The sequence below is a fragment of the Neofelis nebulosa genome, chromosome 8, assembly GCF_028018385.1.
Source record: "Neofelis nebulosa isolate mNeoNeb1 chromosome 8, mNeoNeb1.pri, whole genome shotgun sequence".
Classification (NCBI taxonomy): domain Eukaryota; kingdom Metazoa; phylum Chordata; class Mammalia; order Carnivora; family Felidae; genus Neofelis; species Neofelis nebulosa.
In genome coordinates, this window is record NC_080789.1 from 130,586,281 (window position 1) to 131,117,728 (window position 531,448).

Below are 531,448 nucleotides of genomic sequence, written 5' to 3' on the forward strand. Positions count from 1 at the left end.
CACCCTCAGAAGTCTTGATCTCTGAATGGTCATCATGTGAATGATTCATCATATGATCATCATCGTATGATGATTCATCATGTGAATGTACTGACCTGTCTGGCAGAAGCAGGGGCATTACTGGACAGGGGCGAGCCTGAAGCAAGGCGTCCCCTCAAGAAGCTGCTGGAATAGCCAAGGCTACTTACTTCTTTAGAGGACGGAACCCCAGATGCCCAAGCATGAGAAGGGGAACCAAGGGGACTTGGTGACTCTCTGGCTTGGGCTGCAGAGGAGAGTGCAGCTGTAAGAAGGGGAGGGGGCTCGGGCTGGGGAGCCCCAGGGTGTTGTGTGCGCCCAGGGAGGGAGCACGGGGAGGGGCCGCTCAAAGAATGGCAGTCGCGTTCAGGTACAGATGTTACTCCGTTCATTCACGTGTCTCTTGGACACTGAGGGTGTGCCTGGTGCTGTTCTAGGGGCCGGTAGAGCAGTGAGCCACGGGCCCTGGGGCATGGGGCTCGCCAGGACCGTCACAAGGTGTGAGCCCTGAGAAAACGGCCGGCCGCGCAGAAGGTGCAGAGTGTTCCAGAGCTGTAGAAGGGAACTTAATCTCAGACCAGGGGCTTTGCCCCAGGCGAGAGGCAATCAAGATTTGAAGCACCATCCATTCAGCAGAATTCGGGTCTCAGCTCAGCACGTACCACCCTCTGACATTGTCTTGCTTAATGACACGGCTGTTTACTGTCTACTTTCCACTGGCATCTAAGCCTCGTGAGGCCAGGGGTCTTATCTGTAAGGCCATTAAGATTTCAGACCCTGGTGAAAACACTGTCAGGACATCCCTGTCCCCGAGCAAGAGTGGACTGTGACAGGCGAGGGGTGTCAGGTACTGCCCTCTCCCTTCTTCTGTCCCTTAGTCTTAGATCATGAGCCCTTCCTCCGTCCCGGTATCGACACTCTTCATAAACGGCGGAGAAATTGCATCAACAGGTCCGCACAAGACATGCTGCGCGGGGGCCCGTGCGAATTTGGTAGCTCTAATGATGCGGAACAACACTTTGAATTTACACAAATCAACAGTGTCTGTACTTTGTAACCTCCGAAGTACGACACTGATCATCCCCCTAAATTATATATACATGCATTTATACATCTATGTGTGTATTTATTCTTTCTATTTTGTAATCAGTGAGGTTAAAAGAACATAAAGGAATCATTATGAAAAAGCCAAACAACAGTCTAGGAATGAGGCCCGGGCGCGACAGTACGCTGATGTCACAAACAGATTTGATACTTAAGGGCCTTTTCAATTGCGCTTTTTTTTTTTTCTTTTTGGCCATTTTTATCTGCTAATGCTGAGAAATTGAGGGACATTTTAAACCTAAATTCTGAAACTCAGCTACTTTAGATAATTCCTTTAAAATACTTTCCGGGGCACCTGGGTGGCTCAGTCGGTAAAGCGGCCGACTTCAGCTCAGGTCATGATCTCGCGGTCCGTGAGTTCAAGCCCCGCGTCGGGCTCTGTACTGACGGCTCAGAGCCTGGAGCCTGTTTCAGATTCTGTGTCTCCCTCTCTCTCTGACCCTCCCCTGTTCATGCTTTGTCTCTCTCTGTCTCAAAAATAAATAAATGTTTAAAAAAATAAAATAAAATAAAATAAAATAAAATACTTTCCAAACATGAAGCTGATGGGAGCACGCGCAGTGGAGAAACTGCTCAGACACTAGCTCTCTCGACTTCCGGTTGTTCATACTCCCCACCACGATTCGTAACAGATTCAGAAAGTGGAGGGCCCTCGATGTGAATATGGAGTGAAAATCAATTTTACAAAGGAAATTGAGCGTCCTAAATTGGTTCAATGAAGTGGTGGACCAAATGCATATTCTGGTAGAAAAACTACTTGCTGCTGTACTCTCGCAATGCAGAGAAAGAGAGAATACGTTACAGCGGACGGCACTTTCTCCATCTGTTACTGAATTAAACGTCCTCCAAAAGAGATGTGTTTCTAACCACCAGATAAGGGAAATCAGGAGCGACTCAATTAACAACTCCCGCGCTGACCCCGTCCCCCCTTGCAATGAACGCTCTGACACTGCGTGGTCCTCAAGGGAGGTATTTCACTGTGTGAAGCAATGCCGCCTCCTTCCCCTCCTCTCCCCGACTCTCCCTGTAACACAGACCTACAGCTGTAGGCAGCCTTGACCCTCGTGGCGAAGGTTTTGTGTCTATGGTTCGCGTCAAATGCTGTTCGCGCATGTTTGTCCTGCCCCCTCCGTTGTGTGGGTGTTCCTTGGGGGGCGACACCCACAGCTGGTCTTTCCCTCACCGTGTCCTCATGAGACCGGCTCCCAGTGGAGGTGAAGTGGGCGTATTTTAACATCGGGCTGACCCCCTAGACACTGGCTGCTGCCCGTATTAAGTGACAAGAGCCTTGGTCACGCCTTGGCTACTGTAACACACAACTTTCGAAAACGAACAAACTCAAAGACCAAGAAACGACTTTTGATTGGAAAGTACCCAGTGACTTTGGAGGTGGGAAGGAGGAGGTGGTGAAAGTTGACAAAATTAGTCTGAATTCATTGGACAGATTGAACGCAGGAGAGCCAAGAAATGCTTTGGAAACTGAGAGATTTACTCCCTTCCCCTCGTTCCCTCATTTAAACATATAAAACTTCAGAAATTGCAGCTGTAGTTTAGATCAATAAAATATTATGGGAATTTAAGGAAAATCTCGCCTAGATCGACATACAGCATATATTAAGGGTAGTAACAAAAAGGCCTAAAGTGGCTCAAATGACATGCAGATGTTTTTCTCTAACTCATCACAGCCCAGAAGCGGGTGGGTGGTCCACAGTGTTGGTTGGTAGCTCTGCTCCATGAGGTCATCCAGAAACCCAGTCCTATCCTTCTGCACCCCCTAGGAGACATCCACATCCATGAGGTCAACCATGTTAATGTGGTTCACCAGCATAGGTTTCTATTGGAGCCTATGGAATGGTGGGGAAAAGTTGGTGGAGGGAAACGATGTCCTGAAGAAAATGTGATCTTGGGCGTGTATCTCTTCTACTACTGCAGAGAATTACTGGGGGCAATTAGCTATTGGTTCTACCAGTGCCATTTTACTTGGTGGGAAAGGAAAAATGATCCAGTAAATCGTGTCGAGGACAACTGGCCAGCCATTTGTAAAAGCAAAATTGACAAAATTCATCATAGCCCTAAATGTAAAAGCTAACACTATGCAACTCTAAGAAGAAAACAGAGAAGTAGATCTTCATATTCTTGGGTCAAGCAATGGTTTCTTGGATAGGACACCAAAAGCACAAGCAACAAAAGTGTATAAGTGGAACATCGTAGAATGAAGCGCTTTCTTTTAAAGTTTCTATTTACTTATTTAGAGAGAGAGAGAGAGAGAGCATGCATGATGGAGTGGGGGTTGGCGGGGGGGGGGGGAGAGAATCCCAAGCAGGTTCCACACGGACAGTGCAGAGCCCAACATGGAGCTCAGTCTCACAAACCGTGAGATCATGACCTGAGTCAAAATCAAGTCAGATGCTTAACTGACTGAGCCACCCAGGAGCCCCGAGATGAAACATTTTTGTGCTGCAAAGAAAACCAAAAGACAACTCACAGAAGGGACGAACAGATTTGCAAAACATAGATCTGATAAAGAATTGGTATCTAGAATATATAAAAAGTTTCACAACTCAAAAATAAAAAGATAACCCAATTTAAAAATGGGCAAAAGATTTGAACAGACTTCTCAAAAGATATATAAATGGCCAATAGGCTGATAAGCATATGAAAAGATGCTCAACATCACAGTCATTAGGGAAATGCAAATCAAAACCACTTCACACCCACAGAGAAGGCTGTAATCAAATGACAGACAACAGAAGTGTTGTATGAATGTGGAGAAATTGGACCCCTGAAACATTGCTCGTGGGAATGTAAAATGGTGCAGGCTCCTTGGAAAACAGATTGGCAATTCCTCCACAAGTTAAACATAGAGTTACTGTAAGACCTAGAATATACCCAAGAGAACTGAAAACATGTGCACACAAAGACTTCTACATGAACATTCAGTATATAGCACATGAATTTTATGTAGGTGAATTCTATCCCAATAAAGATGTTGTTAACAACTAGTAATAAAATTAGACCCTCCTACCTTACCCTGTACGTGGCAATTGATTCCAGATACTTCAAGGATTTAAGCAAAACAAATAATAAAAATACTAGGCAATTTTAAATTAATAGTTATCTAAGCTTGGGGAAAGGATTTCCCAAACATGAAGATCATAGTAAAATCATACTTTCAAAGTTTTGCAAAATTTAATAGCAAATGACAAACATGAGAAAAATATTTGCAGAATAAATGGTTTTTAAGAAAGACGATACTTACCGCATGCCCAACTCTTATAAATCAAATAGCCAATAAATATTAAAATGCTGAAATTGGGGCGCCTGGGTGGCCCAGTCAGTTAAGCGTCTGACTCTTGATTTCTGCTCAGGTCATGATCTCCTGGTTCATGGGATCAAGCCCCATGCTGAGCTGACAGCATGGATCCAGCTTGGGATTCTCTCTCTCCCTCTCTCTGCCCCCACCCCTGCTCGTGCTTATGTGCTTGCTGTCTCTCTCTCAAAATAAATTTCTTAAAATGCTAAAATTAGACCAAGAAAAAAAATAAATAAACCAGGAAAGGCATATTACAAGAGTAGTCTGAAATATTGTAGTTATTCATACAGTTGAGAGAATTTGAAAGAAAAGTAGCAGGAGTGTTTCTGGTATTGAAAGGAACTTAGACACCACTAATAGACATGTTAATTAGTACAGTATTTCTGAGGGCGGTTGGCAACATAAATCAAATTGGTTTAAAACCTTTGACCCAGCAATTCTGCTTGAAGGAACTGTTCTGAAAGCAATAAAGATTCGCCCAAAGATCGAGCCACAGAGCCACAGGGTGTTCATCACACATAGTTAAAATAAACCAACCAACAGAAAGAAACAATTTACAGTGTCCAACAGGAGTTTAAATTCCAATACACCCTTAAGACGGAATACTACGCAGCCAGTTTAAATGTTGTGCCTGGAGATCCACAATCAATCAGTGGAAAGAGTGCAGGTCCCAGAACAATAGGTACCGTAGGAGCTCCTTTTCTCTTTTTGAATACACAAACTCATAGGAAAAAAGTCTAAGAGAACACACATCGAAGTGCTGGTGACAGTTGGCTCTGGACGGTGAGATTACAGGTGCTTCAAAATGTTCTTCCTGTTGTTTACCTAAAATAATTTTCCTTTAGGGAACATGCTTTTTTTGCGATGAGAAGGGAGATTATTTTAAAGATTTTTTTTTTTTTTTAGTAGTGTAGAATAGTTCAGGCCCCAGGGGAATGTTAGTGGCGAATCACCGTCAAACAGTACGTTCGGCCTGATCATACGTCTTAATTTCAGAGACACAGTTATAAGGTTAGAACTAACAGTAGCTGTGAGTAACTACAAACACAGACAAGTCGCAGCATTTCCAAAATATGTATGTCTACAGCTATCAACAGCTTTAAAAAGATGCAGACAAGGGCGCCTGGGCGGCTCAGTAGGTTGAGCGTCTGACTCTTGGTTTCTGCTCAGGTCATGATCTCGCAGTCGTGAGACTAAGCCCCGTGTCGGGCTCTGTGCTGCCAGCGTGGAGCTTGCTTGGGATTCTCTCTCTGTCTGCCCCTCCCTTGCGTATGCGCGCTCTCTCTCTCTCTCTCTCTCTCAAAATAAATACAAAAGATCAAAAGGTACAGATGATGTGTTATTGTCAGCCTACTCACATTTTGAAAAAGAAGTATTTATACACATGGACAGGAAAGAGAAGTTTTTACAGTGGTTATCTCTGGGTGATAGAATTGTATGCGATTTTAAGAAATTATTTGTGTATGTTTTCCAAAGTACACAGGTATCTTTTTCTAAAAGGAAAATAAAGGTAAAGAAAGAAAAGGCCCAGTGGTCTACGTATCTGTGAATATGTCCTGCCTGCCCCTCGGATACTGTTAGGAACACCTGAAATATCACTGTAGCCTCTTGGAATACAGGCCTCTGAAATGTCACCTAAGCTCCAGTGAAAACTTCAACTCGTTACTCCAACCATATGTACGTTGAACCTACTTTCTGGACTCTGGACGTTAATGCTCTCCTTTGAAAGGAAAAAGAGAAAAACCCGCTCAACGGTGTAACAGGAAAAGGTATCCTCTCCGTAGCTTGAGAGGAAACTGGAGACGATGCTTTATAAAAAATGTATTAGCTGCCAGACAACGAGAAGCCCATCTGAGGTGTAAGTGCATCTGACACATCAGTTCAAAAACAATACCATGCGGGCCATTGGGATTTGGAGAATGGCTACCTAAGAAAAATGAAACACAGGGTGCGTTGCCGTAGCAATCGAGGCCAAGAACTTCGGCGGTTGAGGCCATGAGAGTCTGTTGTCTCGTAGGGCTCTTACTCGTCTGTGCAGTTTTGCGCTCACCTAACGGATTTGTGGCTGTCAAGTCCCCGTGTAGCACCGGCTAATACCTCCCGCACACGGTGCGTGCTGGGCACTGTTGTGATGCTTTGCAAGAACAGCTTCACTCGTGTAATCCACAAAACCGTCCTACGAAGTAGATACTATCATTATCCCCACTTAACAGATGAAAAAAAGTGAGATCATTTGTTTCAGCTCACAGAACTAAGGACTAGGTTTGGTCAAGATCTGAAACACTGTGAGGTGCCTGGGTGGCTCAGTCGGTTCAGCATCTGACCTGATGACGTTCAGGTCATGATCTCGTGGTTCCTGCGCTCGAGCCCCGCGTCGGGCCCTGTGCTGACGGTGCGGAGCCCGGAGCCCGCTTCGGATTCTGTGTCTCCTTCTCTCTCTGCCACTCCCCCACTCACGCTCTGTCTCTCTGTCTCTCAAAAATAAATAAACTTAAAAAAAAAGTAACACAGGACTGTGACTCTGACTCCCACACTCAGGTGCAGGAAGCATTCAGAATAACCCCAATGAGATGGGCTTATATGATGTGCCTTTCCAATGCTTTTTTTTTTTTTTAACGTTTATTTATTTTGAGAGAGAAAGAGAATGCACACACGAGTGGAGTGGGGTGGGGTGCGGGGGGAGGGGGAGAGAGAGGGAGAGAAAGAGAGAGAGCATGAGCAGGAGAGAGGGCAGAGAGAGGAGAGAGAGAGAATCCTAAGCGGGCTCTGCACTGTCAGCACAGAGCCTGATGTGAGGCTCAGACCCATGAATTGTTCAATCACGACCAGAGTCAAAACCCAGAGTTGGACGCTTAACCGACCCAGGTGCCCCTAGCGCCCGTGCTTCTAAGCCCTTTGCTTTAAGATGAGCTTCCATGTGAAGGTGTTGGATATTTGTTATGTGTCAGGCCTTAAGTGTTTCACTTGAATCGTTTCGTCTGAAATATCCCCGACATCCTGCCAGCAAAGAGGCTGAGAAGTGGCCGGTGCCTCCAGCCGCCAACAGGTTCTTTATTAAAAAGTTTCCAAGGGAACATAGCAGATAGAGTGGCTCGAAGAAAGAGGTTTGCGACCAGAGCGACCAGGGTCTCAATACTGGATCTGCCATTTACTCAGCTCTGGTATCTTTCTGTCCCTCGTTTCCTCCCTCTCTCCACTGTCCATCCGTCCACACGGGGATTAGCAGAGACTAAATGGAAGTCAAACCATCTCCAGAACGAGGGAAGTCACTGGAGTCACGGAGAACCCCCTACTCTGGCAGGGAGAGGTTTCCCGCAGGTGACAGGGCTGGGGGAGCCAGAAGGAGGTGATGCCTAAACACCGTCCTCAACACTCGAACTCCCCAGGCCAGCGGCACGGATGACGCCTGGGAACCTGTCAGACACGCAGCATCTCCCAGAGTGGACCCGGGCCCCGGGTGGGGCCCAGGTGCGCTTTACGAAGTCTTGCAGACCCTCCTGCCCCACGCTGGAGGTTGGGAGCCCCCGGAGCCCCCAGGACACACGGTAGGCCCCCACCCTCAGAGCTGAGGTGGATTACCCGCAACTTGTGAGCCACGAGACCCATGTGTGAACTCGCTCCCCTGACGGATCAGAGCCGATTCGAAGCTTCCCCTGCGAGAGCGTCACATTCTGACTGGAGACGAGTGGGTAGCGTTACAGAAGAGACTAGAAGTGCCAAAGGCTCCAAGAGGCCGCGGAGGGGGCGAGAGGTGGGAACACGGACAGTGGGGTGCCGCGAGGGGGCAAGGCTGAAACCCAGCCCCTTCTCTTTGGGCTGTTGAGACCGCGGCCCCCAGAGGGCTACAGGGGGGACTGACACACCAGAACTCACCTCCTTGGGCCACACGCTCGGCCTGTCCCTCGCTTCCCTGAGTCCCTGTCAGCCAGCAGGTTCCCCCCCTTCCCTCCCCTCACACTGCCGCCCTGGCACTCTGCCCGCGAGAATGACCGACGTCATCTCCCAGGAGGTCCGGCAGCACCAGCCTGAGAAAATCCAAAAACCACAAGTCCCAAGAGACCCAAAGCAAGCCAACAACTGCGCACTAGGCACCTACTGTACAGAGGGCCCCGCACCAGGAAGAGAGACAAAAAGAACCTCCGCGTGGTCACTGCCTGCAAAGGGTCGGTAACGAGACAAAACATAAACCCCCACAACTACAGAGGTAATTCAAGCTCCGAACTGTAGATCCCAAGACACCACGTGGCGTTTGGGCCACAAGGAGGTACCAGTCAACCAAATTAGCGGTTCCGAGGGTGGAGATGGGGTTGGACGTCTTTGTGGAGGAAGAGGGACCTGAGCTGAGGCCAGGGGAGGAGTACGTGCACGGGCAGGGAGCGGGGATGGCAGTCACACCAGCAAAGCTGCCAGTCGGAGAAGGTTCGGCGGGACAAAGGGCAGCATTCAGGGAGCTTAGCAGTCTGTTACGTTGGGACGCCCGGGTGCCTCCATCGATTGAGTGTCTGACTCTTGATTTCAGCTCGGGTCGTGATCCCAGGGTTGTGGGATCGAGCCCTGAGCCAGGCTCCTCCACGCTGAGTGTGGAGCCTGCTTAGGATTCCCTCTCTTTCCCTCTCTCTCCCTCTGACCCTCCTTCCCTGCTTGTTTGCACGCTCTCTCAAAAAAGGAGAAGGAGGAGGAGGAGGAGGAGAAGTCTGTTCTGTCGGAGGGCAGAGAGTCTGGCAACAGTTGGAAGTGTATGTAGAGGCACAGAAGATAAAGCTTGGAGCCAAATGGTCAAAAACCTTGGCAAATTTATTCTATAGGCCACGGTTTCCCAAAGTATGTGTTTCTCAGAATATTCTCCTTGCAGAATTTTAATAGACGTCATGGGACTAAATGGGTTCCACTGGGGGGCGCCTGGGTGGCGCAGTCGGTTAAGCGTCCGACTTCAGCCAGGTCACGATCTCGCGGTCCGTGAGTTCGAGCACCACGTCAGGCTCTGGGCTGATGGCTCGGAGCCTGGAGCCTGTTTCCGATTCTGTGTCTCCCTCTCTCTCTGCCCCTCCCCCATTCATGCTCTGCCTCTCTCTGTCCCAAAAATAAATTAAAAAAAAAAAAAAATGGGTTCCACTGGGGGGAGTGTCGCCACACCAACAAGCAATTCTTGGGACACGAGCTGCAGGCCCTACAACTCATCAGTTCTGGACACTTTCTATCCCGATAGCATCGGAGCCAGAGTAAGAGCTCAGTCCTACAAGACTGCTCCCCACACCCCCCACTCACCCCTCCTTCCAACGACAGTCACAAGCCCAGGTTGTCACCCACACTTCTGACTGCCTGCTGTAATTGAGGGTCCCATGACCCCCTCCTCAGGTTTGGTTAATTGGCTTGAGGGGCTCACAGAACTCAGAATCATTTTACTTACTAGATGACCAATTTATTATAAAAGGATAGGACTCAGGACAGGCCAGAGGGAGGAGACGCACAGGCCAGGAGCCTCCGCGCTCTCTGAGCGCACCACTCTCCCCCAGCCTCCATTTGTTCACCAACCCGGGAGCCCTCTGTATCACCCCCTTTTGGGTTTTCATGGAGGCCTCATTGCACAGGCACAGCTGATTAACTCATTGGCCATTGGTGATTGAACTCAATCTCCAGCTCCTGGCCCTTCACCCAAAGTGGTGGTGGCCGGGGGTGGGGGTGGGGGTAAGGGTGGGTTCTCCTGCCGACCAGCCCTAACTTTAGGTGGGGTCCGAAAGTCACCTCCTTAACATAACAAACGACACCTTTGTTGCTCTCATCATTTAGGAAATTCCAAGGGCTGGGGAACTTCTGTGCCAGAAACAAGACCAAATCTGTATCTCTTAGTATAGATCACAGGACGAGGCAGCTTCGCAACCTCGTAGTCTTAGACATTTGCACTGTTTCACAGGTATCTTACCTGCAGGACCTCTTGAATTGTGACTCTTTTAGAGGGAGACGGATGCGGCGTTTTCCAAACTTGCTTCAATTCGGAACCCTCTTCTGGGGGCTAGCGCTCTGGGCGAGAAACTCGGTTTGTAGATTCCTGGGGGCGGGCCCGTTCCTGCCGTGCTCTCCCGAGAAGCTTGTGTAAGAACAAGGCCTGGGAGGTCTGCCCCAGGCGAGCCCAATGTGTAATCAAGCTTGGGAGAGGCTGGTTTCCTTTGTTGCCCCTGAATTCTAAGGTGCCAATGGTGAGGGGAAGAGAAAGGTGGGAGAAAGGTGAAGGAAGGATGAAGAAACCCCGGGGCTTGGATCTGGAGGTGCTGGTGGGAAAAGGGGCGCTGAGGGGGAGGGGGCACCCACGGACAGAGGGGGTGGGAGGAGGGACACTGAGTGGGCACAGAGGTGAAAGGGTCAGGAACAGAACAGAGATGGGAAGGAAAAACCTCACTTGGTAGTATAAACAACCTTAACACCTGTGGAGGGGCTCATGGTCTACAAAGAATCTTCCGGAATACCAGCTCCATCTTCCTTACAATCCCATGAGGTGGGCGGTCAAATTATCCCCATTTTTCTTGGCTTAAGGAAATCGAGGCTAGGCAGAGTGGACAGGGGCTGTCCCGTATCCAGCTCCTGTTCGCATCCCTAAGACCTGCTAGCTCCTGGAACGCCACACTGCCTGCTGCCTTTCCCAGGCTGGCTCCTCCTTCCGGCCTGTTGGGAAAGCTGCCACATGTCTCTCCTCACATCCCTTTTCTGTCTGAATCAGCCAAAGTACATTTCCCGTAACTTCCAGGAAGCCTGACTTGAATCAGAAAGGTTAAGTGTGGGCATGAACTCGTCTCTCAAGATTCAGAACTCCGCCCATCTTCTGCTGTTCCAGGCTGTGGCATCGAAAAGTTTAATGAGTTCGATTTTAGTCCTACGATAACGTCACTGATGAATATCCAGTGGGAATTTCCAGTAGGCATTTGGAGATGCAGGGCGAGTACATGGGATAAAAGTCAAGGTAGAAATATGGATTTCGGAATCAGTGCCATTGAAATCATAGGTGTCAATGGAGCATCTCATAACACAGGGCAGGTTGTGACGGCAAGCATTCCAAGTACCCTGATGATCCGAGGAACAGTTTGAAAGTCCTCCTGAAGAAGAGCTTTGGAAAGAGAAGGAACATGACGAGAAATGTGGAAATGCCAGGCATTGGGGGACACTGAGAGGTAGAAGCCGCCGATGGTTCGAGGCAGTTTCCTAAGAGGATAGTAATATAAAACGTTCACTCGGCAGCATGCGCTGTATGATCCCATTTTATTATTTTTTAAAAATATTTATTTTTGAGAGAGAGAGAACATGAGCGGGGAAGGAGCAGAGAGAGAGAGTGAGAGAGAGGGGGAGACCCAGAATCCAAAGCAGGCTCCAGGCTCTGAGTGGTCAGTGCAGAGCCCGATGCAGGGCTCGAACCCACGAACCGTGAGATCATGACCTGAACTGAAGTCGGATGCCCAACAGATTGAGCTGCTCAGGTGCCCTCCATTTTATTTTTTATGTATATTTGCATAAGTCTGATGGATCTACATCAAAATATTTGCAGTGATTATCTCTGGATCCTGCAATTTTTGTTACCTTCTGACACATTAAGCATTCATCAGTTTTTTTCCCAGATAAAATTCATATACCATAGGGGTGCCTGGGTGGCTCGGTTGGTTGAACATCTGACTTTGGCTCGGGTCATGATCTTGAGGTCTGTGAGTTTGAGCCCCGTGTCGGGCTCTCTGCTGACAGCTCAGAGCCTGGAGCCTGCTTCCCATTCTGTGTTTCCCTCTCTCTCTCTCTGCACCTCCCCTGCTTGCATTCTCTCTCTCTCAAAAATAAATAAACATTAATAAAAATTCATATACTATAAAACTAACCATTTTAAAGCGTACAATTCAGTGAGTGTTAGTATATTCACGAAGTCATACAACCATCACTACCTAATTCCAGAAAATTTTCATCACTCCAAAAAGACACCCTGTACCCATTAGCAGTCACACCCGTTACTGCTCCCTGACCCAACCTAGGTAACCACTAATACCTCTGTCCCCACGCATTCGCCTGTTCTGGATATTTCAAATAAATGGAGTCATCCATGGTGACTAGACTTACTGGGGTAGTCATTTCAGAACATATGCAAAGAGTGTGTCACTCACTATGTTATACACCTGAAATGAACAACGTTGTATAAAAAATCAGAAGAGGGGCACCTGGCTGGCTCAGTCAGAAGAGCATACGGCTCTTGATCTCTGGGTCGTGAGTTTGAGCCCCACACTGGGTGGAGATAACTTAAAAAACAAATAACTTTTTAAAAAGAAAAGAAAATGCAATTTGTAAGTGATAAATGCTTTTCAATCAATTTTTTTTAATAAAGGAATTATCCAAGAGGTAGCCTTCGTGACACATGGCTTCTTTCACTTGGTATAGTGTTTTGATGGTTTATCCACATTGTAGCGTGTATCAGTGTTATTGCTGCTCTTTGCCAAATAACATTCCATTGCATGGCCATACCACATTTTGTTCGTCCGTTCATTAGCCAATGGTGATACCTAAGCTGTTTCCGTCTTTTGGCTGTTGTGACTACATCGGCAATGAACACTGGTATACACGTTTTGTACAGATGCGTGTTGTTAATTCCCTGGGTGTATATGCAATCAGGGGTGGAACTGCTGGGCCAGATAGTAACTCCGTGTTTAACTTTCAAGGAACCACCAGTTTTCCAAGGGGTCCGTACCCTTTAACCTCCCCGCCAGCAACACACGAGGGCGCTGGGTTCTCCACAGGCTTGCTAACCCGTGTCAACACCCCTTCTTAAAAGCGACACGGCACGGGTGTTAAGGAGGCCCGAGACCTACTTCTATTTTTTTTTCAACATACTTAATCCTTTTTGTAATTTTTCTGCAGATGAAATATAAATAAGAGATTCTCTGTAATAATAAGGATACAAAAGCTGACATTTATTAGATTCTTAACCCTGGACGGGCTCCTGTAGTGCTGTGTGTTTTATTGCTTTGAATATTTGCAGAAAACCCTGAGTTTCCAACCTACCGTACAGATGCAGACAAGGTACAGAAGTTACCTGATGAGCATTATCACAACACTGCCCCAAAGCCAAAATTCTTAATCATCCACTGTGACATCCAAGACCCCGCCTCTCCGTGGGGCGCCTGGGGGGCTCGGTCAGTTGAGCGTCTGACTCCTGGTTTCAGCTCAGGTCATGATCTCATGGTTCGTGAGTTCGAGCCCTGCATCGGGTTCTGTGCTGACGGTGTGGAGCCTGCTTGGGATTCTCTCTCTGCCTGTCTCTCTGCCCCTCCCCTGCTCATTCTCTCTCTCAAAAAATAAAAAATAATAATTTGTAAATCCGCCTCTCCCTTCTGCTGAATTGTTCTGGCTGTTCACCCAAAGAACAGTTTCAATAAGCCACCGTGTGTCATCCATATATTTTCCCACTGGAAAAAAAAAAAATCTTTCTCGAGATGATTTTTCACAAGTCAGCCAGGTACAATTTATCATACTCTGAATGCTAACAAATTCTGGGGATGCAAAACCTATAGCATACATATAAATAATTTGACTCAGCAGTGTAAACATTAATTCAATGCTTTTTTTTTTTTTTTTTTTAAATGAACAACCTTGTTTCTCTGAGTTGTTGTGATACTTCTCTCTTTCTGGGTTTTTTATTAGCTCACTGGTGCCAATAGGAATGGGTTCGAAAACTGATTAGCCCCGAGGAAGATTCTGTAATCAAATAAATCTGAAGTAAGGCATGCTTTCAATTTTGTTTAGAGGGGAGATATTTTTCCCTACTATGCTTTGTTTCCCAAAGAAAGCTTCATATCTTTTGTGTTCGAAAACACGTCCGCTTCTGTGATTTCAAAGGACAGGAGAACAAATTCTGTTTGTAACTGGCCAATTTCAGCTCCTGAGAAAGACTGTGGAGGAAGTGTATGTGAATAAGATCTGAATAGAGCATATTATTAGATCTCAAAGAGAATCAATAGAATCTAATGTAGTTTTCCTTGCATTGCATCAATAAAGCAAGGTTGTTAGGAAGGCATTACAATCTTGTCTTCTCTCGTTGGTTTGAAAGCTTGTCTTTTCTGTTGTGGTGGTTGATTTGCCCCCGGGTCGTCTGTCCTGAGGACTAATTTGTTTGGTTTTGTAATGCATCATCGCTGCCAGCGTCACTGAAGGCTCAGAACACCTAGGGAGATAAATAGATGTTATTTTTATTATCTGTGCTTTATAAATACATTTTAACTTGGAAAGATTACACGGTCGAAGTCCCACATTCAGCCGCGTCAGAAGGCCGCACCACAAGAGTTCTACGCTGAGCCTTAATCTGCTTACAATCAGGCTGAACCTGGGGGGATCGCAGGCTCACCCCCCATTTCACTGCAGGTGAAATTTCTTTCCTCAAGGCTGTGGCGGCTAGAAATCTGCAGTCAAGGTGTGGGCAGAGCTGGTTCCTTCTGAGGCAGGGAGGGAAGGGTCGATGAGGAAGGAAAATTCTGTTGTTTACACCACTCATCCTGTGGGGTCTTGTAAGGGTCTCCCCAGCAAACGACCACGACTGCAGGCCTGTAGCCGCCGCGTTACTGATGATGAATCAGAGACCCCTGGTCTCCCGACAGCCCAGTGCCCTAGGGTCGTGCCTGCGAGGCTTACGGAGCTACAGCCCAGAGAGCACAGACATCCCAGCTGTCTGGTGCTCCCGAGCCCCATGCTGAGCTTGGACACCATGGAGGAACAGAGGGAACCCGCGTCCCTCTCCTCTTTGCTCAGCAAATCTTAATGAAAGACTTGACACTTGGTCAACTGGTCGGAGGCTGAGGTGAGCTTTCTCTCTCCAGCGGCCTTGCCAGGAGAGTTTCTCCTGGGAAACCTTCACTCGTGTTCAGATTCCCAGCCCCTCTGTTCTGACATCCAGTGCTTTTGGGAAAGAGGGCCCCTTGGCTCTCGTAAAGCAGTCTGCTCTGTCCCCTTGGGAGGAGTCCCGCCTCTTCACTGGGATCCCATCTCGGGTCTCTGTCTCTGGAAGTGGCAGAGTCCCACTGACGTGGGGGCTGACAGACTATCCCACGGGGCTCCCGACGGTACCGTTCAAAGGGTGGTCTGTGCAGGAGGCCCCGACAGGCTGGGTTACTGCTCCCCAAGATGAATACAGAAAGTGACAGTGAGCATTCAGCAGCATCCACACCAACTCAACAGCAATGCTCTGTCAGTGGGATCTAATAAAAACAAAAAAGAAAGAAAGAAATGAGCTTGTATTTCATGTCTTTTTTATACAATAATTTCATTTTTCTCATCACACATCATCCCCCATTGCGAATAAGAAAACTTCGCCACGGATAGTTTAAGAAGCTCAGCCCAGAGGTCAGCGTAAGCGACTGAGGAGGCATAAAGGTAATGGTGAGGCACAGAGAGCAGTTAAAGACTGAAGCCCTGACCTTCAACTTGATGGTGCTTGGAGGTGGGGCCTTTGGGAGGGAATCAGGTTTAGATGAGGTCATGAGGGTGGGGCACCCACGATGGGATTAGTGTCCCTGTCAGAGGAAAAGCCACCAGATCTCTTGCTCTCTCTGCCAAGTGAGGACACAGTAAGGTGTCTGTCTGCAAGCCAGGAAAACCCTCACCAGGAACTGCATGGGCCAGCACCTTGACTGATCTGAGGCTTCCGGCCTCCACAACTGTGAGAAGGAAGTGGCTTCTTCTCTCACAGTGTGTGTTGTGACAGCCCCAACCGACTGAGACCCAGGCTCTGCTACCGACAGCCCAAGCGCCGTGGCTCAGGCCAGCTCCTGCTGTCTGGGGCCACCTCCAGCGGTAGCGTGTCTTCTCTCGGGTCTTTATCAGAAATGGCCTGGGTTCCCAGGCCACGGCAAGACAAAGCCACGTCCGAAGGACACAACCCCGCCCATACAGGTGCTGTGTGTGAAGGCAGGTCCCAGGGCACATCACACCCCAGTCCCTCCCTACTGCCTGATGGGGAGGCCATACCTCACCCTCATGCCCCCTCGTGTGAGGCCACACGACAGATTTCTGTCTCCAGAAGGAAGGGCTGGCGGCTCAGGATCCCATAAAGCTGGTCCCACCTCAAGGCAAGGCTTCCTCCAGGAAGCTCATCGACTCCTTCCTTGGCAACTAAAAGCTTCCTTTAAGCTCCATACTGCAATAGTTTCCTCCTCTTTGACAGAAATGGTAAGTTCCATTTTTCTACATTTGTAAAAAAAACTTGTATCAAGAAAAAGGCGATCTTGATATAACGCAACCTGCACAAGACTTATTTTTCTTGTTTTAGAAAAAAAGGTCCAGATGTTTTAACGTTGATGAACAGCCATCCCAACCTTTCACAACAGGCCTGAGCCTGCAGCTTTAGTCATTCGTTTCTCAATTATCTTGGGAGAAGTAGGTCAGGGAAGAAAGCAGGCCCAGGAGGCCGGGGGGTGCAGGAAAGGAAGACAGGAGATGGCCCTGCCATGAACTGAAGTGACCTTGGGCAGGTGCATGCACCCCACAAGGGCTGGGAGCACTGGGACCCCATACTTCTGGATGCAGTTGCTTTCGACAGCGCCCCCGCCCTGTCCTTTAGGTGACCAGACGAGCAGCCACGCGGTCTGGACCGAGCCTCCCCTCCGCCCCCTTCACTCTCCAGGCCGGCCTGGTGGGAGGAAAGCAGCCAGAAGATAAGCCGCAGAGAGAAAGCCAGGGAAGCAGTGGCCTCGGGCCCCTGCAGTTCTCTCAACAGGGTCTCTGTAGCGGCTCGGTGCACACAGCTGACACCCTGACCACTTCTCCTTCCTGCCCAGCAAGTAACTGTGTCAGCCTCCTGCTCCTCCCACCCTTCTTCCTTCCTGCCCTGTGCTGGCTCCTGCTGCCTCGGTCCCCTCCCCTGCATCCCTGCACACTCCCCTGCCTCGCCCCCCCCCCCCCCGTTCTCCTGCCACCCACCCCCGATCCCGTGACAAAGCCTCGATATTTCCACAGCATTCACAGTGGACAGAGCATGTTCATCCGATCCTAACAGATTCACTGGCTTCTGAACAAGTCACCAGATCTGGGGTGCTGTGATTCTTACCCCCGCCTCCCCTACCTGCCCGGTGCCGCTGTAAGCAGAAAGCCTGCCCGCGGACAGTGGCTGGGGATGTCAGGACTTGATGTGCACACATGACCTCCTGTGAGCCCGGCAAACCCTGAGAGGCAGGTGGTAGTTCCTTTTTTTTTTTTTTTAATTTGAGAGAGAAAGAGGGAGAGAGGGACAGAGGGATGGGGAGAGAGAGAGAGAAACAGAGAGAGAGAGAGGCAGAATCCCAAGCAGACTCCATGCTCAGTACAGGAGCCCGACACAGGGCTCAATCCCCCGACCCTGGAATCACGACCTGAGCTGAAACCAAGAGTTGGACGAGCAACCGACTGAGCCACCCAGATGCCCCTATAGCTCCTTTTTCATAAACATGAAAAGTGAGGCTCGCTTAGATACCTGGAGGCACAGTGGGTGCCCTGGTGTGGCAACTGGTCTTGAAAAGAAACTTGGTCACGTGCTGACTCCGGGGCGGTGCAGAGCCGGTAAAAGGCAGAGGTGGGCTCAGCCGTGCCCCCGTGCCGCGCTAAAGCCCCTCTCCTCCACTAGGCACCCCTGCTCTGGCCTGTGCCCTTCCCCTGCAGTGGTGTGGGCTCGAGGATGCCCAAGCAGTTAGGGGACCTGGAATCTCGTGGGGGGGGGGGGGGGGCGGGGAGGGAGCAGACTCAGAGCCTCTGCAATGGCCCAGCGGAAGGGGAGCGGACAGACCTGGATGCGGCTGCTGGGTACCTGGGGTGGTTCTGCCCCTGGGAACTGTGGGGGCTGTTAGTTTGGACTGGGTTGGGTTAGGCCAGTAATTTGGGTCTGGATGCTTGGCGTGGTCAAGGACGCTGGAGGTCAGCCCTGCCCCAAATGCCAACAGGGTCCCGTGAAGAATCACTGAGCCCCTTCAGCTGGCTGCTTCTTTCGCATTCGCTCCCTCACTGCTGTCTTGACACTGGCCCGGAGGACAATATCCAGTGCTTCTGGGGTCCACTGGCTGCTTTTAGGCTTCGGGAAGAGCAGGGCATTCAGAAACCCGTGACCGGGCCTCTCTGTGCTCGGGGCTTTTAATCTCCTTAATTGAAATTGATTGGTCTCTTGGGAGGTAGCTCTGCATTGGCCCTGAGCTTCAGCATGTGATCAACTTTTGCTTCTTTCTTTTAAAGACCAGTTGACACACCAGGGCATCTAATCTTATCCCAGAATCCCGGGCCCCTTTCCAGACGAGGAGCAAAACCAGAAACAAGCACACTTACAAAAACAGCTCAGGAAATAAAAGCGCCTGATAAAAATAAGGGGAGAATATTCTTGTCCCATTGTGGCTGAGCGTTATACAAAAGGCCAGTCAAAACCCCATTACCAAGGAAAGATGTAATCACACGGGGAAGGAGCCATGGCGGGCGGGGGCGGCTTGCCTTCTGAAGCTCACGAGATAAACAGGCCGGGCTGGAGCGTATCTAAGAACCAGCTGCAAAATAGATAAATGGGAAGAAAAGTGAAAGCCCTTCTTAAGTTAAAAGAAAACCAAACATTGAGAGAATTGTTTGAGCATCCAGACTTGCATTCATCCCGACGTGCAACAGTCACCCCAAAGTGGCTGGGGCTGGTTTACAAACTGGTTTGGCAGGTCATAGCTCTTGGCGAAGCCTTCGATAGGGCCCCTTACTGACCAGGCTGATCGCATAGCCTGGAAATATCCCCCTGAGGGCTCTCCTGTGCCTCCTGTGGGTCATTTCACCAACTGGACGCTAGGCTTGAAAGAGGCCGTGTTGAGGCTCGGGCCACTTCATGGCTCGCAAGCCTTCGGCTCTGTCCCTGCAATAGCGGCATGGAGTGGCAGCAGACACAAGAAGTACCTCAGAGGTAAGGGAACCCAGCAGTGACAAGTAATCATTACGAGTAACAAACTCATTCTAAGAACATCTTGCTGCCTGGCCTTGTGAAGATAAGGTTTAAGGGGATCAGGATATGCCAGCCCAAAACATACTACCCTGGCAGAAGGATTATTTTAAGCTGAAGGCATCTGAGACTCAACAAAACGCAGAAAGAATTCTCTTCCCTCTTTTCCGCCTAAAAGCAGGACATCAACTTCCCTTTGTGAAAGTGTCTCCATCTCCCACACTAGGAAGAAAGTGACTCTTGCCGCCAAGAGAGTCCTCACTGAGATGAGTCTGTGTAAACAGACCTTACTGAAAAAAACCTTCATCTTCCCCTACGTAGCCTAGTCATTTCGTAGCGTGTGGTTCCTTAAAGCACAAACCTCCTTTCCTTTGAAAGAGATGGTATACAAGCCCCCAAGTCAAGTCTAATGACCCGAGTTTCACTTCTTTTTCTGTGAGCTCCTGTCCAAGTAAGATATGAATACAATTTGTATTCCTTTTCTCCTGTTTGTCTGTTTTTTGTTGGCCAAATTTGCAGGCCTCCAGGCACTGAACCTAAGAGGGTAGAAGAAAAGTTTTTCCTCCCCGACAATGTCAAGACATCCCGATTTAAAAAGCAGAGATCTAGCTTGTTTGCTGGAGAAGCTCTATTTTCAAATAAATTCAAGTTGAAGTGGCCCTTTGTCTCCACTTTCCCTAGCTGCAGGAATGGGACTTAAAGATCAAGGAGGGGTGAGCTCTATAAAAATGAAAGCCGAGTCTGTCCCAGTCGTCATGGAACTAGTGCCTACGGGTGCCTAGCACATAGCAGGCCCTCAACCCATCAGTGGAAGAATGGATACCGGCTGAAATTTCCAAAAATGGGATTGGAGCAAATGCATAGTGTGGAAGGTAAAACTGTAGTTTATTGAATATGGGCTCCCATATTCAATAGAAGAATTGGCAATAGGAGAGGTCACTTCTTGCAGTCGTGATGGTGTCTTCGAGTGGGGCAGGTGAAGTCAGGATATTCCCCACTTAAGGTGAGCGTTTCAGTGTCCAGTGGATTAGGATTGAATAAGGCTCACGACAGAAAAGTTCAGGATTGTGGGCACGGCAAGGTGTGTTCACAGTCATTCACTGCTATCTTTCGAAGCGAAGCCGGTTTAAGCGGGTTTGGGGAAGTTCCTCAAACAATAGTTGGTTGCAACTTTTATCTTCCTGGGTGAGCGTTTCTAGAACAGTAAAATGATATTGGCGAAGACAGTGGAATCAAGTCTTTAGTGAAGACTGCATAGTAGTCTACGTCGTAGGCACGTTGATGTAGATGTAAGCAAACTATGTGGGAGTTGGTCTCAGTCCTCAAGCTGAAGACGTAGATAAACCATTCTCCTTCCATAGTATGACATAAACAGACAAGTTAGCCCTGTTTGTTCAGAGGCTCTGAGATAGGTGTGGTGGCTAATTTCTGGCTATAGAGGGCTGACCCACCCAAGGGAGAGGTAATTCGCGTGTGTCTTCGACCTTGATATCCACTGAAATAGCCCTGAGAGAGGACCAGCTACAGGACTGGAAGAGCCCAGAGCGAAACGCAAATGCAGGGCCCCTTGTTCAAAAACGACGAATGTCAAAGAGTTTGACAGCTCCTCACAAAGCTAAACGTAGAATTCCCGCATGACCCAGCAATACTACCCAAAGAACTGAAAATGGGGACTCGAACACGTATCTGCACACCCACGCTCAAGGCAGCATTATTCGCAAAAGCCGAAAAGTGGAAACAAGCCAAGTGTCCATCAAGAGAGGAATGGATCAACAAAACGTGGTGTGCATACATACAATGGAATATGACTCATCCATAAATAGGAATAAAGTTCGGGGTGCCAGTCAGTTAAGTGTGCAACTCTTGATTTCGGCTCAGATCAGGATCTCACAGTTTGAGAGTTTGAGAACTGAGTCAGCCTCTGTGCAGACAGCATGGAGTCTGCTTGAGATTCCCACCCCCCCCCGCCGCCTCTCCCCCCCTTAGCCCCTCTCCCTCTCTCAAAAATAAATAATTTTTTTTAAAAAGGAGTAAAGTTTTGACACAGACTACAACATGGATGAACCCTTAAAACATTATATTAAGAGAAATAACCTGACACAAAAGAACAAATATTGTATGGTTCCACTTACATGAAATATCCACAACAGGCAAATTCACAGAGACAGAAATCACATGAGAGGTAATCAGGGGCTGAAGGGAGAGGGGAATGAAGGGTTATTACTTAATGGTTTTAGAGTTTATCTGGGGTGAAGAAAAACCTTTGGAAATAGATAGTGGGGGTAGTTGCACAATATTGTGAATGTAATTAATGCCACTGGATTGCACACTTTAAAATAGCCAAGGTGTGTGTACACACACACACACACACACACACACACACACAGGAATATTACTCCGCCATGAAAAAGAACAAAATCCTGACATTTGCAACATGGATGGATCTAGAAAGTATGATGCTGAGGCACCTGGGTGACTCAGTGACTTAGGTGTCCGACTTCAGATCAGGTTATGATGTCACAGTTCATGGGTTTAAGCCCCGTGTTGGCCTCTGTGCTGATAGCTTGGAGCCTGGAGCCTGGTTCAGATTCTGTGCCTCCCTCTCTCTCTCTGCCCCTCCCCTGCTCACTCTCTCTCTCTCTTAAAAATAAACATTAAAAAAAAAAAAAGGAAGAGGGTATGATGCTAAGTTAAATAAGTCAGTCAGAGAAGACAAATACCATATGATTTCACTCATATGTGGAATTTAAGAAACAAAACAAATGGGGGCGCCTGGGTGGCTCAGTCAGTTAAGTGTGGACTCTTCATTTCAACTCAGGTCATGGTCTCATAGTTGTGAGATCGAGCCCTGCATCAGGCTCTGCACAGTGTGGGATTCTCTCTCTCTCTGCTCCTCCCCTGCTTGCACTCCCTCTCAAAGTAAATAAACATATAAAAAAAAGACACAAAGAAAAAACGACACAAACAAATAGTGCGCCTATTAAATATAGAGAACAGACTGGTGGTTACCAGTGGAGATACATGGGGGGGTGGGGGGGAAGGAGGCGATGGGTGAAACAGATGAAGGGGATTAAGAGTACACTTTCCACGATGAGCACCGGGTAGTGTATGGAAGTGTTGAATCACTATATTGCACACCTGAAACTAACATAACACTGTATGTTAACTCTACTGGAATTTTTTTAAATGGCAAATTTTATGCTACGTTTCATTTTTAATTATGGCATACTGCTATGTTATATACATTTTACAAGAGAAAATTTATTGGGGCACCCGGCTGGCTCAGTTGGAGGAACATGCAAGTCTTGATCTTGGGCTGGTTGAGTTCAAGCCCCAAGTTGGGTGTAGAGATAACGTAAAAATTAAATCTTAAAACAAAACTGATTAAATGAGAAAAATTAAGAAATTCAACAAGGCAGCAACAGAGCATTAATCAAGGGCAGGACCCCTCCGTGCACAGGGTTCTGTGTGAAGCCAGGCCTGCTTGCGAGGACAGAGACCGTCCAGTTTAGGTGGCGTGCCCCATTCTAGAGACCAGGAGTGCTACATCTGGGTCACAGAAGACTTACGGAAACTGCCCGGTGTCCAGAATCCACTCAGTGTTCAACACGGCTGGTAAAAATCGAGAGCCCTCCCTTCCCCACTGCTACCCGTGCTCTCCCTGGCCTTCTAAAGGTTAAGTACAAGATCTAGGTTCAAAGCTCAGGAGACTTTGCAATGTCAGCCCCGGAGGTGACAATGTTTATGGGATGTTTTTCTCCCCATCAGTTGCGTTACTTTAACCGGCTGGTACTGTTTGCGGGGCAGACATATGTAGCCGGGGGGCAGAGGGAGCAGGAACCTGAGTCCCTTGGCTGATAATCAGGGGAGCAGTCAGTACCCACACTTCCTCACCTGGCATTCACTGAGCACGCTCCCTCCCATTTCTTCTGTTCTTCCCTTGCTGCAAACTGTCTCCCTTACCTCTCCGGGACTTCCTTTCACTCCCTAGTGTGCTTGGCGACTGGTAGGTGGGGCTTACTGGAGTCCTCAAGCAGGACACAGAGGGGATGGAGATGGGAGGTTACAGACCAACCCATGTAGCCAAGAAGGATCTCGGGCCTTGTTGTCCAATCCAAGCCGAGGCTATAAACCGCATACGTGAGCGGCGACAGAAAGGTGAGCCAGGCGTGGCTCTGCCCCAAGAAACCTAATGAAAGACAGATGGCTCGCCACCTTTGCCACACATGCCTTAGATATCGAGCCCTTGATCTGGGGTTTACTGAGCAGAAAGAACGCCCTTCTTTTGAGCCAAGCCAAACATGGGCACTCACAAGGTGAGCTTTCTGAGCCCTGAAGCCATCTTTTGTAATTCCTGCTCACTGGTGGCCTTAAGCTCTTCTGCCTCTGAGTGGCCACTCGCCAGGAGGGTGGGGACTCTGCCTCCTGGCAAAGGACAGGCCCCAAACAAGACATTTCACATTCAAGTCATAAATAGTTGTCTGGCTCTGGCCCTGCCTGCCACTGTAGGATAGTCCAGCCACCACAAAGGCCTCTCATCCTTTCTGGGACATCTCGTGGGTATCTGTGTGTCCTCTCACAGCCAGATGGCATGCACTACCTTCTCCAACCCAAACTCTGCTTCCCTATAAGGATAGGTGCTACCCCAACCTCTGAAGGCCTGAAGGCCCCAGCAAGGTGCCTCACCCTGGTCCTGTCTCCTGGCCACATGTCTACAGTCAAGCAGGAGCTGCTTTGTAATACCCAGGACATTGACACGGCCCACCCGTCTCTCTTCGCATTCTCCCTCAAGAAGAGAGAGCCTGATATCATCATCACCTACCCCCGTCAGTGCTGGGCTGCCGTGTGGGTTTCCAAGCACCCTAAATTCTCTGAGGAGTGTCCAGGAGGATGATGTGAGGTCCTGCTGTGCTGAAAATTGCCCTTCAGGGTTGGTGCCAGGCCTAGGACCCGCCCCACCAGCCCCACAGGCAGATCCACACGAGGCCTGAATCCTGGAGACTTTGGAGTTTGGTCTGCAGTTCTTGACACATAGTGTAGGGTCAGGAGCGTCACAGCAGGGGAAGAGCAATACATTTCAAGTCTCCCTTGCCTTCTCCTCTGAGAGAATACCTAAGTTTTAGCATCAGAGGGATGAACCTGGTTTGGGAGATTAGAGCATAAAACTACACAATGTTCTAGTACCTTCGTTGGGGGTTTTAGGGCCAAACCACTATTCTCTCCATCATATATTGAACAGACCTGCTTTTTCTAATATTTGTTCTTAAATCAAAAGACACTAACTGCCTTTGGAAAACGTTCTGAAACAGCCCCTCCAATAGAGGGGGACCTCCACCGCCATACCCTGCTTTCACAACCCCAGCACTACCATTCACAAGAGCCTTCCTTTACAAAAAACGTACCCTTAATAAATACTAAGAGTTAACATTTACTGAACATGTTCTATGTGCCAGGCATGGTCACGTGATCTCATCTGATCCTTACAACAACCCTAATAGAGAAGTATTATTATTATCTCCTCCACTTTACAAATGAGGTACATGTTCAGGGATATTAAGCGACTTCCCCAATTATCACAGAGCTTGTTTGTCGAGGGGCCAAGATGTTTATTTCTCTACATGCTGTCAGGGTCCACACCCCAGTTGCAATCAGAGGAACCGTTCGGCAGGCTTCAAACATGGTAACAATGACAGCCAATATCTAAGTATCTATTACCTGCCAGATTCTTTATATATTCTCTTTCATTTGACCACTTGGCATGATACGTATTTATCCCCATTTTACAGATGAGGATCTTGTGGCTCAGAGACTGAGCAATATTGTGACCCTCTGGGGGAGTCACTGACAAGCTGGGCTCTGGAGTCCCACTGCCAGGCTCTATTCTTTAACTCCCCCTACTTACTAGCTGTGTGACCTCGGGCAAGTTGATTTTTTTTTTTTTAAGTAGGCTCCATGCCCGGTATGGGTTCAAACTCATGTCCCTGAGATCAAGACCTGAGCTGAGATCAAGAGTCAGGTGCTGACCCAACCGAGCCACCCAGGCACCCCTGACCTCAGTCGAGTTATCTGATCTCTCTAAACCCTCATTTTGCCATCTGTACAATAAAACATTGGTAGTACTTATACGATTCCTACAAGTTAGTACACGTCAACTGTCCTTACTACATAGTCAGAAGTCAGCAAAGGCAATCTACTATTATTACTCCAAAGCCCATAGTTTTGTTTTGCCTTTTTTCCCACTAGACCGTTCTGTCTCCCAATTTGACTGAGATATAGGAACACATCACGCATTAAAATAAACAAGATTCTTGGGGTGCCTGGGTGGCTCAGATAGTTAAGGGTCCAACTATTGATTTCGGCTCAGGTCAAGATCTCAGGGTCATGAGATAAAGCCCCAAATTGGGCTCTCTCTCTCTCTCTCTGCCCCTCCCCTGCTCACACTCATGGGCGCATTCTCGCTCAAAATAAATAAACATTTAAAAAGGATAAACAAGATTCTTTTACAGCAGAGATGCAAAATGCTTAGATCAAGGAAGAGAACAAAGACCCAAACACACCTATTTGACAGCTCTCCCCGAATATTCTCAGAGCAGTGGAGCCAATGAAATGAAGGCCCAGGAAAAGCAAGCCTCATTTAAACCTCTCCTTTTTCCACCGCATCTTCTTCCTTTCCTTCCTCACCAGGTTCTGAAGGGTAAATTCATCTTTTTTGGTCTTGGGAGGGCAAATTTGCTGTAAATACCCACACTCATTGCAGCTTTATAGGTTAGTTCCTTGTTTGGTATAGGGAGAAGGATCTAGAAGTCAAAGTCTGAAGATGTGGAGATTTCTCACCCAGCTTTCATCTACGTGACCAGGCACAAGTGCGCTAATCCTGGAGTTTCAATTTCATCACCTGTGGAGAATAATAAATGTAAGGATCAAATTAATAATGTGTGTGAAGATGTAAGATGTATTGCAAACTGTAAATCCCTCTGCATGGGACAAATTGTGTGCCTTTCACCAGCTGACAGGACTCTTGGGTCTTGGCTTTTCGAGCGATCACACTCAGGAGAGGTGACTGCAAGCTTCCTGAACCTATTCGCTAAAAAGCTATCCAGAATGCCGCTTTCCTTGGGCAGGCTGGGGTTAGGGGAAGGCGGCAGTGAGACGCTCCCTGCTGACTAAGTGTTTAGCAGCAGCAGAGTGTGGGAAGGAGAGAACTAAATGGGGCATCGCAGAGGATGGGGGTGGGGGGAAGAACCCTACTAAATAATTCGTTTAGAACAGGGGCACCTGGATGGTTCAGGTCATCGCGCGGTTCGTGAATTCCAGCCCCATGTCGGGCTCTGTACTGACAGCTCAGAGCCTGGACCCTGCTTGGGATTCTGTGTCTCCCTCTATGCGCTCCTCCCGAGCTCGCTCGCTCTCTCGAGCTCGCTCTCTCTCTCTCAAAAAAATAAATAAATAAAAACAACCTCAAAACACAGCCCATTGTGCTCTGGGGTTAGATTCCAGAACAAGTTGGGTACCACACTGAGTCTGAAACAAACTTCTCAGGCTTAGGAACTAGATCCTACTTTGGGGAGACTGGAGAGCTCGTGGAGAATGGATTCAGTGACAACATTTGTTTTTTGACACATTATCTCCGATCTTAGGTGAAGGGTGAGGGCCAAAGACACATATGGCTGTGAAAATGCCCCAATAAGCCTCCTCCGGAGCTGCAAGCAGGGGCTTCGGAGCAGAAAAACCTGGCACTTAGCACCTCCTCCCGGGAGCCACAGCCTCAGCCAACAGAGCTACCGCCAATGGCGGATCAGCCGGGTTGTTTGGGCCCTCGGTTCACACCGCGTGCCTACACGGCAGTGGAGCCGTGGGCGGAGAAGCGTGTATGCGAGAGCCGCTCTTGCCGCCACAGCCGGAGGGACAGTGCTGGCAGGACAGGCCCAAGGACGCAAAAGAGGACAGGACGACCCAGGGGTAAGCAGAAAGAGGACGCGATGCTCCAGGACCCCGAAAGGGTCAACCTCAGGCCCGCATGCGGCCGCGCGTTCCGCCGCCGGCGTCTTTGCGACGAGCATCTTCGCAGCCGGCTCGGCCGTAAAGCAAACGTGCCGTGAAAGACAGAGTCACCGAAAATCGAACGGGTCTTTCGTTCAAAAGAACCTCATGAGGGGCGCCTGGGTGGCGCAGTCGGTTAAGCGTCCGACTTCAGCCAGGTCACGATCTCGCGGTCCATGAGTTCGAGCCCCACGTCAGGCTCTGGGCTAGATGGCTCGGAGCCTGGAGCCTGTTTCCGATTCTGTGTCTCCCTCTCTCTCTGCCCCTCCCCCGTTCATGCTCTGTCTCTCTCTGTCCCAAAAATAAAATTAAAAAAAAAAAAAAAAGAACTTCATGAAACATGAACCTGTGTAACAAAATTAAGAAGACTTCACTGCAAAATACAAAATATTTGAACACATTTAACATGTGTAGATTCACGCCAATCCTGGGCAAATAACGGATTTTATTTTGTGGACTGTACCTAAGCACTTGCCTTCGAAGTCTTTCCTTCAAACTATTATATTTGGGTTTTTTTGTTTGTTTTCTTTTCTTTTTTCTCTTTTCGTTTTCTTCTCTCCTTCCTTCTTTTCTTGCTTGCTTTCTTCTCTCTCTCTCTCTCTCGGTTTTTTTTTTTTCTTTTTTTTTGGTATGTTGATTCATTTCCCAGTTTGTCGGCACACTGTTTTCTTCTTTTGCTAAAATGTCTTTCTTCATTAAGGGCAGTATCGGTTTCCAAATACTAGAATGCATGTTTGTACCTGAGCTTTGGATTGCATTGTGAAAGCCTCTACGCTGGTGTTTGTTCTCGGCATATTGTCACACGTCCACTGATAACTGGTCCAAAGTTCTATGGGAAATGTGGGTTCAAAACTTCACAGCATTGTGTAGACCCTTATGAGGGCCAAGATTTATATACCATAAAAAGGGGAGTACTGTGTCAATGAAGAAATAAAACCAGTTGATGAAACCAACAAACTATAAAACCAGTTGTTGTGGGGTTTTTTTGTCTTTTACAGAAAAACTGACTTACAGTCAATTAGTTATACAGCAAAAATGTTTGCAACAAAGATGCTTATGGGGAAACTACCTAGAACCACCAAAGGCCTCCCACACCATACCTTTCCACAAAGTCACCATCATGCTCCTCTCAAAAACTCAGGAACACAAACAGTCCATGAAAATGGTCACCAACCCAGCTGTCAGACTGGTTAAGTACATTAGACTCTGCACCTGGAACACTGATCTACTCTCCCTCTGAAAGGCACCGAAGAGGAAAAGGAAGCCTGTACAATCCCTTAAGTTACACATGTCAGCCAGTCATACAGAGCAAACACACTCCTGGCCTGAATCATAAAGGCAAAACCAAGCGTGCAATTCTTACCAGCCTATCCGTGTAAATGGCCACTAGCCAGCCAAAGTTTTCAGGCACCATGGACTAGCTCTCATAGCCTGCTGTTACTACATTATCATTGCCATAGCCTTGAGCACCTACAGAGAACTGCATACAGTTAAGGCTTGGGATGCTACCCCAAGCCGTACTTAGGGAAGGTGCAAAAACCAGAAAGCTACAGAGCCCTTCTTAAATAAGCAGGTGATCAATATCTTTCAACGTCCAGAATTGAACTCCATGGAATAGGTCCCAACTTCCAGCATTTCTGATCTCTGGGTAACAATACCTTCCACCTTTTTGCTCTCCCAGCCCTTCCAACAGCTTTAAGACTTAATTCTCTGTGTTAAATCCCTCTTTGTTTGAAATACCTAAAGTGATTTCTGGTTTTTCTGGCCATACGTACTGGTGAATCTTCGATATTTTTTTTTCTTTTGTACATTTTTTCTTTCGGATATTTGTGTCAATACCCAAGTTTTCGTGTTTGGGTCCCTGTCCTTTGTCCATGAAGTGATTCTTCAACAAGATCTTTGCGTGTTTACTTTGTTGGCTGTCAATATTTCTACGACCTTCTCGACGTTGGCAAAATTTGATGATGGTCCCTAATCGGGCACCTATGCTACAGCAAAACAACCTTAAAACCCTGAGCGGACCCAATCCCTTCCTCTGGGAACACCTCCAGGTTCCAGGGAACCTTTTGTTCCACTGGGTCATTAACAAAAAGGTCTGCCACAGCAGGACTCTGCCCCTGTTGATGGGAGCTATGCATAACTAATGAAGAGGAAAATTGCTAGCAAAACAGGCTGATCAGTCTCAACATGTTTCTAATAACTTCTACATTTTCTGATCCTCATTTCCCTATATATCTTCTTTCCTTCCTAAATGAATACTACAAATCCTCTTCGGCTCACTAATATTTTCCAGTCTGTATTTTCTCTTCCTTTCTTTCCCATCTTATGGGACTTTGTTTTGTAGAGGATTTTCCCAGGTTCTTGGTCACATTGTACACATTTTAAACGCCAGTTTCCCTGGTCTCTAGTTGTGGACGTTAAGATGTCATAGATACCCAGTAACCTGGAAGATTAAAGAGCAGACTTTATCGGGGCACCTAGGTGGCTCAGTCGGTTGAGCATCTGACTCTTGATTTCAGCTCAGGTCATGACCCCACGGTCATGGGATCGAGCCCCATGTTGGGCTCTGTGCTGAGCATGAAGCCTGCTTAAGATTCTCTCTCTCTCTCTCTCTCTCTCTCTCTCTCTCTCTCTCTCTCACCCTCTCCTCCTCCCACACCTCTCTCTCAAATTAAAAAATAAATAAATAAATAAAAAATTTTTTAAAAAGAGTAGACTTTGTCTTGTAGTACTGAAAATACCCCCAGTGATAGGTACTAGATTTGTTTCACATCCTTCCGTAACGTTTGGAGGAGTTTATTACTTGCCCAAAGTCACAGAGATTGTAGGAGACAGAGTCAGGATTTGAACCCAGATCTTTCTGATGGCACAGCGACTAGCATCATTCAGAGGTAGAGCCTCTAATAGTGACAAGGGGAGCCCGCAAAGTCTTCCCAGAGGCAGGAGTAAATGCCAAAGAACTGTAGAAAGCCAAGACAAACATAAACAAAAGCACGCAATTTTAAAATCCAGCAGTCACTTCTTGGCCTTTTGGCTAAGATCAAGTGTGGTATCTGTTGTCATCAGTTTAAAATCCAGCAAAATTCTATCTCTACTCTGTCAATATGAGGTACCTCTTGGATGAAGATTTCATTAAGTGTTTCTTAGCAACTCTAGAAGCACTATCATGAAACCAGCCGGTTCAGAAGTGTCTCTCAGAGTTCATGTCTCCTGCATCACACATACATGTGGGATACAGTCATATGAACAAGGAAAAAGGTGTGACGGGACCCAAAGAGAAGTGAGAGCCAATAGGATGATAGGACACTGGGAGATAATTAGTTCCACTTTTATATACCCCTTGCTATAACAAGCATGTATTACTTTAGCATTTGAAAGGCATCAAATAAAAAAAAGTTTAAGGTCACCTGGGTGGCTCAGCTTCCGACTCTTGACTTTGGCTCAGGTCGTGATCTCATGGTTGGGGAGTTCAAACCCCGCATCGGGCTCTGCGCTGTCAGCGCAAGCCTGCTTGGGATTCTGTCTCCCTCTCTCTCTCTGCCCCTTCCCTGCTTGCTTTCTATCTCTCTCTCAAAATAAGTAAAAAAATAAACTTAAAAATTTAAGAGCTTGTCTCAAATACTATGCATTTCTCAAAACCCACTTAATTTTCTCCTTCCTGTATACACGAGAGAACTACATTTCCCAGCCTCCCGGGCACTTAGGGTGGGGTGATGTAACTGGGTTCTGCCTGAACGGATGTGGGCAGAAGTGATATATACCACTTCCATATCATAATATTCCCTAGGTCATCAACCACACTCACATTTCCTCTTCCATGGCAAACTTGGAGGACATATGTTTAAGATGACACCATGGCAAGATAAATGAAGCCTAGATCCCTGAGTCAATTATTGGAGGAGAGCCATTTGACTTCCATTAAACAACGACCTATTCTATTAAACCACTAAGATCTGTGGTCTGCTTGTTACCGCACCGCTCCCTGCCTATCCTGACTAATAACATGCTCCTCCACGCCAGGAATTTTCAGTGACCCGTGAAGTTCTGAGAGAGCCTCTTAGCTACTTCACACATAGAAAGAGGCTTTCTGTGCTTTTGCTAACTGGATTTTTTCAGATTCTAAGTCTGTGTGGGGACATATTTCTGAATATAGTCCCTTTCTCTTCTTCAACCTCTGAATTACCTCCTCATTCTCACTTTGTTGTGGTGTGTTTGTTCCAAAGGGAAATAAATCAAGGGCTTATCGGAAAGGAAATAGTACACGCACTTTACATTCTTGTTTAAACAAGACCTGAAAGGGAAGGAAATTTTATGACATTTTCTTCTCCTTGGGGACCAGTCTGCATTTTACTACCCTAATATTTACTTACTGTTATAGTAAAACCTTAGATAAACCATCAGGGGCTGAGCTCTCCTAGACAGACAAATGTTTCAAAGAACTAAAGTTTATACATTTAGGCAATAAAGTGCTGTTGACTTTTAGATGTTTTGAAGAAAATATTTATGAAGCATATTAAACGAAGGATGGTGACATGTTCTACCTTTTCCAGGAGGTTCAGGATTAACCCAAGCTCTGTGACTGTTCCACAGTTCCTTGAGGAACTTGTATATGTAGTTACCTCCGCCCAGAACCGTCCTTCCCTTCCTTTGTTTACTTAAATTCTCCTCATCTTTTGGATGTCAGCTCAAAGACCATTCCCCTCAGGCACAATTATATAAATTTACCAAAATTCATCCAACTATTCACTTAAAACAGCTGAATTTGTGGTGTGTAAATTATACCTCACTATAGCTATGTTTAAAAAGCCAACAATGCTGTCAAGGAGGTAAAGCATAAATCTCCCCTTTAACTGTGGGCTACAGAGTGACTTCCTTCCAAAGACTCCAGTATGGAAAGAGAAAGAGGGAAGAGAAGTACCCCAATGCTGGAGAAATCTGACAAGAACTACGTTGGCCAAGTGATCAAGGTCAACATCAACAATTAGCAGTCATGTCGACAGTATATACCCTTGATATGATGTGGTGAATATAGCACCTTACCTCTGTGGTCTTCCTCCCAGACACCATAACCCCGGTCTAACCATGAGAAAAATCCCATGCATCCATGGAACTAGCTAGAACTCTTCAAAACTGTCAAGGTTATCAAAAACAAGAAAAGTCTAAGGAGCTCTTACAACCAAGAGGAGCCTAAGCGAGATATGACATAGGAACATGATGTGATATCCTGGATGGGATCCTGAGACAGAAAAAGAGCAATAGGTACAAATTAAGGAAATGTCAATACAGCGTGGACTTTAGTTAAGAACAATATATCAATGTTGGTTCATGACATGTGACAAACGTACCACAGTCATGGAAGATGTTAATAATAGGGGAAACTTGATGCGGAACAGCTGAGAACTGTCTGTACTATCTTCGCGATTTCTCTGTAAATCTAAAACTGTTCTGAAAAATAAAGTTCACTTAATTCACATTAAAAAAAATTCCCCAGCCCCCCGACCAGTTCAAGTCCCCTTACTGTACATTCACATAGCAATCTAGAAAATTAACTAAATGAATGAATGAATTTATCACCATATGTGATTAGGTCTGTGCATTTTGCTCACTGTTGTATCCTGGGAACAAGGTTAGGGGCTGGTTCTTGATCGGTGTCTAGTAATAAACATAAAGTAAGGAATATAAAAATGTAAGTTCTGGGGCGTCTGGGTGGCTCAGGTGGTGAAGCATCCGACTTCGGGTCAGGTCATGATCTCACAGTTCATGAGCTCGAGCCCTGCGTTGGGCTCCGTGCTGACAGCTCAGAGCCTGGAGCCTGCTTCGGATTCTGTGTCTCCCCCTCTCTCTGCCCTTCCCCCGATCATGCTGTCTCTCTCTCTCTTAAAAATAAATAAACATTAAAAAAAAAGAGTAAGTTCCGTGGCAATAGGATTTGTCTGTTTTGTTGTCTCCTGGATCCTCATCACCTGGAGAGCACCTGGCCCACTGTAGACACTCAGCAAGGACAACTCCCACCCCGGGGTGAGCCAAGGAATCTTCTCCCCCGTGGTTTGAGTTTGGGATAAAGATGCTTTAGTTCAGACTAATACAGTCTATTACGTGCTGATGGCAGTAACATTTGTCACCAGATGAACAGAGGCTTAGGGGATTGGTCTATAAAGAATCAAGCCAAGCACTTGGGAGGCTCAGTTGGTTAAGCATCTGTGTTTTGGTTTTTTAATTTACATCCAAGTTAGTCAGCATATAGTGTAATAATGATCTCAGGAGTAGAATCCAATGATTCATCCCCTACATATAACACCCAGTGCTCATCCCAACAAGTGTCCTCCTTAATGCCTCTTCCCCATTTAGCCCATCCTCCTCCCACAATCCCTCCAGCAACCCTCAGTTTGTTCTCTATATCTAAGAGTCTCTTATGTTGTGTCTCCCCCTTGTTTTTATTTGCTTCCCTTCCCTTCTGTTCATTTGTTTTGTATCTCAAATTCCACATATGAGTGAAGTCATGTATTTGTCTCTCTCTCTGCTGACTTATTTCACTTTAGCATAACACGGTCTAGTTCCACCCACATAGTTGCAAATGGCAAGATTTCATCCTTTTTGATTGCCGAGTAATACTCCATTGTGTGTGTGTGTGTGTGTGTGTGTGTGTGTGTATCTCACATCTTCTTTATCCATTCATCCGTCGATAGACATTTGGGTTCTTTCCATACTTTGGCTATTGTCAATAGTGCTGCTATAAACATGGGGGTGCACGTGTCCCTTCGAAACAGCACACCTGCATGCCTTGGATAAATACCTTGTAGTGCAATGTCTGGGTCGTTGGGTAGTTCTATTTTTAATTTTTTGAGGAACCTCCATACTGTTTTCCAGAGTGGTGGCACCAGTCTGCATTCCCACCAGCAAAGGCATCTGACCCTTGATTTTGGGTTGGGTCATGATCTTTAGGTTCCTGCATCTAGGTGGGCGCTGCACTGCCAGATAGGAGCTTGCTTGGGATTCTTTCTCTCCCTCTTTCTCTGCTCCTCCCCCGCTCACGCTCTCTCTCAAAATAAATTAATTCATTAAAAAAAAAAAAAAAAGAATTGGGGCACTTGGGTGTTTCAGTCTGTTAAGCGACCGACTTTGGCTCAGGTCATGATCTCACGGTTCATGAGTTCAAGCCCACATTGGGTTCTCTGCTGTCAGCACAGAGCCCATTTCAAATCCTCTATACCACCCCCCTCTTGCTGCGCCTCCCCTGCTCACACTCTCTCTCTCAAAAATAAATAAACATTAAAAAAAAAAAAAAAGAATCAAGCCAAGACTCAGCATGAAGGAGAAGGAAAGACAAGAAAGAGAGCAAGAGGGCCACCAAGGTTCCTACCAGGGCTGTCCTTTCCAATTCCAGTAAATTCCTGGGCCACTGTGTCCCGGGAGACCCTCCTGTCATGTACAGTCCAATAAGCCCTTACCATCAGATCTTGCTCCTTAGGGATAACTTCACCAAAACCTTATCTGTGTCCTATTTTTCTAGCCTGTGTTTCTGTGGTGAAAGATGTTGAATCAAAGTAACGGAGGGAAATATCACCTGTCGTACGATGAAGAGAGAGAAAAAAGATAACAGGAAGCAGACACGGGGACAAGAAAGGGAAAGTGGAGGCTGTAAAAAGGAAAGCAGATCGATCACAACAGCCAAGATACAGAAGCGGCCCGAGTGTCCACGAATAGATGCATGGATAAAGGTGTGGCGTATGTCTGTGATGGAATATTACTCAGCCAGAAACAAGAAATGAGATCTTGCCATTTGCAACAACATGGAGGGAGCTAGAGTGTATAAGGCTAAGTGAAATAAGTCAGAGAAAGACAAATACCATATGATTTCACTTACATGCAGAATTTAATAAAAAAATATATAAACAAAGGAAACTAAAGACAAACTGATGGCTGCCAGAGGGGAGGTGGGTGGAGGGGTGGGCGAAATAGGTGAAGGGGGTTGAGAGTGCTGAAACTACACACCTGAAACTAACAGAACACTGTATGTTGATGCTACTTCAAGTTAACAAAAAAGGAAAGCAGAGGGAGACCTAGAACTACTTGGAAAGGACTTAACAAGTACTTGCCTAACAAGTAAGACAGTGGATTCAAAGTGTAGTGGATTCATTCATTCATTCAGCAAATAGGTACTGAGCACCCACTAGGGGTTAGGAACACAGCACTCAACAAAACTACAGGACTTGCTACCCAAAAGAGCTATTAGAGACTGTTGAGTGCTTACACAACAACTTAAACCAGAAAGAGACAGAGAGAGAGATAAAGTCACTTCATATTGGTTGGTCAGGGGAGGCTTCCTTTAGAAGGTGACATTAGGGGCGCCTGGGGGGTCCAGCTGGTTAAGCGTCAGACTTCAGCTCAGGACTCACGGTTCACCGGTTCAAGCCCCGCGTGGGGCTCTGTGCTGACAGCTCGGAGCCTGGAGCCTGTTTCAGATTCTGTGACTCCCTCTCTCTCTGCCCCTCCCCCTCCTTCCCTCCCTCCCTCTCTCTCTGTCAAAAAAAAAGAAACATTTTTTTTAATGTATAAAAAGGGTGACATTAAATTGATATCTGAAGGACAAGAAAGCTCTAGAAGCAGGAAGGTAGTGTAGCGTGTGGGGGCGTGTGGGGGCAATGATCTAGACAGAAGGAAGAACCAGTGCGCCAAGGCTAAAGGGAAGTGTTCTCAAGAATATGACGTTTGCCCTCTAGGGAATGTTTGGCCACGTCTAGACTTTTTGGTAGTCACAACGCGATGGCAGGGAGCAGTCCTACTGGCATCTGATGGGTTAGAAGCCAGGGATGCAAATTAACATCCTACAGTTTGCACAGGACAAACCCTTAGGCAAAGAACTATCCAAAATGTCAATAGTGCCGAGGTTGAGAAACCCTGCCCTGAGGCCATCAAAGGCTTGGCACCTTCCTCACGTAGAAAGCAGGACATGGTGCCTGGAGAAACAACAGAAGAGGGGGCAGGGCTGTGAAGAAGTTCGGGAAGCAGGGGGAGGCTGTCAGCACGCACCCTTGCACGCCAAGGCAAGGAGCTGCCATCTTGTTCTAACTGTGGCAAGGAGCCCATGGGTGTTCTGAAACCGGGCAGTTCACGTGGACTTATTTGTTGGTGGAAACAACCCACTCTGGCTCTTATGTGGAATGTGGTGGACGGAGCAAATGTGAGTAAAGGAGACCACCTGGGGGGTTTGACAGTAGAGAGAGGAGGTGGCAGGTTGGACGTGGGTCATGGCAGTAGAGATAGAGAAGCAGCGAACTGAGCCTTATTTTAGAGGTGGGACCTGTGGGTCCCGGTGACAAAGTGAATGTGGAAGGTGAGGGAAGCAGGAATCAAGGATCCATCGAAGGCAGGGCCAGCGACACAGGTGCATGACTGGTGCAATGCCCGTCCCCACGTTGGGCTGGCAGTGACCTCGGTGGAGGGCTCTAGGCCACCCTGGATCCGGGTACTGAGCACATCCCAGCCTAGAGGGTGCCAGCCCTTCCAGGCAGCAGGGGATGGGGCGACAGACCCAGGGGAAGCTGGGGCTCCATGCCTTCATTTTGCACTGGGTCTGGCAAATTATGAAGCCGGCCCTGCTTGAAGGTTTCCAGCTTGAGTAACTACATGCTTCATTACTGCCATTTACCAAAACGAGGTGGGGTAAAAGTTTAGTCTGGGGCTTGTTTAATCTCAAGATGCCTGTGAGACATCTCACTGACAAGATCACGTAGGCAATTGTGTCTCTACAGCTCGGAAAAGACATAAAGCTATAGACATGAAGCTGGAATTTGTCAGCCTGTAGTATATAAAACCATGAGAATGATGTTGCAGCCGGTATGAAAAACAGTATGGCGGTTCCTCAGAAAAATTGCGCATAGAAGTACTACATGATTCAGCAGTTCCATTTCTGGATATACACCCAAAAGTGAAAGCAGGAACTCAAACAGACATTTGTACACGCGTGTTCACAGCAGCAGTATTCACAATAGCCAAAAGGTGGACACAACCCAAGGGTCCATTGATAGATGAATGCATAAACAAAGTGTGGTGCGTGTGCGTGTGCGTGTGTGTGTGTGTAAGGGAATATTACTTGGCCTTAAAAAGGAAGGAAAACTCTGACACCTGCTACAACACGACTGAACTTTGAAGACATTATGTTAAGTGAAAAAAGCCAGTCACAAAAGGACAAACATTGTATGACTCCACTTACACGAAGAAACAAGAGTAGTCAAACTCACGGGATGGTAGTTACCAGAGGCTGGGAGAAGAAGAGGGTGGGGAGCTAGTATTTAATGGAGACTGAGTTTCCATTTGGGAAGGATCAAAACTTCTGTGATGGTGGTGGTGATGGCTGTGTAACAATGTGAATATACTTAATGTCATTGAAACGTACACTTAAAAATGTTTAAAATGGTAAATCGTAGGGGCGCCTGGGTGGCTCAGTCGGTGAAGCGTCCGACTTCGGCTCAGGTCACGATCTCGCGGTCCGTGAGTTCGAGCCCCGCGTCGGGCTCGGTGCTGACCGCTCAGAGCCTCGAGCCTGTTTCGGATTCTGTGTCTCCCTCTCTCTCTCTGCCCCTCCCCCATTCATGCTCTGGCTCTCTCTGTCTTAAAAATAAATAAACGTTAAAAAAAAATTCTTAAAAAAAAAAAAAATAAATAAATAAAATGGTAAATCGTGTTATGTATAGTTCATCACAATAAAAAAAGAACTTATTATTATTTATTGAGTGTTTCCTACACACCCAGCACTAATCTAGGTCTTTTCATTGTTTAAAACTCCTATAACCCTCATAACAATCTTTAAAGTGGATGCAATAGGTCGGCAGTAATCTCTTGGACATTGGCCTTACCAAGATATTTATGGGTCTGTCTCCTCAGGCAAGGGAAACAAAAGCAAAAAATAAAGTTCTGGGACTACACTGAAATAAAAGGCTTTTGCACAGCAAAGGACATCATCAACGAAACAAAAAGGCAACCTGGTGAATGGGCGAAGGTATTTGCGAATGACATATCCGATAAGGAGTTAACATCCAAAACATATAAAGAACTTACACAACTCAACACCAAAACAAAACAAAACAAAACAAAACAACCAATGAAAAAATGGGCAGTGGAGGGGCGCCTGGGTGGCTCAGTTGGTTGATCCGTCCCGACTCTTGATTTCGGCTCTGCTCATGATCTCACAGTTTCGTGGGTTCGAGCTCCGTGTCCGGCTCTGTGCTGACAGCACAGAGCCTGCTTAAGATGCTCCCTCTCGGGGCGCCTGGGTGGCGCAGTCGGTTGAGCGTCCGACTTCAGCCAGGTCACGATCTCGCGGTCCGTGAGTTCGAGCCCCGCGTCAGGCTCTGGGCTGATGGCTGGGAGCCTGGAGCCTGTTTCCGATTCTGTGTCTCCCTCTCTCTCTGCCCCTCCCCCGTTCATGCTCTGTCTCTCTCTGTCCCAAAAATAAATTAAAAACGTTGAAAAAAAAAAAAAAAAAGATGCTCCCTCTCTCTCTGCCCCTCCCCTTCTTGCAATCTCTGTCTCTCATAATAAATAAACATAAAGAAAAGGGGGGGGGGAGTGGATTTGAACAGGCATTTTTCCAAAGAAGACATCCAGACGGCCAGCAGATGCATGAAAAGATGCTCAACATCCCTCATCATCAGGAAAATGCAAATCAAATCCACACTGAGATATCACCTCACACCTGTCAGAATGGCTAATATCAAAAAGACAAGAAATAGGGGCACCTGGGCAGCTTAGTCAGTTAAGCGTCTGGCTTTGGCTCCAGTCACCATCCCAGGGTTTGTGAGTTAGAGCCCCACGTCAGGTCCTCCTCTGTCATCACAGAGCCCACTTCGGATCCTCTGTCTTCCTCTCTCTCTGCCCCTCCCATTCCCTTGCTCGTGCGTGCACTCTCTCTCTCTCTCTCTCTCTCTCTCTCTCTCTCTCAAAAATAAAATATATTTTTTTAAAAGACAAGAAATAACAAGTACCGGTAAGGATGTGGAGAAAAGGGAATGCTAGTGCGCTGTCGGTGGGAATGTAATTGTTGCAGCATCATTTACAAATTTACAACAGGCAAGATCTGGCAGCCACCCAAGTGTCCACCAATAGATAAATGGATAAGGAAGATGCGGTGTATCACCGCAATGGAATATTACTCGGCCGCAGAAAAGAATCTTGCCATGTGTGACAACAAGGATGAACCTGGAGGGTGTCATGCTAAGTGAAATATGTCAGATAAAGAAAGCCACCTCTGGGACGCAGCAAAAGCGGTCATAACAGGAAAGTATATAGCAATCCAGGCCTTCCTAGAGAAGGAAGAAAGATCTCAGATACACAACCTAACCTTACGCCTTAAGGAGCTGGAAAAAGAACAGCAAATAAACCCCAAATCAGCAGAAGACAGGAAATAATAAAGATTAGAGCAGAAATTAATGCTATCGAAACCAAAAAAAACCAGTAGAACAGATCAATGAAACCAGAAACTGGTCCTTTGAAAGAATTAACAAAATTGATAAACCACTAACCAGTCTGATCAAAAAGAAAAAGGAAAGGACCCAAATAAATAAAATCAAGAATGAAAGAGGAGAGATCACAACCAACACAGCAGAAATAAAAACAATAATAAGAGAATATTGTGAGCAATTATATGCCAATAAAATGGGCAATCTGGAAGAAATGGACAAATTCCTAGAAACATATACACTACCAAAACTCAAACAGGAAGAAATAAAAATTTGAACAGACCCATAACCAGTAAGGAAATCGAATTAGTAATCAAAAATCTGCCAAAAAACAAGAGTCCAGGACCAGATAGCTTTCCAGGGGAATTCTACCAAACATTTAAGGAAGACTTAACACCTATTCTCTTGAAGCTGTTCCAAAATATAGAAATGGAAGGAAAACTTCCAAACTCTTTCTATGAAGCCAGCATTACCTTGATTCCAAAACCAGACAGAGACCCTACTAAAAAGGAGAACTATAGACCAATTTCCCTGATGAACATGGATGCAAAAATCCTCAACAAGACATTAGCCAACCGGATCCAACAGTACATTAAAAAAATTATTCACCATGACCAAGCAGGATTTGTACCTGGGATGCACAGTTGGTTCAATATCCACAAAACAATTAACGTGATTCATCACATCAATAAAAGAAAGGACAAGAACCATACGATCCTCTCAATAGATGCAGAGAAAGCATTTGACAAAATACAGCATCCTTTCTTGATAAAAACCCTCAAGAAAGTAGGGATAGAAGGAGCATACCTTGAGATCATAAAAGCCATATATGAACGGCTCAACACTAATATCATCCTCAATGGGGAAAAACTGAGAGCTTTCCCCCTAAGGTCAGGAACAAGACAGGGATGTCCAGTCTTGCCACTGTTATTCAACATAGTATTGGAAGCCTTAGCCTCTGCAATCAGACAACACAAAGAAATAAAAGGCATCCAAATCGGCCAGGAGGAGGTCAAACTTTCACTCTCTGCAGATGACATGATATTCTATAGGGAAAGCCCAAAAGTTTCCACCAAAAAACTGCTAGAATTGATTCATGAATTCAGCAAAGTTGAAGGATATAAAATCAACGCACAAATATCAGTTGCATTCCTATACACCAACAATGAAGCGACAGAGAAATCGAGGAATCTATCCCATTTACAGTTGCACAAAAAAATATATAATACCTAGGAATAAATCTAACCAAAGAGGTGAAAAATCTATACACTGAAAACTATAGAAAGCTGATGAAAGAAATTGAAGAAGACACAAAAAATGGAAGAATATTCCATGCTCCTGGATAGGAAGAACAAATATTGTTAAAATGTCGATAGTACCCAAAGCAATCTATATATTCAATGCAATCCCTATCAAAGTAACACCAGCATTCTTCACATTCTATTCTTCACAGAGCTAGAACAAATAATCCTAAAATTTGTATGGAACCAGAAAAGAGCCTGAATAGCCAAAGCAATCCTGAAAAAGAAAACCAAAGTAGGAGGCATCACAATCCTGGACTTTAAGCTGTATTACAAAGCTGTAATCATCAAGACAGTATGGTACTGGCACAAGAACAGACACTCAGATCAATGGAACAGAATAGAGAACCCAGAAATGGACCCACAAACATATGGCCAACTAATCTTTGACAAAGCAGGAAAGAATATCCAATGGAATAAAGACAGTCTCTACAGCAAGTGGTGCTGGGAAAACTGGACAGTGACAGGCAGAAGAATGAACCTGGACCACTTTCTTACACCACACACAAAAATAAACTCAAAATGGATGAAAGACCTCAATGTAAGACAGGAAGCCATCAAAATCCTCGAGAAGAAAGCAGGCAAAAATCTCTTTGATCTTTGCCACAGCAACTTCTTACTCAACATGTCTCCAGAGGCAAGGGAAACAGAAACAAAAATGAACTACTGGGACCTCATCAAAATAAAAAGCTTCTGCACAGCAAAGGAAACAATCAGCAAAACTAAAAGGCAACCGACAGAATGGAAGAAGATATTTGCAAATGTCATATCAGATAAAGGGTTAGTATCCAAAATCTATAAAGAACTTATCAAACTCAACACCCAAAAAACAAATAATCCATTGAAAAAATGGGCAAAAGACATGAATAGACTCTTCTCCAAAGAAGCCATCCAGATGGCCAACCAACACATGAAAAAATGCTCAATATCACTCATCATCAGGGAAATACAAATCAAAACCACAATGAAATACCACCTTCCACCTGTCAGAATGGCTCACATTAACAACTCAGGCAACAACAGAGGTTGCCGAGGATGCGGAGAAGAGGAGCTCTTTTGCACTGCTGGTGGGAATGCAAGCTGGTGCAGCCACTCTGGAAAAGAGTATGGAGATTCCTCAAAAAACTAAAAATAGAACTACCCTATGACCCAGCAATTGCACTACTAGGCATTTATCCACGGGATACAGGTGTGCTGTTTCAAAGGGACACATGCACCCCCTTGTTTATAGCAGCACTATCAACAATAGCCAAAGTATGGAAACAGCTCTAATGTCCATCAACAGATGAATGGATAAAGAAGATGTGGTGTGTATATATATATATATATATATATATATATATATATATATATACACACACACACACACACACACACACACACACACAATGGAGTATTACTCGGCAATCAAAAAGAATAAAATCTTGCCATTTGCAGTGTGGATGGAATTGGAGGATATAATGCTAAGTGAAATTAGTCAGTCAGAGAAAGACAAAAATCATATGACTTCACTCATATGAGGACTTTAAGAGACAAAACAGATGAGCATAAGGGAAGGGAAACAAAAATAATATCAAAACAGGGAGGGGGACAAAACAGAAGAGACTCATGAATATGGAGAACAAACTGAGGGTTACAGGACAGATTGTGGGAGGGGGGATGGGCTAAATGGTTAAGGGGCACTAAGGAATCTACTCCTGAAATCATTGTTGCACTATAAGCTAATTTGGATGTAAATTTAAAAAAATAAAAAATCAAATTAAAAAATATATATTTAAAAAAATAATAATTTTTCTCTCTAAAAAAATAAAATAAAGTCAAATACTGGGGCGCCTGGCTGCCTTAGTCGGTTGAGCGTCTGACTTCAGCTCAGGTCATGATTTTGCGGTCCGGGAGTTCGAGCCCCGCGTTGGGCTCTGTGCTGACAGCTCAGAGCCTGGAGGCTGCTTTGGACTCTGTGTCTCCCTCTCTCTCTGATCCTCCCCTGCTCACACTCTGTCTCTCTCTCAAAAATAAATAAAGATTAATAAAAAAAATTTTTTAAAAGAAAGCCAAATACCATTTGATTTCACTCATCTGTGGAATCTAAAAACAAGACAAATGAACAACAACAAACCAGAAGAAGAGTCAAAACTACAGAGAACAGTTAAAAAAAAAAAAAAAAAAAGTAGGTACAATATTACCAGCCCCACTCCACAAGCAAGAAAACTTATGACCAGAGTAGTTAAGTAACAGGCCTAAGCTCACACAGCTTCCAACCTGCCGGGTTCAGATTTGGATTCAGGCAGTCTGCTAGCAGAACCGAAAAAAAAATTTTTTTTTAATCTACTGTACTACCTATCAATGGAGATCATGTCATATACTACAAAAAACACATTTCACAATTTTAAAAAAAAAGAAATTTTTAAAATTTAAGGTTGAATTAATAGCTCACGGGCAGCTAGGTCCTGGCCTTCCAGCACAGTCCAATCTGGCTGCCCAGTGCAGAGTCAACCAGCAAAGGAAGGGAGGGGGACAATTACGAGTGACAAATCATTTCATCACCTTTGAAAAAAACTGCTCTGTGACCAGAGACATCCCCTGGAAATACTGACAGGAGGGTGTCCTGCTGTGTGTGAAAAGGTCAGGATGGCCCAGAGCCAGCCCACAAGGCCGGAGTGGGGGGGCAGTGCCCCAATCCCAGGACAAGTAGACCCAGGGGGGTAGGTTTGCAATTCCTTGGTGTTCACAGAAAGTGGTCACTGTGCTATTTTTAGGTTGCTCTATTAAGTTATCAATGACATTTCTCAGACAGAAGCCATGCCAAAGCCACGGACGTTCCAGGCCTGCAGCTGGGAAAACGCAGGGGTTGGACCAAGGTGGTCAGAAGTTCTAATTTACCAAGTGACGTTAGAGCCGGCTGGCAGAGAGGAAGGTGCAAACCACAATGTGGATTCCATTTAGACCTCAGAATTCCCACACTCAGAATCCCATCCCAATCTTGGCTCAGGTCAGGATCTCAGAGTTTGTGAGCTTGAGCCCCAGGTCCGGCTCTGTGCTGACAAGTGTGGAGCCGCTTGGGATTCTATATCTCCCTCTCTCTCTCTCAAAATAAATAAATAAACTTAAAAGAAAGGAAGGAAGGAAGAGAGAGGGAAGAAGGAAGGAAGGAAGGAGGAAGGAAGAGAGGAAGGAAGGAAGGAAGGAAGGAAGGAAGGAAGGAAGGAAAGAAGGAAGGAAAGAAGGAAGGAAGGAAGGAAGGAAGGAAGGAAGGAAGGAAGGAAGGAAGGAAGGAAAGAAGGAAGGAAGGAAGGAAGGAAGGAAGGAAGGAAGGAAGGAAGGAAGGAAGGTAAGGAGGGAGGGAGGGAGGGAGACATTCCCAGCTGTCAGGAATCCACAGGCCAGTTCTGGCTCCGGGCAGGTTGGGTCACTAAAGTGGACGAGACACAGGACAGGGCCAAATGACAGGACGCAAAAGGCCTGCCTCGCTCAGGTCCTAGTCCTCTGAGCTAGCCGAGCAGCCCGCAAGGTGTTGAGGGCAGAAGGCAGCGGGGCGTCCCCACTCGAATGACCTGGTCGGGTCAGGGAGGCCCAGGCAGAGGCAGGCCCCACAGCACTGAGAAGGCAGACCCCTTCCTCAGCCTCCTGTTGAGTATGAACCCCAACTCGTCCCCAAGGCAGAATTTAACTGGATCGATCACCGTTGCCTATGAAGTACTCCTTACCTTTTGGGCCCCTTTCTGTGCCAGGAAGGCCTTTGGCTCCAGTTATACAAGCTGGGTCAGATGTCCTGGGTGGGCAAGTGCGTGAGGTAAGTGACACCCGCTCCCAGCGAGAGAAAAGGACTGCGGATATGGAGCCCTCCAAGAGGAAATCCGAGGAGGGCAGTTTCAGTCCAGTTTGAAAAACAGGGGCGCCTGGGTGGCTCAGTGTGCCGAGCCTCTGACTTCGGCTCAGGTCGTGATCTCGCAGTTTGTGGGTTCGAGCCCCACATCGGGCACCCTGTCGTCAGCGCAGAGCCTGCTTCAGATTCTCCGTGTCTCTCTCTCTCTCTGCCCCTTCCCCACGTGTGCGCTGTCTCTCAAAAATAAATATTTTTTTTAAAAAACCCAGCCAGTCCATATCATCTTGCTTTACTGTCTCTAAGCACAGAGCCTTAGGCTGGTCACCTTGGTCATACTGGGGTCATACTGGTCACCCACCTGCCCACCCTGGCACGTACCCTTCTTCCTACCCCCAACTACTCCATAACTGTTTCTGTCCTGAGGTGTCTGGGATCCTCAAAAGATGGACACAAACACATTTTTAATGGATGTGTGTGCGCAGTCCCAGTGCCTCCGTAACAACATAGCACAGCTGGGGCGGCTTACCCAACCCAAATGTATTTCTTTTCTCACAGTTCTGGGGGCTGGAAGCCCAAGATCAAGGAGCAGGCAGTGCCGGTTTCTCCCCGCTTGACTCGTGGAGGGCTGCCTCCCATTGTGTCCTTGGCTGGTTGTGTTTTTCCCTAAAGACTAATGACGTGGACCATCCTTTCCTGTGCTTGTTAGATGTCTGCATATCTTCCCGTAAATACGGGGTGCTGTGATAGGTATGGGGCAAAGCATTTGCTAGGAGGGAAAAGGTGAGGAGGGGCACAGAAATACTGGTGTTTGTGAAGCACGGCTCCCCCACTGGGCTCAAAGGTTTTCAGACATAAGGTCAGAGGTCTGTGATTTTTCTTTCATACCTGAACAGAAGCCATACTTGCTGGTGGGTATTTGAGTACGTTCACAATTCTGACGTTGTAGACATTTTTTCTTTTTGAAAAGAATCGTAACAGAATAATGGCTCCCCCAAAGGTGTTCACATCCTATCATCAAAACCTGCAAATAAATTACCGCATGTGGTGGGGCGCCTGGGTGGCTCAGTTGGTTGAGCGACTGTCTCCAGCTCAGGTCATGATCTCGCAGTTCATGGGTTCGAGCCCCACGTCGGGCTCTGTGCTGACAGCTCAGAGCCTGGAGCCTGCGTCGGATTCTGTCTCCCTCTGTCTCTGCCCTTCCCTGTCTGTGCTCTCTCTCTCAAAAAAATGAATTAAGTGTTTTTAAAAAAAGGTATTTTTAAAAAATTTACCTGATGTGGCAAAAGCGATACACTTTGGAGATATGATTACATTAAGGATCTTGAGATGGGCAGATTATCCTGGATTATTAGGTATAATCACAGGGATCCTTATAAGAGGGAGGCAAAACTTCTGTGCATCAAAGGACACCATCAAAAGAGTGAAAAGACAACCCAAGAATGGGAGAAAATATCTGCAAATCAAATGTCTGATATGGGATTAAAATTCAGAATATGTAAAGAACTCTTACAACTCAACAACGAAAAGACAAACAGCTCCATTAGTACACGGGCAAAGGACTTGAATGGACATTTCTCCAAAGAAGATATGCAGACATCTAACAAGCACAGGAAAGGATGGTCCACATCATTAGTCTTTAGGGAAAAACACAACCACAATGAGATACCACTTCACACCCACTAGGATACCTGTGATCAACAGGACAGTACCAAATGTTAGCAAGGATGTGGAGGGACCGGAACCCATGTACTCTGCTGGTGGGACCATAAAATGATGTAGCTGCCAAGGAAAACAGTTCGGCAGCTCCTCAAAAATCTAAGCATAGTGGGGCACCTGAGTGGCTCAGTCGGTTAAGCGTCTGACCCTTGGTTTTGGCTCAGGTCATGATCTCCCGGTTTGTGAGTTCAATCCCTGCGTCAGGCTCTGCACTGACAGCACGGAGCCTGCTTGGGATTCTCTCTCTTCCTCTCTCTCTGCCCCTCCCTGGCTCGTGCTCCCTCCCTCTCTCAAAATAAATAAATAAACATTAGAAAAAAAAAAAAAACTGGGACGCCTGGGTGGCTCAGTCAGTTAAGCGTCTGACTTCAGCTCAGGTCATGATCTCCCACTCTGTGAATTCGAGCCCCGCGTCGGGCTCTGTGCTGACAGCTCAGAGCGTGGAGCCTGCTTCAGATTCTGTGTCTCCCCCTCTCTCTGCCCTTCCCCTGCTCATGCTCTGTCTCTCTCTGTCTCAAAAATAAATAAAAACATTAAAAAAAAAAAACAACCTAAACATAGGGGCCTCTGGCTGGCTCAGTCTGTAGAGCATGTGACTTTTGATCTCAGTGTCCTGAGTTCAAGCCCCACGTTGGGTATGGAATGTGGAGCCTAGTTTAAAAAAAATCTAAACATAGAATTTTCACCGAATCCCAGAATCCTACTCCTAGGTGTATGTATATACACATACATATAATATATATATATACTATATAATAGTATATATATATATATACTAATATACTACAGTATATATATATATACTATTATATAGTATATATATATATACTATATATATACTATATACTATATATATACTATATATACTATATATATAAATATACTATATATATACTAATATACTACATTAGTATATTATATACTATATATAGTATATTAGTATATAGCATATACTATATACTAATATACTATATATAGCATATATATACTATATATATATACACTATATATACTACATATATAGTATATATATATAGTATGTATATTATAGTATATATGTATATATTTATAGTATATATATACTATATATATATATACTATACTATATATATTATATATAATATAGTATATATATAGTATATATATATACTATATTATACTATAGTATATATATATTATATATACTCTATATATAATATATAGTATATATATAGTATATATACTATAGTATATATATATAGTATAATATATATATATATAGTATATATATATAGTATAGTATATATAATTATACTATATAATATAGTATATATATATAGTATAATATATATATATACTCTATATATATAGTATAGTATATATAATTATATATATACTATATTATATATACTATATTATATATACTATATATAGTATATATATACAGTGTATATATATATATAGTGTATATATATATATAGGGTGCCCAAAAGAATGAAAAACAAAAACAGGAACTTAAACAGATACTGATACTCCAGTATTCACAGCAACATTATTCACAACAGCCAAACAATGGAAACAAACCAAGGGTCCATCAACAGACAAAAGGATAAAGAAATGTGGTGTGTGTTTATGTATATGGAATATATATATATGTATATATATATATATATATATACATATATATATATATATACGTATATATGGAATGGAATATTACTCAGCCATAAAAGGAATGAAGTTCTAGAACATGCTCGACTTGGATGAAGCTTGAAGACATACCGCATGACTCCACGTACACGAAGTATGTAGAAGGGCAAACGCATAGAGGCAGCACATGAATGTGTGGTCACCATCAGCTGGGGGAGGAAGGAATAGGGGTTACTGCTCAACATGTACACAGCTTCCACTTGTGGAATGAAGGGTTTTGGAAAGAGTGGTGACTGCACTACCTTGGGAACGTAACTCACGCCACTGAGAAGTACACTTTAAAAAATGGTTAAGTGATACATTTTACATGATATATATATTCGATGACAATGGAGGGGCACCTGGGTGCCTTAGTTGGTTGCGCGTCCGACCTCAGCTCAGGTCATGATCTCACGGTTTGTGAGTTTGAGCCCCACGTTGGGTTCTGTGCTGACAGCGCAGAGCCTGGAGCCTGCTTCGGATTCTGTGTCTCCCTCTCTCTCCGCCCCTCCTTTGCTCACACTGTCTCTCTCTCTCTCTTCCTCTCTCTCTCAAAAAAAAAAAAATTTAAAGAAAACAAATTTTAAATGACAATGGAAATAAAGAGGGAGGCAAGAGGGTCAGTCAGGAAAAAGAGAAGTGAGGACAGAAGCAGAGACTGAAGCAATGTGCTTTGAGAAGGAGGAAGGGACCGGGAGTCAGGGAATGTGGGCAGCCTCTAGAAGGTGGAAGAGCTAAAAAACCAGATTCTGGGGCGCCTGGGTGGCGCAGTCAGTTAAGCGTCCGACTTCAGCCAGGTCACGATCTCGCGGTCCGTGAGTTCGAGCCCCGCGTCCGGCTCTGGGCTGATGGCTCGGAGCCTGGAGCCTGTTCCCGATTCTGTGTCTCCCTCTCTCTCTGCCCCTCCCCCGTTCATGCTCTGTCTCTCTCTGTCCCAAAAATAAATTAAAAACGTTGAAAAAAATTTAAAAAAACAAACAAACCAGATTCTCCTCCAGAACTTCTGGAAGGAAAGCAACCCTGATGATGTCTGGATTTCAGCCCCCTAGGGCTCCTTTCGGACTCCTGACCTCCAGGACTGGAAGATAATAAATCTGTGTTGCTTTGAGCCACCAGGCTTGTGGCGATTTGTTATGGCAGCAACAGGAAACAAATGCATTGACGTAAACCCTTATTCTTGTGTTACAGTTCACTAACCACAATACAATAATTCACTGCATAGTTGATCCACTCAACTTTTTTTCTTAAGTTTATTTATTTATTTTGAGAGACAGAGAGAGAGAGAGAGAGAGAGCTCATGAGTGGGAGCAGGGGAGGGGCAGAGAGAGAGAGGGGAAGAGGGAACCCCAAGCAGGCTCCATACTGTCAGCGCAGAGCCCGATGTCGGCTCGAATTCATGAGCTGTGACATCATGACCTGAGCCCAGAGCAAGAGCCAGATGCTTAACCAGCTGAGCCACCCAGGCACCCCCCGACTCATGTGACTTCTAAATTCCACAGCACTAGAGTATGGGTCCAGGGCTGACAGCTGGCAGGGGGACCCACTCTGTGCTTGACCAGCGTGTGTGTCATCAGTGAGTCAGTCAGTGGTGTCCTCTTACGAAAAGGTAGGTTGTGGAATGGATTCAATTAATGATATCCCAAAGACAATTCTCCCTATGAACGCAACACTAAAAACTCATGCATGTTTGAACTGTAGAGTTTATGGAAATTACGCTTGCATTAGGGCCCACATTCCCGTGTCCACGGCCTCCCGTGTCTTGTCCTTCTCCTGGCTCCGGGCCCAACCTCCTACCGCACTCTTCCCCTGAGGGCCGGAACCGGGTCTTCTTAAGCTTGGCACCCCTAGCCCAGAATTAACATTTTCATCCTTGTATCTACTCATGGAATCTACTGGGCGGGGAGATAATGTGCTGAAGAGTATTTCCAGAGATGGAAAAAAACAGGATGCCCGGAGAACGTCTACATCTGAACAAGTGACACGTAGTGATCGAACAGCAGGAAGTGCCGAGAACCTACAGAACGTTACTCTCTGGCCCCGGCATCTGTCTCCAACATCTCATCTTATGGTGTTTCTCCCATAACACGGCCTACAGCTGGTTTCAATTCCTCTTATTTTCTATGCTGAATTCCAGAGCGGCCTCTTATCCACTTATCGCCTTTACCTGACTTGGCTCTCTGAACTCTCTAACTGCTAATCAAGTTACAGACGGGTGCCGCAGGCTCCGAGCCAGGGGCTGCAGAATACCTTCCCGCGGTGGCCCTGGGCGGGCATCAGGGCTCTGCTGGTGGGGTCTGTCAACCATTATCCTCACTGAGACAGAGCCTCGAGGCTGGGCCACCGGGACCCATGGTGGAGGCTGTGGATTCCGACGATCCTGGAGGTGCTCTTTTTAATTGTGGTGACAGACACGTAAAAACCGAGGAGGAGTGGAAACCAGGTGGGACCCCAGCTGCCCAAGGCATTATTTGCCACTCTGCCAAACCACATCTTCCCAAGAGCTATCTGATTAGCCTTCGGTTTCTAACACTCTGCCTACACACTAAGGTAAATAAAGACACACCTGTCCTTTCAACCTTCCTGTTCTCCCCATGAAATTCACTCAGCGTACATGGTGGATCAGGAAACGACAAACCAAAGAGAACTTTGTAAAAAACAAAACAAAACGGAACCAAATTAGGCAAGGGCGCCTGGGTGGCTCCGTGAGTTAAGCATCTGACTCTTAGTTTTGGCTCAGGTCATGATCTCACGGTTCATGGGATTGATCCCCACATCAGGCTCTGCGCTGACAGCACAGAGACTGCTTGGAATTCTCTCTCTCTCACAAAATAAATAAATTTTTAAAAAATCTTAAAAAAAAAAAACTATGTAGAATGTGAAAAGAAGTCTAAAACCTCCAACTTGATAGAACACTTCTCCAGATCACTTTTATTTTTTCTATTACAGGAGTGTATTTTACTGCAAATAATTTAGCAAACGGAGAAAAATACAAAGAAAAAAACAAACTATCTGTAATGCTCCCATCATGAGATAACCACTATCCTTTCTCCAGCATCCTCTATACTCTTACCCTGCCTCGTATTTGTTCACAGTTCTGTTTTATTATAATAATAACATATTGTCACCACCACTACTTTCTGTCTGACAACCTCAGCGGAATGTAAATGCCACGAACACAGGAAATCTGTCTCCCCGAAGTAGAGTTGAGCAGGTTGGACATAATGGAGGGTCAAGGGCCTGAGGGCACTAAGGAGCAAGGGCAACATTAAGGCACTCGAGTGGGCGGTTAACTGGGTCCCCACCTCTCCCCACTCCTCATCCTCAGGTTTGCCTTGCCTTAAAAAAATTTTGACAGCATCTGAAATGACCTATTCCAACACGCCTTCACTTTACGCCTACGTTTTCTTGACTGCCCATCCAAGCCGTCACCTTTCTTCTCAGAAACAAGCGTCCTCCTTCCTTCCCATGGCTCCTCCTTCCATGTGCTCATGCTCCTAATGGCGCCCCTTCCAACCTCCCCAGGGTTCCACTTCACCAGTTCTCTCCCTTCTCTGCTCACGTCTTCAGTCTTTCCAGATTCATTCATTCCTTCCCTGTTTTTATGACTGTCCCCAAAGTCCCCAATTCTAAAAACAACCCTCCTTCCCAGTCCTGCTACCCAGCCCGTCTCGCCTTCTCTTCACACCAATCCGCTCGTATGACTGGTTTACACCCGTTGTCTCCATGCCCTACCCACCTACTCCTTCCTTAATCCAGCTCGCCCCCTCCACCCCAAGACTGCCAATGGCCTTTCAGTTGCTCTGTCTGAAGCCTTCACTCAGCTCATACTTCTCCACCCCTGTAGCCTCTTACACAGTCAACTGCCATTGTCAAGGGCACAACTGCCAACAAGTGCCATCTCCCTGACACTCCTTCCTGCCCTCTCTCTCCCCCTCCATACACCCTACACGCCGATGACAAATTAACCGTTCTAAGGCACAGCTGTGTTATGTCAGATTAACTTAATTTCTTTCTTTTTTAAAAAACTTTTTTTAAATCTTAATTTTTGAGAGAGAGAGGGAGAGAGAGAGAGAAAGAGGGGGAGCAACAGAGAGAGACGGAGACACAGGATCCATGGAGGCTCCAGGCCCTGAGCTGTCAGCACAGAGCCCGACGCGGGGCTCGAACTCACATCCAGGAGTTCATGACCTGAACCAAAGTTGGACGCTCAACCGACTGAACCACCCAGGTGCCCCAGTTAATTTAATTTCTTTCTACAGCTACCCCAGTAAATTAGAAAAAAGTATTAAACTCACCGAGTCAGGACTTTAGCAAGACATTAAATAAGTCCCTCTCTCATCATCCTCGGGGAGAAGGTCGAGAGTGTGGGCTAAAACAGAACACGGAAGCTTTTCAGCAGAAGACCTTTCATAGATGCGGACGGAGTGAGAGTTCGACGGCTTCACCCACGATCAACTGCGGTCAAGTGGGCGTCACAACGCCATTGTCAGCAGTTTCTGCATTTGAAGGCAGCAGGTGCTAAGGAATGTCCTGCACACTAACCACAACTTGTTGTCTCATCTCTCTTGTTCCTTCTAAACAGATGTAGCTTTGGTGCACCGATGGCCATGGTGAGGCATGGTGGAGCCATACTTCAGACTATCATGTACTCAGACCCACCGACCCAAACTGGGAGAAGCTACTGGTAGGCAGTACCCAAGGTCTCCAGCGCCCAGCCTGCCTCGTCAGTTCCTGTTCTCCTAACTCATTCTTTCCTGTCCAGCATCTCGTCCTCTGACTGCTGAACCCTCCTCTCCTTCTGCCGGGGTGCCATCCCTAGACGCAGGCTTGCTTGAGACCAGATTCGCGTGCTTACTTTATCATTATAACATCACGAGCACGCGGGAAGGGCCCTGTTTCCAGGGAGGAGAGCGCCGGCACCATTGAGTGTCCCTTATGCCGTCTCCTCCATTCATTCAGCCCAACGGCATTCTCAGTGGGCTCATTGTCATGTAGCCAAAAATGCCATCACTGCGGCCACCTCCTCATCACCGTATCTGTTCCTCCACCAAGTCTCGGCGGCCTGTAACAGGCCTTAACTTTACCCACTTAACACATTCTGTTTCTACTAACCAACCCCCAAATTCCCCTTCTCCAGAGCAATATATTTCTCCTGCTCAGTTCCATTCAACAAGATCATTAAGGATTTTCAGTGTAGGTAAAACTAATCTATCCTGGCAAAGGGTATCCATTAAAATGTAAATGAGCAAGGAGGAGAAATCTATGACTGATTTTAAAGTTATAAAATCTGACCTCTGCTCATCCTTGGTGGGAATGATCACTGGGGACAGCAGGTTTTAACCCCTCTTAATCACTTTGGACTTAAGAAAATCACACTTAGGGACAGCCTGTTTGCAAGTAGAATCGTATCAGTATGATTAAATGGATTAGTAACTGGTTGAACAACTTCACTTAGAGATACGGGTTAGCAGACCCATTTCAATCTCAAACAGGGTCTTTACTGTTTGTTTAGTTTCCATTTTTGCCCTGTTCATGCCTCGCCAGCTGTGACGACGTGAGAAAATCAGCGTTAAAGATTTTTTTTAATGTTTATTTCTTTTTGGCAGAGAGAAAGAGAAAGAGATTCAGAGAGACAGAGAGAGAGAATCCCAAATAGGCTCCATGCTTAGCATGGGGCTCGATGTGGGCCTCGATCCCACAACCATGAGATCATGACTGAGCCAAAATCAAGAGTTGGACACTCAACTCACTGAGCCACCCTGGCACCCCTAAACATTATTTTTAAGCAACAATCAGGGTTCTTATACAAATATAAAATAGACATGTGTCCATCAATTAACTATTCATTAATTGGTCACAGAGGCAGTGAAATATTACAAAATGTTACCGGTTCAAGCAGTACCCAAAGAATAGACACACATAAAAGCAATTAGAAATGGTGAAATAATTTTGCTACTAGATGTAAGATTGGCAGCCTCTTTCACAGGGTGGAAATCAATCGCACGTCCACCGGACAAAATTCATTTCTATTTCTCGGTGGACAAGATTTGCATTGCGATGGGCTTTCTATAACTCACAGTCGCAAAATAGTTTAGTCGAAAACAGTGAAAGGCACAGACCTCTGTCAAAGCAGGCAACCCAGAAGAATCTGCCAGATAACGCCCAGCAATCCCTTCAAAGAAACTCAGTGATTGTTTTGCCCATTTCAAGGCCTTTGACAATTGTTCCCAACAATAAGAGGAAACGTCATCATGAAGCAATCTGAGGCTTTGTACAGGGCCCAAGTGCAAGCAGAGTGGAAAGGGTTGTAGCTCAGCAGGAGGGCATGTGGGAATGGCTTAGGAATTTCCATCGGTATTATATTCAGGGGCGCCTGGGTGGCTCCGTGGGTTGAGCGTCCGACTTCGGCTCAGGTCATGATCTCACAGTTCATGAGCTTGAGCCCCGCATCGGGCTCTGTGCTGACAGCTCGGAGCCTGGAGCCTGCTTCAAATTCTGTGTCTCCCTCTCTTTCTCTGCCCCTCCCCTGCTCATGGTCTGTTTCTCTCGGTCTCTCAAAAATAATTAAACGTTAAAAAAAAATTTTTTTTTGATAAATCAGTATTCTATTCAGTCTGATGAGGCTGCCTACAAAAATCTTAGTTTGTTTCTTGTGTTTGTTCTTTTTTTTTTCTTCCAATTCAGTCACTGTCTGTAGAATGATAGAATGGAGAGGCTTAACTCTGGTCAGGTGAAATCACACAAGTGGGTTCTGTGTACCGCACTTTACAAGGATCAGAGTTAGAATGGGAAAAGAGGGGCACCTTGGTGGCTCAGTTGGTTAACTGCCCACTTTCAGCTCAGGTCACAATTGGTGAGTCTGAGCCGCACCATTGGACTCTCTGCCGTCAGACTGCTTCAGATTCTCTGTTCCCCTGCCCCCTCTGCCCCTCCCCTGCTCGTTCTCTCTCTCTCACAAGAAATAAAAACTTAAAAAAAAAAAAAAGGTAAAAAAATGAGGAGTGGGGGGAAGAAACCAGCGATATATTCCGTCTGAAGAAAAGGCTGTCCTCACATAAGACAAATGTGGAAAGAGGCTTAAGGAAAACCTTCCTAAATGGGAACCAGATTCATGATGACAGTGACCATATCGGTCAACGTTTATTGAGCTTCATTCTACGGGAACCCCTGAGCTGAGTGCTTTGTAAGTATCATCTCATTTAACGCACACGGCAGTGAGAAAGCAAGAGCCAAGCCCGCACTAGGCACAGAGAGGTCAAACTCGGCGTGAAAGCAAAGGCCTTTACGTCTTCTTTCAGCTCTGAGATTACACGCTTCAGGGTCACTCTGCCGCTCGAAGGCCTTCGGTGGGTCCTAATGGCTGCTCTAGTTGAGTACGAATTTCTCAGCCTGCTAACAAAGGCTTTTCACAGGATGGCCCAAAGTATCCTCACCAGGTTGGTGACCCCAGTACTACCCCATTCTCACCAAACATACCAGACCCAGTAGTGCAACCAACTCTTATAAATCAACTGCCCAGCCTCTAACTTCTCCTCCTGCTACCTCCCCCGCAAAGTCTTTCCAGTATGTTCTAGTATGTTCTTTCCTTCCTCGGCCACCATCTCCCTCCCTAAAATAGCACCACGTGCTGGCAAGATTATAGAAGGCCTCAAACACCTGGACAAGAAGTGCATTTATGGATTCTTGACCAGGAAAGTGACTTCCCTACATGATTCTCTCCTAATACTCCTGTATGCATTTTCTTGTATTTATTCTTTTGTATGTATTTTTAAAAAATATGCTCATACAGGGGCGCCTGGGCGGATCCGACTCTTCATTTCCGCTCAGGTCATGATCTCACGGTGTGTGGGTTCCAGCCCTGCATCAGGCTCCACGCTGATGGTGCGGATCCTGCTTGGGATTCTGTCTCCCTCTCTCTCTCTCTCTGCCCCTCCTCCATTCATACTCTTTCTCAAAACTAAACGTTAACATTTTTTTTTAATTAATAAATTAAAAAATATATATATCACTCCAAAAAAAAAATTCACACTTGAAACACTCTCTAACACAGTACTGTTAACCCTCTTGTACACAGGTTAGACACGTGGCCTGAACAAAACTTCCTCATCAAAACTAATCTTTCTGTGGTTCACACTGGCAACACAACCACCATATGAAACCAAGGGTGGCAAAACACTGATTAATTGCTTCAGGGATGCATGTGCCATATTCCCAAGGATCTTCTTTTCTCTTCTTCTGTTGCCAGATTTTCTCTCCATTTCTGTAGAGGTTTTCTTTTAGACGCTGCCAAGATTGTTAATGAATCGGTTCACTCTCATTCTTTCCTTCCAATAGCTTCACCAACGGGGGCTCCATCTTTGGACCTGGAAGAAGCCCAGAGGGGCCGCAGACTGGAAATCATGGTTCCCTTCCCTAGACCATGTCAATTCCACGGCATCCTCAAATTTTACTAAACTGCGGATGATGTGGTTACATCCTGCCCTGTCCGTTCCCTGCAGCGACCTTACGTCGAGAACGTACATTCATTTCTAATGACTCAAAAAAACGAGGCAACCATTCAAAAGGTGCAAAAGGGTGTACCTCCCTGCCCTGGTCCCTCGGTTTCCTACACACAGGCTACCGGTTTCTTGCAGCTCATGGACTGTAAATATCATTTGCCAATTCAAATAAGAAAGGTCTGTGTAAATGGCTTACTGTGCCTTCTGGCTTTAAGCTACTTGGAAGAAAATTCACCCATTCAGTTCAGCAAACCTGAAATGGTACTTCCCCTTCAGCCTCAACAGAGAGCCTTTCCTGCCCCCTCCCTAGCCTGTATCAGGTGATTTTCCTTCACGCCCATGACACCAAGTCCTCACCCCCTTGTCCATTCTGTGTATCAAACACAGTAGAAATAACCTGTCTGTTTCTCACCTCGGGGCAGGGACCAGCACAGTACCTGGCACGCAGAATGCTTTCAGGAAACATTTGCTGAAACTAAGTATTACCAGAATACCTACGTGTATTCTGAATTATTCATTAAATCCTGGGAACGGGGTGTGGGGGGGGCAGGGGAGGGGCGGCGGGGTGGGGGGCCCGCCTGGGTGGGTCAGGGGGTTAAGCACCCGACTCTTGACTTCAGCCCGGGTCATGTTCTCACAGTTCGTGGATTCGAGCCCCGCATCGGGCTCTGTGTTGACAGAAGCCTGCTTGGGATCCTCTCTCCCTCTCTCTCCCTGCCCCTCCCCAGCTCATTCTCTCTCTCGCTCTCCAAATAAATAAATAAACTTTAAAACAACAACAATAAAAAAAAAAACCTAAAAAAAAAAAAGTCCTGGGAACAGAAGGGTAAATAAAGCATAGTATCTACCCTAACCTTCCTGGCACCTTCGTATAATTTACCTGGTAACACAAACAGTATTTCTCGTTTGCATAATCTGTTCCTCCTCTTAGTGTTACTAGTGTTCTAGAGTCTCCCTTTGTTGCCAAAACGTGGCCTGCAATCCCCATTAGGCTGCACTGGCCGGAGCGTCAAAGGCTAGAGATTTTACCTCGAGTTGCCATTTTTTCTCTCTTCAGAGTGGCGTCTGAAGGACTCCAGGGCCAACTACTGAATTAGCTGCTGAGAGCGCACCCCCCCTATTGTTCAAACTTCACTCAAAAAGTTGCATGCAGGGGCACCTGGATGACTCGGTTGGTTAGGTGTCCAACTTCGGCTCAGGTTGTGATCTCACGGTTCGTGGGTTCGAGCCCTGCGTCAGGCTCTGTGCTGATAGCTCAGAGCCTGGAACCTGCTTTGGATTCTGTGTCTTCCTCTCTCTGTCCCTCCCCTGCTCATGCTCTCTCTCGCTCTTTCTCTCTCTCTCTCTCAAAAATAAATAAACATAAAAAAAAAAAACTTGCATGCAGTTTACAAATAATGTCTTGACATACACCCAGAAGCAGCACCGTGTGTGGGCGCTCTGGCGTGTCGGAGCAGGAAAGTTGGTAAAGAGTTTCCGAGAAGTCCCATCTGGGTCTCCTGCCAGCCCCCGGCCCTCAGGCAGGCTGGCCAAGGGCTCTGAGCCTCTCCCGCGTGACAGGGACGGTTGAGGCTCCCCACACCGTCATCATGGGGCTCCTGGAAGCTACGGAATGCACATGTCCCATATGCTGTCTGACACATGCCGAGAGGAGTCGTGACCCCTGCACTAAGATGACAGTTTTGATACCTGTCATTGATAAAACAACTTTTTTAAGTTTATTTATTTTGAGATAGAGCACATATGCGTGCAGGAGAGGGACAGAGAGGGAGAGAGAGACAATCCCAAGTGGCGACGAGGGGCTCGAACCCACAAACCGTGAGATCATGACCGGAGATGAAATCAAGAGTTGGACGCTCGACCGACTGAGCCACCCAGGTGCCCCTAAATTATTTTAAAATCTAAAGCTATCTTAACCACCAAATCCCACTTAAGTAAAATGGAGCATGTGCTCAGTGTAATGGCCTTGAGCAAATCACCTTATCCCAACAGTATTTTTCTCATGCCCAAAATGACGAGGTTGGGCTAAAAAGTCTATAGGCTCCCAAGAGACAAAATAAACACATGTGGTGGGTGACCTTGATTGGACTGATGTTAAAACAAATAAACAACAAAAACAAAAACACATATCAGCGTTGCTGATATGACTGTCCATTAGATCCTATGGAATTAGTACTGGTTTTCTTAGGTAGGATAATGGTTTTGCCAGCTAGTAGGGGAATGTTGTTACTCCTAGGAAATACACACTGAAGTATCATGTCTGCAAATGTTTCAGAAAAAGAATATTTGAGCGTGTGGGGGCATGCATGTGTGTGCGTGTGTGTGTACAGAGAAAGAGATCGGGAGAAATAGAGCAAATACATCGTGCTTTTAAAAAATATATCCCTGAATTCACTTTTGGCTGTCATTTCAAATTTTTAAGAATGCATCAAAACCCCATGACCAAATATTGAAAATTACTATTTTGACTTCCTCCCCTTCCCTCCATGGTCCTTCAGGCTTCAGGCTTTCATTAGGACCTGCCTCACCTCTCCTTTTTAGATTTTATTTTTAGTGTGTGTGTGTGTGTGTGTGTGTGTGTGTGTGTCTCCCCATGTGATCTCCCACACTCCTCATTTACAAAGATTCCCCTCCCTCTTCCTCGCTGTCAATATCTCCCTGTAGATTTGTCTCCCGTCCTGGGCAGTAATTTAACTCCCTGATTCGCCCTGCCTACTCCGCACTTACTACCTCTCCATCTTTTTCATTATCTCCTACCGCCCCAGACTCCGTGGAAGGAGGGGGGTCCCCGGAAGGGGGGGGCCGCGGGGAACGCAGTCCTACCTCCTTGCCTTCCTTTGTTCCACAGGGCCCTCTGCACGCCTTTTCTAATCAAGCGCGGTTTCCTGTAAAACGGAAGTGTGTGTTCACACATTTGTGTACACGTGCACGCGTATATCTGTGCAGTGCATGCATGTTTACGCGTACACATCTAGCACTTACACATTTTTTTTTTTGTTAACCACAGCAGAAAAAAATGGCAAGGCCACGGCAGAAGGAAATTTTCTCTCCAGGACTGGAAAAATGGAGCCTGCCTGCCTCCAGCCCACCGTCCTCTCCAGCCTGGTCTTTTTTTAGGAGCTAATTTGGTTGATGAAGCGCTTCGAGAGAAGCAAGCCTGGCCCGCCTCAATCGGCTTACCTGAGGCGGCCCGCCTGCCAGCTGCAAGCACACACCACCCTGCAGAGCTCCGAGCTCCGGCTCAGGGCCGCTCTCCTCCCCTCCCCCCTGCCCCGCCCCGCCCCGCCCCACCCCGGGCCACGCCCAGGGCTGCCTGTCAGTTCACCTTCTCTCTGGTTCACAGAAGCCTTGAACGATAATCCTCTTTTATTTGCCTGAACTTCTGAACTCCTCCAGCGTCTTTTTACCTCCGGTCTTTGGCAGTCGGCCTTGGATTCCTTCATGTGCCCTTGGCCTGGCTGAAACTTTTGCCCACAGAGAGTAAGAATGACCAGTTTTCACTGGTTCTTGCTTCTGGCCACCATGGCAGGCCACGCAGCAGAGTTCGTTCCCCGTTTTGGCTCCTTCCTTTGTAGCTGACCAGACTTTTCCTATCCGTGTTTGCACTCCTGAACGCGTGTTCTTTGTTTGTTTGTTTGTTTGTTTCCCTCTCTGCACTGTGGCCTTCACGTGTGAGCCTGGCGGGTGGGGGGGTGGGGGGAGGGAGGAGGGAGCGGGCACCTCCACCTCCAGTCTGACCCTGGGCAAACTGCAGAGACATTCGTTTGCCCACCACATCGAAGGACTACCCTGCAGCCGGCACAGCCCAGCCGGTCAGCCTCGGGCTCTCCAGGAACGGGGTCACCTGGCTCAGCTCTCAAACGGGGAAGGACGGTCCCACCATCTCCCCGCCACGTGCAGCTGTCCGTTCCTCTGTCCGCAGCTGGGTTTCGCTCCTATTTTACTCGGCTGGCCCAGCAGTGGTTTGCTAGCCAGAGTAAAACAGCAACGTTCTGTAACCACGTTATTTCTCATTTGAGACGGAAAAGCGTCTGTTCCTTGGCCTGCCTGGTATGACACAATGGAAAAGTTAAAACAGAAGCTCCCGTTGTGATCCCTAAATATTTCTTTCAAGTTTTCGTGTTTCAGTAGCGTTGACACACAACGTGACATTCATTTCAGGTGAACGCCACGGTGATTCATCTTCTCTATACGTTACCCGAGTGTTTTTAAAGATGAGTCACGAGTTACCCTTCTCCGGAGGCTCAACAACACTTACTCCAGGAGACTAAATTTCACCAACATGTCTTTTGGGATTACAGTCAAGAGACTTTGTAATCTACATTCTCTAAACAAAATTCCTGCCTTGGAATATTTTTCAGATGACAAACATCCTTTCTAAATGACTGGGTGGTCAGTTCTTTTCAAATCAGCCAACGGTTTGTGTTCAGTCCCTCTTACCGTTGGTGAGTTGCCTTTTTTATTATGGAAAATGACAGGAACTAACAACATTACCACTTTATGGTATGCCTCTGACCCTTGGCAGCAAAGATAGGTCTTCCTCTCTGCTTCCAAGCCCCCCTTACCATCTGACTGTTTCTACTCCCCCCTCCATTCTGAGTCTGTGACCAAAACTCATCAGAAGAGAGCTATTCGCTGCTAATTCTGGTTACCATGTCCTTATTCAATCAGTCAACACGTATTTACCAAACAATTCTACTGGACAGCCATCACAAAAATAGCTTTGGTAAATTCCTACTGGGCCAAGGCATTGAATCAAGCTGGGAAGAGACACCCTCCTCTCCAATGACAAAATGCAGAGCACCCTTCAGGGTCCTCCACCCATGTTGTTCAGGGCACGGTGAGAGGGAGGAAAAACTTTCCTCTACACTCTTAGGTTATGCTATCAAGGGCCTGCAAATTAAACTAACAAAAGCTACACTGACAGAGAAGACACACAGGCTTATTAATATATTCTTTCACGGGAACTCACAGAAAGAGATTCAACTCAAAGAGACAGTTAGACTTGGGGGCTTCTATCACATTTTAACAAAGGAAAAGGGGTTCAGGCTTCAAGGGATGGATGACAAATTGTAGGGAAGTGACTAGGGTATATATGGGGGAACGAATAGAAGGTGAGAGTTACTCTAGTAACATCTGTTTATGCAGACTCATCTCGTGCTGACTGTCTCTGGTGATAAGTTGCTCTCCTCTTCCTGGTACAAGAGCAGACACTGTCACAAAAGGAAATTTATGCCCTGCTTTTAGATAAGGGAGAGGCCAGAGAACTCTTCCTGCATTTTGTTGATCCTCAATTGCCTTCAACTCAAAAGAATCCTTGTACCAAAACAGCATATTTTGGAGCGGCGTATCCGGATATCTCCTTCGATGGCATCACCGATATGTGTAAGCAGTAGTGACATTTTCTCCTGCCACCTTCCCATGGGGAGTGCTGGATTTTTTTTTCATTGAAACATAATTAACACGTAATATTAAATTAGTTTCAGGTGTTTAACGTAGTGGCTCAACAATTATATACATTACAAAATGCTGACCACAGTAGTGCATCATGGCAGTCAGAATGGCAAGTATCCAAAAGACAAGACAAAACAAGTGTTGGCGGGGATGCTGAGAAAAGGGGACCCTCGTGCACTCTTGGTGGGAATGTAAATTGGTCCGACCACCACGGACAGCAGTATGAAGTTTCCAGAACAACAAAACAAAACAAAAAAACCTAAGGAACGCCTGCCCGTGCGGCCCCATCGGTTAAGCGTCGGACTCTTGGTTGCCACTCGGGTCGTGACCTCAGTCTGTGAGTTCGAGCCCCGCGTCGGGCTCTGTGCTGACAGCTCAGAGCCTGGAACCTGCTTCAGATTCCGTGTCTCCCTCTCTCTCTGCCCCTCCCCCACTCGTGCTCTCTCTGGAGCCTGTTTCCAATTCTGTGTGTCTCCCTCTCTCTCTGCCCCTTCCCCGTTCATGCTCTGTCTCTCTCTGTCCCAAAAATAAATAAAAAAAAAAAAAAAACGTTGAAAAAAAAAAATAAATAAACGTTAAGGGGCGCCTGGGTGGCTTGGTCGGTTAAGCGTCCGACTTCGGCTCAGGTCATGATCTCACAGTCCGTGAGTTCGAGCCCCGCGTCGGGCTCTGTGCTGACAGCTCAGAGCCTGGAGCTTGTTTCACATTCTGTGTTTCCTTCTCTCTCTGCCCCTCCCCTGTTCATGCTCTGTCTCTCTCTGTCTCAAAGATAAATAAACGTTAAAAAAATTTTTTTAAAAATAAATAAACGTTAAATCAATAGATAGATAAATAAATAAAGAAATAAATAAAGAAATAAAAATGGGGCATTAAAAAAACCTAAAAATAGAAGTACCATACCATCCAGTAATTTCACTGCCGGACATCTACCTCAAGAAAATAAAAACACTAATCCAGAAAGAGACAGGCACCCCTCCGTTTACTGCAGCACTGTTTACAATAGCCAAGATATGGGCGCAACGCAGGCGTCCGTCCACAGATGAAAGGATAAGGAAGATGCTATGTGCAGCTACGATGGAATATCCCTCAGCCGTAAAAAAGAATGAGATCTTGCCATTTGCGACAGCGTGGATGGACACAGAGGGTATTATGCTAAGTGAAACAAGCCAGACAAAGAAAGACAAACAGCCTTTGATTTCACTCCTAAGTGGGAAGTGCTTTTTTATTATCGGTCGTCTTTTTCAATGGAGTAAACTGTGGCTTTGAGAGGTTCGTACTTCCCCTTCTCAAAGGACTCAATTCAACTATCTCATGCGATTCGACGACCTCCACCTTCTTCCCTACCCACTTCGGGCATGCCACGGCTTGAAAAAATCTGTTCTGCCCCTTCCCTTCCCGATGAGGGCCCCCTGTTCTCCCACTATCCCTGAGAAAGAATATAAGACACGCAAGGAGAAAATCAGAGGAAGCTCAACTTTTGCAGCCAGTCACGAGAAACTTGGCTCGCCAGACCCCTGTGTCCCGGGGGTTCACCCACAAGCTAGCTCGTGTGACCGGCTCCTGTGCGAGGTCTCAAGCATTCCTCGGAAACTAAGCCCCTTCCTCACTGCCCCGAGCGGGTGCCCCTCATGAGGGTCCAGCTGGCCTCCCGCATACACAGAAAGTTTTCCCCAAAGCTGGGGGGCGCCTGGGTGGCTCAGTCAGTTAAGTGTCCAACTTTAGCTCAGGTCATGGTCTTCCGGTTTGTGAGCTCGAGCCCCGCGTCGGGCACTCTGCTGTCAGCACAGAGGCTGCTTCAGATCCTCAGTCCTGTCCTCTCTCTCTCTCTCTCTCTCTCCCTCTCTCTCTGCCCCTCCTCCCCTCAAAACAATTACATTTAAATTTAAAAAAATAAAAAAGTGTGCCCCAAATGTTCCCATGTGAAGAAATTTGAGCCCTCGTGGACAGAAGTGAACTAAGGGCCCACTTTTTGGAATCACACATTTTTAGAGCTGGGATAGCCTTAGGGAAGAATATTCCTTCCCACCGTGACTGCAGGCGTGGGAGGCCGGGGGGTAGGCCGACTTCACAACAGCAGTACATGTGTGACGAGCCTCAAGCAGGAATCACATTCACTCAGAGGCTTCCGTCATATTTATCTATCTTCTCCTGCCGATAATCCCTGATAGTGCCCAGATGTCATGGTGTTATTTGAGTGGAATTAAATTGGAATGGCTTCCATTATCTGATTAATTAGAATCGGCTTTGACTACAGGGACTAATAGGTCCGATCCTATTAGTGCAGCCTTTGCACCCGGCAGGCTGTGGTTACATAACACAGGCGAAGGGCTGGTAGAGACTGTTGGTCTGTTTCTGGATAGTCCCCGCCTTTAATTTTCCTTTAAAAAAAAAAAAAAATTAGCAGGGCAACACGGTGGAATATTATTCAGCCACGAAAAGGAGTGGGGACCTGATACATCCTACCCCATGGATGAACCGGAAAACATTATGCCACGTGGAACGAAGTCAGATACAAAAGGTCACACGTTGTGTGACTCCCATCTACAGGAAGTGTTCGGAATAGGGGAACCCAGAGAGGAGGCCAGTAGATGGGTGCTTGCCAGGGGCTGAGGGAGTGGGGGAACGGGGAGTGACTGCTTAATGGGTGTGGGGTTTCTTTCTGGGGCGATGAAAATGTTTTGGAATGACGGGTGACTGAATTGTTTACTTTAAAACAGTTAGCATTATGTTCCATGAATTTTCCTTTGGTTAAAATACATAGAGAGAGGGGTGCCCGGGTGGCGAACTCAGTTAAAAGTCCGACTCTTGATTTTGGCTCAGGGCATGATCTCACGGTTCATGAGTTCGAGCCCCACATTAGGCTCTCTGCTGTCAGCACGTAGCCTGCTTCAGATCCTCTCTCCCTCTCTCTCTCCCTCTGCCCGCCCCCCACCCCCGCTCACAATCTCTCTCTCTCTCTCTCTCCAAACTAAATAAAAATTCAAAAAATAAAATAAAATCTTAAAAAAAAAATACATAGAGACACAGACAGACAGACACTGAAAGAGGAAGCAAGAGCACATCTCCAGGTCGGATGGATCACATTTAGCCTGCAATCCGCATGCCCGAAGTTGGGAGTCTACGCCCATATCCACAGGCTTTTATTGAGGAGGGGTGTGAGGGCTGAAGAGTATATATCCCAGCCAGGGTCATACAATCGAGCTTAGAGCCCTGGCTTCCCAATTTCAGGGCTGGTCCCCTTTGCACCACTTTAACCAGAAGAATAATTGTCTCAGTCCTTGAGGTCGTCTTCAGTAAGTGCTTATTGAGGGCTTGCTACATGCCAGGGGCTACAACCCAGGACACTTGAAATCATGGTTAGCTCAACCAGCCCTCGTCTCCCCCACCATACGGCTATCACACTGGCCCCGGTAACAACGTGTTCTCATTTTGATCTGCAATTATTGTGTTATCTCTTCAGCAGCTCCAAGTGGCTTACAATTTGAAACTGTTGCCATATGGTTTAAAAGCATTTTGTGTGCATGTGTGGTTTTTTTTTTTTTTAAGTTTATTTATTTTTGAGACAAAGAGAGGGAGGGTCAGAGAAAGGGAGACACAGAATCTGAAACAGGACCAGGCTCCGAGATGTCAGCACAGAGCCCGACGCGGGGCTCGAACCCACAGACCGCGAGATCATGACCTGAGCCGAAGTCGGATGCCTAATTGACTGAGCCACCCAGGCGCCCCGCGTGTGTATTTTTTTTTTTAAATAATCAGGAGACAAGAGTAAACACACATTTTGGACAAAAGTGTAAAGTTTACAGGATCACAAAACGTTACATAAAGTGGCTCTAAACTCAGAGCCGGTCAGCAGATGACATTCAGGGCAAGGCCACAAATATTAACCGAGAACCCACAGTGTCCAAGGCCTCCGCCCAGGGTAGCAGGGAGGAAAAGATGACCCTGTCCCCCCGGGGGTGACATTCTCAGGGAGGGTGTGGGAACAGAAGAGCACAGAGTGTAGTCAGTGTGTAAATAAAAACTGGAAACACAGTCCCACCAAGGGCGGTGGGACTTCATGAGGCCCTTTGCAGGGGGGCCGTGTTTGAGACGGGTGGGAGGACCAGAAGACCTCCGGGAGGAGGATGATCGATGTGGGGGACGGGACAGCCTGGTGCAGGGCAGCACCTCCAGTCCGCACTGGGAAAGACTGGACTTGAGCGGAACTCTACGGGGGGGTGCCAAGTGGTATTTTCAGTCTCGACTTGAGTTCTAGTCCACTTTCTGGTCGGTCCTGTACCATACTTGTCAGCCCCGAAGCAATGCCACTGTGCATGTAGATACACACAGGGGCCACGGGGCTTCGGGCAACACGGGTTTGCAGTGCACGGGTCCTCTCATGCGGATTTTTTTCCAATAAATACAGTGCAGTACTCTAAATCAATTTTCTCTGCCTTATGATTTTCTTTTTTTTTTTTTAAGTGTATTTATTTGTTTGGAGAGAGAAAGAGCTCGCACGCAAGTGGGGGAGGCACAGAGAGAGGGAGAGAGAGAATCCCAAGAAGGCTCCACACTGCCAACGCAGAGCCTGATGCTGGGCTCGAACCCACAAACCGTGAGCTCATGACCTGAGCCGGAGTCGGTTGCCTGACCGACTGAGCCACCCAGGTGCCCCCGTCTTATGATTTTCTTCGTGGCGTTTTCTTTTCTCTGGCTTACTTTATCGTAAAAATACAGTATCTAATACACATAACCCACAAAGTATGTGATAATTCGTTATTTAGGATATTGATAAGGCTTCCGATCATCAGTAGGGTGTTAGCGGTTAAGTTGTGAGGGAGTCAAAAGTTATACACAGATTTCTGACTGTCAAAACCATCACCCACAGCGACGTTCAAGGGTTACCCGTACTAAGGTACCTATGTGACCACTGGCCTGTGATCTAGTGTTTTCTAACACACAGGTAGTTCGGTGCTTCCCCTGCTCCTCAAAATCTTTGCTGACTTGATGCTATCGCTTACGTGATTTTGACTGAAGGACCAGACTGTCATCCTATAATTAAAGCCAAGGTCTAAAACGTCAAGTACTCTACGAGAGGGTGACTTCGCTTAAAAACATCCTAAACACAGGCAACCGCATAAAATATAGATAACTCAGGCTTCCCCAAAAGTAAAAACTCTCCTGCTTCAAAGGATGCCATCAGAAAAGCGAAAAGGTAATTCGGAGAACGGGAAGAAGGATCTGCAAATCTTGTATCTGATAAGGGTCTAGCATCCAGAATACACGAAGAACTCTTAACACAACAGTGAGAAGGCCAATAACCCAACGGAGACATGAGCAATAGATGTGAAGAGACCTCTCTCCAAAGACGACGTTTCAACGCAATAAACACACGAAAAGACGCTCTACGACAGGAGTCGGGACGGAAACGCAAGGGACAACCGTGGAGGAGATACGACCTCCCACTCATGAGGTAGCCCGTAACCCGACGACAGACAGCACCCAGGGTTGGTAAAGCTGGGGAGGAGCTGGTACTCTCATACATCGTTGGTGGAAACGTAAAACGGAGCGGCCCCTTTGGAGAGCGGTTCCACGCAAAGTTCAACACAGTGTTCCCATATGACCCAGAAATTCCACACCAAAGTATATAACCAAGAGAAATGAAAACACACGTCCATACAGCAACCTGTCCAGAAAGAAATGTTCACAACAGCAAGGGGAGTGACAGCTAACGGGCACAGAGTTTCTTTCTGGGGTGATGAAAATATTCTTGAACTACCCTAGGGTTGAGGGTGGTACAATCTTGGAATATACAAAAAAAGCACCTTAAAGAATTGAATTTTGGGGCGCCTGGGTGGCTCAGTCGGTTAAGCGGCCGACTTCGGCTCAGGTCACGATCTCGCGGTCCGTGAGTTCGAGCCCCGCGTCGGGCTCTGGGCTGATGGCTCGGAGCCTGGAGCCTGTTTCCGATTCTGTGTCTCCCTCTCTCTCTGACCCTCCCCCATTCATGCTCTGTCTCTCTCTGTCTCAAAAATAAATAAAAACTTAAAAAAATAAATAAATAATAAAGCTCCATTTGGGAATTTATAAAAAAAAAAAAAAAAGAATTGAATTTTAAGATATGCGTATTATATCTAAAAAGAATGGGGCACCTGGGTGGCTCAGTCCGTTAAGTGTCTGACTTCGGCTCAGGTCGTGATCTCATGGTTCATGGGTTCAAGCCCTGCGTCCGGCTCTGTGCTGACAGCTCGGAGCCTGGAGCCTGCTTTGGATTCTGTGTTTCCTTCTCTCTCTGCCCCTACCCCGCTCATGCTCTATCTCACTCTCTCAAAAATAAATAAATGTAATAAAAAAAATTTTTTTTAAGGAAAAGGGGTGCCTGGGTGGCTCAGTCAGTTAAGCCTCTGACTTCGGCTCAGGTCATGATCTCAAGGTTTGTGAGGTCAAGCCCCGAGTCGGGCTCCGTGCTGACAGCTCGGTGCCTGGAGCCTGCTTTGGATGCTGTGTCTCCTTCTCTCTTTGCCCCTCTCGGCTTGTACGCTGTCTCTCTCTCAAAAATAAATAAACATTAAAAAAATTTTTCAAAGAAAAAAAATCCTAAGGTATAAATGACGTTTATCGATTTCTGAGAGCCAACTTTAACCGGGAGGAGGGAGTAAGGCTGGAAGAGCAGGGCGTCACAGAAGCCCCAGCTGGGCCAGGCCAAGGGCATCGGGGGTACTTTGCCGGAACCTACTCTCCCTCTTTCACTGCGGGCCATTTTTTTGCAGCCCACCTTTCTGCTCTCACTATAGAAGGTAAGTAACTTCACCCACACGAGAGTAACCAAAACCAACGTTCTTTGCTGTAAAAGTTGTTTGCGACACCGAAAAACAGACAAGTGACTTTCATTTTTTTTTTTTTTTAATTTTTTTTTTTTTCAACGTTTTTTATTTATTTTTGGGACAGAGAGAGACAGAGCATGAACGGGGGAGGGGCAGAGAGAGAGGGAGACACAGAATCGGAAACAGGCTCCAGGCTCCGAGCCATCAGCCCAGAGCCTGACGCGGGGCTCGAACTCACGGACCGCGAGATCGTGACCTGGCTGAAGTCGGACGCTTAACCGACTGCGCCACCCAGGCGCCCCGACAAGTGACTTTCAAAAAGTGCAATCAGCAAAATATGGATGTGTTTTTCTCAACAGCTAAGAGAGGGAAAGGATAATGAGAAATCCTGGCTTCAGGAAGTGCTCACTTGCCAAAAAAATTATCGAAAGCATGTGGTCCCAACTCAGTTGCCTGGATCTACGCGCAAGTCACAAGATGACGGAGTTAAGCGGTGCGTGTTTGCATAAAACAGGTTCCCCCCCACCCCGAGCCTGGCAGATGTTTGCTGCTTTCCAAGAGGGGCAACCAAGAGCCCACTAGAGAAAGGAACTCGGGAAGTCAGTGCTTAAGGAGCATCCTTGGGAGATCTGCGGGCTTGGATCAGGTGTCGGAATAATTCCACGCCTTCTTTCACAACAAAAGGAGATCCCCATTCAGTAACCCTAGAGGAGGATTTGGCTCTTAAATTGTTAACAGACCGTGGATCAAGCCAAGTACCCAAGAAGGAAAAGCAAATATCCTTTGGATGAGTTTCGAGGTAGGTTTGACGTTCTCTGAAAAGACTCACGGTCTCTGATTACACTGCCATGTTTCTCCCACACAATATCCTGAGCAATCACAGAAAGGCTTAGAGAAGATCTTTCTTTTTTTTCCAGTTTATTTATTTATTTTGAGAGAGAGAGAGAGAGAGAGAGAGAGCAAGTAGGGGAGGGGCAGACAGAGAAGGAGAGAAAGAATCCCAAGCAGGCTCCTTGCTGTCAGCACAGAGCCCAACGCGGGGCTTGAACCCAGGAACCGTGAGATCGTGACCTGAGCTGAAGTTGCACGTTTGACCGACTGAGCCACCCCGGCATCCCTAGAGAAGGTCTTTTGACTTGTGACCACGGCTCATGGTCCAATTACGCAGCGCCGATAAAGAACCACATCGATTAATAGGTGGGATCGAAAAATGTTTTTACAGAGCCACGTGAGAGGAAGTATTAAGAGCAGGTCAGGAGGGGACCAAAGGCTTCAAGGTTGTCACTTTTTCTGTCTGGGGGAACCTGACCCACAGATGAGACAACGTGGGGGCGGTCGAGATGGGGACAGAAGAGAAGGTCAACACGCACACACGGTGAAAAGTTTAGGTACCAGAAAACTGGGAAGAGATGGGGAATTTTAGCTCTGTCTTGCTAAAGACTTTGAGAAGTAGTTGCTGTTGCTACACATGATTTGCAGATTAAAAAAAAAAAAAATTGCCCAATACTCACAGCCTCAACCTGTAGACACACAGAAGCAGAAAAACCACAAGATTAAACTAGAATCCCCAGCAGCAAACAAACACAAGACCATACTGCCTCCTGGCCGCAACCACAAGCACCTGGCCCGATCTCTGCCTGGGATATTATGGGAAATCCAGTTACCAGCAAAGAGTTTTTCATCTTAATTTAAGTCATTGGCACTTCAGTCTTTTCCTAGACAGGCTCTCTTCTAAGATCTTGGCTTTTAAATTAACCTAAATGTGCCTTGGATTCTTTTCCATTATTTTCCCTGTAACTTCTCCGTGATGTTTCAGGTTTCACTTAGGATTCCCTCTAGACACGGGTTCTCTGAATCCGAGTTGTCCAATATAGTAGCTGCTGGCTAATCCAAAGTGAGATGTGCTTGAGGTGTAAAATACCCCATGTCAAAGACTAAGTACGATCCTTTAATTTTTAAACTATTGGTTACACATTGAAGTGTTTCTGAGTATATTGGGTTCAATAAAATATATTACTAAAATTAAGTTCACCTGTGGGGCACCTGGGTGGCTCAGTTGGTTAAGCGTCCAGCTTCGGCCCGGGGCATGATCTCACGGTTTCTGAGTTCGAGTCCTGCATCAGGCTCTCTGCTGTCGGCACAAAGCCTGCTTCGGATTCTCTGTCCCCCCTCTCCCTGCCCCTTCTCCATTCACATGCACACTCTCTCTCTCAAAAATAATTTAAAAATTTTTTTAATTAATTTAAAATTTTTTGAATTAATTTCATCCGTTCCTTTTTACTTTTTTTAAAAAAAAGTTTATTTATCTATTTATTTATTTATTTATTTTTTTGGGGGGGGGGGCGCACACACAAGCAGGGGAGAGGCAGAGAGAGAGGGAGAGAGAATCCCAAGCAGGCTCCGTGCTGTCAGCGCGGAGCCTGATGCGGGGCTCGAACTCATGACGTGTGAGATCAAGAGCCCTCGTGAGATCATGAGAAGTGTGAGATTTACTTTTTTTAATGTGGCTTGCTAGTAAATGTAAAACTGCACCTGTGGCTCATATTCTGCTTCTACTGGACAGAGCTGCCCCGAGTTTTTAGTACTCGAAAGCGCATTATGAATCTCCAAGACCCTGTAGCAGGCACGGTTTCCCAACACATACATGACCACACAGCCATTTTTCACATAACGTATTGCTCTAGTTACGTACGTATTCGCCCTCCTGATTTCCCATGTTTTCATGCCCATAGGTGGAAGTTTGCTGAGATGCTTATTTTCGTTACAGCTACGGCACCGGAGATCCACCGGGCGTCTTTCCGGAACTTGACGATTTCCGTCTAGGGTGAATCACATACCAGTTTCCATTTGCAGAAATGACAAGACTCCCTTGCAAGAAAGCTGTGCGCTTTTCAGATTTCAGGGCCAAGGCAGAGCACCCCCACATCATGTGATGCTTTGAAGATGTCTGGCTGTTAGTTAATTGCTACCTTTTTCAGGATACAGAGAAGGGAATAGAAGGCCAGAACTGAAAGCTCCTCTTTCCCTGGGCAACCGGGAGCCAGACACAGAACGTTAGGTTGTGCTGCCCCCTACTGGCCACAACGAGACACTGCACAAAACCCACAGGTAGGAAAATCAATTGTAATTCAGAGCTTCATCGATGCTCTTTTTCAAGGAGGAAAAATCCCTTTTAAATATATCTGCAGTCCCCGGATTAAAAAACACCATTCTAAACCATGCAAATGAAGAAGTTCAAACAGCGACCGAGGCTTATAGCTCCATTCTTATAGAAAAACATACTCCTGCCCTGGCTTCTGTGAAACTGAAGTTACTTCTCTACTTTGTCCCATATATACCTTTCTGTTCACCTCCCCCACCCCCCACCCCACCCCCCAAAATAGGGGAGGACGTCTGTGCCTGGTCTCAGCATCCCTTCGCTGACGGGTTCCAGTATCACCTTCTCCCTAAACTGCCCACCACTACCCACGCAACTCTTCCCAAGCTGACTCAGTCTCTCTGTCCCTCAGCAAGCACACCGCCCCGTCCTCAGCTCTGTTGCCTTGTTTATAGGTGTCTCTCTCACCCTCTAGACCTCCAGCAATTTGACGACAAACCACGGCTCAGATATTGTTGAATAATACACTTACTTTATATCACTTGAATTTGAAAATGTGCTCAGCATTTTTAAAGTCTTCAACATGACGGAGATGTTTGACTAAAAAGGTTTATGACCTAATAAGACATATATGTAAACTGGAATACCAGATGGAATGTGAGAGATGAATGGCAGGTTACAGAAGCTGATAAAACCCTCTACTAGGTGAACACAAAGGAAGAAGCCATTGCCTCTAGCTGGAGAAGGAGGAAACGGCATTTGAGACTGATCTGAAACGATAAGCTGTGTGTGGGGACAGGTGGGGGACGGGGGTGGAGTTGTAACACATGGAAACTCTTCCAGACAGAAGAAATACAAATAGAAATGCAATTAAAATAAAATAACATTTAAAATAAAGTTTAAAATGAAATAAAATAAAAGTTAAAATAAAACCCAACACAATAAAAATAAAATAGAACAAAATAAAATAAAATAAATAAAACAAAACGAAACCCAAGCCTCGGAGACAGGAGACAGGAAAGCGTGAGAGAAACTGCTGTTTCTCCTGAGTCTGTGGTGCTTTCACAGGAAAAGGAAGGGCAGATGGGGCCAGGTCTCTGAGGGTCTTAAAAGCCAAGCTAAGGAGGATGGAAGGATATTTTGACCAGGCAGGAGCTGGTGGGGAGGGGAGTGCCGGTGGAGCACAGAACCCCTGTACCCAGTTTTCCAGCAGTATCCCACTTTTCTGTGGGAGCTGTAACACATCTGGGAAACTTCTGGATGGACACCTCCCTGGTTCAGATGGGGTGTGGGAAGGAGACAGCGTTCTCTTCACTACACAAGAGATGCTATGGTTGCTGAGTCTGCCCACGCACCAGAATCACCCGGAGGGCTCATCAAAGCACAGACCGCTGAGCCCCAGCGTCCCCCGCAACCCCATACACCAGGACATACCAGGTCTGGGGCTGGGTCCCCCACAATTGCATTTCCGGTAAGTTCCCTAGTGAGATCAACCTTTGAAAACCATCGTCCAAGGACATCTCTAGAGGGAAAACGTTATGTATAGAGCCATTGCTCGTTCAAAACGAAGTACCCAGCACCTAGCAAAGTGCCTGAGATATAAAATGCCCTCCAGAAATACAGAGATAAGACCTTTTAATGAACAACTGCACAGCCAGATAGCGTGTCAGATAAAGCCCCACGTTACATGCGTTCATAGGGAGGGATTGCTCCTATTTTCAGACAGAACAGTACCCAGATTAATGCCCCCACCTCAGATTTTCCTCCTCTCGCCCTCCCAGAGGCCATCGTGTCTTGGATCTGGTGTGATTCTTCTCATCTTTTCTTCATGTATTTACGATAGACATATAGATAGATAGATAGATAGATAGATAGATAGATAGATGTCAATATATATGTAGATATATAATATATATAGGTAAATATTTAATGTTGTTAAATGTCATGAATGCATCGCTTAATGCATTCCATGATGTACTTGTTCTGTTCGTTATGGGGGTTTTTGTTGTGGAAAAATACATGTAACATACAATTTACTACTAAACCATTTTATGGGTCAGAGGCATTAACTACATTTACCCTGTTGTGCAAACACCTCCATCAACCATCTCCAGAGCTTTATTTCATCTTTCTGAAACAAAACCCTTAACATTGTTTCAAGATACCTTTGTGTTGATCCAGTCAGAACTGTTTTCATCACTTTAACTGCTATATAGTATTCCATGATCCAGTATGCAACAGTTATTTTTCCACTCCCTTTTTGATGGAAATTTAGCTTATTTCCAACTTTTGGCTCTTACAAATACCCTTACATGTGTCTCTCTGTGCATACATCCACCTAGGAGAGGAATTTACGAGGCAGGAGATAATATGCACCTTCAACTTTACCACAGAGTGTCCAATTCTCTCCAAAATGGCTTTACTAATTTCTGTTCCTGCAGATCAGGATCCCAGAAGACCCATCTCTCCCACATGCCTGACCACATGTGGTCTTGCTAATTTTTACCAATGTAGTGGCTATAAAATACTATGTTGTTTCTATTTGCATTCTCATCACTGGTGAAGCTGAACATCTTATCATGTGTTAGCAACTCAGATCTCTTCTGTGAATTCCCCATTCAGATCTTTACCATTTTTTTTTGTTTGATTTTTTTCTTCTTATTGATTTCTATGAGTTCTTTACATATTCTGGAAAGTGTTCCTTTGGTGATTACTAGTTACAAATATGTACTCCCAGTCCGTGGCTAGTCTTTAACTTGGTTTAAGTATTTTTTTTAAATTATTAAACAAATATCTTAAGTATTAATATAGCCAAACGTACTGCTTTTCCTTTCTGATATGTGCTTTGTGTCTTGTTTAAGAAATCCTTCTTGGGGCGCGTGGGTGGCCCAGTCAGTTAAGCATCCGACTTCGGCTCAGGTCATGATCTCACAGTTCATGGGTTCAATCCCCACATTGGGCTTTGTGCTGACAGCTCAGAGACTGGAGCCTGAGATTCTGTGGCTCCCTGTCTCTTCCCCTCTCCCGCTCAAGCTCTGTCTCTCTCTCAAGAATAAATAAACATGAACAAAAAAGGAAGAAGGAGAAGAAGGAGGAGGAGGAGGAGGAGGAGGAGAAGGAGAAGGAGAAGAAGAAGAAGAAGAAAAAGAAAGAAAGAAAGAAAGAAAGAATGAATGAAAGAAAGAAAGAAAGAAAGAAAGAAAGAAAGAAAGAGAAAGAAAGAAAAGAAAGAAAGAAAGAAAGAAAGAAAGAAAGAAAGAAAGAAAGAAAGAAAGAAAGAAAGAAAGAAAAAAGGAAAGAAAGAAATCCTTCTTGGGGCACCTGGCTGCTTTGTCAGTAGAACATGCACTCTTGATCTTGGGGTTGTGAGTTTGAGCCCCACAATGGGTATAGAGATTACTTAAAAATAAAATCTTAAAAAAAAAAAAAGAAATCCTTCTTGCTCAGAGGACATAAACTCATACTTTCTTTTATAAGCACAAAGATCTACTTTTCCTCAATAAAACCTCTAATAATCTTGCAACTTACACAATTATATTGCATTGATTTTGTGTGTATGTACCAAAAGCATTAATTTATTAAATATATACATTTCAGTTCTACCACTTCTACCTACAATTTTTAGCATTTTTAAATTTCTTTCTTTTTTTTAAGTTTATTTTTGAGAGAGAGAGAGAGTGTGTGAGCAGGAGAGGGACAGAGAGAGAGGGGAACAGAGGATCCAAAGCGGGCCCTGCGCTGACAGCAGAGAGCCCGGTGCGGGGTTCGAACCCATGAACCGTGAGATCATGACCTGAGTTGAAGTCAGATGCTCAACCGACTGAGGCACCCAGGCGCCCCAGCATTATTTTTTAAGTTAATTAATAATTTTTTAAGTTAAAACTCAAGCAATGGAAGACACACCGGCCTCTATGTTCTCTTGACTTCTTCGGGTCTCTGGGATTCCTCTTCCACATTTCAAGAGTGAGGACAAGAGTATCTGGCACTGTGGGATGGGCCATAGTGTGAGCAGTAACTGGGCTTGATGTGTGGGACATGGACTGTGGACATTTCCAGAAATTTCAGAGAGGAAGGCATCGCAAAAGGCAGGACTTCCTTTATCAGCTGGGCAGGGTTTTGACATTGAGTCTGGATAATAATGGGGCTGCTGTGGGGCGCCTGGGTGGCTCAGTCATTATGGCGCTGACTTCAGCTCCCGTCATGATTTCACGGTTCATGAGTTCAAGCCCTGCGTCCAGCTCTGTGCTGACAGTGCAAAGTCTGCTCGGGATTCTCTCTCTCTTTCTCTTTCTGCCCCCTCCTCTGCTCTCTCCCTCTCACACACAATAAATGAACATTAAACAAGCAAGATCCCAACAGATATGGTGTGTGGTGAAACCCTCCTTCCTCCTTGTAGAGGTCACTTGTCAAGTATAGACATTTGCTGTGTCTTGACTGTAGGAGGGAGAGTAAGAGGGCTCTGTTCTCTTCCCTTTCTGATAAGGGCACTAACCGCATCATGGGGCCCCACCCTCCTGACCTCATCCCAACCAAATTAAGGCCCTCCCAAAGGCCCCACCTCCTTCGACCATCACATGGGGGTGAACCTTGAGAGGTAACAAAGATCCAGTCCATAGCCAGAGACCGCTGAGAGTCACCCAGGCAGACACAAGGTGAATTTACAAAGAACCAGTCGAGAAGCACAGAAGGGAACAGGTCTGAGTAGTATTCAGAGAAGCAGGACCCACTGGGAGCCAGACCGAGCGGAGGAAATTGCCACTAACAAACTGTCAGGGACGCATCTCCCCCTTCAAATGAATCCCAGGATCCCCAGGCCCATTCATGCTCATCCAGTACAACCAGCCCTCCGCTCGGCAAGCATCGAAGTGGAAACAGTCCCGCTCTCTCTCTTTGAAGATCAGAATACCACGAAGGACCGAGGACTGACTCTGCTCAGAGAAACTCGAGCCAAGGAGGGCCAAAACTGAGCAACATCCAAAACCAGACATGGTCCCTGTGTTCCAGATGTGGGTGCTCTGAGGGAGGTAAAATAAAAACAACGTTTGCCTCCGCCGTCATTTATTAATCATTCTTCGTCTCGTACCCTGTCTGTCTAATTTCTCGTCTGGAGGCCCCGAAGCCACGTCAAAGCCATGCCCACTCCAGGGCATATGCCCAGCACAGTGCTGACACAGAGTGCCAGATAAGGATCCGTCGGGTAGAAGGAACTCAAATTGTAATTGTTTTCCCAAGCAGCTTCTGACCAGAGGAGATAATTAAGGAAGATAGTGCATTTGGGGGCCCAGGGTAAAGTCCACCATGGGTTGAGCACTGGGGACAAAGACTGTGAACAAATAGCCACTCCTCTGCTTGGAGAACAATGGATTCTAGTTCGCTTAGGACTTAGCTCGGGAGCCGATGTTAACTGCACAAATTCTGAGAACAGGAAATAGACAGTAAACCTGACACACACAGCCACACATGCATGCCTCCTCGACTTGGCTTTTCCACATCTCCCCCTTCCTCTCCTGCCCCCACCAGATACGCGGGAGCATCTGGCTTCTAAGAACCAGGATTCATTACAATATGATCATGAGTGGAAAGAGGAGAGCCAGCTACATGTAATTCAGAAAAATGGGAAAGGATGTGCCCCAACCAAGGTAATCAAGACTCTTCTTTTATTACATTGCTGACCCCTGCAGGACAGAAAGCTGGAGGTGCTGGAAATGGTTGGGATCGCCTACTTTTTTTTTTTTCCTTACGTACTGTCTACACCCAACGTGGGACTCCGACTCAACCCAGAGAGCATGAGTCCCATGCTCCACTGACTGAGCCAGCCAGGCACCCCAAGAGCAGCTTTTCTTTTTCTTTCTTTTTTTTTTAATGCTTATTTATGTATTTTGATGGGGGGTGGGAAGAGAAAGAGAGAGGGAGAGAGTCCCAAACACGCTCCACGACATGGGGCTCGATCCTACAACCCTGGGAGAATGACCTGAGCTGAAATCAAGAGTTGAATGCTCAACTGACTGAGCCACTCAGACACCCCAGAGTGGCTTTTCTTAAAAGAGAGAATTGAATGTTCAGAGCATCTCGGTGGCTCAGTCAGTTGAGCATCTGACTTAGGCTCAGGTCATGATCTCGTGGTCTGTGAGTTCGAGCCCCGCGTCAGGCACTGTGCTGACAGCTCGGAACCTGGAGCCTTCTTTGGATTCTCTGTCTCCCTCTCTCTCTCTCTGCCCCTCTCCCACTCGTGCTCTGTCTCTTTCTGTCTCAAAAAATAAGTAAATGTTAAAAAATTTAAAAAAAAAAAAAAGAGAATTGAATGTTTGAAGGACTGGATAAGTAATCAAGAGAGGATGGCTATCAAGGTCTTGGGATTTAGGACGGGGTGGAGGGGGAGGTCTATGCATTTTTTGAAATTATATGCAAAACATCACTCATTTGAATCAGTGGAGACAGGAAGGGTGAAGGATGGAAAACGCAATAAAAGAAAAGAAACGATTTCCCCTCCCCCTAGTGTTATCTTTTATCTCTCATGCATCAAAAGGCAAAGGGAAAAACTTAATGATTCTGCAGCCTTAGATACTCACTGGGTGCAAACAATAAAATCTTCACTTTACAGCACCAAATTAATCACCTTCGTGCTTGGGAAAAACAGGATTTGCAGGGGAAAATACCATGGCATGGTGTAATCTTATGGAATGTGGCTACCTTTGGGAGGCACAGAGACAGAATTTTGTCAACTGCCTTATTGTTAATTGCATTTCAGTGGAGAGTGCCCCGTGACCGACCACACAGGGCACAGTGTTTCTGTCCATCTCCGTCAGATAAATGCCCCCGCGTGTTAGTGCATAGACTGAGTCAGAATCCATCCTGCCACCAATCTGCCACCTCGAAATGGTTCCACGAGCCTTCCTGAGTCCGACCACAGAGCCACACACAATGTGGGCGGGTAGGGTGCCGTGGGGAGGAGGTCTCAGAAGGAGTCCCCAGCTTGGTGGGGACAGCCGTGTGACACAGGAGACCCAGGGGGAGCTCTGGAGGAGGCTTCTTAACTTGGGCTGACTCTATTAAGCATCCTTCATCTAGAAGTAATCGATTCACTGTTTCTGAAATCAAACACACAAGTGCCAATGCCGTGACTTAAATTTCTTCTGACCTTTTATTTCTTGCCAAAAAAACTTGGCTTTTCAGGTCACGATCTCACGGTCCGTGGGTTCGAGCCCTGCGTCAGGCTCTGGGCTGATGGCTCAGAGCCTGGAGCCTGTTTCCGATTCTGTGTCTCCCTCTCTCTCTGTCCCTCCCCCGTTCATGCTCTGTCTCTCTCTGTCCCAAAAATAAATAAACGTTGAAAAAAAAAATTTTTTTAAAAAAAAAAAAGAAAGAAAGGAAAAAAAAAAAACTTGGCTTTTACCGCAGATTGTAAAAGACCACTGATGACAGTGAATGATGATTATTGAAATTACTGTAGCAGTAATGAATTGATGGAATAATAAAGTACTCCCCGTATCCCAACTTTCTCCTCCAAATTGAAATTCTGTTCTCCCATAGCACTTGCTGCCATATTACTCAATTTTGGGGTCAGAGACCCCTCTGAGGAGCTGGTGAAGGCCAGGAATGCTTTTCCCAGAAATGCACGAGCAGACACAAATTTGCCCATAAATTCAGAAAGCTCATAGATTCCCCTTCCAAAAACAAACAACAGTTCGGAGACCTCCACCTAGCACTTGGTATCACAGCAATTCGTTCATCGGGATCTTGACCTGTTCTTAGGGTCCCAGAGCACAGTGCCTGTAAACTAGTAATCTTGCTCAATGGTAAGACTTACTGTTAACCTGACTTTTTAAGGCAAGAATGGTGGAATGAGAGAGAGGATATTCAGAAGTAGAGAGAATACATATTTATGTTGTGCAAGAAAAAATATTTTACTGGTCTTTCAGCTATATCCATTTTTTATTGGGATTGGATCGCTGGGAAATTTCATAGCGTGAAGGAAAAGAGCCAGTTTCTTTTATACAGATGGGGATCCAGAGACTAAGCCCTTGGGAGAATTGATCCGGAAAGATGTGTAGTTATAAGAATGAGCCTAGACAGGGGCCTGGGGGAAGACAGAGGGGACCCCCAAAAGATCAAGATGCAGCCTAAAAGTCTGTCTTAAGGGGGCTTGTTCCTTTCCAGAATCCACCCACCGGGCAATACTGGCTGCAAGCATACCCACCATGAGTGATTCCGGGCACAGATTCCATGTCGCTTTCCTACACTAGCTGCTAAGGCCTCATCTTGCCTTCCTAGGTTCTCTGGCCCTCCTGGGGTCCTACCTCTAGATAGTGGTTAAGGGACAAGATCTCAGGCATCTTTGCCACCTCAACCCTGGTCCAGTAGACAGCTGGACCTTTCACTGAAGCCTCATCTGTGAGGGGACAATGCCGAGGGCCCCACTTGGGGTGGGGGGAGAGCTGCCGGAAAGCAAACCCATCCTGCCATTTACTGGGGAGCATGAGAAGCTAGCGCCCCTCCTCATTCACTTGCCAACCACTTACTGAGTGGCTCCATCTGCCAATTGTGGACTCGGAGAAGAGGGCCTGGGTTCAAATCCAAGTCCTCTAACTTCCTGCCTCTGTCACCTTGGGCAAGTTACTTGCCGTCTCTGTGCCTTGATCTCCTCGTCTACAAAATGGGGATAATAATGGTACCTGCTTCAGAGGGTTGTCATGGGAACTGAGTTAGTCATGCAGAGCGCCAAGAGGAAGGCAGGCAGCCGGCAAGCAAATTTACGCGTCAGTTGTTTTAACTGAGTCGAACACACACGGAACTTGGAGTCTAGCGAGGAAAGCAGCAACTGAGGTATAAGCCACCGCCCGAACTTAACTCCCAGGGTGTCGTGCTCGCTTCCTCTCCTGCCTCCATCCGTGCCAGAATTCCTCTCCTGCTCCCTGCGGTCAGGATCTTATTCTGCCAGTTACCCTCCTCATTCTCATATCCGCAGTCTCTTCTGCTTTGCTTCGGCTCACACACCCGTCCAAAGATTTTCAGGCTCTGAAACCCAAACCTCTCCTCTCGCCTCTCAAGGAAATGCCCTGTATCTTCCCCTGCTACAACGTGCGTCTTGAAAGAGGCGTCTACACTCACAGTCTCCCCAGCACACCACTCCCGCCTCTGATTCTGGCCCTTGCATGTAAGAATCTCCCCCCAAGGCCACCAGGGACCTCTTAAATCCAGCATGTATTTTTAGTCCTTATCTCACCTTGACTTCCTGTAGCACTGTACAATGTCGACTCCTCCTACCTTCTTAAAATTCTTCATCCTCCAACTAATTCCTCCACCATTCTTCTGCCATTCCTGCCACAAGCCAGGGAATGTGCTAGGTACTGGGAGGCAAACATACTCAAGACAGTCTCCCACAAGGAACTCAGGCTTTGGGGGAGGGGAAGGAGATTAGGTAGACGGAATAATTGCAAATCAGAAGGATAGGTTCCAAGATGAGGACCAGAATGGGTTATCTGGCAGGGCTGTGTTCCTTCTGGAGGCTCTAGGGGAAAATCAATTTCCTTGCCTTTTTGCAGCTTCTAGAAGCTTGTGGCCCCAGACCACTCTGACCCCAGAGGTTGCATTGGTCTATCCAGATAATCCAGGATAGTCTCCTGATCAAAAAAAAAAAAAAAAAAAAAAAAAATCCTTAACTAAATCACATCTGCAAAGTCCTTTTTTTGCCACGTAAGGAAACATATTCACGGGTGATTAGGATAGGACATCTTTGGGGGCCATGATTCTGCTTACTGAAGATGGGGTAGTCGTTCCCCCTCGAGTAGCCAGAGAACTGGTGAGAGAGAAGACTCCTGGAGCAGAATCTTACAGGTTTAGCTCCCATTGGCCAGACGGGGGGACAAGGTGGTCCAAACAAAGGAATGGCGCTTGTTGGGAGGTGATGTGGAGAAAGAAAAGGTGAGCCTGGTGGTCTGCAACCACTCAACCACTCCGGCTGCACAGCTGAATAGAAGAGAGTTCCTTCCGGAAACCAGATGAGGGAGAAAAAGTATAAGCTGGATTACCGAGGGTTTTGATTTTTTTTATATATATAACCATAGTAAAGAATCTGAAATTTATCTGAAATGTACTTGACCCATGATATTACTTTAACCTGGGCTATTGTTTCTTTAATTTTTTCTTGATTCATTTTTTTGTCCTAAAGAATAATGTCCATGAAATCATGGGTTTTCTATGTTGGTTACATCTTTCCAAAGTGTTTCCATAACTGTAAAAATAAAATGTTCTTGGGGCGCCTGGGTGGCTCAGTCGGTTGGGCATCCGACTTCGGCTCAGGTCATGATCTTGCAGTTTGTGGGTTCAAGCCCCGCATCAGGCTCTGTGCTGACAGCTTGGAGCCTGCAGCCTGCAGCCTGCTTCAGATTCTGTGTCTCCTTCTCTCTGTACCTTCCCCGCTCGCTCGCTCTCTCTCACACAAATAAACATTAAACATTTTTTAAATAAGAAAAATAAAATGCTCCTATATGTACCACTTAAAATCATCCATGCACACCCATGAACAAGTTCCCTACTTGGGGAAACAGAGCCAGAGGCAATCAATGCAAACCGCCTAAACGTTCTAGGCAGGGAAAGCACGCGGTCAGGTTTGCCTTTGATAAATACCATTGGGCAGCCTTAATCACTTTGGACTGAACGGAAACAAGTGAAACTTATAACAAAAAGATCATAAAGTAGCATACTTCCACACTAGTCAGGGCAAGAGATGAGAAAATGGACTAAGGTATCAGGAGAGGGCTGGATACGGGCAGTGCAAGGAGGTTGGAAATGCTGGATAATAGTGAAGACTGGAAAAGGGGGATCAGAGACAGCAGCTGGGGTCCCAGCATGTACGACACCACGGACAATTGCCCACTCACTAAGAGAGTAAATAAGGGAGACAGTCAATGGGCTGTGGCAGGATTGGGAGGAAATGGTTATTTTGGCCTGGACCTGCCGAATGTGGGGTGTTCTGGAACACTCATGTACGGGCTTGAATGCCCGTGTCTGGGGCCACGCAGATCGGGGCAGTTTCCAAAGCACTGCTGTCCAGGAGGAATACACTGTCAGCCCCCCATGCTATTTTCCGTGGCCAAGTGGCCACATTAAGACAAGTAAAAAGAGGGGCAGCTGGGTGGCTCAGTTGGTTGAGCATCCAAGTCGAGACTGAGTCCCGCATTGGGCTCTGTGCTGACAGTGCAGAGCCTGCTTGGGATTCTCTCTGCCCCTCTCTCTGCCCCTCTCCTGCTCATGCACACGCAGGAGCAACATAAAGAAACATTTTTTAAAAAACAAGTATAAAGGAACGGATGAAATTAATAACGTGTTTAATATACCCCAACATATGTGGATTATTATATTTCAAAACGGAGCAGTATAAAATCTACTGAGATGTTTTACATTCTTTTTCTCGTTTTAAGTCTTCAAAATCCGGTGCAGTTTTTTACACTGAGAGGACATCTCAATCCGGACATGCCAAGCGCTGAGTAGCGACCACGAGAGGTGGCTGCTATATTGTATGACACAGCTTAGGAGCCATGTGCAACATAAGAAGAGCATGAGAAGGACGTCAGGACAAACTGGATGAACACCAGCGTGGGGTGTGAAGGGCAAGAAAGAGGCACCAAAAAAGATTAATGGGGGTTGGGGTGGGGGGAGCCTGGCTGGAAGTTGGAAGGGCTTTCGAGTCTTGACCTCAGGGGTATGAGTTTGAGCCTCACGCTGGGTGTAGAGATTACTTAAATAAAAAAACTCAGGGGCACCTGGGTGGCTCAGTCGATGAAGCGCCCGACTCCTGCTCAGGTCTTGATTTCGCGGTTTGGGTGTTCAAGCCCCACGTTGGGCTCTGTGCTGAAAGCTCGGAGTTTGGAACCTACTTTGAATTCTGTCTCTCCCTCTCTCTCTCTCAAAACTAAAATAAACATCTAAAAAAAAAAATAAACAACTTAGGGGCGCCTGGGTGGCTCAGCCGGTTGAGCGTCCAACTCTTGGTTTCAGCTCAGGTCATGATCTCGCAGTTCACGAGTTCAGGTCCCGAGTTGGCCTCTGCACTGACTGTCGGGTACCTGCTTGGAATTTTTCTCTCTCCCTCTCTCTCTCTCTCTGCCCCTCTCCCTGCCTCCCTCTCTCTCTCTCAAAATAAGTAAATAAACATTAAAAAAAAAACTTAAAAAAAGAGGGGATCCTAGGTGGCTCAGTCGGTTAAGCGTCCGACTTTGGCTCAGGTCGTAGTCTCCCGGTTCATGGGTTCGAGCCCTGCTTTGGGCTCTGTGCTGACAGCTCGGAGCCTGGAGCCTGCTTCGGATTCTGTGTCTCCCTCTCTCTCTCTGGCCCTCCCCTACTAGTGCTCTCTTTCAAAAATAAATCAATGTTAAAATAAATAATACATAAATAAGCAAACAAATAAAAACTTAAAAAACAAATGATTAAGAAGTAGCCAAAGAGGTTAGGAGGAGAATGAGGGAAGAGCTAACTAACATCAACCCCCTGAGAATTTCAAGAAGAAAAGGGCTATAATGGCCTCAAACGCTGCAGGGACACCCTCAGCACCAGGCACGTGGACTCCAGGCTTAGCCCCAGTTTGAACCCTGGCTTGACCGCTTACGGCTGGGTGCCGTGGCAGTGACTATGGATGCCATCTGTGCCCAGCCCACCTCAGAGTCCCCCTGTAGCTTCATAGACAGCATCCAGCCCACGAACATCACGCCCCCTCAGTCACCTGCCTGCCCCACACTGCGGGCTGCTTCTGCGAGCTATAGGGGACTCACTGCCCCCAGGGACAACCCTTAGCCGATGAGGGAGGAGAGTCCCTGGAGAAATGTCTCTGCCTCCCCACCTCCCAGTGGTGTGATTTTAAGAGAGTGTTTTGGGGGCACCTGGGTGGCTCAGTTAAGTGACTTCAGTTCAGGTCATGATCTCACGGTTCGTGGGTCCGGGCTCTGTGCTGACAGCTCAGAGCTGGATTCTGTGTCTCCCTCTCTCTCTGCCCCTCCCCTGCTCACGTTCTGCCTCTCTCTCAAAAATAAATAAACATTAAAATAAAAAGAAGAGGGTGTATTTGTTTTCTATTGCTGCTGTCACAAATTACCACTAATTTTGCGAACACACACACACATTTGTGATCTCACAGTTCGGGGGATGAGTTTGATGCGGACCTTACTGGGCAAAGATCAGAGTGCCCGCTGGGGGGGGGGGGGGGCTTTCCTTTCTGGAGACTCTGTCTCCTGGCCTTTTCCAGCTGCCAGAAGGCTCCTGTCTTCCCTGATTTGTGGCCCCTTCCTCCATCATCATTCCTGACAGCACTGGGCTGAATCCTTGCCACACTGCCAATGTCTCTGGGTCTCTCGATTCTTTCTTCCACTTTTAAGGACCCTGTAATTACATTGGGCCCACGCGGGTAATCCAGGGTAACCCCCTTAAGGTCAAACTTAGTTCCATCTGCAGCCTGGTAACACAACATGCTTACAGTTTCCAGGGACGGGACACAGACATCTTTGGGGTCCAGGGCATTGGTCTGCCTACCAGAGGGGGTTCCATACAGTTTCCCGGATAGATGCCAACAAGGCTGAGCCCATGGGGGTAACCCGCTCGCTTACATTCTTTGTGGCTTTCTCCTTTCCCTCATTCTGCCCACTTCTTGACTTGTGCTTCCCGGGAGGACCTTCCAAATAAACTCCCTTCCCCCAAATCCTCGTCTCGAGATCTGCCTCAGAGGAACCTCAAGTAAGACAGTGATCTTAGGGAAGTTACTCAATCAGTCTGAGCCCCGCTTTCCTCCACCGTGAAGGGTATATCTCAGTACCTAGCTCACAAGGCTGTTGGGAGAATTCTAAGAGATGATATTCATTAAAGTCTGCATGGTGTGTGTAGCACGTCCTCAACTTGGAGGGGGGCAGCTGGTGCACAGAGAGGCCGGCCTTGGACAAAGAGATAGTCCTCCCTCTGAGACGCTGATGGTCAGAGGGGTGGGGTGGGGACAGTGTGGGAAACCTGGAGGGTTTCTTCTATGGGCCTCTGTTTTCTTTCTTTCTTTTTCTTTCTATTTATTTGAGAGAGAGAGAAAGAGAGAGCAAGCAAGGGAGGGGCAGAGAGAAAGAGGGAGAGAATCCCAAGCAGGCTCCACACTGCCAGTGCAGAGCCCGACGCGGGGTTTGATCTCCTGAACCACGAGATCATGACCTGAGCAGAAACTAAGAGTCAGACGCTTAACCGACTGAACCACCCAGATGCCCCATCCATTTCCTTCTTGAGCTGCATCTGCTTCTGAGGGCTGAACAGCACAGGACTGACTTTGGGGAGAACAATGAACATTCGGAATAGCATACTTAGAGATTTCTGAGCTGTCGGGAAAGCCCGGTTGGCACCAGAGATAATACATCGGTCACAGCACGACCTCTGAGCTCTGAGTTTTCTCCATGTGGTGAAATGGGTGGCGGGGGGGTGGGGAGACGGTGGATGGAAGGGACGTAAGGCTGGACGCTTGCAGGTAGATATGGTCAAAGAAGGGCGGTGCAGGAGACAAGGTTGGGAAGCTTGTGGAAGGCTCCAGCCTGGATGGAAGGGCAAAGGGCCACTTTGAGAGACTGGTGGCCCCCCTGTGGTGGAAGTGTGAGTGTAAAGAGACGGGAAGGCGACAGGAGATAGGATGTCAGTGCTTAACATCTCCAGGGAGGAGACAGTTTATGGTGCAGACAGAGGAGTGAACGTAAAAGTCATTAGATCTGAGGTACCCATCACCTACCAGGTCTTAGTCATGACTGGAGAGTCCTCCCACCTGCCACCACCCCCCCACCCCTCCCCCCACCCAGGACAAATCAGGGGTCACTCTTGAAAGGGCAAGATTCCAACAAGGTAGGGGAGGGACTACCCCGGCAATAGATGGTGGTTAATGCTGGATAGCGGCAGGGAATGCTCTCTCTGATGGCTCTAATGAAGGGCCTTCCTTGCTTCTGGGAGTCAGAAGCAATCCTTGGCGTTCGTTGGTTTGAAGCTGTCTCACTCCAATCTCCGTCCCAGTCTTCACATGGCCTTTTTCCGCCGTCTTTGTCCCCAAATCTCCCTTTCCTCATAAATCATTAGGTTTAGGGCCCACCCTAATCTACCACGACCTCATCTTAACTTGATGACATCTGCAAAGACCTTTCCAAATAATGCCACATTCACAGGTACCAGAAGTCAGGACTTCAATACATCTTCTGGGGCGGGGGACACAATGATTAAAGAAAATAACGGTTTGTGACATGTGTTGAACATGGTAAGGCAGACTTTATTCAGGACCACTGCAACAGAATTTTGCAGTGAGGGAGAGAGATTGGGCTCAACTCTGAATATAGCATGGGCAAGAGGGAATTTAGAGCCAAGGAGCAGGGTGGGACTCTGTAGGTGGAAAATTAGGAAGAGGAAATAACAGGGGTGGGGGTGGGGGGATTCCGGCTAAACCGACCTAACAGGATTCTTGCTAAAGGCAGGATGATCAGACATCACCTGGGGGATGGGGAACCTGATCAGATATTGGACGGGGGCACAGATATTGCTAAAACTGGATTTTACAAGGAAGTACACAGCTGAGCCTAGAAAGTTCAGGAGCCTGACTAAAGTTTGGCCGAGCAAAGAATTTTTGTCATAACTCAACCCATCGTGCCAGCTAGATACAATCTTTGGGGGCAGGGCTGGTAAATACGTATTTTTTAAGGGTCCACGGAGTAAAGGAACCTAGGACAACCATCTTTCAGTTGGCATCAGCAGGACCTGAAAACTCAGGGAAGATGGTCCTCTGATGGCTCCGCTGGGGAAGACTCAGACAAAGGCTGGTGGGAGAAAAGCTGGCTGGGGGGAGCACAGAGAACCCTGCATTTAGGACAGAGAAGGAGGGTGGAGAGATCCAGTGGATCGTCTGGCCCCAAGGCTGGAGACCGACTCCACACGAATGAAGGCATCCGTAGCTCAGTCAAGAGTCTACCGCCTGTGCTCAGAAGAATTCGATTCCAGTTGTTGCGGAGCTGCTGAGAGCTCCAAACCCAGGGGTTGGGGGTGCTGGAGGAGGAAGGAGCAGGTTTTGAGGATGCTGGCCTCCCACAGACTCGGCACGGATCAGCTTCTGGCTCCGCCAGCCATTCCACAAGGAAGCCCCGCAGGGCTCTGTCCAAGGTCTCTTTCACTTTCCTCCACAATTCTCCTTCCCGGTTAATCCCACCTCTTTCCGCGGCTAGAAACCCCATTTACATGCTGATGGTCCCACATTTGCATCTCAAACTCAGAGCCCACCCCCACCCCAAGCGCCAGCCCTTGTGTGACCCATTGCATTCAGCCTAGACTATCTGGCAGGTGCCTGAAATTTCACATTTTCAAAGCCAAACTCGCCCCTACACTTGTTTGCCTTCCCATAGTTTCCATTTCAGTTGGCATCACTACCCACCCAGACCCCCCCAAACTAGAAATCTGGGCGTCATCTCATGCTTCTTCCTCCAACCACACACTAAATCACCTCCACTCCTCTCTTTTGTCCACATTCCCGCTGCTTCATTTCAAATACCCTCAACTCCATGCTCGACTACTACAATTACCTGCTAATTAGAGATGTGGCCCCGTTTTCCCCTCCAGGAGTCGGCATCCTCCCAGATGAGGTGCAGCCTTTTCTACAAGCTCAACTTGTAAAAAAAACAAATCTGACAAACTGCTGACTACGGCACAAATGCCAAACTCCTCAGCATGACACATGATCTTCATGTAGGGCCCCACTCACCTTGCCCCTAACCCCCCAAATTGTTTTTTCTAGTTGTGACTTTGACTAAAACAAAAAATTAAAAACGCACAAACAATACCCAAACCCCACAACGATTCACAAAATCAATCTTAAGAGGGAGGGGATGCGAGGACTAAAGGTATCTGCATCCTCCGTTCCCGGGTCTGGAAGTCTGGGGTGTGTATACAGGCGTCTTCCCAGGTGATGCAGATGCGGATCCAGGTTTGCCAACCACAGGGCCGTGCCATTCTTAAAAAAAAAAAAAGAAAAGAAAAGAAAAGAAAAGAAAAGAAAAGAAAAGAAAAGAAAAGAAAAAAATCCAACAATTCACATCAGAGAATCCGGGCTACTATGTTTTTCCCTAACTTCCTGTAGAGGCACACAGAAAAAAACCACCGCGTAGAAAAGCCTGCATCAGCCGGTCGGCTTCGTTGCATCACTTCTGCCTCCTCACCAAGATTGACACCCCGAGGAATCGTCCGGCAGAAATTTTAAGAATGAAAAAGGGCATCTGCAGAGCCCGCAGATCTGACCCGCAACATAAAGCACCTTTCGGTTACCAAAAACATTCCTGCCCCCAAAACCCAGTTAGAAAATGCCGAACCACCCGAGGAAAGTTTCGTCGGCATTCCTCCACACTCCTCGGTTTTGAGGGAAGCCCTAAAAGACGTAGTGTTATGAAAGCATTTTGCTTTACTTTCATCGGCAGTGCCTCCGAGAGTTGAAAACCCGAAGAAAGCACTTTCGCAAGCTGAAGCTGTCCTATCAGTGTTAATTCAAACACACACAGTATTAGGCTGCCATGTTTACTGGAACATGTGAAGAGCAAACAATGTAACTGAGGAACCTTGAGCTCGGACTCCCTCCCAAGCACGTTGAACATTCAAGAAACTTTGCAGGACGTCTGCACATCCAGTGAGGCTCACGTTAACTCCTGAGCCAGGCTAAGACAATAGAAGGGAGAGACGACACAAGTCACTATGAATCAGACGCGCCGTTTATGTTTTTAAATCTTCCCTCGCAGCAGAGGCGGCTTTTCCTCTGCTCCTACTCTTTTTGAAACTGTTTCCACGGTCATTGTCTCCCAGTTCGAAACGACGGCGGCGCTCGGGGAGCAGGTACAGCGTCCCGCAGGGTGTAGCGCGGTGGAGCCCCGCCAGGTTTTGGAAAACATTCCCGGCCCTTCCGGCGGGTCGAGGAAAAGTAGGTGGCCCGGGCGCCAAAGGCTGCTGCCAATGCAACTCGCAACTTTTGAAATCAATCCTTTTTGCATCATGCAACGGATGCCACCGCTCCTCGGGTTTGCAACCCCCCACCCCTCCCCCGAGACCAATCATTGCCGCGCTCGGGCCTGCACATCGCCCCCGCCCCCTTCCCGGGCCGCACGCAGCCACCGAGACGCTCCGGCCGCGGCCCGCCGCCTCTTAAAGGGCGGTAGCCGGCCCTTAAAGGCCCCTCGCGCGCGGCGCACGGCGGAGCGCGGCGGCCCGGTTCCCGGCAGGGGCCCGCCGAGCCAGGCCGAGCCCCCGCGGCGCCCAGGCGCGGCCCGGGCCCTCCCGCTCTCCGCCGCCGCCGGGAGCGGCATTTTTATTCAGGCGACGCTTAAGGGAGCCCGGCCGCGCCCGGTGCATTGTGGGAGCGCCGGAGTCCCGTTTTCGGGAGGAGGAGGAGGGCGCAAAGCGAACCGGTAAGCGCCTGGCTTGGGGAGGGGGGGGGGGGCGCGACGCCAGGCTTAAAGGGGAATATTCGTCCGCAGGCCCATGGCGGCCGTGCAGATCCCCCTCCGGGCCGCCCGGGCCCGCCGGGAGCCGCGTACGGCCGGCGCTCTCCAGCGCTGCCTGGAGAGGGGCAGAGCCAGGGCTTGGTGGGGCCGCTTTAAAAAAGAAGCACCGCCCGCGCCGCCGCCGCCGCCGCCGCCGCGCGGAGCCGGGGAAGGAGGGAGGGAGGAGAGGGCGGGGGAGGAGTGGAGGGGGAGGGCGGCGGCGGCGACGCAGGGGTTAATTTTTTCGCCCGCCGACATTTTTGTGCGGCGGCGGCGGCGGCCCGCGCGCGCGGCGGGAGAACCCAGCCCGGTCCCCGGGCGCGGCGCGCGGCGCCTCCGGGGCCCTCCCCGCCCCCACGCGCGCGCCCTCCGGCCCGCGGGCGCCGCCTGACCCTGGGCGCCCCGACCGGGCCGGCCCCGCGGGCCGGGGTCCCGCCGCGCTCGCGCTCGCGCCCGCCCCGCCGCGGCCGGTTGGCCGTGCGCGCCTCGCGCCTTCCCTGCGGTTCCCGCCGCCGCCGCCGCCGGGGAGATCGGGCTGGCATGGCCCAGCCGGCGGCGCCGCCGCGCTGCCTCCGCCCGGACGCGGCCAGCCCGCCGCGCCGCGCCGCACAAAGAGCCCAGGCCGGGTCTGCCTTTAAAGGCGGCAGCCTGAGATTTAAGGTGTCCCCGCGTGCCGGCCTCGGCGCTCCGGCTGCCTCCCGGACGCGTGCTGCATGGAGAGAGCCCGGTCCCCGCGCGCCGGGCCTGGAGCCCACCCCATTGTTTCTTTGCTGGGCTTAAGGGCTTGGGGGTAGGGAGGTAGGTATGGGGCTGCGGCTGCACCCTCTCCCGTCCCCGCTTACCGTGCTCCCCGAGCTGTGCGGCCCGCTTGGCGCTCTCGGTGAAAAAAAAAAATTCAAAGGTGGCCGAGAAGGAAAGGGTTAACCGTTGTCTTTAAATATTCATATCATTGTTTTAAAGGTGTAAACATGCAGCTTTGGGGTTGGAGTTGAAGCTCTCTTATTATGCAAATTTACTCCCCCCCATTAATTACGATTTCCCCGAGTACATCTCCCCCCACCCCCCATTTTCTCACACCCACCCTCCAAAACCTGTAAGTTTGCAAGGTTTGGATGTGAGTGTGATGTGTATCCCTCGTTCCATTTGGAATTTTAAAACTTCAGAGTGCTTTTGGACTTAAGGTGTTTTAGACATTTTTCTTCTTAAAAATCAGGGAAGACAGAAGTGATGTTTGAAAGATGGTTAGTCCCCCCAGTTCCCCGCCTCTTTTTTGGGGGGTGGGGGTTAGGCTTGGAGGTAGGAAAATAACTGGATGCCTCGTGAGTTGGATTTTTTTTTTTCTCCTGGTAGGAGTGAGGCGGTGTTAAATGCGAGGCGTTTTGTGAGGAAAGGACTGTTTTGTTCCAAACTCTAGCAAGTCAAAGTGCTATTGGACTTTTCCTAACTCTAAAATGGCTTCAGAATTCCCTTCTAGGTAATTTCCTTTGCTCTCCTGCCACCCTTCTCTTGGATGGGTTGTTTTCTTGGAATATTTGAAGATTTACTCCTGTTCAGTTGTACGTTACAAACTGAAATGATTGCTCACCCCAAAGATGTTTTTGTAAAGACAGTTTGGATTACCGCCCAAACTCAGGCTTTCTGAGATTTATTTATTTGTTTTGTGTGTGAGTGAGGGAGATTAATTTTAAATGAGTGATGTGGTTGCCAGGGGATAGAAAACTCTATAAATGGGAATCATGTTCTTCATCGTAAATTTTATAGGGGAAACTGACCCTGAAATTTGGGGTGTCTGTAATTCTATGCCCAGTAAAGTATCAATCTGGAGGTTCATAAACCTTGGGAGTGCATGTAAGATTCTGGTTGCACCTCTGAGACTTCGGACTTAGAAGGGCTTGCTCTAGAAACTTGCAGTGGTACCAAGTACGTTAATGCTAGGGATTTCGTACAGTGTGATTTTTTTTCATTTTAGTTCTGCAACGAAGCGGTAACGACCAGGAGCAAGCATATTTTCTCAATGATGTGTGGGTACTGGTTCGTTGGGTGGGATGTTTGCTTTCTAGGAAAGAGCACTTCATTAAAACGTTAGAAAACTTTCCACCGCTCTCTTGGAGAAAATTAATCTTGGTGTGTTAAACAGCTGTTCCACTTTTCTTTCAAGTTCTGTTCTTTAGTGAGGCTTCCTTAGTTTTGGATCACGTTGTCCTTCTGGCTCAGAATGAAAACATGCTTTTTTCTAAAAGTGAATCGAGCATCACGAAGAATTTCATCAAATGCGTTTCTGTCAGCATCCTTTTCCTGCAGCGTGTCTCATGGGCATTTTATTTTTCTGTGGGGGACAGCAGAAGATGTTAAAATGTTTTCTAGAGAAGTCACTTTAGCCAAGACTTCTTGATTTCTAAACCGTAGTGCTTCTAGGCTGACGGATGAAGTGACTAGAAGTTTTCTCATGTTGTTGGCCGCCAGAAGAGCCTATGAGACTTACTGCTCAAGATGGCCTTGTGTCATGTGCCAGCTGGCCCGTAGTGCCTTCTTCAGGGGAGGCGTCCTGGCTGCCCGTCAGAGCCACAGTTACAGCAACACAGACCTCAGACCTTCCCTAGAAGATGTCTGATGGTACAGTCAATTTCTTAAATGAGTTCTTCGGGCCTCTGCATCACTATAGTGAACTGTTGTGGCCTCAAATCGGTATATCCCTGGTCTGGATGATTTCAACTCTTTCCATGCTCGGCACTGTCTTGTATTCACTTGATTCTTAGCAGAATACTGGTGAGCATTCTTGTAATGGTGTCTTTGTGTTTTGGTGATGCCTAGGTGGATCTGTAAAGAAACCAGGCGGCTAGGAGCGGGAGGGGAGGAGCCCAGCTGTGAGGTGTGTGTGCCCAAGAACCATGTCTACGCGGGAGTCCTTTAACCCGGAAAGTTATGAATTGGACAAGAGCTTCCGGCTAACCAGATTCACTGAACTCAAGGGCACTGGCTGCAAAGTGCCCCAAGATGTCCTGCAGAAACTGCTGGAATCCTTACAAGAGAACCACTTCCAAGAAGATGAGCAATTTCTGGGAGCAGTGATGCCAAGACTTGGTACGTGAGCCCTTCTTCCCTTTATACTTCCCCAAGTACAGCGTCTTGGCTGCAGTTGTAGTCAGTGGGTCAAAAGCCAAATTTCTGTCCTCCCATGTTGCCTTCTTTTTCTTTTTTTTTTTTAATCTAATTTCTGCGAGGATCCAAAGAGCAAAGCAGTGATAGCTATGACATTATTGTAGCTTATTTGGAGGAAATACTTGAAAAGCATCAAGGAATGTGCTGTAGCCATTTTTTTAAGCTATTAAGTGTGCAATTGAGACAATTCTGTTACAGTAAAAGTGTTTCTTGCTAAATTGAATTTTGTAGTTAGCTGAGGGTTAAGCAGAAACTCCTTTATGCCTCTGTCCTAAAACTTTCCTTAAAATGCCTGCGTTCTCTTCTCTGCCTTAGGAAAGAAAGGTGTGTCTGTGCGTCATTGTGCGGTGCTTTGGGGGCAGTGGCTGGGTTGGGGAGGAATGGGGGTTCCTTTGCAATATGCACTGTTTGCCGAGCTCCTGTGGGGAGGAGGGAGAAGACTGAAGCTGTGCTTGACCCTGGGACGTCATGTGGCATCGAGAGCGTGGTTTTCCTTCTTTACTAAATTCCTTTTTTAGTGGTTTGCCTCTTCCCAAACACAGAGCTCAGAAAGAAATTCTAGGCCGTTGGAAATTGTTAGCTTTTATCATGTGGTGCGTTAAGGACGTGGCGAAACACCGTGATCGCTTTGCCTTTTGAGTGTTTGGCACGTATTCCAGGAGTTTGGGTGCTTGGTAGTCGTGGTATTCGACTTGATCAGCTTTCTTACAGAAGGTTTTCATTTCGTTCACTTTCACCCGTTGTCTTATTGTGTAGTTCTGTCCTCCAACCCGAGATCCTCCTTTCTTCCCCAAAGAATATATCAAAGCCGAGCTGCTTTGGTGGGGAGAGAGGAAAACTCACACCCCACACTCTAGGGGCCGCCGGGTGGCTCCCAGGAAGGAGTCCAGTGCGAAAACCACTGTCGTCTGGCTGGTGTGGAAGCCGGGAGAAATACCACGGGAGTGAGCTGGATCGGCTGTCGACATACTTGTCAGGCAGTAAGAATATACCGAGAAAGCTGTCAGATAACGTGGTCGAGAAAGACGCGGCCAAATGGGCAAAAAGAGATGCAATAAAAACCTTACGTGTAAAGTGGTAATACCTCTTTCTGACTTCCCTGCGGACCTCGCTGAGCATGCCACGCGCGGGGAAGCATTTTGAAAATGGGTCACGTCATTCGCTCCTTCCCTCAGCCCCGTGATGCCGGGGAAGGTCGAGTAAGTCATTCCGTGTCACTCGGTGAGGGTCAGGACCTGGAGTCCGCGTCCTCTGATTCCTCCGCCCACCGTACTGTTTGCCCTCGGGTCTCTGAGACCGGCGTGTTTGAAGTGAGGAGAGGGGCTGCACCAGCTGCAACCTAGCAGTGGCAACGGGGACAGATGTCAGCAGCAAGGGGAGAGGTAGAAAAATCTGTTACCAGAACACGGTAGCAAAGGAGTCTAGTCACACAAGGCTCTTGAGAAGTCATTGGAAGCCGTGACCCTTTCCCAGAAAAATGCACACCCACAACATGTAGCGTTCACGGTGTTCTCTAGGGGTACACGGACCCCAGGTTGCAAACAAAGGGACGTTGAAGAAAGCATAGCGTTAGAACCTTGTGCAGAAGTGATATATCCAGATAGCCACAGCTTTGCTTTGGAATTGGATGTAGATTCGTATCCTGACCACAGTCACTTACTTGTCACTAATGGTAATCTGTGCACGGTCTTACCCTTCTGAGTGACAGTTTCCCAGTCTGTAAGATGAACTGTTTGTAATTGTTGGAAGTACCAGAAATTATTTGTGTGTGTATATGTACCATGTGTATCTGTTTCTAAATTTTTTTTAATGTTTTGTTTATTTTTGAGAAGGAGAGAGAGAGAGAGAGCATGAGCAAGAGTGAGGGAGAGGGAGACACAGAATCCGAAGCAGGCTCCAGGCTCCAATCTGTCAGCACAGGGCCCGATGTGGGGCTCAAACTCACAGACTGTGAGATCATGGCTAAGCCGAAGTTGGTAGCTTATCCAACTGAGCCACCTAGGCACCCGTATCTGTTTCCAAGCTAGAGTGTCCTACCTCCTGGGTTCTAAGATGTAACAGTTGTTAAATGTACACATGTTTATTTAGATGCATTCTAACTAAAGAAATGTTAAAATCAGTGCTTCTTCTTGCCGGGTACTTACGAGCTATCGAGTATTGATCACCATCACTGGTGGTGATGGTGTGATCATTGGGTTATTTTTTCTTGATGGCTTCAGTCTTGCTGAGAGCTTAGAATTCTCCAGCATCCACTGATAATTAAATCTGCACCGCTCATTCTGGTATTTGAGGCTTCCTCCACTCTGTGGCAATTTCCTCTGTTACCGCTTGCCCTCTCCCTGGACTGTCCCTCTCTCCCCCAATCACCACGGACCGGACTGGTGCTGTCCAAAAGAAATGTGATGTGAGCCACATGTATAATTTCAAATTTCTGAATCTTTAAAACAGAGAGCGTCAGAAGAAATTAATTCTAACATATTCGATTTAACCTAATGCATTGTATATAAAAAACATCATGTAAATATAGTTGATCTGAAACGTTACTAATGAAATGTTGGGTTTTTTGGTACACAGGCTCAAGAGTCACCACTCAGAATGCTCTGATGCTGCATATAGGTAGAAATAAGTTCTTCACGAATCTAATTTATTTATTTATTTATTTGTAATGTTTATATACTTTTGAGAGTGAGAAAGACAGAGCGTGAGCAGGGGAGGAGCAGAGAGAGGGGGAGAGACAGAATCCGAAGCAGGCTTCAGGCTCTTAGCTGTCAGCATGGGAGCAGGACACGGGCTCGAACCCACAAACCACCAGACCACGACCTGAGCCAGAGTCAGATGATGCTCAACTGACTGAGCCACCCAGGCGCCCCTCAAATTTATTTAATTCAAATTTAGGATTAGCCAGATTAGAAACATTGAAAGCTAACATTCAGCAACTGCATTCATTCTATTTCAGGAGTCCTGTAGTTTACATGAAAACCCCAAAGAAAACAGTGTTTCACTCTTTTCTAAAGCAAACAGTAACATTCTCAGAATAACCTGTTGTTGGCGTTACCAATTTAGGGAGACTCAATATGAGTTAAATTGTGGTTCTTCACCTTGGCACTTACCTGCTCAACAGCCGCCCTCCGGTGAAATTGCCGGGGATGAATTTCCATGCATTTCCCTGCGCGGTCTGACCTCCGCAGATCACTCACTACCTGGGCAGCCTGCTCCATTGTCACAGATCTGTGAGACTTGCCATCCAGACACTGCTTTGCAGAAAATCAGCCCGCCTTCGCAAAGCCTGTGACTTTTTATTAAACCTGATTTTGTTTTTGCATTCGTAATAAGGGGTCAAGGCCAGGGGAAGTAAGGTGCCCTATGAGTCGGCCTCTGTTGGGTATTTTGCCGTTGTGGATCTGGGTTAGCTGTGCCTCAGCAGTGTTGCTCAAGCAAAACATGAAAGGTACTGGTGTGTTCACTTCAGCATGATACAGACAGGACTTGTTCTCCTTCCGTTTGGAATTCTGATTTGGAATTCTGAATTGCGAGGGTGCCTGCTGTGCGTTTGTGTCCTTTGCTGTTTGATCCTGACTCTGCCTTCGGCTGTTCGCCACAAAGTTGAAATAATCCCAAGAGGTCTGGAGGGCATCCTTTGGAGAGACGCATTGGAAAGCACTCGGTATTCAGCTTACTTGGTGGGAAGGCCAGTCTGAATTTGAGAACACCTGCATTACAGGTGATTTTCAAAGAAAGGTAACCTACGGCAGCCCAGTCTTCATCATTTCTAAACTGATTTGAGTAAAAGGGAGTTATTTCTAATTAGATCATCAATTGTCCATGTTATCTTTCTAAACATTTAGATACAATTTTTTTTTTTTTTTTTTGAGAGAGACCGGGAAAGAGCCCCTAGAAACAATTCTTAATAAATTGAAATGTTTCCTACAGGCCTGTTTAGCAAAGTATTTTTCCCTGTTCATAATGTAAGTTAGTAAAGGTGACATTTACAAGTTTTCCACAAGAGGAATATCATGAAATGTTAAAGTTTCCTCCTAAAAAATGCTTCTGGGAACCTACGTAACAGATCACCTAGGTACCACAGAGTATGTACTTGCTTGACTGGAAGCAATGAATCTGAATACCTGTTCCAGTGACAAGTTGACAGCAGCGGGCCTGATGTGGGGCTCAAACTCACGAACCACGCAATCATGACCCGAGCCAAAGTTGGATGCTCAACCGACTGAGCCACCCAGGTGCCCCATAAGTTTTTTTTTTTTTTTTTATGTGTGTAAAAGATATTACAGATTTTCTGTTGGGGAAAATAGAATAATTGCCTGAAGATCGGTTCAGAAAGCACCTATAGATAAGACAACCCAAGTTGTACTTACACTTTCTCGTCTTTAAGGAAATTCTCTGTGGTGCCAGTCACATGATACAGTAATATGAAGGGGAAATTTCCATTTGAAGCATCGTTAAAGTCTAAAAATTGTACCGTGTAGAAGTTGAGTCTTCATGACTAACGAATTTTATTCTCACTTTCTATCTTAAGCTAGTTATGTTTCACGTTTATTTCAGTTAATGCTACTTGATAGGAAACATATTGCTTTATTGGCAGGGTGCAGTGTTCCTCAAGTGTCGTGCACACAACTGTTCGTCTTCACAACACCAGTGGTAGGAAATGAAACGGCTTTTCCTTTTGGTTTTTGGGTGATGGTAACTTTCATCTTTGCAGGCATTGGAATGGATACTTGTGTCATTCCTTTGAGGCACGGCGGTCTTTCTTTGGTTCAGACCACGGATTACATTTATCCCATCGTCGATGACCCTTACATGATGGTGAGTTTGACCCTGGTGCGTTTTTACATCTGGAACTGCTTGTTGGTCGGGTTTGGGGCTGTGGCTGGGGATTTTGTTTTTGTCATACCCAACTTGTTCTCGTCCCGCCCTGCCCTGACTTCTGCACGTGGAGCCAGCGGATCTGTGCCCTGCTCACACTTGGTACCTTGCGGAAGGCAGTCACGGCAGACGCGGTGAGCCCTCTGCTGCTCTTGTACCTGATGCACGTCTGCACGAACACCTGTTGTCTCAGCATGTGTGTTGACTGACATGTTTGTGGTTTCCTTCTTTCTCTCTCTCTTTGACCGTTGTCAGCTCCACACTCCTGTGTTTCAGGCTTAGAGGTGTTAACCATACTCTGTAGCGGGACTGATCCTAGATGTTTCCTTCCGGAAGTAAACAGCTTAGCATCTCACCACAGTTAAGCTTCTTGACCATTCATTCTGATTCTGGTCACCATCCACCTCGGTGTGTTAGCTGCCACTGTGTAGAAAACATGTCCGAACTGCTGCGTTGAAGTTTCTAGCTGCTGATCGTGGCCTGCCTAGATATATTTTCCATTTGTTCTGTGCACGGTTACGCCAGCAACCCCTTGGTCTAACCAACTTTAACCCCCTACCCTACCAGACAAGGAGCCGATGAAGCGACTGGGAACGTCCCATTGTTAGGAAATGGTCCTCCCTGTGTGCCGTGGGCACTGGGATCAAGCCTCACACATAGGGACCTAGGCCGTGAGACAGCTAAGTGCGGGGAGGAGGAAGACCACCTCTCAGGTGCCAGCGACACGCATACAATTTACTAGAAACCTGGTCTGGCCTCTGCATGTCTCTCCTCTCGAGCAGTAATCCTGAGCCTGACCTGCACCACACCCCAGGCGCCACCAGAGGCAGAGGTGCTAGAACCAGAATCCATCCTTTATCCAGCATGTCTTAAAAGCCCGTGAGAGGGCCCAGGACAGAAGGGACGGAAAATTGCTGCAGCTCTACACCCCCAAGGTGCAAAACACCTGTGGCCCTTGCTGGTGCTGCTTCTAAGCTCACTGCTGATCGGCCAGGAAGTTGTCAGGAAACCTCAACAAGCCATGACCCAGCTGCTGGAAATAATCCTTGGGGGTTTGATTGTCCTTATGTCAGAAGAAAAATTTGTTATTTTTCTCCTTCACTGTCTAGAAGTGACAACTTAATATTTATGTTATTTTATTTTATTTTTAATTTTATTTCTAAGTCATCTCTACACCCAACGTGGGGATCAAACTCACAATTTTGAGATCAAGAGTTGCATGCTCTATTGACTGAGCCAGCCAGGTGCCCCGACAACTTCTCTTTAATAAATCTCCAGTGGTGATAAAAGAACAAAATCTTACCACATTTCTTTTGAAACATTTTGAAGTCCCTTATTAAATAATATAGCTTGCTGGAAACACTTTTTATTTCTTTAGAAAACAATCTGACTTTGAGCTTGGATGGTTGGGGGTTTTTTTGTTTTTTTTGTCTCTTCTATTTTTTGATTTCTCAACCAAGATGTTTTTCCTGTTTATCTTCTAGAGCCTTGAAAAGAAGCTACGAAAATTTCTCCCTCCCTGTATTATAAAAAAACCGTCTTCTCTGTAACCAGTAAAGTCAACATATTTTTAGCGTCTGTTTAGGATACATGGCCGTTTCCAAGATTGCTTTAGGACTGTTGTTTTCAAACTTTCTCCTTCTATAGCTCTCCTCCCAGAACCATCCACTCCAGCCTCGCTCACCCCAGCGCATGCCCCCAACCCCCATTCCCCATCTATGTAAATTGCAGATTTCTCCCAATATCTTAGAACGGGAAAGAACATGGAAATTACTGCTGCAGGAATGTGTGAGAAAGACTGAAGGAACGACCTCGTGGCTCTATGACTGAATGCAGGACACAGAGAACGGGGACCACATCCCTGGAAAGTCCCCGAGTTCTGGGACGTGCCCTGTAGGCACACACGGAAAGTCCCCTACTTGTCCTTGCTCATGCCTCCCCTCTCTTCCAGGGCAGGATAGCATGTGCCAATGTCCTCAGCGACCTCTACGCGATGGGGGTCACGGAATGTGACAATATGCTGATGCTCCTTGGAATCAGTAATAAGATGACGGACAGGGTAAGTAGTATGTCGTCTCAGGGGCGTCACTTGACCGGGTAGCCCTGCGTCCCTCATCTGTAAAGCGAGGCGGCCAGGCAGTGCAGCTTTCCTACTCTTGTCGGGCTCCCTGTTTAGTTTTTGGCAGCTATCCGTGAATTAAAATAGAGAGTCTGGCCTATTCTTCTTTTCGTTTCCACCACCTGCTTCCCGTTCTGTCTTCCAGGTAGACTGAAGCCAAGACAGTCATGTTTGTTTGCTTTGATAAAGTCTAGGCCACAGTAATAGCACCTCCGTGCCAGGTGTGTGGACCGGGCCTGCCCTGCAGACCCCCGGCTTGTGGCACGGAGGCTGGCCGCCTTCCTCTGCTTGCTGCTTGGGTCGCTGATGTGGATGGTGAAGAGACGGGTGTCGTGTGTGTTCATGGTTCACTCAGCAGTGTCTGTGGCCTTGCTGCCAGTGCCTGTTGGTTGACACAGAGAGGATTTCCATTCAGATCATTTTTGTTCCCCAAAAGAAGTCTTGCCCTGCCTATTTGCAGTAAAGCCCCCACAACATGCACTTGGGTCATGACTTTAACAGGCTCTGGAGAAGGGCATGTGGATGCATATTAAGCTAGCTCTAGAGTTCTTTTTTTTTTTTTTTCCTTTTTTTTTAAAATTAATTTAAAAAAAAATTTTTTTTTTAAGCTAGTCTTGGAATTCTTGGGAACCATGTAAGTTGCTGGCTCAGATTTAGGGCAGACCTGTGTATCCAGTCATTCTAGTTTTTAATTCTCTGTTACCTGGGCTTCATTCACATTGTAACCTAGAACAACTTCTAACTTTTGATAAAATGGTTACAATGTCAACTGTTCCGTATTTCTTTCTGTTATTCCCTGCCCGATCTGTAAGCTTCCAGGACTTCCTTCAGGGCTTTACAATCTTTTATTATGTAAAAAAAATTTTTTTTAATGTTTTTATTTATTTTTGAGAGAGAGAGGCAGAGTGCAGCGGGGGAGGGGCAGAGAGAAAGAGGGAGACACAGAATCCGAAACAGGCTCCAGGCTCTGAGCTGTCAGCACAGAGCCCGACGCGGGGCTCACACTTGGGAACTACGAAATCATGACCTGAGGCGAAGTCGGGCACGTAACTGACTGAGCCACCCAGGCGCCCCTGCAATCTTTTGTTAAAACTACAAGGGTGGATTCTCTTTCCTGCGTTTTGAACTGAATTATGTGACTTTTAATTTGTGTTCTTTTAAACCCTAGGAAAGGGATAAAGTGATGCCCCTAATTATACAGGGTTTTAAAGACGCAGCCGAGGAGGCAGGGACGTCTGTGACGGGTGGCCAGACGGTGTTAAACCCCTGGATCGTTTTGGGAGGAGTGGCTACCACCGTCTGCCAGCCCAACGAATTTATCATGTAAGTTGATTTTTGTTTCGTGTCTCCTGACCTGCTTCCCCCTTTTTCATTTTTTGGCAAAGATTTGTTGAGATGCTCATTCACATCACATACAATCCACACATTTAGAGTACACAAAGCAGTGATCTTCGGTATATTCACAGAGGTACGCATCCGTCACCAGAGTTGATCTAGGACGTTTTGTCACCCCAGCTGGAAACCTGCCCTCCTTCAATGTCCGTCACATTGCCCCTGCTCCCCTTCTGCCTTCTGTGACTTCACATAATATTAGCGTGATGGTTTTAGGGTTCATCATTTTGTAGCATGCATCAGTGCTTTATTCCTGTTTATTAAAAATTCTGGATTTTTTAAAATACGTATTTGTTTAAGTAATCTCTGCACCCGACCTGGGGCTCTAACTTGCGACCCCGAGATCAAGAGTCACTCACTCTTGTTACTGAGCCAGCCAGGCACCCCCTAGATTTTATTCATTAAGGTACAATTTATTTAACAAAATTTCATACCACGTAAAATTAAACTTTTTTAAAGTATGCACTTCGTTGGTTTTTCACATTCACAAGGTTGTGCGTCCATCACTGCTATCCAATACCAGAACGTTTTGGTCGCCCCCGAAAGAAACCCTGTATCTATTAGTGGTCACTGTCAATTCCCTCCCCCCCCCCCCCCCCCATCCTGGAAACCAGTAATGTACTTTCCTTTTTGTGAATTTGCCCATTTTAGACATTGGTGTGTTCACAGTTGATGGATGTGTTAACGAATGATGTTGCTGTGAACTTTTGCATGGACGTACATTCCCTGTCCCACGGGTATATACCTAAGAACTACTGGGTCCTGTGGTAACTGTGTATCGTGGGAGAACGTCCGTGTCCTCACCAGTCCTGGTTCTTGTCTGCATGTTTGATGGCAGCCGTCCTAGCGGGTGGGAGGTGACACAGCCCTGAGTGAAATGGGCATTTCCTCGGTAGCTAATAACGCAAGCATCTTTTCCTGTGTTTTCTGGCCTTTTCTGGATCTTGGGAAAGATTCTCTCCCCTTTTCTCTTTTAAAAAAAATTTTTTTTTAACGTTTATTTATTTTTGAGACAGAGAGGGACAGAGCATGAACGGGGGAGGGTCAGAGAGAGAGGGAGACACAGAATCGGAAGCAGGCTCCAGGCTCTGAGCCATCAGCACAGAGCCCGATGCAGGCTCGAACTCACAAACCGCGAGATCATGACCTGAGCCCAAGTCGGACACTTAACCGACTGAGCCACCCAGGCGCCCCTCTTTCTCTCTCTTTTTGAAAGATTCTCTCTTAATACAAGTTGTTAACTTTTCACGTTTGACGTCTTGTTAAGAAAAGCCACCGTGCCCCATTTTCTGAAGGATTCGAAACTCCATTCGTTTACCCTTTTTTATGAGTAAATACTATGAGGCACCGTGTCCGCACGGTTCAGAATTCAAAAGATCCAGGAAGATCTACAATGCAGAGTCCCTCCCCCATTCCTTGTCACCAGTTTCCCTTCCTGGACTGGGCAACCACTTTTTCCAATTTTTAACCAATTTACTGTGGACATTTAGATTATTTTCAATTATTTTGACATTATAAATAGTACTTCGGTGCGTACCCTTGCACACCGATCGTTTTGCATGAGTGTGGCTCTCGGTAAGAAATATTTCATAGTAGAATTGCTGGGTCCAGTGTGTGTGCAGAGTATCTGCACTGGGTGTCTCCAGGCTGCCCTTCAGAGAGGCTCTGGCAGCAGCGAATGGGAAGGCCACGTGTTGGTAACAGACCTCTTGTTCTTTACCAGTCACTTTGGTGGCCTAAACCTTACTTCTTCGTGAGTAAAGTTGAGCGTGTTTTTCATATATTCGTGTCTTTTGCCCAGTTTTTGATTGTTTGGAGCTCCTTTTAGACACATTATCTGACAGCTTTTGTGCGAAGGGTCTTGCCTTTTACTTACATCAGAGTTTCGTTTTCCTCTCTTTTATGTGGGCGGTTCTCAAACTTGCCACATAGAGAGGACAGAAGACCCTGAAAGTCTATCTGCCTCACACATTTCAGCTTTTTGGTAGAAAAAGCACTTGGCAATTGCAACAATTAGAAAGGAAAAATAATAAAACAAGCTTCGGTGGATTTTTTTTTGGTCAACAGTATGTACGTTTAGCTTGTAAAATAGGAATGAGCGTATACACATGATTATATTTCATAAGATAGTGCCCGTAAACTTAAAAATGACCTGTCAGTTTTATTGCATGTAACTTGTTGATAGTAATTTTTATGGGTTACACATAACCTGTGATGTGCAAGACCGTATAAGCATTGAAGTGTGGTTGAGTCAGAGCTGAAGACTTTTATGTCTTAAGGTCTAGTTTTTGGAAAATGAGTTTCTTGTAAACTGTTAATAGAGTTAACATTTTTCAAACCTAACAGCGGATAGAGACATAGGATGAGTCGGGGAGTTATTTGTTGACTTGAAGTCTGTGCCCCGGGCGTTGTAATTGACGTGGGTGAGGGAGTGCGTCATCTGCCATCGGAGGATAGAGCAGCTGGGTGGCCAGGAAGACACAGGTGCCTCCTGTAGTGATGATGCAGCATAATAGGAGTGTGGCTTGGGGATCGGTCCTCGTGTTGTCAGTGTTTGCCTTCCCTCTTTGAGGGGGAACCTCCAGGGATGCTGGGGTGGCTCAGTCCGTTACGCGTCGGACTCTTGATTTCAGCTCAGGTCATGATCTCACGGTTTGTGAGTTTAAGCCCTGCATCGGGTTCCATGCTGACAGCACAGAGCCTGCTGGGCTCTCTCTTTCTGCCCCTCCCCCACTTGCTCACGTGTGTGTGTGTGTGTGTGTGTGTGTGTGTGTGTGTGTGTGTATGCTCTCACTCTCTAGATAAACTTAGAGAGAGAGAAGTTTATACATTTAAAAAAAACAAAAACAGACCAGGAACAGCCAAGGATTCTGTCTGGGGCCGGGTAGGAAACTTACTGTTGAACAGTCTGAGTTGGAGAACTTTGCTGAAATCGCCTAAACATTAGACTCGCAGATTTGAGCCACATCCCACTGCGTCTCTACCTCGTAAGTGCTTGTGAAAAACAGCCCTGGTGTCAGAAGTCTGGTTGCCCCAGAACCACGGTGGGTCTGTACTGAGAATCTTCGCACACAAGCGGGGCTGAAGGCTAAGTGATTTGCTTCTTCAGACGCTTCTCGGGGGTGGGGGGGCCTGTGGGTGATTGCACGCTCCTCAGTTCTGTCAGTGCTTCTGGTCCAGTGGCAGCCTCAGCGCTAAGTTGGAAGGTTCTCCTCCGCTGATGGTGTTTGGCTTAAATTTAAGTAAGCACAAATAGTTTTTACCAGCCTCTTCTTGCTCCTGTTCTGCTGATAGTGCGTCTGTCTCTTCTGTGCCCCTGACTGGAACCTGCCTTGTTCTCTTCTCCAGGCCAGATAACGCAGTACCGGGGGACGTGCTTGTGCTGACGAAGCCCCTGGGGACGCAGGTGGCCGTGGCCGTGCACCAGTGGCTGGATATCGTGAGTGAACCGCTGCTTGCCATCGTGGGTGGGGGGCGGGGTAGTTTTTGTGGGGGCGGCTGGTTTGGAGACCAGGGCGCTCACCTCACACGTCCGATCGGTTGTGCATCTCCCTGGTCTGGCACCGGAGTTCGCTTCTCGAGAAGGTGTGTCTGGTCCAGAGCGAGCACCACGTCTCGTCCGGAAGTAAGCCCGTCCCTTTGCACGTGTTTGCACACATCGCAGATCTGCCACACGTCTTCATTCTGTCTTCTCGAAATAGTCGCACTGCCGGGAAGTGTTATCAGCCACATCCTTACAGAAATTCTAGGAACTGTCCGTCGTCCTATGTTAAAGACAGAGTTACGCGTATTAAATGCTTTATCTTTTGTGTCTTAAGCATCACTAACAAAAGGAGAGTGTACAGAAAGTGTAGTGTTTGGGGTAGAAATACGGGCACAGTTATTGACAGATTATTTTAGTCTTGAGGTTTCTGGTTGTTTTATTTATTTTATATAAATGAGTTATATTTAGTTATCACTAAATATAGTTATAATAAGTTATAATTATAATGAGTTATAATTAGTAACTCATAACATATTGATAAATATTTATCTCACGGAGGAAGCATCTAGAATATGAAGTTATTTATTCCGAGTCACTTTTCCGCTGAGCTATAATCATACTTCATTTAGGATTTCCTCCTTGCCATAATAATTCAAAAATGAATCCAGTGTGGCATAGTCTCACATAACATGATGCTTTTTGTTTCTGCAACTGTCATCTGAACTACCATTCCTGAGAAACAGTTGAACAGGAATAATAATTTTATCAGCCAGGTATGTCTTGCTCAATACAGCAGAGTACAGAAAATCTCTAAGCAACATTCTTTAGTTATTTTTCCCTTCCGTCCTGTGATGAGGGGAGGTTTCCCATCAGGTATGATCACCTGTACATCGGATGGGAAAGCCATCACAGGCCAGCAATCCACAGTGACTTTCCATAGGACCACCCAGGTCTGAGTAATTCAACAAGGGTACTGGTAGGAGGTGAGGCAAAGGAGCCTGAAAGATGAAGGGTTTGGGACCCTGCTCCCTACCCCCAATCTGACACCACCTGTCCTTTTTTTAATGCTCAAAATTGAAAAAAGCAAGATGTGAAGGTCATGTAGCAGCCTAATACCCTTTCACGAAGGTCAGAAGCAACCCAAGGATATATTGTCCTGGCGCCTGTGTGTATGAGAACACTACTTTGTGTGGCAGGAGAATGAGGTTGTTACCTCTGGGGGAGGACAGGGAGCTGTGGGCCAAGGGAGGATCACAGGGATGGACTTCAGTTACTGCGTTGGGTGGTAGATCGTCGGATATTATTAAAGACAACGAATGCCTGAATGATGGCCGCTAATGGAGCGTAATGGTAGTATGTCATGAACCCACATCGTGATGCTAGATTCTTTGGAAATCAGACTGTGGAAAAAAGGAAGCCTCTTTTCCCCTGACCTTCGTGATCTCCTCTATGGTCACCCAACGCTGTCCTTGGGGTGCATGCAATCAAAGCTGTTTTCTTTCTCTATTTTTTTTTTAAGTTTATTTTTTGAGAGAAAGAGAGAGCAAGTGAGCATGTGAGCATGAATGGGGGAGGGGCAGAGAGAGGGAGACAAAATCCCAAGCGGGCTCCACGCTGTCAGCGCAGAGCCTGATGCGGCTCCATCCCAAGAACTGTGACAACATGACCTAAGCCAAAACCAAGAGTGGGTCACTGAACTGACTGAGCCACCCAGGCGCCCCGAAGCTGTCTTCGTAGTCTCTTGTCCACCCAGATGGCTTGATGCAGAGTTTAGGTGAAGTCAGTAAAAGTGTAGTTGTATTGGGGCGCCTGGGTGGCGCAGTCGGTTAAGCGTCCGACTTCAGCCAGGTCACGATCTCGCGGTCCGTGAGTTCGAGCCCCGCGTCGGGCTCTGGGCCGATGGCTCGGTGCCTGGATCCTGTTTCCGCTTCTGTGTCTCCCTCTCTCTCTCTGCCCCTCCCCCGTTCATGCTCTGTCTCTCTCTGTCCCAAAAATAAATTTAAAAAGTTGAAAAAAAAAAAAAAGTGTAGTTGTATGAAAATGCGAGCCATCAGCTTATTAGAGGAGGTGGGGAGGAGAAGCAGGGGACACCTGGGACTGTGTGCATGCGTGGTGCATCCTGCTGGTTTTCCGTGGCCGGCACGCTGCAGGCCTGGACCATGGCAGTTGGGGGTCGAGAACAGAAAAGATGGCACGATTCTCTGTCTGAAGGGGCCCCTGAAACACTAGTCACGAGAGCAAGTTGGAAAACTTACCTTTGTGTACAAATTTAGGTCAGGGAAACCGCCAGAAGATGACAAAGGGAAAAATACACTCTTCTTCAGTGGTTAGAAGATTAATCACATTTTTTCCCTCTCTTTTCCTCCTAACCTCTGTTCCCGTCATTAGCCTGAAAAATGGAATAAGATCAAGCTGGTGGTCACTCAAGAAGATGTCGAGTTGGCATACCAGGAGGCAATGATGAACATGGCCAGGCTCAACAGAACAGGTAAGGGGCGGGATCGGCCAGAAGGCAGACGGTGTAGGCTGTGGGCCACGTACGGTCTCGGCCAGTACTGCAGGCCCGTCTGTGTGTCCCTGGCTTGGGGTCATAGGTCAGTAGCAGGAATCCAGATACTCTGTGCATTCCTGACAGAAATGCATTTTAAACGTGACTTGCATTCGAGAAAACGGACGACCGAGGACTGGGCGAAACATTGCATCGGACTAGGGCGTGAGGGCGCGAAAGCTTTTCCTCCAGCACACTTTCCTCTCTGCGCCTGGGGTCCGGGGCACTGTGGCCCTGCCAGCACCTCTGTCCCCCTCTTGCTTAGATCCCCCCACAGTGACAGCGGTGCCAGGCGCAGAGAAGAGTTGAAGTTATATTTTCTGTCTGTTCCTTCTAGTTCTAAATTTCTGTGATTATGGGCAGTATTGACTTCCTCTGTGCCCCGATTAAATGGAAGTGAAATTTATATAGCATACTTTCGAAAGTATTTGGCTTAGTGGGGTGCCTGAGCGGCTCCGACTGTTGAGTGTCTGACTCGACTGTGGCTCAGGTCATGATCCCGGGGTCGTGGGGTCAAGCCCCGTGTCTGGCTCCACACCGAGCATGGAGCCTGCTTGAGATTGTCTCTGTCTCTCCCGCTGCCCCTTTCCCCTGCTCACGCTTACACTCTCGCTCTCTAAAAAAAAAAAAAAAAAAGGTATTATTATTTCGAGGTGTTCTCATTGTTGATTCCCACATTTGTGTGTATAAAGGAATAGACATGTCATAATTTTTTTTCTCTACATTTTATTTCTCATCTAGCTTCCTAATACTGATAAAATGTAATAATAGTGGTTACCATTTATTTAGTAATTATTGTGTATCAGGAACTTGACCTACTTTCCTGTTTAATTTTTAGGACAACCTTACAAGGTAGCTACTAACTCATTCAGGGTCACACAGCTAGTCAGTGGGGACCTAGGATTTGAAACTACTGCTTGTAATGCTTGTATTATGGTCTGTTCCTTTCTGAACAATTTAGTAAGAAATTGAGGCTATTTCACAGTCTCGATGCATGGTAATTGAGTGAATGTTTTGGTACTAAGTTTTAAAAGCAGATTAAAATAAAATAGGAAAGGGGCACCTGGGTGGCTCAGTCGGTTAAGTGTCCGACTTTGGCTCAGGTCATGATCTCATAGTTTGTGAGTTCGAGCCCCGTGTCGGGCTCTGCGCTGACAGCTCAGAGCCTGGAGCCTGCTTTGGATTCTGTCTGTCTGTCTCTCTCTCTCTCTCTCTCTCTCTCTCTCTCTCTCTGCCCCTCTTCTGCTCATGCTCTGTCTCTTGTCCCTCTTTGTCTCTCAAAAACAAATAAATGGTTAAAATAAATAAATAAATAAATAAATAAACCAGGAAAGTTCCAGAAGCAGAATTCTCCTTCCTGAAAGCAGCAAGGCTTGCTGAGGGAATTACTTCTCATAGAGTTGAAGCATCATATTCTCCCCTTTTCCTGCCTTTCATATGCAGATAGAAAACACCAGGCATATTGCATAATTAAGAAGGAAGCTCTTCTCGTGAGTCTTTGAAGTCCTAACCTCTGATGTGCCAGAGGAACTGTTTCTAGAAAAGCATCTGTGCAGATGATTTGGAAGCAAACCAGCATTTAGAACATCAGCTCCAAGAGGGCAGAGTTTTGTTTGTTTTGTTTGCCGTGGTGTCCCCAGCGCAGAGAAGAACGCGGGGCACACTGTGGGTACTCGTTACATCGAATGAGCTAACTTTGCCACCTGCTAGCTTTCTTTTTGGTACTTCATGGATATTTTCCTTTTCATAATTCTGTGAATTGGATCCTATTTCTCCCCTTTGGCCGAAAGGAAGTACGTAAGTACAGGCAGATGCTGTTCTCAAACCCAGATCTGTCTGTCTCCAAAATTGCTTTCTCCAGTACCACAAATTCCATCAACGTAAGGCAGTGATGGAAATTTATACAGTTTTTTTCTGGAAATACCGGTGTTCTTTCTCCTCATTAATTGCATGCTGTAAGGGCGTGGGTTGTGGGGCATCCTGTCCGGGAACTTGGAAGATGAAATTGAAAAACGTTTTCCTTACAAAAGTCACTCTTCATTCAGTTCTTCGAGTTCCCTGAGCAAGCAGTCAGAAACAGATTTGAACATACTTTCTTTGTCCTCTCCCCTCAATCCTTCAGTTTCCCCCAAATGACTGCACCAAACGGATATGGTACTTAAGCCAATGAACTCTTCAGTTATTGAAAAAAGAAGAAATGGTAGGGCTGACCAGGGGATCTTAAAAGAGCTTTTCCGACACTCTGAATCACTTCACAATGTGACAATATGGGGCGCCTGAGTGGCTCGACCAGTTAAGTGTCCAACTCTTGATTTCGGCCGAGGTCATGATCTCACGGTTCCTGAAATGGAGCCTGCACTTGGGATTCTCTCTCTGCCCCTCCCCAGCTCGCATGCATGGGCGTACTCTCTCTTTCTCTCTGTCTTAAAAATTGATAAACTTGGGGCACCTGGGTGGCTCAGTTGGCTGAACATCCAGCTTTGGCTCAGGTCATTATCTCGCAGTTCGTGAGTCTGAGCCCTGCATTGGGATCTGTGCTGACAGCTCACAGTCCGCTTTGGATCCTCTGTCCCCCTCCCTCTCTCTGCCCCTTCCCTGCTCATTCTCTCTCTCTCTCTCTCTCTCTCCCCCTCTCCCTCTCTCCCTCTCTCCCTCTCTCCCTCTCTCCCTCTCCCACTCTCTCACTCTCTCTCTCTCTCCCTCCTCCCCTCCCTCTCTCTCTCTCAAAAATAACCATTTAAATAAATAAATAATCTAACTTACAAAACTGTGAAAACAGATTATTTTTTTCCAACATTTGCCATTCTCCCCTTCCTTAAATTACAATTTTTTATGAGATGTTGGGGCACCTGGGTGGCTCAGTGGATTGAGCATCTGACTTTGGCTCAGTTCATGATCTCGCAGTTAGTGAGTTTGAGCCCCCACATCAGGCTCTTAGCTGTCAGCACAGAGCCTGCTTCAGATCCTCTCTGTCCCTCTGATCTCTGCCCCTACTTCGTTCATGCACGTGTGTGCACACTCACACACACACACACACACACACACACACACACACACACACAGGCTTTCTCTCAAAAATAAACATTAAAAAAAATTTTATGAGATGTCCAGTTGATGCAAAAGAATTCTATGAAATATGTGCAGGGCTTAAGAGAACAACACCCATCTGCCCACTGTCTTGTATGAGAAACAACGTGGTCTTGGAAGCCCAGAGGTGTCCCACATTCTGCTCCTAGATTCCTGTACAGGAGCAGCTCCTGCCCTGAGTCCCATGTTTATTCTCATGTATTTTGCTTTTGTTATTATTAATATTATTAATCTTAGAGCAAGAGAGGGAGAGAGAATCTTAAGCAGTCTTCATGCTCAGTGCAGAGCCCGACTCGGGGCTAAATCCCATAACCCTGGGATCATGATCAAAATCAAGAGTCACATGTCCAACTGACTGAGCCACCCAGGCACCCCCTCATGTATTTTAAAATCTTTTTATCACAAAGCCTTGTAGCTTTAAGCAGTTAGTTGGGTTTTTTCATTTTTTGCTTCACTGAATCATACCTCTTCTCTTTTTCTTGCTGTCTTGTGCACATTTAACACTCCTGAGTGTTATTCCTGGTGTATGTAGTTGTACTTAATTCATTTTCATCGCTGTACGATTGTACACTCTGTCGCTGACTTACCCTGACTGCTGCTAGTGGGCATTCGGGTTCCTGCAGAGAACTTCCTCAGCCCGGGCTTCTGGTCCATACGTGTAAGAGGTCAGTGCTGCCTCGGCGTTTCTAGATGGTGCTCGTAGCTTCTGAGGGTGCTTGTACACCACGGTTCATAATGACCTGCCACATTTAAATTTTTTCTGTAATATATTTTTCCATTTATTTTATATGTATTTTTTACTATAAAAAAATGATATGCTCATTATAGAAGTTTTTAGAAAATGAAAAAAGGAGAAAAGAAACATTGTCCCTGGTCCCACCACCCAAGACAGCTTTTGTTAATATATTTATGTTTTCTTGCAGGGTTTTTTTCTATCATTGGTTGGTGGTTTACTGTTTTATTGTTCATGTTTTCAACTAGTGGTTGTCATACATTTCACTTGTATTTGGAATGTGTTTTTATTTATTTAACATTACCGAATTCTTTTTTTCCCACATTATCTCATCATAGAACACATAATTTTTAATGCCTTGGATGATCTACCAGAAATATAACATAATTAATTTACCTTTTGCCCACTCGTGAATTTGCGGGGAGTGGGGGGGTCAAATTTTTCCATAGTTAGTTGTCTGTGTTCCAGGAATATTTCTTTGGCTCTATTCCAAAGTCAAATTGTAATTATTTAATTCTTTGTCCTCAGTTGCTCTCCTCACTTACAACCAAGACTTTTCGTTTGTGTTTCTCTGTTCGTGTGTCAAACTGTTTAAGGAGTCTTTCTCCTTTTTTCTTTTTTCTTTTTTGGTCCTTCAAATTAAGTCATTAAACAGTGAGAAAGTGATTTTTACAGATTTTTATTTGTATGCTTTTTCAGTTTGCTTGTATTTGAGCATTTAAGATTCCCAGTCCTTACTTTTTGTACATTGTTGGGAGGAATACAATATGGCAGAAACTTATGGAGGAGCATTTGGTCATACCTAGCAAAATTACATGTACATTTATTTTGACTCCGCGGTCCTGCCTCTGTGACCTATGGAATGATGTGTGTGCAAGGCTATTATTCGTTGAAGCCCATTTGCAACTTCAAACGGAGGAAACACCTCAAATGTCCATCAGTAGGTTACTGAGTGATGTAGTCTGTGTGCTTACCATGGAATACTGTACAGCCACTAAAAGGACTGAAAGGTCTTTATTCTTGGAAGCTACCTCTTTTTTTGACTTGTCTGATAGAGGAGCGCCTGGGTGGCTCAGTCAGTTGGGCGTCCAGCTTCGGCTCAGGTCATGATCTCACGGTTCGTGGGTTTGAGCCCCGCATTGGGCTCTGTGCTGACAGCTCGGAGCCTGGAGCCTCCTTCGGATTCTGTGTGTGTGTGTCTCTCTCTCTGTCCCTCCCCCACTCACGCTCTGTGTCTCTCTCAAAGATAAACAAACATTAAAAACATTGAAAAAAAATTGCCTAATATATATCAAGTTAAGGAGTCACAAAACCGCGTGGGGAAGAATTATTTCAAATCACTCTGAGCCTGGTATTTTCAATGTACAGCCTCAGGACAAAAACCCACAAAGATGTGTCATTGTATTCAGTGGGTTTGTGTTGATGAAAATATTGGTATAGTATGATAAAATAAGTAAGTATAGTTGGGAACAAATTTTAAGAATAAAAAGAAATAAGTCCAAAGAAGCAGAGTTATAAACTGTAATCTTGGGGCACCTGGTGGCTCAGTCAGTTAAGCGTTCAACTTGATTTGGCTCAGGTCATGATCTCACAGTTTGTGAGTTCGAGCCCCATGTCAGGCTCTGTGCTGACAGCGCAGATCCTGCTTGGGATTCTCTCTCCCTCTTTCTCGGCCCCTCCCCCACTAGTTCGTGTTTTCTCTCTCTCTCTCTCTCTCTCTCTCTCTCTCTCTCTCTCAAAATAAATAAACATTAAAAATAAACTGTAATCTTTACTTTGGAATTAACAGTATGAACTCAGGATGTTGGTTTTTTTCCCCTAAAAATACTTATTTCCAAGCCAATTGAAAAGGCCTAGGAGCAGTGATAACCCAATAGTAATGAACTCCTAGTGCCCAGATTGTGATCTGAAAATTAACATTTCCCATGAAAAAGTGCCAGGACTCCTTGGGGAAATGACTGATTTCAACTCTGGGAAAGGAAATGCAGAAGATAAGCTCGGGACCTCCTGTGCCTGAAAGTAATGGAGCCCTCAACAGCTAACGGGGTCCTGTCACTGCACCAGAACTGGAAGAGCTGACCCCACCAGTCAGACTGGAAAGGGGGCAGTTTGAATATCAAAAGGAAGAGTGACTGAAGTCAGCTGAAGCATATCAAGCATCTAAAAACCAAGGAAATCATAATGAGAGTTGAAACTTCTTGTCCACCTTTGGAAGTTGCTAGAGCACCAACCATGCATTATGAAAATAAAGGATTCAGTCACACATTTTACCTTTCTTATACGGATGGTATTTGGGGAAATCCAAAGAAATAGTTTTTTAAATTCTTTAGAAGAGTCACTTCTAATAAATGCTGGAAGAATGAATCACACATTTGCCATTTTTGCTGCGCCCTTGATTTAACGAACCTCAACAAACATCAGTGGCTGCTAAAAACCATTAGGTGAAAGGTTCGTGGGGAGGTGATAAATGCCCCCCACCCCCCCATCAGAGAAACTGAACTTGAATCTCATCATGCCTTGGACCTGGCTACCAATATGGTAGAACCTGTCATCATCAGGGAAGACGGCCAAATCCAGAATGCAGGAACTTCCACAGAAAAAGTGACTCTGTCTCCACAACAAACAAATGGCAAGGGGGATAAAAAGAGGAAACTCTTAAATATTAAGAGGTTTAGGAGAAATCTGTTAACGTGCAATATTGTGTTGGAATGATAATGGTATTGTAGTTAAATTTTTTAAAACCTTTTATTTATGTTTTTAAAAAATTGTTAACATTTATTTTTTTGGGAGGGAGAGAGGGAGCATGAGTAGGCGAAGGGCAGAGCAAGGCCTGAGAGGATCCCAAGCAGGCTCCACACTATGAGCACAGAGCCCAGTGCAGGGCTTAATCCCACAAACTGAGATTGTGACTTGAGCAGAAATCGGGAGTCAGAAATGTGTAACCTACTGAGCCAGCCAGGGCACCCCCCTTTTTTTTTAATCTTTTAGAATTACATACTGAAATGTTTACAGGTGAGGTAATATGACTGGGGTTTGCTTTAAAGTTACCCACCCCACCCATATCCCCCAACGAGTAGGCAGGACTAGGTAAAACCCCAGCAGAAAGGTGGTAGTGGTTGAAGCTGGGTTTTGTTGGCTGCACAGGAAGGAGTTCATTGTGATTCATTAAAATTCCCATAGTAAAATTCGCAACAGTAATTTCCTATGCAGGGACAAAATGGTGATCAGTAAAAATGGAACCCTGATTACTGACTGGGGTTCACTGTGTCCTCTAAGCTCATCCAAGATGGCACTGGGAAGAGCTGCTAAACTGCACGTCTTTGCTTATATTAAATGTCATTGGCTGCCTGCTGCCCTGCCCTGCCCAGGCATGTTAATAGAATGGATGTCTAGTTGCTTAACCACCGTGATGGACTAGAAATTCTCTCCACCTCTGTTGTTGCGAATGCGCTTAGGTAAAAGAGATCTTTGTCTAAAAAGAAAATGTACCAAAAAACACATTCACTCCAGAGTACTCCTGTAAACATGGAGTGTATTTCATGTCATGAGAAGCATTTAACTTTTAAAAATTAGACTTTCAGTTACTCCCCCCCAAAATGAACTACTTCAGTATGAATCTAACAAAGGACGTGCACGCTGTGTATGAGGAAAACTATAAAACTGATGACAGAAGTCAAAGAAGATACAAAGAAATGGAGAAGTGTTCCAGGTACAGAGATAGAAAGACTCAGTATCATCAAGGTGTCAGGCCTTCCCAATTTGATGTGTGAATGGAACTCAGTGCAATGCAGTCCCATTCGTAATCCTAGCCAGTTATTTTGTGGATATTGACAAACCGATTCTGAGTTTGGATGGAAGAGCAGAAGACCCCGGGGACAGCCGACACAGTGCTGAAGGGGAGCATTTGGAGGACTGATACCACCCAGCTTCAAGACGGTGTAGTTACAGTGGTCACCGCAGTGTGATGCCGGTAATTGTGGACGAGGACATCAGTGGGACAGAAGGCAGAGGCCAGAAATGGGCCCACACGTATATCGTTTGATCTTTGACAAAGGAGAAGGGACAATTCAGTGGAGAAAGGATCATCTTTTCAACAGAACGTACTGGAACGGCTGGACATTTACAGGCAGGAAGTGAACCTAGACACAGATCTTTTTATAAAAGTCAACTCAGTCAGTTGAGCATCCAACTCTTGATTCCGGCTCAGGTCATGATCTCACGGTTTGTGGGATCGAGCCCCGCATGAGGCTTTGTGTTGACAGCGTGGAGCCTGCTTGGGATTCTCTCTCCTCTGCTCCTCCTCTGCTCATGCTCCCTCTCTCTCTCAAAATAAATAAACATTTTTAGAGTATAAAATGAGCTATCCAGCCATAAAAGGCATGGTGGAAACTCAAAAGCATATTTCTGAGTGAGAAGACCATCTGAAAAGACCAGATACTCTTACAATTCCAAATCTAGCATTCTGGAAAAGGCAAAACTATGGAGACGGTAAAAAGAGCAGTGGTTGTCAGGAGCTGGGGGGAGGGGTGGGATGAACAGGTGGAGCACAGGATTTTTAGGGCAGTGAAACTACTCTGTGTGATACTGACGATGGATACATGTCATACGTGTGTGAACACATCCACTACAACATCAAGAGTGAGCCCCAAGGTTGGGGCGCCTGGGTGGCTCAGTCAGTTGGCCGGCTGACTTCGGCTCAGGTCATGATCTCGCAGTCCGTGAGTTCGAGCCCCATGTCGGGCTCTGTGCTGACAGCTCAGAGCCTGGAGCCTGTTTCGGATTCTGTGTCTCCCTCTCTCTGACCCTCCCCCATTCATGCTGTCTCTCTCTGTCTCAAAAATAAATAAACGTTAAAGAGTGAGCCCCAAGGTGAATGAACTTCAGTTCATAATAATGTGTCAGTAACAGCTCATCACGTGTATCAAATGTATCACCAATGCTAGATGTTAATAAGAGAAGGGGGGCAGGGAGTATATAGGAAACTCCTGTACCTTCTGCTCACTTTTCTCCAAATCTATAAGTACTTTGAAACTTTTTTTTTTTAATTCAAAAATTAACCTTAGTTTAGGCAACACACTTACAGTGAGAATGCCTTGAATTTAGGTCCATCTTAAGTCTCGTTGACTTGATGATGTAGGCTGGTTTGCCTTTTGTGGAGCTAGCAATTCTTTGTTCACTGGAGAATTACTGCGGACTGAAGCTGCTGATAGTTCTAAATGGTTCAAGTAGGATAAGAAATCACCTCTCAGGGGCACCCGGGGGGCTCAGTCGGTTAAGCGTCCGACTTCGGCTCAGGTCATGAGCTCCCAGTCTGTGAGGTCGAGCCCGGCGTCAGGCTCTGTGCTGACGGCTCAGAGCCTGAGGTCGAGCCCGGCGTCAGGCTCTGTGCTGACAGCTCAGAGCCTGGAGCCTGCTACGGATTCTCCATCTCCCTCCCTTTCAAAAATAAACAAGCAGTTTTTAAAGAAATGGGTGTTTTTGACAAATTACTTTTTCATTATCCCAGTATGTCATTGCCCTGACCAATTAGGAATTTTGAGATCAAAGTTTGTTTAAAATTTTGAGATGAGGTGGGTTTTTTTCTCCTCAGTCTTCATTTATTTCACCAGGTAATAAATGGGTCCTCTGTCCTCTCTTAGCTGCAGGTCTCATGCACACGTTCAATGCCCACGCTGCCACTGACATCACGGGCTTTGGAATTTTGGGCCACGCGCAGAACCTGGCCAAGCAGCAGAGGAATGAGGTGTCCTTTGTGATTCACAACCTTCCCGTCCTGGCCAAGATGGCTGCCGTGAGCAAGGCCTGTGGAAACATGTTCGGCCTCATGCATGGGACCTGCCCGGAGACATCAGGTACAAGGATCCTGGGCCCAGATCTGAGGACTAAGCTAGTGAGGCTAATGGAAATTTCTCTGACAAGGAAGCAGCCAGGTACTTGAGCATGACCCCAAACTGTGTGAGGTCAGTGCTGGTAGATAACCTTGGCCTTCTTAGCACGAATGTTCTCAGGCCCCACGAGTGCCCTGCCATTCTGTGTGTGATAGAGAGCAGTGTTAAATTTCAGTGTTTCTGTTTGGTGACAGGATGGAAGGAAGGGAGAATATGGGGAAAAGGAGTCATTACTCAGCTTTCATTGGAAACTTAGCATTTGAATTAACTGTGATACCTATAGGTTACAGTGAACAGGTTATGTTTTTTCCTTGAAGAAAAAGTCTAAAATTGGAATTTCGGGAATGAGATAGTATATTGTGTCTCCACAGTGCCCCTTAACTTGACTCTTGCGTTTCATCCCCATATAGCCTCTGTCTTTTTTTTCGGCTTTTGTTATTTCTGTTTTCTTGCTAACTCAGGAGTTACTCTGACAACAGGGTCAGATCATCTGGGGATTTAAAAATACCCGTGTGTACGGGTCCCGGGGGTGTTCAGTTAAGCATCTGACTCAGTTTTGGCTCAGGTCGTGATCATACAATTCATGGGTTTGAGCCCCACATCAGCCTCTGCACTGACAGTATGGAGCCTGCTTGAGATTCTCCTCTCTCTCTCTCTCTCTCTCTCTCTCTCTCTCTCTCTCCCTCTCCCTCTCCCTCTCCCTCTCCCTCTCCCTCTCCCTCTCCCTCTCCCTCTCCCCCTCCCCCCACCCCTTTCCCTCTGTTTGCTCCTCTCTCTCTTTCTCAAAATAAATAAACAAAAACTTAAAAAACAAAAAAATACCAGTGGTTAGACCTGACCCCCAGGAAGCCTGATTAGCCCAGAGGATTCTGGGGTGCGGCCAGAGGCAAGGACCCCAAAGCCCTGCCCCAAGTCCGCTCTGTAAGAGGGCTTGCAATTCGCTGGTAGGCCTCCCACAGCCTCTGTAGAGGACCCTTCAATTTCCTGTCCTTAAAAAAACAAAAAACTTAAATCCGCTTTCTAGAAAAAAATTCCAAGAGGACAACTAAACTGTTGGTTCAGTGTCTGCCCAGAATGGTGCCTGCCACCCAGTGGGCCACTGATGCCACCTGGTGGGCCTGGAGTAAGTGTTGAGTGAATTAATGAATATTACTGGCAAATTCCGTTTGTTTCCTTCATTCAAAATTGATAAGTTTTTACTTTTTTGCAAAAGTATAGATACATATTTTTTCCTGGTTTAGTTCCACTTACAAATACATAAAATTTTCTGTCTGAGCTACTGACCTATATTTGATGAAGGTTTTTGTAACATATTTTATGTTTTTTCTGTTTTGAAGAGGACAGAGCCAGATACTCTGAGGCCTACACCTCTTCATGATCTTAAGTTTTAAGTTAAAAAGAAAAGTATATAAAAAAACCCTTTTTATAAAATGAGGAATCCACGTAGATAAGTCAAAAAGGAAAAGTTGTCTTTCGGTTTTAAGTATTTCTTTCAGCGAAGCAAGAAAAAAGTAGCTCCCACGTATGTTATTGAGGCCTTAGACACCTTACTCCTGTTAAATGAATCACACCTAGCTCATTTTCACTGTTTAAATAAAGTTTGTTGTGTGCTTTTTTTTAAAATTTTTTTTTTTAACGTTTTTATTTATTTTTGAGACAGAGACAGAGCATGAATGGGGGAGGGGCAGAGAGAGAGGGAGACACAGAATCGGAAGCAGGCTCCAGGCTCTGAGCCATCAGCCCAGAGCCCGATGGGGGCTCGAACTCACGGACCGTGAGATCGTGACCTGAGCTGAAGTCGGACGCTTAACCGACTGAGCCACCCAGGCGCCCCAGTTGTGTGCTTTTTAACATAGTAGCTTACCAAGAAGTCACTAATTGCTCTGCAGTTTAATCTGTGGGATTCTCAATTGACTGGAAAGGGCAGCTCTTGTAGAGACAGAAAAGAGTTGTTGGCCGAACCGCCCTCTGGGCGGAAGCGAGGTGGAAAGACTGTAGCAGAGAAACTGCTCACCAGGAATCCCAGCTGACGATAATTTTCTTTTTTTCCCTTTGCCAGGAGGCCTCCTAATCTGTTTACCGAGAGAGCAAGCTGCTCGATTCTGTGCAGAGATAAAGTCTCCCAAATATGGGGAAGGTCACCAAGCATGGATTATTGGGATCGTAGAGAAGGGCAACCGCACAGCCAGAATCATAGACAAGCCCCGGATCATCGAAGTCGCACCACAGGTGGCCACTCAGAACGTGAACCCCACCCCGGGGGCCACCTCTTAATCTAGACCCAACTAGCTATTTGGTTTTGTTTTTAAATAGATCTATTTCCTTTTTCATCATTTCAATTAAAGACTATAAACAACAACAAAAATCTCATTGTGTCTACACATCTGGTGACCTTAGGTCGATTTGTGAGTGGATGCAATTAATAAAATAAAATCCATTGCCTTTTTTTCCTGTTACATTAACTGAAGATGCACCTAATCTTGAGGCAGCTTCTGAGTTGAGAATTATATTGTTATCCAATACTGTTGATTCATTTTGAATCTTTAGACACTTATCTCTTGCCGCATAGGCTCTTTTTAAAGGTGCTTTCACGTAGCACAGACATTACCAGTCGTGGGGTCAGATAGCAGTTGGTGTCTTTTCATTTTGTGTGTATTTATCGTTCCCGGTCTGGTCTTTTTTTTAAAGTGTCTTGAATGGGATTCTGGAAAGATGGAATTGGTAAGTGACACAATGGTAGCCCGGTAGTGAGAGGGTCGCGTGATTCCTTCCAGTCTTTCCTTTGTAAAGCCCGGTGTCCTCATTCGAGAACATCTCTTTGACCCAGGACATTTTCCCAATAGCGCATTCAGTTAAACGAGGCAAGTGCTGAACTCTGCATGGAAAGCACTTTGAAGACAAGAAAGAAATCTAATTTCTTTTTTTGTAGCCTTCCTAATATTTGCAGTAATACCATTAACTGTTTTCTTTTATCGACAGCAAAAAAGGATACTTTTTGCGATGTAACTAGATGTTCTATAGTGCAACAAGGAATTGCCCTCCGAAAGGGGGTTCGTGTATAATACTCATTTACAATTCAATATATAAGTAACTACACAAATAATTTTTAAATATAATCCATAATAAAGACTGTTCTGTGGATGGTAGTGTTTAATACATTTTATATTTTGTATAGTGATTCAGGCCTCTTGTTTTCTTAAAATCAGCAGTTATTTAGCCTAATTCTCAGCATTATTTTGTCCTTGGTGCCAGTCCATTTTTGTGCACGCTTTTTGTGATCTGTGTTAAAAATCTGCATTGCCAACATCGCAGCTCGAACTTAAACTTGTTATTCAAATAAATATTTAATTTTTTTTTTAATGCTCTTGTATAATCAGATGCCCCCTTTAGTATTATTTTAGAAGCATTGGGAGGGTTTTGGCTAAAAGTACAATTTATCGGGGAAAACTAGATTTTAGTTTTATAAAACTTTTAAGTCTTTCACGGGACCTATATTTTCTTGAATTAAATTTTGTAGTTCTAGAACAAATAGGCGATCCAAAAAGGTGTTTCTCTGTGTTACTTAAAAACAGAGGCTTCCTTCTGTCTTAACCCACCAAACAGTAAGGAGGGGATCGCTGTCATTAAGCACACGAGTGCTCCGGTGGCTCAAGTGTCTGCCTAAGAGAATAAAGCACCCCCGTCCCTGCGAGTTTCTGAATGCCTCCTGCTTGCAGGCACCAAAGCCGTGAGAACAGACCCTCCTCTTGCCAAAGGAAACCAGCCCTCGGGAGAGGACGCCCCCGGAAGAGGCCTCACCGCGGATGCGCCCTCCACCAGGAGCCAGAGGGCCGCTGCTGCGCGGGCGTGACTGGAACTCAAGCCATACGTGCGGGTGTGCGGGACCCCAGGGGCCGCTCCGGAACTGACATTGATGGGACGTTTTGTAGGCATTTATACAGATGTTGGTCCCCAAAAGCTACAAACTAGTGGTCTGCAAAATAAAATGTGTTGGAAACCTCTGAGTAAGGTGAACATGCTGTTGAGCTTTTTTTTTTTTTTTTTTGACAACACCAGTGATGACTAAATCTGAATTCTTTTTAATGTTGGTCATGCCTTGAATGCTGATGATTTCCTTGGTGGCGGGCCTACTGAGAGGAAGTGAGCTAAGCGGATTATGCACCTGAGGAGATCTTCGTGAAGATTCACGTTTAGAAAAAGTGCTGGGGACAAGGAGGTCCGTGTAATTCACGTGATCTCGAGGAGGAAGGACTGGTAAAAGGTGGGGTTTCCCAGAGAACATTCCAGATGACCTGCTTTAAGATCACTTGGGGATGCTTGTCACACGCCCTGCCCCTGACGGGCAGAATCCGGATTCTGGTGGACTAGGGAATCTGTAACAGGCACCCCAAGTGGCCGAGTGCAGGGAGGTTAGATGTAAAGGGGTGTCGCAGAGGGCTGGGAGAGGACAAGGAAGGAAGGAAGGAAGGAGCTGCTTTCACAATATGCTTTTAAAGGAATTTTTCTCCCAAATTATGCTCACTCTGATTATTGCCATCTGGGGCCAGCAAAACCCAAACCAACCCAAGTGTTTTGAAATTTCCTTGAAGGATCAAGTGATTGAATATTTGGCTTAGTAAAATCTGTGTAAATGCCTTCAAATTTGGTGAATAGTTAACACGCAGACAATAATTTGGCTTCCTGGTGGCACTTTAACACTTCACACTGATCTTGGTGCAGTGATTTATTTTCTTTAAATCCTACGGTGCAGTTGCATCCAAAAATACAGCTTGTGAAAATACACAGAATTTTTTCATACAGCCTGGAGAGGCTGGGCCCTGGTGAGGTCAGTTACTCCTCGAGGCGACAGGCGTCACTTGCCAAGGAATATCAAAGCCTCGCTTGTTGTTTGCACAGGCTGTGTTGAAACATTTACTGTAATTCTGTCCAGGAGGAGAAACTGAAATATTGTGTAAGCAATATGTACTTTTTGGCTAAATGTTTTTTAAATCACTTAGTATATTGTAGTCTCCAAGTTCTGCATGCCTTATGATGAATAAACGCGAGTGTTTTAAGTTGTCCTGATTTTAGATGTATGAGACTGCAGTTTCCGTCTGAATTTAGTGTTGCCTTTGAAAGAGTTCTATCGGAATTCTAAGTTTTACAGTCTTGCTCTGTAAAGAGAGACCAGAGTAGCTATATGATACTATACTTCTTTTTTTTTATTTCAGAAGTAATAAAGCAAGCATAGATAATGATGCTTCAGATACTTAAATGTCTTGTGTGTGCATGTGTGTGTATGTAGACAGAGAGAGATTGATCTACCGCCTTGAGTTTTTCATTTCCCACACTCAGCACCCTTTTTCTCTAGATGAAGTCGTGGTTACATAGACAATATAACTTAGTTTCAACAGTAATTTGTAGCTTTTCTCATTAAATGCCTGCATATGAGTGATGCGATTTGAAAAAATTTTTTAGTGTTTGTTTTTGAGAGAGAGAGAGTGAGCAGGGAAGGGGCAGAGAGAGACGGAGACAGAATCCGAAGCAGGCTCCAGCCTCTGAGCTGTCAGCACACAGCCTGACGTGGGGCTTGAACTCCCAAGCCGTGGGGATCATGATTTGGACCAATATCAGATGCTCAACTGAGAGAGCCACCCACGTGCCCCATAAGCAATGCAATTTTTAAACATCCCGGGGTCCACATGGAAAACCGACAGATTGAAAAAACTCTCAAAAATGGAGCATGGGAATATCACTTTGCCTCTGGTTGGTTCAGTCTCCTTGTCTTAAACCTAAACATGGTTCAACGAAGTGAACTGTGGTTTCGCTTGGCCTTCATCGAGTGAAACCATCGTAGGACAGGGTGCTCGTGGGTGTCTAGATGTGCTCAAGAGTTGCTAGAATCCAAGCTGGCCAGTGGCTTTCAGCAGGTCAGTAAACATTGGGTGCGTAGATCTTGGACCTTTTCTCTGCAGGGTTTCCTGTATTTCCTCTATTTAAGTTCTTAAATATTTGATCTCCAACTCTGGATTCACAGTTTATGTTTTCGGTAGTTTCGGATGGTCCTGCCCAGCACTGTTTGTTGCCTGTGGAGGGGGCTTCATGCGTGGGAGGACTGCATCTAATCGAGCTCATCGCAACTTTGTGGAAGGAACTAGAAAATTCACTCCACCAGTGATCTGGTTGCTGAAGAGTTTCAGGAATGCAAGCACATGCACATAGAAGTTGATGGAGAGCTAGGAAACCGTAAGTGAATTATCAAGTCTTATATTTGGCCTAGTTCTTAAAGGAGAATTGTATAAAACTGATGTCTAGAACATGGCCCTGCTTTGGTCCATTTTGACAAGTAAGACAATTCTAGTAGTCGAACCCCACTGTGCTGCTCACACTACACTCACCACATCTGTCACCAGACAACACAACACCACTGACTGTATTCCATGTGCTGTACGTTTCACCCCTGTGTCCAACCCTTTCCGTAACTGGAAGCTTGTACCTCCCAACCCTCTTCCCCCCACCCCTCTCCCGTCTGGCAACTGTCAGTTCTCCGTATTTATGGGTCTGCTGCTGTTCTTTGTTTTAGATTCCACATAGAAATGAAATCATATGGTATGTCTTTCTCTGACTTCACTTAGCATAATACCCTCCAGGTCCATCCATGTGCCCTCCTGTTTTTAAACAAAAGGCTAGAGGGGCACCTGGGTGGCTCAGTCAGTTGAGCATCCGACTTTGGCTCAGGTCATGATCTCTCAGTTCATGGGTTAGAGCTGTCAGCTCAGAGCCTGGAGTCTGCTTCAGATTCTGTGTCTCCCTCTCTCTCAGTCGTGAGTTTGAGCCCTGCATCGAGCTCCACACTGGTAGTGCAGAGCCTGCTTGGGATTCTCTGTCTCCCTCTCTCTTTGCCCCTCCTCTGCTTGTGCCCTTCCCCCCAAAATAAATAAACATTAAGGGGCACCTGGGTGGCTTAGTCAGTTAAGTGTCCATCTTCAGATCAGGTCATGATCTCTTGTTTCGTGGGTTCAATCCCTGCATCAGGCTCTGTGCTGACAGCTCAGAGCCTGGAGCCTGCTTCAGATTCTGTGTCTCCCTCTCTCTCTCTGCCCCTTCCCCACTCACACTCTTTCTCTCTCTCTCAAAAATAAATAAACATTAAAAAATAATAATAATACAAAGGACTCAGATATACATCTATAAAGGACTTCTCAAAGAATAGAATAAGACCACTAACCTTAGAATAAAATTAAGTAGAATAAAACCGTTCAGATTAGAACAAAATTAAGTAGCCACCGTCCACCTTTGCCAGTCAAATCCATCTGGTAAATCCACTTACATTAAGTCATGGGGTGCTTAAAATCCAGGTGACATTTGTTTCTGTTCCCTAACTTTTTATTTTGGAACCTTTTAAACAGAGAAGTTAAAGAACTAGTACAATGGATACTTCTAGAAATATTAAGTTGTTGATATTGAGTTGCTTTCTCCATGTATGACCTATGCACACATCCATACGTGTGTATATCACATATACACGAATATGCATTTGTTGTTTTGGTGGAACTGCTCAAAAATAAATAGCAGCCATTGTGACACTATCAAGTGGCAGGTGGGGACATCCACAGATGATCACAGTGATCAGAGTGCTTTGCATGTAGCCATGCATTCTCATGGCAGGTTTTTTGTTTTTTTTTTTTTAATGTTTATTTATTTATTTTGAAAGAGAGGGAGAGCATGAGCAGGGGAGGGGCAGAGAGAGAGGAAGAGAGAGAGAGAATCCCAAGCACGCTCCACCATGTCAGTGCAGAGCCCGATGCAGGGCTCGATCTCCTGAACCGTGAGACCATGACCTGAGCCAAACTCAAGAGTCCAATGCCTAACCAACTGAGCCACCCATGGCAGTTTTTATAGTGTGAAAGAACTTCCAGAGTATACAAATAACAGAGGTGAGCAAAACTAAAGAGAAATGCCAAATGAGAGGTGGAGCTTTTAAAAAATATATTTATTTATATTTGTTTTTAGTAATAAATATAATTTATTACTAAAAACAAATATATATATATACACACACACACACTTATGCCATGTGTTTTTTCTTAATATGTCTTGGACAAAATTTCCTATCATATATCACAGAAATATCCCATTCATCTTAACTCTGATATAGTTTTCCATTGTACGGCTGTCACTGAACTATAGATAAATATCAGAGATATTTCTTTTTTTTTTTTTTTTTAACATTTATTTATTTTTGAGAGAGAGAGAGAGACTGAACACAAGCGGGGGAAGGGCAGAGAGGGAGACACAGAATCCGAAGCAGGCTTCAGGCTCTGAGCTATCAGCACAGAGCCCAATGAGGGGCTCGAACCCATGAACTGGGAAATTGTGACCTGAGCCAAAGTCAGACACTTAACCGACTGAACCACCCAGGTGCCCCGAAGGTATTTCTAATTGTCTCCAGTCCCTTCACCTTGAGTTTTGCTGAATGCTAATCTTTGGAATGTTGAAAACCTAGATGTTGTACATCCATACTCTAGCTAAGATTTGAAGATTTTTTTTTTAAGTATTTTGTTAATGTTTATTTATTTTTGACAGAGAGAGACAGAGTGCAAGCAGGGCACCGGAAGAGGGAGACACAGAATCAGAAGCACGCTCCCGGCTCTGAGCTGTCAGCACAGAGCCAAATGCAGGGCTTGAACTCACGAACCTCAGGATCATGACCTAGCCGAAGTCGGACACTTAACCATCCGAGCCACCCAGGCACCCTTCAGACACAGTACTTTTCAAATCTATTAACAAGAACTGCTGGGGTGCCTGGGTGGCTCAGTCTGGGAAGCGTCTGACTCTTAGTTTTGGCTCAGGTCATGATCCCACGGTTCGTGGAGTTAGAGCCCCGCATCGGGCTTTGTGCTGACAGTGCAGAGGCGGCTTGGGATTCTCTCTCTCTTCCCTTTCCCTGCTCTCTCGGTCTCAAAATAAATACGTAAAAACTTAAAAAAAAAAAAAAAAAAATTGCTACGTGGGTCTGCCAAGTGGGGCCAGCAGGGAGGAAGATGTACAGTCACCGGTTGCCAAGCCCTGTATCCCGGGCCTCCAGGACGACTGTGGCATAATTTGCTTGCCAGTAGTACAAGGAAAGCTAGCAGATTTCAGGCAGTAATTTTAGAGAAACATCCAATCCCCACGTATCTGAATCGTAAAACAGCAGGGAAATTCTGGACATGACCCAACCCTCAGGGATCCTTCCTTCCCTGGGGTTATGGTAGTTCCCTTTGGCCCACAAGCTTCCAGAGTCACTGTTTTACCCTTCAACTTGACTCCTGGTTCTCAGAGTGGAACTGGCACCAGTCTCTCCAATTGTCTGGGGCCACCGTCATGGTCACTTGCCTCTCACTGGTGCCTCAAGGGGGCAGGTTTTGGGTGGAAGCCACAGAGCAGATGTGGGGACCCCTGAGTGGCTGTGCAAACGAGAGTTGCTGACTCACATTAATGGTGACGTGATTGAGAAGCAAACTCTATCTTGTTGCACCACTAAGATTTCAGGATTTACTTGTTCCTACAGTTTAGCTTAACCTACCCCAATACAGAAATCTATAGGCGAATCACAGAAATGTTAATACCAGTGTATATATAAAAACAATATGAAGACAATATGAAGTTAAGACAATATGAAGTTGGGTTTGTTTTTTTTTTTAACTTACATAATTGGCAAGAATTTAAAAATGGGTAGAGTCCAGGGCTTTCTTATCAGTGCTCATGATTACTGCTAAATGGTTGAAAAACACAATAAAAATTTTGAGAATTATCAGTAATAACTCCAGAGAGTAGAATGGTGGTTGCCAGGGGCTAGAAGTAAGGGAAATTGCGGATATTGGTCAAAGGGTACCAACTTCTTTTTTTTTTTTTTTTTTTCTTAGCTTTTATTTATTTTTTTTTTTAAATTTTTTTTTTTTAACGTTTATTTATTTTTGAGACAGAGACAGAGCATGAACAGGGGAGGGGCAGAGAGAGAGGGAGACACAGAATCTGAAACAGGCTCCAGGCTCCGAGCTGTCAGCACAGAGCCCGACGTGGGGCTCGAACTCACGGACCGTGAGATCGTGACCTGAGCCGAAGTCGGACGCTTAACCGACTGAGCCACCCTGGCGCCCCTTAGCTTTTATTTTTGAGGGACAGACAAGACAGAGAGCACAAGCCGGGGAGGGGCAGAGACAGAGGGAGACACAGAATCCAGGCTCTGAGCTGACAGCACAGAGCCTGATGTGGGGCTCGAACTCACAAACCGTGACATCATGACCTGAGCCACCCAGATCAATCGTCTGAGCCACCTGGGTGCCCCAAAGGGTACCGACTTCTGTTTGGAAGATAAATAGGTTCCGGGTATTTAACATATAGCATAGTGACTATATTAATAAAAATGTATACTTGAAATTTGCTGAGAGAGTCGACGTGTCACCACACACACATACATACAAAGATAACCACGTGAGCGTGCCTGGCTGGCTCAGTCAGTAGAGCAGACGACTCTTGATCTTGGGGTCATGAGTTTGAGCCTCACGATGGATGTAGAGATTAATTAAAAATGAAATCTTGGGGCACCTGGGTGGCTCAGTTGGTTGAGTGTCCGACTTTGACTCAGGTCATGATCTCCTGGTTCGTGAATTCGAGCCGTACGTTGGGTTCTGTGCTGACAGCTCAGAGCCGGGAGCCTGCTTTGGATTCTTTGTCTCCCTCTCTCTCTGCCCCTCCCTCCCTGGAACTTTTTCTCTCTATTCTCAAAATGAACATTAGGAAAAAAAATGTTTTTATGAAATCTCTAAAAAGAAAGATAACTATGTGAGGTGATGCTATGTTAACTCGAGCGTGGCCATCATTTCACAACGTATATGTATATCAAATCATCCCATTGTACACTTTACATATATATAATTTTATTTGTCAATTATACCTCAATAAAATGGGGAGAAAAAATAATCTGTAACTCTACATCCCAGGAAATCATGTTTTTGGAGAATATTTATCGATGGCAAAATGCTTACACTATCATAGAAGGTGAAAAAGATACTGATTTTGTGGAATATATACATATGCATATATGCCAACTATATGTGAATGGAGAAAAATACATGGAATTTTAACACAAGTTTTCTCCTGGAAAGCAGGAGTAGGGACCAATTTTATTTATTTGATTATTAATTATTTTTTAAAGTTTATTAATTAATTTATTATTTTTTGAAGTTTATTTCTTTATTCTGAGAGAGAGACAGAGAATCCCAAGTAGGCTTCCTGCTGTCAGAGTAGAGTCTGATGTGGGGCTCAATCTCACAAACCAGGAGTCAGACGCTCAACGGACTGAGCACCCAGGTGCCCCATGTGAGAGAGAGAATTTTAGTTTCTAAAAATGCCTTCTCTATTTTCAATTTTTCTACAATACATATGGACTCTGTTCGATCACAAAACATTAGACCATGTCTGCATATAGGTACTTATTGATTATATATACTTACCTAAATATGTATATGAACATGATTAATGCTAAGATGGTACATACACAAAGCACCATCGAAGGCCAAGATTTTCCAGTAGGCCTGACAGGCCCCTTTCTTTCTTCATTCCGGGGCAATTTGGCATCACAAGAGAAACTCTGTTTCCCCCCTGCGGGGTCTGCTTCCTGCCTCTCTCCTCCTCCAGCTGCGGCTGCACACATTCCCCGTGGAGAAATCCCTGTGCAGATTGGTGAGCCCTTGCTAGGTACTTCCTGTCTTCCTCTCCACTGGACTGTGAACCTTTGCTAACAGGAAACGTTGCTGTACGCTCTCTATTTTCCTCTGTACTTTGTAGACAGTCCTGCACAGACGAGGTGCTCAAGAAGTGTGCAAAGCTTTGTTGGCTGATTTATCCTTATTTCCTGCTAGATAATTTACCCCTGCCCCCTGCCGTCCTCTTGACGTTCCTCAATCCACACAATCCCGTAAGTGATAATTTTGTTCTTTCCTCTTCTGCTGGATTTATTTATGCGTACATATCTTGGAGATTCTAGTTCGTGCTGAAAGATCACAAATCTCTGACCGCACACCGTGGCTGATCTTCAGACTTGTTTTTAATTATGGCTGACATCAGAAATGGGCTTGGAGAAAATGTGCTTCTCTTCGTGTGCAAGTGATTTATAGAAAGTTTGACTTACAACTACAGCAACAGTTTATTTATATTTGTGCTCTTAGAAATACCTTTATCTTAAAAAATATTTTTATCCTGTTTTTCTTCAATTATTTTCATAAGACCGAGATCTTTATGGGACAGATTCTGAAATTGCAATTCAGGTCTAAAGGAATGGAAATGAGTAAGGTGTGTGTGTGTGTGTGTGTGTGTGTGTGTGTGTGTGTGTGTGTGTAATTTGTTTCTTGTTTCCTTCCTCTCTAGCCTGCCTTCACCACAAAATACCAGAGATCAGTGCTTCTCAACAGGATAGAAGCAGGGGTAGTGAGATGCTCAGTCACCTGGAAAGATCTTTCCCTGGGTTTAGGGCTCACTCAAATAATCCAAGATGAATTCATCCCGAGTTCCTTAATCATATCTGGAAAGACCCTTTTTCCAAACAAGATCACAGGTACCCTTTCCAGGGATTAGGATATAGACATATATTTTTTATTTTGGTGGTGGGGGGGGGCCATGATTTGGGAGGGGTGGTAGGTCAGGAATTCTGTCTTGAAATGTCTGTTAGAAATTCTGGTGATGGGGCGCCTGAGTGGCTCGGTGGGTTAAGCTACCAACTCTTGATTTCAGCTCAGGTCATGATGTCACAATTTGTGAGTTTGAGCCTGGTGTCGGGCTCTGCACTGACAGCGCAGAACCTTTTGGGATTCTCTCTCTCTCTCTGCCTCTCCTCCACTCACATGTTCTCTCTCTCAAAATGAATAAATAAACACGGAAGGAAGGAAGGAAGGAAGGAAGGAAGGAAGGAAGGAAGGAAGGAAGGAAGGAAAGAAGGAAGGAAGGAAGAAATCGTGGTGATGATGTGAAAGCAGGCAGTTGGATACAAAGTCTGGAATTTGCTAAAGGGTCCAGGCCAGAGATATAAATCTGTGGATTGTCAGTTTACAGAAGGAGCTTACAGTCAGGAGACTGGAGATTACTGAGGAAACCCATGTGTATAGAAGAGAGATGCCAAAAGGAGCCTGGGTATGAGAGTGAGCCAGCAAAGGAGGCTGAGAAGGAGCAGGGAGTGAAGTCGTGTCAGTGTCTCACTGGGTCCAATGATGCTTGGGGGTCTAAGAAGCTTCCAGATAAGGATCAACTGGTGGATGCCCCACATGGCGATCACTGGCCAACTTGAGAAGAGCAGTTTCAGTGGAATGAGGAGGGTAAAAGATGGATGGGCTTCCAAAGAAAATGAGAGCAGAAAAACCAGAGACAGTGAATTTATACAATTTTTTCAAGTTTTGCTGCAAAAAGAATGGAGAAATGGATGGGTGGGAATTGGAAGAAGTTGGACTTACGAGGGAGCTTTGTAATCTAGGGAAACAGCGGCATAGGCATCTGCTGATGGGAGGGGGGGACGGCGGGAGACCCAACAAGGTGGAGAGGGAAAGGAGAATCGCTGGAACAAGGTTCTGGAATTGTCAAGACAGGAGATGGAAGTAGGGCACAAGGGGAGAGCTGGCTTTTGCTGGGTGCTGGACTGCCCTACCGTAGCCAGGAAAACTGAGTATGGGCGGATTTGCAGGCGGATGGCCAATGAGCTGGCTTCTGTTTGGTGCACGAATGCATCTGATGAACTTTAAAACTTGCTACTAAACCACTGGCCACGATCATCTATTCTCAGAAGGAATGGCATTTTGAATCTGGGATTGATTGCAATTTCTCATTCATATAATGGAATTGTTGTAAGTGTGCACAACCCTTGAACAATTTAATTCAAGGTTCTCAGGTCAGACTATTTTTTCTTAGCTGTTCCACTGTGGCTATTATTAAAAATCATTTTAACTTCTTATACATTTGGAGGAAACTATTCCTTAGGTGGTTTTGAAAATCGTTGTGTCTCAACATTTGTCTTTAAGTTTACTTTCAATGTTTGAGTAAACCAAGCACATTGTTTGAAGGGGAGGGAAAAAGGTAATTTTGAAATAATCTTCAAAATTCTAACTTTAACAAGAAATGAATAAATGCCAAATGCTGAAGGAGAAAGAAATTATTCTTGTGATAATGTTTGTGCTCCATTAATGTTCCATTTCAATCATTCCAAGATATTTTTATTTTAATAACACAACTGTTAAAGATGCCTACTTAGGGAATTTCCAAATAATCCAAATTGCTGTTTTTTAAAGTTTACTTATTTATTTTGAGGGGAGGGGGGAGGAGGGTCAGAGAGAGAGAGAGAGAGAAAGAATCCCAAGCAGGCTCTGTGCTGCCAGTGTAGAACCCAATGCAGGGCTCAAGCCCACAAACAGTGAGATCACGACCTGAGCCAAAATCAAGAGTTGGAGACTTAACCAACTGAGCCACCCAGGTACCCCCGAACTGCTATTTTTAAAAACTAGTAACATTCATCAAATTACCTCTTTACTTAAGGAGAAATTATTGTTTAATTCCCCATGGGATCTTAAATGAAAAATTTTAAACCCAGCATCCTCTAATTTTAAAAAAGGCAGATAACAAGTGGAAACATTCAAGGATTTCCTTCATCTCTTTTAACAACCATAAACTTTATTTTTTTTTAATGTTTACTTATTTTTGAGAGAGAGAGAGAGAGAGAGAGAGAGAGACGAAGTACGAGTAGGGGAGGGGCAGAGAGAGAGGGAGACACAGAATCCGAAGCAGGCTCCAGTCTCCGAACTGTCAGCACAGAGCCCAACACGGGGCTCGAACTCATGGACCGTGAGATCATGACCTGATCCCAAGTCGGATGCTTAACCCACTGAGCCCCTCAGGCGCCCCAACAACCATAAACTTTAAACGCATCTGTTGTGAATGCCTTTTTAAAAAATGTTTTTAATGTTTATATCTGAAGGAGAGAGATACTAGGCATGAATGGGGAGGGGCAGAGAAAGAGGGAGTCACAGAATCCGAAGCAGGCTCCAGGCTCTAAGCTGTTAGCACAGAGCCCAATGCGGGGGCTCAAACTCACAAACCACGAGATCATGACCTGAGCCAAAGGCCTATGCCCAACCAACTGAGCCACCCCTATTGTGAATGCCTTAGGGTAGGGCAGGGAATTTCACACACTTTTAAAACGAAGGTATTTTGGGAGACCATTAAAACTACAGGTGTAGATACAGTCACCTCATTGTATTTCCCAATGGTCAGGAAAGCCAGTAACTTTCAGGGTCTGTGAAGGTAAAGGTCTTGACCTGTAAATAATCTGTGTTGGGGTGAACTTAATTTCCATGTTCCTCCTCCTAGCAGTGCCCACTGTCCTCCAGGCGAGGGCAGTAAGGAGACACCTATTCACCCATGCGCATTCCGATAGTTTTTCTCTGAAGCAGAAAGATAGAGATTCTCTTTCCCGTACCTGCCAAAGGCCAGATACTTCATTTTAAACTATGATAAACATAAGTGCCTCTCCTGAAAACTCTTGGCAATCTAATCGACGATTTCAGGGTCAGGTTCCAGCCATGTGATGATCAATTTGTGGGGGATGAGGTTAAGAGCTAATGAGGGAAAGCCAAAGACATTTCTGTTAGCCTAAAAAATTTGGGAGCCTTGGTAAGAAGGAATCATGGAAAAAGAATAGAGAACCCAAAGATAAAGGCCAACGGGCAAGCCTTGCTCTGGATGCTTTCTCCTCCCTACCTGAGAGGAAACAGGCCACAGCTAATAATTCTGAGTCCTGACCTGCTTTTCTCCCAGAGTATGGCAGATTCACCACATTATATAAAGACATCACTTAAGAAATGATAACATGTTGGTGTACCTGGGTGGCTCAGTCAGTTGAACGTCTGGCTCTTGGTTTTGACTCAGGTCATGATCTCGCAGTTCGTGAGTTTGAGCCTGGTGTTGGGCTCCATGCTGATGGTGCAGGGCCTGCCTGGGTTTCTCTCTCTCTCCCTCCTTCTCGCTCAGTCTCTCTCTCTCTCTCACTCTAAATAAATACATAAATAAATAAATAAATAAATAAATAAATAAAATGACATGTTTATAAGGTGAGACGTTCTGGAAGTAACTATTTAAGACAAAGAAACAATGAGAAAAATGAGGGAGAAGAAAAACAATGAGATGCTATGTCAGCCATCTGCAGAGTGTGGATGGAAAAGATCTTACAGAATTTCTAGTTCTTATGGCCATTATGGAAAACAGCATGGAAGTTCCTCAAAAACAATTGAAAATAGAAGTAGCATACAATCCAGCAATCCTCTGGGTATAGATCCAAAGGAACTGAAATGAGATCTGGAAGAGACATCTGCACTTTAATGTTCAATGCAGGGCTCTTCCCGATAGCCAAGATAGGGAAACAACCTACGTGTCTGTCAACAAATGAATGGGTAAAGAAAATGTGGTCTATACGTACAATGGAACAGGATCCAGCCTTAATAAGGAAGGGCATCCTGCCATTGTAACAACATGGGTGCAGCTTAAGGGAATTATGCTAAGTGAACTAAGCCAGTCGCAGAAGGACTAATACTACATGATACCACTTCTAGGAGGAGTTTAAGAGTCAGACTCATAGAAGCAGAGAGAATGGTGGTTACCAGCAGTTACGGAAGGGGTACGGAGAGGTGATGGTTTAAGGTACAAAGTTTCGGTGATGCTACCTAAATAGTTCTGGAGACCTACAATACAGCACAGTGCCTATAGCTAACAGTGCTGAGTTATGTACTTCGGATTTGCTTAGATCTCATGTTGTGTTCTTAGGACAAACACCCAACATACTGAGGTAAAGAGTGTGGGAGGGAACTTTGAGAGGTAATGGATGTTTATGACCTTGACGATGGTGGTGGTATCATGGGGACTTATCCCCAAAGTAATTGAATAAGAAAGGAAGAAAGAAAGAAAAGAAAGAAAGAAAGAAAGAAAGAAAGAAAGAAAGAAAGAAAGAAAGAAAGAAAGAAAAAAGTGAAAGAACAGAAGGAAGGAAGGGAGGGAGAAGGGAAGAAAAGAGAATTTCTAGTTTTTCAGGAAATTTAAAATAATACTAGACTGTGCAGATCAAACATTTCATGGAGACATTTATTTCATTTACTTTTGTTTGTTTTTAACGAACAGCCAATATGTTTCTAGTATTTCAGATGGGATTCCCAATAAATTAAACACCTCTTTTGAACAGCACATGTTACTTCTAGGGCTGAACATTTGAATTACTCCAGCAGCATAGTGAAAGGCATGGTCACGTGGAATGAGATAAAAACTCTGCAGTTGGGAATGTGGGTCATATTCTGGCTGATTTCTCATTGGGTGACCTTAACCCTCTGAGTTCTTCAAAACTAGCTTTCCGGCTGTGTGAGGCAGGGATGCTCTTTGTAATCGCTTAGAGGCAGGGTGTCCGGGCAGCGAGTCCGCACCCTACGGTAGCCCAGTGCGTGGAGCCGGGCGGTTAGGTGCTTCTCCGCGGAGGCGGTGCAGGGGAGGAGGCGCTTCTCGGGAGTCGTATCCGGTGGTCGACAGGCCCGCCTCCTTGGGACGGGACCGAGGCCCGGCTCACTAGTCCGCTCGCCGGAGCCATGGAACAGACCCGCGCAGCCTTACGCTTGCGCACCGTGCTGGGACACCTCGGCCGAACCTCCGCCAGGGCCTACGTATCCTTTGGGCTGCGTGGGGCTCGGGCTGCAAGAGTGGTCACAGCTCTTCGGGGCGCCGGGGAGGGGCGGGGAAGGGCGAGATGATAGGGGAGCTGGGAGCTCCCGGCGGGGACCTGCTCGCTCGGCGGGAGCGTGACAGTGCCGACCTCTGTGGCTGATGTGGCGCCGCTCCGGCATTCTGGGCCCTCCCGGGGCCTCTTGTTTCCCTGCTTTGCGGGAGGGAGGATGGAAGTCGTTACTGAAGGGCCTGCTTTCAACTACTTTGGCATTTTCTGCACTTGGCCGCTCGTGACCCAGCCGCCCAGAGCCCGAGAAATGCGAAGCACGGTCGCACGGTAAACGGAAGCGCAAAGCTTTCCGGAGCAGCCGAGACGGGCCGGCCGGGCAGGCAGGCAGCAGGGCCCTCTGGCGAGACACGCGGCCTCCGCAGGTGGAGGCCGGAGCTGCAGACGCCCTTCGGCTTTCCCTCCTACCGGCGCGCAGGGGGTGTCCCCGGGCCCCGCAGGAGTCCACGCTGCCTCTCCAGATTTGACCTTCAGAAGTTCATCTCGGGGGCAATGTGTGCGGCCGCCGGGGTCGGCTCCAGTAAGATGTCACTCTATGACACGTAAATCCGATTGCTTTATTAAAAGAAAAAAAATTTTTTTTAATGTCTATGCATGTTTGAGAGGCAGAGACAGAGCGCGAGTGGAGGAGGGGCAGAGAGAGGGAGACAAAATCCGAAGCAGGCTCCAGGCTCTGAGCTGTCAGCACAGAACCCGACACGGGGCTGGAACCCACGAAGTGCAAGATCACGACCTGAGTGGAAGTTGGGGGTTCAACCGACTGAGCCTCCCAGGGGCCCCCTCCAGGAGCTTTAGAGAATTGTTTTTCCTACTCCGATTCAGTGTTCTCATTCAGGGGGTAACTTTTGGAAGCGTGGAAAGACACTGCCTGGGATTTTTCTTTAAGGGATGTGATTGGACTTTGCTGTGTGCAGGATCCTGAAACCTTTCACACAAACGATTGTACTGGTTGTTTCATTTATTTTTACTACTGCTCTCCCGGCTGAGTTCCACCCAGTGATGCGGCAGAACCACCATAACCTTAAAATCCTGTCCATACACTAATAAAGGTGATTATCTCATTTCACAGGTGAGAAAACAAAGCTTGAGGCTAGGAGAAATTAAAACCCTTGAGGGGCACCTGGGGGAGGGCTCAGTCCGTTAAGCCTCCGACTTGGGCTCAGGTCATGATCTCACTGTTCCTGAGTTTGAGCCCCACTTAGGGCTCTGTGCTGATGGCTGAGTCTGGAGCCTGCCTGGGAGTCTGTCTCCCTCTCTTTCTGCTCCTCCCCTGCTCATTCGCACTCTCTCTCTCTCTCTCTCTCTCTCTCAAAAATAAATAAACGTTAAAAAAATTAATTTTATTTGCCTTAATTCACATCCTAGACAGCTCACCCCACAACATGGGCTGTTTCTTCTACCAGTTTCCATCCTCCACAATTCCAGTAAGTAGAGCTAATTTTCATTTTTAACCATAAAATGTATTTAAAGCTTTTTCTAGTGGTAACTGAGATATAAAATACAATATATCATGTTGCCTGGTGAAAATTCATTATACAAATCCTCTGTTGCCGGGACCTGTTCTAATTAGAACTCTGGAAAATTGTGAAGACCTGGACTTTAATTTTTATATGTCTTTTCAAATTCAGAAAAGAGAAAAAAAATGTCAGAAGTGTGTAATCTGTTTTGTTTTGTTTTCAAATTCAGGCATAGTGTACCTCATTTAAGTTAGCCTGTAGTCTGGTCATACTGCTATATTAGCTAGTATTTCTGGTTTAACTTAAATTACCTTTGTAGGGGGAAGTCATTGATCTCCATGGAATATTCTCATGGAGCCACTGTTCCGATCTAGAAAAATGGACTGGGTGATTTGAGTTTGTGCATATGCCATACATTTATTTGGATTTTTTGTCACTTTGATTTCCCCTGAGAATGTATGATCTAGACAATCTAAAATATAAAATCTATTGCATTCGTTTTCTACCTGAAAAACCATATATATTCATTACAGAACAAATTTTAAAATCAAAGAAACAAAAGGAATTTTAAAAAATCATCCACAATTCTGTTACATAAAGGCAACCACTTTTTTGTATTTCTTTGCATTTTTTTACAAGTAATAAAAGATTTGGTTTTATAGAAATCTAACCATATTTTATTATAATAGGCATTTCTATTATATGCCCTTCATTAAAAAAAAAATTAATGTTTATTTGTATTTGAGACAGAGAGACAGAGACAGAGACAGAATCTGAAGCAGGCTCCAGGTGCTGAGCTGTCAGCACAGAGCCCGATGTGGGGCTCGACCTGAAGAACCGTGAGATCATGACCTAAACCGAAGTCAGACACTCAACTGACTGAGCCACTCAGGCACCCCCCCCTCTTCATTTTTAATGATTTAATGAATCATATCTCATTGAGTGGATATAATTAATTATTCTTCTATTTTTTTGGTGACAGTAGTTAATGCTTTGGATTTAAACCTTAAAAAAAAATTTTTTTTTAATGTTTATTTTTGAGACAGAGAGAAGGCAGAGAATGAGCGGGGGAGAGGCAGAGGGAGAGGGAGACACAGAATCTGAAACAGGCTCCAGGCTCCGAGCCGTCAGCACAGAGCCCGACGTGGGGCTCAAACTCGTCAACCACGAGATCATGACCTGGGCCGAAGTCGGATGTTCAACTGACTGAGCCACCAAGACACCCCTGGATTTAAACCTTTTTAAAAAATGTTCAGATTAGAGGCGCCTGGCTGGCTCAGCTGAAGAGCATATGACTCTTGATCTCGGGGTCATGAGTTTGAGCCCCACATTAGGTACAGAGATTACCAAGAAGATAAATATGCTTAATAAAAAACCCAAAGACTTGTTTTAAAAAAATGTTTAGATTATTTTCTTAGAGTAAATAAAGAAGAGAAATGCCAGGTGGAAGAGTATGAACATTTTTCAGGTTCTTGACACATCTTGTTGGGTTGCGATTTTAAATTGGACTTATTTGAGATTTTTTTTTTTCCCCTTTAGGTATACTCTGGATAACGACGTTCTAAGCCTAGAACAGAGAAAATTTTATGAAGAAAATGGGTTTCTTGTCATTAAAAATTTGGTATCTGATGATGATATTACACGCTTTAGGTACAGTAACTCTGTTATTTTACAGAAATATGTTATATGTATGCAACAGGAACCTGAGTAAGATTAGCGTGTCCGTGTTCAGATATTTTTCGGCGATTGGTTCGCTAGGAAGTGGTTAGGAGCGTGAGCTCTGGAGCCAGACTGGCTGGCTTAGTGAGGAGGCAAAGGCTTCTGGGTTGGCCATTTTCTCCTCCCTGTCCTCAGAACTACTCAGCCTGGGCCGGAGGTCAACCTGGCGCACAGAAACCACCCGCTCGGTCTTTGAGAAGCTTTCCACAGAATGGGCCAGGCAGGTGCTCGAAGCCTGCAGTGATGACACCATCTGCCAATTTAATTTTCTAGGAACCAGTTTCAAAGGATCTGCGAAGAGGAAGTGAAACCCCAAGGCATGATGATGATCATGAGAGACGTAAGCATTGAAAAATCGAAGTTCATTCCAAGTGAAGAGATGATTACAAAGGTCCAGAATTTTCACCAGGATGAGGAGCTCTTCAGATACTGCACTCTCCCTGAGGTTCGAGACCCTCCTGCATTGTCTTTCTCTTTCAGTTAATAACCCACCTGCACGCGTGCCTCTGCAATTGCTGCTGTTTAATTTTTTTATAGAATGTATTTTGAATTATTTATGTATGTATGTATGTATGCATTTATTTATTTATTTATTTATTTATTTATTTATTTAGAGCAAGGAGGAGACAGAGTCCGAAGTAGACTCTAGACTCTGAGCTGTCGGGGCGCCTCGGTGGCTCAGTCGGTTAAGCCTCCGACTTCGGCTCAGGTCACAATCTCACGGTCTGTGAGTTTGAGCCTCGCGTCGGGCTCTGTGCTGACGGCTCAGAGCCTGGAGTCTGCTTCGGATTCTGTGTCTCCCTCTCTCTGACCCTCCCCTGTTCATGATCTGTCTGTCTCAAAAAAAATAAACACTAATTAAAAAAAAAAAAATTTAGATTCCACGCTGTCAGCACAGAGCCTGACGCAAAGTTCAAACCCACGAGCCCTGAGGCGAGCCCTGAGGTCATGACCCGAGCCGAAGTCGGACATTTAACCGACTGAGCCACCTAGGCGCCCCTGGAATTGCCGCTTGTACTTTATCCGGCCCCCTTCTCTGGTGGCTGCAGAGGAGTGGTTCTCCACCCAAGGCAGACATTTGTACCCGCAGCCAAGGTGGGTAGTGTGTCCCACCCACGGGTAGAGGCCAGGGAGCCTATAAAATAGCCCCCTCCCCCACAATAATGATATACCCAGCCCCAAGTGTCAGTACTGCCCCGAATAGAGAAACCCTGCTTTGGAGTCTGGTAATTATCCTTGGTTGAGAAGGGCAGGACCTCTGTGTTAGAGAGAGACCCTCTCACCCTTGATATGGGCATATCAACTGGAGTGACACCATGGAGGCTTTTCACTGTACATCCATTTATTTTGTTCTTTTTGTTTTGTGAGTCTGGTCCGTAGAGGTTTATGTTTAGATTTAAACTTGTCTTTTAAGAAAAATTGTTACTCGGGGCACCTGGGTGGCTCAGTCGGTTGAACATCAGACTTCAGCTCAGGTCATGATCTCAAGGTTCGTGAGTTCGAGCCCCCGTTGGGCTTCTTGGTCTCTCTCTCCTTCTCTCTCTCCGCTCCTTCACTTGTGCTCTCTCTCTCTCTCTCAAAAATAAATAAACGTTAAAAAAATAATATTATTAATCAGGATAAGACACGAGTTAATTTAGGAGAATTATTGGCTAACTATATTGGACAGCTCTGTAAAGTACGACAGAAATGGTGACATGGCTCTTGAGTCACTGAGGTTTATTTATTTATTTATTTTTTTTTTAATTTTTTTTTCAATGTTTTTTATTTATTTTTGGGACAGAGAGAGACAGAGCATGAACGGGGGAGGGGCAGAGAGAGAGGGAGACACAGAATTGGAAACAGGCTCCAGGCTCCGAGCTGTCAGCACAGAGCCCGACGCGGGGCTCGAACTCACAGACGCGAGATCGTGACCTGGCTGAAGTCGGCCGCTTAACCGACTGCGCCACCCGGGCGCCCCATTGAGTCACTGAGGTTTAGAAAACACTGGTCTGGGGCACCTGGCTGGCTCAGTCAGTACAGCATGTGACTTTTGATCTTGGGGTCATGGGTCCCAACCCCACATTGGGAGTAGAGATGACTTAAAAAAGAAAAAAGAAAATACAGGTCTAAAGGGGCAACTGGGTGGCTCAGTCGGTTGGGCGTCCAACTTCGGCTCAGGTCACGATCTCACAGCTCATGAGTTCGAGCCCCGCGTCGGGCTCTGTGCTGACAGCTCAGAGACTGGAGCCTGTTTGGGATTCTGTGTCTCCCTCTCTCTCTGCCCCTCCCCTGTTCACGCTCTGTCTCTCTCTTTTCTCTCCTTCAAAAATAAATAAAAAAAAATTAAGGGAATACCAAAAAGTGACATGCTTTATAAAAAAAACAGGTATGAGGCCTGACTCCTAGGATTTGAGTGTTTCGTGCTCAAACTGCCAATATTCCTTATATGGGAGATGAAATGGTGAGAAAGTGCTGGAGTATGCTTCATTTTTTGGAGTCTGGCCGAGTTGGAGATTGAGCACTGTCACTTTCATTTAACTGGCACTGACACCTTGGCCGGTTTCTTAGCCTCAGGCTCATGCGTGTGGGGCTTTCACTTTAAAGGATGATTCATTCATGGGGCATTGCTTTCCAGGCCTTGTTGTGCGGTCCAAATGGGAGGCATAAAGTCCCTGGCGGGTAGGAGGCACGCAGGGTTCTTCGTGCTGTTTGCCCCTCCCCAGGTGGGTTAGATGCAGGAGGCAGCGACCCAGCCTCCAGACCCCGGGCCTAATTCCGCCAGCCGTGTCACGTGTTCTCCTCAGATGCATCCCAGGCACACGTGCCCGTGTCACTGTTTGTTTAACTTCGCCCACCAGGATATAGACGATGGCAGGGACCTGCTCATCTTGTTCCCCTCTGTGTCTCCATCTCCTGTCACTCTGTCTGGTTGCTAGCCCTCAGTAAGGAGCTGTGGGTTAGGAGGTGCTCTGATTGTGATGTGTCCCCCAGTTCCTGTCCTCCCCTTCCTTCCTCTGGGCTGTGCACGCGGCTGCACATGTGTTGGGACCTCTCATGGTCCCTTCTGGTTTGTTTGTTTTTTTTTTTAAGTAGACTCTCTGCCTAGTGTGGGGCTTGAACTCATGACCCTGAGATCAAGAGTCGCGTGTGCAACCGCCTGAGCCAGCAAGGTGCCCCTCATGGTCCCTGCTTATGAATAGTCTCGGTGAGGGGAAGAGGAAGCTCCCTTCTCACCAGACAACTCTGGACAGCTTCAGCTGAAAGGAGGGAACTCCCGTCCTTCTTCCCAGTTGACACCTCAGAGAAACTCCTATCTTTTCTTGCAGAAAAAGTGGTTAAGTTTCCAACTGGCTTGAAAAAGCCTGTTTAATTCAGGCTTTTTCCCAACTGGCTCGAAAAAGCCTTTTTAAATTAATTGCAGATTTCCAGTTGTTGACCTTCTCATGTTTTGTTTGCAGTGTTGTGAAATCCCAAATGTTTTTTTTGAACTATTTGGCATCTTGGTTCTTCTCCAGATCATTATACTTTGTGCTGCTTGCCTGTGTATTCGATTTCTCATGAAACTTTGTTCTCCTTTTTCTCTTAGATTCTGAAGTATGTGGAGTGCTTCACTGGACCCAATATTATGGTCGTGCACACCATGATGATAAACAAACCTCCAGATTCTGGTAAAGGGCTCTTGTTGAGAAAAAAAAAAGTTTCAAGCATTCTAACTATAGCTGTGCATATAACTGCTAAACTTTGATAAATGAATGAATAAGTACTTTTATTTAAGTCTTAAAGTAGTTTATATTGTAATAATATTGACGTAGAATAGTGATTTCAGAGGTTAACTGTAGGGTTACTGGCTGGCTTCTCAAAAGTGTGGTTTAATAAACATGATGGCTCATAGACCATAGGCTCCTATTATTATAATCATGATCTCTGAGCTTTGTTACCCATTCTCACCTATGAGAGTGTAAATTCTGCTTTCCTGATGTGAAGACATAATTATTACTAACAAAACTAAAACTATTCTCATAAATCATATACTACAGTTCTTAAAATTTCTTGCTAAAATGTAGCTTTTTATTTTATTAAAAAAAAATTTTTTTTTAACATTTACTTACTTTTGAGAGACAGAATGAGGCAGAGCATAAGCAGGGGAGGGGCAGAGAGACAGGGGAGACACAGAATCAGAAGCAGGCTCCAGGCTCTGAGCCGTCAGCACAGAGCCTGACACGGGGCTCGAACTCACTGACTGCGAGATCATGACCTGAGCTGAAGTTGGGTGTTCAACCGACTGAGGCACTCAGGCGCCCCATAAAATGTAGCTTTTTAAAAAAGTTTTAATTTTAGGGGCGCCTGGCTGGCTCATTTGGTTAAGTGTCTGACTTCGGCTCAGATCATGATCTCCCAGTTTGTGAGTTTGAGCCCCACAAGGGGCTCTCTGCTGTCAGTGCATCCCCTACTTTAGATCTTCTGGCTCCCTCTCTCTCCCACCCCATCAAAAATAAACACTAATTTTTTTTTTTTTTTTTAGTTTATTTTAGAAAGAGAGCAAGCTGGGAAGAGGGGCAGAGGGGGGAGAGAGAGAGACAATCTCAAGCAGACTCTGTGCCTGCTTGACCCTGGGATCCCATGACCCTGGGATCATGATCTGAGCCAACATCAAGAGTCAGACGCTCAAATGCCTGAGCCACCCAGGTGTCCCTAAAATGTGGCTCCTAAGATCTCACTCCCAGAGAAACTGATTTGGAAAGTAGAACCCAGGAATCTGCATCTTTTTACGCCATCCCCAGAGTCTAATGCAGATGGCTCTTGGGCCATGCTGAGAAATTCTGCTATACCAGCAGTAATAAATTGGCCCTTCAAGATTCTTTATCCTTTTCTACTTTTTCTAAGGAAAAAGAGGCCAGGAGAAGTTTATGTGACAGGCCCGTAGCTTAACATCACCAAATCTCTCCCACCCTGAATGTCTTGCTTTAGAGAGATGGGGGTTGGGGGCGGGGGAACACCAGGTTCAAATTGCAAAGCAGGGAAAAATGTAAATGTGGTTCTTTGAGCTCTGGTTCTACCCAGAGGCTGTATACCGACTGCTTCCAGTTCACTGAGGAACTTCTTGGAGGCCTCTTATTAATTTAGTTAATTGATATTTTTTACATTAGCCACTTCGAAGGCTTAATAGGGGACTTCAGATTTGGCCACTGTGTTCAATTAATCAAAAATTTTTTGGGGGTAGGCTCTGTGCCCAAACCAGAGTTACAAAGGAACAAAGCACAGTAGAATTGTGACATATGTAGGAATTGCTAGAAAGTGGTGTAAGTAATGGGGCGCTTGGGTGGCTCGGTCGGTTGGGCATCCACCTTCGGCTCAGGTCATGATCTCACTGTTCCTGGGTTCGAGCCCCGTGTCGGTCTCTGCGCGGACAGCTCAGAGCCTGGAACCTGCTTCAGATTCTGTATTTTCCTTTCTCTCTGTCCCTCCCCTGCTCATGCTCACACAAAAGTAAACATTAAAAAAATAAAATAAACAGCATTTCAGACTTAAAAAAAAAAAGGAAAAATGGTGTAAGTAAGCACTCAGCTACCAGAAAATAATACAGGATGTGGAGTCACCCTGTTGATTTGATAGTTCACTTTGGGGCTTATCTCTCCAGGCTGATTTTCTATAGTGTCGTTTCACTTGTTTGGTTTTTGCAGGGATAGGTCATTGTTCAGGCAAAGAAGAAGAAGAATTCTGAGATTCAAGTATCTTTTAACAGTAGGTTCTGTTTCAGGCAAAAAGACAACCCGCCATCCTTTCCACCAAGATCTACACTATTTCCCCTTCAGACCTAGTAATAGGATTGTTGCTGCTTGGACGGCCATGGAGCAGGTCAACCGGAACAATGGCTGCCTGTCTGTGCTCCCAGGCACACACAAAGGCTGCCTGAAGCCACACAGTTATCCCCAGTGGGAGGTATGTCTGCTTAGAGGATGTAGCTTAATTGGAAAATTTATTGTTTTGATTTCACGTCGGTATACATAAAGAGCTTTAACAATGAGATGGCATGTCCTTTCTTAGCAAAACTTTGTTTTAAGATTTGGAATTAGGATCAGGGAAAATTCAAAGGTGTCAGACGGAATAGTAGTTTTTCTTTCAACAAGGGTTGGAAAGTTGATCAGCGTGGAGAACTTTGGTAGGCGCTGTATAGGAGCTGAGATTATAAAGCCTAATTGAGAGGGGACACTTAAACACTTGCAACACCAGGTGCACGTGTCTAGCACCAAGTAAGTCTTACAGGCTGATTGATGGCTCTTACGATAAAGAAGGGAGGGATCATCTCTTTCCCGTTGGAGAGACCAATGAAGACTCTGGGAAAGGCTGACTAGTATTCCATTGCATGGCCGTTCCATGGTTCACTGACTCAGCTATTGATGATAGAGGACTATTAAAGTTTTTGAGCCCATGAATAGTGAAATCAAGTCAAATGGTGAAATCAAATTCAAGAATCATAATCCTGGGGCACCGGGGTGGCTTAGTCAGTTAAACATCTGACTCTTGATCTCAGCTTGATCTTGGGGTCATGAGTTAAAGCCCCGTGTTGGGATCCGTGCTGGACATGAAAACCTGCTTTTAAAAAAAATCATAATTTTGAGGTCTAGAGCAAGATACACTGGAGGCGAGGAGTCCAAAGGCAGAGAAACCGAAGAGACTATTAGTGTTTTAGGTATCAGGCAATAAGGTCTCGAACACCCATAATGATGGTCAGAATGAGAAGAGCATATGTTGTCAAGGCAGGAAGAGTGAATGTAGTTCTGTAGGAAGTCAAGAATGTGGCTTTAAGGCTTCTGTCTCAATTAGAATTCTTGCACTGAGTGTTAGTGCCAAGTGAAAACATTTGAGTCTGGATCCTGATACAAAATCTGAAATTGTGAGATTTATCAATTGAGTTGAGGTTTAGGGAAAGTTTGATGCAGACAGTAGAAGTGGGCTGTGGCTGACTTAAGCCAGAGGGGGTGTTTTGGAGGGTTGCAGGCACATGCTGAGTCTGTGGAAAGGCTGGCTGGCTGGCTCTGGTGAGCAGGAGGGAAAGTGGGCGTCATCGCTCATTGGGAACAGTGAGGGCGGGGCACCTGGTGTGGGCAGTTGAACCTTGACTATCTCTGGTCCCTTCAATTCTCTGCTCAGAGTCAAAGTGACTACAGTGCTTAGCTACTTAGCTTAGCTCACATATCTACCCTGGCCAGGAAAGAGGTCCCAACACAGTCCAGCAGGAAAGCTGTCCTTCCTCCAAAGAATGTGGAATAATCTTAGGAAGGGGGATAGGATGCTGTCCTCTCCCCATAACCAGTACTCAAAGCAATAACCAGCTTTGGAAATCGTTATAAAAAAAAACCCCACAATGTGTTAATATACATTATTCTTTCTTTTCTCTGGATGTGTCCTGAGTGCTTTGCGAGCTGAGACAAATTGAACATTTTCTCCCCGCTGGTTTGGGAGAACAGTTAGTTTCTCAGAGTTACTCCTGAGTTTTAGAAGAATGATTTATGCAGAGTTCCAGGTTAGGAAACTGTCATGTTGGGAAAGAATGATTACAGATTCAGGCTGGAAAGGTGATCTCCTGTGTTAACTCTACAAAATGCAAAGTTGATGTAGATCTTCATGTACAATTTAGTAATGAAGGTAAGTGGAAATTTCACATTCTTTATTTGGTCCCCCAAATCCATGATATTAATATCAAAATGTGACTTTGAAAACCAGACATCTGAGAAGCTTTTGTATATTTATAATTTCTTTTAATAACCTATTTACCTCTTTCTCTTGGAAGAAGTTAGGAAACCTTTGCTTTTCCTGATGAGTCATTGATAGAGTTTTTAATTATTGGGTTCCACAAATACAGACTTGGGTTCTCTTCTGCATTCTAGGGGGGAGTTAACATAATGTACTATGGGATTCAGGGCTATGATGAAAATAGCCCCCGAGTTCACCTTGAGATGGAGAAGGGAGACACTGTTTTCTTTCATCCTTTGCTCATCCATGGATCTGGTTGGAACAAAAGTCAAGGCTACCGGAAGGTATGCGATAACATCCCTGTACTTTCCAAAGACGAATTGGTTAGAAACAAAAATGTCAAGATGTGTTAAAATTTATGAGGCTTGTGGCCTTTAAACTGGCCTTTAGTCTGGTTTATTTACCAGGAAATCTGTTTGCTACCTCATGCTTTTTTGCTCATATCAGTAAGAAGCCAAGTGACTTCAGGTCCCAATCCTACTGATACTGAATTATGAACATTCGTAGAATCACTTCAGAAGAAGAGCTTACTTAGGAGCCCACAGCCTGTGCTTTTGGAGGCAAAAACAATGGCTGACATACTGAAATAATAAAATTTGGAATATAAATAGTTCATAGTAACCACGCAAGAGGAAAGTTCATAATAGCATTGTTATTGGGAAAAATATTATTGATCCTAAACAAAGGTTCTGAATTGGCTTCCCAGAAGTCAGATTTAACAGCCATATTTTTCACCCCTTAGCCCCAGAATGTTTTAAACCTAATGATTTCATTCCTTACATTAAAATCTGACAACATTTCTCATGTTCCCAGATTTCTTGCTTCTTGAAAATTCAGCAGATCTGACAGTACTGTGGATTCACATTTCTCCCAGGATAACACGGGTCTCGATACTAAATGTTGGGGCTTCTTTGGGGCTGAGGTCGTCTTCTGGTTTGTCACACCAACCCCTATTGTCTCCCTGAAGTCATGGGTCATCTTCTATTCATTCCTGTTTCTACCAGGGCCAGGATGAGGGTGAGGCAAGAAGAGAGTCTCCTCTGGGGCAAAATTTAAGGATGAGATGAGCGGAAGAGGCTAAAGAAACCCCTCCACAATCCAGTTAAATGATATTTAATGCAGCATTTAAAAAATCAAAACTAATGCAAAAATGTCCATGATGAAGACGATGCCAAAATTTTAAATAAGCACTAGATCAGGGGCACCTGGCTGACTCCCTCGGTGGAGCATGTAACTCTTGTTCTCAGGGTTGTGAGTTTGAGCCTCATGTTGGGTGTAGAGAATAGAGATTACTTAAAAAAATAAAATCTTTATTGTATTTTATTTATTATTTTTGTTTTCTTAAAAATTTTTAAATGTTTATTTTTGAGAGAGAGAGAGACAGAGTGGTCGCGGGGGAGGGGCAGAGAGAGAGGGAGACACAGACTCTGAAGCGGGCTTCTTGCTGTGAGCGCACAGCCTGACATGGGGCTTGATCCCATGAACCCTGAGATCATGACCCGAGCCGAGATCAAGAGTTGCACACTTAACCAAATGAGCCACCCAGGTGCCCCTTGAGTTCCAAGTTTATATCTTCATAGCTTTTTCAAGAATGGGGAGAACCAAGTAACCTTCATTTTACCTTCAGAAGGAAACAAGATGGGTATCGTATGTGAATGCTCTTGGATTTCACATGTCCTTTTGATTTGCAAGGGGGGGGGGTGTTGTGTGTGTATTATTTTCCTTTACACGGTATTTTTGTGGTTTTTCTTTCATGATCTACAGCCATCACAGACTCAGCTGAGCAACTTCTGTGACCAAGTAACCCTGGAACACGTTCCTTTTTTAGGACTTGAGGACACCCATTCTTTAGAAAAATCACATGCTAATACATTAAAGTCCCCTTTCCACATCAATTGTGTTCCCTGCCCATTTTGAGAACAAGAGTCACAGGTAGCTAAAAACCTCTTGTAGGGGCACTTGGGTGGTTTAGTTGGTTAAGCCAAGTTCAGCTCAGGGCAGTCTCACGGTTTGTGAGTTTGAGCCCTGCATCGGGCTCTCTGCTGTCAGCACAGAGCCCCCTTCAGATCCTTTGTCCCTCCTCTCTCTGCCTCTCCCCAGCTCATTTTCTCTCTCTGCCTCTCAAAATAAATAAACTTTTAAAAAGTTTAAAAAAATAAAAAACAAAGATAAAACATAAAAACCTCTTGTAATTTCTCAGCCTTTAACTGTACCTGGGGAAGAAGATACTGAACCCTGAGGAGTCTAATACAGGACACCATGGAATAGCTTTCAATCTAGAAATCAGCTGCCGAGTGAAATAAATGACTTTCCTTCAGAAGTCTCCTTGTTTGGTTGCTGGTGTTCGTGGAATGTTTTTTTTCCCCAATATTAATCATTTCGCTTGGCATAGGCAATTTCCTGCCATTTCGCCAGTGCCGATTGCCACTACGTTGATGTGAAAGGCACCAGTCAAGAAAGCTTTGAGAAGGATATCCTAGAGACACTGCATAAAGTATACGGATTTCCAGAAGATGCCAGCCTAAAGGTACGTTTGTTTGAGATGACAGGTAAAGACCCTTTTTTTCCCCGCCTCTTCTTCAGATGCTTACTAATTCTCATACCTGATTTCCTTTGGAAATAGAAAGTGCTTTGTTTAGAGGGCTTTGCTGAGATCTGCTAACAGTGATAGTGGAATTTCAGTTTGTTCTTGCTTCCCCAGTGGGGGGACCTGAGCCCATGTGCTTCTTTATGTCTTTGGTGTGCAGGCTGTCCTGTTCCAGGACTGACAGGTAGGAAAGGCAACATGAAACAGATCTGGAGGAGAGGAAATGACGGACCAAGGCTACCTGCTGAATGCACATAGGGAAAAGTGAACGGTCTGGAGGGAGTATCTACACTTAATGTAAATCCAGTAAGACTCCCAGAAAGCAATTCCCAAGCAGGTTTTTGTTTGGGTCAGTTGGCATCTGGAGTGTCATGAGGAGACAGCTTGGGTGAACAGACATCAAAAATCGCTGATGCTTATTGAGAGGGGGCATGAGACCGTATTTCATGTGCTTTCCAGATGAGTATACATCACTTGCAAATTATTCATTTTTAACTAGTAGACATTCAGTGCTGATGATGATCACCGGACAAATTTAAGTAAACATGTTTGCTTTCTAGACAAAGTACATTTTAGCCTCTGAACCAAGAGGCTGATCCTACTTTTAAATGTGCAGTAATCGTAAATGCGTGCATTTCCTATGGGGGTGACGCGGCCCCCAAACAGACTGAGTGTAATGATAAACCCGGGCCTTCCAGTCCTGCAAAGACACCAATGCTAAGCTACCAACTGTGTCTCTGGGAGTCCAGAATCTGAAACTCCTTCTCCGTGTAAGAATCTTACTTCTCCCTCGGCCCTTGAAAAGGCACTAACTTCACATTTGGACATTGTAAGAAGTCTTGTCCTTCTCCCCTTTGTCCAGTCCTTAAAATGCTTTACAAAAAGGCATCATATTTTGAGGCGGGGCTTCCATGCAACACTTTGAGTTTTATTTTATTTTTTTAAAGTTAGCAAGTAACAGGAAAAAAATGTTTATTTTTTAAAAATTTTAAATAATTTTTAGTGACTTTTTAAAAAAGATTATTTATTTATTTATTTTGAGAGAGAGAGACAGAGAGAGACTACGAGTTAGGGAGGGGCAGAGAGAGAGGGAGACTCTGAAGCAGGCTCCACACTGTCAGTGCCCATGTGGGGCTGGAACTCACTGTGAGATCATGGCCGGAGCTGAAATCAAGAGCCGGAGGCTTAACTGACCGAGCCCCATTTAGTTATTTATTTATTTTTGAGAAAGAGAGAGAGAGAGAGAGAGAAAGAGAGAGAGAGAGAGAGAGAGAGAGAGAGAATCCCAAGCAGGCTCCTCACTGTCAGCACAGAGCACAAGGCAGGGCCTGAACTCATGAACTGTGAGAGCATGACTTGAGCTGAAAGCAAGAGTTGGAGGCTTAACCGACTGAGCCACCCAGGCACCCCTGCAACACTCTGAATTTTAAAGTAGAAACAAAAGCCTGTGTTATGTTTGAGGTTTGTCAGGGTTGTAATCAATGAATTGCCTCCTGTATTTATTTTAGTTCTTCTCTCAGATATAGTTTATCAGCTTTACTTAGAATAATGATATTAACTTCTGCCATATAGTTCTTTATGAGGAATAAGACCAGTTTCATATCCCTTTTCTTATTTTCTTCACCCAAAACCAGTGGAGCAGTCATTATGGCTCCATGCTCTCTTTGTTTGTTTGTTTTAATGTTCATTTATTTTTGAGAGGAAAAGAGAGAGAAAGCAAGCAGGGAGGGGCAGAGGGAGGGGGACAGAGCATCCCTAGCAGGCTCTGGGCTGACAGCAATGAATCTGATGTGGGGCTTGAACCCACAAAGTGCTAAATCATGACCTAAGCCGAAGTCAGATGCTCAACCAACTGAGCCATCCAGGCGCCCCTGATTCCATGCTGGTTTTAAAAAAATTTTAATAAATGTTTATCTTTGGGAGAGAGAGACAGAACGCAAGCAGGGGAGGAGCAGAGAGATTGGGAGACACAGATCTGAAGCAGGTTCCAGGGCTCGAACTCCTGAACCACAAGATCATCACCTGAATCCAAGTCGGTTGCTCAACCAACTGAACCACCCAGGTGCCCCTGGCTCCATGCTGTTAATGAGAAAGTTAAAAGTCCAAGAGTTTGGCCTAACTGACCTGAAACAGAGCTGGATTTTGGACTCAGCTGAAATTCCAAAATCATTCTTCCCATCATACCTTGCTGTTTGCTCAAAAATAAGCAATAAGAAAGACGGAATTGTTTTATTAAGAACAAAGAAAAAAAAACAAATAAAACCTGTAACTCATGACATTATTTTCACTTGGGAGCAGATCACTCTAAACGGGGCAGCACAGTGGGGCGCATTGGGCATTGTGACCAAACACCATGGTTACCCAGCTCATGATCCCTATAGCCAACAGGAGCATGAAATAACACAGGCTAGCCGTTTGGAGACTCTGCTCAGTTTCTTCAACACTGTGTGAGATGTTGGCAAGTAAATTATTTGGAGTCTTAGAATATGGTTTGTTTGTTTATTAACTGATAGGACTGCTGTTGCGGTTTTTTCTATGTGGCCATTTGTAAACGCTAGAAATCTACTTTGTCTTGTGCTGAACAGATTCTCAAGGTTCCATCAACTCATTGTATGTGGCTTTATTCCCAGGATATATACAGATTAAACGTACAGCTGGTGAAAGGAGAGAGGATCAACCTTTGAAGTAGCCGTTTGCTGGAGCTCTTTGAGAGAAAAGCAAAATGAATCAAGGTGCCTAAGGAAAATGTTTTATTAATGAGCTATTGTAGTCTTTTCCATCACTTGTTAATGAAATTGCAAAGCACGCATCAGGTACTTAGAGGCATATGGTTAATTCTGCACGCAGTGGTGTTGCTTTGACGGAGGAATGAACAGTAATGGTGACGTACTACTGTTTTAAGGAAAATTAACTGAGGGCCGCAACTAATAAAGGTGATTGATGTCTAATTTAAATGTGTTAAATCAGTGTCTTTCATTCAGTTAGCTCTTTGACCAGGCAGAAAGGAATGCTTTGAAACTCAGGGTATGCTGGCTTTTGTACACCCCACTTCTGGAAAACCCACCACCCACCAATTTCATGTCATGAGAGACTTAGTGAATTGACAACAATGTCTAACACAGGCACATTTAATGAAGAGCATCTTGGAGTAAAAATAAGGATGGATGTTTGTGCTTGGACACAGGATTCCTTCCATGACTTCTCCAACCCAACAAACTTCCTTAAAAACAAAAACAAAAACAAAACAAAACAAAACTAGGCCGGGGGCACCTGGGGGGCTCAAGTCAGTTGAGCATTGGACTCTCAATGTTGGCCCAGGTCATGGTCTCATGGTTCATGAGTTTGAACCCCACACCAGGCTCCTTGCTGATGGTACGGAGCCTGCTTGTGAGTCTCTCTCCCTCCCTCCCTCCCTCTCTGCCCTTTCAGCACGCTCTCTCTCTCAAAATAAATAAAAAAGAAAAAATGAGGCTGGATCTTTCTAAGTCCTTTTCTCTATTCCTAAAGAATGAAGACAGAGGTAACTTCATCTGCTGTTTTTTTGAGTAAGACAGCTGAAAACCTTCAGCATTTATGAATGAAACCTACACTCTTTCAAGGTCCAGGGATTTTTAGATACTTTTGGTTTAAAGGATTTCAATGGGCATGAACTGGGGGGATTTATTTTAATAGAGTGCTGTATTTGTACAGCAGCTGAGGGCAGCAAGGAGATACTGTCCTTATTTTTAAAAATACCAGTTAGGATTTTGATAAGAAAAAGAGTCCTTTTCTTGTCATCCTGCCAAACACAAATTTTCCTAAACCTAGTTTCACTGTTTTTGTCAGTTTCTTTGTGAAGACACAGAGTTTAAGTTCAGTTCCAGCTGGAAACTGGAGAAGGCAAGACCATCGCTGACAGGGTTTAACAAAACTGGATTATGGAATAATTGGACATAAAATGTACATAATAAATGCCTGTGTAAACAGCATGTATGGAGCACTGTTCCACAAAAAACTTTTCAAACTCCTTTCACATTTAAAATAAACTTCAGTAGAACAACTAGACAGCACAATTTGTTATTTCTCTTATGCAGTTTTTTAAAGTTTATTTATTTTGAGAGACAGAGAAAGAACATGATTGGGGGAGGGGCAGAGAGAGAGACTCCCAAGCAGGCTCTGTGCCGTCAGCACACAGCCCAACTTGGGGCTTGAACTCATGAACCATGAGATCATGACCTGAGCCGAGTCAGATGCTGAACTGACTGAGCCACCTGGGTGCCCCTTCCCTTGTGCATTTTCAAGTGAATGCCAAGTAGTCAGGATGCAATTCATTTCCTATTTTGTGTCCCTTTTGTCCACTGATTCATTTAACAAATATCCAGGCATCCATTCTGTGTAACAGATGTGGAAGAAAGACCACACCAGGGTGAGTTAGGACAGTTCATTTAGTGTGTGCTCCCACCTGGGAAAAGTGGGAGCACAAGTCAGCTGGGAAATGAAGAGCTGGGATAGGAATATCACCAGATCTTGGCAGAATGAGGAATAGCCTGGTTTCACAGAGGGTGTAAGGGGATGTACCCTGGACTAATGTTCATTTCACCAGAGACTAAGCTCAAAGGGCAGAAGGCGTTCAAAGTGTAGATCAAAACACGGGGCACCTGGGTGGCTCAGTTGGTTAAGCATCTGACTCTTGATCCTGGCTCAGGTCATGGTCTCACAGTTGGTGAGTTCAAGCCCTGTGTCGGGCTCTGTGTGGATGAGCCTACTTGGGATTCTGTCTCTCCTCTCTCTGCCCCTCCCCAACTATGTGCGTTCTGTCTCTCTCAAAATAAATAAACTTAAAAAATTAAAAAATTAAAAAAAAAGCTGCAGACCAAAACAAACAAAAAATCCCCTTCTATGATGTGGGACTAACAGCCTAGGAAGAACGGACCTTTGCCTTTGGTATCTGCTTGGAGCTCCTCATTCAAAAAAAAAAAAAAATTTTTTTTTAACATTTATTTACTATTGAGAGACAGAGCAGGAGAGGGGGAGACACAGAATTGGAAGCAGGCTCCAGGCTCTGAGCTGTCAGCACAGAGCCTGACACGGGCTCAAACTCACAAGCCATGAGATCATGACCTGAGCTGAAGTCGGATGCTTAACCGACTGAGCCACCCAGGCGCCCCATGTACAGTTTAAATATATACAACTTCCATTTGTCAATCGTATCTCATAAAGCTGGGAAAAAAATAAAAGGATTCAGGGAATTTTAACCAGTACTTACTGATTACACACACACACACACACACACACACACACACACACACAGGTTGAGGCCCAGGCACTGTGTATTTTTACAGCACCAGGGAGATCTGACTGTGCACTCAAATATGAGGTCCACACCTCTAGACCCTTCAGAGTAAAGTGAATGTGCCTCCATCCATCTCAAGAGTGAGAACATCTGAGTCCCCCAACTGATGGCAACAGTGGAGTCCAAAAATTCAGTCTATGTCCTGCTGAACGTTGAGGATCTTGAGGGGAGCAATACAAAGTGCTTTGGCTGCATCTTGGGAGTTTGGTCTTGGGACAGTGGCCTGGTGAGGCTGGGTTTGTGCTAGAACCTGGGTTGGTGAGATGCACCCAAGTCTTGCCAGCTGGGTCAAGTCTTTGGTCCCTAAAGTAGCTGCAATTGCTAAGCTGTCATCATCTCCTAGAGCAGTAAATCCTTAGAGGTGGGCTTCTTCCCCTCAGGTGTCATTTTCAGGAGAGGGGCTTCGAGCTGCTGTGACCAGGATGCTCTTTAAATTACTGATGGGTCAGCTTCTGAGCAGTGAAGATCTGGGCCGTGATACACCCATAGCCATGGACGCCACAGTGCCACTCCCCAAGCCCGGGGCAGCGCAGGATATGGGCAGTGTTCCAGTCTTTTCGGTGAAGGTGCAAGAGGCTGGTGGGGAAGGGAGGAACAAGCGAGCCTCAGTCAGAAGGCTCAGGGCCCTAGAGATGGGGGCACAGGCTGCCATGTTGGAGGCTATGCGTTGGTGGCTGAGTGCTCTGCTCTAGTAAAGCAAAGGTCCTTCACTTCCTATCTTTGGGGGAGAGACAAGGGGCAGGAGGCAGTCTAGCTCAGTCTAGGTCTTAAACCCAAGGTATAATGAATCTCAGCAATCTTAGTGACCAGCTCTTTCTGGATCCATGGACGAGAAGCCCAAGGAATGCAGTCAGGACTTGCCCAAGGCTCCCCCTTACAGACCTGAACCACCTCTCCACCTCTCCCTCTTCCTTCTGAAGTCTTTCTTCCCGTTCTCACCCACAAAGTGTGAGGCTAATTTTTTTAAGTTTATTTATTTATTTATTTAGAGAGAGACAGGGAGGGAGCAGGGGGAAGGGCAGACAGAGACACCGGGGGGTGGAGGGGAGAGAATCCCAAGCAGGTTCCACGATGTCAGCTGAAAGCCCAATGTGGGTCTCAAACTCATGAACCATGAGACCATGACCAGACCCAACATCAAAAGTCAGACACTTAACTGACTGAGCTACCAGGGCGCCCTAAGAGTGAGGCTACTTTTTGTCATTTGGAGCACTTCTGAAAAGAAAGATCTTTTCACACACTTTTCCTAGACCAGCCAAAGTGATTCATTTTCAGAACAGTGAAGATCTACCTACTCATTCAAGGTGACCTTCTCCCAGAAAAATGGGGTCAACTCACCCTTCCCTTACTCCAGTAACTTACTTTACCCTACCGTATTCTAGAAGAATCAGCAAACCAGGAGAACCTGTTGTAGTTGGATACCTACACTGTTATGGCTTCCCCTTGTCAACACCTATTATGATACCATGTTTCCAAGGCTTTGAATATATTTCCAATATACATACCCTTTCTCACACATATACTGTAACATGTGCTCCACTTTTTCATTTAGGTTGAAATCCATTTTTGTACTCTTATAAATAAAGATACTATAAACCTCCTTATACATGGGCTTTGCAGTAGACACAGGATTTCTGACAGTGGTTGGGGGTGGTACTACATAGAGAAAACAGAACAGAGGCGGTAAGGAGAGGTGGACAACATATAAGGTAAGTTCATAGGAACAGTGAGTTATCAGAAAGCCCCTAATTCAGAGTGATATGAAATACGTTTGGCTGGCAAAGGACAGGCACTGGATCAATCAGGCTACCTGTGGGAGCATAGCAGGGTTCTGGAGGTTCCCTGCTGGGCCAAGCATCACCTACATATCTATCTATCTATCTATCTATCTACTATCTATCTATCTATCTACCTACCTACCTATTTAAGAGGGAGAGAGAGAGAGGGAGCAAGTGAGTGAGGGGCAGACAGAGAGAGAGAATCCCAGGAGCGGGAGAGAGAGAGAGAGAGAGAGAGAGAGAGAGAGAGAGAGAGAGAGAGAAAGTGGGGCTCACCTGAAGCCAGGCTCATATTTTACCTGAAGTGGGGCTCATGTTCACCCGAAGCAGGGCTCGAGCTCACTGGAAGTGGGGCTTGAGTTCACCCCATGTGGGACTCAAACTCCAAACATGAGATCATGACCTGAGCTGAAGTCAGATGCTTAATGACAGAGCCACCCAGGCGCCCAAGCATCACCCCTTTAGGGAATGGATTGCAGAAAGTGGGGTTCTGGGGCAGAGCCTGGGGCACTGGGGAAGTAGAGGGCATTGGGAAGATGGCTCAAGAAAGTGTCTATTTGTCCACTAATAAGAAAGTATTGTACTATTTTAGTGATTTTGGAGCCATTACAGTGCTTGTCTACTGAACAGCAACCCAGATAGGGTGATCTCATGGCAGTTCTCTACACAGCTCTAGAATGTCTCATGCCTTTTTTCTGAATGGAGACATCACCTGTCAGACTTAATTCTACAGGGAGACCTGTAAGGACCATTTTCATAGGGACTGATAATACTTCTCTGCAGCATGTGAGAGAATAAGCTGTAAACAGCCCCACAACACCCTGGCGAGGTGCTTAGAAAAATGAATGACTTTTACGGGAAAATAAACTAGAGAGGTCTTAGAAATGTCCTGACTCACGAAGCCCTCATTCTCCACACTCTCCTGTGTCGACACAGTTGACTCCAGAGGGACATCAGATGAGTTGAAACTTTGAGTTTGCAAGCTATCACTCTCTTGCCCAACAAAAAAAAATACACCTTCGCATCTAATGGGTTTGCTTCTCACTGCTCCTGAGACCTGAGGAGGTGGCAGGGAAAGTGCTCACCTAGATCTGCTGTGGGGGCTCCTGAGGAAGTTGAGTTCCAGGGAGCTTCTGGTTCCCAGGGTCATGAGTCCCCCTTTTGAGATAATCCTTCACTCACCCTACCAAATGTGCAGGGAGAGCGGGCTCAGGAACATAATTAGTCCATTGAGAATGCAAAAACATGAAAGAACATAATGTATTCTTGATGTCAGGTAAAGAAAATGTACTTTCAAATATTTATTCTGGAAAAACGCTTGCCATGGGTCATAGCATCTAATAACTTTATTTGTCTGGACACTCTTCTCAAGGGCCATTTCCACTTGATCCTGGTGGATCAGGTGATAGGTTGAATCAATGACCCGGTCCAAGTTAAAACTGCAAAAGCAAAGCTAACAGGCAAAGAAGACTTTTCCAGAAATACTGCACCAGAGAATGACACAAAGGTCAACTCCACTGAAACAGGAATATGAGAATTTTTGAGAGCTGGGGTAGGGGGAATCTCAGGTCACCTGCAGTTATTTTTTTCTATTAATTTATTTTTAAATTTACATCCAAATTAGCATATAGTACAACAATGATTTCAGGAACAGATTCCTTAATGCCTCTTACCCATTTACCCATCTTTCCCTCACAATCCTTCCAGCACCCCTGTTTTTTCTCTATATTTAAGTCTCTTATGTTTTGTCTCCCTCCCTGTTTTTATATTATTTTTGCTTCCCTTCCATCTGTTTTGTATCTTAAAGTCCTCATATGAGTGAAGTCATATGATATTTGTCTTCCTCTGACTAATTTCGCTTAGCATAATACCTTCTAGTTTCATTCGCGTAGTTGCAAATGGCAAGATTTCATTCTTTTTGATTGCTGAGTAATACTCCACTGTATGTATGTATAACACCACATCTTCTTTATCCACTCATCCATCGATGGACATTTGCGCTCTTTCCATACTTTGACTATTGTTGATAGTACTGCTATAAACATGGGGGTGCATGTGCCCCTTTGAAACAGCACACCTGGATCCCGTGGATAAATACCTAGTAGTACAATTGCTGGATCATAGGGTAGTTCTATTTTTAGCTTTTTGAGGAACCTCCATACTGTTTTCCAGAGTGGCTGCACCAGTTTGCATTCTCACCAGCAGTGCAAAAGAGATCCTCTTTCTCTGCACCCTCGCCAACATCTGTTGTTGCCTGAATTGTTAATGCTAGCCATTCTGACAGGTGTAAGGTGCTATCTCATTGTGGTTTCGATTTGTATTTCCCTAATGATGAGTGATGTTGAGCATTTCTTCATGTGTCGGTTGGCCATCTGGATGTCTTCCTTGGAGAAGTGTCTATTCATGTCTTTTGCCCACTTCTTCACTGGATTATTTGTTTTCTGGGTGTTGAGTTTGAGAAGTTCTTTATAGCTTTTGAATACTAACCCTTTATCTGATATGTCATTTGCAAATATCTTCTCCCATTCCGTCGGTTGCCTTTTAGTTTTGCTGATTGTCTCCTTCACTGTGCAGAAGGTTTTATTTTGATGAGGTCCCAATAGTTCATTTTTGCTTTTGTTTCCCTTGCCTCTGGAGACATGTTGAGTAAGAAGTTGCTGCAGCCAAGGTCAAAGAGGTTTTTGCCTGCTTTCTCCTCGAGGATTTTGATGGCTTCCTTTTTTTTTTTTTTTTTTTTTTTTTAACGTTTATTTATTTTTGAGACAGAGAGAGACAGAGCATGAACAGGGGAGGGTCAGAGAGAGAGGGAGACACAGAATCCGAAACAGGCTCCAGGCTCTGAGCGGGTCAGCACAGAGGACGACGCGGGGCTCGAACTCACGGACCACAAGATCATGACCTGAGCCGAAGTCGGCCGCCCAACCGACTGAGCCACCCAGGTGCCCCTGATGGCTTCCTGTCTTACGTTTAGGTCTGTGATCCACTTTGAGTTTATTTTTGTGTATGGTGTAAGAAAGTGTTCCAGGTTCATTCTTCTGCCTGTCGCTGTCCAGTTTCCCCAGCACCATTTGCTGAAGAGACTGTCTTTATTCCATTGGATATTTTTTCCTACTTTGTCCAAGATTAGTTGGCCATACGTTTGTGGGTCCAGTTTTGGGTTCTCTATTCTGTTCCATTGATCTGGGTGTCTGTTTTTATGCCAGTACCATACTGTCTTGATGATTACAGCTTTGTAATATAGCTTGAAGTCTGGGATTGTGATGCCTCCTGCTTTGGTTTTCTTTTTCAAGATTGCTTTGGCTATTCAGGGTCTTCTCTGGTTCCATACAAATTTTAGGATTTTTTGTTCTAGTTCTGTGAAGAATGCTGGTGTGCTTTTGATAGGGATTGTGGTCACCTGCAGTTTTTAATTGCCCTTCACAGTTGGAGCAGGGTGCCCATCACAGCCAAGTGTCTATGCTCCCACAGGGATTGGGGGATGGGGTGATATCTCCTTTGAGGTTTTTTTTTTTTTTTTTTTTTTTTTTTGAGAGAGAGAGTGAGAGGGAGAATGAGAGGGGGAGAGAGAGAATCTAAAACAGGCTCCATGCCTAGCACAGAGCCTGATGCAGGGCTGGACCTCATGACTGAGATCATGACCTGAGCTGAAACCAAGAGTCAGATGCCTGACTGAGCCACCCAGGTGCCCTGGTGTCTTCATTCCAAAAAGATGTCTCCCAGGTCCCTGAGAAAGACATTCCTGGATTATAAGACCAGCAAGAGACTGGGAGAAGATCTGCATTACATCAAAGGGGCAGAGAAAGAATTTACAGTTTCAAGTTTTCTAGAGTAAATGCTCTAGAAAAGGGAGCCTATCATCAAGAAGAAACCTGTCTAAACTTCAGTCAAACTGAGGCAAATGTTAAAGCCATCTTGTTTGCACTTTAATCAATCCATGAATGCACCACAAAATTTGTTCCTGCTAACCTTGAGAACAATCCTGAACCCAAGGATACATTAACCTGTAAATTTTGGGTCCGTGTGTGTACCTTCTTATAAATCGTCCACTGAATAAACTTATAAATGTTTCCTTTTACTGCCCTCACCCAGGAGTATTTTCATTAATTAATTCAGTAAACACCGATGAAGTACATCTGTGCTGGGCATCATTTTAGCAGAACAAGATAGAAACTTCTCTTCATCAAAGAGACCTCATAGCACTAGAGGAGAAAGATGAGTAAATGAACATGTAAAATATAATGTGAGATTTCCTCAAAGGTTAAATATGAAGGTACCATTTGAACTAATTCTGCTCCAAGGTATCTACCCAATGGAAATAAAAACGGATGTCCACACAAAACCATGCAGCACAAGGGTGTTTGTAATAGCATTACTTAATAATAATTAAAAAAAAATGTTTAAGTTTACTTTTTTGAGAGAGATAGAGTGTGAGTGGGGGAGAGGCAGAGAGAGGGAGAATCTCAAGCAGGCCCTGCAGGGCAGAGTCCACGTGGGGCTTGAACCCATGAAACTGTGAGATCATGACCTGAGCCAAAATCAAGAGTTGCACACTTAATCGACTGAGGCACCCAGGCACCCCACATCAGCCTTATTTATGATACTCAAAAGGAAGAAACAACCCAAATGCCCATTTAGTGATGAATGGATAAATAAAATATGGCACATCTGTACAACAGAATATTATTCCGCATGAGGGAGAAATGGGAGTACTGATGTGTGCTAGACCATAAATGAACCTTGAACACAGTATCTAAAGTGAAAGAAACCAGTCATAATAGGCCATACATTGTATGATTCCATTTAGATGGAATGCCCAGAACAGGGAAATCCATAGAGGCAGAAAGCAGATTAGTGGTTGCTTAGGGCTTTGGGGGTTGGAGAAAATGGGGAGTGACTGCTAATGGGTATGGTGATGAAAGTGTCCTAATTGATTGTGGCTTAGTATATTCACAAAATTATTGTTGTGGGAAAATGAGAAGAGCACTGGATTTGACATTAGACCTGGTTTGAATCCCATAAGTGTTGGATACTTGATTTGTCCAATGATATGCCCTTTCTCCATGTTCTCCACCTCATTAAATGGTCTCGCCAACCATCCCCCCAGCTACTCAAACTGGAAACGTGGGAGCCATCTAAATCCACACCTCCCAGCCTCTCATTACCCTTAGCTGATTAGCTGAGTCCTACTGATTTTTTTTTTAAAGTTTATTTATTTAGAGAGAGAGAAGGAGAAAGAGAGAGAGAGCACATGTATGTGAGTTGGGGAGGCACAGAGGGAGGGTCTCAAGTAGCCTCCACACCCAGCACAGACCCTGGGATCATGACCTGAGCCAAAATCAAGAGATGCTCAACTGACTGAGCCACCCAGGCGCCCCACTACTGATTCCTTCTTCAGTCTTTGAAGTGCTCTGTCTTCTCCATTCCTGCCCACCCCCCACCTTTTGCTGACACCATCTCCCACCTGGACTACTGCAGAAGCCTTCTCTAAGTCCCAGCTCTTTAACCTAATCCCTCCCACCGTCCACATCACTGGGAGGGTAGTGTTCCTAAAAAAAAAAAAAAAAAAAAAAAAAAAAAATCCCTCCTGTCACTTTGCTCAGTATCATTCAATGGTTTAGGACTGTCCTGACAGCAAACACATATCCGGTGATCCATGCATGCCAGGCACCATTCTAAGGACTTTGGATGCACTAACTCCAATCCTCAGGTTAGTCTACGTGGCAGAGGAGGGGATTAGACATGGAGAGGTCAAATGACTTGCCCAAGGCCATGCAGATGGCCAAGTGGGAAGCTGGGGTTGAATCCAGGGAGTCTGGTCAGGTCTGTGCTTACAGCCCACACACTAGGGTGTCTCACAAAGATGGAGACTCCTTCCTGTGACCTTGGCCCTTCCTACCTCCAGCCCCTCCACATGCTCCTAGGCTCTGGTATTACTGAATTGTCTGCATTTCCTCAAAAGGGCCTCACTTAGCCTTGCCATCTCAGGCATGGCCAAGAAGTTCACTGGTGAGACAACTGGGGGACAGGCCTCCCACAGGTGCCCTCACTCTCCCCACACCTTCGGGTACATGTGGGCTGTGCTCTAGGCCTAGCGATGGTTGTCATTAAGAACTCTCAACAATGACCAAAGCGCAACTCTCCAGCTAGTAAGAGTCGAGGTTGGCTCATAATCGACGAGAGCATGAAGAACACATCTCCAGAGAGACTGCGTTCTGATGGCCCCACAGAGCTCTGATTGGGTAGCATTCCCACTTCTAGGAACTCACTTCCTCCCCCACATGGGGTGTGCCTTTGTCTCCTTCTAGACACCCATGCTCAGCTGTGGGCTTTTCACACACTGTGCACTGCTCTCCCTCTGCAGTGAAAGGCTCACTGCCTCTCTTCCTCTAAGTCTTGGAAGGGTGCTGGGACCCCCGGAGCAGGGGTCTGTGTTTTGCTTGACAGGGAACATCATCAGCTGGGTGACTCGTCGAGGTGAGGGGTACTCTGGTTACGGTTCTAACAGCCCATGTATCCACATGAGGGTTGCCCGAGGGGCTCTTCCAGGCTTTCTGGTCCCTCCTGGCCTAATACCTCAAAGTCTCTCACTGAGGCCCTCTTCCCACCCCGTCTGCAGGCCTTAGCCTCCAGGACTAGAGTCCCCACCTACCCTGGAGCAGATGCCAGGAGCTCTTTGAAATCCTGAGTCTGGGACTGGGCATTCCAACAGCAACTCCTTGGGTGCGGATCTTGGAAAGGCCTCTTCAAAACTGTCTCGGCCGGGGCCCTGACGACAGGCTCTGCTTCAGCGGAGGTTTGCAGGACGCCAAAAACATCTCCAGCGCTCCAGGAGGAGCAGCCAATGGAAGCTGCGGCTGAGACCCCTCCCACTCCCCACCATGGGCATCCGGGTCTCCTGCCTCCCTCCCCCCTGGCATGCCTGGCACAGAAGTGAGGACCTGGCGGCTGGCTTCAGGGTCTGCAGAACCCTCTCCGTCTGCCTTGTGGTTCCCAAACGGAGCCTCAGCCCATCCAAAGATGGCCTGGAGACAGCTGCTTCTCGCCTGCTGTCTCTCAGCTGCTGTGCTCCTCACTAGTGAGTATGGGGAGGCTCCAGGTTGCGCTGGTGTTAGGTGAGGCTGCTCGGGTGGCCCAGGTGGAAAGGGGGTGCTTACTGTGCAGATGACTGTGTCTGGTGTGTGTGTGTGTGTGTGTGTGTGTGTGTGTGTGTGTGTGTGTGTGTATAACAATAGAACACAGAGAAAACAGCTTGCCTGCTGGTTTCCTGGGGAGACTGCTCTATGGCTGGTATGTGAGGGACCTGGGACCCCACCCCGGGGCTGGGCAAGACACAGTGCCTAGGAAGAACTGTCCCAGCCCAGCTCAGGGTGAAGGTTCCCCTTGGGGTGCTGCAGCCCTCATGCTGTGCTCTCCCACAGCGCTGCAGGAGGGCACTGGTGCAGCGGTGGGCACCCAGCAGGAGGCAGGACAAGACGTTTGGGAAGGTGAGTGCAAGGGCCACCCCGGGGTGCAGGGCTACTGAGGTGCCCTGGTGAGCCCATGCCGCTCGTGACTGGCCTCTCTCGAGTTTCAGATGTAGAACAGAAGATCTTCATGCAGGAATCAGATGCTTCAAATTTCCTCAAGAGGCGCGGCAAGCGGTCCCCAAAATCCCAAGATGAGGTCAACGGTAAGGATGCTGGAGGCCTGCCTTACGCTCCCCCCTCCCATTCTTTCTGTCCCAGTGGGCTGGGCTGTGGGGCAGCAAGGGACCCAGGAGGGCTCAAACTGGGCCATTGGGTATCAAAGTGACAGCAGCTCTGAATTAGAAATTACACGTCCTCGATGGCAGGTCACGTCTTCAACTACACCGTCAGGGTAGGGAACAGAAAGGACAGTGGCACATCAAATGCACTTAATAGAGCTGAGATGCATCCCAATTTTGGAGAAGTTTAAAACGTTAAGGAGAAATAAGTTCTAGTCAAGAGGAAACATGGCATCTCAGTGTGTGCTTTCTGGCCTATAGAACAGTGCCTCGCATGCGAGAGCAACAGCATTGCAAGGAGAGGGCACCTGGGAATAGGGGCTGGGACTCTGGGTCTGGTGACAGCTGTGCTAAGTGGCCTTGGCCACTTCCTCCCCTCTGGGCCTATGTTTCCTTATTTATAAGCCCCTGAAATTGTGGTACTCAGCTGGCAGTGTTTTGTTTTTTTTTAATTTTGTATCTAATACATTTGGAAGGCTTTTGAGCTTGGAATGTGTCTCCTCAGTCTGAAGTAGGTCCTGGTGTCCCCTGCCTGGCAGGGACCCTCATTTCCATGACCTGCTGACCCTTGAAGGCATTTGAGTTTCCTGCCCTTGAACTAGATTCTTCCAAGGACTCTGAGCTCTGTCTCCAAGTCTATGGCTTGATCATTACTTGTGTGTCTGAATAAACTCTTTGTTTCCCTCGGCACACTCAGCAAGGTAATTTGCTTGGTATAAATAACAGGACTGTTTTCAAATAATGAAAATGCTTGGAGATGAAATTCCTCCCCCCCACCCCCACCCCAACAACTGAGTAAATATTAGCCACACTGAGAAAACCTCCAGGCCTCCTACAACTTGAGATTTAGAAGTTAACAAATGTCAAGAAACACTGAAAGGGCTGTGATGGATGGAGCCTGGGCAGTTCTTGATGGAAATCAGAGAAGCAACGTCCTGGCAAATTTTCAGCAGGGAGCAGGAGTGAATTCAGGACAGGAGAATAGTTTCCATCCTCAACAGCTGGTTCAGAACCACAAAGGGCATGGGAAGTCAGAGGCCCCTCACCCCAAACAGAAGCTCTGTGCATCGGTCGTGGGGCGTCCAGGACAGGCTGAACACGCAAGGTGCACCTGAGCTCACCTGCTGTCACTTGGCCGACTCCGTGCACAGGAGAGCCCGAACATGTCTCAGGGTGGGTAAAAGGCATGTGACACTGATAGACTGGAATTCGGAACCAGGAAAAAGGCATCTGACATCGCGAAGCTTCTGGGGAAAGACGCAGGATTCTTTTAGCACGAGGAGGAACTAATCCCTTCCTAAGAAGGGACACCCACAGTGCACCGGATGCGGTGTCGACGTGGCACTTTGTCCCAAATGTTGTTGGGCATTGCTGAGTCAGAGGTGTCATCTGTGGCGGCTCCAAAAAGGCAATGTGGGAAGACGATTTCTTTTTTGAAGTACATAGGAATGGCAAATGCTTCTTTAGGATTGGTGATGTCTCCTTAAGGCCTTGCTTCCTAGACTCCAAACCCCTTCCTTCCCATCCTCAGTGGCTTTCTGGTACCTGGAGCACACTGGGGCTCAAGGTGGGTCAAAAGGAAGACGGTGCCATGACAGGTATGTTCTGGGCCAAGGGGTGGAGTGTGGGTACCTGGGGCTCTGGCTTGTCCCAAGCTGTACCCCAACTGTGTGACTTCGATTAGGTCACTGTACCTCTGTGAGCCTCAATTCCCTCCTAAGAATTGTATGAATGTTGGGCAAGGGTTGGGGGAGGCTTGGGAAAGGAAATTCCTTCCACCAGGCTCAAGAGTCCCACAATTATGTGGATAAAGGCACAAGTGTGGGGAAAACATGGGATTTACCCAAGGAAATCTGCATGGAGACCAAGTCATAGTTAACGGGATTTTTAATCTGAGTTCAACAATAATAATATAATATAATGTAAAATATTATAAATAACTACAGCATGTTAGTCCCCCCTCTTTGATGTGATCGTGCCAGAGGGGTGTGAGGTGTCCTTCAGGGTCCAGTGCTTCCTGCACCAGACACGGCCTTCCTGATGTTGTGGATTTGTCCAGATGAAGCCCAGTTAAATTTTTTTTTTAATGTTTATTTTTGAGAGAGAAGCACAGAGTGTGAGCAGGGGAGGGACAGAGACAGAGGGAGACACAGAATCCGAAGCAGGCTCCAGGTTCTGAGCTGTCAGCACAGAGCCCAACGTGGGGCTCGGACTCCCGGACCGCGAAATCATGACCTGAGCCGAAGTCAGACGCTTAACTGACTGAGCCCCCAGGCGCCCCAAGTTGAAGCCCAGTTAAAAGAAGTATCTTGATACTAAGAGAGCTCTCGATAACTTCCTCCAGACAACCAGAGTCCTCACACCAAACCGGTCAAGATTTAAGGGTAGAAGTGGATGAACCTGGAAACTATTTTACACCTAAAAATCTATGATCTTGAATGGTTTTTTCAGGCTACTTTCAAGTGTGAAGTGTGGTGAGGTGTGATGTGCTAGTTCAGGTGGGGATTCCCACCGGGGCTCAAGGGGCTACTGGTGTAGCAGCCGCATAGAAGTGGACCTCCAATCTTATCATGTAGAACTAAGAGTTCTCTGGCTTCCAGCAGAGCAAGAGAAGCCCAAGAAGGAAGCCACATTCCATCATGGTATGCCACCTCCAGTTCGGTAGAAGAGTCATTAAGGCCAACCCACACAAAGGGAGGGAATTGCCTAAGGAAATGGATAGCAAGGATCATCTAAGATTTCCCTAACTCATGCCATGATTGTGCCCTGTGTACGCTTCTATCACAGCAACCACTAGGCATGACTTAAAAAAAGATTTTTTTTTAAATGTTTTATTCATTTTTTGAGACAGACACAGAGCGTGAGCAGGGAAGGGACAGAGAGAGGGACACAGAATCCCAAGCAGGCTCCAACTGTCAGTGCAGAACCTGATGTGGGGCTCAAACTCACGAACCGTGAGATGATGACCTGAGCTGTAGTCGAACACTGAATGAGCTACCCAGGTGACCTTGGGCATCACTTATTGCTATTTCTTTCTCCTTATCTGAACTACTGGCCCCTAAAGTCGAGGGACACAACCTTTTTTACTTGCCTTTTTAATCTCAGTGCCTAACACACATTTTGGCTGTGACAGGTGCTCAAAGATGTTGAGTGGATTTGAAGGTATGAATGCGAAATTGACTTTAAGTTGACGACTCCCTCCTGATTTTTGATCACAGGATTCCTAGTTTCTAACTGGCCCAGGACACTTGGATGCACCATTAATTTTATGAGTGATTGCTTTTCTCACTTGCAGAATGGCATGGTTGGAGAGGGTGAGTTCCTGGGCCCCTCAAGTTTTAAAGTTTGCGCCAGGAGTCAACCGTCTTAGCGAAACCGCCATCCTTCTCCCTCTCAAACAACCCCTCCCAACCAGGTTAAGTTTCTCAGGCAAAACAATTAGTGTTCCCCTAAATGCGTGCGGCTGCCCCCATTCTTGGAGGCAACTCTCGCCTCTTGCCCTTTCCCAGCGGAGAACAGGCAGAAGCTGCGGGCCAATGAGCTGCGGAGAGAGTACTACGAGGAACAAAGGAACAAGTTTGAGAACTTCGTGGAGGAGCAAAATGATGGTAAGAGCTCTTCAGCCAGGGTCGTTGGGGAAGTGGGCCTTTGTGGGAAAATCAAAAGTTGCCTGCATGTCTCCCTCAATTTAAATGTTAATTTATTTTATTTTGAGAGAGAGTGCACAGGCAGGGGAGGGGCAGAGAGGGAGAATCCCAAGCAGGCTCTGTGCCTTCAGCACAGAGCTCGACCCAGGGCTTAATCTCACGAACTGTGAGCCGAATGCAAGAGTCGGATGCTTAACTGACTGAGCCACGCAGGCGCCCCATCCCTAAATTTTAATTAGAGGAGGGAGGGAAGAGAGGCTCTTTCAGTTCACATCTTTGGGAGTCTTGAAGGAAGAAAGGCACAGACATGGCTGTAGACCTTGAGAAGGCGAGGAGAGGATACAACACGTAGGTTTCCACTGGCTCAGGGAATGTTCAGCTGATTCTATTTTCTACTCTTACGTGGGAATCACTGTGTTCTCTTAGCGGCTACACCTAGTGGCTTAACTCGGGTACACGTGGGTTATACCTTTCAAGTACCTTGGATTCACATCAATACAACAGCTCTAGGAACTACTCATTCTGGAAAACCAAGCCCTTCATTTACCTATTCACTCTGATCAGCATTTTATTTGATGGCTGTAAGCAAACCAGGAAACCTGACCTCAGAAAGCAACTCACCCATCGTGTTGGACACACCATACATTTTGTGTTCTGCTTGTGTCCTATGCAGTTGCTGTTCATATCTTTTCTAGGCTTTGGCCTTTGCCTCAGTCTCTTCTTATCAGGCAATCGGCATACTTTATTCCCTCCATTAGCCCTCAGGCAGATGGGACTCCTACTTCCCTCAGGAAATGTTGATTTCATCAAGTCCTCCATGGAGGCAGCTGGGTATGGGCATGGGCAGAAGGAGGTTCTGTCTTTGAATCAGTCTCCCATGGGGTGGGATTTGACTTTGCATCTATTAAGCATACCCAAGTAGTACCCGGAGCAAAAATGTGTAGGAACATTTAATAGGCCTGACTGGCTGGCCAGAGTGTGTCGGTTTGAGTCTTTCCTCAATCATTAAGATGGAAATGCTCCTGATGCACTTGAGCTTGGACACAAGGCCCCAGGTTAGATGACCTTTGCTAGAGAAAGTCAGTGATTTCAGTTCTGAAGTTGTGGTCCTCCTGGCTTGTATGCTCTAGTGGATTTGTATGCTCTAGTGGATTTGCCCTTTTATGGCATCTCTTAGGAAAAGGATACAATCAACAGGTACCTGAGGGCTGCAGGCCATGCCCACTGCCTCGCAGGTGGCCCCTGAGGTATTGGGCTTGGATCCTGCCAAATCAAGCTTTCCTGGTAACATCAAGACCAAGTTCAGGCTGTCTCGACTCAGAGGGAAATATTTCTGTTGGATATGTGTTTACCTTGGTGAACAGTTGGGAGAGGCATTTAAAAAATGAGCATATGGCCTGCAAAATTCTTTCAGTTTTTTGTTTTGTTTTTTTAGCACTTTATTTTGTACATTTTTAACGTTTCAGGTCCAAATCCCTCACATCTGGGTGGAGAACACTCACTGTTTTCCCTTTCACGATGAGTTAGGGTGAGGGGCCAGGCACTCCGGGATGACAAGTCCTCTACTAAAGGCAGAGGAGACAGTGATCAGGGGCCTCAGGCCTGTGGGGACTGTAGTGACGGAGCTGTGATTACTGGCGGAGCACTTGCTCTGTCGGGCACTGTTCTGAACCCTCCAACCCTGACAACCAGCCTCTCAGGCCTTAATAATTTGTTTTTTAAACACTCAGGCTTAGAAAGGATCCCTAAATATCCAAGGTGCCATAGCTAGTCAGGGATTTGAACGAAGGTGTTTTGCCAGCAAAGCAACGTTCTTATAAATGAAGGAGGATCACGTGTGGAGAGGTCTCAAGGACTCACTTTGATCTAGGAATTGGCCCGTGTGGACAGATGGAGTGAGGAGAGAAAAGAGAGCACCCCCACCCCCCAAACCCAGGAGAGGTCTTCTCAGAGCTTGATAAAGGAAGGAGGCAAGGAGGTGAAGCGGGCCCAGCCTGCCTGAGAGTGAGCAGGTGAGCGTCGCAGGAAGCGAAACTCATTTCTGTTTTCCTCCTCTTCCCTTGCTTCTGCCCCAGAGCACCGAGTCCTGCGTGGGGGCCGGGCTGGTAAGACCTCTACCCTGAGGGGGGGGCGCGTTCCAAGCCCTACACTCTCCTCAGTCAGGACCTTAGTTTTTCAGTTGGCTATCTTGATGTGACAGCATCACCTGTCTCAGAATAACTGCCAGTTGAGGTTTACCTCCCACCCCTTAAAAGCAAATGCTGAAGGGGGCGTCTGGGTAGCTCAGTCGGTTGGGTGTCCGACTTCGGCTCAGGTCATGATCTTGCAGTTCGTGGGTTCAAGCCCCGCGTTGGGCTCTGTGCTGACAGCTTGGAGCCTGGAGCCTGCTTCGGATTCTGTGTCTCCCTCTCTCTCTGCCCCTCCCCCGTTCATGCTCTGTCTCTGTCTCAAAAACAAATAAACGTTAAAAAAAAAAAAAAGCAAATGCTGAGGAACTACTATGGGTAAAGAAAAGGACTTGGATTTTCAAAGGAGGAAGTTTAGGTAGGTGGTCTGAGAGTGATTTCTGGACCAGAGTGACCTTCCTGAGAGGCTGAGAACCCCATCTCCAAGGCCCATCAGCGCAGCTAAGACACCAGACCTATTCTGTTGTGGTGCCTGGCTGCACCTCTACTCAAAATCACCATCTTTACAAGGCAAAGATGCCTCTGAGTTCTGCCTCTGAAAGTGCCAGAGTAAACAGTGTGCTGAGCCCCTACTTCTAAGGTCTGCATGGCAGCACCGATCTGCTTCCACCTTCAAAGCCAGAAGCCTGGGTCAGGCCATCTGGAGTTGGCTGTGTGACAGCTGACTTGGCTGAAGATGTTCAGCCACATGTGGTTCCCTGCACAAAAGTCACATTGTTTGGGTCTTTGGGTCTTTACCAGGGAGGCCTTCCCTCTGTCGAAGTGTAATGGGGTGAGAAGAGTTTGGCACGACCTGGAGAAAAAAACAACTTCTATGTCAAAATCACGCCCTCAAGAGCCTTTTACTTTGAAAAATTTCATTCATATGGAAAAGTATATATATTTCTTGGTTACCCCCACGTAACCATCACCCAGAATTAGCAATGATCAAATTTCCCCACACTTTGCTTCATCCATGCCCTTTTCTGGTTGGTTTTTAAAACATAATGTTGGGGGCACCTGGGTGCCTCGGTCAGTTAAGTGTCAGACTCTTGATCTCGGCTCAGGTCATGATCTTTCGGTTTTGTGAGTTCGAGCCCCACATCAGGCTCTGTGCTGACAGTGTGGAGCCTGCTTAGGATTCTGTCTTCCACTCTACCGCACTCCTGTTTGCTATCTCTCTCTCAAAATAAATAAACTTAAAAAAGCAAAATTAAAAAAAACCAAAAACACAACACAGTAAGTTTTAAAGCCTGATGAAAAAATTCCTTATAATGCCATTGCTTGAAGTTGACAATCATTGCCTTCCATGATTTTTTTCGACCATAAAGCCCATCATCTCTTTTCATTATTCCTGGGTTATCTTTGTACTTTGTTTCTTACTTGTTATTTCTTTGAGCCAATTTCTGGTGAAGGCTGTCCCCCCTTGGTGATTACGTACGGGAAGGGGCATTGAACCAACACACAGACCTTGACTGGCTCTCCTGGCCTCCAGCTCTTTCACCTGCCTGGGCTTGGCTCTCACCTCCACCAGTGAGGCTTTTGGACTCACTGTTCCCTCATGTCTTTCACTTCAGATCTTCTGTCACCAGTGTACCCAGGCACAGTTTGTTCAGGTCACCACAGGGTAGGCAGTTTGGATTGATGGCTGACAAGAGCTTGGTGGCTCTCCTGAGGTCAGAGTGCCCTGTGTACTAACCTGACGACCTCACCTCTGTTCCCCAGAACAGGAAGAGAGAAGCCGGGAAGCTATTGAGCAATGGCGCCAGTGGCATTACGACGGCCTGCATCCATCATATCTCTATAACCGCCACCACATCTGACCTCATTTTGAGAGAGCAGGAAGATGGAGCTTGAAACTCACAAACCTACCCCAGGTGTCTGACCAACGCCTCCACACCAGCAGGCCCCTTCACAGGGTCTCAACTGGGGGCGCTCCTGGGCGGGGGGGCTGCCGTGGTAAACACACAGGCCTTCTGTTCTGATGTTTTAAGATGCCCTGGCTTTTGCTTCTTTGCAGATGATTTTCTGAGGTGAGCAAACACCTGCGGGGCCTCCTGGCACCGAACCTTCAGTGACGTCCCCTTATTTAGCCATTGTTCCCACAGTTAAGACTCCTGTCCTGTAGAACAATGAGAAGGGTCGCAATAAAGACGACAGATGACGTGTTCGCTCACGGCTTAGAAATAAAATTGCTGAGTCAACACTGTATCATCTTGTAAAACCTCACACGGAGCCAAGTGATACACGTCCCCCCTCATTGACTTGGGCTTTTGAAAGCCTGATCTCCAGGAGTGCTGCTCGCTAGTTTCTTGTCTCGGCAGTCACGCAAATGCAAGAGAGATGCCAACACAACTGGTTAGGTTAGACCATTCTCTGGGATGGTTACTGAGCCCAGGGGCTTCCTCGTGTCTCCAAAGAGACACAAGGTTCAACTGTGGTTTCCTAATTGCATCCATCAGAAGCCAGGGTTACAGCAAGACCGGCTGTGGCCAAAACTATAAAGGAGCTGAAATTTAGCATCGGGGGTCACCTCACTCTTCTGCCTTGTGCCCAGGTTACTTCAGGGCTGCCATAACAACGCGCAACAAACTGGGTGGCTTTAAAAAATAACAATTTATTCTCTTACAGGTCTGGAGGCTAGAGGTCCCAATTCAAGGTGTCTGCAGAGCCGTGTTCCCTCCCTCTCTTTACGGGAGGATCCTGCCTTGCCTGCTGCAGCTTCTGGCGGCTCCAGGGCCTCCTTGGCTTGTGGCTGTGTCACTCCAATATCTGCACCTGTTGTCATGGGGTCTCTGTGTCTCTCTTCTCTTCTTGATATAACTTTTTTTAAAAGAAGTCCATTTATTTTGAGAGCAAGCGAGCACGAGGGCAGGGGAGGGGGAGGAGAGAATCCCAAGCAGGCTCCGCACTGTCAGAGTGAACCCGATGTGGGGCTTGAACCCCCGAACCACGAGATCATGACCTGAGCCAACATCAAGAGTTGGATGCTTAACTGACCGAGTCACCCAGGGGCCCCTAAGTTTTTTTTTTTTAAATCTTAAGATCAGGAGTCACATGCTTTATCTTCTTATTAGGACACCAGGCACACAATTCAGCTCCTACCAGTGCCCCTTTCTTCTCCTCTCAACCACTCTGCTTCCTGCCCCGGACTCAGCATCTACCCCACTTCATCCTTGCTTCCAACCACCTTCAGGAATCCCACACTAAGAACACAAAACCACCAAGAACAAGAGCAGCAGGCAGTGGAGTCACAGATTAGAAAATACAAAGGACACCTGTCCCCACCCCTGAGCCCTCTGCTCCCCCAGAGACGTGGGTCCCTGGCCAGCTAGTCGAGCCTGCTTCTGAGGATCCCAGGGCAGCACAGGGGGACTTTGTTTAAGGAAAAGCTGCTCAACGGTGGTACAATACTCCATCAGAGGTGGGGTGAGATCAGGACAGTTTTGTAATGAATGCATGTATTTTTAAGTAATCTTTTAATATTTATTTATTTTTGAGACAGAGAGAGACAGTGTGAGCAGGAGAGGGGCAGAGAGAGAGGGAGACACAGAATCCGAAGCAGGCTCCAGGCTCTGAGCTGTCAGCACAGAGCCCGATGTGGGGCTAGAACTCACGGACCTCGAGATCATGACCTGAGCCGAAGTCGGACGCTTAACTGGCCTAGCCAGCCACGTGCCCCTTTAAGTAATCTTTTTTTTTTTTTTTTTTTTTTTTTAAATTTTTTTTTTCAATGTTTTTTATTTATTTTTGGGACAGAGAGAGACAGAGCATGAACGGGGGAGGGGCAGAGAGAGAGGGAGACACAGAATCGGAAACAGGCTCCAGGCTCCGAGCCATCAGCCCGGAGCCCGACGCGGGGCTCGAACTCACGGACCGTGAGATCGTGACCTGGCTGAAGTCGGACGCTTAACCGACTGCGCCACCCAGGCGCCCCAAGTAATCTTTTAAAAGACTGATAAAATCTAGTGATTAAGAAATTGGGCATTTTCCAAATCACCTCGTCAGCCCTGTGTTTTCTTACAAAAAGTCGTCAGCCCTGTGTTTTCTTACAAAAACTCCAAGCAGGAGCGAAACTGGCCTTCAGAAGCCAAGAAGGGCACCGGGCAAACCCTGTCATTAAATGCTGTTACATGGGCAGGTGGGATGGAGAAGTTGTTCTCTTCTCAGGAGTGTGGGGATTCACCCTTTGGAGACTCAGGTCTGGGACACAAGTCCCAGCACAACCAAAGCCCAAGCAGTGCCCAATTTTTCAGCGGCGTGACGAGCTTCTGATGAATGAACATGCCTTGAGGACTGGCAGCTGAGCCTTCGGAATACTCGGATTACGCTCTTTAGGAAATCGCCGAGGCGTGTGCTTGTGTGCTGTGCTACCAACACACCCCTTTGCTGTCTGTGGGATCAAATTAGAATGCTTCCAAAAGGAAATCAGGAGGGTAATGAAAACTCCTCAGAACTAGAAAAACATGCACAAAATGTTCAACTGAAAACTGCCATTTCACCACTTAAAATGTTCTTTACACTTTTGCTGCTTCTTACCCAATCTCCCCCTACCCCCCGCCCTCAGGCGCCCCGGATCTTTTCTTTTCTCTTTTTTTTTTTAAACAAGACATTTCTACTAGGAAATTATTTCATTTACAATAGGTGCTCAATGTAGCAAATTCAAGCAGCACAGATATCCATGACACATGGGGAACCTGGCTGGCTCAGTCGGTAGAGCGTGGGACCCTTGACCTCAGGCTTGTGGGTTCAAGCCCCTCAGTGGGTGTAGAGATTACTTAAAGATAAAATATTAAGAAAGAAAGAAATCCAGTACACAGGAGGAGTTTTGCCTTTTTGCCTCTCTAATTCAAGGTAAGCCCTGTCAGTCGTTTGGGGTGCATCCTTCCATTTTTTAAAAAATTTATTTGAGAGAGAGAGAGAGAGAGAGAGAGAGAGAGAGAGAGACAGGGACAGGTGTGCATGAGTCGGGAGGGACAGGGGACAGAGAGAGAATCCCAGGAAGGCTCAGCACACTGTCACTGAGGAGCCCGAAGTGGGGCTCTACCTCCGGAGCTGTGAGATCATGACCTGAGCCGAAATCAAGACGCTTAACTGACTGAGCCACCCAGGCACCCCTCCTTCCACTTTTTCTGTCTCTTCTCACACACGTACTTCATTCTTTAAAAGGCAACAGAACACGTGATTGCGCGAACCCAGCTCACCCCACATCCAGTGCAGAAATGAGACACTTAGCAGATCTTGGCCACACAGAACTGGCTGAGACCGGAAGTTGAGCCCTGAAAGCTCCCTCTTTCTAACCCAAGTATTTGCCTTGACCCAGCGGCTCATTATTATGTTGTCACGGGCATGTTCCTTGCTTCTTTCCAGAAGCAAGGAGAAGCATCACGGAACAGGATTCTTTTACCGGAAGCCTCTTCGTGGTGGAGCTGGTGAGCCTCCATCCAGTCGCAGCTCACTTCTGTGAGGTAACGGCTACTCAGGGGATTGTCTGTGTGCCTCAGTTTTCCTTCAATAAGCCCTATTTTATATTTCTATCACATGGCCCCCATAGCGGGGGTGGGGGGGGCTGTTTGTGTGTGTCTTTGCTCCCTCTCCACATCAGTGAACATGCTAGACTTTATTCACCCATTCCTCTATTATTAAGGCAGATTTCTGGAAACGAAATGCTAAGTCGTGACTTACACACGTTAAACTGGATAAATAAGATTTCTCTTCAAAGAGGTTATGTACTTTCCATCACTGGATGGACACCTTTGCCAACGTTTCTTAAACCAAGCAAACTGAGGCTACTGGCGGAAAGGTCGGGAAGGGGGAACTCTTTCATGATCCACTAGCCATGTGCCCCCTCAGACTGCAAATGTCACCTTCCACTCTAGTGTCCACATCACACTTCCCCAGGTTATTAGTGCACACTCCGTCTACAGGAGACACACATTTCCACCAGCCGCCCCTCTGCCCTCAGCCCGTTTTCTCCTTCAGACACCTGCTCTTCTCTGCAGCCTTCACTGAAAGTACCAGCAGCTTTAAATGAGAACGTGATCGCACTGGAAAAAACTGGTATAAAGTAAAAACTTTGCAGACGCCTCAGTATTTCATTACTATTTTTACTTATCACCAAAGGAGACAGATTATTTGAGAAGGGATATTTCAAAGTTTCCAAACATAAATCTCAACAGAAAGGAATGGAGTTTTGCTGTCTGCCTGCCATCTCACATCCCTGATCTAGTAATCTCCACCCAATGTGGGGCTCAAACTCACGACCCCAAGGTCAAGAGTGGCATGCTCTTCTGACTGAGCCGGCCAGGCGCCCCCGCCCGTCTCTGGTCTAAACTGGAGAAACAGCCAGCCTTAGTGGAACAAAGGTCAGAGCTGTTCTGCTCTGGATTACTGGGCAGGAGAGGCACAGTGGGGCCCATGTGCACTCCGGGAGCCTTGGCGGAGCTGGCCGGAGACACCCCTGCCCCAGTCTTGCTCTAGCAGGAAGGGCTCCGCGTTAGTACCTAATCCCACACCTGGATACATTCTCATGGAGGAGCAGTTCCTGCCTGTCTTTAGCTGGGCCACCAGGTGAAGCAAGAGATGGTCAACCACCTGGCTGGGCTTGACAGCTGGGCACAAGCAGCGCAAGCTTGGCTGACCACCAGCTCTGATCCCGAGGCAGGCCCGCCGGCTGTGGGGCCAGGGGTGCCGGAGAGCTTGCACTGTACCCACATGAAACTGCCGTCTGTTGGTCAGATCCAGTCTCTGAACTTTTATGTTGGTAACCCTGGGTTAATGAGGAAGATGTGTGTGCTTGCACATCCAGTTGTGCAACAGAGAAAAAGCAAAGCACTGTGGTCCACCTTAGCCAGGAAAATGGAGCCACATTTTGGCTCGTCTTGGTAATAACACATGTGCCCTCTGGTGAGAGCTAGCAACCAGGTGGCTGGCAGCTGATGGACTCTGCCTCGCGGCCAGACCCGCAGCCACCATGCCTGCAGAAAAGAACACTTAGTTCATACAAAAGTGAAAAATCAACAATGGTCTGGGTGAGGGGTCAGTTTGAAAGAACAAAACAGCTTGTCCTTGTCAAAGGTTATGCTGGGCATGTTGGCTCTAGATAAAGCACTCTGGCGGAAATCAGAAATCTATTACCTCGTTTTACCTCTATCCTTAACAAGGGCCCAGTTATGCCTTGGCGATTTCAAATTCCACCCAGAATTCTTTCACTAAAAGCCAATCTCACTCATTCTTCCCGGGCAGGGAGTAACATGCCAAAGGTAACATGAATGGGAATCTGGGCAGCCACATTTACTAGGAAATTAGTAATGGAGCAATCTGTATCTTTAGAGATTGGACTTGCCAAATGTGTGGCATTTTGGCCATTGTTTTATTTTTAATTTTTTTCTTAATGTTTATTTTTGAGAAAGAGAGTGCAAACAGGGGAGGGGCAGAGAGAGGGAGACACAGAATCCAAAGCAGACTCTAGGCTCCGAGCTGTCAGCACAGAGCCTGATGCGAGACTTGAACCCACGAACCATGAGATCATGACCTGAGCTGAAGTCAGACACTTAACTGACTGAGCCACCCAGCCGCCCCAATAAAATTAAGTTTTGACCAGTGATGCCTACTTTGTTAAGCCTATTTTCTATGATTAAAAAAATCTGTATAGTTAGATTAATAAGTTTTCACAAAGTTGGGGCACTTGGGTGGCTCAGTCGGTTAAGCATCCAACTTTGGCTCAGATCATGATCTTGCAGTTTGTGGGTTTGAGCCCCACACTGGGCTCCGCACTGTCACCTTGGTAATTCTCTCTCTCCTTCTCTCTCTGCCCCTCCCCTACTTGCGCTCTCTCTTTCAAAGTAAATAAACTTAAAAGTTTTCACAAAGCTTTTTTGAAGCAGTTTTCACAAAGCTTTGCAAGGAGAGAGCTTTGTAAGGGAATGACAATGTTTGAGGGATATGCCTGAAAAGAACATTCACGTAATATGTAAAACAAAGGAAAAAAGTGTTTTTTCACATAACTTCTCATTAATTTAGACCAGTAGTAATGAGTCTCAAATAACACACTAGTGAGTCTGAATCATTTACGGAGGAGGCCCCCAAACTTAAAACTTTCCTAAATAAAACCTGCAACCTCATTAATATGAGGCAGTGAGGTCAGGGTGCATGGGTTAGGATTTTATTAGCTCGTGTTTGGTTGTCTGTCATGCAGCCAGCACAGAATTATGGTACCAAAGAGCAAGATGTTTTCTGTTTTGTAAGATAACCCAAATATACCCTTAAATTGGTATCCTGAAATCACTATTCAAAAAAGAAGAAGAAGAAAAAAAAAGCTCATTCCTTTAGTAAATCACTGAAGACACTCTTCCTGTCCCTTAAACTCAAGGTGCTTGAATGACACAATCAGACACCACTATAGTTTGTTTTGGTGTAATAGTTAATTATGCTAAGATAAAGTTCATCACAACCTGAAAAATGTACTCAACCCAGGACTTGATATGGCCTGCCCCTTCTCAAGGCCCGGCCCATTGGTACTCAACTAATAACATTACTAAGGAAATGTATGAGAAGACAAACACACTATTATTTACAGATCTTCTTGTCCAACCCTACTCAGAATACATCCTTGATACTTAATGGTGAAAGAAAATACTTTCCTCTTTAGATTGGGAACAAAAAACAGTCATAGATAGGAACTGAAGTGTTAAAACTTCTCAGGCAACATGATCCAACACAGAAAATCCTAAGGAATCTATAAAAACGCTGTTAAACTCATATGTAAGTTAAACATGGTCCCAGGATACAAGGTCAACTGACAAAAATGTATTCCATTTCTATATACTAGTAAGTAATAAGTGGGAATTACAATGCAGAAAGTAGCCCTTACAATATCATCAAAACTGTAACACATTTAGAAATAAACATGACAAGGGGCGCCTGGGTCGGTTAAGCATCCGACTTCAGCTCAGGTCATGATCTCACAGTCTGTTGAGTTCAAGCCCCACGTCGGGCTCTGTGCTGACAGCTCAGAGCCTGGAGCTTGCTTCAGATTCTGTGTCTCCCTCTCTCTCTGCCCCTCCCCTGCTCATGATTTGTCTCTCTCTGTCTCAAAAATAAATAAAAAACATTTAAAAAAAAAAAATAAATAAACGCGACAAAATACATATATGATCTGTACACTAAAACTACGTATAATGTTAACTTTGACAGTTGCTTTCTTTTCTGTAATCCAAGTGCCTAACTTAAACTTTGATGAGACACCCATTGCAAAGACAATCATCTCAGACAAAGAGTGCCAGCTTCACCAGTAGATTCAAGAGCCAGGCTACTTCCTCTCACGGACAGTCCTTTGTTTTCGAGATTTTGGTTTATGTCTCTAACTGACCACTTCATTTTTCTCTCTGAGTACTTTAAAATCCTGCTCATATGTTTTAAATTGACCAGTAAAGTGTGAGCCCACGAAATCCTAGATCCCCACCCTTGACCTCGGAGGCCCTTGCCCACATGCACTCCTTGTACCCAAGACCTGGCTGTTTGGCCCCAGGGGTGCTATGTAATTTCCAGGTCTTATAATTAGCAAATCTTTATTTTCTCAAAGGTTGCTCATAGTTCTTGCTGAAGGACATCTTGCAATTGTAATAGGATTCACAACAGCCGGTCCAACCCTAACACTGGTTATTCACAGGCTGGGGCAGGCACTATTACTACCAAACATTGCTGAGAAAAATTAAAGACCTAAATAAATGGAGAGATGTATTATGTTCACAGAATGCCTTAAGATGGCAATTCCCCCAAATCGATCCACAGATTAAACAGTCATAATACCAATTCCAGGAAGGGTTTTTAGAGTAGAAATCAATAAGCTGCTTCTAAAATTTATACAGAAATGCAAAGGACCTAGAACTGCCAAAACAAATTTAAAAAAGAACAAATCTGGAGGACTAACACAGTTAGTCCTGAGCTGAAATCAAAAGTTGGATGCTTAACCGACTAAGCCACCCAGGCTCCCCCAACTTGTAATGTTTTTAAAAGTTAGTATTTTAAAATGTTGAAACTCAATCTGCTGTGACAGGACATTCAGATCAACTACTTTTCTGTGAGGTACAATTTTTGTTTGCTAATCTAGATCACTGCATTCTAACTCTGTTTGGATGGCCTATGAATATATAATAAACCCTATATTGCCAACAGCTGAGTAAGGAAAAATTAAACACATGTTTTGGATTTATATAAAAGCATTTAATACATTGATAAAAAGGATAGTATTAAAAGACTGATCTCAATGATGAATTGTATCTATAATGCAAGCAACTAAGTCCCCCTTCTGGCCCGCCCACCCCCTCTTATCCCTGAATACTTGAAGAAAGCATACACACAAAAGACCTCAAATGAAAGCTCCCCCAAGATCTAGAGTAACTGAGAAGTATTTAAGTGATATTTTTAAATTATTTAAAAATTAAAATCAAATTATCAAAAAGGAAGGCATTCAGCTCACCATCAACCTTTACAAGAATATTACAGTACTTCTGTACAATATACCATACACAAGGGAATGGGGACTCTAATGGCACCCTTGGTTCAAACAGGACCGTGTGTCTTTCATAGGAAGGGGATTGCTCAAGGAGCAGCCTGGAGTTCAAGTCCTCAGCAGCCACTCAGTTGTGACCTTCTTCAAATACATAACTCTGTTTCAAGCTTATGGGACAAACAAAATCTACTCTAAATGAGCCATTAAAAACCATAGTTTTGAGTACTATAATATTGTAAAAGCACAGAGAACCACCTAGATATGAATTAAATGCCACATGATTCAGTGAATTAATCAATTTGAAAAAACAAGAAAGAGGTAACAACAGAAATGAAAGAAGGAACCTGGCCTTAATATCAATATATCAAGACTATGTCAATGGTGACTATAATTATCTGTATGGTAAAGATAATTTATTTTTTCTAGGAAACATTATTTGTAGAATTTGAGTCCTGAAAGATACACTTCAAAATCATTTACTCCAAGCCCCCTCATTTTCTAGATGGGAAAACTGAAGCCTGGAAGCTAAATTAATTCTTTTGCCTCGTGCGTCCATGCAAATATTAGAACCTTATTCCGGTAAAGAAGCAAAACTGGACACTCTATAACCCAAGACACATAGTTTCTGGGCAAAGAATTTGCATGAATGGAGCCATCAGTAGTGAGAACAGGGAAGACGATGGTTTTTTGATTTACCAATGAAAAGCCAGCGTTAAATTTGGCGTTAAGCCAACCCGAAACAAAATAGGTAGGCAGAACGTGTAGGCGTAACACATGTTTGGACTGTGCCAATCAGAACCTGGGTGATACAGAGCCGACACCCTTGCCCCTCCAGACCCACAAGAAGTAACATAGGTCGTGGGTACCTGTTTGAAGTTAGGGCTATTTAAGGCTATTCAGAAATTTGGCATGTTCTTCTCCTCTTGGTAACAGGGTTTCGCCTCCTATCTTTGGGCCTGTTTTTTCCTAGAAAAATGAAAACAGTTTAGTAAAAAAAAAAAAAAAAATGGGTCAACATTATTTGCATGGGTCACTAAAATCGGTCACCTTGCAAATGACCTACCTTTAGCATTCCATCTCGTTCCCATTTGAAGAGGCCACAATTACTGAAACAAGAAAAGATCGGATTTACTCAGTGGTGAGGCACAGGCAGATACATAGAGACAATGGGGTTCGCTGCACTCACAGGAAGAGTATCTGCCATTCAAACAAGCTGATCAAGGTAACACTCATAATTATGGGCTAAGTTCTAAAGCTACTGAAAATACACACTCCGAAGATTTGAGAAACAGCCTTCAAATCTGTAAAAAGCTAAAGCTTTCAGACATGGAACATCAAATGAAAGCAGAACAGCGTATGTTCACTGCAGGTGATGAGCACAAGCTTGGTTTCTCCTGATGGGCATCGGGAAGAGACTAAGAAGAGGAAGCTAGCCTTCTGACACCATACAGTCTAGAGCTTTCCCCGTCCCCTTTTCTGGAACTAAAAGTTTGTGATAAGAAACTTCTTATTGTCCTTCTGGTCTGGACAATCTTTCCCCCTTTTTCAAACCTAAAGATGTGTACTCTCTTATTGTTCAAAGGGCCTAGAGACACTTGTTCTCATTTTTTTAACATGGTGAGGGAGCCCAACCCTGAGAAGAGATGAGGCTACTACAGAGAAAACTTATTTAAAACAAATATTTTTAAATATTTATTTATTTTTGAGAGAGAGAGAGAGAGAGAGAGAGAGCGAGCCAGCAAGTGGGGGAAGGGGGAGACACACACACACACACACACACACACACACACACACACACAGAATCTGAAGCAGGCTCCAAGTTCTGAGCTGTCAGCACAGCCCCCAACGCGGGTGGTTGGGGGTGGTGAGCTACAGGTGGTGAGCTGAAGTCAGACACTTAACTGACTGAGCCACCCAGGCGCCCCAAGAAAACTTATTTTTATACAAAGTTCACTCTGCTGAAATAGGCAAAACAAATACAATCAACTCATGGAAATATGGCTTCCGGTACCCTTGGATTTGAGATGCTCTAGGGCATAGGGATTGCCCTATACCTGCCCCATTCTTCCTCCTGAAAATCTAGACTCTGTTCCTGCCCTGAGAGTCAGCATGCCAGTGGCCTTGGCTGTAAGCCTCTCCACCACCTTCCCTGTCTAAAGATTGCCTCAATATCTGTTGAGAGAAATTTTCTAGACTACTTGTAGATCAATGACAAAATTGTATATAAAAAATTCTAGTCAGGGGTCGGTAAATTACAACCCATGGACCAAATCCAGCCTGCCACCTGTTTTTATAAATTAAATTTTATTTGAACACAGCCATGTCCTTTTGCTTCTATATTACCTGTGGTTGCTTTTGAGCTATAACACCTAGTAGAGTAGTTATGAAACAGACCATCTGGTTCATGAAATGTAACATTTAGTATCTGGCCTTTGACAGAAAAAGGTTGCCCTCTTCTACTCTAGATCAAGAATTCACAAGACAGGGGCGCCTGGGTGGCTCAGTCGGTTGAGCGTCCGACTTCAGCTCAGGTCATGATCTCACGGACCGTGAGTTCGAGCCCCGCGTCGGGCTCTGGGCTGATGGCTCAGAGCCTGGAGCCTGCTTCCACTTCTGTGTCTCCCTCTCTCTCTGCCCCTCCCCCGTTCATGCTCTGTCTCTGTCTCAAAAATAAATAAACGTTAAAAAAAAAAAAAAAAAGAATTGACAAGACAAAGTCCAGAAAAACAGTTGTTACAAAAATAACAGCAACCACCTGGAGGATGAAAAAGCATCTTAAAAAAAAGTTTATTTTGAGAGACAGCGAGAGCGAGAGTGAGAGAGAGAGAGAGAGAGAGAGAGAGAATGTGCTCTAGCTAGAGAGGGGCAGAAAGAGAGAGAGACAGAGACAGAGAGAGAGAGAGAGAGAGAGCGAGAAAATCACAAGCAGGCTCTGCACTATCAGTGTGGAGCCCGATTGAAGGCTTGAACTCATGAACTTGCGAGATAGATCACACAACCTGAGCCAAAATCAAGAGTCGGACATTTAACCTATTGAGCCATCCAGGCACCCCAGGATGAAAAAGCATCCTGTTCTTCCATTTGTGAGTTGTACCTACTGCTTATTAACAGAATTTTTCTGATACTCAAATGTTTTACATAAGCTCTTGCTATTAAAATATGTGGCAGAAGTATCAATACACAGATAAATACTTAAACACTCATCATACAAATTCTGTCCTTTAAGGATAATCCAATAAAGTCAGAAATTTAAAAAAAGAAAAAGATGGCTAAAAATCAATCCCATATATTTGAAAATTAAACATTACTAACGCTTAGGTCAAACAGGAAGTCATCAAAGGCATTAAAGAAATAATACACTCAGGGGCACTTGGGTGGCTCAGTTGGTTAAGCGTCCGACTCTTGATTTTGGCTCCAGTCATGATCTCACGGTTTGTGGGAACAAGGTCCACATTGGGCTCCGTGCTGACAGCATAGAGCCTGCTTGGGATTCTATCTGTCCTCTCTCTCTGCCCCTCCCTCTACTCGTGTGGGTGCATGCGCTCTCTCTCAAAATAAATAAACATTAAAAATAAATAAATTAGATCTCAAACAACCTAATTTTACACCTTGAGGAGCTAGAAAAAAAAAAAGAACTAGGCCCAAAGTTAGCAGAAGGAAGAAAGTAACAAAGATCAGAAGAAAATAGAGACCAGAAAACAATAGAAAAGAGAGAGATTAAGAGCTGATTCTTTGAAAAGATAAACAAAATTGACAAACCTTTAGCTAGACTAAGAAAAAAAAGAAGACTCAAATAAAATTAGAAATCAAAGAGGAGACATTAAAACATACTACAGGGGCGCCTGGGTGGCTCAGTCGGTTGAACATCTGACTTTGGCTCAGGTCATGATCTTGCAGTTCGTGAGTTTGAGCCCCGCGTCGGGCTCTGTGCTAACAGCTCTGAGCCTGGAGCCTGCTTAGATTCTGTGTCCCCCCTCTCTCTCCACCCCGCCCCTGGGTGCTCTCTCTCTCTCTGTCTTTCCAAAATGAATAAACCTAAAAAAAAAAAATTAAAACATACTATAGAAATGCACAGGATTGGGGCACCTGGGTGGTTCAGTTGGTTGAGCGTCCGACTTCAGCTCAGGTCATGATATCACGGTTCATGAGTTTGAGTCCCACATTAGGCTTGCTGCTATCAGCTCAGAGCCTGCTTCAAATCCTCTGTCCCCCCTCTCTCTCTGCCCCTCCCCAGCTTGTGTTTTCTTTCTCTCTCCCTCTCTCTCTCAAAAATAAATAAAAACATTACAAGAACAAAAAAACAGAATCATGAAAGATCTATGAAAGATTATATGCCAACAAATTACATAACCTAGAAGAAATAGATATATTTCTAGAAACCTAAGACTGAATGAAAAAGAAACTGAAAATCTGAACAGACCAATAATGAATAAAGACATTGAATCAGTCATCAAAAAAAACCTCCCAACACTGAAAACTCCAGGACCAGATGGCTTCAATGGATAATTCTACCAAACATTTAAAGAATTAACACTAATCCTCCTGAAACTTTCAAAATATTGAGGAGGAGGGAATAGTTCCAAACACTATGAAACTAGCATCACTTTGATGCCAAAACCAGATAAGGATACCACAAGAAAATCAAAAGGTAGACAATATCTCTGATGAATACAGATGCAAAAATTCTCAACAAAACATTAGCAAATCATATTCAAGAACACATTAAAAGGATTTATATACAACAACCAAGTGGGATTTATCCCTGTGATGCAAGGAGGGTTCAACATATGCAAATCAATAAATGTAATATATCACATTAATAAAATGAAAATAAAAATCACATAATCATCTCGATACACAGGAAGCTTTTCACAAAATACAACACCCTTTCATGATAAAAATCCTTCACAGACTGGGTGTAGAAGGAACACATTAATAAGGTCTCATAAACTCACAGCTAACATTATACTCAACGGTGATAAAATGAAAGCATTTCCTCTAAGATCAGGAACAAGACAAGGATGCCCACTCTCACCACTCCTATTCAGTAGAGCACTGGAAGTCTTAGCTAGAGAAATTAGGCAAGACAAAGAAATAAACAGCATCCAAATTGGAAAAGAAGTAAAATTGTTGCTTTTTGCTGATGATACAATCTTATATATATATATAGAAAATCCCAGAGATCAAAAAACTGTTGGAGTTATTAATCAATGATTTCAGTAGGGCAGCAGGATATACAATCAACATAGCAGCAATCAACTGCATTCCTTTACACCTGAAAAAGAAATTAAAAAAAAAAAAATCCCATTCACAATAGCATCAAAAAAAAAAAAAAAAAAAAAAATTAAAGGCTTGGTAATAAATTTAACCAAGGAAGTGAATGGAAATCTACAAGACTTTCCTGAAAGAAACTGAAGACACAAATGAATGGAGATACCCTAAGTTCATGGATCTGAAAAAGTTAATATTGTTATAATGGCCATACTACCCAAAGCCATGTATAAGAGATTTAATGCAATCCCCATCAAAATACCAAAGGCATTTTTCAAAAAAAGAAGAAACAACCCTAGTATTTGTGGCGACCCAGAAGACCCTGAATAGCCAAAGCAATGCTGAGAAAAAAAGAACAAAGATGGAGGTATCATGCTTACAGATTTCAAACTATACTAGAAAGCCACAGTAATAAAAATAATACGGTACTGGCACAAAAAATAGATACAGCGACCAATAAAACAAAACAGAAAGCACAGATCTTTCCATATATATAGTTAATTAATGTTTCAACTAATATTCAACAAGGGGCCAAGGATACCCAATGGGGAAAGGATAGTCTCTTCAACAAACACACTGTAAACACATGTGTGTTTAAAAACATGCTGTAAAAACACACACAGAACAATGAAATTGGACCATTATCACACCTCCCTCACAAAAACTAACTTGAATGAAATACTTAAACGTTAAGACATAAAACTCCTAGAAGAAAATGTAGAAAAAGCTCATTGATACTGGTCTTGGCAATGATTTTTTTTAAACATGATGCCAAAACCTCAAGCAACAAAAGCAGAAGTCAATAAATAGGACCACATCAAACTTGAAAGCTTCCTCTACACGGTGAAATTAACAAGAAGCAAAATGAAAAGACAGCCTACAGCACTGGAGAAAATGTTTACAAGCCATTTATCAGCCAAGAGGTTAATTTCCAAAATATGCAAAGTCAGTCAAGAAATGGAAGCCCACTATCATCACTGCTATTTAACATGGTATTGGAGGTCTGGCTAACCCGATCAAGAAAGAGATAGAGGGTGTAAGAGTGGGAACAAAATAGGTAAAATCATCTTTATTTGTGGATGATCAACTACGTAGAGAAATCAACAAATTACTGGAATAAGAGTTCGATAAGCTTGCCAGAGGCAATATCAACTTATAAAAAAAGTAGTAACAGTTCTCTACACCAACAACAAGCAACTAGAAACTATGCTGGGAAATAAGTTGCCATTCAGAGTATCAGTGAAAACTATGACACATCTAAGAATTAATTAAGAATACTCAACATCTCAGTGGAGACCATTTTAAAAATCAATAAAAGCCATAGAGGAGGAGATGAATAAATGGAAAGATACTCCATGATCTTAAAAAATGGATGACTTCATATGTAAAAGCCATAAGTCCCCACAAAACTATTTGATTCATTTAACGTGATCCTAATCAGGGATTCTACTTCTGAGTGGGATGGTCCTATAGATCAGTGCTCTGAAAACAACTAGTAAAAGGGAATCAAACACAGATATCCTGATACAGATACCAACCACTCTTGGAGAGCCCCAATCTCCATCAACAGTTCTGCCCCAATCTCCATCAACAATCTTCCACCGAGGCAAGACCCAGACCCTCAGCTTCCCATCTGCCCGCCTAGAGTCTGCCAATGCTCCCAGGCAAAAGTGGCCACAAAAATTAGCTCATTGCTCTCGGGTTCTACCCCAGTTCTGGTTCCCTCGTTCTTGTCCCAGGAACTGTAGTACCTTCAGAGAAATGACTTCTGTCTTTCACTGAACAAACATTTGTGAGTACCCACTGTGGGCTGAGCATTGTACTAAGTAGCAGGAATAGAGCAGCGAAGAAGGTGGGGTCCCTTCCCACCAAGAGATTTTAGGGATAGCTGGGAGCTCAATGAGGCACAGAAATAAGGCCTGAAGCTCAAAAAGGATCGTTCAATGTTCCAGTAGAATGGCATCACAAAGGAACTGGAGAAAGGTTCAAGAATCAATTCTCCTACCTGCAGTGCTTTTTGGGGAGCCGGTCAAGGGAGATGCTTCTGTTTCCACAGGGACACTTGAAAAACCTCTTTAGGCCGTCATGCCAGTGATAGTCGTGCTGCTCACTGACGCAGGTCTCCAAAGGCTTGAAGTGTGTGTAGGCACACTGCATGAAACCAACAGGAGGGCACACATCTGGTCAGGAGCTTGGGAGGAGAAACTGGCTAGCTGCTAGGAGGGCAATCTGTTCCATGAGGACTTCCCGTTTCTCACCACCAGCCAGACAGCTGGGAGCAGAGAAACCACCTTAACTACTAGTTGTGAGGACCCCTGTGGTTTCTGGAGTCCTGCGTAATGATGCCACTTCCCCTCCTGTTGGCCACAAGTGCTGGTCAGGCATCAAGTACATAATAACTTTCTGGAACATCAAGACAACAGTAAGGGAAGAACAAAAGCAGTGGAAACCTCTCAATAGCTTCATCGGGTCTGTCCGAAATTCACTGCAGTTGCTCGGTTATAGGATGACACTGGGGCCTCTTCAGTAGCCCTTTTGTTTCTTCTTAAAAGGCCTCAGAGAAGTACTTAAGATTATTCCTACTTGTCTTTCATAAGCAGCAAAACCAAGACAGAGATATGAAGTCACTCACTTGTAATTTTGACCCTCAAAAGTGTTGAAGAGAATAGGGAACAACAAGCAGCATCGAGACTAAGGAACAGAATGTCCCCAGCACATGGGAAGCCCTCCCCGTGCCCTGTCTAGGCACTGCTCCACTCGCACCCCAGGGGTAATCACTACCCTGCTTTCGAACAGCAAACATTGGTCTGCCTGGTTTTGTACTCTGTATAAATGGAACTGTAGGATACATTAAAAAAAAAAAAAAAAAAAAAAAAAAAAAAAAAAAAGGAAATGGTGGGTGAACATCACAACAGGTGCTGGGACACAGCAACGTGATTTCTGGTAATCAGAATCTAGATAAGTGACTTTTGGTTCTGAGCCTCAGAAAGCGCAGAGCAGAGTGGTATGCAGAATAGCACCGCCCCCCTGAGACATACACCCACTACCCCTGGGGAACCCGTGGGCACGTCAGCTTACACGGCAAAGGTGGATCAGGGTCGTTGACCATAAGATTGGGAATCGATCCTGGATTTTCAGGTGGGCCCAATGGAATCACAAGGGCTTTTAAAAGTGAAGGTGGGAATCCACAGGGAGGAGGTCAGAGGATGTGACTGGGGGGCTCTGAAGATGGAGGAAGGGATTGCAAGCCAAAGAACACGGGTGGGATCTAGAAGCTGGGAAAGGCCAGGTAACAGATCCTCCCCTCGAACCTCCAGAAGGAATGCAGTCCTGCCACACCTGGATTTTAGCTCCGTGAGACCCACAGAGACTTCTGGCTGACAGAAATGCAAGATAATAAAGCTGTGTTGTTTAAACTATCAAGTTAGTGGTTATTTGTCAGGGAAGCAACAGAAAACTAACACACCAGCTATATCCCTAGGTTTGCTGTTTTGTCAGAGTAAAAGTTGTTACCTGAGCTAAAATTATTCTGAACTTTCTCAAGGAAGCCCTGCCTTTTGGTGACAGCTGGCTCCGGGCTGTCCCCTAAATGTAAAGCAGAGTCTATGGTTTGAAAAGGGATAGAGAAAATCATACTGGATGAACTAAGTCTCTTTCTCCTCTTGTAAGTGCTTACGAGGGGGATTAGCGAAGCGGTATAAAGTGAGTGCTGATGGCAGGATACTGTTCTGCAAGAACTTTTTTTGGTCCTATTTTATTAATGTTGAAGGACAGGGGATTTACCGTTTTCTAAGAGACTAAGGGTAAAAATTCTACAAAGAATATAATGCAATTTACACTTTGCCTTCAAATTCAATTTAGTAGGTTAAGCCCTGAGTAGAAAGAGGCAATAATAGTTGGTCATAACATGTAATGCCAAAGGAAATCATTCAGGCAAGGTCCCAGGACTGAACTGTGGACTGAGGGTGTGCTAGAAACTTGAGAAGGACACGGAAGAATATATGGGGTCCGATGGACAAAGGGGAAGAGAAGTCTGTAAAACCAGGAACTGAGGTCAGATGAGAGAAGACTGTCACCACCAATGCTCTGCCACCAGAGCCAGAAGGCCAAGTCGGCAGGCAGCCAGGCCCTTGGCTGTTGTGAGCAGTTTGGTTTCCAATCTAATGAAATGACCCAGGCAGGACTCTGGTCACAAGACATGGCCCCATATCCCACAATCTCTCTATGTTCTGCTGAGTCACAGCAGCTCAAAACAGAGCCCAAGGTTAGAACCATCTCCCCCACTCACCGTCTTGCATGTTACTACTCGACATTTCACTTCTCTGATGCTTCTCATCTTTTCTTCCATTTGTTCTTTTTTCACCAGTGGCTCAAAATAGCGTTCCTGCAGCTCAGCCTCTGCCTGGAATGACAAGGCACACAGAAGACCTTGTACCAAATCCAACACATACTCAAGGCACCAGTTCAGTAATAATAAAAACTGAAAAGCCAAGCTAACCATTATGAGGACATCTGATAAGACCTCAATGAACTGCAAACCAAAAGACAATCAAAAGTAGACACAAGCTCTTAATTTTCCAGAAAACAGTGGGAAAGCATCCATGACTAAGAAACAGAACATGTCAAATGTAAACCAAAAGAGAATCATTTCTACTGTTCCAATATAGACTCAAGCTATGTAAGGTATTCAGTGCCTCCCCACTTGGCAGCCCGTCTATTCGATACTATTTTCCAGACCAAGCACTTGGCCGGAGTAATCCCTGGTTGTTTGGACTAACAGGGAGTAGGCAGGAGGGCAGAGAGATATTTACAGCAGAATGTGGTCACAGCTCTGCAGTTGGAGCAGCTACACAGGGCCCAAGGCCTTTGGTGGCCACAGAGGCAAAGAACTCAGCTCTGCAGCCTTCCTGGGCTGGCTCGAGCATCTCTCCGGACCAAGTTTCAGGTCTAGTAGAATGGTGGGATATTTAACTGTCTCGTGAGTCAGTAGTTTATCAAAAGAGCGGAGTATTCAGAGTATTGACACTAAATAAGGACAGAAACTGTCCATGTGAGGACACTGTGAAAACTGGTGGGAGTACTTTTTTTTGTTACCCCAGTGATTCCTACTTCTGCTACTTGCAGGGACTAGGGATGCTATACCTGTGGTGTACAACAGTCCCTCTACATCAAGGGATTCTTCTGACTATTCTAGACGGCACCCATGTGGATGAAAAACCCAGTTAGAACTCTCAAACCTAACTGCTTTATAAACAACTCTACAATAGGGGCACCTGGGTGGCTCAGTTGGTTAAGCACCTGACTTTGGCTCAGGTCATGATCTCATGGGTCATGAGTTTGAGACCCATGTTGGGCACTGTGCTGACAGCTCAGAGCCTGGAGCCTGCTTTGGGTTCTGTCTCCCCCTCTCTCTCTCCCCACTCACACGCTGACTCTCTCTCAAAAATAAACATTAAAAAAATAATTAAAAAAAATTGAAGAACACTACAGTATTTGTGCATGGTTCAGATATCCATTGAATATTCCAAGAATACAACTGGACAACTCTTCTGTATATAGAAGAACAACTGTAGTTTGTTATCTTCTAAAGGTTCCTGGGTTATTCATGGCTTAAACACACACACACACACACACAATCAAAGAAAGAGACCCATGGTTTTTAAGTGACCAAAAGACCACACCGAGAGTCTTCATTTCTACTTGTTTCATTTACATTTATCATCCACCCCTCCGACAACTTCTACTTCATTATTTTTCCTGGGATAGTTGTGCCTACACATTTATATAACAAAATACATATATTTTTAATATAACCCCCTCCCCCCCCCTTTTCACATTATACGTAGGATATTATACTGATATCTTTGGAGTTTCTAGTTAGGTAATTTATATTATCCAAGAATTTTATTTCAGGATAATAAAGGAGCAATCCAAAATGTGAGGCATTGGAAGCAACTATGCCCAATGGGTTGTTAACTACTGATTTACAGTATTTGAAAAGCCAATGGAAAAATATTTGAATGGAAAAAAATCCCTTCCCATAAGGCAAGGCAGGAAATAATAGCGGTGAACCGCCTAAATGTTACTTCAAAGCCATTAACTACAAGACAACATTTTTATAATACTGAGGCCCATTAAAACAATGTTACATGATATTCTTCAATTCAAGGACAAAGGCAAAGCTAAATTCTATCAGAAATATTCCTGCTCTTCGAAGTCAACTCAGACATATAACTACGTCTTGGGTGAGTCCCACAATAAAAAGCCTCAAGTCTGAAGGTCGTCTGTGTCATCTTTGACCTTTTGGGCTCTTACCTCTCTTAGAACCCCTGTGTGCTTCGACTTTGCTTTTAGAATTTTCTGAAATTCATCAGATTCCAGGTAGGCAAGTTGTTCTCTTCTTTTTTTCCTGGCAGGCTCCAACTCATCTTCAGCTAGAGCAGAAAGGAAAAACGATGGTCATTACAGAGGAATTTCAGGAAGCCAGTGAACCTCATGGACTCAGCTACCCCTGTCCTCTCCCTCTCTGCCTAACAGGCCCTTCAAACCTAATTTACCCCACTAGGTACCAACAGAGGGAAACTCTTAAGGAGTGAGGCTGAAAAGGAGAGCCTAGAATATGAGGTATGGCAGATTTGACCACTGAATTAGAATCTCTTTTCCACCTTAAAATAGGAGCTCTGATGACAGGAAACATCAACAAAAATCCTTTTTACAAACTGATGGTAAAATGTCACTGCCAACTTCAGAGTTTTAAAAATAAAAACAGGGCAATTTGCTAAGAAATTATGCTCCTTTCAAAGCAAATCTTTATACTAATATATCTGTGCAAAGATCCAGTGAGAAACCTTTTTCCAAGCTCTTAGATTGTGCCTAATTTCATTTCAATTTAATGCGATTATAGAAAACGGTCAGTTCCAGTTGTCAAAATTCTATCTAGGTGTTGTAGAGAGGTAAATTTAAGTAAAACAATGACTTTTGATATCAGGGATGGTGGTTATAGTTTAGAACATCTCCTTACAGATGGCTTCATTCCCACTGTTAACTCTGAAATCCACAGTACCTTGAGGAGAAAATGTGTTGTTCTTTTCTACACGTTCCTTCACTTCCAGGACATCCTGGGGGTCCTTCTGCTTCTTTTTAATGCCGTTTGGATCTGTTTTTGTAAGAAGCTGACCTTTTGCCCTTAATTTGGTTATAGCAGCTAACTAGAAGAAAAGAGGAGATAAAAATCTTAAAGATGAGACGGGTATCTGTGATCCTAAATCCTTTTTCTAGTTATTAGCCAGTGAATTCTGTTCTCACATAGAAATTGGCAAAATAGATCTTCTCTTTGCTTAGCATTATTAACCCGATTATTAAAATTTTAAAGCATGGAGACAGGTCTATGAGCTAATAAATAAAGTTTCAGTTTATTTAAATATCAATAGTTTCATATCAGCTACACTGTGGGCTTCAAAACCCATAGAGGAATCACATAAACATTTTGGAAGTTTGTTTTAGAATCAGACGGAATGAGGGGCGCCTGTGTGGCTCAGTCGGTTAAGCATCCAAGTCTTGATTTCGGTTCAGGTTACGATCTAAAGGTTCATGGGATCAAGTCCCGTGTCGGGCTCTGCACTGATAGTGCGGAGCCTGCTTGGGATTCTCTCTCCCGCTCTCTCCCTGCCCCTCCCCTGTTCACGCTTTCTCTCAAAATAAATAAGAAAAAAAGAATCAGAATTAGGATAGAATTTTAGCTCTGCCACTTACTAGTTTGTAACCTTATGCAAATTAACGTCTCAGCCTTTATAACATGGAGATGTTTTCCTAGGCTGTGTGGATAGAATGAGAGAATGCATGCAAAGCATGAACCTATACATAGAACATGGCATGTGTGTATCGATCACAGGTACATGCGCAATTATTATCATTATTCTTACTGCAAATACAGCTTTGGCTTATAACTAGCTTTTGCCCTTCATGTGGTATAGCTACTAACTAGAACAAAGAGAAGACAGGCTCAAGTTGGGGCTCAGGGTGACTCAGGAAGTGGAGAGGTGGGGTTCTGAGCACTCTCGACTCCTACGTCGATCAGAGTGACTTAGCTCTTGCGTAAGAGTTCTTTTAAAGAAGGATTCTTCAAACCACCATTTTACAGTCTTGCCTCAGTAATTCCTAGTTTGTCTCTCTCAGGCCAGTGTTTACGCAATGTCTTTTAGCCGTGTAAGGAACAGCGCTGAGAACAGGTTAACATTAAATTAATGGCATTATGTTGATACCATCATCACTTAAAATTCCTTTGACTCTGATTATCATGATCAATAAAAAGCCATTACTGTCTTTCCTGGTCATAGATGTATAAAGTCTGCAACTCCAGTCATATCCTACAGGATGCAAATTCAAATGGTGAAAAAAGATGTCACTTACCTTTTTGGCTTCTGCTAAAGCACTCAGTTTTGGTCTTGGTGGAGGGGACTCATCAAAAAATAGAACATCATCTCCTTCTGATATGCCTCGCCCAAGCTTGGGCATCGGTGTGGCTGGTGTTCCTTCCAGCCTGGGGAACTCAGCCCCCATTTGTGGAGACCAAGAAGGGGCCCGTTGAGAAGAGGGTGGCACAGCCAGGCTTTCGACCCCACTTGAGCTTTGGAGAAATCTTTAAAGAAATATGCAGTCACACAATGTGCAGACTGGCAGACCGCAGGCAGGGGAGCAGCTGGTAAGTAGCTGTTGGTAAAATAACTCCCCTCCTTGGTCAATAATTCAGATTAGCACACAGGAAGAAAAACGTTGGCTTTACTAACTCTGGTTTAATTGATTTTTCATAGAATACGATCACTGTTTTACCAATTTAGAACTGATTACTATTTTTGCCAACAAGCTTTCTAGCAAGTGCCTCTACAGAACGCAGCCTTGCAGGTGAGATGTGGGCCACCCAGGCGCCCCAACGGTAATACCTTTAAAAGGAGAGCACTCCCTATTTCACACAAGGCCACGACTCCCATGTATCTATTTACCTCGTGTGTATGTAACTACATGATGCACGCATCTAAAGATATTCCATCAGCAGCTCAAACTCACCTGCCTGAGGCCAAATGATTGCTCAGATTTTTCCAAAGAATTTCCTCTGGACTTTCCTGTTCATTAAACCACTGCCTTTCAGTGGCCCAGATTTGGGACAGTGTAATGGTTCAAACCAGAGCACAACAGGTGTGAGTCCAAACCTGGCTCCATCAACCACCTGCTCTCTGGCGCTCAGTTGTATCACTCACAAAATGAGCATAAGAGCACCTCACAGATCATGGTAAGGGCCGCGTGAGACACTGTATTTATGCAGGACACAGCATGGCGCTCCATACCCACTGAACATCTGTGAACCTCGCTCTTATCACTGTTCTGAGAACCTGAGTTCAAGATCCTTTGACGTGTTCACCTTCTGTACCCATTTCTACTTGCTTTTGCCTCTAAAAGGACGCCACTTCCCCTGCCTCATTTTCATCATTTACCTGAACAACTGCAAAATTTACTCACTGGCTTTGCCTGTACTTATGACACTAATTGTGGCAAAACTAAAGAATGAGAGGGAACACGTCGCCCTGCACAAAACCCTCTGCAAGTGTTTCTTTCTCTTCTTCTTGGGATGGTAATTACTATAACCTGTGCCACCTGGTCTCAGATTCTCTGCATGAGTCAGAAATCTAGAACTTAAAATGTTTTCTTCTTAGGTTAGGTTAAAATTGTTTTTAAACTTTCAAACTTAAAAAAAGGTAGCTAACCATCCAAAACCTGAAGGCACACGTTGGAAATCTATTAAGACACTCTGAGAATCCCTGAGATGAGTTATCTAAACAGAGTATTAAACCTATCCTTCTTACCGTTTCTGTATTTCTTCTGATCTCTTTTTCCTCATCTCCAGCATGTGCTGTTTCTGCTGCTTCAAGAGGGCTGATGCCGAGACAGACTGGAAAGCGGGTTTCAGGCTCCCCGTCAGCCCTAAAACACAAGCCATAGGCTGAGGTGCTCCGAAGGGCCGTGGGGATGCAGTGTGGGCACCAGAGAGGGGAAGGCTGACTCTACCTGATGACCTGGCTTTGGCTAAATGTTGTTTCAAGTTTCTGGCTCCAAATGTAGGCAAGTCCATCAGTTCCCTGAATTCCTCAGAGCAAGACAAGCTTTTCTGATGTATTCCTGGAACATACAAACATCAGCTTTAGAGGACTCTAGTTCAGACAGTTTGAGGTCAAGTGATGTCACTTTCTTTGTCCTTATTTTTACAGTAGGCTCCACGCTCAACATGGGGCTTGAACTCACAACCCTGAGGTCAAGAGTGCTGTGCTCTACTGAATGAGCCAGCCGGGTGTCCCTCGTGATAGCGCTTTTTAAACTCCAGATTCACAACTCAGTTGTTTGTAAATGAAGTAGGTGGAAGGCCAAAAGAAAAAAGAATCCTCAGTCTCTAATATGAGACTAGTAGGACTTTGAGGACAGAACAGATAAATCTTATTTCTAGTGATGATTAGAACACCGGTGTCTGTGGGCTCATTTCATACATAACATCTGGCACGTGCACGATGGGTATGGTCTGTGCTGGGCCCTCACCACTGTTAGGAACAAAGCCCCAAGTGAGAAGGGCAGAGGTGCCATTCTTTGACTTAGACTTGCTTTAATGAAAAGGTAACTGATGGGTTTGAGCAGGAACCGGATACTACAGATTCTAATGCTGGACATTAGGAGTTAGACCAGACACATCAAGAAAATTTACAAAGCATACCAAGCAAAGACTCAGCCACGATAATATGCTGCTTTTTTTTTAAGATGCTGCCAGCCAAGCCTGATTCCTTTGGCTTAGGCGACATCACTCAGTACAGTGATGAGGGAATATTTTTAACTTAGGGTATGGGCCAAGACCATTTTCAATCCTAAAGACGAGATATTTAAACTGCAGAAAGAAATACAGCATCGAGAAAGCAAGTTACCAAGCTTTTGTTGGGCTTCCTGAATGATCAAGTCTGTCCCCTTGACGACCATATTAGTCAGAGTGGTTTGAATCTTCTTTTTAGGAGCAACAGCAGCTGCACTGAAATGACAAGGGTCATCCCCAAAAGGTAAGTCATGACACTTCAATGTTTTGAAGAGGTAAGGGCACAGCTGTGTTCATTTATTACAAGCTGCCGGAAGTTTGTCACAGAACTAAGGCAACTTTCCTAATACTGTGGTCCTACAGTGCAGCAGGTGAATGCATTACATCAGGCAATCTGCAACTCTGGGTGAGGTCTTTCTGGACAAGCAACATGGCAAAAGAAATAAACAATATGCCAATACTTTCATCAAATAGTCTGGGAATTAATCTTAAAATGATTGAGGACTATGCAAAAACTCAGGATCTTAGCGGGATAAAATATTGTTTGTAATGTTAAAAGTTGGAAACTCCATTAATGTTTATCCACAGGGAACCGTGCTGTCAGAGAGTCACCTAAAAGCATACTAAGTAGCCACTAAAAACAATGCTGTAAGTGTATATTTGATAAGGAAAGGGTTAATTATTTTATGTAGGGAAAAAAGTTACTAAGTATAGGTCCATTTTGATCTCATTTTATATTACTAGAAATTACTAGAAATTTATACATATGGGGCTCCTTTGGGCTGTGCTGTATGCACACATTTTTTATAACACAGCTGTATTGCTTTTTGCAGTTTGGAAAAATACAGAAATTATTTTAAATCTTAAAAACGTGCTTGATGTGATAAGCTAGGCAGGACGTGAGAGTCCTCTTGCCCAATTTCCGTTAGACTGGGAAGAAAATCGGTTTTGTTCTTGGACCAACGGTAGCTCCCTTGTGCCAGGTCCCCACCTGTCCTCATACGTGCTTCCTACAATACTGTGACAGTGCCATTGATCATCTAGTTTAGGGACTCTATGGAGGGCCTGTGCTCCCCAGAAGAGAGGCTGTGGATGTTTGCCTTGGCAGCACTCCACTCCTAAGGCTTGACTGCTACTGATTCACGGAGTTAAATGTGGATTCCAAGAGGTTTACGAGCTCACGGTAAAAGTCATGAGGGAAATGACTTAAAGGAGGCCAACACTATGATTAACATAGTTCCAGCAGCCATACAATCGCCCCTGACAAAGTTGCACTATGACATCAGAAGCCAAAGGAGAAGCGTGGGCTCCGAGGTAAAGACCATCATGACACGACTAATTTCTCGCCCCGTGTTCTCCTCTCTACCTGGGCATAAAGGAGGTCCTCGTCTACCCTGTTCTGGGCAGTGAGCTATGAAAGATAAAGGCTGTCCAAGTCTCCCAGGACTATTACAGAACAGGACAACCACTGGGATTCTTCTAAGGAGACAAGCAAGATCCCTGTCGCAACAGACGCCCTGGAGAATGTCTTACATGGAGGCTGCGTACGATGCAGAAGAAACTCCTCCGTAGTAAAAACCATCCTGACACAGCCGTTCTCTCAGGCCGGTGCCTTTGCGGGCAAACTTCTTTGGAATTCGTCCTCCGGAGAAGGTTGACTGCAGGTCAGCTCGCCTGGCGCTGAGCTTCTTGTACTGGGTCTGGATGTGGTACTGACAGTACTCACAGTCGTTCTGCAAAGGGCAGAGCAGCGGCATCAGGATTAGGGACACACATGGGGGGGACAGCATCAATAAACACTGGTCCTTTTGCTCAGCTTTGAGGGGCACTACTCTTTTTTTTTTTTGAAGTCTGTTTATGTATTTTGAGAGAGAGAAAGAACACAAGTGGAGGAGGGGCAGAGAGAGAACCCCAAACAGGCTCTGTGCTGCCAGCGCAGAGCCCAATGCGGGGCTTGAACTCATGAAACCAGGAAATCATGACCTGAGCCGAAACCAAGAGTCAGACACTTAACCGACTGAGTGCCCCCCACAGGCACCTTTGTGGGGCACTATTCTAGGTGCAGAATCCCCCTTTTGACCTCCAAGCCCATTCCTAAAGGGGAGGTATACACAGACTTACTGGAATTACACTTAAAAGCTCTAGTCACATGAAAGAAAAAGTGATACTGTTCACCCCATATGCCCTCTTTCTAAAATGGAAGGAACATTAGTTTCTAGAATGAACCTCAAGAACATTATGCTAAGTGAAAGAAGTCAGACACAAGAGGCCATATTACCAGTAGATGGAGGTGAGGGGGTAGGGAAGAGGTTCCTTAATGAGTATGGGGTGTTTCTGTGGGGAATGAAAAGGTTCTGAAACTAGAGAGCGGCTGGTTGCACAAGAGTAAACATGATGGGTATCACCAAAGTGTACATTGTAAAATGGTTAACTGCAGATTGTGTGAATTCTACCTCAATATGCACTGATACAAGAATACACCAACATCAGCATCGAGTGAAATTTTTCTATGCCTCTGGCTGCCTCTTGGGCTAATGCTACTCCTTCAACGAAGGAAAAAAAAGGAAAGCAATGTGCTAACGTTCTACAGGGTGAGTCCTTAGGTGTGGGGACAGTGGGGTTTTAATGATTGTGTTCCTATGTGGAGATCTGTAAGACACTTCACTCTGAGACCTCTTTTTCCAACTCCTTACCTCCTGCTATTCCCTGCTCAGCAGGTGATCTGTTAGGCAGGAATGAGGCAACTAACGGAGATGAAACTTGGCATTTAATCCTTTCAGAGAGCTCTAAGTAGCCCCACTTCACCCCCACGAGGATGGCTGTCATCAGAGACCAATAAAGACAGGTGCTGATTGGGATGTGGAGAAAATGCAGCCCTCCTCTCTGCTGGTGAGAATGTAAAAGCCACCTTGGAAATCAGTCTGGCAGTTCCTCAAAAGCCGAAACACAGGGGTTACCATTCGACGCAGAAATTCCAGGTATATACCCAAGGAAACTGAAAACATACACCTGCACAGTAACTGCTACATGAATGCTTATAGCTGCAGTATTCCTAACACGCCCCACTGAATGATGAATAAACAAAACTGATATATCCACACGATGCAGTATTATCCAACCACAAAAAGAGAATGAGGCAGTGACACCTGCTACAACATGAATGAATCCTGGAAACATGATGCTAAGTAAAAGAAGCTAGACACAAAAGGCATATTGTATAATTCTATTAGTAAAATGTCCAGAAGAGGCAAATCCAGAGAGACAAAGTAGAGTAGTGCTTACCAGGGACTGAGGGAAGAGGGTAATGGGGACTGACTGCTAATTAGTATGGTTTTGTTTTTTTTTTTCTGGGAGGGGGAACAGTACCGAAAATGTTCTGAAATCACATAGTGCTGATGGTTGCACAACTCAGTATTACAACTACTCAACTGTCCACTTTGAAAGGGTGAATTGCATGGTATGTGAATTATATCTCAAATTATCATAGTTACTATTTTTTTAAAAGCTCTAAAAAAATACAGGGTGCCTGGAGGGCTCAGTTGGTTAGGCATCCAACTCTTGATTTCAGCTCAGGTCATGAGATCAAGCCCCGTGTTGGGCTCCGTGCTTGGGACTCTCTCTCTTGCCCCTCTCCCCTGCTTGCACACACGTTCTTTCTCAAAATAAACAAACATGGGGCGCCTGGGTGGCTCAGTCGGTCAAGCATCTGACTTCGGCTCATGTCATCTCGCAATTCATGGGTTCAGGACCCACATCGGGCTCTGTGCTGACAGCTCGGAGCGTGGAGCCTGCTTCAGATTCTGTGTCGCTCTTTCTCTCTCTCAAAAATAAACAAACATTAAAAAAAATTTTAAATAAACAAACATTGGGGAAAAATGCTCTAAGAAAATAAATGTTGGAGTTAACAGACTAAAATAAGGTTTTTAGTGTATTTTATCATAGTGTTTGATCAGAATTGAGGGCAACTAAAATTCCGCCTTCCTCATACCTCCTAGTCAGTTGGCAATAAAAGAGCACTTTCCTTCCTAACAGTTCAATCCTTCCCGCATCCTTAGTTTTTTAAACTGGCAGTTATTAGCCACACACTGAATTGTCTTACTTTGGTGCTTCCTGTTACGTAGGAAACTCAGTTCCAAGTTGGTCGTTACTGCTACGCTATCTACAATCTACTCCTATTAGCTCCTGTCTTTAGCAGAAACCACCCCAACAGAACTGAAACCAACCAAATTAACAGTCTGTGTACACGGCTGTCCATTCTTCTTCTTTGCTTTACAGGTTCCCAGGTCAAGAGCTTCACCCATGATTAAGATCTTCTGAGGATGATCAACAGACAAACACACCTGCAGAGAAGACACAGGCCAGGACTTAAAAGTGGACAAAGGCATGGCCTTTCATCAGCAAGAATGAGTAAGAGGCTGGTTGGTGGCAGTTAGTAAGGTGCTAGCAGTCTATAGGAATTGGAAGCCAGGACCCAAAAAAACAGCTATAGGCATGGGAGGTAGAGAAGACACGTTCAGTTCTCTATGCAGTAGCCATTATCTCCATCTTTGCTGCAGAATCCAGATTTCTTGTGGGCTAGCCAACGCTCAGCCTTAGATGATGGATCCTGTTTATTTTCCCAGCATGCCCTGCACTAGTGATGGTCATGTGACTACGTTCCGTACAAGAGACTGAGGCAGGAGTTCCGGACAAAAGCAGACGGAGTGGGGCTGGTTCGCTTCCTGCCTTCAAAGGTGATGTGAGGGCGAGAACTTCAAAGCCATCCAGGGACCAAGAGGAGAAGGCTGAGAGGCTCACAGACACTGACTGACATCACTACATTGCCTATGTCGGGCTTATTTATTATGTGAGAAAAACAAACCCCACTCTTTACCATTAAAAGAAATGGTAGGGAAGTTTTTGTTACTTGTAGCCAAATACTTCTGAACCAACAGATGAAGATTTGTTGCCATTCTCTGGTGAAAGGAAAGAAGTAACTTTGCCTCTCACTCTCTGGTATTATATTAAAGATAATATGTAGTAACAACAAAATGATGCTTCTTGTCGGTCAGGTGGAGAGAAGGTCTGCTCCTGTTCACAGGAGATCTCGGTTTGCTCTCCTGCTGCTTGAGAAGATGACCTCACTGATTCTGAGCTGCAGCTACAGCTGTACTAATAAATGGAGCCAAGTCCCCTCCCCTATAAAATCCTACCCTCTTGATGCAGCCACTGAAATCTATGGGAGAGATCTAAGGAGATCTGAACATAATAATTCAAAAACACTCCAGGTATCTTGAAACTAATTTGGAAAGATAAGATTTAAATTATGAAACACTTAAGAGTAGGTAGAAATTCAGAATATTGGTGGGTAAAGAACAAAAAACCAGATGAGTGGAACATAAAAGTATGACTCAATATGCAGGAGTGGACCAGTCACAAAACGTTTCTCATAAAACTTGGCTAAGCTGCAAAGACCAAAAAAAAAAAAAAAACAAAAACAAAACAACAAAGAAAGAAAACCATGGAAACAGATTTTTACCTCCTCAGAACCATCCCTGGGCTTCATGGGGTTCGCGTTGAGCAACCCTATGACAGTACCCTGTTCAGTCTTCCAGAGTTGTTTGTGAACTTCTCCAAACAAGAACAACGACACGTACCGCGTCAGGTCACGGAGATCATTCAGTCGCCAGATACTAAATGTTTTCCCCTGGAACAAATATTTATTCTTATTTTTACCAAAAAATTTTTTGAAAAATTTTAACGTTCTATTTATTTTTGAGAGACAGAACACGAGTGGGGGGAGGGGCAGAGAGAGAGGGAGACGCAGAATCCGCCAAGTAGGCATCAGGCTCCGAGCTGTCAGCACAGAGCCAGATGCTGGGCTCAAACCCCTGGGGCACGAGATCATGACCTGAGCCGAAGTCGGAAGCTCAACTGACTGAACTATCCAGGCGCCCCTTATTTTTACTAAGTTTTGCACAATGGGCTATACTGTCTCCATGTATAAGTGCTCTATTGTGGAAAAATATATAAATATATCCATCCTGAATATATAATCTTGAGAATGTCTGCTAATTATAAATTAATCCTCTCTCTAGGCTTTAGTATTTATTACCTCTCTTTCATTTTTTTTTTAAATGTTTATTTTCGAGAGAGAGAGATAGAGCATGAGCAGGGGAGGTACAGAGGAAGAGGGAGACACAGAATCTGAAGAAGGCTCCAGAATCTGAGCTATCAGCACAGAGCCTGACACAGGGCTTGAACTCATGAACTATGAGATCATGACCTGAGTTGATGTCAGATGCTTAACTGACTGAGCCACCCAGGTGCCCCTGCTGTTCTCATTTTAGAAATGAAGGTGAAGTCAGGCAAGCCAATGGCCCATGTGTTAGTGAAGCCTCTAGTTCTCAGGTCTAAGTACTCAATGGGATAGTACCGCCTTTCTAACTACACACACAGTGTGAAAAGGACCACTGGAAGTAGTGGCACTACCATTTAATAACTTACTGATATAAATTTAGAGGATCTACTATTTATCACTGATGATATTATTAACATTAATAAGGAAGTATCAGCTCTATGCTATTAAAATCTTTGCCTAGTTTAGAAGAAAAACAAAAGCCTCATTTAATGACAACTGGCTATGTTGAATGGTCAAATTTCAAAAGCATTATCATGTATCTGAAGAAATGTAACTCAAAATGCTGACTGTAACAACTTCCACTTTCAGATTTCTTTTTTTATTTTTTATTTTTTTTTTATTTTTATTTATTTTTTTTCTTCAACGTTTTTTATTTATTTTTTTTGGGACAGAGAGAGACAGAGCATGAACGGGGGAGGGGCAGAGAGAGAGGGAGACACAGAATCGGAAACAGGCTCCAGGCTCCGAGCCATCGGCCCAGAGCCTGACGCGGGGCTCGAACTCACGGACCGCGAGTCCGTGACCTGGCTGAAGTCGGACGCTTAACCGACTGCGCCACCCAGGCGCCCCAGATTTCTTTTTTTATTTTTTTTTTTATTTATTTTTTTTTTTTTTTTAATTTTTTTTTTTTAACATTTATTTATTTTTGAGACAGAGAGAGACAGAGCATGAACGGGGGAGGGTCAGAGACAGAGGGAGACACAGAATCGTAAGCAGGCTCCAGGCTCTGAGCCATCAGCCCAGAGCCCGATGCGGGGCTCGAACTCACGGACCGTGAGATCGTGACCTGAGCCAAAGTCGGCCGCTCAACCGACTGAGCCACCCAGGCGCCCCCAGATTTCTTTTTTTAAAACAAAGTAATTTCAATACACAATCAAGCTATTTCACAGAGGCAACCCAGAGTGGGTGTGGTTATAGGTTATGGTGAGCCACTGACTGGATTTGAGTGTTCTATTTTCCCATGGATTTGTACAATGCCTTCCAATGTCATCATAGCCACTTATGACACAATTCAGAACCTAATCAAATGAACCAGACGTGTTCACGTTCAACTCGACAGTAATAGGGCTAGAGAAGGACTCACTAATCTGAAAGTCAACTCGTTGTTGAGGAGGCCAGGCCTTGTAGAAAAATCCAAGGTTGTCCAAGATCTCAATTAAGAGAAAGAAATCAGTAATGACCATGATCATAGTATTTTGAGAGGTGGAAGAGAATTCTGATAGAATCAAAAGCCAGTTCCTTCCTCTAAAAAATAAGCACATGGAAGTCCTCAAAGATTAAAGGTAAACCTAGGTCCACATAGTTAAAGGGAGAATGAGGCTTAGAACCCAGATCTTGTGACTCGCCATGCCACAAGATAATCTTCTTGTTATGCCTCAGTCAACTGCGATTTTAGAACTTGTTAGATTTCTTGTAATATTCACTGTGCTCACAAGGACGGCAATTTCAGAATTTCTGCAGTTGCCCTCTTACTTCCAGTCAGGCTGTCCAGAGAGTCTGTGCTCAGCCTCTGCTCCATAAGCAGGAGGACACCGTCACTGGGGCAACCCACATGTACCACAAAAACAATGACAAGTGAGATGCAGCAAAAACAATACAATGAAAAGCCCAAGGACCCTCTACAACCAGATCTTCTATAAGTAGGGCATTCTCCACATACACCCGTCTCAGACAGCAATCCCAACAAAGGTGAGGCAATCTGGGAACTTATGAGCAGCTATTTCAAAATGAAATACTGATGGGCTTGGGCTAGAAAAATCAAGAACATGAGTCCCCACTGTTAGTTTGTGATTGAGCAGCTAAGAAATCAGTAAGATGCTTACACTATTACAACTCTGTGGAGTGATTTTCTTCAATATAACCCCAAAAGTCACCCAGTCTATTTCTTCCAGCTTCTCACTTGCCATCTTTTCCTTGAGCTGAGAAAGTCTGATCAGTTTTCGGCCAATCATTTTCTTGTTCATCTCTGTGGAGGACACTCGAGGCCACCTGGGTCAAGACACCAGCAATTATTAGATTATTATTCTAGTAAGAGATTCCCTGGCACTGTAGCAGTTTGGTAAGAAGAGATGTTATGGACAGAGATCTTCTCTGAAGTCTTGGCTCTCAGGGAGGTTTAGTTATGTAGTATGGGCAAAGCAAAGATGGTTTGTTTTTTTAAGTAGGCACCATGTGTGACACAGGGCTCCAACTCACGACCCCAAAATCGAGAGTCGCTTGCTCTTCCAACTGAGCCAGCCAGGCGCCCCCAAGGCAAAGATTTTTATGGCAGATAAATAAAAATAAGATAATTCTTAAAGCTAGGTTTGTGCTTCCTTCGATAGAGAAGTGGAGCTTATATAGAAAACAAGAAAGATCATACACTCTTTTTCTTATACATTATAACGTATGTTACAATATTCTTTTAAAAGTGATCTCTGAGTTTAATACAAAATCGTAAGTTGAGATTAGAAAATAAGATATTTAGATTTCATCAACATTTTAAGAGAACAATAAACCAAGGCTTCGATTAATATATTCTTATTCCTAATGAGACTCCAACAACTGTGTGATGCCCTAAATCTGCAGCCCACTCAGGAGCTCTGGCTGAGTGGTTCTGACTTTGTCTACCCACTTCAATTTACGGGCACAGCGCACTCACACTCACATCTTCATCTGTGGGGGATTTCAACCAAGAACCTGTTGCAGTGGACAGGATCATCTTGGTAGGGGGACGTATACCTTGGAAAAAACCTTGCAGCGCCCTCAGTGAGAACCGCAGCTTTTACTGTATTCCATCCCACATGTCCCAGGTGTCATTAAAACACTTGAGTACTTTCTTCCGATTTTGGAGAGTATGGAGTCTTTAAATACACATCTACGGTGTGGTGGCACCCACCTGCCTCCCAGCCACCGCTCAGTAACGTGTAATTTAAGATCTTAGCAGTTTTAGTTGAGAGTGACAAGGGTTAGGTGTTCTAGGATAGCACCTAGCTACTCAGATGGACTGTACTAAAAGCAATCTGGTCTCAGCGAAAGGATTATTGCCCTGCCCTGGGCTTCGACAGAAGTGTTTGTGGAGCTGCAATGGACTAGTGATGGGGGGCACAGAAGACTTAAAAGTCCAGGCTCTGAACTGAACCTGGGATTTATTCCTATTTTAACAGAGAATCTTAATCTCCCCACACAACCGAAGCAAAGGACATAAACGTGCTTTGAAAGTTATTAGAAGAAAAAGAGCACAGGTATTTTTCTTAACACTAATTACAAGATACTACGATCCTGGTTAAACTGTGAACACCTTTATGTATTTAAAAACAGTCTCTATCACTGTTTCTGATTACGTACACTATTATTTATTTGCCCATTTCCTTTTTACAGATGCATTATCTTTTACTCACCATGTAAACATGAAAAAGTCTTCTTTAAATATTTCACATGCCAACTGTACTGTACGTTATGGTTAGTTTTACTGCCAAGTCTTGCCAAGTTCAAGAGGTGTTGGTGTTAAGTGGATCTGCTGTACAAATACATGGTTTGTAGAAGGCTCAGTCCTCGGGAAGGAGGACAAGGCATCTAGTGGGGCATGAGAACAGAGTGAGAGGCCTTTACAGTTACTGACCTGAGTCTCAGGCCCGAGAAGGCTTCCACAGAGATCACGGTCTGCGGTTCTCCAGAACTCCTGGGGGTCCCTGCGCTGTGATCTCTGGTCAACCCACTAGGTTTGTTTCCAGGAGTAGTTCGGAGTGGTTGGGAAAGTGTACTTGTCGTCCCTGAAGACGAACTTTTGGGCTCTAAAAAATTAACATAAAAATTAAGTGAAAGGAAAATCACACTAACCCCTACAAAATTTGTTTTTATAGAATTCTTTTTAAATCAATATGCAATAACCAAATTTTGGGAGAACAAAGGAAGCCCACAAGACCATTTCTGTACTACCCTCCAAATCTCTGCAGTGCAGTCTGAAAGAACTTCCTGAGACCATGGAAATGTTTTATACCCATGCTGTCTGGTATGGTGGCCACAAGCCACATGTGGCCATAAGTACTTAAAATTGATTAGTGCTTCTAAAGAAATGAATGTCTAATTTTACTTAAACTAATATAAATGTAAATAGTCACACGTGGCTAGTGGTGGCTATATTACAGTGCAGCTCTGAAACAGAGTTCCTTTGTGCAATGACATTGAGCATTCCCTATACACAGAGCACTGTGGTAGATTGCATAAGGGAGTAAGAGCCCTCCTTCAGGGATCAATGATTAGTGATTTGTGTACAGATCAACTTTCTACCTGAAGAAAATGCGAAGTTAACTCCCTTTTGTTTCTGGTTTCATCTCATTCCATTTGGTTCCATTTCATTTTATTTACAGGGTGGGGCAGGCGAATCTAGGGGGACCAGGGTATTCTACTGACTTGCTTGCATTAAACATCCCTGATGTGGTTACTATTCTTATTTTAGAAGCATTTGATAATGTTCCTGAAGGTTTTCTGACCTTCCTTAAGATATTTTTCCTTAATACAATTTCACTCTCTCTTAAATAAGACTGTGTTGTTTACCCTCAAAAAAGACTTTGGATCACCGCTCCCAAGCTAGGAAGCAGGGCAACCCAAGAACTTGAGAATCTCTAGAAAGCATGCCCATGCCCCACACCCTCAAAACTGAACTTTGGACACTGCCTAATGACATAATAATGTTAAAGATCCTAAAGGGATGGATGCCATTCATAAGCGGATACAAGGAATACATAATTTTTGTTAAATAAATATGAACATGCAGGGCTGCTATTCCCTACTACAGAGTCATATGCCACTGCTGTTCTAAAGGGCCTTTTTGAACATACGTGGTGAATAGCATGCTGCTTACTCTGAGCTATGTTATCCAGACCATTCTGTCTTAGATCTTCCAAAGAATTATTTTTTTTAATATTTAAATATACTTCTTTGAATTTTATTTTATTTTTTAATTTACATCCATGTTAGTTCACATATAGTGCAACAATGATTTCAGGAGTAGATTCCTTAGTGCCCCTTACCCATTTAGCCCATCCCCCCTCCTAAAACCCCTCTAGTAACCCTCTGTTTGTTCTCTATCCTTAAGAGTCTCTTATGTTTTGTCCCCCTCCCTGTTTTTATATTATTTTTATTGTCCTTCCCTTATGTTCATCTGTTTTGTATCTTAAATTCCTCATATGAGTAAAGTCATGTGATATTTGTCTTTTCTAATTAAATATTTTTTAATGTTTATTTTTTTTAAACTTTTTTTCTTTAATCTTTATTTCTGAGAGAGAGACAGAGTGCAAGCAGGGGAGGGACACAGAGACAGGGAGGCACAGAATCTGAAGCAGGTTCCAGGCTCTGGGCTGTCAGCACAGAGCCCAACGCAGGGCTTGAACTCACAAGCCGTGAGATTATGACCTGAGCCGAAGGTGGATGCCCAACAGACTGAGCCACCCAGGCACCCCTAATGTTTATTTTTAAGAGAGACAGAGAGCGCACATGTGAGCAGGGGAGGGGCAGAGAGAGGGAGACAGAGGATCTAAAGTGGGCTCTGCGCTGACAGCAGAGAGCCTGATGTGAGGCTCGAACTCACAAACCGTGAGATCATGACCTGAGCTGAAGCTGGACGCTTAACTGCCTGAGCCACCCAGGAGCCCCGAGATCTTCCAAAGAATTATTACCATGTGCAAACTGAGGCAGTGCAATAAAATCAATACATAGCACTTATGAATATTTTTTAGTTTAATTCTACGTGCTTATATGTGGGCTGAACTAGAACGGTGTTTGAATATACATCTCTACTCCTGGCGAAGAAGTCTTTTCTAAAGAATGGACCCTCTGCTTTAATACAACTTCACTTCAAATAAAACCTGGCCATTAAAAGGAATCTGTGCCTTGAACTCACAAGCCTGAAGACTCATCCAGTGGTTATACTTGCTACAATTCAACTACAGGACTGTAGAGCTTCAAAAACATTTAATTCGTTGTTTTAGTAAATACCTACTCTGCACCTGAGGGTTTTCTGGGCACTTTAAGATGCAGAGGAAGATTACAAAACAGAGCATATGGCTCTCAATCCCAAACAAACTTACTTTTCTCAATGGGCAGTTAAGACAGACCCCCAGCTGTCCCCTGCAGGTATGACAGTGATGAACTGAATTTTAAACAGAGCCAGTCTGGGGCGCCTGGGTGGCTCAGTCGGTTAAGCAGCCGACTTCGGCTCAGGTCATGATCTCGCGGTCCGTGAGTTCGAGCCCCGTGTCAGGCTCTGTGCTGACAGCTCAGAGCCTGGAGCCTGCTTCCGATTCTGTGTCTCCCTCTCTCTCTGACCCTCCCCCGTTCATGCTTTGTCTCTCTCTGTCTCAAAAATAAATAAACGTTAAACAGAGCCAGAGTAGCGAAAAACCAGGCAGGCCTTGAGTACCGTACCTGCAGGTGAAACCTTCGGAGTCCGAGCCACCCGCTTGGTTTTCGGTAGAGCAGGGACATCAAGCTCTGCAGCGAAGCACGTTGACTCCTGAGTTCTTTGAACTTTCTTCTCCTTCAGAGGGGGACGTGGGGACTTAGCTATGTTATTAAAAGGAAAAGAAATTAACAAAGAAAATTTAGAAAGGAACTCAAAGGCTATTTTACCAGCAGCTGAATGCAGAAGTAATGCTATAATTTTTCTTTCTCTCTTTTAAATATTTATTTTTGAGAAAAAGAGAGAAAGTATGCATGTGTGCGAGCACGAGCAGGGGAGGGGCAAGGAGGGGAGGGAGAAAGAGGGAGAGAGGGAAGGGGGGGAGGGGGAGAGAGGGAGAGAGGGAGAGAGGGAGAGAGGGAGAGGGAGAGAGAGAGAGAGAGAGAGAGAGAGAGAGAAAATATGAATCCCAAGCAGGCTAAGCGCTGTCAGTGCAGAACTTGATGCAGGGCTTAAACTCACAGCCCATAAGATCATGACCTGAGCTGAAATCAAGAGGTGCATGCTTTACCCACTGAGCCACCCAGGTGCCCCTATAATTTCTCACTAACAGAGATGCACGTTATTCCTAGAATTACAGTCTGATTACCAGGAGATTTATGCAGAAGGGCTGGACTTGCAGGCTGTGTAATTGTTGCTATTTTTAGCTGTTCTTGTAAGGATTTCATCTGCTCTTGCAACTTCTTTAATTCATCTAGGAAAGAAAAGTATATTGACTTAAGACCCAGAGCAGAAGAAATATCATACATGGCAAAAATGCTGGAATTACTTTTGGTGTCTACTCCCTCACCCTGAAATGCCAAGAGCCACAATATAATCACATACTGAGAACTCACCATTAACTTTTGCACTAAGAGGTCCCTTAGAGAAATAAACTTTGTATTTTCAGTAATCAAGTCTCTAATACCTAAGCTAGTCATGAATTTGTTCTACTGACAAATATCACAGATACATATCCCCAGTTAACAAGTTTTTAGGAATCAAGAAAAGTGATTAGTATTTCATAAACTGAATACAATATAATAAATGCTGGTTCTTGCATTAGAAGAAACAGCAAACCACTGAATTTTATTATAATTTCAGAATATATAAGAGACAATGCCACGAATAAGAAAAGGGCACTCCACAAAGCTTCTGTTCAGAAATGGTCTCCTGCCCAAAAATAATGTGGAGAAGCCTGCCATCTTGTCCCTGGCTCCCCATGCAGAGGAGTCTCTGGGTAAGATTTTTCTGTAACAGGCACGAAAGACGTTAGAGCCATTCTGGGAGGGACTAAATTACAGCTGGCCTCTGCATGCTGAAATGCTGGCTGTGAATGTCTCCTCTACTAACTCCCACGATTTCTTTTTTTTTTTTTTTTTTTTTTTGCCAAGTCATGTATCTCCACTCTTGACTCAGCAGCTATTTTGATGAAAACTGTCAGGTTCCATCTAGTCTACCATGAAGAAATTAGAAAAGCAAGTAGTTAGGGCACCTTGCAACTCTTGATTACTTTTCCCTTGACTGGGAGCAGGAGCAGTGGGGACACTGTTTTTAGTTGACTGTGGTGTGGGAACTTCTTCTTCATCTGTTAAGTCCCCCATATCTCCAAAGAGAGTGGCCAGATTTTCCTTTCGGTCCTCAATCTCTCCCACTTCTCCATCAGCAGGCTCCTCTGAGTAAGATTCACCATCATCATCTGCATCAAAGAGCTCATCAAATGCATCAGGTTCACGATCTTCCTGGGTCAAGCGGTGACTCTCTTCTGAATTACAGTCCAGGGCTGACTCATTCTCCTCCAGCAATGCAGTCAGCAGAGACAAATCATCTTCCTCCCCTGGGGAAAAAGACGAAGGACAGAAAGTAAACCTACCTGAGAAAAACTGCTAATGACAAGCAGTTAATTAAAACACTCAACATTAATAAGGCACTTAAAATGGCTCACCATTTTGCCTGGTAAATTGTTGATCTTCTGTCCACCTTTCCTCTTCCCAAGTGCTTATAGGGCACTGGGTGAAGGAGAAAGGGGCCAACACCTGCATAGTGACCACACCGGGCCGTTCACTGGGCTGATCTTTCTCCCTGTGCTACTTCAGCTAGTGAGATAACTTCCTGCATACCAACTTCCATGAAATCCAACCCATAAGGGAATAACTCAAAAATACACTAAACATGCATTTAGGCTTTAATTGTTTGAGGGGTAAAAAAATTCAAATGTAGAAAAGGTACAAACAACCATATAAAAAGTACTTATATTTCATCAACCAGAATGAGTCATTTATGTTTGCTTCTTGCCTTTACGTTAGATAAGTAAACTTAAAAAAAAAAAAAGTTTATAGTTTATCATGCCAAATCTTTTTTTCAATGTGTATATGGTTTTTTTTATGTGCATATGTGAATTTTTTTATCATGCCAAATCTTATCACAATTCCTAACCAGTGCCTCCACACCCTACTGCAAGAAGTATCCTAATTTTGGTATATCAGTCTAGTCCATTTTTCAAAAAAAAATTTTTTTTTTTTAACGTTTTTTTAATTTATTTTTGGGACAGAGAGAGACAGAGCATGAATGGGGGAGGGGCAGAGAGAGAGGGAGACACAGAATCGGAAACAAGCTCCAGGCTCCAAGCCATCAGCCCAGAGCCTGACGCGGGGCTCGAACTCACGGACCACGAGATCGTGACCTGGCTGAAGTCGGACGCTTAACCGACTACGCCACCCAGGCGCCCCAACATTTTTCAAAATTTTAACATAAATACATAAGTATTCATAATCCATACAGAGTATTTGGTTGATTTATAATATTTTCGGGACACCTGGCTGGCTCAGTTGGTTAAGTGTCTTACTTCAGCTCAGGTCATGATCTCACGGTCTGTGAGTTCGAACCTGGTATCAGGCTCTGTGCTGACAGCTCAGAGCCTGGAGCTTGCTTCGAGTTCTGTGTTTCCCTCTCTCTGTCCCTCCTTCACTCATGCTCTGTCTCTCTCTCTCTCTCTCTCAAAAATAAACAGTAAAAAATAAAGTATTTTCATAAATTGTTGCACACTGTATGTATTCCTCTGTATCCTGGTTTAATTCAACATTGCATGTTAAGACCGACCTGAATCAAAACATACAGTTCTGGTTTCTTTCAATGGCTATATGGTAATTCTTTTCCAATTCTTTCCCACCACAAACTCTGCAGCAACCATGACGATGTCTTGCATACGTGTGACAGTTTCCCAGGAATACCTAGCACGAGTGGAATTGTTGGGCTGCTGGGTGCACATTTTCCGACTTGCCCAGATACGGCCAAACTCGCTCCCAAAGTGATTACTCACTAGCACTATGGCAGTGCCACTTCTCCCTAACGCCTCACCAATATCTGATGTCACTTTAAGTTTTTTTGCTAGTCTGATGGAGGATTTTAAAAGACATCTCAGTGTTCTGATTTGCATTTCCAGAGAAATCTCATGAGGTAAAGAATTGTTTACATTTATTGGCCCTTAGGATTTCTTCTTTCTTTCTTTCTTCTTTCTTTTTCTTTTGGTGCCCATTTTGTTCCCCCTGTTTGGGTATTAATCCTTTATAAAATCTGAGCCATTTTAAGACATTAATGATATTTCATGCACCGTGCCCCCCTTCACCTGAAAGACAAGAGTTAAAGTCCAGAGACATCAAGGGTCTGTTCAGGACCATATGGCAACACAGGTCAGCACAGGAGCCTGGCTTAGGATGGAGATCTCTAGGCCAGCAACCCAATATTCTTTGCACCGCTCTACACTCTCTTACCAGATGGAAAAGAGCCAATGCACAAACTCATGGCCTAGAATCTGATGAAAGGGTCTAAGGCTTAAAGTTAGATAATGATCTGCTGGAATTTCTTGCTCAATAATCACTGCAAAACTGGAGGGCACAGCAAGAAGAGGTGACCTGGCTCCCTGTGCTCTGGGTGAGACTGCCACATTCCCTCAAGGGAGCCAAAGAGGCCTTCCTCTCTCCTGTTCTTAGCTGCTGAAGAGAGCACACTTCAGGAAGAGGCTTTGGTTCACACCACTCATAGTTGATGATAAATGTTGCCCAGAGCTAATCTGTGATGCCTCCCAGCCCGGTTCAACTCAGTCACCACCAATAATCCTGTCTTCATGTTATGCTGACCCAACCTCCCTGCTTCATTTATACACTGGACCCTCTTCCTCTCAACCCCCCAAGGATGTCAGCCTATAATCATCAGCTCTCCTCCCCACATCACCCATGATTCCCTGTCTTCTGGAGCATTCCCCTCGGCATATGAATTCTTTCTAGTGTCTTCCATCATACCAACCAACTACCTGATTATCTTCCTACTTATTTGTTCTTATCTTGCTCTCTGTACTAGAATGGAAGCAGGAATGTTGTGCAACCGTGTTTCTCTAGCACCAGTGTTTCTCTAGACCAGATTTCGTCCACACTGGACCAAACTGTTAGCACTGTGACAACCAAATGAATGTTTATTAGATACAACGGTTTCTTAGAGGACACATACCCATTCACCACTTATTTTCATAACTATCTCATAGCAAATAATTATACTTTATATATTAACCGCCCTGAAGGTAATTTGATGATTTCAGGAAACAGGACGCTATTATTATACCAAAGGTATAATCAATGTCACGTGTTATCACAGTGTGAAGAATTTCAATAATATTTGGTTCTACTTTTTTGAAAAAGGAAGAGGGTAATAAACTTGGATTTAAAAACAAAATCTAGTTTCAGATAATGAGCTCATTATGTAACTAGAAAAATAATGCAGTTTATGTGTCAGCATCTCTTTACAGCCAGCACAATCACTGCTAAGCTACTCCCAGGCTAAGCTCTGTTAATCAGAGTAGCCTCTTTTTATTAGGTAAATATTGTGCATACACCTCTGCAAAATAAACAAAATGAGAAAGGACTACAAGAATTTAACTCACAGCTACACTGAAGCGACTTCAACATTAACTGTGAACTCTGAAGTCAGGCTGCCTGGGTTCAAATCCCTACTGTGGTAGTTTCACCTGGGACAAATTACTAAACATCGGTCTCCTGGTGTAAAAAATATGGCTGCTCATAGGGCACCTGGGTGGCTCAGTGGTTGAGTGTCCGACTTCGGCTCAGGTCATGATATCATTGTTCACGAGTTCAAGCCCCACATCGGCCTCTGTGCTGACAGCTCAGAGCCTGGAGCTTGCTTTGGATTCCGTGTCTCCCTCTCTCCTTGCTCTTCTCCTGCTCACAATCTGTCCTCTGTTCTCTCTCTCAAAAATAAACATTAAAAAACAAATAACATTCTCTGAAGTGAGATCTTTTCTGAACCACTCAGACAATACTTGAGGGTGAGGTAGCCATTTTCACCATTCCGCAAGTAGGATAAATAACAAGTCCATGGACAAAAGCATGGTTTTCCATGAAACACACATAACTTGAGACAGCTGCCAGAACTTACCATCCATGCTGTCAAGAGAACAGCTGTGATAGAGAACTTCAAAGGAGAATCCAGTGCCCAGGAGATGGCAGGAATGTCGAATCTCGGCTATGAAATCAACATTAGAAAAGTCACCCTTGATTGTTCTCGCTTTCTCACATCCCATATATAAAGAATCAGGGATCTCACAAATCCTATGGACTTGAAGCTGAGGATTCACCCAAAATCTGACTATTTCTCCCCCCCCCCCCCCACACCCCTTTTATCTTGTCTTCAAACTATGGTGTAGAAACTCAGTTGAGCTATGGAGCAGTTTGCTGGGTACTAGAGCACATGGATGAGACTGACTGTGAACAAGTATTATTGAGAATGGCCTAAATATTAGGGCTATTATCCCATGTTATTTACTGTGACACATTTGATGGCTCCCTTATCCACAGCAATCTAGTGTGTGTGGCTCTACTTAGTTGCAACCTTCGTCACATCAGGATTTCAATTCAATACTACTTAGCAAAACGCAGAGGTGGCAGAGCTAATTAGGGTAGATTCATGTTATTGTGTGCACTTTCCTTTTTTTCATTTAAATGATTTTAGTGACTGCAAGAAAAAAGCTCAACAGATTTTGTCTAGGCTCTTATTCAATGAATATGAGCTTCTATAGCTGGCTTTGGGAAGTGCAAGGTCAAGTATTAATTAGGATGCTTTCTTTTTATTTATTCGACAAATATTTCCATGGACCTATTGTGTGCTCCCCACTGTGTTGTCTCCTGGGAAATCTGCTGGATTGTAAGCTTGCTGAAGGGTAGCAAAAGGTCTCACTCACCTCTATAACCAACCGCCCTCCCCACTCCCCCCCCTTCATACGCTACCTCACCCTCACATCCAGGACCTCCCAACAACTATCGGTTCTATCTCCAAAACAGTGCTCAATCTTTTGTCTGAACCATGAGCTTCCTGTATCGGTCTGTCTTTCTGTAATCTCATTTCCATACAGCAGCCACAGTAGTCTTTTCTTTCCTTAGTAATCTCTGAGGAATATAAACCAGATGGTAGTATTCTCTTAACTAAAATTCTTTAACGATTTTTCATTACCATTAAAACAAAATTCAAAAGTCTATGAATTAAGTGGATACTCTCTCTCTTGTCTACTTCTACTCAGACTAGCCTGCCTACAACTTCTTGAACACAGAGAGTGCTCTCAGGCCTCACGCTCTTTGGAAAGTGCTCCCCTAGCTCCTTCTCACTCTTCAGTTTCCTCTTAAGCATGGAGTGTTCCGAGCCTTCCAGACCACCCTATCTGACCGGCTCCGCGGCGCCCGCCCAAACCGCATCCTTTTCGTGACTTCACTGCACTTTCCACTGTGGTGTGCGTGTTATCTGTTATTCTCTTTAGATTCTAAGCTTCACGCGGGTATAAGTAATGTGTGTTTGGAGGACTGCACATGGCACACACTCAATAACTTCAAGCAAATCACGAATTGAAAACAAAAAATGAAAAAAATAAAAGTCTCCACGGCATGCATTTTAAAAGGTTACTTGAGAAAGGACCCAAACCTGGTCCCTTAAGGAGAGAGGATGGCCCGACGCCTGGTACCTCCTTGGTGCCTTTAAGGCGCCCCTACCTTTCGGTCGCTCGGCACCCAGAGCCCACCCGGCCGCGCGGACACCGCGCTCGCCCGATTCCAGTTCTCCCCCACCTGACCGCCTCGGGCTCCGCGCTTCTCGGCCTCGGAGCTCTCCAAACTCTCCCGCAGACCCGCGTGGCGGGCCCCCTACCTCACCCCCGGGTGACCACCCATACACCCAGACCCCAGCTGCTTACCCTGCTCGGCACCGCTTCCAGACCTACAGCCAGACCCGCCAAAATTCCAACTTCGCTCCACCCCCCCGTCTGACGCCAGACGCACGCCGACTTAGAGCCGCGCTGATTGGCTACGTCAGCTTTCTTGGCGACGACTATCCGGCAGAGATGGTAAAAGGCCCATCTTGCGTAGAGCGATCTGATTGGCTCACGTGACCGGGCGCCCTCTTTGTTGGGGTCAAGAAGACTTCCGGTCGGTGACGTCCTGCGCTCCTTTAGATAAAGTGGTGTTGTGGTGCCTCCCAGCGCTTGGAAGTTTAAGTGTTCCTGGAGGGTATTTTTACAGGAGGTCGGAACTGAATTCCAGACACTATCCCGGACTGTCATCCACTCCTTTCTACGAAGCCAGGCGGAAGGTAACGCTTGAGGCCGAGAGGCCTGCACAGAGACGCTTAAACCGGAAGCACATTGCAAACGTTTCTCCTGCCCTCACAAATGTCCTGTGGTAGGACTGATCCTAGAGAAGTCTGACCGAACGTGCTGGATGATTATTTAACAACGTCTTGTGTTCCACTGAGATGACTGGACTCAAAATCAAAACTCTGGTTCGCTTTGAACTCTGCCTGACCTTGGGGAACTAACTTCTCCCTTTGGGCTTCTGCTTCACCATCTGTGAAATGAGACCTAAGGTCTAGGGGACATTCTTTGAGGCAGTGGAAACGAGTTTTCCAAAGGTATTCGTGATCCAGAGAATTGGAGAATTGTAGCTTGTGTCGGACTAACTTGTTAGGAGGTCGTATTTTTCACAGAACATTTTTTAGTAAAATTCAGATTTTGGGGGGGGGGGATTTACATTCTAAAAATGGTGTTTGTACATAATTCTGAGAACTGCCCTTTCTAAATGCACAATTCTATTTAGCTTATACATAATTTAAAAGGATTCAAAGCGGAAGAGTTTTTGATGGAGCAAATGACCATTTTAAGTCTTTTCCCCCTTTTAACAGGCACTATTCAGGCCCTGTATTCCCGCCCTCCCACCCCGCGCCAATTATTTCATATAAGATGGTATCTCTCTATCCATTGTGTTTGCCTTCGTTTTCATAAAAACTAAAATCAGCTTTAGGATGATGAAAATAAACAGCCCAGATACCATCTACATTGATTTTTTTGGGTGTGTGCTAATGAAGTATTAATGCTCCTTATTATCTGAGCTTATTATATTGACCCAGGAATGGAAATAATACCACTTTTGAGAGCTGCTAGTGTTGAAAAATTAACAGTAATGTTAGCACCAGTGTAATCAAACTGACAAAAGGAACTTTTAAACGCATCACTACACCTAATTGCGAAGGTTCATCACAGACTTACTAGCCATGACGCGGACATTCCTGGACCAATTCTGATTTGTTTTCCAAAGTTCTTTTCTTCAACTTGACTTTCCAGGTCCACTGTGCACCCAAAGCCGTGCCAAGAAGTAGAAAACAATACTGGTCTAAGCCCTCAAGTTTTCGTCCAACGAGGGATCAAGAAAGTATTACTGGAATTAGCACAGCGGTGAGTTTGAGAAAGAATTAGAGGGGTGCCTGGGGGGCTCGGTCGGTTAAGCGGCCGACTTCGGCTCAGGTCATGATCTCACGGTCCGTGGGTTCGAGCCCCGCGTCGGGCTCTGTGCTGGCAGCTCGGAGCCTGGAGCCCGTTACAGATTCTGTGTCTCCCTCTCTCTCTGCCCCTCCCCTGTTCATGCTCTGTCTCAAAAATAAATAAACGTTAAAAAAAAAAAATTTTAAAAAGAGAAAGGATTAGGGTAGATTCTGGACCCACTGGTGGAAGGGAGGGAGGCAGAAAACACAGAAAGGAGTTCAGGGTGTTTTTCTTTTTTTTTTTTTTTTCAACGTTTTTTATTTATTTTTGGGAAAGAGAGAGACAGAGCATGAACGGGGGAGGGGCAGAGAGAGAGGGAGACGCAGAATCGGAAACAGGCTCCAGGCTCCGAGCCATCAGCCCAGAGCCTGACGCGGGGCTCGAACTCACGCACCGCGAGATCGTGACCTGGCTGAAGTCGGACGCTTCACCGACTGCGCCACCCAGGCGCCCCCCCAGGGTGTTTTTCTGAGGCAATGCACTGAAGTAGAGAACATGGGCAGCACTGAAGAGGTTTAGGGGAGAAGACAGACTTGGTTTTCGCTTTCAGAATGAGGTATGAAAGACGCTGATTTAGAAAAGCTTGATCTGCAGATCTGGGATTCAAAGGAGAGGTCTGTACCGCAGGCTCTTACCCTTCTGGCAAAGCGTGATCACCGACCCCTTTGAGAACAGAATGAAAATGGTTTCTTTTTTCCCCCAAGAAAAATGGACACTCGTACATTCGAGATTTTGTGTACCTTCTGAGGGGATTCACATGTCTTCCCAATGACACCCCTTCAGATAAAGAACCTCCAGTGTAGAAGGCCAGCGCCCTGGGGGCACAGACTTCTGGGCCAATGAGAGAAGGTGGGCAGGTGCAGCTGGAGTGTGGTCAGGAAAGCAGTGTCACTCTTGGCCCTAAGTCTGGGCCTGACCTCCTCGTGTCCCTGTGCCGGTCGTCCTCTCGCTGTGTCCCTCCCCACAGGGCGAGGCTCACCCAAATCCTGGGCAACTCCTGGTAGCCAAAGCTCTAGGTCCTGGGACCCTGGGATTGCACTGAGGCGGCTTTGAGGTCCTGCGTGGCCTCTTCCCCAGGTTGTCCTTTGAGGGCGGATCCCTCTGTCTATGGGGTAGCTCTTTGGTGGTGGCTGGGCAGGTAGAGGGACTTGAATAGCGGGCAGGGGTGTCCGCACATTTGGAGAGAGATGGCGCCCAAGTGCCGCACAGAACGGAGTCTACATGGGAGGAGAAGCAGGGTTTACAGGGCTGGGCCCACTTCTCAGGATGCCATTTTTCTGCGGGAAACTCTGAGGAGACTGGTAGCTTGATCTCTAAACTTTAAAACTTCACACACAGGATCTCTGTATTCTTGCCCCAGTGTAAGGGGTGGGCCTGTAAGAAAAAGATGGCACAGGATGCCAAGGGAGCAGTTTTAAGAAGGGAAATGGCAGATATCAATGTGATACAGCAGGGGTTCTCAAAATCTGGTCCCCGGAGCAGCAGCTTCAGCAGCACCGGGGAACCTGTGAGAAATCACATGTTCACCCTCCGCACCAGACCTACTGAATCAGAAACCCTGAGGGTGGGACCCACCGTTCTGTGTCCGGTCTCATGTGGCCACTGCGTCTTTCTATAGCAGTGGTTCTAAAACTTTAATTTTTTTTTTCAACGTTTTTTATTTATTTTTGGGACAGAGAGAGACAGAGCATGAACGGGGGAGGGGCAGAGAGAGAGGGAGACACAGAATCGGAAACAGGCTCCAGGCTCCGAGCCATCAGCCCAGAGCCCGACGCGGGGCTCGAACTCACGGACCGCGAGATCGTGACCTGGCTGAAGTCGGACGCTTAACCGACTGCGCCACCCAGGCGCCCCTCTAAAACTTTAGAGGGCATCAGAATCATGCGTGAGCCTCTAAAACATATCACAAAACAAGAAAGGGAAAAGCAGAGGGAGAAGTTAGCGGGCTCCAGCCTCCTCCCCCAGAATGCCATTGGGCCCTATGGCTCAGTACCTCCCTCATCACCCCTGCCGGAGTTGCGCATTCTCTGTGTCCACTCACCCTGTCTTCCAGATCATCTCTCACATCTCCTGAGCCCACCCCCTCTTCTCCATCTTCACTTCTGTGACCCTCCCTGACCCCTGGTCACCTCTCTGTTTTTTACTTCTAACTAGTCCCTATCTGATCTCACTCACCTCCAATCCATTTCCCTTATTGCTCCCAATTACAACATCATCTTGGCCTGGATGTTCCCTGAACAAAATTCATCAACAGCTCCTCAGTTCCTGTAATTCCAAACTTCTTGCCATTCAAGGACTTGACTTACAGACCTGAGTCCTGCCTACTTTTCCACTAACCTCAGCTCTTTTCTTTCTCCATGGAATCAGTCTTTCTTCCAGCCACGCTGACCTGCAACTTCCTCTTCCTAAATATTCCAGGCTCTGGCATGCCTCAGAGCCTTTGTACATGCAGACCTCTCTGCTTCCAAAGCTTCAAACACTGAATCAGCTCCTACTTATCCAACCAACCTCAATGCAGGCATCACCTCCTTTGGGAATCTTAGCCCTTTGGACTAAGCATTGCTACTCAGTGCTTCCTAGAACTCAGGAGTAGGAGGCTACATAGAACTTTCCACACCATCCTAATCGTGGACCTCTTATGCTTCTTCTCACCATGATGTCAGCATCTGGAGACAAGGGAACTGTGTCTTGTTCATCTTTCTATCTCTTCTCTGTCTTCCCTCCTGCTGCTGGTGGCCGGCACACAATAAATGTTACAGAAAGAAAAAAAAAATCGAGTGGAGTATTTGCTCCTTAACCAATCATTTAGCATTTGAGGGCGAGTTTCTTCCTCTGGAAAGTGCTGATATTGGCAGAACGTGGAATAGAGGCTATTTTAGGAAGGATCAAATGAGGATTTCCAGTACATTTTCACACACTGGTTATCAGCCATAATCACTGCCTCAAGTGTACATGATGTTGGACAGAGATGTGGCCCATATTCTAGGAATTTACACTCCAAGTTGGGAGATGTGACATATGTATAAAATATAAATGACATAAGGTGACGACCAACGAGCACCAATCTTGCTGGACAGGAGGGAACAGACAGATGGGGTCAAAACATTAAAAGAAGCAGATCAAACAAATCATGTGGAAGATGAACAGGTCAAGAGCGATATTCTATGGGCAGTGAGTTTGTGAGCAGGTGCGGGAAGCAGGTAGATGTAACGAGGAAAGGAGTGGCCTAGTGCTTAGACTTGAGTGAATTAAGACTGCATGGTTTTTAACCTCCTGCCCCATGCTAACTGTGCAACCTCGGGTAAATTACTTAACCTCACAGTGCCCCCACTTACTCATGTGCCAAACAGGGATACTGACAGTTATTTCATAGGGCATTGTGAAGATTAATGACCAAAGCTTGAAAACACATAGTGTGCCCAGCATATGTAAACATAAATGTGTATTAACCTCAGGGTGCCTGGGTGGCTCAATCAGTTAAGCATCTGACTCTTGGTTTCAGTGCAGGTATGAGTTCGAGCCCTCCATTGCTTGGGATTCTCTCTCTTTCTCTCTCTCTGCCCCTCCCCCTGTTCTCTCTCACTCTCTCTCTCAAAATAAATAAACTTTAGAAAATTAAATAAAAGTGTATTAACTTCTATTCTTGCTACTTTTCTAATGCTGCTTAGGGACAGTAAGCTAAAAGACAGGTGCTCAGGAACTGAATATACCAGAAAGTGGAGGTAGAGAAGCCTGGCCAAAGATCGTGACACTCCCAGACTGTGGGAGTTCAAGGGAAGAGGCCAGTGGGAAAGACATTATGAAGGAAACCCTCTCTGCTTTGGTAACTGGCCAAAGAAAGTTACTTTTTGCAGGAAAAGGAGAGGACGATGGCCAGGTTGGCATCACTTGGGCACCTGGCAGAATTATGGGAAGGGACTGGAGTGCCCAGGAGGAGGTTGCCGTGGACAGTGGGGAGATGGCGAGCTCAGTCTGAGGCAATGGTGTAGATTTCAGCAGGTGCCTTTGGCCCTGTGACCGAAGCCAGTGGGACATGCAGGGCTTCATGTAGGTCTGGGGTGTGGTTTAGCGAGTACACACGAGTTCTCCAAAACAGTGATGGTAAAAGCACAATATCCTCGAGTATGTCTACCTGGTTATGCACCAGACCATTAAATCACCTCCTCCATCCTGAGGCCTGGCAGGCAGTGCTCTTCAAAATCAGAAAATCAGACCTTCTTACTGGGAGTAATAGTCTGTTTCTAAAGCCCCTCCAGCACCATTTCCCTCCTGCCGACGTCTGTTTACATCTGCCTTCGTATCTTCCTTGCTATACATGCAGAACTCTCTAAGTCTTATCCCAAACTGGAATTTGTCTGGACAAAGATTCTGTACTAAGAAAAATGTGATCCTTGCTCAGAGGGAACCCTCTACTTAGAGAGAGAGGGAACCCCACCTCCTTGATTTTGTTAACAGGTTACTGTCTCTGTTATGCAAATAAATGTCTATTGCTTTTCAATCAACCTAGAGGTTACTTTAAACACTACTCAAACCAGCCTTGCTGGTTTTAATTAATTCATAAGATTGTTGAACACATTTTTTCCTTGATTTTGCTGGGTTTATAACCCAGCAAACAACAACAACAAAATATAATACATATATTTGTAAAATAAATTTTACCTGTAATTATGACTCCTTATATTTAAAAGCCAACATTGCTACATAAATCCATCAGCCTACTGAGAGAGTTTCTGAATACTTTTTGTTTTTTGTTTAAAAAAATTTTTAAAAATATTTATTTTGAGAGAGAGCGAGAGAGCAGGGGAGGGGCAGAGAGAGAGAGAAAGAACCTCAAACAGGCTCCATGCTGCCAGGGCAGAGCCCAGTGTGGGGCTTGAACTCATAAACCGTGAGATGATGACCTAAGCTGAAATCAAGAGTCAGTCACTTAACTGACTGAGCCACCCAAGCGCCCCTGAATAAAAACTTTTTGTATTACATTTTGCATCTTTGCAATTACTTGGCCAGAACAAAATACCACTTAAATTACTCACCGATGACTAACATACTTATAACGAGAGTATGTAATGTTATCTCAGTAATTTTTAAAATGACGAATGATGTAAATCAAAGGATTCAACCGACTGTAAAATTATTTCTATGTTTTATTTGCTTTTCATAGCAAAGCAGTTTTGGTATCTTCCATTGTTCTACTAAGACATTTGAACATTGGTTCATATACTTGAGTCCTGTTACACTTAAAAGCTGCAACTGGCTGTTGTATCAGCTTTCCTCCATTGAATTAATGATGGCAAAATACATTTATTTCATTGAAAGCAATTCCAAGTCACCCCTTTCATTATGGGTCAAATGGAAGTGTTAGCCAATCTTCACAAGAATCTTGATTTTATGACACACACAATACATTTTAGGTTCATATTAGATAATCCTCTCAAAGTTAATTTTTTCATTTTTTAGAAAATAATGGACTTTATTTTTTTAGAACAGGTTTAGGATTACAGAAAAATTGAGTGCAAAGAAAAAAGTTCCCATAAAGCCCCTTCCACACACAATTTCTCCTATTATTAACATCTTGCACTAGTATGGGACATTTGTTACAACTGATAAGCCAATATTGGTACATTGTTTTTTTAAATTTTTTATGTTTATTTTTGAGAGAGACAGAGACAGAGCGCAAGTGGGGGAGGGACAGAGAGAGAGAGGGAGACACAGAATCTGAAGCAGGCTCCAGGCTCTCAGCTGTCAGCTCAGAGCCTGATGTAGGGCTTGAACCCATGAACCATGAGATCATGACCTGAGCCGAAGTCGGACACTCAACCGACTGAGCCACCCAGGTGCCCCGATACATTATTTTAAACTGAAGTCCACAGTTTACATTAGGGTTAACTTTTATGTCATACAATGGATTTTGACAAATTTATCCACCATCACGGTATCATGCAGAATAGTTTAACTGCCCTAAAAATCCTGTGTGCTCTCACCTATTCATCCCTTCCTCCACCTAATCCCTGGTAACCAGTAATTTTGTCTCCATAGTTCTAACTTTTCTAGAGTATCATACAGTTCAAATCATATAGCATGTAGGCTTTTCAGACTGGCTTCTTTCATTTAGCAATATGCATTTCAAGTTCCTCCGTGTCTTTTTGCAGTTTGATAACTTAGTTCTTTTTAGTGCTGAATCATAGTCCATTGTATGGATGTACCATACATATTTATGCATTTATCTATTGATGAAAATCTTGGTTGCTTCCAAGTTTGGGCAATCACAAATAAAGCTATCATAAACATTCATGCACAGGTTTTGTGTGGACATAAGTTTTCAATTCATTTGGGTAGATACCAAGGATTGTACACTTTGTTTTGCAAGAAACCACCCAGCTGCCTTCCCAAAGTACCATTCTGCATTTCCACCACCAATGAATGAGAGTTCCTGTTATTCCACATCTTCTCCAGCATTTGGTATTGTCAGTGTTTTGGATTTTAGCCATTTTAATAAGTGTGTGGTAGTGTCTTACTGTTTAAATTTGAAATTCCCTAATGACATGTTGAGCATCTTTTAATGTGTTTATTTACCAACTGTACATCTTCTTTGAGGAGGTATCTGTTATCTTTTGCCCATTTTTAAATTTAGTTGCTTTCTTATTGTTAAGTTTTAAAAATTCTTTGTATATTTTGGTATCAGTCATCTTTCAGATATGCTTTGTAAAGATTTACTTCCAGTCTGTGGCTTGAGTTAATTTTTGTGAAAGGTCTAAGGTCTGTGTCTAGATTCATTTTGTTGCATGTGGATGTCCACTTTTTGTTCCAGCATCACTTGTTAAAAATACTATCCTTTCTCCATTGAATTGCCTTTTTTTCTTTATCAAAGACCAGTTGACTATCTGGGTCTATTTCTGGGCTGTCTATTCTGCTCCATTGATATAATTGTTTATTCTTTCACCAATACCACAATCTTGATTCCTGTAGCTTGAGAGTAAGTCTTAAAGTGGGTAATAACTGTCCTCCAACTTTGTTCTTCTTCAGTATTATGTTGGCTATTCTGGGCCTCTTGTGTCTCTATATAGACTTTTAGAATCACTTTTTCAATAACCACAAAATAACTTTTTGGGATTTTAACTGGGATTGTATTGAATCTGTAGATTAAGTTGGGAGAAAATGACATCTTGACAATACATGAACATGATCTCTCCATTTATTTAGTTCTTTGATTTCTTTCATCAGATCTTATACATATTTTGTTAGATTTATACCTAAGTATTTAATTTTTTTGTACTAACATAAGTGTTATTTATGTTTTTAAAGTTCCAACTGCTCATTGCTGTTATACTGATATTGGTAATTTGTGTCTTCTGTTTTCTTAACTAGCTAGAGGCTTTTTGTTGATTTTGTTGATCATTTCAAAGAACCACCTTTCAGTTTCATTAATTTTCTCTGTTGATTTCCTGGTTTGAATTTCACTGATTTATGTTCTCATTTTTATTATTTATTTTCTTCTGCTTCTTTTGTGTTTAATTTGCCATTCCTTTTCTAGTTTTTTACTGTGGAAGCTTTGATTACTGATTTTAGATCTTTCATTCAATGCTGTACACTTCCTGCTAAGCATGGCTTTCACTTCATTCCACAAACTTTGTGTTATATTTTCATTTCATTTAAAGTGTATTTAAAGCTCTCTTGAGTATTCCTTGGCCCACATAGTATTTACAAGTGTGTTTAATCTCCAAATATTCTTTGAGCGTTTCTAGTTATCTTTGTTTTTGATTTCCAGTTTAATTTCATTGTAGTATGACAGCATACTGTGTATACTTGTTGTTGTTTTCAATTTGTTAAGCTGTGTTTTATGGCTCAGAATGTGGTCTATCATGGTGAATGTTCTCCATGAACTTGAGAAAAATGCATATTCTGCAGTGGGTCTATTAATTGCTGATGGACAGATTTTGAATTCTTTAACTCTTCATCTATTTTTTTCCTTGCACTTCTATCACTTTTTGCCTTATGTATTATGGTGCTCTGTTGTTAGGTTCATATATGTTAAGGATTGTTATGTTTCTTAGAGAATTGACCTCGTTATCATTTTGTAATGTCCCTTTTTAACCCTGACAACTCTCCTTGCTTTGAAGTCTTCTTTAAATTAACAGTTATCCCACTTTCTTTTAATTAGTGTTAGCATACTATTTCTTTCTCCCTCTCTTTGTTTTTAATCTATATGTGTCTTTATATTTAAAGTGGGTTTCTTATAGACGGCATATAGGTGAATCTTGTTTTTGTTTTTGTTTTTTTTAATCCACTCTGACAATTTCTGTCTTTTCATTGGTATTTTTAGAGTATATATTAGAGGATGTCTAAAGTGAGTATTGCTATAACTGGATTAATATCTACCATATTTGTTACTGTTTTCTATTCTTACCATTGTTTTTTGTTTCTTCTATTGTCTTTCACTCTATTTCTGGATTTTCTGCTTTTAACTTAACATTTTATGTTATTCCATTTCTCTCCTTTCTTAGTGTATCAATTATACTTCTTTAATATTTTTTTTTCAGTGGTTGCACTGGAGTTTGCAATGTACATTAACTACTAATCCAAGTGCGCTTTCCTGGAACACTGTACCACTTCATGGGGAGTGGAAATACTTTGTAACAGAGTATCCCACTTCCCCTGCTCCCATCCCTTATAACATTGCTGTTATTCATTTCATTGATCCATTAGCTATAATCACTGAATACACGTGGCTACTTTTATTTTGAACAAACTGTTAATCTGTTAGATCAATTAAGAATACAGGAAACAAAAGATTTTATCTTCATTTATTGTTTCTCTAATGATTGTCCTTTCTTTACATAGACCTCAGTTTCTGACCCATGTGACTTTCATTTTCTCTGCAGAACTTTTAACATTTCTTATGAAGCAGAAATTGGCAACAAATTCCATAAACTTTTGTCTATTACGAAAGTCTATTTCTCCTTCACTTTTGAAGAAAATTTCCATGGACACAGAACTATATGTTGGTGGGTGTTCTCTCTCAACATTCGAAATATTTCACTCCTTTCTTCCTGCTTGCATGGTTTCTAAAGGTCTGATATATTTCTTATCCTAGTTCCTCTACAGATAAGATTTTCTTTCTTTCTGTCTTCTTTCAAGATTTTCTCTTTGCCTTTGATTTTCTGTAATTTGAATATGGTATACCTAGGTGAAGATTTTTTTCTGGCATTTAACCTGCTTGATGATCTCTGATCTTCATGATCTGTAATTTTGTGTCTGTCATTAATTCTTCAAAATTCTCAGCCATAATTACTTCACCCAGCTTCTTTCTTTTCATTCTGATATTCTCATTGCACATATATTACATTTAAAATTTTTTCCCCACAATTCTCAGATATTCTGTTGTTTTGCATTCTTTTTTCTCTTTGCATTTCAGTTTTGAAAGTTTCTGTTGACATTGCTTCAAGTACACAGGTTTTTTTTTTTTCCTCAGCCATGTTCAGTCTGTTGATGAGCCCATCAAAGGAATTCTTCATTTCTGTTACAGTTTCTTTGATTTCTAGTATTTCCACTTGATTTTTTCTTAGGGTTTCCATCTCTCTGCTTATAGTACCCCTCTGTTCCTACATGTTGTCACTCTTTTCATTAGAGCCTTTAGGGTAGTAATCATAGTTGTTTTCAATTTCCAATCTTATAATCATCCTATGAGTCTGGTTCTGATGCTTGTTCCATCTTTTCAAACTGTGTTTTGTTTTTTAGTATGCAGTATAATTTCTTGTTGAAAAATGGAAGTGATGTAGCAAGTAAAAGGAACTGAGGTAAGTGAGTCTATAGTGTGAGGTTTTACGTTTACCTGGCTAAGAGCTGGACTGTGTTTACTGCCTGCTGCAGCTGTAGATGTCACAGGCTGAAATTTCCTCTGCTGTCCTTGTTTTGTCTCCTTTGTTGTCTTCGGATTTCCCTATATACTTTTTCTTAAGTAAAGCCAAATATGAATTCTTCCAGTTGTAATCTCGTTATTATGCAGGCACCTTGTTGATGTGGTAAGAAGGTATGTGTGGGGGAGAAGAGTTCCGCAGTCCTGTGATGAGGTTTCGGTCTTTTACTGAGCTCTGCCTCTAGGGGGTGACCTTTACAAGTGCTTCTCGGACTTTTTTCTCCTCTAGGTGAGAGGAGTAAAAGTAGAGGGGGCTGGAGTTGGGTATTTCCTTTCCCCCAGGTCAGTGAGGCTCTGATAATGTCCCAACAAGGTTAGACTCTGGTAAAACAGTTTCCCCTGAGGGAAGGCCTTCCTAAGAAGAACAGAGAACGCGGTGTATTTCAAAATGGCTACTTTCCCCCTCCTCCTCCTAAAAAGCAGGGGAGAATTTTCAGAAATATTCACTGTGAGGAGCTCCTAGAGCTCCTGGAGTTAAAACTCGCACGAGTGTGGGGGCCTCTTAAGAATGGACTCCTGCTAGCGTTTTTAATTCTCAAGTTTGTCCACACCAAGCCTTTGGCAATTCTTCAATTACAGTTTAAGTTCTCCTACTCAGATGCTGACTCTTATTGTGCTTTCTGCTCCTGAGACCCTGATCTGGTAAAATCTGAGACTCTTTGTACCTGACTGTCTCTCTAATTTCTGGGCAGTGGTTTGCCCTGTGACTTCAGTTCTCTGAGGGATTTAAAGAGAGTTGATGATTGTGAGTTTGTCCAGTCTTTTTCTTGTTACAAGGACGGAAGTGATGACTTTTAAGCTCCTTATAGGCCAGACTAGATCAAAATGTCTTTAAAATACAATATTTGAAGGATCAATATTATGAAATTAGTTAGGTATAAAATTTTCATTGGCTTGTTCCTATCTCTTTCCAGTTCCCATTTTTCTGTTGCTCCCAGTCAGCCACACTTGGAGAACATGGTAGAGCTGGCCCCAGAAGAGGGGCCAACATTCTCATGAGGTGTCATTACCTGGTGACATGGAACCAGGCCTCCGAAGGGACTAATTATTTAGAGAAGGCATGAACAGAGTTTACAAACTGTTTACCAAACTGTTTGATTCCCTCAGTAGAGGAGCTTTAATTTAAGGTGACTTTTTGAACTAGCCTTTTGTAATCCTTTTAATTATCCAGCAGACAATTTGATCACAGGTTTAAGAAGCCCCCTCACACTGTTACTTCAGGGTTGGGATCAGCTTAATATGTTTACTTGAACAACATAAAAGGATAGTCTCTTAAATTAAACGTGAAACCATTTGGGTTGCTTTTCTATTTAAGATACTGTTGAAATCTATTTCCTCTAATATAAAATAGTAAGGAAAAAAGTTTAAACTAGAAACGATAAATAAGAAATTAAAAATGAGAATTTCATGGTTATTTTAGAAATGTCTTTAAGAAGCATTCTCTGTGGACTGACATGGGGGAATCTCAGTTATTAGTGAATCTGTGCAGTGTGGTCTCTTGGCATGAAGACAGAATTAGCAGTTTTGATTCCTGGTTTAAAAAACACAGATGTACACACACACACACACACACGTGTGTGTGTGTGTATTAAATCAAGTTCGCCTAATTTTCTTCTAAACGTTCTAGGATATAGACACGCAAGGACACTGTTTACTTTTATGACTGGCCCAGTATTAGCTAATCTCAGTAAACTGTAGATTTACAAAATACAGCAAATCTCTATCTTTTCACCTCCTTAGCAAGAATAATTTTTAATTCAAACAACAAATACTAGCCTCTAGTAAAGGGATTTGTATATATTCATAGACTTAGCAAAACAGATATGAATAAGTATTAAGCCTCTCTGAAGCTGAATATGGAAAAATACAGCCTATGAAATTGGCCAATCATATATGAACGATGTGAAAGATTCAAAAGCAAGATTGTATTTTACAATACCTATTTCTGTGATAATGAGTATACAGCTTGATCCAGGAAAATCAAAAGACAGCTGTTCTATTTTAGAAATTAATAAACTACTGTACAAATCCATATACCTGCAGCACAATGAAACCAGTGAACCTGATGTATGTACCTCACATATACCGATATATTGTCACTTGTCTGGATGATCCAGTAAGAGCCCACAGTGCTCATATGAAAAGAGCCATTATCACCTTTGGTACAATTACTGTGGCTGCAATAAAACTACAACATACACACAACCCCATATAAATGTGTCTTAAATCAAGAAAAATAACAATTTATTTTTCAAAACCTCCAAAGATGACTTTTCTTGATTAAATCTGTAGCCACTTCATTTTTCCTGCCTCCTTAAAAGGTTCTCAATGTTCATCTGTGAGGCCTCTTCCGTTGGTTATATTTACCCTGTCCCATGATGTCACACACTTATTAACTGCATGAACAGTTCAGCTCACATACATGGAACCCCCTCAAAAATAAAGAATCTATCACAAGAGTGGCACGTTAAGGATTCTAAGGAAATCCACAAAAAAATGTCCTACTTAGGGCATATTGATTTTCTTCCTCCTAAAATAAGCATAATGAGGCAAAATGTCTGAGTGAAAACAAATAACACAGAAGCATAACTCTTGGAGGAAAAAATCTGATATTTACCAACAGTTTGGGGGAAGTAGGGTATGAACACTTAAATGATGCAGTCCATAACATGGATCTGTAGCGTGTCTATGTCAGGCAGGACTTCTCCACATTTGGGGCACGAATGAATTGGAATATTCCGCTGTTGCTGCTGCCTCCAGTTGGTATCCTCGTCTCCTGAGAATAAGCATTGAATGAAATGCTATTCCATTTCTTCCATGTTGCAAGTGGCTTTGTTTGTTTGATTTTAATAACAGACAATTAATTTTAACATCCATTAAACTTGGCAATTGGTACCCAATGGGGAGGGAATACAGGTTTTTTGGGGGGTCTTTAACTTAAGAAATCTACACACACACAGAAAATGTGCCCACATAGTACCTGCTATCCTACTGCTGTAGGTTTTGGGCTCTAGTCCAGGTTTTTAGTATGTGATAATACGTGGTTTCAGTTCTAGGTACAGAACAAGACAAGTTCTAATACAAACAGGAATATTTGAGAGAAGAAACAAGATACATAAGGATATGAGCTCAAGAGGAGAGAAGGTGGAGAAAATAACGAGTGGCACACAGGTTTCCTAGAACACTATGAACCCCCTCAGAAGCAGAGATAATAACCATGTTCATTCCGCCCATGCATCTGAGGACCTGGGAGGTGGAAGAGAGGGGTACAGAGATGAAGGGGACTTCAAGAGAGAAAAGCGACAGTGGGTGTGTGTGAGGGAAGGGCCACACTGTGCCACGTGAGGCAGGTTAGCGGGAGGATGGGAAGGGCACCGGGCTCAGACTGCTCTGTGCAGAAAGGCCGCCTCGTGAGACCCACAGCACCTGGGAGGAGTTTTACGGATATGTAAGGGCTGCCCAGGCAAAGTGAGTGGGGAGAAAGAAGGGAAGTATGCGTTGTGTCATTCTGTCCAATTTTAGAGCTGGCCCAAGGTTCAAGTCTAAATTAAAGAATGCTTGAAATAAGCCTTGACTCTAAGAAGGTCCCACATGCAAACTAATCGATGTTGGAAATGACTTTTGGCTACCAGGGCATCTCCTTGATCTGACCTTTCTGGACCAGTGCAAACCATTTTGGTGTCAGAACTTGCAGTCGGCGCTCAGTGTTTGCTTTGGAGGCTGGTCATGGAGGTAACCTTTAACCTTCAATTCAATTCAATTCAATTCAATTATTTGAATTGAATAATGGAGACTATGGTAGACAGTCTGTGTTCAGTGAACTTCAGAAACACCATTGCACAGAAATACTGATCACAAGCTGTGATTTCTAGAAGCATGGATCTTTCTAGTGATCTCATGGTCCTAGATCAGGAGTCAGTAAACTTTTTGTGTGGGCTGCAGTTTGCTAAACCCTGCTCTGGAGGGCAATAGGCCACTTACCGGGGACTGTTGATTCTTCATTTTAAACTTTATTTCATCCATCTTTGCCTTTCCTTTCGTCCTGGTCTAGGTTTCGAGACTCAGACTTGAGCCGTCGTATGAGGTGGTTAACGGGTTCCCTCTACCTTCCTGCTCTTTGCTATAAAATAAACTTTGTTTTTCATTGTTAACCCATCACACTCCTTTGTCTTTGACCTTTTATTCTCGTACCGTACTGACTGAAATCCTAGCTTTAAGGTCAAGCTTAAAGTCGGGCCTTTTCAAGGCCTTTCTCAGCTGCCCTGGCCCTCAGGGATCATCCTTCCCTCTGACCTTAAGTAGCATCATCTCTATTACTTAAATCGTATCTTGTTTTATGCGTCCATCTTCTTATGCGCACATCCTGTCTCTCCAACCAGACCATCAGCTGCTTCAGACCTGACCATGCCTGTACCTATTTCTTCCCTCATGCTCAGCTGAGTGTCCCAGACCAGGGCAGACGCTTTGCTGGCCACGGATGACCACAATGATGAAAGAGAGTGAACAGGAGCTACTGTCTAAGCAGCTTTGTTACGAAGCTACAAATCTAAGATAAAAATCTGAAGACAGTCTGTGGAATATTACTTTGTAGAAGACAAGAAACTTAGTAGGAAAATCATGAACAAACATGTACTTTGCGATGAGTTTTGGACTGTAAGTCAAAGAATGTCTGTTTTTGTTATTTTTTTAACATAAACAGGCATTTGCCTTATTTAATTATGACCAAGGAAAATCTTCCTCTAAGAAATCCAGATGCAAGAGACTGTCCTTTTGGACCCAAGACAATGTCGCACTTTTGATATCAGAGGTAGATGGGTGTTCCTGGGATATTTAAATCAGGTTAGAGAAAATGTCTGGTGGTGCTCAAGTGTAGACACAGGTTTGACAGAAGAACACAGCTTTACCCTACAACGCTCAACATGCCTGAGGCTAGTGTTCATGTCGGTCTATGTGCTACCTCTACGTATGCCCCGTGAATGCGGTTGATTTTTAACCTGAGTTACTACCTCTAACATTACTTTAAAAAAATTTTTTTTAACATTTATTTATTATTGAGAGACAGAGAGAGACAGAGCATGAGCAGGGGAGGGGCCGAGAGACGGGGAGACACAGAATCTGAAGCAGGCTCCAGGCTGGGAGCTGTCAGCACAGAGCCCGACGCGGGGCTCAAATTCACAAACCACGAGATCGTGACCTGAGCCGAAGTTGGAGGCTTAACCGACAGAGCCACCCAGGTGCCCCTAACATTACTTTAACTTATTTTTTTCCTATGAAAGAACTTTGGTGGGGGAACAGGGGAAGAAGGAAGGCGAAAGGGATACTCAGAGAAATTTCCCCAAGATTGAACAGGTGACGATACATCCTGCTTGCTTCCTTGCTGCTGCTGACACTGTGATGTTTCAGTAATCGGTTGGTATATGGAAGGGACTCAGACTGGTCCACCATTAAAAAAATGTTAAAAAGCCAGTTTTATGTGAAATTTGGGATGGCATCCTAAACCCAGATTCTTTTTAGTGGCAGCTCTGTCAGTCTTCAATCCTTTGAATACTTTTTTTTTCTTATCTAGACTCCGGGATAATACTTCCCTTTCAGTGATGTACTACAACACAGGGATTTATTATACATTACAAAACATTACTACAGTGTATTAAAACCATGTAATAAATACAGCACTGTTAGTAAGTGTCAAGACTGATTTCACTCAGGCAACTAAAATCTGGATGTGGCACATAATTAGATGACAACTTATTACATGCGGTAGCGTGTAGTGGTTAAGAGTCAGATAATCTTGGGTTTTCCGTGTCCAGTTCAGCCCCTAACTAACCTCGTGATCCTGGGTTGTTTAACCTTGTCTTCTGGAGAACTGTGAAAATATATAACTCATGAAATTTTGTGAGGATCACAAGAAATAACGTGTATGAAGTGATCAGGACAGTGTCTATGCACAGTAAACTCAGTAAATGCTAACATTATTATGTGCATAACACCAAGTAATGGGTGAAGATTCAAGTTCTGGGACAGCTTATTTAATACAACGTCTAGATGCATATTTAGAACACATCGATAATTATAATATAACATAGCAGATGAGTCCTGTAAGAGGAACAGAGTACTTTGGAAATTCAGGAGGGAGAGGTTACATTTTGCTAGAATCACAGGGACAGTATTTGAAATGGGTTTTACAGATGGGGTAGGGGTTCAGTGGAAAGAGACAGGAGGGGGACAGGGACGTGTGTGAGGGAAGGATGCCACATAAGGAAGTATATGCGGGTATGCAAGCCTATGACGAGTTCAAGGAACAGGGAGCGATTCTGTTGGCTAACAGCTGAGGGAATTCGAGGGGGAGAAGGTTAAAAGTTAGGCTATGCCAGGCCTTAACTGCCAGCACGAAGAGAGTCTGGTGTCTGGAGTCAGTCTGTAATGGATGGAGAATTAGGGTACTGTGAAAATAAGACTGCGGGGTGCTACATTTTTCACAGTCTGATCTGAAATTCATTTTGTAGAATGTAGTGAAATTGTCTTCAAGCGTTCTCTTCATAGAATAGTTATCCCCTGGAGCCCTGAAAACCAACAATCACACGGGACTCACCTCTCTGAGCGAGGTAGGCCTGCTGGTCAGGGTCACTTGTTCTTGCCCCATGACGGCTCTGCATCTCCATCAAGGACTGCCTACTGGGATGAAAAGCGACACTATAGTGATGTTTCAAAGCCCTGAAATATGACAACATTAAGCAGACATTCAAGAGCAATATGGGGGGGGAGAGAGCTGAAAAAAAATGCAAGTTTCATAAAAACCAGAACTTAAGGGTTAACTTGAGTTTGAAATATTATTGGTAGTAGCACAATGTAGTAAAAGAAAATAACAATTAAGATAAAAAAATCAGTAAATAACCAAACTGGATAAGGAAATGGATTAGAAAAAAGGGGCGTATTTCTAAAAGAAGACACTATAGGGCAATTCAAGAGAATGAAATAAATCTGCACACACACACACACACACACACACACACACCCAGAGTCCAAAATCACAGTGTTCCATAAAACAAGCTGCAGAACGAGACCTAGTGATATTTTTTCTTTTTAGAGAGAAAGAGAGAGAGAGAGCACGAGCGAGCGCAATAGGGCAGGGTAGAGGCACAGAGAGAATCCCGGGTAGGCTCCATGCCCATTGCGAGCCCAACATGGGGCTTGATCTCATAACCGTGAGATCATGACCTGAGCAGAAATCCAAGAGCTGGACGCTTAACGGACTGGCCACCCAGGTGCCCTGCAAACATATTACGGAATTGTTTAAAGCGTTCAGAATACTGACCCCCGACAGCGGCAGGCTAGAACCTGGGAACACACAAGGCCTGAAAGCAAAGAACACCTCAGGTTCCCGCAAGACGCCACCAGGCCTTGTTGTAAGTCAGGCTGAGTGTCGGGGATGCAACCAAGTGAAGTGAGCCCAGAGTACTTCCTGCAGCTCGACTGAAGAAGCACCTCTGATCACCGTCTGCCCTCCACCCGCGCCCTGGGCTCCGGGTGTGTGGCCTGAGCCCTCCCTCCCCTCACCTGCCTCCATCTTCAAAAACGTTATTCTCTTTCAGCAGAATTGCCAGCTGCAAAGCCAGCTGCTCCTTTTCTTCGTGTATTTTCTCTCTTGCCGCTCTTTCAGCATGAAAGTCAGAACAGTAAACTTCCATCTGGAAGAAGGTAAAAGACACAGAAGTTACTGCCTGGATGGATTTGGATGCTCCACAGTCACCTGGGGACAGGGCACGGAATGGGTGCTGCCTCCTGGGATGCACCTTGTAAGTCACAGGTGCATCTTCCTGCTAGAAACCAGGGTGGTGACTGTAACCTTCCAACCACCTTCTGACAGAAGACAAGCTGTGTTTGTGTGCACTTTAGACAATTAGAACTCGGCAATGACACCAAGGTAGGTGGTTTAAACACTGCACGTACCATTCATTCAGTAAAATTCTCTGATTTTTTTTTTTTTTTAATTTTTTAAATGTTTACTTTTGAGAGAGAGAGAGAGAGTGAGCAGGGGAGGAGCAGAGGCAGAGAGGGAGACACAGAATCCGAAGCAGGCTTTTAGGCTCTGAGCTGTCAGCCCACAGCCTGTATGGGGCTCAAACCTATGAACCACGAGATCTTGACCTGAGCTGAAGTCAGATGCTTAACCGACTGAGCCACCCAGTCGCCCCAAAATTCTCTGATCTTTTGAAAAAAATAATATTCAGGGTTAGCTTAATATAGTACATGGTTTATTTACTCTGTCAGGTATGTTTATGAAGTCTTTCCTTAAGTTAAATTTTAAATAGTAATAGTAAATAGATGGTATTTATTGAGGCCAAACATGCACAAAGTCCTCTGTTGGGTGCCTACATTCCTATCTTATTGCACCTTATCAAAAATCCTGGGAATGTAGCCTTGCTATGCTCATTTTACATTTACAAGTTTGATAGCTCTTAATCTTGGTAAGTGTCATACCAGCACTTGAACCGAGAATGAAGCCCAAACGCCGCTTCCCACGGTAGTAGCCAGCCTCCACGATGGCTCCAGTGACCCTCAACTGTTGGTATTCACACCCTTACGTGGTGCCCTCCCGCAATGAACAGGGCCAACCCACGTAAGCACTAGGGTAGCGCAGAAAGGACGGTGCGTGGCTTCTGAGCCTAGGTCATGAAAGACACTGTGGCTTCCGCCTCATTCTCTCCGGGGTTACCTGCAGTGGGGGAAGCCAGCTCCCATGTCACGGGGGTGCACAAGCCAGCCCGTGGAGAGGCCCGGGGGGTGAGAAACTGAGGCCTCTCGCCCACAGCCATGGGAGCGAGCCGGCTTGGAAACGGGTCTTCTAGTCGATCCTGAGTGCAGCCTCACGAGGGGCCCTGAGCCGGAATCACCCTGCTAACCTGTTCCTGGAGGCCCGACCCACAGAAATGCTGTGAGGTAACGAATGCCTGTCATTGTTTTAGCCGCTAAATCGGAGGGTAATTTCTTACCTAGAAACGTAAACATTATGCCACGACAGCAATCTCTTCACTGTTACAAAGTTACAAAGTAAAAATGGGCTACTTAATAGAGAAATGCCCATTACTCTAATAAAAGCAGGGTTTTTTTCCCCTCACATTTTATGGTTTCACTGGATGGTCTGGTGCACTTTCCACACGTGATGTGCTTCAATAAAATTTAAACAAAATATGTCGGTGGAAAGAATATAAAATCCAAAAATACATCTGAAACACCATCGCCTTCCCACTTGAGACCACAACCGGGGTTGGCGCCACTGAGCTCCGTTGCGACGCGGCTCACCTGAGCCCTCAGGACAGTCATGGTCTCCAGGTCCTCCTCCTGCTTCGCGATGGTCTGCTTCATGTCGTCCATCTGAAGCTGCTTGGAAGCCAGGGCCTTCTCTGCCAGCGCCAGTTTCTCACTTAGTTCTTGTAGTACCACCTTATCCACTTTTTCTGACTGCAAGAGACAAGTGCATTCTAGAATGGTTGGGACACAATCCAACCCGCTGTAGTAAACTATTAAAGGAAGTTTTGTCCGTTTTTAAATGACAGGCTCTGAACTGTTCTGTTCATTGGCAACGGTAACGTGCTCAGAAAGTTGTATTCATTTAACTCACAGCTTGCAAATGATCGTTTCTTTTTTTTTTTTTTTTTTTTGAGAGAGAGAGACACACACACACATACACACAGTGTGAGCAGGGGAAGGGCAGTAAGAGAGAGATAGAATCCCAAGCACGGTCCACACTGTCAGCACAGAGCTTGATGTGGAGCTTGAACTCATGAACTGTGAGATCATGACCTGAGCCGAAATCAAGAGTCAGATGCTTAACCAGCTGAGCCACCGAGGCACCCCACAAATTTTAATTTCGTAATTTAAAACCATGAAAAAACCCCCACTAAAATAAGGGAAATAATAACAAACCTTGATCTCAATGACGTTGTGACTCACTGCTACTGTTATTTTTCCCACTAATGTTACTCTTACTTGGTGAAGTCAGTGGAAAAGAAACTTGTTTAAGTTAAAAATTTATCCCATCACACCTGTCAGAATGGCCAGTATCAAAAAAGATAAGAGAGAACAAATGTTGGTGAGGATGTGGAGAAAGGGGAATCCTTGTGCACTGTTGGCGGAAACGTAAACTGGTGCAGCCACTTTGGAAAACAGTAGGGAGTTTCCTCAAAAAATTAAAAATAGAACTACCGTATGATTCAGCAATTCCACTTCTGTGTATATATCCAAAGAAAATGAAAATACTAATTCAAAAAGATATATCCACTCCTATGTTTACTACAGCATTATTTACAGTAGCCAAGATACGGAAGCAACCCAAGGGTCCATCAAAGAAGTGATGTGTATATATGTATATGCACAATGAAGTATTAGTCAGCCATAAAAAGACTGAAATGTTGCCATTTGTGACAATATGGATGGACCAAGAGGGTATTCTGCTAAGGGAAGTAAGTCAGAGAAACAAATACCATATGATTTCACTTACATGTGGCATCTAAAAAACAAAACAAATGCACAAACAAAACAGAAACAAACTCATAAATACAGAGAACAAACTGGTGGTTGCCAGAGGAGAGAGAGATAGGGGGATGGGCGAGATAGGTGAAGGGGGTCAAGAGGTACAAACTTCTAGTTATAAAATATAAGCCAAGGGAAAGCACAGTACAGCGAAGGGGATACAGTTGGGGTTAGAACAACACGGGGGTTAGAGGTACTTACTCCTGCATAGTCACAAATTTACACATAACTTTTGACTCTCCAGAAATTTAACTAGGAATAGTCTATGGTTGACTGGAAGCCTTGCTGATAATTTAGTTGGTTAACACATACTTTGTGTGTTATATGAGTTATATGCTATATTCTGACAATAAAGTGAGCTAGAGAAAAGAAAATGTTATTAGGAAAGTCATAAAGAAAAAAATACTAGTTATAAAATATAAGCCAAGGGAAAGCACAGTACAGCGAAGGGGATACAGTTGGGGTTAGAACAACACGGGGGTTAGAGGTACTTACTCCTGCATAGTCACAAATTTACACATAACTTTTGACTCTCCAGAAATTTAACTAGGAATAGTCTATGGTTGACTGGAAGCCTTGCTGATAATTTAGTTGGTTAACACATACTTTGTGTGTTATATGAGTTATATGCTATATTCTGACAATAAAGTGAGCTAGAGAAAAGAAAATGTTATTAGGAAAGTCATAAAGAAAAAAATACATTTATAGTACTATACTTCAAAAAATCTGCATATTAGGGGGCACCTGGGTGGCTCAGTTGGTTGAGTGTCCAACTTCAGCTCAGGTCATGATCTCGTGATCTGTGAGTCTGAGCCCCACATCGGGCTTGCTGCTGTCAGCACAGAGCCCGCTTTAGATCCTCTGTCCCTCTTTCTTTGTCCCTCCCCTGCTTGCGCTCTCTCAAAAATAAACATTTTTTAAAAAAATTTAAAAAAGAAATAGAAAAGCTGCACATTAAGTGGACCTATGCAAACCCCTTTTGTTCAAGGGTCAACTGTACGGTCAATACTATCATAATGACTTTGTATGGTGACAGATGGTAACTACAATTATGAGCATTTCAAAATGTGTATAAATATCAAATCACTATGAAAACTGATCTGACATAATATTGCAACTATACTTTAGTTGCAATTAAAAATAAATACATAGGGGTACCTGGGTGGCTCAGTCAGCTAAGTGTTCGCTCTCGATTTCGGCTCAGGTCATGATCTCACGGTTCGTGAGTTTGAGCCCTACACTGGGCTCTGCACTGACAGCATGAAGCCTGCTTGGGATTCTGTCTCCTTCTTTCTCTGGCCCCCCACCGCTCACTCTCTCTCTCTCAAAAAATAAATTAACAAACATTAAAAAATAAATAATCAAAAAAAAATTTACTAAGTCTTAGGAACAATATTCTCTTAAGAAAAATGAAAAACAAAGAGTACATTTATAAGCATATAAACTCAAATTCAGAGCTTCCATGATCTTTACTTATTTATCCCAGCTTTCTTCAAGTAAAACTGACAAATAAAACTGTAAGATATTTAAGGTGAAGAATGTGGCAATTTGACAGGTGTATACAGCATGACAGGGTTCCCCCAACCAGGTTAATTAACATCCATCACCTCACATATCTACCCATGTTTAAACTGCCATATCATGGTGGTATTATACTAATGGAAGTCGCAGTCTGGTGAGTCCAGGGTCCAAGGTCACTGACAGTAGCAAGCTAGCCCCATGATAGCTCAACGGACACGACCCCTCCAGGGGCAGCCAGTGGTCTCACCGCGCCCTGCTCACGTGGGAGCCCATGCTGGTAGCTGTCCTACAGACCCACGTGCTGTTAGAAATCCTAAAAACTTACTCCCCGACTGTAGGACTCAGCACCATCCCTGCACGCGAAGCACGTTACACATAGGTGGAACACCGGAACTCACACGCACTCGGACACGAGAAATCAATGATAAAATGAAGGGCACCCTTTGAAACCAGACTTAGTTAAGGATTGACAACTACTTTACGTATAAAAATGTTTAACGGTTTCTTTTTATTATGAGGCTACGGAAGTAATTTTCTTCTATGAGTACCTCTTTCCTTTTTAGCTCCTCGATCGTTTTCAACGACTTATTGTATTCTTGAAGAAGCTTGTTATGTGTCACCTGGAGAGTGGCTACCTTGGACCTATTGAAAAAGACAGTAAGAAATGGAATCTTGGGGGAGATATCATAAGAACTTAGTCTTGCTTTCCAACCCCCTTCTGAACACTCAACTAGCAAATTCTTCTCTCCTACCTTTGCCATCCCACCACCTGCTAGCATTTTCTTACTCTCAAAGAAAACAATCTTTACAAAAAAAAAAAAATCAAGATTGATTACAAGTCACGTTAATAATTCTGTTATAATAAAACAAATGTTATCTCCTCAGAAAAATCTCCTGTGCTCCTTCAGATACATAAAAGAGAAAATCTTTTAATGTATTCTCAAATCCTATTTCCAATCTGATAAAAGTGCTCTCCTATTTTCTTCCAGCAAGTAGTCATTTGGTCGTGGCTACTCACTTTTCATCTTCAGTTTTAGCTTGCTCCATTTTGATTTCTGATCGCATGCTTTCCACTTGTAGTTCCAACTTTTTGTTGTTATAAACAAGCTCCTGCTTTTCATTCAGCTCTGATGGGGTTGCAGAATTCTTCCTTTCAAGGGCCTGACATCTAAGAAAGATCGATATTTCATGAGGATGAACGACGCTCCTTCATTTCTCAGTGGCTCTTAAATCCCAAGACTATGTAGCAAATACAAAGAAATTTAGGATTGCATTTTTCAAGGAGTATTTAGCAATGCAAACTAAAATATTTTATCCTCCTTGCTTCTTTACTAGAAACAGGCAGTATTTCTAAACCCTCATGACTAAACATTAAAAAAATACAGATCTTTTCTTGGAAAATAAATTTACATATTTCAGAATCCGTATGCCTAATGTAAAAAAGTACAGATCTAAGACCACACAAGCCTTACACAGTCATGTAAAAACTGCCTTATGTAGTCATGTAAAAACATATTTTTGTTCTTCAGACACAGACCAAAATAGTAATTGGCTAAAGGTCCTTTTCACATACTGATCCATGGATATTGTCAATATTTTAAAAAGTTATGGGTTCTCTGTTGGTGGGAATGCAAATTGGTGCAGCCACTCTGGAAAGCAGTGTGGAGGTTCCTCAGAAAATTAAAAATAGACCTACCCTATGACCCAGCAATAGCACTGCTAGGAATTTACCCAAGGGATACAGGAGTACTGATGCATAGGGGCACTTGTACCCCAATGTTTATAGCAGCACTCTCAACAATAGCCAAATGATGGAAAGAGCCTAAATGTCCATCAACTGATGAATGGATAAAGAAATTGTGGTTTATATACACAATGGAATACTACGTGGCAATGAGAAAAAATGAAATATGGCCTTTTGTAGCGACGTGGATGGAACTGGAGAGTGTGATGCTAAGTGAAATAAGCCATACAGAGAAAGACAGGTACCATATGGTTTCACTCTTATGTGGATCCTGAGAAACGTAACAGAAACCCATGGGGGAGGGGAAGGAAAAAAAAAAAAAAGAGGTTAGAGTGGGAGAGAGCCAAAGCATAAGAGACTGTTAAAAACTGAGATCAAACTGAGGGTTGATGGGGGGTGGGAGGGAGGGCAGGGTGGGTGATGGGTATTGAGGAGGGCACCTTTTGGGATGAGCACTGGGTGTTGTATGGAAACCAATTTGACAGTAAATTTCATATATTAAAAAATAAAAAAAAAAGAAAATAAAATAAATGCTATTGATCTTTTCAATAAAAAATAAATAAATAAATAAATAAATTAAAAGTTATGGGTTCTGTTAAGCACAAAGAATATGACTTCTGACAAAGTTTGTTTTTTTTTTTTAGTGTTTATTTTTGAGACAGAGAGAGACACAGCATGAGTGGGGGAGGGCCAGAGAGAGGGGGAGACACAGAATCAGAAGCAGGCTCCAGGCTCTGAGCTGTGAGCACAGAGCCTGACATGGGGCTTGAACTCATGAACCGTGAGGTCATGACCTGAGCTGAATTTGGATGCTTAATTGACTGAGCCACCCAGAGGCCCCATGACAAAGATTTAATAAGGGAAAAGAAAATATCCTAAGCCCTCTTAAAGATCAGAAAGAGAATTTCAGTATAATAATAGTAAATATGAAACTACGGTGGCCACATGCAAGGCATTAACGCCAAGCGTGTCAAACATCTCAACACATTACGAAGTAGGGATAATGACACACATTTTACAAATGATAAAACCAGGGCTCAGAGAGGTTAAATAACCAACTTGCCCAAGCTAATACCACCAATGAATTGTAGATCCACATTTCAACGAGGTCAGTTTGTCCAAGTCCCTAGCTTTCGCTACCATGCTGTGCCAGATTACCAGAATACTGTTTAGCCTTGGTAAATTTAACTCCCAGGCAACATACGCTCCTACACTGTGCCGGGAATATGCTTGCCAGCCAATCCCAAAGAACCACATAAACTTCGCTCTTCTAAATTCTGGGTAACTCGTTACATCAAGAAAAACAAGCACATGCAAAGTTCTCAGTGTAAACAGTAGCCTTCATAACTGATTGAAAATGATTTTCTTTTCCTCAATAAATCTCATTCCAGTTCTTTTTGCTCTTTGCAGCTTTCGTTTATGTGTCCTTTTATCAACGCTGTTGACTCAGGAAGGTCACAGGACATCTGGCTTACTGCTTTTTTACAGGTCCTCACAGAGGCTAGTGCATTTCACTGACACCCGCAAACAGCTGAACCAGATTTCCCCGGCCCCCCCGCCCCCCGCATTTTAGTACACGTATTTCACGTGAACCTGTGCATTCACCTCAACATTCGTGTTTTCCAAATTCAGATTTTAATTAAGTTTCTATTTTTCTTTCGGTAACACAGTAGCGAAACCATGTGTTTACATGGTATTTTGTAAAAATGTACACTTTCCGAAGAAGAAGAAAAAATTCATCCCTCACTCTTACTTCTCTTGAAGTCTCTTCTTCATTAGCTCAGCTTCGCTGAGTTTTGTATGAGCCTCTTGAAGCTCCTTAAATAGGGTGGTCACCTGAAGGTTCAACGTCTCCACTTCGCTTCCAACCTGTCACACAGAAAATCCCAAGCACGCACATGCAATTCACATCAGAGATCAAATGAACCTCTCTGTGAGAAAACAGTGTGAACCATTAGTGTCCAACTAACACTGATGGGTGAATTGATTAAACTTTGGACAATGAACACCCTAAATATTGTACATGAAAAGAAACGTTTTAGATACAACTCTGTCACCTGATATGTCTGTATTTACTAGTTATATATAACAGTTTATATTTCACAATGTGTAATTTATATGTATAATCACTAATAAATATAAATAGATAAATACAAATAAATATAACATATATGTATACACAAAATGCTCTTTTTCTTACATAAATGATCAATTCGGATGCACTTGTGATAATGACTTTATCATAGTTTTTTTTCTTATAGAAATGGGTGGAGTTTATTTAAATGGAAGAAAAACATCTCCTCTTTGATACTTGGCAACCCAAGAACCTCCCTTCTTAAGGCTTGTAGGGGCCAAAATTCACACAAACATTCCCAGATGTTAAGGTTTTGACTTTTAAATAGAGAGAGGCCGCAGGCATTTTAGGTTTTGCTAATTTCTGCTCGTCCTTTATCATAACTAAGTTAATACTGATCACGGTCCAGGGGATCACAGAACATAGTGGTGTCAGAGCACAGTGTAATTTATCCAGACAGCAACCCATGCCCATCCATATTCCCTGGCTGATTTATGTCTCCAGTTTACTCCACTTTTTTCACTGAACCGCCTTTTTCCCGGCAGTTCTGGCAGAATTGCTGGCAATGAGTTTTACGTTGCCTTGGAAGTCTCGGTACTTCTCTATTACTGACAAATGGTTTTGGTCAACCAAGTACAATTACGCCCAGGCTGCCTCTTCATCTCTGTGTTTTAAGTGGTCGTCAGTCTCTTGAAGTAGGAGACTCAGCCCCGGCCATGGCATACGGTAGGCACTCCGCATACATTTGCTGAATAAATGAATCCGCTGAGGTGAGCATCTTACATCCACGCTTGTCACGTGGGCAACTGCAGCCCTCACAACTTCCTGGCTTCGCCAGCCTTCCCTAAGCTGACGACCATGTGGCAGGCTCCAAGGGCACATCTCTGAGCTGCCACGGAACACTGGCGGTACAAGCTTTTCATTCAAACTATGTCATTCAAACCAGTAGGAGGGTAGAACCAAAAGCTTTTAATGCGATCTCGAGTTTCTGGGTCATATTCTCAAATGATCTTATTACAAAGTGGACAACATTCCTTTCTCCATTAGCAGGCCTGTTCACTCAGTAAGTTAGGAGAGAAATCAGCCAAGAAGAGACCGAGGCGTGATTCCCTAGAATCACTGGGATGGGAACACATCTCCCTACAATTTACTATGGATGAATTTCAAATCGGGACATGGAATAGGAGAGAAATAGAATATATCCAACGTTAAAATTATTTCTATTTCTAACGCGAAGAACCCGACACAAGACTCGACTTCAGATACCACGCTTTGGGCCCTCGGTGGGGGGGGGTGACAGAGTCTGAGAAGCTGAGTACCCACGGTTTCTGGGCCTTTCTCCTCTTCTTTCTCTTTTTCTTTGCTCGTCTCTGTCTGGGTCTCGACTTCCGCATGATCACTGGCTTTCTTTTCAAAATATGAAACTCTGAAAAAGTGCAGAATATGGAAAAGTTACTTTCTCTGTGGCTTCAAGAAGAGAAACAGTTGCAGAAGCACTAAAAGAACGCCGTTTGAAATCGATAAGAGATCTGGGGCTTCAAAATCTCTCTGCACTTGCTACGTTAACTTTTTTGGGTTTTGCTCTCATCCTCAAATTGGCTAGAATTGATTGAAGGGATGGGTTTAGGCAGGGTAAAAGGCATAAATCATCCCAAACACTGAAAAACACTGCCACTTTTCACGTAACAGTAATATGCAGAAATATTTTTAAAATCTGTGTTTTTGTGTGTATGTAGGTCATGCACGTGTGTTACAAGAGTGTGTGTCCCTTTATAAGGATTCAGCAGAGAGAGGATGCCTTTTTAGAACCCATCAAAGGTCGCAAGTCCCTAAAAACACACAAATGGACCAACCTTCCTCCACTGAATCATAACCACATGAAAGCCAGCCCAGCGCAAATAAAACAAGAAGAGATTTCTGGTTAAAGATGGTATACTGAATACATGCATGTGATTCTTGTCCCACCCTAAACCCCACCAAAATGACTTTTAAAAAGCCATGTGTGTACAAGAACAAATAGAAAGGGAAAGGAAGTAACAGCAAGAAGATTTGGGGGGCACAGCTACGAGTGGGAACTGAGCCAATAGAGCGGGGTCTGAAGCCAACAGTAGGGAGAGCCAGTGTAAGGTCATCGACACTGTGGGAACCAAAAGGCTCAGGAGTCATCGACACCAGGTACCTCGGGATCTGGGGACAAAGATGGGGCCTGTTTAAGAGGGACTACAAGATCACAAAATAAAGGGTTTCTGGAGTCAGACAGTAAGAGATGAGAAGTGGGTTCTTCTGTAAGGGGAACTTACACACAGAACACTAAGACCCTCAGCCACCTCTTCCTACTCAAGGACTTTGACATCTAGAAAAGTACCTTCCAGGCAGGACGCTGGAAGAGTCTCCGTTGGAGTACATAAGGATACTCCAGCATAAGGGAAAAGATTTAAAGTTTCTGACACAGGGCTTCCCCGAGAAAACCTCCCAGCCAGATCTCCTGAGATATGGACCCAGAGCTGCAATCAGCTTCTAATACCCTATTATCCTGCTGAATCTGAGCAAACAGGCAAGACTGCTGGACATTTAAGGGAAATCTTAATATGAAACTGAAAAGAGTAATTTACTGAAAACAGAATATGCCAGTGGGGAAAAAAAAGTAAAAAACCAGCACTGATGAAGGATCCTTAGACACATAAACACTACAACCACCAAAAAAATGGAACACAATAAAAAAGATTCTCTCCTGCAAAAAAGGAAGATGAAAGTTGATCAAATCTATCAGAAAGGAGAAAGAAGAAAAAAGGAGAGCTAGAAAAAGGGAACAAGGAGTTAAACCACAGGAGATCCAATTCAAAAAGAACAGTGATGCTAGAAAGAGAGAACAAAGAAAACTGAGGGTTAGAGATAATTACTAAATGAATTCAAGATCATTTTTAAAGAACTGAAGGACATGAGTCTGCAGAATGAAAGAGCCCAAGAGTGTCCAGAACAGACAGATGAAAAACAGGTTCACCACCAAAGCATGTGAGAAGTCTCATCACCACAAACATGAAGAATCACAATGGCACTGGGTTTCTCAGCAGTAACACCAAAACCAAGGGCACAAGGAAGCCACGTTTTCGAAAAGTGGAGGGAAAATTATATCCGATTACAGAATTCTATATCTAGCCAAACTATCCATGAAGTATAAAGGCAGGAGGAGAGATTTTCAGATATGAAGGTGTCAGAAAATATACTGCCCATAAATTCTTTTTTCAGTGAGTCAGTGGAGATATGGTGGGCTTGATTTGAAAAGAAATAAAAAAAAAAAAGCATAGGAAAGGCATTACATTTAGGAAACAGGTGACGGAACACAGGAGAGATGAAGGAGTTCCCCAGGGCAAAAGTAAAGGGAGGTGCCAAGATGAGTTCAATGTAGCAGGACCTGGGAAGCAAGCAGGCCAGATTGCAGCGAGAATACTATTAGACTACTAACACATCTGAGAGGTTTCCTTGTTGGGGAAGAGCATGGGGAAACTAAGCAAGTTTTAAAAATGTAATTATGCATAGAGGCAAAAGAAAAATAAGTTGTATAAAAAAAGGAAGAATGTTCAAGGCACAGAGCAGAGCTCAACTCAGAGCTCCATGTGCATGTCTAATAACATCAGCACTGAGTACTTATCTCACTACATTTCAACATAGCCGATTTTGGAGGTGGAGCGGGCAAGCCAGGTCCGGAAGCATCTGTGTGCGATGACAACGAGGGGGGTGAAAGACAGTTAAATCTCCATCTTTCAGAGTCAGAGGTCAATAGATTGTGTTCACAACAGGGGGAAAATTCAGCAGCAATCTGAGCCCGGTACATGGAGGGAAACATCAAAATGGCCGGAACCAATGCAAATTGCCAAACCTAAGGGGCTGCATGAGCACTCTTTCAGGCCAAGCCAAATAAATGGGTTAAGGGCCAGCTGGTGCAGGGTTGATGGATAAGCCTTCATTACACTATTCACATCCAACACAGGGCTCCATGGGAAAATTCTTCTCCAAGGAAAATTTTCATCTTGGACTGAATTTCTGTGCTACCTCTCGATTCTCTTGGGCTACACTTTCTACACACTTCCCCCACTTACTTGCTGTCAGTTTAAGTTTGTTTAGAAAACAAAAATTGCATGAAATACTAAGCCTGGAAAACAATGGGGAAAAAAAGACAAACCTATTGGCTTCTCTCCCCACAAATCTCCTAAAAATTTTCAGAATAAATTTTAGACTGTTTATACCCTTATTTCTCATGATTAATGAAGAGAGTTGAAGACTCACTTGTTTGAGAAAAACACATGTTAGGTCTTGGAATGTGTTTTCATCATTTCCTATAGAGCATGAAACCAAAGCAGGCTAACCAGGTTTCTCAGTTTCAGTCCTGCCTTAGCTAGGAGAAAATCATCCTGACACTCACCTAGAGAACATCAGTCTTGGTAACTATCACTGACTTTCCGGTTGTTAAATACAGAAAGAAGGCTGGCGCACAAAGTAGAAATTCAATGCGACTGGGAATGGGACCCTTCACAGGTGTTCAAGGGGAGAGACTAAAAACAGCCATCTCAAGGGCAGGCTGGACTTCCTAGGGCAGGCTGAAGGGCTGTGGCTGCAGACAGAGGGCTGTAATCATTTTGGAAGCAGGAATTATATATATCTCATATGAACGATCAGGATGTATAATTAGCAAATTCCTAAGTTTCCACTTCCACCATGAAAGCTGATCATGCTAAATAAGGATGAATTACTGGCTACACCTGACTTCTGAGAATGATGTATGGAACATGGGAGGGGTAAACCTGACTATAAAATACAAACACACGGATTACCCAGGCTACTGAGGGCCTTCTTCAACACGTAACTCCTTCCCTTCAAAAACCAGCTGTGATAACTAAGGTGTAAAAGGAGGGCATTCATCCATCCATTCCTTTGTTCATTTATCTGTGCACTGTTAACTATGCTTTTGGGATTTGTCTAAAAGGTAGGGCAAATATTTTGCTCCATGAGAATACATGGTGCTAGTCTCCTAGAAGTCAACCTTTGAAATTTTCTAAGGGACAGCAGTAGCATATGGTGTAAAAACCTAGGATTTAGAGCCAGCATACCCTTAGCACCTTTGAAAAGCTATCAGATAAGTCACCGGACAAAGGCCAATGTGTTTTCCAGATTAACCTCATCTGAATAAATAACATAGGTTTCACATTTTAACATCTTTCTATAGTTAAAAATTTTAACTGCTTCAGTTAGAAAGTACTTTTTTTTTTAAGTTTATTTTGAGAGAGAGAGATAGAGTGAGCAGGGGAGTGAGCTGTTAGCAGTGCCTGACGTGGGGCTTGAACTCATAAACCGTGAGATCATGACCTGAGCTGAGATCAACAGTCGAATGCTTAACTGACTGAGCCACCCAGGGACCCCAGGAAGTGCTTCTTATAGTGCTGGAATTTTAAGATCAATAAGGCATCTATAACTTCTGAGAGAATTAATTATATTGTAGTATATTTATGATTAAATGTTGCAATCACTGGAGTCCTAAAACTACTGTGTAACCTCTTCCATGTCTTACGTGGTTTAGCATTTTGCACTTCTAAAAAGTACATTTGCACATAGAAATTTATTGACTTCACAACTCTATACCGTAGATGAATTTTACCCCTAAGTATTTATGTGTGTTTGCACATCTACCACATTCTATGAGGCTGGTATCTCCCTTATACCAAAAACAGACACAGGCATCACAAGAAAAGAAAATTACAGACTAATACCCCTTAAGAATAAAGATGCAAAAATCCTAAATAAAATTTTAGCAATCCAAACTAGCAACATATAGAAAGGATTATACATCATGACCAATGGGATTTACCCAGGAATGAAAGGTTTAACATGTGAAAATCAATCAGTATAATACATCATATTAACAGAAGCTTTAAAAACCCATATAATCATCCCCATAGACATGGAAAGCATTTCACAAAATCCAAAACCCTTCATGATAAAAATTGTAACAATCTATAACTAGAATGCAGTTTCTCAACTTGACACAGCATCTATGAAACCTTACAGCTAACATTGTACTTGATGGTAAAAGGCTGAAGGCCTTCCCTCTAAGGTTAGGAACAGACAAGCATGTCTGCTTTTTCAACTTATATTTCACATTGTGCTAGAGATTCTAGCCAGTGGAATAATGGAAGAAAAATAAATACAAAGTATTTCATGTTGGTAAGGAAGAAGTAACACTATCTCTTTGTAGATGATGTGATCTTGTATAAAGAAAATCCTAAGGAATCCACTAAAAAACTAATAGTGCGAATACGTGAGTTCTAACAAGGTTGCAAGCTACAAGATCAATATATAATATACAAAAAAAAAAAAAAAGCCAGTGATATTTCTGCATACTACCAAAGAATACTCCAAAAATGAAATTAAGAAAACAATTTCATGTATACAGTTCTAAAAAGACCAGAATACATAGGAACAAATTTTGAAAAGCAGTGTATGACCTATATGTTGAAAACAACAAAACATCACTGAAATACATTACAGCTGACCTAAATAAATCCATGGATTATCTTTCATGGATCAGAACATTTAACAATGTTAAGAGGGCATAACTCTCCAAACTGAACTCCAGGGTCAATGCAATCCTTAACAAAATCCCAGCTGGCTTTCCACACCACTGCCCCCCACCCCACCCCCGACAGAAACTGAAAAACTTATCCTAAGATTTATACAGAAAAACATGAAATCCACAGTAGCCAAAATAATCGTCCTGACTACTCCTGATTCCAAAATTTACTACAAAACTATAGTAATCAAGACAGTGTAGTATTAGCAAAGAATAGGCATATAAATCAAAGGAATGAAATTGAGGGTCTAGAAATTAATCTTTACAGGTATGGCCAACTGATTTATTCCAAGGGGGGCAAGACAGTTCAGTGAGGGAAAGAATGGTCAACAAATGGTGTTAATGGATGAATGGAAATCTACACATGAAAGAATGAAGTTGGTCCCCTACCTCACACCATATACACAAATGAACTGAAAATAGATCAGAGACCTAAATGTAGGAGCTAAAACTATAAACCTTTTAGGAGAAAACATAGGAGTGAATCCTCATGACCCTGGATTAGTCAATGGCTCCTTAGATACAACACAAAAAGCATAAATGACATAAGAAAAATAGATAAACTGGACTACATAAAAATAAAAAAAAAAAATTGTGCTGCCAATGATAGCACCCAGGAACTGAAGAGATAATCTACAGAATGGGAGAATATATTTGCAAGTCATATACCTCATAAGGGATTTGCATCTTGAATATATAATGAACTGTTATAACTCAGTAATAAAAAGGCAATCCATTTTTTTTAAATGGGCAAAGGATTTCAAGGGATGTTTCTTCAAGGAAGGTATACAAATGAGCAACATGAAAAGATATTAGTTGTTAAGAAAATGAAATCAAAATCACAGTGAGGACGTGGGAGAAAGTAGAACCCTCATATATTGCTGGTGGAAACATAAAATGGAGCAGCCAATGTGGATAACAGTTTGGTATTTCCTCAAACTATTAACCACAGAGTTACCAATGACCCAGCAATCCCACTCCTGGGTACATAACCCTAGAGAATTAAAAAAATATATGTATATATACCTCCACACAAAAAATTGTGCATGAATGTTTAAAGCAAATATTATTCACAATAGGCATAAACTGGGAAGCAAAACGTTCACCAGCTGATAAATAAAAAAAATGTTGTCCAGCCCCATGGTGGACTGACTCTTTCTTGGCAACAAAAAGGAAGTGAAGAACTGACACACGCCACAACATGGATGAACCTGGAAAACATGCTACGTAAAATAAGTCAATCACTAAGGTGCACATATTATATGATTCCATTTATACGAAATGTCCAGAAAAAGCGAATCTGTGGAGACAGAAAACTGATTACTGGGGAAGGGGAATGAGGATTCAGTGTCAGTGGGAAGTGGTTTCCTATTTGGTGGAAAAAAATGTTCTAAAATTATAATGTGGTAATGGTTACATGACTGAATATTCTAGACGACACTGAAATGTATTCCTTAAGTGGATGGATTATCTGGTATCTTAATCACATCTCTATAAAGCTGTGCCAGGGCATGAATAGTTCAAATTACCTATTTCATACCTTTCTTTGGCTTCCTTGAGTGCAATTTCAAGTCTCTCCACCTTCTGGTTTCCTTCCCTTAGACAAAGCAGGAGCTGGCTCACAGTTAATTCTTCAAATTCCAAATAATTCCTGGCACCTTCTGCAAATTTGCTCCTAGATCAAAAACAGCATACACATTAAAAGGTTTTCATCAGAAAACAAAAATGTCAAAGTATCTGTGAGTATAACTGGAACCAACTTAAAGGAACTGCTTCCCAGAACACTTTCCAAACAACTCTCATTTACAGACCAAAAACGCAGGTGGCCCTGCACCCACCAGGGCCCCACTCCTCCATGCTTTCTGGGAAGCACACGCTCGCTTCCTCCAAATGGCCGGTGTGCCCACAACATCAGACCACAGGGCCCACGGGACCAGAGGTGGCCCTGGTTTCCAGTGCCTGGCCTTCCTAGAGAACCAGCCTCAGAGAGGACCACAGTTATACAAAGGACACAAGCAGGCCTGCTGCCTGTGACACGCAGACCACCGGCCTTTCTCCTGCTTGACGTTCTCAAGTCAAGAGAAAAAAATCATTTTTGTTTCTGATTTCAAATCATTAGAGCAGAGAAATGTAGGCACTGTTGGTATGTCAAATATTTTTCTTGATTTCAACTCTGATGAAATCAAGAAGCAGTTCATCCACAAATAAAACCAGGACCATGGGTGTGGTAACTACACTTCCCGGGTGACTGTGCCGATGCTCGTGGCATCTAACCAAGTTCACGTGTCTCATAAACAGGATTAAATGCCGGTTCCTGACTCCAAAGCTCAAACTCCAAACCCAGAAATCAATCTATGACTCCTTGATATAATAATAATAATAATAATAATAATAATAATAATAATGTTATGTTTATTTAATGTTTATTTTTGAGAAAAAGGGAGAGAGTGTGAGGGGGGAGGGGCAGAGAGAGAGGGAGACACAGACTCCAGAACAGGCTCCAGGCTCTGAGCTGTCAGCCCAGAGCCTGATGCAGGGCTTGAATCCATGAACCATGAAATCACGACCTGAGCTGAAGTTGGATGCTTAACCCACTGAGCTACCCAAGTGACCCACTTTCTTTTTTTAAAATGTTCATTTATTTATTTTTGAGTGAGAGAGAGAAAAAAAAGAATGAGTCGGGGAAGGGCACAGGGAGAGGAGAAGAGAGATGCCTAAGTGGGCTCTGGGCTAACAGCACAGAGTCCGGTGTGGGGCTTGAACTCACAAACTCCGAGATCATGACCTGAGCGGAAATCAAGAGTCCGATGCTTAACCGACTGAGCCCCCCAGATGCTCCCTTAATATACCTTCAAACAAGGCAAGGAAGCTGTTATTGACAAGAACTGTGGCCTGGGGGCACCTGGCTAACTCAGTCAGGAGCCTGTGGCTCTTGATCTCAGGGTTTTAAGTTTGAGCCCCACATTGGGTGTAGAGATTACTTAAAAATAAAATCTTGAAAAAAAAAACCTGTGGCTTAAAAGGGGAAGTGGTTTTGGCAGGTGGATATAAATGAGGAGGAAGTGGCTCGGAAATTTCAAACAGGGCTTTTTTCCTTCCCACCACGTTCAGGAAAGTCCTCCAATACTAAAAAAGCAACATGGGAGAAAGCCGAGGAATTGTTAAGTAAAAAAGGGATAGCTTTCATTGATGCCAACTGCCCTGTTGGATATAAGAATATCATCTAACATTTATTTTCTTCCTTGTGCAAGGGCTTGGTAACATAATTCGAAAAAAAAAAAACCACCACCCATTTTGACGTTTTATAAATACATTCATTAAGTTCTAGAAACAAAAGGTATTAAAAGTCTATGAGAGAAGAGATTCCTAGAGAAATTTTCAGGTAACTGTCTCTTTCAAATAGACTAATACGGCAGTAATCCGCTCACAGAGGATGAGCCAACAGCCCATTCCTCGTGAGTGCAAGGCGCAAGACCCCCGATTGCCCAAGTCCTCTCCCATCTCTTCCTCTGAGCTCCCCACTCCACCCCCGCCGCCACCATTTAAGATGTCTGCTTCCTAGTTATCTACTTACAACAGGTCAATTTGAGACTCCACATGTAAGACCTCTGGAAAGTGGGTAGGACAGTGACTCAGGGCACTAACAGTCATCCCTAGAGAAGGTTACTCCCTATCAGTCACCCTGGCTTATATTTGGGACTGATCAGGGAAGAGAAAATGCTAACAACCCCCTTTATCAAGCTGGACAGCCTGGTCCAGCTCAAACTATACTGATAAATTGGGAAACAGAAGTCTTGATTAAGAGCGAGTATGTTTTCACTTCTCATCTGATGGGAGTTGAAACACATCTAAACAGAGAGGTGAGGGGGAGTTAGCCTACAAAGGCACCCAACATTGTTCTGATTATCAGCCAGTTTGGGTTGCAACATATTAAGTATCATTCAAATTGAACATTCTTCAAAGGTCCTGGTATAAATTAGTAAGAATTGACTTCTGCAGCCCATCACGTTTGACCTCCCAGCAAGGGTGTCTCCGACGGCCTTAGCCCTTCTTCACCTACGTGTCAACGGAATCAGTTCTTGTGGGCCCAGGACTTGTCTTGATTTCTTTCAGTGCCACATCTGCTTCTCCTTCCTGTCAAGGCAGAAATGAAAGGGATTTGACATGATATGTCTGCGAGAAAAATGCTTTACCAGAAGAGAAAAAGGCAATAGATCAAGAATTTTGATGGCATGCCACCCAAGAAATCTACCAACATTTGAATGTGAGATGTTTAAATTAGGTCACTGAAATGGAACGGAACTTTACCCTTCCCTCACCCTGCACACCCTGTCAGGATTATAAATATCTAGGGCCACGGCGTGAAGGTTGGTCTCTCATCCCGAGCAGTCAACCTGACCCCAAACACATGAAAGCTTATCTCCTCCTTCTACTTGGCAGTTCCCTTCTTTCCCAAATATAGGTCACACGGTGCTAGTGACAACTCCACACACCTTCCCTATACAGGCCTTTAAAATGCACGATGTCGGAACTTGCTGAAGCCACGTTGAAAAAGAGGCTGCTTTCTGTGGGCAAGGCTCACACAAAGCACAAGGTTGGCTCCTATTAGAAATTCATACACACCGTGGGCCGTTTAAGGGAAGAAGAAGTCTAAGGCCCGTTAAATGATTTGAAAGACATGTATATTCCAATGAACTTGCAGGAAAAATCTTCTGAAAATGCACAAAGATAGTTAATTCTGATTGTGTACATTCTTCCTAAATCTTAGGCAGCGTTTTCTGGTTCACAGAAACAAGGCAAGAAAAGCACATTTACGCTAAAAATAACTGTCACTATCAGATCAGTGAAGGAGCATATTATGCTAACCACGCGCCCTAAAGGAAGAAGCCTCATTTGGAAACTTCTGATATGCTTTTGGGACTTCCTGAATTTTGCCAGTTATTTGCAGAAGGTGAAAGCTGTTTGGTCAAATTTGTTTCATAATCTTTGGTCATCTGCAGAAAGGGCACTCTGGCAGAGCGTGCTTTCCACTTGGTATTTTATTTATTGTTTTTTTAATGTTTATTTCCTAGAGAGAGACAGACAAGACAGACAGACAGACACAAAGCATGAGCAGGGAGGGGCAGAGAGAGAAAGGGAGTCACAGGGTCCGAAGCAGGCTCCAGGCTCCAAGGTGTCGGCACGGAGCCCAACGTGGGGCTTGAACCCACGAACTGTGAGATCATGACCTGAGCCGAAGCCGGACGCTTAACCAACTTGAGCCACCCAGACACCCCTCCATTTGGTATTTGAATTCTCCTGATTTCAGCTGCCATTAGTGCACCCAAAGATTTATTTGGGAGCATGTTTGGCAAGGTTATTGAGAGTCATCTCCCCATCCTATTACTCTTTAGGGCAGGAAATGAGTTGGAAAGCAGAGAGTCGTGCATTGCACTAGTAATTCCGACACGCCCAGAAGTTTAGCCATTTACGAGTTCCCCACTACTTATTTCCAAGGTACATTTTTCTCTCTCAGAGACGCGATCTCTTTTCCTCTATCAGATGTACGGTTTGGCAAAACCCAAATGCCAGTGTGTATCACAGAGGACCTCGTCCTTAGGTGTTCTTCTCCCTCATTAATCCATCTTTTTTAGCAGCGATGAAGGGGAGGCCCTTCCGTGGTTCATCTACCTGCCCTGCTCTTTGGCCAGACCACGTGCATACCCAGATGTGGCCACAACAGATGCCACTCATGTGCTCAGGAACAGGCTGGCACCTGCCACTTCACTGTGTTACTGAGCTCACTGCGTTTTCGCTTCCACAGAAACGTGTCGGACACTGTGGGCTTTAAACTCCGCTCTTGGAGGCACCCAGGCAGCTGCTATAAGAAGTGGGGGCGAAGTCAAGGTCGACCCTCACCCATAACTCCAGTGGCTCTGCTCTTTTCTCCACTTCTTGTTTTTAACAAACCACAGTTCCTTGCAAGACTCGTTGGAAAAAGAAGGTCCTATTATTTTAAAGACATCAGTTTCCTGCATCGGATCATGATTCTACTCACCCAAGGCCAATGCTGACCACCCCTAAGGACCTGGCTTGAAAAAAGTTGTTTTGTTTTTTTAGATCTGTCACAAAATGTCTGGTTTGTCAGGACACATGGGAAGAAAAAAAACTACCTCTTTTGTCATAAAAGGTAATCAACATTCTTCCATTGCTGCTATGATAAACTTTACGAGCATTATGTTATGCTTAAAAACAGGAGCCAATTTATCTTGGCGATGGTGATGCTGAAATTCCCCCACCATCTAGGTGTCTATGTGAGGTCTTTTGTAATTTGCTTAAAACAAAATCAAAACCAGGACACTTACAGCCATCCTGATTTCAACAAAGGAGTCTTCCGAGGGGCCGCCTGAGTTCAGCTTGAGCTGTAGTTCAGACACGATGCCCAGCAGATCTGCCTTTTCAGCTTGAAGACGGGCCACCTGGGTCTTCAGCTGTTCCATTTCCTGGTCTGCTTCTGCCTTGGGAACTTTGGGGTCCCCAGTGGGGTCCTGGAAATGACGAGAAGCCAAGTGAATCAGTGAATCAAACGAACACCTGGTCGTCAAACTCAAGTGTCCCCACACCCCACGGCAAGACAATTAAGCTTTATGGTAGAAAATTCTAGCCTTTTCTTGGAGATGTATTTTCATGTAAATTTTTAAAAAGAAAAATTTACATGATTTTATTACATTCAAATAGAAAATTAAAATAACCTCATGACAAAAAGGAAAGACTTCCTCAGCACACTGGAATAATCTGATATGAAGACAACCAGTCAGACTTCGACGATGGTACACTCGTAAGTTGTGGTCCAAAAATCTCAGGAAATAAGGGCATCAACCTCTTATCTTTTTTTCTTCCTACAAATGCAGAACTCCTCACGCCCCCATACTTGTCATGTATAGTTAGAAGCCAAAGCATCAAGACGTTTCATTACTTGACACACAAATGGCCAAAGACAACAAAAGTTCCAAAATTCTCCAGGGCATGCAGGCTGGCTGCTATAATATACTACATTGGTGTTTTCAGGTTGCTAAAAGTAAGCCTGGTGAGAAATAAAAACTGAAAATTCAGAGGCTGCTACCAAAGGTAAAAAAAATTAACTTCTGGCCTATATACACATTAGTAATAAATATTCACCTTTCGCTAATATCAAGTATGTGCTGCTTTCCTCTTGTTGTAATTATTGCACGTGGCATAAGAGAGAGACCCTGTTTAGACGCAATGCTTGCACTTGGGAGTAAGGAAAACAGATTTCAGTCCACACCCTGCTAATCGCTGTGTGTGCGGCCATGAGTGCATTCCCTTAATGGCTTGACCTCTTTTGGCCTCTTTTGGTTTTCTTTTTCTTGGGTTAGAAAGGAATATGGTGGCACCAAATGGTTTCGTTGGTCTCTTCCAGCTGTGACCTTGTAGACCTCTCTGGTTTCCTCCTCAGGAAACCTTCATTGCTTCTATAAACATGAGACCACCAGAAATACATACCTGAGATCATCAGAGATTTACAACACATCAGAAAGTTCTCTCTCTCTCTCACACACACACATACACACACACCCCATGTCTCTAATAGATTTCCTAAGGAACTGTAAACCGACCCAGAGGCTCTGAGTGGAACCAAGAAAGCACCAGAAAGAATATGTACGGATGATAAACCAGCTGGTCCAAGAAATAGTAGAAAGCGGAAGGAAACGGATTAATATGCAACAAGAGAGTGCCCCTCACACCAGTGAGATCGTGCTGTTCCTTCCCCAGGGGCCTTCCCTTGCCATGAAACCACCACAGGCCCGAGAGAAAAGAACTCATGGTGAACCTGAGGAGTCAGGCATGCAAGGAATGGTTAGTTACCAGCCTGGGCATCCCGTCTCGGTCATGACCCGTCCCAAAGAAACATAAATGTGCAGGGACAGAAACAATCAAAGGAGAGGCACTCTTGGCCTGGAACCAGGAGGTAAGCAGGTGAGGGTGAGGACACGCCCTATTAGGAATCTTCGCATTTTCCTGTTGGACCCGTCTGAGGACATCTTCTAAATGGATTTTTAAAACAATCTTGCCATAAAGGGTAGGAAACAGAGTTTTAACCAAGTGTCTGAGGACAAGGGATATAAAGCCACGATTCTGGAATCTCAGACTGTCAGGTTAATTTCCTTTTTTGCAACGGTGAGGATCTCTTCCCTATCCTTGGGCAATTCGGAATCTACTTATTTGGCCGTAAAACCTCGTAAAATAACAAGTTAAATCTCTTCCTTTTACTAATGAGACCCTTTCCATTCCCTTCCTGGACTAGAATGCGCACATTTTATTCTCTCTGATCAACCCCAACTCCATCATTTGTTAACGTCTTTTATTTCTGTTGAGTGCCTGCCGCTGACTTTCACGCAACACAATGACTCTACTTCTTGTGTGCTTGTATCATGTCTCCATCACGCTGTCCTGGGAATCTGCCCAGGTGAACATGCCATTTCATAATCCTAGAAGAAACATCCATCTAATGACCTCTGCCTCACAATCTGTGCAATTAAAAGTTAACAAGTTCTCTGTACAGATGGTTATAATTTATGATTCCATGAAATTGGACAGAATAATTACTGTCCAATTGATTGTACTGTCACCCTGACAATCAGAAGGCAGATCTCCAAAGGAAATTCCCTACTCCCCTTTCCTTGTGTGGCACAGAACACGTGAGAGGCTCTGGTGGCTACAGGGGACTCCCTGGAGAACCAGCAGCGAGGATGGGTCAGCAAGATTGAGAAAAGTCAGAGGCTTTGAGGGCTTCAAGTCAGGAAAATGAGAGCCTAAATTCTACAAATCACCTCAACTGGTCCATGAAAAAAAACAGCAAAGAGGAGGCAGGGAAGCAATAGGCAGGCCTGGGAGGCGTATTTTGGGGGAAAAGCTGATGACCCAGGGTTTTAAAGAGCTGTAAGTATCTCTGTCCAAGCACCCAAGTCCTGTGTCCCAAGGACTCACTTCTGAGTCTTGTTTATAGCTTGTTTTATCTGATCTTCTGCATTGCAAGAAGCTGTCCAGAGCTCCAGCTCTGTTCTCAACTTCTTCCAATAGTGGGACGTTTTAGGAAAACCCATAGGCAGACTATTTCAAGCAAAGTGCTTCTGGAAGCTTCTTTCTGAGCTCTAGTGCAATAGTCCCCAGCAGGCTGATGCCAGCTGTCAGCTCACATCCCAAAGACCAAGGAGGAAAACAGTGTAAGATATTTTCTTCCAGAGAGTAGAAAACACATTCATATATCCCACCAGGTGATCATGTCTTCAGAGCATTCTACCTCGAAAATATTTCGACACTGAGAGACTTCCCCCAAAGTAGTGACTTAATGCTCTTTGAACTGTAAGACAAGTTCAAGCATCAGATGTGAAGAGTCTTATCAGCAATGAATCGTTTCCCATACACACATAAGTTTATGAAAGCAGAATGTCCACGCTGTCCCATGAGCAGGGATTGAGGAGTAAAGCACTGACCTAAACCACAATATTTCTCTCAATAGCTCTTCGTTCTTTAGATTATTCCAGCTTGTCCTCTTCTCATTACTTTCTTTCCTTTATCTTTCTTTGCACTCTTTACCCAAGAAATCAGAGGTCAATGGAGCTCAAGGTATCTCAAGGAAATCACTGATGCCTCGATTCCATCCTCCCTGAGCCAAACCAGTGCTCCATCCTTCTGAGGGCTGCTAAGTTCAAGGTTGGGGAGAAAGTGACGAGCAGATGTCCATCCTAATGAACAATGTCCAGTGAGCCCTACAATATGGGCAGACGATTCAAGTGTGTTCTGACACAACCTGTTTTCTTCCACTCGCATCTTTAACATCCACTCCCAGCTGTGGGCACTTTTCTCCGGTTCTCTGGGTCAATGAAAATGTAGCAACCCTACAGCCTCCTGCCACAACATGATGTGTCGCACCATTTTCCAAAAGTAAATGTAAAATGTAAATTGAGGAATCTCTAGGGTAGACTGGGGGGAAGGACAAGATCGGTAAGCAAAACTTCCCAGTCATAGATTTTGTTTTTTTAATGCTTATTTATTTTTGAGAGAGAGAGGGAGAACGACGAATGTGCGCAGGGGAGGGGGAGAGAGAGAGGGAGACACAGAACCTGAAGGCGGCTCCAGGCTCCGAGCTGTCAGCACAGATGCAGGGCTTGAACTCACAAAGCGTGAGATCGTGACGTGAGCCAAAGTCGGACGCTTAACCAACTGCGCCACCCAGGTACTCCCCGAATCATAGATTTTTTTTTAATGTGATTTTATATCAAAGACAGAAACTAAAAGCTAACCCTTGGGTGGTTCTAGGCAGAGGTTATCTGCACCGTCTACAATGAATACAAAATACTGATTTATAACTACAACCTTCTTTTGACTATAATCACTATGGTCAAAGCTGTACAAACTTCCTTGCCCCAACAGAAATCATACACGACCCTTGAAGTTGCAACCAACCTTCTCAGCAAGAACAGTATTTTCTTTCTTTTTATTTATTTTTTTCAAATGTTTATTTATTTTGAGAGAGAGAGTCCCAAGCAGGCTCCACACCTTTAGTGTGGAACCTGACGCGGGGCTCAATCCCATGACTCCTGGGATCATGACCTGAGCTGAATCAAGAGTTGGATGCCCAACTGCTTGAGCCATCCAGGTGCCCCAATTTTTTCAAGATGATACAAAACACTTGTCTAGATGGGACGCCTGGGTGGCTCAGTCGGTTGAGGGTCTGACTTTGACTCAGGTCATGATCTCGCTGTCTGTGATTTCGAGCCCCACGTCAGGCTCTGTGCTGACAGCTTGGAGCCTGGAGCCTGCTTCGGATTCTGTGTCTCCCTCTCTCTCTGCCCCTCCCCCGCTCATGCTCTGTCTGTCTGTCTCTCTCTGTCAAAAATAAACATTTTTAAAAAATTAAAAACAAAACAGGACTTGTCTAGCCTGAACCGTAAAAAGTTTGATCTAGAAGTCTAGACGAGTAAGATTCCACTCTAAATGTAACTAAAAGAAAATAAAATCGTAACAGATCAGTCTGCTCACTCACCTCAAGGGGCCTTTCTGTTTTCCCTTTTAGTTTTCTGAGTTCTTCCTTCAATTTTTCATTTTCATGACTCAAAGCCACGAGACGCTCTTTGGCTTCCTTGCTCTGTATCTCAAAAAATAGGCGTTCTTCCTTCTGTTTCTCTGTCCAGGCTGAAAGCTCTTCAAATCGCCCTTTCATAGCCTGATTATTCAGCTTCATGGCTTCTGTAGGAGGTTCAGAGTGAGAGTGTCGCGCATCAGACTTGACTGGATGAATCCCACCTCCCTCTGGACTACCTTCACCCTGTAGCTCGGAATCCAAAGAAGCCGTACTTGGCCTGAGCCCCAGGCTCAGCAGCAAAAAGACTGCAGCAAGGTGAGTGGTTTTTGTTTCCAGATAGGACGAGGGGGCCTAATGTTGTTTCTCGTCCTCCAAAGACTCCAGAAAACAAAACTGGTTTGGGTGCCTGTGCTACAGCCCACGTGGTAGGGCACAGCCTCCAACACCGGTCCTGCCAGAAGCCACAGCCTGAGACACTGGGATGCTCTCTGTGAACAAGGGCATATTTAGGACTAACTCTGGAATAATAGTAGCGTTTCTCCCTGTTTCCTTCTAAACGGGCTAAATGTCACTGGGCCATTTCCCTGAGGTATGTAAGTGCTTTTTATTCTTACCTGCATCCCGAGGTAAACATTGGCAGCAATGTTTGCCTTACCAAAAGCTAAACTCTGGGCTCTCTCTCCAGGTAGTGAAACGGAGAGAAGGGAGCTCACCATCAAGGCTCTTCGCAAAGAGATGCGGTTCACGAAGGCCCAGGGTGGATGGAGAACACGGGGGCCGGCGGCCGCTCACCTTTGAGCTGATGGTTCTCGGTAAGGAGCTCCTTCATCTGCTGTAGCAGTTCCTCTGGTGTGAACGTGTCCAGATTTGGGTGGGCCAGGTTGGGGGGTCCATTTCCTGTGGTCTCACTGGGGCTGTCCCCCTTTTCAGTCAGGCAGCTAAGTGGTTGGTGGGACATGGCAGAAGGACCTACAGAAAAGTCACAGGCTGAAAACAGAGCTGTCTTCCCTCTGCAAGGGGTCCCCATGAGCCCTGCAAATCCACCGGCAATTGCTGGTGAGTTTTCCAAAAGGTGCCTACTTCCCCTCCAATTAGATTTTGGACATTTTTGATTCTTCCTTTAAAAAAAAATTTTTTTTAATGTTTATTTTTGAGAGAGACGAGGGGGGGAGAGGGAGAGGGAGAGAGAGGGAGAGGGAGAGGGAGGGAAAGGGAGAGGGAAGGAGAGAGAGGGAGGGAGGGAGGGAGGGAGGGAGGGGGAGGGAGAGAGAGAGAGAGAGAGAGAGAGAGAGAGAGAGAGAGAGAAACAAGTGGGGGAGAGGCAGAGAGAGAGGGAGACACAGAATCCGAAACAGGCTCCAGACTCTGAGCCATCGGCACAGAGCCCAACATGGGGCTTGAACTCACGAACCATGAGATCATGACCTGAGCCGAAGTAGGACACTCAACTGACTGACTGAGCCATCCAGGCGCCCCTGATTTTTCCTTTTAAACAAAACATGTCTGTGCTAGCTTCAGTATGTATGCATGTACATGTGTGTCCATGGAAGTGGGGGCAGCGAGGAGCTGCGACATGAGGAAGAAGAGAAAAGCATGACAATGTGATAATTAGGACAGAGGGATTTCATGAAGGCTTTAAACATGTATTTGTAGACATGGGTAAAGTATCACGAAATTGGTTTTCCCAAGCAAATCTTTGAAGTTCAAATCTCTCTGCTGTGGGTGAACTGCACAGAAAGTGAATTATATGTCAATAAAGCTGTTTAAAAAATCTCTAGGGGCGCCTGGGTCTCTCTGTCTCTCAATAATAAGTAAACGTTAAAAAAAATATTTTTTTTAAATCTCTGTATTTCAGCTCTTATATTTTTGGCTAAGAGAAAAGGAAGAACTAATGCATTCTAGATGCTTCCTACATGCTGAATCACTGCACCAGACACGTCAGTTTCTAATCCTCACTCAAACTCAGCTAGATGGCTATTTTGCAGGAGACAGAGCTGAGTTTGCAGAGGATTTATAGCTCGTCCAAGGTCACTTAAGAAGAGGTGTGACCGGGCGTTAGTGATGATTCCAAAACCCAGCCCTGGAATACAATAGAGATGCTACTGAATATTTAGGCTTCAGTGTTCAACAGTTCTGCAAAGCACACTTACAAGATGAAGAGATCCTGCTTACTGATGGCATGTTCTGAGAATATTTTACGCACATCACTTTATTTTGTAGAGGGGTCAATGTGGTCATAAATAAGGCAGACGAGTGTATCCCAAGTCCACTTATACATGTCCTACCACCTGGGCAACCAGAGGAATGTCTTCTAACAACTGGCTACATGCTATAGGCAAATGTTTTCTTTTTGGGGCTTCGTGAAGATGACGATAAGTCTTTTCACGACAACTACAGAGTCACCAAGCTGGTCAGTGGAAGGCGCAGAAGGCTACGCGTGCTCTCTCTGATACATCACTGGCTCAGGACATCTACGTATGCTCATGGTGACCACACGTTAAAATGCAACCAGACACAGGTGCCTCTTCCCCATCCCAACAGGAGGCAAGGCCTGGGACTCTCTGGGGGTCCCCTGAACCCAAGAGCCTGGTGACTTGTTTTTGGTCTGAAGGAAGCCTCACGCAGGACAGCAGGCCCTGACTCCTCCCCTGTGCGGCCAGCTTAAGGAGAGGCCTTCTCATGAAACGCTTTAATGAGGATAAGGATTTATGAAGTGAAAAACACTGACGAAGCAGGCTGCTCAACCGTGAGCCTTTACGAGGTATCTATGGTTCATGTAGCCTAATACATTCACAAGAGAGGTGTGCCCTTGGCCTTCGGTGACTGGAATAGACTGCTTTTGTTTTCCCTAATAATTTGGACAAAAACAATTTGGAGAATGTCAGTTTCTGGCTTTCCATAACATTCATTGTTGCACAGTATGAGGTCAGAGCTAACACTTAATAAACATGGATTTTTCCTAAACAGCCGAGGAATACTAAAATTCTAGGTAAGAGACCTAAAGATACAATCCTCGCAATGTGTACCATCTACTTGCCAATGTTCAATTTGCTCAGCTCTTCAATGATTATACTTTGCAAAAGTAAACGAGGGGTGCCTGGGCGGCTCAGTCAGCTTTTGACTTCAGCTCAGGTCATGATCGCACGGCTCGTGAGTTCGAGCCCCACAATCGGGCTGTCTGCTGTCAGCAAAGAGCCCACTTAGGATCCCGTCTCCCTCTCTCTCTCTCTCTCTGCCCCTCCCGCCTCGTGTGTGTGCATGGTCTCTCTCAAAAATAAATAAACACTTAAGAAAAAAAAAAAAAGTAAATGGAAACATTTCACGGATGTTTTTTAAGAAGCCCCCAGGCAGTTCTCTAGAGATGTGCTTGGTTTCATTTTACTGTATACACATTTCTCCTTCATGGTTTTTCCAAGAGAGAAGAAAGGGGAGAGAAAAGGAGTGAAGAGGGGAAGGGCAGGCAGGGGAGAGGAGAAGAGAAAGATTTTCCCTTGAAAATTATTCAGGTATTTTTCCTCCTCGACTTTCTTTACACCCCTCCCAAGGCTTTAAACACAGCTCTTATAAAGTTAAAACTGGTTGTGGCTCTTCTCGCTTTTTCAGGTTGCCCAGATTTTCTAAGGACATGAAGGGAAAAAGCAGGCTCATGCTAAGGAGGATGGGAGAAAAAACACTGGGTACCTGAAACAGCTGTGTGACCTCTTATGATGATTTACTGACCTGTCTAGCAAATGATGATCATTTCAGTTGCTTTCAGCCGTCAAACACCAGGAAAAGTATTCTTGAAGTTTCTATAAAGATCGGAATCCAACCCTACCATCCAATACCCCAGCACCCTCGCGGCCATGCCACCCTCTTTCACTAATACATAGGCCTGTCCTAATCACAGCAAGCTCTTCATTATCCAGCAATGTAGGAAAGACTTGGTCATTCAAATGTCATGGTAAATAAGTTACCATATATGCCAAACATAAGCATGTACATACTCGTTACCAAATTTTTCCTAAAAGCAATTTAATTGCTTTTCAGGGATTCAAAGAGTACCCTATGATTTTAGAGTATTTGGGGAGCATTGTTATGAGTTTATGAGTACACTGCCTATGTGAAATGTCTATTGGTAGAATACCTGTTAGAGAAAGCTGTATTTTCTAAGTCTTTAACACCACCTGATGCTGCATTCAATTGAACAAACACAGAGATGCATTATAACTTCTTGCACACATCTTCAAAGGTTATAGAAATTGGAACTAAGCCATTTATTCCAAGTTTCTATCTAGTAACAGATTTTCTTTCTGTTTTTTTTTTTAACAGAATTTCCCATAAAAATCCAAATAATCTGGATCTAAAAGGTGTCATTTCTTTTTTTCTTTTTCATTTTGAATGTAAGTTCTATGTTCAACATGGGCCTTGAACTTGTGACCCCAAGGTCAAGAGTTGCATTTTCTACCAACTGGGCCAGCCAGACACCACTGAAACATGTGCCTTTTTCCTTCCTTCTTTCTTTCTTTCTTTCTTTCTTTCTTTCTTTCTTTCTTTCTTTCTTTCTTTCTTTCTTTCTATGAGTGGGGGTGGAGATGGGAGGAGTTGAGGGAGAGAGGGAGAGGGACGGCGGGGGGGAGAGGGGAAGAGAAAGAGAGAGAGAGAGAGAGAGAAAGAGAGAGAGAGAGAGAGAGAGAGAGAGAATCCTAATTGGCTCCAGGCCTAGTGCAGAGCTCAACATGGGGCTCAATCTCATGATCCTGAGATCATGACCTGAGCTGAAATCAAGAGTCAGATGCTTAACCAACTGAATCATCCAGGGGTCATTTCTTTTCTTTTCTTTTCTTTTTTAATATAACTTATTGTCAAGTTGGCTAACATACAGTGGATACAGTGTGCTCTTGGCTCTGGGGGTAGATTCCCGTGATTCATCGTTTACATACGACACCCAGTGCTCATCCCAACAAGTGCCCTCTTCAATGCCCATCACCCATTTTTCCCTCTCCCTGGCGCCCCCATCAACTCTCAGTTTGTTTTCTGTATTTAAGAGTCTCCTGTGGTTTGCCTCCATCCCTCTCAGTTTGTAACTATTTTCTGAAACGTGTCATTTCTAAGCAAAGGTGGTGTTTAACGACAGAAGGGCAAATGAATTTAGCATGGGATCTGTCAAGATTCCACCCACGAGGAAGAAGGCGAACTACCTGGACGGTGGAAGTTCAAAGGCAAAATCTCCTAGATTTTATTCCAAGATCTGGTATTTGAATTCTTAAATATATTATCATTTTTAATTCCAGAGGTCAAGTAATTATAGCAACGACTTGACTTTGTGGGCATGATGGGCACGAGCTTAAATTTCATTTACGAGTTGGCTGTACAAATGATCCAGTCCAGACACTCAATGCAAGAATGTCTTGTTTGATTTCCATGGAAGACGGTCATATAGAGCAATCTTGAAAGACTTCAATACGTGCAATGACTTTAGCAGACAACTGCCTGTTCTATTACAGGATGGTTCGTATCATCAGAAACTCATTTTGTATCGGGCACAAATCTGCCTTATACTGTCCACCTACTGGACGTTGGGCCAGTGAGCATAATACAGAATAAGTCCAGAATAAGTAAGACATACCCTTACCCCGGTATGTCTGATGTTCCAAAGTTGCTTAATAAGCATTCATAGGTTCAACCCCCACATGGATAAATTAATTTTAAAACAGTGAAAATCTATTTCTTGACCAGAGACAATAGGTGGCTATCGGCAAATTCTGGTTTGGGATCCCAAAGGACTAAGAACCCACGACTGCATCAACCAGAACCATCATCATCCTGGGAAGAGAATTCAAAGTATGTATCCTATCAAGGGGGAAAAAGAAGCTTCACATTTTATGCCAGAAATGGTATTCTGATTTTGGAATTTGCTGACATACAGAAAATGGAAATAACCTCATCACATAAGGCAGGGCCCTGGGAGTCATTCTTGTTTCTCCATTCCCTCTTATCCCGAGTCTAATGGGTCACCAAGTCCTGGCACTTGTTACCTCCTCCCCGTCCCTGCTAGCTTAGGTCCAGCCCTTCTTGCTTGTCTCAATTACAGCAATGATGTGCTCCACAGAGTATGGGATTTTTGTCTATTGTGTCCACCAGTGTCCCCAGCACCTAGAAAACTTGCTGAAGAGTCTCCTACATGGTCTGACTTCTGTCTTTCCACCGCAGGTCTGCCACCTCCCCAGTTTCTTACCCCGCATGAAGCCACCGTCCTGCTTAAAACCCTTCCCATACAACACAGAGTTCCAGCTCCCAAGTGGGAAAAACTCGGCCTTCCAGAGTCTGGCCCTCACTCACCCACCGGTATCATCTCCTGTCACCATGCCACTTGCACCCAAGGCACATTGAACAGCTCACAGTTCCCTGCCTTCTTCTGCTTCTCTGCTCTTATCTCTGTTCTCCCCTCTGCACAAAATGTGTGGTCCCACTTTTGCCCTGGCAAATACCCACCAGACAGTTCGATGTCCAGTTGAAATAGATGTCCTGTGAAAAACAAACTTTTCTTTCCTCTAAGTACTCAGTAGCACTTGGCCCTGGCCTTGGCCTGCAAAATCCTATAATCATCCCTCGCCAGTCTATCTTCCATCAAACTTCCGCGAAGGTCTCCATGTTATTCTTCCTTGGGAGCAGCACACAGCAGGCTCTCAGCAAATGTTTGTTGAAATGAAATGAAAATACAGTGTAACGAAGTATTTTAAGGACTAACACTTACAAAACACTTTCTGCTATGTAGGTGACAAACCCAGCATGTGAGTACTACGACTTTCTCTACAGTTCCGTGGCACTCATTTCCAGATTCTTGAACTTGACTTTTAAAACTCGTTTTGAAAATTAGTACTGTTTCTTCTGTCATCCCCAAAGGCATCTGGATATCATTTGGGAATATACATTCTATTATTCAACCCTCATATGCGTGTCAAAATGAAAACCTTTAAAATAATATTTTCCTCTGAGTGAAATACATTTCACTTTTTAAAAACAGACTACAGTTTCTTCATTTTCATTTGGATTCACTAATCCCATAGATGCCAAACAACATCTCAAATAGTTCAAGTCTCTATAAAATTCAGAAAAAGCTGGGCTTGGAGAAAAAAATACCCATTTTCCCTACTTAAGGGAGAGGGTTCTGTAGGAAAGTAATACAAAAGCCAGTTCTTTTCAAGAGTAAAGTTGGGGGTTTTTTTGTTGTTGCTTTTTTTGGTACTTAAAGTAAGTTTCCTTTTTTTTTTCCTTTTTTTTAGTATTTGTTTATTTATTATTATTTAATTTACATCCAAGTGAGTCAGCATATAGTGCAATAATGATTTCAGGAGTAGAATCCAGTGATTCATCCCCTACATATAACACCCAGTGCTCCTCCCAACGAGTGCCCTACTGGATGCCCATGACCCATCTAACCCACCCCCCACCCAAAACCCCTCCAGCAACCCTCAGTTTGTTCTCTGTATTTAAGAGTCTCTTCTGGTTTGTCCCCCTCACTGTTTTTATATTATTTTTGATTCCCTTCCCTTCAAGAATAAAGTTTTTGTTTTTTTTGGAAGGATTAATTGGATTCCATAGCACAATGTACAACCTGAGATCGGTTCCAAAAAAAAAAAAAAAAGAAAAAGAAAAAGGGCTATTTTTATAATGTTGCACATAATATACAAAGAACCACTAAAACTGCCCCAGGAGAAAAACAGAAAACATTCACCTGAAAGATTCCAGTCACTGTCCTGTCTCTCCAGGCCATATTTAAAGTTCACTTACCTTGTTCATTTCAGGGCAGTTCCTAGCCTTAGCCTCTGCTCCAAGATCTCTCCTCCTCAGTACAAACCAGGCATCTCCTGGGAAGTAGCCAGGATTCCCTAGCTCTTCTCTCCCTCCCCAAAGAGCAGGGGGCGGGGGGTGGGGAGGTGGGGGGGGGGGAGGTGGTTCTGTTAATAGTGCTGCCTTGCTTAACCAGATCTGAGGCTTTTCAGGTCCTAGCACCTCCTTACTGGTCTACGGCTCTGTTTTCCATTTCATCCTTCAACAAGCTCTGTTTTCCATTTCATCCTTCAACAAGTTCTGTGGCATACATTTCCATACAACAGTTTTCCCGGGGAAGGACGCCAGACCAGAATCTGGGTTTCGTTTTCTCTTTGCGGTGTTTTACTCTTCCTCCAGCTTATGCTTTTCCCGCAGTAAGAACTATTCTTTGGGGTTCTCAGCCTCAACTAGTATTCATAGCTATGTGTGTTTATACACACAAACGCATAACATACACACATGCTCTCCTGGACACAACGGCTGTTCAGGAGTCCCACTGCCTTAGAGACAGGTCACTTGTTCCTTAGTGTTCCTGGGCTATCTCATAAAGCTAGATTAGTTTTTGTTTCTCAAAGGTGTACCTTTAACCGCTTCCCATATAATGAGGAACTGGCTGGCTGCTCATTCCCAACCTGCGGGAGGATGTCATCCTTAAACCATCTCCGTGACCTACAGAGGAAGTCACCTGCGGCCAGCCGGGCCGGTAAAAAAAGGGGGAGGGCGCTTTGCGATGGCCGCCCCGCAGCCCTTTCCCACCAGGTCAGGTTCCGCCCAGGCCTGGAAACCCTCCCAGGAGAGGGGACGCCCCACCCCTCGCCACCCACACCCCCACGGGCTCGGGGTCGCACGGAAGGGGGCCGCGGAAACAGCTTCCAGGGCGGAAAGGGGGTCGCCGCCTCGCCGAGCCCCTGCCCGCCCCCTGCCCCCACTCACCCAGCGCCGGCGCTCCGGACTCTCTCGGGGTCACTCCTTCCTCGGCATCGTGCCCGCAGGGGGAGGGCTCCGGACCCGGATGCAGACGCCGACCGGGGCACCGGCCGGGGGCGGCGGCGGGCGCTCGGGGAGCCTCAGGCCGACTTGCTGCCTCGCGACACCGCCCACCGCCGCTCAGCTGACCGCCGCGCCGGCCTCCGCGCCTCCGCCGGGAATTTCCCGGGCCCCGCCCCCGAATCCCCGCCCCCCGCCGCCGCGCCCCCCCCCCCACAGGCCACGCCCCTCCTCTCCCCTGCGTGCGTCCCCCGTGGGCAGAGTCCGAGCCCAGCAGCTCGCGTAGGTCGAGGCCCCCGCCCCGGGAAATGAGGGTTACCCTCGTCAGTGGACTGCCGTGACCCGCGGCGCTCATTTAAACAAATTAAAGGAAGTGTGTGGGGGCAGTCTTCTGCGCTGGAGTCGCAGGGGCTCGACCGAAAAAGGAGGACGATCCCAGGCATCCTTGGATGGAAGCCTCAATCTCTATTTAAAAGCTTTACATCTAGATATAGTTAAATGAGCATGCTTGACTTTCCATCCGGCTCTGCCCTTAAAATAGACCTTTAATTAAAGACACAAAGCCTGCAGGGTGCTTCTTGGGCCCTTTGTTCCCAGGGAAGAGGCCAACTGTTGACGCCTGGATGAATCAGGTGTGCCAAGGCAGGTGGGATTACTGGATGACCTGGACTGTTTGGGGAAGTAGAAGTATTGATTTACTGTACCGGAGGAGGGAAGATACCTCCGGATTAGATAGAATTAAAAGGGAGGAAACAAGACGAGGAAGGAGGAAGGACCACAATAATTTGCAACCTAAGCACCGAAAGAAGGGTTGAGCAAGGACGCAGACGCAAGACCCCGAAGGCAGCTGATAGCGAGGTCAAGGCGGTGCAGCCGGTGACCCCGCAACGGGACCCCTATGCAAGACAAGAAAACAAATGGGAGAGGGGGAGGAAGGGAAAGGGGAGGTTCTGAGAGCAGGTTTGTGCCAAAGATCAGAAAGGATTTAAAATACCAGACATATACCCTAATCTGTAACTCTTGACCCCAGAAGAAGTCGGAGGTTTTATTCTCTGAACTGCAAAATATCAGGCACTAACCTAACCCTACCCCCTAACCAAGACAAAAAAAAAAAAAAAAAGACTGCATACGGGGGAAGAGCAAGCAGCAATGAAAAGGCTGACGCTGCCCAGCAGGAATACGGCAGTATGTGGTTGTGAGTCCAAACTGCCCACTGGTTGGAAGGAAATGGGGGCGGGGAATCCTAATCCTAACGGGAAAAGGCAGACGCGCCCTCTCCTGGCATCTCGGAAGAATTCTGTTTCACTTTCTAGACCGCCAGCTCGTCAGGCTCCGCCTGCCGGATCTTTGACATCAATCACCCTTGAGTTAACCTCCAGAACTGGGCAGAGGGGTAGCGTGTCAGTACCCGCCCCCACACGCAATTCCCGAGTGTCCCTCCTGCGTCTGTTAGGGGTGCCTGGGGTGAGTCACACTCCCATTGGGTTTCTTTCTACTATTTTAAACCATATTACGGTGAGATAAAAGGAGTATTCGAGAATTTGGGGGCGGGGAGGTGCGGGAGGAAGGTCGTACACAGGCTGCGCTCGGCCGGGGAGTAGGAAGGTTAGAGTTGAGTTTCTGGTAGAGAAAGTGGTCGAGGTGGTTTTCTCAGCAATGAAGAAAGGGGCCTTTGAAGCATTGAGCACCCCTACTACTTCTTAGCTGTGTGACCTTGGACAAGTTACTTCATCTTGCTGTGCCACATTCTCTTTATCTGTAAAATCCAGAAAGTTCTGAGGAGCAAAAGCCTTTCAGTTTGCAGGAGATCCGCGTTCACACCACCTTCTCTTCCTCCTCCTCCACCTCCTCCTCCTCCCCCTCCTCCTCCCCCTCCTCCCTCTTCTCCTTCTCCTCCTCCTTCTTCATGTTTATTTAATTTTGAGAGAGAGAGAGAGAGAGAGAGAGAGAACACAAGGGGAGGAGGGGCAGAGAGAGGAAGAGGGAGAATCCCAAGCAAGCTCCACGCTGCCAGTGCAGAGCCAGATGCTGGGCTAGAACTCACAAACTGTGAGGTCATCACCTGAGTTGAAATCAAGAGTTGTACACTTAACCGACTGAGCCACCCAGGCGCCCTGCTTCAGACCTTCTTGGGGAGTTATGTTGCAGAAATTACACACTTTGTAATACATTACTGTATCATCTTTCTGAAATCCAAAAATCTCTGAATTCTGAAACCGGGGCTTGCTCCAGAGGCTTTGAATAAGGACTTTGGATCTACAGCGACGACTGCCTAAGGCCGTTGTGAGGATTAAAGGCTAAAACGTGTGAAACTACGTTTCTGGTGTTGCTGGTGTTAGAGCCCTCTCCGTTTCTGAGCCCGAGTCCAGGGTGGTGCTTCCTTCCTCTCACCCTTCCGTGAGTAGATAGAATCTAAGTGTAGATAAGAAGACTAAAATTATGACACGCTTTTAGCTGTTCACTGATGTGGTCTTGTGGTAGGTGAGCGCAAAGCACTGGGGCAGGATATTTAGTGAGATATTCATTTGTTTCAGGCTTTCTGTGTTCCCCCCACCCCCCACCCCCGCTCTGTTTGTAGAAGGCAGCTTCTCCCTTTGTGGTTCCTGGTTCCTACCTCGAGGACATTTGCAGGATTCTTGGATAAACAGCCTTTCTTCTTGTCTTTTAGTATATGTGCTGCCGAAGCGAGCACATCTTCTTGTCTTTTGAGAAAGCCCAATGTCAGTAAATACATGATCTACCCCAGGTGTCCTGGAGGGGAGGAGAGAGAGGCCAGGTGGTGTGTGTTAAAGCAAAATGAACAAAACTTTTAGTTTCTGATGAAGAAGAAGAAGAGGAAGAAGAAGAAGAAGAAGAAGAAGAAGAAGAAGAAGAAGGGGAGGAGGAGGAGGGGGAGGGGGAGGAGGAGGAGGGAGGGGGGAGGGGGAGGGGTGCCTGGGTGGCTCAGTTGGTTAAGCATCTGACTGAGCCAGCTCATGATCTCACAGTTGTGAGATCGAGTCCCACATTGGGCTCTGTACTGACAGTGTGGAGCCTGCTTGGGAGTCTCTCTCTCTCTCTGCCCCTCCCCCCTCAAAATAAATACATAAAAAATAGTTTTTTAAAAAAAGGAAAAGAGTTTTATGTGAGCGCAAGTGAGGACAGCTGCTCTGGATAAATAGTCCTCACAAAGAGGAGAGTGCTCTGGAGAAAGAATGAGGATGTTTGATGCAGGGTTATATATGTTGTTTACATCAAGGGTTACAATTCACCATGACATAAGACATTTCAGAAAATTACAAACTTTATCTTATGTTTTAGTATGTACAAGGTTGCGGGCATCAGAGGCATGGGAACTCAGGGGGATTCTTATTCTTATCTCTAGAAATGTTTCTTTTAGGTTATTTACTAATGAAGCAGACGCATAGTGTGTGATCGCAGCAGAAATAGTGCCCCTGTTTTGAAGTTTGGTTAAATCATTCTCACTTTGGTGAAAGTTAAAAACAGGAAGGCAAACCATAAGAGACTCTTAACTACAGAGAACAAACTGAGGGCTGCTGGAGGGGAGGTGGGTGGGGGATGGGCTAAATGGGTGATGGGCATTAAGGAGGTCACTTGTCAGGATAAGCACTGGGTTATATGCAAGTGAGGAATCACTGAATTCTACTCCTGAAACCATTATTACACTATATGTTAACTAACTTGAATATAAATAAATTAACAAAAAAAATATAACTTCCCTGAGAGCCCAGGAGCAGAGCCCACAGCATGAAGAGTTGAAATTTTCTTTATCAGGTGGGAGGCTTTCACAGCAGTTGGACCAAAGTGTGACTCCCCCAAAGTGGAAGAAGTGTAGAGGTTGGTGGTCTCAGGGGCATCAGGCTCAAGCCTCAGACCCTTTGCCTGTTGATGATACTGTGATTGAACATCCCGAATACGGAGAAGTTATTCTGCTTTAAGGTGACGAAAGAAAAAGCATTTGTCAGTTTCTCTTGGAGACTGGCGGTGTCACAGAGAAACAGCTTAAGGTTCACTGATTCTAAAGTTAAGAATTTCTTGAATAATTTTGTTCTCCGAACCCAGTTTCGCTGCCTTGTGAAATGATTCTCTGCAGTAAACAAACTTTTCATTTATTTCATCATAAAAACTTCCATTCACATCTGCGTGCTTATGGGAAACATAGGGTAGGTGGGCTAGTAACATGTAAGAAAATTGCAGTAAGATAGTAAACAAAACCCTCCACCATCTTTTTTTTTTTTTTTTTTTTTTTTTTTTATTTTTGGGACAGAGAGAGACAGAGCATGAACGGGGGAGGGGCAGAGAGAGAGGGAGACACAGAATCGGAAACAGGCTCCAGGCTCCGAGCCATCAGCCCAGAGCCTGACGCGGGGCTCAAACTCACGGACCGCGAGATCGTGACCTGGCTGAAGCCGGACGCTTAACCGACTGCGCCACCCAGGCGCCCCACCCTCCACCATCTTAATGTGTTTCCAGTGGAAAGTATTTTGAGTGTTTATTTCTTTAATTTTCAGTTTATTATTGCTCACTTGATGAAATGTTTTTGTGCTAAACCATGGATGTTGCAGCTTAACAAAAAAGAAAAAATCTAAGAAAAAAAAACCCCAACTATACTATAGATCTGCCTGTACTATGATTCCATCTGTATGAAACGTCCAGAATGCAGAAAGCAGGCCTGTGGTTGCCTGGGGTTGAGAATGGCCCCTTTGGCTGCCAGTAAGTTCAAAGGCAATGGCAACTTTGACTGCCAGTAAGTTCAAAGGGATTTTGGGGGGTGATGAAAATATTCTAAAACTGGATGGTAACGATTATCACACACTCTATTGGCATAATTAAAATCATTTTTTAATAATTTTTTAACGTTTATTTATTTTTGAGAGAGAAAAACAGAGCACAAGCAGGAGAGGGGCAGAGAGAGGGGGTGACACAGAATCCGAAGCAGGCTCCAGGCTCTGAGCTGTCAGCACAGAGCCCCACGTAGGGCTCGAACCCACAAACCGTGTGAGATCATGACCTGAGCTGAAGTTGGACGCTTAACCGACTGAGCCACCCAGGCACCCAGCATAATTAAAATCACTGAACTTCCAATGGGTGAATTTTATAGCGTGTAAATTATACCTCAGTAGGGCTGCAAAGCAACACCAGAAAGCACACTGGAGCCTGAAATAAATAAGCATGATGTCTGATAAAAGGGTTACACCCCTTCCTCTGTTGGGCCTGCGGTGTAGTGACCGTGGCAGTCAACTACTCCGTAGCTGAGCCGGATCTGGGCTTTGTTTAAACTCCAGTTAGATTCGGCTCACCATTGGCTCCAGATATTCCGAGGATGGCTTCCTCAGTGAAGTTCAACAGCATGACCACGTGACCCAGCAATTTAAGGCCTGGAAACACCCCAAAGCATTGCAGACGGGGGCTCAAGCAAAGGGCATGTATTTCCTCTTACAGATGACTGCCACTGCAGCACCTGCCGGTGGGAGTGAGGTGGGTAGTCGAGGCTTCCATCAGAATGAGGCTCTGGAATCAGAGTCTAACCTGCCACCGGGTTGTGAGCCAAGTACCCCGCGTGCCAGGAGCCGTGGCTTTGCTTTAGGAAAAGCCAGAGCACAGCGCGTGTGGTCTGTTTTTAATTCCCCTCCTTTGTCCCATGTCTCTAAATCTTGAAACTGCAGACTTTGGGAAGGAGTCATTGTTTATGTTTTAGGTGCTCATCGGCCCTCTGTGAGTATTTAATAGGAATACCATCGTAACACTACTACTTATTAATTACTTCCTGTTCCAATCCGTTATGTCTACACGGAAGCCATCTTAGACCCTGTCACCGTTTCTATCAAGATGAAACATGAAGTTCTTATTTCATGTTTTGCTTTAGAACTGTTAAGAATTCCCGGAATAAAATTTTCTGTTAAAGTACTTACTAGAGCCAGTGATTTGGGAACAATAAGACACCACAGCTCTTTGTCAGGGTCTGAAGAGCACTGCCATTGTCTTAGTTGTGTGTGTGAAGGAGGGAGAAATGGCCCGGGGGTCTCATTTTCTAGTAGTTTCTTGCTTCTGATGAAGCCCATATGATTTTGTCTTTTTCCCTTCTCACTTTTTGTTTTCCAAAATGAAATTTCTCACTTCTCAGATGTGCATGGTGGAGAAGGGGACACAGGCCTAGGCAACAGGCTACCTAGGTCTGACCTGAGATCACATGAAGTGAGGTAGAGAGGCCGGGACAGGTGATCTCTTAGCTTCTTCCTTCCACTGAAATGTGGCATTCTTTCTGGTTCATTATATTTGGCATTCTAGCTTAGTAGATGCCAAAACAACTTAATTTCAGTTTAGACTTCTTTCTATTTACTTATCTATTTATTTATTTAAAATTTATTTTTTAAATTTACATCCAAGTTAGCATATAGTGCAACAATGATTTCAGGGGTAGATTCCCTAATGCCCCTTACCCATTTAGCCCATCTCCCCTCCCACAACCCCTCCAGTAACTGTTCTCCATATTTAAGAGTCTCTTAAGTATTATCCTCCTCCCTATTTTTATATTATCTTTGCTTCCCTCCCCTTATGTTCATCTGTTTTGTATCTTAAGTTCCTCGTATGAGTGAAGTCATAAGATATTTGTCTTTCTCTGATTGACTAATTTTACTTAGCATAATACCCTCCAGTTCCATCCATGTAGTTGCAAATGGCAAGATTTCATTGTTTTTGATTGCCGAGTAATACTCCATTGTATGTATATACCACATCTTCTTTATCCATCGTCCATCGATGGACATTTGGGCTCTTTCCATACTTTGGCTATTGTCGATAGTGCTGCTATAAACATGGGGGTACATGTGCCCCTTTGAAACAGCACACCTGTATCCCTTGGATAAATACCTCGTAGTGCAAATGCTGGGTTGTAGGGTAGTTCTATTTTTAATTTTTTGATAGACTACTTTGTTGATCACAGTTCTCTAGAGAAACAGAACCAATTGTATATATGTGTATGTGTTTATACAATTTTATTTTGATTTTGTAATGTGAATTATAGATGTAATAATATATTCATTATAAGGAAAATTGGCTCATGCACTTATAGAGCCTGATAAGTTTCTAGATCTGCAGTTGGCAAGCTGAGATCCAGGAGAGTTGATGGTGTCGTTCCAGTCCAAAAGCTGGCAGGCTTGAGATCCATGAAGTTGTTGTTTCAGTTTGAGCCTGAAGGCAGGAAAAAAACCATGTCTCAGCTCAAGGCAGTCAAGAAGGAAGAATTCCTTCTTATTCGGGTGAAGGTCAGTCTTCAGTTCTATTCAGACCTTCAACTGACTGGATGAGACCCACCCACACTAAGGAGGGCAATCTGTTTTATTCTGTCTTATCAATTCAAATAAACTCATCCCCAAATTCCCTTATGGAGATACCCAACATAGTGTTTTTCCAAATATCTGGGTACCCCATGGCCCAGTAAAGTTGACACATAAATTAACTGTCTTATTTCTATAGAGGCTGGTTTAATGCCTGGCTAGTTAAGTGATCATAAATGATTTTGCAATTGAAAAAGTCACAAGTCCCCTGTTTTCATGAGAAAGTACATTCATGTATGGCTTTCAACTAGATAATGATAAACCTGGTTACAAAACCTTAGCTGGATTGCCCATGACCTTTTGTACCCACAAAACCTCAGCATTGCCCTCACCAGACTACATTAACCCTTTTCTGGTTTTGTGGCTGGAGGTCCTGATCCCCTTGTCATAGGCCAGTAGACAGTTACTAAGTTTATAGATACGATGTCCTGCTGAGCAGTAAATCAGCTTTCTCTGAGGTTGGTCTCCTCAGGTCTTCACAGCTGGATGCCAGGAGCCCAGTTCTTTCTTTCCTAAGGTCCATGGGTCAATTCTCCACCTAACAGAGCTTTAAATTTCACCACCAGTTACTCCATTGATATTTCTGACCTCATTCATTCCTCTCACCGGTTCCATTGGAAACTCAGGGGGCAGGAAATGACTTTGATTACACAGGGAGTCATTCCACTGTGGAAGTCACATAAAGCAATTCATGTAAAGCAGTTCTCACCAAATTAATATGACCTGACCCCAGGAAGATGGGAAAAAGTCCCAGCCAAAATATACTTCTTGCAGAGACAATTGGATATTCATGGACTATTATGGCATTGGTGGCCAGTTTTGAAAGCTGACTGCAAAAACTCTAATAGGAAGGTCTATTTGTGAACTTGGAAGTGCTGAGGCGTTATTTCCTACTGCAGTGATTTCATAGATCTCACATAAATTTAGAGCTTTCCATTCACTGGATCTTACTGAAATTCTGGGGAACTGCTTCTTTCTGTTTATCATAGAAAAAAGGGAAGGAGTCTGCGTGAGTCTTTTTAGAAAACGATTTCCTGTCTACCTTGGCTCACGTCTTCATGAATTTTTTTATTCACCTTCAGTGCAAAAGTATATTTCAGTTGATTCTGAAGCATACCTTGTTTGTCCCACCCTCACTGTCTGTGCCACCAGCCTTTCCCACTGGAAGCCTGTGTGACAGCAGTGACTTCTTGGTGTGCTTTCAGTGTAGGTTGTGACCTTTACAGAGCCTTTTGCATTTAAGATCATTTCTAACATGGTAATAAAAATTTTGTCTATTAGAGGAATTTCAGGGATCCACTGGCAGGGAGGACTTTTTTTAAGGTTGGGCCCTTCCCAGTAAGCCTGAAATTGGACATATAGGGGACCTCGATCTCAGCTACAAAAAAGTCACATATGTGACTCATAAAATGGGGGACACATTTGGGAGCTTTTATACGTGAAGTGGACAGAATTTCAGGATGGTGAGATGTGACTGTGGTAAGAAGAGAGTAGTTAAAACAATAAAGAATTTCTGCCTTGGGTGGGGGGGCACCTGGGTGGCTCAGTCAGTTAAGCGTCCAACTCTTGGTTTCATCTCAGGTCATGATCTCACAGTTTGTGAGATCGAGCCCCATGTTGGGCTCTCCACTGGTGGCACAGCCTACTTGGGATTCTCTCTCTTTCTCTGCCCCCTTCCCCACTCTCTCTCTCTCTCTTGAAATAAATAATAATAAAAATGGAATCTCTGCCCTGGGTGATTGGATAGATGGTGGAATCATTAGCTGAGATGGGAAACACAGATGGGCAGCACTGGTGGGAAGATGGTTAGTCCTGTCTGAGGAATTTGAAAAATGTGTGGGGCAGGTGAGTCAAGTACCTATAGGTAGGTGTGTGAAGTCCCTGTGGTTCAGGGAGTGAACATTTGGGAAAATGAACCTCAGGAGAGAGATTAGTGTCCAAAGCCGCAGAGCCATCCAAAGAATGGGAGCCGAGAAGTAAGTTTGAAATTTGGAGACTTTAGCCGATCTATTCCCATTGACTTCAAAAGAATAAAGCAGTAATACTCAACTGTTGGGATGTGTTCTTTATTTGATTAAACATCAGATTAAAAGCCAAATCACAAACTCATTATGTAAAAATGACTCTCTACAGATTTGGCCATTAGATGTAAGCTGCATGATACAGTTTATATGGTCAGCTATGTATTTCTTGGACCTTAATCAGACCCTGGAGAATTTGAAGAGAGCATTTGTTCTAAACCTAATTCTACACGTATCTCAATGCTTAGTTAATAAAGAAATGCTTTCTTCCTTCCCATTCCTGTCTCCTTGATGCTGCTTGATGCCTCATTGGCTTCCTTTGCCTAATTTTTTGGAGACAAGAGCAGGTAGATGTGAGACAACGTGTCTCTTTTTATTCACTTGGTGGCTTTGGTTATTTCTCGAATGTCACCTCTGGGAGATCCGCAGCTTGGTTTCCATCCTTGGTGCTCATTTTACCTTTCAAGATCAAGAACTCATTTCTCAATACGATTCATTCTACTTAGTGGCTCGTGCTAATTACAGTTGAGATTGCTTGCTTCCACTGCATTTTAGAGGATGTCATCTTATCATGTTCCTCTCTTGTGTTTGTAAACACTGGCTTGCTCATTTCGTATTTCCCCTTCGTTTATTCCAAGATTGATATCTCCGCCGTGGAATTGGAATCCTTCTATCTTTGGAACAGCATGCAAATCCTCTCTATCCTTCTCAACGCTGTTTCTAAACTGTTGAATCTTTTTATGATAATTAAGAACCAGTTTTAAAAAAGCCAGTGAAAATGACTAAATCATGATTAAGACTGCCCAACCTTTCTGGATGTATAAATTCACTGCAGTTTAGTCTTGCCAGGCTGTGGGTGAGGCTGCCGTGCACAGTTGTGCAGGCTACTCGTGGCACCGGGGTGTTTGGCCACAGGGACGAATGCAGGCTGCAGGCACCCAGCACTGTCCTCACCAAGCCACCCACCTTGGTGTGTGGCTGCATCTCCTCAGGGAATCAATTCCTTTTTCTATTTTTTAAAAATGATTGTTTGTTGGGGCCCCTGGGTGGCTCAGTCGGTTAAGCATCCGTCTCAGGTCATGATCTCATGGTTCATGGGTTTGGGCCCCATATCGGGCTCTGTGCTGACAGCTCAGAGCCTGGAGCCTGCTTCGGATTCTGTTTCACTCTCTCTCTGCCCCTCCCCCCACTAACATTTATTTATTTATTTTGAGAGAGAGGGAGAGAGAGAGAGAGAGCAGGGGTGAGGCAGAGAGAAAGGGAGAGAGACACTCCCAAGCAGGCTCCACGCTGTCAGCACAGACCCCGATGGGGGCTTGCTCTCAGGAACAACAAGGTCATGACCTGAGCCGAAAACAAGAGTCAGACGCTTAACTGATGGAGCCATCCAGGCGCCCCTCCTTTTTCTAATTTATACAAAGGCACTGCATTGATCCGTGGAGTCCTGAATTTGATCATTTTAGGTAGCTCCTCAGCCTATGATACTATCACCAAAGACAGGAAGCAGAACAGACCTTGTCTTAGTGCGAGCACACCCAGAAAGTCTGGAAGAACATAAATCTGACCTTCTGCTTCCACCTATGTGTTCCAGCTCCTACAGAGCCCACAAGGGGGTGTGGCCACGGGTGCTCTGCTATGTGACTGGCTCCCTGCTCCTCTTCTCCACTGGTGCCAGACCATACTTGCTCCAACATGGCCATCTAAGGAGGTAAGCCCCTTCCCATTCAGACTTCCTGTTCCCCCTCTCATCACACATAACCCTTCTGTGCTTTTCTCTCACCCGCCCCATCTGCCATCTGGTCTTGTCACTGAGTGCCCTGTTGTTGATTCCTCATGGGCAGAAATGCAGGGCTGAGCACAGAGGAGGGACAGGGACAGCATATCCCAATTGCCTTTTATGCTCTCCCCTATACCAGAGAGGCTAGAAGTCTGGGAACTCTATTTCTTTTTTTTGAAGTTTCTTTATTTTGAGAGAGAGAGCGTATGAGCAGGGGAGGGGCAGAGAGAGAGGGAGAGAGAGAATCCCAAGCGGGCTCTGTGCTGACAGCACAGAGTCTGATGTGGGGCTTGATTCCATGAACTGTAAGATCATGGCCTGAGCTAAAACCAAGAGTCAGATTCTTTTTTTTTTTTTTAATTTATTTATTGTTTAATTTACATCTAAGTTAGTTAGCATATGGTGCAACAATGGTTTCAGGGGTAGATTCCGTAATGCCCCTTACATTTAGACTATCCTCCCTCCCACAACCCCTACAGCACCCCTTTGTTTGTTCTTGAAGACTCTTTTACATTTTGTTCCCCTCCTTAGTTTTATATTATTTTTGTTTCCTTCCTCTTATGCTCATCTGTTTTGTATCTTAAAGTCCGCATATGAGTGAAGTCATATGATATTTGTCTTTCTCTGACTAATTTCGCTTAGCATAATACCCTCCGGTTCCATCCATGTAGTTGCAAATGGCAAGATTTCATTCTTTTTGATTGTCGGGTTATACTCCATTGTATATATATACCACATCTTCTTTATCCGTTCATCCGTCAATGGACATTTGGGCTCTTTCCATAGTTTGGCTATTGTTGATCGTGCTGCTATAAACATTGAGGTGCATGTGTCCCTTCAAAACAGCATCCCTGTATTCCTTGGATAAATACCTAGTAGTGCAATTGCTGGGGCATAGGGTAGTTTTATTTTTCATTTTTTGAGGAACCTCCATACTTTTTTCCAGAGTGGGTACACCAGTTTGCATTCTCACCAGCAGTGCCAAAGAGATCCTCTTTCTCTGCATCCTCGCCAACATCTGTTGTTGCCTGAGTTGTTAATGTGAGCCATTCTGGCGGGTGTGAGGTGGTAACTCATTGTGGTTTTGATTTGTATTTCCTAGATGATGAGTGATGTAGAGCATTTTTTCATGTGTCTGTTGGCCATCTGGATGTCTTCTTTGGAGAAGTGTCTATTCATGTCTTTTGCCCATTTCTTCACTGGATTATTTGTTTTTTGGGTGTTGAGTTTGAGAAGTTCTTTATAGATATTGGATACTAACCCTTTATCCGATACGTCATTTGCAAATATCTCCTCCCATTCCATCGGTTGCCTTTTAGTTTTGTGGATTGTTTCCTTCCCTGTGCAGAAGCTTTTTATTTTGATGATGTCCCAATAGTTTATTTTTGCTTTTGTTTCCCTTGCCACTGGAGATGTGTTGAGTAAGAAGTTGCTGTGGCCGAGGTCAAAGAGGTTTTTGCCTGCTTTCTTCTCTAGGATTTTGATGGCTTCCTATCTTACATTGAGGTCTTTCATCCATTTTGAGTTTATTTTTGTGTATGGTGTAAGAAAGTGGCCCAGGTTCATTTTTCTGCATGTTGCCGTCCAGTTTTCCCAGCACTGCTTGCTGAAGAGACTGTCTTTATTCCATTGGATGTTCTTTCCTGCTTTGTCCAAGATGAGTTGGCCATACATTTATGGGTCCATTTCTGGGTTCTCTATTCTGTTCCATTGATCTGAGTGTCTGTTCTTGTGCCAGTACCATACTATCTTGATGATTACAGCTTTGTAATACGTCTTGATGTCTGGGAGTGTGATGCCTCCAGTTTTGGTTTTCTTTTTCAAGATTGCTTTGGCTATTCAGGGTCTTCTCTGGTTCCATACAAATTTTAGGATTTTTTGTTCTAGCTCTGAAGAATGCTGGCATTATTTCACTAGGTATTGCATTGACTATGTAGATTGCTTTGGGTAGTATCGACATTTTAACAGTGTTTGTTCTTCCAATCCAGGAGCATGGAATATTTTTTTGTGTCTTCTTCAATTTCTTTCACAGCTTTGTATAGTTTTCAGTGTATAGATTTTTCACCTCTTTGGTTATGGTTATTCCTAGGTATTTTATGGTTTTGGGTGCAATTGTAAATGGGATCGATTCCTTGATTCCTCTTTCTGTTGCTTCATTATTGGTGTATAGGAATGCAAACGATTTGTGTGCATTGATTTTGTATCCTGCAACTTTGCTGAATTCATGGATCAGTTTTTAACAGTTTTTTTTTTGGTGGAGTCTTTTGAGTTTTCCATATTGAGTATCATGTCATCTGTGAAGAATGAAAGTTTGACTTCCTCCTGGCCGATTTGGATGCCTTTTATTCCTTTGTGTTGTCTGACTTCCAAGGCTAAGACTTCCAGTACTATGTTGAATAACAGTGGTGAGAGTGGACATCCCTGTTGTGTTCCTGACCTTTGGGGGAAAGCTCTGTTTTTCCCCATTGTGGATGTATAAGCAGTGGGCCTTTCATATACAGCTTTTATGATCTTGAGGTATGGTCCTTCTATCCCTACTTTCTTGAGGGTTTTTACCAAGAAAGATGCTGTATTTTGTTAAATGCTTTCTCTGCATCTATTGAGAGGATCATGTGGTTCCTTTCCTTTCTTTCATTCATGTGATGAATCACATTGATTGTTTTGCAGATATTGAATCGGCCCTGCATCCCAGGTATAATTCCACTTGGTCATGGTGAATAATTCTTTTAATGTATTGTTAGCTCTGGTTGGTTAGTAACTTACTGAGAATTTTGCATCCATGTTCATTAGGGAAATTGGTCTATAGTTCTCCTTTTTAGTGGGGTCTTTGTCTGGTTTTAGAATCAAGTTAATCCTGGCTTCATAGAGTTTGGAAGTTTTCCTTCCATTTCTATATTTTGGATTTCTTTACTGGTAATGGGACTGTTCAAATTCTCTATTTCTTCCTGTTTGAGTTTTGGTAGTTTATATGTTTCTAGGAATTTGTCCATTTCTTCCAGATTTCCCATTTTATTGGTGTATAATTGCTCATAATATTCTCTTATTATTGTTTGTATTTCTGTAGTGTTGGTTGTGATCTCTCCTCCTTCAAGCTTGATTCTATTTATTTGGGTCCTTTCCTTTTTCCTTTTGGTCAAACTCACTAGGGGTTTATCAATTTTGGTAATTCTTTCAAAGAACCAGCTCCTGGTTTCATTGATCTGTTCTACTGTTTTTCGGTTTCGATAGCATTGATTTCTGCTCTGATCTGTATTATTTCCTGTCTTCTGCTGGTTTTGGGTTTTATTTGTTGTTCTTTTTCCAGCTCTTTGAGGTATAAGGTTAGGTTGTATATCTGAGACCTTTCTTCCTTCTATAGGAAGGCCTGGATTGCTATATACTTCCCTCTTATGACCACCTTTGCTGTGTGCCAGAGGTTTTGGGTTGTGGTGTTATCATTTTCATTGGCTTCCATGTACTTTTTAATTTCCTCTTTAACTTCTTGGTTAGAAATTCATTCATTCTTTAGTCTCCGAGTATTTGTTATCTTTCCAAGTTTTTTCTTGTAGTTGATTTCAAGTTTCATAGTGTTGTGGTCTGAAAATATGCACAGTATGATCTCGATCTTTATTTACTTGTTGAGGGCTGATTTGTGTCCCAGTATGTGATCTAGTCTGGAGAATGTTCCATGTGCACTCGAGAAGAATGTGTATTCTGCTGCTTTAGGATAAAATGTTGTGAATATGTATGTTAAGTCCATCCGGTCCAGTGTGTCATTCAAAGCCATAGTTTCCTTGTTGATTTTCTGTTTAAATGATCAGTCCATTGTTGTAAGTGGGGTATTGATGTCCCCTATTGTTATGGTATCATTATCAATGAGTTTCTTTATGTTTGTGATAATTGATTTACATGTTTGGGTGCTTCCACATTTGGCACATAAATGTTTACAGTTGTTAGGTCTTCTTGGTGGATAGACCGCTTAATTATGATATAATGCCCTTCTTCATCTCTTGTTACAGTCTTTATTTTAAAATTTAGATTGTCTGATATAAGTATGGCTACTAAGGCTTTCTTTTGGTGACCATTAGCATGATAGATGGTTCTCCATCCCCTTATTTTCAATCTGAAGGTGTCTTTAGGTCTAAAATGGGTCTCTTGTAAACAGCATATAGATGGATCTTGTTTTCTTATCCATTCTGTTACCCTATGTCTTTTGATTGGAGCATTTAGACCATTGACGTTTAGAGTGAGTACTGAAAGATACAAATTTATTGCCATTATGTTGCCTGTAGAGTCAGTTTCTGGCAGTGTTCTCTGGCCCTTTCTAGTCTTTTTGTTGCTTTTGGTCTTTTTGTTTTGGTTTTGTTTTTTTTTCGTCTTTTCTCCCCTCAGAGAGTCCCCCTTAAAATTTCTTGCAGGGCTGGTTTAGTGGTCACAAACTCATTTAATTTTTGTCTGGGAAACTTTGAATCTCTCCTTCTATTTTTTTTTTTTTTTCCTCAACATTTTTTATTTATTTTTGGGACAGAGAGAGACAGAGCATGAACGGGGGAGGGGCAGAGAGAGAGGGAGACACAGAATCGGAAACAGGCTCCAGGCTCCGAGCCATCGGCCCAGAGCCTGACGCGGGGCTCGAACTCACGGACCGCGAGATCGTGACCTGGCTGAAGTCGGACGCTTAACCGACTGCGCCACCCAGGCGCCCCTCTCCTTCTATTTTGAATGACAGCCTTGCTGGATAAAGAATTCTTGGCTGCATATTTTTCCAATTCAGCACACTGAATATATCCTGTCACTCCTTTCTGGCCTATCAAGTTTCTGTGGATAGGTCTGCTGCGAATGTGATCTGTCTTCCCTTGTAGGTTAAGGACTTTTTTCCCTTGCTGCTTTCATGATTCTTTCCTTGCCTGAGTATTTTGTGAATTTGACTATGACATGCCTTGTTGATGGTCAGTTTTTGTTGAATCTAATGGGAGTCCTGTGTGCTTCCTGGATTTTGATGTCTGTGTCTTTCCCCAGGTTAGTTTTCTACTATGATTTGCTTACATAACCCTTCTATGCCGTTTTCACTCTCTTCATCTTCTGGGACCCCTTTGATTCTGATGTTGTTCCTTTTTAATGAGTCACTGATTTCTCTAATTCTTAAATCGTGCTCTTTTGCCTTAGTCTCCCTCTTTTTTTCTGCTTCATTATTCTCCATAAGTTTGTCCTTTATGTCGCTGATTCTTTGCTCTGCCCCATCCATCCTTGCCACCGTGGCACACATTCAAGATTGCAGCTCAGTTATAGCATTTTTTTATTTCATCCTGACTAGCTTTTACTTCCTTTATCTTCCTAGAAAGGGATTCTAATCTGTTTTCAACCCCAGCTAGTATTCTTATTATTGTGATACTAAACTCTAGTTCAGACATCTTGCTTGTATCTGTGTTGATTAAGTCCCTGGCTGTCATTTCTTCCTGTTCTTTCTTTTGGGGTAAATTTCTCATTTCAGCATTTTGAAGGAAGAAAAGGAATTAATAAAGTAAAAAAAAATTAAAAATTAAAAACAACACAAAGAAATAAAATAAAGGATGCTAGATCCTAGGTGTGTTTTGATCTTGTTGTTGAAAGAAGCTTGATAGATTAGACAAAAAAGGGAAAGATAAGAAAAAAAAGAAGGAAAAAAAAGAAATGTTTGAAAATTTGAAAAATGAATACAATAAAATAGAATAAAATGAAATGATGAAAGTAAAATAGAATTTTAAAAATTTACAAAAAAGTATAAAATATAGTAGAAAAAATTAAGGAAAAATCTTTTTAATAAAAATGGAAAATAAAATAAATTTTTTCTCTTTCTGTATTCAAGAATAAGAAAAGAAAGAGAAAAAAATTGAATAAAAGGACAAGCAAACAGAATGAGATATGATTGAAATTAAATCTGTTTCCCCTAGAAGTCAAACTGTGAAGCACTTTATAGTCTGTAAACTAAGCAAGTGGAGAGACTTGTGTTTGTCAAGAGTGCTGTTGGCCCAGTTGGTCAGGGTTTAGTGTAACAGCTCCGTTCTCCACTAGATGGTGCTGCTCAGCTTACTGGGATGGATTGCTGTAGCACTTATAGGCGTGTATGCGTGAGAGGGGTGAAAATGGTGTTACCCAGCTACCCAGTCTCTAGTATCAGAACTTTGTGCTCTCCCTGACTGGCAGTCGAGCACCCCTCCTTTGTCTCCGGCTTCCGTCTACTCCCTGCTTCTACACTGTCCATGACCATGCCATCAGGCTGCCAGGCAGTGCCTCCCTCCTGAGTTTTATCTCAGATGTGGCTGTGTTTCCTGACCCCTCACTTCTGAGGGACTGTGGCTTTGACCTGCTCAGACCGTCTTGGGGAGGGTGTCACTCAGCAATGGCTGGGTGCCCACCCACCCCAGGAACATTTGGGAGACCGTGCTGCTGCCAATGCCCAGAGACTGCGGCTGGGTGCCAGCCCGCCCCAGAAAAGGTTCACGCGATTGTGTAGCAGCAGAGTTTCAGAGTTTATGGAAAATTACAACACACATCTGGTACCAGGCTTCCCCCTTAATGTCCTTGTTCCAGCACCAGCAAAGGTGGTTGTTCTCCAGGGTCCACTGGGACCTTTGCTTGTGGGGTGGCCGCACAGCCTCTACCAAATGTCCTCCCAACAGGGGAACCACCTCTCCCTGGGTGGCCCAAGGACTGCCCGGACTTCACTCTGTTCCTGGGGATTTTCCCTTCCCACCAGAGCACCACCAGGTATTGAGCTGCGGAGTTTCAGACTCTGCGCTCCCCCTGTTTATAGAGTCTTAATGGAATTTAAATCCTCTCCTTTCTCCTTTCTCCCTTTTCTTGTTCAGTCCCTGTGGCTGTTTCCACTTTTCCACTTTCTCTCCAGCTGATTTTGGGGGGGGTGCTTTTCCCATATTCTCCAAACCACCCCCCCGCCCCCACCATCTCTGTCCTCTCTCCACAAGCAAAAACAGCTCCCTGCCTTCCACAGCTTCTCTCTCCTCCAGTTCACCTCTCTGCGCTGTGTACCTGCCGAGGTCTGTGGTTCAGGTTGTGCAGATTGTTGTGTTAATCCTCAAATCAGTTTTCTAGGTGTGCAAGATGGTTATGTGTTGATCTGGCTGCATTTCAGGGACAAGAGATGCAAAAAAAAAAAAAACAAAAAAAACCTTCCATGCTGTTCTGCCATCTTGACCCCTCAAGAGTCAGATTCTTGACTGACTGAGCCACCCAGGCGCCCCTGGGAACTCTGAGACTCTCTTGCCATTAGGCTTAGGACAGGGCTTCGAAGGTACATCTGTGCCAGACTGGGAGAATTGTGGCCACACAGTGTGTGGGCTTCAACACATGGATTTGCAGCCCCTTTCATATTCCTCTGATGGCTCTCAGTCCCCAGGTTGTGGACATCTGTGACCATTGACAGTCCTTTTCTGCATTTTGCTGACCTCTGGGTGGGACCTTCAACTTCCTGACTTCTGGACCATAGCTCTGGGGACAAACTTGGAAATTAGGGGTGAAACCCCTGATACCCTTGTAGGTGCCTTTGTAGGGAATTAGAGTTTTATCCGTAACTCCCCAAATATTAACAACAACTGCCCTGGGGTGCCTGGGTAGCTCAGATGGTTAGGCCTCTGATTCTTGGTTTCAGCTCAGATCATGATCTCACAGTTTGTGGGATCGAGCCCCACATTGAGCTCCACACTGACAGCACAGAGCCTGCTGGGGATTCTCTCTCTCCCTCTCTCTCTGCCTTTCCCCTGCTCACTGTCTCTGTCTCTCTCTCAAAATAAATAAATAAACTTAAAAAAAAAAGAACAACTGCCTCACATTTAAATATCGATAAGACTGGCTTGAAATCATTATGCCATCTTTGGAAATATCTGGAAAGAATGATTACCCATGTATTTTGCATTTACACCTTATAAGTTTGGGGCTTCCTTTCATTGGTCATTGATATAGAATGGATTTACCAAGTAGGAGCTGCCTGATTATAAACACCTTGAGGGACCAAGATTGTTCTGTTTATCCTATTGGCCATCTTTTCCTTTCTTGGGCCTTCCTCCCTTGGCCTAGAAACATAAGGCAGTCCCTACATTCTAAAAATAACTCCATCACTAAGTAAGCAAGGCCTCTCTTAGTTCTGCTTTTCTCTTTACAACCATCAACCACCTTTTCTAATTAATTTCCTGTACCCTGATGTCTTACGTGATATCGGACTCCCTGAATTTCCAATGTTTTTTGGGATTTTCATAGGTTTTTGGCCTCGAAGGAGAGATTATGGGTTACAAAGTCTCTGTTAAGCAAAATTTAGGACACTATTCTATCCGTGGCCTTTACCTTGCTGATGTGCAGTATTCACATGGAGTTCAGTATTTCCTAAATGTTTCTGGGTGAGAACCCTTTTGCTCTGTCCAAGATCACTGAGGACCTCCTATCGCTAAATTCAATGGATGTGTAACAGGATGTAGGATTGTTTTTAGCAGAAGCTGACATTTCAAAATGTTAGCCCTTGCTATTTCTGGCTTGGGGACACCCCAGTGATCTTGCAGCAGACCTTCTTTCTTCTGGGAAGAGCCACAGGAGTTCCCCCTTTTAGTTCCTGAGCAACAGCATTTCTGGGCAGAGTGTGCACTAACATGCTTACTTATTAATTTTTCCTTGGGCAAGGGTCGGGGGGCCCTGGCTTGAGGTAGACCCCACACCTTGACCCATAGCTGAAGGTTGCCGGAACAATTTCAGGAAGAACTGATACTGACACTAGAGACTTCTCTCTCTCTCTCTCTTTCTCTCTCTCTGTCTCTCTCTATTTTAGAGAGAGACAGAGAGAGAGCACTCAAGTGGGGGAGAGGGGGCAGAGGGAGAGAGAGAGAATCTTAAGCAGGCTTCAGGCTCAGCACAGAGTCCAATGCAGGGCTTGATCCCTTGATCCTGGGATCAGGACCTAGGCTGAAATCAAGAGTTGGATGCTCAACTGATTGAGGCACCCAGGCACCCAGGGTCTTTGAGGGGGCTCAGAAAATAGAACATGCTGACATGCATTATTCACACAGATTCAGTATTTCCTGAATACTTTTTAAAAATGTTTATTTATTTTTGAGAGAGAGAGAGAGAGAGAGAGAGAGAGAGAATGAGTAGGGGAGGGGAAGAGAGAGGGGACAGAGGATCTGAACCAGGTTCTGCTCTGACAGCACAGAGCCTGATGTGAGGCTCAAACTCACAAACCATGAGATCATGACAGCCAAAGTTGGACGCTTAACCGACTGAGCCTCCCGGCCGCCTCTTCTAAATGCTTTTGACTGAGACTCCGTCGGCTGTGTCTAAGATCTTCCTCCCTGCCTGGCTTCTGAACAAATTGAGAAATCAGGCAAGGGAGAAGGGCACATGGAAAATTAACATTTTCCTTTATGACTGATGAAGGCTTGGCTGCAGGGTGTGGCTCGTCTACTGGGAAACTTGACTTGCTAAGTTTTTATGGACACGTCCACTGGGGCAGCCCTGGCTACCACACCCCTGGGGCCCTGGAGGAGCAAAGCAGAGCCCATGCTCTTGCGGACAAGCAACTCCCTCTGAAGAGGAGAAAGAGAAGGGAAGAAATAAATGTGTGTGATTGATTCTTCCCAAATTTATCACTCAGATGAGTCACCCCACTGCACCTGGGTTGAAGTAAATGAATGGACAGAAAGATCCAGGAGGGTGACCTCAGTAAGTACCTTCCTGGCTCCCTTCCTAGAGGAAACACCTGAAATAGGGAAACTGTGTCCCCTTGAAATAGATTAGCATGACTAATGAGATAGGCAGAACTAGACCAAGGCCAGCTGGTCAGAAGGTACCTTGAGGTACCTGATGGGAGGGGAGGGGCTTTCCACGCCCAGCAGGTAATTGATGCTGTCATTGCTTCTGTCCCAGGCACACCAGAATCACAGGGGAGATGGCTGTGGTGTGTTTGTGTGTGTGTGTGTGTGTGTGTGTGTGTGTGTGTGTGTGTACACAGAGCAGCACCTTGGAGCTATGGCCTACGTTAGCATGTAGTAACCTTGGGGATAGATGGAGGCAACTCTACCCCCCCATATCTCACATTGTTGGCCGCAGCCTCAGAAATCTTTGATTTCAAGTACTTCTGGCAGAGAACTAGTGGCTGTTAGCAGAGACACGTTGGGGGACCGGCCACCCCTTCTGCCCCTTCTCTGTTAAATGAGTCTTATTGGGATCCATATCTTCATTGGTATAGCCGTGTGTGGGGTTCTTAGACTCTACATGAGGTAGGAACCCTAAGAATGTCAGAATGGTCTGTTGGCATTTGGAGGACTGGGACTATCCTGTCACTGTGGCTTGAATATTATAGAAATGCTACTTTTTGTACCTCAAGATGGTGCAACGGTGGGGGGAACCTGGGTGGCTCAGTCAGCTGAGCGTCCAACTTCGGCTCAGGTCGTGATCTCAGGGTTCATGAGTTCAAGCCCCACACTGAGCTCACTGCTGTCAGCAAAGAGTGCACTTAGATCCTCTGTCCCTCTCTCTCCCTGCCTCTCCCCTGCTCGTGCTGTCTCTCTCAGAAATAAACAAAACATTAAAAAACATTAAAATAAATAAAACATAAAAATTTTTTTTTTTAATTTTTTTTTTCAACGTTTTTAATTTATTTTTGGGACAGAGAGAGACAGAGCATGAACGGGGGAGGGGCAGAGAGAGAGAGGGAGACACAGAATCGGAAACAGGCTCCAGGCTCCGAGCCATCAGCCCAGAGCCTGACGCGGGGCTCGAACTCACGGACCGCGAGATCATGACCTGGCTGAAGTCGGACGCTTAACCGACTGCGCCACCCAGGCGCCCCAAACATAAAAATTTTAAAAAGATGGTGCCATGGGATGCATGGCTTGTAGAGACTTCCCTCTGTGTTATTTTGTTGATTCCTCTGCCGCAATGGACACCTGTGATCATGCACTTGGCTTCTGTGTCCTTTTCCTGCTCCCCTGAGTGCTCCTTCTGCCCTCCCTCACATCTGAAGTTCGTGTTTCCAATGCTCCTCCTCAGCATGCCTTGATGCTTAGTTTTCAGCTCTCTCCTCCCTCGCCCTGGAAAGTCTCCCTGTCCTGGTCCTGCTCTTGCTGTCCTCTGGTCTTCAGACCCTCCGTAACCAGTTGCTGGCTGCAACCCTTTAGACATCTAAAAATCAACACATTCGACTCCTGAGTTCATCATCTTGGCCAAGCTGGTCTTTCCTCTTGGTTCTCCATCTCGACTCATGTCATGGACATTCACCCAGTTTTAGGAGTTAGAAATTTAGCAGTACCTCTGACTCTTCCCCCCACATTGAGTTAGTCATCAAGACCTGACCCTTTAAAAACAACAACTTCGGGGCGCCTGGGTGGCGCAGTCGGTTAAGCGTCCGACTTCAGCCAGGTCACGATCTCGCGGTCCGTGAGTTCGAGCCCCGCGTCAGGCTCTGGGCTGATGGCTCGGAGCCTGGAGCCTGTTTCCGATTCTGTGTCTCCCTCTCTCTCTGCCCCTCCCCCGTTCATGCTCTGTCTCTCTCTGTCCCAAAAAAAAAAAAAAAAAACCAAAAAAAAACAACAACTTCGTGGGGCACCTGGGTGGCTCAGTCGGTTAAGCATCCGACTTCGGCTCAGGTCATGATCTCACGGTCCGTGAGTTCGAGCCCCGCGTCAGGCTCTGTGCTGACAGCTCAGAGCCTGGAGCCTGCTTCCGATTCTGTGTCTCCCTCTCTCTCTGCCCCTCCCCCGTTCATGCTCTGTCTCTCTCTGTCCCCAAAATAAATAAAAAACGTTGAAAAAAATTAAAAAAAAAAATCCTCTTTGAGATGTGAACTCAACAGGAAAGATGCTTGGCTAGATCCCAGCTCCCCCACTCAATAGTTATCTCACTTTGGGCACCTGTGTCCTCATTTGTAAAACAGTAACACCTGCCTCACTCGCCTTCTAAAACCACAAGGATCAGCTGAGCTAACATATGCCAGCGTGGCTGACAGGGCATGATATGAATGTAACACTCCGCCCTCCAGATGCACCAGGAGAATGCGGTGAGCTGAGCAAGGGCAGTGGACGCAGACCCCAGATCTGAACATTGGACCCGTCACGCACTAGCTGGGCTTCTGTGACGCTTCTCTCTCCTGCTTCTCCTGCTTCCTGTTTGCAGGTCGCTGCTCCTCAGCAGGTACCCCTCCCGTTGACCTCTGATGGCTGCTGTCCTCAGGTCTTGCTCCTGGGCTCTACCCTCTGTGTGTGAGCTCCCTCCAGGGCATTTCATCATTGCCATGGCCTTAAATCCTATCTCTCCGCGGTGACTCCCAAATTTATAGCCCCCTGTCACACCTTTTTTTTGAGTTCCTGCCTTCTTGAGACGCCTCCACTCTGGTGCTGGGCAAAAGCAGCCCTGATTGTGTCCTGTCCAGCAGTGCCCAGTCCCCCCCCCACACCCCCCCCCGTGTTCTTCATGTCGCCTCCTCCACATTTCCATGAGCTTGGGGTTCCCCATCTGCAATCGCCTTAACTCGGGGCAGAACTGTTTCAGTGATTCAGTCTTGTCCACTCTCCTTTCTTGTGCAGCATGCCTCACGTGCCCTAAGGCTGCGTTCATTTCTTGTTCACTTGACTGTTACTGGTTATCCTTTCTAGAATTTTAGTTCCACGAGGGGACTGTGTCTCTCGTTCACTTCTCCAGCCCCAGGGCCACGCAAAGCTCCTGACCCACAGCAGCTGCTTGGCAAATATCTGATGAACAAATGAATGTGTGTCCAGAGCAGGTTACTAACCTTGTGATAATTAGGTCTGTTCTCTAACATTAAGGGAATTAGGTGAGATATGAGATAATACACTGAGAAGAGCCTAAACCAGGATGTGGCACATAGCGGGTATTTAATGTTAGTTCCCCTTCCTATAACGAATTAAAAATTGGGGCGCTTGGATGGCTCAGTCGATTGGGCGGCCGACTTTGGCTCAGGTCATGATCTCTCTGTTTGTGGGTTCAGGCCCCGCGTCAGGCTCTGTGCTAACAAACCGCTCGGAGCCTGGAGCCTGCTTTGGATCCTATGTCTCCCTCCATCTCTCTCTGCCCCTCCACCATTTGTGCTCTCTCAAAAATAAACATTAAAAAAAGAATAAAAAAAGAAGCTATACAAGTTATAAAGAATATATTCTTTAAGCACATAAAAATGTGTGTGGGCTATAAAGAATAAGCATATAATGTGCATCCAGAAGGTCTTAGTCAAATCTGGTAAAATGTGCATCTCTAAACTTAGTACATGCACAACTGTAGAACTTATTACATATACAGGTGCCTGGGCTGTACTCCCAGAGACACTGATCTAAATGGTGTGTATCCTGATGCCTATCATTTTGAGAACCAGTGATACAGAATATAGGTTGAAGTATGGTATTGGGCATATTAGGGTTCTCCAGATGGAAAAAAAAGAGGTTTTAAATATATGGCGAGAAAGAGTGAGACTGAAAGAGGGCTGGGATCCACAGGATGGGCCAGCAGGCTGGACATTTGGGTAGAGTCGATATTGCAGCCTTGAGTTCAAATTCCATGGGACAGGAGGCTGGAAACTCAGGCAGGGTTTCTATGCCGCAGTCTTGACCACAAGCCTTTTCACTTTGGCTAGCTTCAGTCTTTGATCTTCAGTTCCTCAACTGATTGGACGAAGCCCACCCACATTGGGGCGGGGGGGGGGGGCGTAATCAGCTTTACTCAAGGTTACTGGCTTAAATATTAATTATAGCTAAAATATACCTTCAGAGGAACATCTAGACTGGTGCTTGACCAAACAGTGGGGCCTCAAGTCCTAGCCAAGTTGACACACAAAATTAACTATCATATTGAGCAAATATTTTAATTATCATTTTAAAAAATGTATTAAGCATCTACTATTTCTCCAGTTTTAGGCTAGGTTTCATGGAGTCACTATAATGCAAAACCTTATTCCCTCCTGCCTCCTACCCAGGAGTTTGTTATTGGTTTTTTAAATTTTGGTGTTTCTTCCCTTAACAAAGATTCAACACATAAGAGGTGGGGAGAGGGTTCCTGGTTAGGAGCTTTTTAGGAGCCACTCAGGCAGAGTAGTCTAGAAAACTCTGTCTTCAAAGGAAGCCTTCTGTATGTCAGATTTACCCACCTCAGATGATACTTGCTTACTGTCTTATTCAAAAGCCACGAAAACAAAACAAAATAAATTCCAGAGCTGCTACCACGTGCCAGTTCTAAGGATACAGTGACAGGAAATGTGGCTTCTGCCCTCTATTTGTTGATGGTTTTGTCGTGGGGCTCCTTCGTTCTCGTGACTTGCTTGACTAAATAAAACAACGGCGCTTTATGAAACTGCAGAGGGAATAGGACGTAGTAGGAAAGACCCTTTGCTTTTGAGATATTTATTAAAGGTTAGGGAGATTTGTCATAAAGGGATATAGAGCACCAATCCAGTGGGAACACTTCTTCAGAACCGTCCCAGGGATAAGCATCAGTGGGCACCTGACTCCTTAAGCATGACCGAATTTCCCCCAACCTGTGACTGCTTGTGTCCAGCAGATGGCGCCAAACGGCTGGTTCTAGCTAGGACGCACGGGCTCCTCTGCAAAACATGAAATATATTTCTATAAAGCCAGCATCTTAAAAAATATATATATATATATTTATTTTGAGAGAGGGAGGGAGAGAAGCAGAGAGAACGGTAGAGAATCCCAAGCAGGCTCTGCATTGTCAGCGTGGAGCCCAATGTGGGGCTTGAACCCAGGAAATGTGAGATCATGCCCTGAGCCAGATCGAGTTGGGCACCCAGCTGACTGAGCCACCCAGAAGCCCCTATAAAGCCAGCATCTTAAAGCACTCATATTATCTGTCTGAGGCCCTTTCTTTCTTTTTCTTTTTCTTTCTTTCTTTCTTTCTTTCTTTCTTTCTTTCTTTCTTTCTTTCTTTCTTTCTTTCTTTCATTCTTTCTCTTTTTTAAGATTTTATTTTTAAGTAATCTCTGCACTCAACGTGAGGCTCAAACTTACAACCCTAAGATCAAGAGTCTTATGCTCTGACTGAGCCAGCCAGGTGCCCGCTGAAACCCTTTCTTTTGCTCCATTTTAGTGTGACCTGTGAATTTAATGAGCAGTGGCCACAGAAATGGTTGCCAGTCCTGGAATGTGATAATATCGTGGAATCATGGAAATGTAGGTGAAACACAAGAGATAGCCTAGTAAAGTAGCCCCCAAATATGGAGCTGACATGGGGAACGTGTGTGTGTGTGTACATGTGCTTGTGATGAAAAATACTTTAAAAAAAGGTAAAGAGAAAATATTGTAGAAGAACCTATAAAGGGATTAAAAAAGTTGGAGATGAAAGAGTGTGCTCAAGTAAGCATCAGACTAGGTTTGAGAGTTAATATGGAAACTCCAGAAGAAAGGGTCCTATTCCTCTATTTCTGGCGGTCCTAATAAAAGGCGACTTGAATATCAATGAATATCACATGAGTACAGGATTAGGAAAAATGACACCAAGTCATCCAGAGCCAATTCAATGGAATTCCTTTCAAGGGAGTCTTCCTGTACTCACAAAGACCAGGAAGATCCATACCACACACAGTACCTGTTAGGGATGGGGGAGTCATAGCTTCAGGTTCTGAAGGAGGATGTTCTGTACCGCAGAAAAGGAGAAAAGCAAAAAGCAGAGTTGAATTGTCCTGGTAGACCTATTGGGTTCACTTTCTATTGAAGCTTTAAAAATCTCCCACTGAAATGAAGTCTGCATCTGATAAGGTGGAAGATAAGAAGTTTTTTGGTTTTGTGTGTGTGTGTTTTCCTGCTGCAGTTGGGACATCTATTGCCCAGGTTAGAAGCTGCTTCCAGAGCAGGGCCATTGACTTAGTTTGAAAATGGTTCTCTGTGTCCTGTGTCCCCTACCTGGAGACCCTTCAAAAAGGAAGACAAAAGGAGAGCATTCGTGACGTATTCCAATGATCGTACACAGGCGACCCCTGGAGACCAGACTAAGACTCTAGGAGTCTTGCCCAGTCTTGACCAGGAGGATGTGGCTTCTCTCAGGAATTGTGCAAGTTCTAAAACTCCCAAGTGAAGTGATGCTAGAGGCAGAAGTGTCATTGAGGCATAATAGTATATGATTATGGGCTTTGCAATACCTCAATTTCAACGGATTTACAACATTGCTTGCAATAAATAAATGAATAAATAAATAACCCTTTCTTCCAGGAGAGTTGATTTCTTACAGAAGGAGTATGATACCCAGGTTGGTACAAACTGGGACTTGATTACGAAATCTATGGAGAGGAACAGTATTTAATCCACATTATACCAATTCATCATTCAAATAATATCTTGTAAGCATACTCTGACAGGCCAGTAGCTCTCAATTTTGTGTGCTAAAGGATTACCTAGGGTAGGTTATTAAAATATAAATTCCTACCCCAACTCCAGATATTCTGATTGTAGAGACTGGGGGTAGAGTTTAGGAATTTGCATTTTAGAGATAATTTCATCATTTCGAGTAATTTAGATGCAGAAGATGGAAAGACCTTCCTCAGAGAAATATTACCCGAAGCAAAGGCAGAATTAGTCAGAGAAACCTCTAAATTTACTTCCATTCATTCATCCACTTCCTCCCTTTCTTCTGAACACGTAATGCACCGAGCACATAATGCACTGAGCACTGAACACATACTGCATAGTGCCCTTCCTTTGTACTTGGTGCTGTGGGACATAGTAAATATGAGGAGACTCAGTTCCTTCCTTAGAGGAACTTATATCTAATGCCTGATACAGATATGCATTTACATGTGAATGACAATGTCAGGTGGTAAGCATTGCATTTGTAGAAATGATGTGGAAGTCCAAGATCATTGTAGGGATTGAGAAGGAAGTCATGTCCATGTGAGCTGGCATGCTTGGGACAGCAGGAAGGGCTCTTTGGAGGGGGTAGGACATTGCCTGGGGCCTGAATGATGACAAGTGAACAGGATATTTGAGATGTAGGAACAGCATTCGCTTCATATCCTGCTTATTAAGCAAGTATACTATTATCATCCATAAGCCTATGCTAAAGATAGCAGAGTGGCAAAGTACGGCCAGGGATTAAGCTATAATCTCATTAACTACCTTCAGAGAAGAAATAAAGGAGGAGAAAGCAAAAGCTTTTGAATCAGCAACATCGTCTCCTTGTTTTTTTCAATATTCTGTTGCCAACGGAACCATTCTCTACTTTGCTAAGTTAATAAATAGTAGAAATGCTTGACATGACATGTTTATTATGTATAACTTGCTTTTCACACAGATTCATATCTATTTCATCCAGCTGCCTTCAAAAAGTTAACATTATAAGACACACGACAAGTATAGGCAATTAACATCCTAAGAAGAAGAGTAGGACTGTTTGAAGCCACGGAAGGAAGATGACTTAAATCAAAAATCATGTATTTAACAAAGCAATCTGTATTCCTAACACTTCTGTTTAGGCATGGTATTTTTCTTAGCTATATTTTGCCTATTTCTTTAGGTAAAAAAAATTTTGATCCAGCTACCTCGTTCCCCTTCCCCAGCTCTTCTTACCAGTATCCTACAAAGCATCAGAAAGCAAATATTTAAAGTATCTTCTCACTGGGCATGTAGAGGAGTGGCATTGCTACCCCGCCATACTTGATGGGAAAGGACACAGACTCTGGAGCCAGACAACTGGGTTTTTAATCTTAAGATCCATCACTTCCCTTCTGGGTAGCTTTGGCAAAGTTACTTAACCTTTAGGGGCCTCAGTTTCCTCGTCTGTAAAGCAGACATAAATAGGATTCTTATGATGATTAATGAATCCATACATATAAAAGCACTTAGAAGAGCCCATAGCTCAGTCAGTGTTAGCTACTGTCATGAGCTCTGGTGCAAAGGAAGGTTCACAGGGACAAGTTTACTGGGATATATAGGCAAACTGGAGAGGTATTAATATATATTTGAAAACCAGCTATAATATGGGGCTAAAAATTATTCAACCCCAACCCAAGAAAATTATATCTTCTTTTATAACAAAACATTTAGCCTATTTATAAGAATGTGTAATATGAAATCATATAACACATTTAAATTATGAGAATAGCAAGACTAGGGATATGAAAGTACTGGAGAAGAGTCTAGTACAACAATGCATACATGGCAACTTAGGTACGTGCAGTGGGTGAACCACACATTTGTCTTCAAGCATTCTGGAAATCACTGCAGAAAAGGGGAACGTGATGAGCAGCAAGATAAAAACAGTCCAATTATTCGGAAGAAACATGGTTATTTACACAATTACTCACACTGTTGTGATCCGAGGACACTCGCCAGGTCAGCTTAGGGTGAGGCTGTGTAGCACGATACACAACGTCTTCAGCAGCTTTTTGGCAAAGGAGCTACAGGGTTTCTCAGGGCTGCTCCGATGACATTCCTCAAATAAGAACCCCAAGGGCATTTCGGTAAAGCAGTTCTAGGGGGAGATGGATTGTGGGGCCCAGGTGCTTGGCTGCCTATCTGTCTTGCCTCATCGAGAAGATTTTATGATACCTGCAACACCTGTAACTTTTCATTCTGAGTTCGGTTTCTTTCTTTCTTTTCTTTTCTTTTTTAACTGTTTATTTTGAGAGAGAGAGAGACAGAGACAGAGCATGATCAGGGGAGGGGCAGAGTGAGAGGGAGACACAGGATCCAAAGTAGGCTTCAGGCTCCAAGATGTCAGCACAGAGCCCAATGTGGGGCTTGAACCCATGAACCGCGAGATCATGACCTGAGTCCAAGTCAGATGCTTAACCGACTGAGCCACCCAGGTGCCCCATGTTTCGTTTCTTAAAAGCCATTTGCAACTATTTTCTCATTGAAGCCTCAGCTTCTGAAACAGGGATGATTAAACCCTTTTTATAGATAAAGAAACTGAGTCCAGGAGTGGTTGGACAGCTAGAACATGGTGGGAGTGGATTGAGGTGCTGGCTCCCTGAGCTCATCTGGACCGTCAGCCCTGACCCAGGACAGGACATCTCAGAGCCCTGCTCCCTCTGCCACATCTTTTTATCCACCAACCTCTGATTGTTATGCCTGCAACTCCATTGAGATTGGTCTGGCAAAAGTCACAGATGATATTTTTGTTATCAAATTCAGTGACCTTTTTCTCAGTTTGCTTTTTTTTTTTTTTTTTCAATTTGAACAGTCAGTTATTCACTCTGTGGCATTTTGTCTTCCTTTGGTTTGGGGAGAACTAGATACTCCTGGACCTCCTCCTACTTCCCTACTGCTTCTGCTCATTAGCCCTTATGAGCAGCTTCTCCACCCGCCTCCCACATGTTGGGGTCCCCAGGGTGCCACCTTTGGCCCTCTCTTCACACTCCCTAAAAGAGCCAATTCTGTCTGACAAATCAGCTGCCACCCTGAAAACAGCAATTCCCAAACTTACAGAGTGAAGTCACATCCTGTATGAGGCTGAGTTCTAAGATCAGGATCTGTGGAAAAATAACGTTTCTTCAACATGAGACTGGTTCATTGTTTTTTTCAGTTGAATAAGAAGACAAAACAGCTGGCTTGAATTTGGAGCTATTATGTAGAAAAGGACGTTTCCTTACAGACAGGAATGATGCTTGGAGTAGTGAGGTGTTCATGTGGTGAGGATATACAAGGGAGGAGGAGAGGCTCCTATCTCCCATTTCACAACCTGTTTAGAGCCTACAACTTTGGGGGGAAATGGCAGAAAGAGGAAATTAAATAGTTCTTCCTTTATTTATGTTTATTTTGAGAGAGAAAATGGAGGAAGGGAAGAGAGAGAGAGAGAGAGAGAGAGAGAGAGAGAGAGAGAGAGAGAGGAATCCCAAACAGGCAATGCACTGTCAGTGCAGAGCCTGATGTGAGGCTTGATCCCACGAGCTATGAGATCATGGCCTGAGCCAAAATCAAGAGCCAGATGTTTAACTGACTGAGCCACCCAGGTGCCCCTATTATTTATTTAAGACCAAGCACACACAGGTGAATTTGTGTGCATTAACAATGATTCCATGTGTCTCCACTGCCTGTTCACTGAATATCTTCATGTGGTTGTCCCACAAGATTCCAAACTCAACACATCCAATATTTCTCATCTTTATTTTACACTCAGTTTTACTTAGATATAGCAATATACCTGCTCTGTAGTAGTCCTGTTATAAAGATACTCCCAAATTTTAGTGGCTTAATCAATAAAAATTTATTTCTTATCTGTGTAACATTCTAAGGTAGGTCAGGAGGTGGTGGGTGAAATGGGGCACAGGAGGTCCACTCTACAAGGTTCAGGGGTCCAGACTCAAGAAGGTTCTGCCATCTTCTAGGTAGCTTCCAAGATTGCCTTGGTGTCAGCATGCAGTCAGGAGAGGGGGCAGAAGAGAGCATGACAAGGGCACATCTACGTTTTAGTATTACACCACTTCTGTTCCCAGTCCACTGGGCCACCTAGACACCAGGGGAAGAGTTTACATCCCAACACTAAATCTGCACCATGGGAGGGAGCATAGTACTGCATTTTGATGGAGAGGTCTCCATCTGTCATTCTCCTTCCTCCCCATTAGAAATTTGTTCTTCAGTATTTTCTGAGTCTTAATTTTCACTTTTGTTAAAAAGCACCAACAATTGTGCTCTTCAAAGGGTTTTTGTGAAAAGTGAGAAAACCTGTGTAAAGCAATTAGAATGTGTCTGACTTCCAGTTGATGCTCACAAGTGGGTTAACTAGTATTGTTATTAATTAGTTGCAGAATTTCATCAGTAGCCCCATTACACCAACCTAGAAACTCTCTTCCCTCATCAGAACCACCAATAAGTTGGTGAGTCCTACATACCTAATTAAAAAATACATGCATATTTATGTCTTTAAATGCAAGAAACATGTTTCTGATAAGAAAATTGAAACATACAGATTTGGATATTTTTTAAAAAGAAAACAAAAGCCACTCTCCTTGGCGGATCCAATGTATTTATATGGCTTCAACTGCCATCTTTAAAATGGGTCCTATATGCCAGATGGACTTAACAGATATGTTCAGAACATTACATACTAAAACAGAAGACTATATGCTTTTTTCAAGTACACATGGGACATTGTCCAGAATAGATCATGTATTAGGCCACAAAACAATCCGTAGCAAATTTAAGAAGATCGAAGACATACAATGCACCTTTTATGACCACAATGCTAAGAAACTAGAAGTTGACCACACACACACACACACACACACACACACACATCTGGAAAGAGCACAAGTGGAGGTTATGTAACATGCTACTAGACAATGAATGGGTCAGCCAGGAAATAGAAGAAGAAATAAAAAATACACAGAGGGGCGCCTGGGTGGCTTGGTCGGTTAAGCGTCTGACTTCGGCTCAGGTCATGATCTCACGGTCCGTGAGTTCGAGCCCCGCATCGGGCTCTGTGCTGACAGCTCAGAGCCTGGAGCCTGTTTCGGATTCTGTGTCTCCCTCTCTCTCTGCCCCTCCCCTGTTCATGCTCTGTCTCTCTCGGTCTCAAAAATAAATAAACGTTAAAAAAAATTAAAAAAAAATACACAGAAACAAATGACAATGAAAACACAATGGTCCAAAACCTTTGGGATGCAGCAAAAGTGGTCATAAGATGGCAGTATATGGCAATACAGGCCTACCTCAAGAAGCAAGAAAAATCACAAATATGCTAACTTTACACTTAAAGGAGCTAGAAAAAGAAGAACACACAAAACCTAAAACCAGCAGAAGAAGGAAACAATAAAGACTAGAGCAGAAATAAATGATATAGAAACTAAAAACCAATGGATCAGTGAAATGAGGAGCTGGTTCTTTGAAAAAAATAATAAAATTGATAAGCCAGACTTAGAAAAAGAAAAGAGAAAGGATTTCAAATAAATAAAATCACAAATGAGAGAGGATAACAACCAACGACACAGAAATACAAACAGTTATAAGAGAATATTATGAAAAACCATATACCAGCAAATTAGACAACCTAGGAGAAATAGATAAATTCCTAGAAACATATCAACTACCAAAACTGAAGTAGAAAGAAATAGAAAATTAGAACAGACCAATAGCCAGCAAAGAAATCAGTAATCAAAAAACTCCCAAAAAACAAAAGTCTAGGACCAGATAGCTTCAAAGGTGAATTCTACCAAACATTTAAAGAAGATTTAATGCATATTCTTCTCAAACTATTCCAAAAAATAGAAATGGAAGGAAAATTTCCAAATTCCTTCTTTGAGGCCAGCATTACCCTGATACCAAAACCAAATAAAGACACCGCTAAAAAAGAGAACTACAGGCCAGTATTCCTGACGAACATAGATGCAAAAATTCTCAGTAAAATACTAGCAAACCAAATCCAACAATACATTAATAAAATAATTCAAGTTGGATTCAATGAAATGTTGCTTCACACCTGTCAGAATGGCTAAAATCGACAATACAAGGACAACAGGTGTTGGTGAGGATGTGGAGAAATGTGTTGCATTTGTGGTGGGAATGCAAACTGGTGCAGCCTCTGTGTATGGAGTATGGAGTTTGGTATTTCTTCAAAAAGTTAAAAATAAAACTACCTTAGGACTGAATAATTGCACTACTCAGTATTTGCCCAAAGAATACAAAAATACTAATTCAAAGGGATATATGCACCCTGATGTTTATAGCAGCATTGTCTACAATAGCCAAATTATGGAAACAGCCCAAGTGTCCATTGATGGGTAAAGAAGATGTGGCGTGCGCGCACACACACACACACACAGTGGAATATTACTCAGTCATCAAAAGAATGAAATCTTGACATTTACAATAACATGGATGGAACTAGAGAGTATTATGCTAAGTGAAATAAGTCAGAGAAAGACAAATGCCATATGATTTCACTCATGTGGAATTTAAGAAACAAAACAAATGAGCAAAAGGGGAAAAAAAGAGAAAGAAAAAGAAAACCAGGAAATATACTCTTAACCATAGAGAACACACTGATGGTTGCTAGAGAGGAGGTAAGTCGGGGGATGGGTGAAATAGGGGATGGGGATTAAGGAGGGCCCTTGTTGTGATGAGCACGCGATGATGTGTGGAAGTGTTGAATCACTAAATTCTACACCTGAAACTAATATTACATGGTGATTTAACTCAACTAACTGGAATTGAGAGAAAAACTTGGAAGAGAAGAAAAGGGTCTTATATGACTGGATTAGAACTCCCAGCTGGAAGGGATCTAGTCAAGTCTTCTTGTTCCCTCATTTTATTTATTTATTTTTATTTATTTATTTATTTATTTATTTATTTATTTATATATATGAAATTTACTGTCAAATTGGTTTCCATACAACACCCAGTGCTCATCCCAAAAGGTGCCCTCCTCAATACCCATCACCCACCCTGCCCTCCCTCCCACCCCCCATCAACCCTCAGTTTGTTCTCAGTTTTTAACAGTCTCTTATGCTTTGGCTCTCTCCCACTCTAACCTCTTTTTTTTTTTTTTTTTTCCCTTCCCCTCCCCCATGGGTTTCTGTTACGTTTCTCAGGATCCACATAAGAGTGAAACCATATGGTATCTGTCTTTCTCTGTATGGCTTATTTCACTTAGCATCACACTCTCCAGTTCCATCCACGTTGCTACAAAAGGCCTTGTTCCCTCATTTTAAAACTGAGGAAACCATAGCCCTGCTAATGACAAAGCTGGGACTCGAATCTAGGTCTTTTGACTCCAATCAAATGCCCCATTGTCATTAATGTCTTCCTATATAAGAACATTCACATGTTCCTCTTGATTTTCATCCCTGTGTTTACCTCCTAGTTTGATGTCACAGAAAAATAAAGTCAGCTAAAACCCACTAAGCAACTCGTCTCCCCTGTCCTCACAGTTATTGATTGGTGTCTGTTGGATGAAAATGGCTGCTGTATGAATTTCCTCTAATCTCCCCTGGTTACCAAGCCAGTGAAAATTCCAGAGTGCTAAATTCTGGCTCTTCAAACATGGTTCCTGGGGTCCCCAAACCTTCCTGCTTTTTATTATGAGCAGCATATGGCACTGTGCCCAAGTCTGGAAAGATGTTGAGGGAAAATGCACTCAAGTTTCCTGCAAAACCCTCCCTTAGATGCAGGGAAGGCAGGCTCACCTTCCCGGCTTAGAGTGCTCACAGCTGAGTGTGAGCTGGTTCGAAATGTTGGGGCAGAAGCTGGTTTGTGACTGAGCTCGCTTCCTCACCTCCTGGGCGCACAACTGGACTATATTTCTTGGTTTCTGTTGTAGTGACTGAGCTGCGGCCAGTGCATTGTGGGAGAAAGTGATCTTTCCATTTCCAGGCCCGGCCTGTGAAAGTCTCCTGTACTTTCCCCCTCTTCTAGCTGGGTGTCAATGCCTAGGATGACCCTGGAAACCATAGGATGGAGGTAGCAGAGTTGGCATCAGCCTGGGTCCCTTTACGACTGCACGGAGCTGAGTACCCTCTCTGATTTGGGCCCGCATTGGGGTGCTACATGAGTATGAATTACTGAAGTCCTCTATACTTGAGTCTGTTAGGCAGGGGGACCCACTCCCTGTCCTCATGGATCTTACGGCAAAGCAAGAGACAGAAACACAAAGGATTAACTAGTTATTGGCATTGATATTGAGTGGGGGACAAAACAGTGGGAGCAGTCCATTTTTCAAAGCGTAAACTGAGTTTATAAGCTGAGTAGATTTAATCAGTAGCTGGAGGGGACCACAGGGGAGGAGCCAAAGCATTCCAGGCAGGGGAGAGTGTGCACAAAGACAGGAGTGGGGAATCAGGAGCATAAATAGGAGGAACGAGAGCACTCTGTGATAGCTGAGTTGAGAGCAGGCAAACCAGGTGAGGCTCGCCCTGGCTGAGTCCTGTGTTCTTAACACGGCTACCTGGCTGTGGTAGGCGCCACGCTGTGCCAGATGACACTGTGAGGGCTGTGACTTTGGGACACCCTTATGAGGAGCAAAAGAGGCAGCTCCTATTTTGATCTGAGTGGTGTAGAAATGGAGCGTCAGATTTGGGTTTGTAAGTGACATAAGAATGACGAGTCAACATCCTTCACTTGTAGACGTGGTAATCCTTCTGTTTCTATCATCTCCTGTTTTTCTAAAAAGCGTTAAGGTGGGCTCTGTGTACTTTTATTACATAAGTCAACCGTCCAAGTTTTTCTCTCTCTGATTTTAACCCTCTGACCTACAGAAACAGAGACAAAAACAAAAACAAGTAACTCCACTTTCAGACCACTGGTATTAAAGAAAAGTGAGGTTTTATCTTTTTGAGAGTGGAGGCAAACACCCTTCCCCCTGACTCCACCTCCCATTTGGGGGGCAAAGAGTATCCAAAATTGCGTGTGCAAGAAGATCCATTGAGGGGCAGGGGAAAAAACCCACTGGAACTTCTATTTTTTTGAAAAAAATTATGTAAGAACATTTAACGTGAGATCTCCGCTCTTGACCAGTTTTGAAGGTCACAATTCCTAGGTATTGTGACCTATGGGTACAATATTGTACAGATATTGTGTGTTTTTTAAAATCTAACCATACTTAATATATAATCAATGCAGACAAATAATTTGTAAATAAAAATATGTATATGGAAGGTACCTGATGAAATCAGGTAAGCAATCAACAAAGTTTGGAGAATTTCATGCTGGTAGTCTGCATGTTCCAGGTTCCTCCTAAAATCCCGCAGGAGGGGCCCTCCTATCCTTACCCTCAGGTGAGCAGCGGAATACCTTCTGTGGGAGGAACTCAGGGAAGTGAGTCCCTCCTGTCTCCTCTCCAGCAGCACATTCCTTGGCTCTGGTTCATTTCTGCTTTGTCTTGTCCTGGCAGAACTTTTGGTCCTGAAGTCTGCTCCTGCCCAGTAGAGTACTTTCCCTCCTGTGTGGTGACTCCACTGTTACCTTTCTGCTATGGTCCCCAGCCCTCCTTTCTCCCTTGGGTGGGACCACTGAGCCTTACCTGTCTCAGGCACACCACCTCCTGACCTCCTGCCCACGATCTCCAGCAGCCAGCTGCCCGCCTTTACACTAGCCCTGCCTTGGCAATATCTTAAAGGACTAGTGCTGCTCCTAGTGAGTGTTTCTGTGATTTTGAAGGAATAGTGATAATACAATAATAATAGTAGTGACAACTGCCATTTGTATGCCCACTAGTGCCTTGTGCTTTACATGATCATCTCCAATGCTGATGGCTTTGTAAGGGGTGGACTGTCATTCTCACTTTTGGGATGACACAATCGAAGCTGAGACTGTAAGCCCAAATATCTGAGCTGGGATTTGTAGACAAATGACCTGTCTGCTACCAAACTCTGGATCTTTCTGCCACACTCCAGGGCTATTCTCGCCAGTACCCAGCATAGCGGGGCAGGGTGGGGAGGGTAGTTCCATTAACGTCAGATCAGTGCTGAAATGGCCTTGCTGGGTGAGAATTGTCCCCTTCTTCTCCAAGCAAACAATCTAATTTGCAGGCTGTGATAAAAATAGATAAATAAATACAATGGTTGGAAATACTTGAGGTACATCTGGGACAGAAAGGAATTTTAACGTCTAGAGCTTTGGGTAGTGCACATGTTGCCCTGGGCCCAGAAATGACCCAAGGGCTCCTTCCTCCTACAGATAGCCCCCCTGGGTGCAGGAGCCTAGCCCCACCCGGCCAGTCCTGCCAGATGCACTTCCCTCTGTGATAGGACTTGCGGGCACAGCCACATCCACTCCCCCCACCCCACCCCTTCATGAGCATCTGGGGCCACGACAGAATGTTTCTCTCTACTCTACCTCACACCCAGCTTCACACCTGGGCTGATTTCCCAATTTCACTTTTCCACCTTTCAGATTTGTGGTTGCCTCTCCAGCAGAATCAAAACAACAGATTTACACAAAACTCTCTGGGTTTGGACCAGAAAGTGTCCTTGAGCAACATGTTTATTCTATGCTTCTCTCCCCTACCCTTAGCTACTACCTGGGAGAACCCATGGAGAGGAAAACTGACTTTCTTGGGAAATAGGCAGAGGCATGCTGAAAATCTGCTACAGCTGTCCTCCATACCTGGGATACATTTAGTCAGAACATAATGCACCCACTGCCCAAAAACAGGGTGGGAGTCCCTTCCTTGCCGAGGGAAATGGAACAGCCCCTGGCTGCTGGTACATTTGCCCCCCCCCCAACAGGATGGGGACAGATGGGTGATTGAGGGTTTGGGAAAATTCTTTCCCTCAAATGAGGATCCAGCTGATAGTCCTGCTGCGTGTTGCTTATTTCCAAGCACTTCAGGGTGGTTTCCTCTGAACTTTAGCTTCTAGGACCCAAGACCTGGAGGGTTGAGACTCTTTTTTGGATCACACTTCCACACTCCCTCTTAAACTGCAGGCCAACCATTTGATTTCTGCTGCCTTTGTCCTCCCATAAAAGGGATTTGGGGGCATAATTCTTTGAGAAATCTCAAGTGCTTTTAATCAAAAACTACTTTTGATTCTTCATCTTTTTTCTTGCAGCTATTTTGAGTTTTGTTCTCCTCGGTTTGTGGAGGCTTCTAAAAATGCATTAGTTTCCAGCTTCACAGGTGAGAGCCGAGGTCTCCAAAGAGCAAAGTGGATTCTGGCTGAAGCTGAGTCAGTAATCAGCTTTGTTGGCCTTTGACTCTACCCAATTTGCTTGCTCTGAGGAGGTGTGTAGAGTGAATGTACACACAGAAAATGTGTCATGGTTCCTGTATTCCAGGAAGAAAGATGCCCCACAGGCTCACTCTCCAGCCTTCTTTTCCAGCAGGTACTGACCAATTTGTTTGTACTTTGAGCTCTAGTCAAGAATGGAGAGTCTAATTGGATTTCCATACTAACCAAAATGTTCAGAGCTTGTATACAGAATACTAATTTCTAACTTGTCATCTTGTAGTCTTTCTGGTGAAAAAAGGGAAAGGGTAACCGGGCACATTTTTGTGTGTCTTTAGTGGTGATCTTTAGAGGGGTCAGATGCCTAAGATGCCCCAAACAATGGGCCACGTCAGGTGACCTGGCCCTCATTCCCATGCTTCTCTCTCCAGCTGTGACACACGAACTTTGTCTACTCATAATCATTATTATATAGCTGACTCTTCATGTTTTGCAATGAAAAGATGGAAAATTCAAATGAGATGGTTAAAATCCACATAGCTCTAGATATAATGAAAAACAGTCGTGTACTGAGACACAGTGTCTCTCTTTACACACATACACACATCCCACTCATCTATGTTTGGGTTTTTACTTTGCATCTGATTATAATCCTCTTTTGGCTTGTTCCATACTGCCAATAACCAGGGGACCCAGAAGGACAGCTGGGAAAGCAGCAAGATGACCATCTACGTGTTGTCCTTTGGGAATGACTTTCAAGTTCATGGCTGCAGTGACTGCTACCCAAAGTCAACAGCACAGAAACCTTCCTGTTATATCAGAACCTCTATCTAAAAATGGATTGACTCAATAGGAAAGCTACAGCAAAAGGTAATACTTCCTTAGTAGGTATCAGTCAATGGAACAAACCATTCTTGGGTCTTGGTCCCTCTGGAGGGTTTTTGAGAGATCTATGGTTGTCATGAATAAGTCAGGCCATGTAGACAAGACAGGAGATTCACCTTGGAGCTCTTAGGACCAAAGCAGATTACTAATGTCTCTTTATATATAACCAAATATTCTTTGGAGAAGATGGGACTGGATCAAGTTCGTTTGGGAAATTCTGCATTAAATAAAGTTAAATGGATTTCGTCAGCCTTTAAAAACTCAGATTTTATTGTGAAAGTCTTAAGTGGGGAAAATACCAGAAAGCTGTTCCCAAACTTTTTTGACCTAGAAGTTCCTCTTCACTGGGAATCTCTAACATTTCAAAGGGCCCTAAAATCCCACACCACCCAGTTTGGAGAATGCTATTTGGAGAAGTCAGAGAAGCCCCAGCTGTCCCAGGTCACCAGCTCCCCTGAGACTCAGGTTCTAGCCCAGTGGGCTTCACATTTGGGTATCCACATCCTTGGGGATGCACAAAGGCTTGCTAAGAGTCCAAATTCTAGGTTCATCACTTTCCTCCAACTGCTCTGCCCATTCCTGTGAGCTGTTCCTGCAGGATACAGTGCCTCCTTTTGGTTCTTGCACAAAGGCTGTTTTATAAAAAGGGGGGGGGGGTCCTCTGCCTCCCCCCTACTTGTGATGCTGCATTGCCCCAAGGTAGGCAAATCTCTGGGGTGCCCAGCAAATGCTGTTTTTAAAAGACAGTGAATGAGTCTATTGACTGAGTAATCTTTTTACAACTCAGATGATTTCTACTTCTTTGCTTTCATGCAAATTGAGGGAAGACCTAATTGAATTGTAAGAGAATTAGATCAGTTTCACTGATAGATCACCATATCAGAAGGGGCTTGGTAATTGTCATAGCTATGATAAAATTCCTTCCATTCTAATTTGGTTCTATAAAAATTCTATCATAATGCTTACAATAACTGTAACAACAATAATTACAAAATGGGAATAATGTTAATGACAGACCCCATCTATTTTTAGCAAGAAGTCTGATGAAGAGTAGTTTTTCCAATAAAATTTTACCTTTTATGGTGAATAATTATTTATAAAAATTGTATTTATAAAAATTGTTATTTTCATAAATTGTTTATTAGTGATACCCATAGTGACAATTCAGTTTAGAAATATTTCTTTGATACCTAGAGCTATGTAGTCACAGGAAATTTTAGACACTAATTTCAAATTAATTAAAATGTGAAAGATTAATTTCAAATTATATACGTATTCTTGCTTCAGATAGTTATGCTTGATCAATAAAAGTGTTTCAGACGTAAAACATCACATTATCATACATTCATGTGTGGGAAGTGGAATGGAGATATAACCTCAGGAGTAAATGAAATAATTTTTTGCTTGTTGGCATATACTTAAAATGAATTATGGGGGCACCTGGGGACTCTACCGATTAAGTGACTGACTCTTGGTTTCAGCTCAGGTCATGATCTCAAAGTTGGGGAGATTGAGCCCCAGGTTGGGCTCTGCGCTGACAGCATGGAGCCTTATTGGGATATTCTCTCTCTCTCTCTCTCTCTCTCTCTCTCTCTCTCTCTCTCTCAAAATAAGTAAATAAGCATTAAAAAAAAGAATTATGGTGGATATCAAATCGCTATGGTATTAGATTGCACTGGAAACATTTTTGGAGGTCATATGAGTTTTATTTTTTAGTGTTCAGTGTCCATTCAGCAGCAGTTATATCCTTGGCAACTATTTAAACAATGAAGAAATATTTTAGATGTTAACTTCAAAGGGTATGAGAAGACATGTAGCTTTTAAAAATTATTTTCAGGGGTGACAAAGCAGGAAGTTGAAGTCTCTGTGTCCAACAGCCCATAAGGAGAAGGAAGAGGCAGGTCCAGAGATGGCAACATTTAGCCCATATCACACTCCCTCCATCTATGGAGCCCTCTCTCTAGTCTGGCACCCACATCTATTCATCCAGCTCTAGGTCCTTCCCCTCCCAACCTAAAGTCCCACCTTACCGCTAATCTCCTCCTCCCCCTCCTTCTCCTCCCCCTCCTTCTCCTCCCCCTCCTTCTCCTCCCCCTCCTTCTCCTCCCCCTCCTTCTCCTCCCCACATCACCTAGCCCCAACACTCATTCCCTTTAGACTTGATAACCAGCCATACTAACTTGGCCTTGGGACACCTCTTGGTCTGCTGCCTCACACTCCCCAACTCATTCTTGCCACAATCCCAGAAACCCTCAGACGGTAGGAAGCCCACAGCTGGTTCTGACCTCTGAGCCCCAGTCCACCTGTCACCATCTCAATAATGAGCATTAATCTGTAGGTTTGCAGTTTTCAAAGCCCTTCCCTCTTTGTATTCCCTCATTTACTCTTTACCACAATCTGCCACATTAGAGAAAGAAACTGGCGCTCAGAGGATTTAATTGATTTGTAAGAAATGGTGGAGTTAATATTTGGATCTGGGTCATCTGTCTTCAAACTCCTTGCTTTATCCACGATGCGCAGTGCCTCTGGAGATTCTTTTTTAGCTCAAGGTCAAGGCAAACCAATTGGGATCTCCTGAGTCTGGAGTGGTCCACTTCTCAGTGCCCTTATTGAGCCTGCCCCCTGGAGATGGTGGTGGGTGTCAGCACAGTGTCCTTGTCTGCTGGCCCCTCCCTGGGTTCTCCATCAAGATTCTCCGCCAGAACCTTGGAATAGACTTATGGACAGTGAGAGGGAGATCAACACATACACATACTTGATGCAGAGCAAGATATGATGGTGTGGAGCCAAGACGAGATGACTATAAACAAACATTCACATAAAAATGCACAAGATTTGCCGCGAGTGGTGTTTTAGTCTGTGTAGTTGTACCAGAAATAACACTTGGTTGGAAGTCAAAATACCAATCATCTAGCTTCAGTTTTTATTTTTAATCAAAGACAAAGACTTTTAGAAACTGAGAGAAGAAGTGCTAAATCTGTTTCAACTTAACTCAAGAAGTCTAAATTAATAGGTATTTCTGGCTGGAACAAGTTGACTTTCACTATTTTTCATGTGTTATTTTTGAAAACTTTTGGGGGGAACTTTTCTTTTTTTTAAAGTGCATTCGGGCTGCCAGACCTATGTATTAGAAAAATAAAATATTCCATTTTGGAGGCTCGATTTTTGATTCCTCTGTGTGAGGTATTTCACTGAGGCTGAGCCCTCAAGAACAATATAAAGTTAATTGGGATTTCTAAAAGTGATGGATTCTCTAGGTTGTAAAGGAGTAAATATGTAGCTAAAATGTATGGTAAATAATTTTAGGCCTCTTAGCACACACAGAAATAATTTACTAAAGAAAGGACTGCAGCATTGTAAACAGCCTGGGATCAGACTCAGTGACCACCTGCAAGTTCCAGTGTGCAGATGGCTAAGAGGTGAGCCACCTGGAACTTATTACACCTGTTCTCATTGGTTGGCTCCAGATGTTTACTTCTGAGTGAGCTCAACTGGATGGTTACTCAGGTTCCACTGATAGCTGGGATCTGCTTGCTTTTGTCAGAGTTGATCTAGGGCTGGTGAATGTGTTAACACAAGCTGACCCGCTTACAAATATTAAATTCATGCATGGAACTTAAAAGCAGATCTGGGTGAAACAGTGGGTGGGGGCCTTTCTCAAGCAAATCCTGGAGGACCCGAAGAACTTGCAGATGGTTGTCCCTTGCTGGTTCTCTCTGCTCATCTCTGGTTCTGATATGCCCTCTGAAATGTCACTGAGCACAGGACAGACTTGCCTGAACGTAGAACTTAATCCCTTTGTGGCTAAACTTTCAGAGATGGATGTACGTTGACTGTCACACTGGGAAGGAGGTTAGAGGTAAGTGTAGAGCGTAAATGACTACCCAGGGCCATTTGGGTCTATAGGTGTTTGAGGCAGGAAAGTCTTTTTCTGTGAATCATTGCAGTGAAGGAGAAAGAGCATCCTGCTCCCGTCCCTACATATCAATAATTCTTCTGCCGCGGTTCCTGTGACAGCATTTCCAAACACTGGGGGAGAGGAGAGGGTCAAAGGACTTTTAGCTGACAATGCTGTATACAGGGAGGACACCAGGGATCAGGGATGGGGAGTGGCTTGCCTGAGGTCATAATGCAAATCAGTAGTGAAGTCAGGTTTTTACTCTGACATCCATCAGTTGACTCTAATCCCCATGTGGCTATCATCCTTTTGTAAACAAGGAATTAATATACTAATTAATTTACTATTCATGGGCAGTGTTTGTGAAATGCTTTAAAGTCCTAGGCAAAAGATACCACATAACTATCCCAAATTATTTATCATCTATTTATAGCACAAGGCACTATGAACAAGAGCATAATTTACAGACTAAAAATTTACATTGTAATCCATTAGGGAAGTACTTTTTAGAAACAGATCAGAGATAGATAGAACACAGCTGTGCCCAGACTAACAGCTGCCAGAGGCCAGGTCTGGAATATGCTCTTTACACCCCCGTGCTAAGCTCGAAGCCTGGCATGAAGCTGACAGTGAGCCAGTGTTTGCTCACTGCACCTGAGGCACAGGCATATTTGCGTTTGAGCTGTTCTCCCAGACAGTTCATCAAACGGTGTATCTTGGAGTTTCATTTCTCATTACTCCAAGGGGCTCTGGTTCCGTCTCGCTTAGATTGTGGTGAGGGAACTGAACCCTCACAAGTAGCCCAGGTTGAAACTAAAGGAGTCACCTTGAGAACAGGTGTGCAAGGGGTGGCCAAAACGGGCCATAGGGGCTACTGAGCTACTGGGCGAGGTGCATAGAGCAGGCCCCCTTGCCAGTCCATAAATCCCTCCCACCTGGGAGTTCTAGTGTCTTGGGCAAGATGCCACCTGCCAAATGCTCCAAGCCACCTGGAACAAGATGCTGTACAAACATCATCCTGATTAGTGTTTCTAATCTGCAGATCCTGGGCTCTGTGTCTGCAAATACAAAGAAAGGAATGGGGCCGGGTAGACAGAAACAAATGCATCTGAGCACACCCCAGGCTGCCTCTTGCTACGTGTCTTTCCAACAAGAGATGTTAAGCCCCTACTTCTAAGCCTCAGCAAGTCCTGTATATTTGTATGTGATAGGAGCTTCCTCTTCTGGAAATAAATAGTCCCCCCCCCCCAACCTTCAACAATCAACTTTTGTTCTTTCCTAGAAGAGCCCCTACACAGGCCCAGGCTGCTCTTTCCCATAACTGAATTGTGGGGACACTCCTCTGGTCCTCCAGCTTGCCTGTGAAATCTATTAGAGAGAGACCTCTCTAGGAAAAACTGTGTCTCTGGGTTCTAAGTGATCAGTTTCATCCCTCCACCTGGATCTAGGAGAACAGGGTCGTGTGGACACTCAGGTTATACACTTGCCAGTTTCTCTAAACAAATGGAAAGACAGTGCCCATAAGACCAAGGTACACTCCTCTGGGATATCTTAGCTGGCCAGAGTGTTCGAAGCTTAAGAAATGGCTTTGCAACCAAATTCAGAGTTTGGCAATTTCTTCAAGACTATGGATCCAGTGTCTTCAACTACCCAATGGCATGGGATGAATAGGGCAAAGGGAGGAGAATGCTGTAGTGTGAAAGAAATACAAGAGAGACCTAAGACGCATAATACTTTATACACTGTTTTAACTAAACTTATGGCAAAAAAGATTGCTTTAGATATTTGGGGAACTTTTATGAAGTTGGGTATCAGATGATTAATTTGTTGGGTGTGCTAACAGCGTTATGGTTACGTGCCAGAATATTCTTTTCTTTTTACACGCCTATTGCAGTATTTAGTGGCAAAATAACTTGAACACAGGGACTTGTTTTAATCTATTCTAGCTTAAGAAAAAAGTTACTGTTGTTAAACAGTATGGCAGAATGTCATTGATTATTGAAGCTGGATGACTGGCAGCTGGGAGTTTTTTTGGGGGGGGTACATTTGAAATTTTTTGTGAAAATAATTTAACAAAGAAAAAATTAAGTATCATATAAACATATGGGCATTCCTTGTGTGATAAAGGTTCTCAACATATGTGAGTCCTTTACTTTCTGTCTAGCTTAGAGGGAGCATGGTTTTCTAGAAATTGTCCAATTTAAACCCTTTGGCAAGGAGGTTTCTGTTTGCCAAGTTTGGTACAGTTTACCTGAAATTTATTTATTTTATGGGTTTTTAAAAATGTTTTGGAAATACTGCTAAGTTCATGGATGTCCACAGTTCAAAAGAGATAAAGTAGGGTTCATGATAATACCTCTCTTCCCGAGGGCAATCTATTTCCCTTGTTCTCCTTTTTCTTATTCACGCTGGTTGACGGGCACTTCCTGGTAGCTGTTAGACACTTCAGCTCCTTTTTCTCTTCTCCGTAGGGGAAAAGGTTTTGTTTGCGTATGTATTTCCACTCAAGTCCATTTTCTGAACTGTATTCCCAAGTGGTTCCAATTCCAGCGCACCTGAAATCAAGGAACCATGAATGGTATGTGAATGGTGACCATAGTTGTTGTTCTTTTCTTTTTTAAAAAAATAATATATATTTTATTGAGATATAAGTGGCATATACATTGTGTTCATTACATGATTTCAATATATGTATGTATTGCTAAGGGGTTGCCACAATAAGTTTAGTTAACACCTATCACTACACATAGTTAAAAGCACTTTTTTTCGTGTGATGAGAATTTTTAAGATCTACACTCTCAGCAACTTTCAAATACATGATACAGTATTGTGAGCTGTGGTCACCATGTTGTACATTAAATCCTCAGGACTTAATTTATCTCATAAATGGCAGTTTGTATCTTTTGATGACCTTCACCCATTTCGCCAATCCCTCTACCCACTGCCATTGGCAACCACAATCTCTTCTCTATGAGTTTGGTTTTTGTTTTTTGATTCCATGTATAAGTGATCACAACAGTATTTTCTTTCCCTGTCTGATTTATTTCACTTAGCATAATGTCCTTGAGGTCCATGCATGTTGTCCCAAATGGCAAGATATCCTTCTTTTTTATGGCTAAGTAATATTCCATTATTCCATATACAGAAATTATAATATTTATAGTTCACATTTTCTTCACCCATTCATCCATCAATGCACCATTAGGTGATTTCTGTGTTTAGGCTATTGCAACTGATGCTACAGTGAACATGGGGGTGCATATATGTTTTTGAGATATCAATTTTGTTTCCTTTGAATAAATACCCAGAGATGGAATTGCTAGATGATATGGTAGTGCTATTTTTAATTTTTTTGAGGAACCTCCATATTGTTTTCCATAGTGGTTGCCCAATTTACATTCCTGCCAGCAGTGTACAAGGATTTCCTGTTCTCTATATCTTCACTAACACTTATTTGTTATATTTTTGATAATTGCCATTCTAACAGGTCTGAGGTGATATTTCATTGTGTTTTTGATTTGCATTCCCTTGATTATTAGTGATGCTGAACATTTTTTCATGTATCTATTAGCCATTTGTATGTTTTTGGAAAAATGTTCGTATTCTCTGCCCATGTTTTAATTTGATAGCTTTTTTTTTGTATTGAGTTGTATGAATTCTTTATTTATTTTGGATATTAACCTCTAATCATTTGTATGATTTGCAAATATTCTCTACCATTTGGTAGGTTGCCTTTTCATTTTATCGATGGTTTCCTTTGCTGAGCTTAGTTTGATGTCGTCCCACTTGTTTGTTTTTGCTTTTGTTGCTTTTGCTTTTGGTGTCAAATAAAAAATACCATTTCCAAGACTGATGTCAAGGAGATTACCTTGTATGCTTTCTTTTAGGAATTTTATGGTTTTAGGCCTTATATACAACTATTTAGACCATTTTGAGTTTATTTTTGTGTACGGTATAAGAAAGTGGTCCAATTTTATTCTTTTGTATGTGGCTGTCCAGTTTTCCTAACACTATTTATTGAGGAAATGGTCCTTTTCCTGTTGCGTATTCTTGGTCATAAACTAATCGACCATATATGGGTGGGTTTTTTTCCTGACTCTCTATTCTATTCCAATCATCTTTGTGCCTGTTTTTATGCCAGTACTATACTGTTTTGATTACTAAGGTTTTGTAATATAGTTTGAAATCAAGAAGTGTGATGCCTTTAGCTTTGTTCTTTTTGCTCAAGATTGCTTTGGCTACTCTATTCCACACAGTTCTCTTCCCTACAAATGTTAGGATTGTTTGCTCTTTCTCTGAAAAATGCCATTGTACAATTGGTGCTGGATCTGTAGATTGCTTTGGGTAGTTGGGCATTTTAGCAATATTAATTTTTCCAATCCATCAACACTGAATATCTTTCCATTTATTTTTCTCTTCTTCAATAGAGACAGTTTTACTATTTCTTTTCCAATTTGGATGCCTTTCATTTCTTTTTCTTGTCCGATTGCTATGGCTGGCACTTACAGTACTATGTTGAATAAAAATAGTGAAAATGGACATCCTTGTTTTGTTCCTGGTCTTAGAAAAAAAGATTTCAATTTTCCACCATTGAATATGATTTTGAGCATGAGTACAAGCTATGGGTTTGTCATATATGGCCTATATTATATTGAATTAGTCCCTCTACACTCACTTCATTGGAAGTTTTTATCATGAATAGATGTTGACTTTTATCAAATTCATTGAGATGACCATATAATTTTTAACCTTCATTTTGTTAAAGTCTTGTATCATATTGATTAATTTGTGGATATTGAACCATTCTTACATCCCTGAAATAAATACCACTTGATTATGGTGTATAATCCTGATAATGTATTGCTGAATTTGGTTTGCTAACATTCTGTTGAGTATTTTTTGCATCTAAGTTCATCAAGGATATTGGCCTATAGTTTTCTTCTACTGTCCTTGTATTGCTGGCCTCATAAAATGAGTTTGAAAATATTCCCTTCTATTTTTAAAAGAATTTGAGAGGGATTGGTATTAATTTTTATTTAAATATGTGGTAGAATTCTTCCATAAAGTCATATGATTTTGGACTTTTCTTCATTGGAAGTTTTTGATTGATGATTCAATCTTTTTATTAGGAATGGGTTTGTTCAGATTTTCTATTTCTTCATGATTCAGTCTTGGTTGGTTGTATATTCATAGGAATTTATTAATTTTTTCCAGGTTGTCAAAGTTGTTGAGATATATAGTCTATATAGCACAACCTTGGTTTGTGAGCATAATTTGTTTCAGAAACATGCTTGTAATCCAAAGCACTCATATATAAAAGTGAATTTCAAGAACCATTGGCTCGGTAGTGATCATGTGATATTTGGTGTCAGGTACTACTTACGTTGCAAGACATCACTCGTCAAGTTAAAATTTATTAGAAATGTTTGCTCGTTTTGTGGAACACTCGCAGAACAGGTTACTCGCAATCCAAAGTTTTACTGTAGGTGTTTACAGTATCTCATACAATCCTTTTTTTTGTATGGTATTACTTGTAATGTCTCCCCTTCATTTATAATTTTATTTACTTGAGTCCTCTCTTTTTCTTGGTTAGTCTAGCTAAAGATTCATCTATATTGTTCACATTTTCAAAAAAAACCCTGCTTTTGGTTTTATTTTTTCTATTGTCTTTTTCATTTCTATTTCATTTAGTTCCACTCTGATCTTCATTTCTTTTCTTCTACTAACTTTGGGCTTGGTTTCTAAAATATTATTCTAGTTCCTTGTTAGGTTATTTATTTGAGGTCTTTCTTCTTAATGTAGGTGTTGTATCCCGTAAGTTTTGCTATGGTGTGATTCATTTTATTTGTTTCAAGGTATTTTTTGGTTTGTCTTTTGATTTCTTATTTGACCCATTGGTTTTTCAATAGCATGTAATTTGATCTCCATATATTTGTTAAATTTCTAGTTTTCTTCTTTTAATTAATTTGTAGTTTCATACCACTGTGGTTGGAAAAGATGTTTGATATAATTTCGATCTCAAATTTATTAAGACTTTTTTGTGGCTTAACATATGATTTATCCTGGAGCATGTTTCATGTGTGCTTGAGAAGAATGTGTATTCTGCTGTTGTTGGATGGATGAAAGGTTCTATAAATGTCTGTTAGTCCATCTCGTTTAATGTGTCATTCAAGTCTAATGTTTCCTACTGATTTTGTCTGGATGATCTATCTGTTGATGAGAGTGGGGTATTGAAGTCCTCTACTATTGTTATATTGCTATCTGCTTTTTCCTTTAGGTTTGTTAATATTTGCTTTATATATTTAGGAGCTCCTTGGTATTCTTGATATTTAAAAAAATGCTTTTGGATAATATGCCCCCCCCTTTTTAATGAAGCTTTATAGACATCATCCTCTTTTTTTTTAAGTTTATTTCTTTGAGAGTGAGAGAGAGAGAGCGAGAGTGAGAGAGAGAAAGAGTGGGGGAGGGGGAGAGGGAGGGAGACACAGAATCTGAAGCAGGCTCCAGGCTCTGAGCTGTCAGCACAGAGCCTGATGTGGGGCTCAAACTCATGAATCATGAGATCATGACCTGAGCTGAAGTTGGATGCTTAACTGACTGAGCCACCCACGTGCCCCAAGCCCTTTCTTTTTTAAATTAAAAAAAAATATTTTTTAGAGAGAGAGAGGAGGAGAGGGGCAGAGGGAGGGAGGGGAAGAGAGAGAGAGAGAGAGAGAGAGAGAGAGAGAGAGAATCTTAAGCAGGCTCCATGCTCATGGAGCCTGATGTGGGGCTTGATCCCACAACCCTGGGATCATAACCTGAGCTGAAATCAAGAGATGGATGCTCCACTGACTGAGCCACCCAGGCGCCCCAGGATGGCCCTTAAAATTTTTTTTTTATTTTGAGAGAGAGTGACAGAGAGAGTGTGAGCTGGGGAAAGGCATAGAGAGAAGGACAGAGTGAATCCCAAGCAGACTCCATGCTGTCAACACAGAGCCTGATGTGGAGCTTGATCCCATGAACCAGGAGATCACAACCTGAGCCGAAATCAAGAGTAGGATGTTCAACCACCTGAGTCACCCAGGCACTCCTGGCCATTTCTTAATATGAATAAAACAAGCAGAATAATCTTGGTTTAATGGAACATATATAAGCATGATATCTTTTGTCCTTGAGAAGATCACAGGTCTAACCAGAGTGACAATGTGGAACCACAGAAAAATTGATACTTTTTGAAAGGGTCACATAATGCAGGAAGCTAGCAAAGTGTTTTTTGAAACACATGGTCATTCAGTCCAGAACCAAGTTACTAGACCATGATAGCAGTCATGCCAAAAAGTGAGTTTCCTTTGTCTAGCTTTCAGGAAATTAGAAGAAAAAATAATGTGGGACAAGCTAGAGCAAAAACAGGAGCAAAATACACTGAAGACATGCAGAGGCCACTTCCACCTAGTAAAGGCTCTGTCTGTAAGGTTACCACCCAGAAATGGAGAGAGCAGTGGTGCTCTCTACTTGGGCATCCTCAAATGATGAGAAGACTGGGTTTTGTAGTATTTCTTTTGGTCCTTCTTGCTTTGAATCCAAATGAACAAAATGAAAATGATTTTTGGGGCAGTGTCAAAACAGATTTCTCATGCCATGGAAATTTCCAGAACTTTGAAAGTTAGAGGTGGAATCTGTGGTAGAGGCAGTGGCGTCAGAGAACACGACAGCAGTACAGGGGGAGAGGCTGGTAACTCATCTGCCTCCACTTTCATCCTTGATCACACACCTGCACACCTGGTTTAGTTGTAGAACAGGTCATTCTAAATCAGAGGGAAATCCCATACATTATTATACAATTATCCCATCAATATCTGTTGAGAGTTGACAGTATGGCTGCCATTTTGCAGGGTGATATTGTGTGGTGGGGACTGAGAAACTGTTTTCTGTCCTCAAGTCATTTATAGTCCAGAAATGTCTGGAACAATACCTTATTTGTGAAAAGGCAGCATCTTGGTTTTTGTAGATTTGACTATTGGAGAGACAGTGCCCTTTGGATTTTACTATCCTCCTATTTCCTGTATGTGTGTATTTGTATATCATCAATTCATCTTCCTAAGACTTCAACCCAAATCAGTTATTTAGTGGATGGAGCCAAGGGATTGGCAGTAATCTACAAATTCACTCCAATATACCGTGTGTGTGTGTGTGTGTGTGTGTGTGTGTGTGTGTGTGTGTGTGAAATTGGACAAGCCATTTAAATCCCTAGAGGTTTGGTTTGTTTCTATCATCTGTGAGTGCTGTATTAACTGAGAACTGAGTACTCACATTAGAAAAAAATGAACCTGAAATCCCAATAAGGTTCTTCAAGTGTCTGGGTGGTCTGGGTCACATGTGTTCTAAATTCTGTTCTGAGCTAGTCCACTGACTTAGTGGCATTGTGACACCGTCTAGTGCATCAACCTCGCCATGTAAGCCAAGGGGTCCTAGTCAAACATGTGATAAACATTCTCCTGCAGAATAATAATATCTCCCTAAGAGGAGTGTTGACCTTGGCTTCCATCACTAATTGAGAAGATAGAACATGAGGTTTAAATGCTGGCTCCAGCAGTTACTGGCTGTATGACTAGAACTTGGGTAAGTTAATATTGCCTTTCTGAACTATTGCTTTAATTCATTATCAATGAAACAGGGCTAATAATATTTACTTTGTAAGATCATAGCGATGAATGATGAACTACCCAGTAGAGTGTTGATATATAATAAGGGCACATGGTGGCTACCCAATGAATGGTGGCTGTGAATGAATGAATAGTCAGTGTTTTACTGTAGTGAGAATTCAGAGAAAAGAGACAAAGGGGAAGACTTCATAATATTAAGGGATGTGAAGAAATTCCTGATAAATCATGACTAATGGGAAACTTTTTCTGAAGGAAGCTATCCAATCTCTTTCTCGTTAGGTTCTTTAAAATAAGACAGTATCCATTTGTTGAAAGAGTTTGATGTAGAGCATATTACCTCCTGAGGTGTATTTTGGGTTCTGGGAAATGTCTTTTAGCAAGAGGAATCACTAGTGAGATTCACCTGTGAACCCAGGAGCTGATGCTTCTCACAAACTCATCCCTAATAAAGGTCCTACCTTCCCCCTTGGTGACAGGCCAGCTGGTTTGCCTTTGGCAGTTTTGTTTTCTTTTTTTTTTTTTTTTTTTTTTTATAAATTTTTTTTTTTTCAACGTTTTTTTATTTATTTTTGGGACAGAGAGAGACAGAGCATGAACGGGGGAGGGGCAGAGAGAGAGGGAGACACAGAATCGGAAACAGGCTCCAGGCTCCGAGCCATCAGCCCAGAGCCTGACGCGGGGCTCGAACTCACGGACCGCGAGATCGTGACCTGGCTGAAGTCGGACGCTTAACCGACTGCGCCACCCAGGCGCCCCGGCAGTTTTGTTTTCAAGTTTCCAGAAACAGAGCTCATATTGAAGCAACATTTACAGGTCCTTTAAAAATGACTTGAGATTGCCATGGAAACTGAAGTCAAAATGACAAAGTGCCAAGAGGAGGCATCCTTTGTTAATTGCTTATGAAGATAGATGAACGGAAAGTTTGCGCCTGGTAAAATGATAGATCTGTTCAAGAAAAGGAAATGAAAAAATAGGTAACAACACCCTTGGGAGGCCCAAAACAGCACTGTTGAAATCATTGACTCTGTGGAAGCATTTTGATTAGTTTCAGTTACACTACCTGTCAGATTTATGCTGGTGTAAAAAAAAAAAAAAAAAAGGAAGCTTATGTTACATTGACTATTATATGATTAAACTAAGAATCTCATGGAAGAAAAACAAAATGATCAGCATGTATACTTTTTGGTTAGACTTGCAGCCACCCCCCCCTTTTTAAAACAAATTATGTAATTTCATCAAGGATTAAACAAGAGTGAAAAAGACTGTTTCCTAAGTCTCAGTGAATTCAAGCACTTCAGATTTTTTCTATCATTATGTAAAGAAGTCATATCCCAGCTATCCAATGCTAAGTGTAGACTGCACAGTATTATAAAACACAATGTACTCTTACTAAAGTTTCATTTAAAACTTAAACATGTAGCAGAGATCAAAATTAAACCTCTACTTAAAAAGTATACCTTTGTTCACATGTTCTTTGTAACATCTATAGGCCTTTCAGATCTAATTTCTGTAGAACTGTCATACAGAAGCAGTTTGTAAAAGCTGTAGGTCATTAAGACTTGATGAGGAAGGTACTAGTGTATGTAATTTCAAGGCAAATGGTTATTGGTGCCTGGTAAGCTTCTGGGAGAATGACTGTTTAATTCTTCTTCATGAGTAAAGTTAAAAAAAATATATCTCATCATGAGGGTTGATGTGTGGGTGCTATTATGATGGTATTATTTCCAAGGACCAATGATGCCCAAATTCCGTTTTATGACTCACTCCTCCTCTGCAAAGGGTTCTTGACCTGACAGTGAAACTAAGGCACAAAAACTAAAGGGGAAACAAAATAACCAGAAAAAGTCCACTTAAATGGAATCCACTTAAAGTGAGGACCAAAATGTCATAGTAGACAAAGTAAAACAGGGTTGATAGGTATGATTTTGGAAAACTAAAATCAAAATTTATAAAAACAAATTTATTTTGCCTTATAATTAACAACATAGTTTTATTTTTTATTATTATTTTTTTTAATGTTTATTTTTGAGACAGAGACAGAGACAGAGCATGAACGGGGGAGGGCCAGAGAGAGAGGGAGACACAGAATCTGAAGCAGGCTCCAGGCTCTGAGCTGCCAGCACAGAGCCCGACGCGGGGCTCAAACCCATGGACCGTGAGATCATGACCTGAGCCGAAGTCGGATGCTTAACCGATTGAGCCACCCAGGCACCCCAACCACATAGTTTTATAATGACAGTTATGCACTAATCATTTGCTCAAACAAAAACATGTGTTAATTTTAGGGCTGTGGTACACTGTTAACTTTGGTGGTGCTCAACGAATCAAGCTTCCTTGTATTTGTACTCTTATTAGTTCCTTACATATTGATTTTGGGCTTGGCCATGTTACTAGTTTTGGCCAGTAGAACATTAGCAAGGGTGATGCAAGTAAAAGGCTGGTAAGTCCTTGCACACTGGGCCTTATTATCTTGGGATGCTTCTAGGAACCCATCCACCATGCTATGAGAAAACATGAGCAATCATGAGAGAAGCCCACGTGGAGGAGAACTGAGGCCCTCTAGCCAACTCCAAGTGAGCTCCTAGTCAGTAGCCAGTACTGATTTCTAGCCACAGAGGTGAGTCCATTTTATTTTTTATTTTATTTTTAATTATTTTTTAAAGTTTTAAAATTTATTTTTGAGAGAGACAGAGACAGAATGTGAGTGGGTTAGGGGAAGAGAGAGAGGGAGACACAGAAGCGGAAGCAGGTTCCAGGCTCTGAGCTGTTAGCACAGAGCCCGACGTGGGGCTCGAACTCACAAGCTGTGAGATCATGACCTGAGCCGAAGTCAGACGCTCAACTGACTGAGCCACCCAGGTGCCCCTAGGTGAGTCCGTTCTAGGTTTTCTAGACATTCTGACTTCAAGCCTACAACATGTGGAGGATAATAACTTCTGGGTCAACCCACAGAGATGTAAGAAGTAATAAATTGTGGGGTACTTGGGTGGCTCAGTCGGTTAAGTGTCTGACTTTAGCTCAGGTCATGATCTCGCAGTTTGTGGGTTCGAGCTACCCATTGGGCTCTGTGCTGACAGCTCAGGGCCTGGAGCCTGCCTTGGATTCTCTATCTCCCTCTCTCTCTGTCCCTCCCCTGTTTACTCTCTCTATATATAAAAAATAAACATTAAAAAAAGGAAGTAATAAACTGTGGTAAGTGGGGGGTGGTTTGTTATGCAGCAACAGATAACTAAAACAGAAACTATGACCTGGCATTGATTTTGAGTCTGGTAGAAGGAAGGGAGAAATTTGGAGGAACTACAAAAAGACTGTTAGTGGAGTCTGGAAGGGCAGTGAGGAAATTCCTATTGGAAGCTGAAGAACAGAGAACGTGAGTTATATGTTGGCAGAACAATGATCAAACTGTTTGCTTGTGGTATTCCAGGAAACAGAGAGAGTACCTACTGAACTTGTGGATCTGACTAAGGAGATTTCTGGGAAGGATGTGGAAAGTGCCACTGGCTTCTTTATGCTCCTGTGGTAAAGTACAGGGGGAACAAGCTGAACCAAAGAAGGAACTGTTCAGATTTCAAGCAGAACTTAGAACTAAAGAGGCTCTAAACATGTGGGTTTGTTAATAAAATTGTTTTTCACCCTCAGTCTCTACAAAAAAATTTCTCAAAGTATGAAATGACCTTCATTTGAAGATGAAATCCAAGGTGTTGGTAGTGAAATATGTCTTCAGGGTTCAGGTCTGTGTTATGGGATCTGAAAGACATAAGGAGTATCTCAAAGATCCTCTCAGACAAAGATATTTCTAAGAAGCTAAAGAGTATTTTCCCATGGGATTCTGATTTGCACTCCCTAAACAGAGAAAGGATTGTCTTGAAGAGATTTGTGTGTGTGATTTTGTTTATTAGGGTGAGTTATAATTTGATACATAAAAATGCAAAGTATGTACTGAAATTATACTGGCCTAGATTAAAAGGACAGAGACAAATTCAAAATAAGAAGGTGCCTTAAGATCCTCAAACTCGTCTGGGGAGGAGGAAGCAAGCCAAGGAAAGAAGCTTAGATGCAAGCCTGGGTCATTTCTCTTGGAAAAATAAGGATAGCTCAGAACAAAGTCTAGAGCACAGAGGGTAGAGGTAAGAGCCACAGAAAATCACTCTCAGGAAATTGAACTAGGTCATGATAAAAAAAACAAAAACAAAAACAAAAAAAACACTGCCTATATGTGTCTGGCTGGATTTAAAAATTGCTATGGACCAGTAACTGCTGTGTTTTTCCCATTTTCAACCTTTTTGAGTAGAAGTACCTATTGAAGTTTTCCTTGCCTCTTCATTGTATGTTGACTGTGTGAGGATCAGAAAACTTGTGTCTTTAGTTGACACGTCTTCAGTTCAAAAAGAACTCCACTCAGGAGACCTTGATCGCATCTAGACCTGACTTAGATGATGAGATTCTGTACTTGATGAGATAAGACCTTGAGAGCTTTGGAGAGGGTGAGTGTATTTTGAACGTGGGAAGGGCAGGACACATTAGAGGCCAGAGGGTGCTTTGTGGACTGTACTTTGGTGGTCCTTAGTGAAACTTACCTTCTGGTATTCCCTTCCTTATTGACTCTGGGCTTGGCCACATGGCAAGTTTTGGAAAATGGGAATTTGGCAAATTTGATGCAACTGAGGACTTGATAAGCACTTGTACATTGGGAGTTGCTCTCTTGGAGCAATACTTCCTGAAACCTAGACACCAAACTATGAAAAGCCCAAGAAACCATATGGAGGAGAACTGAGGTCCCAGAAAACACTTCAAGCTAAACGCCCAGCCAATGGCTAGCACCAACTTTCAGCCATGTGAATAACGTCATGTTGGATTTTCTTATCAATCCAGCATCCTAGACAATATCATATGAAGTGGAAGAGCTACCAGATTAACTAATAGAATTGTGAGAAATGTTATGTTCTCATTCTTTTAAATTATTAAATATGTGGCTGGTTTGTTATGCAGCAATAGATAAACCAATCATGAAGCTAATAATTTTTATTTCATTTATTTATTTAATGTTTACTTATTTTGAGAGATAGAAAGAGTGTGAGTAGGGAAGAGGCAGAGAGAGGGAGAGAGAAAAATCCCAAACAGGCTCTGCATTGCCATTTGATTCCAAGAACCATGAGATCATGACCTGAGCTGAAATCAAGAGTTGGACGCTCAACCAACTGAATCACCCAGGTGCCCTGGGAGGCTAATAATTTTTGGATAAAATTGTGCAATAGCAGGATAGAATATCCTTTACATTATGTTGAACTTTTGCCATATTATCACAAAAGAGCTATTTTTGTAAAAATAGTCAAAAGTTGTATTTAATTTTTCCTAAGCACTTTGTGAATCTATTGACAGTTGAATATCTTTATTTATTTTTTAAATGCTTATTTATTTAAGAGGTGGGGTGGGGGGGAGACTGAACCAGGGAGGGGCAGAGAGAGAGGGAGAGACTCCCAAGCAGGCTCCATGTTCAGTGTGGATCCCAGTGTGGGGCTCAATCCCATGACTGTGAGATCATGACCTGAGCTGAAATCAAGAGTTGGATGCTCAACAGACTGAGCCACCCAGGTGCCCCCTGAATATCTTTATTTTGAAAGTATCTTTTATGTTATCATTCTTGTTTATTTTCTCTTTGTTAACTGGCAAATTATGCTATATCATTTATTTCTGGCTTTGCATATATTTCAAATAGTTGTATAATATTTCTTTAATCAACTAATGAAATTCTGCATCTTTTGCAGTATTTGCAATTTCTTTTCACAGTAGGCTTCTACTGTATTTGACTTTATTATCTGCTATAATGGTGAGGAAGATATTGATATCTTGAAAGGGAGGGGCTTTGGTTAGAGATTAATTTCATCAGAAGTCAGTTTATTAATACATAGGTTTGCTTTATGATGACTTTGCTTCTCTTAAACAAGTCAGATATTGTACACTCATATACTAAGAGGTCCCCTGTACTGCCATAAATATAGCTGGGCAGGCCCTGGTAGCAGACAATGCTGCACTTTCTGGTGAAAGCTGAGTTGAAGCATGTGTGTTTGGCTTATGGTCTAAGAGGAGTTTCCTACTTTTCACCCTGAATCTAAATCTTGGCACAACCCACTCAGGTCAAACTTTGGGGAGGGAGAGAGCTAGAAAGAAGTCTGGGTCCCCACACCTGTCTTAGCATGCCATTATAGGTGTGAAAGAGGTGGGAAACAAAGAGATGAATGCCCTGAGAATTGATCTTTCGCACAGCCTGCACAGGAGGAGGCTGAAGAGAAAGAAGTTCTTGGTGGCCCTTAAAGGCACCAAGAACCTACTTACTGGTAGATGGGACCTAGTGAATGTCCTATGCTCTTGTCAATAAAATTAGCAACGCTTCATCTCTTGTGGGAGGGTGGAGGAAGGAGGGGGTAGAGGAATAGAAAAGTAGAAAGGATGGAAGAATCCCATCCCTTTTCAATATCCATCTTATTGGAGGAGAATCTACCCATTGAGTGATGAGATGTGGGGAAGTCACAAAGTTGAGGAATGGGGGAGTTCTTCCACTCTGAGGGCAGATCACTCTGTAATTTTTTCTTCATTCTCCCCCGTGGAAAAGAGGAGAGAGAACCAAGCAAAAGAATTGCGCCTCTGGGCAGAACCATTTTAGCAACGGACTAAGAGATGGTGGTCACAGGACATGAGCTTGTCTGAGTTGAAGTTCTCATTACTTGTTGTTGAAAAAAGTTGCATAATTTTTTAAAGCCAAGTTTTCCTAAAGTCTGGCACTAGAGCTAGAAGGGTATTGACTCCTAGGGATGCTTGAAGTGGAGGGAGCAGGTCTTGAGAGAAGATCTGGAGGTGGGGACAAGATCAAGTTGTAATGGAGGAGCACAAAGACGGGAAGGAACGGGTGTACTTTGACTTGGTTTACTTTAAATTTTTTTTAATGTTTATTTATTTTTGAGACAGAGGGAGACAGAGCGCTAGTGGGGGAGGGGCAAAGAGAGAGGGAAGCAGAATCCAAAGCAGGCTCCAGATTCTGAGCTGTCAGCACAGAGCCCAACGCGGGGCTCAAACCCACGAACTGTGAGATCATGACCTGAGCCGAAGTCGGATGCTTAACCGACTGAGCCACCCGGGCGCTTCTGAATTGGTTTACTTTAAAGGGTTGTTCCAGAAGAGTTAGATCTACTTTTTATTGGTAAATGTTAAGCTTAGTTATGTCCACATAACTCATTTTTATAAATAATTAGCAGGATATTTATAGTTATTTTATAGCATAGCTATAATCTATCCCTTTAAACACACAAATTCAATACACAGGAACATTTAAATGAAATAACCAGTTTTAGTGTTGAACAAACTTCAGAAAGCTGATGTTGTACATTTATAGCTACAGAACATGTACATTCATTAATTCATTCAACAAATTTGGAGCGCCTGATGAGTGCCAGTCACTATATCTAGTGTTCATATTATTAAAGCAGATTCAGGAAACTTATTTTTTTTTAAGTTTATTTATTTTGAGAGAGAGAAAGAGGGAGAGAGAGAGAGAGAGTGAGTGCACGTGTGGGAGAGAGGGAGCAGAGAGGGGCAGAGAGAGAGAGGGAGAGAGAATCCCTCATGGAGCCTGACACAGGGCTTAAACCCATGAACTGTGAGATCATGACCTGAACCAAAATCAAGAGTTGGACTCTTAACCAAGTGAGCCACCCAGGTGCCCCTGGAAGCTTATTTTTAAAAGCTGTAATGTATAAAGTGGGGTCACTGGCACTAAGTCTTAATGTTTTTAAATGGAACAAATGTTTTAAGTGGAACAAAGTCAGTAATGGAAAATTTGGAAAAAGCAGATATTCTTGTACAAAGTACTTTACCTTAGGTGTAGAAGTTGCTAGAATACTGACCACTTATTCCTTGGCAATAAGAGCAGGGATAGAAAGGTTAATAAATGCAGAGTGCAGGTGAAGAATCACTTAGGGAAAAACCACTAATTGTAATGCCTTTAGGGTTTTGTTAAAAATGCATCAGTTGGATACCAAAAAAGGCCATAATCAGTGCTATCCGCTTTCAATTATGTTTCAGAGCAGTATTTGTTAACCCCTTTAATGTGATGCTTTCATAGTAAACATAAGAACACCCAAACTTCTACACTTTCTATTCATTTCTAAACAGTCCTCACAATGTCCTACCAAGCCAAAACGCCTGTGAGACTCTTCCCCCAGAATAAGAGACCATTTCTCCAGCAAACTTTTCAACAGGATTTTAATTCTTCTGTCAGCTGGCAAAAACATTGAGCCAGCAGATTGAAAACACACAGCGGTGTGTATATTTGGAGTCTTTGTAAACTTTCCCATGCATGCAATGCCATTGGCTTTGCACTTCCCCCCCCAGCAGATACTGACAGATACTGATGAGCTGAGATATCATGCAACTGCTCAGAGGTGAAAACCGGTCTATGCAGTTTTGCATTTGCAGTCTATTGAGTGGGCCCAGCTGCGCGCCTCCCCTGCAGCAGGGGGGCACTTCCCTTTTAAGAACTTTGCTCCACTTCAGCCTCCGTGGCTTCCAACACTTCCCCAGGAGATTTCACTTCCTATGGGAAAGAGCCACTGTTGACACTGTCTCAGGGAAACTCATGGCAGCTTTGTGATAATCACACATATACCCTCTTTCCACCCCTCCTTAACGTTGGCTTGTTTTTTTGTTTTTGTTTTTTTTTTTCCATTTCATTCCAGGGACATTGATGTGAAAGGAAGGTCAATGAAAACCACCTTGCTTTCAGTCTGAGGGTTAGTTGTACTCTAACATGAAAAAGGAAGATTTTCTTTCAGAGACTGGCCTGGCATGCTTAACCTTAACCTTAACCTTGTCAGTTACAAGGACGTTTAAACATGTAAATGAAGGCGTTTCAGAGGATGTTGAACTAGAAGATTTTCAAGTTGCTTTCTCAGATAAAGGCTGTTCTTTCTCAGATAAGGTTATGTCTTCAAAGGCACTTTTTTTTTCTTTCCCCAACTTATCGATGGTACCAGTTTGACTTTTGGTGGATGTATACCCCAAGGGCACATAGTCTCTGCTTTATTCATTTCTATACTCTCAGGGACTGAAAAGTGCCTGCTGCACAGTAGTTGAAAGGTAAATGTTGATAGTTATTTGTTGAAACAAATATAGAGTGATTACTATACAGTATAGAGTATAAAATGCTCAACCCGTGCCTCATATTTCCATTTAGTATCTAAAAATTTACACAAGAGGATGTTGGGAACTTAATTTGATAGACTTCAAATTACAACAGGAATTCTTGATTACCTGAAAAATGAACTAGTCTCCCTGTTTCTGTTTTGCCAGCCACTGCCATTGGCAGTGACTTCGTCAAGCAGTAGAGTGAGGAAGCCAGCATAGCGCATTGTTATGGGGTGCTTGTCCACCCCAAACTTAGCTCGTTTTTCTTACTGAAATGCATATACTTAAAATGGCACAGATTAAGATGTCTGTCAAGAGGTTAGGCCCCTGTTTCTGTCCTCTCCTGACAGGACAAAACTGTCATAGACTCATAGTCACTGGAAGGGTCATTTAGTCTAAATATTAGTCCCCAAATTGGATGTAGTTTCAACTACTGTAGGCGATGGCCACATGTTCTAAACCTTCCTCCTGAAAATGTACCATGCATTAATGTTTTTTTCTCAGCAGTCCCATAACATTCCTGTTACAGAGCAAGATTCCAACTGTTTTAACATACCAAGTTATCGTATAAGAAAGAGGCCCCATTTGGGAGCCAGGGGACCCCAGGCAGGGATTCTTAACCCCATACCCCATTCCCAGCACCCCCAACTGCCTGTAGTTATGTGACCCCGGGGAAGGCATTTCACCTCTTGGGACTCTAACTTCTTTATCTGTGAAATAACATTGGCTTCCTGCCTCCCAAGGATACCAGAAGGAAGAATGAGTTAACATTTACATAGCTGCGTTGGGAGACTCCAAGAAAGGCAATGCATAAGTAGGAAATGTGATATAATAGAAAGAATGTCTTTTATTTTTAAGTTGGTCTTTGGTCAATCTTTCTGGGTCTAATCTCTATGTATAATAACAAAAGAACAGGCAAGTGTAAAAGAAAGCTCTGAACCTAATTCAGGTAGGATCACTCTGAATGATAGCTGCTGGGGTGTTTTGTTCATTTGTTAACTTTGGGGTGAGGTAACTTGCTATCAGGAGAAGCCTTTGACTCGGGACTGTATTTAGGCAAATCAGTAGGCACTCCTATTGGAGAAGAGCAGTTGGCATAGATGGACTGGTTGAAATTTGGAGTTTATCAAGATGGTAAGCTCCCAGAGGGTAGGGATTCTGTCTTGCATCTTTATGTCTCCCATATCTTTCCAGAGCCTGACATAGAGCTGCTAATTAGTTAGTGTTTGTCTAGTGAGTGCACTAGGATCTGAAGTGTAGCCTCACTCTTTGCCTGTATTGTGTCCTTCTTCCTGAATTGCAAATTGGGAGTAATGATACCGTCTTTGCAGGCTACTGTGAGGGCTAGATGACTGATATGTGTAAAGTGCCCAGCGCACTGTCTGACACACTTTTGGGGCACATAATCACAATAACTGTTGTCTCTCTCACCACTAATGTTGGGGACACAGGGTAGTGCTGTGGCCAAAGCACAGAGGGGTCTACATCCTGACCTTGATACCTATCAGTTCCCAGAGAGTAATGGTTTAACTTTTTGAAACTTGGTTCTTCATCTGGGTAAGAGGGTGCTAAAATTTGGTCCGCTTAGCAGCTCAATATCTACACTATAGTCCAGTATAACAAAGGGTCTGGTGTCCTTTTAAAGATCTTTTGTTGTAACATACATCAAGAAAATACATGGAACATATTTATGAAACAGAGTTAATGACTGTATGGCTACCACCAAGGTCAAGACATGGAACATTGCCAGCACCCCAAGAACCCATCATGTGCACACAGATCATTTCTACTCTTCTCTCATTTAACATTATATCATGTGCACATCCTTTGGAATTTATAAAATTTATGTTTAATTGTGATAACCTACTGGAGTACATAAATGTGCGACAATTTGTGAGGCAGTCTCTGTTGACAATTTGGGTGGTTCCCATATACTACATTAAGTTCTTATAAACACAGATCTGTTTTGTTCCCCTTTTTGAAATATTTTATTTTTGAAAATTATTTTATTTTTTATTTTAGAGAGGGAGAGAGAGGGCATTTGAGTGGAGAAGATGGGCAGAGGGATAGAGAAAGAATCTTAAGCAGACTCCACACTCAGTGCAGAGCCTGATGCAGTGCTTGATTCCATGACTCTGAGATCATGACCTGAGCCAAAATCAAGAGTTGGATGCTTACCCGACTGAGCCACCCAGGCGCCCCTGTTTTGTTCTCCTGATATGCAAGTTGCTCCTTGCATAGTTACTACCATTTCAAGAATTGTAGCTGTACAATATACTTTAATATTTGGAAGGGCAAAATTATTCCTGTTAATCCTCTTTTAAACACATCTTAACTATTCCACTTATTAATTTTCCTTTTTTTTTTTTTTTAGTTTGAAGCATCCTCAAATGGACAGAAAAGTTGCAGATTAAGTACCAACAAATTTTTTTCCTGAACCATTTGAGAATAAATTGGTCCATGATGCCCCATTATCTGCAAATTAATTAGTGTGCATTTCCTACGATCAAGGGCATAGAAATAGAAAATTAGCATTGATATATTACCATCATTGAAATGTCAGGCCCTATTCAAGATTTGCCACTTGTCCCAATATTGTCCTTTATAGCAAAAGGACCCAGTTCAGAATCATACTTTGCTTTTACTCTTTTGCATGTCTTTTCCATCCCCTTCAATCTGGAACAGCTGCTGGGTCTTGATTTGATTTTTGTGAACTTGACACTTTCAAAGACCATAAGCCAATTATTCCGTAGAATATTCCTCAGTTTGGTTTGTCTGATATTTCTTCACTATTATATTTATGTTACACACCTTTAGCAGGAACATGATAGAAGTGATGTTGTTCTCACTGCGTTTTATCAAGTGTCACGTGATTTCAATATGTCCCATTACTCAGGTGGTTTCTGCCAGACTGCTCCAACTATAAAGTTATCCTTTTTGTCCTTTGTAATAAATAAATACGTTGTTGGGAGCTATTCGTAACTAGGTAAATATTCCTGAAATGTTGTTCATTCATGGATTTACTATTGTAAATGGTAAACTACAGTAAAACCTTGTGTTGTGAGCAACTTGTTCTGCAAGTGTTCCACAAGATGAACAACATTTATTTTTTCTTTTTAATTTTTAATGTTTATTTATTTTTGAGAGAAAGAGACACAGCACAGATGGGGGAGGGGCAGAGAGAGAGGGAGACACAGAATCTGAGGCAGGCTCCAGGCTCTGAGCTGTCAGCACAGAGCCCGATGCGGAGCTCGAACCCACAAACCATGAGATCATGACCTGAGCCGAAGTCAGCTGCCTAATTGACTGAGTCATCCAGGTGCCCCCATGAGCAAACATTTCTAACAATTTTAACTTGATAAATGAGCGATGTCTTGCAATATGAGTAGTATTTGACGCCGAATGTCACATGATCACAAGTGAGACATTGGTTCTTGAAATTCAGTTTGATATACAAGTGCTTTGGATTACACGCATATTTCTGGAACAAATTATGCTTACAGACCAAGGTTTTACTGTATTTATAATTACAATTATCATGCATAGTAAACTATAGGTTATAATCCATTATTATCATTATTAATTTTAATTGATCACTGGAAGCTCCTTCAGGCTAGGCTGTGTGTGTGTGTGTGTGTGTGTGTGTGTGTGTGTGTGTGTGTGAGGATGTCCCCATAGTCTTAGTGCAGTCTTAGGCTTTAACAACTTCAGAAGTACAAGTGCTATAAATTAACAAAAAAATGTCATTGGGAAGTTTCCTTATTTATACTTGTTTACACTTAGCTTTTTGAATTTTGAGTAATAAATTTTTATTTTAAGGTTTGTTTGAACAGTTTTACCGATGAGAATTTCTGAGACCATTGGCTTGGTTCCCATTAGGGGAAGTTTCCTGGCTTGGTCAGATCTGTCACTGGATGTATCTCCATTAGATTTTTTTCTTGTGAGATCACATCAAACTGGCATGTATGCATAAAATCAACTTTCTTCCAACAAACTAGATAACCTAGGTGAAATGGATAAATTCCTAAAAGGCACAAATTGCTAAAACTGACTCAAAAAGAAACAGAAAATCTGAATGGATTTATAACAGGTAAAGAGATCGAATCAGTAATCAAAACACTTTTGACAAAGAAAAGCTCAGGAACACATAGTTTCACTGGTATATTCTATGCAACATTTAAAGTGCTAATACCAATGCATCATAAAATCTTCCAGAAAAAAAAAAAAAGATGAGAGGAAACTCTCATTCATTCAATGAGACCAGTCTTACCTTGATACCAAAACAAAACAAACATCATCACAAGAAATGAAAAATATAGACCACTATCATCACAAGAAATTTAAAATATAGACCACTATCTCTTATGAATATAGATGCAAAAATCCTCAAAAAAAAAACCTAGCAAACTGACTCTAGCAACATATAAAATGGATTGTACACCATAACCAAGTGGAATCTGTCCCAGGAATGCAAGGTTGGTTCAACACATGAAAATTAATACACCATCTTACTAAAATTAGAAGATAAAAATCACATGATCGTAAATAGACAAAAGAAAAACATTTGGCAAACCCAATACTCTAATGAAAAAACATTCAACAAATTAGAAATTCGAAAAAGGAGGGAACATACTCAATGTGATAAAGGTCACCTGTGAAAAGCTTACAGCTAACAAAATATGAAATGAAATTAGTTAAAAAAAAAGATTGAGGGGAGAGGAAATTGGCAGTGACTGTTTATGGGTATGGTGTATCCTTTTGGGGTGATGAAAATATTCTGGAATTACATAGCAGTGATGGTTATGCAACCTTGGAATATACTAAAAACCACCGAAGTATACACTTTAAAGGGGTGAATTTTATGGAATGTCAGTTAGGTCTCAATAAAAAAAGCAAAACAAATGAGAGTCTCAAAGGAAAAGCCTCATTTTTTGTATGACCTGAAAGCTAGAATTTTAAAGGAAATCTTTTATGTCCCTGGGGAGTAACTGATGAAAGTTTTACAAAGTTTAAAAATTGACTAGAATCATGTATGGCACAATATAGTAATTAAATAAGTTTAAAACAGTTTTCTTTGTTTTTTTATATCTTATTTTAGAGAGAGAGAGAGAGAGAGAGAGAGAGAGAGAGAGAATTTTAAAGCAGGCTCCAGGTTGAGTGTGGAGCCCGATGTGGGGCTTGATCCCATGATCTTGGGATCACGACCTAAGCCAAAATGAAGAGTTGAACACTCAACCGACTGAGTCACCCAGGTGTCCGTAAAACATAGTTTTCTTTGTATACCATTGACATACACTAAACTGCATATGTTAAAATGTACATTTTGGTAGGTAAGTTTTGACACGTGACTACACTGAAGAGAACATGACCACAATAAAAATAACCAGCATATTCATTATCCCCAACGGTTTCTTTATATCTCTCTGTAATTCTACCTTCTCACAATCTCTCCCTGGGCTCTAGGCACCCCCTAATCTTATTTCTGATACTATATATCAGTTTGCATTTCTTGGAATTTTGTATAAAAGAAACCATATGATGTACTCCTTTTTTAAGAGTCTGGCATCTTTCACTTGGCATAATTATTTTGAGATACTTCCATGTTTTGTGTGTGTTAATAGTTCATTCCTTTTCTGCTGAGTAATATTTCGTTGTCTGTCAGTTAGTTTACCCATTTACCTGTGGAAGGATGTTTGGGTTGTTTCTAGTTTTTAGCTATTTCAAATAAAGCTGCTATGGACATTGATATACAAGTCCTTGTATGGAATATGCTTTAATTGTCTTGGGTAAATACCTGGAGTAGAATGGCCTGATCATATTTTTAGCTTTTTAAGAAACTGTCGGGGTGCCTGGGTGGCTCAGTCGATTGAGTGTCCAACTTCAGCTCAGGTCATGATCTCGTGGCTCGTGGCTTCAAGCCCTGTGTCTGGCTCTGTGCTGACAGCTCAGAACCTGGAGCCTGCTTCAGATTCTGCCTGTCTCTCTCTCTCTCTCTCTCTCTTTCTCTTGCTCAAAAATAAATAAGCATTAAAAAAATTAAAAAAGAAGAAACTGTCAAATTGTTTTCCAAAGTGGTTGTATTGTTTATATTCCCACCAGCAATGCATGAGAGTTCCAATTCCTTCACATTCTCAGCAGCACTTGGTATGGTCAGTCTCTTTAATTTTTGCTCTTCTGGTAGATTTGTAGGGATATCTTGCAATGGTTTTAATTTGCATTTCTCTAATGACTAACAATGTTAAGTATTTTTCCGTTCAATTGGTTGCCAACCTAACTGCAAGTAAAGTGTCTGTTCAAGTATTTTACCCATTTTTTATATTGGGTCATTTGTCTTTTTTTTAAATTGGGTTTTGGATATTCTTTTGTGTCCAGATATGCATCCTTTATAACATATATGCTTTGCAGGTATTTTCTTTCAATCTATAGCTTGATGTTTCATTCTCTTCACAGTGTCTTTTGAAAAGCAGAAGTTTTAAATTTTGATAAAGCCCAATTTTTGTCTAACCCAAGTTGGGAGAGGTTTTCTCTTAAAAGCTTTAGAGATAATTTTTGCATGTGATGCAAGGTATGGATTGTAGGTTTTTATTTTGTTTTTGTTTGTTTTTTGGCTTAGAGATACCCAATTGTTCTAGCACCATTTGTTCAAAACACGGCTTTTCTTCAATGGATTGCTTCTGAATCTTTGAAGAAAATAGTTGTAGAAAATCATATATATATATATATATATATATATATATATATATATGAGCTTATTTCTGCACTCTTTATTCTGTTTCATTGATCTATGTGTCTGTATTCACACCAAAGCATGCTTTATTGATTACTCTAAGTTTGTAGTAAGTCTTAAAATGAGTTAATGTTAGCCTTCAAACTTTGCTCTTTATTTTTCAAGTTATTTTGGCTATTCCAAGTTCTTTGCATTCTGTATGAACTTCGGAATCTGCTTGTCAGTTTCTACTGAATAGTCCACTGGGATTTTGATTGGGATTACATTGAATTTGCAGATCAGTTTGCTTAAAATTGACACCTTAACAATATTGAGTTTCCTGACCTATTGGTAAAGCATATATCATGATTTTTCAAAGTTCTTCAATTTCTCTCAGTAAATATTTTATAGTTTTCAGTGTACATTCTTTAACATATTTTTTAATGAGATGTATTCTTAGGTATTTCATGTATTTTGATGCAACTATAAATAGGTATTTTTTAAATTTCAATTTCCAATTGTTCATTGTTAGTACATAGAATACAACTGATTTTTGTATATTGATCATGTATTCTGCACCTTGTTAAACTTGCCTATTAGTCCTAGTAGCTTTGCTATAGATTCACTTGTATTTTCTAGATAGATGATCATGTAAGCTATAAATAAGTAGAATTTACATATTCCCTTTTCAATGCGTTTTATTTCTTTTTATTGCCTAACCCTGGCTAGAACCTTCAGTAATTTGTTAAATAGAAGTGGTGAGAGCGGTCTTAGGTGGAAATAGTTGGTCTTTCACATTCATGTTAGCGGATTTTTCACAGATGCTCTGTATCAGGTTGAGGAAATTCCTTTCTATTGCTAGTTTGCTGAGAGTTTTTAGTTAAGAATTCTCTCTTGTTCTCTCTTTTTTCTTTTTGTAATCATGTAACATGTATATTTCTGAGTTCATAAAAGCTTGAAATAGCACTAAGACTTTTGGGACAAAGATGTATATTCATATACAGATAGTCACATACAGTTACATTTATTTCTGTATTATTTAAAAATAATTTATATTATATTGAAAACAATGAACCACAGGGTTTATTCCATTTTTCTTCCTTTCCATATTTTTAACTCCTTTCTCTGACAGTAGAAAACTGGCTTCCATTATCCTTAATATATTTGTTTATTTGGTCAACTTCCTGTGTGTATCCATTCTCCCATCACTGCCACCATCGCATATCTCCTGCAGATGCACTTGGCCTCTGACACTCATTGCTGGTAACTTCCTGATATGGACACTCTCTTTACCTTGTTAAGCCTCTGACTCCATGCCCTGAGCTGCCCTTCTGCATGGACACCACCTTACTCTAACCATCCTCTGACACTCTGCACTTGTTATCGCCTTCCACATGGAAGCCCTTTCCCCTGGTTTATGCACTGACATCCTGTACTGTACAACTATGTGAATGTCCTCCTTACCCCTGTTGGCTTCTGAAGCTCATGTTGGGCTGTACCCATATGAGGCCCCCTCTTTGCCCTACTTAGACATGAATCTCTGAAAAAATTGCTCTCCCCCATGGTTATCTTCCTCACCTTCTTGGGCTCCAAAGCCCATGACGTGCTGTTCATATGCAGAGACACCCCCCAGCCCTGCTGGAGCTCTGATATCCTACACTGGGCCACTCTTTTGCATGGATCCCTCTTTACCCTTCATGGTTCATTCCTGTGGTGGGCAGTTGTATTCTGAAATCTACTTCCTTTATTTGGTCTCCTATATCCCTCCTTCCATCCCAGCTTGGAGATGTAATATGCTTGGTCCAAACCAAAGGGTTTAGGACTGAGTTTTTCAGGAAATAATATGAAGAAGAGGAATAACTCACTCATTTACTTTTTGTGATTAACTTAGAATAATTTTTAAAAATCGAACTCAAAAAAGTTCCATTGTGTTTTTGAATGAGATTTTGTTAAACTTATTTTAGAAGGAAAGGCATATTGACAGTACTGGCTCTCTCCATCTTTAGAAGATTCCATCACTAATGGAACCGTCATGTTTCATCACTGCAGAAGAGTCTCCATAAGGCAATTGTAGCCGCAGTTAAGGTCAGCTAGCACTATAATTAAGGTCAAAGCTCAGCATGCTTCAGGGTACTGAAGTGAGTAGAGTATAACACTAGTTCTGGCCAAATTTATCGATATTGATGCATTTACTAGAGAGTGTAGATTTAAGTACTGCCAGAGATGGCTCAATAGGTTACTTGATTGGTTGACTAAAATTTGGATTCAATGATAGCACGTATTTAATGCGATTGGGATGTCATAGCTTCCAAGGCATAATGTGGAGGAGGGAATCCAGAGGCTTAGGGGGTTAGGGATATCGAACTAAATGTTTTATGCATGACCTGCACAGCCAGCTCACAACTACATTCCACAAGATGGCCCAAAGATACTCCCTTCCCAAAGGCAATGAGATATATGTTAGTGAGGGGAGCACCTGCATCCTTAAAAATCTCTGTGGTTGCTCACCTTTCTAGGCAAGGTATGACTATAAATGCTGTTGTTTAGTTGGGTTCCCAGATTTTAAAGGGGATGATGTGATTTTGAAGTAGCAGGGGACAAGTGGTAGCATTTAGCTGCCTAAGACAAGGTGAGGATATCCAAGGTAAAGGGCAGGAAGGACATAATAGTAATCAGAATGTTTTGAATGGCAGAGATCTTTGGCAGTGGCTAGTTGATCATGGTGTCCCTTAGAACTAAATATATAGAGTCTGCTAGAGTATTGCTTGGTCTGTATAACAGGAAAAACTGTAGGCCTCATAGCAGAAAACCAGACTTAAGTTGTCACAGAGGAGAGCTGAAGCTTCTTACTCAGTTTCCAGACATAAGTAAATTCACAGAGACAGAGCCCCTGGATTGCAAGGTAGACCAGGTACCCTTAAGGAAGGACTCGAAACCATTGCTGCAAGTATACATTGTAAATATTCTTCTAAGATTTCTTTAAAAGGACCAAAGGCAATTTACTAGAATGTGCACTGGAAAAAGGAAATACCAAGTCCTTTTGGGGATTACTAGATCCTGGCTCTGAAACGGCTTTGAAATCCCAGAGGGTCCCAAAATCAAAGTGAAATTTTACCATGTTCAGATTGTAGATGAAGTTTAGCTCAAATCAGACCCATATTGGGCCGGTTTGGTCCAGAGACTCAGCTAGTGGTTATTTCCCCAGTTTCTGAATGTATAAATGGAAGAGACACGGTTGACAACTGGCAGAATCCCCACATTTGCCCTCTGACCCATGGGTGATGGCCACCATGGTAGGAAGGGGTAAGTGGAAGCCCCCTAGGACTTCCATTCATACCGAGACAGTAAATTAGAAGTAAGACAGTATCCCTGGGGGGATTGCAAAAACTAATGCTGCCACTGAAGGCTTGAAAGAAGTGTAGATAGTGGTATGTAGTGTAAGCCCGGATAGTTGGTTATTTTTTTCTTTTTTCCTTTTTTGTGATGCAAATTCCTGATTTAAGCTTTGATTGCTGAGGCAAGCACTTCAAAGAAGCATGAACTTCAAAGACAGCTATCTTGAATGAACACAGTGCCAGCCACAGGACTGGATGAAGAGTCAAGCTGCCCCGAGTCTCCTTTCTTTTAGAGATCTTAGTTGATTTTGGTAACTGAGCATTTGGGCTGTTGGTTTTTCTCTTCCCAGGCCTTAATTTTCTGCTTTTATGTTTTAAACTCATCAATAAAGAATGAGTCTGCTAAACCCTAGTCATCCCACCCTCAATCCCAATAAAAGCAGAACTCCAGCCTCCTGCTTTCTCTTCCTACCCATCACTTTGCTCTGTGGCCTCAGGTGTGCCATGTAATTTGCAGGACTTGTAAGAAATATACTTGTTTTTCAAAGTTTCCTGATGGCTATTGCTGATGGTGTCTTGCAATCATAATAAGAGCCACAAGGGCTGGTCCAGCCACAACATTGGTTATCAATAGGCTGAGACCGATGCAAAACATGATACTACGCATCTCCATTGAACTCATCAGTTTCACCTTTGCAAAAGTCACATGGATCTTGAAGAATGAGTGAAGTCTACTATAAACTAATGAGGTGATAACTAAAGTTTCAGATGCTGTTTGAGATGTAGTATCTTTCCTGGGGCACATTGACATGTTCTTGGCATTTGCTTCACAGCTCCTGACCTGGTATATGTCCTTTCCTCCATATCAATTTGTAAATACCACCAGAAATAGTTTGCTTTTACTTGTCAGGGCTGACAGTACACTTTCACAAACTTGCCTCAGGGTAAACCAATTCTGTTGTTACATTTATTCTGCAAGATCTTGATTGTCTTGACATTCCACAAAACATCATACTCTACCTTGCTGATGGACATGATGATAATTGGATTTGATGTTCATAAAGTGGCAAATACTTCAGCGAGCTTCTAATGTGAACTGGAAGGTGGGCGATCCCACAAAAATTCAGGGGCCTGTGACCTCATTGAAGTTTCTGGAGCTTTAATTTTTTTTTTAATGTTTATTTATTTTTGAGAGAGACAGAGACAGAGCGTGAGCGGGGTAGGGCAGAGAGAGAGGGAGACACAGAATCTGAAGCAGGTCCCAGGCTCTGAGCTGTCAGCATAGAGAACCTGACATGGAGCTCCAACCCACAAACCCTGAGATCATGACCTGAGCTGAAGTCGGAGGCTCAACTGACTGAGCCACCCAGGCGCCCTGAAGTTTCTGGTGGTTTAATGTCACTTTTCCAAAGTGAAAGTAAAGTTGCTGTTCTTTGGACCACCTACAATGAAAAAAGAGGGAAAATGGTTGGTGAGCCTTTTTGTATTTGGGGAGTACTTGACTGTGTTACTTGGGTCATCTACAGAATCAACTGTAAGGCTACCAGTTTTAAGTAGAGACGAGCAAAGGGATGCCCTGCCATGAGTTCAGGCTGTAGCCTAAGCCACCCTATCACTTGGGCCTTTTTACCCATCAGGTTCAATGATAGTTAAAATGTCTGTGGCAAACGGGCATGCTGTAAGGAGCCTCTGGGTGAAGACCAACAGGCTAGTCACAGCACCAAGCTGTAGGATTTTGGAGCAAATCTATGCCTTGTGCTGGATATGAGTATTTTCCTTTTGAAAAATAGCTTCTATCTTGCTATCAGGCCCTGGTAGAGAATGACTCACCATGGTGTATTGGGTGACCATGTGATCTGAGTTTCCCATCATGAACTAGGTATTGTCTGACCCACCAGCCATAAATTGTGTGTGTGTGTGCAGCCATCTATGGTCAAATGGGAATGGTTTGTGAAAGATTGAACAAGAAAGGTCCGAAATACAAGTAAGTTGAATAACAAGTGGCTTAGATTCCTTTTTTTTTTTAATTTATTTATTTAAAAAAATTTTAATGTTTATTTATTTTTGAGAGAGAGAGAGAGAGAGAGAGAGCATGAGTAGGGGAAGGGCAGAGAGAGAAGGAAGCACAGAATTCAAAGCAGGCTCCAGGCTCTGAGCTATCAGTACAGAGTTTGACGTGGGGCTCGAACTCATGGACCACAAGATCATGACTTGAGCCGAAGTTGGACACTTAACCAACTGACCCACCCAGGTGCCCCTTATTTATTCTGAAAGAGAGAGAGAGAGAGAGAGAGAGAGAGAGAGAGAGAGAGAGAGAGAACATAGGGGAGGGGCAGAGAGAGAGAGAGGGAGAGAGAGAATCCCAAGCAGGCCCCATGCTGTCAGTGTCCCTTATTTATTTATATTGAAAGAGAGAGAGAAAGAGAGAGAGAGAGAACATAGGGGAGGGGCAGAGAGATATGGAGAGAGAACATCCCAAGTAGGCCCCATGTTGTCATTGTGGAGCCTGATGTGGGGCTCGAACCCACTGACCATGAGATCATGACCTGAGCCAAAAATCGAGAGTCAGATGCTTAACTCACTGAGCCACCCAGGCGCCCCTTAGATTCCTTTGACTCTGAAGGTGCATCGCCCCTTCCTTTTCCTTCATCTGTGGCCTCTTGGCCATGTTCCTGATGACCAGTCAACCAGATAGTTGACTCAGGAAGAAATAACTTAAGCCTGGTTTACAGATTGTTTTGTATTTCAAATGGGTATCACTCAGTGCTGCTCAGGCCCGAACATGAAGGACACTGGTGAAGGAAACTGCTCCCAGTGGGTAGAGCTTCAAGCAGCACGTTTAGTTGTACACTGTGTCTAGACTCAGAGATGGCAGGTAGTATGGAAAGACACTAACTTCTGGATGGTTGTGTTGAGTTGGTTGGATAGTATATTACTAGGCAGGGTTCAACCAGAGAAACAGAAGCCATAGGCTTTTTATATATGAATATGGCTTATATGTAATATATAATCTCAGCCTTATATATATAAGCCTTATATATAATATATAATCTAAGCCATATATATATGTGTGGATATGGACATGGATAGGGGCACCTGGGTGGCTCAGTCAGTTAAGCGTCTGACTTCGGCTCAGGTCATGATCTCGCGGTCCGTAAGTTCGAGCCCCGTGTCGGGCTCTGTGCTGACAGCTCAGAGCCTGGAGTCTGCTTCAGATTCTGGGTCTCCCTCTCTCTGCGTCTCCCCTGCTCATACTCTGTCTCTTTCTCTCTCTCTCAAAAATAAAAAAAAAACATTAAAAAATATGTATAAGGATATCTATAGTTACGTATACTTAGAATATAGATGTGTGTATCTATCTATACGCATATACATAAAAGGAGATGAATTGGTTCACATGATTGTGGAGGCTGAACAGTCCCCACGATCTGCCATCTGCAAGCTGGACACCCAGGAAAGCCGGTGGTGTGAGCCAGTCTGAGTCCAGGGGCCTAAGAACCCGGGGACCTAATGGTGTAAGTGGAAATGCTTCGTTCACTTTTAAGCCCGATTTTCATTGGTAGAATTGTTGCTTCCCCTCCGGGCTACCTTGAGCTCTGCTTGTGCAGAACTTAGTCCCCAAAGAGAAGCTGCTTGCCGGAGGACACGCCCATGGCCCCAGGTAATGAACCCCCCATCAGTGAGGCACTCTGCCAGACGTGACAAAGAAGAGAAGCATGACTGATGTTCCCGGTGAGGAGTCCAGGAGAAAGACGATCTCTCAAAGGTGCTTGTTTCTGGAAAATCCATTCTGGGTAGAGTTGGAAGAGATTTGATTCTGTCCGGTTTATACAAGAAGAGAGAAATCAGCCATACATACTGACTTTTTTTTTTTTTTTTTTTTTGCTTGTCTAAATGGAAAGAAAAGTCAGGGTTTTAAGGCCTGTTGAAGTGGACAGATCTTTTCCAGGCCTTGGAGATGCCTGAAGATGCATTTGAAAAACTTTCTTACCATCTTGTCTGTATAAATTGCAGCATACGACGAACACAGAGCAGGGTCACCGGTTAATTCAAATTTCATGTTAGTCCAATTACGTACTGATTTAGCCATCACTGGTGATTATGCTAAGGTTATTACTCTGCATATATTTACTTCTAGATGAACGGCCCACTTGTACCTTTAAAACACTGCCTATTTTGTCCATATTCTCATAATGTAGTTAAACGCATATATTCTGGAGTCTGATGCTGGGGTTTGAATCCTGGCTCAGTCACTGTCTAGCTCTGTGATCTTGGGTAAGTCAGTTTACCTCTCTGTGCCAAAGTTTCTTTATCTGCAAAAAGAGGATGATAGTATCTACTTAGGAGTGTTGTTTGGAGAATTAATTCAGATAACACAGTCAACTCTTTACAACTGTGCTTGGTCCACAGTAAGCAATAAATACATGTTAGCAATTATTAATATTGTAATTTGGCAACACTTGCTCTAAGTTGGCTTGCCAGGAATATAAGCCATTGTATATCCCCTCTCTCTCTTTCTCTAGCAAACCTACAGAATACCTATTAACTAGCTGTTATGGACTAAATTGTCTCTCCTTCCTTCTCCTCCCAAATTCACATGTTGAAACACTAACCCACAAGGAGACTGTATTTGGAGGTAAAGACTTTAGAGAAGTAATTAAGATCAATGAGGTCACAAGAGTGGGGCTATTCGGATAGGATGGACGTCGTTATATGAGGAGGAAGAGACATCAGATCTCTCTCTCTCTCTCTCTCTCTCTCTCTCTCCCTACATGCACAAAAGGAAAGGTGGAAAGGCTGTGTGAAGACACAGAGGGAGGCAGCCATCTACTAGCCTGGAAGAGAGACTACACCAGAAACTGACCCTGATGACGTCTTGACCTTGGGCTTTTGGCTTCTAGAACAGTAACAAAAGAACTGTCTGTGCTTTGAGCCACCTGTCGGTGGATTTTGCTATGGTAGCCCTAGCAGACAGAGACCACGACATTATGAAATTTCCTAATTTACATACTCAGCGAGAGACAAGCGAGCAGTGCTGATATACGGTGTCTGATGTTATCCTTGAACACCATTTACCCATTGTGTGAAAATCTGGTATCTACCAGGGGGTTTGGGGGTGGGGGTCATATACCATGAGGGCTACTGTTCTCTCGAGCCCCACTCTTTTATTTTTTTAAAGATTTTTTTTATGTTTATTTATTTTTGAGAGAGAGAGAAAGCATGCACAAGTGGGGGAGGGGCCGAGAGAAAGAGAATCTGAAGCAGGTTCCAGGCTCTGAGCTGTCGGCCCAGAGCCCAGCGCAGGGCTGGAACCCACAAGCAGTGAGCTCATGATCTGAGCCGAAGCTGGACGCCTAACCGACTGTCTGATAGGCGCAGACACATCTGTCTGTTTTTAGGCGCATCACAGAGGGTTTTGTAAGAATAAGAATTTGGTTGATTGAGTCGCTGAGCAGATTCTGGGCTAGTGTGACAGAATGTTAGCTGCGGTTTCCCATTCTCTTAACAGCGCAGGGCTGCCTGGAGTCCTGGTGATCCCACTTCCGGGGATGCCCAAAGCCCTCCCTTGGATGTCCCCCTCCTGCCTGAGACGGCCTCTCTCCTGGCCTCTTCCTCCTGAGTCCCTGTCCTGCAGGGGAGGGACCTGCACGGAAGAGTTGCCTTCAAAGACTGCCCTTGCTGGGTGGCAAGCAATCGTGAATTAAATTCCCCCAGCTGAAGATTTAGGGGCCACAGGGAGAAGACTTGGGAGCCAGGGGGAGGTGAGGCCCAGACTTGAAACCTTGTCTCCTGCAGCTTTATCCTCTCTTCTCCTTACCTTTCCTTCCAGAATTCCCTGAGTTTTCCCTTCAACGCATAGAAGAATTTAGCTGTGTGCCAAGGCTCAGACTTGCAGAAATAAGATGCTTAAGGAAAAGAGGCTTCTGTTTCAAGGCAGTTCTGCTTACAAATTTATTATGAATATATCATACATATAATACCTATGATACAAGTACCATGGGATGCACATTACATGCAGGATTATATGTATGATGTAACACACATATAAAAATATAAATGTATTTATAAGTGATCATCCTCTTTTTTCTTCGTACTGCATTGGGAACACTTAATGGTAGTTCAGAGATAAAAGGAGCTGGTGAGTTGAGAGAGAAAGAGACTGTTGAGCTTGGATCTCCCTCAGACTCATGCACTGACGCACGGACGTGTGAGAAGCGGGGTGGAATTTACTGCATTTATTTCTCAGGTGTAGGGTGTTCAGAAGCTGTAAATAGGAATTATGTAAATCGTGCAGCTTTAGGAAAATCAGGACAGCATGGCTTTTCGAATCTTTTATGAAGGCTTTCCTGAGATTGCCATTAAGTCATAAGCAACATGAGAGAGAGCGAGCGAGACAGATCGGCAAAAGTTTACTGGCCCGCGCTGGGTTTCCCAATTCACCGCTGCGAAGCAAAAGTCAGATTTGATCTCGACGCGTGTTGACTCTAAAAGAACGACCCAGAAAATGTCAACACGTCTACACGGTACTCACGCAAAGGAACAGCGATTGTTGGTTTGGAACAGGCTTTCCGCCTGGAGAGCGCCGACACAGCGCATCAGTGGGGCGCGGGAGGAGGGCCGGGCCGCGGCTCCCGGCAGTCAGTGACCGTCTCCCGCAGGCCCGCACTCCCCCAACGGCGCGCGGGGCCTCGGGGTGGGGGGGGTGGGGGGGGGTGGGGACCGGCCCTGCGCGCCGCAGCTCCCGAGCGCCCCTGGCCGGCCGCCCACCTCCGCCCCCCGCCGCCTCTCCGCCCTCTCCCGCCGCAGCCCACGCCCCGTCGCGGGGGGCAGGGCAAGAGGCGGGCGGCCGGCCCGCCCCGAGACCCTTTAAAGCGACGCGGACGCGGGCCGGGCGCCGCGAGCCCGGCGGCGGACAGTAGCGGCGCGCCGAGCCCAGCGCGCAGGGCTGCCCTTCGCGGGCCGGCGGGGCGGGCGCTCCCGGCTCCCCGACGCCTCCCGCGCCCGGCGGCCGCGCGCCCTCGCTCTGCCCTGCTGGTCCCGGGCGTCCCCGCCATGCGCCCTGGCTAGTGCGCCCGGGGCGCAGCGCCGACCCGGGCCGCGCCCGCCGTCCGCTCCCGCCGCCGGCATGCTGCGCCCGCTGCTGCTCGCCGCGCTCTGCGTGGCCGGCCGGCTCGGGGCCGCCCGCGGCTGCCAGCTGCCCTCGGAGTGGAGACCCCTGAGCGAGGGCTGCCGCGCCGAGCTGGCCGAGATCATCGTGTACGCCAAGGTGCTGGCGCTGCACCAGGAGGTGCACGGCCTGTACAACTACCTGCCGTGGCAGTACGAGCCCAGCGACGCGGGGCTCTTCTACTCCGCCGAGATCGAGATGCTGTGCGACCAGGCGTGGGGCAGCATGCTGGAGGTGCCCGCGGGCTCCAGGCTCAACCTCACCGGCCTGGGCTACTTCTCGTGTCACTCGCACACCGTGGTCCAGGGCTACTCCTATTTCTTCTTCCTCAGGTGAGCGCGGCCCCTCCCGCCCACACCACCTCCTGCGCCCGTTGGCCTGACCTCCCGAGGGCACCGTTATCTGGAGCCGGGTCAGCACCTCCAGGGAAAGCTGTCCAGGCCCTATTAGAATATCCCTTGGGCTCCTTTCCTTGCTCTTTATTCTCTCCTGCTCTGTCCCACGTCTAGACATGGGGGCCCGGGGGCCTTTGGCTAAAGCTGTCGAAAAAACAGGGGTGGTTTCACTGCTGAATGCACAGAGGAGTGTTTCCAGCAAAAGCTCAGGGTGGTTTCCAAAATCCATTTGACTCCTCTTTTTTTTTTTTTTTATTATTATTTTAATTGGATTCACTGGGAGTAGGTTGAGATGCTGAGGGGTAAAAAAAGAAACAAACTTTGAAATCAGACTGTTGGAGTTCTGGCTCTGCTCTTCGTGTGATTTTTTGAGCAAGTTGCCTTCTGAAGAACCTCCATACTCTCCCTTTCATAATGTGAGAAACAAGGTTGGTGGTAATCATGCAGAACACCTGGTACAGGTTAGAGGCAGAACAAATAGTCCCTCTGCCATCCCACCCCCCCCTCCCCTCCCTGCTTAAATGCCAAGATAGGAATCCTGCGGAATGCAACCCAGCTGTCCCTTTGTTTCCCCCCCTTGTCCACCACCGGCAGACCTCAGTGCTGGGCTTTTCAGAATAGCAGAGGTTTGTGTGGGGGCCTGCTGGGGGGTGGGGGGAAGACTGTCTCCCAGTGCTTGGAAGAGAATAAATGAATCGGGCTGGAAGTCCCTCTCTGACCGGAGACTCCTGGAATCTTGTGAAGTTCCGTGAAGATTGGCCTGCAGCCACGATGGAATTCACGTGTATAAGAATTCAGTCAATGGGCTTCAAGTTGGAAATAGAGACTGGCAGGTGCAACCCTAAGTGCATTGGCTGTCTCCAATTGAATGAGAGTGACACAGAGCAGCTGAGAGGAACATGGAACTGGAATCTAACCTACATGTCAAGCGAGTGAGTGAATTGATCCACAGTTAACACGAGTGATGGTTCCAGTCTTCTCAGTCCATAAAGTAGCACTAAGAACATTTGGAATGACTATGACCTCCGTCTGCAGATCACTTTTAGCTCTTGAGATTTCCCACCACTCTGGGAAAGAAAACCTTAAGATCCACCGAACGGCGTTCATAAGCTCATGGCAACACATGTTTTCTGTATCGAAGCCAGATCTCTAAGTTTAGAATACATGGCGTGCTTTGTGTTTGCTGCCGTGGTTTAGCTAGATTAAGTTGTTTTTCTTCTTTTAATTGCTGTTGAAATATAGTTTCTGGGGCGCCTGGGTGGCGCAGTCGGTTAAGCGTCCGACTTCAGCCAGGTCACGATCTCGCGGTCCGTGAGTTCGAGCCCCGCGTCAGGCTCTGGGCTGATGGCTCGGAGCCTGGAGCCTGTTTCCGATTCTGTGTCTCCCTCTTTCTCTGCCCCTCCCCCGTTCATGCTCTGTCTCTCTCTGTCCCAAAAATAAATTAAAAAAAAAAAAAAAGAAAGAAATATAGTTTCTAAGTAAAGGCAGCAAGGAGTGAGACCATATTCTTCTTGATACAAAGAAACTTAGATTTTTCATATTTTTCTTTAGGAAGGACACTGAGAACCCGGCTCTAAAGCTATTAATCACTGAAACTTTATTTTCCAAAGAAGTAAGAGCTGGAGAACTTGAGCAGACATGATTTATTTTCTGATTTTATCATGGAAGAGTTTTGTCCAGGGGCTCTGTGGTGGTCAGCCAGCTCTTTCTTCTTTCTCTTTGACATATTTACAAAAACTTAGGGCAGAAATACAGAGTCAACTGCTAGTCTGACAGATTTCCATTTCTCAGAGCTGTGTTGCCCCGAAGTGTCCTAACAACTGCATACAAATCATTCCTCCGCTGGTACTCCGGACCCAGTGAGGCAAGAACAGATTCTGGGCACTGTCACTGGGGAAAGCGGCAGTGGCCACTCCCTGGTCCGCCCTACACCACCTTTTTGTGCTGGAGGTTAACTTCTACCTGCCCTGTCTCTGCGTGATTTATCTTTGCAACAGGCAACTTGTCCTTTGTAAAAATGTTAACATCTGAACTGCACTCACTCCATGCCAGATACTTTTTCTTCCTCTCTTTTTTAAAACTTTTTTTTTAAATGTTTATTTTTGAGAGAGAGAGAGAGAGGCAGAGCTTGAGCAGGGGAGGGGCAGAGAGAGAGGGAGACACAGAATCTGAAGCAGGCTCCAGGCTCTGAGCTGTCAGCACAGAGCCCGATGTGGGGCTCGAACTCACAGACTGTGAGATCATGACCTGAGCCCAAGTCCGATGCTCAGCCGACTGAGCCCCCCGGGCGCCTCTTCACTTTACAATGCAGTTCTTACACTACCACCAAGAAGGTGCTATTCTCCTCCTCTTTTTACAGACTGGCACAGTGAAGCTTAGAGGATTTAGGAAGTTTGTGTCTCCTGTCAGAAGACAAGTAGCAATGGCAGGATTCGAACCTTACAACTGGCTTATAACTGGTCCTTGCAACTGGCTTTCCTTTCATCAAGAAACAAGGGACACCCTGTGAGAAAGGCCACTTGGGCGATATACAAATAGACAAACACATATGCATCCCCTCTCCCCAACCCTTCACCCAAACTCATCTGTTGGAAGACCTTAAGGATAGATTCGTGTAATGTGAGGCAGAGAAACCATTAGAAATAGTAAGTCCTCTAATGAGAGCCATGTGAGACATGGTGGCGCAAAGGCAAGATTGTCACGGTCTTTACAACTGTTGATTAAAGCTGGTGTACCCTATGGCTGTCCAGTCTGCAGTTCTGCTTTTTCCCCCCCCCCCCATTAGGATGGATGAAAATTATAACCTCTTGCCTCATGGAGTCAATTTCCAAGATGCCATCTTTCCAGACACTCAAGAGAACAGAAGGATGTTTTCCAGCCTTTTCCAGTTTTCGAATTGTTCTCAAGGGCAGCACCTGGCAACTTTTTCCAGCGACTGGGAGATCCAGGAAGACAATAGGGTAAGAAATGGCTGTGCCCTCTGTCACAGCAAAGTAATAGAAAAGCTGCATCTTGTCTGAATTTTGTGACCAAATGAGTCAAGAATACTCTTCCAGAAGCCCAGACCAAAAAGTATTATCCCTCCCACTCCTCTGGCAGTTAAAAAAAAAAAAACAAAAAAACAGAACACTGTTCATAAACTGTAGCTTCCTGAGGCTTTACTACTTGGTATCGGGATCCTCATATAGTGAGAGAACAAGATGGAGTGAAGGTGGGCACAGTGCCTCAGTTTCCTCTCCTGTAAAATGGAAACAATCTACATCATAGGGTTGATGCAATATGATTTAGCTATGTAAAAAAAATGAAAATATGTAAAGCCCTTAGCATAGTGCCTGACGGAGTATGTACTCAATACATGAGAGCTGTTATGACTATTATATCATTAATGTTATTGATAGCATAAGGCTCTAGGCAGTCTTTTAAAGGAGAAGAAAAAGTCCTCAAGGAAATGATTGCTATAGCTAACACTTCTTTGATGGTTGACTCTATTTGTTAAGACGTAGAGATACAGGGTGGCCAAAATGGTTGTGGAATGTAAAGGTTAAGATAGTTTTGGGTAAAGGGGCGCCTGGGTGGCTCAGTTGGTTAAGTGTCCAACTCTTGATTTTGGCTCAGGTCATGATCTCACGCTTTGCGAGACTGAGCCCTGCGTTGGGCTGTGCCAAGATGGCGCACAGCCTGCTTGGGATTCTCTCTCTCCTTTTGTCTCGCCCCCTTCCCACCCGCCATGTGAGCACGTGTGTGCGCGCATGTGCTCTCTCTGTCTAAAAATAAACTTAAAAACAGTAATTTGGGGTATGAAAATATAAAAGGGATCTGTCCATCTGGGACAGATACCAGAGTTGGGGGGAGATTTTGAAGACTGTCCCTTTCCCAAGTAACATTGGCATATTTGAGCTGGGATGATTGTGGGGCTGGCTCAGTAGAGGAGGTGGCCAGTCCCAGTCTCTTAAAAACATCCGAGGTGTTTTTAAGGCAGTGTGACAGACTGACTTCTGGGAGCGTTCTGATGTGGGGTTTTGGGTATCCCACGGGACAAGGACTCATATTTTTTGAGTTAATAACCTAATTTGCGCATGTTGAGTGGCTCACGAGGGTCCCCGAATCTAGAAGTATAAAATGGTAGTCAGTAGTTTCTCTCTCATCTCTGACACCCACCCACCCATTTCCCACCTACCCTTCAAGTAACTCCTGTTACTAGTTTCTTATAAATGTTTAATGAGTATTTTCATCCAAGAAAGAATTCACACTTGTATATTTACTGTGTTCTTTTACGCAAATGGCAGCCCACTCTATACACTTTGCTATACTTTGACTTTATTCACAAATAGATCTTGAGGATCTTTCCATATCAATGCAGATCAAGTTGCCTTAAAGAGCTGCATAGTGTATTCCATTGTATGCATGTCACCGTGTGTGTGTGTGTGTGTGTATTTATTTATTTATTAAATATAATTTATTGTCAAATTGGTTTCCATACAACACCCAGTGCTCAACCCAACAGGTGCCCTCCTCAATGCCCATCACCCATTTCCCCCTCTCCCCCACCCCCATCAAACCCTAGTTCTCTGTATTTAAGTTCTCTGTTCTCCCTCTCTGTAACTTTTTTTTTTTTCCCCTTCCCCTCCTGCATGGTCTTCTGTTAAGTTTCTCAGGATCCACATATGAGTGAGAACATATGGTATCTTTCTCTGCCTGATTTATGTCACTTAGCATGATACCCTCCAGTTCCATCCATGTTGCTGCAAATGGCCAGATTTCATTCCTTCTCATTGCCAAGTAGTATTCCATTGTGTATATAAACCACATCTTCTTTATCCATTTGTCAGTTGATGGACATTTAGGCTCTTTGCATAATTTGGCTATTGTTGAAAGTGGTGCTATAAACTTTGGAGTACATGTGCCCCTATGCATCAGCACTCCTGTATCCCTTGGGTAAATTCCTAGCAGTGCTATTGCTGGATCATAGGGTAGTTCTATTTTTAATTTTTTGAGGAAACTCCACACTGTTTTCCAGAGTGGCTGCACCAGTTTGCATTCCCACCAACAGTGCAAGAGGGTTCCCATTTCTCCACATCCTCTCCAGCATCTATATAGTCTACTGATTTGTTCATTTTAGCCACTCTGGCATGAGGTGGTATCTCAGTGTGGTTTTGATTTGTATTTCCCTGATGAGGAGTGACATTGAACATCTTTTCGTGCGCGTGTTGGCCATCTGGATGTCTTCTTTAGAGAAGTGTCTATTCATGTCTTCTGCCCATTTCTTCCCTGGATTATTTGTTTTTTGGGTGTGGAGTTTGGTGAGTTCTTTATAGATTTTGGATACTAGCCCTTTGTCTGATATGTCATTTGCAAATATCTTTTCCCATTCTGTAGTTTGCCTTTTAGTTTTGTAGATTGTTTCCTTTGCAGTGCAGAAGCTTTTTCTCTTCATGAGGTCCCAATAGTTCATTTTTGCTTTTAATTCCCTTGCCTTTGAGATGTATCAAGTAAGAAATTACGGTGGCTGAGGTCAAAGAGGTTTTTTTCCTGATTTTTTCCTCTAGGGTTTTGATGGTTTCCTGTCTCACATTCAGGTCCTTCATCCATTTTGAGTTTATCTTTGTGTATGGTGTAAGAAAGTGGTCTAGTTTCATTATTCATGTTGCCATCCAGTTCTCCCAGCACCATTTGTTAAAGAGACTTGTCTTTTTTCCATTGGATATTCTTTCCTGCTTTGTCAAAGATTAGTTGGCCATATTTTTGTGGGTCCAAGTCTGGGTTCTCTATTCCATTGATCTATGTGTGTGTTTTTGTGCCAATACCATGCTTTCTTGATGATTACAGCTTTGTAGTAGAGGCTAAAATCTGGGATTGTGATGCCTCCCACTTTGATCTTCTTCTTCAATATTACTTTGGCTATTTGGGGTCTTTTGTGGTTCCATACAACTTTTAGGATTGCTTGTTCTAGCTTCGAGAAGAATGCTGGTGCAATTTTGATTGGGATTGCGTTGAATGTGTAGATTGCTTTGGGTAGTATTGACATTTTAACAATATTTATTCTTCCAATCCATGAGCATGGAATGTTTTTCCATTTCTTTGTATCTTCAATTTCCTTCATAAGCTTTCTATAGTTTTCAGCATACAGATCTTTTACATCTTTGGTTAGGTTTATTCCTAGGTATTTTATGGTTCTTGGTGCAGTTGTGAATGGGATCAGTTTCTTTAGTGTCACAATATATTTAATCAAGCTCTCTGTTAATAGGTGGCTGGGTTAATAGGTGGTTATTAGGACATTGCTATTACAGAATGCAGACATGTATGATATTATACATACCTGTATGTAGGATTGTAGGATTGCTGAGTCCAATTTTTAGCAAATACTATGTACCTAGTATAAAGCAGCTGCTGTGTTAGGTGCTAGACTTTCAACGTTGAGCAAAATACAAAGTCCCTGATCTCCTAAAGCTTATAGTCCTATTGTTGGTGATTGACACAATCAAAAGACCCCATTAGTGACTTCATAATTTTTAATGGAAGCAAATGATCCAAAAAATAAATAAAAAGAGAGAATCTGACTTCGACTTAAGGGTTAAGAAAGTCTTCTCTGCTGAATTGATACTGGACCTAAAATGTGATGGATGAAGTGACCTCCTAGTTAATGTTGGGATCAGGGAGAGATGAGTGTAATCCAAAGGAGGACAGTCTGTGGAGAGAGGCCCTCTGGTAGCATAGTACATGGTGCATTTGAGGGCATGAAAGAAAGCTCCTGTGTCTGGAGCAAAGGGAGTAAGAAGGATGAGGCAAGAGCTTGAGGCAGTGCCAGACCTAATGAAGATTTGGGTTTTGTTCTGTGAATGGGAAGCCTTTTGTGTTCTGAAAGGAGGGGTGATGGGATCAAATTTACATTTGGAACAAACCAACTGGATTGGAGGAAATCCAAATGATGTGGTGAGAACAGGTAGTGGTTATAAAGCTACCAGATAGTTGCTGGACTAGGATAGAGGCAGTAGGGATGGAGTAAAGGAGGCAAATTGGAGAGTGATTTGGGAAATGAAATTAGTAGGTATTGCTGATGGTTTGGTGGGAAAGGAGGTGGGGAGGGTCAAAGATAACTCCTGTGTTTCTGGCAGGTAAACCGCATGCCAGGACCAACACTAAGAAATGTAGGCAGGAAAGGTTTGGTGGAGGAAGTCATATGGCAGATGTTGGACACACTGAGTTTCAGTGTATTTGAACCATCTGAGTCATTTTGAGCCAAGTGAGATCTGGAATAGGTGGTTGCATCTCTAAGTTTGGAGCTCTGAGAAGAGTTCTGAGTGGAGTATAGACCTTTGGGACTTAACAATAATTGGGTGTCCGTTGAGACTGAATATGAACGAAACTCCCAAGGGAGAGTACATAGGAAGAGCAGAGCATGGGCCCTAGGGTAGGACTAAGCCTTGTGGGATGCTAAACCTGGTTGAGAAGGCGCAGTCAGAGAGGGAAAGGGAAAACTAGGAGAGTCGAGGATACAGGGTATTTGCATAAGTATGAGTATTTGACAGAGCCAAACTCTGTTGAGAAGTCAAGTAAATTGTTGACTGAAGAGCAACCTCTCTTTGGTGGTCTAAATGAGAACCTAAACTTCCCTAAAAGAGGGAGTAGGGTTATGGGGGATGAGTGAGGGTGGACAACTCTTTGATGAAGTTGGCCTGTGGATGGCTTAATACATATAAGGCTGCAGATGATAGGGCAGAGTAGTTGAGGGAAGGTGTCTTGTTGTATTTAAAGATGGCGGCCATTCTGTTCACACCACTTGGTCTTTGTTTTCCCACTCGGGAGACATTGCCTGCTCAAGTAGACTCAACTGTCCAAGGGTAGGGACATCTATTTTATTTACCGTTGTGTATTTGGTCCATTTTTCGTGGGCCTTAAACATTTGTTAAATGAAAACTGTTTCTCATCCAGAGATATCTAATGTCCAGAGAGATCTCCGTCTCTTTCTGATTTTCTAAACTATCTAAAATCCATACACAGTAAAATTTGCTCTCTTTATATGCTGTTACAGATTTTGATAAGTGCCCATGGTTGTATAATGACAACTACAACCACAGTGCCGAAAAGTGCCATCACTGCAAAGAGCCTCACTTCTGCCGTTTTTGGTCAGACCCTTCCCTAACCTGAACTTGTGGGAACCACTGAATTGTCCTCCAACACTAGTTGTGCATTTTCCAGAATGCCGTATGAGTAGAATCATATAGTACGTTGCTTTTTTTTTTTTTTTTTTTTTTTTTTACTTTGGTTGCTTTTACTTAGCATAATGCACTTGAAATTTGTTTGTTTTGTATTCATTCATTTTTTTTTTAATTGCCGAGTCTTCCATTGTAGGGAGGTACCACGGTTTTAATGATCTAGTCCTCAGTTGAGAAGAGACTTTAAGTTCACGATTTTAGGCTATCGGAGCATCCATAAAGATCCATGTACAAGTTTTTGTATGAACGTCAATTTCAGTACGTTTTGGGTAAATACCTAGGATAGGTTCACTGGGCTAGAAGGTAGGTATATGTTTAACTTGGTAAGAAGCTACAAAATTGTTTTTGAGAGTGGCTGTGATGTTTATTTGCATTAGCAATATACGAGAGCTCCAACTGTTCTTCTCAGTACTTTGTATGGTCAGAAAATATAGACATTCTAATCGGTGTGTGGTGGTATCTCATTGTATGTTTTTTGTTTGTTTGTTTTAGATTCCACATGTAAATGAGATCATGGTATTTGTCCTACTCTAACTTATTTCGCTTAGCATAATGCTCTCAAGGTCCATCCTTCGTCCGTTGTTGCAAATGGCAGGTCTAAATAATCCTTTGTTGTATATATACACCACAGTTTCTTTATCCCTTTATCTGTCAATGGACATGTAGGTTGTTTCTGTATCTTGGCTCTTGTGAAAACTGTTGCACTGAATTTTGTGAGTGCAGATAGCTCTTTGAGGTACTGAGTTCATCCAATTTGGGTTTATACCCAGAGGTGGGATTGCTGGACCTCATGGTAGTTCTATTTTTAATTTTCTGAGGAAGTTCTGCATTGTTTTCCTTAGTGGCTGCACCAGTTTACATTCATATTAACAGCGTATGAGGGACCTACTTCTTCTCCACACCTTGCCAACACATGGTATCTTCTAGTTTTTGGATAATAATTGTCTTAACAAGCTTGAGGTGCAACCTCATGGTGCTTTTGGTTTGCATTTCCCTGATAAGAGTGATGTTGAACATTTTTCCATATGTGTTGGCCATCTGTATGTCTCTGGAAAAGTGTCTAGTCAGGTACTTTGCCCATTTTTAAATTGGATTGTTTTTTGGTGTTATGGGAGTTCTTTATGTTTTGGATATTAACCCCCTATTGGATAGATCATTTGAAAATATTTTCTCTCATCCAGTAGGTTGCCTTTTGATTTGGTTCACTGTGGAAAAGGCTTTAGTTTTATGTAGTCTCATTTTTTTAATTATTTTTTTTAAATTTTTTTTCAACGTTTATTCATTTTTGAGACAGAGAGAGACAGAGCATGAACAGGGGAGGGGCAGAGACAGAGGGAGACACAGAATCTGAAACAGGCTGCAGGCTCTGAGCGGTCAGCACAGAGCCGACGCGGGGCTTGAACTCACGGGCCGTGAGATCATGACCTGAGCCGAAGTCCCGAAGTCGGACGCTTAACTGACCAAGCCACCCAGGCGCCCCTAGTCTCATTTTTAAAATTTCTGTTTTCGTTGCTTTTGTCTGAGGAGACTGATGGAAAAATATACTGTTCAGATTGATGTCTAGGAGTTTACTGCTTATGTTTTCTTTTAGGACTTATATAGTCTCAGGGCTTACATTTAGACTTTTTAATCCATTTAGAGTTTATTTTTGTATATGGTATAAGAAAGTAGCCCCGTTTCATTCTTTATGTTACTGTTCAGTTTTTCCAACACTACTTATTGAAGAAACCATCTTTTCTCTGTAGTGTATTCTTGCCTTCTCTTTTGTAGATTAATTAACCACATATGTGTGTGTTTATTTCTGGGCTGTCTATTCTGTTCTTTTGATCTGTGTGTCTATTATTGCGCTTGTACCATACTGTTTTGATTACTATAGATTAGTATGAGATGTGGGAAGATGATACGTCCAGATTTGTCATTCTTTATCAAGATGGCTTTGGCTATTCATGGTCTTTTGTGGTTCCATACAAATTTTGGGATTGCTCTGTTTCTGTGAAAAAGTGCTGTTGGTGTTTCGATATGAATTAGATTACATGTGTAAATTTCTTTGGATAGTATGAACATTTTAACAATACTTACTTTTCCAATCCATGAGCATGGTATGCCTTTCCATTAATTTGTGTTCAACTTATTTCATCAGTGCCTTATAATTTTCACAGTATAGACGTTTCAACTTCTTGGTTAAATTTATTCCTAGGCATTTTACTGTTTTTGGTGTGACTATAAGTGGGGTTGTTTTCTTAATTTTTCTTATTGTTCATTATTAGTGTATAGAAATGCAACAGATGCCTGTATATTAATTTTGCATATTAGGGTTTTCTATATTTAATGTCCTATCATTTGCAAATAGGGAAAGTTGTACTTCTTCCTTACCAATTTGGATGCCTTTTGTTTCTTGTCTAATTTCTCTGGCTAGGACTTCCAGTACTATGTTGAATAAAAGTGACAAGAGTGGTATCCTTGTCTTGTTCCTGATTATAGGGGAAAAGCCTTCAGTTTTACGTTGTTGAATATGATGTTAGCTGTGGTTTTTCATACATGGCCTTTATTATGTTGAGGTATGTTGCTTTACTCAGTATGTTGAAATTCTTTATCATAAATGGATGTTGAATTTTGTCAAATGCTTTCTCTGCATCTATCGAGATAATCTTGTTTTTATTCTTTTTGTTAACATGGTGTATCATGTTCAGTTTTGTGGGTATTGGATCATCCCTGGAATAAATCCCACTTGATTGTGGTGAATCGTCCTTCTAATTAATTTTTGAATTGAGTTTGCTAATAATTTGTTGAGGATTTTTGCATCTATGTTCATCAAGGATATTGGCCTATTGTTTTTTAATTTATTTTTATTTTTTTGTTGTTGTTGTTTGTAGTGTCTTTGGTTTGATATCAGAGCAATGCTGGTCTTGTAGAATGGATTTGGAAAACTTCCTTTAGTTTTTTTGAATAGTTTGAGAAGGATAGGTATTAACTCTACTTTATTTTTTTTAAGATGATTCTAAATGTTTTATTTATTATTTTGAGAGATAGAATGAGTGGGGGTGGAACAGAGAGAGGGGGAGATAGATTCTGAAGCAGGCTCCAGGCTCCGAGCTGTCAACACAAAGCCCGATGCAGGGATCTAACTCAGCAACCGTGAAATCATGACTTGAGCCGAAGTCGGACATGTAACTGAATGAGCCACCCAGGTGCCCCTAACTTTAAATGTTTGGTAAAATTCACCTGTGAAAGTGTCTGGCCCTGGACTTTTGTTTGGGAATTTTTTTTATTACTGAGTTAGTTTCATAACTGAGTCTGTTCAGATTTTCTGTTTCTTCCTGATTCAGTCTTGGAAGTTTGTACATTTTAGGTTTTCCAATTTGTTGGTATATTATCGTTGGTAGTATTCTTACCCTTTGTATGTTTGTAGTATTAGTTGCAACTTTTGTTTCATTTCTGAATGTAAGTCTTCTTTTTTCCTTGATTTGGTTAAAGATTTATTAGTTTTGTTTATGTTTTCAAAGAACCAGTTCTTAGTTTGATTGATCTTTTCTATTGTAATTTTAGTCTCCATATCATTTATTACTCCTCTGATCTTTATTTCCTTCCATCTACCAACTTAGGGCTTTGTTCTTCTTTTTCTAGTTGCTTTAGGTATAAAGTTAGATTGTTTGAGATTTTTATTTTATTTTCTTTTGACATAGGCCTGTGTTGATATAAACATCTCCCTTGGAAATGCTTTTGCTATGTTTCCTGGATTTTGGAACATTGTGTCTGTAATTTCATCTGTCTCTAGGTGTTTTTTGATTTCCTTTTTGATTTCTTTCCTAACCCATGGGCGGGTTAGTAGCATGTTGTTAAGCCTTCATGTATTTGTTTTTTTCCAATTTTTTCTTATAATTTCTAGTTTCATACTTCTGATGTCAGAAAAGATGCTTGATAGGAATTTAGTCCTCTTAAATTTATTGAGACTTATTTTGTGGCCTAACTTGTGATCTATACTGGAGAATGTTCCATGTGTACTTGAAGAGATTGTATATTCTGTTGTTGGATGAAATGTTCTATATATGTCTGTTGAGTCCATCTGGTCAAACATGTCATTCAAAGCCACTGTTTCCCTATTGGTTTTCTGTCTGGTTGATGTATCAATACTGTGAATGGGGTGTTGAAGACTCTCAGTGTATTACTGTCAATTTCTTTTATCTATTAATATTTGTTTGATGTATTTATGTGCTCCTATGTTAGGTGTATAGGTATTTATAATTGTTATGTCCTTTTATTGGATTGATTTCTTTATCATTATGTAATGCCCTTCTTTGCCTCTTGTGACAGTCTTTGTTTCAAAGTCTGTTTTGTCTACTAAGTATTGCTACCTTGACTTTTTTTTTTAATTTCCATTTGCATGGAATATCGTTTTTCCATTCCTCCACTTTCAGTCTGTAGATGTTTTTAGCTATGAAGTGCATCTCTTATAGGCAGCATATAGATGAGTCTTACTTTTTTGAACCATTCTGTCACCTTATGTCTTTTTATAGGAGCATTTGGATGACTTACATTTAAAGTAATTCTTAGTAGCTATGCACTTCCATTTTGTTGATTAGTGGGGTTTTTTTGTAGAATTTTATTTTTTCAAGTATAATTAACCTATAGTGTGATATTTGTTTTAGGTGTGCAATATGATTCAGCAATTCTATACATTCCTCAGTATTCATCACGATAAGTGTACCCTTAATTGTCTTTAATACACACAGTCCCTCACCCTACTTTTCTTTGACAGCAACTGGTTTGGTATCTGTATTTAAGAGACTTTTTTTTCCCTCTGTTTTTGTTTGGTGGTTTTGTTTCTTAAATTCCATATATGCATGAAATCGTATGGTATTTGTTTTTCTTGGACTGATTAATTTCATTTAGCATTACACCCTCTAGATCCATTGACGTTGTTGTAAATGGCAAGATATCCTTTTTATGACTGAGTAATACTCCTTTGAATATATATACCCCCACATCATCTTCTTTTTTTTTTTTAATGTTTTTATTTATTTTTGAGAGAGAGTTGGAGCAGGAGAGGGTCAGAGAGAGAGGGAGAGAGAGAATGCCAAGCAGACTCCATACTGTCAGCGCAGAGCCTGATGTGGGGCTTAAACCCACAAACCAGGAGATCATGACCTGAGCTGAAGTTGGACACTTAACCAACTGAGCCACCCAGGTGCCCCTACCCCACATCTTCTTTATCCATTTGTCTATGGATGGACACTTGCATTGCTTCTGTATCTTGACTATTATAAATAATGCTGCAGTAAACCTATATATCTTTTCAAATTAGTGTTTTTGTTTTCTTTGGGTAAATACTCAGTAGTGGAAGTACTAGATCATATGGTAGTTCTATTTTTACTTTTTGGAGAAACCCCACCTCTTTACTATGTTCCACAATGGCCGCATCAATTTGCAGTCCTTCTAACAGTGCACCAGGGGTCCTTTTCTTCCACATCCTTGCCAATACATGTTATTTCTTGTCTTGTTGATTTTAGCCATTCTGACAGGTGTAAAGTGATGCCTTTTGTGGTTTTACTTTGCATTACCCTAATGCTGAATGATATTGAACATCTTTTCATGTGTCTAGTGACCATTTGTATATCTTCTTTGGAAAAGAAAGTCTATTCAGGTTCTTTGCCCATTTAAAAAAATTTTTAATTAAAAAAATTTAAGTTTATTTATTTATTTTGAGGGGGTGCAGAGAGGAGAGACAGGATTCTTTTTTTTTAATATGAAATTTATTGTCAAATTGGTTTCCATACAACACCCAGTGCTCATCCCAACAGGTGCCCTCCTCAATGCCCATCACCCACCCTCCCCTCCCTCCCACCCCCCATCAACCCTCAGTTTATTCTCAGTTTTTAAGAGTCTCTTATGGTTTGGCTCTCTCCCTCTCTGGAGAGTGTTATGCTAAGTGAAATAAGTCATACAGAGAAAGACAGATATGCTATGTTTTCACTCTTATGTGGATCCTCAGAAACTTAACAGAAGACCGTGGAGGGAGGGGAAGGAAAAAAAAAGTAAGAAAGAAAAAAAAGAAAAAGAGAGGGTGACAAGATTCTAAGCAGGCTCCATGCCATCAGTGCAGAGCCCAATGCAGGCTCCATCTCTGTGAGATCATGACCTGAGCTGAGATGAAGAGTCAGATGCTTAATTGAATCACTTAGGTGTGCCCCGTCTTTGCCCATTTTTAAGTTGGATTATTTGCTTTTTTTGTGTTGAGTTGTGGAAGTTCTTTATATATTTTGGATACTAACCCTTATTTGGATATATCATTAGCAAATATCTATTTCATTCAGTAGGTTTCCATTTTGTTGTTTCCTTTGCTGTGCAAAAGTTTTTTGTGTTGATGTAGTCCCAGTGGTTTAATTTTGCTTTTGTTTCCCTTGCCAGAGGAGACCTATCTAGAAAGATGTTTCTCTTGCCAATGTCAGAGGAATGATTGCCTATATTTTCTTCTAGGAATTTTATGGTTTCAGGTTTCACGGTTAGGTCTTTAACCCAGTTTGAGTTTGTCTTTGTATATGGTGTTTTGTAGTTACTCTGTTGCTTTCTTCTCTTGCTCTTTTTTTTTTTCCTTTGTGCTTTGATGACTGTACTGTTATGCTTGGATTGCTTTCTCTTTATTATTTGTGTATCTATTTGAAGGTTTTTTGGTTTGTGGTTACCATGAGATTTATATATAACATCCGATGTATATAACAGTCTATTTTTTTTTAATTTTTAAATTTTTTGAGAGAGGGAGAAAGCACTTATGCAAGAGAGAGTGAGGGGAGGGGGAGATAGAGTGACAGACCAGGTGAAGCCTGATTCAGGGCTCAAACCCACAGACTGAGACCATGACCCGGACTGAAGTCCAGAGTTAGATGCTTGTTGGTGGGAATGCAAACTGGTGCAGCTGCTCTGGAAAACAGTGTGGAGGTTCCTCAAAAAATTAAAAATAGAACTACCCTACAACCCAGCAATAGCATTACTAGGAATTTATCTAAAGGATACAGGAGTGCTGATTCATAGGGGCACATGTACCCCAATGTTTATAGCACTGCTTTCAACAATAGCCAAATTATGGAAAGAGCCTAACTGTCCATCAGCTGACAAATGGATCAAGAAGGTTTATACATACAATGGAATAGTACTTGGCAATAAGAAAGAATGGAATCTTCCATTTACAATAACGTGGATGTAACTGGAGGGTGTGAGGCTAAGTCAGTCAGAGAAAGAAAGATTTTATATGTATTCACTCATATGTGGAATTTGAGAAACTTCACAGAAGACTATGGGTGAAGGGAAGGGAAAAAATAGTTACAGACAGAGAGGGAGGCAAACCATAAGAGATTCTAAATACAAAAACTGAGGGTTAATGAGGCAGGTGGGGGAGAGGGGAAAATGGGTGATGGGCATTGAGGAGGGCAATTGTTGGGATGAGCCCTGGGTGTTGTATGTAAGCGATGAATCATGGGAATCTACTCCCAAAGCCAAGAGCACACAGTATATGCTGTATGTTAGCTAACCTGACAATAAATGATATTTTAAAAAAAAGAGTTCGATGCTTAACTGAGCCACCCAAGCGCCCCTAGAACAGTCTATTTTAGGTTGTTGGTTCCTTAAGGTCTAACACATTCTAAGAGAACTATGTTAAAATCCCCCCACGTTTTAGGTAATTTGTGTCCTATATTACATGTTTTTATTTTGTGTATCCCTTAAATAATTGTTGTAGACCTACCTGATTTTGCTGTTTTTTTTAACCTTTATGCTAACTTTATAAGTAGTGAATATAATATCTTTACCCTTTTTTTAATTTAAAAACATTTTTTTAATGTTTATTTTTGAGAGAGAGAGACAGAGTGTGAGTGGGGGAGGGGCGGAGAGAGAAGGAGACACACAGAATTCGAAGCAGGTTCCAGGCTCTGAGGGTGTCAGCACAGAGCCTGATGCAGGGCTCAAACTCATGAACTATGAGATCATGACTTTAGCCTGAGTCGGACATTGAACTGACTGAGACACCCAGGTGCCCCTATCTTTACTCTTGTTTGCATTTATCAATGGGAGTTTTTTCTCCCACAGTTTTCTTAGGCTTGTTTATGGCCTTTTCTGCTTAAAGTACCTGTAACATTTCTGTAAGGCCACTTTAGTGGTGATGAACTCCTTTATCTTTGGCCTGTCTGGGAAACTCTTTGTCTCTCTGATTCTGAATGGTAACCTTGCCAGGTAGAGTAGTCATGGTTGTAGTGTTTTCTTCTTTGAGCACATAGATTATACCTTGCTCTACTCCCTTCTCGCCTATAAAGTTTCTGCTGAAAAAATCTCATGGTCTTACGGGTGTTCTCTTGTACATGACCAGTTGCTTTGTTCTTGATGCCTTTAATGTTCTCTTTTTATCTTTCACTCTTGACCTTATAATTATTATGTGTCTTGGTGTGAATATATCTGGATTCATCTCATTTGCGGCTGTCTATAATTCTTGGCTCTGGATATTTGCTTCCTTCACCGGGTTAGAGAGGCTTTCAGCTGTTATTTCTTCAAATAAGTTTTCTGCCCATTTCGCTTCTCTTTCTGGGAACTGTACAATGGGAATGTTAATCTGCTTGATGTTATCTCAGAGGTCCCTTAAAATATCTTCATTTTTTAAAATTTGTTTTTCTTGTTGCTGTTCCTCTTGGATGATTTCCACCACCCTGTCTTCCAGATCGCTGCTCAGTTCTTCTGTATCCTTTAATATGCAGTTAAATCCTTCCAGTAGGTTTTTCATTTCAGTTATTGTATTCTTCAGCTCTGATTGTTTTTTATAGTTTCTCTTTGTTGAAGTTCTCACTGTGTTCATCCATTCTTCTTCCAAGCTTGGTGAGCATCTTTGTGATGATTACTTTGGCTACCCTATCAGGTACGTTGTTTATCTTCATTTCATTTGGTTCTTTCTTAGGTTTTGTTGTCTTCTTGCATTTGGAACATTCTCCTCTGCCACCTCATTTTGCCTGGCTCTGTGTGTGTTTCTGTGTAGATCAGCTGCATCTCCTGGTCTCGAAGGGTTGGCCTTATGTAGAAGGAGTCCTGTGGAGCGCAGAAGTGCAGTTCCACTGGTCATCAGAACCAGGTGTCCTGGGGTGTCCCCTTTGTGGGTACATGCACCCTCCTGTTGTGGCTAGGCTGAGACATGTGGGCATGCTGGTGGGTGGGGCTGATGAGTGAAGCTGGCTCAGAGTTTCACCTGTGGTTGCTGTGTGCACTGTTGAGTAGGGCTTCATCCCCTAGCCCTAGGCAGGGGCCGCTTTGGTGGAGCCCTGGTTCTGAGGCCATTACCCACATCTGGGGAGACAGGAGCCACTTTGTGGGGGTGCTGGTTCTAGTTGAGACCACCTACTAGGTATGGCAGGGTAGGAGCTGAATTGGGGGTGCATATCTGCCACAGCAGGAGCTGATTGGGGGGGGGTACTGATTTTGGCCAAGGATGTGGGCTGGGTGTGGTGGGTGGGAGCTGGTTCTGCTAAGGCCACCAGCCAGATATGGAGTGGCAGGAGCCACATTAGAGGGTGGGGTGGGTGGGTTGGACAGGGCATGTTTGGGGTGCAATGCAGGGGTGACACAAGCAGTGCTAGCAAGGTAGATGGAAAGTGTCAGAAGTGGTGTCCATCCATGTCAGGCTAGCTAGGCCGAAGGAGGGCATGAAAAATGGCACGTGCCAGCACTTAACGTTCCCGGATAAAATTCCTGCAGATCCGAGCCTCTCTGGCACATGCCCTAAAGTTGGTCAGTTCCTGTCCTTCATGTATGGCCCAGGTGCTTTTCCAGCTGTTGCCTCTGTGCTGGGTCTTGGAGCAAGTGAGTTCGTGCATGGGCCCTTTAAGAGTGGAGTCTTCGTTTTCTAAAGCCTTTCTGTTCTCCTGGAGTTAAGTTCTACTGATTTTTCTAAAGCCAGACACTATGGTAGCTCATCTTGGTGCAGGCCCAAGTGGGGTTTGAACCCCTCACCTCTCATGGAGGACTTCAATCCCTGTACTGGTCCTTCTGCTTGTGGGTTGCCATGCTAGGGGTGTGGGTCCTGATCAGACTGTCTGCCTCTTCTATGCTTCTTGATGTGGCCTTTTCTTTATATCTTTGGCTGTGGAAGAGCTGTTCTGCTAGTCTTTAGGTTATTCTTAGACTCGTTCTACATGTAGTTGTAGACTTGGTATGTTTGTGGAATGAGGTGAGCTCAGGATCTTCCTATTCTGCCATCTTTTTTTTTTAAGTTTATTTATTTTGAGAGAGAGGGAGGGAGAGAGAGGGAGGGAGGGAGGGGCAGAGAGTGAGAGAGCGAGCGGTGGGAAGAGAGAATCCCAAGCAGGCTTCTCACTGTTAGCGTGGAGCCCATTGTGGGGCTCTAACCCACAAATCGTGAGATCAGAACTTGAACCAAAGTTGGATGCTTAACCAGGTGAGCCACCCAGGCTCCACCTATTCTGCCATCTTGATCTTCATCCCACATTGTGTCCTTGACATCACCGTTTACTTTGACAAATATATTCCTTAATATAATTGAGTTTTACTTGTTTCTAATACTTGTATTTTTAGCTTTTATAGAAGTCAGTGTAATTTGCTTACCACTGTTAAGTTACTGCAGTGTTCTGTTTTTGTCTATATATTTACCTTCATGAGTTTCATACTTGTTTGTACTCCTAGGTTTCTATTAAGTATCTTTTATTTCAACTTGAAGAATTTTTTTTTTTTTTTTTTTTTTTTTTTTTTTTTTTTTTTGTAAGGCAGGTGGTGAACTCTTGAAGCTCTTGGTGGTCTCAGGAAGTCTTTATCTCACTTTCATTTTTGAAAGTTAATATTCTTGGCCATTTGTTTCAGTACTTTGAGTATATCATCCCGCTCTTTTTTTTTTTTTTTTTTTTTTTTTTGGCCTGCAAGTTTTCTGCTAAAAAGTCCTCTGATAGTCTTTTTGGGGAGGAGGTGTATCAAGTCACTTTTGTTGTTGTTGCAACTTTGAAAATTCTCCCTTTCACTTTTGACAGTATGATAGTAATGTGTCTTTGTATGGGTCTCTTTGGGTTTATCTTATTGGTGTTCTTAAATTTCTTTTTTTCTCAATGTTTATTTTTGAGAGAGTGAGCGGGGGAGGGATAGAGAGAGAAGGAGACAGAGGATCTGAAGCAGATTCTGTGCTGAGAGCAGAGAGCTTGATGAGGGGCTTGAACCCACCAACTGTGATATCATGACCTGAGCTGAAACTGGATGCTTACCCCACTGAACCACCCAGGAACCCCTATCTTATTGGTGTTCTTGAGATATCCTGGATCTAGGTGTCTGTTTCTTTGCCCAGGTTTGGGAAATTCTCAGCCATTATTTCTTTCAGTGAATTCTCCCTTTCTCTCTCTCTTGTCCTTTTGGGACTCCCATAATATATATCAGTTGGTCTTCTTGATAGTCTCTTAAGCTATCTTTGCTTTTCTTAATTTTTTATTGTTGATCTTTTGATTAGATGATTTCTGCTCACCTATATTCAAGTTTACTAATCCTTTCTTCCACTCCTTATGTTCTACTATTGAACCACTCTATTGAAATTTTCAGTTCAGTTACTGTATTCTTTAGCTCGAGGATTCCTATTTGGTACTTCTTTAATATTTAAAATAGTAGCATACAGATCCTATACGTATTTTGTTGGATTTATACCTCATGATTCTATTTATTTGGTGTTATAAACAATGGTACTCTTTTTAATGTTTTTATTTCTAATTGTCTTGTTTCTTGTCTATAGAAATACAATTGATTTTTTTTTTCATATTAACCTTCTTTTTTTTTTTTTCAACGTTTTTTATTTATTTTTGGGACAGAGACAGACAGAGCATGAACGGGGGAGGGGCAGAGAGAGAGGGAGACACAGAATCGGAAACAGGCTCCAGGTTCCGAGCCATCAGCCCAGAGCCTGACGCGGGGCTCGAACTCACGGAGTGCGAGATCGTGACCTGGCTGAAGTCGGACGCTTAACCGACTGCGCCACCCAGGCGCCCCCATATTAACCTTCTAACCCACAATCTTGGTAATCTCACTAGTTCTAAAAGCTTTTTGTAGATTCCATTTTCTGTGTAAATGATGATGTCAATGAAGAGTTTTATTTCTTCCTTTCTAGTCTGTATGCTTTTTGTTCTTACTGTCTAGGGTTTAACATATGAGCTGTGTAGCAATGGTGAGTGGACTGCCTATTTTAAGTATGTTAGGTACAGTTCTGTGGGTTTTGTTTTTTGTTTTTTTGTTTTTGTTTTGTAGCTGGTTTTATCAGGTTAAGGACATTCACTTCTATTTCTAGTTAGCTAAGAATTTTAACCAGGAGTTGGAAGTTTAGTATGCTTTCTGCACCTTAGATGATCATGAGATTTTTCTTTAGTTAAGAAAGTGAACTGCATTGATAGTCAAATTCTGAACTACACTTACATTTTCAGGATAAGGTCTATTTACATATTAGTGGAATTATTCTGCTAATATTTTGTTGAGTTTTTACACCTTAAATTTTTTTTTTGTTTGAGAGAGAGAGAGAGAGAGAGAGAGAGAGAGGCAGAGATACACCCCGTGCAAGCGGGGCAGGGGCAGAGAGGGAGACACAGAATACCAAGCAGACTCCAGGCTCTGAGCTGTTAGCACAGAGCCTGACGCAAGGCTTGAACTCACAAGCCATGAGATCATGACCTGAGTAGAAGTCAGATGCTCAACCGATTGAGCCACCCAGGCTCCCCTACACCTTTTTATGAGGAATATTTATAGTTGTCTTGTAACCATGGAAGGGTATCAGGGTAATCCTAACTTCACAAAATGAGTTTTGTTCCCCCCTCTTCTTGAATGAGATTTTAGATAAGATGTTTTGGATGAGATTGTGTAGAGTTGGCGATTTTTTTTGTTGTTGTTAAATATTGATTAGTTTACTACGGGTCCCATAACAAAATGCTGTACAAGGGGTGGTTTACCAACAATTTTTTTCTCTGGCAGCCCTGGAGGCTGGAAGTCAAGATCAAGGTGCCATCAGGGTTGGGGTTCTCTGAGGCATCCCTTCTTGGCTTGCAGATATCTGTACTCTTGCTGCCTATTCACATGTTACTCTGTGTGTGTGTGAGCATTGCTAGTGTCTTTCCATGCATCCGTGATCTCCTCTACTTATAAGACACTAGTCAGGTGGGATTCAGGCACACCCTAATGGCCTTGTTTTAACTTAATGACTTCTTTAAAGGCTTCATCTCCAAAAACAGTCATATTCTGAGGTAGTGTGGGTTAGGGCTTCAAAATAGGAATTTTTCAGTGAATAATCTGGTCCTGGAGTTTTCTTTTGTTGGAAGGCTTTAAACTATTCATCAAATTTCTTTGATAGGTCAGCTCAGGTTACCTATTTCTACTTCCCTATATCACAATGACCGGGCAGACCTGAGACTTGGTTGGCCTTAGGACAAGGTGGGTGAGAAAAAAGAAAGAAGAAATCCAGAGACTTACTCCATACTCTGTGGTATGCTGTGTCCCCTTTCCTGGGTCTTCCGGATGGGAGTAAGGAATTTGTCCTGGAGTTGGTGCTGCCCCGTTGCATGATTCAGCCTCCTTTGGTTCAGGTTTCATTGTCTCTACTTGCTTAGTTTTTAGAGTCATCAGGTAGTTGCTTTTTGTCTTCTGTTCAGAGACTTTCTTTGCCATCACCAGGAGTCATAGGCTGCGTTCAGCTTACTTTTATCCTGAATGGCACCGGAAGTCGATGTTTCTATTTGGGCCCATTAGGGACGTCTGGTCAAGCTTGGGTAGACCTACTGCAGGGAGGGAGAGAACAGCATTTACTTGATTTTCTCATGATCAAAAGCAAATAGAAATGGAAAAGAGGATCTTTAGTTTTTAAAGTGAGTTTTGAGTCTGCAATGAATCAAGAAAATCATAAAATCAAGACAATACCACATCAGAACTTGAAAAGTGAGTCTCTTAAAAGTTAGTTGCAATGCAGAATCTGAAACCTTATCAATGAAATGGTTGCAATCCTACCTACAGGAAAGTCTGTCTTTAGTCTGTCTTGTACTTTATTTATATAAATAATTGTTTATTTTTGAGAGAGAGAGAGTGAGCAGGGGAGGGACAGAGAGAGAGGGAGACAGAATCCCAAGCAGGCTTTGTGATGTCAGCACAGAGCCCGATGCGGGGCTTTACCTCATGAACCACGAGATCATGACCTGAGCTGACACCAAGAGTTGGACATTTAACCAACTGAGCCACCCATATGCCCCTGTCTTGCACTTTAAATGAATTTTTTTAAACCCATGTGTGATTTTGTAATGTGGTGAATTGACTATATGGAAAATCAGTTCACAGAGTGACACAGATCTTGCAGATTGACTTTTAATTGTATTTAAAAATCCTAATATCACCATAGATCTCATGAAGAAAGTCTTTTAGCCCTGGGAAAATGTCAGGCACACAGTGTTAAGTTGGCCAAAATTCCAATTTTTGCTTGAAATTTGAATTTTATCACTGGAAACAAATACTATGAGGTTTTTTTTTCTTTGCAATGACAGGCTTACTTTATCCATTTTAAAGGAAATGTCTATTAGATACTTAAATCTGAATAAGTATAGTTTGAATTTTTTTTTTTAAGTGAAAATAGTGTTTCGGGAAGAAAGCCACTAGATCAGCTCAGAACGCAATCACCTGAGTGCCTTTCCTCAGGATCATCTTTGTACTTTGAGTAGCAGTAGAGCTTTATGTGTGCTTCTGATTTCTTCAGAGTATTAAAAATGTGTATTCAAGGGTCAGGATTTAATTAATGATTTTTACTGCTTTACCAAAGATGCTAATTTAAGCTTGCTTTTCTGCCTACACAGAGCACTGGAGATACAATGACTGTTAGAATTTGATGCTAGTGCCTTGATTTGCACGAGGTGCCAATGCTAGTCTTGCTTCGTTTTGCTTCTGTACCAACATTGCAAATGTCAATCTATTGACAGAGACATCTCGTTATTATTCTGAAGAAGGTTTGCTCCCTTGGATGCGCTGAAAGGATCTTGGGATCCCCCAGGAATCCTAATACTTTCAGAACCACTGCTGTAGATAAATTCGATGACGGGAGAATGGAAGAGGAGGTGGTATTTGGGCTGAGTGTTCAAGGATGGGGGGCATGTCACAGTCTGTGAAAGGGGTTATGTGACTTCACATGGAGGCCCAGAATTTCACAAGACTTGGCGGATGCATTGATCTTGGGATGATTTCAGCAGTTGGGCACCCAGCATTTGAGAATAGTGGAAAAATGCATGGTTAGGGTTGGACCACCTTGTGGAAGGCCATAGATGCCTTTGGAAAGAATCCAGGGCTGGGGATTCTGAGACACTACCAACTAAGTAATGTTAATCCTGGGCAAATCCATTTACCTTTATGGATCTTCATGCCTAGCACATAATTACTATATGCTTAATATTTTGTTCTTTGGGATTAAATTATATCATCTCTAGAAAATGAAGGTTTTTTTTTTTCAAAGGGTTCTTTAAACACTAAATGTTATTTGTGTTCTTAATATCCCCAGTGAATCAACTGAGTCCAGATAAGTCTAGTGGAATGTGGGAAGACCGTGACAGAGCTGGAAGTGAGACCATGGTCTCCTGACTTCAGGTCCATTCTCTTTATGTTCTCCATCCTTTCTGCTCAGTGGTCTCCTGCCTCCCATACCTGCTTACAGAATAACTGTTACTTCCCTGACCTGCTTTCTACTTACTTTCCTTCCTTCATCCAGCTGCTCTGGTTTGGTCTTCCAGTTATGCTGCTAGACAAACTTCATATTCTGGGTGGCATTATAACAAATACAATCAAGTAATTATTTGTGCAAATATTTGTTTAATATCTATGTCCCCCACCCAGAGTGTAAATTCCATATAGACTACTACTACTCATTGTAGTCCCAGGACCCAGCATGGTTTCCTCCCATGGTAGGCCTGTATACTATTATAAATGAGGGGCTTATTAAATATCACATCAGGGATGAGGACAACAAAGGCTTTAGAAAGTCAGACAAAGAAGGGACCAGTAAGGCCTTGGGGTCTAGGAAGAGTTCAGAGAAGAGAGAGGGCTTGATCTGGATGTTGTAAGACACCCTGTAATAGATGGTTTTCAAAGTGCTTTTGAGGTATGTCGGATTCACTTACTTTTTAGGTGAAAATAATTAACCTACTCTCAGAATGTCATTACTAGGCCATTTCTTTGGTTAGAATGAGCCCAAACTGTGAAGTATGTAGAGTGGTGGGTCTTTTTCATTCATTCATACCTTTCTCTAATGCATGTTTATTAAACACCCACTTTGCATCAGGCACTGAGAGTTCAAAAGAGAACGAGAAAAAAAGAGCTCCCTGCACTTTTGAGGCTTACATTGCATCAGAGCAAGGGAGGGGTAGTCAATATATCAATCAATACATCAGTCAACATGAAAAATGTCAGATAATCCTGGGTGTTTGGCAAAGACGTAAGAGTATGGTATGATGGGGAGGAACAGGTAGCTACTTCAGGTTGGGAACATAAGCTGAAATCTGAATCCCACAGGGCTAGCCATACAAAGATCAGGCAGACAAGCATTTCAGGTAGGAAAAAAAGCCAGTGCCATTGACATGCCTAGCATGCATGAGGGATATGAAAATGTGAAGGGAGCACAGTTGTTGGTGAGCGGGTGGAACAAGGTGGATTTGGAGGGGTCAGCAGGGGCCAGACTCCTTAGAATTTTCTAAACACAGATAGGAAGTGTATAGCCCTTTGTACTTGGGAGAGCCGTTGAATGGAACAATCTGATCTGAGTGATGAAAGCTTGATTAGGGAATAGCAGTGGGGCTGGAGAGAAATGGCTGGATTCTGGATGTTCTTGGGAAGTAGAGCATTTCTTTTCTTCCAATTTGTCCTTCATCAGTCCATTCCTCTGTCCCTACTTTAGATATTTACTCTGTGTCCTGTTCCTACAAGGCCTTGGCCACTCCCAAGAGTTGGCTAAATACTCTATTTTGTGCAGCAAAATGCTATACTTGCTTTAAGATCTGCATCTATTAACTAATGATTTGCCTCCTTAAAAGAACTTTAAGATAAATACCATGTGATTTCACTTATATGTGGAATTTAAGGAACAAAACATAATAATAATAATAATAATAATAATAATAATAATAATAATGATGATAGCTAGACTCTTAAATACAGAGAACAAACTCTGGTGGGTGCCAGAGGGGAGATGGGTGGGTGGGGGGAATGGGGGATTAAAAGTACACTTAACATGATGAATACTGATATATTTATAAAATTGTTGTCATTATATTGTACACTTGAAACTAGTATAACACTGTATGTGAATTAAATGTGAAAAAGTTTTAAGGTGACTGTTTGCATCTTGATAGGGCTTTAGAATGAGTCTTGGGTTCTAACTCTGCCTCAATACCAGCTGTGATTTGCATATCATTTAACTACTCTGAACTCCATTCCCTTATCTACAAAATGGGTCTGATTATACCTACTATGCTTCATTCATGGCACTGTGATAAGTGAGATGACTTGTGTAAACATTGAAAGTACCAGGTATGTGTGAAACGTTGTATCACGGCTTTCATGCCCCTATATACATTCTCCTTCATCACATAGCACACAAGACTAAGAAGAGAAGGTCTTGAAGCAGACAGGCTTTGATTCCATCCACAAGAATTTTTGAGTACCCCCTCTGTTCTTTGCACTGTGTCGTGTATTATGGAGCTTACAAAAGACAACTTGGAGTCTGAACTCCAGTGTCTACTTAGATCAAGTTAACCCACGTGGAAGGCTGGATACTGCTGCTGGGTCTTTTGAGATGGGAGGGATTTGGATAGGTGTAGAGGAAGGAGGAAGAGCATGAATGAAGGAAGGCCCAGAGTTTAGACTGAGCATGCATTAGAGCACAGTAGAGCTGCAAGGCAGGGAACTGAGGGGAAAATGAGGATACACAAGTGAATGGGTCCATGCTAGAAATTCTTCACTCATTTTTTAAAATTTAAATCCAAGTTAGTTAACATATAGCGTAATAATGGTTTCAGGAGTAGAATTTAGTGATTCATCACTTACATATAACACCCAGTGCTCATCCCAACAAGTACCCTCCTTAATGCCCATCATCCACTTAGCCCATCTCCCCCAGCCCCCCTTCATAAACCCTCAGTTCTCTGTATTTAAGAGTCTCTTAGGGTTTTCCTCCCTCTCTGTTTTTATCTTATTTTTCCTTCCCTTCCCCTGTGTTCATCTGTTGTGTTTCTTAGGATCTCACTCATATGTGGAATTTATTATATTTATCTTTCTGACTTATTTCACTTAGCATAATACACTCTAGTTCTATCCACATTGTTGCAGATGGCAAGATTTCATTCTTTTTGATTGCAGAGTAATGTTCCATTGTATGTATGTGTATGTGTATCCTCTTTATCCATTCGTTTCATTTGGTTTTGAGTAGGGGGAGTTCTCACTAAGAGGAGGATTCCCTATGGCACGTAGAGGTGATGGCTTGTGGTTGTATTGTGCAGGCTGTCCATTCTTTGGATAGCACTACACACTTGGCAAAAGCTACCATCAAACTAAGCGTTTCATCGAAACACAACCATTGCTCTTAAACACTGATGAATGCCATCACTATAGGGTTACTTTTTTTAAAAAAATGTGCTATTTTAGAATAATTACAGACTCACAGGCAGTTGCAAAGAAATGGAGAGCGGTATCCCTTACCTGTCCACCGCCCCGGGAACATCTTGGTTAATTATGATGCATTAGCAAAACCAAGTAATGACTGGTCAAGTCCACAGAGCTGATATGGATGTTACCAGTTATAGACTGCACGTATACGTATACAATTCTATGATATTTTGTCACATGGATAGCTTCCTGTCCTTACTACCACATTTAAGGTATAGGACTGTCCTGTCACCCCAAGGCTCCCTTGTGTTACTTCTTTATAGTGATACCTTCTTTCTTGACCATTCCTGAACACTGGCAGCTACTAATCTGTTTTCTTCCCCTCTAGAATTCTGTTACCTTGGGTGTTCTGTAAGGAGTGCCACACCCTACGTAACTTTTTGAGATTGTCTTTCTTCATTCAGCATCATTTCTCTGAGGTAATCTGAGTTGTATTTCTTTTTATTGCTGAGTAATACTCTGTTATGGATATACCATTATTGTTCAACCATGCACTCACTGAAGGATATTTAAGTAGCTTCTGGTTATTAGCTATTATAAATCTACTCTGAATAATCATGTAAGGTTTTTGTGGAACCTAAGTTTTCATTTCTCTGCAGTAAATGCCCAAGAGTATCATTGCTGGGTCATATGGGAAGTTCATTTTTCATTTTAAAAGAAACTTGCAAACTATTTTTCAAAGTGGCCAAATCGTTTACTTTCTCACCAACAATAGGTGAGTGATAGTTTTTGGCATTACTACCAGCATTTGGTATTACCACTGTTCTTGGTTTTAGCCATTCTGATAAGTGTGTAGTGCTATCTTTTTGTGGTTTCAACTTTTGATTTAATGAGCTGAGTGTGTATTTATTCACATGCTGTAAAATTCACCTTTTTAAAGTGTACAATTCATCATTGGTTTTTAGTATATTCACAGATGTTTACAACCATCCATTTCCAAAGCCTTTTCATTTTTTCGAAAAGAAACCTGGTTCCCACTACCAGCCGTTCCCAATTCTGCCCCCCTCCTAGCCTCTGGCAACCACTGGTCTGCAGTGTGTATGGTTTTGCCTATGTTGGTCTCTTCATATAAATGAAGTATTGGGGCGCCTGGGTGGCTCAGTCTGTTGGGCGTCCGACTTCGGCTCAGGTCACGATCTCACGGTCCTTGAGTTCAAGCCCCGCGTCGGGCTCTGGGCTGATGGCTCAGAGCCTGGAGCCTGCTTCCGATTCTGTGTCTCCCTCTCTCTCTGCCCCTCCCCCGTTCATGCTCTGTCTCTCTCTGTCTCAAAAATAAATAAAAGGTTAAAAAAAATTAAAAAAAAAAAAAAAGGTCACTGCCCTTTTAAAAAAAAATAAATAAATGAAGTATTATGGCGGCCTCTTGTATCTTGCTGTTTTAACTTCACATAATGTTTTTAGGATTGATCCGTGTTGTAATATGAATCAGTACTTCATTCTTTTATAAGGCTGAATAATATTCCATTGTGTGGTTATACCACATTTTGTTCACCAGTGGACAGACATTTGAGTTTTCACTTTGGCCTGTTATGAATAATGCTGCTGTGAATATTCATGTACAAACTTTTGTGTGGACGTATGTTTTCATTTCTCTTGGGTTTATGCCTAGGAGTAGAAATAGTAGGTCATATGGTATCTCTTTGTTTAGCCTTTTGAGGAACTTCCAGACGGTTTCCCAAAACAGCTGCCCTATTTTACATCCATTCCAGTGTATGAAGGATCCTATTTCTCCACATTTTCAACACTTGTTATTTGCCTTACTGATTCTAGCCATCCTAGTGGCAGTGAAATAGTATCTCTTGGTTCTGTAAGTATTTCCCTAATAACTGATGTTGAGCATCTTTTCATATGCTTGCTGGTCAATAGTATATATCTTCTTTGAAGAAACGTCTGTTCAGGTCTTTTGCCCAGTTTTAATGGCTTGTCTTGTCTTTTTATCACTAGGTTGTAATAGTTCATTATATATTTTGAATAGTAGACTGTTGGATCAGATTACAGCCTATCAATAGTAATGCTGTTGGCTAGAGATGTCTGAGGTGCTTGCCAGGTCTGTACTGCTTGTGGTGAGCCCCACAGACATGTGACCCTGCTGGAGCCCATGGTGTGGCTGGAATGACCCCTGTGGCTCTTACTAGGATTGCAAGGTATACCTCAGGGAACTTTGCTGGGGGAAAAACACCGAAGACTTATTATAAGTTCTGGAGAATACACATACACTGAAGGCCAGAAAGCAGGGTTACAGGTAGAAAGATAGAGGGAGGTGCACGTACCTGGGGCCCCACCTTTATTAGGGTCCAAGGGCAAGTGGCTAGCATTTTGGAGTTTTATTCTTCATTGTGGAATGGAAAAGAGCAGGAATTGGAGCACAGGAATGGGAAAATGGGGTTACTTACATGGTCTGAGTACCTAGGTTACCTAGGGCTTCATAAAAGGGAAATTTCATAATTGGGTAGCCTGATTTCTTACCTAGTTGTCTAGCTAGTATCTGTGTTATCCAGCAGGCAGTGTGTTTATTCCAGATGGACGTCTTTGAAATGGATGCCTTGGCAATCAGAATCTTTATCATATATTTTACAATAAAAACTTAATGTCAAGCACTTCCACTATGTAGACCATCATCAGATTCACGATTTGGAGACATTTTCTCTCAATCTGTGGGCTGTCTTTTCACTGTGGTCTCTAAAAAAAAAAAAAATTTTTTTTTTTATTTTGGAGAGAGAGCAAGCATGAGCCGGGGGGAGAGACAGAGGGAGAGACAGTGAGAATTGCTAGCAGGCTCCACAATCAGCGAGGAGCTGGATGCAGGGCTTGATCCCATGACCTTGGGATCAGGACCCAAGTCCAAATTAAGAGTCTAATGCTCAGCTGACTGAGCCACCCAGGTCCCCCTCACTGTGTGTTGATTTGTATCTCCCTAGTGACTAATGATGTTGACTATCTTTCATATCCATGTTTACCATCTGTATGGCCTCTTGGGTGAAATGTCTTTTCATGTCTTTTGTCTGTGTTTGTCATTTCCTCCTACTGCGCCTATGGCTATAGACCTTTCCCCTTATATATTAAGCGTCCTCAAGCTTCCTTGCAGTAACACCAAAGTGGATCAGAGACACAACTATTAAGCCACTCATAGCTATAGATTTTTTTATAGTGGTAAAAATACATAACGTGAAATTTACCCTGTTAACACATATAGGCGTATAGTGCAGTGTTGAGTATATGCATCTTGTGCTACAGCAGATCTCCAATCCTTTATCATTTTGCATGACTGAAACTCTAGATCCATTGAATAGCAGCTCCCCATTACCCCCATCCCCCAGCCCTTGGCAACTGCCATTCTACTTTTTGTTTCTAGGGTTTTGGCTAGTTAAATAAACGTTACAATTTTTTTTTTTTTTTTTTTTTTTTTGGCAGAGAGAGAGAGAGAGAGACGGAGGGAGGGAGGGAGACTGTGAAGAGGGAAGGGGCAGAGAGAGAGAGGGAGACACAGAAATCGAAGCAGGGTCCAGACTCTGAGCTGTCAGCACAGAGCCCGATGCAGGGATCTAACTCACGGACTGCAAGATCACACCCGAGATGAAGTCAAACGCTCAACCAACTGAGCCACCCAGGCGCCCCAGATTTTGGCGACTGTAGATACTTTATGTATTTGGAGTCATACGATATTTGTCCTTCTGGAACTGGCTTATTTCACTTGGCATGATCTCTTCAAGCTTCATCCATGTTGTAGCATAGGACTATAGCTGCGGATTTTGACCTGTGCTCAGTCACTTCTCATGTTGAGCTCCTTGATAAACATACAATCTCAGCATGACTCTGTTTCTCCATCAGTAAAATGGGTAACAGTAGGTCATTATGGTGCAGAATTTGGGAGTAACTAAACCCAGAGCTGTGTAGATAATTAGTACTCGAGTCCTATGAACTGCCTCACAGATGAGCCCCTATTCCAGAAAGTCAGAAGACAGCAGGACAAAGTTCTCATCCTAGTTTGTTAGGAAGTTTCACTGAGCAGCCTCCTTCCTTCCTTAATTTTTAATTTCTTGCATAATGGAGTTCACACTTCAATCCCAAAGCCTTTCCATAGTATCTTGGTCTCTATATACTGAGATGGGAAGAGAGGCGATCGTAAGGAGTCTGGTCCTTCATAAAGGGTCTTATGTGCCCTTTATGAACAGAATCTTCCAGCCAGCCTCCACCTGGCTGCATGAGGCACCCCAGTCCTGGAGGTTTACTATGGAAACGTGCTCCAGGACAGGACTTGAGGGAAGTGAAGCATTTCTAGAGTTTGGTAGGCTGGGAAATAAAAGTTCTGACCTGTGTTCCCCAAGTCTCCTGCAGTTGCTTTGTTCATTAAATTCTTTCTTAATGTTTCATTGTCCCCATGTGGACATGGAGGCTGAATGTGTTGACTGTCCTCGCAGGGGCTTTTGCAAAGAGGCACAAGGGTTTTGTAAGATCTCTGGCCATCAGGATGTGGTTTTAAATAAGAAATGGTGATCATTCTTTTCCCCTTCTGTCTTGGAAGTGGAAAATCTGCCACCATCTGAGCTCTCCCTGTGGGCATCTTAGCTCATGCAGGCTTTTCTTGCGAAGCTGAAATGTGTCTTTGCCTTAATCCCCACAGCCCCCCCCCCCCCCCCCCAATCCTCGCTGTAGGCCCTTTGCTTCTGCATTATCCTTCCTGGCAACTGATCAGCAGCTTGGGCCCTTGCCTGTCTGTGCACACACTGTAGTTTTGCAGACAGGAGGGGACATTACTGAGGGTTGATCTCCATGGTTAGAACAAATGCTGCCCGTGAATCTTGGGCCATAGGAGGTGTCCCTTGTCTCCCCCATACTGTGCTGGCTGTCACTGGACAGACCCTCAGAGACACTGTCAAGCTTCAGTGCCCCTGGCTGGTTCTCGTCTTTTAGTTTAAGCATGGCAGAGCCATGCTTTCCCCCTCAGCACCTCCCCCACCACAGGGCCTAGGTAAATCCAGATGCTGCCAGCATGTTGTGGGGGTCATGGTCTCTGGAGTGCACTCAGGGTCAGCCCATTATTTCTGCACAGACACAGGATGAAGAACATCTGGGGCTAGAAGGAGCTGAGAAGCCACCTAGTCCAACCCCTTGATACAACATCACAAAAGAATTTCCTAGGAAAACAAAGACCCACCCACAAAGACATCTCTTGGCGTGTGGCCTAGTGATGCTGTTTTGACTTTATATAGAATAACCGTCATTTGAATGATACAACTACTAATGAATTAGAAGCTAGCATAGGGTTCTAAAAGTGTGCAAGCCTTTGTCACAGCTTTGGAGTAAAGCGAAAGCAGTCGTAGCCAAAGAGGAGGTGAAATCCCACGTGTACACACAGCCACACACAGGCACAAAAAAGTAAAGGAAGGAAACTCTTGCACAGTATCAGATGGTAACTGTATAGGTGCTCTCTGTTTTATTTCTGTTTATTTCCTCTGAGAAGAGGATCCTTTTCCAGTTCCTTGTTCTCTGGACGGAGAGGAGAGTGGACTTCTCAGTTTTCCAGGTAATTGGTTGTAGTTGTGTGTGGAGACAAGGGCTGGTCTCTCTGTCTGTCTGGTTTTCCTCTCTGGGTTCTCCCTGCAGACCCAGGTTGGCTGCCCGCCTGATGCCCACGGCTTTTTGCCTGGTCTCTTTCTTAGTGTCCCATTGTCCAGGCCCCACCAGTACTTGGCTGACCCATGTCCTGTAACCCCAAGGCTTTGCTAGAAAGTTGAAGCTGATCCCATAGAATAAGTCAAGTTAAAGTGATAAACGGTAGTAGTGATATCATATGTTTTCTGTAAACTTGTACATTTGAAAGCTTTTGATCCCTTAATTCTAAAAAAAAAAAAAAAAAAAAAAAAAGGAAGTGGAGCAGGCCTTTCGAACAAGAGGCAGAAATTAGCTTCTCTTGATGCTATACTGGGTCGCTCAAGCCACATGGCTGATCCGTCCATACTCCAGCCATGCACAACCTATGTCCGAGTTGGTTCCTCTGCCCTGTCTTCCCTAAGGAAGATTAAGTCCACGTTTATTTAGGCGTGTCTTTTTAAGTATCTATCTGTATATAATTAGGTCATAAATTACTAATGAACAGGAACCCTAGCTTTTAAATCTGATCATTTTTGCGGATAGTAGGAAGTCAATATGTATCTACTAATGATGAAATATTAATATGATTGAAGGAGTCAGCACTAAATCTTTCCTAGTGTGTGTAAACTGCTTATAAAATAGCCTTATTGGAAAGACCCTGTGAGGGCTTGGATTTTGTGTTATAAGAGACACTAGTGAATTAAAATCCTGTAGTGAAGGTCATTTGTTTACCCTCTAGCCCATGTTGGAAATAGGTTTATTTCGTGGCTAGAATTTTTTTTAATGTTTATTTTTGAGAGAGACCGAGCATGAGCAGAGGAGGGGCAGAGACACACACACACACACACACACACACACACACACACACACACACTCCAAAGTAGGCTCCAGGCTCTGAGCTGTCAGTACTGAGCCCGATGTGGGGCTCGAACTCATGAACTGTGAGATCATGACCTGACCTGAAGTCAGACCCTCAACCCACTGAGCCACTGAGGCACCCCTTGTGGCTAGAATTTGTGCTCTCTGGAGAGAGCTGAGGAGATGAGTTTAGTTCGTGTTGTCAGTATTGTGATCAGCTACTCTGTGGGGCAGTGGGTTTACTTTCTTTCTTTGAGAAACTTTGTCAGCGTTGATATCACCAGGCATGTAGGGATGCCAGGGAACAATGTAGAAGGTGCTGCTTATGCTTTTTTGTATGCGCCAAAAGTGATGGACACCATCTTGACTGTTGGACTAGGGCAGACCCAGTGGTTGAAGCCTAGTGCTGCTCCAAACTGATGCTGTGACTATAGGAGGGTCACTCAGCTTCTCTGAGCCTCAGCTGCTTTATCTGCAAAACTGGGATCATGTTTCACAGGGTTATTTTGAGATTTTTTTTAATTTTTATTTTTCATCTTTTTTGTTTTTTGTGGGGTTTTTTGTTTTTTTTTTTTTTTTTTGAGATTAAAGGAGCTATTCAACAAGCTTGGCACAGAGTAAGAAGCATTTAGCTGGTGAATGGGAGCTAATTTGGTAAATCCCCAAATGGCTTGCTTTTTGGCCCATTTAATCACCACCTTCGAATGTTGTGTGTGTATACGTATAGAGCTTGCAAATCGAGAAATGGTGGATTCCAAGTGGACATCTCTTCTCTTTCAATCTTAGGCCCAGAGGTTAGACAAGGAGACTCAAAAGCCTGGCATGCTGTGAAATGTCTCCTGTTTTGGCATGTGGGATTTTCTCTCTGGGGAGAGCAGGTGTTTGATGCCTGCCACGGACAGGGTTCTGTACAGAGACAGTACTCAGGGCAAGCAGGCTGGCTGGATGCTCAGGACTCCTATTGTCATCGACTGAATGTGTTTCCCCAAATTCATATGTTGAAATCCTAATCTCCAATGTGATGATTGGGAGGTGATCGTGAAGACCACATGGTGGGATTAGTGCCCTTATAAGAGAGACTTTAACAAACTCACTTGTCCCTTCTGCCCTGAGAAGAGGGCCATCAGTGAACCAATAAGTGGTCCTATGCAGACAGCAAATCTGCTGGCACCTTAAACTTAGAATTCTTAGTCGCTACAACTGTGAGAAGTACATTTCTATTGCTTTTAAGCCACCCTGTTTAGTAGTTTTTTAAAAGTTTTTAATTCCAGCTAACATAGTGTTATGTTAGTTTCAGATGTATAATATAGTGACTGAACAATTCCATACATCACCTGGAGCTCATCACAAGTGCACTCCTTAATCCCCATCACCTGTTTATCTCCTACCCTTTCCCCTCTGGTAACCAGCAGTTCTCTACAGTTAAGACTCTCTTTCTTGATATACCCTCTTGTATCTCTTTTATTTTTTTAATTTACTCATTCATTTTGTGTCTTAAATTCCACATGTGAGTGAAATCATATGGCATTTAGCTTTCTCTGACTTATTACACTTAGCAGTGTACTCCAGCTCCATGCACGTTGTTGCAAATGGCAAGATTTCATTCTTCTTTTTAATGGCTGAATAATACGTCGTTGTATGTATTTATATATACACCACATCTTCTTTATCCATTTATCCATCGATGGGCACTTGGCTACTTCCCTATCTTGGCTATTGTCAATACTCCTGCTACAGACGTAGAGGTGCATGTGTCCCTTTGAAATATTGTTTCTGTATTTTTTTTTCTTTTTTTTGTTTTCTTTTTTATTTTTAAAAATTTACATCAAAAATAGCATATAATGCAACAATGATTTCAGGAGTAGATTCCTTAGTGCCCCTTACCCATTTAGCCCATCCCCCTCCCACAACCCCTCCAGTAACCCTCATATTGTTCTCCATATTTAGGAGTCTCTTCTGTTTTGTCCCCCTCCCTGTTTTTATATTATTTTTGTCTCCCTTCCCTTATGTTCATCTGTTTTGTCTCTTGAAGTCCTCATATGAGTAAGTCCTATGATATTTGTCTTTCTCTGACTAATGTCACTTAGCATAATACCCTCCGGTTCCATCCACACAGTTGCAAATGGCAAGATTTCATTCTTTTTGGTTGCCAAGTAATACTCCATTTTATATATATACCACATCTTCTTTATTCATTCATCCATTGATGGACATTTGATCTCTTTCCATACTTTGGCTATTGTTGATAGTGCTGCTATAAACAAAGGGGTGCATGTGTCCCTTTGAAACAGCACACCTGTATCCCGTGGATAAATGCCTAGTAGTGCAATTTCTGGGTCGTAGGGTTGTTCTATTTTTAGTTTTTTGAGGAACTTCCATACTGTTTTCCAGAGTGGCTGTACCAGCTTGCATTCTGATCATAGGGTAGTTCTATTTCTAACTTTTTGAGGAAACTGTACTGTTGTCCAGAGTGGCTGCTACAGTTTATATTCCTGCCAACTGTGCAAGAGGGCTCTTTTTTCTCTATGTCCTTGCCAACACTTGTTAATTCTTGTGTTGATTTTAGCTCTTCTAACAGTTGTGAGGTGTGGTATCTCACTGTAGTTTTGATTTGTATTTCCCTAATGAGTGATGATGAGCATCTTTTCATGTATCTCTTGGCCATTTGTATGTCTTCTTTGGAGAAATACAATGTTAGTGTCTTCTGTATTTTTAAAATGAATTATTTGGTGTTTTTGGGTGTTGAGTTTTTAAAGTTTTTTTTCCCCTATATTTTGAATACTAACCCTTTATCAGATATGTCATTTACAAATATCTTCTCCCATTTTGTAGGTTGCCTTTAGTTTTGTTGACTTTTTTTTTTTTTTGTCCTTTGCTATACAGAAGCTTTTTATTTTGTTGAAGTCCGGATAGTTTATTTTTGCTTTTGGTTCCATTGGTCTGGAGACAAGATAAGAAAGAAGTTGACTATGGCTGATGTCAAAGAGGTTACTGCCTGTGTTATCTCCTAGGATTTTTATGGTTTTAGGCCTTACATTTACATCTTTCATCCAGTTTGAATTTATTTTTGAGTATGATGAAAGATAATGGCCCAGATTCATTATTTTGCATGTGGCCCTCCAATTTTCCCATTACCATTTTTTGAAGAGACTGTCTTTTTCCCATTATATATTCTTTCCTACTTTGTCAAAGATTAATCAACCATATAGTTGTGGGTTTATTTCTGGGTTTTCTTTTTTTTTTATTTTTAAAAAACATTTATTTTGAAAGAATGGGGGAGGGGCAGAGAGAGAATCCCAAGCAGGCTCTGCACTGACATGTGATGTGGGGCTGAGTCTCCTGAACTGTGAGGTCATGACCTGAGCTGAAGTCAAGAGTCAGATGCTTAACTGACTGAGCCATCCAGGCACCCCTGATTCCGGGTTTTCTATTCTGTTCATTGACCTATGTGTCTATTTTTGTGCTACTACCATACTGCTTTGATTACTATAGCTTTGTAAAATAACTTGAAGTCTGGAATTGTGATGCCTCCAGCTTTGCCTTTCTTTGTCAAGACTGCTTTGGCTATTCTGGGTCTTTTGTGGTTCCATACACATTTTAGGATTGTTCTAGTTCTGTGAAAAATGATGTATTTTGATAGGGATTGCATTAGATATATAAATTGCTTTGGGTAGGATGGACATTTTAACAATATTCGTCAAGTACATGAGCATGGAATGTCTTTCCATTTCTTTGTCTCATCTTCAGTTTCTTCCATCTGTGTTTTATAGTTGTCAGAGTACAGGTCTTTCTACCTCTTTGGTTAGTTGAATTCTTAGATATCTTTATTTTTGGTGCAATTGTAAATGGGATTGTTTTCTTAATTTCTCTTTTTGCTGCTTCATTATTGGTGTATAAAAATGCAACAGATTTATGTATGTTGATTTTGTATTCTGCAACCTTACTGAATCCATTCATCAGTTCTAGTAGTTTTTTGGTGGAGTCTTTAAAGAGTTTTCTATATATAGAATCATGTCATCTGCAAATCGTGAAAGTTTTACTTTTTCCTTATCAATTTGGATGCCTTTTCATTCTTTTGGTTGTCTGATTGCTGTGGTAGGAGTCCCAGTACTATGTTGAAATAAAAGTGGTGAGAGTGGACATCCCTGTCTTGTTTCTGACCTTCGGGCAAAAGCTCTCACTTTATTCCCATTGAGGATGATGTTAGCTTTAGGTTTTTCATATAAGGGCTTTACTATGTAGAGGTATATTCTCTCTAAACCCATTCTGTTGGGGGTTTTTTATCATGAATGGATGTTGTACTTTGTCAAATGCTTTCTCTGCATCTATTGAAATGATCATCTGATTTTGAGCTTTTATTTATTGTAATGTATCATGTTGATAGATTTGTGAATATTGAAACACCCTTGTAACCTAGGAATAAATACCACTTGATTGAGGTGAATGATTTTTTAATGTAGTATTGAATTCAGTTTCCTAGTATTTTGTTGAGAATTTTTGAATCTATGTTCATCTGGGATATTGGCCTGTAGTTCTCCTTTATAGGGGTATCTTTATCTGGTTTTGGTATCAGGGTAATATTGGCCTCATAGAAGGAATCTGGAAGTTTGCCTTCCTTTTCTATTTTTTGGAATAGTTTGAGAAGAATAGATATAAGCTCTTCTTTAAAAGTTTGGTAGGGGGGCGCCTGGGTGGCGCAGTCGGTTAAGCGTCCGACTTCAGCAAGGTCGCGATCTCGCGGTCTGTGAGTTCGAGCCCCGCGTCAGGCTCTGGGCTGAGGGCTCGGAGCCTGGAGCCTGTTTCCGATTCTGTGTCTCCCTCTCTCTCTGCCCCTCCCCCGTTCATGCTCTGTCTCTCTCTGTCCCAAAAATAAATAAATAACGTTGAAAAAAAAAAATCTTAAAAAAAAATAAATAAAAGTTTGGTAGGATTCTCCTCTGAAGCCATCTGATCCCGGACTTGGATTTGTTGGCAGTTTTTAGGTTACTGATTTGATTTCTTTGCTGGTTAATGGTCTGTTCAAATTTTCAATTCCTGTTTCAGTTTTGGTAATTTCTGTTTTTAGGCATGCATCCATTTCTTTTACGTCATCCAATTTGTTGGCATAAGGTTTTTCATAATACTGTCTTATAACTCGATTTCTGTGTTTTTCGTTGTTACATCTCTTCTTTCATTTGTGATTTTTATTTATTCGGGTCTTTTTTTTTCTGATAACTATGACTAGATGTTTATCAATTTTATTTTTTTCGAAGAACAAGCTCATTTCATTGATCTGTTCAAAAAAATTTTTTTCTTAGTTTCTATATTCTTTGTTTCTGCCCTAATCTTCATTATTTCCTTTCTTTGCTGGCTTTAGGCTTGTTGTTTTTCTAGTTCCTTTAGGTGTAGGGTTAGGGTGTTTATTTGTGATTGTTCCTGCTTGAGTAAGGCCTGTATTGCTATAAACTTCCCTCTTAGAACTGCTTTTGCTGCTTCTCCAGAGGTTTTGGACCTTGGTGTTTTCATTTTCATTTGTTTCCATGTATTTTTAAATTTCTTCTTTTATTTCCTGGTTGACGCATTCATTGTTTAGTGGTATGTTTAACCTCTATGTATTTGTGGTCTTTCCAGATTGTTTCATGCGGTTGACTTCTAGTTTCATAATGTTGTGGTTGGAAAAGATGCATGGTATGACTTCGATCTTCTTGAATGTGTTCAGGCTGGTTTTGTGGGCTATTATGTGATCTATTCTGGAGAATATTCTGTGTTCACTTGAAAGGAATGTGTATTCTGTTTTAGGATGGAATGTTCTGAATAAATCTGTTAAATCTATCTATTCCAGTGTGTCATTTGAAGCCATTGTTTATTTGTTTTCTGTTTAGATGCTCTGTCCATTGATGTAAGTGGAGTGTTAAAGTCCCCTACGATTATTGTTATTGATTAGTTTTTTAATGTTTGTTAATAACTGTTTTATGTATTTGGGTGCTCTTAAGTTGGGTACTTAAGTATTGACAATTGTTCTATCTTTTTGTTGGATTGTCCCCTTTATTATTGTATAGTGTTTTTCTTTGTCTCTTGTTAATGGTCTTTGTTTTAATATCCATTTTGTTTGATAGAAGTACCCAGCTTTCTTTTGATACATTTGCATGATAGATGTTTCTCCATCCCCTCATTTACAATCTGTAGGTGTTTTTAGGTCTAAATTGAATCTCCTGTAGGAAACATATGGATGGGTCTTTTTTTTTTTTTTTTTAATCCATTCTGTCACCCGTTGTCTTTTGATTGGAGTGTTTAGTCCATTTACATCCAAAGTAATTACTGATAGATATACCTTGGTTAGTAATTTTTAAAGTAGGCTGAATAGACTAAGCTACCTGTCAATATTATGATCCAGTGGTCTTACTGGATTTTTTTTTAAATACTTAAAAAAAGAGTTTTATTTATTTTTGAGAGTAAGAGCCCGGGAGAGGCAAAGGTGGGGGTGGTGGAGAGAATCCCAGGAAGGCTTTGTACTGCCAGCATGGAGGCCAACATGGGGCTCAAACTCACAACCCGTGAGATCATGACCTGAGCCAAAATCAAGAGTTGGATGCTTAACTGACTGAGTTACCCAGGTGTCCCAAAATACTTTTTTTTTTTTAGAGCAGTTTCAGATTCACTGCAAAATCAACTAGAAGGCACAGAAATTTCCCATATAACTTCTGCTTCCAAATAAGCAGTATCAATATACCCAATATCTCCAATATCAACAGTCCCCACGGAATCATATATTTGTTGCAATTGATGAATATTTATTGACGGATCATCATTACCTAGAGTCCATAGGTTACATTAGGGTTCAATTTTGATGTTGTAGATTCAACAGATTTGGACAAATGTCTAACGACATGCATCCACCATTATAGTATCAAATGGAGTAGTTTCACCGTCCTAACTTTCCCATATACTCTGTCAATTTATTACTTTGTCCCCACCCTAGTCTTACTGGATTTTCAGAAAGAATTAAATTATTTTGCGTATTGGACAGGGAATATTTAGAGGTCTATCTATCTTTGATCTGTTTATATCATAAGACTATGAATAAAAGTAGGCTCATGGACCAGGTGAGAAAAACAAATTCTATATCCTGTTTCCTTGTGGCCCTGGATTCTTGCTTTGACAATTCAACTTCATGTGGTGGAATTTTGTCTTAAAATTCATGGTCACTCTTGCTCCCATCCCTGCCACTCCTAATCGTTCACTTCTTCTTGTTTTTCCATTATACTAGGTAGTCTGGGGGGAGGGACCATGTCTTCCCCATCTTTGTCTCCTGGAGGTTAAAGCAATTGCTCAGTGAGTGAGTGCATGAATGCTCACTTACCGGTTCCTAAATTGTCACTTGCTTTCTTTCAAGACTTTCCATAATCTTCTGCTGACCACAGGCTGCCCTTCCCTCACATCTGCTGCTGTCCTTGCCCATCTTTCTACCAAGCCATCTGACAAAAACAGGGCAGAGACCTGGGTTACCAGAGACATGCATAGATTTCTTCTCACTAAGCCAAGGCAGAGGCTTTGAGCAGAGAGAGCAAGGGTGTGAGTTGGTTAAGATGGCATTGCTCCAGTGTCTGGACCTCATTTGGGGAGACTTGAGAGCTTAGATGTAAATCATGGCAATGTTAACCCTGAACAGATTCTGATTTGTCTTTAAGGCAGTGGGAGGCAGTGTGGAAGGGTATGTCTTAGGGACCAGGGTTGCATGATTGCACCATGTCCTGAATTTCTAGCCTACCTTATTGAAACCTGGCAAAGTTAAATCTTGCATATGCAAACTGGGACTGTGTTAACTGTCACCCTTATTTAACACAGTTAAAGGATGATAGGAGTGCAATGCCTTGAGATTGTTCTATGAAAGTTGCTGGTTAAAATGTACCATGTGTCCATTTTTTTTGGTCAACTGCTAGGGGCAACTCTTTGAGTGGCAGAGGATGCGGGCCACAGAAGGACTACTGTTAGCAGGACTTGCCCACCTGATGCCTGGTGGCGGGCCCCTGCTTGATCAGAGCCTTCTGCTGCAGGTTTGGCCCTCTACACAAAGGAAGACTTTTGAGTCCCAAGACCGCAGGTGGGGTGTTCAGTATTGATAGGCCCATCCTTCCTCTAATTGAAAGGCAACCAGGGGTGGTTTGGTTTGGTGGATTTTCTTTCTCTTTAAGTCTTTTTCTTCAAAGCCTGCTGAAACCCATTGTGTCCTTTATAAGGCTGTGTTCCTTTATAAGGCCGAATTCATGTCCACTCAGCAGGTAGAGTAGGAGCTGAGAAGAATATGTGAAGGTTTTTGTGTGTTCAGAACTTGAGCCAGTGGCTATGCCCACAACAAACCTTAGTGTTTCTATTGGAGGGTTTCCAGAGGCCTGGTGTGTGCATGTGTGTGTAGGGGGTGGGTGGGAGGGCCAGTGAGCACTTTTCTCACTAAGCCCTCTGAGATGGGCCAGGGAAAAGGAGAATCTGAGTGGAGGACATTTATTGAGAGGGAGATGGCCCCTGCTCTCTGCTGAGTCAGGGGCTTGGGAGGAAGACGTGAACAGTGGGATTGAAGCCCACAGCACTACAATAGTTTAAACCTAAGAGTGGGACTGACCAGAGAAGCCCACATAATGAGTCACTTAGCATGGACCTGACTCCTGGCCTTGCTAGCTTTTTGAATCTCTTAACCACAGGAACCTCAGATTCTTCATTTATCACAGAGCATACAAGGTAGGCATAACAATACCTGGCTTGACGGGGTTATGATTTCATGAGGCAGTGCATACAAAACCCAAGTCTCTGATACATAGTTACCATTCTTCAAACACCTCCTATCAATTATTAAGCTGAGGGAGGACTGTTAGCAGACTTGTTACTGAGGAGACTGTGCTATAGCTCCAATGAAATCCTAAGAAGATGCAAATCTGGTCATCAACCTTCATCCCTGGATAGGATTCAAGAATATAGTGGTGATTTGTACTGTACTAAGACTCATCGAGGAATCCAAGATATTGAGACACCAAAGGGCCACAGCAAGCCTCCCAGTTGGTTAGTGATATGAGATGATGGAAGCCTGCCCATGTAGTGGGCCCCAAGGACCCAACTGCTCAGAATGGTGGGTTCCTCTGCCAGTGGGTCAGCACTGAAGGATGCCCCAGGGCTGCTCAGGGCTGCATCTACTCTGTCTCCTACAGTCTTACAGAAGCTTTCAACAGCTGCATGCCATGCTCCAATTTTGCCACACAGAATGGCATTTCCCAGATATGCTGCCTTTTTCTATTGGGCTACTCAAAGTGACCGTTAAATGATGTCTTGGAGGCCTTGGGGGCATGTTTTTTTCAAGATCTGTGAAGGTGAACCATGAATGTGAATGACTGTACGAGCTCTGGGATCAGTCTACTCATGTAAATGATGGGATAATACAACTTACTTCATGGGGGGTTGTTAGCAGGGTTAAATGAGTTAGCTCATGCTTATATACTTGATGCACTTAGAGTAAGGGGTCAATAAATAATGGCTCTATTTTTATTTCTGTGATCATCTTCTATTTTCTCCCGTCTACCTCCATTTTCTCCTTCCATACTCTACTTTCATTTTGGGTTTCAAGAAGTTTCCAGGAAGGGGTTGGGATTGTTGGGACTGGCTGTCTTATATCCTGTATCCCATCCCCTTCTCTCACCCCCACCCCCCATCTCCGTTCTGATGCACTGAGTTAGCCCAGTTTTCCTCCTGTGTGCCTGAAAGAAATCAGATCTTGCTCTCCATAAGGTTGGTTCTGCCATTGCAGGAGCTGGCAAGAGTGTGTCCTTATCAGACCTTGAGGGATGGGTCTCCAGGGCAAGGAGGAAATGAACAGACCATTGGTTTGGGTATACTTGGGGCTTCTCTGGGCTGTGGGAAGAACTCATAAAACAACGTGCAGTTGTTTTGGGATTCAAGGGAGAGATCCTATCACTAGGGAAAACTAGTCCTCTTGTTGACCTTCTGGCTCACCTTTTCTCCTCAAAATCGGTGGAGGGGGGGTAGTCTGTTGGCCTGCAGGGCATAGCTCAGTTTTGGGCTTCTTGACTATGAGCTCAGCTCTGAGCCCCGCTGTTGACTTACAGCCAGAGCTTACTCCATCTTTGCCCCATGCCCTCCACTTGCCATTATCTTCGGGCCAGGTCATCATTCTTTTCTTCCCTCCCCACCCCACGCCCTTCTGCTTCTAAAGGATATTAGAAAGCCAAGTTTCAGTGGATACAATGGCCACATGTATATTTTCCATATTCCTTATGATTGCTGTCAGTTAAATATATCCATCCACTATCAGTCAGCTCCATTCCCTCTGCCGGTAGAGATAACAACTGTAAAAACAATTTCACTGAAAAATAGGAGGAAAGGAATGTGGCCAGTCCCTGCCAGCAGGATAGTCATTTGGGTGGCAGTGGAAACCTCTGGCCTGTGCTGAACTGCCCTGTTCTTATGTTCTGTTGATGATGATGCCTTGCATGGAACACGCCAACCGGCTTGGCCAAGTACAGAAAGCAGCCTGTCTAATAAATGGAAACTCCAGACGGGAAGTTTGAGAATCTGGCCCTGATTTCCGCATGCGGTGAGATTTTTTTTTTCACTGTACCTGATAGGTCTTTCCTATCCAAAACATTTTATTGTAGTGGCCATTGCTCCTTATCCCTAATCATTTGAGGGGCTCCTGCCCATGTCATTTTACCATCTTGGACAATTCTGGATGTCTGCCTAGTTCTTGGGTGTTTTCACTTCTCATTTGACCTTCACAACCACAAATGGCATTATAGGTGAGGACCTAGGAGGTAAGTGACCTACTCAAGATCCTATAGGTTAGTAACAGGTAGGAAAAATAAAATTCAGGTCCTTTAATTTTTTTTTGGCACTCCCTTTTTCTTTTTGTAGTACATCATGCTACTTAGAGAAGAGCTGAAGTGTCATTCACAAGAGGCCTTGGGCATTTGAGACCTGGGTTGGGTTAATCTGGAAGCCCAAAGTCCAGTACACATTGGGAAACCTGGGCCACGTGTGAGAGGATACCTTCTCATTGACATGGAGATAACAACAGCCTTTAAGTAGCCCCGAGAGCCCACCAGATAATCACTTCTTTTAACTTTTTGGAGGAGACTTTCATATTGCAAGAGTATGCTTGTCTCCCCCTACCTTTCCCTGAATAGACTATGTTGGTCCAGACAGGCAAGGACTCCTTCCCCAAAGGATCTCCTTCAGGAGTTGGGGATGAGGCCAGGATGTATTGCTTGCTGTCCTGTCCTTTTCCATTGCTCAGGCCTCCCACCTTCGTTGGACTTTCTGTTGAGCCTCCTTGTTCAGCCTTTTAACTTAGCCTGTGGGTTGATCTGCCAAACCAGTACTCCTGCTGGGGTAAGGGCTTGCACTATGCTACTGATACTGTTTCTTACATCCCTAAGGGCAGGGCTCAGCTAATCTATCCCCCCAACCATGATCCAGCAGACTATTTATTAGCACAAGAGACCTCAGGTCTTCAAGAAATAAAATAAGCTGTGGGCTTTGATTTGTCTTCTCTAGGTCTCTAGCAGAGCACATTGTGAGGGCTCTATAAATGGTTCTTACGTTTTTTATTCCTCCCAACAATTCTGAAAGCAAGGTTGATGTTGACCCCATTTCACAGATGAATAACCAGGGTTGTAGGAGAAGCCTGCCCAGTCACACATGGAGTTGCAGCAGTGGGATTCAGACCCAAGTCAGTCCAGATCCAAAGTTGGGGTTCTTCTGTACCACCATACTTCCCCCCGCTGTGCTGTTCACTCTAAGCTGATTTCTGGGGTTCCTCATTTTTAAAGGTACCTGGAATGTGTTCCTCATTTTTAAAGGCACTTGGGTTCTCTAAGTGGCTATGGAACAGGTTTCCCCACCCCTCCTGGTGCGAGGGGAGTTGGCAAGAACTAAGACAGGGCTCCAGCAAGAATGGGGTGTGGCTTAGGGTAGTGAGTCAGGTCCAGTAGGGCACCCAGAATGCCAATCTGGAGAGTAAGGCAGAAGCCCAACTAAGTGGCTTGGACCTATGGCAGAGGCTGGGGGGCATTTGAAGTTTGGGCTTTGGAAATTGGGGAAAAGGTGCAAGTGAAGCCTGAATATGCTGTGCTTTCTTGGAGTTCAAGCCTGCATGGCTGTGAGTAAAATGACAAAACCAGAATATCACAAGTGAAGTTGGGGAGAGGGGCTGCCCTGGGGACCTTGGGATGGGAACAGTGAGCTTAGTCTAGTTTGTGGATGGTGTGAGAGATGATGGTTTGACATTGAGGGTTGCTGTCTTGCAGGCAGTGGGGATGAGAGTTGAGGAGTCTGGGAGGGGATGTGTGAGGCCATGAGGAAGAGTGAGTCCATCCTGGAAGACGCAGGAGAGAACCAAGGTTGAGGAGTCCAGCCTTGGGGGCTTAGCTGCAGTTGGGGCTGGGAATAGGGATAAGACTCAGCCCAGCAGACAGATGGAGAGCCATGGGAACCATGGGTGGGAGAACGGGAGTCCACAGTGTGGTGGGATGCACACATGGAGACAGCCAGGAGGAAGAGGGGAGTAGCCAAGAGCTGAAATTCAAGGCATGGAAAGGACACTGGATCTGGTGAGAAGGAAGTCCTTGGGGACTCCAGGGAATGGTTTCCTACTTTTCCATAGCTCCACCTATAGTGGTCTATGACGAGAAGTTGTGCTCTGAGGGAGTGGTCTGAGGTCCTCAAAGAGTAAGTTGTGTTCACTGTGTAGGATCTGTTTAGACAAGAAAATGTCCTAGTTCATTTTAGGAAGGACACTAGCCATTGTGTTTTCTACCCTGGTATTGGTGCAGCTGATCACAGTGGCCCCTTTCCCACTTACTTCAGCAAGGTAGTTTTATTCCATCATGTAAATAGTCTACAAGGCCTCCTCCAGGGATGGCAGGGAGGCAGGCATCTGAGGGCAGTAGATGGCTTGAGGTCTGATGCCATGTCATAGCAGTCAAGGACTTTTCTTCCATTCAAAATACACTAACTTTGTCAATTTCTGTATTAGAGAAATTAGCCTTGATGCCACACCTGTAAGTGGATAGAGTCCCAATTTAAATGATGGACACTGAGAAGTTGAGAAGTCAAAGGATTTAATGATGTGCCTGCCTTTGCAAAGTGCTTTATAATTGCTTACTTTATTAGTCAATTTGTGGAGTGACTTTTAAAGAACTTTTTAAGATTCTCTAATTTGTGTAGAGACACACTGTTTAAGAAAGAAAAATAGGTCATTTAAAATGACAAAAGAATTAATTTAATTATCTTCTTTGCCTGGGAAAAGACTCCAGAGCTTACAAAAATTCAAGTTGGGGCTTCTGGTAAATTAGGCTATCTATTAAATGGCACCAAGATCAATGCATTGTGTTGTATATTGGATCAGCTTTTGAAAGGCAGAACTACTGTTTCGAAGGGAGGTGAAGAGAGGCCTGCGTCCACGTCCTGCCCATCTTGGATAAATCACTCAGCTCTTAAGACTCTTAGGGTGATGGAAGAAGCTGGGAGAGAAAGATATTCCAGAAAAAAACAAAAGCACAGGAAGTTGAGATTTGGAACCTTGTGTGGAACTGTGTACCCTGGACAGATCACTTAAAATTTCTGGGTCTCCATTTCCACCCTGGGGTCCAACTGGGATCATAAAACCTGCCTTCCTCCCAGGTTTGTTGAGATGATGCAAAGATAAAATATAGGAAATTGCTTTGACTGCCATCAAGCACTGTACAAAGTATGGTATGGTGAAGCCTCTCCATTTCTGGAAAATGTTGGGGTTTGAGCTCACTAAGTAGTCCTTGGCTTCCTCACCTTTGTTCTGATTTAAATGTGTGGAGGATTTTTGTTGTGTTTTGTTTTTTAAACTGATCAAGATCGTATTGGAAAATCTGGTTCCTATCTGTAGATGAGTGGGCTGTTTCCCAAACTTAGGAGTTTATGGACTGGCCCACCCAGGTGAGCACAGGCAGACCTAGAAAACCACAGCCATGTCTGTGGGTCCTGATGATCTAACATTTTCAGCTTTGATGAGAATGCTGGACTGGCAGCTTTCAAGAGGATAAGGGCTGAGGGTAAGATGGAATAAGGCATACTCACTTCCTGGTCCTGACTACACCAGTGAGAATTCACTCTCTGTGTATGGGGCGATGTGAGTGAGGGTCCCAGTAGAGACTAGGAATGTACCTCTAACGAAGGACCCTCTACAGAGAAACTAGACATCAGGGGAGAGGAGATTACTCCCATGGATAGTACCATTTGGAAGTAACTCAGTGCCCAAGAATGGTTGCTGTGGGCATTGAATTCAATACAGACTATTTATATCATTTCCAGATGCCTCTTGTCTACAGACCGTGACAGGTATATTGAGACATCACTTTGGGAACATCTGGGAAAAGGCTTGCAAAGAGGACATATAAGTAGGATGCCTGGATGGGAGATTGACTTTCTACGCTGGAGACTCTTAATGATGTGCATTTGATATTCATTTTCATAGAACTCCAGGATTGATCATCCAAAGTGAATTGTATTCTGAATCCCTTTTGCTAGCCACTTGAGGGGGATCTCCTTTTTCCACATGTTATTTTATAGTTCGTATATAGTAATGGAGCCTTCTCTTTAAAGATGAGCTTCCAGAAGTTAATGACTCATGATCGCAGGAGAAGAGAAACATTAATGATTAACGGAAGATTACTGCCTTGTGTGTACATTTTGACTATCATGGCTAATCCTTGTTAAGATGAACTGTTAGTCATTTTTTATTAAACTCTGATGGTTTTGACAGTATATTTGCCTCTCTGTGCCTTATGAGACCTTCAGTGGCTTACAGCTATAATCACTCACACACACACACACACACACACACACACACACACACACACACACTTGAAATCACAATCTAATCTTTAGGAGTAGGAATCAGAAATACATATTGAGCCCTAGGTGATGAGCTTGCTGACCATAATTTCAAGATTAGTGTACATGTGAAGTGTGTGTGATTGTGAAAGTATGCATACATGCAGTTTGCAAAATACTGGTATTTGGAAGTCCTTCTCTTAACACCTTTTAGAATACTTTTATAGATAAACCTCGGTCCTGGAGGCCTGGTGTGTTTTCAGCACATCTACTACCAGTGTAATTTTTGGTAAGTCTTTTGCCCTCAAAGCTTTTCTTTTTTCTTCTGTTAACTTATATCACTAAGGATGCCTTTGGTTGCATGTAAAAGGGAAATCTGGGCTCAACTGATATAAAACAGTAAAACTAATATATTATCACAGAGACGAGAGAGCAAAAGCTATGGCAGCTGCAGACCCAGTGTCATCAGGGCTCTGTGTCCCCCTGGGTGACTGTCTTGGCTGGCGTTCTCTTTGTGGTGCCTTTGTTCTCAGCCTAGCTTCCCTTATCATTGCAAAAAGGCTACAGTCATTCTACGCATCAACTCCAGACCTAACAAGATCCAAAAGAGGGAGACCTTCTCTCTTCCTGTGTAGCTTTTATTGAAAACAAAAATTATTCGCCTGAATGGTCCCCCTCCCCCACAACCAGCAAGCTTTCTCTCATGTCACTAGCCACAAGTGTGTCACGTACCTGTGCCTAGTGGGGTCTCCTTAATTGGCTTACAACAATAAGGACCCACTTCCCAGGACAGCCCCTCCAGAAGTAATGGCCGTCAAAAAAAGGGTGAAGCTTTAACAGCAGGGTTAATTAGGATGGGGAAAGGATTGAACCAACCAACATCATAAACCCTATAGGATTATTGTGAAGAATATGTGGCATAACCTATGGCTTAATGAGTGAACACACACAGAACTCTTCAAACACTACTTAGGATGTGGGAAGTACTCAGTATGCATTTGCTTATTGTGACAAATGTATGTTTTGGATGAGCTTGAGTGACTCACCAATAAAAATAGCATTGTGAGTGGTGGTGTTTTATTAAAGATAAAAGGAGGGGGGGGATGCTCAAGGGAAATAGGGGAGGAAATCCAGTTGATACTTGGAGGCAAAGAGGAGGCCGAGTGAGTAGCTGGCCTATATTTGGTCATCCTCTTTCCATCGGGAGGAGCTAGTCCAGCCTTCTAAATAAAGGAAAAATGCTATTGCCCAAAGTGTTAATGAATTCCAGCCCCAGGAGTCTCCTCTTTCCCACAGCTATTTTCTTTCACTGGTTGAAAGTGGTATTTAACAGCAGAAGTATTTTAAAACAGTCAGAGGTTTCTTAACCAAATAAAAACTTTAGACTTTATTGCTTTTCATGAGGGAGGAATGGAGCTAGAAACCTGTGTGTTGTGTGTCTGTGTACGTAAATGTAAATATCTTTTTATGAGACGTACACATACACTTGTAAGAAACCATAGAAAATTGACAGTCCTAGGCAAGAAAAAGGAAAAGAAAAAAAAATTGGCTCTTGAAGCTTTTAGCCATAACTAAAAATAATCTTCCATGTTTGATACGTTACTCAAGAAATCTCCTTTGTATATCCTGATTTTAGAGTTCATTTTCACGCTGTGTGACTTAAAGAGGGTCCCTGTTCAATCTGATGGCCTTTGATGCCATTTGGGGCTTTGGCTTTTGTTCTGGCATCTTATTATTTTTTTTTATTTTAAAAATATTTATTTTTGAGAGAGAGACAGACAGACAGAGCATATGCTGGGCAGGGGCAGAGAGAGATGGAGACACAGAATCCAAAGCAGGCTCCAGGCTCTGAGCTGTCAGCACAGAGCCCTACACGGGGCTCGAACTCAGACCATGAGATCATTACCTGAGCCAAAGTCTGACACTTACCCGACTGAGCCACTCAGGCGCCCCTTTCTTTTCTTTTCTTTTCTTTTCTTTTCTTTTCTTTTCTTTTCTTTTCTTTTCTTTTCTTTTCTTTTCTTTTCTTTTTTCTCTTTTCTTTTTTCTCTTTTCTTTTTTCTCTTTTCTTTTTTCTCTTTTCTTTTTTCTCTTTTCTTTTCTTTTCTTTTCTTTTCTTTTCTTTTCTTTTCTTTCTTTCTGATATGGCATTTAAAACATAACGGGATAAGTATAAACCTACTTTTCATTTCTTTAAAAGAAGAAAGGGGGGCACCTGTGTGGCTCAGTCGGTTAGGCATCTGGCCTCGGCTCAGGTCATGATCTCACAGTTTGTGGATTCAAGGACTGTGTCGAGCTCTGTGCTGACAGCTCAGAGTCTGGAGCCTGCTTCGGTTTCTGAGTCTCCCTCTCTCTCTCTGCCCCTCCCCTGCTGTCACTCTGTCTCTCTCTCCCTCTCTCTGAAAAATAAACATTTTTAAAAATTAAAAAGAAGAAAGGAAGAAGCAGTTCTAAATGTAAAAACCCATTTCATATGTTAATGCATCGAGTTTTATTCTGATAGCCTTGAAGAGATTTGGGGGGTTTTTGACTGTTAGGTGTTTTTCTTAAATGCAAAGCAAATGACTTGAAAGGTGTCCATCTGACAGTAGAAGTTGTCATTCAAATCCTTCTGCAGGGAAGCCAAAGAAAGCAGGGAGAAATTTTGGAGCTCTTACTGTGGTGGGAAATCAGTTTCTGTTTTCATGCTTTTTGGGCTTTTATCAAATTTTACTTTGACTCTTCTCAGAAAGTTATGTCCCATTATTTATAATCACTTGCAAGAAATTTGATGTTTGCCAGTCTATCTGGTTTGGCACTTAGCATCTACGAGTCCAAGTAATCATCCTTTATCAAAGAATTACATTTCCTCCAACTTACACCCCTTAAAAATGGGTCAGATGTTTCTCTACATTTCTGGAATCTCTTCTTTGAAGTTGAGACTTCAGTTAGCTATTTGGAAGCCGTATAAGAGGGTAGTTAGAACCAACTTGGATCACCGGAGAGGATTGAAATGGGACCTGTACTGATTTCAGCTGAGGACTTGGGGGTTGGGAGCCTTTATTCATCTGTTGTGCTTGGAGCTTAAATTCCGTTAACTTAATGCAAAGCCCTCCTTAGGAAATCAACCTAATGGACATGACCAGCTGTACTGAGTTGCTGTAGGCTTAAGAGCAAACATGGATGGAGAGCTGAGGTACATGTATACTGTGGTCCCAGAGCCTTGGGGAAGAAGCAACAGGAAAAACAACCAAAATTATGCATGCCAACATCTCTGCAAGGCTCACAGTGACCATTTCTATTAATAGTTTTGCTACATAGACTGTAGCTAGGATAATTTAAGACAGATGAAAGCTTTTTCCCCTTTGTCTAATTTTCATGCTACTTGGCTTTATTCTTGTTATGTTTTTCTTTCTTTTTTTTTAAATTTACATCCAAGTTTGTTAGCATATACTGCAACAATGATTTCAGGAGTAGATTCCTTAATGCCCCTTACCCATTTAGCCCATGCCCCCTTCCACAACCCCTCCAGCAACCCTCTGCTTGTTCTCCATATTTAAGTCTCTTATGTTTTGTTCCCCTCCCTGTTTTTATATTATTTTTGCTTCCCTTCCCTTATGGTCATCTTTTTTGTATCTTAAAGTCCTCATGTGAGTGAACTTATATGATATTTGTCTTTCTCTCACTAATTTTGCTTAGCATAGTACCCCCTAGTTCCATCCACATAGCTGCAAATGGCAAGCTTTCATTCTTTTTGATCGCTGAGTAATACTCCATTGTATGTGTATGTGTATATATATATATATATATACATACATATATATGTATATATATGTATATGTACATATATACATACATATATGTGTGTGTATATATATGTACATATATGTATATATGCATATACATATATACATGCATATATATATATACATATATATGTATATATATACACCACATCTTCTTTATCCATTCATTTATCCATGGACATTTGGGCTCTTTCCATACTTTGGCTATTGTTGATCATGCTGCTATGAACATTGGGGTACATGTGCCCCTTCGAAACAGCATCCCTGTATCCCTTGGATAGACACTTAGTAGTGCAATTGCTGGGTCGTAGGGTAGTTCTATTTTTAATTTTTTGAGGAGCCTCCATACTGTTTTCCAGAGTGGCTGCACCAGTTTGCATTCCCATCAGCAGTGCAAAAGAGATCCTCTTTCTCCACATTCCCGCCATCTTGTTACATGGTTTTAAAGGAAATATGGGTCTTAAGCAAGGAGTTGCCCCACCTGCTCTTTTCTTTCCTGACATGTTCTTAGGAACAGCACATTTTGTGGGTAGCAATCACTTGTCAGGCTCTGGTGACGCTAGGTTTTCACAGAAGCCCTGGGATGTGTATACCGCTATTACCCTCATGTCATAGATGTAGAAACAGAGGTGTGGTGGTGTTCAGCCACTTGCTGAAGCCACTGAAGTAGTGAGGGCAGAGTCTGGGCTGGGGCTTGCATCAGTGGGATTCCAAGCCCATGCTCATTCACAACACCACATAGAGTGGTTTCTGGATGGTGGTGCTTTTTGCCAACACCTTAAAAGATCCCCATATTGCTAAGTGGAGGGTGTATTTCACCTGCTGTTAAGCACTTCTGTTCCCCCTCCTACCTGCTTTCCTCCCACTGAGTTACCATATTCTGAGAATACCAACCTAAACTGTAAAGGATGAAAAAGTCTAATTGTTACTAAAAAACCCCTTTTGTTTGGGCCGAGCACTTTTTATCCTACCGAATACTTTTCTATTTACCATCCTGCTTGGTGAGGTCAGTAGGGCTCATTCATTCTGGGGGTCAGGGCAGAAATCCCAAGCTTGTGATATGGCTGGTAGAATTTGGGCAGCAGGGTTCTATGGGATCAGTGTTGACTTTTCCAAACCCTTGGCTCTAGGACAGGGTTGTGCAGCCTTGATCTCTTCTCAGAAGAGATCCTCAGGTCTCCTGGTCATTTCCCACATTTCTTCCACCGTTGGGTTGCCCCGCCCCACCTCCTATTTTGATTCTGTATACCTTGTCATTGTGGTGGGAAAGTTCTCGAGCCTCGAACAAAAGCACTGGACACACATGGAGTGTTGTGGGCTTCCATTTGTTTATTCCACATAGGTCATGGTTGGAATGACCTATTATAAATCTCCCATGCCTGGCAGCTGCCTTCCCTAGGTCAATAAACAGACAAGCCTTGAACTGAGGGATGGGGAATTTCCATCCTCTGAGGCACCAGGACCCAGACACATGGTTCTAGCTCCCCATGATCTGTCTTGCCCAGCCTTCCTCCGCTCTGGCTTTTCTTCCCACCTCTTCCCAAACACACACAATGGAAACATGAAGAAACCATACAATGATACCAAAGGTCTGTAGAGCTGAAGGATAAAAACACAACAGTTTTTCAAAAGTCTTAGGTCTGTTCTTTTTATTGCCTTTCCCTTCAAGTACCATAAAGTTATGCTGAGAAAACTCTTAGGAGGGAAAATTGTAACTTTCCTTAAGTCTCATATTCTGGGTGACCTGTGACACAGGTGTTCTGGAAGAGGACCCAGCCCTGGCTTTTTCCCTGACCAGCCTTGAGTTCCTAGCATAGCACTTACCTTCTCTGGGGCTCTGGTGTTTGTATGTTTACTCTTGGTTGTTTACTGTAAACCGAGGGATTTGCACTACATGATTCACCAGGTGTTTTTCAGCTCCGACATTTTGTTGTTTGAGTGGAGGAGAAATTGTGTCCATAAAGATGATTCTCCCTGCACTTGTCCTTGGCTCACCCTTACCCCTGTATTGTAGAACGCTTGGGTAATTAGTATTTGCTGAGGAATAATAAAGCATACCTCTAGTCTTTGTAGCTTGTAAAATAATGAGGGTGGGTGAGGAGGGAGTGGTGGCCTGCTCTAGTTTAGGATGAATTTAGGGCAGTTGTAGTAGTCCATAGGTTAGAATCTAAGATGGAATTCTTCATCACCTCCTCCCCACCGCTTGTGGACATCAGCTGCTTTTGCCTGCCTTGTTTTGGGCAATGGTACCCTAACTTTCATTGACTGTCTTTTGCCATTGGGTTCATACATCTTACTTGCCAGTGGCTTCATAGAATCTCTGTGATCTAGATCTGGCCATTTAGAAGCCATATTCCCTGGCCATGGTAGCTGGTTAAGAAATGGGCAGAAATCTAAGCCACGTCAGTGAGATTTGCTAGAAGTACAGGGACAGAGGCTCTCTATTCCCACTGGGGTTGCCAGGCAGGAGGAATGTGCGTCTGATGCTGATGGCCATCTTCAACACGATATGGGATGGACCTACTGAGTGTGAGGTTGATGCTGGGGAAACTAGAGCAGAGGAAAAGAGGGGGCTTCTGAAGCTATTGTCCACATACTTGAGTCCAGCCCTTCCAGAACGTAAAGCAAGGCCTGGGCTAGTCAGATATATAGGCCAATATATTCCTTTTTCCCTGCTCAAGTTTTGGATTGAGTTTTTGTCACCTACAGTTCAGCCTCCATGAAAAGCACTACTGCCTTTCTGCCACATGCCTCTGGGCAGCTTTTTACCCTATGGGTTGAGTCTGTTGGGATACATTTGACTTCAAGACTGTACCCACAGCAGCTTAAACGGGTAGGGTGTTTATCAGTCTCCTATAACGAGAAGCCCCAGGCAACATGGGTCCAGGATTGGTATTTAGCATCATCAGATGCTTAGGTTTTTCAGGGTCCTGGTATCTGCAGCTGCTGGCTTGGCCTTTAAGGTTGTACCTTCATGGTGCAACGTTGCAGCTCTAGAAATTCCTTACTCACATAGCTGCTTGATTTTATTTAGGCTCATCAGGATTCATCTCCTGGAGCTGGAAAGGCCCTTTTCTCTGAGTCAGTGAACAAAATCAGGGTTCCATGGGCAAGAAGAAGGGGATGAGGGGTGGCTTTGGGGTCTACCAGTGGGTCTCTATGCCAACTCCCCAGCTGTAATGGGTGGAGGGCCCATTATGGTCCATCTTAACCATATTCCTGCTCCATAGAAATTCTAGAGGGAGGAAAATTGGTCTGAGGTCTCATTTGTTTTGCTCCCTCAGGGACAACACAGTAGATCTTGAAAGGCATGGAATGATGGGTTAAGAATGTTTTCCTCTTTTTGACCATGGGGATGGTGGTTTGGCAAAACAGCAACATAGTGGCCACAAGTCACTGAGACAAGGATGAAGTTACTGAATCTGGGACTTGGTTACAAACCAGATGATCCACAGGCCTCACTTTGAACTTCCCTCCCCACCCCTTCACTTGCAGCACCCTGCTCTGTGACAACTATGTACAGGCCTAGAAATAACTGGGCTTTGCTTCAGAAAGATGGTACTTTAGGACAGGAATCAGAATTTGAGGTGACAGAGTAGCATGAGGAGTGGAATCCTACTTGAGAACAGGTAGAGCATTTTCTTAAGCAAAAGAACTACAGGTTGCCTAACAAATGTGTCCTCAAAAAGTTAATTAGATTTTATTTGAATTAGGAGAGCTTAGTAGTTAAATCTTAGAGTGACTTCTATGGAAATGGAAGTAAACAATTTTAGTGACTCATAACTCTGTTTGTTATATCAAAAAGTCTAACGGCGGACACATCTGAACAATAATAGAATTTTCCTAAGCATTTAAAAAATAAGTGATAATTTATGCCCCCAAAATGAAAAACAGTCTGCTATCATGGGCGGTGTGTGGTGATCGCGTGAAGTACTGGGCTGTGAGTGACAGACAGCTGGCGATGTCTAGGTGGGCTAGTCCACAGGCTAAAAATTGAGAGGCAGATGGTAATGGATGTTGGCAGGGCTATCATGGCAGTCTCACAGGTGACGAATGCATCGTGACTGTATGGGTCCTGTAAGTTTTCATGGATAACAGTCATTTTGGAGTGTTGAATTATAATCGGGCAAATATATATCCTATTCAATAATCTGTACCCTTGAAGGAGGTGTAAGACCACTCAATTAAAAAAAATGGGGTTGTCTGAAGCCTTTCATGAACATCATGTTTGTCAGAATTTAAAATATCCAAATTCTAGAAATACTGATAATTTACAATAGGTAAGATAATGAGCATTCTGGGTAAACTACTACAATATTTGTTTTCAGACTGAGGATTTTCGGATGTTATTACATAGCATGACTTCTCCACACTACACCAGAGGTGGGCAAACTTCAGTGCATAGGCCATACCTGGTCAGCTGGTTACATCCAGCCCACTGCCTATTTGTGTGTGGCCCTCAGCTAAGTATGGTTTTTACATTAAACAATGTTTATTTATTTGAGAGAGATAGAAGCAGAGAGAGAGAGTAGAGAGCATCTCAAGCAGGCTCCAAGCTCAGAGCGGAGCCTGACATGGGGCTCGATCTCCCCAACTATGAGATCATGACCGGAGCAAAAATCAGGTCTTGGGTGCTTAAGTGACTGAGCCACCCCAGGGGCCCTTTTATGTTTTTTAATGTAAAAACATCATGCGATGCATGAAAATTGTATAAATTCAAAATTCAGTGCGTTTAAATAAAGTTTTATTGGTTCACTGCTTTGGTCAACCCTTTACATATTGTGTAAGGCTGCTTCTATGTTACAATGGCCAAAATCAGTAATTGTCAGGCCACGTGGCCTACAAAACTGAAGTTATTAACTGGCCCTTTACCAAAACAGTTTGCTTACCCCTGCTCTAGAGCCTTTCAATCACTTGTTAATTCTCTTCTTCCCACACAGAAGGTCCTTTCTCTTGGGGTCAAGCTGTCTGAGTGTTCCCTAGTGCTGAGTGCCCATGAACTCTCTGGGCCTCTTCCTCAATCACAGATACACAGGGTTGAAACCTGGGTGAGCCCTCCTCTTGGCTCACTGTCCCTCAGCAAATTAAGAAGGGGACTCAGGAAGAATTTTCCCTGCCCACATTTAAATTTAGTTGGTCCCTGAGTAGCAGAGGAATAACATCTCCATGGTATCCCTATGAAAACATGATTAACCATTTACTTCCTATTTTCCTTTTGCTTTGGGCCATATCAGTATTCTATTTGCATGTGTATATTTTAGTCATTTTTTAAAATTCCCTCAGCATTCCCCTACATAAATAATGTGTGAGGATATGCTGAGATGCTCTAAGGGTGGACAGAGGGGTCCAGGAGGACTGATTGGATTATTCATTCCTATCTCCTGTAAATGCTTATTGAATAAGATCTCCTGTTACCCTCAGGGAGCTCAAAATCCCATGGGGAAATAAAACACATAACCAGATAAATTGCAACAGGATGTTAGAAATACAGCAGCGGTTGTGCACACATTACAGATGTAGTATGGCTGAGAACTTGGCTGCTGCTTCTTCAGAGGTTGGGCTTAAGGGCACATGGTCAGGAGCAACTTTGAAGAAGTCATACCTGACCTGGAACTTCAGGGAGAATGGGTCTGTTAGGGCTCTCAAAGAAGGCTGGTATTTCAGACAGAGGACACCAAATGTGCCATAGCACCAAGTCCTAAAACAATCTCCTGTGTTTGGAGAATTCAAATTAGTTCATTATTGTTAAAGAAAGAGTTTCAAGATGGAGAGGGAAGAAGAAGGTGTTGTTAGGAAGGGTGGAGGGACCTTGGATAGGAAGGGGAAGAGGTGTCATGGGCCAGTTTAGTGATGAGTTTAGAGGATGCCAACTGAATATGTCAAGCTGGAGACCAATAATCCTGTTGACTAACTAGTTCTTTAAATCTAGCTGAGCATCCTTGTTATACCTCAGTGAAACACTATTTCTTTGTAGTTTCAGGTAAATGTTCACATTGGTAAATAATTGTGGGGTTTCAGAATTGTCCTGACTCATTTGTTAAATGACTCATCCAACTAATATTTACTTATCTACTTTGTGCCAGGGACTGCTCTAGGAACTGAGGGCAAGCAGTGAGCTGAACAGACTTTTCCCTTGTGGAGCTCCTGTACTAACTGGTGCCCACTAGCTGTTTGTGGCCCTTCGTTGTTTGGCTACAGAGAAGGTTTGGAGAGAACACACAGGCCTGTTTTTTGGTCCTATCGGATTTGGCCCAATCATTTTGTCTTTGTTCTCAGTGTGGCCACAGGAAGTCATTTTCTGTTTGGTACTTTCCTCCTTTTTCGGTCATTATGACCATTTTGGTGCAAACACCTCTCTCAAATATATACACGCTTTCAGGCTTCTGGGAGGTGCTTTGGAGAGAGTTTTCTGTTAGCTTGAATTTATCAGGTCTGAAGCCCTGTTGATCATATTTAGTTTATTTATTCATTTGCTAAGTATTTATTGAGCTTCAGCCTGTCAGAGGGAGCCCTTGGGTTCACTGCATAGTGAGAGCTTCTGGAAGGATGGATGAGAAAAGGATCCAATTCCAGGAGGTGGTAGGGCTGGATCTGTGTCTTAAAGAGAATAGCAGATGCAAGAAGGGAAAGCCAAAGGGACAGGAAATGTTGGTGCTCTAGGAGAGAAGTCAGGTGTGTGTGCACCTGAAGCATGCTCAGAGAGACAGGTACAGTGCGATCCCCAGTCCATTCTTGCCACCATTTTGATGCATATGTCTCTGGGCCTGTACAGTCACCAAACATGCATAACCTCAACCTGATGTGAGCATCTCATTTCTTGACAGTCTGCACCCACTGTGATCAGGTTTCAGAGGAGTCCATGGTTACTCTTGTCAGAAAACCCAGACATAGTGGTATTAACAGAATAGTCTTGTATTGAAGAACCTAATATGACCTCGAAGAGACAGGCCAGGCTGTTAATTCCACTGATTTAGAATAATGAGCCAGTTGTAACTTCTCTCTCAGTAAGCAAGCCAGCCATGTTGTGTTAGGTACATTGGTGTATATTCTGTAGGAGTAGGTTCAGCTCAAGGACCAGAAAACCGAGGAGGCTGAGGTAGAAGTTTGTTCTTCTCCCATGCAGTAGTCACTGGACAGTCTGTGCTGGAATGGAACTCCAAGGGGTCAAGGCCTTCCATCTAGTTGTGGCACTGTGCACAGCCTCATGGTTCAAGGTGTCCATGCCAGCTCCAGTCGTCATGTCTGCATTCCAGCCAGAGTGAAGGAGAAAAGGGTACAAGAAGGACATGGTTTTTTCCTTTATGAAGCACTTCCCAGGAATTGTGTTCACCTATCTAACATCACATGCCAGAACTTACTCATTTGACCACATTTGGCTCAAGGCAGGCAGACATACATGGGCTTTATTCTGGGCAGCTGTGTGCCCAGTTATATACAGTCCTTGTAGGAGCTCTGATGCTGAGGAAAAGGGAGAACCAAATTGAGAGACCACTGGCAGTGGTGTCTGCCTCTTTTGCCATTTAGCTAATCCGAAGTCTTCCCTCCCAGGAACCTGAAAATCTTCTGTGTTGTTGCAATTCACTCATAGCCAGGGATCCTTGTAATGTCACAAGATAAAAGCGAACTGGCTTATGAGCAGTTGTGAGTTGTGACCAGACTGGTTGGTCTTCAGTTGGTTCCCAGATCTTTATTCAGTGTGGTTAGAGATCAAAGGCATTGGACCTTGAGTCAAGGAAGGGCAAATCCTGTCTGACAGTGACCTTCACATTAGAGTTGGAGAGATCAGCTATCACAGGAAAAGTCCTGCAAGTAGAGAGAAAGAAGAAAAAAAGAAGAGAGGTGCAAGGTGAGGGTAGACCTTTACCTGTGCCATGCATGTGTGCTACCTTCCTTCCTTCCACCACATCAGATGCTTATCCCTGACGTCCATGCCTGTGAAGCCGTGCTCTCCCCATTCAGGATAGTGTGGTGGCTAAGAGCTGGGCTCTGGAGGTGGACTGCATGGGTTCAAAGCCTGGCTCTCTTGCTGATGGCTGGGATATCTCTGGTCAGTCCTGTAGGCCCCAATCTCCTCATCTATAAATTGGGGATGATGCCAGTTATAGAAAGCATCCCCCAGGATTGTCAGGAAACTGAGCTTAGTACTGCTGCTGGCCCTTGGTAAGGCCTCCACAAATCTCAGCCATTATTATTGTATTAAAGGAAATTTACAAGCCACTCATGTCTTCATGCAAGGGGCACGTTCTTTATGAACTCATGATAATGCATTCTACCTAGTCAAGCCCTGATAACCTTCTGTTTGCCTCCTCCTGTTGTACACACACACACACACACACACACACACACACACACACACACACACACAGAATAAATTAGAAGATCTGGGTTCTTGCCCACCAAGAAACTTGTCCTTGTCTCATGACACCAGAGGCGATATGAGAGCTTATAGCTGAGGTGGTAGTGTGCCACACTGTGGAGGGGGAAAGTAAACTCAGCTGGGATTGCTTAAGCTATTTTGGGCACCCAGCAGCCAGGCATAGGGTTAGAGGCCCAAGAAATGTTTGCTGTAGAGAACTAAGCAGAAGATCATGAGTGTGGAATCTCTGGCCATCTCTGGCATAGACTTGAGGAAGAGTCTGGATTACTAGAAACTCAAATCCAGATCATACTTACCAAATGCTTGATATGCGAGGCCCTTGACAAGCTAAATCCCTCATCAGGAGCCCCTTTGCCACTTGATGTATCCTTCTGAGTTGGCCTCAGAGAAGGAAGGTGGCGGTTGCTTTAAGGCTACATCAGGCACACCAGAATCTGGGCAGGAGGCAAGGCTGGCCTTTCCCTTTGGAAACTCTGGGGAAGGGAGCAGTTTTTGACAGAAGTAGAAGATATTTCTGTTTATTCTATATGTTTTCTATCTGGGGATAGAAGCAGGAGGAAAAGTCAGGAATAAGAGGGCTGGCCCTTAGTTTCTTTTTTGTTCGGTTTTCTGTGAATTTGATTCCTTCCTGTGGCTTCTGAACTCCCTTATCTGTGTGGAGGAGGGGCTGCAGTGACGTCCAGACCCCTCCCCTCCACTCCCCCAGGCTGCTCCCTGTCTTTGATCAGTTCTTTCTTCAGAACTAGGAACACCAAGGGTTAGGCTGCAGGCTTTCATGTTCAGTTCTGCCCTGTTTAGATTTAGGGGCAGAAGACAAGGCAGAAGGGTCAATTGTCTACCTTCTGTGTACATTTGACTTACATTATTAGCTTAATCCTCACCACCAGTGTAGGAAGGAAATGAGCTTATATGTTCAGATAAGGATCTGAGAGGTTAAGTGAGTAGAAGTTAGGCAACTAATAGGATTCAAACTCGGATGTATCTGACTGAAGACTTGGGCTATTTCTGCTCTGCCTTCTCCTTTGGGCTAGAGAACGTTGACCCTGACCCTCAGGTGATTTCTACAGACAGGAAGCCCTCCAAGGGTCATGTGGAGTGAAGGCCCTGTAGACCCTGTCATTGCGGTCTCCCGTGTGCCGGCCACACATCGGAAAGGCGGCAGCTCTGTCCATATCACGTGACGTGGTGGTACAGCCTCGCTCCCAGGAGGAACCGTGAACTGGGCTGTGGCTTAGGGGAAAAAACTATTTCAATGACTCTTTTTCCAGATGCCTTAGTTTTCTTTTTGTGTTGTTGCTTCTGTAACTGAAATAGTCTGATATATTTTGAGCTGTTTTCTTTTCTGTGTAAAACATCTGCCAGCAGGGTCCTGTCCTTTTCAGAAAAATCAGTGCGTTTTCAGACATTTAGGTCTGTTGTGTTCATGAAGAAGAAAAATTAGAGATGGTGAAGGCCCTAGGACAGGCATTTAATCCACCCTGGCCAGCTCTATCCTCCTTTTAAGGGCCCCCAGCCTCCTTTGATGAACTATGCTGGTACTGAACAATCTTTATGTTCTGGAAATTCTTAGAATTAGCCGATTAGTGAATATTTTTATTAAATCATTCTCTGTAAGAAGAGTTATTTTTTGGTCAGTCTTAATACAATTGACTAAGCCCTTGATTTTCATTACCCTTTTAAGTAATTATTAGAATTTGGTCAGAGTCTCTTTTAAGTCACGCAATAGTATTTTGCATGGCCTTCATGTGAGAGAGACTAACCTTCACAGAGTGTCTGATTTATTCTTAGAGGTCAGCTGATATCCGGACAGAATTGATCCACTCTTATCATTTATTGCCTACCAATAATCTTCATTATAAAATATAAAACTTCCTTCTCAGGCAGCTTAAAAGCTACAGGTCCAAAGAGAAACAAAAGCAAAAATAAATTATTGGGATTACATCAAAATAAAAAGTTTTTGCACAGCAGAGGGAATAGTCAACAAAACTAAAAGACAGCCTACTGAATGGGAAAAAATAATTGCAAATGGCATCTCTAATAAAGGGTTAGTGTCCAAAATATATACAGAACTTCTAAAACTCAACACCCCAAAACAAAATAATCCTACTAAAAATGGACAGAAGACAAGAACAGACATTCCTCCAAAGAAGACATCCAGGTGGCCAACAGACACATGAAAAGATGCTCATCATCACTTACCAGAGAAATGCAAATCAAACTTACAATGAGATATCATCTTATACCTGTCAGAATGGCTAAAATTAACAACACAAGAAATGACAGGTATTGGTGAGGATGTGAAGAAAAAGGAACTCTCCTGTACTGTTGGTGGAAATGCAAACTGGTGGAACCACTGTGGAAAACAGTGTGGAGGTTCCTCAAAAAGTTAAAAATGGAACTACCCTATGATTTGGTAAATTACTGAGTATTTACCCCCCAAATAACAAAATGTTAATCCAAAGGGATACATGCATCTTTACATTTATTGCAGCATTACTTATAATAGCCAAATTATGGAACTAGCCCATGTGTCCATCAATAGATGAATGGATAAAGAAGAGATGGGGGGCGCCTGGGTGGCTCAGTCGGTTGAGCGTCTGACTTCAGCTCAGGTCACGATCTCGTGATCCGTGAGTTCGAGCCCTGCGTCGGGCTCTGGGCTGATGGCTCAGAGCCTGGAGCCTGCTTCCGATTCTGTGTCTCCCTCTCTCTCTGCCCCTCCCCCATTCATGCTCTGTCTCTCTCTGTCCCAAAAATAAATAAACGTTAAAAAAAAATTAAAAAAAAAAAGAAGAGATGGTATCTATATACAATGGAATATTAGTCATAAAAAGAATGAAATCTTGCCAATTGCAACATGGATGGAGCTAGAAAGTATAATGCGAAGTAAAATAAGTCTAAGAAAGACCAATACCATATGATTTCACTCGTGGCATTTAAGAGACAAAACAAATGAGCAAAGGGTGGCGGAGAAAGGAGACATAAACAAACTGAGAAACAAGACCCTTAACTAGAGAGAACAAACTGATGCTTACCAGAGGGGAGGTGGGTGGAGGGTTGGGTGAAATAGGTGATGGGGATTAAGAGTACACTTATCATGATGCGCACTGAGTAATGTATAGAATTGTTGAATCACTATATTTCAGTACACCTGAAACTAACATAACACTGTAGGTTAACTATATGGGAATTAAAATAAAAAACTTAATATAAAAAAATTAAAAGAAAAAGCTACAGGTCCAGTGGGTTGGACAGAGGTTGAGCACTGGAGTACAAACTGATCTTACTCAAAAAAAGGACATCTTTTCTACTAGAATTAGAAATTCTAGTAGAAGATTAGAGGGTGTAGATACATGTAATGATTGGGGAAGAAAGTTGAGGGGCCTTTATTTCTGTGTGTGTGTGTGTGTGTATGTCTTTATTTCTCTATAAAGTAGGAAACAAAGTCATCTTCTAAGAGGGAAGAAAGAGCCTGTAGAGAGGAGGGATTTGAGAAATGTGTTACAGTTTAGACATTGTTGTTAGGACCAAGAAAGAGAGTTGGCTGGATACACACAAAGGAATGACTAGGTAGAGCTGAAGTTGTGGATTCAGTCACAGTGGTAGAAGGAGGGAAGATAGATTTTTTTTGTTATATCTAGGGCTGGTGTATTGTCAGGGTGTTTATTAGAAAGGACAAAGGGGAATTGAAGATGTGGTTAAGAATGTAGTTGAAGTCAAGAGTCAGATCCTAATCTTGTGGTTCATGGGTTCAAGCCCCGCATTGGGCTCTGTGCTGACAGTGCAGATCCTGCTTGGGATTCTCTCTCTCCATCTCTGTATCCCCGCTCCCTTGCTGGCATGCTCTCTCTCAACACAAAAATATGTTGAAGTCCTAGTTCAATGATTAACTCATTCATTAAATATTTATTAAGCAACCATTGGAGACTGTGTGACTGGCTAGGGAAGGAGGTCAAGATAGGAGTAAATGGATACTATTGAAGAAATGGAGAGTCAGGAGACTAGAAGTCTCAGGAGGTTGAGGAACAACCAAGGAAGTGAGGGCATGAGAAATCTGGAAGGATGATAATGGAAGCCAGTGTTTCAGTAGTTCCGTATATGCGCTAGGCACTATTATGGGTGCTTTGCACACATTAACTCTTTTCAATCTCAGCAACCTCATGAGTTAGAACTACATTACCCATGTGGAAAGATCAAGTAATCTGTCCAAGGTCTTTCAATTAGTGAATGTTGGCAGAGCTGTGATTTGAACCCAAGCGGTTTGGCATCAAAAGTCAAGTTTTCCACAGTGTGCTTTACTGCCTCTAGGAGCTTATGGTCAGAATAGGATGCAGGGTGTTAAAGGTGGAAGGTTCCAAATGATCACACAGTAGGAGAAAGTGACTAAAGCCAAGTGTGGGCAAGGGTCACTGTAGACAAGAAGGCTGAGTGCCTTCTCCATGGGATTGCTGATGTCCTCTAGAATGCTGACAGGGCTAGGGGCTTGAAGCTAAAAGCAGTCACAAATATGGCAGGTGATTAGAAGGCCAGTAGATGTGGTGATTGTGATACAGTCAGATGGCCTGAGTCCAAAAGTTCAAGGGTTATTACGTGTGGGTGGAGGAGTAACAGTTGGGAAATGCCATTGTTGAGGGAGGAAGAAACTAATCCTCCTCCCAACCCTGAACCTGAGGGATTGGGAAGCTGTGTTCTTGGGAAGGAGCCAGCCTTCAGCTAAGCAGACAGATGGAAGGAGTGTCCTTGGTGTGAGGTGAAGATGTTTAGGGATTTATTTTCTAAACTGCAGGATTCCAGGAATTGGGGAGGGAGGAGAGTTTAGGCAGCCTGGTTCACAAGGGTATAAGAACACAAAAAAGTTAGAATAGAAGTAGGGCAAATAACTGAGACATGGCTGATTGTTTGCCTTCAAGGTTCCATATAGGGCCCTGTATGAAGTTGCATGGACCTCAGTCATGATTCCCATAGTGGCTGTCATGCAAGGGGACAGGGTAGACCATCCATCTGAGCCAGGCCAATGAACACACTTTCCACGAGACTGTCAGCTTTCCCTTAGCCACAGCAACGAGCGGTGAATGGGCTTATTCTGAGCTCTACTCTAACCCTAGCTGATAGATTTTTAACCTTTACTGTACCACTGAGCTCTTTGAAAGTCTGGTGGCACTAATGGATCCCTTTTCAGACTAATATTTTTAAATGCATCAAATAAGATGCCCAGGATTACAAAGGTAACCAATTAAATGTACATACGTTATCAGATTATGAATAACAAATTTGTGCTATAGAAATATACATGCTCTATTATTAACACATTATAAAATAAAAACTAGCAGCAGGTCTAATAACAATTATAATTTCAAAGTAATGATGATTGTAAATAATATATTAAGATACAACCTTGAGGTGAAGATTCCTGTGATTTTTATTGCTCACAGAATGTCAGGTACTGATAATACTACTGTGGTCTGTTGACCACATGCATGATAGAGGGAAATGCTACATTTCAGTAAGAGATTAGTGAAAAAAATATTGTAATATTTTCCCGCCCAAATCCACACAGCTCCTTTGGGTGGTGGGAACCCCAGATTCAGAACCCGGTGTAGAGGAAGCACACACGTAGGACCCATAGTCTTGAAATGTGGACATTGGAGGATTTCTGGATTTTCCCATTCCATTCTATCTGCCATACATGGTGAATAACTACTTAGAAACTCCTTAGTTCATAGTAGTTGCATTTCTGGATGGACCTCATTCATAAAGTTTTGGGAACACAGTGTCATTATCTGAGCTTTAGAGTGATTTGTGCCCCTCACTGCGTTAATTCATAGTGGGACCAGAGCCTGGGACAGCCCCATGTCATTGAAACTCCATCCTTACAAGCATCTCCTTTGCTCTGTGCTGCAGCCCTCTGTCTAGGATGTGGGTTTTCACCCTTAGCACTGGTGACATTGGGGGATGGATAATTCTTTGTCGTGGGGGCTGTGCTGTGTACTGGGGATGTTTGGCAACATCCCTGGCCACTAATGGCAGTAGCATTATCCCTCAAGTCATGACACCCCAAATTGTCTCCAAATGCTACCTAATGTCCCTTATGGGTTGAACTCATCCCTGATTGAGAAATTGCTCTAGAACATGGTTTCAGCTGTTAACCCCGATCATTACAGCCCCTATCTGATATGGCAGTTGTCAATTGCACAGGAAGACAGTTGTGCAGTATCAGAATGGCATCCCATCCCCTTTATGTCATGTTAACCTCTTAATAACAGGGGAGAACATTCACAAATTGAGGGGGACTTGTCATTGCGATCATGAGAACATTTCCCACTGTTCCCAATATTCATCACCAGAAATTAATGCTTTCCCTCAGAATAATAGACGATTATACTTTTCACTCTGTGAAATGTTTGCACATTGCTTTTGTGACATGTGTTTTTTGAGGGCACATGGCAAGTAGATGACCTGTTGTCACTGAAAAGAAAAGAAACTGAAAAATGTTGAACCATTTCCTAGAAAACTTGACAATCTTCTTTCCTGGACAGCTTTTTAAAAAAGATTAGAGGCCTATTTGATGAAAAGGATTTGGCTGAGGTTCTTCCAGGAGCAGGAAGGAGCTTGATGACATCTGGAATTCTGTTCTTCTAACTGTTCAGTTATGGAACACTAAAAAAATCATCATCATAACCTGCTCCCAAGTTAGCGTCTCTCATCATTACATACATACATATACACATTCATATGTGTGCAGTGATTTTATTTGAAAATGGATCTTTTAACCATAATTTCTCATTTTATGTTTACAAACCACTTTCTAACAGTCTTCAATTCAAATTTCCATGTCTTCATTACAAAAAGACATTTCACGGGCCAGGTACAGAACAGAACGTTGTTCTTCATTCTAACATTTCTCCTATTGTGTCCTGCAGAATAGGAGATTCTACAGATTACCTTACGTCTCCCTCTTTGATTTCTTAGCCTGCTTTTGTATAGCATTGTACAGTTTTCAGAGACCTTCCATATATATTTCCATGTTGGATACTCCCCCAAATTCTGTCAGATAGGCATCATTACTTCCATTTTAAGTATAAAGAAACTACCTCAAGAGGTAGAGCTTACCAGCTCAGGATCATGGTGTTGGATTGTCTGAATGAGGTCAGAGGCATGTTGGTCTTATTCACCAGTGGAGAAAGGGTGAACCAGTACTGGGGCTCCATGAAGGCTAAGAGCATCACTGTGAGGGTCAGTGGCTGACAGTAGTGGAGAGAAGCTGTGGCAGAAAGAGGTAGAATGGGCTTTGTGCCCCATGGACTCTACCAGCATCTGTGGATGTCAGTATCCTCACAGGGAAACCGTAGAGCCACTGGAGTAGAGCAACTGTCCCACTTAGTGCTCCCAAGCTCTGCTTCGTAAAAGAGCCTCCTCAGAGCCCCTTGTGGCCTTGCTACCTCAATGTTCATGACCTTAAGAAAAGGCAGAGGCAGCTTGAATAGGTCGTCTAACAGGACATGGTGCAGAAATAAAACTCAGAATGGGACAGGGGTCCTGTTTCAGCAACATTGCCCCTGTAGAACTTCAGAATTCTCTTTTAATCTGATTATCCCAGTTGGCCTGGATCCTCCATGTGTTAATCAGGGCTCTGCAGAGAAACTGAACCAAGAAGATGAAGATAGGAATCTGGGAAAACCTCTTGGAAGGAATTGGTTCACAGGATCTGCCTTTTGCAAGCTGGGAGCCCAGGAGAGCCAGTGGTGGAGTTCCAGTCCAAACCTGAAGACCCAAGAACCTGGGGAGCCAGTGGAATGAGCCCCAGTCTGAGGCCAACGGCCGGAATGAGGAGGGCTGGTGTCAGGGGACCAGAGAAGATGGACATCTCCGCTCAAGCAAAAAGCAAAAATTTGCCCTTCCTCTACCCTTTTGTTCTGTTTAGGCCTCAAAAGATTGGATGATGCCCACCCACATTGGGGAGGGTGATCTTTACTCAGTCTACCAATTTAAATGCTTACCTCTTTCAGAAACTCCCTGAGAGTCACACCCACAAACATTTTACTAACTTTTCTAGGGTCCCTCAGCCCAACCAAGTTGACACATAAAATTGCCCATCATCTCTCATGGTTCCTGATATTGAGCCCAGTGTCAGGCTCTGTGATGATAGTGCGGGGGTCTGATTGTAATTCTCTCTCTGCCTCTCTCTCTCATGTGTGTTTCTTCTAAGGTAAATAATAAAAAAAATTACCCATTGTACTTCCAGGTGAGGTCAACCTGGTACCTGTGAACATCTTGCTCCCTCTGGGGTGGGTATCAAAGCGGTTCCTTTAACAGTGATGATCCAGAGATGGGGACATGCCTATCCCCTCTCTTGGGTGCTGGAGGACTAGGAATGTCCTTAGTGGAACAAGAGCCCCTTGCCACATCAGAAGCAGCTCTGCAGGGAGGCTGACACTTCACAGTTGGGAATGGAATGGGGGTCAGGGAACAGACTACTTACATACCTCACACTCAACTCCAGCAGGGGGTCCTGTCTGCGGAATCACTTCACGTGCCAGTGCAGACAAAATGACAGATCAGGTGACGTGGATCAGGGTTAAGATTTGGCTGTTGGGGCCACCTGGGTGGATCAGTCAGTTAAGTGTCCGACTTCGGCTTAGGTCATGATCTCGAGGTTCTTGAGTTTGAGCCCTGCATCGGGCTCTGTGCTGACAGCTTAGAGCCTGGAACCTGCTTTAGGTTCTGTGTCTCACTCTCTCTCTGTCCCTCCCCAGCTCGCATGCACTCTCTCTCTCTCAAAAATAAATAAATGTTAAAAAAAAAAAAAAAGACCGATGGTATAAATTATTCACACCTAAGAGGAGTTCTAGGGGAGCTTACTAAAGTTATGCAACATCCTTTATTTAAGAGACAACTTTGTTTGGTGCAGTCCTGAGTGCAGTCCTGCCAAGGGTCACAAAGATGGGTCCCTAATGCTACACTGCTCTTAGTTCACTTCTTCAACTCACTGAGGATATTAAGCATTACAATTCCTGAAAAAACTGGAGAGAGACTTAGCAGGGAACAGCTGAGAAAAGGGAGTCAATTCATGTTTTGTCTTTCTTTCCTTTTGTTTTCTTTCTTACATTCTTCTCTTCTGGGGCCAGGGTCTTTTGAATGTTTTCTTCGCAAGATTTTGGCTTTCCCAGCTCTCTGAGAGAGAGTAAAGTTTGGGTTTGCTGTGGCAAGTGTTGGAAATAGTTCCTGTGGTACCGGCTGGCTTACATCCTATGCCTTGGGCCCTGGTTTTCTTAGACACCTCCTCCAAGCTTTGAGTATGTCTTTATTAAGCTGTATTTGAATAGCATCGAGATGCCATTTGCTGGGCTGTGTTTGAACACGCTGAAGCCCTGGGTGTGCACACCTGCATTCCTTGATGGCTCCCATATGCCCCAGCAGGCCTTGAGGTTAGAAGAAACTTACTTATGACTTGGCAATGTTCATCTCCTTCAGGCCTAGGGGCCTCTCTGAAGACCTTTCTCCATTTTCGCTAATTTTCTGGAATTCGCTCACAGTCTGTGATGTATAGAACCTAACATTAGTGCTTTTGAAATGCAGATGGAATTTCACTTGAAATTGAATTGAAAAAATGGCTCTGCCCTTGATGATTCTAGTGGGGTCTAAGGGATTCTAATGCGGTTCAAATTGAGTTAAGTAGTTTCAGTGAATTCCTTGGACAATGAGAAGCAATCTCTTTGGAGTGTTTTGGAACAAAGAATGTGAATTAAAGAATTCACTCTTAAAACTTTGCTATTATTGCTCTTTATTTATGTGGTGGTACTAATCATCTCTGGATGAGATCTTTGAATCAAAAAGAGCTCTTTTTGCCATTTTTTGGCATAAACGACCCAGTTTCTCTTAAATCAATGGCCTTAAACTAAGAACAGGAAAGAGGATTGTTATAGCATAAAAGAGACTCAGGAACAACCAAATGCAATATAGGAGCTTTATTTGGATCATAATTTGAACAAACCAAAAGAAAAAACAAGGACATCGTGAGGCATTTGCGCGGGGTATTCACTAATATTAAGGAATTGTTATGAGTTCTGTTAAATTATGGTTGTTATGCTCTTTAAAAAATACCTTTATCAGCTAGAGAAGCCTACAAAAGTATTGACAGGTTAGATAATGGGATATCTGAGATTTTCTTTAAAACACTTTTTCAGACAATAGTAGGGGAAGGGCCAGTGGGTAGATGAAATAGAAGGTGCAAATACTAGGAAGTGTTGAAGGTGGGTGATGATAGGTACATGGGAGTTCACTACACCAATCCTTTGACTTTTATGTTTGCCTGGAAATTTCCATAACAAAAAGATTTTTTTAAAAAAGGATTCCTTTTCTGGGTGGAAATGGAAAACAGGAGTGGCAAAAATCACATCAGCTGATAAGAAGAAGATGGGATGTTAGGGTATCTTTTTTTTTTTGCTGTTAATATCTACTCTAAAAAATCTTTAAGTACTTGTTTTTGTGTCTTTACAAGATGTCAGTTTCTCTGGGGAAGTGACTATGTTTCACTAATCTTTCTAATGCCCTCACTGCTAAGTCAGGGTTCCCTGACTTTACTTCATGTATTGGTTTTTTTTTTTTTTTATTTTTAGGAGTATAAATATCTCTGATTATAATGTCTTCACATTCAGTGGACTCTTGATGAAATAGCACCTATTTTCTTGAGTAATATTGCCACGTGTGGGAGTCTACTTCCCTGATAACAGTAGCCATACCAGCTTTCTTACGCAGAGTGTTTCCACGATATGTATGTATGTATGTATGTATGTATGTATACATTTTCCATCTTTTTACTTCGAACCTATTCGTGTCTGTATTTAGAGTTCATTTTTTGTAGACAGCATACAGTTGGGTTTTGCATCTGTGTCCAATTTGATCATCTCTGTCCTTTTAAGTAGCATTTAGTCCTGGGCCTTCTAGGAGATGCCAGCTTTTCCCTCCCTGCTCTTCCTTGGCTCATAAACACGGTTTGAGCTTTGACAGCCTTGATCAGACTATCGTTATGCACAGTACTCAGCTCTGGGCACCATATTAGGATGGGATGAAGAATTTCTTGAGATGTAGAATCAGACCATGAGGGGTCTGGAATAATACACTGTGAGAAATGGTCCAGGTAGCCAAGGATGTTTACCCCAGGATGAGAAGGAAAGCTGGTAAATGCAGATAAAAAGGGCCAGCCAGGAGTCCAAGGCTGGATACTCCCATTGCATGCTGTTGGCTTCTGCAATCATTCTTGCCTCTGGCATCAGCCAGTAGCCAGGAACCAGAAGCTTGACTGTACTAGTCCCACCCAACCTGGAAGCACATGTGTATAAAAGATCAGTAAAACCTGAGCCAGACGCTCAGCCTTTGGAGGTGACTCCACTGGGCCGGCACTGGTGTGACATAAACAGTCTTTTCTGATTCCCCGAGTGCTTGTGGCTTGTCTCTTCCAGGGCACCAAGTATTTGCTGCAAGAAGGATAGATAGCACATAGAGAAGGTAGGATGTGTATTCAAACATTTTTCTGTGTGACTCCAGAAACAGGAGTTAAAACCACTTATGGCACATTTGGTTAAAGGGTACATGGGTGTAATTACCTTTGGGTTAGGTTGTTGTGCTAGAAAAAAAAAAAATAGTGGCTTGGATACCAGGCGTGGCTGGATTGTGTTGCCATAGGGCGCTAACTGACCATTTGTCAGAGGAGATACTAAGAATTTGCCTTCGTTGGGTAAGAGATTGCCTTTGGGACCGTGAAACATATGATTCAGTGGTCTGGATGTTGAAATTATTCTTAACAGTGGGTTACAAAGGATTTTGAAGCGGGAAAAGGAAATCTTGATCTTTTGACGAGGATGACTTACCTGTTGAATATAAGCCAGAGAGTCAGAGAGTACACCCCAGTCTGGGGACATTAACAGTTCTCCTGTTGGCTGTAGATCTTGGCACCTTGAACCATCTGTGTGGGGTTTGCTTCTTATATGCCTTCTGAGATCCGCTTCCCCACCTACCAGCTTCCTGATGGAGACCCAGTGGTCTCACCCAAGGTTGTTGCTGTCTGATTGGGCTCTCCTGGGATCATGTGCCTTATTCAAACCATCTCTGCCTCCCAAACCTGCTTTTGCCCCTGAATGATATGGGTGGCTCCCTCTCCATCAGCACACAGAAGCTTCTAGAACTTTAGGCTAATTCCATCCTCTACACCTGTGACGGTGTTACCACTGTCATATCCAGTTCTCACTTTCCAGAACTGCAAGTCTTCCTTGAAATGTGTAGCCACTCTTACTTTATTCTCTTCCATTCTTGTCGATGGTCCCCCATGCTCTTGAGACCTGACTTGCCTGCATATTTTGGAGAGTCTCACACACATGCACATACACAGAGAATGTGAGAGAAGAGTAGGAGTTGGAGCCTGGATAATCCAGTTTGAAAGCCTGTGTCTTAACAGTGACATTCAGAGGAAGAAGTCAGGAAATGGGTTGGGAGCAGGAAAATGGATGTTAACCTGGTCCCTTTATGGTGAGCACACCTGGCTGTGTCACTTAGCCTATTCTCAGAATCATCAGAGTTTAGCTATTCTTAGGCTGAGTGAAATGTGACAGATTGGCTGCCATGGCAACTGAGTTATAAATTTTGTTTTGGCAACGGATTTCCACTTCAGAAGGCATTCTAGGATTTCTTCTTCAACCCACAGGCATAGGATTTCCTAAAACATAACAGAAGAATGTAACACGCTTGCTTCTGTTCAGAAGTCTTTGCGGGCTCCTGGTGCAATGGGTTGTGTATGGCAAAGTGGCTTAAAGACAGAATTGGAAATAAGGAATGTCTAGCTCTTTGACTTCTTTGCAGCTTTCTGGGAGATTAGGAAAGGCTGTAAAAACTGAGAGCTTCATCTGGAAGGTTGTATAGCCTAAGCTAATGATGCCAGATATTAAAGCAGAAATTGAGGCCATGACAATTCTATAGCATCTGAAACCAGTCTCCTCCAAGGTACAAAATTGAGGTCGCAAATGAATGTCACCAGAACTGGTGTTTCATCAGTTCACCAAAGGGAGGAAATTCTAATCCCTCTTGGTTTCACTGCAAAGTGCAGCCATTCCTTGGAGATGTGTGCACTGCTGAGTTCACGTGTCCTTATCAATGTTGGCCGTGATGCACATGGTAGAGAAGGTTGTGTCCAGAGGCTATACGCTCAGAGTAGGGCTCTGACTTGCAAAGCTCGATAAACTCACATTTATTGAGCACCCAATAAGTTCCGGGCATGGAGTGAGGTGGTGAGTGTTGGAGATGGCGGGGGGCGGGAGGGGATTGCACAGACACATATATTGCCTTTAAAGAGCCAATTGTCGATTGAGTATAGAGATGAAGACAAGGTGTGCTTGACTGTGATGTGTATCCCAAAGCTAGACCCGTCTATCTGATAACAAAATATAACATAATTGGTTCTCATTGCTGCCTCTGCAAGATAAATGCAACAAGAGAGGTTCCAAGCGCCCCAAAGTTCAAAGTGGGTGGATTACTTGCAGTGGAGGGATCCAGGAAAGACTGTGCAGAGGTGATGTCAGAGACTGGCCTTGGGGAGGGTGTGGCTAAGCGGATGGGGGTGGAGAGACCTCCCAGGTGGAGGAAGCATCAGGGACAGACTCAGAAGCGATCTTTGGGGGCATGTTTAGGGAACAATAAGAATAGTTCAGTGTGTTGGGGCGCCTGGGTGGCTCAGTTGGTTGAGCGTCCGACTTCGGCTCAGGTCACGATCTTGCCGTTTGTGAGTTTGAGCCCCCCGTCGGGCTCTGTGCTAACAGCTCAGAGCCTGGAGCCTGCTTCGGATTCTGTGTCCCCCTCTCTCTCTCTCTGCCCTCCCCAGCTCATGCTCTGTCTCTCTCCCTCAAAAATAAACAAACATTAGAATATTTTTTAAAAAAAGAATAGTTCAGTATGCCTGGTAACTTAGTACTTGTGAAAGAGGAATTTTAAATTGGGAAGCTAAGTGTGGACCATCTTTTGGCAGCTCTCATTGCCTTTGAAGGTTTCTGAGCAGAGAAATGACATAATGTAAGTGACCAGCATGTGTTCCCCAAGCAGGGGAACATCATCCAGAGATTACTTTCCCTTCTAGAAGATTAAAGTTACAGACAGTGGGCCTGTGGGACGTCTATAGTAGGCCTTTCCAATCTGGTTTTGTCTGCTCATTTTCTTTCCTGTGTTCTGAGGCTTTGAGAGGCTCCAGATAGTCTCCTTCCCCCGACTGACTTTTAAAAAGAAATGATTTATTCTTCAAACCTGTCAAGGGATTGTCTTTCTTGTCTCACAAAGAGAGGAGGCAAAGAAAGGACGACGTAAGTCTGAAGAGTGAAGATTTCGTAAGTATCAGAGCATGAGTGTGTCTTCCAGAGACTCGAAGCGTCCCCTCCTAGGCTGTAAATTGGCTTTTGGGGAATTGTCTCTTTTTACACATTCTGCTGGATGAGATGTGACATCTAAGGGGGCATTTTTGGCCAGACTCCACTGAAAGGGAAGAGGTTGGAAAGGCAGGCGCATTAGGGTTCAGATAACAGAGAGACTCTTACTTTCTACCACCTCCTGGGCTCCCCCAGAAAGGGGAGTGAGCAGGGCATTGTGGGAAAAAGAGCTGAGAAGGAGGAAGAGGAGAGCAGGGAGCAAAGTGATGGATGGGAGTGGGGGCAACAGGTCAGGGCCATTGGACAGATAGGGCACGAATTCAGTGTCCAACACATCTGCTCAGGTGCCTGACCTTGCCAGCCACCCCACCTTTTAGATACGGTGGCCTCATTTTGTGGAGGGGTGAACGGGGTCCAGGAAGTTGGGTCAGCTGCCCAGGACCATGCAGCTGCTAGGAGGCGCTAGAGAGTAACCTGGAGCTCCTGACACAGAACGACTGGAGGGTGGGGTGGGGTGGGGGTGGGGCTGTTACAGGTCTAGGCTGGGAGGAGGCACAGGCAGCAGACCCTGAGCTCTCCCAGCAAGGAGGTCTAGACGGGTTTGGAAGGAGGCCCAGGAAGCCGGGGCCCCTCAGGAGCCTGTGGCGTGTAGACTGTTCACAATGCTGCCTTTATTCCCAGACAAAGCACCTCCGTAAAAATCGAAGGCCATCCATCTGTGAGGGCAGAAGCGGACCCACTGGTAGAAGTTAGGGCAGGGTGGAAACACTTAGGGAGTCCAGAGGTAAGACAGCGGTGATGGCTGCACAACAGAGTGAATATGCTTAATGCCACATGTTTAAAATGGTTCGTTTTATGTTCTCTTTTACCATCATAATAAAAAAAAAATCATTAAAAAAAATAAAGGCCTGGGTTTTCCACTGGACAGTGAAGTCTGTCTCCAGGTAGGACTCCCTGGCTTCCAGTTCATTGGGAGGACTGCTGTTGGGGTGAAGGAGGGCTGCTGCCTGCTCTGGGAGCTTGGGCTGACCTCGCAGGAGACGTGCACCAGCAGCCTTAGGGACAGGATCATGGCACAGAAGCTGCTCTGGCCACAGAGGACGCATAAAGTTTGTGAGCCAAAAGGTCACCTTCTCAGGGACTGGAGCGGAATTCAACATTCATTAACGGAGTTTTTTAAAGCCGGGGCTGACGTCCTTCCTCGCTTAAGTTGCCTTCCTAATTCATTTAAAATTGAATATCCAGACTGCTCGCAAGTGGGATTATGGAAGAGGGAGGAGAAGACAGTCCTCTGGAATGGTGGTTTCGAGTTTTATTTTTTAGTAATTAGAATCCCCGTATCCCGGATAAATATACGTAGTGTGTCTGTGTTCTCATGGGAGCAGCTGGAAGGTGGTGTTTCTGTGAGGAGAGTGCCCTTGTTTGTGCTGCCGCCGAGGGTTGAGGGTCAGGGAAAGCCCTAGAGCGGAAAGCTGAGCCCCCTGGAAACTCCACTTGGGGCTTCAGGTTTGCAAAGTAAATCACCTCCTTTGAAAACCTCAGTAGTCTGTCAGTAGAGCTTCGGAGCTTGGCTTTTAAGATAGATGGTCTGGTTGTTGTTTTTTAATGTTTTCCTATTTTTTAAAAAATTTATTTAAATTCAAGTTAGTTAATGGACACTGTAGTATTGGTTTCAGGAGTAGGACCCAGTGATTCATCACTCACATAAGACACCCCACATTCATCCCACCAAGTGCCCTCCTAATGCCCATCCCCCATCTAGCCCAACCCCCTACTCACCTCCCCTCCAGCGACCCTCAGTTTGTTCTCTGGATTTAAGAGTCTCTCATGGTTTGCCTCCCTCTGTTTTTTTCTTATTTTTCCTTCTCTTCCCCTATGTTCATCTTTTGTGTTTCTTAAATTCCACATATGAGTGAAATCATATGGTATTTGTCTTTCTCTGACTTATTTCACTTAGCATAATACACTCTGGTTCCACCCGCAACATTGCAAATGGCTAGATTTCATTCTTTGTATGGCTGAGTAATAGTCCATTGTATATATAAACCGCATCTTCTTAATCCATTTATCAGTTGATGGATATTTGGGCTCTTTCTATAATTTGGCTATTGTTGCTAGCGCTGCTATAAATACTTAGATAGATGGTCTGATGTCCAGTTCAAGCTCCATCACATTACCACAGGGCCCTCGGCAAGGTAAGTTACTTCAGCTCTCTGGGCATCATTTTTATAACCTCTAAAATGGGGGAAATAGTACAACCTGCTATATGGGTTGAATGTCAGAATTTAATAAGGGAATGAATCCAAGACACCCAGTACGGTGCCTGGCACATAGTCACTGCTCAGTAAAGGGCAGTTAGTGTTATTCTTTCTCTAGCACCAGAATATAGTGAAGGTGAGGTCCTGAGCCTAGGGAATCTTAGTGCCTTGGGTAAATAACTACTCCCATCCCTGGTGACTCAGTCCCAGAGCCATTAACCAGCTCTGACTGGTCAGTGATGGACTGAGACAGTTCGCATGCTTAGCAACTGCCCCTTGGTGACTCGTGGTTGGGAAGCCTAGATGCCACGTGTGCTGGGCTCTGAGTCACTGCCAGTCCCTGGGCCAGTCCTCCTCTTTCCCGAGCACAGGTTTTCTCACCTAAAATGACCTTTGCAGAGTGATTCCTGCAGGGTGAGGACTTCATCATAACACATCTCCCTGGGGGCCGAATGCCCACCTCCACTGCAGCGTCTTCATGCCCTGGGTGCTCGGGGAGCTCACTTTGCTGAGCAGCCACAGAAGGAACTGCATGGTGCTAGGCCACCAAGGCATATGTGACAAAAATGCAACCCAAGAGCAGATAATCCGTTCAGAGAGTATGACCTGTACATACTTCATCATTTCTAATTGTCCCTGTGAAACATGCGTGCATACATTATCTGTGTAAAAATGTGTTTCAAATAAAAGCACAGCTTCCTTGACACGTGTGCTCAGACCCAAGCCCCTCCTGGCACCAACCGTGCTAACGGTAAAGATCCTTCCAGATCTTTGAGCAGGGCTTTACATGCAGATATGTGGACCTTAAAAATAAAACGCTTTTGTATCCTACAACATGAATGGTTCTAAAAGTTGGTGGGTTTTATTTTTTATTTTTTCACTTGATAATACATGTTGGAGCTCTGTCCTCTTTCAAGTTTGAATTTCCTATAGTATTTCATAGGGTGGATGGGCTGTAGTTTATTTAGCTGTTCCCTTCCCGACGGGCATGGAAGTGGTTCCCAATTTTTCAGTCTTATAAAGAATTCTGCGGTGACCCTCCGTGTTTATGCCATTAGGAACATAACGTGTAGGAACATCTGTGCGTGTTTTTCTAGAGAGGGAATGAGCAGAGAAGATAATGCAGCTTTTATAGGTTAAACCCAGTATGAAACAGAAAATTTCCTGTCTGTATTCCTTGAAGAGGAACAAGACAGGGATAGAATCAAGAGTGTATTTAAGGGAAAATAATGGGCAGGGAGATAGATCAGAAAAGCCTATACTAGGAGCTAATTTTTAAAGTTATGTAATCATCAAATATTAGTCTGTAGTTTTTCATCTATTTAAAATATGTATAGAGCTGCATAGGTCCATTTAAAGGTTTTTCTAGAATCCTTGTAGATCTAAAAAATGTGGCCAAAAAATTTATGTAGTCACATCACATTTACCCAAATAAGTTCTAGGTAAATTCAAGAAAGACACATGAAATATTAAACCTTAAACAAGCATAGTACTTTAAGAAAACAATTTGGCAAGCTAAAGCAAAATTCTTAGAAATACTTATTTGCTTCTAATCTGATAATCTAATAATTTCACTTCCAAGCATTACCCCTAAAGAAACGATCCTGTTAAAGAAAAATGTGGTATATTTTTCTCTTTAACATTATTTAAAATAGTACAACATTTAGACACAGTGTGTATCCCCAATAAAAGGATATATGGGTAAGTAAATTTAAAAAAACCTTATTAAGGGGCATCTGGGTGGCTCAGTCAGTTAGGTGTCTGACTTTGGCTCAGGTCAGGATCTTATAGTTCGTGATTCCAAGCCCTGCGTCGGGCTCTGTGCTGACAGCTCAGAGCCTGGACCCTGTTTCGGATTCTGTGTCTCCCTCTCCCTCTGCCCCTCCCCTGCTCATGCTCTGGCTCTGTCTCTCTCTCAAAAATAAAATAAACATTAAAAAAGAAACAAAGAATAAGTAGACTTGATAATGCTGTTCGGGGCACAGGCAGGGTACTGAGATAGGCATTAAGAGAGGTCACACACAGGGTGGTAAGGAAACTCATCCGAGGAGGTGACACAGGAACCAGAAAGCTGCAGACAAGCTTGCCATGCAGAGTCATGGAACAGCACTCCAGAAAGATGGAACAGAAAATTGTTAAAGAGGTGGCTAGGAATATCTTGCGTTGCTTATATAATGGAGCCATAAAGAAGGCATATTTAAAATTTCTCCTCACAGCTAATATCTATTTTTCATTTGTCATAGAGTCTGGCTGTAACTACCCTGGGTAGAATTCTATGATCTCATGACAGACACATGGAAATGTAGCCTGAACCATGTTATTGAAACTTTCAAGCTCACAAGCACTTGAGCCAGACACCATGCCAGAAAGGACAGCCCTTGAAAGTTGGCAGATACACATCAGTTTGCTTTAGTGTTCATTTGTCGTCTGTTCCTTAAAGGTTTTCCAATAATATTTTTACCTAATATTAACTGCGAATTGATTCTGGGACATGAGTTGATTGACTGAGGTTGGCAAAATGTAGGGATAACAGTCAGCATTTACTGGCTTTAAGGCTGGCTAAATATATCTGGGCATATTCTCACCAATCTTTTCAGTATCCCTACTTGACAAAAGAAGGAAAATGTCTATATAGCCAACGACTGGCAGAGCCAGGTTGGAAGGAAGGTCCCAGCAAATCCTACCCCAGCTCTTTCTCTGTCTCCAAGAAGAGACAGCACCATTACCACCTGTCTCGATTCAGTAGCAGAAAAGTCTGATTCTGGGTTTGATAAACTCTCCCGACCGAACAGACTTTAGGTTGAGTCAGGCCCTGGAGGTGGCTATGTGGACAAGTCTTCAGTTGCTGAGAAGTAAACAGGACCACACTCACAGCTCATAAATTCCCATCCTATTTCCCAGTAGGGCAGGTGGCAGGAGCTCTTTGGGGTTTTCAGCCGGGGATGATGCCAGGAAAACACACTAGCCATTGGGAGGAAAAGTAGAGCCTGGTCCTTAGCTGCCCTTCTCAGAGGGAAGAGCTTGGAGACTGAAGCCCAAGTACTCAGAACGCAAGACCTTAAGAGACCCCAGTGAAATGAGCATCAGATCAGAGGAGAGTCAGGCTGAAGGTTTCCCTGGGGAGAGAGCGTGGGCAGAGCAGACTGGCTCTGGGGGTCCCCTCCTCAGTAGGCTGCTGGGGCCATGGTCTAGCTTCCTCACTTTGAGCATTGTCACGGGCACCGGCTGAGATCAGAGGGGACTGTCTTTATTTATTTATTTAATTTTTAAATTTTATTTTGAGAGAGAGAGGGAGAACAAGCTGGGGAGGGGCAGAGAGAAGGAGAGACAGAACCCTAAGCAGGCTCCACACCATCAGCAGAGAGCCTGACATGGGGCTTGATCTCACAGAATGTGAGATCATGACCTGAGTGGAGATCAAGAGCCAGACGTTCAACTGACTGGGCCACCCAGGTGCCAGGAGTCCCCCAAGAGGGGACTATCTTTAGATCACCCTGGATCGAGTTCAGAGGCCTACAGGGCAAGGTGGAAGCTTGAACTTGGTTAATAACCTACTGTTCCCTTGGGTAACAGCAATGACCTAAGGCATGGAGATTAAGTGGTTCAGTGCACCTCACTCTGTAGGGGTCAGCGCACTCAGGGCTGAGGCAGGAATGAGCTTGGCCCCTCACCCGCCATGGTAGTACACCTGTCATCTGCTGGGTTTGGGGAGGAGTTTGAATTATGAAGCCCTTTCATTTTTCCTCTCCCAGAGGCCAAGATGCCACAGAGCACATACACATCAGAAGCCAAGTGGTCAGATCTTTACAAAAACCTGAGATTCCAGTGACCTTCAAGGGCATCCATCCCTCCCAAGGGAATTCCAGCATCAGCAAGTCTCTAGTGGACCTGCTTCACCAGGGAGTCTTTTCTCCACTGCACCTTGGAAAGTGCTTGGCATTTGCTGAGAGCTGGTAGCAGCCTTACTCAGGGATCTGTGGTTTCACTTTCCTCTCCCCTTGGTAGGTCGAAGAGCATTGAGGGTTGGAATTTGTATTCCATGGTGTAGTGCTCTCCAGTCTTTATATCATAGGCAGTGGAGAATGATATTTGCAAAACTCTTTAGGGAGAGGCAGATTCACCCACAAGAAGCTTAGAACCTAGACTGACCTGTCACAGAATGGGACAAGTTTGGTATCCATCAGTGAGGTCCACTTGAATACAATTGAGTAATTTTATTCATTCATTCATTCATTCATTTATTCATGTGTATTTTTGAGAGAGAGCACACATGTGAGCAGAGGTGGGGCAGAGAGAGAGAGAGAGGGAGACACAGAATCTGAAGCAGGATCCAGGGTCTGAGCTGTCAGCACAGAGCCCGACCACAAACCATGAGATCATGAACTGAGCTGAAGTCCAGCACTTAACCAGGTGAGCCATCCAGGCGCCCCGAGTAATATTTTTATATAGAGAGAACAGTAGGGATTTAATAGGAAATTCATTCATTTCATGTATGAGTAGTAATTAAAAGATCCTCTTTAAAGTTAATTAATTTTAAAAGTAACTAAACTCCTATGCCATTTTCAACCACACCAAAGGATTTTCACAGTGGACATTGAACAGAAGTTCTCTGGGGAAAATGCTGCAGGCTGCAGTGGCCTGGCCAGCAGCTCTGAGCGCCTCCCTGGCCAAGAGGATCACAGTATCACACGCTTGTAGTCGTCCATTCTCGCTGCCTGTTGGCGGGCTCTGCTCTAGTCAACTGAGATTTGCGGTAAAACAGTTATAGATGTTTATTTAATGCGGGACCAGCGTGCAGGGCAGATATGTTAATGAGTATTACATCAAAGAGAGAGACATAATATGCGGCATATCTGAACTTTCTGTGGCCCAAAAAAATCCCTTTGTCCCCATGCAAGTGTCTCATGAGATGAGCAGCTCTTTGTGACGCTTTGTAGTGAATTCATCTCAAGATAGAACTTTACTTCTCTAGAACTGAACTTAACCAGTACACTTCCTTTTTCATGATGGCTGTCACCAATCCAAGGCAACACAGACTTTCCTGGTTATAATCAGTTGAGGATTTAAGCCCTGGCTCTCTGAGACCCTGGCCCCTCCGGTCGCCACCCAGCCATTGCTGCTCTCTGGAGCCAGCCTCTGCAATGGGATCCCATGTCCTGCATTTACCTGGGTGTCCCATAACCCAGCATCTCCACCTTAGTTTTCACTGTCTTTTCTCCTCTCCTCACTGTTCTGCAACTTTTGTGGGATTTGGTACGGGGATATAGGAAACAATCCAGCCAGTGGGTGGACGGGGAGAATATCAGAAAAGGAAAATGCATGAATTTCAGCGAACCTCAAAGCCTGTTCCTGACCTTCTCAGAACAGGCAGTCAAAACTGACCTTCTTCTTTTAAGAGTCAGGACTTCATAAGGATCACGGTGAACTCAGCACCCACTTTCAAGAGGTAGCTTCTGCTTCTCTGTCAGTTACTCACTTTTAAGTCATTGGACTTGCTTGGGTTTTCCATCTGCATCCTTCCTTCCCACCCTTTATGAAGTGCTTGCTGTGTGGTGGGGTGCTCGTTGCAAAGATGAAAAGGTGGAACTATGGTACTCCAGGGGCTCACAGTCTTAGGAAAAAGCTGGACTTGCCAACAGGCCACAGTGTGATAAACTTGACCAGGGAATTGGAATGGTGACGTGGCTCTGCCTGGAGGAATCAGGGAAGGCTTCACTGAGGAGGTCACTGTTGAACTGACACTTGGAGAAGCAGAAGAATTTTATCAGTTGCATAAAAGTGTGAGGAGTGGGTCCGTGGAGATTTTCTAAACAGAAGGAGGTACATGTGCAAAGGCACAGTTATGGGAGAGAGCCCAGTGTGGCTAGGGAGCAGTACTCTGACCAGGAAAAGCTTAAGCTCAGGCGAAAACTAATAGTAAAAGTTCCATTTATTGTTTACTTTATGCTAGGTGCTATGTCAAGTGTGTGACATGTATTATCTGATTTCATCTTCAAAGCAAGTCTGTGGTGGAGACATTAATATCCCCACCTTCCTACCCAGGATACTAGCTGCCTCCTGCTTGGTGGGAGGGGAGGGGAGGAGAGAGGCAGGTGGAGGGGCGGCCTCCAGGCCTGCTGCCCAGGGGAAGGAGCACTCCTGCCCCAGCTCCCTCCCCAGACCCTGCTTGCCTATCCTCATCCCGTCACCTTCTAGCCACAGCCTCTCTGGGGCATTTGCTTTCCCATCTATTGGGCTCCTGGCACAGGAGACTCCTCTTTTGACTTTGGGTGGAGCAAAGAACCAGATGCCAAGTCAAATACAGTCATAGGAATCTCAGGCTGTTTCTCCAGAGAGTCCTCAGAAGAACTGCCCTGTTGTCATTTCCGTGGCTTGGGAGTTTTTTCGGTAGCTCTGGGGATCATCCAGCCTGTTAGTGCTGAATCATTCAGGAAGCCATTCTGCATGCACCTTGGCATTCCTGCCCGCTTGCTCACACCTCTCTGTCTCTCGGGTTTAAAACGACAGTGGCACAAAGACAAGGGGCAAGGAGAACTTGGAGGCTTACCATCGACCCCCCAAAGAGGTCCTGACTCACACAGAGAAGGAAGGAATCCCTACCTCTGCCCTTGACTGGGTCAGAAAACGTGGTGCAACATAAACTTCCGGAACTGATGGACAAATTGCATGACTGACGGATCCCCTCATCGCCATACTGACAGTGAATGTACCTGAGCAGTGAACATTTGTAGGCTCTAGAGAGCTTCTCTCCCCGGTGTTGCCTGGGAAGCATTTGGGAAACAGTTGGCTAGTCATTTCGGAAAGAGCTGTTTTGTTAATTTCCATCTGGAGGTTTGAAATTGGCAACAGTCCAGTAGATGGAGTGAAAAGGATCCTTGATGGGGATAGTTGAGAGCCTGGGCTATGACCTGACAGCCCAGAGTAGTGATCACAAATCAGTGCTTTGAAAGTAGTGTGACAAGGCTGAGGTATGAGCAGTGCGGATCTGGGGGCACTCAGGTACCGGGTGTTTTTCCTGTCCCTTTGCTCCCCTTTCAATCTTCAGTTGTCGTCCATTTCCCCAGCCAACAACCCATCCAGTTGTCAGATGTTGCCTTTGCATCTCCATTTGCCTCAGGACGCTCTCAAGAGTAAGGCTTGGGAATTTTTCCTGCAACGGGCCAGATAATAAATATTTTAGGCTTTTTGGACCCTACAGTCTGTGTCGCAACCACTCAGCTCTGCCACTGTGGCAACAGAAGTAGCCGCAGACAATATGTAAACAAATGAATGTGGCTCTGTTCCAATAAAACTTTATTCACAAAAGTAGGCAGTGAGCCCGATTTGGTCCACCAGCCATAGTTTGCTGACCCCTGCTCTAGATTTTAATCCTTGCATTTTTTTTCTTCCCTTTTTTTAATCTCAAGAAGAGGACAAAGTGTTAAAAAGGCAAGCTGTCGGTCTGTGTTGTTTCTTTTGGACCTGCCTTTCCTCATTTTTAACATTTCAGAAAGTACACTTTGTCTTGTCTTTATAGGTGGTTATTTAAATTGAAAGCAGCTGTGGAAGGCAAGAATCCTCTCAGTGAGTATTTGGTATGTCTGCGGCCATTGAAATAGTAATTTTTAATATACTCTGGTTTAGCCAGGTACAGAGTTTATTGGTATATTGCAGAGTAATTCAGGAAAACTTTAAACCATATAATGCCAGGCATGGTAGAATAAATGCTTCTTGCTGAAATGAGTGCACATACAGAAGCTGAGACTGTTTAGAAATAATTTTAGAAATTATTTAGACGTGAGTTGATGGTATATGGATCCTATATAGTGATTCTGTGTGGTAAGACTATTGATCCTTAATCTTTCATATTCTTGTGAAACTTCCCCAAAGCACCCGAGATTGCTAGGGAAAGCAGAGAACACATAGGATGGTTTTAGGCACAGGTGAGAAGCTCTCTGGTTTTTCCTGTCATTGGAGACATGACCACCCAGAAGACCACACACTATGATCACTCAACCTCACGGATGCAAAGGGGCCCATCTTGGCCTCCTTCCCTGCTGGCCTGTGGACCTAAGGATAGAGGAGGATTAACAATTAGTAATCAGTCTGACAGTTCATGATAGCGAGGCACAACCACCTGACTCACCCTCCCCAAACTCCCATTGAAATGCTCAATGGGAGTGCATACATGCATGTCCAGAAAGTAGTTATGACAAATGCCAAAGGGAAAAACAATTAGAACTGATGGCATGATCCTAATGGCTTGATCTAAGTCTAACGTGGCATGATCCCAACTTGTTTAAATATTTATACTTGTAGAAACGATCCTAGTTAGAACTATATTAAAATTTCAACAGTGTCTATCTCTATACAATAGAAAGACAGATGATTTTAATGGTCTCTTTTTGGTCTCATAATTTAAAAAAGTTTTTCTATAATAAACAAGTGTTGCTTTTATAGTTCAAAAAGGTGTTATTTAAAAAAGGTCCTAGCCCACTTTTTGTCTTGCTTAGAATAAAAGAGTAGGCTCCCCTACAACAATCTGCCCATCCACCCTGAAGCAGGCACCCCATTCGTTGGTCATGTAGAACTTTCCAGAGAAGGACAACCCTGGACACAGGCTAAATGCTGGGGTGTTCAGACATCTGCTGGGCAAGGGCTTTTTCCTCCTCAGCCAATCAGCACCGATGATTAGGAGTCTGTTGTTTTGGGGTCACCTTATAGGATCATTTGTTTCTCTTTGGTTCTTCAAAGAAAATGTGGCAATACCTATTTCAGCTTGACTTGTTCCTTCCCCTCCTTAGCTTGCTTACTGAAAACTACCAGAAAGCTAAATGAGCAATGATGTGCCTTATCTTTATTTATCTCTCTCTATATATCTAGATATATAGATAGATATCAATCTATATATCTAGATATATAGTAGATATACATATCTATATGTGTATAGATATACATATCTATTATATATCTAGATATAGATCTATATCTATATCTATATAGATATAGATCTATATCTAGGTATCTAGATATATCTATATCTAGATAGATATAGATATAGATCTATATCTAGATATATCTGTATCTAGATATATATCTATATATATATAGATATCTGTATCTAGATATCTATATATATAGATAGATATAGATATAGATATATATCTAGGTATCTAGATATATAATAGATATGTATATTTTTTAATTTTTTTTAACATTTATTTTTGAGACAGAGAGAGACAGAGCATGAACGGGGGAGGGTCAGAGAGTGAGGGAGACACAGAATCTGAAACAGGCTCCAGGCTCTGAGCAGTCAGCACAGAGCCTGACGCGGGGCTCAAACTCACAGACCGTGAGATCATGACCTGAGCCGAAGTCGGATGCTCAACCGACTGAGCCACCCAGGCGCCCCTATATAGCAGATTTCTAAAGAGATTAATTTCATTTGGAAAGCATTCCAGAGAAAGGACAGTTTCTTAAAAGAACACGTATATTTGAAAGCATAGCTCTTGTGTAGAAATTCTTGCTTCCTTAATAGGTGATGGGCAGGATTCACGCAGCTTCCTTGGGATACTGTTGACAAGGGCTTCCTTATTTTATAGGGTTAGCCTCTGTTTGTAGGGTTGAGAGTCTGTCTACTTGCAGGCATAGCCCACTTGACACAGAAAGACTTTCTGCCTGGGAAGGGGTCCTGGGTCACAACTTGGATTGGTGATGTTGGCCAAGTTCCTTCTGTGTCTTTCTCCAACTCAGATCCTATCCAGATCAGGGAGAGGTTGGGGGGATCAAGAATGACATATTCACTAAGGAACTGCCATCACCCTGTCCATCCCATCTTAACTACCCCTGTCCCTCACTCTGCCAACACAGACACACTTCCGGGTGACTCTTCTACCTCGGTTTCTTTAGGCCATCGTCCAAGTGGTCTTCCTCTTGCTCTGCCTCCCTGGAGTAGGTAGCACCTGGCTCCTTGGAGAATGTTGATGCCTTAGAAGTGATCACTAAAGTCCCACCAAGAGTACGGATCTTATTGTATCCTAGTATGTTTGCTTTTATTTATTTTAAAATGCAGCTTTTGAAGAATGTCATAAAATAGAACTTAACTTTCTCTTTGATGTTATGTTCCAACACAATATTGGATTCTGTCCTTCCAAAATTTGAACAAACATGTTAAAACCCCAGTACTTCTGGTTTAATAGAATTTGCTTGGACTCTTTGATCCTATTCTTGGTTGCAGAATCTGCTATGCCTTCTAGAAAGAGCATGACCTAATGAGAGAGTGGATATAAAGTGCTTAGGCTAGCGTAAGGAAACCCACAGGAAACCGTCAGTAGGTTATACAGATAATATCTTGTCATATGCAACATAAATAAGGAGGTCTCAGGTGTCACCTATGCCCACTTTCTTTTCTATTTGAGGGGCTCATTTTGGCCAGAAGAGGGCACTGTTGCATGTGTGGTGTCCGGGCTGTTGAAGTGGCACCGAGGGGGCCAAAGCTCTTGACTAAATGACAGGTATTTTTGGAATGCCTAACTTGATTCAGATCTTTCAGTATATGGCTAAAATGGCCAGTGCAAGAAGGCTACACATGCAAAGGTGGATTAGGCCTTCAGGCATCTGTGATACGAGCTGGGCAGTGAGCGTGCTGCCAGGGCTATGTGGTACTTGCTATGTGCCGTGTGAGTACCTCTAGAGCGCTATGCAGACGTTACGTACAATTGGAGGCCTGCGGAAGGGAACATGGAGGCAGACCTGCAGAACATTATAGGGTCGAGACCAGCCCTCCACGAGGAAGGAAGAACATGGCAGAGGCTCAGAGATGAGGAAACAAACCAACAAGACAGCCAGGAGCCAGGTTGCTTTGGGCATAAAGTGTCTGAACAGAAGGATGAAAAAGATTGGAGATGTAGGCTGGGTCCAATCACAGAGGTTAAGGATTTTAAGAGATGGAACTCTGTCTTAATAACGGCTAACATCTAGTGAACGAGGGGGTCTTAGTCTACTGAGAATGCCATGACAAAATCCCACAGACTGGGTGGCGTATAAACAACAGCAGGGTATCTCCCTCAGTTCTGGAGGCTGAAGTCGGAGATCAGGGTGCCAGCACAGCCGGGTGAGGAGCCTCTTTGGAGTCACACGCTCGTCATATCCTCAGGCAGAAGGGGTGAGGGAGCTCTCAGGCCACTTTTATAACCACCTCAATCCCATTCATGAGGGCCCTGCCCCCAAAGACCCCACCTGCTAGTGCTGCCACATTGGGCATTAGGATTTCAGTATGAATTTTGGAGAGGATACAAACACTGAAACGGTAGCATGGGTATGGTTCTAAGCACTTTCAAGGATTTAAGGAGTTTGACTTGTAAACAACCCTCCGCAGTGGGTACCGCGACCATCCCACTGCACACATGAGGATGCTAAGCATTGCAGGCTGGGCTCTGTGGCAAGCAGACTCTGAGCTGAGAGTAGTAGGCGGGAAGGTGTTTTTAGAGAAGACTTTTGTTGTTGTTGTTATTTTTTTTAATGTTTATTTATTATTTTTGAGAGAGAGAGAGAGAGACAGAGTACAAGTGGGGGAGAGGCAGACAGAGAGGGAGACACAGAACTTGAAGCAGGCTCCAGGCTCTGAGCTGTCAGTGCAGAGCCTGATGCAGGGCTTGAACCCACAAACTGCAAGATCATGACGTGAGCCGAAGTCGGACGCTTAACCGACTGGGTCCTTCAGACCCGGGGAAGCCAGCTGGGTTCCCTCAGACATTTTCCAAGTTGGGATGCGGGTCCTGGCCTTCATACCCTGTCTCAACCAGTCATTGGATGTGGGTGCCCAGGAAGGAGGTGCGACCTCAGCTGTGGTAGCTTTCAAGGTAGGGGCAGTTTCTGGAGAGCCTCAGTGGAAGGCTGTGAACCAGCAGCCCTCCGGGAAGCAGGAGGAATTGCTCCCTCAGTCCCACAGTGGGGTTAGCTGATGTAGCACAGATCCCACCACCCTGAGTGTAAGAAACTTGCCCAAAGTCTTACCAGTCATCAGCGGAAGAGGCAAAACTTGAGCAGCCTGGCCTCAGAGGCTGGCTGTTTCACCATCATGGTGTATACGTGGGGATTGATGGATGCTTCTAAACAGAGGTAAATTGCAGCTCAAGCCTTACTTTGGTTGCATAACTCTTTTTTCTTTTTTAAGTTTATTTATTTTTGAGAGGGACAGAGAGAGGGAGAGAGAGCATCCCAAGCAGGCTCTGCGCTGTCAGCACAGAGCCTGACGCGGGGCTCCAACTCATGAGTTGTGAGATCATGACCTGAGCCAAAACCAAGAGTCTGATGCTTAACTGACTGAGCCACCCAGGCTCCCCTGGTGGCATAACTCTTGATAGTGACATGTAAATGGGTGGGAGAACGATTTGGGAGGTGAGGTATTTTTTACAATGAAGGTAATGCTAACAAATTTACAAAACTCTGAGAGTACAAAAGGATGTACGGTGAAAATCTCCTCCGCACCCCTGTCCTCTTGGACACAGCCATCCTGAACAGTTTCTTGCGTATTCTTCCAGACACAGTATATGTGTACTTGAGTATAGATAGATGGGGATGCCATATTTTCATACTCTTGTATCACAAGATCCACACTGTTCTGCACCTTGATTTTATAGTAAGGACATAACTTTGATATTGTTATAGTGCCCATCATGGCAGCTGCCTTTTTCTTTTATTTTTTTTTCAACTTTTTTTTTTTTTTAATTTATTTTTGGGACAGAGAGAGACAGAGCATGAACGGGGGAGGGGCAGAGAGAGAGGGAGACACAGAATCGGAAACGGGCTCCAGACTCCGAGCCGTCAGCCCAGAGCCTGACGCGGGGCTCGAACTCACGGACCGCGAGATCGTGACCTGGCTGAAGTCGGACGCTTAACCGACTGCGCCACCCAGGCGCCACTGCCTTTTTCTTTTAGATGGCAGATGTTTCCATCGTATGGATTTACTATAATTTATTGAACCGACCTCTCTTGATGGACATTTTTAGATTGTTTTCAATCTTCTTGTTTCCCGCAGCTTTACTGAGATATCATTGACATCTAGCATTATGTAAGTTTAAGATGTGCCATGTGTTGGTTGGACACATTTACGTATTGTAAAATGATTACCACTTGAGCTTTAGATAACATTTCCGTCATGCCACATAATTACCCCTTCTCTTTTGTGGTAAAATCATTTAAGATCTACCCTCTTAGAAACTTTCAAGTTTATAGTACAGTATTGTTAACTAAAATTACCATCTTTACCTTAGATTCCTATAACTTATCATCTGATAACTGGAAGTTTGTAAGTTTTGACAACATCCCCATTTTTCCAACCTCCCAGCCCCTGGTAACTACTATTCTAGTCTGTTTCTGTTTAGCTTTTTTAGATTCCACATATAAATTATATCATACAGTACTTGTCTTTCTCTGACTTATTTCACTTAGGATAATGCCTTCAAGGTCCATTCATATTGTCACAAATTGCTGGCTTTCCTTCTTTCTCACAGCTGGAATAATAACCCATTATATATATATACAATATGTGTATATATTTTTTATATATGCATAATGTATATATGCCACATCTTCTTTATTCATCCTTTGATGGACACTTAGGTTGATTTCATAATTTGGCTATTTTGACTAATGATGCAGTGAATGTGTGAGTGCAAATATCTCTTCAAGATTCTGTTTTTATTTCTTATGTATGTATATGCCCAGAAGGGGAATTTTTAATTTTTTAAGTAACCTCTATACAGTTTTCCATGGTGGCTGTACCAATTTGTATTCCCACCAAAAGTATACAAGGGTTCCCTTTTCTCTGCATCCTCACCAACACTTGTTATCTCTTTTTGATAATAACCATTTTAACAGGTGTGAGGGGATATCTCAATGTGATACTGAATTGCATTTCCCTGATGATCAGTGATGTCAGGCACCTTTTTGTGTACCTGTTGGCTGACTATATACCTTTGGAAAAATGTTCAGATCTTCTGTCCATTTAAAAATCAGATTGTGTTTTTGCTATTGAGTTGTAGGATTCTTTATATATTTTGGTTATTAACCTGTTATTGGATATACAATTTGGAAATATTTTCTCCTAGAGGTTGACTTTGCTTTTTTTTTTAATTTCTTTAAATTAAAAAAATTTTTAATGTTTATTTTTGAGAGAGAGAGAGAGAGAGAGAGAGAGAGAGAGAGAGAGAGAGAGAGAGAGAGAGAGAGGCAGAGCATGAGTGGGAGAGGGGCTGAGAGAGAAGGAGTCACCAAATCCAAAGCAGGCTCCAGGCTCTGGGCTGTCAGGGCAAAGCTTGATGCGGGGCTCAAACTCAAGAACCGTGAGATCATGACCTGAGCTGAAGTTGGATGCTTAACTGACGGAGCCACCCAGGTGCCCCTTTTTTAATTTTTAAAAGTTTCAATTGAAGTATGGTAGACATGTAATATTTCACATGTACAACATAGTGATTGAACAATTATATATATTATGAAATGCTCACCGTGATAGGTGTATTACAATATTATTGACTATATTTCCTATGCTGTACTTTTCACCCCTGTGACTTATTTATTTTATAATTGGAAGTTTGTACCTCTTAATCCTTTTCATCTGTTTTGCCTGCCTCCCCCCACTCCCTCCCCTTTGGCAACCACTGGTTCTCTGTATTTATTCAAATCCTCTACCCATTTTTAAATTGGATTATTTCCCTTTTTGGTGTTGAGTTGTGATTTCTTTATACATTTTGGATATTAACCCCTTGTCAGATATATCATTTGCAAATATTTTCATCCATTTGGTGCCTTTTTATCTTATTCATGATTTCCTTCACTGTGCAAAAGCTTTTTAGTTTGTTAAAGTCTCGATTGTTTATTTCTGCTTTTGTTTCCCTTGCCTGAGGAGACAGATCGAGGAAAATATTGCTAAGGTTGATGTCTAAAAAGACTATTGCCTATGCATTTTTTTAAACGAGTTTTAAAGTTTCAGGTCTCATATTTTTAGGTCTTTAATTCATTTAGAGTTTTTCTTTTTTTTTAAATTTTTTTAATGTTTATTTTTGAGAGAGACAGAGACAGAATGTGAGTGGGTTAGGGGCAGAGAGAGAGGGAGACACAGAAATCGAAGCAGCCTCCAGGCTCTGAGCTGTCACCACAGAGCCCAATGAGGGGCTTGAACTCACGAGCTGTGAGATCATGACCTGAGCTGAAGTCAGACGCTCAACTGGCTGAGCCACCCAGGTGCCCCTTTTTAGAGTTTTTCTTATGCACATAGCTGTCCAGTTTTCCCAGCACCATTCAATAGAGACTTTTTTTTCTCCATTGTATATTATTATCTCTTTTGTTAAATATTAATTGACTATATATGTGTGGGTGTATTTCTGGGCTTTCAGTTCTGTTCTATTGATCTGTGTGTCTTTTTGTGCCAGTGCCATACTGTTTTGAGTATTAGAGCTTTGTAGTATATCTGGAAATTTGGTATTGTGAAACCTCCTGGTTTGTTCTCAAGACTGCTTTGCCTATTTGGGGTCTTCTGTGGTTCCATATGAATTTTAGTATTTTTTTGTTCTAGTTCTGTGAGAAACAGTATTTATATTTTGATAGGTATTGCACTGAACTTGTAAACTGCTTTGGGTAGTATGGGCCTTTTCACAACATTCTTCCAGTCCATGAGTATGGCATATCTATTTATTTGTGTCACTTATTTCTTTTATCACTGTCATAGTTTTCAGAATGAAGGTCCTTTACCTAATTGGTTAAATTTATTTCTAAGTATTTTATTTTCTTTGATGCAGTTGTAAATGGGATTGTTTTCTTTATTTCCCTTTCTGCTATTTCATTATTAGTGTACCAGAAGACCACAAATTTCTGTGTTTTGATTTTGTATCCTGCAACTTTACTGATTTATAAGATACAGGTTTTAGGGGAATTTTAAGATTCTCTCTATATAGTATCATGTCATCTGCAAATAGTGATAATTTACTTCTTCTTTACTAATTGGATACCTTTTGTTTTTCTTGTCTGACTGCTGTGGTTAGGATTTCCAGTACTATGTTGAATTAAAGTTCCACTGGTGTGTTGAGAGTGGACATCCTTGTCTTGTTCTTGATCTTAGGGTGAAAACTTTCAGCTTTCACCATTGAGTTTGATGTTAGTTATGTGTGTGTCATATATAGCCTTTACTGTATCGAGGTGTATTTTTTCTATACCTATTTTCTTGAGAGTTTTTATTATGAAGAGCTGTGAATTTTGTCAAACACTTTTTCTGCATGTATTGAAATGATCATATGGCTTTTTATCCTGCATTTTGTTAATGCGATCTATCACATTGGTGGATTTGGATTTATTGAACCATCTTTACATCCCTGAAATAAATATCACTTGATTATAGTGAATGATCATTTTAATGTATTGTTGAAAGTGGTTTGCTGATATTTCATTGAGGATTTTTACATCTATGTTCATCAGGGATATTGGTGTGTAATTTTTTTTTTTTTTTGTAGTGTCTTTGTTTTGTTTGGGTATCAGGCTAACGCTGGCCTCACGGAATGTATTTGGAAGCTTTTTTGTCTCTTCTACTTTCTGAAACAGTTTGCAAGGGATAGGTATTAACTATCCTTTAAATGTTGCTAGAATTCACATGTGAAGCCAGCTGGCCTGGAATTTGTTGGGAATTTTTTGATTACCCATTGAATTTTGTTACTATGAATTAGTCTGTTCAGATTTTCTATTTCTTCCTGAATCAGTCTTGAAAGATTTTATGTTTCTTGGAATTTTATCCATTTTTTCTAAGTTGTCCAATTTGTTTGCATACAATTTTTATACTTTCTTTTTCATCTCTGATTTTGAGTCCACTCTTTTTTTCCTTGATTAGTCTGGCTAAAGGTTTATCAAGTTTGTCTTTGCACAGAACCAGCTCTTAGTCGCACTGGTATTTTCTATTTTATTTCTAGTCTCTTTCATTTACTTCTAATCTAATCTTTATTATTTTCTTCCTTCCACTAACTTTGGCTCTGTTAATTTTTTTCCTCATATATGTGTAAGGTTAGATTTTTTTGAGATTTTTCTTGCTTTTTGAGATAGGTTTGTATCATTATAAACTTCCTTCCTAGAACCACTTTTGCTATATCCCAAAGATTTTGGGCCATTGGTTTTCACTTTGTTTCAAGGTGTGTCTTGATTTCATCTTTAATTTTTTTATTGACTCACTGATTGTTTAGTAACATGTTGTTTAGCCTCCATGTGTGCATGTTTTTTTCCAGTTTTTTTTTCATACATAAATGATTTCGAGTTTCATCCCGTTGTGGTCAGAAAAGATGTTTGATACAATTTCTGTCTTCTTAAATTTATTGAGACTTGTTTTGTGGCCCTAACATGTGATCTATCCTGGAGAATCTTCCATGTGCATTTGAAATACTGTGTTTTAGGCATTTGGAGGTGGAACATTCTGGATAGATCTGTTAAATCTGAATGTGTCATTTAAAGCCACTGATTTCTTAATGATATTCTGTCTGGATGATCTATCCATTGATGTAAGTGGGGTAAGTGGGGTGTTCAAGTGTTCTATTACTGTATTACTGTCAGTTTCTCCCTTCATGTTTATTATTATTTGCTTTATATATTTAGGTGCTCCTATGTTGGGCCCTTAGATATTTATATCTAAGGGATATATCCTCTTGTTGGACAGATTTCTTCATCATTATGTAATGACCTTTTCTGTCTTTTGTTAGCTTTGGTTTTAAAATCGCCCCCCCCCCCGATATAAATATTGCTATCCCTGTCTTTTTTTGCTTCCATTTACATGAAGTATTTTTTTTTCATCCTTTTATTTTCAATCTGTATGTGTCTTTAGGTGTGAAGTTAGTTTCAGGTAGGCAGCATATAGATTTTTTGTTTTTCTTGTTTTTTTTTTGTTTTGTTTTGTTTTTTTATCCAGTTGGTCACATATGTCTTGATTGTAGCATTTAGTCCATTTACATTTAAAATAATAATTCTTTTTAATGTTTATTTTTGAGAGAGAGTGGAGCAGGCGAGGGGCAGAGAGAGAGGGAGACACAGAATCCAAAGCAGGCTCCTGGCTCTGAGCTGACAGCACAGAGCCCGATGTGGTGCTCAAACTCACGAACCCTCAAATCATGACCTGAGTTGAAGTCAGATGCTTAACCAACTGAACCACCCAGGGGCCCCAACATTTAAAGTAATTATTGATAGGTATATACTTGTCATTTTGTTCATTGTTTTCTGGTTGTTTATGGTTGTTTCTCTCTCTTCTCTCTTGCCTTGTGGTTTGATGGTTTTCTTTAGAGTTATGCTTGGATTCCTTTCTCTTTATTATTATTTTTTGTGTGTGTCTATTACAGGTTTTTGTTTGTGGTTACCATGGAGTTCATATATAACATCTTATGTGGATAGCAAACTTAAGTTGCTGGTCACTAAAGTTTGAAACCATTCTAAAAGCACTCAATTTTTACTGCCCCCTTCATATTTTATGTATACATCACACTTGACATTTTTTTACTTTGTGTATCCTTTGACTAATTATTATAGATTTCATTTCATCAATAGGTTTGTGTGATACTCTCCATACTGCCTTTATAAGTGATTAATCTATTATTTTTACTATGTGTTTGCTTTTATCTGTGTAATTTTTTCATTTCATACCTTTTTTCTAGTTATGGTGCTTTTCCCTCCAACTTAAATAAACTTGTCAAGTAGAGTATTCTTTACTGTAGGTTTTTGGCTTTTATTGAATATACTGTGCCACTCCTTTCTGGCCTGTAAAATTTCTGCTGATAAATCACACGGTAACTTCAAGGAATTTCCCTTGTATGTTGCTATTTTTTTTCCTTCTTGCATTTAAGTTTCTCTCTTTATATTTAATCCTTGTCTTTTTAATTATTATTTGTCTTGGTGTGGACCTCACTGAGTTCATCTTGTTAGGGGTAGTCTGTGTTTCCTGGACCTGGATGTCTGTTTCCTACCCCAGATTAGGAAACTTTGCAGCTATTATTTATTCAAATAGGTTTTCTGCTACTTTGTCTAACTCTTCTCATGGGAGAAGAATTCCCTAGAACGGGAATGCTATTATGCTTGCTGATGTCACAAGAGGTCTCTTTAATGTATCCTCATTTTTAATAGTTTTTTAACCTTTTAATTCCAGTTAACATACAGTGTAATGTTAGTTTCTGGTATACAATATGGCGATTCAGCTTCTGGTGCTTATTACAAGAAGTGCACTCCTTGATGCACATCATGTGTTTAACACATTCTCCACCCATCCCCACCATCCCTCTGGTAATCATCAGTTTGTTCTCAGTAGTTAAGAGTCTGTTTCTTAGTTTGACTCTTTTTCTTCCTTTTGCTTGTTTCTTTTCTTAAATTCCACATGAGTAAAATCATATGGTATTTGTCTTTTTCTGACTGACTTATTAGCATAAGTATTATTAGCATAATACTCTCTTGCTCCATCCATGTTGTTACAAATGGCAATATTTCATTCCTTTTTATAGCTCAGTAATATTCAATTGTATATGTATATATATCACATCTACTTTATTCATTAATTAATCGATGGACACATGGGCTGCTTCCGAATCTTGGCTATTGTAAATAACACTGCTGTAAACACAGAGGTGCACTATCCCTTTGAATTAGTGTTCTTATATTCTTTTTTTAAATGTTTTTGAGAGAGGGAGAGCACAAGTGGAGGGGTAGAGAGGAAGGTGGACAGAAGATCTGAAGCAGGCTCTGCACTGACAGCAGTGAGCCCAATGCAGGGCTCAAACTCATAAACTGTGAGATATGACCTGAGCTGAAGTTGGACGCTCAACTGAGCCCCCCCAGGTGCCCCAGCATTCTTGTATTCTTTGAGTAAATACCCAGGAGTGTGATTATTGGATCATAAGGTAGTTCTATTTTTAACAGTTTGAGGAACTTCCATACTGTTTTCCACAGTGGTTCCACCAGTCTGCATTCTCACGGACAGTGCAAGAGGGTACCTTTTCCCACATTCTCACCAACACCTGTTGTTTCTTGTTTCTTAATTTTAGCCATTCTGACAGTTGTGAGGTGATATCTCATTGTAGTTTTGATTTGCATTTCCCTAATAAGTGATGATGAACATTTTTTCATGTATCTGTTGGCCATCTGGATGTCTTCTTTGGAGAAATGTCTGTTCATGTCTCTTGCCCATTTTTAATTGAATTATTTGTTTTTGAGGTGTTAAATTGTATCAGTTCTTTCTATTTCTTGGATATTAACCCTTTATTGGATATGTCATTTGCAAATATCTTCTCCAATTCTACAGGTTGCCTTTTGATATTGTTGTTTCCTTTGCTGCTTAGAAGCTTCTTTTTTTTTTTTTAATTTTTTTTTCAACGTTTTTTATTTATTTTTGGGACAGAGAGAGACAGAGCATGAACGGGGGAGGGGCAGAGAGAGAGGGAGACACAGAATCGGAAACAGGCTCCAGGCTCTGAGCCATCAGCCCAGAGCCTGACGTGGGGCTCGAACTCACGGACCGCGAGATCATGACCTGGCTGAAGTCGGACGCTTAACCGACTGCGCCACCCAGGCGCCCCATGAAGCTTCTTATTTTGATGTAGTCCCAATAGTTTTTTTTTTTTTTTGCTTTTGTTTCCCTTGCCTCAGGAGACCTATCTAGAAAAAAATTGCAATGGCCAATATCAGAGAAGTTATTGCCTGTGCTCTTTTCTAAGATTTTTATGGTTTCAGGTCTCACATTTAGGTCTTTCGTCCATTTTGAATTTATTTTTGAGTATGGTATAAGAAAGGGGTCCAGTCTCATTCTTTTGCATGTTGTTGTCTAGTTTTCCTGACACCATTTTTTGAAGAGGTATTTTTCTCCTTTGGATATTCTTTCCTACTTTGTCAAAGATTAATTGATCATGTAATTGTGGGTTTATTTTTGGTTTTCTACTGTGTTCCCTTGATCTATGTGTCTATTTTTGTGCCATACCACACTGTTTTTATATACTACAGCTTTGTACTGGAACCGGAGGTCTGGAATTGTCGTGTCTCTAGCTTTGCTTTTATTTTTCAAGGTTGCTGTGGCTGTTCAGGGTCTTTTGTGGTTCCACACACATTTTAGAATTGTTTGTTCTAGCTCTGTTAAAAATGCTGGTGGTATTTTGATATGATTGCATTAAATGTGTAGATTGCTTTGGGTAGTATAGGCATCTTAACAATATTTGTTCTTCCAATCCATGAGCATGGAATATCTTTCCATTTCTTTGTGTCTTCAATTTCTTTCATCAGTATTTTATATTTTTCAGAGTACAGGTCTGTCACCTCTTTGGTTAGGTTTATTCCTAGGTATCTTATTGGCTTTGGTGCAGTTGTAATTGACATTGATTCCTTAATTGCTCTTTCTGCTGTTTCATTATTGATGTATAGAAATGCAACAGATTTCTGTACATTCATTTTGTATTCTGCAACTTCACTGAATTCATTTATCAGTTCTAGTAGTTTTTTGGTGAAGTCTTTGGGTTTTCTATATGTAGCATCACGTCATCTGCAAATAATGAAAGTTTGACTTCTTCCTTGCTCATTTGGATAACTTTTGTTTCTTTATGTTGTTTGATTGCTGTAGCTGGGACTTCTAGTACTATGGAAAAAAGTGATGAGTATCAACATCCTTGTCTTGTTCCTGACCTTAGGGGAAGAGCTCTCACTTCTTCCCCATTTAGGATGGTATCAGTTGTGGAATTTTGCTATATGGCCATTATTATGTTGAGGTATGTTCCCTCTAAACCTATTTTGTTGAGGGTTTTATCATGAATAGATGTACTTTGTCAAGTACTTTTTCTGCATCTATTGAAATGATCTTATCCTTTTTCTTATTGATGTAATGTGTCATGTTGATTGATTTGTGAATATTGAACCAACCTTGCAACCCAGGAATGAATCCCACTTGATCATGGTGAATGATTTTATTAATGTATTGTATTCAGTTTGCTAGTATTTTGTTGAAGATTTTTGGATCTATGTTCAACAGACATGTTGGCCTGTAGTTCTCTTTTTTGGTGGGGGTCTCTATTTGGTTTTGATATCAGGGTAATGCCTCGTAGAAGGAATTTGGAAGTTTTACTTCCATTTCTATTTTTTAGAATAGTTTGAGAAGACTAGATATTAACTCTTCTTTAAATGTTTGGTGGAATTTGCTTGTGAAGACATCTGGCTCTAGACTTTCGTTGGACATTTTTTGATTAATGATTGAATTTCTTTGCTGGTTATCAGTCTGTTCAAACTTTCTATTTCTTCCTGTTTTAGTTTTGGATAGGTTATATGTTTCTAGGAATTTATCCATTTCTTCTAGGTTGTCCAATTTGTTGGCATATGGTTTTTCATAATATTCTAACTGTTTGTATTTCTGTGGTGTTATTTCCCCTCTCTCTTTTGTAATTTTGAGTCCTTTCTCTTTTTTTCCTGCTAAATCTGGCTGAAGATTTATGAATTTTATTGATTTTTTTTCAAAGAAATGTCTCCTGGTTTCATTGATCTGTTTTATTGTGTGTGTGTGTGTGTGTGTGTGTGTGTGTGTGTGTGTGTGTGTGTTTAAGTTTCTATCTCATTTATTTCTGCTCTAATCTTTATTATCTCCTTCCTTCTGTTCACTTTAGGCTTTGTTGTTCTTTCTCTAGCTTCTTTAGGTGTAAGGTTAGGTTGAGATTTTTCTTGCTTCTTGAGGTAGGCTTGTATTGCCAAAAATTTCTCTCTGTGCTACTTTTGCTGCATCTCAAAGGTTTGAACCATTTTGTTTTCATTTGTTTCCATGTACTTTTTTATTTCTTCTATTATTTACCGGCTGGCTTATTCATTGTTTAGTATCATTTATTTGTGGTCTTTCCAGAGTTTTTCATGTGGTTGGCTTGTAGTTTCATAACATTGTGGTCAGAAAAGATGCATGGTATGACTTCAGTCTTGAATTTGTTGAGGGTTGTTTTGTGGGCTAATATTTGATCTGTTCTGGAGAATGTTCCATGTGCACTTGAATAGAATATATATTCTGCTGTTTTAGGATGGAATATTCTAAATATATCTGTTAAGCCCATCTGGTCCAGTGCGTCATTCAAAGCCTTTGTGTCCTTACTGATTTTCTGTTTAGATGATCTATTGATTTAGGTGTGCTGTTAAGTTACCCTAATGTTACTGTATTTTATTAATTCCTTTATGTTTTTTATTAACTGTTTCATGTATTTGGGTGCTTTCATGCTGGATGTGTCATCATTTACAATTGTTATATCTTCTTGTTGGAGTGTACCCTTTATTATTATGTAGTGTCCTTTGTTTCTTGTTACAGTCTTTGTTTCAAAGTCCATTTTGTCTGATAATAGTATTGCTGCTCTGGCTTTGATATCCATTTGTGTGATAGATTTTCTCCATCCCCTCACTTTCAATCTGCAGGTATCTTTAGGTCTAAAATGAGTCTCTTATAGTCAGCATATAGATGGGTCTTTTATTTATTTTTAAATTTTTAAATTAATATTTTAGTTTTTAATTTTTATTTATTTTTTTTGAGAGAGCGAGCATGAATGGGAGAAGGGCAGAGGGAGAGAGAGAGAATCTTAACCTCCAGCTCAGTGTGGAGCCCCATGTGGGGCTTAATTTCATGACTGTGAGATCATGACCTGAGTAGAAATAAAGTGTTGGACGCTTAACAACTGAGCCACCCAGGTGCCCCAAGATGGGTCTTTTATTTTTTTATGTATTCTGTCAACCTGTGTCTTTTGATTGTAGCATTTAGTCCTTTTACATTCAAAGTAATTAGTGATAGATATATATGTACAGCCATTTTATTACTTGTTTTGTGGTTGTTTCTGAGGATTTTCTCTGATCCTTTCTTTCTCCCTTTCATGGTTTGCTTGTTTTCTTTAGTGATATATTTGGATTTCTTTTTCTTTATTCTTTGCATATTTATTAGTGGTTTTTAATTTGTAGCTGCCATTAGGTTTTTATATACCATCTTTTGCATATAGAAGTCTATATTAAGGTTTTTAAAATTTGAACCTATTCTTTACTCCTTTCCACATTTTTGGCATATAGTATCATATTTTACATCCCTTTATTTTGTGAGTTCCTTGAGTGATTTTTTACAAAAATACTCATTTTTTCTGCTTTTGTTTTTCCTTTCCACCCAGAGTCCCCTTTAGTATTTTTTGCAGGGCTGATTTAATATTCATGAACTCCTTTAGTTTTTGTTTGGGAAACTCTATCTCTCCTTCTATTCTGAGTGATAGTCTTGCTGGAAAGAGCATTCTTGGCTATAGATTTTTCCCCTTCAGCACTTTGAATATATCATGCCACTTCCTTTTGCTTTTAAAGTTTCTGGTGCAAAATCCCTTGCTAGCCTTGTGGGGTTTCCCTTATATGTTACTGTCTTCTTTTCATGCTTTTAATATTTTTTACCACTATATTTTGCCATATTAATTACTGTATATTTTGGTGTAGATCTGCTTTTGTTGAGTTTGTTGGGGGTTCTGTTTGTATCCTGGATCTAGATATCTATTTCCTTGCCCAGATTAGGTAAGTGTTCAGCTGTTGTTTCTTGAAATAAAGTCTCTGGCTCATTTTCTCTCTCTTCTTCTTCAGGGACTCCTATAATACAAATGATAATACATTTGATTGAGTCAGTCACTGAGTTCCCTAGGTATTCTCATTTTGCATAATTCTTTTTTTCTCTCTTTTATTCACCTTGGTTGCTTTCCCTTACTCTGTCTTATAGGTCATTCACTTATTTCTCTGCTTCTTCCAGCCTGCTGTTCATTCCATCAAGCATGTTCCTCATTTTGTTAATTAAGCTCTTTTTCTCTCCTATGTTAATCCTTATCTCTGTGTTAAGGATCTCAGTGATGCCTTCCACTCTTTTCTTAAGCCCAGTCAGTATCTTCATGATCATTAATTTAAGTTCTCTATCAGGCATGTAACTTATATCTGTTTCACTTAGGTCTCTGGCCATGGCCTTGTCCTGTTCTTTCATTTGGGACAGCTTCCTCTGTCTTCTCATTTTGTCTAAGTCTCTGTGCCTGCTTCTTTGTTAGGAAAGTCAGCTGTTTCCTGTTCCTGAGGGTAATTGCTTTATGAAGAAGAAGTCCTATAGGCCCTACCATGTAATGTTCTCTGTTCCCCAGGGTGTGGAACTTCAGGGAGTGTCTCCAATGTGTGCTGTCTCCACTCTGCTGTTTAGCCCTGGCCCTTTTATCTTTCAGGCCAGTCCTCTGCAGAGGGTCTCTTTGCCTGTTGTGGGGAGTGTTTGGCCCCTGACCTGAATGTGAACTAAGTGTGTTCCGGTGTGCTTGTGAAATGAGACCTATCATCACACTGTCAGAACAGAGGCTCTGCAAAACTCCTGGGTCAGGTGAGGCAGTGTGGGTAAGGCTTTGGACTGGTCTTCCGGGGAATGGGGATTGCCACGATGGGACTAAATCAATAATGACTGGGAAGGGCACTTCCACCAGAGCGAGGAGGACAGAGGTCTTGGTGTAAGCAAGTTAGGTAGCCAGTGTCTTCTCTGCACTGGTCCCTGCACGTGATCCTGTGGTTATGCAAAAGGGTGGGAGAGGGAAATGGCACCTGCCAGTTCCTCTGTGCCTGAAGGGGTCTCTCCATGAACACTGTCTCTCTGGGACATGCTCTGAGATGAACAAATAACCTCCCCACTGTGTGCCCCAGGCACTCTTTGGATCACTATTTCCATGCTGTCTGTCAGGGGCTTTCTGCCCTGCCTTCTTTCCAACAGCAGTCCCATTGCCCTCTGGGCTCTCTCCAAGCCAAGCCCACTGACCTTTAACTTCAGGCTTTAAGCCCCAGTGATTGCCAAAAGTCATGAAATTTGTCCTCTCTTACTTTTTAAGCTAATTGCTACAGGGATTCATTTCCCCCTGTGCATTCCCCTGTCTTTCTGGGTATTCCCAGACACCCATCTGTCTTTCATCCTTCTCCATGACCTCACTGAGCATGATGTTTCTCTCCCAAACCATGTCTCCACCCTTTATGCCTTCTTCAATGTAGTCTCTTCAACCTTTACTTGTGGAGTTTGTTCTGACCATCTTCAGGTTGATTTCTGGGGTATTTAGGATGATTTGATAATTACCTAGTTCTATTTGTGGGACAAGGTGACCTTAGGGGTCCTCTTACTGCTGCCATCTTCACCTCTTCTTTAATATACTTTTATCTTTTGGCTGCTCAGCGTGGTTACTTTCCATTACTCTGTCTTCCAGCTAGTTAATCCATTTTTCTGCATCCTGTAATCTTCTGTTGATTCCCTCTAGTGTATTTTTCATTTCAGTTAGTGTATTCTTCAACTACCTTTATATATTTTTGTCTCTTTGTTGAAGTTCTCACTGAGTTTATTTTTCCTTCAAGTCCACTACCTTTATGACCATCACTTTGAACTCTTTATCAACTATATTGCTTATCTGTTTCATTTATCTCTTTTACTGTGCTTTTGTCTTTTTTTTTTTCATTCAAGATACATGCCTCTGTCTCCTCATTTTGTCTAACTCACTTCTATGTATTAGGTAGACCAACTACATCTCCAAGTTTTGAAAGTAGTGGCTTTATGTAGATGGGATCCTGTAGTTCCCTGTAGTTTAATCCCCTCTGGTCACTAGAACCAGGTGCTCCAGGGTTGTCCTCTGTGTGGGCTGTGTATGCTTTCTTGTGGCTGAACCATGACTGATGTGAGCATGCTGGTTAGTGGACGTGGCCCTCAGCTCAGCTGGCTGCAATGACGCACTTTACATGCCATGGGCACACTGGTGTATAGATCTTGCTCCATATGTGACCAATTTAGAGGCTGGGCTGGCAGGTAGGCAGGGTTGGCACTCAGCCTGGGTGTCTGCACTTACTACTAGGACTACTCTGGGTGTGCTGATGAATAGCGCTTTCTCCCTGGACAGCCAATGAAAGCCTTGGCTGCAGGAGCAGTGGGTGTACTGGTATGTGGGGTTAGCTACCTCCTACCCCAGGGTAGGAGTCACTTCTGAGAGGTGTCAGTCCCATCCTAGGCCTGCTTGCTGGGTGTGGTGTGGTGGGAGTCACTTTTGAGGACTGCCTGCCAGGGTGGGGTATGCTCTGCTAGCAAGGTAGATGTGACATCCATTGCTAATACTCTAAGTATTGTCTAGTCTGGGAGAGGGCAAGAAAGATGTTACCTGTCAGCACTTTTGTTCCTAGAGAAGTCTCTTGCAGATTGCTGCCTTTCTGGCACTTGTCTTAAAATTAGTCAACAGATCTCTTTCACATGTGTCCGAGGTGCTTTTCAAACTGCGTTTGGACAGAGTTATTTGGGATGCTGGGTCTTTAAGGGTGGAAACTTCATTTCCTATCACTCTTAGGGTCTTCTGGAATTAAGAACCACAGATTTTCAATGCCAGGCATTACGGGGACTTGTTTTCCTAGTGTGAGTCCCTAGGGCAGGGGGTGGTGCCCTGTGTGGGGTCTGATCCCCTCTCTTTTGTGATTGGTTGTGTCAGAGGGTTTGGTTCCTGACTACATTTCTCCCCCTTATTACCCCTTTCAGTGGGGCCTTATCTCTACCCGTAGCTGTGGAAGGACCTGCTCTACCAGTCTTTGGGTTGTTTTCAGGGAGAGTTGCAATACATGTAGTTGTTGTCTAATTGTGTCTGTGGGACAGGTTGAGGTCAGGATCCTCCACCATCTTCCCAGTTTACCCCTGGTTGTTTTTTTCATTTTGTTCATGGTTCCTTTGCTGTGCAGAAGCTTTTTAGTTTGATGGAGCCTCACTTGTTTACTTTTGGTTTTGTTGCTTTTTTGTTTTGGCATGAAACCCAAAAATTCATTTCCAAGACTGATGTCTAGGAGCTTATCCTTTATGTGTTCTTTTAGGAATTTAATATTTTCAGGTCTTGCATTTAAGTCTTTAATTCATTTTGAATTAATTTTTGTGTACAGTGTAAGATAAGGGTCTAGTTTTCCCAGCACCCTTTATTGAAGAAACTGTGTTTTCTCCCTCATATATTCTTGCCTCCCTTGTTGTAAACTAATTGATTATGTGTGCACAGGTTTGTTTCTGGACTCTGTTCTGTTGATCTATGTATCTGTTTTTGTGCCAGTATCATACTATTTGATTACGATAGCTTTGTGATATAGTTTGAAATTAGGAAGTGTGTTGTCTCATCTTTGTTGCTCAAAATTGCTTTGGGTATTCAGGGTCTTTTGTGGTTACATAAAAACTTTATGGTTATTCTTTTTCTGTGAAAAATTCTATTGGAATTTAGATAGGGATTGAATTGAATCTTAAAGTTTTCAGTGTATAGGTCTTTAACCTCTTTGGTTAAATTTATTCCTCGGTTTCGTATACCTTTTGATGCAGTTGTAAATGGGTTTTTAAATTTCTATTTCTGGTAGTTATAAGTGTATACACTAATAACAGTGTATACACAGCTGATTTTTATATTTTTGTCTCCTGCAATTTTGTTGAACTTGTGTATCCTAATAGTTTTTTGTTTTTTTTTGGAATTTTAGGGTTTTCTACATGTAATATCCTGTCAACTGCAACTAGTGACAGCTTTACTTCTATTCCAATTTGAATGCCTTTTTTTTTTTTTTTTGCTTAATTGCTGCAGCTAGGACTTAAAAGTGGTGAGACTGGGAATCCCTATTTTGTTCTTGATTTTAGGGGAAAAGCTTTTAGCATTTCACCGCTGAGTATGATTTTAGCTGTGGGCTTTTCATATATGGCCTTTATTGTGTTGAGGTACGTTCCCTTTATAACACTCTGAGAGTTTTTATCATGAAGTGATGTTAAATTTTGTCAACTGATTGTTCTGCATTGATTGAGATGATCATATGGTTTTTACCCTTCATTTTATTAATGTGATACATCACATTGATGGAATTACAGATGTTGAGCTACACTTGCATCCTTGGAATAAATCCTATTTAATTGTGGTGTATGATCTTATGAATGTATTATTGAATTTCATTTGCTAATAATTTGTTTTCTGTAGTGTTCTTGTCAGATTTTGGTGTCAAGGTAATTACTGGCCTTATAAAATGAGTTTGGAAGTTTTGCACACGGGGTGGTATTGATATTTCCTTAAATGTTTGGTAGAGGGATGCCGGGGTGGCTTAGTTGGTTAAGTGTCCAACTTCAGCTCAGGTCATGATCTCGCGGTTCGTGGGTTGAGCCCTGCATTAGACTCTGTGCTGACAGTTCAGAGCCTGGAGTGTGCTTCAGATTCTGTGCCTCCCTCTCTCTCTGCCCCTCCCTGCCCCTCTGTCTCTCTCAGAAATAAATAAACATTAAAAAAATTTTTTTTGATGGTAGAATTCACCATTGAACTATCTAGTTCTGGACTTTTTTTGGCAGGTGTTTTGAGTATGGATCACAGATTTAATGTACTTACTAGTAATTTGTTTTTTTCTATTCCTTCATAAATTCACTCTTGGTACGTTGTATGTTTCTAGTAATTTATCCATTTCTTCCCAGTGTCCAATTTTAGTATATAATTGCTCGCAGTAGTCTCTTAAAAACCTTTGTATTTCTGTGGTAACGGTTGTAACATCTCTTTGATTTCTAGCATATTCTGCTTATCTTTTCAGAAAATCACTTCTTAGTTTCACTAATTTTTTTTGTTGCCTTTTTATTCTCTATTTCATTTATTTCTGGTCTGATCTTTAGACTTTGTATTTTTTTCCTTTCCTAGTTTCTGGAGATGTAAAGTTAGGTTGTTTATCTGAGATTTCTTGTTTCTCAGATTTTGCTGTATTTCTGTAAGTTTTGGTATGTTGTTGTTTTCAATGTTTATTAATTTTTGAGAGACAGCACGAGCAGGGGAGGGGCAGAGAGCGAGGGAGACACAGAATCCAAAGCAGGCTCAGAGCTGTCAACACAGAGCCTGAGGTGGGGCTCAAACTCAGGAACCGTGAGATCATGACCTGAGCTGAAGTCTGACTCTTAACCAACTGAGCCACCCAGGGGCCCCTGGTGTTGTTTTTTGGTTTTGATTACTTGTTTGACCTATGGGTCAGGAGTATGTTTAATCTCACATATTTGTGAATTTTCCAATTTTCTTATAATTAATGCCATTTTGGTTTGAAAAGCAGCTTGATATTTGGGTTTCAGTCTTTTATTAAGATGTATGATGTGATGCCAAATATAGGATTGATCAGGGAGAATGTTCCATGAGCATTTCAGAAGAATGTATATTCTGTTTCTGCATTAAATGGTCTGTATATATCTGTTAGGTCTATCTGGTTTCAGATGTACTTTAAGTAGAATTTTCCTTATTGTTTCCTCTGCATAATCTATTCATTTTTTGATGGGGTGATTGTAAAGTCCCCCATTATTGTATTACTGTGTATTTTGGCCTTTAGGTATGTTAATATTTCCTCTGTATATTTAGGTGATCCTCTATAGGGTAAGTAAATATTTGCAAATGTTATATCCTTTTGATGAATTGATTCCTTTATCTGTGTTTATTATAGCCTTTACCCTAAACTCTATTCTTTCTAATAACAGTGTGGTTACCCCAGATTTCCTTTAATTTCCATTTGCATAGATATCTTTCCATCTTTTCACCCTCAGTCTATGTGTTCTTAAAGCAGAAGTGACTCTTTTGTAGGCACCAGATAGATGGGTCATGTATTTTATCCATTAAACCACTCTTTGTCTTTTGATTGGAACATGTGGACCATTATATGTATGAATTGCCATTTTGTTCATTGTTTGCTGGTTGTTTTATAATTCCTCCATTCCTTTCTTTTTCTCTTGCTCTCTTATTTGATTTGATGATATGATTTTCATATATTGTTACCCTTTCACCTTGAAGAACAGTCTTTAATATTTCTTGAAAGGTGGGTCTAGTAGTGATGAACTCTTCTTTTACTTGTCTGGAAAACTCTCTGTTTCAATTCTAAAGGACAGTTTTGCTAGGTAGGGTATTCTTGGTTGGCAGGGTTTTTTTTCTTCTCTTTGTATCTATAGCCATACCTCTGGGATATTGTGGGCTCTGTTCCAGACCACCAAAATAAGGTGAATATTTCAATAAAGCAAGTAAAGTGAAGCATTTGGTTTTCTAGTGCATATAAAAGTTATGTTTACATTGTACTGTGGTCTGTTAAGTGCACAGTAGTATTATATCTTAAAAACAATGAGTATACATTAATTGTAAAACACTTTGCTAAAAATTACTAATCATCATCTTAGCTTTCAGTGAGTAGTAATCGTTGATGGCTGCTGACTGATCAGGAGAGTGGCTACAAAAGGTAGCGGTAACTGGCAAAATTCCCTTAAGACAACAATGAAGTTTACCATAATGATTGACTTCTTTTCATGAAGGATTTCTCTGTAGCATATGATGTTGCTTGATAGTATTTTCCCAGTAGTAGAACTTCCTTTTCAAAATTGGAGTCAATCCTCTCAAATCCTGCTCTGCTGATTCTCAACTAAATTTATGTCGCATTCTAAATCCTTTATTGTCATTTCAGCAATCTTCACAGCATCTTCACCAGGATTAGATTCCATCTCAAAAAGCCACTTTCCTTGCTCACCTATAAGAAGCAACTCCTGATCCAAGTTTTATCATGAGATTGCAGCAATTCAGTCCCATCTTCAGGGTCCACTTCTAATTCTGGTTTTCTGTTTCCACCTCATCTGCAGTTGCTTCCTCCACTGAAGTTTTGAACCCTTAAAATCATCCATGAGGGTTGGAATCGACTTTTTCCAAACTTCTCTTTATGTTGATGTTTTAACCTCTTCCTATGAATCATGAATGTGCTTAATGGCATCTAGAATAGTGAATCCTGGGGCACTTGGATGGCTCAGTTGGTTAAGCATCCAACTTCAGCTCAGGTCATGATCTTGCAGTCTGTGAGTTCAAGCCCTGTTTTGGGCTCTGTGCTGGCAACTCAGAGCCTGGAGCCTGCTTCAGATTCTGTCTCCCTCTCTCTACACCCATCCCTGACTCATACTCTGTCTCTCAAAAATGAATGTTTTAAAAAAATTCAGAAAAGTGAATCCTTTCCAGAAGGTTTTCCATTTATTTTACCCAGATTCATTGGAGGAATCACTATCTGTGGCAGCTAAATCTTTATAAAGTGTATTTTTAGCAATTAGATTGAAATATAAAGTGACTTCTTGAGAGGCACCTGGGTGGTTCAGTTGGCTAAGCATCTGACTCTCAATTTCAGCTCAGGTCATGATTTTGCGGTTCATGAGATGGAGCCCCTCATTGGGCTCTGTGCTGTCAACAGCAGAATCCCTGCTTGGGATTCTGTCCCTTTCTGCCCCTTCTTTGCATGTGCTCTCTCTCTCAAAGTAAATAAGTAAAACTTAAAAAAAAAATGATTCCTTGATCCATGGGCTGCAAAATGGCTGTTGTGTTAGCAGGCATGAAAACATTAATCTCATTGTACATCTCCATCAGAGCTATGGGGTGACCAGTTGCATTGTCAATGAGCAATAGTATTTTTAAAGAATTTGTCTGTTCTTTGAGAGCAGTTTTCAACAGTGGGCTTAAAATATTCAGTAAACCATGTTGTAAATAAATGTGTGTTCACCCTGCTTTTTAGTTCTATTTATAAAACACAGTAGGTGTAGCATAATGCCTGAGGGCCCTAAGATTTTCAGAATGGTAAATAAGCATTGGCTTCAACTTAAGGTCACCAGCTTCATTAGCCTTTAGCAAAAGAATCAGTCAGTCCTTTGAAGTTTTGAAGCCGGGTATTAACTTCTTCTCCTTAGCTATGAAAGTCCTAGATGGCATCTTCTTCCAATAGAGTGCTGTTTCATCTACGTTGAAAATCTTTTAGTGTGGCCGCCTTCATTAATTATTTTAGGTAGATATTTTGGATAACTTGCTGCAGCTTCTACATCCGAACTTGCTGCTTCACCTTGTGCTTTGATGTTATGGAGATGGTGTCTTCCTTAAACCTCAAGAACCAACCTCTGCTAGCTTCCCACTTTTCTTCTGTAGCTTCCTCACCTCTCTCAGCCTTCAAAGAATTAAAGAGAGTTAGGACCGTTCTGTGATCTTATAGCTGGTTTGATCCTCTCTCCAGACCACTAAAACTTTCTCCTCATCAGCCATAAGGCTGTTTAGCTTTCTTATCATTTGTGTATCCACTGGATTAGCACCTTTAATTTCCTTCAAGAAATTTTACTTTGCGTTCACAACTCAGTTAACTGGTGTAAGAGGTTTGGCTTGAGGCTTGTCTCAGATTTTGCCACTCCTTCCTCACTAAGCTTAATTATGTCTAGCTTTTGATATAAACCGAGAGATATGTTCACATATCTCTTGAACACTTAGAGGCCACTGTAGGGTTATAAATTGGCCTAATTTCTCTGTTGTTGTGTCTTGGAATAGGGAGGCCCAAAGTGAGGGAAAGAGAATGGGAATGGCTAGTTGGTGGAACAGTCAGAACACACAAAGTTCACCTTCTTATGTGGTTGATGGCACCCCAGAACAAGAGTAACATCAGAGATCATTGATCACCATGGCATATAATAATGAAAAAGTTTAAAATATTTCAAGAATTACCAAAATGTGACACAGAGACACAAAGTGAACAAATGTTGGGAAAATGGCACCAATAGACTTATAAAACAAATTGCCACAAATCTTCAACTGGTAGAAAATGCAATATTTGTAAAGCACAGCAAATATACCATGCAAGTTTCTATGGGCTTGCAAAACTTCTGCTGAAAAATCTGCTGATAGTCCTATGTTTGGGGGGAGTCCATTATACATAATAATTTTTTTGGTATTTTTGCTGTTTTTAAGATTTCCTCCTTGTCTTTAAATTTGATGCTTTAATTTTAATGTATCTCAGTGCTCATCTCTTTGGGTTTATCTTATTTAATATTCTGTGCTTCCTGCCGTTGCACACCTGTTGCCTTCCCAAAGGTTAGGGAAGCTTTCAGCCATTATTCTTTAAGTACATTCTCTGCCTCTTTCTCTCTTCCTCTTTTGGACCCCATAATGTGAATGTTGGTCTGCTTGATGTTGTCCCGTAAGTCCCTTAAGCTATTTTCACTCTTTTTCAATCTCTTCTCTTTTTGCTGTTCTAATTGGATAAGTTCCACTGACCTGTCTTTGAGTGCATGGATCCTTTTCCTGTTTCTTCAAGTCCGCTGTTTAACACCTCTGTAGCATTTTTCTGTTCAGGTGTTGTATTCTTCAGCTCTGTCACTTCCATTAAGTACTTTCTTATATTTTCTTTTTGTTGAAATTCTCACCTGGTTCATGCATTATTCTCGGGAACTCTGTGGACATCTTTTATCACTATTCTTTGAACTTATTGTCAGGTAAATCACTTACCCTGATTAAGGTCTTTTTCTGGGGTTTTATCTTGTTGTTTTGTTTGGAACATATTACTCCATTTCTTCATTTGATCTCTGTACTGGTTTCTATGCATTAGATAAAATAACCAAGTCTCCCAGTCTTGAAGGAATGGCCTCATGTTGGAGATAAACCATATTATTCTCCTCTGGCTTAGCTCTTGATTGTCTCTCAGCATTTGTGATTGTCCAAGCAGCTTACTTTATTCTTAGTAGCTCCCAGTGGTGGAGGCTATGCCAAGACCTTTTAGTGTCTCAGAGGGGCAGATCTCAGTCCGCATCTGGATTCATGCCAAATTGGAAGCCAGACCTTCTGGTATCAACTTTTAAAGTTTATAGATACATTTCTTTCAGGGGAGAGATGGGCATTTTTGTCTGCTCACTCTGTGCTGAGCTCTGTGGTGATAGTTAAGAAGTGTTTCTTTGGTTGTTGTGGTCATGATGAACCCCTGAACATATGCCATGCTCTCAAGGGACATGTCCTGTGTGTCAGACACAAAAGCCAGGGTGCCAGATGTGTACACCAACTCCTTTCTTGGGAACGCTGGTGATGGAGGGAGAACGTGAAGATGACTCCCACTGGCCTCCACTCTCTTGGGAGAGTCTTATCAGTAGGCATTTTGTTGTGTGTGAAATTAGAAGCCTGCTTATTAGGTCAAAACTTTGAGATAAACAAATATGCCTCTTACACAGAAGGGTTGGGTGCTTTTCAATCTGCTGCCTCTGTACTAGGCCCTGGAGGGTGGTAGCCATTAGGCCTTTAAGAATGGTTTTAGTTTTGTATAGCCTGTGAGTATCATGGACACAAGCCCTGGTGACTTTCAAAGCTACCTGTTGCAGGGGCTCATCTCTCAGGTACACATCTTAAAAGTTTGAGTGCCAGATAGGGGGTTCAAATACTTTGCTCCTCAAGGAGAAGCTCAGAGCTGTGAGTTCCCTCCCAATTGTGGGGGTGGCACTAGGGTTGGGGTTGATGACAAGTGTGTCAGCCTCTTGTACATATTTCAGTGTAGGATCTTTGCTTGTTTCCATAATATTCCGGAGTCACTCAACTAGTTTGTGGATGTCTTTCAGAGGAAAGTGTTCTTTAGGTGGCTGTATCTTTGGTGTGTCCATGGGAGGAGAGGAGTCCAGGATCCTCTTATGTCACTGTCTTGAACTGGTGCCCTGTCTCTTGGTTTTTTCATAATAACCATTCTAATAGGTAGGAGATGATATCTGATTGTGGTTTGGATTTTCGTTTCTCTAATGATTCGTGCTGTCTAGCACCTTTTCATATATCTACCAGCCCTACTTAGGTATTTTTAGAAAAATATATTGAGGTCCTCTGGGTGAGAGAGGCTGGAACTATCTCATGGATCACGGCAGGGTCCCTAGGTAAGAATGAGGTCTCTCTGCCTCTTACCTGATACATGGGGTCGCCAATGCTTCTCCTGGGACCTTTGGCATATTATGCTGGATCCCATAGCTCTCTCAAAGGCACTATTGCTTAGGGATGGATGGTCAATTTTTGTTGTGGGATGAGGGGACAAAAATGAGAGATGTCTTCAGACAGTATTATTTGTTTTTGTATATATGTTTGTACATGGGGGAGTATTTTTTTTTCATGTTTTTTAATGTTTGTTTATTATTGAGAGACAGACACAGAATCCGAAGTAGGCTCCAGGCTCTGAGCTGTCAGCACAGAGCCCGACACAGGGCTCCAACCCACAAACCGCAAGATCATGACCTGAGCTGAGCTGAAGTCAGTTGCCCAAACGAGACACCCAGGTGCCCCCAGGGGGGAGTATTTTTTTTAATAAAATTTGTCGTCAGGTTAGCTAACATACAGTGTGCTCTTGGTTTTGGGGGTGGAGTCCCCCATCACTTACGTCCAACACCCAGTGCTCATCCCAACAAGCGCCCCCCTGCTCAATGCCCATCACCCATTTTCCCCTCTCCTCCTCACTCCCATCAACCCTCGGTGTGTTCTATTTAAGAGTCTCTTATGGGGGAGTATTTCTATGAGATGAAGTTCCAAAATGACTAGGTCACAGGCTACATGCAGTTTTCATTTTGGTACATATAGCCAAATCACTTTTTCTAGAGGTTTATATTCACGGTACAGAAGTGCCTATTCCTGCAAACACTGACTTTTTGATTTTACCAATCTGAAAGAGAGCAATTCATTATAGCTCTAATTTGCATGAATCTTATTTATATTCTTTGTGTATTTTAAAGATTTTATTTTTTAAAGTAATCTCTACATCTACATGGGGCTTGAACCCACAATCCCAAGATCAAGAGTCACATGCTCTACTGACTGAGCCAACCCGGTGCCCCACTTTTTGTATTTTTCTGTCTGGGGTTTTGATCTTTAACTTGTTGATTTACTACAGCTCTTTTTTGATTGGAGTAACAAAATTTAGAATATCTTTTCTGTTAAAAAAAAAAAAAAGAACCAGGTGGCTTAGGTAAGAAACAAAAACTCAGTTTTACACCTAGGTGGCTCAGTTGGTTAAGCTTCTGACTTCTGCTCAGGTCATGATCTCACGGTTAGTGAGTTTGAGCCCCGTGTCAGGCTCTGTGCTGACAGCTTGGAGCCTGCTTCAGATTCTGGGTCTCCTTCTCTGTCTCTACCCCTCTCTCGCTCGTGCTCTGTTTCTTTCTTTCTCATGGTCTCTGCCATGACCAGAACAATTTCCAGAGTGGGGGTATCTGATGCTTACTGTACACAATGCCCGTTCAGTAGAAATGCCCTGAAAGCCCTCTATCAACGATCCTCAAACGTTGACTTGACTGGAAAATGTTTTAAATACAGGTTAGAATTGAACAAAGTTGCTGAATCAGCACAAAAAGGGAAAGATCACAAGCCCCCTCAGGAAATCAATGGTATACACGTTGGTAAGCATTTAAAAAGACAAACAACGCCCTTGTGCTTAAAAATTAAATTGTTGAAGGTACCCAAATACCGAAAGCAAAAGAGGGGCTTTATATTTGCCATGAGGACGGGGTTCACAGGGTGAGACAGAGAAGGGGCCTTGAAGGTAATCCTCATCCTGGGGTTGGGGCTGTTGGCTAGGTCAGGGTCTGTGTTGTTGGGTACTTGGCAGCACCCAGGAAAATTGCCCTGGGGAGGTTATAATGAAACTCACCTGCCTCTCCCATGGCCTTTGCTTTCCCAGCTCATGTGTTCATCAGTGCAGAAGGCCCTGTTTGAGGAGGAGGACCATGTGAAGAAACTGCAGCAGAAGGTGGCCACCCTTGAGAAGCGGAACAAGCAGCTTCGGGATCGGGTGAAGAAGGTCAAGAGGTCGCTGAGGCAGGCCCGGAAGAATGGGCGCCACCTGGAGCTAGTGAACCAGAAGCTCAGTGAGAAGTTAGCGGCTGCAGCAGGTTCCGTCCCACACATTAATGCCCTGGGGCAGGAGCCACCCGCTGCCACCTACCTGCGGGGGTAGCAGGGACTGAGCAGTGGCCTTGCCTGGCCCTGCTAGAGCATGCTGCCTCTTACCAGGGAATGTGAAGGGATAGCAGGTTTGTCTGTGCACTCTTGTAGATGAATTCTAAATATGAATTTGGTCGAGCGTCATTGCTTAAAGGGGCAAGTCTTGCTTATTTCCTTGGCTGCTGGGCTCCCTTCCCTCCCTGTCTTGCTCCCAGGCCTGGTGCTTGCCAGTCCAGAGCCAGGAAGATCCTGGAGTGTCACGTGCTTGCCTAGGGCCTGTCCACCCTGGAAAGTGTGCTTACTGTGGAAAGAACATTTTAGAATCTCTAGCTGCACAAGAACCCAGGGGTTCAGCCTTATTTCAGAGGAGAAGCAGTATGATCTCAGCTCGGAGCTCCAGGACCACCATTAGTTCTGAGGAGGGATCTATAGCAAGTCGTGGAACCTTCTGATGTCTTATTTGCTACATTTTTGGAAGGAGGATGGCAGTCTTGCAAAGCACCCAAGGATACCTGTAAATAAACCTGTGCATGGTGTCCCTACCCCTGCCAGCATTTCCTCACAGCTGAGGCATTGTAAGACTTCATATAAGGTCTTAACAGGTAGCGTACTGAGTTGCCGCAGGGGGTGGGGGTGGGGAGCAGGTAATCGAGTAATATGAATTATACCTGATTTCTAACACCAGTTACCCAGAGCTAAAGAGGACACCTATGGGTCACTTTAATCTAAAGGGGAATTGCCTTTATGGACTGGCCATGTTTTAGCAAACCATGTTCCTGAGCTGGAAGAGTCTGACCACTATCTCAGCCACTGCTAAATGCTAGCATGGCTTGCTCATTAACTCCATCTAGCTGCTCTGATTTTGAGGTGAGTTGACCCAGTACACTATTAACTTACGTTCTGCAAAGACACCTCCTTACCTAATGGAGTCAAGTTTACCATCCAGGCAGTTCTACAGAGTCTTGCCGCAAGCATTTTCACGGCAAACATTTTTGCCACGTAACACATTAGCTGTAAGGTAATGTTGCTGTCAGAGATGAAATGACTAGTTGATAGTTTAATTTCTCCACTGACAGAGTTCCCATTTTTATATTGCATGAATCTTAGCCCTCCTAATGGGCTATACAGTGACCAGTACACATGGTGGCCTTAAAATGGTGCATGATAACTACATATATGGACTTGATAGAAAAATACAGCAACAAAACTATCATGCAAAATGGTAATTCATGAGTTGAAATAACTCGGCTAGAAAAGCATTACAACATCTATCTAGAAGGCTTTCATCATATGATACAAAGCTTAGTTACAACTGTGCATCCTCGTATTTGGAAAACTAATACCTCTCTTAATGTAACATGAAAAAAATATTTCTTATGTCCTTTTTAAGGCTCCTCTTTTATTTTTGTTAATTTATCTTTTATGGCCACATTGCCTTCTGGCCAATGTGTTATGCAGTGAAAATGCTTGTGGCAGAGATGCCTACAGTGAAAATACCGGACATGGTTCCAGTAATGTCAGACATGGTTCCAGGCATTCCAAGCACTTTCCACCTCCCTGGACTGTCCAATCCTGGGAGGAATGTTTTCACATGAGTCCACATGTCAGTGCATCCAGTTTTGTACATAGTCAGAACTCTTCACCCTCTTTGGAAAGACAGCTTCAAAGACAGTGCAAGTAAAAAGAGTATCCACTAGGTCCAACATCTGAGCCCTTACTTTAGTAGCATTTGATCTAGTCCCAGTTGTGTTACTCAGAAGGTAGCTGAGTGGCCGTCTTGTGATTGTCTTCTGATGGACCTCCAAATCTACAAGTCTCCTTTCTGTGCTGTTCCAGATGGAACCTGCAGGTTCCTCATCAGGAAATCTCCCCCTAGACCACCCCAGACACTTCAGTGCTTGATGATGTTGTCCTTTCCATTAGAAATGGCAATTATACTGTCAGATCTCCCTTCCACTGCTTGTAGGAAAACCAAGTTCTTGCTCTGGCAGCTGGTTGGGAGGATGGACATGCGTCACTTGAGGGGCAAGCTGATGCTCAAGGGGAGAAGTCTACACCCTGGACTGGATGGAATGGCAGCTTTTGCTTCATTTCCAAGCTTCTGCTGCTCCTTTATAGCTGCATTCTTCATAGCATGATACAATGGTTAATTCTTCCTGGGGCCATTTCATTAAAGCACTTTTGCTTCCACCCAAGGGAATGACAAGCCTAAGGGTGATTTACAGCTAGTGTTTTGAGAACTGTGGAACTGGATCCCTACAGATGCATTATGTTCAACCTTTTTAATAAATATGAGCAGTATTTCAGCCACAATGGTAAGGCGATGTGTGTTTCTTGTGGGTCAGGGAGATTTTAGTATTTCCAGCTTTGGCCTGGAGAAGTACTTTAGATCCTTTTGGGGAAGCATCTATGAGTAACACCTGGTGCACATAGGAGACTGAGCTCAAATCGCCTTTGATGCTCTCCTGGGAATATGGCCTGCCCCCCCCCCCCCGCCCCCCTCTTTCCCAGGGTTCCCTTCTCTCAACACACCTGCAGAAAAGCAGTGGTATCCAGGTCTGCTCCTCCTAGGGGACAAGTAGCTTCATTAATCAATGTTTGCAAAAATATATTTGAATCTCTTGCCAAAGGGAACTCCCCAGTTATCTGCTGCCTTGTCATCCTACTGTGGCCCTTGCAACTGTTTATTGTACTAGTGGAAATTTTTTATGCACTAAGGATCCAAGAATTGCTCCAAAATGTATAGGCTTAACCAACCTGTTGTAGCTTTCTCTCTGAGATGCAGACCACTGTTTAGTTCTACTTTGGAAAAGTCAATAGGCCTCCTCAAACCCCAAAGTCACAAAATAAATGAGAGGCAGACACAATCTAGAATATTTCAACTATAGACCCAGGAGTTACAGCTGCAACATGTGAACCACAGCTAGTGTGGGGTGGGTCCTTAGGTCTCCAAAGTTTGTTTGTGAATGCCCTTGTTGGACTCCAGACCACTGTTTCTACTGATACTGCTTTTTTTTTTTTTATACCAGGCTATGTCACCCTTTTCCTGGTAAGAGAAACAACAGAGAATGTCCCTTCTGTGGTGCAAGGTCCCGTCTCCCTTAGGGGAGAGAGAACACAAACTCAGATCACAATGACTTTGAATCAAATTGTTCATTCAGCAACAGCCCATGTTCTAAAATGGTGTAAAAAATCAAGTACTCAGAGTATTCAGCTTTTTAATCTATATTATCTCATTTACTAGCTCTAATAATTTTATAAAATAGTGATCCTATTGCTCATTCTTAATCTGGACTTTCAAGAGATTAAATGAATTGCACAGTGACCACTGTCAGTATAGGTAGCCAATCAAGGATTCAACTCCCTCTTGATTTCACTATTATCCTGATTTTATAGGTTAGCAAGTATAAACACTACTACCTCAAAGGCTGTTCAGAAGATTGAATAAAAATTTTCATTTAAATGCTTAGCTTGGCTCCTGACACACTGCAAGCACTCAATAGATAGCACAAGAATAATTTTTGTTTCTAATATTCACCACAAAGGCCCGACCAATGCATGTCAGAAATAAGAGCACATTTGGTGGGATTCTATATTAAATTCTACCCTCCTTTCCATTCACCATACACCGTCTCCAGTTCTTTTTCATGTTCCTTTCTGAGCCACCTCCCTTTTTCTCACAATCAGAAGCTGTTCCTCCAAATTTGCCAAGAAAACACGGCACATCAGAAATGTGTTTCCCCAATTTCCTTGAATATCACTCACACCATGTAGTTCTGCCATCCTTTTCTCCTCCCTTTCACCCCAAAGGCAGGCACATCCCTATTGACCACATCCAGCGTCAAGCCCATTTCTGTTATCTTGAATTCATATTTCTCCTCTCAAAACCCAGCTCCCCCCCCCCACAATGTTTTCTTTTTATTGTAAACACTTCCCTCATTGGGGACTCCTCCTATTATCAAGCGATGCTCAATTCTCCCCAGCCTAAGGGGATAAAAACCCTCAGAAACACAGTTTAGAAAATATAGAGGCAACTTTAAAGATGGCAACATGGAAGGCTCCTGAACTCCCCTCCTCCCACAGACACACTGAATGAACAGTGACACATGGAACAATTCCATCTGAAAGAAACCCTTAAATTAGCTGAGCAAGTCTTACACACTGGAGGAACTAAATGCATCCATATCAAAGTGAGTAGAAAAGGTTTAGGCACACTCTTACCATAAGTGGTGCCTACACACTGCACAGTGCCATACAATCGGGAGAGAATCTCCGAATACCAGCTTTTCTTTGAGAGAAGACTTTGGATGCCACATCTACAACCCCAACTTCTAAGACTCCCATCTGAGGGACAAGCCCTCAAAACACCTAGCTCTGAAAGCCAACGGGATTTGTGTCCACAAGCCCTACAAGGCTATAGCAAACAAAGGCAGTTACTAATGGGCACAGGTACACTCAACTCCAGCTGTCACATCAAAATCAGCACAGAGGGAGCAGGAAAATAATACCTACTAGTCTTTTCCTGAATGGGGTCTATTTTGCTACTTTAAAAATTGCTTCCCAGAGGAGGAGGTTCAAGACGGTAGTATAGAAAGATCCTGTTCTGACATCCTTCCACTGACACAATAAGTCCACAACTACATATGGAAGAATGTCCTCTGAAGGGGTCTGAGAAACTGGATGAACAGAACCTCCACAGCAAGGGACAGCACTGAGGTAGAAGAGGCAGACAGATGGTCTCACCAAGGTCAGGGGGAGGGGACACACCCCAGGCTTGGAGTTCCATGGTTGGGAAGAATCTCAAAGGTACAGAACTTTTCCTTGAGGAACAAAAAATTCAAGCTCCACCTTATGCACCTTAGCCCTTAGGTCTCATACAGGAGGGATGAGACCCCAAAACACATGGCTTTGAAAATGAATGGGGAATATGTCCAGGAAAACTACAGAACTGTAGGGAAAGGAAAAGCCACTTTTAAAGGGCCTGTGTACACACTCAACCCAGAAACCAGGGCAGAAACACTAGATCAAAGAGTATGTAGACCATAGGTAGAAGAGAGTCACTAACCTTCAAATGGCTGCCAGAGACACAAGAGGGAGCAGGACCTAACACCAGGGACTGAGATATTGACAGCAATCATCTTTGCTAATTCTGCCATCCTGATCCCAGTGCTGGCGGTCACCATTTAGGAGTCCTTTCCCTAGACTGTTAATGCCAGGAAGCGTGCCCTGCTGAGAGCCCCACACACCCAAGCACCTCGGCTGGGCCTCAGAGTCAACAGGTTGACAGCTCCCTCCACCAAAGTTCCAAAAGTAGCTACAGTTGGGGGCCATCCCCACCCAGAAATGTGCCACAACAGATGCATTCAGGCATGACAGCCACCTGGGCCTGGGATTACCCCACCCCACCAGTGATTCTGAAGTAGTTGCAGCTCCACAACAGGAGAGTACATGCAGCACACACAGGAAACACCCCTACATTGCCTGGCTCTAGTAGCCAGGGGATATTGTGTTTCTGGGTCCCACAGGACATCTACACTAGGTGACTCCTTCAAGAGGGAGACTAGCTGAACTACCTAATAAATAGAAACAGAGATTCAGGCAAAATGAGGAAATAAGAAAATATCCCAAATGAAAGAACAAGATAGAACCTCAGAAAAGAACTAAATGAGAGATCAGCAATCTACCTGATACTTCAAAGTAAGGGTCATTAAGCTACTTCCTGTATTTAGAAGAATGGATGAACACAGTAAGAATTTCAACAAAGAGAAAAAAGAGTACAAATCATGGGAATACAAACTGGTGCAGCAACTCTGGAAAAACAATCTGGACTTTCCTCAAAAAGTTAAAAATAGAACTACCCTGTGATCTAGCAATTGCACCACTAGGTATTTATTCAAATAATACAAAAATACTAATTTGCAGGGATACACCCTAGTATTTAGAGCAACATTATCTACAATAGCCAAATTATGGAAAGAACACAAATGTCCATCAACTAATGGATAAAGAAGATGTAGTGTGTTGGGGGGGTGGGGTATTTGTATATATGTGGGGGATATATATATATATATATATATAGTATATATACTTGTGTATATATATATATATGGTGTGTGTGGATACACACACACACACACACACACACACACACATACACAGGAATATTACCAAACCATAAAAGATGAAATACTGACATTTGCAATGTTGTGGATGGAGCTAAAGAATATTATGCTAAATGAAATATGTCAGAGAAAGACAAATACCATATGCTTTCACTCATATGGGGAATTTAAGAAGCAAAACAAACTTCTCAAAAAAAAAAAACAGACCCAAGTAGATAAAATCACAAATGAAAATGGAATTATTACAACCAATCCCTCAGAAATACAAGCAATTATCAGGGAATACTATGAAAACTTATATGCCAACAAAATGGACAACCTGGAAGAAATGGAAAAATTCCTAAACTCCCACATGCTTCCGAAACTCAAACAGGAAGAAATAGAAAATTTGAACAGACCCATAACTAGTGAAGAACTTGAATCAGTTATCAAAAATTTCCCAACAAATAAGAGTCCTAGACCAGGTGGCTTCCCTGGGGAATTCTACCAGACAGTTAAAGCAGAGGTAATACCTACCCTCTCAAGCTGTTCCAAAAAATAGAAAGGGAAGGAAAACTTCCAGACTCATTCTATGAAGCCAGCATGACTTTGATTCCCAAACCAGACAGAGACCCAGCAAAAAATGGAACTACAGACCAATATCCCTGATGAATATGGATGCAAAAATTCTCAACAAGATACTAGCAAATCGAATTCAACAGAATATAAAAAGAATATTCACCATGATCAAGTGGGATTCATTCCTGGGCTGCTGGGCTGGTTCAACATTCGCAAATCAATGTGATACATCACATTAATAAAAGAAAAGATACCATATGTTTTCACTCATATGTGGATCCTGAGAAACTCAACAGAAGACCAGGGGGGAGGGGAATGGGGGGGAAAAACAAAGCTACAGAGAGGGAGGGAGACAAATCCTAAGAGACAAATACTGAGAACAAACTGAGGGTTGATGGGGGGTGGAGGAGAGGGGAAAGTGGGTGATGGTCATTGGAGAGGGCACCTGTTGGGATGCACACTGGGTATTGTATGGAAACCAATTTGACAATAAATTACATTAGAGAAAAGAACCATATGATCCTGTCAATAGATGCAGAAAAAGCATTTGACAAAATACAGCATCCTTTCTTAATAAAAACCCTCGAGAAAGTCGGGATAGAAGGAACATACTTAAACATCATAAAAGCCATTTATGAAAAGCTCATAGCTAATATCATCCTCAATGGGGAAAAACTGAGAGCTTTCCCCCTGAGATCAGGAACACGACATGGAGCCCACTCTCACCGTTGTTGTTTAATATAGTGTTGGAAATCCTGGCATCAGCAATCAGACAACAAAAGGAAACCAAAGGCATCAAAATTGACAAGGATGAAGTCAAGCTTTCATTTTTTGCAGACGACATGATACTCTACATGGAAAACCCGGCAGTCTCCACCAAAAGTCTGCTAGAACTGATACATGAATTCAGCAAAGTCGCAGGATACAAAACTAATGTACAGAAATCAGTTGCATTCTTATACACCAATAATGAAGCAACAGGAAGAGAAATAAAGAAACTGATCCCATTCACAATTGCACCAAGAATCATAAAATACCTCGGAATAAACCTAACCAAAGATGCAAAAGATCTGTATGCTGAAAACTATAGAAAGCTTATAAAGGAAATTGAAGAAGATACAAAGAAATGGAAAAACATTCCATGCTCATGGATTGGAAGAATAAATATTGTTAAAATGTCAGTACTACCCAAAGCTATCTACACATTCAATGCAATCCCAATCAAAATTGCACCAGCATTCTTCTCGAAGCTAGAACAAGCAATCCTAAAATTTGTATGGAACCACAAAAGACCCCAAGTAGTCAAAGTAATTTTGAAGAAGGCCAAAGCGGGAGGCATCACAATCCCAGACTTTATCCTCTACTACAAAGCTGTAATCACCAAGACAGTATGGTATTGGCACAAAACCAGAAACATAGAACAATGGAATAGAATAGAGAACCCAGACTTGGACCCACAAAAATATGGCCAACTAATCTTTGACAAAGCAGGAAAGAATATCCAGTGGAAAAAAGACAGTCTCTTTAACAAATGGTGCTGGGAGAACTGGACAGCAACATGCAGAAGAATGAAACTAGACCAGTTTCTTACACCATTCACAAAGATAAACTCAAAATGGATGAAGGACCTGAATGTGAGACAGGAAACCATCAAAGCCCTAGAGGAGAAAGCAGGAAAAAATGTCTTTGACCTCAGCTGCAGCAATTTATTACTTGACACATCTCCAAAGGCAAGAGAATTAAAAGCAAAAATGTACTATTGGGACCTCATCAAGATAAGAAGATTCTGCACTGCAAAGGAAACAATCAACAAAACTAAAAGGCAACCGATGGAATGGAAAAAGATATTTGCAAATGACATATCGCACAAAGGGCTAGTATCCAAAATCTATAAAGAACTCACCAAAATACACCTGAAAAACAATCCAGTAAATTTGGGCAGAAGACAAGAATAGACACTTGTCTAAAGAAGACACCCAGGTGGCCAACAGACACATGAAGAGATGATGAACGTTACTCCTCATCAGGGGAATACAAATCAAAACCACACTGAGATATCACCTCACGCCAGTCAGAGTGACTAAAATGAACAAATCAGGAGACCATAGATGCTGGTGAGGATGTGGAGAACCTCTTGCACTGGGAACCCTCTTGCACTGTTGGTGGGAATGCACACTGGTGCAACCACTCTGGAAAACAGAGTGGAGGTTCCTCAAAAAATTGAAAATAGAACTACCTTATGACCTAGCAATAGCACTGCTAGGAATTTACCCAAAGATACAGGAATGCTGATGCATAGGGGCAATTGTACCCCAATGTTTATAGTAGCACTTTCAACAATAGCCAAATTATGGGAAGAGCCTAAATGTCTATCAACTGATGAATGGATAAAAAAAATGTGGTTCATATGTACAATGGAGTACTACTTGGCAATGAGAAAAAATGAAATCTGGCCATTTGTAACGTACATGGATGGAGCTGGAGGGTATTATGCTAGGTGAAATAAGTCAGGCAGAGAAAGACAGATACCATATGTTCTCACTCATATGTGGATCCTGAGAAGCTTAACAGAAGATCATGGGGGAGGGGAATGGGGAAAAAAAGTTACAGAGAGGGAGGGAGGCAAACCATAAGAGACTCTTAAATACTGAGAACAAACTGAGGGTTGATGGGGGAGAGGGGAAAGTGGGTGATGGGCATTGAAGAGGGCACCTGTTGGGATGAACACTGGGTGTTGTATGGAAACCAATTTGACAATAAATTATATTTAGTATATATTAAAAAAAAGTAACATGGGGGTGGGGAAAGGAAAACCACGAAACAGACTCTTGATTACAGAGAATAAATTGATGGTTACCAGAGGGAGAGTGGGCCCGTGGGGGGGATGGGTTAAATAGATGATGGGAATTAAGGAGCACACTTGTTTTGATAAGCACAGGGTGATGTATGGAAGTGTTGAATCATTAAATTCTACACCAGAAACTATTATTACATTGTATGTTAACCAACTGGAATTTAAATGACAATTTGGAAAGAAAAAAACAATCAGCACTGAAGAATACATTAAAGAAATGAAAATAACTAGAAGGAATCAACAGTAGACTAAATGATAAAAATAGATCAGTAATCTGGAAGATAGAGTCATAGAAATAACCCAAAGTGAACAGCAAAATGATAAGAATTTTTTTTAAATGAAGATAATTTAAAGGACCTCTGAGACAACATAAAGCATATCATGTTAGCTTTATATGGGTGCAAGAAAGAGAAGCATAATATGCATTTACAGAAATAATAGCTGAAAATTTCCCTAACCTTGGGAAGGAAGGAGATATCCAGATCCAGGAAGCACAGAGAGATCCATCAAGATAAACCCAAAGAGAATTGCACAGACACATTATAACTAATGTCAAAAATTAAAGAGATAATCTTAAAAGCAGCAAAAGGAAAGCAATTAGTTATGTATAAGGAAACTCCCACAGAACTATAAGCTGATTTTTCATCAGAAATTTTATAGGCTACAAAGGAGTGGCAAGACATATTGAAGGTGCTGAAAGGAAAAACTTACAACTAAGAATACTCTACCTGGAAATGTTATTTGGAATTAAAGGGAGCTAGTTTACCAGACAAGCAAAAGCTATAGGAGTTTTCGTTACCACTAAATTGGTTAAAGGGACTTTTTAGGCAGAAAGGAAAAAAATCTCACTGGTAAAGGCAAACATATGCTAAAGATAGTGGATCAACACTTAAAAAAATAATACAAAAGTTGAAAGACAAGAGCAGTAAAATCAACTATATCTACAATAATTTATTAAGGAATACACAAAATAAAAAGATGTAATGTATGACAAATACATAAAATTGAATGTGTTAGGAAGTATTGGAACTTAAGTGACCACCAACTTAGAATAAACTTCTATATACATAGGGTAATATATATTAAACTCCTGATAACTACAAATCTACAGCCTGTAAGGGATACACAAGAAATAAAGATCATAATCCAAACATAACACTAAAGAAAGTCATCAAGGCACAAGGGAAAAGAGAAAGAGACATGAAAGAAACAGAGAAGAATTACAAAAACAATCAGACAAAAAAAATTTTCAAGGCAACAAATACATACCAATAATTACTTTAAATGTAAATGGACTAAATGCTCCAATCAAAAGAAAAAAGTTTGTGAGAAGAGGGAAGATGGCGGCGTAGGAGGACGTTGGGTTCACCGCGCGTCCTGCTGATCACTTAGATTCCACCTACACCTGCCTAAATAACCCAGAAAACCGCCAGAGGATTAGCAGAAAGGAGTCTCCAGAGTCAAGCGCAAAATGAATTACTGGGACCTTATGAAGATAAAAAGCTTCTGCACAGCAAAGGAAACAACCAACAAAACTAAAAGGCAACCAACGGAATGGGAAAAGATATTTGCAAATGACATATCGGACAAAGGGCTAGTATCCAAAATCTATAAAGAGCTCACCAAACTCCACACCCGAAAAACAAATAACCCAGTGAAGAAATGGGCAGAAAACATGAATAGACACTTCTCTAAAGAAGACATCCAGATGGCCAACAGGCACATGAAAAGATGCTCAACGTCGCTCCTCATCAGGGAAATACAAATCAAAACCATACTCAGATATCACCTCACGCCAGTCAGAGTGGCCAAAATGAACAAATCAGGAGACTATAGATGCTGGCGAGGATGTGGAGAAACGGGAACCCTCTTGCACTGTTGGTGGGAATGCAAATTGGTGCAGCCACTCTGGAAAGCAGTGTGGAGGTTCCTCAGAAAATTAAAAATAGACCTACCCTATGACCCAGCAATAGCACTGCGAGGAATTTACCCAAGGGATACAGGAGTACTGATGCATAGGGACACTTGTACCCCAATGTTTATAGCAGCACTCTCAACAATAGCCAAATTATGGAAAGAGCCTAAATGTCCATCAACTGATGAATGGATAAAGAAATTGTGGTTTATATACACAATGGAGTACTACATGGCAATGAGAAAGAATGAAATATGGCCCTTTGTAGCAACGTGGATGGAACTGGAGAGTGTGATGCTAAGTGAAATAAGCCATACAGAGAAAGACAGATACCATATAGTTTCACTCTTATGTGGATCCTGAGAAACTTAACAGAAACCCCTGGAGGAGGGGAAGGAAAAAAAAAAAAAAGAAAAGAGGTTAGAGTGGGAGAGAGCCAAAGCATAAGAGACTCTTAAAAACTGAGAACAAACTAAGGGTTGATGGGGGGTGGGAGGGAGGGGAGGGTGGGTGATGGGTATTGAGGAGGGCACCTTTTGGGATGAGCACTGGGTGTTGTATGGAAACCAATTTGACAATAAATTTCATATATTGAAAAAAATAAAAGAAAAGAAAAAAAAGAAAAAAGTGTGGCTGAATGGATTAAAAACAAGAGTCATCTATATGGTGCCTACAGGAGACTTACTCCAGATCTGAGGACACACATAAAGGATTGAAAAGATACTCCATACAAATGGAAACTAAAAGAAAGAAATCGAGGGCATCATGGAATGAAAATGGGATCAATCCAACAAGATAAAACATTTGTAAATACTTATGCATCTAACAGAGGAGCATATAAATACATAACACAAATATTAACACATACACAAAGAGAAATTGACAGAAATACAATAATAGTAGGGAAATTTAACACCCATTTAGAGATAGATAGATATATTTAGACAGAAAATTATTAAAGAAGCAGTGACCTTAAGTGACACATTAGACCACATGCCCTTGATAGACATATAAAGAACACTCCATCCAAATGAGCAGAATACACATTCTTCTCAAGCTCACATGAGACATTCTCCCATGTTAGGTTACAAAACAATTCTCAACAAAATTAAGATGGTTGAAATCATATTAAGTATTTTTTCCAAGCTCAATGGTATGAAAGTAGAAATCAATTATAGGAATAAACGTAGAAAACACACAGATGTGTGAAGGCTAAACAACATGCGACCGAATATCCAATGGGGCAAAGAAAAAAATCAGAGGAAATTTAAAAAATACTATAGGAAAAATGATAATGAAAACACAATGTTCCAAATCTATGGGGCATGGCAAAAGCAGTTAAAAGAGTCATTTTTAGTGATACAGATCCACCTCAAGAAAAAAAAAAATACCCCAAATAAATTTCTAACCCATACCTAAAGAAGTTAGAAGAAGATGAACAAACAAAGCCCACAGTTAATAGAAGAAATGAAATAACTAGACAGGTGGAAATAAATAAAATAGAAATAAAGAAAAACAGAAAAGATCAATAAAACTAAGAGGGAGTTCTTTGAAAAGATAAACAAAACTGATGAATCTTTGGGCAGACTCATCAAGAAAAAAAAAGGGGAGAGTGCCTAAAAACATAAAATCAGAGGGGTGCCTGTGTGGGTCAGTTGGTTAAGCATCTGACTTCATCTCAGGTCATGAATCTCTATCTCATGGTTCAGGCTCTCTGCTCTCACTGCAGAGCCTGCTTCAGATCCTGTCTCCCTCTCTCTCTGCCCCTCCCCCACTCTATCTCAAATATAAACATTAAAAAAATCAGAAATGAGAGACATGTTACAACTGATACCACAGAAATACAAATGATCATAAGAGATTATTATGAACAATTATATGCAAACATATTGGAAAACCTAGAAGAAATGGATATATTCCTAGAAACAGAAAATCTTCCAAGATTGAATAGGGAAGAAACAGAAAATCTGAACAGAATGATTACTAGTAATGAAATTGAATTGGTGGTAATAATAAACTCTCAACAAATTCCAGACCAGATGGCTTCACAGGTAAATTCTACCAAACACTTAAAGAAGACTTAATAACTATCCTACTCAAACTATAACAAAAAAATGGGAGAGGAAGGAATCCTTCCAACTCATTCTTTGAGGCCAGCACTACCCTGACGCCAAAACCTGACAAAGACATGACAAACAAGAAAACAACAGGATAATATCCCTGATGAAATCCCTGGATGCAAAATGCTCTACAAAATATTACCAAACTTAATTCAATAATACTTTAAATGGATCATATATGACAATCAACTGGGATTTATTTCAGGAATGCAAGGATGGTTCAGTATTCACAAATCAATGTGATACATTATACTAACACAATGGAGGATAAAAATCCTATGATCATTTCAATAGATGCAGTAAAAGCATTTGACCAATTTCAGCATCTATTTATGATAAAACCCTCAAAAGAGTGGGTATAGAGGGAATGTACCTCAACAGAATAAAGGCCATATATGACAAACCCACAGCTAACATCATACTCAACATTAAAAGCTGAAGGCTTGGGGCGCCTGGGTGGCGCAGTCGGTTAAGCGTCCGACTTCAGCCAGGTCACGATCTCACGGTCTGTGAGTTCGAGCCCCGCATCAGGCTCTGGGCTGAGGGCTCGGAGCCTGGAGCCTGTTTCCGATTCTGTGTCTCCCTCTCTCTCTGCCCCTCCCCCGTTCATGCTCTGTCTCTCTCTGTCCCAAAAATAAAAAACAAAAAAAAACAAAAAAAAACAAAAAAACAAAAAAAAAAAAGCTGAAGGCTTTTCCTCCAAGATCAGAAACAGGACAAGAATACCCAATCTTGTCACTTTTATTCAACACAAAAATAGTAAAATCAATTATATCTACAAAAATTAGTCAAGGTATACATAAAATAAAACAATGTAAAATATGACATCAGGTTCATCAAAGTGGTGAGGAAAGTAAAAATTGTATGCTTTTAGAATGTGTTTGAACTTGGGGCGCCTGGGTGGCTCAGTCAGTTGAGTGTCTGACTTCGGCTCAGGTCACGATCTCACGGTTTGTGTGTTCGAGCCCTGTGTTGGGCTCTGTGCTGATGGCTCGGAACCTGGAGCCTGCTTTGGATTCTCTCTCTCTCTCTCTCTGTCTCTCTGCCCCTTCTCCACTCATGCTCTGTCTCTCTCTGTCCTTTGGAAATAAACATTAAAAAAAAATTTTTTTTTAAAGAAAAGAATGTGTTTGAACTTAAGCGACCATCAACTTAATATAGATGGCCAAACACATAAGATGTTATAGTGAACCCAATGGTAATCTCAGATCAAAAACCTATGATAGATAAAAAATACATGGAAAAAAATCCAGTTATGACGCTGAAGAAAGCCATCAAACCACATGGGAAGAGAGCTGAAGAAGGAACAGAGAATAACTACAAAAACAACCAGAAAACAATGTAAAAATGGAAATAGGTACATAGCCATTATTACTTTAAATGGAAATGCCTAAGTTCTCCAACAAAAAAATGGTAACTGAATACATTAAAAAATTCATCTATCTGCTGCCTACAAGAGATTCACTTCAGACCTTAAGACACACACAGACTGAAAGTGAAGGGATGGAAAAAGATATTCCATTCAAATGTATGCCAAAAAAACACTGAGGTAGTAATACTTGTATCAGATAAAATAGACTTTAAAAGAAAGAGTGTGGCAAGAGACAAAGAAGGGCATTATGTAATGATAAAGGAATCAATCCAACAAGAGCATTTAATGATTGTAAATATTTTTGTACCCACTAAAGAAGCACCTAAATACATAAAGCAAATATTATCAGACATAAAGGGAGGTAATGAAAGTTCTACAATACTAGTAGGGGATTTTAGCACCAACTTATAACAATGGGTATATCATCCAGACAGAAAATAAATAAGGAATCAATGACTTTGAATTACAATTTAGGTCAGATGGACCTAATAGATATATACAGAACATACATCCAAAAACAGCAAAATGCACATTTTTCCAAGTATACATGGACCATTCTCCAGGATAGATCACGTTAGGCCACAAAACAAATCTGTACAAACTGAAGGAGACTGAAATCAGATCGAGTACCTTTTCCAATCACAATGGTATGAAACTAGAAATCAAGTATATGAAAAAAAAAAACTGGAAAAAGCACCAACACATGGAGGCTGAATAACATTCAATTAAACAAGTGGTGGTCAATAAAGAAATCAGAAAGGAAATATAAAAATACATGGAGATTAATGAAAATGAAAGCACAACAATCCAAAACCTTTGGGACTCTGAAAGTGGTCCTAAGAGGGAAATTTAGTGATAGAGGCCTATATCAAGAAACAAGAAAAATCTCAAATAAGCAATCTAGCCTTTGATCTAAAGGAGCCAAAAAGACAAGAATAAATAAATCCCCAAATTAGTAGGAGAAAGAAAATAATAAAGTTTGAGACAAAAATAAATGACAGACTAGGTATAGAGAAGATCAATGAAACCAAGAGCTGGTTCTTTGAAAATATAAACAGAATTGATTAGCCGGTCATCAAGAAGAAAAGGACCCAAATACATAAAATCAGAAATGAAAGAGGAGAATTAAAACCTGACACCACAAAAATACAAAAGATTATGAGACTACTACAAAAAATTATATGCCAACAAATTGGACAACCTAGATAGAAGAAATGCATAAACTTACAGAAACATACAATCTTTCAGTGCTGAATCGGGAAGACAGACTATTTAAACAGACCAATTACTAGTAACAAAATTGAATCAGTAATTAAAAAAAAAAAGTCTTGCAACAACAAAAAAAAGCCCAGGACCAGATGGATTCACAGGTGATTTCTACCAAATATTTAGAGAAGAGTTAAGACTTATTCTCCTCAAACTATTCCAAAAATAGAAGAGGAAGGAAAATTTTCAAATTCATTCTATGAAGCCAGCATTACCCTGATAGCAAAATCAGACGAAAAGGACACCACAAAAAAGGAAAACCACAGGCCAGTATCTTTGAATGACATAGATGCACGAATTCTCAACAAAATATTAGCAAATAAAATTCAACAAGACATTACAAGGATCATTCACTACAATCAAGTGGGATTCATTCCAGGGATGCAAGGATGATTTAATATTTGAAAGTCCATCAATCTAATACATCACATTAACAAGAAGAAACATAAAAACTATTTGATCATCTCAATAGATGCTGAAAAAGCATTTGACAAAATAAAACACCCGTTTATGATAAAAACTACAACAAAGTGGGTCTGGAAGAAATGTACCTCAACACAATGAAGGCCATATATAAAAACGCTAGGCTAACAGCATACTCAGTGGTGAAAGTGCAGAGTTTTTCTCTAAGATCAGGAACAAGACAGGGACATCCACTCTCACCACTTTCATTCAAAGTAGTACTGGAAGTCCTAGCTCTGACCATTAGATAAGAAAATGAAAGGAAAGACATCCAAATCAGATTGGAAGATGTAAAACTGTCAATATTAGCAGATGACATCCTCTTATATAGAGAAAACCCTAAAGACCACCAAAAATATTAGATCTAATAAACAAATCAAATAGCAGGATATAGAATCAATATATAAAAATCTGTTTTATTTTTATATACCAATATGGAACTATGAGAAATAAAAATTAAGAAAGCAATGCCTCTTGTATTTGCAAGAAAAAGAACAAAATACCTAGAAATATATTTAACCAAAGAGGTAAAAGATCTGTATACTGACACTCTAACATCCTGGTGAAATAAATTGAAGATGAGTGTATTATGCTGAGAAATAGGGCAGAAAAGACAAATAGCATATGATTTCACTTGTATGTAGATTCTAAAAAACAAAACACATGAACAAACAAAACAGAAATGGACCCAAAGATACAGGAAACAAATTGTTGGTTATCAAAGGGAGAGGGTTGGGTGAAAGAAGTGAAGTGGATTAATACATATTCACATCCAGTTATAAAATGAATAAGTCATAGGGATGCAATATACAGCCTATATGGTATATAGTCAATAATACTGTAATACATGTATCATGGTGACAGATGATAATTAGACTTACTGTGGGGATTATTTTGTAATATATAAAAGTATCAACTGCTATGACATACACATGAAAATAATACAATGTTGTATGTCAATTACGCTTCAACTTTTTTTTACCAAAAGTCATCCAAATTGGAAAGGAGAATGTAAAACTGTCACTATTTGCAAATGACATGACACTATATAAAAACTTTAAATCCTCCACTAAAAAACTATTACAATTAATAAATGAATTAAATAAATGTGCCAGATAGAAAATCAATAAAGTAAATTCTGTGGCATTTATACACACTAATAGCAAACTATCAGAAAGAGAAATTAAGAAAACAATCCCACTTACAACTGCATCTAAAAGAATAAAATACTTAGAAATAAAGTTAACCAAAAGAGGAAAGACCAGTAATCTGAAAAGTATATGCCTATTGAAGGAAACACTCCTGCATTGATAGTAACGTAAATTGGGGCAGCTTCAATGGAAAGTATGAGCTTTCCTTGAAAAATTAAAAATAGAAATACTGTATAATCCACCACTTCTACTTCTTGGAATTTATCTGAAGAAAACGGTAACACTAATTCAAAAAATTACATGCACCCCTATGTTCATTGCAGCATTATTTATAAAAGCCAAAATATTGAAGGAAACTAATGTCCATCAATAGATGCATGGATAAAGAAGATGTGGTGTGTGTGTGTGTGTGTACTATATTATATATATACATTATATATTATATAATGGAAATATATATCTCTATCTCCTCTCTCTCATATATATATATATATATATATATATATATATATTTTTTATATTTATATATGAACGTCACTCAGCCATAAAAAAGAATGAAATCTTGCCATTTGCAACAACTTGAATTGACCTAGAAGGTATTGTACTAAGGAAAAATAAGTCAGACAGAGAAATTCAAATGCTGTATGATTTCACTTATATGTGGAATCTACAAAACCAAACACGTGAACAAACAAAAGAAAACAAAAACAGACTCGTAGATACAGAGAAAAAATTTATGCTTGCCAAAAAGGAGAGGTAAGAAAGGATGGATGAAATAGGTGAAGGGGATTAACAGGTATAATATTCCAATTATAAAATAAACAAGACAGTGTAATTAACAGGTATAATATTCCAATTATAAAATAAACAAGACAGTGTGATATAGTATAGGGAATATAGTCAATATTGAAACAAGTTTGTATGGTGACAACATGGTAACTAGATACATTATGGTGACTACTACTAAAGTATATAAATATCAAATCACTATGTTGTATACCTGAAACTAATACTACATTCTATGTCAATTATTCTTCAATTGAAAAAAAAAAAGCTATTGCCTGAGAATCAGGCTTTTAACTTCGAGAAGAATGCTGGTGCAATTTTGATTGGGATTGCATTGAATGCGTAGATTGCTTTGGGTAGTGTTGACATTTTGACAATATTTATTCTTCCAATCCATGAGCATGGAATGTTTTTCCATTTCTTTGTATCTTCTTCAATTTCCTTCAGAAGGTTTCTATAGTTTTCAGCATGCAGATCTTTTTTTTTTTTTTTCATATCTTTTACATCTTTGGTTATGTTTATTCCTGGGTATTTTATGATTCTTGGTGCAATTGTGAATGGGATCAGTTTCTTTATTTGTCTTTCTGTTGCTTCATTATTGGTGTATAAGAATGCAACTGATTTCTGTACATTGATTTTGTATCCTGCGACTTTGCTGAATTCATTTATCAGTTCTAGCAGACTTTTGGTGGAGTCTGTTGGGTTTTCCATGTAGAGTATCATGTCATCTGCAAAAAGTTAAAGTTTGACTTCATCTTTGCCAATTTTGATGGCTTTGGTTTCCTTTTGTTGTCTGATTGCTTATGCTAGAATTTCCAACACTATGTTAAACAACAGCAGTGAGAGTGGACATCCATGTCATGTTCCTGATCTCAGGGGGAAAGCTCTCAGTTTTTCCCCATTGAGAATGATATTAGCTGTGAGCTTTTCATAAATGGCTTTTATGATGTTTAAGTATGTTCCTTCTATCCCGACTTTCTCGAGGGTTTTTATTAAGAAAGTTGCTGAATTTTCTCAAATGCCTTTTCTGCATCGATTGACAGGATCATATGGTTCTTATCTTTTCTTTTATTAATGTGATGTATCACGTTGATTGATTTGTGACTGTTGAACGAGGCCTGTAGCCCAGGAATGAATCCCACTTGATCATGGTGAATAATTCTTTTTATATGCTGTTGAATTTGATTTGCTAGTATCTTATTGAGAATTTTTGCATCCAAATTCATCAGGGATATTGACCTGTAGTTCTTTTTTTTTTGCTGGGTCTCTGTCTGGTTTAGGAATCAAAGTCATGCTGGCTTCATAGAATGAGTCTGGAAGTTTTCCTTCCCTTTCTATTTTTTGGAATAGCTTGAGAAGGATCGGTATTATCTCTGCTTTAACTGGTAGAATTCCCTAGGGAAGCCATCTGGTCCAGGACTCTTATTTTTTGGGAGGTTTTTGATAACTGATTCAATTTCTTCACTGGTTATGGGTCTGTTCAAGTTTTCTATCCTTCCTGTTTGAATTTTGGAAGTGTGTGGGTACTTAGGAATTTTTCCATTTCTTCCAGGTTGTCCAGTTTTTTGGCATATAATTTTTCATAGTATTCCCTGGTAATTGCTTGTATATGAAGGATTGGTTGTAATAATTCCATTTTCATTGATGATTTTATCTATTTGGGTCTTCTCCCTTTTCTTTTTGAGAAGCCTGGCTAGAGGTTTATCAATTTTGTTTATTTTTTCAAAAAACCAACTCTTGGTTTCATTGATCTGCTGTATAGTTTTTTTAGATTCTATATTGTTTATTTATGCTCTGATCTTTATTATTTCTCTTTTCCTGCTGGTTTTGGGTGTCTTTGCTGTTCTGCTTCTATTTCCTTTAGGTGTGCTGTTAGATTTTGTATTTGGGATTTTTCTTATTTCTTGAGATAGGCCTGGATTACAATATATTTTCCTCTCAGGGCTGCCTTTGCTGCATCCCAAAGGGTTTGGATTGTTGTATTTTCATTTTCATTTGTTTCCATATATTTTTAAATTTCTTCTCTAATTGCCTGGTTGACCCATTCATTCTTTAGTAGGGTGTTCTTTAACCTCCATGCTTTTGGAGGTCTTCCAGAATTTTTCCTGTGGTTGATTTCAAGTTTCATAGCATTGTGGTCTGAAAGTGTGCATGGTATGATCTCAATTCCTTTATACTTATGAAGGACTGTTTTGTGACCCAGTATGTGACCTATCTTGGAGAATGTTCCATGTGCACTCAAGAACAAAGTATATTTTGTTGCTTTGGGATGTGGAGTTCTAAATGTATCTGTCAAGTTCATCTGATCCAATGTATCCTTCAGGGCCCTGTTTCTTTATTGAGTCTGTGTCTAGATGATCTATCCATTGTTGTAAGTGGGGTATTAAAGTCCCCTGCAATTACCACATTCTTATCAATAAGGTTGCTTATGTGTGTGATTGTTTTATATATTTGGGGGCTTCTGTATTCGGTGCATAGACATTTATAATTGTTAGCTCTTCCTGATGGATAGACCCTGTAATTATTATATAATGCCCTTCTTCATCTCTTGTTACAGCCTTTAATTTAAAGTCTAGTTTGTCTGATATAAGTATGGCTACTCCAGCTTTCTTTTGACTTCCAGTAGCATGATAGATAGTTCTCCATCCCCTCACTTTCAATCTGAAGGTGTCCTCAGGTCTAAAATGAGTCTCTTGTAGACAGCAAATAGATGGGTCTTTTTTTTATCCATTCTGATACCCTATGTCTTTTGATTGGAGCATTTAATCCATTTACATTCAGTGTTATTATTGAAAGATATGGGTTTAGAGTCATTGTGATGTCTGTAGGGTTCATGCTTGTAGTGATGTCTCTGGTACTTTATGGTCCTTGCAACATTTCACTCATAGAATCCCCCTTAGGATCTCTTGTAGGGCTGGTTTAGTGGTGATGAATTCCTTCAGTTTTTGTTTGTTTGGGAAGACCTTGATCTCTCCTTCTATTCTGAATGACAGACTTGCTGGATAAAGGATTCTCAGCTGCATATTTTTTCTGGTTATCACATTGAAGATTTCCTGCCATTCCTTTCTGGCCTGCCAAGTTTCAGTAGGTAGGTCTGCTATTACCCTTATGTGTCTACCTTTGTATGTCAGGGCCTTTTTATCCCTAGCTGCTTTCAGAATTCTCTCTTTATCCTTGTATTTTGCCAGTTTCACTATGATATGTCATGCAGAAGATTGATTCAAGTTACATCTGAAGGGAGTTCTCTGTGCCTCTTGGATTTCAATGCCTGTTTCCTTCTCCAGATCAGGGAAGTTCACAGGTATGATTTGTTCTCTCTCTCTTCTTCTTCTGGAATTCCTATGATAGGGATATTGTTCTGTTTGATTGCTTTACTTAGTTCTCTAATTCTCCCCTCATACTCGTGGATTATTTTTATCTCTCTTTTTCTCAGCTTCCTCTTTTTCCCATAATTTTATCTTCTAACTCACCTATTCTCTCCTCTGCCTCTTCAATCTGTGCTATGGCCACCTCCATTTTATTTTGCACCTCATTTATAGCATTTTTAAATTCCTCATGACTTTTTTTAGTCCCTTGATTCTCTGCTGTTCTCTCTGCTTTTTCAAGCCCAGTGATTAATTTTATGACTATTATTCTAAATTCTTGTTCTGTTATATAGCTTAAATCGGTTTTGATCAATTCGTTAGCATTCGCTACTTCCTGGAGTTTCTTTTGAGGAGAATTCTTCCCTTTCACCATTTTGGTTAGTCCCTGCAGTAGCTCCAAACTTCAGGGCACTTCCCCTGTGCTGTCTGGAGAAATTTGTGTTGGTGGGAGGGGCTGCAGTCAGATTGGATGTCTGCCTGCAGCCCACCACTGGGGCCACAGTCAGACTGCTGTGTACTTTATCTTCCCCTCTCCCAGGGGTAGGACTCACTGTGGAGTGGTGTGGCCCCTGTCTGGGCTGCTTGCACACTGCCAGGCTTGTGGTGCTGCTTCAATGGGATTTGGCCAAGGGCGTATTAGATGGGGTGGATCTGAAGGTGCATAGGGGCAGGAGGGGCAGGCTTAGGTAGCTTTGCCATGGGTGGTCCCCTGGGGGAGGGGCCCTGCAGCACCAGGAGGGAGGCAGCCCCGTCAGAGGGATGGATCCACAGAAGCACAGTGTTGGGTGTTTGCGCAGTGCAAACAAGTTCGATGATGGGAACTAGTTCTCTTTGGAATTTTGGCTGGGGGATGGGAGAGGGAAATGGCACCTGCCAGCACCTTTGTTCCCCTGAGAGCTCTGTCCTTCTGGGGCCCAACAACTCTCCCTCCCAGCATCCTCTCCCCCTCCCTGCTCTCCCAGCAGAGCTATTGACTTTTAACATTCCAGATGTTAAGACCTGGTGGTTGTCAGAACTCATGCAGTCCCACCCCTCCACTTCTGCAAGCCACACTTCAGGGGCTCTGCCTTGCCCAGCGGGCTGCCCTTCCACTGTCCCGGCTCCCTCCCACCAGTCTGTGTAGCATGCAGCACCTCTCCACCCTCCCTACCCTCTTCTGTGGGCCTCTTGTCTATGCTTGGCTCTGGAGAGTCTGTTCTGCTAGTCTTCTGGCAGTTGTCTGGGCTATTTGGGTTGATGTGGGTGGAATCTAAGTGATCAGAAGGATGAGGTGATCCCAGTGTCCTCCTACGCTGCCATCTTTTTCTTCTTCCAACCTCAATATTTTTGTACCTATTGAGGGCTAGTTTTTGACCCAAGTACACAGAGACAAATTGAAATGAAAACACAGTGGTCCAAAATGTCTGGGACACAGTGAAAGCAGTTCTAAGAGGGAAATATATGGCAATTCAGGCTTACCTCAAGAAACAAGAAAAAACTCAAACAATTTAACTTTTACTGAAAGGAACTAGAATAAGAACAAATAAAGCCCAAGGTGAGAAGAAAGGAAATAATAAAAACCAGAGCAGAAATAAATGACATAAATACTAAAGAAAGAATAGGGAAAAAAAATCAGTGATAACAAGAGCTGGTTCTTTGAAAAGATAAGCAAACTTGAGAAATCCTTAGCCAGACTCATCAAGAAAAAAAAAGAGAAAGTCTACAAATAAATAAAATCTGAAACAAGAGAGAAGTAACAACTGACACCACAGAAATAGAAAGGATTATAAGAGAATAATATAAAAAATTATATGGCTATATATTTACTTGTTCCTGAGATGCAAGAATGGTCAATAATCACAAATCAATCAATTTCATATACCACATCAACAAAATTATGGATAAAAAGTCAAATTATTTCAATAGATGCAGAAAAAGAATTTGACAAGATTCAACATCCATTCATGGTAAAAACCCTCAAAAATATGGGGTTGGAGGGAGCTTACCTCAAAATAATAAAGGCCCTATATGACATACCCACAGACAACCTCACACTCAAACATCAGTTAACCTATGACAAAGGAGGCAAGAACATACCATGTGGGGATACAGTCTCTTCAATAAATGGTGCTGGGAAAACTGGACGGCTATATGCAAAGGAATGAAACTGGATTGCTTTCTAAAACTATACACAAAAATAAACTCAAAATGGATTAAAGCACTAAACATGAGATCTGAAACAATAAAAATCCTAGAAGGGAACACAAGAAGTAGTATCTCTGACATCAGCCATAATAACATTTTTCTAGATGTCTCCTAAGGCCAGGGAAACAAAACCAAAAACAAACTATTGAGACCACACTAAAATAAAAAGCTTTTGCACAGTGAAGGAAAACAAAACAACAATCTCCTAAATGGAGAAGATATTGGCAAGTGATATAGCTGATAAGGGGTTAGTATCAAAAGTATATAAAGAACTTATACAAAAAAAAAAAACAAACCCATGATCTAATTTTAAAATGTGCAGGGGCGCCTGGGTGGCGCAGTCGGTTAAGCGTCCGACTTCAGCCAGGTCACGATCTCGCGGTCCGTGAGTTCGAGCCCCGCATCAGGCTCTGGGCTGATGGCTCGGAGCCTGGAGCCTGTTTCCGATTCTGTGTCTCCCTCTCTCTCTCTGCCCCTCCCCCGTTCATGCTCTGTCTCTCTCTGTCCCAAAAATAAATAAAAAACGTTGAAAAAAAAAAATTTAAAAAAAAAAAAAATGTGCAGAGAATCTGAATATATATTTTTCCAAAGAAGACATGCAGATGGCCAGGAGATACAAGAAAACATGCTCAACATCACTAATAATCAGGGAAATGCAAATCAAAACCACAATGAGATATCAGCTCACACCATTTTAGAATGGCTAAAATCAAGAAGACAAATAAGTGTTGGTGAGGATTTGGAGGGAAAGGAAACTTATGCACTGTTGGTTGTAATTTAAATTTTACAACCACCATAGAAAACACTATGGAGTTCCTCAAAAAATTACAAATAGAAATATGATATGATTAAATAATTCCACTATTGGGTATTTATCCAGGGAAATGAAAACACAATTTGAAAAGATATATGTACTCCTATGTTTATTGTAGCATTATTTACAGTAGCCAGGGCAAGGAAGCAACCTGAGTTTCCATCAATCTGTGCACACATGCACGCACGCACACACACACACTCTAGAATATTACATACTCATATAAAAGGATGATACTGTGCTATTTGAGATAACATGGATGGACCTAGAAGGTAATATGCTAAGTAAAATAAGCCAGATTGAGAAACACAGATACCATATGATTCTGTTCATAAATGGAATCTGAAAAAATGAATAAATAAAAAGCAGAATCAAAATTTTAAATACGGAGAACTGATGGTTGCCAGAGGGTAGGGGTGGGTAATTGGACAAAATAGGTGAAGGGGAGTTGGAGATACAGGCCTCCAGTTGTGGAATGAGTAATTCATGGAATAAAAAGCAGAGAATAAGAAATATAGTCAATGATATTGTAATAGTGATGTAATGCGACAGATGGTAGCTATACTTGTGTTGAACATACCATAATGTATAAACTCGTCAAGTCATTAAGTTGTACACCTGAGGCTAATGTAACATTATGTGTCAACTATACTCAAAATACAAACAAACAAACAAAAAACAAAAACAAAACCCATCTATATACTGCCAAGAAGAGACTCACTTCAGACCTAAAGATATGAACAGATTGAAAGTGAAGGGATGGAAAAAGATAATCTATGCAAATAGAAATAAATAAAAAAGGTGGGTTACCAATACTTGTATCTGACAAAATATAAAACAGTGTGGCAAGAGACAGAGAAGCACATTACATAATGATAAAGGGGTAACTTCAACAAGAGGATATAAAAATTGTAAAGCTGCACCCAAAATTAGAGCACCTAAATACAGAAAGCCAGTATCAACAGACATATAGGGAGAAACTGACAGTAATACAATAATAGTAGAGAGCTTTAATACCCCTATTATATTATTAGATAGATTATCCAAGCAGAAAATATGGAAACAGTGTGGATTTAACAAATATATACAGAACATTCCAACCCCAGACAGCAGAATGCATATTTTTTCTTTAAAAAAATTGTTTTAATGTTTTATATTTGAGAGAGAGAGAGAGAGAGAGGCAGAAAGAGGCAGAGAGAGGGACACACAGAATCCAAAGCAGGCTCCAGGCTCCAGGCTCTGAGCTGTCAGTACCTCTGAGCTGTCATGGGCTTGAACCCATGAACCATGAAATCATGACCTGAGCCGGAAGTCGGATGCTCAACCAACTAAGCCACCCAGGTGCCCCAAAATGCATGTTTTTTCAAAGGAATATGGAACATTCTCTGGTAGATCACATGTTACACCTCAAAACAAGACTCAGCATATTTTCAGAAGATTGAAATCATAGTATACATCTTTTTCCAATGACAACAGTATTAAACTACAAATCAATCATAAGAGAAAAAACCTGCAACACACACACACACACACACACACACACACACCTTTTGTGACCACAGTGGTATGAAATCACAAATTGATCATAAGAAAACAACAAAAAAATACACAGTTATGTGGTAGCTAACCAACATGCTACTAAACAACTTATAAACCAAGAAACCATTTCTTCTTGAAGAAATCAAATAATATAAATTTTAAAAAATGGATACAAATGAAAATGATAAATGAAAACACAACATATCTTTGGAACACAGCAAAAGCAGTTCTAAAAGAAAATTTATGGTGATAGAGGTGCACCTCAAGACACAAAGAAAACTCAAATAAACAATCAAACTTTATGCCTAAAGGGACTAGAAAAAGAGAGCAAAGCCCAAAGCAAGTAGAATGAAGTAAATAATAAAGATCAGAACAAAAATAAATGACAGAGACTAAGAAGACAATAGAAAAGATTAATAAAAAAAAGAGATGGTTCTTTGAAAAGATAAACAAAATTAATAAACCTTTAGCAAGACTCATCAAGAAGAAATGAGACATGACCCAAATAAAATCAGAAACAAAAAAGAAGTAACAAGTGATACCAAAGAAATACAAAGGATTAAAAGAGACTACTGTGAAAAATTATATGCTAAGAAATTGAACAACCTAGAAGAAATGAATAAATTTCTAGAAACATCATCTTCCAAAACCCAACCAGGAAGAAACAAAATATAAACAGACCAATTACTGGTAACAAAACTCAATAGGTGATCAAAAAACTATGAAAAAACAAAATCCAGAATTAGATGGATTCTCAGGTGAGTTCTAGCAAACATTTAAAGAAGAGTTTACACTTACTCTCCTCATACTATTCCAGAAATTAGAAGAGGAAAGCTTCCAAAAACATTCTATGAGGCCAGCATTACCCTATATGAAAACCAGACACCACAAACAAGAAAACTACAGGCCAATATTTGTAATGAATACAGATGCAAAATCCTCAACAAAGTACTAGCAAACCACACTCAAAAATACATTAAAAGGATCTATCAAGCAGGAATTATTCCAGACATGCAAGGATGGTTCAATACCCACAAAATCAACTTGATACACTACATTCACAAAACAAGGGATACAAACCATATGATCATCTCAATAGATGCAGAAAGAGCACTTAACAAAATCAACATCTGTTCGTGATAAAAACTCTGAACAAAGAGGGTTTAGAGGGAACATACCTCAACACAATAAAGGCCATATATGACAAACCCGCAAGTAACATGATCCTTAATGGTGTAAAACGGAGAGCTTGTCCTCCATGATCAGGAACAAGACAAGGATATCTACTCTCACTACTTTTATGTAACACAGTACTGGAAGTCCTAGCCACAGAAATCAGACAAGAAAAAGAAATAAAAGGCATCCATACTGGTAATGAAGAAGTTAAACTGTCACTAGTTGCTGATGACATGATACTATACACAGAAAACCCTCAAGACCCCACTGAAAACTATTAGAAGTAATAAATGAATTCAGTAAGCTGGAGGATACAAAATTAATACACAGAATCAGTTGCATTTCTATACACTAATAATGAAGCAGAAAGAGAAATTAAGAAACAATCTCATTTATACATTCACCAAAAAGAATAGAATATCTAGGAATAAACTTAACCAAGGAAATACCTGTGCTCTGAAAGTACAAAATGTTGATGAAAGAAATTGAAAGCAATACAAACAAATGGAAAGATATTCCATGCTCATGGATTGGAGGAATCAATATTAAAATATAGCACCCAAAGGAAACTACAGATTCAATGCAATTGCTATCAAAATACCTATAATATTTTTCACAGAACTAGAACAAAAAATTCTAAAATTTGTATGGAATCACAAAAGACCCTGAATAGCCAAAGCAATCTTGAGAAAGAACAAAGCTGGAGTTACCACAATTCCAGATTGCAAGATATATTACAAAGCTCTAATAATCTAAACAGTATGGTTCTGGCACAAAAATAGACACTTATCAGTGGAACAGAATAGAGAGCCCAGAAAGAAACCCACACTAGACTGTCAGTCTATGACATAGGAAGCAAGAATATACAAAGGGGAAAAGACTGTCCCTTCAATAAATGATGCTGGGAAAACTAGACTGCTATATGCAAAAGAATGAAACTGTACCACTTTCTCACACCACACACCCACACACACACACACCCCCCCACACACACACACACTCAAAATAGATTAAAGACCTAAATGTGAGACTTGAAATCATAAAACACCTAAAAGAAAACATAGGCAGCAATTTATTTGACATTAACTGTAGCAACACATTTCATTTTTTTAAAACCAAAAATAAACTATTGGGATGATACCAAAATAAAAAGCTTTTGCACAGCCAAGGAAACAATAAAAAAAGGAAAGGCAACTTAATGGATGGGAGAAGATATTGGCAAATGATATATCCAACAGATGTATTTAGATGTTTAGATATATTTATATCTATATATTTAGAGATATTTAATCTAAAATATATAAAGAACTTATATGACTCAACACAAAAAAGTCCCCCAAACTCCCTAAGAATATAATTTAAAAATGTACAGAGAACGTGCATATACATTTTTCCCAAAGAAGACCTACAGAAGGCCAATAGACACATGAAAAGATGTTCAACATCACTAATCACCAAGGAAATGCAAATCAAAACCACTATGAGATATCACTTTAGACATGTCACAATCACTAGAATCAAAAGGACAAGAAATAAGTGTTGCAAGGATGTGGAGAAAAAGGAACTCTTATACACTGCTGGTGGGAATGTAAATTGGTGCAGCCACTGTGGAAAATAGTATGGAAGTTCCTGAAAAAATGAAAACTAGAACTACCATATGATTCAACCATTTCACTTCTGGCTATTTATCCAAAGGAAATGCAATCACCACCTTAAAAAATTATCTACATCTCCATGTTCATTTTAGCATTATTGACAATTGCAAAGACATTGAAACAACCAGAGTCCACAGAGAGATAGACAAAGGACATGTGTTGGGTACACACACACACACACACACACACACACACACACACACACACACTATTATTCAGCCATAAAAAAGGAGTAAATCTTGCTATCTGGGACAACATAGATGTACCTTGTAGGCATAATGCTAAGTGAAATAAGTCAGAGAAAGACAAATACCATATGTATGATATCACTTGTGGAATTATACATTATATGTGGAATCTAAAAACAAACAAACTCATACAGAGAAGTGGGTGGTGGCTACCAGAGGCAGGGAGGTTGGTGTAATGAGTGTAGGGGTGTAGGTGGTAAAAATACTCAAGCTTCCAGTTAATAAGATAAATAAATCCTGGGGATGTAATGTAAAGTATGGTGACTGTAGTTAACAATACTGTACTGTATTTTTGAAAGTTGCTAAGCCCTTATCATACACACAAAACTTTTAACTATGTTTTTTGTTTGTTGGTTGGTTGGTTGGTTTTGTGATGGATGTTAACTTATTGTGGTAATCATTTTGCAATATATATACACATATCAAATTATTATGTTGTAACCTAAACCTACTACAGTGCTATACGTCCAATATTATCACCAAAAAATCAGTTGTCTTTCTATGCACTAACAATGAATTCGCAGAATAGAGATGAAGAAAACAATCACATTGAGGGGTGCCTGGGTAGCGCAGTTGGTTAAGTATCTGACTGGCTCAGATCGTGATCTCAGAGTTCATGAGTTCGAGCCCCATGTTGGGCTCTGTGCTGACAGCTCAGAGGCTGGAGCCTGCTTAGGATTCTGTGTCTCCCTCTCTCTCTGCCCCTCCTCCACTCACGCTTTCTCTCTCTCTCTCTCTCTCTAAAATAAACATTAAAAAATTAAAAAAACCCAATCACATTGACATTTGCATCAAAAGCAACGAAATACCTGGAATGAGTTTAACCAAGGAGGTAAAAGATCTGTACACTGAAAACTCTAAGACATTTATGAAAGGAAGTGAAGAAAAAACAAAGAAATGGAAAGATATTCCATGCTCTTAGATTGGAAGAATTAATATTATTTAAATGTCCACAATACCCAAAGCTATGTACAGATTCAAGTCCATTTCCATCAAAATTCCAATAGCCTTTTTTTCCCCAAAAAAATAGCATAATCCTAAAATTTGTATGGAATCACAAAAAATCCAAACAGCCAAAGCAATCTAGAGCAAGAACACAAAGCTAGAGGCATCACACTGCCTGATTTTAAAGTATATTACATCTTCTTTATGCATTCATCAGTTCATGGGCATTTAGGCACTTTTCATAATTTGGCTATTGTTGATAGGGCTGCTATAAATGGGATGAACCCTGGGTATTTTATGTAAGTGATGAATCACGGGAATCTACTCCTGAAGCCAAGAACACACTGTATACATTGCATGTTAGCTAACTTGACAATAAATTATATAAAAAAATTTTTAAAAATTAAAAATAAAGTATATTACAATCAACAGAGTGAGGAGACAATCTATTAGATGGGAGAAAATATTTGCAAATGATACCTCTGATATGGAGCTAATATTCAAAACATGTAAGTAACTCACACAAGTCAATAGTTTAAAAATCTGATTTAAAAATGGGCAAAGGATCTGAATAGACATCTCTCCAAAAAAGACATACAAATGGTCAACAGGAATATGAAAAAGATGCTGAACATCACTAATTATCAGGAAATACAAATCAAATCACTAAAATTTAAATTAAAGTTGGTGCAGGCACTATGAAAAACAGTATGAAGATTCCTCAAAAAATTAAAAATGGAAATACCACATGATCCAGCAATCCCACTTCTGGGTATATATTCAAAAGAAATGAAAATAGAATTCAGAGAGACATCTGCACTCCCATGTTTACTGTAGCAATATTCACAACAGTCAAGATATGGAAACAACTGAAGTGTCTGTCAATTAATGAATGGATAAGGAAGATGTGGTGTATGTATATATACAATGGACTGTTGTAATGTATATACAATGGACTGTTGATTCAATTATAAAAACGAAGGAGAAGAAATGGAGAAGTGTCGGCCAAAGATTACAAACTTAGTTATAAAATGAATAACTTGGGGCTCTGATGTTCAGCATGGTGGTTATAAATAACACTATTGTATTATATACATTAGAGCTGCTAAGAGTACATTTTTTCTCAATGAACTACCATATATCCTTTATCTAGATTTGTCAATTTAACATTTACCCATTTTCTTTTTTTAATTGAAATATAGTTGACACACAGTGTTACATTCGTTTCAGGTGCGTCGCGTAGTGATTTGACAACTCTATATGTTGTCCTACGCTCTTCACGAGTGTAGCTACCATCTGTCACCATACGACACTATTCACTATTACAATACCAATGGCTGGATTACATGTGCTGTACCTTTCATCCTTGTGACTTACTCATTCCATAACTGGAAATCTGTATCTCCCACCCCCCTTCAGCCCATTTAGTCCATCCCTTTATCCCCCTTTTCTCTGGCAACCATCAGTTTGTTCTCTGTATAGGTCTGATTTTTTGTTTGTTTTTAGATTGCTAGATTGCACACTAAGTGAAATCATATGCTATTTGTCATTTTCTGTCTGACTTATTTTACTCAGCATCATACCTTCAGAGAGTAGATCTTAAATGTTTTCACCACAAAAACACAATGGTATGTATGTGAGATGATGGTAGTCATTGGTAATGATGGTGGTAATCATTTTTGCAATATATAAATGTATCAAGTCAATACAATTTATATCTTCAACTTAATGTTATATGCCAATTATATCTCAATAAAACTGAAAAAGATGAAAAATAAAAGTATTGAGTGTTACTACCCTTGAAAGTGGAGGTGCCTATCTTCTGAAGGTCAGAGATAAGTGTGGAAGATGCTGCCATGGAAAGGGTCCCTGATTTCAATGTGGAATAGGATCCTACACATGGAAACCATGTAGCAGTGCTCACCTTCCAGGGACAGAGTAGGTGTTTAATTAACAGAAAGCATGACCAAGTAGGCCATCCAAATGATTGATCATGGAGTTCCCAGGATTGAAAAATTGATAAATCTCCTACTATATATATAGTAGGATATATAGGCTATTGGCTATCCTACTATATAGATAGATATAGAGATAGAGATAGAGATAGAGATAGAGATAGAGATAGAGATAGAGATAGAGATATCCTATATAGGATATTGATACATATACATCAATATATATTGATTGGTATATATATATCTCCTAATATATATTAATATATATCCTAATATATATTGATATATATTATCCTAATATATATTGATATATATTATCCTAATATATATTGATATATATTATCCTAATATATATTGATATATATTATCCTAATATATATTGATATTTATATCTATCAAACAGGGACCTGCCTTGAGTCTCTATTTATGGATTACTCACAGTTTTTCAAATAATTCCAAGACCTGAGATAGTTCATAGAGCCTGTTGATAAAATGGAAGATCAGAAACCCTTGAAGAAAGACCCTGTGGTAACATTACAGGATGCTATAAATCTTCCTAGTTGTCCATCAAGAACCTTCAGGTGCTCACCAGAATAAATGTGCACCAGAGAAAGGGAAATCCTAAAACCTTTATAGGATTGGATAATGGTGCTGAGCTATGCCTGAGCCAACAGTCAGAGGGGATGCTTAAGGGTTAGTAAATGGTGTTTGGGCCCAAGTCCATCTTACAGTAAGTTTCATGGGTTTGTGAACCCACATTGTGGCATTTACCCCAGCTTCTGAATGTGTGATCAGAATAGACATTTCTAGCATATAGTAGATGCCCATATCGGATCCCTAAACCATGGCATTAAGGCCATATGGCAGGGAAGGTCAAGGGGAAACTCTGATGCTTCTCCTCTTAAGTAATGCTGATGTATATAAATAATAAACCAAATAGAATCAGTGAGAACACTATCTTACCAAATCGGGAATATCAATAAGAAAAATGATAAAAAGGAACAAAATAGAGATTCTGGACTTGGAAAGGCACAATAACTGAAATAAAAATTTCGCCAGAGGGACTCAACAGCAGATATGAGCAGACAGAATAAATCATCAGTGAATTTAAACATAGCTTAATTGAGACTATCTGGTCTGGTAAACAGAAGTAAAAAAGAATAAAGAAAAATGAACAGAGACCAAGGGGCCTGTGGGACAGCACTAAGCTTGCCAACACAGAATAATGGGAATCCCAGCAAGAAAAGAGGGGGATAAAAGGAAACAGAAAATAGATTAGTGGTTGCCAGGCACTAGGGTGAATGGGGAGTAGGTACAGAGTTTCTTCTAGAGTGATAAAAATGATCTGGAGTTAGATTGTGATGACGGTTAACAACATTATGAATACACTGCTTAATTATACACCTCACAATTTTTTGTTACACAAACTTTATCTCAACCAAAAGAAATCACCATTCAGGTCCTCCTGTCTTCCCTCCTTTATTATGCACCATCATCCTAAGCCACACTGAACGAAATTTGCTCAGCCCCTAATGTCTTTGTTTGTACTACTGCCCTGCCTTTTGTCTTGTTCTTCATCCCCTCCACCTCAGGAAAGCTTATCTAAGTTTCCAAATCTATTCCAAGTCTACCATGACTCTCACTCCCCCACAGCAACACTTGTCATTCTTTAACATTTTATAGTTTACAAGAGGGTAACTATTGAGAAGCCTTGGGTGATTGCCTAACAGTTTCTCTAAGAATCATTTTTTTAATTTGACAAAAAACACCCAAAATTCCCATCTTAGCCATTTTTAAGCATACAGTTCAGAAGTGTTAGTTATATTACCCTGCACAAGCACTAAGACTCATTTAAACCCTGATTTGTGAAGCCTTCCCTAACCCTCTAACGAATCAATTACTCCCTCCTCTGTGATCCCATAGCATTTTGGGCACACTGCCATTTTAGTGTTAACTACATTTCTTTCTGGTTAGTTTTGTTTCTGTCTCCCTTACTAATTTTTGGGCTCCCTCAGTGCAGGGCTTGTAGCTAATTCTGCCCTGAATTCTCAGTGGCGAGCACAGCCGAGCAACACTGACTGAATGCTCATCAAGCCAAAATAAATGGGGGAAGAATGCCTGCCTTTCATTACAAACTGAGCTTCCCAGAAGTGTGACAGCCAAAGATTTGAAGAGGGAGAACCAAAAATGACTTTATCCACCCAGGCTTTCTCCTCTTCCTCTGTCTTGATCTGATATCTTGCCTCAGCCTTGGTCAACCACAGGGGTCATGGGGATGACTCCATGGGTTCCTGAGTCCTCAGCGGCTATCCTCAAGGAACATCCTACCTCCAGAACAGCTTCTTCCATGGCTAATGTCCTAGAGCAGCTGAACTGCCATTATCCAAAGATGTCTGTTTTGTGTATAAATATTTATCCTCCTCGTTTCCAATTCTCGCGGAGTATAGGACCATAGCAAACACCCTTGAGCCGTTCCATCTGCTTGCTACCTTATACAACCAACACAAGAAAATAATTATGTGTCAAAATCACTTTTTGGTTAGTTAGACACCATCTCTCCAGGGAGAGAATTAAAAAGCCCCTTGCTTTTCTCTTCCCTCTTCAGCCCTGCCTGCCATCCCCTTCCTGTCAACAGAGCTTATTGTCTTTGACACTAAAGGCTGAACACAGTTAAGGGTAAAACTCTAAGTTTGCTGTTTTTCAGCTTTTGCTGAAGACTCAGAGAGGAGGCTGAACAAAGGAACTAAAATGAATCTTTGATGATCTGGGTTTTTCCAATTAATCCTGTACCTCATTAAAAGATCATGAGTTGGCTGTATCACTCTGTCCCTTTGCGATGAATCTTCATTTGCCAGATGGCTGAGCATGAACTGGGTGGCCTGGCATTTCATTTCTTCCTGTCCAGTAAAATGAGAAAATTCAAACCAGGCACTGAAAGGTCCTTTTCTTTTATTAAAAACATCTCTTAATTGTGTAGTTGGGTACTCTGAGAGTGAGCCTCAACATTTCTAAATCTTTGAATGCTGGAAATGGAGATAAAACTGGATTGTGCCATTCTAAAAGTGCCAGACAATTACATAGTGTGACGCTAAACTTGTGGCTTTCAACCCTGACAGCCCTTAGGAACAATGGCGGAAATGTACATAAAGGGCTGCCTGCCAAGCCACTCCCTGTGTCACCTGAATGGGGCTCTAGCATCATGTCATTTAAAAACAAAACCAATCAAATAAAAAAGCAAAATGAAATACCTTCCATATGATGATAATATGCAGCAGGGACTGAGAAGTCACTCTGAGGGTAAAATAGGTTATTATCTTCAGAAGAAGCACTTTATTCTAGGAAAAATTATTTTGGGGAGCCCCCTTGGTTAAGACGATAACAGTTCAAGTAGTTGGAGCACCTCTAAATATTATCTTCAGAAGAAGCACTTTATTCTAGGAAAAATTATTTTGGGGAGCCCCCTTGGTTAAGACGATAACTGTTCAAGTAGTTGGAGCACCTCTAAATATTGATAAGCTGGTCCAAATGCAAATACTTTTAGCCTGGTATACATTCCTGTGTAACAATTACCACAAGGTTATTAGTAACTGTGTCATTAGTGATTATTTTGTGAAGCTATGAGATAATAATATGCATGTTTTATCGGCCTAAAGCCACTCACATTCATCATCTCACGGTTTCCCAGCTTAGCTGGATTCTCTGCTTCAGGGCTTGTCACTAGGCAGCAGCTGAGGAGTTGGCCATGGTCGGGGTCTTTGCTGAAGGCTTGACCTGATTTCCAAGCTCACATGATTGTTGGCAAGATTGGTTCCTCGTGCTGCTCAAGTGATGTCCTTAGTTCCTAGCAGCTTGCTGGCTGGAGGCTGCTCTCAGACCCACATGGGCTTCTCCAGCAAGGCTGTTTGCTTCATCAAAGTGTACAAGCCAAGAGAGCAACAGAGAAAGTCTGAAAGCAAGGCGTAAGTTACAGTCTTCATCAAGAATAACATCCACTCATCTTGGTAATATTCTATTGGTTAGAAGCAAGTCACTGGCTTCATATCACCCAAAGTGAGGAAAATACACAAGGACATGAATACCAGGATTTGGGGATCTGTGAGAGCCAACTCAGAGCTTGCGTGCTGAATTAAATTGAAATCCCATTCAATTTAATGGGATACAAACATGTCCTTTCATGAAGAGGATATATCCTGATATTTTTTCTAAGTTTTATTGAGGTATAGTCGACAAAAATTATATATATTTAAAGTGTACAACATATTTTGATAGGTTTATATACATTGAGAAATGTTTACCACAGTCAAGCTAGTTAACGTATTCATCACCTCACATTTTTTTTTCTCTTTTTTTCTTTTTTTGTTTAGGAAGAATGATTGATGTCTACTGTCTTGGCAAACCTCAACTATACAATTATAGTATTGTTAGCTATAGTCAGCCTCCTCTATGTTAAATATTCAGAACTTAATCATCCTGCATATATATTTTTCTGTCTTTCTTGTCTTTCTTTCTTTCTTTCTTTCTTTCTATTTCTTCTTTCTTTCATTTCATTTCATTTCATTTTTTTTAGAGAGGGGTAGAGGGAGGAAGAGAGAGAATCTTAAGGAGGCTCCATGTTCAGCGTGGAGGGGCTCAATCCCACAAACCTTGGGGTCATGACCTGAGTTGAAATCAAGAGACACTGAACTTACTGAGCCACCCAGAACCCCTCATCCTGCATATACTAAACGTTGTATACATTGATCAATATTTCCCCATTTCCCCTACCCTCTAGCCCCTGGTAACCACCATTCTACTCTCTGCTTCTCAGAGTTTGACTCTTTTAGAGTCTATGCATTAGTGTTATCATGCAGTATTTGACTTTCTGTGTCTGGCTCATTTTACTTAGCATACATAATATCCTTTAGGCTGAACCATGTTGTCACACATGGCGAGATTTCCTTTTCTTTAAAGAAAAGGAGTTTCTTAAGGCTGAATAATAGTCCAGTGTAATTCCATATCACATCTTCTTTATTTATTCATCCATCAGTGGACACTTAGGTTGTTTCCATATCTTGGCTATTGTAAATGCTGCAATGAATGGAATCTTTTTGAGACACTGATTTCACTTCCTTTGGATACATACCCAGGAGTGGGATTGATGGATCATACAGTAGGTCTGTTTTTAATTTTTTTTTATTTTGTGAGTTTCAGGCATATGGCTTTATAACTTAACATCTGCATACACTACAATGGGATAACCACAACAAGACTAGTCATCATCCATCACTGTACTTTTGATCCCATTCACCTATTTCCCATACTCCCCAGCCCCTTTCCCCTCTGGTAGCCACTAGTCTGCTCTCTGTGTCTATGATTTTTTTTTAAAGATTTCTCATACAAGTGAAATCATATGGTATCTGTCTTTCACAGTCTGACTTATTTTGCTTAACATAATATCCTCAAGGTGCATCCATGTTGTTGCAAATGGTATAATTTCATTTATTTATGGCTGAGTAGTGTTGCATTGTATAAATATACCACATCTTCATTCATTCATCTATTGATGGACCTTTAGGTTGTTTCCATGTCTTTGCTCTTAAAAATAATGCTGCAATCAACATAGAGGTGCATATATCTTTCTGAATTAGTGTTTTGTATTCATCAGATAAGTACCCAGAAATGGAATAGCAGTGTACTTTTTTGAGGAAATTGCATGCTGCTTTCCATGGGGGCTGCACCAGTTTGCAATCCCACTAATAGTGTTTGAATGTTCCCTTTCACCATATCCTTTTCAACACTAATTTCTTGTCTTTTTGATAATAGCCATTCTAATATCACGGATATTAGGTGATCTCTTATTGTGGTTGATTTGCATATCCCTAATAATCATGACATTTAGCATCTTTTCACATGTTTGCTGTACATCTGTATGTCTTCTTTGGAGAAATGTCTATTCAGATTCCCTGTACATTTTTAAGTTAGATTGTTTACTTTTATTGTTATTGAATTATAGGAGTTCTTTATATATTTTGGATATTAATATCTTATTGGATATATGGTTTGCAATCTTCTCCCATTCAGTAGGTTGCCTTTTCATTTTGATGATGGCTTCCTTGAGGTAGGCTTTTTCTCAAGATAGTCCTGTATTGCCAAGAACTTCCCTCTTAAACCCAGTTTTGCTGCATCCCGTACATTTTGGTATATCATATTTCCATTTTCTTTTCCCTCTAGGTCTTTATTTCCTGTTTGATTTCTTTGACAACCCATATGTTGTTCAGTAGCATGCTGTTTAAACTTCATATTTTTGCTGTTTCTCCCATTTTCTTCTTGTAACTAATTCCTGGTTTCAGACATCGTGGTCAGAAAAGATGCTTGATAGGACTACAATTTTCTTAAATTTACTGAGACTCATTTTGTGGCTCAACATGTGATCTATCCCAGAAAACGTTCCATGTATACTTGAAAAGAATGTGTATTCTGCTGCCTTTGGATGGAATGTTCTGTATATGTCTGTTAAGTCCATCTGGTTTAATGTCTTATGTAAAGCCAATGTTTCCTTATTGATTTTTTTTGTCTGGATGATCTATCCATTGATGAAAGGAGGGCATTAAAAGTGTTCTACTAGTATCATATTGCTGTCAGTTTCTCCCTTTTGATCTGTTAACATTTGCTGTATATATTTTTGTGTCCAATGCTGGGTGCGTACATATTTATAAATGTTGTATCTTCTTGCTGGATTGATCCTTTTATCATTATGTAATTCCCTTCTTTGTCTTTCATTACATTCTTTGTTTTAAAGTCTATTTTATCTGACAGGAATATAGCAACTCCAGCTTTCTTTTCATTTCCATTTGTGTGGAATATGTTCATACTTTCCTTCACTTTCAGTCTGTATGTGTCCTTACTTCCAAAGGGAGTCTCTTATAGGCAACATATAGATGGGGTCTTGTTTTTTATCCATCTGGCCACTTGATGTCTTTACATTGGTAAATTCAGTCTATTTACATTTAAGTAATTATTGATAAGTACATATTTACTGCCATGTTGTTAATTTTTTTCTGGCTGTTTTTCTAGTTCCTCTCTGTTCCTTTCTTCTCCTCTTTCTCTCATCCCTTGTGGTTTGATGAGTTTCTTTAGTGTTATGTTTACATTTCTTTCTCATTTATTTTGTGATTTCACTATAAATTTTTTCCTTGTAGTTACCATAAGGCTCACATCATATAAACATACTTGTGTAAATAGCAGTTTGTCTTAAGTTGATAACAATTTAAACACATTTCAGAGTTTTAGCTTTTTACTTCCACCCAACGTTGTTTTATATTTTTGATGACACATTTTACATGCTTTTAATTTATGTTCCTTTATCTAATTATTGTAACTTTTGTTAATTTTAATACTTTTGTCTTTTAGCCTTTATGCTTGGTTTATATGTGATTTATCAGTTACCTTTGTTACATATTTGTTTTCCAGTAAATTTTTACTTTTGCATATTTTTTTATAAGTGCCATTTCTTTTTGGCTTAAAGAACTCCTTTTAACATTTCTTGTACAACAGTTTTAGTGATGACAAACTCCTAACTTTACTTTTGGCTTATCTGGAAAGCTCTTGATCTCTCCTTCAATTCTGAGTATTAACCTTGTTGAGCAGAGAATTCTTGGTTGGAAGTTTCTTCCTTCCAGCATTTTGAATATGTCAAGCCACTCCTTTCTGGCCTGTAAAGTTTCTGCTGAAAAATCTGAGAGCCTTATGGGGTTTTTCTTGTATGTAGCAAGTTATTTTTCTCTTGATGCTTTTAGGATTCTCTCTTTATCCTTAACTCTTACCATTTTAATATAATGTATCTTGGTTTGGATCTCTCTGGGCTTCTTGGGCCTGGATGTTTGATTCCTTCCCCATATTAGGAAAGTTTTCATCAATTATTTCTTGAAATAAAATTTCTGTCTCTTTCTTGTTCTTCTGGGACTTCTATAATTCAAATGTTATTCTGCTTGACATTGTTCCAAAGGCCTCTTATCTTCATGTAATTTTTTCATTTTGCTGCTCTATGGATGAGATCCATTGTTTCATCTTCTAGTTCACTAACCTGTTCTCCTACTTTATCCAGTCTGCTATTCAACACTCAAGTATGTTTCAGTTCAGTTACGACTTTTCTTTGGTATTATATTTTCTACAACTTTGTTTTTACCACGTTCATCCATTCTTCTCTGCAGTTCGGTAAGCATCTTTATGATCATTACTGTGAACTATGTATTATGTTGATTGCTTATCATCATTCCATTTAGTTCTTTTTTTTATGAGGTTTTGTCTCATTCTTTTGTTTGGAATATATTCCTCTGTCTCCTTATTTTGGTTTTCTCTGTTTGTTTCTATGTATTAGGTAGGTCAGTTACCCATTCTAGTCAAAGGAGTAGCCTTATGTAGGAGATGGCCTATGGAGCCCAGAAGCACAATCTCCCCTGGCCACTAGAGCCAGGGACCCAAGGCATATGCTTGTGTGGGTTGTGTAGCCTTCCTGTTGTGGCAGGGCCACAACTGTGACACATTGTTGGGTGGGGCTGGTCCTTGGTCCAGCTGCGGGATGTAGCTGTTACTGCTGCAGTTCATTTGTGGGTGGTACTGTGTATCTGCTCTTCTTTGCCTTCTTGATGCTGTTTTTTTATTCTTTGTTGTGGAAGCCCTGTTTATTCAATTTTGAGGTCCATTTCAGAGGCAACATTACATATGCAGTCATAGATTTGTTGTGTCCATAGGAGGAGTTGAGTTCAGGATTGTGCTATGCCACCATTTTTATCCTAAATCCTATTTTTAATTTTTTGAGGATCTTCCGTACAGTTTTTCCTTAATAGTTGTATGAATTTATATTCCCACCAGCATTGTTAAGGGTTCCCTTTTTGTCCACATCCTTGCCCACACCTGTTATCTTCTCTCTTTTTGGTAATAGCCATCCTAACAGGTGTGAGCTGATAAATCATTATGTTTTTCACTTGCATTCCTGATGATTAGTGATGTTGAATGCCTTTTCATATACCTGTTGGTCATTTGTCAGTCTTCTTTTTGAGAAATATCTAATTCAGATCCTTTGCCTATTTTTTAATTGGGTTGTTTTCTTGCTTTTCAATTATTTGAGCTCCTTATTGATTTCTATATTAACGCCTTATAGACATATGATTTTCAAATATTTTTCTCCCACTCCATAGGTTGCTTCTTCACTCTACTAATTGTTTCTTTTACTGTGCAGAAGCCTTTTATTTTGATGCAACTCCCTTGCCCATTTTGCTTCTGTTGTCTGTGCTTTTGGGGTTATAACCAAAAAATTATTGCCCAGACCAATGTCAAAAGGACTTTTCATTGTTTTCTAGTATTTTTACAATTTCAGGTCTATGATTTAAATCTTTAATCTATTTTGAGTTAATTTCTGTATATGGTATGAGATAAGGGTCCATTATCATTCTTCTGCATGTAAATCCAGTTTATGTAACACCATTTATTAAAGAGACTATCCTTTACCCATTGTGTTTCTTGGCACCTTTGTCAAAGATCAGTTAACCATAAATGTGTGGATATACTTCTGGGCTCTTAAGTCTATTCTATTGGTCTAAATGTCTGTTTTTATGCCAGACCCATACTGTTTGGATTACTGTAGCTTTGTACTTTATTTTGAAATCAAGCAATGTGATGTTTCCAGCTTTGTTCTTGTTCAAGATTATATTGGCTATTGGGGATTCCTTGTGGGTCCACAAAAATTTTTAGATTTTTTTCTATTTCTATGAAAAATGTCATTGGAATTTTGATAGGGATTGCAAAGATTCTGTAAATGGCTTTGGGTAGTATGAAAATTTTAACAATCTTATTTCTTCCAATCCATGAACATGAGGTATCTTTCCATTTATATATGCCTTCCTAAATTTTTTTCTTCAATGTTTTATACTTCTCAGTATACTAATCTTTTACCTCCTTGGTTAAATTCATTTTGTCTCTTCCAAGATTTTATTTAAATTAAAGTTAGTTTATGAGCAATTATATGCCAATAAAATGGGCAATCTGGAAGAAATGGACAAATTCCTAGAAACATATACACTACCAAAACTGAAACAGGAAGAAATAGAAAATTTGAGCACACCCATAACCAGTAAAGAAATTGAATTAATAATCAAAAATCTCCCTAAAAACAAGAGTCCAGGACCAGATGGCTTTTCAGGGGAATTCTACCAAACATTTAAGGAAGAGTTAACATCTATTCTCTTGAAGCTGATCCAAAAAATAGAAATGGAAGGAAAACTTCCAAACTCCTTCTATGAAGCCAACATTTCCTTGATTCCAAAACCAGACAAAGACCTCACTAAAAAAGAGAACTATAGATCAATTTCCATGATGAACATGGATGCAAAAATCCTCAACAAGATATTAGCCAGTCGGATGCAACAATACATTAAAAAAAGTATTCACCACAACCAAATGGGATTTATACCTGGGATGCAGGGCTAGTTCAATATTCGCAAAACAATCAATGTGATTCATCACATCAATAAAAGAAAGGACAAGAACCACATGATCCTCTCAATAGATGCAGAGAAAGCATTTAACAAAATACAGCATCTTTCTTGGTAAAAACCCTCAAGAAAGTAGGGATAGAAGGATCATACCTCAAGATCATAAAAGCCGTATATGAAAGGCCCACTGCTTATACATCCTCAATGGGGAAAAACTGAGAGTGTTCCCCCTAAGGTCAGGAACACAAGAGGGATGTCCACTCTCGCACCTGTTATTCAACACAGTATTGGAAGTCTTAGCTTTGGCACTCAGACAACACAAAGGAATAAAAGGCATCCAAATCAGCCACGAGGAGGTCAAACTTTCACTCTTTGCAGATGACATGATACTCTATATGGAAAACCCAAAAGTTTCCACCAAAAAACTGCTAGAACTGATCCATGAATTTAGCAAAGTGGCAGGATATAAAATCAATGCACAGAAATAGTTTTTATTCCTATACACCAACAACGAAGCAACAGAGAAATCAGGGAATCAATCCCATTTATAATTGCGCCCAAAACCATAAAATACCTAGGAATAAACATAACCAAAGAGGTGAAAAATCTATACACTGAAAACTATAGAAAGCTTATGAAAGAGATTGAAGAAGACACAAAAAAATGGAAAAATGTTCCATGCTCCTGGATTACAAGAACAAATATTGTTAAAATGTCAATACTACCCCAAGCAATCTACATATTCAATGCAATACCTATCAAAATAACACCAGCATTCTTCACAGGACTAGAACAAAAAATCCTAAAATTTGTATGGAACCAGAAAAGACCCCGAATAGCCAAAGCAATCTTGAAAAAGAAAACCAAAGCAGGAGGCATCACAATCCCAGACTTGAAGCTGTATTACAAAGCTGTAATCATCAAGACAGTATGGTACTCGTACAGAAACAGACACTCAACTCAGATCAATGGAACAGAATAGAGAACCCAGAAATGGACCCACAAATGTATGGCCAACTAATCTTTGACAAAGCAGGAAAGAATACCCAATGGAATAAACACAGTCTCTTCAGCAAATGGTGTTGGGAAAACTGGAGAGCGACATGCAGAAAAATGAACCTGGACCACTTTCTCACAGCATGCACAAAAATAAACTCAAAATAGATGAAAGACCTAAACATGAGACAGGAAACCATAACAATCCTAGAGGAGAAAGCAGGCAAAAACCTCTTTGATCTCAGCCACAGCAACTTCTTACTCAACACGTCTCCGGAGGCAAGGGAAACAAAAGCAAAAATGAACTATTGGGACCTCATCAAAATAAAAAAGTTTCTGCACAGTGAAGGAAACAATCGGCAAAACTAACGGAACGGGAGACGATATTTGCAAATGACATATCAGATAAAGGGTTAGTGTCCAAAATCTATAAAGAACTTATCAAACTCAACACCCAAAAAACAAATAACCCAGTAAAGAAGTGGGCAAAAGACGTGAATAGACATTTCTCCAAAGAATATATCCAGATAGCCAACTGACACATGAAAAAATGCTCAACATTACTTGTCATCAGGGAAATACAAATCAAAACCACAATGAGATACCACCTCACACCTGTCAGAATGGCTAACGTTAACAACTCAGGCAACAACAGATGTTGGTGAGGATGCAGGGAATGAGGATCTTTTTTAAACATTTTTTTATTTTTGAGAGAGAGAGAAAGGGAGGGAGGGAGCATGAGCAGGGGAGGGGCAGAGGGAGGGAGACACAGAATCTGAAGCAGGCTCCAGGCTCTGAGCTGTCAGCACAGAGCCCAACGCGGGGCTTGAACTCATGAACTGTGAGATCATAACCTGAGCTGAAGTTGGATGTTTAACTGACTGAGCCACCCAGGCGCCCCGAAAGAGGATTTCTTTTGCACTGCTGGTGGGAAAGCAAACTGGTGCAGCCACTCAGGAAAAGTGTAGGGAGGTTCCTCAAAAAATTAAAAATAGAACTACCCTATGACTCAGCAATTGCACTACTAGGTATCTATCCAAGGGATACAGGTATGCTCTTTCAAAGGGGCACATGCACCCCAATGTTTATAACAGCACTAACAACAATAGCCAAAGTATGCAAAGAGATCAAATGTCCATCGATTGATGAATGGATAAAGAAGATGTGGTATATACATACAATGGAGTATTACTCGGCAATCAAAAAGAATGAAATCTTGCCATGTGCAACTACATGGATGGAACTAGAGGGTATTATGCTAAGCGAAATTAGTCAGAGAAAGACAAATATCATATGGCTTCACTCACATGAAGACTTTAAGATAGAAAACAGATGAACATAAGGGAAGAGAAGCAAAAATAATACAGAAACAGGGAGGGGGACAAAACATAAGAGACTCTTAAATATGGAGAACAAACAGAGGGTTACTGGAGGGGTTGTGGGAGGGGGGATGGGCTAAATGGGAAAGGGGCATTAAGGAATCTGTTTCTGAAATCATTGTTGCACTATATGCTAACTAACTTGGATGTAAATTAAAAAATAAATTTTAAAAAAAGGAAAAGAAAGAAAAAAGAGAAAATGAAAAAAATAAAGTTAGTTAACATACAGTGTAATATTAGTTTTAGGAGAATTTAGTGACGTATCACTTACATATAACACCCAGTGCTCATCTCAACAAGTGCCCTTCTTAATGTCCATCATGCATTTAGCCCACCCCCATCTCCTTTCAAGCAACCGTCAGTTTGTTCTCAATATTTGAGAGTCTCTTATGGTTTGCCTCCTTCTCTAGTTTTTATCTTATTTTGTTTCTCCTTCCCTTACTCTATGTTCATCTGTTTTGTTTCTTAAATTCCACATATGTGTGAAATCATATGGTATTTGTCTTTCTCTGACTCATTTCGTTCAGCATACTATATTCTAGTTCCATCCACATTGTTGCAAATGGCAAGATTTCATTCTTTCTGATGGCTGAGTAATATTTCATTGTATGTATGTATATACATACATATATACCACACCTTCTCTATGTATTCATCAGTCGATGGACATTTGGGTTCCTTCTATAATTTGGCTCTTGTTGATAATGCTGCTATACACAGTGGGGTGCGTGTGCCCCTTCAAATCAGCATTTTTGTATCCTTTGGATAAATACCTAGTAGTGCAATTCTTGGATCACAGGGTAGCTCTACCTCTAACTTTCTGAGGAACCTCGACACTGTTTTCCAGAGAGGCTGCACCAGTTTGCATCCCCACAAACAGTTTAAGAGCGTTCCCCTTTCTCCATATCCTCGTCAACATCTGTCGTCTCCTGGGTTGTTCATTTTAGCCATTTTGATAGGTGTGAAGTGGCATCTCATCATGGTTTTGATTTGTATTTCCCTGATGAGTGATATTGACCATTTTTTTCATATGTCTGCTAGTCATTTGTATGTCTTTGGAAAAATGTCTGTTTACTTTTTCTGCCCATTTCTTAACTAGATTATTTATTTTGAGGGTGTTGAGCTTTATAAGTTCTTTATATATTTTGGATACTAACCCTTTATTCAATATGTCATTTGCAAATATATTCTCCTATTCCATCAGTTACCTTTTAGTTTTGTTGATTGTTTCTTTCACTGTGCAGAAGCTTATTATCTTGATAAGGTCCCAATAGTCCATGTTTGTTTTTGTTTCCCTTGCCAGTAGAGACTTATTGCTATGACTGAGGTCAAAGAAGTTGCTGCCTGTGTTCTCCTCTAGGACTTTGAGGGTTTCCTGTTTCACATTAAGGTATTTCATTTGTTTTGAGTTTATTTTTGTGTATGGTGTAAGAAAGTGGTCCAGGTTCATTCTTCTGCATCTTGCTATTCAGTTTTCCCAACACCATTTGTTGAAGAGACTGTCTTTTTCCACTGGTTATTCTTTTCTGCTTTGTTAAAGATTAGTTGACCATATAGTTGTGGGTCCATTTCTGGGTCCTCTATTCTGTTCCATTGATCCATGTGTCTGTTTTTCTGCTAGTACCATGCTGTCTTGATGATTACATCTTTGTAATACCCCTTGAAATCTGGAATTGTGATGCCTCCCATTTTGGTTTTCTTTTTCAACATTACTTTGGCTATTCGGGGTCTTTTCTTGTTTCATATAAATTTTAGAATTGTTTGTTCCAGCTCTGTGAAAAATGCCAGTGTTATTTTGATTGAATATGTAGATTGCTTTGGATAGTATAGACATTTTAACAATATTTATTACTCCAATCCATGAGCATAGACTTCTTTTCCATCTATTTGTGTTCTCTTCAATTTCTTTCCTAAGTGTTCTATAGTTTTCAGAGTAAAGATCACTTACTTCTCTAGTTAGGTTTTTTTCCTACATACTTTATGTTTTTGGTGCAATTGTAAATGGGATTGATTCCTTGATTTCTCTTTCTGCTGCTTCATTATTGGTGTATAGAAATGAACATATTTCTTTACATTGATTTTATATCCTGTGGCTTTGCTGAATTCATGTATCAGTTCTAGCAATTTTTTGTGTGTGGAATCTTCCAAAATTTTCCATGTATCATGTCATCTGTGAAGAGGTAAAGGCTGACTTCTTCCATGCTAATTTGGTTGCATTTTTATTTCTTTTTGTTGTCTGATTTCTGAGTCTAGGACTTCCAGTAGTATGTTGAGTAACAGTGATGAGAGCGGACATCCCTGTCGTGTTCCTGACCTTAGGAGGAAAGCTCTCAGTTTTTCCCCATTGAGATAATATGAGCTGTGGGCCTTTCATATATGGCTTTAGCATGTTGAGGTATATTCCTTCTATCCCTACTTTCTTGAGGGTTTTTAATCAAGAAAGCATGCTGTATTCTGTCAAATCATTTTTCTACATCTATTGAGAGAATCATGTTTCTTATCTTTCTTTTATTAATGTTGTATATCACATTGATTGATTTGTGGATATTGTACCACTCCCTGCAGTCCAGGAATAAATTCCACTTGATCGTGGTGAATAATTATTTTAATGTACCGTGGGATTTAATTTGCTAGCATGTTGTTGAGAATTTTTGCATCCATGTTCATCAGGAATATTGCTCTGTATTTCTCCTTTATAGGGGGGTCTTTGTCTGGTTTTGGAATCAAGGTAATGCTGGCCTCATAAAATGAGTTTGGAAGTTTTCCTCCCATTTCTATTTTTTGAAAAAGTTTCAAAAGAAAAGTTATTAATTGTTTACATGTTTGGTAGACTTCCCCTGGGAAGCCAATCAGCCCTGGAGTCTTGTTGGTTGGGACATTTTTGATTACTGATTCAATTTCTTTACAAGTTATGGATCTGTTCAAATTTTCTATTTCTTCCTGTTTCCATTTTGGTAGTTTGTGTGTTTGTAGGAATGTATCCATTTCTTCCAAACTTCCCAATTTGTTGGCATATAATTTTTCATAATATTCTGATTGTATTTCTGCAGTCTTGATTGTGACCTTTCCTCTTCCATTCATGATTTTATATATTTGGGTCCTTTCTCTTTTCTTTTTGACAAGTCTGGATAGGGATTTATCAATTTTATTAATTCTTTCAAAGAACCAGCTCCTATTTTTGTTGATCTGTTCTACTGGGGTTTTTGTTTTTTATTTGGTTTCTATATCATTTATTTCTGCTCTAATCTTTATTATTTCTCTTCTTCTACTGGTTTTGGGCTTTATTTGCTGTTCTTTTTCTAGCTCCTTTAGTTTTAAGGTTAATTTGTATATTTGAGGTTTTTCTTCCTTCTTGAGGGAGGCCTGTATTGCTATGCTATATACTTACCTCTTATGACTGCCTCTGCTGCATCCCAAAGGTTTGGAACTGTTGTGTTTTCATTTTCATTGGCTTCCATGTACTTTTTATTTCTTCTTTCATTTCCTGATTAACCCATTCATTCTTTACTACGATATTCTTTAACCCCCATGTATTTGTGGTATTTCCAATTTTTTTCTTTGGTTGACTTCAAGTTTCATAGCGTTAGGTTTGAAAATATGCATAGTATTGATCTCAATCTTTTTATACTAGTTGAGGCCTGATTTTTTGACCCACTATGTAATCTATTCTGGAGAATATTCTATGCACACTTGAAAAGAATGTGTGTTCTGCTGCTTAATGGCAAAATGCTCTGAATTTACCTGTTAAGACCATCTAGTCCAGTGTATCCTTCAAAGCAATTGTTTCCTTGTTGATCTTCTGCTTAAATGATCTGTCCATTGTCGTAAGTGGGGTGTTAAAGTTCTCTATTATTGTATTATCAATGAGTTGAAGTTTATTATTAATTAATGTATATATTTGGCTTTTCCAAGTTGGGGGCATAAATATTTACAATTGTTAGATCTTCTTGTTGGATGGACCCTTTATTATGATATAGTGCCCCTCTTCATCCTTATTACAGCCTTTGGTTTAAAATCTCATTTGTCTGATATAAGTATGACTACTCCAGTTTTCTTTTTATGTCTATTAGCATGATACATTGTTCTTCATCCCCTCTTTTTCAATCTGGAGGTGTCTTTGGGTCTAAGATGAGCCTTTTGTAAGCAGCATATTGATGGGTCTTGGTTTTTATCCATTCTGATACCCTATGTCTTTTGATTGGAGCATTTACTCCACATTCAGAGTAATTATTGATATGAATTTTGTGCCATTGTATTACTCATAAACTTGCTGTTTCTGTAGATTATCTCTGTTCCACTCTCGTCTTTGTTGCTTTTGGTCTCTTTCCTACTCAGAAGCCCCCTTTTATAATTTTTGCAGAGCTGGTTTAGTGTTCATGAATTCCTTTAGTTTTTCTTTGTCTTGGAAACTCTATCTCTCCTTCTGTTCTGAACGACAGCCTTACTAGATAAAGTGTTCTTGGTTGGATATTTTTACTCTTTAGCACGTTGAGTATATCACGCCACCCTTCTTCTGACCTGCCAAGTTTCTGTGGACAGGTCTGCTGCTAACCTTATGTGTCTACCCTTAGATTAAGGACATTTTGTCCCTAGCTGCTTTCAGAATTCTCTCTTTATCTTTGTATTTTGCTAGTTTCACCATGACATGTCTTGGTGTTAACCTGTTTTTGTTGATTTTGAGGGAAGTTCTTTGTGCCTCTTGGACTTGAATGCCTGTTTTCTTCCCCAGATTATAGAAGTTCTCAGCTATAATTTGTTCAAATAAGCTTTCTGTCCCTTTTTCCTGCTCTTCTTCTGGGACTCTTATGAACAGGATATTATTGTGCTTTATACATTTGCTGAATTCCCTCAGTCTATATTCATGATGTAATAGTTTTCTTTACCTCCCCTTTTCAGCTTCATTATTTTCCATAATTTTATCTTCCATATCACCTGTTGGATCTTCTGCTTCTTCCATCCTTGTTGTGATTACATTCAGTTGGTCTTGCATCTCAGTTATAACTTTTTTGATTTCAGTCTGACTACTTTTTAATGTCTTATCTTTTATTTCTGCAGCAAGGGTTTCTATGGTATCTTCTATGCTTTTTTCAAGCCCAGCTAGTATTCTTATGACTGTTTTTCTAAAGTCTTGTTCAGATATATTGCTTATATCTATTTTAAGAAAGTCCCTAGTTGTGGCTTATTCTTGATAATTCTTTTGAGGACAATTCCTCTGTCTTGTCATTTTGTATAGGTTTCTGTCTTTTGTGTGTTACGAAAGCTTGTTATGTTTCCTGACCCTGAGGGTAATGCTATATTAAGAAAAGTTTATACACTGTCCAGGGCCTTGTGCTTCAGGAAGTCTTTCTGATGCATGCTGTGTGTACTCTGCTGTTGTGGTCTGGCTGCTTTTCTCCCCAGGTTGGTCCTCTGCAGAGCTCCTCCTTGCTTGCAGTGGGTAGTGTCTGGACCTTTAACTAGGTATGCTTTGATTTGTCTGTTAAAATAAGTTTGATTTTTTAAAAGTCTTGATCCAAAAAAAAGAGAAGGAAAAGGAACAAAAAACATAAACAATAACTTATAAATCTGATTCCAAAGAAAAAGTAATCAAAAAAGAAGAAAAAAATATGAAGCCTTATTGAAAAAATGGGAAAAGGAAATGAAAAAGCAAATGAACAAAAAAAACTATTAAAATCCTGATTTAAAAAAGAAAAAGAAAAAGAAAAAACCCTGGTCCTATTTCCACCATAACAGAAGCTGATGCTTTGGAGTACTCTATGATCAGTAGTAGACTTGTGCGTGTTGGGGAGTGGGGCACTGTGTTGGTCCTCTTGGAGAAAATCCTGCTGCACTGGCTCACAATGCCCTTGTAAAGATGTCCTTGTAGGGTGCAGGGGAGCAGGGTTTGATGTAAGCAGCTTCTACCTTGACCGGGGGTGCTGTGTTGCTCACTGAAGTCTGGCTGTGTGGTGGGCAGGGGAAGACGGCATCACCCCGCTCTCTCATCCCTGGGTGGGGGGCTGGCAACCAGCTGCTGTTCAGGTAGCCCTCACAGACAAGCAAACAATCTCCCCTCCTGTGTCCCAGGCTTCCATCAGATCCCTGCCCTCAACCCTTCTGAGCCTGGGTCTTTGACGTGCCCAGTGCCACAGCTCTCTTGTGTTTTATCTTTGGCACCTGACAGGGTTTCACAACTCCAAATCTTAAAGGGCCCAGCAAGGCATGGAGCAAGGCTCTTCCTCTGGAGAGCCTCACAGTGCTGTGCCTAATGCCATTCTGTCCCAGAAAAGCAGTTACACAGCTATGTGGGTGCCTGGAGCTTATGGTGATACACAGCAAAAACCTGTGACCACTTTATACACCTTCTGCATGTGCCTCTGTCCCTGTTGTTGAATGGCCACTCAAAGGTGCCTGCAGGGTCTTTTGTCCTTGGAGAGACAATATACCCTCTTCCAAATGCAGTCCAGAAAAGGAATGTTTTCTCCCATTGTGACCAGAGGATCCCTATGCCACACTGTCTACTATCCATTCCCAGGCCTCTCCTTCTTCTCCCCAGGGGCACTGTTGCCTGCTCAGATATACTCTAGCAAATGGCACAGATTTCAAGAAACTCAGAATTTCAGCTCCACTGTTTGCAAAAACCTGCAATAGTCAGTTCTTCGTGATACCCACCCCCATTGATGATTTTGGGGGAGTGCTTTTCTTGCACAAACCTGATGTCCTGCTCTCTCTCTTCTCCTCTTTCTCCTCTCTGTAAAATGGACTCACAACCCTCTGCAGGACCAGGGCTTTTTCTGAGTCCCAGTTTCCCTCCCTGCATGGCTTACCTGCCATGTTCTCTCCCTCAAATTATACAGATTGTTCCCTTAATCCTCTGATTCCCTATCAGTAAACACAGGTGTTCAAAATGATTTGATGTTGATCTGCCTGTGTTCAAGGGACAAGATAAGCCCAGGGTCCCCCTGCTACTCCTCCATCTTAACTCTGGTTAAATTTATTCTTAACTCTGTTACTGTTTTTGATGCTATTGTAAAGGGGTTTATTTTAGTTTCTTTTTTGGATAGTTTGTTAGAATATAGAAAGAACTTATTTTTGTATGTTGATTTTGTGTTCAGCAACTTTACTGAATTTGTTTGTTAGTTCTAACAGTATTTTTGGTGGAGTCATTAGGATTTTCTGTATATAAAACGATGTTATGTGCAAAAGAGATTATCTTCATCTTTTCCTATTGGTATATCTTTTATTTATTTTTCCTGCCTAATTGCTATGGCTACAACTTCTAACACAATGTTGGAAAGAAGTAGCGAGAGGGGGCATCCTTGTCTTATTTCTGATCTTAGAGGAAAAATTCTCAGCTTTTCATCATTGAGTATAATGTTAGTTGAGGGTTCCTATAAACACAATTTTTTATCACTGTCTCCACCATTTCCACAGCTAGATATTTTTATGAAGGATCATTGGCAACCTTGGAGGTAGCTGAAAATCACAGAAGTACTGATAAGTCACCTACTACCTCCTTCATTCACTACAATATCTGAGAGAGAGAGAGAGAGAGATTGAGATTCAATTAAAAGCACATAGAAATCCAGAGTGAAAAGAAACTAAAGACTCTGTAGCCAGCTTTATATTCCAATCTCTTCTTTAACCCTCCAACTTAGTTTGGGCTTTTAGAGCAGAATACCATAGATTGGGTGGCTTAAACAGCATCCTTCTTTTTTTTTTTTTTTTTAACAGTATTGTAAATTAAGAAGTCCAAGATCAAGTTGCCTGCAGATTTGGTGTCTATTGAGGGCGCTTTTCCTCATTTTCAGCTGGTTGTCTTCTATCCACACATGGTGTAGAACACAAGAAGAAGCAAGCTATCTGTGCAACTTCTTATTAGGGCACTAATTGCATCATGAGGGTTCTACCCTCATGACCTAATAACTTCCCTAAGGCCCCATCTTCAAATACCATCACATTGGGGGTTAGAGTTTTAACATATGAGTTTGGGGGTGGGTCACAAACATTCGGTATATTGCCCCCCCCCCTCTCTCTCCTGGCTGTTCAGGGTCCATGGGAAACTTCCAATGATAAACAGAATACTTCCCAAGCAGAAAGCCATTTTTGCAAAAGTAAACCCACAACGCTGATTTTTATTCTTGTTCCTTGTTAATGTTTTCTCTATGATATTGTGGAGGTGATTTAGCTTCTCTGTACTAGTTTCCCCATAAATAACTTTTAAAAATCAATTTATCTATCATCTTTATATATTTGCTTTCCAAGATAGCCCCTAAAAGTAGATGAAGAGGAATGAATTTTTTTTTTATTATTTTAGAGAGAGAGAAAGAGAGTGTGTGCACGTGAGCTGGGAAGAGGGGCAGAGGGAGAGAGAGAAAGAATCTTAAGCAGGTTCAAAATCCAATGCAGTGCCCAACACGGGGCTTGATCCCACGACCCTGGGATCATGACCTGAGCCAAAATTAAGAGTTGGACACTCAACTAACTGAGCCAGGTGCCTCGAGAGGATTGGATTTTTTTACACTTGTCCAAATACTTGGATATCTTCCAAAGAGCACCTTGTTTGCAGGCAGTGTTTAAAGTTGGCTTTCTTTGTTAGGTTTGATTTTACTTTGGGTTCCCCAAAGCAGTTTTTTACTTGGAGTTAATAACTCAGATCCAAATGCTTAGTTTGGAAGGCAAAGGCTGTAGCCAATCTCTGGATTACCCAATCCAAGGCCAAATGGAAAGTTTTTCTAAGTATCAACTAGAAGGAAATGCTAACTGAGCCCTTCCATGGCTCTCCTCCAGGTAACCCCTGTCAATGTCTTAGAGGCATAAGCCTTTCACATCCACCCAGTCTGCCAGATTGCCAAGAATTACACACCATGGAGAATTCTGAGAGCAATTCGACACATCAGTTTGAGAGACGTGGTTTTTTAAACATTTCCCTAATTTTTTTGTTTAGATCATGACCATCAGTGATTATGGTAGAGCATCCATCCTGCCATCATGACAGGATTTTTATCCCAGCTACCTCCCAGCCCAGCAAGAAGAATGAGGGTGGGCCTCCAGCAGCCCTGCCTAGTCTGCACACCATGACCAATGGCCCACCAGTGGCATGCAGTGAGGTCACTAATGGTGGTAGGAGTCATTGGGGGTGGGATTCTCAGGAATAGCAGAAGAGAATGTGAGAAATTCTCCCACAGTCCTAACTCCTATCACAAAGAACCTATTTCTGCCTAAAAATCACATGTTGGTCATGGTTATACATATTTTCAACTCAGGCTATTGGTTATTTTTTCATTTTACTGTTGCACTGGGACTTTCACTTCAAAGATTGGATTATTGTCCTTTATATTTTTGAGAGTGGTAGTGGTAAAACAAAAAGGAACATTAAAAGCAGAGTACACACACAAAAAAATGAATAAGCAGCATTTCACAAGGAACAATTCTTACATCTCTGAAGAAGAGCCTCTACTCTCAATTTGGTTTCATCATTTTGGTATCAGACACCAAGTACCAACAAGCCAACAGTTGTACGAATCCAGTGCTTTCCATTTTCTGGCTCTCAAATAATCCATTATCGGCAAGGTTTTGGCTAGTAGAGTGACCAGTTGCTCCTTACTGGAAATTCAGGCTACAGAGATTTAAGCCCTCCCTTTTCTTTTTCCCCTTACAGAATACTGTGATTGATGCACACAGATGTTTCAGCACTTTATCGCCCTAACTGTTTAGTGAGAAACAGGCAGCTTTTCATCAAGGAAAGGCATCAACAATGTTTCAAAAGAAACACAAACGCTAACAACTTCCTGCATGCATCCAGATTTCTCTCAACCCATGAACTCTGAGATTCTTCAGAATGATGGAAGTTTTGCCAGGTTTGCCCTTTGCCTTCATGCCTCTCTATTGGCTAATGGACATGCATAAATTAATACTCTTCAGAATGGTATGAGGCCTTCCATTCAGATTAACAAACGTCTTCACCATTTCTACATCCCTTTACAATGTTTCTGCCACTTCACGGTCTACTTTCTTAATTGGACTGTGTCCCTTCTTATTATCTCACAAAATACCTGGAAAACAGACCTTGCTGAGAAGCAGAGATCTCTGTGGTATTTTCAGCTTGAGAGCTAGCTTCTCCTTTCAGTCTCTCTCAAAGAAGTTGGATCCATGCTGCATTCCCAGAACTCTCCAGTGTGTTGGCTTGGAACATAAAAATAGCCTTCCCTGCAGAGGATAGATCCTGATTAGAAATCTTGAAATATTTTCCCAATTTCATTTTCCATAGAAGGGACTAGATTTTAAACCAGGCAGCTGGCAAATAGCCACATGGTTTTTCAGCTTGCTGGCCCTGACATCCCATGAGAACAACTCAAAGTACATTTAAAAGTCTTTTGTTTGAGAAGCTTAGCAGAGAGTTGGAGTAGATCCGTCCATTGCTGGACCATGATCCTGCTAAAAACGATGCATATGCCATGGTGCTCAGTTATTGACGTAAATGGTGCCCAGCACCCAAGGGCCTTGGAAATCCGCTATGTTGTTTGCCTCTACGTTCACTCATTATTATTCCTGGTGTGATCATTAAAAACCAGTGTCTTAGACCATATTCATCTCACATAACTCAAAGTTTGTACCCATTGAATACCATCTCTCCATTTCCCACTTACCCCTGGCAACTACCATTATACTCACAGCTTCTTTGAATTTGACTATTTTTTAAGAGGGTAAATTACATGTTAAATGTTACTAAAATAAACAGAACAAAACCCATTCACTGTCCTGGCCTGAGGGCTTGGTAATCTGGAATAAGGGTATTCCAGAATATGCTGTGAGGACTTCTGAATTCATTCATGATATCTCAGTCAGGAGAAGCTCATTTACTTTATCAACGGATATTTATTGAGACCTACTATGTGCTAGGCACTGTGCTAGTTCTGGCTGACAGTGGTGACCAAGACTGGCAGGTTCCCTTCTATCATGCAGTTTAATTCTCTCTCCAATGGACATGAGAAAAAAGAAAACCATAAACTGATAAAATGAATGAAATTATATGTTAAATGAGAAAATGCTGCTGTGGGGGTAGAAACCAAGAGAGGAGACATATGTTACATAGGATGGTTATAAAAGGTCTTTCTGAGAAGGTGACATTGAACATGAGACTTGAAGGAGTTAAGAGTCTGCCAATATATGTGATTCCTCAGGAATGGAAAATATTCATGGGAATGTGGTCATTGGTTATCACTGTGTGTTGAAAATCCCTTCTGTGTTTGCCTCCCCTTCCTGACTCCACACTTCTGCTCCCTGTAGGCTTAGAGGGAGAGTGAATTGTACTTTATAGAGAGACAGGGGAGATGGTGGCCACTGTAATTCCAAGAAGTGATAACAATATACTTTACACTGCTAGGGACATTTCTTTGTATATTTAGCCTCCATCTTGCCCCTGAGCTCCAGACTCTCATATTTATTTGTGTGCTCAGTACCTCCACAGAGTTGTCTGATACACATTTCAAATTTCTTTCTTTCATTTTTTAAGTTAAATTCAAGTTAGTTAACATATAGTGTAGTATTGGTTTTGGGAGTAGAACCCAGTGATTCATCGCTTACATGTTACACCCAGTGCTCATCCCAACAAGTGCTGTCCTTCATGCCCATCATTCATTTAGCCCATCCTTGCACCCACCTCCCCTCCAACAACCGTCTGTTTGTCCTCTGTATTTAAGAGTCTCCTATGGCTTGCCTCCCTCTCTGTTTTTATCTTATTTTCCCTTCCCCTATGTTCATCTATTTTGTTTCTTAAATTCCACATACGAGTGAAATCATGATATTTATCTTTCTCTGACTGACTTATTTCACTTAGCATAATACACTCAAGTTCATCCATGTTGCTGCAAATGGCAAGATTTCATTCTTTTTGATCACTGAGTAATATTCCATTGTAAGTATATACCACATCTTTATCCATTCACTAGCTGATGAACATCTGGGCTCTTTCCATAATTTGGCTATTGTTGATAGTACTGCTATAAACATTGGGGGGCATGTGCCCCTTTGAATCAGCATTTTTGTATCTTTTACATAAATACCTAGTAGTGCAATTGCTGGGTCACAGGGTAGTTCTATTTTTAATTTTTTTGAGGAACCTCCCTACAGTTTTCCAGAGAGCCTGCACCAGTTTGCATTCCCACCAACAGTACAAAAGGATTCCCCTTTCCCTGTATCCTCGGCAACATCTGTTGTTTCCCGAGTTGTTCATTTTAGCCATTCTGACAGGTGTGAGGTATTTTCTCATCATGGTTTTGATTGTATTTCCCTGATGACGAGTGATGTTGAGCATCTTTCCATGTGTCTGTGAGCCATCTGGACGTCTTCTTTGGAAAAGTGTTTATCCTTGTCTTCTGCCCATTTCTTCAATGGATTATTTGGTTTTTGGTTGTTGAGTTTGATAAGTTCTTTATAGATTTTGGATACTAACCATTTATCCGATATGTCATTTGCAAATATCTTCTCCCATTCTGTTGGTTGCCTTTTAGTTTTGTTGATTGTTTCCTTCACTGTGCAGAAGCTTTTTATCTTGATGAGGTCCCAGTAGTTCATGTTTGTTTTTGTTTCCCTTGCCTCTGGAGACATGTTTAGTAAGAAATTGCTGCAGCTGAGGTCAAAGAGGTTTTTGTGTGTTTTCTCCTCTGGGATTTTGATGGTTTCTTGTCTCACAGTTAGGTCTTTCATCCATTGTAAATTTATTTTTGTGTATGGTGTAAGAAAATGGCCCAGTTTCATTCTTCTGCATGTCGTTATCCAGTTTTCCAAACACCATTTGCTGAAGAGATGGTCTTTTTTCCATTGAATATTTCCTGCTTTGTCAAAGATTAGTTGGCCATATATTTGTGGGCCAATTTCTGGGTTCTCTATTCTGTTCCATTGATCTCATTGTCTGTTTTTGTGCCAGTACCATACTGTCTTGATGATGATAGTTTTGTAACACAGCTTGACGTCTGGGAGTATGATGCCTCCAGCTTTGGTTTTCTTTTTCAATATTACTTTGGCTAGTCGGGGTCTTTTCTGGTTCCACACAAATTTTGGAATTGTTTGTTTCTAGCTCCATGAAGAATGCTGGTGTTATTTTGATAGGGATTGCATTCAATGTGTAGATTGCTTTGGCTAGTATAGACATTTTAACAATATGTGTTCTTCCAATCCATGAGCATGGAATGTTTTTCCATTTCTTTTTTGTCTTCAATTTCTTTTATAAGCTAGTAGGTCTAAAACAGAACTCTTGATTTTCTGCCTGAGACTCTGTTACCCCAGCAAATGGCACCAACATCTACCCAGTTGCCCAAGCTAAAAATACCCAAGAGGCCTTCTTGATTCTTTTGTTTTTCTCATCCCCTTCATGCAAGCTATAGGTGAGATTTGCTGACTCTATCACCAAAATATATCCAGAATCCACCTACTTCTTTCCTTCCCCAAGGCACCACCAAGGTCCAGGGCCTAGTGCCTGTATTGCTGCAACAGTTTCCTACAAACTTCCTGGCTCTGTAATTGTCTCCACTAGAACTATTTTCCTTCAGTGTTATATTAGATTTTCTTAATCCACTTTATAAACCTTCTAAGGGCTTCTCAAGGCTTCACAATTCCTGAAAAGCTACGTATCTGTGCCTCCTTCAGACTCACTTCAGACTATTCCCCTTGTTCTTGACTTACAGTTTTGTGCACTCCACTCCAGGCATATTGGGCTTTTCATTTCTTGACTGCTCAAGCTCATTCCAGCCTAGGGCCTTTGCACATACCATTCCTTCTGCTTGGAGCTCTTATCCTTCAGAACTTTGCAAGGTCTCCCTCTCTTCCTATAAGATTGTCACCCCAACAGGATGCCTTTCTTTGAGCACACTCTCTGAAACATTCCCTAGATAATAGCATTACTTTGGTTAATCATATTCATAGTATTTATTCTGCTGGCAATTTTTTTTTACTAGTCTATGGTCTCCCCCTAGTAAATTAGAAATTTAGCTCCATGGGCACAGAAGTACTGTCTGTTTTGTTTACTGATACACTGCCCAGAATGGTGCGTTTCTTCTTCCCACCTAGAATGGAACCTGACACACAGTACATATTTATTATATATTTGTTGGATAAATGCATACATGAATAAAATACAGCATAAAATACCTTTACGATAGTCTTGAAATCTATATTAAGTAAATGAATGTTCTTATTCCTATTTTACAGATGAGGAACTGGAGACTGAGAGAACCAGAGAGATGAAATAACTTGATCAAAATCACACAATTTGTAATGATGCTGGGATTCAGACCCAAATGGTCATTCTGGTTATCTTTTTTCTTTTTAACAGCAAGAATCTTTCTTTTAAAAATTTTAATCATTTTTGTGGAGCATCTTGGTGGCTCAGTCGATTGAGCAACTGACTCTTGATTTCAGGTCATATCATGATCTCATGTTTTGTGGGTTTGAGTCCTGCATCAAGCTCTATGCTGACAGTACAGAGTCTGCTTGAGATTCTCTCTCTCCCTCTCTGTCTGCCCCACCCCAGCTCGTGCTCACTTTCTCCCTCAAATTAAATAAATATTTAAAAAATAAATAGAAATTTTAGTCATTTTTGAGTCATGAATTACCTATAGTAAAGTATACCCATTTGAAGCATAGAGTTAGAGGCACTTTGACAAATACATACACCCCTGAAACCACAAATTTCCCTGTGCCCCTTTGCAGCCAATCCCCCCTGATCTGTCATCAGAAAACTATTTTTTCACTGGTGCCTGTATTTTACTGGGTTTTTGTTTTGGGGTTTTTGTTTTTCTTTGATTGTTTGTTTGTTTTGTGTGTGTGTGTGTGTGTGTGTGTGTGTGTGCGTGCCTGAACTACTTTTTAGCACTAAGATATAGGACCTTTCTAAGCTTCAGGCTTCTCATTTGTATTATGTAGATAATGATAATGTATTATCTTCCTCGTAGGTATACAGCTGATCCTTGAGTAACTCAGGTTTGATTATATGGGGATTTTTTTTAAGGGTTGAAGACAAAAGCCACATGGCATTTATTTACAACTGCTAACTCCAGTCTCCACAGGACCAAATTGAAGATGATTGTCACAGAGGATGCACCTGTTCCCTGCTGAATGCCTGAAGAAGGCCAGAGAGGCAGTCAGAAGCCCCTTAGGGTCCTGGGACTGGCAGGGCTGCTGGTTGCCCCATGTGCTGACAGGGTGATTGGGTGGAGGGCCTGGGGCTGGCAGGCAGGTGGCTAGTTAGAGTGGAGGAATATGCCCAGAAGGCAGGGACAGTGCTGCAGAGAAATTTTGCTCCCTGGCACCCAGATTTCTGTGTACTGAGCTCTGGGAATGCACAAGGCCACTCAACTGTCTCATGACTCTGCTGGGCCAGATGCACACCCTCCCCACCACGGACACCCAGCTTTGTGGCCTCCCAGAGGTCAGCACACTCTCATGTAGCCACAGCTGCCAATGGCCACACCCAGTAGTACACCTTCCGGCAGATGGAGCAGCTGTTATGTGCCTCTAGGCTACTGCCACAGTTTGTAGGCCCACCCCGTAGCTGCCATAGCCTAGTTGAGGCCACCAGGCTGTGGGAAATCACCATCTCAGAGCCTGACCCCCTACCACTGTTGCCACCCCTAACTCATTGGCCCAGCTCCCCATACATAGATTTTTTTCCCCAATAACTAAACACAAATAACCATAAATTTATTTTCCCTTATGGTTTTTTTCCTTTTAACAAAATTTTATTTATTTATTTTGATAGATCAAGCAGGGGAAGGGCAGAGAGACAGGGAGAGAGAATTCCAACATGGGGTCAATCTCACAAACTGTGAGATCATGACCTGGGCCAAAATCAAGAGTCAGACACTTAACTGACTGAGCCACACAGGTGTCTCTCTTATGATTTTCTTAGTAAAATGTTCTCTTCTCTAGCTTATTTTATTATAAGAATATAGTGTATAATACATATAACACATAAAATGTATGAGTTTATGTTCCTGGTAAGGCTTCTAGTCAACGGTAGGTTATTGGTAGTTAAGTTCCTGGGGACTCCAAAGTTATACATGTACTCTTGACTGTGTGGGGTGTTGGCATCCCTAACTACTACATCACTCAAGGGTTAGCAAGTACATCGGAATTGTTGATGCACATCAAGTGCTTATAATGGTGTTAGCCACTGTATTAATCTGCTTGGGCTGACATAACAAAATACCACAGACTGGGTGCTTAAACCACAGAAATTTATTTGTGTACAGTTCTGGATGCTATAGGTCTCAAGGCACCAAAAGATTCATTTTATGGCAAGGTCTATCTTCTTGGTTTATAGAAGGCCACTTCTCGCTGTGTCCTCATGTGGCCTTTCCTCTGGGCATGCATGGAGAAAAGAGAACTCTCCAGTGTCTTCTCCTCTAAGGACACCAATCCCATTAGATTAAGACCTATCCTTATTACCTCATTTGATCCTAATTACCCCCACAGATATCTATAAATATAATCATTTTGGGAATTAGAGCTTCAAAATAATTCAGTTCATAACATTCTGCCCCCCCCAGCCCCTCCAATTCATATTTTTATCACATGCAAAATACATTCATTCCATCCTAACAGCCTCCAAAGTATTGACTCATTCCAGCATTGATTCCAAGTCCAAAGTTTCACCTAAGTATCATCTAAATCAATTATGGGGAAGACCTGAGGTAGGATTCATCCTGGAGCAAAACTCCTCTCCAGTTATAAATCTTTAAAACCAGACAAGTTATGTGCTTCCCAAATACAATGGTGGGACAGGCACAGGGCCATTCCTATTCCAAAATGGAGGAATTGGAAAGAAGGAAGGGGAGATAGGCCCTAAGCATAGTCCAAAATCTTGCAAGACAAATTCCACTGAATCTTAAGGATAGGGAATAATCTTCTTTTGCTTGATACTGGGACCACTGGGGTAGCAGCAACAGCCCCATGAGTTTAGGTAGCAGCCCTGACCCCAGATCTCAGCGGTGGTCCTACCCCTGCATCCCTCTGTGATGGCTCCACCCCCGCACCTTCCTGGGTCTTTGGTGGGGCAGCCTGACACGCTGAAACTGAGGAGGGGAGCCCATCTTCTGAAGTCTTTGAGACTAAGGAGGAAACTTTGCATCCTGTGCTCAGAGTGGCATCCACGATGGTCTCTGGATCACATTTGGGGTCATTTGTCTTTCCGTGAAGGACACAAGATGTTCGTAGCCAAATAGCTCTACCATCCTGTTCCCTTTGGTCCAAACTGGCAGTGTCTGCCGTGTATTCCCATCTCTATCCCTGCTTCTACGGAGATGGCTGATTAAATCTGTGGTTCACACTCATGACCTCTTTATCAAATGATTTCCCACCCACATCCTGGATGTTCTTTTCCAAGCATAATTTTCTCATTTTTTTTTGCAATAATAACAGGCTTGAGAATTTTCCATATCTTAAATTTCTGGTTCCTTTTTGCTTAATAATTCCTTCAGCTTATCTCCGTGCTCTCACGTTTTCCTGTAAGTGGTAAGGAGAGGCTAGGCCACTCTTTTAACACTTAGATTAAAAACTTCCTCAGCTATGTCCATTATACCTCAATAAAACTGAAATTTTAAAATCTCCTCAAATATCCAATTTCATTCCTCACAAGCTCCACCTTCCACTAAATACTAGAACACAATTCAGCCAAATTCTTTGCTACCTTATAACAAGAATAGCCTTTCCTCCAGTTTCCAAAACCACACTCCTCATTTCCATCTGAGAGCTCACCAGAATCACCTTAATGTTCGTTTTTCTATCCATGGTCTCTTCAAAGCAATCCAATCTCTACCCATTATCCAGTTCCAAAACCACTTCCACATTTTTAGGTATGTTACAGCAGCATCCCACTTTTCAGTACCAAAATCCATTTTAGTCTGCTTGGGCTATAATAACAAAGACCACAGACTGGAGGCTTAAACAATAATTTATTTTACCACAGATCTGGAAGTCCCAGATCAAGGTGCCAGCAGAGTTCCTAGATGACATTCAGTTCCTGATGAGAGCTCTCTCCTTGGCTGGTGGATGGCTAACTTGTTGCTATGTTCTCACATAGGCTTTCCTCTTTGCATGTGCAGACACAAAGCAAATGAGCAAGCTCTTTGGTGTCTTAATTTCCTCTTTTAAGCACACCCATCTCATGAGATTAGGATCTTGCCCTTGTGATTTCATTTGACTTTACTTACTTCCCAAAGGTCCCATCTCTAGAAACCATCATATTAGCAATTAGGCCTTCAACATATGAATTCAGCAGAGCCACAATTCAGTCCATGGTAGTCGTCATTATCATAAAGTTATTCAACTAGTAAACATCAGAGTTGCGACTTCCCCCCAGGGCCCTTGGGGACAGTTCATTCCATTGTTCTAGTCTTCCTCCCTCCTTACCAAAGCCATCGGAATGATATTAATAATGATAATGGGAAGATGTATGATATTTCCTTATAGAATTGGTGACTTTTCTAGTACCCTTTTATGACAGTTGTCTCATCTCAATTCCAGAGGGGAGAAAGACCACAGTAGTAGAAAGGGCAAGGCTATTGGGCCAGACAGTTCTGGAATGGAATCTGTGAAATATAGATAATGACAGCCACCCACAGAATTGAATCAAGTACTCATGAGATTATGTAGGTAAAGAAACTTCCATACGCCTGACTTTAAGTAGGTGCTCTGCCCATGGTTTTAATTTATTCGATAATATATTTAAAGAACCATACACTATGATCAGGTGGGATTTATTCCAGAGGTATAAGTATGGTTTAACATCTGCAAATCAGTGTGATATACTACACTAACAAATAAAGTACAAAAAAAAATCATAAGATCATCTCAATAGATGCAGAAATAGCATTTGACAAAATTCAACATCCAGTCATGGTAGAAACTCTCAACGAAGTGGGTATAGAGAGAATGTACATCACATAACAAAAACTGTATGTGCCAAACCCACAGCTAGCATCAAGTCAATGGCAAAAAGTCAAAGGTAAAAGCTGAAAGTTTCCTATGCAATCAGGAACAAGTAAAGGATGCCCATTCTTGCCACCAATATTCAAAATGGTACTTCAAGTCCTAACCAGAACAATTAGGCAGGAAAAGATAAAAGGCATTCAAACAGGAAAAGATGAAATAAAATAGTCTCCATTTATAGATGACAAGATCTTACACATAAAATCCTAGAGACTCCACAAAAAAAATGTTAAATAAATTCAATGAAGTTGCAAGATACAAAGTCAACATTAAAAATCAGTTGCATTTCTATACACTAAAAACAAATTGTCTAAAAGGGAAATTTTAAAAACAACCTAATTTACAATACCATCAAAATCAAATATTTAGGAATAGGGATGCCTGGCTAGCTCAGTCAGTTGAGTGTCTGGCTCTTGATTTTGGCTCAGGTCATGATCCCAGGCTCATGGGATCAAGCTTGGCATTGGGCTCCAGGCTGAGCATGGAGCTTGCTTAAGATTCTCCCTCCCTCCTTCTGTCTCTCTGTGTCTCTCTCTGCCCCTCTCCCCTACTCAAGCTTTCTCTCTCTAAAATTAAAAAAATATTTAGGGATAAATTTAATCAAGGAGGTGAAAGACCTATACTGACAACTATAAAACACTGATGAAAGAATTTAAAGACTCAAAGGGAATAATCTGTGCTTATGGATTGGAAAAATTAATATTGTTAAAATGTGCCTTCTACCCTGTAGCTTCAATGCAATCCTTACCAAAATTTCAATGGCATTTTCACAGTAATAAAAAAAAGTCATAAAATTTGTATGGATCTACCAAAAAACCCAAATAAAAACAATCTTAAGAAGAACAAAACTGGAGGCATCAAACTTTCTGATTTCAAACCATATTACAAAGCTACAGTAATCAAAAAAGTTTGGTACTGACAATGGATCAATGGAACAGAATAAAGTGCTCAGAAATAACCACACACACAGTCAATGAATTTACAACAAAGGAGGCAAGAATATACAATGGGTAAAAGATAGCCTTATCAATAAATGGTTCTGGGAAAACTGGGTAGCCAGATGGATCACTCTTTTACACCAAAGATAAAAATCAACTCAAAATAAAATTAAAGACTTCAACATAAGACTTGAAATCCTTAAACTTCTAGAAGAAAATATAGGGAGTAAACACCCTGAAATCAGTCTTGGCAAAGACTTTTGGATTTGATACCAAAAACAAACACAGCAAAGGTAAATACATCACTACTTCAAACTGAAAAACCTCTGTACAGCAAAACAATCATAATAAAACAAAAAAAGCAACCTACTGAATGGGAGAAAATATTTACAAATTGTGAGCTGTCAGAATGTAAACTGGTGCAGCCACTATGACAAACAATATGGAGTTTCCTCAAAAATTACAAATAAAGCTTTCATATGATTCAGCAATTCTTCCTTGAGGTATTTATCCAAAGGAAGCGAAATCACAATCTCAAAGAGGTATCTGTACTTCCACAATCATTGCAGCATTATTTATAATAGCCAGGATATGTGTCCCTTGGTAGTCAGATGAATAACAGAAATGTGCTGTATGTACACATAGACTATTATTCAGCCATAAAAAGGAAATACTGCCATTTGTCACAACATAGATGGAACTTGAGGGCATTATGCTAAGTGAAATAAGTCAGAGAAAGACAAATACTTTAAGATCCAACTTTTATGTGGAATCTTAAAAAAAGTCTCAAACGTATAGGGTGGTGAATGGATAAATGGATAAAAATTAAGCCCCATCTATATGCTGCCTCAGACCCAAACGCATGTATAGACTGAAAGTAAAAGGATGGAAAAAGATATTCCATGCAAATGCAAGTGAAAAAAGAGCTGAGGTACCAATATTTACATCAGACAATACTGACTTTAAACCAAAGACTGTAATGAGAGATAAAGGACATTATATAATGATAAAGGAGTCAATCCAACAAGAAGATATAACAATTATAAATATATAGGCACTCAATTCTGGTGCACCTAAACATGTAAGGCAAATATTAACAGATATAAAGGGAAAAATTGACAGTAATACCCTAACAGTAGTGGACTAAAATTATTAGATAGATCATTCAGGCAGAAAATCAATAAGGAGTATTTTTGAATAACACATTAGCCCAGATGGACTTAACAGGTATACATAGAACATTCCATCCAAAGGCAGAAGGAACATTCTTTTTAAGTGCACATGGAACATTCTCCAGGATAGATCACATGTTAGGCCACAAAACAAGTTCCCAATAAATATAAGACTGAAATCATACCATCTCTCTTTTGTGACCACAATGGCATGAAACTATAAATCACAAGCAAACGACAAAAATCACAAATATGTGGTAGCTAAGCAGCATGCTACCAAACAACCTACAGGTCAATGATCAAAAAAGAAATTAAAAAATGCATGGAGACAAATGAAAATGAAAACACAATGGTCCATTATCTTTGGGACACAGTAGGTACAGAACTACCTCAAGAAACAAGAAAAATCTCAATCTAATCTTCACCTAAACAAACTATAAAAAGAAGAAAAAACTAAGCCCAAGATTTGTAGAAGGAAATAAAGATCAGAGTAGAAATAAATTAAATAGAGACTAAAAAAAGAAAAAAAAAGATAAAAGATCAATGAAACCAAGATCTGGTTCTTTGAAAAGAAAAACAAAATTAATAAACCTTTAGTAAGACTTACTCATAAAAGAAAACAACTAATAAATAATATCAGAAATGAAAGAGAAGTAACAACCAATTAGCACAAATACAAGGGATTATGAGAAACTACTATGAAAAATTATATGCTAACAAATTGGACAACCTGAAAGAAATAAGTGAATTCCTAGAAACATACAATCTTCCAAACTAAATCAGGAATAAATAGAAAATCTCAACAGACCAATTACTAAT

General features: G+C 42.8%; 6 protein-coding genes, 3 long non-coding RNA genes and 1 pseudogene across 37 annotated transcripts; 6 read left to right on the forward strand and 4 right to left on the reverse strand.

The window, feature by feature from the left end:
* Positions 1-13,344: 13,344 nt before the first annotated feature.
* Positions 13,345-60,134, reverse strand: LOC131483771 (uncharacterized). 12 transcript variants are annotated; one of them, XR_009247907.1, is made up of 7 exons: positions 60,058-60,134; positions 59,701-59,762; positions 44,877-45,012; positions 26,208-26,268; positions 18,835-18,942; positions 15,512-15,642; positions 13,345-14,615 (listed from the first exon to the last, which is right to left on the reverse strand). It is a non-coding gene; the product is annotated as an uncharacterized LOC131483771 (long non-coding RNA). The 12 variants fall into 12 exon arrangements; XR_009247901.1 differs by lacking the exon at positions 44,877-45,012; XR_009247906.1 differs by lacking the exons at positions 44,877-45,012; positions 60,058-60,134 and adding an exon at positions 59,862-60,000.
* On the forward strand, positions 30,428-30,591 carry LOC131484233 (U2 spliceosomal RNA; annotated as a pseudogene).
* Positions 60,135-90,454: 30,320 nt separating the features above from the next.
* SEPHS1 (selenophosphate synthetase 1) lies at positions 90,455-122,036 on the forward strand. 5 transcript variants are annotated; one of them, XM_058681880.1, is made up of 10 exons: positions 91,336-91,532; positions 93,546-93,815; positions 98,608-98,711; positions 100,723-100,830; positions 102,059-102,213; positions 105,631-105,721; positions 108,155-108,254; positions 117,774-117,986; positions 120,082-120,251; positions 121,739-122,036. In XM_058681880.1, exons 2-10 carry the CDS (start codon positions 93,623-93,625, stop codon positions 121,751-121,753), a joined length of 1,149 nt encoding a protein of 382 aa, XP_058537863.1. In that variant the 5' UTR covers positions 91,336-91,532; positions 93,546-93,622; the 3' UTR covers positions 121,754-122,036. The 5 variants fall into 5 exon arrangements, with proteins under 5 accessions (XP_058537861.1, XP_058537864.1, XP_058537863.1 ...); XM_058681878.1 differs by lacking the exon at positions 91,336-91,532 and adding an exon at positions 90,455-90,659 and having other exon boundaries at positions 120,082-122,036; XM_058681881.1 differs by having other exon boundaries at positions 91,335-91,532; positions 102,092-102,213; positions 120,082-122,036.
* A 13,101-nt stretch (positions 122,037-135,137) lies between these two features.
* On the reverse strand, positions 135,138-216,690 carry MCM10 (minichromosome maintenance 10 replication initiation factor). The gene is made up of 21 exons (XM_058681868.1): positions 216,647-216,690; positions 214,846-214,932; positions 210,896-211,237; positions 210,011-210,115; positions 209,388-209,525; positions 206,584-206,755; positions 204,806-204,971; positions 202,101-202,268; positions 200,806-200,922; positions 198,116-198,315; positions 196,698-196,798; positions 195,799-195,909; positions 195,597-195,714; positions 194,149-194,377; positions 192,803-192,947; positions 192,055-192,173; positions 190,028-190,141; positions 187,745-187,890; positions 181,532-181,574; positions 181,335-181,434; positions 135,138-136,344 (listed from the first exon to the last, which is right to left on the reverse strand). The coding sequence occupies exons 2-20, from the start codon at positions 214,850-214,852 to the stop codon at positions 181,351-181,353; spliced, it is 2,625 nt and encodes an 874-aa protein (XP_058537851.1). The 5' UTR covers positions 214,853-214,932; positions 216,647-216,690; the 3' UTR covers positions 135,138-136,344; positions 181,335-181,350.
* PHYH (phytanoyl-CoA 2-hydroxylase) lies at positions 135,589-152,237 on the forward strand. The gene is made up of 9 exons (XM_058681882.1): positions 135,589-135,721; positions 137,155-137,213; positions 138,786-138,896; positions 139,239-139,410; positions 142,534-142,615; positions 144,706-144,887; positions 146,837-146,986; positions 149,095-149,229; positions 151,920-152,237. Exons 1-9 carry the CDS (start codon positions 135,647-135,649, stop codon positions 151,971-151,973), a joined length of 1,020 nt encoding a protein of 339 aa, XP_058537865.1. The 5' UTR covers positions 135,589-135,646; the 3' UTR covers positions 151,974-152,237.
* UCMA (upper zone of growth plate and cartilage matrix associated) lies at positions 163,117-172,166 on the forward strand. 2 transcript variants are annotated; one of them, XR_009247780.1, is made up of 6 exons: positions 163,117-163,474; positions 163,818-163,883; positions 163,973-164,068; positions 167,653-167,751; positions 171,681-171,832; positions 171,976-172,166. XR_009247780.1 is itself a non-coding variant. In XM_058681883.1 (5 exons), the coding sequence occupies exons 1-5, from the start codon at positions 163,315-163,317 to the stop codon at positions 171,776-171,778; spliced, it is 519 nt and encodes a 172-aa protein (XP_058537866.1). In that variant the 5' UTR covers positions 163,118-163,314; the 3' UTR covers positions 171,779-172,166. The 2 variants fall into 2 exon arrangements, 1 of the variants encoding a protein (XP_058537866.1); XM_058681883.1 differs by having other exon boundaries at positions 163,118-163,474; positions 171,681-172,166.
* Positions 216,691-216,888: 198 nt separating the features above from the next.
* On the forward strand, positions 216,889-234,812 carry LOC131483582 (uncharacterized). The gene is made up of 4 exons (XR_009247781.1): positions 216,889-217,041; positions 218,069-218,179; positions 232,559-234,342; positions 234,706-234,812. It is a non-coding gene; the product is annotated as an uncharacterized LOC131483582 (long non-coding RNA).
* Positions 230,772-270,704, reverse strand: OPTN (optineurin). 8 transcript variants are annotated; one of them, XM_058681874.1, is made up of 15 exons: positions 270,505-270,704; positions 262,549-262,725; positions 261,718-261,920; positions 257,015-257,197; positions 254,731-254,804; positions 252,211-252,342; positions 245,372-245,474; positions 243,728-243,843; positions 241,249-241,398; positions 240,779-240,872; positions 237,480-237,638; positions 235,734-235,864; positions 234,769-234,851; positions 234,004-234,042; positions 230,772-230,955 (listed from the first exon to the last, which is right to left on the reverse strand). In XM_058681874.1, exons 2-15 carry the CDS (start codon positions 262,712-262,714, stop codon positions 230,828-230,830), a joined length of 1,761 nt encoding a protein of 586 aa, XP_058537857.1. In that variant the 5' UTR covers positions 262,715-262,725; positions 270,505-270,704; the 3' UTR covers positions 230,772-230,827. The 8 variants fall into 8 exon arrangements, with proteins under 8 accessions (XP_058537857.1, XP_058537856.1, XP_058537852.1 ...); XM_058681873.1 differs by having other exon boundaries at positions 234,769-234,848; positions 252,211-252,345; positions 270,505-270,703; XM_058681869.1 differs by having other exon boundaries at positions 252,211-252,345; positions 270,505-270,703.
* A 991-nt stretch (positions 270,705-271,695) lies between these two features.
* Positions 271,696-466,535, forward strand: CCDC3 (coiled-coil domain containing 3). Of its 6 annotated transcripts, none has more exons than XR_009247785.1 (6): positions 271,696-272,073; positions 281,508-281,624; positions 309,377-309,424; positions 309,955-310,137; positions 325,181-325,312; positions 463,960-464,068. XR_009247785.1 is itself a non-coding variant. In XM_058681885.1 (5 exons), the coding sequence occupies exons 1-4, from the start codon at positions 271,708-271,710 to the stop codon at positions 310,099-310,101; spliced, it is 678 nt and encodes a 225-aa protein (XP_058537868.1). In that variant the 5' UTR covers positions 271,696-271,707; the 3' UTR covers positions 310,102-310,137; positions 346,697-346,954. The 6 variants fall into 6 exon arrangements, 3 of the variants coding, with proteins under 3 accessions (XP_058537868.1, XP_058537869.1, XP_058537867.1); XR_009247783.1 differs by lacking the exon at positions 463,960-464,068 and adding an exon at positions 346,697-346,954; XR_009247784.1 differs by lacking the exon at positions 463,960-464,068 and adding an exon at positions 346,702-346,954.
* Positions 314,650-322,413, reverse strand: LOC131483584 (uncharacterized). Its single transcript, XR_009247786.1, has 3 exons — positions 322,343-322,413; positions 316,407-316,605; positions 314,650-315,108 (listed from the first exon to the last, which is right to left on the reverse strand). It is a non-coding gene; the product is annotated as an uncharacterized LOC131483584 (long non-coding RNA).
* Positions 466,536-531,448: the final 64,913 nt, after the last annotated feature.

Coding starts and splice junctions, on each gene's coding strand:
- SEPHS1 (XM_058681878.1), top strand. CDS start 93,623: ATGTCTACGCGGGAGTCCTTTAACCCGGAAAGTTATGAATTGGACAAG. Junction 102,214..105,630: donor CAGCCCAACGAATTTATCAT/GTAAGTTGATTT, acceptor TCTCTTCTCCAG/GCCAGATAACGCAGTACCGG. Junction 117,987..120,081: donor GACCTGCCCGGAGACATCAG/GTACAAGGATCC, acceptor TCCCTTTGCCAG/GAGGCCTCCTAATCTGTTTA.
- PHYH (XM_058681882.1), top strand. CDS start 135,647: ATGGAACAGACCCGCGCAGCCTTACGCTTGCGCACCGTGCTGGGACAC. Junction 137,214..138,785: donor TTCCATCCTCCACAATTCCA/GTAAGTAGAGCT, acceptor TTTCCCCTTTAG/GTATACTCTGGATAACGACG. Junction 138,897..139,238: donor GATGATATTACACGCTTTAG/GTACAGTAACTC, acceptor TTAATTTTCTAG/GAACCAGTTTCAAAGGATCT.
- UCMA (XM_058681883.1), top strand. CDS start 163,315: ATGCCTGGCACAGAAGTGAGGACCTGGCGGCTGGCTTCAGGGTCTGCA. Junction 163,475..163,817: donor AGCTGCTGTGCTCCTCACTA/GTGAGTATGGGG, acceptor GCTCTCCCACAG/CGCTGCAGGAGGGCACTGGT. Junction 164,069..167,652: donor ATCCCAAGATGAGGTCAACG/GTAAGGATGCTG, acceptor GCCCTTTCCCAG/CGGAGAACAGGCAGAAGCTG.
- MCM10 (XM_058681868.1), bottom strand. Junction 187,891..190,027: donor GAGTAGTAACATGCAAGACG/GTGAGTGGGGGA, acceptor GGTTTCATGCAG/TGTGCCTACACACACTTCAA. Junction 181,435..181,531: donor AACGAGATGGAATGCTAAAG/GTAGGTCATTTG, acceptor TCATTTTTCTAG/GAAAAAACAGGCCCAAAGAT.
- OPTN (XM_058681869.1), bottom strand. CDS start 262,714: ATGTCCCACCAACCACTTAGCTGCCTGACTGAAAAGGGGGACAGCCCC. Junction 237,639..240,778: donor AGGAGCTAAAAAGGAAAGAG/GTACTCATAGAA, acceptor TGTCTCTTGCAG/TCAGAAAAAGTGGATAAGGT. Junction 234,043..234,768: donor GGCCTACCTCGCTCAGAGAG/GTGAGTCCCGTG, acceptor ATATTTTCACAG/TTCTCCAGAAGACAAGGTTA.
- CCDC3 (XM_058681884.1), top strand. CDS start 349,040: ATGCTGCGCCCGCTGCTGCTCGCCGCGCTCTGCGTGGCCGGCCGGCTC. Junction 349,414..352,261: donor TCCTATTTCTTCTTCCTCAG/GTGAGCGCGGCC, acceptor CCCCCCCATTAG/GATGGATGAAAATTATAACC. Junction 352,437..463,959: donor AGATCCAGGAAGACAATAGG/GTAAGAAATGGC, acceptor TTGCTTTCCCAG/CTCATGTGTTCATCAGTGCA.